This window comes from Ursus americanus, chromosome 7, assembly GCF_024610735.1.
Source record: "Ursus americanus isolate L20-20 chromosome 7, mUrsAme1.1.p, whole genome shotgun sequence".
In the NCBI taxonomy this organism is placed as follows: domain Eukaryota; kingdom Metazoa; phylum Chordata; class Mammalia; order Carnivora; family Ursidae; genus Ursus; species Ursus americanus.
The window spans coordinates 38,286,042-38,842,705 of NC_142133.1; the positions used below are offsets into that span (position 1 = coordinate 38,286,042).

Sequence of the window (556,664 nt, forward strand, 5' to 3'; positions counted from 1 at the left end):
GTATGTATCCAGGATCAATGCCTTTGGAGTTTCACTGTTGGTTTGTTGTTGACAGTGCCTGATGAGGTTTTTCCGTTGAGAATCGAGGGAAATTTTTTTCTGAAGCTTTTTCAGAAGACCAAATCTCTAGATTTCAGATCAGGCAGAAGCTGCTTAGGTGGGTGCTTTGGAAATGCTTCGTTGCTTTATTGTTGATAAAACGGGAGTTATAGAGTGGATCCTCTGCAGTAATTAGTCATATCAGCTTGTATTAAGGTAGAATCTAGTATTGGAAAGGATTCCTAAATACACGAGGGAGCCTGTTATTAACTCAGAAGGAGATAACTTATGGGTCTTACAATAGATTGATATCATTGCTATCAAGAAAAATGGAATTACTTTGGGCCTTGGAAATTTGAGTGTTTCTGAGGGCTTTGATAATTAGTTTTTGAATTCCACTAGTTCCCTTTAATTTTCCTGAAATTTGTCCATGATAAGGACAGTGGAGTTTCTAAGTAAATGGTAAAGGTTTACGGAATTATTCAATAACAGTATCACTGAAATGTGTGTACCTGTTACTGGAGAGGTACATTGGGATTTCTCAAGTCAGGAATACAAAATCAAGCAATTTTTTTCTATCATTACATCCATAGCTCTCCAGCAAGGAAAAGCCTCAACTTGTCATAAGAAGAGTTGTATTTGAATGTACTCGTGTTCATAGGAGCCCTGACACTTTGGGCTCCAGTCTATGTTCTCTCTCTATAGTTTTGCCAGAATTGGGTCATTGGCAGATAGGACATACATCCTTGGCAATACCCCTAAAAATTACCCCACCAATGTTGGTTTGATATCATTGCCAATTTATCTTTGCTATTGTGGATAGATACCATGAAGAATTTTCACTGGACTCTAATTATGGCTATGTCCTTAAGTAATAGCAAAGCATCTCAAGATTCTTTAATTTGCTATTCATTTTATAGGAGTTCCTGAAATAGTAAGGAAATCTGTTTCTAAAGCATTTCAAAGTCATTGACTAACCTAAAAATATATGTACTATCAGAACACATACTTGTCCTTTATCCTTTATTAACTGATAGGTCTGGGCCAGGGCAATTTACTGGATCTACAGAAGGCTTGGGATGGCACTAACTCAGCCAGCCAATTACTAGGTAAAAGACTTGGGCAAGTTATTTTTCTGAGCATTAGATTTCTTCAAATATGAAATGGTAGTAATACTCGTCTCACAGAGCTGTGAGCATTTAATGAGTTACTGCACAATAATCAATGAATAATACCTATCACCAAGTCCTTCACGTTGGTTATCTGCTTTAATTATCACAACCATCCTATGTGATGGCCTCTTACCATTTTATAGAGGCTCAGTCACACAGCTTTAGGTGGCGATGTCAGTTTTCAAACTTCTATTTTTTTCTGAGAGCAAGCGTCCGGTTCTTAACCGCTCTCCCGCCCACTGCTAGGTTCAAGTGCCCATCATACAGCCTGTCGCTAGCAGGCACTCAATCTTTAAAAATTTAGTTTGCAAGTTTGATTATCATGGGTTTGTTCTAGGGTCTGATCTCCTCTGGGTGCATGGGCAAAATTCAGTTTTGACCTGGCCCAGCCGAGGACTAAATTCTCCCCTCCCTCGACAGGAGCCCAGTCCGGGTTTATTGTGAGCTTTCAGTACTGTGAGCGGGATCCCAGCGGGTGACGAGAGTGACGCCACCCCCCCGCCACCCCCCCCCCCACACCTCTGCGCCCCCGCGGGGCGTCCTTAGCAACGCGCGCTTTCACTCCCTGCCCCGCCCAGTCCGCGCGGCGTCGCGCGGGGCGCGAGGCGGTGGCGGTCTTTGCGCCTGCGCGCGGCCGCAACCGCCAGTCAGCTCTCCTCCCCTCCCCTCCTCCCCTTTCCCTTCTCCCCCTCCTCCTCTGCCTCCTAGAGCGAGACACCAATATGGAGCCTGAGGACTTACCATGGCCAGGCGAGCTCGAGGAGGAGGAGGAGGAGGAAGAGGAGGAAGAGGAGGAGGCGGAAGAGGCGGAGGAGCGGGCGAACCTGGACTCGGACGAGGTGGTGATGGTGGAGGAGGTGGAGGAAGAGGAGAGGCGGGAGCTGGACTCGGACTTTAACTACGAGAGTCAGCCTCGGGAGAGTACGGACGACGAGGACGACGAGGAGGCCAAGGCCTGGCTGCAGGCGCACCCTGAAGGGCCTTTGCCTCCGTCGTCGCTCCCGAGGCACCGCTACTCGGAGGACGAGCTGACCGGCCCGGAGAAGGTGAGCCGTGCCGGGGAGAGATGGGGGCTGAGCCGTCGGGCACGGTGACTGAGCGTCTCTGCGCGCTCAGCCTGCTCTCTGCCCCGCTGCCTCCTGCTCGCTGCGGGTCACGGTGTCGGACAGATAAGCGCGCTTTTAAAGGCTTGTAGGGGCCGTCTCTCGTCCTGGGCCTCCACTCTTGCCCAGGTTCTGGCTGACTACGCCAAGTCTCCCTTTCTTTATGGCGGAGACCTCTCTTGTTTCTCTCTCTCTCTCTCTCTGGGTCCCGGGCCTTTTGAATTACACCAGCTGTTTCGAGAGTCCGTATTCCCAGTGGGTGTGGTTAAGCAAAGCTTTGGGGAGGAGGCGGGGCTCCTCGTGCTCCACTGGAGGGGAAAAGGGCGTTGGTTGGAGAGGAGAGAGTGGTTCTCCAGGGACTGTCTTGTTGGGGAGACAGAGATTAGTATGCCTGAAGAGCAGGGCTCTCCTTGAGGTAGTAGTGCGGATTATGGACACTGCATGATTAGTCTCCAGAGGCTGCTTCTCCGGACCCTTGTTTGTAGCAAGAAAGGGGAGTTCCCCGTAGGTAGCAGAAGGCTTATGCTGCAGTTCCTCTGGAAAACTAGGAAGCAAATGGAGAAAGAACTGATTTTATGGTCGGCCCCTGAAGACCATTTTGAAAATAACTATATTTAATTCATTAGCTTTTCAGGAAGAAAAAAAAAAAGGTTTGCTATTAAGTTTGAATATCAAATCATCAGACATTTATTAAGTTTCTGTTGTGTGCAGGGCACGTCGTGGGAACCAAAAGAAGCCTAGTGTTTATTGTCTAGGACTGCTCCATAGACAAGATGTAAACTGTGCAGAGTGAACAAAGTACAAGTGAAAAGACAGAGACTTTTTCTAGACCTGTGCTGTTCAACACAGTCATCACTAGCCACATGTGGCTCTTTACATCTTATTTAAAATTAAATAAAATTTAAAATTCAGTACCTCTGTTGTACTAACCACTTTTTTTTTTTAAAGATTTTATTTATTTATTTGACAGAGATAGAGACAGCCAGTGAGAGAGGGAACACAAGCAGGGGAGTGGGAGAGGAAGAAGCAGGCTCATCACAGAGGAGCCTGGATGTGGGGCTCGATCCCAGAACACCAGGATCACGCCCTGAGCCAAAGGCAGACACTTAACCGCTGTGCCACCCAGGCGCCCCTGTACTAACCACTTTTTAAGTGCTCAGTAGCCACACTTGACTAGTAACATTATTGCACAGTGCAGATATATAATAGTTTGATCATCACAGAAAGTTCTTTTGGACTTTAATGCTATAGACTGTTGATCATTAAAGAGTAATAGTTATTGTTTTGCCTGGTAAATATTCCATTGGGCACTTATCATTGAGCAGTCACCATGGGCATTCACAGCGTTGTGTTGGATGCTAAGGAATCTTGGTGAACCCAAACATTTTTTTAAAATCTCTGCCTTTCTAGTGTTCAGGTAAGAAGAAGGCAGACAAAATTTAGTGGGCCACATAGAGTAAAACTATGTGCTAATATACTTTGAAAGCATATGGTAAAGGTATCTGACCTTGTTAGTGAAGCAGGGGAAAGCTTCCCTGAGGAAGTTCTGATAGAGCTAAGATCTGAAGACTAAGGGAAGAGAAAATCTCCCAGTTGAGGGAAAGGCACATGTAAAGATGCTGTTTGCGAGAACATGGCATTTCCAGGGAACCAAAGGCCAATATGGATAAAGGCTCTATCTCTGGAGCTTTGGAATTGTTTAAATGGAATTGTGACATTTGGAAAATGTTTAAAACATTTTCAGTGATAAGATTTGTGTTTCAGAAAGATCACTTTGTAGCACAGTAGAGAACAGCTTTGATAGCAGGATGGGGTGGGAAGTGGCAGTAAGTCAGGGATGCTAATTATTAAGCCATTGTAGCATTGCCAGGCAAAAGATGATAATATTTTGGAACAGGAAAAGTGTTGGTGGATATAGAAAAAAGTAGACTGATTCAAGAAATATTTAAGAGGTAGGGGCACCTGGGTGGCTCACTTGCTTAAGCGTCTGCCTTTGGCCCAGGTCGTGATCTCCAGGTCCTGGGATCAAGCCATGTGTGGGGAAAAAAAAAAAATCCCTGCTCAGTAGGGACTCTGCTTCTCCCTCTCCCTCTCTGTCCCTCCTCCCTGCTCTTTCTTGGTCTCTCTCAAAAAAAAAAAAAAAAAAAAGAGGTAAAATCATCACACTTACACATTAATTTTACATTTTTACTACACTAATAATGAATTAGATGTGGAACAGGAAGGCAACAAGGTGTCTGTGTGTTAGATTATTGGATGAATGGTTGTGTCAAACATTGAGATATGGCCAGGTTAATGGTGGGAGCTATGGAGGGAGGGGTTGATGAGATTGGTTGAGATTAGAGTTAAGTTTATAAGATTGTTTTTGGAGGGGCGCCTGGGTGGCACAGCGGTTAAAGCGTCTGCCTTCGGCTCAGGGCGTGATCCCGGCGTTCCAGGATCAAGCCCCACGTCAGGCTCCTCCTCTGTGAGCCTGCTTCTTCCTCTCCCACTCCCCCTGCTCTCGCTGGCTGTCTCTATCTCTGTCAAATAAATAAATAAAATCTTTAAAAAAAAAAAAAAAGATTGTTTTTGGAGATAAGAAGAGAAGTCTGGGTTGGAAATTTCAACTTGTAAGTTATTTGCATATAGACCATAATTAAAGCCATTCTTGTGGATGAGGTCTCCTAACTTTTATTTTGTTCTATGACTTCTTATTTGAATAACTAGTAGTATTTAAATTTATATCTCTAAGCCTAGAGGAAGAGTGTATTAAACCACTTTAACTCTTATTAAAGCCAATGTGAAAAACTATTATCCTGTTTTTTCCCCCTTTGTTAAATGATTTTATTTAAAAGGCACTCACCACAGGAAAACAGCACCATAATTCCACCTAATGAACTGTGAACCTAATATAGAGCAATTAAGAGAAGGAACAATTAAAGACAAATGATCAAATAAAATTAAATAGCAGTTTATTTAAATTTATTTAAATTAAATCAATTAACATATAGTGCATTATTAGTTTCAGAGGTAGAGTTCAGTGATTCATCAGTCTTATATAAAACCCAGTGCTCATTACATCACTGACCCTCCTTAATGTCTATCACCCAGTTATCTTACCCCCTCATCCTCCTCCCCTCCAGCATTCCTCAGTTTGTTTCCTATGATTAAGAATCTCTCATGGTTTGTCTCCCTATTATCCCATTTAACAGTATCTATGTGTAATAAAAATCTTGCTTCTTAGAGCCCAGTGTTTTTTTCCCCCAGAAGTGTTTTGTTTTTGTTTTTTTTGAGAAAGAAATCAATATTTTGATATTTTTCCTCTCTACCTTGGAGAATATATGAAGGTATAGATGGTGTTCTGTGTTAAAGATAGTTTTTTTTTTTTTTAAGATTTTATTTGTTTATTTGAGAGAGAGAGTGAGAGAGTACAAGCAGGGGGAACAGTAGAGGGAGAAGGAGAAGCACGCTCCCCGCCTAGCAGGGAACCCGATGCGGGGCTTGATCCCAGGACCCTGAGATCATTACCTGAGCCGAAGGCAGACGCTTAACCATCTGAGCCACCCAGGTGCTCCATAAAGATAGTTTTAAGATGATATAAAGAGTATTAAGATTTTTTTCCTTTAGTTCACTGACATTAAAATTTACTGGCATAAGTTGGAAAATGTTTAAAGGAGAAACTTTATATGTGTCTTGCTAGATATTTATAAACTATAAAATCTTAGTTTTTTTTTTAAAGATTTCTCAATTCATTTGAGAGAGAGAGCGCATTTGAGAGAGAGCACGCGAGAGCATGCTCATGCAAGTGCGGGGAGGGACAGAGGTGGGGGGTGTTTTAAGCAGACTCCACACTGAGCATGGAGCCTGACCTGGGGCTCCATCTCAGGATCCTGATATCAGGACCTGAGCTGAAACCAAGAGTCCTTCCATTGCTTAACCAACTGTGCCATTTAGAGATGAGTTTGTTATGTAGTATTTATTTATTTATTTAAAGATTTTATTTATTTATTTGACAGAGATAGAGACAGCCAGTGAGAGAGGGAACACAAGCAGGGGGAGTGGGAGAGGAAGAAGCAGGCTCATAGCGGAGGTGCCTGATGTGGGGCTCGATCCCATAACGCCGGGATCACGCCCTGAGCCGAAGGCAGACGCTTAACGACTGCGCCACTCAGGCGCCCCTGTTATGTAGTATTTAATGCAGTGTATTAAAAGGATGAGACCAAATGATAGGAAATATTAATTTCATTCAGTCTAGTCTCAAATGACAAAATAGTAAGAATTTGCTTCACTTATGTATCTCTTACTAGATCATAAGGATGTACTAATGGTAATGCGTAAGGTAGTGATTTTTAGTCCTGTTCCTGAGACTGAGCTAAGGCATGGGACTGTGTAAATTCAGAGCAAAGTGTGCCCAGCCTTACAACCAAGTCTTTTTAAGAGTTCAGGGAAGTGAGTGGTTCAGAGCCTTTACTGTGTAGGCCTTAACGCTGGTCCTGCAGACCATTCAACATGGATCATTTCAAACACCTCTCCTTGTAATTCCTAAATTTAAATTTCTGAGCTGTGCTAGGGAAAATAATTCGGTTATGTGGATTGGTATTACCAGAAATTCTTGGTCTCCAACTTCTTTTTTTTTTTTTTTTTTAAAGATTTTATTTATTTATGTGACAGAGAGACAGCCAGCGAGAGAGGGTACAGAGCAGGCGAGTGAGAGAGGAAGAAGCAGGCTCCCAGCAGAGGAGCCCGATGTGGGACTCGATCCCGGAACGCCGGGATCACGCCCTGAGCGGAAGGCAGACGCTTTAACGACTGCGCTACCCAGGCGCCCCTTGGTCTCCAACTTCTAACTGGGTCATCAACAGTGTTTGGAAATCTTTGTATGTTTCCTCCTCCAGCTTCTTACACATCTTCACTCTTCTATAGCCCTTGCGGATGTTCAGCACCCTCCCGTCAGGTTATCATTACATAGAAGAAAACAGGCCTGAACCCTTTCTTACCTTTTTGCCCCCATGTCCAAATTTGTCCACAGTGTAAATTTATCTTTTTTGACCTGTTAATACATATTTTATTCTTAATATTAATCCTTTCTTGTTTTCCTAGGATAAAAACTATGCCATAGTGTGTTTTTCTCTTATGGAATTGCTGGGTTTTAGTTGCAGATATTTTATAAATGATTGTGGTTTTAAGTTTAAAAAAATTGTTTTCTTAACCTGTCTTTGTCAAATTTAGCATCAATATTATACCATTTTCATACAAAGTACTAGAAGGATTTATATTTTTCTGTGCCCTGAAACAGTTTAAGAAATGTAAGAATTTTTCTTGCATGTTTGAAAAATAATCTCTAGTGAAACTACTTTGCCTCTGGGTTTCTTTTAGGGTTTGGTTTATATAGACACACTTTTCTTGGTTAATTTTGGTAATTTATGATTTTTGTAGAAAATTATTTTAGCAAGAATTTCCTGTTAATTATAATGGAGTGTTACACAGTATTCTTTACTTTTTCCATTGCATCTGTAGTTATTTCCATTTCTCATTCTTGATTTTATGTAACTATGTTTTATTTTTCTCTTGATCTAACTAAGGATTTACTTATTTTGCTTCTTTTTTCATTGAAGGAAAGCTCTTGGATTCAAGTTTAATTCTATTGCTTTTCATCATTTAATACATTAATTTGAGTTTTCATCTTTTACTGTTTCCCTAGATTTATTTTACTTGAGTGCTTTGTTTAAATGCTTAATTTAAAAACATTTTCAACAGATTTATTGAGATATAATTCATGTCATACAATTTATCCTTAATTTAAAATACATAATTCAGTGGTTTTCAGTATATTAATAGATGTGTGCAACCATCATTACAGTCAATTTTAGAACATTTTTATCACCTCAAAAAAAAACCCCAAACCCTGTACATTTTAGGTGTCCTCCCATCTTCCATTCCTCTAATCAACTGTTAATCTAATCAACTTTTTCCTCTCTTTAGATTTGCCTGTTCTGGGCATTTAATATAAAAGGAATAATATATCTTTTTTGACTAGCTTCTATCACTTAGCATAATGTTTTCAGGAAACATCCATGTATATAGCATGGATCAGTACTTCATTCCTTTTGTGGCTGAATAAAATTCACTTGTATGGATATATTGTATTTGTTTATTCATTCATCAGTTGATGAATATTTGGTTTTTGTTTCTACCTTTTGGCTATTATGAATAATGTTGTTGTAAACACTTGTGTACAAGTTTTTGTGTGAACACGTTTTCATTTCTATTGGGTATATATCTAGGAGTGGAATTGCTGGACATGTAGTTTAACTTTTGAGGAACTGCTTCCTGGAATGTTTCCCAAAATGGCTGCACTATTTTACTTTCCTACAACCAGTGTATGGAAGTTCCAATTTCTTTACATCTTTGTCAGCACTTACTATCTTACTTTTTTTTAAAAGATTTTATTTATTTATTTGTCAGAAAGAGAGAGAGAGAGAGAACAAGCAGGGGAAGCAGCAGGCAGAGGGAGAAGCAGGCTCCCCTGCTGAGCAAGGAGCCTGATGCGAGGCTCGATCCCAGGACCCTGGGATCATGACCTGAGCTAAAGGCAAACACTTAACCGGCTGAGCCACCCAGAGAGAGAGGGAGCACGCATGAACAGGGGGGAGGGGCAGAGGGAGAGGGAGAAGTAGACTCCCCGCTGAGCAGGGAGCCAGTTGCAGGGCCCCATCCCGTGACCCAGAGAGATCATGACCTGAGCCGGAGGCAGATGCTCAACCAACTGAGCCACCCAGGTGCTGTGTAATTATCTGACTTTTTGATTGTAGCCATCCTGGTGGATGTGACATGGTATCTCATTGTGGTTTTGATTTGCATTTCCCTGATGGCTTATGATATTGAGCATCTTTTCTTGTGCTTATTGGCCATTTGTATGTCTCTTTGGCGAAATGTCCATTTAGGTCCTTCGCTCATTTTTATTTTAGTCATTTGTCTATTTGCTGTTGAGTTGTAAGAATTCTTTTTTTTTTTTTTAAGGATTTTTTAATTTATTTATTCGACAGAGATAGAGACAGCCAGAGAGAGAGGGAACTCAAGCAGGGGGAGTGGGAGAGGAAGAAGCAGGCTCATAGTGGAGGAGCCTGATGTGGGGCTCGATCCCAGAACGCCAGGGTCACGCCCTGAGCCGAAGGCAGACGCTTAACCGCTGTGCCACCCAGGCGCTCCAGTAAGAATTCTTTATATAGTCTTCATATTTTCCACAGTGTGAATTTAAAATAAGGTGTCTGATTTACGGTATTTTCTCCCAGTCTGTGGGATGATGAAGTCTAATTTATCTTTTTGTTGTTGCTCTTGGTGCTTATGCTTTTGGTATCCTATCTTAGAAACTGTTGCTGAGGGGTGCCTGGGTGGCTCAGTCATTAAGCGTCTACCTTGGGCTCAGGGCGTGATCCCAGTATTCTGGGATCGAGCCCCACATCAGGCTCCTCTGCTGGGAAGCCTGCTTCTTCCTCTCCCACTCCCCCTGCTTATGTTCCCTCTCTTGATGGCTGTCTCTATCTCTGTCAAATAAATAAATAAAATCTTAAAAAAAAAAAGTGTTGCTGAATGTTAAGTCATAAAGATTTATGACTATGTTTTCTCTAAGAATTTTATAGTTTTTGCTCTTACATTTAAAACTTTGATCAGTTTTGAGTTATTTTTGTATGTGGCGTGAGGAAAATGTTCAGCTTCATTCTTTGTATGTTGCTACTCAGTTGTCCCAGCACCATTTGTTGAAGAGGCCGTTCTTCCCAACTGAATGGTCTTAGCACTCTTGTTGAAAATCAGTTGACCCTTGATGTATGGGTTTATTTCTGGACTCTCAATTCTATTCCATTATCCCATATGTCCAGTTTTATGCCATGGTACACTTTTTTGATTACCATTGCTTTGTAGTAAGTTTTGAAATGAGGATGTGTGAGTCCTCCAACTTTGTTCTTCTTTTTCAAGATTTTTTGGCTATTCTAGGTTCCTTGCGGTTATTTATGAATTTTAAGATCAGTTTGCCAATTTCAGCAAAAAAGCCAGCTGGTATTTTGATAGGAATTGCATTGAATCTGTAGATCAGTTTGGGAGTATTGCCATCTTCACAACACTAGGTCTTCTGATCCATGAACATAGGATATCTTTCCATTTATTTAGATCTTTTGCAAATATATTCAATACTTTTTTGTACTTTACAGGGTATAAGTTCGACACCTTTTTCCTTAAATTATTCTAAGTTTTTTATTCTTTTTGGTGCTATTGTAAGTAGATTTTTTTTTAAATTTCATTTTTGAATTGTTCGTTGCAAGTGTATAAAAAAGACAATTGATTTTTGTATGTTCAGTTTGTCTCCTGCAGTTTTGCTGAACTCGTTTATTAGTACTAATAGATTGTTAGTGGGCTTCGTTGGATTTTCTGTATATAAGACCATGTCAGATGTGAATACATACAGTTTCATTCTTCTTTTCCAATCTGAATACTTTTTATTTTTTCTTGCCTAATTTCCTTGGATAGAATTTCTAGTACAATGTTGAATAGAATTAGTAAAAACGGATATCCTTGTCTTATTCCTGACCTTAGGGGGAAAGCATCCAATTTTTTCACTGAAAGTATGATGTTAGTTGTAGGTTTTTTGTATGTTCCCTTATCAGATTGATGAAATTTCCTTCTATTCCTAGTTTATGGAATATTGTTTAACATGAAAAGGTATTAGATTTTGTCAAATTATTCTATTATTTGGTGTATTAATTGATATTAGATTGTTAAGCCAAGCATGCATTCTGGGGATAATTTACTTCATCATGGTGTATAAATATTTTATATGTTGTAGGATACAGAAACATACATACACACACACACACACACACACACACACACACACACTAATTTACTAGTATTTTTTAAAAGAATTTTTGCATCTATAGTCCCAAGGTAATGGTCTGAAGTTTTTTTTGTGATGTTTTACCTGTATTTACCGGTATTACCTGGCTTCATAAGATGAGTTGAAAGTGTTCTTTGGCATTAATAATTTTTTGACTGTTTGCTAGATTACACCATCTTGGTCTGGGCTTTTCTTTTGGGGAAGTATTTTAATTACTAATTGACTCTCTTTCCTTGCTATATGTCTCTTCAGATTTTCTATTTCTTCTTGGATCAGTTTCAGTAATTGTGTTTTCTAGATGTTTGTCCATTTCTTCCAAGTTATCAAATTTCTTAACATGTAGTTTTTCATAGTATTTCCTTATATTTATTTGTATTTTTGTAAAATTGGTAATGAAATTCCCTCTTTAATTTCTGATTTTAAGTAATATGAGTACTGTCTTTTTTCTTGGTGAGTCTGGCTAAAGGATTTTCAATTTTGGGAATATTTCCAAAGACCCAACTTTTGATTTCGTTGATTTTTCACTATTCTCTATTTCATTTTTTTCTTTCTTTTTTTTTTTTTTTAAGATTTTTATTTATTTGTCAGAGAGAGAGAACGAGAGAGAGCATGCGTGCCCACACGTAGGGGGGAGTGGCAGGCAGAGGGAAAAGCAGGCTCCCTGCTGAGAAAGGAGCCCCATGCAGGACTCAATCCCAGGACCCCAGAGACCATGACTTGAGCCGAAGGCAGACAGTTAACCCACTGAGCCACCTAAGAGTCCCTATTTCATTTATTTCTATTTTAGTCTTATTTTCTTCCTTCTGTTTTCTTTGGGTTTAGGTTTCTCTTTTTTAGTTTAAGGTGCATGGGTAGGCTATTGATTGAGATCTTTGTTCTATTTGTAATGTACACATTTGTAGCCATAAATTTCCCTCTCAGCACTGCTTTAGGTGCAGTCCATAATTTTGGTATGTAGTATTTCTGTTATCTCAAAATATTTGAAAATTCTCTTTGCGAGTTCTTTTTTTTGACCAATTGGTTATTTAAGAGTCTGTTGCTTAATTTCCACCCATTTGTGAATTTACTCAATTTCCTTCTGTTACCAGTTTCTGCCTTTATTCCGTTTTATTTGGAGAATAAACGTTTCATGTTTTCAATTATTTAAAAACTTGAGGCTTGTTTTATGACCCAGCATGTGTTCTATCCTGGAGAATGTTCCATGGGTGCTTGAGAAGAATGTGTATTCTGCCGCTCTGGGAGGGAAATGTTTATTATATTTGTAGATCTAATTTGTTTATGGTGGAATTCACATCTTAAATTTCTTTGTTGGTCTTCTGTCAAGGTGGCTATCCTTTTTTAAAAGTAGACTTTTTGGGGGGCGCCTGGGTGGCACAGTGGTTAAGCGTCTGCCTTTGGCTCAGGGCGTGATCCCGGCGTTATGGGATCGAGCCCCACATCAGGCTCCTCCGCTATGAGCCTGCTTCTTCATCTCCCGCTCCCCCTGCTTGTGTTCCCTCTCTCGCTGGCTGTCTCTATCTCTGTCGAATAAATAAATAAAATCTTAAAAAAAAAAAAAAAGACTTTTTGGGAGTTTGTTTTTTTTTTTTACAGAAAAATTAAGCAGAAAGTACAGAATTCCTATATATTCCCTCCCCCTCCCCATTTTTTCTATTATTAACATCTTGCACTAGTGTGCTACATTTGTTACAATTAGTAAGCCAATATTGATATATTATTTTTAATTAAAGTCCATAGGTTATATTAGGGTTCACTCTTGATATGTTCTATGAGTTTTGACAAATGTATAATATCATATATCCACTATTACAGAATCATACATGATAGTTTCATTGCTCTAAAAATCCCCTGTGCTGTACTGGTTCATCCTTCTGTCCCTTCCTCTGAAACCCTAGTAACCAGTGATATTTTTACTGTCTCCATAGTTTTTGCCTTTTCCGGAAAATCATGTAGTTAGAATCATACAGTATATAGCCTTTTCAGAATGACTTCTTTCACTTAGCAATATGCATTTAAGTTTCCTCCATCTCTTTTCACAGTTTGATAGCTCATTTCTTTTTTTCTCCTTGCCTTTTTTTTATTGTGATAAAATATACATAACATAAAATTTACCATTTTAACCATTTTTAAGTGGCATTACACATTTGTTGTGTAACCATCACCATCATCCATCTCCAGAACTTTTTTATCTTCCCAAACTGAAATTTCAACATCTCTGCCATATCCGAGTCTGGTTCTCATGCTTGCTCTGTCCCATCAAACTGTTTTTGTTTGTTTTTGTCTTTTAGTATGTCTTTTAATTTTTTGTTCAAAGTCAGATATTTACTAAATATGATATGAAAGGAACTGAAATAAATAGGCCTTTAGTGTGAAGTTTTATATTTATCTGGCTAGAGGTGAGATTGTGTTTACTGTTTGCTGTGGCTTTACGTGTCAGGGGCTAAAATTTCCTCTGGTGACCTTGTTTTTGTCTCCTCTGTTATCTTTGGGTTTCTCTAAGGATTTGTTCTTAAATAAGGTCTGAGATGTGCTTTCAGTTATAGTCGCTTATTATTATCAGGACCCCTATTGACACAGTAAGGTGTGTGTGTGTGGGGGGGGAAGTGTTCTGTAGTCCTATTATTAGGTCTCAATCTTTCCCCTGGGCTGTGATTTTCACTGGGGTTTTCATTGTCTTCCTTTTAAGTGAGACAGGAAGGCTAAAAGGGGGCTGGAGTTGGATATTTCTTTATGCCCATGTTGAAGGTCAGAGCAAGGTGGAGTTAGTTATTTCCCTTCCCCTAGGTCTCTTAGTCTCTGGTAAAACCCAAGTGGGTTAGGCTCTGGTAAAATAGTTTCTTTTGAGGGCAGGTCTTATTAAGAACAGAATACTTGGGTATATTTCAAAATGACTGCTTTTCCCCTCTGCCGGGCAGAAGAAGATTTTTCTCTGATCTATGGGAACCCGGTACAGATCCTGGAGGTAAAACTCATAGATGTGGTGGCCCCTTTAAGACTGAGTTGCCTTGGAGTTTTTATTTTATTTTTATTTTTTTATTATTTATTTATTTATTTATTTATTTATTTAAGATTTTATTTATTTATTTGACAGAGAGACAGCCAGCGAGAGAGGGAACACAAGCAGGGGGAGTGGGAGAGGAAGAAGCAGGCTCATAGCAGAAGAGCCTGATGTGGGGCTCGATCCCATAACGCCGGGATCACGCCCTGAGCCGAAGGCAGACGCTTAACCGCTGGGCCACCCAGGCGCCCCCTCCTTGGAGTTTTTAAATCTCAGGGCTGTGCACCCTGAGCCTCTAGCAAGTTGTTAATTTTGTCAAGTTTAGGTTTTCCTACTCTAGTTCTGGTTTCCATGGTGGTGTCTACTCCTTGGATTTGGCTTCAGTAGATTGTAATTCTCTATATCTGCTTGTCTGTTTCTCCGGTCTTTGGGACTGTGGTTGCCCTTCATTTCAGTTCTCTAATGGATGTGAGAAGAATTGTTGGTTTTCAATTTGTTCAGCCTTGTTGTTTTTGTCCTTGTTGTGGGAGTGATGACTTCTAACTCCTTGCATGCTGAACCAGGACTCTCTTGTTTTTGTTATTTTCGTAACAGACTTCATTGTTTAGATTCACAGAAAATTTAAGCAGAAAAATTGAAAAATTGAACAGACCGTACAAACATACCTTGGAGATATTGCAGATTCGGTTCCAGACCATTATAATAAAGTGAATATCGCAGTAAAGCAAGTAAAAGGAACTTTTTGTTTGCTCAGTGCACATAAAAGTTATGTTTACATTATACTGTGGTCTGTTATGTGTGTAGTAGCATATGTCTAAAACAACAATGTATACACCTTAGTTAAATACTTTATTGCTAAAAAATGCTAACCATCATCTAAGCTTCTAGCAAGTTGTAGTCTTTGCTGGTAGAGAGTTTTGCCATGATGTTGGTAACTGCTGACTGGTCAGGGTGGTAGTTGCTGAAGGCTGGTGTGGCTGTGGCCAGTTTCTTAAAATAAGAGAACAATGAAGTTTGGGACATTGATGAACAATTTCTCTGCTGAACAATCACATGCTATTTGATAGCATTTTACCCATAGTAGAATTTTTTTTTTAAGATTTATTTATTTATTTTGAGAGAGAGAGAGAGAGAAGGGGGGAGGGGCAGAGGGAAAAGAGGAGAGAGAACCTCAAGTAGATTCCCTGCTGAGTGCAGAGCCCAATGCAAGGTTCCATCTCATGACCCTGGGATCATGACCTGAGCTGAAATCAAAAGTTGAATGCTTAACCAACTGAGCTACCCAGGCGCCCCTCCACAGAATTTCTTTCAAAATTCAAGTCAGTCCTTTCAAACCCTGCCACTACCTCTTAAACCCTTGCCATTACAAGGTTATGTAATATTTTAAATCCTTTGTTGTCATTCCAACAGTCTTCACAGCATCTTCACAAAGAGTAGATTCTATCTCAAGAATTTTCTTTTCCTGGGGCGCCTGGGTGGCACAGAGGTTAAGCGTCTGCCTTCGGCTCAGGGCGTGATCCCAGCGTTATGGGATCGAGCCCCACATCAGGCTCCTCCGCTATGAGCCTGCTTCTTCATCTCCCACTCCCCCTGCTTGTGTTCCCTCTCTCGCTGGCTGTCTCTATCTCTGTTGAATAAATAAATAAAATCTTTAAAAAAAAAAAGAATTTTCTTTTCCTGTTCATAAGAATCAACTCCTCATCCATTGAAGTTTTATCATGAGATTGTAGCAATTTGGTCACATCTTCAGGCTCTACTTCTAATTCTAGTTCTTTCACTATTTACATCACGTCTGCAGTTACCTCTTCCACTGGTCTTGAACCCTTACAGTCATGCATGAGGGTTGGAATCAATCAACTTCTTTCGAACTCCTGTTAATGTTGATAATTTGACCTCTTCCCATGAATCATGAATGTTCTTAATGTCATCTAGAATGATGAATCCTTTCCAGAAGGTTTTCAATTTAGTTTTACCAGATCCATCAGAGGAATCTCTATCTATGGCAGCTATAGTCTTATGAAATGTATTTCTTTAATAATAAGACTTGAAGGTCCAAACGATTCCTTGATCCATGGGCTGCAGAATGGATGTTGTGCTAGTAGGCATGAAAACAACATTAGTCTTGTCATCAAGGGTCTTGGGTGAGCAGGTGCGATGTCGATGAGTGGTAATATTTTGAATCTTTTTTTTTTTTTTTTCCTGAGCAGCAGTTGTCAACAGTGGGCTTAAAATATTGATTAAACCATGTTGTAAACAGATGTACTGTCATCTAGGCTTTGTGTATCCACTTATACAGTCCAGGCAGAGTAGATTTAGCATAATTCTTAAAGGCCCTAGGATTTTCAGAATGATAAATGAGCATTGGCTTCAACTTAAAGCCACCATGTGCATTAGTCCCTAACAAGAGTTAGCCTGTCCTCTGAAGATTTGAAGCCAGGTGTTGACTTCTTTCTAGCTATGAAAGTCCTAGATAGCATCTTTTCCCAACATAAGGCTGTTTTGTCTACATTGGAAATCTGTTTAGTGTAGCTACCTTCATTAATTATCTTATCTGGGTCTTCTGGATAACTTGCTGCACCTTCTACATCAGAACTTGTTGCTTCATCTTACACTTTTGTTACGGAGACAGCTTTTTTCCTTAAATCTCATGAGCCATTCTCTGCTATTTTCAGACTTTTCTGCAGCATCCTCACCTCTCTCAGCCTTCATACTATTGAAGAGTTAAGGCCTTGCTTTGGATTAGGCTTTGGCTTAAGGGAATGCTAGACTGTATGCTAAGAGTATGTTTAGTTTTGTAAGAAACTGTCAAACTGTCTTCCAAAGTGACTGTTTTCCATTCCCATCATCATTCAGTAATGAATGAGAGTCCTGTTACTCTGTACTCTGAGCAGCATTTGGTGTTGTCAGTGTTTGGGATTTCGGTTATTCTAGTAGTTGTGTAGTGATGATCTCATTATTTTAATTTGCAATTCCCTAATGATAATATGATGTTGAGCATCTTCTCATGTTCTTGTTTTCCAGATATATATCTCTTTTGATGAAGTATCTGTTCAGAGCTATTGACCATTTTCTAATTGGGTTGTTTGTTTTTGTATCATTGAATTTTAAGGTTTGTGTATGTTGGGTTATAGTCCTTTATCAGATACATCTTCTACAAATATTTTTTCCCCAGTCTGTGGCTTTTCATTCTTTTGACATTGTCTTTCACAGAACAGAAGTTTTTTTTAGATTTTATTTATTTATTTGACACAGAGAGAGAGACAGCCAGCAAGAGAGGGAACACAAGCAGGGGAGTGGGAGAGGAAGAAGCAGGCTCCCAGCAGAGGAGCCCGATGTGGGGCTCGATCCCATAACGCCGGGATCACGCCCTGAGCCGAAGGCAGACGCTTAACGACTGAGCCACCCAGGTGCCCCAGAACAGAAGTTTTTAATTTTGATGAGTCTAATTTATTATTTCTTTCAAGGATTGTGCCTTTGGTGTTGTACCTAAAAATTCATCATCTTACCCAAGGTGGTCTAGGTTTTCTCCTATATTATTTTCTACGATTTTTATAGTTTTTATAATTTCCCAGTTTGCAATTACATCTATGATTGATTTTGAGTTAAATTTTGTGAAGCATGTAAAATTAGTGTCTAGATTCATTTTTTTGCTTGTGGATGTCTAGTTCCAGCACCATTTGTTAAAAAGACTGTCTTTGCTCCATTATACTGCCTTTGTTCCTCTGTCAAAGATTAGTTGACTATATTTTCTGGGTTGATTTATGGGCTTTGTTGTGTTATGGTGATCAATTTTTCTGTTCTTTGGCCAACACTACACTGTCTTGATTGCTATAGCTTTATAGTGAGTCATGAAGTCAGGTAGTATCAGCTCTCCCACTTTGTTTTCTTTAATTTTCTGTTGGTTGTTCTGGGTCTTTTGCCTTTCCTTATAAACTTTTAATCAGTTTGTCAATACCTGCAACGTAATTTGCTTAGAATTTTGTGATTGGAATTGTGTTGAATCTATACATCATGTTGGGAGGAATTGACATATTGACAGGTGTATTGAGTCTTCCAAACCATGGACGTGGTAATTAGGTCCCCTTTGATTTCTTTCATCAGAATTTTATAGTTTGCCTCATATAGATTTTGTACATACTTGGTTAGGTTTATACCAAAGTACTTTAATTTGGGGGGTGCTAATATAAATGGTATTGTTTTTTAAATTTCAGTTTCCAGTTGTTGATTGCTGGTATATAGGAAAACGATTGACTTTTGCTCTGTTTTTTTAATGTCCAAGAATCATTCACAGAATATCTATACAATTTTTGAAAATGGAGTATTGGAATCTAATTATTGTTGAATTGTCCATTTCTCCCTTCATTTCTTTCAGTTTTTCCTTTCAGTTTTTACTGGGGGTTCTGATGTTAGGTGCGTATGGATTTTTAACTGTTATACGTTCTTGGTGGGTTGACTATCTTATTGTGAAATGTTCCTGTTATCTTGAGTAATTTTTTAACTATGTTTTTAAAAAAATATTTTTAAATTTTAATTCCACTATAGTTAACATACAGTATTACATTTGTTTCAGGTGTACAATATAGTGATTAAACAAGTCTGTACATTACTCAGCGCTCTTCATGATTAGTATGCTCTTAATCTTCTTCCCCTATTTCATACACTATTTGTGTATGGTGTAAGAAAGTGGTCCAGTTTCATTCTTTTCCATGTAGCTGTCCAGTTTTCCCAACACCATTTGTTGAACAGACTGTCTTTTTCCCATTGCTATTCTTGCCTCCTTTGTCAAACATTAATTGATCGTATAATCAATTTATATTTATTATTAATATATTATTTCTGGGCTATTTTGTTCTCCATTGGTCTCTGTATTATTATTTTTTTCTTGTTGATTTTTTGTTTGTTTCTTTTTGTTTTTTTTTGTGGGTGTTTTGTTTTTGTTTTTGTGTGTGCCAGTACCATACTGTTTGATTATTGTAGCTTTGCAGTATGTCTTGATTAGCAATAATCGCGCCTTGGATAAACCTCATTGGCTACGATACTGCCACTGCGCAAAGCTTGCAGTATGTCTTGAAATCTGGGATTGTGATACCTCCAGTTTTGTTTTTCTTTTTCAAGATTGCTTTGGCTATTTGAGGTCTTTTGTGGTTCCATACAAATTTTAGGATTATTTGTTCTAGTTCTATGAAAAGTGTTGCTGGTATTTTGACAGGGATTGCATTAAATCTGTAGATTGTTTTGGGTAGTATGGACATTTTAACAATACTGGTTCTTCTAATCCATGAGCATGGAATATCTTTCCATTTGTGCTGTCTTCAATTTCTTTCATTGGTGTTTTATAGTTTTCAGAGTACCAAGTCTTTTACCTCCATGGTTAAATATATTCTTAGGCATTTTATTATGTTTTAATATGTTTCATCTTGATATTGCTATAGCCACTCTACCTCTTTTTTGATTGTTTGCATAGTAAATCTTTTTTATCTGTCCTTTGATTTTCAACCTGTTTGTCTTTTTTGGGCCTAAAGTGTGTCTCCTATGGACAGCATACAGTTGAATCTTCTTTTTCATGCAGTCTGACACAACATATGCCTTTGATTGGAATATTTAGTTCACTCACATTTAGTGTTATTGATATGTTTGGATTTATTTCTATTTAATTTTTTATTTTCTATATGTTTCATGTCTGTTCCTATTAAGTAGATAATTTTCTCTTATTTCATTCTCATTTTTGAAATTATAATTCCTGAGTTATTTTTAGGGCTTATATATGCACGTTAACTTATCAGAATCTGCTTCAGATTCATTAGGACTTAGTTCCAATGACATATAGAAACTTTATGCCCATAGAGGTCCATTCTCTATCCCCTTTTTAATGCTGTTACTGTTAGGCGTAGGTCTATATGTGTTACATACTCAACAATACATTGTTATAGTTAAAACTTCATAAAATCTTAGGTTTTTTGAAGAATCTGGAAGAAGGGAGAATAACAATTATATATTTGTAGAGATTGTTATATTAACCTTCTTATTTTCCCTTTTTTGTATTCTTAATTTCTTCCCTTCTTTTGAGTTATTATGTGATGTCATTTCCTTACTCCATTGCGACTCTATTCCTGTTATCTCCTTTGTGCTGTCATTATCAAATATATTTCTATGTTATAGCCCAACAATTCAATTAGATATATATATGTTTCATACAGTTGCTTTTTATTTTTATTTTAAAAAATATTTTATTTATTTATTTGAGACAGGGAGAGCACAAGTGGGGAGGAGTATAGGAGGGAGAGGGAGAGGCAGATTCCCCGTTGAGCAGGGAACCCGATGTGGGGCTTGATCATGACCTGAGCTGAAGGCAGACACCCAGCCGATTGAGCCACTCAGGTGCCCCTACAGTTGCTTTTTAAATCAGTGAAAGGAAGAAGGGAGAAGAAATATGCAGTTATACTGTCTTCTGCAATTACCTGCAAAATTGCTTTGATTGGCTCTTTTTGTTGTTTTCCATAAATTTGAATTACTTGCTGGTGTCACTTGCTTTCATCCTGAAGAACTTCCCTTAGCATTTCCTGTAAAACCAATTGTGATCAACAAATCTCATTTTGTTTATCTGGGGCTTAAATTTCTTCTCTTTTTTTTTTTTTTTTTACTTTTTATTAATTTATTTTTAAATTAACATACAATGTGTTATTGGTTTCAGAGATACAGGTCTCTGATTCATCAGTCTTATACCCAGTGCTCATTACAACACATATCCTCCCTAATGTCCATCATCCAGTTACCGCGTCCCTCCACCCCCTCCCCCCACCTACAGCAACCCTCAGTTTGTTTCCTATGATTAAGAATCTATCTTATGCTTTGTCTCCTTCTCTGGTTTCGTCTTGTTTTATTTTTTCCTCTCTTCCCCTATGATCCTCTGTTTTCTTTCTGAAATTCCACATATGAGTGAGATCATATGATAATTGTCTTTCTCTGACTTATTTTGCTTAGCATAATACCCTCTAGTTCCATCCATGTTGTTGCAAATGGCAAGATTTCAATTTTTTGGTGGCTGAGTAGTATTCCATTGTGTGTGTGTATATATATATATATACCACATCTTCTTTATCCATTCATCTGTCAATGGACATCTGGGCTCTTCCCATAGTTTGGCTATTGTGGACATTGCTGCTATTATAAACATTGGGGTGCAGGTGCCCTTTTGGATCACTACGTTTGTATCTTTCAGGTAGATACCCAGTGGTGCAATTGCTGGGTCATAGGGTAGCTCTATTTTCAACTTTTTGAGGATCCTCCATACTGTTTTCCAGAGTGGCTGCACCAGCTTGCATTCCCAACAACAGTGTAAGAGGGTTCCCCTTTCTCCGCATCCTCACCAACATTTGTTGTTTCCTGACTTGTTAATTTTAGCCATTCTCACTGGTGTGAGGTGATATCTTATTGTGGTTTTGATTTGTATTTCCCCGATGCCGAGTGATGTTGAGCACTTTTTCACGTGTCTGTTGGCCATTTGGATGTCTTCCTTGGAGAAATGTCTTTTCATGTCTTCTGCCCATTTCTTGATTGGATTATTCTTTGGGGTGTTGAGTTTGATAAGTTCTTCATAGATTTTGGATACTAGCCCTTTATCTGATATGTCATTTGCAAATATCATCTCCCATTCTGTCAGTGTCTTTTGGTTTTGTTGACTGTTTCCTTTGCTGTGCAAAAGCTTTTCATCTTAGTGAAGTCCCAGTCGTTCATTTTTGCCTTTGTTTCCCTTGCCTTTAGAGACATGTTTTGCAAGAGGTTACTGTGGCTGAGTTTGAAGAGGTTGCTGCCTGTGTTCTCCTCAAGGATTTTGATGGATTCCTGTCTCACATTGAGGTCTTTCATCCATTTTGAGTCTGTTTTTGTGTATGGTGTAAGGAAATGGTCCAGTTTCGTTCTTCTGCATGTGGCTGTCTCCAATATCCCAATACCATTTGTTGAAGAGACTGTCTTTTCCATTGGATATTCTTTCCCACTTTGTCGAAGATTAGTTGACCATAGAGTGGAGGGTCCATTTCTGGGTTCTCTATTCTGTTTCATTGATCTGTGTGCTGGTACCATACTGTCTTGATGATTGCAGCTTTTAATAAAGCTTGAAGTCTGGGATTATGGTGCCACCATCTTTGGTTTTCTATTTCAACATTCCTTTGGCTATTCAGGGTCTTTCCTGGTTCCGTACAAATTTTAGGACTATTTGTTCCAGCTCTGTGAAGAGAGTTGATGGTATTTTGATAGGGATTGCATTGAATGTATAGATTGCTCTAGGTAGCACACACATTTTAACAATATTTGTTCTTCCAATCCATGAACATGGAATATTTTTCTATTTCTTTTGTCTTCCTCAATTTTTCATGAGTGTTCTATAGTTTTCTGAGTACAGGTCCTTTGCCTCTTTGATTAGGCTTATTCCTGGATATCCTGTGGTTTGGGGTGCAATTGTAAATGGGATTGACTCCTTAATTTTTCTTTCTTTTGTCTCATTGTTAGCATATAGAAATGCAACTGAGTTCTAGCAACTATGGGGTAGAGTCTTTTGGGTTTTCCTCATACAGTATCATGTCATCTGTGAAGAGTGAGAGTTTGACCTCTTCTTTGTCAATTTGGATGCCTTTTATTTCTTTTTGTTGTCTGATTGCTGAGGCTAGGACTTCTAGTACTATGTTGAACAGCAGTGGTGATCGTGGACATCCCTGCAGTGCTCCTGACCTTAAGGGAAAAACTTTTTTCCCCATTGAGAATGATATTTGCTGTGGGCTTTTTGTATATGGCTTTTATGATATTGAGGTATGTTCCCTCTATCCCTACACTGTGAAGAGTTTTAATTAAGAAAGGATGCTGTACTTTGTCAGATGCTTTTTCCGCATCTATTGAGAGGATCATGTGATTCTTGTCCTTTCTTTTGTTTTTTATTTTTTTTTAAAAGATTTTATTTTAATTTATTTGACAGTGAGAAGGACAGCCAGTGAGAGAGAGAACACAAGCAGGGGGAGTGGGAGAGGAAGAAGCAGGCTCCCAGTGGAGCAGGGACCCTGATGCGGGGCTCGATCCCAGGACCCTGGGATCACACCCTGAGCCGAAGGCAGACACTTAACGACTGAGCCACCCAGGCGCCCCGAGATTAGAGTCTCTTATGGTTTGTCTCCCTCTCTGGTTTCATCTTGTTTCATTTTTTTCCTCTCTTCCCCTATGATCCTCTGCCTTGTTTCTCAAATTGCACATATGAGTAAGATTATATGATAATTGTTTTTCTGTGATTGACTTATTTTGCTTAGCATAATACCCTCTAGTTCCATTCATGTATTGCAAATGGCAAGATTTCATTTTTTGATGGCTGCATAATATTCCATTGTATAGATATACCACATCTTCTTTATCCATTCATCTGTCGGTGGACATCTGGGCCCTTTCCATAGTTTGACTGTTGTGGACATTGCTGCTGTAAACATTGGGGTGCAGGTGCCTCTTTGGATTACTACATTTGTGTCTTTGGGGTAGATCTCTAGTAGCAATTGCTGGGTCGTAGGGTAGCTCTATTTTCAGCTTTTTGAGGAACCTCCATACTGTTTTCCAGAGTGGCTGCACCAGCTTGCCTTCCCACACAAATTCTTTTAGTTTCTGTTTTTCCTGGAAGCTTTTTATCTCTCCTTCTATTTTGAATGACTCCTAGCTGGATAAAGTGTTCTTGGCTGCATATTTTTCTCATTTAGCACCCCGGGTATATCATGCCAGTCTTTTCTGGCCTGGCATGTGTCTGTGCGTATTGATTTTGAGGGGTGTTTTCTGTGCCTCCTGGACTTGAATGCCTGTTTCCTTCCCCAGGTTAGGGAAGTTCTCCACTATAATTTGCTCCAATATATCTTCAGCACCACCCCCCCTTCTTCTGGGATCCCAATTATTCTTTTTTTTTTTTTATGATTTTTTTTTTTATTTTGACAGAGAGAGAGAGAACACAAGCAGGGGGAGTGGGAGAGGAGGAAGCAGGCTCCCAGTGGAGCAGGGAGCCCAATGTGGGGCTCGATCCCAGGACTCTGGGATCACGCCCTGAGCCGAAGGCAGACGCTTAACGACTGAGCCATCCAGGCGCCCCCTAGGATCCCAATTATCCTAATATTGTTCTGCTTTATGGTATCACTTATCTCTTGAAGTCTACCTTCGTGATCCAGTAGTTGTTTATATCTCTTTTTCTCAGCTTTTTTATTCTCCATCATTTGGTCTTCTATATTACTAATTCTCTCTTCTGCCTCATTTAACCTAGCAGTTAGAGCCTCCATATTTTAGGCATCTCTTTAGTAGCCTTTTTGATTTTGACTTGATTAGATTTTAGTTCTTTTGTTTCTCCGGAAAGGGATTCTCTGTGTCTTCTGTGCTTTTTTCAAGCCCAGCTAGTATCTATATAATCGTTATTCTGAACTCCAGTTCTGACATCTTATATCTGTACTGATTAGGTCTGTGGTGGTCACTACTGCCTCATGTTCTCTTTTTTGAGGTTGTTTTTCCATCTTGTCATTCTGTCTTGTAGAAAGTGGACACTTTTCTATTTGTAGAGTTGCAGCTCTTCTTTTTTTAGATCTCCGGTTGAGTTCGCAGGTGTTCAGAATGATATGATAGCTATCTAGCTGAATTCCTGGGACCAGATGAAGCTAAGGTCTCCTACTCCTCTGCCATCTTGGACTATCTCTTGCTCTTTTTTTTTTTTTTTTAATGTATGCCTTTATTGCTGTAAATTTCCCTTTAGCACTGCTTTTGCTGTATCCCATAAGTTCTGGTATTTTGTGTCTTCATATTAATTTGTGTCAACTTTTTTTTTTTAATTTTCTTTCGTGACTTCTTGTTTGACCTATTCGGTTTTTTTAAAGAGTGTAGTGTTTAATTTCCATATATTTGTGGAAATTTCCAGTTTTTTCTGTGCTATTTATTTCTAGTTTCATTCCATTGTGATTGGAAAAGACACTGTATTTCAGTCTTCTTGAGTTTCTTAAGACTTTTGTGGCCTATCATGTTCTGTCCTAAAGAATGTTCATATGTAGTTGAAAAAAATGTATATTCTGCTGTTTTTAGGTAGAGTGTTCTGTATATGTGTGTTAGGTCCAGTTGGCCTATAATGTTGTTCATTTCCTCTACTTCCATATTCTTCCGTATGGTGGTTTTATCCATTATTGAAAGTGAGGTATTGAAGTCTTTTAATATACTGTGTTGCTGTGTATTTCTCCTCCAAGTCTTTAAAAATTTGCCTGATCGATTTGGGAGCTCTGAGGTTGGGTGCATAATTACTTGTGATTGTTGTATCTTCTTGGTGATTTGACCCTTTTATGGTTTTAAAGTGTCCTTTGTCTCATAACAGTTTTTGATTTAAAATCTTTTTTCGTCTGAATTTGATATAGCTACTTCTATGCTCTTTTGGTTACTATTTGCATGGGATATCCTTTTCCATCCTCTTACTTTCAGTCTATATGTGTCCTTAGATCTTAAGTGTTTATCTCATAGGCAGCATATATTTGGAAGACTACTAACCTTTAATATTAAAAGCTTATTCAGGGAAGGGCTCTTTCAAACTGTTAATTTGTACCAAAAAACGTTTAATCTAAGATGAAGAGTTGATGACACCTGCTTAGTTTTGAAGCATTCATCTTACAAATCCTTCTTTAAGTGTTTGGGTTATATTCAGAGGCAGTAGTGGGAAAGTTGATCAAACATATGGGAATGTATTAGAAATTAGTTTTCTTGATGACATCTGAACAGGTAGGTGATAAAATAGGAAGTTCTGGGGAGTGGATTTTTTAATAAGAACTTTTCTTTTAACATTTAATTTTAATTTTTAGGTTTTCTTTAAACTGATAAAAGTGAGGGGGGAATGTTCGTTTTCTCACACATTGGGTTAGTTCTCAAAGTGCTAGTTTCTTTTTTTTTTTTTTTTAAAGATTTTATTTATTTATTCGACAGAGATAGAGACAGCCAGCGAGAGAGGGAACACAAGCAGGGGGAGTGGGAGAGGAAGAAGCAGGCTCATAGTGGAAGAGCCTGATGTGGGGCTCGATCCCAGAACGCCGGGATCACGCCCTGAGCTGAAGGCAGACGCTTAACCGCTGTGCCACCCAGGCGCCCCTCAAAGTGCTAGTTTCTTAATATTGTATCATTAGTTTCCTACAAATATCCTAACGAATTGAACTCTCTTTTTATAAGCTGTTGTGAATCAACTCTTTTCAAAGGCAAGACCCCATGGTCCACAACCAGCATTATTTAGCTGCAGTGACTAGCCGTTTTGAACGTTTATGTTGGTATTCTTTCCTGAAGGGCACAAAGAAGACTGACCGTGCCACAACATTGGCTGTTTCGTTACATATTTAGGTATTTCAGATGGCCAGAATGCATTTGAAAAACAGTTTTATTTTTTATCCTTTGTCCCTTAAAAATTGCCATTGAAGCAAGATGAGTGTGAGCCATGGGACTCTACCTTTAGAGAAAAACCTCTTAGAAGAATTGATATCTTAGAAATCTCTTTAGTTATTGAATAGATTTTAAATAAGCTGGCCGTTCTGTGACCAAAAACACATTGTTATAAGTTCTCTCTGTAAAAATGTTTTGTTAGTGTAGTAATAGTGTTTTAAATCTGGAAAAAATCTGATGACCTTGGATTTCTTTCAGAGGCTCTTTCACATTTGTGGTTATTAATATTTTGTTAGCATTCATCTTTTCTTGGCTTATAAACTGCTTGTTTTACTTTTATAACTTCTTCCCTTTTTATGGACATTGTGTGTTTATATCTTTGAGGATCTGAGATACTCATTTTAAAGTTTTTGAAAGTATAGTTTGTAATTACATTTTTAACAGGAGTGTTTTTTTGTTTCCTCTTTTGGTGTACCCTTCACTACCCGGTGTTTTTGTGATTGTCTTTACCTTGCCCCTTGTGGCCGCTTTTTCAAAAATAGGTCTTATATTGAAGCTTTGGGTTTTTATTATCCAGGAATATTGGAGAAAATCTCAGGATCCAGTCCCTGAACCAGTGGGTGACTTGACCTAGCTCATTTTTGTTTGATTGTCTTGGATCTTTTCCATTTGCATTCTTCAGCCTTGAGCTGTAGTCACAGCTTTTATTGCTGCCTTTCACAGTTGAGGGAGCCCCGCTCTAACCCCTAATCTCACAAAATGAGCCTGATGTTTGTTCCCACTGTCTCCACTATGAGTTGATTTTAGTCCCTATTATTAGGGTTCATTTCTTAGGTGTCTCAAATAGTAAGATTTTAAAATAAGTAACTTGCTTGTTTCTGCTTCCTTCTTTTACTTGTAGGGGTATAGGAGGTTAAGGAACTGCCATGGTTTATTGGAAATTATGTTGGGTTCTAACTGGATAACTTAAGACTCTTTTTTAATTTTTATTTTTTTAAAGATTTATTTATTTATTTTGGAGAGAGAGAGTATGCGTGCGGGAGGGCAGTGGGGAGAGGGGGAGGGAGAGAGGGAATCCTAAGCAGATTCTGCGCTAAGCACGGAGCCTTACACTGGACTGGATCTTACAACCCTGAGGTCATGACCTGAGCTGAAATGAAGAGTCGGATTGTTAACTGACTGAGTCACCCAGGTGCCCCTGTTTTTTTATTTTTAAGTGAAGGTAGTAACTTAGACAGTGGTTGTGGAGTTGAAATGTTTTATGTATATATACACACACACACACACATACACACACACATATGTATATATTTGAAAGTACTTTAGAAACTGAGAAGTATAAGCTAAAGTTTAGATTTTGGTTTATTATTATTTAAATGTGTTACTACTCTATTTAAATCTGCTTTTGATTTTCAGGTTGTTCCATTGACCTGTCATGTATGGCAACAGCCATTGTATCAAGGCAATAGTGGGGCACAGATTTCTGATACTATTGTGGTCTCTGTGGAAAAAACAGCTCGGTGGGGGTCTAAGGCTGATCAGGTATGTCTTGTGTAACTGGCACACTATTTTTCTTTTCATAAGCAGCATGAGAAATTCTGATTTAGCTGTTAAGAATAGTAAGAGGTGAATTACTTTAATATTCCATTTTTTCTAATAGATCTTTTTTTTAAAGATTTTATTTATTTGATAGAGAAAGAGAGAGAACACTTGCACAAGCAGGGCAAGCGGCAGGCAGAGGGAGGGGAAGAAGCAGGCTCCCCAGTGAGCAAGGAGCCCAACACAGGGATCGATCCCATCCCTGGGATCATGACCTGAGCCCAAGGCAGATGCTCAACCAATGGAGTCACCCAGGCGCCCCTCTAATAGATCTTTAACAATTTTAATTATATAGAATAGCAGTTCAGTTCCTTTTTGTCTTAAGACTCCTTTACATTCATGGAAGGCAGCTATGCTCACCACTATACCACCAATGCTCCTTTACATTCTTCACAAGTATTTTAAGCATCTTTTGTTTATATAGATTATCTGTATTGATATCTAGCTTACTAGAAATTAAAACATTTAAAAATATTTTTAAAATAATAAACCCATTACATATTAGTGTAAATAATATATTTTAAAAATGAAAATATTTTCGAAGACAAAAAAATTAGTTGAAAGAGTGGCATTGTTTTACATTTTTGCATATCTCTTTAATGTCAGGAGTAATAAGAGACGGTATATTAGACAGGGTTCTCCAGAAAAACAGAACCAATAGGAGACTTATACATAAACACACACACACACACACACACACACACACAATAAGGAATTTGCTCTTATGATGGCTGAGAATTCTAAGATCTGCAACCTGGAGATTGTAGTCTGAATCCAAAGGCCTGAGAACCAGGAGAACAGGTTGTGTAAATTCTATTCTGAATCCAAATCTAAAGGCAAGAGACCTATGTACCAGCCTTAAGACCACCAGGCAGAGAGAGAGAATTCTGTTTTGTTCAGCCTTTTGTTCCATTGAGGCCTTTAATGGATTGGATGAGGCTTGTCCACAGTGGAAGGGGCAATCTGCTTTACTCAGTCTGTGGATCAAATGTTAATCTAGACATACAGACATACAGACTAATGTTTAACCAAATATCTGGGCACCTGGTGGCTCAGACAAGTTGACACATAAAATTAACCATCACATTTGGATTCTCATATCTGCTTGTGCATTTAGTCTGTTGGAATACAATCAAGTATGTAAAAAAAAAATCTGGCCTTACGTAGAAAAGGGAGCCACACATAGATTTCCTGAAAGAATGTCTGTGATTGCCCAGGGATTTTTGGACCACACTTTGAGAATCACTAATCTAGAGTATAGTCATAAATTTAGAAGAAATGGAAAAATTGTGAGCAAATAGGAAAGAAGTTTACATGTTTGTTGGAGGAAAAAATGCAACCTTATTCATAATGGTTAAATGTTTAAGGTTGATTATCTAATAACTTGGTTATCAGATTTCTTCTGCTACCTTCAATTTCCCCTAAATTGCAGTGATTATCCATTTGATGCAAGATGTGGAGGAAGGAGATTTGCTATCATCAAGGGAAAGAAAGGGATTAAAAGAAACCTTGACCGGAAAGTTCATAGTACTCTGGGACCATTAAATGAAAGGGGGATTGCAATAGATTGAATTGTGTGTCCCAAAATGTGTTGAACCTAATCCCCAGTACTTTAGAAGTTGTCTTATTTGGAAATAGGGTGATTGCAGATACAACTTAGATGAGATCATACTGAAGTGTGGTAGGACCTTAATCCAATATAACTGATATCCTTATAAGAGAGGAGAACAGCGTGTGTAGAGAGACAGACATAGGAAGAAGTCAGCCTTGTGAAGACAGAGGCGGAGATTGGAGATGCACTGCCGTAAGCCAAGGAATGCCTGGGGCTGCCTGAGGGTAGAATAGGTAAAGAAAGATCCTCCCCTAAAGGCTTTGGGTGGAGCGTGGCCCTGCCAACACCTTGATTTCAGACTTCTAGCCTCCAGACCTCTAGCCTGTGAGAAAATAAATTTCTGTTGTTTTGAGCTCCCAATTTGTGTAACTTTGTTATGGCAGTCCTAGGAAATGAATATAGGGATATATCCCAAAGTAGTTTCATATTCTCTGAGGACATATTTATGGTAGAGCATGGTCCAAAATTGATGTCTTTCTTTCTGTCCCTGTCTTACGAAATATATGCCATGAAAAAAATATACATATGCCATGGATAGATCCTGTAGCTCTTTATTTCTGCCTTTATTCCTGGGTTCCTCAGCATAGCTGGAGCATTATGCCACTTTCTTACTCCCCTCTTTTCTCCTTCTTGTTACTCTGTTCATTCATCTTTGTTGCTGTTGTCTGAGTTACCTCTCTTTATTCATTGAAAACTGTAGCTTTTGCTACACTGTGCTCAGTTTCTTTCACTTCAGCTTACATTACCTATGTAGTGCCTAAAACTCCTGGATCTTTGATCTAACCTTCACAGATCTTTTCCTCCACTTCTCTTCAACTTCTACCCCTACTAGGTTACTCATCCCATGGTCACAGTCTAGACCATGTCACCTCCAGCAACTTGAGTACAAATGTCTCATCCTCTCTTCCCCTCCAGCTACTGTTTGGTTTAATATTCTGCTCCCTGTTAGATGAAATTTTCAAGAATTTTCTCTCTCCATTTCCTCATTGCTGTATGATTTAAATACAGCAAACCTCACTCTTCTAGGTATACAGTTTGATGAACTTTGACAAACATAGACAGTCATATAACCACTACCATATTGGAGATATACAAGATTACCATGACCAGAAAAGTTCCCTTGTGCCTCAGTGTAATCAGTCATCTCCCCATGCTTAGTCCCTGGCAACCGCTGATCTGATTTCTGTCCCTATAGTTTTGCCCTTTCAGAATTAAAGTGTATAGTTTTTTGAACCTGGCTTCTTTCACTTAGCACGTGCTTTTTTTTTTTAATACTAATTTTTTGTTATTTTAGTCACCATACAGTATATCCTTAGTTATTGATGTAGCGTTCCATGATTCAGTATTTGCGTATAACTTAGCACATGCTTTTGAGATTTATCCATATTGTTGTATGAATCAATAGTTTGTTCTTTTTAATTTTTTATTTCTGAGTAGTATTCTATACAGGTGAAGGTTTTTGGTAGACAAATGGTTTCATTCTCTTGGTAAATACTTAGGGATGAGATTGCTGGCTGATAAAGTAATTGTATGTTTAATGTTATAAGAAAATACTAAACTGTTTTCCAAAGTGGCCGTACCATTTTGCCTTCCCCCAGGATATATGAGAGTTCTAGTTGATTTGCATCCTTTCTAGCTCTTGGTATTGCCAGTTGTTCTGTTTTAAAATTTTTAGCCATTTTACACATAGGTGTATTACGGTGTCTCATTGTGGTTTTAATATGCATTTTCCTAATGACTTATGATATTATACATCTTTTTGTGTGCTTATTGGCCACCCATGTTTCTTTTTTAATGTAGGATCTTTAAAATCTCTTCCCCATTTTTAATGGCTTATTTATTCCATTTGTTGAGTTTGGAGGTTCTTTATAAATTCTAGATGCCAGTCCTTTATCAAATGCGTATTTTGCAAAGTATTTTTTCCCACTCTGTGGTTTTTCTTTGAATTCTATATATCGGGGTGCCTGGGTGGCTCAGTCGGTTAAATGTCTGCCTTCAGCTCAGGTCATGATCCCAGGGTCGTGGGATTGAATCCCACATCAGGCTCCCTGCTCAGTGGGGAGTCTGCTTCTCCCTCTACCTGCCACTCCCACTGCTTATGCTCTCTTTTTCTCTCTCTGACAAATAAATAAATAAAATCTTAAAAAAAACACATAAAAATTGAATTCTATATATCTTTTGAAGAGCAGAAGCTTTGATTTTGATGAAGTTAGTGTATAGAGTTCAGGTTTTTTTTATGGTTTGTATTCTTGTGTTCTGAGAAATTTTTTCCTAATCCTGTGTCAGAAAGATTTTATCCTATATATTTTTCTAGAACAAGGTTTCTCAGCCTTGGCACTTTTGACATTTTGGGCTAGATAGTTCGTTATTGTGTGGAGCTGTCCTGTATGTTGTAGTGTTAAGCAGCAGCCTTGACCTTCCCCCACTAGATATCAGTAGTATTCCCCCATGTTGTAACCATGAAACATGTCTCCAAACATTGCCGAAATGTACTATGGTTGAGGGAAAAGGAAGTGTCAAAATTTTACCCACTTGCAAACCACTGTTTCTGAAGTTTTATAGTTATAGAGTTTATATTATCTATGATCCATTTTGAGTTGGTTTTTGTATATGATGTGAAGTAAGGGTCCAGCTTTATTTTTTTGCATATGAATATTTGTCATTCCAGCACCATTTGCTGAAAATACTATCTTTTTGTCTAGTGCTTCCTTGACATCTTTATGAAAAACAATTTGACTGTATATGTGTTGGACTATTTCTAGACTCTATTCCATGGATTTATATGTCTGTCATGCCAATCCGACATTCTTAATTATTGTACTATCTTAAAATCGGGTAGTGTTGAGTTCTCTCACTTTGTTCCTCTTTTGAAAAATGGTTTTGTTTGTGTTAGATTCTTTTAATTTCTGTATAAATTTTAGAATCATCTGTCTATTAAAAAAGCCTGCTGGAATTTTGATTAACATTGCCTTGAGTCTATACATCAGTTTGGAGAGAATTGACATCTTAATAATATTTGTTTTCTCTAATCCACAAACACAACAGTTCTTTCAGTTTCATTTAGGTGTTTAATTTTTTCATCAGTGTTTTGTTGTCTTCAGTCTACCAAACTTAATGTTTGTGTTAGACTGATCTTTCTTTTAAATGTTGCTTTTATTAAGGTGTAATTAATCTTATTGATGTTTTTTAAAATTTCAGTTTCTTTTTGATTGCAAGTGTATAGAAATAGAAATGGCTCTTTATATTGAACTCGTATCCTTTGACCTTGCTAATCACATTTACTGGGTTTTAGTAGTAGTTCTTTTGTAGACTTTTTTTTTTTTTAAAGATTTTTATTTATTTATTCGACAGAGATAGAGACAGCCAGCGAGAGAGGGAACACAAGCAGGGGGAGTGGGAGAGGAAGAAGCAGGCTCATAATGGAGGAGCCCGATGTGGGGCTCGATCCCACAACGCCGGGATCACGCCCTGAGCCGAAGGCAGACGCTTAACCGCTGTGCCACCCAGGCGCCCCTTAGACTTTTTTTTTTTTTTTCTTTTTGGGAGAGAGGGAGAGAGAGTGGAGAGGGGAAGAGAGAGAGAGAGGATCCCAAGCAGGCTTCACACCCAGCACAGAGCCTACGGTACTCCATCACATGACCCTGAGATCATGATCTGAGCTGAAATCAAGAGTCAGATGCTTCATCAGCTGAGCCACCCAGGCACCCCCTAGGACTTTCTAAGTAGACAGTTATATCAACTGTATTTTTTTTTCCTTTTTAATATATGTACCTTATATCACCGGTTAGGATCTACTTATTATTTTACTTAATCTGCTTTGTGTTCTGACCTCAGCTCTGTGAAAGCAAGTTTTGCCAACATTTGTATAGCTGAATACAGTGAGCACTTTTCTGTCCTTATTTTAGCTACAATAAATAACATTTGACAGTTAACCATTGCATTTCCTTTCTTAGCTTCTACTAGTTTTCCTTCTACTCTTCTGCAATTCTTTCTCAGTTTCCTTTGCTGCTTTATCTCCCCCCCCCCCCCCCCCGTTAAACTTTGAAATCAAAGGTTGCAAGCTGTGGGCCTCAATAATGCCCAAATGTGGTTTTCAGAAGAAAAAAAAATTTTTTTTTGGCACAGTATCTTTAAAATTTTGAAATAGAACACTTTAAAGTGTGTATGCAGTGCGTATTTGGCCACAGGTCCCATCACTCTAATTCCAGGCAGATTTACTCATTTCTGTTACCTCCCTGGCTCTATACACATTTGAGTTTTTGACTCTGCTTGAAGTGTTGGGATGTTTTAGTTCTCACCTAGATCTGGGGGGTTAAATATATCTGTATACTTAAAAATTCCAAATTTATATCTCTGATCTTTATTTCTACCTCAAATGTGTTTATGTCAAAAACATTAGAGATTTGAGGGCCTTTTTATATTGATTAAAAAGGTGTAACACAAACAACCATTGTGTGATAGAAACAGCAACAAAATATACAGAAATTTGTGACTGGTACCAGGTGTTATGTGTAAGTGTTAAATCACTAAATTGTACACCTGAAATAATATTACACTGTATGTTAACTGAGATTTAAATAAAAACTAAAAACTGAAGGAAAAAAGAAGGAAAAAAACCCCCAAGATATGCAGAAAGAAAAGGAATGTTGAACAGGGATGTTTTATAATTTTATTTTATGATGGGAAATTATAAATATGTTTGCGTGGGGAGAGGAATGATTTAGTAGAGAGGGAAAATGGATGAAAGCTGGAGAATCCTGTAGGAAGGCAGTCGTTAAAAAGAATGGAATAAGATGGGTAGGCCTTTGGTAGGTGCAGAGACTTTAAGTCACAAGGTGAAAATGGGGCTGTAGATCTGGTGATAGGAAGATAAGGAAGTTCCATCTCCTGCTATTCACTTAATTGAAGTGGGAGATGAGGTCATCAGTTGAAAATGAGGAAGGAGAGTTCAGTAGTTCCGAGAGAAGTATAGTCATTTTAGCAAGGCAGTTCACCTGGAAAATATAGTAGGATTTCTAGGCAATGCTGAGTGCCCTTGAGGTTTAATGTCATCAGTTTAAGGGAAAAACCATTTGGGTTTGTGCTTTACTCAGCAATGTGCTGCTGCTTAGATTCGGATAAGGAGAAGGTTCGACTAGAGAACTGAGCTTTTACCAGGCAAATAGGATGGTGGGAGAAAAGGGCAGGAAAGTTAAAGATGTTTGCAAGGCAGTAGTTACAAGGATGACTGTGAAATCTCAAGAGTGGTAAGGAGGGAAATACAGGAAAAAAGGAATTATGAAAACTGTAAATGTGATAGGATAATTGTCTTAATGAGGTTAAAAGAATTACTGAAATTGAGTGAGAGTAGAGTGATCTGATGAAGACAGAGGATGGGCAGGAAAGCCAACAGATACCTGTCTATTTGGAGTGAGGAATAAACTATGGGACCAGGCTCAAACAATGCTCAAGGAGGCTGAGAGATGAGTTGGGGACTAAAGATTTTTCTGTAGTGAGAGTCACACAATGACTGGAATTCCCCTGCTTTAAAACACTTCTTGGGGCGCCTGGGTGGCACAGCAGTTAAGCATCTGCCTTCAGCTCAGGGCGTGATCCCGGCGTTATGGGATCGAGCCCTACATCCGGCTCCTCCACTATGAGCCTGCTTCTTCCTCTCCCACTCCCCCTGCTTGTGTTCCCTCTCTCGCTGGCTGTCTCTATCTCTGTCGAATAAATAAATAAAATCTTTTAAAAAAAACCAACCAAACAAAAAAACCCCACTTCTTTGGCTCGCTATGCTCTACAGAATGGAGTACTCTCAAAAGAAAAAATTTAAAGTTAATCACCTTTTATTTCCAAGTATTAAAAACATAAAAAACATGTTTCCAGCAGTGATTTTTGATGCTCTAGGTTGGACTAATTTATCCAGCATAGCAGGGATTGAGATATTTTGGAATGTCAAACATCTGCTGTTCCATTATCCCACAAGCTGTAGATAAGTAGTGTTAATATTTTAGAATATTACTCTCCAGTTATTATGTAACTGATAATAGGTGTGGGTAGTTGTGTATCTTTTTTTTTTTTTAACTTACTAAAAGAATATTTAGTGAATTTTAAGTAATGGTAATTTTAACTAATAACTTCAAAGATGAAAGTGTTTGAGAAAATAATTTTAAATTATAATACGTCTTCTTTTTATAGATTTTGGGTTATTTGGGAATAAAAAAATTTATATGCTCTTAAGAAAACATTTGGTTAAGAAAAAAAAGTTCAGTAATAGACTGTTCACAAACAATGAAAATCAATAGGTTGGGGTGCCTGGGTGGTTCAGTCAGTTAATCACCTGCCTTCAGCTCAGGACATGATCCCTGGGATCAAGCCCCACCTTGGGGTTTGCGCTCAGCGAGGAGTCTGCTTCTCCCTTTCCCTCTGCCCCTCCTCCGGCTTGTGCTCATTCTCTCTCTATCTCAAATAAATAAATAAAATCTTTTAAAAAATAAATATAGGACAAAGGTATGGAATAAGGTTAGAAAACAAAGCAAGGCATTCAAAAATCCTGATTAATCTTAAGACTGTATATGAGTGAAAATGTTAAAGAGTGTGCTAGCAAATATGATTAAAAGTCTGATCTATCACTGCCAAGTAAGAAATGTTGCACTAGAAGGAAATTTATTACAATACATTATCAAACTTAATTGGGAAAAAAAGATACTGTATTATAGTTTGATAAATTCAGAGTTCATTCCTAATCAAATTAATTAAATATGAAAATAAAAGTGTACTTTCATAGCATGACACGAGGAATATCTTTATTAACCAATACCAAATTTAAAAGGAAAATGCCGATTAAATTGTTTACCATTAGTCTTTTTTCTTAAATTTAAATTCAGTTAGCCAATGTCATTAGTTTCTGATAGTCTTTAATTCAACATTGCTGTTTAGTGTGGTCTGTGGATTGGTGCCAATCCATGAATTGGTTGTTACAGGTCTGTCAAGAGATAAGTACAAGAATATAGAAGTATTTAGAAACTTTTATAAATTTGACAGAGTAATTTTGTTTATAACTAAAAATCAGATATTTGGCCTTGTGTTTTATATTTTGGGCTTATATATCTTTTAAATTTAATTTTCAGGTTATTTTTTTTTTTAAAGATTTTATTTATTTATTCGACAGAAACAGCCAGCGAGAGAGGGAACACAAGCAGGGGGAGTGGGAGAGGAAGAAGCAGGCTCATAGCAGAGGAGCCTGATGTGGGGCTCGATCCCATAACACCGGGATCACGCCCTGAGCCAAAGGCAGACGCTTAACCGCTGTGCCACCCAGGCGCCCCTTCAGGTTATTTTTTATTAGTTGGTTTATTTTTACTGACTTATTACTTACTAATTTTTATTAGCATTTTAATAAAATGTTAGAATTGGATGCTAATTAAGAATTCAGTAAAGTCACGTGTAGAGCATCTTACAGCTAGGCTTGGAAAATTTTTTTCAGTCTTGTAATCAGATTGTAAGATTTCATCATGTAGAACCAAATGTGTTATTGTAGTGAAGAGAACTGTTAAAGAATAGCAGAAAATGCTAGTGATATAACACATTAAAAGATGGGTAGTGATGGGAAGGAGGTCTAAAATATAGTTAATATTGCAAAAAACATACAGAAAGAACAGTTTTACTTTCTCCAAAAACACTGTGATGAGAATGTTATCATATAGAAAGCTAAATGCTATATGAGTGGATGGATATTTAAATCTAAATATTAATGCATATGATAACTCAGTTAATGACTTAGCATATTTTCCTTTAAAATTATTGTTTTAGAGAACAGAATCTTGGCATTATCTTCCTCAAGAAATGGACTCGTCCCACACCTTGGATATAACCCAGACCAAGTTTAATATGAGAGAGGAAGGGACCAAAGTGACAGACTTCACCTCTGTGGAGGAAGGTATATTGACCCAACCAGAAACTGAAGTAAAGGAACCCAAGAGAGGTCTGTTATGTTCGCCGCTGCTAGGTAATGCCTCTTTATTTTTAACTAGTAGTAATAGCTCTTATTTGTAAAATACTTTTGGGGGACTTTAGGTCTTGCACCTAAATCTCTTTAGTTCAAGTTTGTTTGTTTGTTTGTTTGTTTGTTTATTTATTTTAGAGAGAGAGTGCACGAGCGCGCAGGGGATTGGGAGAAGCAGAGGGAGAGAATCTGAAGTGAACTCTGCACTGATCGTGGAGCCCTACTCAAGGCTTGATCTCTCCACTGCGAGATCATGACCTGAGCCGAAACCAAGAGTCAGACATGTAACTGACTGAGCCACCCAGGCACCCCTAAATCCTTTCATGAGTTGAGGAGCTCTGTAGAGCCATCCTCAAAGGTATTAGCTTATTTCTGGTTTTCTACACTGGCCAACTGGTCTAGTTATGTTAAATGTGCACCTGCCCTTCATTATGTCCTATTCTTCACAGAAGGCAGGAAGGTGATAACTTCCTCTCTAGTGGGTAGACCTCCTCAGCCCTGAATTTGTGGATTTTTTCTTGGGGTGAACTATATATTATCCTTTGACAACTTCTCTCAGCAGTGGAGCCTCCATGATCCTTAAAAAACAAAACAAATGTTTAAGCTTGCTTCATTAGAGTCTTAGAATTAGTTAAGGCATATGTTATTCTCAGTTTTCAGACCCCAAAAGTGAGATAAAGGGGTTAAATAACTTGACTGAGGTAGATCTTACTGGTTTCCTCTGCTTAATATGGAGCTGATTTATTAGCTCTTTACAAAAGGTAAACTTTAAGTACCTTTCAGGTTATCAGGGAGATAGAATTGTGCTATTAATACTTTGGATCCTGTGGATATAGAAGAATGCTTAACCAGTATGGTAATTTCAATTTTTATGCCTAAATGATAATTAAAGCAATATTATTTTGTTGTTCTTTCTGTTTTATTCAGATTTTTTTTTCGAAAATTGAAAAAAATGCAACGACATATTTTAGAATTAGCCTTTGACAGGGGAATGAGATTTAACCATGATGTTATCTTGTCAGAATTTTACAGAGGAGCGCCAATAGGAGTTAATTCAATAGGTTTTTTTTCAAACATAAGCTAAGGCTATCCAAATCAAAATATTGGTACCAATGTATTTTATGATGTAGATCATCAAAGTCTGTTTTAGTTTCACATTTTAAGAAAGATGTCGACAGCGGGGCGCCTGGGTGGCTCAGGCAGTTGAGCTTCCGACTCTTGGTTTTGGCTCTGGTCCTGGGATGAGGCTCCATGCTTAGCTTGGAGACTGTTTGGGATTCTCTGCCTCTCTCTCTGCCCCTACTCCCTCTCTCATGCTCTCTCTCTCTCTTTAAAATAAATGAATGAATAAAATCTTAAAGAAAGAAAGATGTCAACAGCACAGGAGTTCCTTTGTGAGAGGAGATGAGTATGACAGTAGGTGAAAGAGAAAACTTCACTATGATCAGGTGTTTGAGGGGCTGTCAAGCTAAAGATCAAGGAGCTTACCTTTCATTTATTCATTCATTTGCTTAACAAATATCTAAGTGCTTATGGTGTGTTTGATGCTAGGGATATATAGATGAAAGCCTTCCACTTTTGGGAAGATAGTCTAGTAAACAGAAAGATAACGGTATATGGGATCGGTATTACAGTGGTCTAGTGCAAGGGTCTGATTTTGTACCGACCATGAAATAAGAATAGTTTTTGCATTTTTAAATGATTGTAAAAACAAAAAAAGAAGTATATGTGATAGAGATCATATGTGACCAACAAAGTGTAAAATACTTATTAGTTGGCCTTTTATTAAAAATGTTTGCTGATTCCTAGTCTAGAGGTTAAAATGAAAATACATAGCTTATAGGGAGGTTGTTTTCAATTTGATATAAGAACTTTTTAATAGAGCCATTTAATAGTAGAAAGACCATATAACAGCAGAAGAAGTGAGCTTTACATCGCTGCAAAATGCCAGGCTAAGTTCTCTAATAGAATTTCAACATTGGGTAGGAGATGGTGCAGTGTGGCTTCTAAAATGTTTTCTAGGTAAGGTTTTAGAACTCCAGCTCCTTATTTACTGTAGGTAAAGTAGAACATTTTTAATTATTAGAGCAGATCCCTGGATCTGATAGAGGAAATTTCATCATTGCTGCTTTCTTATGCAGGAGCACAGTCATTGAGGGATATATTGGTTTCACCAGTGGCCAATGTCATGATGATGACTGGTGCCAGAACAGTTAGATATCTCAAAAAGGAGTGATCCAAGCCATCAGCAGTTGTCTAAATGTGAGGAAATGTGGGATCTTTGTTAAAAACCTTCGTGATTCTTAGAGGAATGAAGGACTTCTCTGTTACGAAGGTTTAAGACTGAGTCTGTAAGCCAAGGTCAAAGAGGAATATACCAAGTAGTCCTTGGTAGTCAAGGTTATCATTCTCATTCGATTCATTTTTAATAAATTCATTCAGTAAATAAATAATTCTGTTTTTAGTGAGTAAGTGTAGCAAGTACTTTGGTAGGCACTACAGATATAGCTGTGAATAAAGTGGATGTGGAGTTGACAATCTAGGTGGGAAGCAGACAGACCAAAGATTAAAACAGGGTATGACAGTTATGATAGGGAAAGTGTGCCATGCAGAATTATAGGCATTCTGAAATCAAGAAAGTTTACTCAAGCAATGGTATTACATTCGTAGTGAAAGAATATTTAGTTCTAGCAAAATATCACCTATCCAGTTAAATTAATCTTAGAATACTGATGGTTTTATAGTTTTATTTCTATTAAAATTGTTTCTGTTTTTATAGTTATATAAATGGTATAAGTAATAAGGAGTTTATACCTAGTTTGTACATATTTAGACACATCTAATAGGAATTATTTAAGTTGACATTCAGGAATCCACAAGAATTGTTTTTCCTTTAGATCAGCAGTTCTCAAACTTTTTGATCACAGGACTCCCTTACATACTTTTAAATTACCAAGGTCTTCAAAGAGCTTTTGTGTATGTGGGTTGTTGATATTTCCCATATTAGAAATTAAAACTTAGAAATTTCTAAATATTTATTAACTCATTAAAAAATAACATTGCCATTGCATGTTAACATAAATTACATATTTTTTAAGAAAAGTAACTATTTCTCAAAACAAAAATATTCAGAAGAATAGCACTGTTTTATTTAAGAAAAAAAATCTCTATAATGTTTGACCTAATAGAAGAGAGGTGGATTCTGATAATCTGCTTTTGAATTCAGTATGTTGCTATATCATAGATGATGTAGCTTCTGGAACATTGTACCATACTCTGTGAGAGAATAAGGCAAATGACATCTTAATATTGTTTTGAATATAATTTTGACTCTAGATACCTCCTAATAATGTCTTAAGGATGCCCAGGAACCTATGGACTACACTTTGATTTAAGATGGAAAGAAACACTCATAATGGTTAAGAGCACTTGCCAAGAAATTAGAGTGTTTAGGTTCAGTTCTCATTCTGACACTTAAGCTATGTGAATGTGGGCAAATTAATATTTCTTAAATTTTATAATCATGTTTCCTCAGCTGTAAGATGGGTATAATAATACCTATCCTTCAGAGTTATCACTGAAATTTTATACGTTAAGTGCCTGAAACTTTTCAGGCTGTTATGTTATCATTCTGATGCTCGTAGAAACTTCCAGATGGCTACGTATTTAGGTTCTTTAAAGTATTACATGAGTAAGCTAAGCATTTAACTTTCAGCATTCCCAACATTTTTATACCTGAAACTTTGCAGTCATACAAGACAACTTTGCTTCTCCTGATTTGCCTTTGCTGACATGTTTGACACAAGATCAAGAGTTTGGGTCTGATTCCTTATTTCAACAAAGTGAACTAGATTTTGCACCTCTGAGGTAGGATGATTTATTTTTTTATTTGCATGTAAACTTTCCTCTCTTTCTTTTCTTGTTCTAAGTTGTTGCTAATATTAATGACTTTTCAGGCTAAGGTGAGACTTCGGAGTGGGGGTTAGATATTTTCAGTACATACTTGGAAGGTAACAAGGCCCTAAGTTAAGACATGATGCATATTAATTTGGAATAGTAGTACATGTGTAAAGATGAGCCAGGCAACTGTAGTTCATTTAAAAATAATTTTTAATGTATTTTAGCATTTCAGGCATAGTTCATTTTATTTTTAAATTTTTATTATTGAAGTATAGTTGACAGATAATGTTATGTTAGTTTCAGGTGCACAATGTAGTGTTTTTTTGTTGTTGTTTTTTTTTTTTTTTTAAGATTTTATTTATTTATTTGACAAGAGACAGCCAGCGAGAGAGGGACCACAGCAGGGGGAGTGGGAGAGGAAGAAGCAGGCTCATAGCAGAGGAGCCTGATGTGGGGCTCGATCCCATAACGCCGGGATCACGCCCTGAGCCGGAGGCAGACACTTAACCGCTGTGCCACCCAGGCGCCCCCACAATGTAGTGTTTTGACAATTCTGTTCATTCTGCTGTGCTTACCATGACGTGTTGTACACCTGAAACTAATGTAATAATGTATATCAACTATACTCAAATAAAAATGTTGAAAAAAAAACCCATGGTTGTTTACAGAGTAAAAACCTTTGCCCTTCTGCTACGTATTACCTTAAAATTACTTTTATGAAAAAGTGTTCTGTATATAATAGTCAACCAATAATTAGGTTACCTCTTGTGTTTTAGGAGTAGACAACTTCTTTTTATTTATTTATTTATTTATTTATTTATTTATTTATTTATTTATTTATTTTTATTTATTTGACAGAGAGAGACAGCCAGCGAGAGAGGGAACACAGGCAGGGGGAGTGGGAGAGGAAGAAGCAGGCTCCTAGCAGAGGAGCCTGATGTGGGGCTCGATCCCAGAACGCCGGGATCACACCCTGAGCTGAAGGCAGACGCTTAATGACTGCTCCACCCAGGCGCCCCAGGAGTAGATCGCTTCTTAAGGGGTTTTCAAGAGCACAGTAAATGACTAGTGTAAGAATTAGTGAAAGTTAAATAAGTATTAAATTATGGTAGCTGATAAACATTTTAAATAGTAAAGTTTGAATTTTTTATTTAATCATTTTTGGCAGTATGAAAATATTCCTATTTTTTTGTAACATTGTTTTAGGAGAAGGCTGAGAAAATATTAGGGTCGTAGGATGGGAGTTCATATAATGTTTACAAAAAATTTGCCTTGTTCAGTCACTAACCACTTTAAGGGAATTTGAAATTAGAACTTTGTTTTTTCAATACACTTTTCAAATAATCTTAATTTCAGTGACATATCAGTTTCATATTTTTCATGTTAGTATTTAAAAAAATGTTTTAAATGTGTTATTTATTTATTTTTAACTGTGTATTTTCAGGGGAATTCCTGGTAAGTCTGAAGATACTGCATGGTTTTCTCGACCGTCGGAAGTTAGTGAAGCTTTATTCCAGGCAGCCTCAGAAGTAGCTTCAGACTTAGTTAACAGTTGCATTAGTTTATCTCAGCACTCGCTTATAGCTAGTACAGCTGTTGAGTGTCAGCGCTCTTTTTTACCTTTTGGACAAGGGACTAAAGAAGAGACTGTTTCGTCTGATACAGTTGATGAACTGAAAACCCCCAAAGACTTCGATAGTTATGATGCTCTTTGTTCCTATATGGCATGGAAGACACAAGAAGTTCAGGAGCCAGAAACCAGTTTAGCTGATAAAGGTCAAGTTTCTGTTTCAACCTCATCTTATACAAGTGATGAATACATGACTCCTGAAGGAAGTGACAGCTTTGATGCTTCTTGTTCGTATGTGCAGTATTGGAAACAGAAAGCTTTACAGCAGTCAGAAAAATATTTAACCAGTAAGGATCATGATTCTTATTCAGATTCATCTGACACAACTGATAAAAATAAAATTCCTAAGGGAAGTGACAATTTTCGTGCCCCTTTTTCATGTATGCTGTGGAGCAAACAGGAAGCTTCACACAATCCAGAAACATATGCGATCAATAAGGACTGTGTTTCTTTTCCACATGAAGTTGCTCCTCATTTTAATAACAAAATGTCACGGTCTTTCTTGCATTGTCTGCTGGAAAGAAGAGGAAAGGGCATTCCTTTGACAGCTCACAGTCATTATTTTGAGAGTGTTTATTTAAGGGCTCCCGCGGAGAATGAGGTGAAAGAAATGATGGATTCTTTGGAGGGGTATGAAAGAAATAAAGAAGGCCTGGGGAAAGAATTATCTCAAGGTTTTGAACTAAAGGAGAATAGAAATACTTTAGTATTTTCAGAGATGCATCCCAGATCTTCAGAAATACAGTATATTGAGAATGTTGTAGTTCCTGATAATTCTGTAGAAGTTTCAGAAATACATATACACTCAAGGCAACATGGTACCTCTAACATGGAGGTTTCTGGTGGTCCTCTTCAGACTATTAAATCCAGCGTGGATGAGACATCAGAACAACTGTATTTACAAGAGGAAAGAAACCAAAGGGCAACTTCTGCTTTTAGTGGAGAAAGTGTTGATTCTTCTGAAAATGTAGCCTTTGAGGTTGTTATTGCCTCTATTGAGCCTTCCAAGAAAGAGAGTACAGTAAATGAAATCCAAACTGACATCAGTAAGTCTTTAATAAATGACAGCCAAGAAAGTGAACCAAAAAATTCACCTCTTTCCCTATTAAATTATAATGATGAAAACTCTTTCTTTGATGGGCTTCATCATCCATGTTATCAGTCTACTCCTGGGGTATTTGAATTAGCGGCTTCAAAACCGTTGTTCCATAAAAAAGATAATGGTGATAGCTCCCTGTATTGGCATCTTGATTTAAAATCACTCCCCAATGCTCCTCAGGAAATGTTCATTAAGCCACTTTCTCTTATTCCAGAGCTTAAGTCATCTGCTTCTTTAAGTGAAAAATCTCACAGCCAGACTGTTGGTCTTGGCAATGCCCAGTCAGCTTTATTTCAGTGTGATCTAGACAGTGAACCATTTCTTCCCATTGGGAAGATAAAGTCTGTTCCTGATCTTGACCTTGCAGAGAAGGTAGGATCTTCAAACATTTTTTATCCAATGAAAGTATCGACTTCAGATTCTTTGGTTTTACAAGACTTAAGAACATTTGAAGAAGTTGCAGATTCCTCAAACTGTATTTTGGTTAAGAATGTAAACTCTAGTGACATCATTGAAGGTCCATCTGCAACTGTAGGAAGCAGCTTTTCAGCAAACTTGGTGACATGGGATGCTAAGTCACAAGGTGCTTTACCAATGACCAGTAATGCATCATTAATTGCAGTCAGCCAAGAGTCATTGCTGAAAGCTGATGTAGGCCATGGTAAAATTCCTGAGCCTATGGGAGCCAAATCCGGTTTTACTATACATACAATTATGCAAAATGACTCCTATTTTGTAGAGGGCCTGCAGGGGAAGGCTGAATCTGACACCTCTACTCTGGATGATGATACTGAATGCTGTAACCTGGATGAAAATGCTGCTGTATGCAGTACAAGAGTTGCTGATCTACAAAGAGAGGTGAGACACAATAATATGATAAATGGAGGAAATGTGGTCTTTTCCAGTACTATTTCAGAAAATGGTATTGTTACTTGTTTTTATTTTACTTACTTTTTTTAATTTTATGAACAGGCATATGAACAAGGTGACTTGACTGTTGAGTCCATTGAGCTAGCAGGTTTTAAAAATGTGCTTGATGATCTAGAGGTTTGTGACAGCTCCCTGCACTGGCAGTCTGCCTTACAACTGCCGTCTAAGGAAGAGAGTGATTTTGAAGAGCCTGTAAGTTATTCTGTTTGACATTTCTTGTGGGGTAGGGAAAGAATATTTTAGTTGAAAAATGGGGATGAAAGTAAAGGGCCCATTTATATCCTCTAATACCAACATGTGACGTACAATCTGTCTTCATCTGGTATCCAAGAATATGCTCCATTAATTTGTTAGAAGTTGGCATAAAAGAAATATCTGTGTTTCATAGACCATAAGAGTTAGTGAGTTTTGTAGTGTCTTGGAAAAGGCCATCCTTTGGAGCTCCCAGGCCTTTTATCTTGAGACCTGCTAACTCTTCCCAGTTGTGTCAGCAAGAAACTTCGGACAGTGTTCAGATTAGAATCACTGGTGGAGATAGTCAGTTGTACATTTTTTCACTCTGCCCTTCAATTTACAAGTATTGGAATAGACCCTGGAATATTTAAATATTTCTGTTCAGAAGGTCCTGAAAGATTTGACTTCAGAGGAATTTTGAAAATTATAAGAACCAGTGTTTCCCCAGGAAGGATACTGAGATGCTTAATATCCACACTACTTAGTGTCCCCAAAGGGAACTAACTACCACTTTCCCAAATGAGTGACATACCTATGCATATACACATTCCCTCCCTCTCTCTGTTTATATCATTATCGTGTGTGTGTGTATTAGAAAATAACTTCGAGATGTTATTAAATTTCTGTGTCAGCCTTTCTTTTATACAAGACTTCATTGCCTTTGCCTGGATCTTTGCATCTCTTGGTTTCGATGTTCCTTTGGTCCCATTGCCCATCCTCTTTTGTCTGATACTGTCAGCTTCTTTATAGTATATCCTTAATCTTATTAGTCATTAAATATAGCTATACAATAGATGTTGTGTACTTAATGTTACTTTCCTTTCCCTGTTTTTCCATGTATAAGATTAGTATGTCCTTGGAAAGCTGCTAGTTTGGGTTGCAATCATTTTTGGACCTTTAGATTCAGGCAGATGATTAGAGAAAATGAACAAAGGTATTGAGATAAACTTTTCCTTTCATTTATAATTATTGAATATATTAAAAATTGAAATACAGAGAACTATGAGGTTAATTTTATTTTCTTAAACATTCTAAAGTAGACATTGTTTGGGCACCTGGGTGGCTTAGTCGGTTAAGTGTGCCTTTAGCTCAGGTCATGATCCCAGGGTCCTGGGATCAAGCACCACATTGGGCTCCCTGCTCATTTGGGAGCCTGCTTCTCCTTTCCTGCTCTCCCTGCTTGTGCTCTCTCACACTCTCTCTGTCAAATAAGTAAATAAATAAAATTTAAAAAAAGAAAAGTACACATTGTTTTTGTTCTAATTTTCAGTCTCTTGATGGGGATGAAAATGATAGCTAACACTGTGTGCTCAAATACTACGCTAAGAGATTTATTTATATACATCAATTCATTTAGTCCTTTGGTCAGTCCTATCAGGTAGGATTATTGGGGGTTATTACCATCCTCATTTTACAATTGATATTTAGAGGGTTAAGAAACTTGCTCATTATTATTGAGCAAGTAGGAAAGCTGGTATTTGAAACTAACCTTATCTTTTTTTTTTAAGATTTTATTTATTTGTGAGAGAGCGAGAGAGAGCATGAATGGGGGGAGAGGGAGAAGCAAAGTCTCCGCTGAGCTGGGAACCCAACATGGGGCTCGATCCCAGTACCCTGGGATCATGACCTGAGCCAAAGGCATCTAGATGCTTAACCGACTGAGGCACTCAGGCGCCCCGAAACTAACCTTATCTTTGTATTTAACAACCATACCATAAACTGTCTTCCTGTTTAACTATTCTTCAGTGAAACCAAAGCCAAGATTTTGCATTATTTTGGCAAGAGTGAAGGTTTTGAAGGGGATTGGTCAAAGTGAATTTCAATAAGAATGAGAAACAAATATTATCAATTTTAAACTTAGAGTTCTAATTTTTTTGATAGTACTACTTATATAACTTACATCAACTTTTTATACATAATATATATTTAAAGAAAGAGAGAGAGCACAAGCAGGGGAAGCAGCAGGTACAGGGAGAGGGGGAAGCAGGCTCCCTGCTGAGCAGGGAGCCCGATGCAGTGTTCATTCCCAGGACCCCAAGATCATGACCTGTGCTGAAGGCAGACAACTGACTGAGCCACCCAGGCGCCCTACATTTTCTTTTGCATTACCTACTCTAATATCTGTATGTTTCGAAGCTTTGATAATAATGAAATTTTATTTATTTACTAAATTTTAATTCCAGTATAGTTAACATAGTGTTATATTAGTTTCAGGTGTACAATATTCTGTGAATTAACAATTCTATACATTACTCAGTGCTCATCGTGATAAGTGTACTCTTAATCCCCTTCACCAATTTCACCCATCCCCTTCCCATAACCATCAGTTTGTTCTCTATAGTTGAGAGTCTGGTTTTTTTGATTTGTCTCTTTTTTTCTTTGTTCATTTGTTTTGTTTCTTAAATTCCACATAAGTGAAATCACATGGTATTTGTCTTTCTCTGACTTATTTCACATAGCATTATAGCTTCTAGATCTGTCCATGTTGTTGCAAATGGCCAGATTTCATTCTTTTTTATGACTGAGTAATATTAATGAAATTGTATTGATGTCAAGATTGGAATGGAAATTTTTCTTCCTACATTGAAAAGCTCTAGAGAAAAACTATTAAACACGCATATGTGCCTGGGGACACACACAAAAGTCTCTATCATATCTGTGATACATATGTTAATAAGCTGTATTTCAAAAACGTCTCCTTTAGGAGTGGGATAATTGAAAACTTAGAACTTTGTGCTTTGTTTAGAGCAGGGTTTCTCTGTACTATTGTCTTTTTGGGTATGATAATTCTTTGTTGTGGGGGGCTTTTCTGTGCATTTTAGGCTGCTGAGCAACATGCCTGGCTTCTACTCACTAGATGCCAATAGCCACACACCCTCCCACACACACCCCCGAAGTTATGACAGTGAAAAATGTCTCCAGCATTGCCATATATTTCTTGGTCAGGGAGAGATGGGTGGAGGCAAAAATCTCCCACAACCGAGAACCACTGGTGTAGAGAAACCTAGACAGGGCAGTAGAAGTAGAATATTTATTTTTATACCCTGCCTGTTTCCTAAGATTGTTCATTACTACACAATGAAAAAACCTTGATAAAAGAGGATTGAACAAAATTCATCCTTATGTACATTTTTAGACTCTCCTGAGAGGGCATCAAAAAGAGGGAATAACATTTTTAGGAAAATAAAGAAACCTCAAAGTGGTATATTGTTTTTATATGAGAGTAATGTGAATTTGGTGAAAAGCTTATATGTTTGTGTACTGACAGCACCAATGCTGGTTTCTAATTTCTTTTCTAGTAAGGACTTGCTGGGATCTGATGAAACTTTGAGAACTTCTTTTTCAGCGTTTAACCTGTACTTCACTGTCAGTTTGTTTTTCCAAGTACTTTTGTTTAAAGAAATTTGAGGACTTATGTTTTTTGGTAATTGATCATAGATCCAGCTCTTTGATGCTTTAATTTTTTTTCTAAACATTTGTGGATTTCTTGAAAATATTCCTGTTCTCTCTTTCCTTCTTTCCTCTTTCCTTTTTACAACATAACCTCTTCTTTAAAAAAAAAAAATCCTTGAGCTTGTCAAGAGTAATACCAAAGTTCAAATTCTTCAATGACCATACTATGGAACAAACTTCTAGGCTTCCTATCTTAATATTCTATATAGGCAGACTTCCAGACCCTCAGAATAATTTGTAGAGCCTTCTTAGAATTGACCAAACAAGGTATGACTTGTATATGAATTTAGGAGGGTTGAGAATATGAGCTTAAGGATCTGGTATGACTGCTTAGTTTTCATTTTCATAAAAATTAGGTTTTCTTTTATCAGGTGAAGCCTAAAATTAATCCTGTTTTCTTAATTTTTTATCTTTTTTTATAGGTAGGTTCTAATATGGACATTAATCAGACTTTTTCATCCATATTGCCTCCATTTATTCCTCATGAACCAACCATAGAGTTGGAGTATCACTCTTCAGATCTCAGGATGTTGAGGGTATCTCCTGACACTGTGCAGAAGACTCTCAAACAAATAGCAGGTATGTGGAAAAGGAGATATTAGCTATTCTTTTGACTAGCTTGTTAAAAATAGCTTGCTATGGCTAATTTTTTATTTTATTTTATTTTTTTTATTTTTCTTTTTTTTAGGTTTCCCTCCCTAGCCTTTCTTTTTTTTTTTTTTTTATGATTTTTTATTATATTATGTTAGTCACCATACAGTACATCCCCGGTTTCCGATGTAAGGCTCGATGATTCATTAGTTGTGTATAACACCCAGTGCACCATGCAATACGTGCCCTCCTTACTACCCATCACCGGTCTATCCCATTCCCCCACCCCCCTCCCCTCTGAAGTCCTCAGTTTGTTTCTCATAGTCCATAGTCTCTCATGTTTCATTCCCCCTTCTGATTACCCCCCCCTTTCTTTATCCCTTTCTTCCCCTACTGATCATCCTAGTTCTTATGTTCCATAGATGAGAGAAATCATATGATAGTTGTCTTTCTCTGCTTGACTTATTTCACTTAGCATTATCTCCTCCAGTGCTGTCCATGTTGTAGCAAATGTTGAGAACTCGTTCTTTCTGATAGCTGAGTAATATTCCATTGTATATATGGACCACAACTTCTTAATCCAGTCATCTGTTGAAGGGCATCTCGGCTCCTTCCACGATTTAGCTATTGTGGACAATGCTGCTATGAACATTGGGGTGCATATGGCCCTTCTCTTCACTACGTCTGTATCTTTGGGGTAAATACCCAGTAGTGCAATGGCTGGATCATAGGGTAGCTCAATTTTTAACTTTTTAAGGGACCTCCACACTGTTTTCCAGAGTGGCTGTACCAACTTGCATTCCCACCAACAATGTAGGAGGGATCCCCTTTCTCCACATCCTCTCCAACAATTGTTGTTTCTTGCCTTGTCTATTTTTGCCATTCTAACTGGCGTAAGGTGGTATCTCAGTGTGGTTTTGATTTGAATTTCCTTGATGGCTAATGATTTTGAACATTTTTTCATGTGTCTGTTAGCCATTTGTATGTCTTCATTGGAAAAGTGTCTGTTCATATCTTCTGCCCATTTTTTGATTTGTTTATTTGTTTCTCGTGTATTGAGTTTGAGAAGTTCTTTGTAGATCTTGGATACCAGTCCTTTATCTGTAGTGTCATTTGCAAATATCTTCTCCCATTCCGTGGGCTGCCTCTTAGTTTTTCTGACTGTTTCCTTGGCTGTGCAGAAACTTTTAATCTTGATGAAGTCCCATAAATTCATTTTATCTTTTGTTTCTCTTGCCTTTGGAGATGTGTCATGAAAAAGGTTGCTTTGGCCGATGTCGTAGAGGTTGTTGCCTATGTTCTCCTCTAGAATTTTGATGGATTCCTGTCTCACATTGAGGTCTTTCATCCATTTGGAGTTTATTTTTATGTATGGTGTGAGATAGTGGTCAAGTTTCATTCTTTTGCATGTAGCTGTCCAATTTTCCCAGCACCATTTATTGAAGAGACTGTCTTTTTCCCACCGGATGTTTTTTCCTGCTTTATCAAATATTAGTTGCCCAAAGAGCCGAGGGTCCATTTCTGGGCTCTCTATTCTGTTCCATTGGTCTATGTGTCTGTTTTTGTGCCAGTACCATGCTGTCTTTGTGATCACAGCTTTGTAGTACAGCTCGAAATCCGGCATTGTGATGCCCCCAGCTTTGTTTTTCCTTTTCAACAGTTCCTTGGAGATTCGGGGCCTTTTCTGGTTCCATACAAATTTAAGGACTGTTTGTTCCAGTTCTTTGAAAAATGTCCTTGGTATTTTGATCGGGATAGCATTGAAAGTGTAGATTGCTCTGGGTAGCATGGACATTTTAACTATGTTAATTCTTCCGATCCATGAGCATGGAATATCTTTCCATCTTTTTATGTCTTCCTCAATGTCTTTCAAGAGTGATTTATAGTTTCTAGAATATAGGTCCTTTACATCTCTGGTTAAGTTAATTCCAAGGTAACGTATGGTTTTTGGTGCTATTGTAAATGGGATGGATTCCCTAATTTCTCTTTCTTCGGTCTCGTTATTCGTGTATAGAAATGCAACTGATTTCTGAGCATTTATTTTGTATCCTGCCACGTTACTGAATTGCTCTATAACTTCTAATAATTTGGGAGTGGCTTCTTTTGGGTTTTCCATATAGAGTATCATGTCATCTGCAAAGAGAGACATTTTGACTTCTTCTTTGCCAATTTGAATACCTTTGATCCCTTTTTGTCGTCTGATTGCTGTAGCAAGGACTTCTAGTACTATGTTGAATAATAGTGGCGAGAGTGGGCATCCTTGTTGAGTTCCTGATCTTAAGGGAAAGGCTTCCAGCTTTTCTCCATTGAGAATAATATTTGCAGTAGGCTTTTCATAGATGGCTTTTATGAGATTGAGAAATGTACCTTCTATTCCTACACTCTGAAGGGTTTTAATCAGGAAAGGATGCTGTATTTTGTCAAATGCTTTTTTGGCATCGATTGAGAGGATCATATGGTTCCTGAGTCTTTTCTTGTTGATATGATGTATCACGCTGATTGATTTGCGAATATTGAACCACGCTTGCATCCCAGGTATGAATCCCACTTGATCGTGATGGATAATCCTTTTAATGTACTGTTGGATTCTATTAGCAAGTATCTTGTTGAGGATTTTGGCATCCATATTCATTAGGGAAATCGGTCTGTAATTCTCCTTTTTGAGGGGGTCTTTGCCTGGTTTGGGGATCAAGGTAATATTGGCCTCATAGAATGAGTTTGGTAGCTTTCCTTCTGTTTCTATTTTTTGAAATAGCTTTAGGAGAATAGGTATTATTTCTTCTTTGAATGTTTGGTAGAATTCCCCAGGAAAACCGTCCGGGCCTGGAGTTTTGTTATTTGGAAGGTTGTTTATCACTGACTCAATTTCTTCATAATTAATTGGCCTGTTTAAGGAATCAATTTCTTCCGGTTTCAATCTTGGTAGTTTATAGGTTTCCAGGAAGGATTCCATCTCTTCCAGATTGCTTAGTTTATTGGCATATAGCTGTTGATAAAAATTTCTAATAATCCTTCCAATTTCAATGGTGCTCGTCGTGACCTCTCCTTTTTCATTCATAATTTTAATAATCTGGGTCCTTTCTCTTTTCTTTTGGATAAGTCTTGCCAGTGGTCTGTCAATTTTATTGATTCTCTCAAAGAACCAGCTTCTAGTCCTGTTGATCTGCTCTACTGTACTTCTGGTTTCTGCTTGATTGATTTCAGCTCTAATTTTGGTCAGCTGCTTCCTCGTGCGTGGATTAGGCCTGTCTCTCTGTTGCTGTTCCAGCTTCTTGAGGTGAGAATATAAAAACTGCATTTTAGATTTTTCTATTCTTTTGAGTGAAGCTTGGATGGCTATGTATTTCCCCCTTAGGACTGCCTTTGCAGTATCCCATAGGTTTTGGACTGTTGTATTTTCATTCTCATTGGTCTCCATAAATTGTTTAATTTGATTTTTGATTTCCTGGTTTATCGAGTCATTCCTGAGCAGTATGGCTCTTAGTCTCCAAGTGTTTGAGTTTCTTCCAAATTTTTCCTTGTGGTTGAGTTCCAATTTCAGAGCGTTGTGGTCTGAGAATATGCAGGGGATAATTTCAATCTTTTGGTATCGGTTGAGACCTGTTTTGTGTCCCAGAACATGGTCTATTCTTGAGAATGTTCCATGGGCATTAGAATAGAATGAGTATTCTTTGGTTCTGGGGTGTAGTGTTCTATATATATCTATGAGGTCCAACTCGTCGAGTATGGCATTCAAAGCCTTTGATTCTTTGCTTAGTTTTTGCCAGGGTGTTCTGTCTATTTCTGATAGTGGAGTGTTGAGGTCCCCTACTATTAATGTATTTTCATTTATATGTCTCTTTATTCTGGATAAGAGTTGGCTTGTGTATCTTGCTGCTCCCCTGTTGGGGGCATATATATTTATAATTGTCATATCCACTTGTTGAATACTTCACTTAAGAATAATATAGTGCCCTTCTGCGTCTCTAACTATAGTCTGTAGTTTAAAATCCAATTTATCTGATATGAGAATTGCTACCCCAGCTTTCTTTTGAGGACCATTTGCGTGAAAGATGGTACTCCATCCCCTTACTCTCAGTCTGAATGCATCTTTGGGTTTGAAATGAGTCTCTTGTAGACAGCAAATGGATGGGTCATTTCTTTTTATCCAATCTGCAACCCTGTGGCGTTTTATGGGATGGTTCAAACCATTTACATTAAGACTGATTACTGAGAGATATGATTTTAATGTTGCCATGTTGCCAGTAAAGTCTTTTTTTGTATTGGCTGTGACTTTCTGTTCTGTATCACTCTTGGGGCCTTTTTACTTTTATAGAACCCCCCGTAATATCTCCTGTAGGGCTGGTTTCGTAGTTACAAAATTGGTTAGTGACTGGCGATTCTGAAATGTCTTTATTTCTCCATCAATTCTGAATGACAGCCTTGCTGGATAAAGGATCCTTGGCTGCATGTTTTTCTCTGAAAGAGCTTTAAATATGCTCCCCCAACCCTTTCTCTCATTCCAGGTCTGTGTAGACAGGTCTGACGTAATTCTGATGCCTTTGCCTTGGTACGTGAGAAATTTCTTTGCCCTGGCCGCTTTCAATACTGTATCCTTGCATCTAATATTTGCGAATTGCACTATGACGTGACGTGGTGTAGGTTTGTCGTGGTTGAGCTTGGGAGGGGTCCTCTCTGCCTCTTGGACACGAATGTTTGTTTCCCTTGCTAGATTAGGGAAGTTTTCAGCTACAATTTGTTCAAATATCTCTTCTAGACCTCTGTTTTTCTCCACCCCCTCGGGGATGCCGATGATTCTAACATTGGATCGTTTCATTGAGTCAGTAATCTCCCGTAACCTACATTCGTGGGCATGGATTTTTTTAAGACCATCTTCTATTTTCATTTTTTCCTCTATTAACCCATCCTCCAATTCACTAACTCTTTCCTCTGCTTCTGCGACCCTGGCTGTCAGAGCCTCTAGTTTTGCCTGCATTTGGCTCATAGAATTTTTAATTTCTGTCAGGTTCGCTCTCATTTCTGTCCTTAGGGATTCTATATTCTCAGTAACCTTTTCGTTTATACTTTTTTCAATTCTACTCATCATTTTGACCATCGTTACTCTGAATTCCATTTCTGATAATTTGGTTACATCCATATCCATTATTTCTGTGGCAGAGGCCACAGTGTCACTGTCTTTTCTTTGCTGGGGGGGGCTTCTCCTTCTTGTCATTCTGATGAAGAGAGGTTGCGGGGTTTCCAGAGCCCAAATTATTGACTGGGTCCCAGGCCGTGCCCCTTGTTTTATAGGGATCTTAGGGATGTGGGCTTCTTCTTTAAAGATTTTATTTATTTATTTATGTGGCAGCCAACCAGCGAGAGAGGGAACAGAAGCAGGGGAGTGGGAGAGGAAGAAGCAAGCTCCCAGCGGAGGAGCCCGATGAGGGACTCCTTTCCGGAACGCTGGGATCACGCCCTAAGCTGAAGGCAGGCGCTCAATGACTGCGCCACCCAGGCGCCTGGGTTGTGGGCTTCTTGATTTTTCAGCCTGCCTTCTGTGTTCTGGGGGAGGGGCCTGCCGCGCCGATACTCACGCAGCCCCGTTTGGGTAGAGTCTCCATGTCCCCTGCGAGGGGGGATGGGGATGGGCACTCCCTGAGCCGGTATTTCCAGGCTTTTGTTCTCTGGCGGCTTTCCCTGGCGGTTTGCTGTGCCTCTTCTGAGAGTCAGAGCAGCAGCGGCCGAATTTCAGCCTCTGTCACGGAACAGAAGGATTGCGGCCCGTTCTCTACTAATGTTCTGGCCACTTTAACTCTGTTTCTGTTGGTGCTGCTCAACCCTGCAGCGTCCCGGGATGTGCGCCCCACACCCGGCGTCCCAGCCCTCACTTCCAGGGCCGGCGTCTCTGTCCTTTGTGTTTCTAATGCCGCCAGCCGCCCCGCGCGCTCCCGGATCTCCCGGTCTCAGTCTGGATCCAGTGAGCGCACCGGGATTCCGGGGTTCCGCGAGATGCCTGGTGGCTCGCGCACCCGGCTCACGGTCTCAGTCTGCTGTTTTGCGGGTGCCGACCGTGAGCCCCGCCCGCTCTCCCGTGCAAGTGGCTACCGCTTCCCGGCACCCGAATGCGGCGGCTCCCTCCCCCTTCCGTTTATCTTCCGATATCTGTGCGCGGTTTCACGGCTCCCTGCTTCGTACCTCAATACTCAGCGCTGGAGATGTTCATTTGTAGAGATCCAGATGCGTCTTCCTGCGTCTCAGGCTGGTTCCGTGGTTGTTTAGGCTGGTCTGGTACCTATCCAGCTCGACTCGGAGCACCGGCTGAAAACGGTGTCTCCTACTCCTCCGCCATCTTAACTCCCCCTCTAATTTTTTATTTTTGAACTCTTGTAATAATGTTAACTTTGGATTAGGTGTATTGGTAAATCCCCTGATCTTTTATTAGGTGAATCATTTGATTTTTCACTATCTTCTTTATGGCATTGTTTAGAACTGAATTACGTGGAGGAATCTGATATTAGAGTCAGTTTATTATTTCTGTATTCTGTTCTGTAACTTGAAGGGAAAAAAGAAATTAATGGAGCACAAGGGGAGAAGAGTGGAACCAAATAAGTTTGTACAGAGGAAACTGAGAGATCAGTTCTGAGGTAGAAAGCAAGATTATCTGTTGAGGGAGGTGTAGTGGTAAAGGAGGGTTAGGGGGTTTGAGGAGAGTGGCTTGGCACAGGCTCAGAATTTATGTTAAAGTGAATAGGAGTTGCAGCTGACCAAGAACAAGCAAAAGAATTGGCAGGTAGTTCTGAGAAGTCAGCTGAGGTTGGAGATGATTTTCTAATGTTGTCAGCCTTAATAGAATCTCTGGTTTTTCTCTACTAAAACTCAAAACTGCAGAAAATGAGTTATAGGTTGGTCCTCGGTTGAGGGATTTGTTGAGTGGGTAGATGTGGTGGATGGAAAACAGTGGAAGGGAACCAGTAAATATTAAATATTTAGATCTGTGAGCATGGGTTGTCTTTCCTTTGAGAGAATGTCATTTTATATTAAATACTTTGATCTGTAAATATGGGACATCTTTCCATTACTTAGATTTTCTTCTTTTCTTTCAACATTATTTTAATCTTTTTGTTGTTGAAAAAAATTGTTTTCTTAATTTCACTTTTGGAATATTCATTGCTAGTGTATGGAAATGCAGTTGAATTTTGTATGTTAATTTTATAGCTGCAATCTTGCTGAACTACTTGTTTATTATCTGTAATATTTTCTATGTGGATTTCTTATAATTTTTATATACAAGACCACGTCATCATCAAATATAGTCTTCTTTCTTTCCAACATGGATGTCTTTTGTATATTTCAATTCCTCAACTGCCCCAACTAGTACCTTCAGTGCAATGTTGTATAAAAGTAGCAAGAACAGACATCCTTGTCTTGTCCTGGTCTTTGTAGAAAGATACGAAGTCTTTTTTTTTTTTTTTTTTAAAGATTTTATTTATTTATTCGACAGAGATAGAGACAGCCAGTGAGAGAGGGAACACAAGAAGGGGGAGTGGGAGAGGAAGAAGCAGGCTCTCAGCAGAGGAGCCTGATGTGGGGCTCGATCCCAGAACGCCAGGATCACGCCCTAAGCCGAAGGCAGACGCTTAATTGCTGTGCCACCCAGGCGCCCCAAGATACGAAGTCTTTTATCATTAAGTATGATGTTAGCTGTGGGATTTTTGTAGATGATCTTTATCAGGTTGGGGAAGTTACCCTTATTTGTAGTTTTTAGAGCATATTTATCATGTTGTATAAGGGTGTTAGATTTTGTCAAATGTTTTTTCTGCCTCTTTTATGATGATCATATGGTTTTTGTCCTATATTCTAATAATATAGTGCATTATTAATTAATTTTTGTATAACCAACCTTGCAGCCTTGGTTATACATGCCATTTGGTTATGGCATATAATCCTTTTTGTATGTTGTTGGATTTGTTTTGTCAGTAATTTTTGAGGGCTTTTATGTTTATGTTCATAGTAGGTATTGGTGTGTAGATTTGTTGTGATTTTTGTTGTTATTAGGTTCTGGTACAAGGATAATGCTAATGTTACAAGTTGAGGTGAGAAGCATTATCTTCTAGTTTTTGGAAGCAGTTGTAAAGGATTGGTATTAGTTTTTATTGGGTGAAACCCACTGTAAAGCTGCCTGCCTCTTTGTAGAAGTTTTAAAATTATAATTTCATCTTTCTATTTGCTATAAATCTATTTATATTTTATATTTTTCATGAGTCAGTTTTCATAATTTGTGTCCTTTGTGGAATTTGTCCATTCCAGCTAGGTTATCTAATTTGTTGGCATATGGTTGTTCATGGTATTCCCATATAATCCTTTTTATTTTGGAAGATTGGTAGTAATACCCCTTCTTTCATTCCTGATTTTGATAATTTGAGTTTTCTATCTCTCTTTTTTTTGGTGAGTCTAGCTAAATTTTGTCAATGTTCATCTTTTCAAAGAAATAAACTTTGGTTTCTCTACTTTTTCTGATCTCTTTTTCTCTATTTTTAAATCTCTATTTTATTCCCATTTAGTCTTTATTTTTTCCTTCCTTTCACACTTCAGTTTTAGTTTGTGCTTTTTATTGTTTCTTGAGGTGAAAGAACAGGTTATTGATTTGCGACTTTTTTTTTTTTTAAAGATTTTTCATCTATTTGAGAGAGAGAGACTGCGCACGAGCTGTGGGGAGGGGCAAAGGGAGAGAGAGAAGCAGACTCCCTGCTGAGCAGGGAGCCTGATGTGGGGCTTGATCACAGGACCCTGAGATCATGACCTGAGCTGAAGGTAGACACTTAACTGAGCTCCCAGGTGCCCTGGGACTTTATTTTTGATATAGGTGTTTACATTGATAGATTTCTCAGCAGTACTTTAGTGGCATACTCAGAATTTGGTTTGTTGTGTTTTGTTTTAATTCATCTAAAATGTTTTTAAGTTTCCATTGTAGTTTGTTTTCATTGACCCCGTGGTTATTTGGGACTGTCTCGTTTAATTTCCACATATTTTTTACTTTCCTTTTGTTATTAGCATCTCCTTTGATTTCATTTTTGTTAGAGAACACCTACTTTGTATGATTTTAGTTCGTTAAAATTTTATTGAGGCTTGCTCTTATGTCCTAGTGTATAGTTTATTCTGTAGAATGTATGGTTTACACTTAAGAAGAATGTGCATTCTCTATTGTTAGGTGGTGTGTTCTATACATGTCTCTTAGTTCTAGTGGGTTTATAGTGTTCAAGTCTTCTGTATCCTTGTTGATCTTCTGGCTAGTTTCTATTTTTGAAAGTAAGCTATTGAAATCTTCAACTGTTTTTGTTTAATTGTCTGTTTCATCATTTTTTCTGTTATATTTGCTTCATAACTTTTGAGATTATGATATTAAGTGCATTTATGTTTATAATTGTTATATATTCCTGATGACTTGACCTTTTTGTTGTTATAAATGGTCTCCCTTTAATTCTAGTAACTTTTTTTGTTTTAAGGTCTATTTTCTCTTACGTCAGTATAGTCAATTCAGTTCTTACGCTTGCTGCTTGTATGGCATATGTTTTTCATCCCTTTACTTTCAACCTATTTGTTTTTTTGAATCTAAAGTATATCTCTTGTAAACAGCTTATAGTTGGGTCTTGTGGGTTGTTTTTTTTTTTTTAAATCCAGACTGACAATATTTGCCTTTTGATGTGACTGTTTAATCAGTTCATGTTCAATGTCATTATTGATTAAGATTGGATATATATTTGCTGGGTTTACTTTTCGCTTTCCATGTTTCATGTCTTTTTGTTATGTTCCTTTTTTACTGCTTTTTATTGGACTTAGTGAGTATTTTCTAGTGTCACATTTTAATTTCTTTAATTTTCTAGTTAATTTTTAAAGTTATATTCTAGTGGTTGTTCTAGGGCTTACACAATTTATCTTATTATTGTATATACCTGATTTATACTAACTTAATTGTAGTATGATACAGAGACATTACTCTTATATAGCTCTATTCTCTTTTATGTGTGCTATTATTGCTATACATATTATACCTATATGTGTTACAAACACATACGAATACGTTGTTACATTATTATACTTATTTTTATAATTTTTCGTATTTTTAAGAAGCTAAGAGGAGAGGAAGTATTTAGAGTTTATTATATTAATCTTCTAATTTACCATTTTTTATTCTCTATTTGTTCCTGTGGGTTTGTTACCATCCAGTGTCTTTTCCTTACTCCACTCCAGCTTTGCTCCCACTTGCCTCCTTTTAATGTTAATTGTCAAATATGTTACATTTCTATATGTTACAGCCCCACTAATGTAGTTAAATACATATTACTTTGTGTAAAATTGCTTTTAAAGAGAAGAAAGGAAAAGAAGTATGCAAATATGCTGTCTTTTTGTAATTACTTACATAATTCTCTTTACTAGCACTGTTTGTTTTGTTTTGTAAATTCAAATTACTATCTGGTGTCACTTGGTTTCAGCCTGAAGAATTTGTTAGTAGTTCTTGTATGATGGTTCTGCTATGAACAGATTCTCTCAGTTTTTATATACCTGGAATGTTTTTATTTCGTCCTTTTGAAAGATTGTTGAGTTTAGAATGCTTGGTTGATAATCTTTTTGTTTTAACACTCTGAATATGTCTTAGCACTCTGAATATGTCTTCCCATAGTCTTCTGGCCTTTATTGTTTCTGATGAGAAGTCGGCTATTGATCTTATTAGCATTCCCTTGTATGTGATTTGTTTTCTCTTGCTGCTTTCAAGATATTCAGTCTTTCAACATTTTGATTATGATGTATTTGTATGGATCTCTGTGTTTACTCTACATTAAGTCCATTGAGCTTCTCAGATGTGTAGATTGTCTTTCCATTTATTTGAGTCTTTTTCCACTTTTTTATCAGTGTCTTGTAGTTTGCAGTGTACAGATCTTTCACCCCCCTTGGTTAAATTATTCTTAGGTTTTTTTTTTTTTTATGTAATTGTAAATGGGATTGTGTCCTTTCCTTGTCTGGTTTTGGTATCAGAGTAATGCTGGCTTTATAAAATGAGTTTGAAAGTGTTCCCTTTTATTTTTTAGAAGAATTTGAGATATTTTGGTATTAATTATTTGAATATTCAGTAGAATTCACCAGTGAAGCCATCTGGTTCTGGAGTTTCATTTGTTGGGACACTTTTGATTACTGATTCAATCTGCTTACTAGTAATCAGTTTTGGTAGGTTATATGTTTCTTCTACGTTGTCAGATTTGTTGATGTAAAATTATTTGTAGAAAGTTTTGTTTGATCTTTTATATTTCTGTGATATCAGTTGTAATAGTTCCTTTTCCGTTTTTGTGTCTTATTATTAGAGTCCTCTCTGGGTATTTTGGGGTACAGGTGGTGATTTTAGCTAAAGATTTGTCAATTTGTTTATCTTTGAAAAGAACCAGATCTTTGTTTCGTTAACTTTTTTTCTACTGTCTATTTAGTCTCTACTGCATTTATTTTTGCTCTCGTTTATGTTTTCTTCCTTCTACTGGGCTTTGTTTGTTCTTTTTCTGGTTCTTTAAGATGTAAAGTTAGGTTGTTTCTTTGAGATTTTCTTATTTCTTGATATAGGCATTTATTACAATGAACTTCTCTCTTAGAACTGCTATAATTGCACCCCATAAGTTTTGGTATATTGTATTTCCATTTTCACTTGTTTCAAGGTATTACTGGATTTTTCTTTTGATTTCCTCTGTGAGTCATTGGTTGTTCACTCTGTTAATCTGTTTTGCTTTATTAATTTCTTGAGTCTTTTTTCTCACAAATTTTCCATAATTTCTATTCCTTTTCAAGTTACTATGCAGATTACATTCATCCCTTCTCCTTTAGTTTTCTTGAAGAGTTAATACTTGGTAATGTACTTCCTTACCTTATAATTCACTCCTCAACCCATTTAATTCTATATTTAGTTGCTTTTTTGAAGCTCACCGTTGGGTTTAGAATAGCAGTCACTAATAATTTGGTGAAAAGAGTTCAGAATTTGGAGTTAGAATTAAAAGGTTAAAGTATCTGTTTTTGTCATTTACTGTAGAACTCTGGAGAAGTTATATTTCTTTACCAATCAGAATGTGGTCTGAGGACCAAAAGTATGGGACATCACTAGGGATTTTGTTAGAAATGCAAAATTTCAGATCCCATCCTAGACCTATTGAATCAGAATCTCCAAGTTAATAAGATCTCCATATTGAGAAGCAATCTTATATCTTCATCTTTGAAACTTAATTTCTTTATATGTAAAGTGCAGACGGACCCACACTTAGGATGCTTTGACTTAGAATTTTCACCTTTATGACATGCATTCAGTAGAAACCATACTCCAAATTATAAATTTTGCTATTTTCTTAGGCTAGCCGTATATGGTATGATAATTTTTTGTGATGTTGGGCAGCAGCAGTGAGTCACAGCTCCCAGTCAACCACATGATTATAAGGGTAAAAACCTGATACACTTACAACCATTCTCTACCCATACAACCATTCTGTTCTTCACTTTTAGTACAGTATTCAATAACAAGATATTCAACACTTTATTATAAAATAGTTTTTGTGTTAGGTAATTTTGTCCAATTTTAGGCCAGTGTAAATGTTCTGAGCATGTTTAAGTTAGACTAGGCTAAGCTGTGATGCTTGGTATGTTAGATTATTGTATGTATTTTTGACTTATTATATTTTCATCTTATGATGGGTTTATCAAGATGTAACCCCATTGTAAGTTGAGGAAGATCTGTATAGATAATACTTATGGTATATATCAACCATCATGCCGTCATCTAACATACCATATGTTTTATCAATTTATTTTTTTGTCTACTTCCTACTATTAGAATGTAAGCTTTATAAGGCAGAATTAGAGTGTAAACTTTGTCTTTGTTTATTGCCCTATTTCCTATATCTAGAACTGTGACTGGCACATAGTAAACGTTAATTTTTTTTTGAATGAACAAATGAATGAATGCATATCTTGTCAAATCTTGTCATTTCTACTGCAGTCATTTACTTCCCACTGCCATTCAGAATTAGAAGTACTGGATTAGACAGTACAAATACAGAAATCTCTGTTGTTGCAGAAAGTTCTATTAGATTGTACTACTTACACTTTTGCATTCTTTTCCCACTCATCTTGAATCTATATTTCTGCAGTATGGTTCTGATCAAATTTATCAACAACTCCCGATGCCATTTAGAATTAAGTTCAGAATCCTTAGTGTAATCTTTAGATGCTTTATAATAAGTTTCATATAGTTAAAAAATATATATATTTTCTCAGGGTGCATTTATTAGAAGAATCATTTAAACTCACTGCATGCATAGCATCCATCTGGGCCATACTGCATTGCCCTTGTAGGACTCGAGTGATAGGGGAACCCATGAAAATAAGTTGAAGATCCTTTGCTATGCCATGGAATAAAGTATTTTGTCTCTGATTGAGGAGTTGCATGACTTTTAATGGCATACATGACACAATAACAGGCTAACTTATTAGGTTATAACTAGGGTGAAATTAAAGGCCAAACTGGATAGCATTTTCCCATCATGTTAAAAATTCTTTAAAAATCCAAATTTTAATGAAAATCCACATAATATCACATCAAATGGATATGCTGCTATTTTTAAACATTACTCTGTTGTTGAATATTTTAATTATGTCTGCATTAGTTTGCTGTTTTAGATGGCTTTGTAATTAATATTTTTGTAAATATTTGTCTCCTTTGATGACTACTTTCTTAGGATTCCTTACTAGAAGTGTAAAGGTCAAAGGAAAGAAAGCTTGCTTTATTTCTTTTATATAAAAGAAGTATTTCTTAATTAAAAAACATATAATATTAGTATTAATAAATCTCTTTTTTTAGGAGATACTTCCAAAGGAGGCATAACTGAAGTTACTCAGTCCAGCTTGAAACCAGGCAGCACTGCTACTTCTGGAGATTCAGACACTGGATCTCATTTATTCTTGTTCCCCAAGGACTTTCCTCAGTTGGCTTTAAGGTCTCCTCAAGAGAATACTATTCGTCAGCATACTGATACACTCAACCAACAGGCATCAGTAGATAGTAGTATAAGTGAAGAGACTCTAAAAGTTTCAACTGTTAGTGAAGTAGCTGACCAGAAGACTGGGATATCAACAGTACCGTCTAGTTCCTACTCACAAAAAGGGAAGCCCAATATTTTCTACCCACAGGCCTTGCCAGGCAGTCATCTAACTGAAGAGGCTCTAAAAGTTGCAGCTGTTCCTGGTCCTGCTGACCAGAAGACTAGCATACCTACAGTCCTTCCAAGTTCCTACTCATATGGAGGGAAGCATAATATCTTCTACCAGCAGGCCTTGCCAGGCAGTCATCTAACTGAAGAGACTCTAAAAGTTTCGGCTGTTCCTGGTCCTGCTGTCCTGAAGAGTGGCATACCTACAGTCCTTCCAAGCTCCTACTCACGTGGAGGGAAGCATAATATCTTCTACCAACAGGCCTTGCCAGGCAGTCATCTAACTGAAGAGACTCTAAAATTTTCGGCTGTTCCTGGTCCTGCTGACCAGAAGACTGGCATACCTACAGTCCTTCCAAGTTCCTATTCACGTGGAGAGAAGCATGGTATTTTCCACCCTCAGACCTTGCCAGACAGTCATCTAACTGAAGAGACTCTGAAAATTTCAGCTGTTCCTGTATCTACTGACCAGAGGACTGAGAAAACAATAGTACCTTCTACTTCCTATTCACAAAGAGAGAAGCACATTATTTTCTCCCAGCAACAGTTGTCAGATGGTCATCTAACCAAACAGGTTCTGAAAGTTTCATTTGTTCCTGGACCAACTGATCAAAACACTGGGATACCTTCATTATCTTCCTGTTCCTATTCGCTTGGAGAGAAGCCCAGTATCTTTTACCAACAGGTCTTGCCAGATAGTCATTTAATTGAACAGACTGAGAAAGTTGCAGCTCTTCCTGGACCAGCCGATCAGAAGACTAGGGTACCTGCAGTATCCTCTACTTCTTACTCACACAGAGAGAGGCCCCGTATTTTCTATCAACAGACATTGCCAGAAAGTCATCTAACTGAACAGGCTCTGAAATTCTCTGCTCCTGGATCCACTGAGCAGAAGACTGGGATACCAACGGTAACCTCTACTTCTTCCTCACATAGAGAGAAGTCCAATATTTTCTACCAACAGGAGTTGCTGGATAGTCATCTAACTGAACAGGCTCTGAAAATTCCAGTTGTTCCTGGACCAGCTGACCAGGATACTGGGATACCAGTAGTGCCCTCTAGGCCCTACTCTCTTAGAGAGAAGCCCAATATTTTCTATCAGCAGGTATTACCAGATAGTCCTCTAATTGAAGAGGCTCTGAAAGTTTCATCTGCTCCTAGACCAGGTGACCAGAAGGCTGGGATACCAGCAGTACCCTCTAGTTCTTACTCACATAGAGAGAAGCCTGGTATTTTCTACAAAAAGGTCTTACCAGGCAGTTGTCTATCTGAAGAGGCTCTGAAAGTTTCATTTTCTTCTGGACCAGCTGAAAAAAAGAGTGGGTTACTATCAGAAGCTTCTAATTTCTACTCACATAGAGAGAAGCACAATATTTTCTACCAGCAGGAGTTGCCAGACAGTTCTCTAACTGAACAGGCTCAGAAGGTTTCACCTGTTCCTGAACTTACTGACCAGAAGACCGAGATATCAACAGTAACTTCTCCTTCTTACTCCGATATAGAAAAGCCCTTTATTTTCTACCCACAGGGCTTGCCAGACAGTCATCTACCTGAAGAAGCTCTAAAAGTTACATCTGTTTCTGAACCAGCTGATCAGAATGAAATACCAGTAGTCCCCTCTACTTCCTCCTCACATAGAGAGAAACCCATTATCTTCTTCAACCCACAGGGCTTGACAGACATTCATCTCACTGAAGAGGCTCTGAAAGCTTCAGCCATATCTGGATCAGCTGACTGGAAGACTGGAATATCAACAGTATCCTCTACTTCCTTCTCACCTAGAGAGAAGCCCATTATTTTTTCCCCTCAGGCCTTGCCAGGCAGTCATTTACTTGGAGAGGCTCTGAAAGTTTCAGCTGTTCCTGGATCAGCTGACCAGAAGACTGAGTTGCCATCAGAACCTTCTAGTTCCTACTCACCTAGAGAGAAGCCCATTATTTTTCCCCCTCAGGCCTTGCCAGGCAGTCATTTACTTGAAGAGGCTCTGAAAGTTTCAGCTGTTCCTGGATCAACTGACCAGAAGACTGAGTTGCCATCAGAACCTTCTAGTTCCTACTCACCTAGAGAGAAGCCCATTACTCTCTACCCACAGGGCTTGACAGACAGCCAAGTACCTCAGGAGGCTCTGAAAGTTTCAGCTGTTCCTGGATCAGCTGACCAGAAGACTGAGTTGCCATCAGAATCTTCTAGTTCCTACTCACCTAGAGAGAAGCCCATTACTCTCTACCCACAGGGCTTGACAGACAGCCAAGTACCTCAGGAGGCTCTGAAAGTTTCAGCTGTTCCTGGACCAACTGACCAGAAGACTGGGTTGCTACCAGAACCTTCTAGTTCCTACTCATCTAGAGAGAAGCCCATTATTTTTTCCCCTCAGGCCTTGCCAGGCAGGCATTTACTTGAAGAGGCTCTGAAAATTTCAGCTATTCTTGGACCAGCTGACCAGAAGACTGAGTTGCCATCAGAACCTTCTAGTTCCTACTCACATAGAGAGAAGCCCATTACTCTCTACCCACAGGGCTTGACAGACAGCCAAGTACCTCAGGAGGCTCTGAAAGTTTCAGCTGTTCCTGGACCAACTGACCAGAAGACTGGGTTGCTACCAGAACCTTCTAGTTCCTACTCATCTAGAGAGAAGCCCATTATTTTTTCCCCTCAGGCCTTGCCAGGCAGGCATTTACTTGAAGAGGCTCTGAAAATTTCAGCTATTCTTGGACCAGCTGACCAGAAGACTGAGTTGCCATCAGAACCTTCTAGTTCCTACTCACATAGAGAGAAGCCCATTACTTTCTACCCACAGAGCTTGCCAGACGGCCAGGTACCTCAGGAGGCTCTGAAAGTTTCAGCTGTTCCTGGACCAATTGACCAGAAGACTGGAGGGTTGCCACCAGAACCTTCTAGTTCCTACTCACCTAGAGAGAAGCCTATTATTTTCTACCCAGACGGCTTGACAGACAGCCAGGTACCTCAGGAGGCTCTGAAAGTTTCAGCTATTCCTGGACCAGCTGACCAGAAGACTGGGTTGCCATCAGAACCTTCCAGTTCCTCCTCATATAGGGAGAAGCCCATTATTTTCTACCCTCAGGGCTTGGCAGACAGTCACATACCTCAGGAGGTTCTGAAAGTTTCAGCTATTCCTGGACCAACTGACCAGAAGACTGGGTTGCCATCAGAACCTTCTGTTTTCCACTCATATAGGGAGAAGCCCATTATTTTCTACTCACAGGGCTTGACAGACAGCCAGGAACCTCAGGAGTCTCTGAAAGTTTCAGCTATTCCTGGACCAGCTGACCAGAAGACTGGGTTGCCATCAGAACCTTCCAGTTCCTACTCATATAGGGAGGAGCCCATTATTTTCTACTCACAGGGCTTGACAGACAGTCGGGTGCCTCAGGAGGCTCTGAAAGTTTCAGCTATTCCTGGACCAGCTGACCAGAAGACTGGGTTGCCACCAGAACCTTCTAGTTCCTACTATCTTAGAGAGAAGCCCATCATTTTCTACTCACAGGGCTTGACAGATGGCCAGTTACCTCAGGAGACTCTGAAAGTTTCAGCTATTCTTGGACCAGCTGACCAGAAGAGTGGGTTGTCATCAGAACCTTCTAGTTCCTACTCACATAGAGAGAAGTCTAATATTTTTTACCAACAGGAGTTATCAGGCAGTCATCTAACTGAAGAGACTGTGAAGGCTTCAGCTGTTTCTGGAACAGGTGATCAGAAGACTGAGATATCAGCAGTGCCTTCAAGTTCCTACTCACTTGGAGGGAAGCCCATTATTTTCTATCAGCAGGCCTTATCGGATAGACATCTCACTGAAGAGGCTCTGAATGTTGCAGCTTCTCCTGGACCAGCTGACCAGGAGACTGGGATACCAACAGTACCTTCTGTTTCTTACTCTCATAGGGAGAAGCCCAGTATTTTGTACCAACAACCCTTGTCAGACAATCAGCTGGCTGTAGAAGCTCTGAAAATTTCAGCTGATTCTGGGCCAGGTGATCAGAAGACCAGAAAACCAACAGATACCTCGGCTTCTTACTCACATAGAGAGAAGCCCATTATTTATCAGCAAGAGTTGCCAGATCTTACTCAAGCGGCTTTAAGTGTTTTCAGCGTTCCCAGACTAGGTGACCAGAAGACTGGAATACCAGTAGTAACCTCTACTCCTTACTCACATACAGAGAAGCCCATCATTTCTTACCAGCAGGAGTTGCCAGATCCTATTGAAGGTGCTTTAAAAGTTTTAGGGGCTCCTGGTTCAGCTGACCAGAGGACTGGGATACAATTTGGGTCCTCTGCTTCCTATTCACATAGAGAGAGCCCCATCTTTTTTTATCAGAGGGGGTCGCCAGATATTACTGAAGAAACTCTGAAAGTTTCAGCTGTTTCTGGACCAGGTGACCAGAAGACTGGGATACATAAAATTCCCTCTAGTTCCTATTCATACAGAGACAAGGACAGTGTTTTTTACCAGCAGCAGTTGCCAGATGTTACTGAAGAAGCTTTAAAAATTTTTGCTCTTCCTGGGCCTGCTGATCAGAAGACTGAAATACCAACAGGACCTTCTTGTTCTTACTCACATAAAGAGAAACTCAGGATTTCACCTGTGATTTTACGAGATGACGAGAAGACTGAGTTAGTAACAGCTCCCCTTAGTTCCTACTCACAAAGAGAAAAGCCCAAAATTTCAACTGTGATTGGACCAGAGAACCAGAAGACACCGTTACCGACAGTTCTTCATAATTCCTATTCTCAGAGTGTAAAGCCCAGTATTTTCTTTCAACAGGAGCTGCCAGGTAGACATCATAGTGAGGATATTTTGAAAATTTCACCTGTCTCTGAACCAACTGTTGTGAACTCTGGAATACCAATACCTCTTTCTAGTTCCTATTCCCACAGAGAGAAATCTAATATTTTCTACCCACAGGAATTGCCAGACAAACATCTAGCTGAAGATGCACTGAAGGTTTCAACAATTCCTATACCAGCTGACCAGAAAAGTCTGTTACCAACAGTTCCTACTAGTTCCTTTTCACACAGAGAGAAACCAAATATATTCTATCAACAGGATTTGCCAGATAGACATATAACGCAAGATGCTCTGATGTTCTCAAGGGGTGTTGGACAAGTTGATCAGATTACTGGGTTATCGACAGTTACTCCTAGTACTTATTCACATAGTGAGAAGCAGAAACTTGTTTCAGACCATGTTCAAATGCTAATAGATAATTTGGATTCTTCTAACTCCAGTGTTATCTCAAACAATATGCCTTTAAGTTCTCAGGCTGATGGTAGAGTTATAATAAGTAAGCCAGAATCTTCAGGTTTTGAAGATGTAGGGTCTGAGGAAATTCAAGATACAAGCAGTGGTTCCAAAACTCTTAGAGAGATTCGGACCCTTTTAATGGAGGCAGAAAATATAGCACTGAAACGATGCAATTTTCCTGCTCCCCTTGTCCCTTTCCGAGATGTGAGTGATATTTCATTTATACAATCTAAGAAGGTGGTTTGCTTCAAAGAACCCCTCACAGCTGATGAATCTAATGGTGATTTGCCTCAGAGACAGCCATTTACAGAGGAAAGCTCAAGCAGCAAGTGCATACAGAAGGATATTAGCACACAGACAAATCTGAAATGCCAGAGAGGCATTGAGAATTGGAAGTTTATTAGTTCAACTACAGTTAGAAGTCCTCTACAGGAAGCAGAAAGCAAAGCCAGAGTGACAGTAGACGAAACCCTTCGGCAATGTAGAGCAGCCAAATCTGTAATGAGATCTGAACCTGAAGGGTATAGTGGAACCATTGGGAATAAAATTGTTATACCTATGATGACTATCATTAAAAGCGATTCAAGTAGTGATGCCAGTTCCTGCTCATGGGACAGTAATTCATTGGAGTCAGTTTCTGATGTTCTTCTAAACTTCTTTCCATATGCTTCATCCAAGACAAGCTTAACAGATAGTAGAGAAGAGGAAGGTGTATTGGAGAGTGATGATGGTGCTGGTAGCAGTGTAGATTCACTGGCTGCACATGTCAGAAACCTCCTGAAATGTGAATCCTCACTGAATCATGCTAAACAAATACTCAGAAATGCAGAGGAAGAGGAGTGTCGAGTACGAGCACGAGGTAGGAACTGATAATTTGTTATAAAGGTAGGTCAAGCTTATAAACATTATACTTTAATAATTGTTTAAAGTTAAGTGTTTGGAGTCTAAATTTATTTTCTTGTAGGACTGTTAGAATGATTAGATTTTCTGCCATAATCCAGAATAAGTCCATTTAACCAATAATGTAAGTCACAGTATTAATAGTTCTAGTTTGAATTTAGGGGTCTTAGGTAGGTTCTGAAGCCTGAAGGAGAGTAAGGAGATAGCTTGGGTTTTCAGATTCCTAAAGTTCTCCTGTTTCCTTAATCCTCCTATTATAGTATTCTATTTTGGATGCAGAAAAAAAATGAAAACAATTTGCTCTGCTCTAAATAACACTGTTATCTTAACACTATACATTTCCCCTTTTCTAATAAAATTCTTAGAGCATATTTTAGACATTAGGAAAAACAAGTATTGCACACTAAAACTTGGGTTAGAGCTTTGAAAGAGGATGTTTACTATTCCCATTAATCTCAAATAGTAGAATGCCATTAAAAAAGAGAAAAAAATTTAAGACAAAATGGGGGAATATAGGGGCACCTGGGTGGCGCAGTCATTAAGCGTCTGCCTTCGGCTCAGGGCGTGATCCTGGCATTCTGGGATCGAGCCCCACATCAGGCTTCTCCACTAGGAGCCTGCTTCTCCTCTCCCACTCCCTCTGCTTATGTTCCTTCTCTTGCTGGCTGTCTCTCTCTCTGTCAAATAAATAAATAAAAAATCTTTTAAAAAAATGGGGAATATATTCTAGAAAACAACTTATAAACAGTTCAGGCCTCCCTGATTGGTTTATAAGTTTTCCCTTGAGATTAACTACCTGCAGTGTTCCTTTTATCACTGATGCATATTCTGACTCCAGAAAACTCCCAAGTTTTATTGATTATTATTAAATATCAGCTCTCATGGAAGCAACAGTAACTGTAGCAGGAAGTAATAGGGGAGGTAAAGGGACCATCCTGATTGGAAGGAAGATTAAGATAAAAATAATTGAAAATCATAAAGTGTCCTCTTTGGAGAAATATCTGTAGAATGTGGTTTTTAAAAATCACACTTTTCAGTGAAATGATTGCTCTTAAGAACTTATAATAGTTTGTCATATAATTGAGAACATATACTTTTTGCTAAGTATTGTGGTAGCATTTAGCTGGATATATTAATGGTTTTCTATGCTCTTATAATCACTGAAAATTACCATTTTTGCATTGCATTATCTCAAGTGTTTTTATATTTTCTTTTCAGCCTGGAACCTGAAATTTAATCTGGCTCATGAGTGTGGCTACTCCATTTCAGAATTAAATGAAGATGACAGGAGAAAAGTAGAAGAGATCAAAGCAAAGTTGTTTGGTCATGAGAGAACAACTGACTTGTCCAAGGTATAAAACAAATGTAGAAATGAAGAGAGAAAATGTGAAAGAAAGGGCAGTACAGTTTGTATCTCTTACTTGGACGTTGATGACACAAGCTGAGTCATCAATAATCTGGATAAAGTGTTAAGAGTCTTATTTCTTCAAAGTTAATATTTAAGGATTAGATTCAGTAAGTTTTGATTAATTCCAAACTCATCTATTGAAAAAGAATTACCTCCTTAGGAAAATAAGAATAGATTTGCTTTGTCATTTGTATTTTCTCATGAGGATGATAACTTGAGGTGCAGGTGAAGTCCAGCCATTTTCAGATACATATTATCTACTTAAGAGCATAGAGATATAATAGCCTATGTTTAAATGATTTTCTTTGTAATAGTACATATTTTCCTTCAGGTGTGAACTATTTCATGCATAGTAAAGAAAACATATATGAAACATAACAAAGAATAAAGAATAAAGAAAAAAAATTAATTCCTATATATTGGCCCGCTAACTTGATAAATGGAATATTACCAAAAACCATAGAAGTCCTGTGTGTCCTCGCCCCAGTCGTATTTCTTTGACTTCCTATCCTGACATATATTGATATTCTCTTGCTGTTCAGTGTAGTTTTGAATTCTTTAATAGATCGAATCAACATGGTATATATTCTGAGAATTACATTTTTCACACAGACTTGAGTTTTTGAGAGTCTTCTGTGTAGATGTATGTAGTTTTAGTTTATTCATTTTCAGTACTGTAGGTATTCTAGTGTAAGAATATATCATAGTTTGTCCATTATGTTGTGGATAGGGCATTTGGTCTGCTTTCATGAGTAGTAGTAAGGTATGATAATACCTATCTTAGAGGGTTTTGGTATGGGTTGTATGTGATAATGCTTAGTGGAACGTGTGATATCTAGTCTCAATATTTGGCAATTATTATCATTACTATTAATACTATAAAAATTGATAATGCATAGATTTTATGGCCTAATTCATAGTTTTTTAGAAAATTTTTTGTCAGTGATACAGCATAATTATTTGGCTTATTTCTTTTTTGGAAAAGTTTTTTAAAAGTTTAAATCAGATTGGATTTTAGATTTGTGTATATGTTTGAGATCATCACCACCATCCCATTTCCAGAAACTCTTTTCATCTTGCAAGAGTGAAACTTTGTACTTATTAAACAATTTCTCTCCATTCCACTCTCCCCCCAGCCCTGGCAAGCACCATTCTACCTTTATGATTTTTTTTAAGATTTTACATATTTATTTGATAGAGAGCAAGCACAAGTGGGGGAGCAGCAGAGGGAGAGGGAGAAGCAGTCTCCCCACCAAGCAGGGAGCCTGATGTGGGGTTTGATTCTAGGACCCTGGGGCACCCCTATGGTTTTTTAAAAGATTTTTAAAAAATGTATTTATTTGAGAGAGTGCACAAGAGAGAGAGCACAAGTGGGGTGAGGGGGAGAGGGAGAAGCAGACTCCCTGCTGAACAGGGAGCCCGACTTGGGGCTCCATCCTGGGACTCTAGGAGCATGACTTGAGCTGAAGGCAGATACTTAACAGACTGAACCAGCCAGGCGCCCTTGTGTTTATGATTTCAATTAAGTACCTCATATAAGTAGAATCTACAGTATTTGCTTTTTGTGGTAAGTTTATGTCATTTAGCATAATGTCTTCAAGGTTCATCCATGTTGTACCTTATGTCAGAATTTCCTTAAAGTGAGTCTCTTAGAGGTAGTACATAATTGAATAATGGTTTTTTAGCCATTCTGCCAATCCCTGATGTTTTGATTGAGTTCGATCCATTTATATTTGAAGTAATTACTGATAGGGTGTCATTTTGTCATTTGTCATTTGTCATTCTGTCATTTTGCTATTTGTTTTCTATGTCAAGGAAATGATTTTTATGTTCAGGTACAACTCCAAACCACAAGATTATTTACCTTACTGCCCTTTAGCCCACAGAAGTGCAGAGGACAACAAATTACATTTTTAGGCTCCTAAAGATACCCTCTTACATTGCTTATTGGCATTAACTACTCAAATCATTTTGATTCCACCCAAACTATGATAACAAAACTCACTTTGTATGTATGGATTTATGGTCTTTCCTTAGCGGGATACTCTCCTCTCTTTTCCCTTTTTTGTTTGGTAACCTCTGAAAACAGGCAGAGTTTGACGTCAGTAATTTATATCATCTGGTATGTGGACCAATATCTCATAAGTTTATAAAGAAAACCATAAAACAAACTTAAGAGTAAAATAAAACAAGCCAAACTAAGAAAGTAGTAAGAAAGAAATTACAAAATCAAATGGATCAATTAATGCACTAGAAAACAGGAAAATAATAGAATTGAACGTGAAAGAGTTGAATCTTGGAAAAATTCCACATCAATAGGCGATCTCTAACTAGAAGATTACAAGAAGATAACTTGATGTTATAAATTGAAAGGAGTATGCTAAGCATACCATTGAGAAATTTTGAAATCATAAGAGAATATAATGTATACATCTTTTTTTATTAGGTTTAGAATTTTCATGAATTGGCTGATTTTCTAGGAAGATGTCGATAAATCTTAAATAGATTAGATATGAGCAAGGTAGAAAATCCTTGTCTCTCAGAGATTTATCTTCCAAGAAAAGTAGCTGACTTGTTAGGAAATGTCGTAGAATATTTCCTGGGTGTGATATTGGTAGTGTGGTTATATGACAGGTGAATGTCCCTATTCTTAGCAGATGCAGTGGTGAACTATTTAGGATTGAAGTGTCATATACAAGTGTTTGTATAGAGAGATAAAACTGATAGGGGAAAATGTTCAATTGAATCATGGCAGAAGGAATTCCAGTGTTTATTTTAACATTGTATCAACTTTTTTTAAAAAGGCTTTATTTTTTAGAGCTGTTTAAAGTTCACAACAAGGGGTGCGTGGGTGACTCAGTTGGTTAAGCGTCTGCCTTCGGCTCAGGTCATGATCCCACGGTCCTAGAATTGAGCCCTGTATCGGGCTCCTTAACGGGGAGCCTGCTTCTCTCTCTGCCTCTGCCTGTTGCTCCCCCTGCTTGTGCTTTCTCTCTCGTTATCTCTCTCTCTCTCTGTCTGTGTCAAATAAATAAAATCTTAGAAAAAAAAAAGTTCACAGCAGAATTGAGAGGAAGATACAGAGATTTCCCATAGACCCCCTGCCCTAACACATGCACCTCCACTGCCATTATCAGCATCCCCCACCAGAGTGGTATGTTTGTTACAATTGATGAACCTACATTGATACATCATAATAACTCGAAGTCCATAGTTTACATTAGGGATCACTCCTGGTGTTATATATTTTATGAGTCTGGACAAATGTGTAATGACATGAATCCATCACTATATCATACAGAGTATTTTCACCACGCTAAAGTTCAATCTATTTAATTCTGCCTCTTTCCCACTTCCACTGCAACTGTTGATCTTTCTGCTGTCTCTATACTTTCAGTATGTTATATAGTTGGACTGAAACAGAATTTAGCCTTTTCACGTTGGCCTCTCTGGATTATTAATATGCATTTAAGTTTCCTCCATGACATTCCATGGCTTGATAGCTCATTTCTTTATAACACTGAATAATACTCCATTGTCTTGATGTGCCACACAGTTTATTTCATCTACTGAGGAATATCTTGGTGGCTTCCAGGTTTTGGCAGTTATGAATAAAGCTGCTATAAACATCCTTATGCAGTTTTTTTGTGTGAAAATCAGGCATTTCACCTCCTTTGGTTAATTATCAGGGAGTTCAAATGCTAGATTGTATGGTAAGAATATGTTTAGTTTTGTAAGGAACTACCAAGCTGCTTATAATTTTGTATGTCACCTATACTTCAATTAAAAAAAAAAAACCACACACACACACACACACACACACACACACACACACTCATTTAAATGCGGGAGAGAAAAAAAGAAACCACCGAATTGTTTCACAAAGTGGCTGTACCATTTTTTATTTCTACCAACAGTGATTCAGAGTTCCTGCTGTTCTACATCCTTTCCAGCAGTTGATATTGTCTGTGTTCTGGATTTTGGCCATTTTCATAGGTGTGGAGTGAAGTCTTGTTGTTCTGTTTTTTTTAATTTTTTTAATTTATAGATTTTATTTATTTATTTGAGAGAAAGAATGCATAAGCAGGGGGAGGGGCAGAGAGGGAGGGAGAAGAACAAAGAGACTTGTGCTGAGTGCAGAGCCTGATGTGGGGCTTGATTTCCTGACCCTGAGATCATGATCCTGAGATCACACCTGAGCTGAAACCAAGAGTAAGATGCTCAACTGACTGAGCCACCCAGGTACCTAGGAGTTTCATTTTAATTTGCATTTCCCTGATGACATATATTGTGGAACATCCTTTCATATGCTTGTTTTCCAGCTGTATGTCTTCTTTGGTGAATTGTCTGTTAATGCCTTTGCCTATTTCTAAATTGGGTTGATTTCTTATTGATTCTTTAGAGTTCTTTGTATATCTTAGATAATAATCCTTTATCAGATGTGTCTTTTGCAGATATTTTCTTCCAATCTGTAGCTTGTCTTTTCGTTCTTGACATTGTCCCAGGAGTTTTTAATTATAATGAATTCAAATTATCAGTTACTCTTTCCAAGATTGTACCTTTGATGTTATATCTAAACAGTAATCACTGTGTCCAAGGTCATTAAGGTTTTCTCCTTTGTTATATTCTAGGCTTTGCATTTTACATTTAGGTCTATGATCCATTTTGAGTTAATTTTTGTGAGGAGTTTTAAATCCGTGTCTAGATTAATTTTTTTGCATGGGTTGCTCAGTTCCAACACCATTTATGGGAAAGATTATCTTTGCTCCACGCCTTTGCCCCTCTGTCAAAGAACAGTTGACTTAGGGCGCCTGGGTGGCTCAGTCATTAAGCGTCTGCCTTCGGCTCAGGGTGTGATGCCAGGGTCCTGGGATCGAGCCCCACATTGGGCTCCTCCGCTGAGAAGCCTGCTTCTTCCCCTCCCACTCCCCATGCTTGTGTTCCCTCTCTCGCTGGCTGTCTCTCTCTCTGTCAAATAAATAAATAAAATCTTTTAAAAAAAAAACTGGTATTAAAAAAAAAAAAAGAACAGTTGGCTGTATTTACATGGGTCTATTTCTGGGCTTTGTTCTGTTCTTTGATCTGTTTGTCTATTCTTTGACCAGTACCACACTGTCTTAATTACTTTAGCTTAATTGTAAGTCTTTTAGTGTCAGTCCTCCAACTTCGTTCTTCTTCAGTATTGTGTTGGGTATTCTGAGTCTTTAACTTTCCCAGATAAACTTTGGAAACAGTATGTCAGTATCCACAAAATAACTTGCTGGGATTATGATTAGGATTGCAGTGAATCTATAGGTCAAGTTAAGGGGAACAATGTCAAGTTGGGAGGTCTTGACAGTGAGTCTTTCTATCCATAAACATGGAATATCTCCATTTATTTAATTCTTTGACCTTTTTTATCAGGGTTTTACAGTTTTCTTCACAGAGTTTGTAGATATTTTGTTAGGTTTAATATAAGCATTTCACTTTTTGGGGTGCTAATATAAATGGTATTGTGTTTTTTATTTCGAACTCCACTTATTCATTGCTGGTATATAGGGAAGCAATTGACTTTTGTATTATATTAACCTTGTATCCTGCCATTTGGTACAATCATTTATTAGTTCCAGGAGTTTGTTGGTTCTTTTAGATTTCTACATCAACGATCGTATCATCTACAAACAAAGACAGTTTTATGTCTTCCTTCTCAGTCTGTATACCTTTTATTTCCTTTAGTTGTTTTATGCGGCATTAGTAGGAATTCCATTTTGATGTTGGAAAGGAGTGGTGAGATGGGATATTGTTAACTTGTTCCTGGTCTTTGTGGGAAAGCTTCTAGTTTCTTACTGTGAAGTACGAGGTTAGCTGTAGGTTTTCTGCCAATATTCTACCATGTTGAGGAAGTTTCCTTCTATTCCTAGTTTACTGATAGTTTTTTTTTTTTATATCATGAATAGGTGTTGGATTTTGTCAAATTCTTTTTCTATATCTATTGATATAATGGTCATTTTTCTTTTTTTAGCCTGTTGATGTGATCATATTAATTGATTTTTGAATGATAAGTCCCACTTGGTCATGGTGTGTAATTATTTTTATACTTTGTTGTATTTGATTTGGTAATATTTTATCGAGGACTTTTGCATCTATATTCATGAGAGAGATTGGTCTGTGGGGTTTGTTTTTGTTTTTGTTTTTTTCTTCTAATGTCCTTGTCCGGTTGTGGTATTCATAGAATGAATTAGGAGTGTTTCTTCTGCTTCTGTCCTCTGAAAGAGATTGTAAGGAATTGGTATAATTTTTTCTTTAGATGTTTGGTAGAATTCACCCCTGAACCCAGCTGGGCCTAGCATTTTCTCTTTTGAAAAATTATTGATTCAATTTCTTTAATAAATAGATGTCTATTCAGAATGTCTTTTCCTTTTTGTGTGAGTTTTGGCACATTGCGTCTTTGAAGAAATTGGTCCATTCCATCTAGATTATCAAATTTGTGGGCATATGGTTGTTCATACTATTCCTTTATTATCCTTTTAATATCCATGGGATTTGTAGTGATGTCACTTCTTCGCTTTTTGATATTAGTAATTTGTGTCTTTCTTTTTTTCTTTCTGGCTGGAGGTTTATTGATTTTATTGGTCTTAAAAGAAACAACTTTTTTTTTTTGTTCATTTTTCTGTTTTTTCTGTTTGCAGTTTCATTGATTTCTGCTCTAAATCTTATACTTTTTTTGTTTGCTTTGGACTTAATTTGCTATTCTTTTTGTAATTACCTAACGTAGAAACTTGGGTTATGGATTTTAGATATTTCTTCTTTTCTAATATGTACATTTAATGCTAGAAATTTCTTTCTATGACATGCTTTCCCTGCATCCCACATGTTTTCATAAGTTGTGTTTTCATTTTAAGTTAATATGTTACTAAATACTAGGTTAATATGTTTTTAAATTTTTCTTGATATTTATTCTTTGATTCATGCTTTATTTAGAAGTATGCTGTTTAATCTCCACGTATTTAGGGATTTTCCTGTTATCTTTCTTGCTTTGATTTCTAGTTTAATTCTTTTGTGGTCTAACAGCAGACATTATTTGATTTTTATTCATTTAAATTTGTTAAGGTGTGTTTGATGGCTCAGAATGTGACCTGTCTTAGTGAATGTTTGATGTGAGCTTAAGAAATTGTGTATTCTATTGTTTTTGGCTGAAGTAGTCTATAGATACCTATTATGTCCAGTTGATTTATGGTGTTGTTGAGCTATGTCCTTACTGATTTACTGTCTGATAGAGCTGTTCATTCTGATGAGGGTGTTGAAATCTCCATCTATAATAATGGATTCATCTATTTTTCCTTGTAGTTATATTGGTTTTTGCTTCATGTAGTTTAACACTCTTTTGTTAGGCACGTATACATTATGGATTGTTATGTCTTAGAGAATTGACACCTTTATCATTACGTAATGGTCTTCTTTGTCCCTGATAACTTTCTTTGCTTTGAAGTCTGTTCTTTTTGAAATTAGTACAGTATTCCTACTTTCTTTTGATTAGTTTTAGAATGGTATATTTTTCTCCATCCATTTACCTTTTTTTTTTTTAAAGATTTAATTAATTAATTAATTTATTTGACAGAAAGAGAGAGAGAGCACAAGCAGGGGGAGTAGCAGGGAGAGGGAGAAGCAGCCTCCCGCTGAGCAGAGAGCTGATGTGGGGCCGATCCCAGGACCCTGGGATCATGACCTGAGCTGAAGGTAGATGCTTAACCAACTGAGCCACCCGGGTGTCCCATCCATCCATTTACTTTTAATCTATATGTGTCTTTATACTTAAAGAGACTCCCTCAGGATGCCTGGGTGGCTCAGTCGGTTAAGCATCTACCTTCAGCTCAGGTCATGATCCCAGAGTCCTGGGATAGAGTCCCGCATTGGGCTCCTTGCTCAGCAGGGAACCTGCTTCTCCCTCTGCCTGCTGCTCCCCTGCTTTTGTACTCTCTCTTTCTCTCTCTCTCTGATAAATAAATAAAATCTTTGAAAAAAAAAAAACCAGTGGTATCCTTGGGGCACCTGGGTGGCTCTGTCAGTTAAGCATCCAGTTCTTAATATCAGCTCAGGTCATTATCTCAGGGTTGTGAGATTGAGCCCTGCATGGGGCTCTGTGCTGGGTGTGGAGCCTGCTTAAGATTCTCTTTCCACGGGGCGCCTGGGTGGCACAGCAGTTAAGCGTCTGCCTTCGGCTCAGGGCGTGATCCCGGCATTGGGGGATCGAGCCCCACATCGGGCTCCTCTGCTATGAGCCTGCTTCTTCCTCTCCCACTCCCCCTGCTTGTGTTTCCTCTCTCGCTGGCTGTCTCTATCTCTGTCGAATGAATAAATAAATAAAAACCTTTTTAAAAAAAAGATTCTCTTTCCCTCTCTCTCTCTCTCTCTTTTTTTAAGCTTCAATTTTCTGGTATTTTATTTATGATAATGAATTATATTCATGTGTAACGTTTGTCCAAATGTATACATTTGTATTCTTTCTTTTTCTTTTTTTAAAACTTTATTTTTAGAGTAGTTTTAGGTTCACAGCAAAATTGAGAGGAAGATACAGAGACTTCTCCTATACCCCTTCCCCATATATCCCTGGGCTCCCTCATTATCAGCATCCCTCACCAGGATGTTATTACATTTGTTACATTTGATAAACCTACATTGATACATCTCAACTACCAAAAACCATAGTTAACCTTAAGACTACTCCTAGTGTTATATATTCTATCAGTTTGAACAAATGTATAATGACTTGGATATATCATTATAATATCATTGAGAATAGATTCGTCATCCCAAAAAACTTCTGTTTTCCACCTTTTCCCCCCTTTTCCCTCCCCCAATCCTTGTCTCCATAGTTTTGACCCTTCCACAAGAAATGTTATATAGTTGGAATCATATGGTATGTGGATTTTTCAGTTGGGTTGTTAGGGATGTACTGTATGGTGACTAACAATAATATAATAAAAAATTATTATAAAAATGTAATTATCATATGCCAAGATTCTGTCTGCTACAGTAAATAAATGGGTGTGTTTATAAACTTAAAAAAAAAAAAAAAGAAATAAAAGAACCCAACTGAAAAATCCCTCTCTCTTTCTGACCCTCCCCCAACCCTCCCACCTCTCTTAAAAATTTAATAAAGTGGCTCTTTTTTTTTGGAGTTGTTTTTCCATTTATTAGACAACCCTGGGCCTGTTCACTTGAAATCTCCTTTCTAGTGATAGATATAGATAGATATAGATACACATGTTCATATATACATATACATATGCATATGTATGTACATGTGTGTATGTTTGTATATTATAAATTTTACCTCCTTTATTGAGTTTGTTCAGCAGAGGGGGAAAAGGTGAAAATTCACTCTAGGTTAAAAGCCTATAAACAAAACAAAAGTACACTTTTTGTTTGAGGCTCTGGTGTTGGATTCTTGGCTCCATCAAAAACTCGCTTTTAAGTCTTAGAAATGTTACCTAACCTTTATCTTGTTCTTAGTTTCAACATCTATAAAATGGAAATGTTAATGACATCTACCTTCTAAGATTTTGCTAAGTATTAAGTCATATTATGCCCATAAAATGGTTAGTAATTCTATATCTAACACATAGTAACACTCCCAAAATTATTTACTGTTATTATTATTGTCAATGAAAAGCTCACTGAGGCAGGGACTATTGTCCCACTTACTAAAATGATGTTTTAACTTTATTTTGAAGCTTTCTTATGTCACCCGTACTCCTAATCATGGACTGAATATTTAATTATAAATGTTATTTTATGTTTTATAAATGTAATTTTATTTTATTTAATTTAAATTCAATTAATTAACATATAATGTATTATTTGTTTCGGGGGTACAGGTCTGTGATTCATCAGTCTTACATGTACCCAGTGCTCATTACAACACATACCCTCCGCAATGTCCATCGCCCAATTACCCCATCTCTATACCCCTTTCCCCTCCAGCAACCCTCAGTTTGTTTCCTATGATTAAGAGTCTCTTATGGCTTATCTCCCTCTCTGGTTTTGTCTTGTTTCATTTATTTCCTCTCTTCCCCTGTGATCCTCTGTTTTGTTTCTTAAATTCCACATATGAGTGAGATCATAGGATAATTGTCTTTCTGTTATTGACTTATTTCGCTTAGCATAATAACCCTTTAGTTCCATCCACGTTGTTGCAAATAAAGTGGCTTTCTCATAGATAACATGTAGTTAGATCTTGTTTTTTGACTCATTCTGACAATCTTTGTCTGTACTTAGATCATTGATTCTCAAAGTGATTATTGGTGTAGTTGGAGTAATATCTACCATATTCACTACTATTTTTTATTTGTTGCCCTTGTTCTTTATTCCAATTTTTGTCTCCCACTTTGTTTCTGTCTTTTGTGTTTTAATTAAGCATTTTATATCATTATATTTTCTCTCATTTCTTAGCATATCAGTTACACTTCAAAAATTTTTTTAAACTTTTTTTAGTGGTTGCCCTAGAATTTGTAGGACATTCACAACTAATCCAAGTTTATTTTCAAATAACACTATACCACTCCACGTAGTTTGAGTACCTTCTAATAACAAAATACAGTTAATCCTTGAACAGTACAGCAGTGGGGGGGAACCAACAACCCACACAGTTGAAATTCTGCATATAACTTTTGACTTTCTCAAAGCTACTAATAGCCTGCTGTTGATCAGAAGCCTTAATAACATAATCAGTTAACATTACATTATGTGTATTATATTACTGTATTTTTATCAAAAACATCTAGAGAAAAGAAAATGTTGCCATCATAAGGAAGAGAAAATAAATACATTTACAGTACTGTATCAGAAAACTCAGTGTATAAGTGGATCCCTGCTATTCAAACCTCTGTTGTTCAAGGGTCAACTGTAATCCTGTATTCTTCTTCCCATCCCTTGTATCATTGCTGTCATTCATTCATACACATATATACATACACACAAGCAATAGTTTGAACAAATTATTATCTGTTAGATTAATTAAAAATAAGAAAAAAGTGGGTGTGTGGTTTTTCTTTTAATCATCACTTATTCCTTCTTTGATGTTCTTCCTGTTATGTAGATCTGAGTTTCTGACTATATTTTTCTTTTCTTAAAGTACTTCTGCTAACATCTGTTGCATGGCAAGTCTACTGGCAACAAATTCCCTCAATTTTTGTTTGTCTGGGAAAGCCTTTATTTCTCCTTCAGTTTCAAGGATAATTTCTTAGGGCAGAGAATTTCAAGTTTGTATTTTTATTTTCCTCAACACTTCAAATATTTCATTCTGTTCTCCTCTTGTTTGCATAGGTCCTGAGGAGAAATTGGATGTAATTCTTTGTTCCTCTGTAGATAAGGCGTTTTTACCCTGTAACTTCTTTTCAGTATTTTTTCTTTATTTATTTTTTTAAGATTTTATTTATTTGTCAGAGAGAAAGATAGTGAGAGAGAGCACAAGCAGAGGGAGCGGCCGGCAGAGGGAGAGGCAGACTCCTCGCTGAGCAAGGAGCCTGATACGGAACTTGATCCCAGGACCCTGGGATCATGACCTGAGCCAAAGGCAGATACTTAACTGATTGATCATTTAGGTGTCTCTCTGTTTTTTTCTTTATCTTTGATTTTCTGTACTTTGAAAATGTTATACCTCGGTATAATTTTGGAGGGCATTTATCCTGCTTTGTGTTTTGTGAACTTTCTGAATCTATACTTTGGTGTCTGATATTAATTTGGGGGAAATTTTTAGTCATTTTAAAAAATATATTTATTTATTTGTTAGAGCGCGCGCAGTAGGGGGTAGGAGCAGCAGGCAGAGGAAGAAGCAGGCTCTCCACTGAGCAAGGAACCTGATGTGGGACTCGGTCCCAGAACCCTGGGATCATGACCTGAGCTGAAGGCAGACACTTAACTAATCGAGCCTTCCAGGAGTCCCTAGTCATTGTTATTTCAAATATTCCATTCCTTTCTTTCTTCTCTTTTTGGTGTTTCCATTGCTCATATGTTATACCTGTTGTAGGTGTCCCAGAGTCCTTTGATGTCCTGTTCTTTTGTTTGTTTGTTTTTTCAGTCTTTGTTCTCTTTGCTTTTCAGCTTTGGAGGTTTTTATTGAGATACCTTTATGCTTAAGATTCTTTCTTTAACCATGTCTGGTCAAAGTCATTCTTCATTTCTATTAAATAAAGTGTTTGATCTCTAGCATTTCTTTTTCATTCTTCTCTAGGTTTTCCATCTCCTTGCTTACATTGCCCTTGTCTTCTTACCTGCTGTTCATTTTATCCATCAGAGCTCTTAGCATATTTATCATCATTGTTTTAAGTTTCTGATCTGATAATTTCAACATCTTGACATGTCTAGTTTTGATGCTCTCTCTTTCTTTTCCACTAGTTTTTTTGCTTTGTAGTATCCTATGTTATGGGGCCTGTAGCTGGTATAACATTAAGAATGTGCAGATTATGACCCACTGAATAAGGAGACATTAGCTTTGCCCACCGGAGTGGCAGATCACTTCCTCAGCGTTCAAACTCCCATTTTGGGGAGTGAAAACCCCAAGATCATTTTGATTGAAGATGCAGTTTCAATACACTCACACAAAGGAAGTTAGGTTACAACATTTATTATTTATAGATCCCAGAAGCAGGGGTGGTGGTGGGTGGGTGGGTCTGAGTAGGGGCAAGGGGCACTCAGTGAGCTGAGGGAAAGGCAGTCCTCTGTGCCAGGTCATGAGCAAGCAGGAGATAGAGAACAGGGTAGCAAACACCTATTACCTATAAGGTGGTTGGGCAGAGGTCACTAACTTTTCGTAGTCTTATCTCTTAAATAGTTATTTTAAAAACTGCCTGAGGGAAACAAAGTGGAGACTATTGGCAGGAATCCTAAGCTCAGGTCCTTATCTAACTGTCCATACTCTGGGTGTGAGCAGGGTTGTCATACTGTAAAATGCCTAGGCAGCAACTCAAAATAGCTTTTTTCTCATCACAATTGACCCTGTGATGCCTAGGCATTAGTCTTTAGGGAAAACCATGGACACTGTCTAGATGGTGGAGATGTTAAAAGCCACTGGCAGGGTTTTGGTCACCTAGCTCATGAAACATTTGAGCAAAGCAAAAATGCCAGTCAACAATATCAATAGACAAATGGTAGTTTAAAATCCTGCCTATAACCATCCCTCCATTTGTCGGGGTCCAGCCAAGAAAATAAAGCCCATGGATAAGGTTAAGGTAAGTATCTGATTAAAAACTTGGGTTAGATTATGGAATATTTGTACCTATTAGGCCACCTTTTGTAAATTTGTCCAAATTTGTCCAGAATTATGAATATATATGCAGCAGGCGATGCAGTCTATAGTGTGTATACCTCCTTCCTTGACCAACAAGGAATCTAAAGCACTTATCCAAAACTATCTGCACTAAAGAATGATGTTATTGTATGAAGTCTACGCTTTGGGCTAGCAGTCCAGTGTTGTCAGCCAGGGTGGCTGACAGGTTAGTGTTTGCCTTAATAATTTGTCGTTCTGTGCCTAGTGTGGTGGTGTTCCCATGAGGGATAGTAGCAGACCTATTCTCAACATAATGAGGATGAATTCTGAATACTTTTGACATGAGGGGACAGAAAGACAGACTGGGGGTCCTGTTTATTAGGTTGTAAGGGTCGTGCCTGGGTACTGAAGTACATTAGTATGAACAGACAGGACTCCCTGACGACCAGCAAGGAGGCAAATGTGTTGGACTTTGAGGGAAAAAGTGTATGTAGGGAGAACCATGTATGTGTGATGGCCCCAGGGCACTGGACTCATAGTGAACACTAACTGTTTTATTGTGGAAGCCAGAGTAAGTTGGAGTTCCCCCAGGGTGACTAGGCTGCAAGGCCCAAGACCATGGGCTTTGTGCTCTTTGGGGCAAGGTATATATTATATTCATTTTTGTCGTGTTGGCGCCTGCGCAGATATGGGGAATTACAAAGAGCATGTGGGGTCTCCTGCCAGGTGCCATGTACTGTACTGCAAAGTGTCCTGCATGGGAGCAGTTGAGCACCATAGAGAGTGGTCAGGCAAACTGCAGAGATGTGTGGGTTGCCTTTTTTTGGGCAAATGAGGGCAGGCTAGGCTAATAAGCCTTTGTTGAGTTCATTAACGTGCCCAGCAATTACAGTGGCTCAAAAAATGAGCCTTGGTTCCTGCCCATGGGATAGCAATAGTTAGACTATTGGAGGACTTGAATGGGAGGATTGTGGAAAACTGAGTGGTGACACTGGGAAAGGGTCTCCTTGGGGTGGTGAGGGAGGTGACCCTACGGCTGTGGTCCTGTGAGTGTCTGGGGGGGGGGTGCTCTGGTGGTAGCATCCACAGCCAGAGACGGGTTCTTTCAGCAGAAATTAAATTTACTAACCCCCAGTAGGAAGCATAATGTGGACCAATCTAATGAGTATGGTGAGGGCAAGCAACTAAGTGAAGTGTTTAAAGGGGACTCTGTAAGTTTATGAGACTTGACAGATACCTTGGCCTTTCAAAGCTCAAAAGTGCAGTAGAGACCAGCCTGGCAGTCATAGGACTGCCTCACACTCAAGCAGCAAGCATTGTAGTAAGCAAGGGGGCCTTGAGGTAAACACGTAATTTAACTCGACAAAATCCACTCAAGGGGCATCATCTTCCCAGTTGTCATCTCTGCTATTGTGGAAGGTTTTGGAGGCAGCATTTGGGATGAAGTTTTGTCCCATGCCATCGTGGACTGGGGTATTGTCGTCTCCAGTGTTGTTGCAGTGGAGAGAGCCATCCCAGAGGAGGGTGGTTCTCCCAGGTTTCCACCTAGAGGGGAACTGAGCCCAGGAGTCTTAACCAGATGCCCTGGCTAAGGTTTGCTTGCATCATCATAAACATCTACTGGTATCACAATTCTTAGTAAACTTTGGAGGTTCTTGGGGGAGTGTACCTCACAAAGGACTGGGCAGACGTCCCTCTCCTCTGAGGCACAGGACGTCTCCATCCATAGATAGTAAAGGTTGGAGGCATATGTGTAACCTTGGTATAAAGAAAACTTAGTTATATGCTTCTGACAGTTTAATGTTTGGCCCTGTATTACTGGGGATGGGTCTGAACTGCATAAGCCTATCAGCCAGTTAGGGTTGAAATTAGGGCAGTGTTACAGCTGGTGGCCTTTAAGCATTTATGCCATTGATTCCACTGAAGATAGTGGGCTTGATTCTCCTAGCTGGTTTCCACACCTGATGGCATTTCGGGTGCAGCCACTCTAGGGCCAACTTCAGCACATGCCATCTTCCCATCCTGGGGTGCAGTTGTGAGCGAGTGCTGTTCGCTTCCAGCAACTTTCTAGTACTGTCTTTCTGGGGTCAAGGAGAAGCTTCATGACCAACATGGTACAAAAGGCACAGAGTTAGGCCAATAATAGCAAGCATCTGCATTTTATAGTTTTGTCCGTCTGACTGCCTCATGAGAAGAATTATTATGGGGCCATTGTGGATCAGCAGCTCATTGGTGGCCTCCACCAAAGTGGGGTAGGGCCAAGTGTTATGATCATGTCACCGTGATGTCATCCAATATTGTTGGTATCAAGCAGCCAGAGTGCCTCTTCCCTACTTTGAGTGGGTCCAGGTACAGTTACTTCCACTTCCTGTGGGGAGGTATAATTAGGAGAAATGAGCCATCCACTGAAGCCGCTATACATTGGAATTTCAATTGGAATTTACATACCAAGCGAGTAAGTGTGGTCCAGCAGCAGCATAGAACACAGTATGTGTTGTTCTTCTGGGCCAGGACTGTCTATGACTAGGGGAGGTAATCATCTGTCCTCAATCAGCTTGCCAGGGAATACTGGAAGGTGAGGTGATTGACATTTTAAATCTGTAATGTTGGGGAAAATGTAAATACTACTGTTCTGTATGATAAAGGCATCAGATTACGCCATGATAACAACCATAGGCAGTGTGGCCAGATAGCCCTGTTGGTGTGAGGAGAGTGGTGCCAGAGTGGTGCCATTTGTCCTAGGGTTTAAAATGTGTTAAAGTGCCCCTAGTAGCAAGGAAGTCCATTTAGGAGTCCATTTGCTGCCTTGTAACTTAAGGAGCAAGACCTTTGTGGTGTTGAATAATGCCAGGAGTCCGTAGTTCCTATAGGAGATGAAAGTTTCATCAGATGCCCTGTTGGAAAGTCCAGCGCTATGTTGTATAAGCAGTAAAATGAGATCCTTGATCTGAATCAGTGGTGTCTGGAGGGCTGAATGGGGGCAGGATATACTTAGAAGAGAAGGGGCTTACTCGTTCCACAGAGCTGTTCCTGATGGGTGTAGCTAGCAGCAGGCTGGTAAGAGTATCTGCACATGTAGTAGTGAAGCGGGTAGTGCCTGCTGACAGAGGATGTGGCCCTGTGAAATCAGCCCGCCAGCTGCTTAATGGGGCTGTCTCCTTGCAGAACTTAAGCATGGCGGGGCAGTTTCCAGTGTTTGGTTTGGGAGCATAATTTGCAGTTAAAAACTGTGTTTTGCAGGGGTGGTGGGCCCAAACCTGAAGAGAAATGGTACCATTCAGACAGGGAATAAGGGGTATGGACGTAGGGACTAAGAAAGGCAGAAATGGTTGATGGTGGGGAAAGTGGTTTTGTGGTAGTGGGTGGAGCTGACAGTTGTTAAAGAGTCAGTGGCTGAGAACCCCAAACCTGTGGTGACCTGAATCTGGTCAAGGGTATCTGCTTTGGAGTTAGACTCTGGTGTGGTAGCGTTTGTGTGTGCTGAACCATGGGTTACCTTATTTGTGGCTGGTGCCAGGGCATTGCGTCTCCAAATTTGGGGCATCCCAAATGGGATAGCCTTGAATTTGAAAATCATCCTGTTGCGATTGGTCCGACCAAACTGCTGGCCTGGTAGCAGCTGTCCATTAGTCAGTGAAAATATGGACAAGAGGCTTGTCTGGGCAGCTGCACTCCGTACAGCCATTTGTTCCACCACAAGTTCAAGCTAGCCAGCCTTCATTTACCATCTGTGATAAGCGTGGCACCACTGACAGGGTGATACATTGCCACTCTCCCAACAGACTCCACTGCATCCAGTGGTGGCGCTACCACCCATGAAAAATCCCTTTCTTGTTCCATTAGCTCTTCGCAGGGACCACGCCAGGTCACCAGAGGCTTAAGCAGTGGGAGTGCTGTCAGCAGTTCCTCAAGGTCCATTGGCAGTGGGCTGAGAATCCAGGAAGCCACATCCTCCAGTAATGTGGAAAGATCTGCCATGTCAGGTTTAGCCCATTCTAGAAGCTACCATTTCCGTTTTAGCAAAGAGGCATTTGTGGTCATGCTGAGCCATTATTGGGTGGCATCCCTTATGCATGATGTAGTAGGAATGCGGGTACACAGGAGAACAGGGTCTGTTCCTGTCGTGTTGCCTCTGTAACAAAACCCAGTAAACAGCCAGAATATGATGTTTTAAGGGGTGTAGCAGGTGGCTATGAAGGGCAGCCATCTGGTCTAGAAGCCAAGAGACAACCAAGAAAAGTGTTTAGTCCATAGACTCCAGGCTGCATAGTACATGGTGGTCAGTGCCTCAGCCTGGAAGGAAGAGCCAGAGGGAACCATGGTTAGGGCTTGGTGAGTTGACTTTTGGGTCAACTGTAAAGCTGGTTGTAGGGCTTCTCCTGTTAAAATGTAGAGGATTTGTGTGTAATTGCATAAATGGTGCTGAGTATGGTGGATAGGTGTGGTATGTTTGCCTCCAAAATGTCAAGAGAGCTAAGACATGTTGGGCTTGCCATAGTGTGATAGGAGGCTGAATAGTTAACAATTGGCGTTTAACCACAAGTGGAATTCTTGGCTTTCAGAGGGCCAATTAATGCCAAGAAATTTAACAGTTGTAGCTGGACCTTGAATTTTATGTGGTGCAATAGCCCAACCTCTACGTTGTAGGTGCGTTTCCAGCTGTGTTAAGGCCTTGCACACCATATCCCCCAAGGAGTCTGGGATTAGACTGTCCCAATATAGTGCCAGACAGTGCAAGGGGACACTGTAAGGGCATCCGCATCTTGCTGGCAAAGGTTGTATGTAATGGCTGGGCTGTTAAGATAGCTCATAAGCAGCTGGGTAAAGGTATATTGGGTCCCTGTGGCTGAGATTTCTCAGTGATTGATGCTAAATAAGACATATTAGCTAGATGCCTCTACTATGGGTTAGAGCTGGCTCTCTAAGATCAGTACTCTAATCACTGATATCTTGGACCCAGCAGCTAGTCTCCCCTGCTGGCATGAATGTGGGAGAGTTCTCCTTGGCTCCCAGGACCTGATAGCCTATACCTCTAGTCCCTGTTTGTGGAAAAGAGGCAGAACCCTACCTTCCTGGTTAGCTCACGTTGGCTCAGTTCTGGGACTTTGCATATGGTTATAGTGGATCACATCCAGACCTAACACCCAATGGACTGTCCTTTAGAGACTTAGCACCTCAGACTAGGGCCTGCTGGTCAGTCTCTGCAGGAGAGTCTGACCTTTCATAGCACTGACAGTTTAGGGTGGGGGTCCACAGCAACAACCAGCAGCAGCATAAAGCCAAGCCACAGACCGCCAGCAAGCGGGTGTTCCTTCCCAGAGAGGCTGAGCAGTTTGGGAGAGGAAGTTAGTAACCAGATCACAGCTAAAAAGCTTTATATGGGGTACAGACTGCACCCATGGTCCCATCCTGGTCACCAATTGGGTTGTGGGCCTGTAGCTGTTGTATTAAATTAAGAATATGCAGATTATGACCTGCTAAATGAGGAAGGACAAACCACTTACACAGGGCTGGCAGGTAGCTCCCTTAGCATTCGAGGGTTTTGACTTTGGGGAAGTGAAAATCCCAGGGTCATTTTGACCGAAGATGCAGTTTTACCATTGCACAAAAGAAATAAGGTTACAAGATCTCTTATTACTTACAGATCCCAGAAGTTAGGGTGAGGTTAGGAAATGCATTCAGTGAACCAGGGGAAGGGCAGCCCTCCATCCTAGATCAGTGAGCAGGAGATAGAGAGCAGGGTAGCAAAGACCTATTACCTTAAGGTAGTTGGGCCAGAGCTCACTAACTTTTCATGGGCTCAACTATAAATGGTTATTATAAAAGATGTCCGAGGGAAACACAGTGAGGATGTGTGGCGGGGAATCCTAAAGGTCCTTGTCTAACTGTCCAGACTGGGTGTGAGCAGGGTTGTCATACTGTAAAATGCCTAGGCAGCAAGTCACAGTAGCTGTTTTCTCATATATGTCTTGTAATTTTTTATTCATAGGGAGACATAATGTATCAGGTTAAAGGAACTGTTGTAAATAGGCCTTGAGTGATGTGGTGGTAAGGTATGTGCAGAAGGAAGCATTCTATATGAGTGGATCTCAGTCTTTTAGTGAGCCTATACTTCTGAACTGAGACTTAAATATTTCTCAGCTTTTCCCCCCGTTCTTATGTAGAACAGAATGGCTAGAGTGGTGTGGAAGGTGTATTTCCCTTCTCCCGTATGAAATTCTTGAATTTACTAGACCTGGGAATTTTCTTTCACCCATGTCAGACTCTGATAATTTCCCGGCAGATGAGGCTGTGGTTTACATTCTCTCCTGAGTGCAAGCCTTGTAAAGAACAGAATGGTCTGGCATATTTCAGAATAGTTCCTTTTCTCCTCTCAAAAGCTGGCAGGGATTTTTCTCCAGTATTTATTGTGAGAACCTGGTGAATCTCCTGGAGGTAAAACTCACAAAAGTGTTAGAGTACCCCTATGACTGGGTCCCTCCCTGGAGTTTTTCATTTTCAGACTTGTCCACACTGAGCCTCAAGGAATTCATCTACTGTAGTCGAGGTTTTCTTACCCCAACACTGGTTCCCACAGTGGTTTCTGTTCAGTAGTCTCTGCTCCTATAAGCCTGGACTCCCTGTATTTGCTTTTCTTCCCGGGGACAGTGATTTTCCTTATGTCTTTATGTTTCTTATGGATCCAAGAAGAGTTGTTCGTTTTTCAGTCTGTTGTTAGGACACAGTGGCGACTTCCAAGGATCATACACAAGGAACCAGAAAACAGAAGTTCCTAAGCTAGCCCTCTATCAACTTTTTGGTACATTCATAACAAAAAGTTGGGGGAAAACATACCTGATTTCAGATGTTTGTATGGGTGAGTCTTTGAAACTATTGAATAATGGATAAGTCCCGTGCTATCTAAATACATCTCTAATGCATAAAATAAAATAAAAATGTTGACAGTTTACTTGAAAATACTGATACTTGAGAATGTTGATATAAAAATTTGAGAATGTTGATGCAAAAATTTTAGATTCCTCAAAAGAAAATTACGAGTCTTTGACAGCAGTTGTAGTGTCCCCTCCCTCCCTCCCTTTCTTTCTTTCTTTCTTTCTTTCTTTCTTTCTTTCTTTCTTTCTTTCTTCCTTCCTTCCTTCCTTCCTTCCTTCCTTCCTTCCTTCCTTCCTTTCGGAGATTCTTTTTAATTTATTAAGAAATATGGATTTTTCTCACCTAATGAATTCCTAGAGATGAAGATTTCCTGCCCAACATTTTAATAATTTCCCACGGTCCATTTCAAGCGGCTTTACCTCAGTGGCTTCTTTTAGTTCTCTATCTTATCAGTTAGAAAATGGAGTGGTTTTTCTAGACCAGATTATAGGAATAATATTATTGGAACTATTTGACCTGATTGAACAGCCATTTTTATGTCTGCATATATTATACAGCTCCATACAGAAAGGGAAATCCATTCTACATAAAAAGGTCAAGTAAATATTCACACTGTGGTTTCATTACAAGGAATAGGTTTTCATCAAAAATGAAGGATTCAGGCACATGGGTAGTTACGTATGTGTGGCCATTTGTTTTCTAATGGCCTGAGTTCTGTGCTTTCTGCCTGACTGATTAGTAGTTGGAACAGATTGGCAGGTAAGAAGTAATGTCTCCTCTTTCGTTTCCCATCCTTTTTTTTTTTTTTTTTTAAAGATTTTATTTATTTATTTGACAGAGATAGAGACAGCCAGCGAGAGAGGGAACATAAGCAGGGGGAGTGGGAGAGGAAGAAGCAGGCTCATAGCGGAGGAGCCTGATGTGGGGCTCGATCCCAGAACGCCGGGATCACGCCCTGAGCCGAAAGCAGACATTTAACTGCTGTGCCACCCAGGCGCCCCTCGTTTCCCATCTTTTTTTTTTTTTTTTTTTAAAGATTTTATTTATTTATTCGACAGAGATAGAGACAGCCAGCAAGAGAGGGAACACAAGCAGGGGCAGTGGGAGAGGAAGAAGCAGGCTCATAGTGGAAGAGCCTGATGTGGGGCTCGATCCCAGATCACCGGGATCACGCCCTGAGCTGAAGGCAGACGCTTAACCGCTGTGCCACTCAGGCGCCCCTCCTCCTTTCCCATCTTATTTACCTGAGTCTTCTCTTTTTTTCCTGTAGTCTAGCTAAAGGTTTGCCAATTTTATCTTTTCAAATAGCCAACTGTTTCTTTACTTTTTTCTTTTGTTTTTGTGCTATTTGGTTTATTTCTGCTCTAAATTTTATTACTTTTATCCTTCTGCTAACTTTGGGCTTTTTTTTTTTTTCCCCTAGTTCCTTGAGGTATAAAGTTAGGTTCTTTATTAGGTATCTTTACTTTTTAAAATGTAGGCATTTATAACTATAAACTTCCCTCTTAGTACTGCTTTTGCTACATCCCATTAGTTTTAGTGTGTTGTATTTTTGTTACTTGCCTCAAGATATTTTCTAATTTCTCTCTTGATTTCTTCTTTGACCCATCAGTTGTTCAAGAGTGTGTTGTTTAATTTCTACATATTTGTGAATTTTTTAGTTTTCCTTTATCACTGAGTTCTGGTTTCATTCCATTGTGGTCAGGAAAGGTACTTGGTATGATATCAGTCCTCTTGAATTAGTTAAGGCTTGTTATTTGACCATACATGTGAGGTGTGAATTTGACCACACAAATTCCTAACCTGAGGAACGTTCCATGTGCACTTGAGAAGTAAGTATATTTTGCTTTGGGTTTAGTTATCTATCTGTGTCTGTTAGGACCATTTGGTCTGTAATATTTTCAAGTCCATTGTTTCTGACCTGAATTTTCTGTGTGGGTATTCTGTCCGGTATTGAAAGTAAGTTATTGAAGTTTGCTACTATTTTTTTTTAAGATTTTATTTATTTATTTATTTATTTATTTATTTATTTATTTATTTATTTATTCGACAGAGATAGAGGCAGCCAGCGAGAGAGGGAACACAAGCAGGGGGAGTGGGAGAGGAAGAAGCAGGCTCATAGCGGAGGAGCCTGATGTGGGGCTCAATCCCATAACGCCGGGATCATGCCCTGAGCCGAAGGCAGACGCTTAACCGCTGTGCCACCCAGGCGCCCCGAAGTTTGCTACTATTTTTATTGCCGTGTGTTTCTCCCTTCAGTTCTTACATTTGCTTTATATATTTAGGTGCTCTGATGTTGGGTGTGTGTATAAACATAATTGTTATTTCTTCTGGATGAATTGACCCTTTATCATTATATAATGACCTTCTTTGTAAGTGTTCTTTATATATTCCAGATATTAACCCCTTATCAGATATATGATTTGCAAGTATTTTATCCCATTCTGTAGGTTGCCATTTTATACTGTTGATTGTATATTTTGTTGCACAGAAGTTTTAAATTTAGTATATATTTATGTATCATAATTTATATATTATAAATAATTATATTTTACATATTTATGTATTTTATATATACATATACTTGCATATACCCAATTGTATATATTATACAGTTATATATAGTTGTGCTGCCTGTACTCAGAGGCAATTTTTATGTATGGGATGCAAAATCATTCTTTTACACATGGGTAATCAGTTGTCCTAGCATTGTTTATTGAAGACTATTCTCTTCCCATGGATTTTCTTGGCTCCTTCGTTGAAAATCAAGTCACCATAAACGTTAGTGTTTATTTATGGACTGCTAGTTCTGTTCCCTTGATCTGTGTGTTTATCCTGTGCCAGTACTACCCTGTTTTGATTACTCTAGCTGTTTAGTATGTTTTGACATCAGAAAGTGAGCCCTCCAACTTTGTTCATCGTTTTCAGGGTTGGCTTGGCTACTATGGGTTCCTTGAATTTCTACATGAATTTAGGATATGTTTGTGAAATTTTTGCAAAAAAAAAAAAAAAAAAAAAAAAGCCTGGTGGGGTTTTGATAGGAATTGCCTTGAACCAATACATCAATATGGGGAGTATTGCCATTTTAACGGTATTGTCTTCAAATCCACTGGGTCAGTTTTCCATTTGTTTTCATTGTCCATAATGTTTTTTCAACAATGTTTTGTAGTGTGCTAGCTTTATATTTATTTTGGTAAATATATTCTTAAGTATTTTGTTTTTTGTGCTATTGTAAATAGAATTGTTTTCTTTAGTTTCATTTTTGGATTGTTTGCTGTGTGTTGAAATACAGTTGAGTTTTGTAAATTGAGCTTGAATCTTGCAACTTTCCTGAGCTTGTTTCTTACGAGCTGGTTGGTTTTGTGTGGTTTCCTTGGAATTTTCTATATGAAGGTCATGTCATTTACAAATAGAGATAGTTTTACTTCTCCCTTTCCAATCTGGATTTCTTTAATTTCTTTCCAGATTGCCCTAGCTAGGACCTACAGTATGATGTTGAAGATAGGAGGAAGAATGGACATACTTGTCTTGTTCTTGTCCTAGGGGAAAAGCATCTAGTCTTCTACCATTTAGTATCATTTAACAGTATTGGTTCTTGCAATCCATGAACATGGAATATCTTTCCATTTTTTGGTGTCATCTTCAGTTCCTTTAGTGTTTTTACAGTTTTCAGAGTTCAGATCTTAAACCTCCTTGGTTAATTTTAGTCCGAGGACTTTTATTGTTATTGGTTCAATTGTAAATAGGATTATTTTCTTAATATCTCTTTTTGCTACTTCATTATTAGCATATAGAAATGCAACAGATTTCTGTATATTAATTTTGCATCCTACTTTACTGAATTCATTTGTCAGTTCTAGTAGTTTTTTGTTGGAGTCATTAGGATTTTATATATATAGTATTATGTCATCTACAAATAGTGAAAGATTTACTTTTTCCTTATCAATGGATGCCTTTTATTTCTTTTTCTTGTCTTACGGCTGTGGCTAGGACTTCCAGGACTATGTTGAATTAAACTGGTGAGAGTGGATATCCTTATCTTGTTCCTGACCTTAGGGGAAAAGCTCTCAGTTTTTCACCATTGAGTATGATGTTAGTTGTGAGATTTTCATATATGGCCTTTATTATGTTGGGGTATCTTCTCTCTAAACCTACTTTGTTGAGAGTTTTTATCATGAATGTATGTTGTACTTTATCAAATGCTTTTTGTGCATTTATTGAGATGATCTTATTGGTTTTATTCTTTCTCTTATTGTGATGCTACAAACAATGAATGGGTCAACCAAGAAATCAAAGAAGAAATCAGAGAATACAGGGAGATAAATGAAAATTAAAACACAATGGTTCAGAATCTTTGGGACAATTATCATATGGTTTCACTCATTTATGGAACATAAGAAATAGGAAGATCGGTAGGAGAAGAAAGGGAAGAATGAAGGGGGGTGAACAGAAGGGGGAATGAACCATGAGAGACTGTAGACTCTGGGAAACAAACTGAGGGCTTCAGAGGGGAGGGGGAAGGGGGAATGGGTAGGCAGGTGATGGGTTTTAAGGAGGGCACATATTTCATAGTGTACTGGGTGTTATACGCAAATAATGAATCATGGAACATTGCATCAAAAACTGGGGATGTACTGTATGGTGACTAATGTAACAAAAATTATTTAAAAAAAAGAATCTTTGGGATACAGCAAAAACATATCTCAAAGGGAAGATTATAGCAATACAAGCCTACTTCAAGAAGCAAGAAAAATCTCATAGAACCTAACCTTACACCTAAAGGATCTAGAAAAAGAACAAAGTCCAGAGCCAGTGGAATGAAGGAAATAATAACAATTAGAGCAGAAGTAAATGAAATAGAGACTAAAAAAACAATAGACCTGATCAATGAAACCAGGAGCTAGTTCTTTGAAAAGATTAACAAAATTGATAAACCTTTAGTAAGACTTATCACAAAAAGAAGAGAGGACTCAAATAAAATAAAAAATGAAGGAGGAGAAATAACAACCAATTCCACAGAAATACCAAGGATTATAAGAATATTATTAAAAACTATATGCCAACAAATTGGACAACCTAGAAGAAATGGATAAATTCCTTAGAAATATATCACCTTCCAAAACTGAATCAGGAGAAAATAGAAAATCTGAACAGACCAGTAACTAGCAATGAAATTGAATCAATAATAAACTCCCAACAAATGAAAGTCCAGGACCTGGTGGCTTCACAGGTAAATTCTACCAAGCATTTAAAGAAGAGTTAATACCTATTCTCAAACTATTCCAAAAATAGAAGAGGAAGGAAACTTCCAGATACATTCTACCATGCCAGTATTACCCCGATACCAAAACCGTATAAAGACATTACCAAAAAAAAAAAAAAAAAAAAGAGTACTGTAGGCCAGTATGTCTTATGAACATAGATGCAGAATCTTCATAAAATATTAGCAAACGCAGTCTAATAATACATTAAAAAAAATCATTCACCATGATCAAGTAGGATTTATTTCTGGGATGCGAGTGTGATTAAATATTTGTGAATAAATCAACATGATACATCACATTAACATGCTAAAGGGATAAAAACCATATGATCATCTCAGTAGATGCAGAAGAATCATTGTAGTTTTTTAAAATTATTTTTATTTTACATTTAAATTCAATTAATTAACATATAATGTATTACTGATTTCAGAGGTAGAGGTCAGTGATTCATCAGTCTTATATAATACCCAGTGTTCATTACATCACATGCCCTCCTTAATATCATTACATCATCCAATTACCACATCCTTCCATCCCTACCCCCTCCAGCAACCCTCAGTTTGTTTCCTATGATTAAGCGTCTCTTACAGTTTGTCTCCCTCCCTGGTTTCATCTTGTTTTATTTTTTCCTCTCTTCCCCCGTGATCCTCTGTTTCGTTTCTGAAATTCCACATATGAGTGAGATTATATGATCATTGTCTTTCTCTGACTTATTTTGCTTAGCACAATACCCTCTAGTTCCATCCACGTCATTGCAAATGGCAAGATTTCATTTTTTTGGTGGCTGAGTAATAGTCCATTGTGTGCATGTGCATGTATGTGTATGTATATATACACCACATCTTCTTTATCCATTCATCTGTTGATGGACGTCTGGGCTCTTTCCGTAGTTTGGCTATTGTGGACAGGGGTGCAGGTGCCCCTTCAGATCACTACATTTGTTTCTTTGGGGTAAATCCCTAGTAGTGCAATTGCTGAGTCATAGGGTAGCTCTGTTTTCAACTTTTTGAGGAACCTCCATACTGTTTTCCAGAGTGGCTACACCAGCTTGCATTCACACCAACAGTGTAAGAGGGTTCCCTTTTCTCCACATCCTTGCCAATATCTGTCGTTTCCTGACTTGTTAATTTTAGCCATTTTGACCGGTGTGAGGTGGTATCTCGTGGTTTTAATTTATATTTCCCTGATGCTGAGTGATGTTGAGCATTTTTTCATGCGTCTGTTGGCCATTTGTATGTCTTCTCTGGATAAATGTCTGTTCATGTCTTCTGCCCATTTTTTGATTGGATTATTTGTTCTTTGGGTGTTGAATTTGATAAGTTCTTTATAGATTTTGGATACTAGCCCTTTCTCTGATATGTCATTTGCAGAGCTGGTGTAGCCACTCTGGAAAATATGGTAGAATTTTATTTTTCTTTTTTGTACAAGTCTAGGGTAGGAAAGGGAGCTCTGTTCCTTGAAGTATTCCAGAGAGCCAAGTAGGATTGGCAGCTAAGCCATTTTTACACATGGCTTCTGTGATTGTTCTAGATATCTCCATTTTCAGCTGGCAACAGTAATGGTGATGGTAGTGATGGTGGTAGTAGGGGAACATGGTTGTCAAGAATTTTATTTTCTAAGGACAGGAAACAGAGGTTCTATTTACTGCTTTTGTTCATATCCCATTGGCTAAACCTAGTAATATGGTCACACCTAGGTACAAAGGAACCTGGAAAGGTCTGCAGCTTTGTGGCCATTTGACCAACAAAGGTTCGGGTAAGGAACCTCTGTTACTAAAAGAAAAAAGATGAGAATACTGGGGGACCATGGTAGTCTTTACTTTTGTTAGTTTAGTGAAACATTTTTAGAAGAAATTAACTGTGTGGTCTTAGTTATCATGAGCCATTTTATCTTATAGTTAACTGTCCTTTTTGTTATGTCTTACCTGTTTTTTTGTAAAAGATCAATAGGACCTTTGTGGTCAAATCTTAGCCTGTATTATATAACTGGTTTTTATATAACTATTTGGACTACAAGTAAGAACTTGTTTATGTCTTCTAGGGTTTACGGAGTCCACGGGGAATAGGATGCAAGCCAGAAGCTGTATGTAGTCACATTATTATTGAGAGCCATGAAAAAGGATGTTTCAGGACTCTAACTGCTGAACAACCACAACTGGATAGTCACCCTTGTGTTTTCAGATCTGCTGACCCCTCAGAAATGATCAGAGGACGACAGAGTCCATCATCATGGAGAACCAGACACATCGACCTTTCCAAATCACTAGACCAAAGTAACCCCCATTTCAAAGTTTGGAATTCCTTGCAGTTACGAAGTCATTCCCCATTTCAAAACTTTACAGCTGATGACTTCAGAATTAGCCAGGGTCTTCGAATGCCATTCCATGAAAAGATAGACCCTTGGCTGTCAGAATTAGTAGAACCTGCTTGTGTGCCACCTGAAGAAATGGATTGTCATTCTTCATCACAAATGCTGCCCCCAGAACCCATGAAAAAGTTTACTACTTCCATCACTTTTTCATCTCACCGACATTCTAAATGCTTTTCAGATTCCTCTGTTCTTAAGGTTGGTGTTACTGAAGGTAGCCAGTGTACTGGAGCATCTGTGGGGGTATTTAATTCTCATTTCACTGAAGAGCAAAATCCTCCCAGAGAACTAGAACAGAGAATCTCTTCCCCTTCATCATTTAAAATTGTTAGTCATTCACCAGATAAAGCTGTGACTATTTTAGCAGAAAGTAGTAGGCAAAGCCAAAAATTATCTGTTGAACATTCTCAGCAAGAAGAAAAACTCTTAGAAAGATCAGATTTTAAAGGCAGTGATTCTGAGCCCAGTACCAGTGCAAAGTGTAGCAGTGTCAAGGAAGTTCATTTTTCTGATAACCATACCTTCATTAGCATGAGCAGACCAAGTTCCACACTAGGAGTAAAAGAGAAGAATGTAACTATAACTCCAGATCTTGCTTCGCACATTATTCTTGAACGAGAGCTTTTTGAACCAAGCAAAGCCCCACATGCAGATCACCATGTGAGAAAACACCATTCTCCCCCTCCTCAACATCAGGATTACATAGCTCCAAACCTTCCTTGTCGCATTTTTCTTGAAAAACGAGAACTCTTTGAGCAAAGCAAAGCCCCACATTTAGATCATCAGATGAGAGAAAGCCACTCTCCCTTTCAACAGAGTCAGGATTATATAGCTTCAGACCTTCCTTCTTCCATTTTTCTTGAACAACGTCAGCTCTTTGAACAAAGCAAAGCCCCAGATGTAGATCACTTGGGAAAATACCATTCCCCTCTTCCTCAAGGTCAGGATTATGTAGTAGAAAGGAATAACCAACATAAGTTTAAATCATACATTTCCAATATGATCAATGTTGAAGCCAAGTTCAATAATGTGGTCTCCCAGTCAGCCCCAAATCAGTGTACATTAGTAACATCTGCATCTACTCCACCTTCAAATAGAAAAGCACTTTCTTGTGTTCGTATAACTCTTTATCCCAAGACTCCTTCCAAGTTGGATAGTGGAACCTTAGATAAAAGATTTCACTCATTGGATCCTGCTTCTAAAACAAGGATGAATAGTGAGTTTAACTCTGACCTACAAACTATATCTTCAAGATCATTGGAACCAACCTCCAAATTATTGACCGGTAAACCTGTAGCACAGAATCAAGAATCTTTAGGTTTTCTAGGACCTAAATCTTCACCGGACTTCCAAGTTGTACAGTCTCCTCTTCCAGATAGTAATACTATTTCTCAGGACTTGAAAAACATACTTTTTCAGAATAGCCAGATAGTAACCTCAAGGCAAACACAAGTGAACATTTCAGATTTGGAAGGATATTCCAGTCCAGAAGGGACTCCGGTATCTGCAGATCGGTGAGTCTCAATGTGATGACAAGCAAGCTGATGGAATTTGTGATAAAGGGTTTTAAATACTTAAGCAAATGTAAGTTCTTGGGTGAAAGGCAGTACGATTTCTCTTAGGGGAGGTTGTATCTGACTAGTATTCTAGAAGTCTTTCAGGGCGTAAATGCCTAAGTAAGAGAGAACATCTGAAAGTAATGTATTTATAATTTCAGAGGGCTTTTGACAAGACTTGGCATCAGGTATTTCAGAACATCGAATTACTTTGGGAAGAGACTTTGGTCATCCCATGGTACAATTTACTAATTGTTTGCTATATTGGGAATATGCTAAAGACCAGGTTTTGTGCTGTGTGCACGTGCTCACTCTCTTGTTTGCACATGTTCTCTCTCTCTCCCTTCTCTCTTAGTTTCCATTTCATGATTCTCCTCAAATATTTAGTATTTACAATGAAAAAAGATAACTTTCCAGCAGAGAATCCTGGCAGACATCACTTTAGCCAGTTTATCAAGGCTAACATCACTGGTAATGCATGTCAATATAATGTGCTCTCTGATGTGATGCCCCACTCTACAGTGTATTATAGGAAAGGAAACCCTGGTCAGGACTAAATGCATTAGGTTTGCATTATTCAGCCTAATTTTAAGACTATCATTAATTCAGTTTTACATTTTGAATCCTTTAAAATATGGTTAAACAGAATTACCCTGCGTGTTTCACGTTCCACATTATAGTTGAGAAGGCAGCATTTCGTAGTGAAGAGCCCTGGGCTTGGAAAGAAGGAAGGGAAAAAAGTATTTATTCAGCATCCACATGTGGTAGTCATGGCAGTGAGGGACTTAATATATGTTATCTCATTTAATGTTTATGATAACCCTATGAGGTGGTGGTATCCTTATTTACCCTCTGGGAAACTGAGACACTGATTGATACTGGTACTTTGTGAGCAGACAGCATTGTCTCTCATAATGCTCGGGGTTTTTGTTTTGTTTTGTTTTAAGATTTATTTATTTATTTTATTGAGGGTGGAGAGAGGGAGAGGGAGAGAAAATCTCTAGCAGGCTCCCTGCTCAGCACGGAGCCTGACAGGGGCTCAATCTCACAACCCTGAGATCACAACCTGAGCCGAGACCAAGAGTTGGATGCTCAACCAGCTGAGCCACCCAGGTGCCCCCACACATAGTGCTGTTTGTAAGCAACAGAATGGGCATTCTAGTGCAGTCTGTTTAAAGCAAGAGCTCATTCACCACATGGTAGTGTCTCCCCTAATCTTGAACCCTGCTTTCAGCTCCTCTGTCAGCTATCCTCCTGGGCAAATCATTTAATATCTTTGGTACTCATATGTGGATGATGGTGGGAGGAAAGGCTTGAAAAGCTGCAAGGTCCCTTATAGCTCTAAAACTTAGTGATTTGGAATTGGATTGGGCCTAACAAACAGGGTCAGTCTCTGCTTTCAGTATTATAATACTGGATTCCTTGAATGAGAAGAAAATAATAGATGACTATAGATATGAACTAATAATAATGCCATTTGTCTAGAATGTACTAAATGCCATCTGTTACAGTAGATGCAGATATCATTTTATACTTAATATAATCATCAGGATTTTAAAATCCTAATACTTAGAGAAATTAGATGTTTTGCCCAACATCACATGGCTATTATTGTTAAGAGGTGGCATTTGAATTTAGGTTAGTCTGACTCCAGAGTCCATAGTAATTCAAGGGGTACCTGGATGGCTTAGTTGGTTAAACGTCTGCCTTCTGCTTGGGCCATGATCCAGGAGTCCCAGGATAGAGCCCCGCATTAGGCTCCCTGCTCAGCAGGGAGTCTGCTTCTCCCTCTGACTCTCTGCCCTCTCGTGCTCTCTCTCTCTCTCAAATAAATAAAATCTTAAAAAACCACATAGTAATTCAAACTATACACACACACGCACGCACACACACACACTAATCTGTATACGTATGTGTGTATATATGTGAATAAAATGTTTTAAGTATAAAGTATTTTAAAACTTTTTTGAGATTATTTAAAATTTACAGAGGTGTTACAAAAATAGTAGGAAGAGTTCTTGTATTAATTATTTATGGCTGTGTAACATATTACTCTGAAATGTAGCAGCTTAAAACAGTATTATCCCAATGTTAATATTTGTTTCTGTGAGTCAGAAATCTAGGTGAGGCTTAACTGGGTGCTTTCAGCTCAGGGTCTCTTACAAGGTTGCAAACAAGGTATTGGTTGCAGGTGTAGTCCCATATCAAGGCTTGATCTAGAGGATATGCTTCCAAACTTGTTCACATGGTTGTTGGCCAGAGACATCATTCCCTTCCTTCCATAAGGCAGCTCAAATATGACAGCTAGATGTCCCTCAGAGTAAGCATGTGAGAGAATAAGGAAGGATACCCAAGACAAACGTCATAGTCTTTGTAACCTAACTTTCTAAGTGAATCTCACCACTTCTGCCACTTTTTCCTCAGTAGAAATGAATCACTATTTCCTCAAGGATTAGGGGTTACACAAGGGTGTGAATACCAGGAATCAGAGATCATTGGGCAATATCTTAGAGGTTGCCAGTATGTCCTTTACCAAAGATTCCTCTATGTTAACATCTTACCATAACATCATAACCATAAAACATTTACCAAAACTAAGAAATTATCCTTCATATAAAACTGTAACTTAAATATAGACTGATTTGGATTTCACCTTATTTTTCCACAATTGGACCTTTTTTGCTTCAGATTCAACCCAAAATCCCACCAAGATTCCACCTTGTGTTTTAGTTGTCATGTCTACTTTATTTCCTCCAATCTGTGGATATCCTTGTTTTTTATGACACTGACACTTTGAAAAGAAATGACTAGTTATTTTGGAGAAAGTTTTTATTTAGTTTTGCCAGATGTCTCAGGAGTATACTGAGGTTATGCATTTTCAGTGCATCTCATTAGGGAGCACATTAAGTTGATACGCATTACTGGTGATTTTAACCTTGGTCACTTGGCTACGGTGGTGTCTACCAAGATTCTCCACTGTACAGTTACTGTTTTTGCCAAATTTGTAAATACTAGATATTTGAGGGAGAAACTAGTAGACTACGTAAACATTCTGTTTCTGCTTAAACTTTGATCACTAATTTTAGCATCCATCACTGGATCTTGCCTATAGCAATTATTACTCTGGTATTCTAATGGAGTTTTTCTATTTCTTTCATTCCTGCTAAATGGAATTTTTTCCTGTAAACAAGAGCTGTTGTTCCTTCCCCATTTATTTATTCCTTTATTCACGTACATCAGTATGGATTCAGGGGCATTTATTTCATTCTTTGGATTATAATCTAATACTACTCAAATTATTCCAGTTTTAGCTATTGAGAACGCTTTCATGTTGGCTCCTGTACCCTGCACTAGCCCCCTCCACCGCCCCCATCAACCATTTCTCCCAAGAACCCTTGTTCCCTATTTCCCTCCCTCCCTCCCTTCCTACCTTCTTTTACCTTTCAATTCCTTTCTTTTTTCTTTCTTGAGAAAAGGATTTTATTTTTTCTAGCTTTTTTGAGATACAATTGACATAAAACATTGTGTAAGTTTATTAAGGTTTGTAGCGTGTTGATTTGATGCATTCATATATTGCAAAATAATTACCACCATAACATTAGCTAATACCTCTTCCCTCTCACATAATTGCCTTTATGTTTTGTGGTGAGAACATTTAAGATCTTCTCTTTTAACAACATTCAAGTGTATGATATTATTGTTAGCTATCATGACAATGCTGTTCATAGATCCCCAGAACATCTTCATCTTCTAGTTGGAAGTTTGCACCCTTTGACCACAATCTTCCCATTTCTCTCACCCTCCAGTCCCGGGTAACTACCCTTCTGCTCTCTGTTTCCATGAGTTTGGCTGTTTTAGATTCCACATTGCTGACTTTTTTCACTTAGCATAGTGCCCTTAAGCTAAATGTTGTTATAAATGACAGGATCTCCTTCTCTCTAATGGCTGAATAATATAATATTATATATACTATATATATAGATATGTAAAAGTATCACATCTTTATCCCTTCATATATTGATGGACACTTAGGTTGTTTCCATATCTTGGCTATTATGAATAATGGCATGGGAGTGTAGATCTCTCTTCAATATCCTGTTTTCATTTCCTTTGAATATATACCCACCAATGAGATTGCTAGATCATATAGTAGTTCTGTTTTTAGGTTTTTGAAGAATCTCCATACTGTTTTCCATAGTGGCTGTATCAGTTACATTCCTACCAACCAGTATTGCACAGAGGTTACCTTCACACTGTATCCTCACCAACATTTATCTCTTGTCTTTTTTTTTTTAAGATTTTATTTAATTATTAGAGAGCACGAGCTGTGGGGAGGGGCGGAGGGAGAGGGAGAAGCAGACTCCCCATGGAGCAGGGAGCCCTAAGCGCAGGGCTCAATCCCAGGACTCCCGGGATCATGACCTGAGGTGATGGCAGACGCTTAACTGACTGAGCCATCCAGGCACCCCTCTCTCTTGTGTTTTTGATAATGGCCATTCTAACAGGTGTCAGGTGATTGCTCATGGTTTTCATGGAGCTAGAGGTTTGCATTTCCCAGATGATCAGTGACGTTGAGCACCTTCTCATGTACCTGTTGGCCATTTTTATGTCATCTTTGGAAAAAATGTCTGTTCAATTCCTCTACCCAATTTTATTTTTTAAGTTTTTATTTGAATTCCAGTTAGTTAACATACAGTGCAGTATCAGTTTCAGGTATACAAAATAGTGATTCAGCATGTCTGTACAACACCTGGTGCTCATCACAACAAGTGAACTTCCCAATTTCCCTAACCTACCAAACCCATTACCTCCACCCACCTCCCTGCTGGCAGCCATCAGTTTGTTCTCTATAGTTAAAAGTCTGTTTCTTGGTTTGCCTCTCTCTCTTTTTTTCCCCCTTTGCTCATTTCTTTTGTTTCTTAAAATCCACATATGAATGAGATCATATGGTAATTGTCTTTCTCTAACTTATGTATAATACTCTCTAGCTCCATCCATATTGTTGAAAATGTCAAGATTTCATTCTTTTTTATGGCTGAGTAATATTCTATTGTATGTATATATATATACCACATGTTCTTTATCCATTCATCAATTGATGGACATTTGGGCTGTTTCCATAATTTGGGTATTGTAGATAATACTGCTATAAACATCAGGGTGCATGTATTCCTTTGAATTAGTATTTTTATATTTTGGGGGGTAAATACCCAGTAATACAGTTGCTAGATGGTAGAGTAGTTCTATTTTTCACTTTTTGAGGAACCTCCATATGGTTTTTCACAGTGGCTGCACTGGTTTGCATTCTCACCAACAGGGCAAGAGGGTTCCCCTTTCTCCACATCCTCAACAACATCTGTTGTTTCTTGTATTGTTGACCTTAGCCATTCTGACAGGTGTGAGGTCATCTCTCATTGTAGTTTTGACTTGCATTTCCCTGATAATCAGTGATGTTGAGCATCTTTTCATGTGTCTGTTGTCCATCCATAAGTCTTCTTTGGAAAAATGTCTGTTCATGTCTTCAGCCCATTGTTTAATTGGATTATTCATTTTGGGGGTGTCAATTTGTTTCTTTCTTCGTTATTGAATTGTAGGAGTTCTTTATATATTTTGGATATTAATCCCTTATCAGATACACAGTTTGCAAATATTTTCTCCCATTCTGTAGGTGGTTTTTTATTTTGTTGATTGTCTCTTTTTTGATGTACAGAAGATTTTTGGTTGACACAGTCCCACTTACTGAGTTTTGTTTTTGTTGCTTGTGCATTTGGTGTCACATTAAAAAAGTCATTGCCAAGATCAGTGTCAAGGAGTTTTTCCCAATGTTTTTCTCTAGGAATTTTTAGGTTTTATGTTTAACTCTTAACCCATTTCAAGTTAACTTTTGTAAGTGGTATAAGATAGGAGTCCAATTTTATTTTTATGCACATGGTTATTCAGTTTTTTCAGGACAATTTATTAAAGAGCCTATCTTTTCCTCATTGAGTATTCTGGATCCCTTGTCAAATATTAGTTGACTATACGTGCAGGGAAATATTTTTATGCTCTCTGTATGGTTCATTTGTCTGTGTTTCTGTTTTAATGCTAGAACCATACTGTTTTGATTATTATAACTTTGTAGTGTAGTTTAAAATCTGGAAGTGTGATGCCTCCAGTTTTGTTCTTACTCAAAATTTCTTTGGCTGTTTGGGGTCTTTTATGGCTCCATACAAATTTAAGAATTTTTTTTTTCTCTCTCTGTGTGAAAAATGCCAGCAAGTGTTAATGGGGATTGCATTGACTCTATAGATGGCTTTGGGTGGTGTGGACATTTTAACAATATTAATTCTTCTGGTGCATAAACATAGGACATCTTTCCATTTTTTTGTGTCTTCCTCAGTTTCTTTCATCAAAGCCTTGTAGTTTTCAGGGTACAAATCTTTCACATCCTTGATTAAATTTGTTCTTAGATATTTTATTGTTTTTGATACTAGTGTAAATTTGGATTGTTATTTTTTTTTTCAGATATCTTGTCATTAGTGTATAGAAACACTAATCGTTGGTGAAGTATTTAAGATTTTCCATATATAAGATTATATCATTTGTAAACAAAGACAGTGTTACTTCTTCTCTGATTTGGATGCCTTTTATTTCTTTTTCTTTCCTGGTTGCTCTGGCTAGGGCGTCCAGTACTATGTTAAATAAGAATGGTGAGAGTGGGCACTTTTGTCTTGTTCTTGATGTTAAAGGGAATGCTTTTAACCAATCACCACTGAGGATGATAATAAGCTGAGGGTTTGTCATACATGACATTTATTATGTTGAGGTACCCAATTTGTTGATAGTTTTTATCACGAATGAATGTTGCATTTTGTCAAATGCTTTTTCTTGATTTTTATCTTTCACTGTTAATGTCATATATCACATTTGTTGATTTGCGTATGTTGAACTGTCCTTGCCTCCCAGGGGTAAATCTGAACTGATCATAGTGTAGGATTCTTCAAATGTACTATTGAATCAAGAGTCAGATGCTTAACTGATTGAGCCAACCAGACACGTTAAGACCTTTCTTTTTTCTTAATATAGGCATTCATCACCATAAACTTCCCTCTTTGAACTGCTTTTGCTTCATCCCATTGATTTTTTTTTTAAAGATTTTATTTATTTATTTGACAGAGTGAGACAGCCAGCGAGAGAGGGAACACAAGCAGGGGGAGTGGGAGAGGAAGAAGCAGGCTCCCAGCGGAGGAGCCTGATGTGGGGCTCGATCCCATAATGCCAGGATCACGCCCTGAGCCGAAGGCAGACACTTAATGACTGAGCCACCCGGGTGCCCCCATTGATTTTTTTTTTTTATGTTGTATATCCATTTTCTTTTGTTTCAAGATATTTTTTTGCTTTATCTTTTGATTTTTTTTCTTTTTCTTTAACATATTGGTTGTTCAGGACTATGTTGTTTAATTTCCATATTATTTGTAAGATTTCCTGTTTTCCTACTGGTATTGATTTCTAGTTTCATACTGTTGTGGTTGGAAAAGGTGCTTGGTATGATTTCAGTCCTCTTAAGTCTGCCAAGACTTGTTTTGTGGCCTATCATATGACCTATCCTGCAAAATGTTCTGTGTGCGCTGATAAGAATGTATGTCCAGGAGCTATTTATATATGTCTGTTAAGTCCATTTGGTCTAAATTATAGTTCAAGTCCAACATTTCCATGTTGATTTTCCTCCCTAGAAGATCTATCCATTGTTGAATTGGGGCATTTAAAAACATAAAAGTGCAGGGGTGCCTGGGTAGCGCAGTCGTTAGGCGGCTGCCTTCGGCTCAGGGCATGATCCTGGCGTTCCAGGATGGTGTCCCACATCGGGCTCCTCCGCTGGGAGCCTGCTTCGTCCTCTCCCACTCCCCCTGCTTGTGTTCCCTCTCTCGCTGGCTGTCTCTCTCTGTCAAAATAAATAAATAAAATCTTTAAAAAAAAAAACAACATAAAAGTGCAGGGAGTAAAATGGTGGTGTTTTTGTATGTGATCAAAGTTGTTATTATATAAAATAGGTTGTTACAGCTATAAGAAGTTTTATGTAAGCCTCATGGTAACCACAAGGCAAAAACATATAGTAGATTCATGAAAAATAGAAGGGAATCAGAACATAATCTTACGGAAAATCAACAATTCACAAAAGAAGGCAGCAAGAGAGAAAGAAAGGAACAAGGAAACTACAAAACAGCCAGAAAACAAATAATGAAATGGCATTAGTAGGTCCTTAACTATCAATAATTACTCTAAGTATGAATGGATTGAATTCTCCAATTAAAAGACATAGAGTGACTGGATGAATAAAAAAACTGACCCAACTATATGCTGCCTACAAGAGACTCATTAGCTTAAAGATACACAAGTTTAAAGTGAAGAAATGGAAAAAGATACTCCATGCAGGTGGTGACCAAAAGAGAGCAGGAGTAGCTATATTTATACTTATATCAGACAAAAATAAACATTAAGCCAAAGCAGTAACAAGAGACAAGGAAGGCCATTATATAATAATAAAGGGAACAATTCATCAAGATGATATAACAGTTGTATATACACACCCAACACTGGAGCATCTAGGAGTATTAAGCAATTACTAAAAATATCAGAAAGGAGAAATAGATAACAATACAATAATCATAGGGGAGTTCAGTACCCTACTTTGACCAATGAAGAATAGTATTTAGAAACAAAGGTATAACATCAGGTTAGCTCATTGTTACTAGGCTGTCACTGCTTCTAGCAGTTAATCAAGCTAAGAATTATATGTATGCATATTAATTCATGCATATACCTACTTCTCTACTTATTCCCATCTCTATCAGTGTGTGTGCAAGTGTTTGTGTATATCTGTGTTTAAACCACTAGTCAGTATTGATACCTTCAACTGATCTAGAACCACAGGGTTGATTCAAGCCTCATACTCTTATTTTTAACTTCTTTCTTCAGTGATGATAAACCTGGCTCTCATTATCTACAATATACTTACCCTAGTATATAAATTAGATAGTTTTAGAATTCCTAACCCATACCCAGGTGAACAAAAGTTCTCCAACTTGAGTTCAATGTTTATGTATGCTTTTCTCTTGAATTTAGCATTACAGTACCTAGTCAAAACACTGCTGACATTTCTTAGGTCATGTTCTTTTTTTACTATACCCTTCAGTGTGATTCATTTATAATACAGTTATTTTCATTTGTCACGTCCTGCATTCCATCTTTGTCCTTACTTTGTGGTTCATTTTTAAAAATTTACATAGTGTAAAACTTACTTTTTGTGGTGTACAACTGTATCATTTATGATAAATCCACCATCACAGTTCCATACAATGTATTTCCATCAATCCCAAAATTTCTGCATGCCGTCTCTTTATAGACAGATCCCCTCCCTTGACACCTGGTAATTCCTGGTTTGTTCTTTCCTCTAGTTTTGCCTTTCTGGAGTGTTATATAAATGAAATAATAAAATACGTAACAGCCTTTAGGTTTAGTTCCTTTTACTTTGTAAAGCACATTTAAGATTCATCCCTCTTTTTTGTGAAGCAGATTTTTTACTTTTTATTGCTTTATTAAAAGCAATAATATTTTATTATTCCTTTATATTACAATTCTTTTGTACAGATTACCCTAGTTTGTTTATCATGCATTCATTCTTTGGAGTGATTACACTTCCGGGTGATTACAGTTAGAGCTATAAACATTTGTGTGCCAGTTTTTGCTTCTGTAGGGTAAGTACTCAGGAGTGGGATTGCTGAGTCATGTGGTGTATGTGTGTGTTTAACCTTGCAAGAACTGTTTATCTTTGCAGTCCCACTAGCAATGATAGGTGTTCCAGTTACTCTACATCTTTGCCACCATGTGGTATTGTCCATACATTTTAGCCACTTTTATAGGTGTACAGGTATAGTTCAATGTGGTTTTCATTTGTATTTCCCTAATGGCTTGTCTTCATTTCATGTGGTTTTTTTTTTTTTTTTTTTTACCATCCTCTTTGGTGAAATTATTATTATTATTATTTTTTAAAGATTTTATTTATTTATTCGACAGAGATAGAGACAGCCAGCAAGAGAGGGAACACAAGCAGGGGAAGTGGGAGAGGAAGAAGCAGGCTCATAGCGGAGGAGCCTGATGTGGGGCTCGATCCCATAACGCCGGGATCACGCCCTGAGCCGAAGGCAGACGCTTAACCGCTGTGCCACCCAGGCGCCCCATGGTGAAATTATTTTTTTAATAGGGTTTAGTTTCTTACTGTTGAGTCCTGAGAGTTTTGGATAATACGTTTTGGATATAAGGTCTTTGCTGCATATGTTATTGGCAAATATCTTCTTGTAGTGTGTGACTTACCTTTTCATCTACTCAGTGGGTCTTTCAGAGAACAAAGTTTTTAAATTTCAGTGAAGTCCAAGTTTGGTCATTATTTTATGGCTCATGTCATGCAATTAGGTTGACAGTCCTTTTCCTTCAGTACTTTTAAAATATTCTGCTTCCTTCTAAATTCCATGGTTTCTGACAAGAAATCAGTTTTGGAATCATTATTCCCCTGTAAGTTAGAAGCAATGTGTCATTTTTCCCAGGTTGGTTTAATTTTTCTTTTGTTTTGCTTTGAGTCAATTGGATATGATGTTTCTAGGCATGGATTTCTTTGGTGCATTGTTTTTGGAGTTTGCTGAGCTTCTAAAGGTTTATATTTTTCATCATATTTAGGGAGTTTTATCCCTTATTTCTTTTTTCTTTTCTTTTTTTTTTTTTTAAGATTTTATTTATTTATTTGACAGAAAGACAGCCAGCGAAAGAGGGAACACAAGCAGGGGGAGTGGGAGAGGAAGAAGTAGGCTCCCAGTAGAGCAGGGAGCCTGACGCAGGGCTCGATCCCAGGACTCTGGGATCATGCCCTGCCCCAAAGTCAGACACTTAACGACTGAGCCACCCAGGTGCCCCTTTATCCCTTATTTCTTCAAATATTTTTTCTTAACCACATTCTTTCTCTACTCTTTCTACATCTCTGAAGACACAAATGTTAGACCTTTTGATATTATCTTATAAGTCCCTGAAGTTCTGTTGATTTCTTTTTTCAATCTATTTTTCCCTCTGTTGTTCAGCTTGAATAATTTCTATTGATCTGTCTTGGAGTTCACTAAGTCTTTCCTCCAACATGTCCATTCTGCTATTGAGCTCATCCGGTGAGTATTTCATTTCATTTATATAATTTTTTAGTTTTAAAATTTCTGTCATTTCTTCTCTATATCTTCTGTTTCTTTGCTGAGACTTTGTCTTTCCATTTGTTTCAAGGGTATCCACCTTTACTTCTTGGAGGATTTTATAATAGCTTCCTTAAAGTTTCTGTCAGATAACTCTAACATTTCTTTCATCCCAGTGTTGGTGTCTGTTGATTTTCTTTTCCCATGTGAGTTGAGATTTTTCTGGTTCTTAATATGCTGAGTAATTTTGGTTTGTATTTCATAATATTATGAGATAAGTAGTCTCATTTAGACCCTACAGAAAATTTTGATATTTTCATCTTACTGGGCGGTCAACCCATTCACATTCATATTACAATTTCTAACCTGCCTTCTGTGGGTTATAGTTCTATGTGAGTTCAGTTTTTAAAGCTTTTGCACTGCTATTCAGATCTGACCTGTATGTGTGTGTACCAGTGGCCAGTCTGAGACTTGGGTAGTAGTCTGTCTCATACTTCTGTGCTCAACGTGTAGGTACACTGTTTAGGTTCAGATCCACACACACAAATGGCTCAGGGATAGGCCCAGGAGTTTATAAACATATATTAAGGAGTTGCTTTTCTCTTTACAGTTTCCCCGTGAGCTCCCCTTTCCTGACTCTCAGGACAGAAAGCAGGAGCTTAATTTACTCCTCTCTTCTGTGTACTTTCCTGTGACTACTTTGTGTCAGTTGCAAGTGGCTTAGTACAGAGGGGACCAAAACTCCTCTGTTGGAAGAGGAAAGCTTTCCATCTGTAATTTATGCAATTGAGAATCATTTGCTTAGATATTCCAGCACCATTTTTGAAATTGATTATTTCCTTTTTGAATTTAGTTAGTACCTTTGTCAGAAATCAGTTGGCCTCTTATGTGTGGGTAAAAATAATTTTACTCTATTCCTTTAATCTGTTTATCTGTTTTTATACTAATACCATGATGTCTTTTTTTCTTTTTAACCATGATTTTTTTTTTACTGTAGCTTGATAGTAAGTCTTGAAATCAGGTTATGTCCTCCAGCCTTGTTTTTATTTTCACATTACTTTTGCTATTTTAAGTCCTTTGCATTTTGATACAAAGTTTAGAATAAGCTTCCTAATTTCTATGTTAAAACTTCTTGGGAGTTTGTTTAGTATTGCATTGAATCTATAGATCATTTTGTGAATGATTGATACCTTAATATTGAGTCTTCCCATACTTGAACATTTTTTCCACTTATTAATGTCTCTCAGTAATAAGTAATTTTCAGTGTGTAGGCCTTGCACATCTTTTGTTAAGTTTATTCCTAAATATTTTGTGTTTTGTGATACTATTGTATATCTATTTCAGAATTTGTCTTTTCTAGTTATTTGTTGTCTAGTTATACTGTTGTCAGGCCAATTTATATACGTCAAAAAGTTAATTTTCATTTTAATTTCTTACTTACTGGATCAGAGCTTCCTATGGGCTAATTTAGGGCAATGGATACTATGACCACAGAGAATTTAGGTAAGCTAATACTTCCAGTGGTTAAGTTGAGGCATACCTGCTGTCCTCTATTTTATGTTCAGTAACTGCCCTAAGATTTAGGGAGTGTCTTGTCTAAATTTAATGAGATATGCAAGTATGGTATTTATTCTTCATAGACAATCCTGTTGTCAGGGAACAAGCAGAGCAGTTTTACTTCTTCCTTTCTAATCTTCATGGCATTATTTCTTTCTCTTGCCTAATACACTGGCGAGGACATTCAATATAATATCAGGTAGAAGTAGTTAAGAGCAGGCATCCTGCCTTATTCTCTGTTTTGGGAGGGTGGGGAAATAGATTTCGTTTTTCATCAAGTGTGATAATACCTGTAGATTTTTTTTTTAAGGATTTATTTATTTGTTTGAGAGAGACAGTGGGGGAGGGGCAGAGGAAGAGGGAGAGAGCGTCCTAAGTGGGGCACAGAGCCCAAGGCAGGGTCCATCTCACCACCCAGAGATCACAGCCTGAACCAAAACCAGGAGTTGGTGCTCAACTGACTGCTGTCACCTAGGCAGATGCCATTTATCAGATTAAAGATGTCCTCTTTTATTGTCTCCTATGAGTTTTTATCATGAGTGGGAATTGAATTTTGTCAAATGCTTTTCCTGCTTTATTGAGGTAATCATATGTATTTTCTCAGAATTTTTTTTTTATCAGTGTGGTGAATTACATTGGTTAGATTTTGAATGGTAAATTTATCTTGCATTATTGGGATAAACTCTACTTGCTTATGATATATTGTCCTTTTTTATATTTATTACTGAATATAGTTTGCTAATATTGTTCTATAATCTTTTTGAAGTGTCCTGATATCAGAGTTATGGTGGCCTCAAAAAAGAACTGGGAGATACTCACTCTTACATCATTTTCTGAAAGAGTTTTTGTTAGATAGGTATTATTTGATTTAAGACTACCATGTTGCATTTTGCTTTCTATTTGTGTCATCTGGTTTTTGTCTCTTCTTTTCTGCTATATTTTTAAAAAAATTAATCATGCATCTTTTATTATTCTGCCCTATTCTCCTTATTGGCTTTTTATATACATATTTATTTTTTAATAAAGAAATGGGATGATCCCCACCCAAAATTTGGTTCAGATATGTCAGCTTATGACATTTCTCATACCATGAGAATTGGAGAGGAAGTTTATTACTCACACAGGGACTTCTAGGGTGAGCTGGATGAACACAAACAGGTCCAGGCCAGCTTTGGCAAAGCAGAACAAGTGGATTGGGCTTATAGTGGCTAGGAAGTACAACTAGGAAAAGGGTTCTATGTGTGGGAGGTTTAAATTTTCTGTTGGTGCCAAAGAAGGAGGTACACACATTCAGACTTTCTTACCATCCTGTCCAGATGTAGGGCCAAAGGCGATGCTTAAAAAGTAGTCATTAGTGAAACATCAAAAATGAAGTCAGACTTTATTACAGTACATGTTGTAGAGATTACCCTAGTTATCCTTAATTTATATATTATCCTTTGTTGCTAGACACAATTTACCTAATATTTTATTTAGGATTTTTACATTTCTATTCATGGGGGATATTTTATAATTTTCTTTTCTTGTAATATTGTTGTCTGATTTTGGTATGAGCATTAGGCAGACCTCAGAAATATATTAGGATACTCTGAAAGAGTTTGTGTAAGATTGGTATTCTCTCTTTCCTAGATATTTGGCAGAATTCACCAGTGAAACCATTGTGGCCTGGAGTTTTTAATACAGATTCAATTTCTTTAATGGCTATGACTATGCAGATTTTCTTTTCTTTTCTTTTCTTTTCCTTTTTTTTCTGTTGTCAGCTTTGAAAGTGTTTTTCAATAAATTTTTTTTCTATTCTAACTTGTCAGAATTTGTTGACATGAGTTATTTTCATAATATCTTCTTATCCTTTCAATTTCTGAATCTCTAGTGGTGCTAGTTTTTTTATGTCTGGTATTGGTAATTTTTGTTTTCTCTTTTTTTTACTTGATTGCTTTTTCTAGGGGTTAAGCAGTTTGGTTTTCGTTGATCCTCTAGTGCGTGTTTTCTGTTTTTAGGTTTCTGCTTATATGTTTATTTTTTTCCTTCTGCTTTGGGTTCTAACTTGATGGTCTTTTTCTACATATCTGAGAATAAATACTTAATTTTTTTCATATTCCTTAATTTTCATTAATATTTAGCACTTTCTGATATACACAGATTATTATGTAGTTTCTCATCACCATCTTTGCTCTAAATATTTTCTCATTTCTGTTACAATTTGTTGTTGTTGTTCCATGGGCTATGTAGAGATGTGTTTCTTAATTTTCAATTATATGGGAACTTTCTGATTATTATTTATTTCTAGTTAATTCTATTGTGGTCATTGAGATTATATTCTAAATGATTTCAGCATATTTAAATTTCTTAGAATTGCTTCACATTACAGTATATTTTCATTTTGATCAATGTGCAGTTGAAGGGAGTATGTATTCTGTAGTTCCTGAATGTAATATTTGTATATGTCAGTTTGGTTCAGTTGATCAACTGTTATGTTGAAATCTTCATTTTTACTGAATTTTTGTCTGCTTGTTTAATCAGCATTTGAGAATATTATGTTGATATCTCCTTTACTTTTCTTTACCATTTGGGAGTAAGTTGTTGACATGCTGCCCCATCACTGTATCATTTCTGTGATGATCATACTGATCATCATGTATCATAAAAAGAACATATTCCTACACAACCCACATAAAGCCATGAAAATCAGGAAGTTAATATCAGTGCTCCATTACAGACACTCACTATTCAGGTTTTCTGGTTGTTCCAGTAAGGATTTTTATAATAAAAGGCGGCAGTTCAAAATCACATGTTGCATTTAGTTGTCATGACTCTAATTTCCTTTGGTCTGGAACATTCTTCAGTCTTTCCTTGATTTTCTTGACCCTTTGAAGATAAGAGATCATTTACTTTGTAGAATGTTTTTCAATTTGGGTTCCTCTGATGTTTCTCATGATTAGGTTTGGGTTAGGAATATCACAAAAGTGACATTGAATTCTCATCATATGTTATTAGATGTTGTACAATTTTCATTTGTCCCACTGCTGACAATTATGACATTAATTACTTAAGGTTATGGCTGCTAGGTTCCTCCACTGGAAAGTTACTCTTTTTCCCTTTGTAATTATGTATTTTGTGGGAAGTACTTTGAAATTATGTAAGTATCTCATTCCTTTGCAAATTTTTAGTTTATTATATCCATATAGAATCATGCTTTCTTATTTCATTCATGGGTCTATTACATTTTTCTTCACTTTTTACTTTAAAAATATATAGACTCAGAAGAGATTACAAAAAGAGTTTAGAGTCCCAGATTCCCATCACTCAACTTCTCCTTTGGTAATATCTTACATAACTTTAGTACGTTATCAAAACCAGGAAATTGACACTGGTACAGTACGGATAATGAGACTACAGACCTTCATCAGATTTCACCAGTTTTTGCCTGCAGTTGGGCTTCTTTTTAATGTATATGCATATAATTCTATGAAATTTAATCACATAGATTCATGTAACTACTACGTTAATCAAGATACAGAAGTGTTCTGTCATCACAAAGGAATTCCTTGTACCTGTCCCTTTATAGTCACACTCCTTCTCCCTGCCCCCTGTCTTCTTTAAGCCCTGGAAACCAGGGATCTGTTTCTCAACTCTATGATTTTATCATTTTGAGAATGTTCTATAAATGGAATCATTTAGCATGTAACCTTAGGGACTAAAACTTTTTACTCACCCTAATGACCTGGAGATTCATCCGAGTTATTATATGTATCAATAGTTATTTCTTTTTATTACTAAGTAGTAGTCTAATGTATGAATATATCACATTTTATCCTGTAGAAGGACATTTGGGTTGTTGCCAGTTTTTTACTATTACTGGTATAGCTGTTGTGAACGGTCATGTACTTATTTTTACGTGAACATAATTATTTCTCTAGGACAGTGATTCTCAACCAGGGGTGATTTTGGCCCCAAGGTGACATTTGGCAATATCAGAAGACACTTTAAAGTGTCACAACTAGGAAAGAATTTTCTGTTGGCATCAGGACTGCTGATGAATATCCTAGAATACACAGGACAGTCCACACAAAGAAGAGTTTGGTTTAGAATGTCGGAAATGCCAAGGTTGAGAATCTCTGCTCTAGGATAAATGCCCAGGAGTGTGATTGTTGTGTTGTATAGTAAGTATATGTGTATTTTATAAGAAGTTTCCAAACTAGTTTTCATAGTGGTGTATCATTTTACATTTCTACCAGTAAAGTATGAGGGATCCAGTCAACATTTGGTACTCTCAATATTTTTTATTTTAGTGGTTCTAACAAGTATATAGAGGTATTCATTGTCATTCGAATTTGCATTTCCCTAAATAGCTAATGATAGTGAACATTTTTTCATGTGCTTATTTACCATTTGTATATTTTCTTTGATGAGGTGGGTGTTCAAGTTGTTTTGCCAATTTCTTTTTTTTTTTTTTTTTGAGATTTCTATTTATTTGAGAGAGACAGAGAAAAAGCATGACCTGGGGGAGGGGCAGAAGGAGAGGGAGAAGCAGACTCTTCACTGTGGGGCTCAGTCCCAGGACTCTGGGATCACAACCTGAGCCGAAGGTAGACACTTAACCTGTTGACTGAACCACCCAGGTGCCCCTCAAGTTGTTTTGCCATTTTCTGATTGCACTTCTTTTTTTAACTGTTGAACTTAAAGTTTTTATTCTGGATACCTGTGTTTTGTTGGATGTGAGATTTGTAAATATTTTACATCTTAAAAAATTGTATTTTCTTATTGTGTTCAATGTTACTATTGTAACCCTTCAGGCTGTCTTCTGTATCCATGTTACATGTCTCTGTTATCTTTTGAATGTGTCTTTGCTTTCTGGCATAAGAAGGTATTTTAGATTCTTGTAGTTTTCTATCTTCTGGAATTGGCTGTTTCTTCAAGGAGTCTGGTTTCTTCTAGTGGAAGGAGATGTTTAGAAGTCAAGATTTGAGCACTAGGTGTACACATTTCTATTGGGTTGTTCCCAGCCCTCTCAGTGGCAGTGAGTAGACACACACATACATACACACATGCACTCATTTTACATTTATTTCTTCTCTATATATTGAAAACCACAAGCTCACAACAATACATGCAGTTCTAGTTGAACTTCATTTTACTTTTTTTCTCTTTCTGTACTTGTAAACTCCCTTATCCACTTCCTGTATGTTTTATGTATTTATTTATTTGATCAATCTCCCATTGTATAACTAATTTCCTCTCTCTCTTGCCATCCTCTCCCCAGCCACTATTCTGACTCACCACTTGCATTATGACTCTACATTCAGGCTACCTTTCTATGTGGATGAGCTTCTCACCCTGCTTGGGCTACCAAGCTAGACTACCCCTCAACATGGATAACCTCCCTGCAGCTTGGTCCCTGACTTACCACCCCCCCATTAGAATGCTTATCCCATTCATGTAGATACCTTTCTTACCCACTTGAGGCTCTTACTCCCCATGCTGGACTACCTTTCACATGGGTGTCTTCCTCATCCTGTTTAGGCTTTTAATTTCTAACAGTGGGCTCCTCTGCCTGGGTGCCTTTATCCTGTTCAGGATCTGACTCAAGATGTTAAGTTATCCTATGTAGATACCCTCCTTACGCTGGCTCTGACATCTCAGGTCAGATTGCCTTCCCTTACCCTGCTGGAGCTCTTACTCACCAGACTGGGCCACCCTCAGTCCCTGGATGCCACCCTTCTCCTGCAGGGGATCTGACTTCCCAATCCAGGCTACCTCTCTATGAAGTTGTTTTCTATACTCTGATCCAATCTTCCACTCTATGTCAGGCTGCCCCACTCTAGAGCTACCTTCCTCATTCTGCTTGGGATCAGTCCACATGCCAAGCTGGACCTGCCTTTCCATGGAAACCTTTCTCATCCTCATCAGGCTCTGATATTTTATACCAGGCCACACCTCCAGATTCTCTCCTTGCCCCGATTGGATTATGATACCATGTATTAGGCTCCTTTTTTACTTGGGCACCCTCCTCAAATTAAACAGGCTCTGCTACCTTACTCTGGGGTGCTGTTGCCTTACCCTGTACAGGTGCCTACCTTAGTTTCTCCACTTAATGGCTTTAAAATTTAGTTGTTCAGGAAAGAAAAGATAAAAGGAAGGGGAGAATAAAAAGGCAGGAGGAGGAGGGGCGCCTGGGTAGCGCAGTCGTTAAAGCATCTGCCTTCGGCTCAGGGCGTGATCCCGGCGTGCCGGGATCGAGTCCCACATCGGGCTCCTCCGCTGGGAGCCTGCTTCTTCCTCTCTCACTCGCCTGCTGTGTTCCCTCTCTCGCTGGCTGTCTCTATGTCACATAAATAAATAAAATCTTTAAAAAAAAAAAAAGGCAGGAGGAGGAGAAAGAGAAAGGATACTTATTTTTGATGAGCATTCCCTTGGTATATCTTTTTCTATCCTTTTATTTTCAGTGTATCTGTCACCTTATGCTAAAGTATGTCTCTTGTGAATAGCATGTAGTTTGGTTTTATTTATTTTTATCTTGTCAATATTTGTATTTTAATTGGGATATTTAGATCATTTATATTTAATATAGTTATTGAAATGGTTTTAAGGTTTGCCATTTTGCTGTTTATTTCTTTTTGTTTTCCCTGTCCTTTATTATTTTAATTATTTTTATTTCATGTTATCTCCTTTGTTGGATTTTTTTAAAGATCTATTTATTTATTAGACAGAGATAGCGAGAGAGAGCACCCGAGTGGGGAAGAGGTGCCCCTGTTGGACATTTTATTGTCCTTTTTTCTATTACTGTTTTAGTGATTATTCTAGAGATGATACTTAACTTTACAATTCATTTTAAATTAGTGTTCTTTCTACTTTATAAGCAATGAGGACTCTTTTTTGGGGCACCTGGATACCTCAGTCAGTTAAGCGTCTGCCTTCAGCTCAGGTCATGATACCACGGTCCTGGGATCGAGCCCCACATTGAGCTTCCAGAGCTTAGCAGGGAGTCTGCCTCTCTCTCTCTCAAATAAATAAATAAAATCTTTTTTTTTTTTTTAAGAGGTTGCGTTTTTTTTTTGTTGGTGTTTGTTTTGTTAGAGAGAGAGAGTATGCCTGAGTGGGTCTGGAGAGGGAGAGAGAAAGAATCTTAAGCAGGCTCCTCACTCAGCATGGAGCCCAGTGCAGGGCTCAGTCTCACAACCCTGAGCTTATACCTGAGCTGAAATCAAGAGTTGGCTGCTCGACTGACTGAGCCACCCAGGTGTCCCCAACAATTAAGACTTTTACAATAGTTTAGCTCCATTTGCCTGCTCCTGCTTTTGTGCATGTATTTATTTTCCACATTTTTATAAATCACCACAGGACGTTATTGCTTATTTTATTTCATATGAAATATAGAATATACAAATATATATAAAAAGGTACGTATGTATATGTGTATATGTATATGTACTTGTATATATTATACTCACACACACACACACACACACATACACACACACACACACAGACTTTAAGTGCCTTCACTCTTTCCTGTAGTTCTGTACTATGTTGGATTGTTTTATTTGAGCCTAAAAAATTTTTAGTGTTTCCTGCGGTCTGCTGGGGATCTGTTCTGTTATTTTTTTATTTCTTCTGTATTTGATTCTAGAAAGTAGATTCTGATTTTCTTTTGAGAAACCCTACATTTTTATCTATTATCTCCCATATTTTGATCTCTTAATATATTCACAATCATTTTAAAGTCCTTTCTGCACTAATTCCAATATCTGAATCCTTTGTAAAACAGTTTTTCTTGTCTGTTTTTTCTCTCAATTTTAGTCACTTTTTTCTGCTTGATAAATTTTGTAATTTTTGATTATGTAATGGATGTTGTGAATTAAAAAACCGATAGGGACTGAGGATGCTGTTACTCTCCAAGAAGAGGATTTGCCCTTTTCCTCTGTTGATCATATAAAGTGGCTGATCACTTCAGTCATATCAGGAATTTTACTGGGTCAGCACTGGGTGGAGCTGTAGTTGACTCATTATACTTTTTTTTTTTTTTTTAAGATTTTGTATTTGTTTGACATAGAGAGAGAGAGTACAAGCAGGGGGAGCAGCAGGGAGAGGGAGAAGCAAGCTCCTGCTGAGCAAGGAGCCTGACGCAGGGCTCAATCCCAAGACTCTGGGATCATGACCTGAGGCAAAGGCAGACACTTAACCGACTGAGCCACCTAGGCCTCCCTACTCATTATACTTTTGATTTTTTTCCTGATTTGTGGCCTCCCTGGATTTTTGCTTTAAGCCTGACAGATCTTTGACTCTTTGGTAAGTAAATACAGTGAGATATTCAGGTTAGTCTCTCCGATGTTTGAGTTCAGCTCTTTCAACTCTCAGCGCTTGCAGCTTTAGAATATGGCAAATAACGGGAGCCCAGCTATATATTCATTGTAGTTACACTTCTTTTTTTTTTTTTTTTTTTAAGATTTTATTTATTTATTCGACAGAGATAGAGACAGCCAGCGAGAGAGGGAACACAAGCAGGGGGAGTGGGAGAGGAAGAGGCAGGCTCCCAGCAGAGGAGCCCGATGTGGGACTCGATCCCGGAACGCCAGGATCACGCCCTGAGCCGAAGGCAGACGCTTAACCGCTGTGCCACCCAGGCGCCCCTGTAGTTACACTTCTTTAGCGGACATTTGTCTCATAAGGACTCAAACATTGCAAGTGATTTCACTTTTCCTGGCTCAGCCCCCTTCCTGTGGACGGCACTTCTGGGTTTTTTATTGTGAGTCTGGAATATGTCCTCAGGTTTGAAAGTTCTGTCGCTCAGGCAGTAATTATTTAGCTTCCTGAACCTTATTCAGGTTCAGAATCTGGCAAATGTCTTGAGGAGGAGACCTCATGTTTGTTACAGGCCCCTCTGTCTGGTGGAACTTGGTTTGTTATTAGTGCCATGACTGTGAAGGAGATTTCACTCTGCCTTTTTGATTTAGTTTTCCATTCTCCCATACCATCCTGATACTAAGAAAATGTCCTGTGGGGAAAATTGTCTTGGCATTCTGCTAGATTTCACTCCATTATGCCAGCCCATGAGTTCATCAAAAGCTCTGGTGATTTCTCTTTCCTAGTGGAGTATGTCTGTCTACACTCTGTCCCTGCCCATAATCTCCAAAATGCTCCTCTGTAGCAGATTAGATGATATTGCTTCCTGATGCTTCCGTAACTTTTCTGATACCAAAAAATGTAGTGGATTTTTAAAAATTTTTATCTCATACCTGTCAACTTTCCTAAAAACTTATTTATATTCAAATGAGTTATGTTTAGATTGTTTTGGATTTTCTGTGTACCTAATTATATCAAATATGAACAGTGACAGTATTATTTCTTCCTTCCTTATTCTTCTCTCATTTCTTTGTTCTGAGTTACTGCTAATGCCATTTAAGACCTTTACTAAAGTTGAACAGAAATGGTAAGAATTGGCATCCTTATTTTGTTCCTAATCACACAGTGAACATTTTCTGCTTTTCAGTATAAATAGGATGGTTGCTCTAAAGTTTTTTGTGGTTTCTCTTTGCTGTGAGTTTTTATCTACATAATTATTGAGTTTTATCAAATGCTTTATTTGACTATATTTATATGGTCATATGCATTTTCTCCTATATTTTATTGATGTGGTGAATCATATTGATTGATTTTTGAGTGTTAAGTCACCTTTCATTCCAGGAGTAACCATCTTAGTAGGGATTCACATACATCCATATGGTTTGGGATTTCGTTTAGGATTTTGTGTAGGATTCTTGCATTCATATTCATAAAGGAGATTGGCCTATTATTTTCTTTTCTCCTAATTGTCCTTTTCAGTTAGTGAATAGTAGGCAGAAGGTAGAAATTCAGAAGTTCTTCTATTTTGTGATATATTATAACTGTTACTCCAAAATAATACAATATTTCTCTTTTTTTAAAAAATAACTTTTTATTTCTTATTTTTAAAAAATATTTATTTACTTGAGAGAGAGAGTGAGTGTGCATATGAGCAGGGGGAGGGGCAGATGCAGAGGGAGAGAGAGAGGATCCCAAGCAGACTCTCCACTGAGCGCAAGGCTTGATCCCACGACCCTGAGATCATGACCTGAGCTGAAATCAAGAGTCAGACGCTTAACCGACTGAGCCACTCAGGTGCTTCAATAACTTCTTATTTTTGAGTAATTTTAGATCTACAGAAAAGATACAAACATAATAGAGTTCCCTATACCCATCTCCCAACTTTTCCTATTAACATCTTACATTACCACAATGTACATTTGTCAAAATTAAGAAGCCAACATTTGTACATTACTATTAACTACACTCCAGATTTTATTTATATTTCACGTTTTTTCCATCAGTAACCTTTTTTTTTTGGTTCCAGGACCCAATGCATATCACATTCCCTTTAGTTAGCTATCATGTCTTTTTATCTCCTCTTGTCAATGGCAGTTCCTCAGTCCTTCCTTGTTTTTCATGATTTTGACAGTTTTGAGGAATATGGTCAGTCAGAGTTTGGCTGATGTTTTTGGCATGATTAGACTGGAATTACGGGTTTTGGCAAAGAATACCATAAGTGGGAAATACCCATCTCTTCACATCATAGCAGAGAGTATGTGACATCCACATGACATTGGTGATGTGAACCATCATCACTTGAATGATACGGTGTTTGTTAGGTTTCTCCACTGTAAAGTTACTATTTATCCCTTTTTATTACTCTGTTCTTTGGAATCCAGTTAATAAGTCCAGCCCATACTCAAGGGAGAAAGGAGAGATTAATCTTCACCTCCTTGGATGGGGAGGTATCTGCATATTTTTTGGTGGGGGGAATTCTTCTGTAAACAAGATTTGTCTCCTCTCATTTTTTTGAATCATTTATTTATTCTATTTTAATATTAATTCTCTAAAATCTTAGTACATAATCACGATCTTAAAAACCTCTGGTTCCCCCACTGACAATAAACTTCCTGAGGCAAGTCTTTATTTCTTATTTGTTTTTGTACACTCTATGCATTTAGCACAGTCCCTTAATTTATAGTAGACTTCTAGTAATTTTTTTTAAATGATTATATTTTTACTTCAACTGAAAAGTACCATTTCCTTGGCTAAATTATATAATAGCATTCTATATTGAAATTTAAAGTAGATTTTAAAATGAATTAACTCACACATGATTACATTATAATAAGTATTTAAGATAGCAAAGGGTACTTCTGAAATAACTTAACCATTTGAGATTGATGTATTTCCACAAAACATTCCTTGAATCTACCTTTGGAAAGAGATTACAGTATTTGATAAGCCACGGATATTACCTTCTGTGTCCTTTCTCTTTTTTGTTCAGACCATCAGAGGAGATTAAGACCCCATTTTCTGCCTTCCCTGGAAAATTGTCATCTGACGCAGTCACTCAGATAACAACAGAAAGTCCAGGGAAAACCATGTTTTCATCGGAGATTTATATTAATGCTGATGATCGTGGACTTGAAATTCCAGAGCCCAGTACCCAGAAGCTGGGCAAAGTTCCTGTCAGATTTGCTTCATCATCTTCCATCCAACAGATTCCTCGTCCTCATGGCACAGATGGTAAGAGAACGTGATTAAATTTTTAGGTCATATTACCAACTTCTATATGAAGTGATCTCAGAAATTTGTGAGGGGGTCTTTGTAGTCAGAAAACCTAATTTTAATTTTAAACATTAAGCTCCACATGATTCTATCTTTTATTTACATAGCTATGAAAGAAATGTGATTATTTTTTTGCCTTAATTTCTAGTGGAGTTAACAACTTACATGGGACTTGTGCTGCTTGTGGTTGACTTATTTTTATCTCATGATACTTAATGAATTAGTTCATAAAAATTTAAAAACTGTGGAGGTCTGGTTTTAAGTGGGCAGGTGAATTATTGCCATTTTGTATTATATTAAATGTTACATACTGTAATAACTAGATGAAAATACATGTAATAGTGCAAATACAATACCAGTCTGTTTCTTGCTTATTAAACAATGACCAGGGACCCAGGTTGACTGTCACGCTGGTCTCTTTAAAACACAGAATCCACAATTACCTTGGATTCACCATCATAGTCAACTAGAAGGGACAAAAAAAGCATGGAGAAGCACATCTGCTAGGCCTGGAAGTGGCTCAGATCATGTTCTCCTAGCTAGGAAATGGTTTAGCTATGATTTTGAGGATAAAGAAGTAGATTTTGATGAATAGCTAGCGATCTCTATCCTAAGGTCTACATTTAGAGTGTTCATATGCTGTGACAGTGGTATTTCAGTAGTGCTTATACTATATAACATTCAGAATAGAGCATGTTATTTTCTTTTTCAGACCAATAGTGGGAAAATTAATTATTAAGTTCCCATTCTTCCCTCAAATGAGAGTGGGAAATTTAAGTTACTAATTTAAGAATTTAATAGTTTGCCCAAGTCTACTGAAAATATTATTTTAAGTTTTCCTCCTTATGCAAAAAGGTTATCTGTCTGTAGGTAAAGGTGGGATATGCCTAAATATATAAAGAAACTTTCTTGATTCAGCATTTAACTTTGACTGAATTTAATTTAAACAAGTACATGTATATGTTAAGATGGTTACAATTCTTATACATTTTTATGGTGAAGTAAAAACATACCCCTGGATCTACAGTTCAATAAATATCACAAAGAACATCTTTATATGTCAGTTACCTAGTGTCACAGTGATACTGTAAAACAACCTCACAAATCTCAGTGTTTTGTAACAACAAACATTTGCTTTTTTCACTCATGGGTTTTGTGAGTCAGTTGGAGTTTGGCTTCAGGCTACAGAAATGGTTTGGGTCTGTTCCACATGCCTTGTTCTGAAACCCCAGCTAATGGAACAATACCTACCCGGGGTTATATTGTTCTCATGGTGATACCAGAAGCGGGAGAGGGGAAATCCAACTGTGAAAGTCTGTTTTAAACTCCTACTCACATCAAATGGATCTATTTATATAGAGGCCGTAATTTATGGTTTCACTTTTGCATACAGGACCTGGGAGAAAGGATTCTTTTAAAGGATTAATATCATTTGGCTTACCGATAAAATATTTTTAATACTGTGTATTTAAAAGTAAAATTTTGTGAGTTTTTTTGGTATGAAAACATTTTAACTTACAAAGAATAGTATGTGAAACACATGACTGTGCTCAGTACTCTAAATTAACAAATTCAGAATAATATACTATATGTGTATATTCAGTTTTGTTTTCCAAGTTTTTGAAGAAATAAATTTTATAGTTGAATTTGCTTCTTTGCCCTTCTCTAATCTTTTTTTTTTTTTTTCTTTCCTAAGAGTAACCATTATTTGCTCTGTAATCACTCCTCCCCCACTGGCAGCCAGGCCAAAGTAACCTTAAAACTATTGCATCCAAACATAAAGTTGTCAAGAATTCTGAAAATCCAGTTATCTGTCTCAGAATTCTCCAGCTCTGTATGACAGCCCTTCTTGCTCTGGGTCCATTGTAATTCTGCCCACTTGTTCTTATTCATTTTTTGGTAGACTTTCAACTAACTGGTAAATTTAGCCATCACTATCAAGCTTTGTATACACTGATAGAGGAAGAAAATTAATAAATCAGTATTCTAACAATGACTATAGTAATGATCAGATAGAAGTGGAGGCTATAGCCTATTTTTTCTGTTTAAAATTTCCCCTTCTCTGTACGCTTTTTTGTTTCCCTTGACTTCAGAGAGACAAAAACAAGTGTGTGTGTGTGTGTGTGTGCGTGCATGTGTCTGTGTAAATCTCTCTAATAAATTATTACTTTGGTACAGATATATACCTCCTTCCTCTAGAATGCTAGCTCTTCTTGAAGGCAGAGATATTTTTCTGTTTTAGTTAACTGATATATTCTAAGAATCTTTTTTTTTTTAAGTTTATTTATTTATTTAAGTAATCTCTACACTCCATGTGGAGCTTGAACTCACAACCCCGAGATCAAGAGATACATGCTCTTCCGACTGAGCTAGCCAGGCATTCTGATATATCACGAGAATCTTGTACACTGCTTGGCACATGAAAGGCACTCAGTATTTTTTCAGTGAATTAATAAATGTTTTCTTATTAATTGTTCTGATCTTTATCTCCCTAGCCCAGCCTTCACTGTTGCCATATAAGCCTCCTGGTAGTACGAAGATGTACTATGTTCCACAATTAAAACAAATTCCTTCATCTCTGGATTCCAGATCAGATACTACCATTGAGAGCTCACACTCAGGTATTATGCATAAATTATTCAGAATTTTATTTTTTGAAATTTTACGTGTGGATTGGCTGGTTAATTCTAGAATGACATATGAAAGATCAGTGATATTTAATCCTTCAGTGAAATATGGAGCTTTTCATGCCTCAGTCTCTAGTTCAGAAAAGTGAGTTATTTGGCGAGATGTATTATGTATATGTAAACATTTAATAAGTATTTAATGAAGAAAATTGTATGGATAATTGTTTGTTGGGGTTAGTGGACTTCATTTCAGACAAAGGTTTCCAGGTTTTTTCTGTTCACATTTTCCTTAGTATTTTGGTGATTTTTTCCCCCTCATCATTATGTAGAACACATATAAACAAAAGAAGTATTTTTTGAAACAGCTCTAAGTTATTTTTTTTTATAATGATTTTTTATTATATTATGTTAGTCACCATACAGTACATCCCCAGTTTTCGATGTAAGGCTCGATGATTCATTAGTTGTGTATAACACCCAGTGCACCATGCAATATGTGCCCTCCTTACTACCCATCACCGACCCATCCCATTCCCCCACCCCCCGCCCCTCTGTAACCCTCAGTTTGTTTCTCATAGTCCATAGTCTCTCATGTTTCATTCCCCCTTCTGATTACCCCCCCTTTCTTTATCCCTTTCTTCCCCTACTGATCATTCTAGTTCTTATGTTCCATAGATGAGAGAAATCATATGATAGTTGTCTTTCTCTGCTTGACTTATTTCACTTAGCATTATCTCCTCCAGTGCCGTCCATGTTGTAGCAAATGTTGAGAACTCGTTCTTTCTGATTGCTGAGTAATATTCCATTGTATATATGGACCACAACTTCTTAATCCAGTCATCTGTTGCAGGGCATCTCGGCTCCTTCCACGATTTAGCTATTGTGGACATTGCTGCTATGAACATTGGTGTGCATATGGCCCTTCTCTTCACTACGTCTGTATCTTTGGGGTAAACACCCAGTAGTGCAATGGCTGGATCATAGGGTAGCTCAATTTTTAACTTTTTAAGGGACCTCCACACTGTTTTCCAGAGTGGCTGTACCAACTTGCATTCCCACCAACAATGTAGGAGGGATCCCCTTTCTCCACATCCTCTCCAACAATTGTTGTTTCTTGCCTTGTCTATTTTTGCCATTCTAACTGGCGTAAGGTGGTATCTCAGTGTGGTTTTGATTTGAATTTCCTTGATGGCTAATGATTTTGAACATTTTTTCATGTGTCTGTTAGCCATTTGTATGTCTTCATTGGAAAAGTGTCTGTTCATATCTTCTGCCCATTTTTTGATTTGTTTATTTGTTTCTCGTGTATTGAGTTTGAGAAGTTCTTTGTAGATCTTGGATACCAGTCCTTTATCTGTAGTGTCATTTGCAAATATCTTCTCCCATTCCGTGGGCTGCCTCTTAGTTTTTCTGACTGTTTCCTTGGCTGTGCAGAAACTTTTAATCTTGATGAAGTCCCACAAATTCATTTTATCTTTTGTTTCTCTTGCCTTTGGAGATGTATCATGAAAAAGGTTGCTTTGGCCGATGTCGTAGAGGTTGTTGCCTATGTTCTCCTCTAGAATTTTGATGGATTCCTGTCTCACATCGAGGTCTTTCATCCATTTGGAGTTTATTTTTGTGTATGGTGTGAGATAGTGGTCAAGTTTCATTCTTTTGCATGTAGCTGTCCAGTTTTCCCAGCACCATTTATTGAAGAGACTGTCTTTTTCCCACCGGATGTTTTTTCCTGCTTTATCAAATATTAGTTGCCCAAAGAGCTGAGGGTCCATTTCTGGGCTCTCTATTCTGTTCCATTGGTCTATGTGTCTGTTTTTGTGCCAGTACCATGCTGTCTTTGTGATCACAGCTTTGTAGTACAGCTCGAAATCCGGCATTGTGATGCCCCCAGCTTTGTTTGAAACAGCTCTAAGTTATTAAGACATAAATACTTATTGTTTTGATCTAACTACTTAATAAACAAAAATATTAGGTATTTTCTTTCAGTTCTGGGTTTCAAAAGAAAATATTTTACTTTGTTCATAAATAACCACAGTTATTTACTAATGTGATATATGCAGCTGTTAGAACACTGTACAGCTTCTCATACCTTGATATGATATTTTACATAACCTCAGTTACTTGCTGCTTTTACTACAGAAACTGTCAAAAATCTAGCTTTGCAAAGATAACAGCATTGAAAGGAATATGGCATTATCTAATATTGAAACTTTAAACTACTTTGAGCTAGTAGCTTGTGCACTGTATACTAGATACCAATTATCGCTGTTGTTTCCTTAGAATCTTAAAATATCCCATAGCACCCTTATGATATCACCACAGGGGAACTGCAGATTTAGAAAATGAGTAGCACCCCATGCTGGAATTCAATAAATATTTCCTGGGGGGATTTTAGGAAGAGAATACTGAGTTGGCGTGCTATGGGGTTTTGATTGATGGGATAACATTTAGAGTGGTTCACAGGAGATGACTCGGTTCAGTTTAGATATAAATTTTTTTTCATGATTTGTCAATAGACATCTTTATATGTGTAGAAATCGCACACAAATGAGAAATTTTCGGGGCACCTGGGTGGCACAGCGGTTAGGCGTCTGCCTTCGGCTCAGGGCGTGATCCCAGCGTTATGGGATCGAGCCCCACATCAGGCTCCTCCGCTATGAGCCTGCTTCTTCCTCTCCCACTCCCCCTGCTTGTGTTCCTTCTCTCGCTGGCTGTCTCTATCTCTGTCGAATAAATAAATAAAATCTTTAAAAAAAAAAAACAGAACAAAAAAAAAAAAACCAAATGAGAAATTTTCCCTAGTCTTAGGCAGATTTTTTTGTTAACTTTAAGAGGACCAAGCAAGTATCTAATGGTAACTAAGTTGAAGTGCATAAATTAGTCACAATTTTATTTTTCGAAATTTTACTTGTGAATTGGCTGGTTGATTCTAGAATGACATATGAAAGTTCTAATTCCCCACTGTGCTTCTAATCCCACTATGATGCTACTGAAAAGAACCATAAAAATGCTCATATTACCAAATGATAGAATTAATTATTAAGCCTATAACCAGGAACTAGAAGAAAGTTCCACTGCATGCAAGGCTATGATTTTAAAAACACACTTAATGTGGATTGATTCCTGGGTTGCAAAGGTGGTTCAGTACTTACAAATGAATCAATGCGATACATCACATTAATAAAAGAAAAGTTAAGAACCATATGATCATTTTCAATAGACGCAGAGAAAGCATTTGATATAAAGTACAATATCCATTCCTGATAAAAACCCTCAACAGAGTAGGTTTAGAGGGAACATACCTCAACATAATAAAGGCCATATGTGAAAAGGCCACAGCTGATATCATCCTAAGTGGGGAAAAACAGGGGCAGGAACAAGACAGGGATGTCAACTCTCACCACTTTAATTCAACTTAGTCCTGGAAGTCCTTGCCACAGCAATCAGACAACTAAAAGAAATAAAAAACATCCAAATCAGCAAGAAAGAAGTAAAACATTCACTATTTGCAGATGACATGATACTATTTATAGAAGACCCAAAAGACTCCACCAAAAAACTGCTAGAATTGATAACCAAATTCAGTAAAGTCACAGGATACAAAATCAACATACAGAAATCTGTTGCATTTCTATACACCAGTAATGAAGCAGAAGAAAAAGAAATTAAGGAATCTGTCTCATTTACAGTTGTACCAAAAACCGTAGGATACCTAACCGAAGAGTTGAAAGACCTGTACTCCAAAATTGAAGATGACACAAAGAAATGTTAAGACATTCCATGCTTATGGATTGGAAGAACAAATACTGTTAAAATGTCTATACTACCCAAAGCAGACTACACATTTAATACAATCCCTATCAAAATGCCAGCAGCTTTTTTCATAGAGCTAGCACAAACAAACCTAAAATTTGTATGGAACCACAAAAGACCCCAGATAGCCAAAAAGCAACCTTGAAAAAGAAAAAGCTGGAGACATCACAATCCCAGACTTCAAGTTATATTACAAAGCTATAGTAGTTGAAACAGTATGGTATTGGCACAAAAATAGCCACATAGATCAATGGAACAGAATAGAAAACCCAGAAATGAAGCCTCAATTACATGGTCAATCTTTGGCAAAGCAGGGAAGAATATCCAATGGAAGAGAGACAGTCTCTTCAATAAATGGTGTTGGGAAAACTGGACAGCAACATGCAAAAGAATAAAACTGGAACACTTTTCTTACACCATATACAAAAATAAATTCAAAATAGATTAAAGACCTAAATGTGAGACATGAAACCATAAAAATCCTAGAACAGAACGTAGGCAGTAAAGTAATATTTTTGACATCAGCTATACGACCTTCCTTCTAGATAGGTCTCCTGAGGCAAGGGAAACAAAATAAAAAATAAACTGTTGGGACTATATCAGAATAATAAGCTTCTGCACAGGGAAGGAGACAATCACCAAAACTAAAGGCAACCTACAGAATGGAAGAAGATATTTGCATATGACATATCTGATAAAGTGTTAGTATCCAAAATATATAAAGAACTTATAAAACTCAATATCCCAAAAATGAATAGTCCAATTAAAAATGAGCAGAAGACACGAATAGACATTTTTCCAGAGAGGATATGCAGATGGCCAACAGTCATATGAGCAGATGCTTAACATCACTGATGATCAGGGAAATGCAAATCAAAACTACAATGAGAGATCACCTCACACCTGTGTGAATAGCTAAAAACAACAACAAGAAACAGCAGGTGTTCACGAGGTTGTAGAAAAAGGGGAACCCTTGTTCACTTTTGGTGGAAATGCAAACTGGTGCAGCCACACTGGAAAGCGATATGGAGGTTCATCAGAAAGTTAAAAAGAGAACTATCCTATGATCCAGCAATCACACTAGTGAGTATTTACCCAAGGAATACAGAAATATTGACTTAAAAAGGATATATGCACCCTACTATTTATAGCAGCATTATCTATAATAGCCAAATTAGGGAAACAGCCCAAGTGTCCATTGATTGATGAATGAATAAAGAAAAGGTGGTATAGGGATGCCTGGGTGGCTCAGTCAGTTAAGTGTCTGCCTTTGGGTCAGATCATGATCTCGCGGTCCTGGATGAAGCCCTGTGTTGGGCTCCATGCTCAACGGGGAGTCTGCTTCTCCGTCTGCTTCTCTCCCTGCTTGTGCTTTCTCTCTCAAATAAATAAGTAAAATCTTAAAAAAAAAAAAAAGAGGTGAGATATATATATATATACAACGGAACATTACTTAGCGATAAAAAAGGAATGATATCTTGCCATTTGCAACAACATGGATGGAGCTAGAGAGTATTATGCTAAGCAAAATAAGTTAGTCAGAGAGAGACAAATACCATATGATCTCACTAATATGTGGAATTTAAGAAATAAACGAGCAAAGGGATAAAAGGGAGGGCAAACCAAGAAACAGACTCTTAACTAAAGAGAACAAACTGATGGTTACCAAAGGGGAGGTGGGTGGAGGGATGGGTTAAATAGGTGATGGAGATGAAGGAGTGCACTTGTGATGAGCAGCGCACTTGTGATGAGCAGCGGGTGAGGTATGGAAGTGTTGAATCACTATATTGTATACCTGAAAATAATATTACACTGCATATGACCTGGAATTTAAATAAAGCTTCAAAAAATAAAAACACACTTAATGGGGAAAAAATACACAATCATTTAATGGCTACCAGAAAGAAAACAATTGAGTAAGAAAACTTTGATCACTCTTTCACTTTCAGCCCCCGGTAAGAAAAACTTTGATCATTCCTTCACTTTCAACCCCCAGTTCAGAAGACAGAAAGAATGTCTGTACCAGTAAAAATCTGATCAGATGTCTCAATACTTTTTGAGGCCCCCATTGTTCTACTATATGTTTATGTCCCTAACTCTCATTTAGTTGGAGACATTAATTTTGAGAAAAATTGGAGAGTGGTGGAAAGAGAAAATAATCCAGGAATGGTACATTGTATCCTGAGAAATACTGTCCCTGTAAATAAAGTACTAAATACATCAATAGGACAGAAGGAGATCCAATAACTATATATATACTTCAGATTGTAGTTTTCATGTTCTCCATCTATTCTGAGTGGGGGAGTTGACCATAGTAAGATCCTTTCCTAAACCAGTAGAGCTACTGTAGGTGAAAACCTAAGAATTGTTCTAATACCTGTTGTCAATTAATATGTTATGCATCTATAGATATGAGAAGGATCCAGTTAGCATTTGAGGCCAAAGACAAGTCATATACCTTTAGTAGCAAATGTGTGGGCCAAATAGATTTTTCCTCAACTGAGAATGAATAAACATTTGAATTAATGAAATCCCTAAAATATAAACAAGGCAAAGGTAACAGCTCCCCAAAGAAAGAGATCGATGTTAGAAATTTATGTATTATGCCCAGTAACATTCTTAAGTAGAACAAGACTCTATTTATATTAGATAGTAAGTTCTGAAACATGTCTTTTTTTTTTTTTTTTGGTCATTTTATACCTCATACCAGTACTCATTTTAGACATTCAAATATTTGAATATTGATAATCACTGTATAGGAGCAAAAAGCCAGAGGGAGAGAAGTGGCTGAGATCATTTAAAGAAAGTGGGGCATTACAGCAGAGAAAATGGTGGAGTAAAGACCTAAGATTTTGCCCCTTGGGAAAAGCAACAAAAATTGGCAAAACTTCAGAAAAATTTTCCAAAATTCTGGAAATTAACCAAAGGCTTATAGCAGCCCAGTGAACATTTATTCAAGAGAAATGGCTGTCTCTTGGTAAGAATAGTAAGCTTTGTGGCATTTAACTTCCCCTAGTCCCATTCTCACACTCAGCTCTGTAATAACCTTGAGAAATATCAGCCTGCTTTCCTAGGACTGGAGGGGATAGAACAGAACCACACCTGTTTCAAAACTTCATTCCAAAAGAATTGTCAGAATTTGATCTGTCTGGTGGTTCCCTGGAAGATGCCATTCAAAAGGCTTGTCTTTATTTAATCTCATTCAGAGCTATCCAGTGTTAAAAGACTGTGTATATGTGTGTGTGCAGGTGTGCAGGTGTGCATGGGGTGTTTCTCAAGAATATTTACAGGCAGGTGTTTTAATGTTATAATGCCTGAGGTGATAGATAACAGTTGAGGCAAACAATAGACTAACAATAGACTAACCCAAAGCTTAAAGGTAAAAACCAAGGATGAGATGTCCATAGAAATTTTGAAGTTTTGAAAAGCTTTGACAGGGTCACCTGCGTGGCTTTATCAGTTAAGCATCGGCCTTCAGATCAGATCATGATCTTGGGGTCCTGGGATCAAGCCCTGCATTGGGCTCCCTGCTCGGTGGAGAACCTGCTTCTCTCTCTCTGTCTCTGCTGCTCCCCCTGCTTGTGCTCTCTCACTTGCTCTTTCTCTTTGTGTCAAATAAATAAAATCTTTAAAAAAAGAAAAGAAAAGCTTTTACATATTCCTGGAACTCTAGAAGACTGTTTACATGCATAGGCCTATGTGTATTCTCAGGAAAGACCTAAAAAGACCCTACCCTTTATCTCTGGTTGTGCTCGAGTCTCTGTGTAAGAAGAAAAGGAAGGCTAAGGCAGAGTTGACAACTGCCTGGCTCAAAGTTGAAGGCATGTCCTGATATGCACGCAGAACCCCTTTTGTAAATCTTCCTGATTTACTGGTTCAAGGTGTTTAAGGAAATCTCTGTTTAGGTATTAACTGACCAACTAAACTAGTTGAGTAGAAACTTCAGTAGATTTTACAGAATTCATTCAGAGAAGTTACTTTAAAAAAACAACATAAAGTAACAACAGCAAACTTTGGGGAGTAGATAGAATCTGATTTCTGAAATTACCATACATTATTATTTAAGATGTTAAGTTTTCAACAAAAAAATTATAAGCTATGAAATTAAAAACCAAAAAATATGGTACATACACAAGAAAATAGCAGTTTAGGAATTGTCTCTGGGAAATTCCAGATGTTAGACTTACTAAACAAAGACTTAATTAGCTATTTAAAATATGTTCAAAGAACTAAATGAAACCATATCTAAAGAGCTAAAGAGGGGCACCTGGGTTGCTCAGTTGGTTAAGTGTCCAACTCTTGATTTTGGCTCAAGTCATGTTCTCAGGGTCGTGAAATTGAGCCCCACATCAGGCTCTGCACTGGGCGTGGAGCCTGCTTAATATTATTTGTCTTCCTCTTCCTCTGCCCCCACTCCTGCTCATGTGCTTGCTCACTCACTCGCTCTCTCAAAAAATAAAAATAACAAATTGAAGTATGAGAACAGTGTCTTTTTTTTTTTTTAAGATTTTATTTATTTATTTGACAAAGAGAGACAGCCAGCGAGAGAGGGAAAACAAGCAGGGGGAGTGGGAGAGGAAGAAGCAAGCTCCCAGCAGAGGAGCCTGACATGGGGCTTGATCCCAGAATGCCGGGATCACTCCCTGAGCCGAAGGCAGATGCTTAACGACTGAGCGACCCAGGCACCCCAAGAACAGTGTCTTTTTTTTTTTTTTTAAGATTTTATTTATTTGACAGAGAGAGGGAGAGCCAGCGAGAGAGGGAACACAAGCAGGGGGAGTGGGAGAGGAAGAAGCAGGCTCATAGCGGAGGAGCCTGATGTGGGGCTTGATCCCATAACGCCAGGATCACGCCCTGAGCTGAAGGCAGACGCTTAACGACTGAGCCACCCAGGTGCCCCCAAGAATAGTGTCTTAACCAAATAGATAATATCAATGAAAAGTTACAAATTACAAAAAAAAAAAAAAAATCCAAAGAGAAATTCTGGAGTTGAAAGCACAATAAATAGAATTTAAAATTCACTAGGAAAGCTCAGTATCATATTTGAACAGGCAGAATAAAGAATCAGTGAATGTGAAGATAGGCCAATTGAGATTATTCAGTGTGAGAAACAGAAAAAAAAAATGAGGAAGAAGGAATAGAATTTCAGAATCTTACGGGATACCATCAAGAATACTATTTTACATAGAGTGGGCGTTGCAGAAGGAGAGACAATGAGACTGAAAGAATATTTGGAGAAATAATGACCAAAAACTTCCCAAATTTTATGACTACTATTAATCTATACATCTGATAAAGCTGAAGGAAACCCAAACAGGATAAACTTAAAGAGATCCACAATTAGACACATCATAATTAAACTGTTAAGAGACAAAGAGAATGTTGAAACCAGCAAGAGTACAAGGGATCCTCAATAAGATTAATAGCTGATTTCTCATCAGAAACCGTGAAGGCCAGAAGGCATTGCAATTATGTATTCAAAGAGCTGAAAGAAAAAGAAACTATCAACCAATAACTCTGTATCTAGTGGTACTACCCTTCAAAAATGAAGGAAAAATTAAGACATTCTCAGATAAACTGAGTTTATTGGTAGCAAACTGACCTATAGGAAATACTAACGGGATTCTTCAGGATGAAATGAGTGGACACCACCAGTAATTTGAATCCATATTAAAAAATAAAGAGCACTGGTAAAAATAAAAGACAGTATAAATGTATTTTTGCTTATAATTCCATTTTCTTTCATATGACTTTAAAGACAAACACATGAAACAATAATAATAAATTTCTGTTGTACAAAAATGTGTAGAGATATTACTTATGAAAATAATAGCATAAAGAAGGGAAGAGACAGAGCTATACAGGAAAAATGTTTTTATATACTGTTGAAATTGGTATTAATCCAAATAGATTGTTAATTTATATTAAATATGAATGGTAATTCCTGAACAACCAGTAAGACTATAACTCAAAAATATATAGTAAAAGACTCACTGTAGGAATTAAAATGCTATACTAGTAAATATCTACTTAACACAAAATAAGTACTAGTAGAGAAGTTGAGGAATAAAAAAGACATAATACTAGAGAAAAAAGTAGAAAAATAGCACACCTAAATCCTACATTATGTGTAATGATATTAAATGTAAATGGGTAATGCTCCTGTTAAAAAGGCAGAGATTGGCAAGGTAAATAAAAAGACATGATCCATCTGTATGCTCCCTACAAAAAAATGTCTTTAGTTTCAAAGACAAAATTGGTGGAAGTTAAAGGATCTAAAAGAATATGCCATGTAAACAGTAACCAAAGAGGACTAGATTGTCTATTACTAGATATAAGAACTAGGAAGATTGGTAGGGGAAGAAAGGGATAAAGAAAGGGGGGGTAATCAGAAGGGGGAATGAAGCATGAGAGACTATGGACTCTGAGAAACAAACTGAGGGCTTCAGAGGGGAGGGGGTGGGGGAATGGGATAGACTGGTGATGGGTAGTAAGGAGGGCACGTATTGCATGGTGCACTGGGTGTTATATGCAGCTAATGAATCATCGAACTTTGCATCAGAAACCAGGGATGTACTGTATGGTGACTAACATAATATAATAGAAAAACATTAAAAAAAATAGACTTTAAATTTATTAGCAAAGATAAAGGAGATTTTATAATGATAAAAGGGTAAATTGATCAAGAAAATAAAATAGTTATAAATGTATATGCACCTAACAACAGAGTCCCAAATACATAAAGAAAAACTGACAATAAAAAAAAACAAAAACAAAAAAAAAACCTGACACTGTTAAAGAGAGAAATACACAATTCAAGCCAGTAGTAAAGGTCACATATTATATAATTCCATTTATATGAGAGGTCCAGAACAAGCAAATCCGTATAGACAAAAAGTAGATTAGTGGTTGCCAGCAGCTGTAGGGGAGGGGGAAATGGAGACTAATTGCTAATGTGTATAGAGTTTCTTTTTGGGGTGACAAAAATGTGCTGGAATGAGATAGCAGCAATGATTATAAATACACTAAACTACTCATTTGTACACTTCTTAAATTGGTGGCTTTTATGTTGTTTGAATTATATCTCAATTTTTTAAAAGGGAGAGGCAGGGAGCTTCTGGGGAAGATGGCAGAGTAGGAGACTCCTACTCACCCCATCCCATGGATTGACCTAGATAACACTCAACATCAGTGTAAGTAATCCAAAAAATGACTCAGAGACTGGCAGAGCAGACTCTCCCCAGCTAATTGTAGTGAAGAGGGCACATGAAATATGGTAGGAAGGGCAAAGACTTGGGAACCAAGCTGACCCACAAGACTGACCATGGGAGGAGGGGACATGGCACGCCTGGAGAAGGAAGAGGAGCAGACCCCACACTAGGCACCCCAGGCGTGGGGCACCTGCGCTGAAAATAAATCCCCATAACATTTGGCTTTGAAGACCAGAGGGGCTTAACTTCTTGAGTTTCGATAATCACTGGGACTTAACACCAGGAACTTTAAAAATAAGCAGGCTGTGCTTTGGGATAACCAGAGGGCAATAGGAAACTGAGTCCCCACTTTTAAAGGGACAGCACAACAGCCCTTTCGAGATACAGTATAGAAGCAGCAGTTTGGAAAATGCCTAGAGGATATGGGAAGATCTATTTCCTAATCTCAGGTGTGCAGTAGGAGCAAGGATCTTTAGATTTCTCCAAGAACAAAAGAGCCAGTGCCATTTCTTTTCCCCATCTGCAATCCTAGATACATGCGTATTTGGTGGAAGAACCATGAACACTCTCCACCTAGCTTTGCTAATAGGATGCCCCACTCCCATGTTGTGGGACCCCCATGGATCTGCCCCATCCAAACTGCTCTCAGCAGGAGTTCTCCAAAAGGTTCCGGGTCTTCTCCCACAAGCATACCAACACATATGTAGCTTTGCTAACAATGTCCTGCCCCCACATTCTCCTGCGGATTTGCTCCATCTGACCCACCCTTGGCCACCGAGTCCATCCAAAGTGACACCAGAAGCATGGCATTGTGCAGGTAGCCCCAGCAGTGACCAGGACCACTCCAAGGTGATTCCCACCCTGGGTAGAGATGAAGATAAATACACACACCATTTCAGCTGTGGGCTGGGAGCAGACATCTGGTCTGACTGCAGGCCCTGCCCACCAACAAAAGCCTCTCAGGGGACAACACAAGGAGAGCACCCTGCAGTTCAGTCCAACTGCAGCTCTAACAAACATCTGGTCTTACCCAACTCAACCACAAGGCAGCCCCAGACTGGCCCCTAGCAACAGAGAGACTAAACCTGCCCACTACAAACAAAGAGACCCATTGCAGCTGACTGGACTGAAGGCAAATATGGCTTAACCACAGTAGTAGGACCCATGCAATACATGTAGGAGACACCCCTGAAGTGCCAGTTTCTGGTGAACAGGGAACATTGCATTGCATGGCACCACAGGACCTCTTCTTCATAAGGCCACTACTTTCAAGAGCAGATGATGTAGCTGACTTTTCTAACAGAGAAACAGAGTTAGAAGAAGTGAAGCAGAGGAATATGTGCCAATGAAAGAACAGGACAAAATCACAGCAAGAGAGCTAAACAAAATGGAGATAAGCAATATGCCTGCTAGAAAATATAAAGTAATGGTAATAAAGATATTCACTGGACTTGAGAAAAGAGTGGCGGATCTCAGTGAGAACCTCAACAAAGAGAAAATATAAAAAAGAATCAATCATTGATGAAGAACTCAATAACTGAAATTAAAAATGCACTAGAGAGAATAAATAGACTAGAGAACACAGAAGAATGGATCAATGAGCAATGGAAGACAGTAATAGAAAGCAATCAAGTTGAACAGAAGATAGAAAAATAATGATGAGAATAGGTTAGGGGAACTTGATGCTATTAAGCATGACATTCACATTATAGGGCTCTCAGAAGGAGAAGAAAGGGAGCAGAAAATTTATTCAAATAATAGCTGAAAACTTCTCGAATCTGGGGAAGAAAACAGAAATCCAGATCCAGATCCTAAATGTAAGAAAGACAATGGAACAAAATACGTACTTATTGGGAAAATTATATAATTCAAGGATTTATGGACCCAAGTGCGTAGTTGTTAAGCAATATGGCAACAAAGAGATTTTCACAAATATACAGGAGCTCGAAAACATACTCTACCTTCATCCTTTCTTTTTTTTTTAATTAAGTTTTAAATTTTAATTCCAGTATAGTTAACATACAGTGTTATATTAGTTTCAGGTGTACAACATAGTGATTCAACAATTCTATACATCATTACTCAGTGCTCATCATAATAAGTATACTCTTAATCCCCTTCACTTATTTCACGCAACCAACCCCCCCGGTACACTTTATTTTAAATGAGTACCCTCAGTTAGTTTTTTTCCAACAAGAACACTTTTACTTGAACACTTCAGAATACATAGTTCTAAAATATATATATAAAATATTCCATCCAAGAAAAATAGAATACACATTTTCTTCAAGTACACACAAGAGAATTCCCTGGTTAAATCACTTGAAAAGAAATAGAACAAATATTACAGATTTAAGAAAACTGAAATATACCAAGTGTATTTTCCAACCATGATGATATAAAACTAAAATCAACAATAAAACAAAGCTGGAAAATCTATAATATAAATATGAAATATTGAATATGTAAATATTAACACACTATTGCTCCAGTGATGGGCCAAATAAATGAAATGGCAAATCAAAATATGTCTCAAAAGAAAAAACACAATATTCCAAAACGTATGGCTTGCAGCAAAAGCAGATATTAGAGTGAAATTTATGCCATAAATGCTTGTAATATTAAGGGAAAATTTCAAATTAACAACATCACACCCCAAGGAACTAGAAAAAGAAGAAATGTAGCTGTAATTTAGTAGAGGAAGGGAACAACAAAGAAGAATCAGAGATAAGTAAAATAGAGACCAGAATAAACAATAACATAACATTGAAAGTAGTGACCAGATTTTCAAAAAACAAACAAACAAAATTGGCAATGCTTTAACTACATCAACTAAGAAAAAAAAGAAGTCTCAAAAACCAAAATGAGAAATGGAAGGGAAAACAAAATAATAGATAACCACAGAAATATAGTGTGAAAGCAGATTATTATAAACAGTTATATACTAACAAATCAGATAACTTAGAAAAATATAACCAGATAACTCCTAAAAATGCACAAATTACCAAGATTGCATCATGAATCTTGAAACCAAGAAGTAGGAAATCTTCTTAGTCCAATAACAAGAATGAAAGTTGAATTAGGAATAAAAAATCTTCCAGCACAGAAAAGCCCAAGACTCTATGGTTTCATTGGTGAATTCTACCAAACATTAAAAAAAAAATTAATGACAATCTTTATCAAAATCTTAAAATAATGGAGGAGAGGAAACACATCAAAATCATTCCATGAGGCCAGTACTACCCCGATACCAAAGCAGGATAAAAACAACATAAGAACAAAAAAGTCTAGTTTGTCCAATATAAGTTTGCTGTTCCAAGTTTCTTGTGACATCCGTTTGCGTGGTAAAGTTTTCTCCACCCCCTCACTTCATTCAGCAGGAATCTTTAGGTCTGAAATGAGCCTCTTTTAGGCAACCTTCATACTGTCTTGAAAAATTAATTTGAAGACTCTCCAGCTGAAGAGGTGGCTCTAAGTGAAGAGTTCCAGAAAGAGTAATGAAGCAGTGGTGAGCTTTGAAGCCAGGTTAACAGAACATTCATCAAAATAGAAATTTTATTTACAAGGTGAACAAAAAGTGTCAGAAGTCAATTTTGGGATGAAAAGCATAAAAACAAAACCAATTTGATTTGTGCTTCATAGAAGAGACCAAAGAAGTTGTATTTTATTCATGATTTGGTGATCAGATAGGTTAAAGAAGTTCTTATAAAAGTAATATGTTATCAAAAGCACAGGCAACAAAAGAAGACTGGATTTTATGAAAAGTTAAAACTTTTGTATGTCAAAAAAGTCAACAGAGTAAAAAGGTAATTCACAGAATTAGAACAATGTGCAAATCATATATTTGATAAGGGATTAATATTCAGAATATATGAAGAACTCTTACAACTCAACAACAGCCAACAGTCTAATTTTAGAATGGGCATAGGATCTGAATAGACATTTTTCCAAGAAAGATGCACAAATGGTCAAAAACATTAAAACAATGCTGTACATTATTAGTCATGAGGGAAACAGAAATCGAAACCACAGTGAGATACCTCTCCATACCCATTAGGATGGCTGTTATCAAACAGAAAAAATAACAAGGTTTGGTGGGGATATGGAGAAATTGCAACCCTTGTGTATTGCTGGTGGGAGCTTAAAAGGATGTAGCCACTACAGAGAGCAGTGTAGTGGTTACTAAAAAAGTTAAGCATAGAGGAGTGCCTGAGTGGCTCAGTCGGTTAAGTGTTGGACTCTTGATTTCAGCCCAGGTCGTCATCTCGAGGTCAGAGACTGAGCCCTGTGTTGGGCTCCATGCTGGATGTGGAGCCTGCTTAAGATTCTCTCTCTCCCTCTCCCTCTATTCCCCTCCCGCATTGTGCACATGCTTGCTCTCTCTTAAAAAAATTTTTTTTTAATGTTAAACATGGAATTACTATATGCTCTAACATATACCCAAAAGAATTGAAAGCAGGGATTTGAACAGATGCTCATGATACAACTCAAATGTCTATCAGCTGATGAATACATACATGAAATGTGATGCATATATGCAGTGGAATATTACTCAGCCTTAAAAAGAGTGAAATTTGGCACATGCTACATTGTTGATGAACCCTGAAGATACTGTGTTAAATGAATAAGCTAATCACAAAGAGATAAATATTCTAAGATTCCACTTATATGGGGTACCTAGAGTAGTCAGATTCACAGAGACAGAGTAGAACAGTGGTTACCAAGGGTTGAGGGGAGGAGAAACGGGAGTTATCATTTAATAGGTATAGTTTTGGTTTGTGAAAATGTGTGAATTCTGGAGATGTAGGATATGATGGTTGCACGTAAGTGTGAATGTACTTAAAGCCACTGAACTATATACTTAAAAATGGTTAGAATGGCAAATTGTATGTATATTTTACCACGATAAAAAAACGCTAAAAAAAATACTGGAAAAACTCTAATAGAATTTTTTTTTAAGATTTTATTTATTTATTTGAGAGAGAGAGAGAGCATGAGAGAGGTGAGGGTCAGAGGGAGAAGCAGACTCCCCGCCAAGCAGGGACTGACACGGGATGCAGGGCTAGATCCTGGGATTCCGGGATCATGACCCTTGCTGAAGGCAGTCACCCAACCAACTGAGCCGCCCAAGTGCCCCTCTAATAGAATTTTTAAAAAAAATATTTTTATTTATTTATTTGACAGAGAGACAGCCAGCGAGAGAGGGAACACAGGCAGGGGGAGTGGGAGAGGAAGAAGCAGGCTTCCAGCGGAAGAGCCTGATGTGGGGCTCGATCCCAGGACTCCAGGATCATGCCCTGAGCCGAAGGCAGACACTTAACGACTGAGTCACCCAGGCGCCCCTCTAATAGAATTTTAAAACTTGGTATCTATCTTCCAAATTACTGTTGAGTGTACAAAATTAGCAAAGTAGCATAGAACAAGAACAGGAGGGACACCTGGATGGCTCAGTCAGTGGGTTAAGCGTCTGCCTTCGGCTCAGGTCATGATTCCAGCATCCTGGGATCAAGTCTGCATCGGGCTTATTGCTCAGTGGGGAGCCTGCTTCTCCCTCTGCTAGCTGCTCCCCCTGCTTGTGTGATCGCTCTCCCTCTCCCTGACAAAAAATAAATAAAATCTTAAAAAAAAAAAAAAAAAGAACAAGAACAGGAAACCAAAAAAAAAAACAAAAACATTAAGATAGCATACAGTCAAATGAATGGATTACAGTGAAATTTTTTAGCTGTGGTAAATAGCATACATTGGCATTTTATCATACATGCATTTAATTTAAGCATGTTCAATTACATATATTTAACAAAAAAGGAGAGAAAGCATATGTCTTTTAGCGTATGTCTGTGCAGGAGTTGGGGGCGCCTGGGTGGCACAGTGGGTGGAGCGTGCAACTCTTGATGTCTGGGTTCTGGGTTCAAGCCCTGCATTAGGTATAGAGATTCCTTAAAAATAAAATCTTAAAAAAGTTGCAAGAGTTGTGTGCAGTCTATATTCTCTAAACGTATTATGATGGAATTTGAGACGGGTGATGGGAAACCTCTCTTTTCAAAGTTTACTGTCCTCATTTGCCTTTTATAATAGTTTAAACAGTTTATCTTGATTCCCTGAGAATGATTCTAGAGTTAAAGTGTCTTTTTGTTACAACATGGCCTCTAAACACAAGCCAGGTACTTCATCGGGTGCTCAGAAGCAGGCACAGTGATTTGTTGCAAGCCAAAAGGGAAAAGTACACTCTGGTGAATTTGTTGAGCCGATAGGATGTCAATTTCAACTGGGTGCTTTTTTTAAGGAACCTTCCTGGGGTAATTTCAACCTTGTATGGTTTTTCATTTTATATGCTGACTCTAAACTCAAGATTCCATTAAAAATTTATCTTGAATTGAGTGGGGAAAAAAAACCCCAGATGTGAAACTACATACATTGCATTCCCTGTATATATTCATTCCAAAACATATAAAACCAAAGTTTGGTGGTTTGGTTTTGTTTTGTTTTTCTTAAGGTGACAAAAGCTTTCAGTTCATGTTCATATTTTTCTTCAACCCAAAAGTATTAAAGCTCTTACTGTGTTCCTGGCAGATACTATACTAGGTGCTACATTTACAGAGGCAAAATAAACATGGTCCCCAGTTTATGGAGTATGTGGAATGTTGTTACAGGTAGTAAACAAATAGACCACAAATAAGTACTTAATTACAAATGATAAGTGTTAAGAAAATAAAGTAGAACTGGACGAGAATAATAAAAGTACCCAGTTTAGTTTTAGGAGCTCCTAAAGGCCTTTGCAAAGAAAAAACTTTAGAGATGAAGTCTGTAGGATAAAGGGGGTTAGGTAGGCAAAGAGTAGAGAATGACGGAATGGGCAAAGCTCCTGAAACAGGAAAGAGCTTGATGCACTTGACAAATGAGAATGCAGTGTGGTTAGAGCAGAATGGTGGCTAGATATGGTTAGGTAGGTAGGCCCAAGATCATTCAGTGTCTTGTAAATCATATTAAAACATTTGTATTTTATTCTAGTAGGCAGCTGTGGTTTCATTTACATTTGTAAAATTTATCTGGCTGCTAGATGGAGAGCCACTTCATAGGTGGGAAGGCAGGGAGCCAAGGTGGGAATGCTAGAAGCGTGGGGATGAGGATACCAGTTAGTCAGAAGGCTATTGACCATAAACAGAGTTGGTTTACACATTTAAGGTTGTATACAAGGGTGCCACATAAAAGATGGTACTGTTAACATCATATGGACATATGCTATTTTTTATGAAAATACACAGGTGAGTATGAAGTTTTCAGATCTCCAGTTAGAGTTCCAGAGCAGTGTTAACTCCCTTCTTGCCCCAAACAAAAATCTATACTTACACGTCCTACAGCTGTGCTTGGATGCCTGAAAATAAGTACACATACGCTTGTTGGCATACACACATGCATGTGGCTACACTGTCTTTCAGTTGCCTGTCAGCTCCACTGACTTGTTTCTCTTCCTCATGCACCACTGCCCTCAGGGACTTATTGTTCCCCCCCTGACTGTGAACCTGACGTACTCACCTCTCTTAGAGAACAAAGGGTGGTGGTGAAGAGTATGCATGTGCTTGTTGCTGGTGGGGTGTGTTCTCTGGTATCTGGAAGTATTTGTGAGGAGAATGAGCCCCATGTACAGTTGTGTTGTTGTACCATAATGTATAATATCTTAATATCTTTAATTAAGAAAGGGACACCTTTTTCTAATTTCTTCCAAAGGTGCTGTAAGGACTAGCCGTGTCTTAAATGCTAGAATCTGAAGCTCAAAAGAAAGATCTCAGCTAGAGATACATATTTGTTGGTCATCAGCATATAGATAGATAGTGTTCCATCCATTAGTAATTGATGAGTCCACCCAGGAAGAGAAAAGAGTTCTGACCCCTGGAGGAACTCCAGCATTGAGAGATTTGGTAGAAGGAAGGATACTAAGGATTTGCCAGAGAGGTAGGGAGCAAATGAGAGAAAGTGATGTCACAGCAGCTGAGAATAAGCCCAGTTTAATCTGTACATATAACCCAGCAGACTTAGTAGGATCCTTGCAATCTGTCCTAAAAAATGCTTCATGACTTAATTACATTTGCACTGTACTAATGAGACTGATACTCAGCTCTTATTGTCATATATGTTTTAGGTGCTCAGAAATGTACTTCACCTCTTTTTATGGCATGGATAAACTTCTCTTACCAGTGGACGTAGGAATATTGAGATGTTTTTTAAAAGAAAATAAAATTACTTTCCGATCTTGTATTTCTTTATCACATAAGGTTTTCCTTTCAGTGTTTTGTGTCTTGTATTGTTGCCGGATTAATCTTCCTAAAACATAGCTGATTACATTTTCCCTTTATTAAAAATTTTTTGAGGATGTTACATTTCATGTACAATAAAATTTGTACACTCTTTAGCCTGGGATTCCATGCTCTGCTGAATTTTGCCCCAAACAATTATTTTTTAGTATTTCCCACTGCTTTCTTTAATGTATTCTGTAATCTGGCCTGACCACAAAGTGGCTGCTGTTCTTACATACTTTTTGCTTTCGTGCCTCCTTGTCTTTGCTCATGCTTCACCTCTCCCTAAAATGTCTGTCTTCCTTCCTCTGCATATTTCAAAAAGCCTACATATTTTCCAGGTTACAGTTTGTATTCTTTCTTTAAAAAACTTCCTGAACTGGAAATTGTCTTTCTTCTGAACTGATACTCTATATATTTTCTGTCGTTTGCTGTCGTTTGCTTCTCCACCGTCTATTGTTGCAATTTGTTATACGTGTCTGACAGCTTCCATTTGACTGACATCGCCTTCTGATCACATTACAACATTCCTATTGCAGTACCTTTTTAATAGAAGCAGTTTAAGAGGTAAATTTTTTGTCTTTCTTCAACTTCATATCTACGTTTGTGTTAATTATACTACTTTGCCACTTTTCTGTAGGATCCAATGATGCCATTGCTCCAGACTTCCCGGCAGAAGTACTAGGCACGAGGGATGATGACCTGCCAGTCACTGATAACATGAAACATAAAGAGGGGATCTACAGTAAGAGGGCAGTGGTGAAGGCACCCTTGCCCGTGGGGGGGAAACCCCCTCAGAAAGATAATGCAGGTAATGCATTGGCTTTGTATATTTTGTGGCCTTTTTTTTTTTTCTGGTTATCCTAAATGAGAATATTGTCCAGTCTTTATCTTATTTCTGGTGTTATACAAACTTTTCTGTTAGCGATTTTATTGGGTGTAAACAAGAAGTTAAAATATTTATGAAATCTTTTAAAATGCTTCACAGATTTCTTAAACCTAATAACTTTATTTTCACTATGGGAAATAAAATATACTGTAATTTTTGAAGTGAAATAATATCTAATCAGGTATATTTTAGAAACAAATCCATAGAAAATCTTGATTAAATTTGCTTCATGAATTTATCTGATCGTACAAACTAATATTTTCGTAGATTGGATTTTGCAAGAAAGTATATGGCTCACCTGATGTTTTAAATTTTCTTTTCATTTTGGGGCTCCTGGGTGGCACAGTCATTAAACGTCTGCTTTAGGCTCAGGGTGTGATCCCAGCGTTCTGGGATCAAGCCCCGCATCAGGCTCCTCGGCTAGGAGCCTGCTTCTTCCTCTCTCACTCCCCCTGCTTGTGTTCTCTCTCTCGCTGGCTGTCTCTCTCTCTGTCAAATAAATAAATAAAATCTTTTAAAAATTAATTAATTAATTAATTTTCTTTTCATTTTGCTGCCAACATTGAAAAATAAGATTTTGGGCTTCCCTTGAAAAAATCAGAGTATCTGGTTGCACTCAGCTTGCATTCCCCCATGGCAATAATCACCTGCCCCTGGTGCATGGCTGTTCCCTGCAGAGAAGATATACATTCTTGTGTTTGCTTCAAGTCCCCACACTTCTCAGAGCTGGTCTGCTTCATTCCACCTTATCTGTCTGGTCACTATGGGTATTTGAATTTTCAACCCTATCCCCAGATATAGGCCCCACTGTTTTATGAAACTTTTTAATCTGTAGAGACCTGCTTGATTTTTTTCCTCTGCATCCCTGACATTGTACTTCCCCAGTTGATACATGGTTGTATTTATTAAATGGAAACTGAAAATTCTACATGTCTAATTGCCTGCGTTGCTTTATTCCATTTACTGTTTTTATTCCTGTGCATAGCTATTAGTTGAATAGGTGCTGCTGATCCCAAGGCAATTTTTAAACATAGGATAGCTCTACGTTCCAGTTTGGGTACATATTGCTGATAATACATGCAATAAAGTAAAAAAATTCAGAAACATCCTTGAAATTGATAAACTCTAAATTCAGCATAAATGTTGCTATTAAAAAGAGAATGGCATCTCTGAGGCTTTACATAGGGAATCATATCTGTAATGTTCTATTTCTTAAGCTCTTTGGTAGACACATTATGTTATGTCTTTAGTAATCTCTGTTGCTTTTCTGATTTCTTTTTTGAAAAACATTCATACTTAGTGATGAGCTGAACCTCTTTTCGACGCATTGTAAAAACATAACCACTATTAACTGTTATCCTAGTTGTTTTATTGGTGATTTTTAATATATTTAATAATATTATTTTACACTTGTTTTCTCATATAATAAGAAAGAAAAGAGCTGATTTAAAAAAAACAATAAGGTTAGATAAATCTCTAGCAAGTATGACCAAGAAAAACAGAAAGAAAGTAGAAAATACTAAGCAATTTTAAAAGGATATAATTTCAGGAGATTTTTAAAAATGATAAGAATATTATATATAAAATCTAGATGGCACAGATGCTTTTCTAGGATGATATGAAATACCAAATTGTCTCAATAAGTGACAAAAACTTTGAATAAACCAAAGAACTGAAAAGAGTTGTTCATATCCACTTTTATACTTTGAAAAAGACATTGATTTTTTTTTTTAACTTGTGTCAAACCACTGAAGAACAGATTTCATTTAAAGTGGTATTTTAGGCTAAAATTAACAAGTCAGGAAATGACACATGTTGGCGAGGATGTGGAGAAAGGGGAACCCTCTTACACTATTGGTGGGAATGCAAGCTGGTGCAGCCAGTCTGGAAGACAGTATGGAGGTTCCTCAAAAGTTGAATGTCGGGGCGCCTGGGTGACTCAGTCGTTAAGCGTCTGCCTTCGGCTCAGGGCGTGATCCCAGAGTCCTGGGATCAAGCCCTGCATCGGGCTTCTCCACTGGGAGCCTGCTTCTTCCTCTCCCACTCCCCCTGCTTGTGTTCCCTCTCTCACTGGCTGTTTTTCTTTCCGTCAAAAAAAAAAAAAAAATTGAAAGTAGAGCTACCCTATGACCCAGCAATTTTACTATTGGGTATTTACCCCAAAGATACAAATGTAGTGATCTGAAGGGGCACCTGCACCCCCATGTTTATACCAGCAATGTCCACAATAGCTGAATTATGGAAAGAGCCCACATGTCCATCGACAGATGAATGGGTAAAGAAGAGGTGATATATATACACAATGGAATATCACTCAGTCATCAAAAAAATGAAATCTTGCCATTTGCAACAACATGGATGGAACTAGAGGGTATTATGCTAAGCAAAATAAGTCAATCACAGAAAGACAGTGATTATATGATCTCACTCATATGTGGAATTTCAGAAACAAAACAGAGGATCATAGGGGAAGAGAGGAAAAAATAAAACAAGACGAAACCAGAGAGGGAGACAAACCATAATAGACGCTTAATCATAGGAAACAAACTGAGGGTTGCTGGAGGGAAAGGGGGTGGGGGGATGGGGTAACTGGGTGATGGGCATTAAGGAAGGCACATGATGTAATGAGCACTGGTTATTATATGACAGGTGAATCACAGGCCTGTACCTCTGAAACCAATAATACATTAAATGTTAATTAATTGAATTTAAATTTAAAAAATGTTTAAAAAATAGGGGTGCCTGGGTGGCACAGCGGTTAAGCGTCTGCCTTCAGCTCAGGGCGTGATCCCGGTGTTCTGGGATCGAGCCCCACATCAGGCTCCTACGCTATGAGCCTGCTTCTTCCTCTCCCACTCCCCCTGCTTGTGTTCCCTCTCTCGCTGGCTGTCTCTATCTCTGTCGAATAAATAAATAAAAATCTTTAAAAAAAATGTTTAAAAAATAAAGTGGTATTTTATTTAAACCATCGTTGTACACAGAAAAATAGGAAAAGCTTTCCAATTCATGTTGTATGTTGTAAACCCACCATAATTGTCACAACTTAAAAGGTGTGATGGGGCCTAGGAGATGCTTTTTTTTCTTAATATATAAAGAGGTTTGGGGTTTTGTTTAGACTTTGGGGGGGGGTTACTTGCCTATTGTGTTTATTCTTTTCCTTCTCTGTGGAATTACATGATAATCATTATTCCAGATGCCCAAGTTCAAGTTTCCCTCATTGGGGATGAAGACATCTCAGATAAAAACCAGAAAAAGGAGATCTATAATAAAAAGGCAGTGACTAAGGCTGCCCAACCTGAAGAAAAAGAATCCTTGCAGAAAACAACTGAAGGTAACTGAACTGAATTATCTGTGTATTATTTTCTTCTGGCCTTCTAAAATGAATGTAGACAGAAAAGTATTCTCTGTTCCCTTACTGTCTTCAGCCTTTGTCTTGCTCATATGTGAAATAGCATATTAGATACAATTTTTTGGCATAGATTGGCAGGTAAAATTAACATTTTAAAAGCTCTTTAAGACATTGCTGGACAACTTTGTGACTATAGTACACAAGTTAATCTCATTGCCGGAAATTCATATAATGGACTTTACTGATAAAAGAAACTTTACTGATAAGAAAATTCAGTTCCACAAGATGCTCACTCTTTAATACTATTGTAGTACATAAACCTTTTTCTCTAAGAATTCAGCTTGTTTACTTCTTAAGTACCTATCCAGTTAATTTACTTCAATGGGATTATGCTGATTAAAAAATGACCATAATAGCATGTTAAAGTTAGGATTTGTTTTGGCTCTGAGAGATGAAAACAAAGACAAAGTAACATTGACTTAAGACAGGAAATTATTTCACTTTCTTGTAAAAATCCAGATATGGGCTCCAGTGTATCAAGGAACAAAGCTGTTTCTCTCCTGTTGCTCCAACATTTTTAGCTTCCATTCTCATGCAGTAGCCATCTGGCCTGTATTCCAGCCAGCGGAAGGGAAAAAAGGGAAAGAAAAAAGTATATTCCTTCTTTAAATACTTCTCAAAAGTTACATGTACCATTCCCCTTCCATCCTATTGGCCAGAGTTAGTCACACATCCATACCAAGCTGTGTTGCCAGGAGGCTGGGAAATATCATCTTTATTCTGGTAACCATTTGCCCAGTAAAGTCAAGGTTTTATTTTATTTTTTTTAAATACAAAAATCTTCATTTTCTCATGTGAAAGAATCACATCCATATTCATTCTGACAGCTTTACCAGGCTTGGCCACCCAGTAGGTAACACATACCCTTAGTTATTTGGAAAGTTACTGCATGGCCCTTTAACTGATCAAGTTGGAGCAAAGTGGTCACTTTCCCGCAGTCAGACCCCGGCTTCATCTTCCACAAAGACACCTTACTCAGAACAGGCTGTGTGGTGCCTGCAATTGAGTCTCGTCTCCAGATTATGAAACCAATGAAGTTAGCAGGAGTCTTGTGCCTTCTTTCATTTCAGAGTATCATGTTTACTGAAGTGAAGCTTTCTGAGTGGGGAGACCAAAGTACTGCCTGCTCAGTAAAACAAAACAAAACAAAAAACCCAACCCTGTAGTGCTCTAGATTGCAGGCAGGCAGCAGTAAGATAAATGTCAGTAGCCTGTTCCTGACAGATTATACAGCAGCCCTGGCTCAGGGATTTCTCTCCCTGCAAGGTTCTTTTTTTTTTTTTTTTTTTTTTTAAGATTTTATTTTTTTAAGTCATCTCTATACCCAGTGTGCAGCTGGAACTTAGAACCCTGAGATCAAGAATCGCATGCTCTACCGACTGAGCCAGCCAGGCGCCCCTCCTTACCAGGTTCTTAAGATTGAAAGATTCAAAGTTGAATCTAAATAGTTTTGATGAATTTGCTGTGATCCAGGGGTGTTGGGACACTGTTTGAGAGTCAGCCTTTGGCTAGGGTTATGCTTCAGCTGTCTTGAAAAGAAGTCCCTGGCTCCCTCTTATGCAAAGCCAGGGAATAGGAATTCAACCTAGGATATTTTTTATAGATCTCTTGGTATGTACTTGCCTCAAAAGGAGGCTTCCCAACTTATTTATAGCAAAGAACTCCAAGGCTCCAGAGATTCACCCTTAAAGGGCATGCATTCGGCCCTTATTCGTCTCAGGGGGTAAGTGGTCCAGGATGCTGCAATAAGTGGGTGGTTCTGGAGGATGAGGGCATATACCGACTACACAAAATCTGTGAGCTTAAGTTTTCTAGTCGATTCAAGAAACGGGTTCTCTGGCATAATGTCTCCATGAATAACTCTCTTTGAATGATGGTAAGACAGGGCATCTGCCAGTCCTGTTACAGAAGAGTAGTAGTCCTTTGCTCATCAGACTAACAGTTTGTGAAGTTCTCCATAGACAGGTCCAAGGGGTACATATTTTAGAATTAGGTCAACTAGTAGCATCATAGAAGTAGCCATACAATCTGAAAATATTTGGATGTCTAAGGTGGGATTGGATTTCTGCTTTTCTCAGCTGATGCTTACCTCTTACTTTCTCCAGTTGAGCTTTAAGTAATACTTTAAGAGCTAAGATACACTTGCTTTGTTTTTCTCTCCGCAAATAAACATTATCAAAATTTATTTTACCCAGCAGGCGACCAAATCAAAATCTTCCTAAGTCCATTGTTTTGGGGGGGTTGTGTGTGTGTGTGTGTGTGTGTGTGTGTGTGTGTGTGTGTGTGTGTTTTATTCTTCATTTTACTGTTTTGACATGAGTTCCTTTTTCAGAATTATTTCCAAGGGCTGATGGCTAGGGCTGCTCTTTGGGGTATTATTCAGTGACCTAGGGATAGGACTAAGGACACTGGTTGCCTGTAATTGCTTCTGCTTCAGAATCTGAAGTAGTCAATGGCTGGAAACGAGCTTTTGTGCTCATGAAGGAACTCACTGGGAGGAATTTGAAGGACACGGGATCCCCTCAGCCTGTCCACTCTATTGTCAAGGTTTTATTTTAGAGGAAAGGAAAATGGATTTCAGAGGACAGCTGGTAGTCTCTGCCAATATTATAAATAGAAACATTTTGGAGCATAATTAGCCACCTCTCTTTTTTTGTGTATTGCTTGTTTTCATAAGTTATGTTGTATTCTAGGCAACAGTTCAAAATCTTACCCCCCTTTTTGCTGTTGCTAAATGACCGTTTTAGTAACAGATCCTGTTAATCTCATAATCAGAAAGTTTTCATTGCCCTTAAGAATAAAATCTAAACTCTTTTAGTACAGCCTTTCAGAATAGTAAAATCAGCTCCCAAACAACTTTTTAGGCAACTCTTTTCCTTATAAATTCTATACTCAAATAAACCATAATATACTTGCTCTATTTCTTAGATGTTCAGTTGCTTTCCTGACTTTCTTATTTTCATATGTAGTTACCTTTGCCTAAAATGCCTTTCCCTTTCTGTCTCAATGTGTATCCCAGGTTAGCTATCTTCTAACACCCAAATCAGTTGTTACTCTAGAATTCTTTCATGATCCTCCTAGCTAGAAGTAGTTTCTCCCTTTTTCAGTACCTATACTTCTTTCTCTTATGCGGTAATTCTTTTATTTTGTATGACATCTGTTTTTGTATATTTTTTTAAATTTATTTTGGAGAGAGAGAGAGCATGCACATGAGACTGGGGGAGGGGCAGAGGGAGAGACTCTTTAAGCAGACTCCACTGCTGGAGTCATCAGGCATGGAGCCTGATGCGGGGCTCAGTCCCATGACCCTGAGATCATGACCTGAGCCGAAATAAAGAGTTGGATGGTTAACCGACTGAGCCCCCCAGACACCCCATGTTTTTGTATATTTTTAAACTCCAATTTGAGTTAATAGTTTCTAAACACATTTCTAAATGGTCTTTTTATGTTTTTTTCTTCAATACCAGTAGCAGTGCCTTTCACATATTAGATGCTTGAGAGGTATTTTAAAATATTTTTTGTCAACTTCTTGTCTGGATACTGTGTTAATTTACCTCTCTTAGGTTCCGGTGGTCGTGCTGCTGCAGAGGACTCAGCTGTACCACGGGACATAAAGATTGAAAGTCTGCCAGACACTAAAGCCATTAAACAGAAAGAGGAGATCCATAGTAAGAGGACAGTTCCTAAGGAAGCCTGGACAAAAGAAAAAGAATCCTTGCAGATAGATATTGCAGGTAATGGAATTGGGGCAGGGGGGTGGGGAGGGGAGTACGAGAGGAGTGAGAGAGAGACAAGGCCTTTGTCTGTGTGTTTCCATTTTATTCTTTTTTTTTTTTAAGATTTATTTATTGAACCATGAGAGACTGTGGACTCTGGGAAATGAACCGAGGGTTTCAGAGGGGAGGGGGGTGGGGGATTGGGATAGGCTGGTGATGGGTATTAAGGAGGGCACATATTACATGGTGCACTGGGTGTTATACGCAAATAATGAATCATGGAACACTACATCAAGAACTAAGGATATACTGTATGGTGACTCACATAACACAATAAAAAAATTATTAAAAAAAATAACCCCTCCAAATTCTTCCTTTTCTCTATTAATGGACACTTTCCTCCTTTGTTCTCTCGAGTTGCCTATGGTTTGCCATAGTTTGCTTGTCCTGAATTGGAATTCTTTTGCTATTCCGAAATAAACTAGATTTTGCTGGCTGAAAATAAATAAATAAATAAATAAATAAATAAATAAATAAATAAATAAATAAATAAAATATTTATTTATTTATTTGAGACAGAGTGGGAACTGGGGGAGGGCAGAGGGAGAGAGAGACTCCTCAAGCAGATTCCCCACTGAGCGCGGAGCCCAATGTGGGGCTCAATCCCAGGACCCTGAAATCATGACCCAAGCCAAAATCAAGATGCTCAACTAACTGAGCCACCCAGGCACTCCCCATTTTATTCTGATGATAACATTGCCTCACAATTTAAATACACATCGGTTTTTCTTTTTCTTCTTTTTTTTTTTTTGCTTTTTCATGCAAATCACTTCATTATGTAAAATAATTGTTACCTCTGAGAAGATGAAAATCTGTGAATTTAGAAACAGTATTACAAATAAATACTGAAGGCTGATAATAATAGAAGTATCATGTCTCAGTACTGAAACGGGGAAACCTAAAATCTGAAGGCGTTCCAGAAGACTGTGATAAAGACAGAAAGAGCCTCAATACAACCTTTTAAAAAATAATAGTAAAAGCCAAGTAAAAGGCCATGTTTAACCATGGCCCCCTATTTCTAACATAAAAGAAGATATAGAACATAAGTCATTACTACCTAGCTGTCAAACTTCCTCTTAGAGGAAGATAGAACATACCTAGATAAGGAAAGAAAGAAGTCAAAGAGCTGATCTGTCCATATTGTATTTTGAAAATAGTCCGGGTGCAGCTGCTCACATCAGGATCAATAGATAAGCTAATATATAAGATAAATGATTTTCCACAGGGTGCCAAGACTACACACTGCAGAAAGAACACTTCAACAAATGGTGTTAGAAAACTGGTATCCACATGCAAAGGAATGAAGTTGAACCCTTACTTTTTACTATATACAAAAATTAACTCAAAGTCGGATCAAAGATCCAAATAAAAGAGCTAAATTAATTTAAAAACTTCTAGAAGAAAAGGGAAAAGCTTCATGACATTTGATTTGTCAAGGATTTCTTGGATTTGACACCAGAAGCATAGACAACAAAAGCAAAAATAAATGCATTATACTACTAGGAATTAAAAATTGCATTAAAGGACACAACAGGGTGCAAAGGCACCTTGGGAATGGGGAGAAAATATTTGGAAATCATGGTAATTGGTTAATATCCAGATTATACACGCAACTTCTATAATTCAACAACAAAGAAACCCAATTTAAAAATGGGCAAAGGACTTGAATAGACAGTTTTCCTAAGAAGATATATGACTAGCCAACAAGCATATGAAAAGATGCTTGAAATCACTAATCATCAGAGGAATGCAAATCACAAACCACAATGAGATACAACTCCATACCCATTAGGATGTGGACAAAAAGAACAGAAAGTAATTGTCCCAGCAATGCAGAGGAATTGGAACCCTTGTGCACTGTTGGTGTGAATATAAAATGTTGCAGCTATTATGGAAAACAGGATCAAGGTTCCTCAAAGAATTAGAAATAGAATTACCACGATTCAGCAATCCTACTTCTGGGTGTATATCCAAAATAATTCAAAGCAACATCTCAGAGATATCTGCATACTTAAGTTCATCACAGCATTATTTACAATTAATCAAGTTATGAAAACAACCCAGATGTTCAACAGATGATAAAGAAAATGTGGTACATACATCCAATAGAATGTAACCTTAAAAATGAAGGCAATCCTGTCACATGCTATAACACAGACGAACTCACAGACGTTGTGCTAAGTTGAAATAAGCCAGTCACAAAAGGACAATACTGTATATTTCACATATATGTAAGTATCTAAAGTAGTCAGAATTCTAGAAACATAATATAGAAAAGTATTTGCCCAGGGCTGGTAGAGGGGGTGGAGGGAGAATTGGTGTTTAGTGGGTATGGTGTTTAATGTTGCAAGATGAAGATGTTCTAGAGTTCTGTGGCACAGCAATGTGAATATACTTAGCACTGCTGAACCGTATACTTAAAAATAGTTAAGTTGGTAAATTTAATGTTATGTTTTGTACCACAATAAAAAAAAATGTGTAAGATGAAAAAACTGCAACTCTGCAATGGGTAGTGTAGGAGACATAGCTTGGAGAAGAAAGATGGAACTACAATCTGTAAAAGCATATTCTAGAAGACAAGAAATTTTTTCCTTAATGTTTTACACTATGAATAATTATAGAAGACATGAGCTGTGTTAAATAAAGTTTACATAATAACAAGAGGTAAAGAGATTCAGGGGATCAGAGAACAAATTGAAGGAAAAGAATTTTAACAGAAGAAGGAGATGAAAGCAATTAGAAAAAATAATTTGAGGAATGACAGTAGAAATCTTAACACAGTGGTAACTGTTAGTATCTCTAAAGAAGGTAACAAAAAATAAGATGTATAAGGAAAACCGAATCTGCAGTTTAAAAGGACCTACCCCAGTCCTAAGGAAAAATCTGTATGTAATAATCAACACCCAGACATATGTTGGTGATAGTACTGAACTTCAAAGAAAAAGAGTACATTGTACAGGCATCCACACAGAAAAGGCAAGGCAAAAAAAAAACAAAAAGAAAAATCAGCAAGGAGACAGGCAGAAGAAAGGCAGGCTAAAAGAAGTGTAAGTGAGCTGTTTTCATCCTTTAGGATGATAAGTCAAGAAATACACGTGTAGGGACGCCTGGGTGGCTCAGTTGTTAAGCGTCTGCCTTTGGCTCAGGGCGTGATCCCGGCGTTTTGGGATCAAGTCCCGCATCAGTCTCCTCCGCTGGGAGCCTGCTTCTTCCTCTCCCACTCCCCCTGCTTGTGTTCCCTCTCTCACTGGCTGTCTCTCTCTCTGTCAAATAAATAAATAAAATCTTAAAAAAAGAGAGAGAGAAAAAAAGAAAAGAAATACATGTGTAAGTTATAGTATTTAAAATTATGAAAGTTATTTCTAAAAGAATTAAAACTATAAAACGTCTACAATATTTAGAAAAATGGTAGGAGTAACAGAGTAAGGGGAAGGAAAAAGAAAAAAGAAAATCTGTAACAAAAGAAAAAATACCGGGCACCTGGGTGGCTCAGTCAGATAAGTGTCTGCCTGTGGCTCAGGTCCTGATCCTGGTGTACTGGGATCAAGCCTCACATCCGTCTCCCTGTTCAGGGGTGAGTCTGCTCCCTCTTCCTCTCCCTCTGCTCATGCTACCCCCCTCTCTCTCTCAAATAAATAAAATCTGAAAAGGAAAAAATACCACAAAACAGAGAATGGAGAACATATAAACATTGGGGCCCCTGGACGGTGCTGTCAGTTAAGCCTCTGACCTTTGATCTTAGCTCAGGTCTTGATCTCACAGTTGAAAATTTGAGCCCCACACTGGGCTCCGTGCTGGGTGTGGGGCCTATTAGAAAAAAAAAACAGGGGCGCCTGGGTGGCTCAGTCGTTAAGCGTCTGCCTTCGGCTCAGGGCGTGATCCTGGCGTTGTGGGATCGAGCCCCACATCAGGCTCCTCCGCTGGGAGCCTGCTTCTTCCACTCCCACTCCCCCTGCTTGTGTTCCATCTCTTGCTGTCAAATAAATAAATCTTTAAAAAAAAAAAAAAAGAGAAAAAACAAAACAACACTATATATATTTATGGGATACATTCATTAATTAAAAAAAACTCAGGTTAAAAAACAAACTCAGTTCCATGCTATATAGCAGACACATTAAAAACAAAGTGACTCAGAACGGTTGCAAGTAAAAGGAAAACTAGAGACATATCAAAAAGAAATTTGGAAACATAATATTTGGAAGCACCCAAAGTGTTGCAGGAATCAAGGAGGAATATTTTTATACTGATTTGCAATGCACAATCAGGCTATAACACGTACATCTTCAACCATGAATTAGCATAAAAATATATATAAAATGAAAATGAAAACACTCTTAAGTGGCGAGAGGGAACTTTGGTTGGAGATGGGAGGAATGCAGAACAGACCGTAAACTAACAAAACTCTAGAGAACCCTCAAGGAGAAATGGACAATACAGAATAATAGTAGAGAGGTTGATTACCCATGCTTACCTCGTGAGAGATCATAGAAATGAAATTTTTTATAAAAAGCATAGTTAAGGGGTGCCTGGGTGGCACAGCGGTTAAGCGTCTGCCTTCGGTTCAGGGCGTGATCCCGGCGTTCTGGGATCGAGCCCCACATCAGGCTCCTCCGCTGTGAGCCTGCTTCTTCCTCTCCCACTCCCCCTGCTTGTGTTCCCTCTCTCGCTGGCTGTCTCTATCTCTGTCAAGTAAATAAATAAAATCTTAAAAAAAAAAAAAAAGCATAGTTAAAAATACATCTGGGAATAATGCAAATAATGAGGGTAATCTAATAGATATGTATAAATGTATGCTTCAAAAAATCTTTAAAACTTTTCAGATGCCCATAGAACATTTCTGAAGAGCTTTATTGATATATAATGCACGTACTATACAGTTCACCCATTTAAAGTATACAATTCAATGGTTTTTACCCTAGTCATAGGTATGTGCAGCCATCAACACAGTTGATTTTAGGATGTTTTCATTACCTCAAGAACAAACCCTATACCCTTAGCTATCACCCCTCTAATCCCCTCATCACTCTCTACTGCTCTACTTTGTCTCTATAGATTTCTCTATTCTGGCCCTTAATACAATAATTAATAAGGAATCATATAAAATGTAGACTTTTGTGACTGGCTTCCTTTAAGTCAGCATGATGTTTTCAGGTTCATATAAGTTATAACACATATCAATATTTTTTTCATTTTAATGGCTGAATAAGATTCCATTGTATGTATATGCCACATTTTATCCATTTGCCCATTAATAGACATTTGGGTCATTTCTACCTTTTGACTATGATAAATAATGCTTCTGTATAAATATTCATATACAAGTTTTTGTGTGGACATATGTTTTCTTTTTCTCTTGGGTATATACCAAGGAGTAGAATCACTGGGTTATATAACTTGAAATTTCATCATTTAAGGAACTCTCAGACTGTTTGCCAGAGTTGCTCCATTATTTTACATTCCCACTAGCAGTATATGAGGATTCCAGTTTCTCAACAACCTCAATAACACTTATTATTATCTGACTTTTTAAAAATTTATTTATTTATTTATTTATTTGTTTGAGAGAGAGAGAACAAGTATGGGGAGGAAGGGCGGAGGGAGAAGGAGAGAAAATCTCAAGCTGAGCGCAGAGCCTGACTCAGGGCTTGATCCCATGACCCTGAGATCACAACCTGAGCCGAAACCAAGAGTTGGACATTTAACTGACTGTGTCACCCAGGTGCCCCCTGACTTTTTGATTGTACCTATTCTAGTGGGTATCAACTGGTATCTCATTTTGCTGTTGATTTGCGTTTCCCTCATGACTAATGATGTTGAACATCTTTTTGTGTGCTTATTGGTCAATTGTACATCTTCCTTTGAGAAATATCTATTCAGAACCTGATGTGGTTTTTATTTGGGTTATTTCTCTTTTTATTGAGTTCTAAGAGTTATTTATATATTCTGGATACATTTTTTCTATCAAAATTTTGATTTTCAAACATATTCTCCATTGCGTGGGTTGTCTTTTCACTTTCTTGATGATATCCTTTAAAGTGGAAAAGTTTGTAATTTTGATGAAGTCTCTTTTTTCTTTTGTTGCTCATGTTCTAACAACCTTTTGCCAAATCCAAGGTCATGAAGATTTATCCCTGTGTTTTCTTCTAAGGTTTTATACTTTTAGTTTTACTTTTAGGTCTTTGATTCATTTTGAGTTAAATTTTGTATATAGTGTATATAATTTTGTATATAAGGGTCCAACTTAATTCTTTTCCATGTGGTTATCCAGTTATGATACAGCACCATTTGTTAAAAAGACTTCTTTCTTCATTAAATGGGCTTGGCACCCTTATTGAAAATCAGTTGACCATAGATGCATGATTTATTTCTGGGCTCTCAGTTCTATTCCACTGATCTATATGTCTTTCCCTGTGTCAGTGCCACAATGTCTTGATAAATAGCTTCGTAGTAAGATTTGAAATTGGGAAGTGTGAGTTTTCCGACTTTGTGTTATTTTTCAGAATTGTGTTGGTTATTCTGGTTCCCTTAAAATTCCACATGAATTTTGGCGTCAGCTTGGCAATTTCTACAAAGAAATCAGCTAGGATTCTGGTAGGGATTGTGTTGAATCTGTGATCATTTTGGGAATTGTTGCCTTTTAAATAATGTTTAGTCTTCCAATCTATGAACTGTTATTTGCAAGTGTGTAACAATACAATTGACTTTTTAATATTTACCTTTTATCCTTCAACCATGGTGAACTTATTTTAGTAGTTTTAATATAAATGTTTTATGTATTCCTTAGAACTTTCTAGATCCTAGAAAGCAAGTAGGGAGCCTGATGCGGGGCTCAGTCCCAGGACCCTGGGATCATGACCTGAGCCGAAGGCAGAACCAGCTGAGCCACCCAGGTGCCCCTGACATTTTGTCTTTAAACACTGAGTATGGTTTTAGCTGTGGGTTTTTCATAGATCCCTTTATCAGATTGAAGGTGTTTCCCTTTATTCCTAGTTTGTTGAGTGTGTTTATCAAGAAAGGGGGGGAAGGAGGGGTTGGATTTTGTTAAATGCTTTTTCTGTGCCTTTTGACATGATAAAGTGAGTTTTGTGTTTTAATATTGATTGATTTTTGGATATTGAACCGACCTTATATTTGTGGGATAAATCTCACTTGGTGAAGGTGTATAATATGTTATATTTAGATGTTAGTTTGCTGGTATTTTGTTCAGGCTTTTTGTGTCCATATTCATAAGAGATCTCAGTCTGTAATTTTCTTGTGATGTATTTGTTGGGTTTTATTATCAGGGTAACACTGGCCTCATAAAATGAATTGGCAAGTGTTCCCTTCTCTTTATTTTTTAGAAGAACTTATAAAAAATCAGTTTTAATTCTTTAAATGTTCGGTAGATGGGGTGCCTGGGTGGCACAGCGGTTAAGCGTCTGCCTTCGGCTCAGGGCGTGATCCCGGCGTTATGGGATCGAGCCCCATGTCAGGCTCCTCCACTATGAGCCTGCTTCTTCCTCTCCCACTCCCCCTGCTTGTGTTCCCTCTCTCGCTGGCTGTCTCTATCTCTGTTGAATAAATAAAAATAAAATCTTTAAAAAAAAATAAATGTTCGGTAGAATTCAGGGGTGAAGATGTCTGGGCCTGGACTTACTTTGTAGGTAGTTTTTTTTTATTACTAGCTCAAACTCTTCATTTGCTCTCAGTCCATTCAGATTGTCTATTACTTCTTGAGTCATTTTCAGTGGTTTACGACTTTCTAGGAATGGAATTTGTCCATTTAAGTTATCTAATTTGTTGGCATACATAGTTCATAGTATTCCTTTATAATCCTTTTTATTTCTGTAAATAAATAAAATGTATTTATTAGTGATAAATTGGTACTAATGTTCTCTACTTCATTTTTTATATGAGTCTTAGTTTTTTCCTTGGCTTATCTAGCTAAAGTTTGTCTATTTTGTTAATTTTTTGTGAGAACCAGCCTTTGGTTTCAATTATTTTTTTCCTTTTTTATTCTCTATTTCATTAGTTTTCACTCTGATCTTTATAATTTCCTTCCTTCTGTTTGCTTTAGTTTTAGTATGCTCTTTTTCTTATGCTTAGGTGGAAGTTTAGGGTTTTTTACTTGATCTTTCTGCTTTCTAGTTATAGGCATTTACAACCATAAATTTTCCCCCTAAGATCTAGCTGTATCTGGGGTGGCTGCGTGGCTCAGTTGGTTAAGTGTCCAACTCCTGGATTCTGTTCAGATCATGATCCAGGGGTCATGGGATCAAGCCCTGCATTGGACTACTCGCTCAGATTTTATTTTTTTGTCAGAGAGAGAGCGAGAGCGAGAACAAGTAGAGGGATCAGCAGGCAGAAGCAGGCTCCCAGCTGAGCAAGGAGCCTGATGTGGGATTAGATCCCAGGACCCTGGGATCATGACACCTGAGCTGAAGGCAGATGCTTAACCCACTGAGCCACCCAGGCATTCCTCAAAACTATCTTCTAACACTTATCAGAGTTGACATGACAGTTAAGCATCTTCAGGTCCCAAAAATAAAGTGAAAGCCCGAACCCACTGTAGAGATAATTAAGCACTAAAGCTAACTGTCACCCTAAGGGTTTTAGCTGAATTCTGTAGATATGGGATTTTTTTCCTTTTTTTTTTTCTTTTTCTTTTCTCTCTCTCTCTCCCTCTTTTTTTCTTTCTTTCTTCCCCCCCCCCCGTGCTGAGCAGCAAAGCAGTTTATTGAGTGATAGTAAAGTTTATTGAGCGATACTACAAAGCTCCCAACGAGGGAGGGGACCCAAGAGGCTTGCCCTGGGATTTATTTTTAATGTCTACATGAAGTTGGAAACAAACTATACAACTTAGGGCACACCCAAAGTGAAAAGATCTTGCTTGGGTTTCCAGTAGGCTGCAATCTAAGTAAAAGAATAAATAAGAAATAAACACATCCGTGCAAAAGAGTAAAAGCAAGGAAATTTGCCTGTGTCAGCCATGGTAACAAGCTTGGGGGGAAGAAGGCAGTGGCAAATTTATCCTGAAATGTGTAACTGCAGACCAGCTCTCGGGCAGGTTTATAGTTGTGAATTTTGGAGTGGTACAATTTGTTGGTGCAATGAACTACATGTTACTTGAAAATTCTCCAGCCCAGAATTTTATTTAAAATAGCCCTAGGTTGGTAGTGCCAACTCATACGCCTGAAGGCTGAAGCAGATGCACATCTCTCTAAAGAAATTTCAACTTTTTACCATGAGTCCATATTGATATAAATAAATGATTAAATAAATAAATGGGAGCAAATAGACAATTCTGTGCAGAATTCCAAATGTATGAGTATTTATGGAGTATATGGACACTCCACCCTTAAGGAGACAGAGCATAACTCCTTCCTCGTTAAGAGTGGATTGCTCATAGTAAGGGGAAAGAGAGTAAGTTTATAGTGAAGAACCTGACAAACACTACCTCAGCCAGGTAATCAAAGTTAACACCAACAGTGATAAGTCATGCTCATGGTATGTACCCTTAACATGTGATGAGAATGGCACTTTAAAGTCTTCCTCCCCAAAACCTGAAACGCCAGTCTAGTCATGAGAAAAACATCAAAAACCCAAATGAACATTCATCAAAATATTTGATCAGTACTTTTCAAAACTGTCAGGGCCATGAAAAACAAGAAAAATCTGGGGAACTGTCACAGACCGGAATAACCTAAGGAGATATGATAACTAAATGTAATGCAGTTTACCTATATGGGAGCCTGGAACAGAAAAAGAACATTAGGTATAAACTAAAGAAATCAGATAGAGTGTAGGCTTTGATTAATAATAATTCATCTTTATTGGTTCATTAAATGTAATAAATGTACTGTATTGATGTAAGGTGTTAATAATAGAAGTAACTGGGTATGAAGTATAGGAAAGTATTTGTACTACCTTCACTGTTTTTCTGAGAATAAACTATTCTAAATCAAAAGGTTTATTTTAAAAAACTCACGCGTTAAAAAACAAACAAACCTACACATGTTGTGATGAGCACTGGGTGTTATATACAACTAATGAATTGTTGAACGCTACATCAAAACCTAATGACGTACTATATGTTGGCTAACTAACATAATAAAAAACACGTAGAAATAAAAAACTCATGCATCCATACTGATTTTAAAACACATTAAGATTCATTGATTAGATAGATAAGAAAAGGGGAGGCTTCTGTTCATAGTACAATGCCAACTAAACATAGGAAAAATAGAGTTAGAAAATCTCCATAGTTAACCCTCATAGTAATAATAGATGTAAGCAAGAATCATCAGTGAATGATAAAACCAGTGAGTGAAAATTTATGGGGGAGAAGGATATTTATTCAGCCTTGAAATATCCCACAATATCTTCCCACATTGCTCATTAATTTCAAAGGGAAAAAAGTTAACCTTTGCAGTAGAGAACTCTGGACTTCAGTATTAACATCCACCAGGAATAGGACACATTGAAATTATGTACTCTACATATGATGTACTTAGAAGGACACATTACTCCTGTAGAACTGTTGAAATGCGTAACTTTAATCACAGTGAAACTCACAGAAACTCAAATTGAAGGACATTCTACAAATAACTGTTCTGTCATCTTCAAAAATGCAGGTGTCATGAAGGACAAAAGCCGAGGAACTACTCTAGATTAATGGATACTAAAGAGACATGGCAGCTGAATGTAGTCATGATCCTAGATTGAGCTCTAGCCCAGGGGAAAAAGACTACAAAGGACGGTCTGGGGAAAATTGCTGAAATTTGAATATAAACTTCACATTAGTATCATGTCAATGTTAAATTAGATATGTTTGATAATGGTATTTAAGAGACTACCTTTCTTTCTAGGGTATACGTCCTATAGTATGTGAAAAGGCAGGGTGAAAAAGACATGATGTTTACAACTTCTTCCATGGTGGCTCAGATAAAATATTAATAATATATGTATATATGTGTTTATGGTTGTGAAAGAGAGATAAAGGCAGTGTAGCAAAATGTTAGTAACTGGTGAATCTAAGAGAAATATATAAGTTCATTATACTGTTTTGCAGCTTTTTCGTAGGATTGGATTTTTTTTTTAAATAAAATAAAGTTTCTCTTTACCAGAAAGAGTCTGAAAAAGGTGATGGAGATGGTGTAGGGTTTAGCCACACAAGGTATTAAAATGAACTATAGAACAGTAGTAGTTAAAAGGATGCTGCTGGAGCAAGAGACTGAGAGTGGGCACATTAATGGAAATAAACTTAATACAGTGAGAATCTACTCTGTGATAAAACTGCCATTTCACATTAGTTTGGAATAGATGGATTATTCAACAAATCATGCCAAGATGCTTACCTAGCACTTGGGGACGTGGAAGTACAGACTTAAGTTGTAGTTCTACCTTCTCTTACCAAAATTCATATATTTCAGAGATGTAAGTGTATAAAAGCACGAAATCATAAAAGTTCTAGATGAAGGTATGGATTATTGTTACTTAATAAGGTAAGGTGACAAAATCTAAAAGTCATAAAGGCAAAGATTTGATAAATTTGTCTACATTTTTAAATTTAAATTTCTTTATGGTGAAAAAATACCATATACGAAGTCAATTTATAAGTGGAGAGTAGGAAAAGAATTTTAAACTGATATTGAGGGGCGCCTGGGTGGCACAGCGGTTAAAGCGTCTGCCTTCGGCTCAGGGCGTGATCCCGGCGTTATGGGATCGAGCCCCACATCAGGCTCCTCCGCTATGAGCCTGCTTCTTCCTCTCCCACTCCCCCTGCTTGTGTTCCGTCTCTCGCTGGCTGTCTCTATCTCTGTTGAATAAATAAATAAAATCTTTAAAAAAAAAAAAAGAATTTTAAACTGATATTGAGAAAAGGGGGCTAATTTCCTTAATGTGCAAAGAACTTTTCATAAATCAAAGACAGTCTGACAGAAAAAAAATCAAAGGACATGAGCAGGAATTTTATGGTAAAAGAAATATAAATGGCCATTAAAAATATGAAATAATACTTAGCCTTTTTAATAATTAAAGAAATATACTAAATTACAGGTTTTTTTTAAAGGCTTTTAGTATAGATGAAAAAATTTGATGCCAATAAAAATTATTGTTGGGGTATGGGAAAACGTACATACATTTTCATAATACTGTTGTTAGAATTGCAAATTTATGGCAAATTTTTTGAGGAGTAGGGCAGTTTGGCAATATCTAACTGTTATGACTTTAGTAAATTAACATTTGTTAAGTAGAGCTCTGGGATGTCCAATGGCTCAATAAAAGAGCACAGGGGAGTTAAATTAGAGAAGTTTATTACAGGTTCTGGAGGAGGTACATGGCATGCTTTGGGAGGCTACACGCGGAGGTCAAGGCAGGGTGCAGGCAGAGAAAATGGCAGGACCTGGAGTACATGCCTTTATTGGGGTCTACAAGTGGAGCTCCTTGGGGTTCCCAGGCCAAGTCCGGATTGGTCAATTCAAAATCGGAAATAACGGTATTTTGGTAAGTTTGTCAGGAGTTTTATCTAAGGAGGGAGGTGCATATGGGAAAGGCCCTGTTTATCACAAGGATTTTTGGGGAAATCATATAAGGAACTAAATTTACTTATGACTCTGCAGGTTGTTCTCTAGTGCATGCATTCATGGAAGGGACTAGCATCAGTTCAAAGGACCTGCAGGCCACTTGCCCCCTAGAATGGATGCTGAGGCAGCAATATTATGGACCCCACTTTATCTAAACTCTCAACACTGACTAAAACTGAAATAAATGTCCTTGTCACCCAGCATTTCCACTTGCAGGAGTTAGACACATAAAGTTGTACCAAATATATAAAATCATACACACACACATACACAAAACATTCACTGCAGCATTCTTCAGAAGAATAAACAACTGGAAACAGCCTAAATATCTAGTTAAATTATGGTATGTCAAATCAGTTAATATAAAATGTTTGCATATACATAAAATCTTTTTTTCTTTGAACAAATAGTTTTGCATTACTTGGCAGCATTTTATCTGAATGGATATACAAAACCTGCTTAATAGTTGTTATTACTGGAAAGTGGGCCTGGGGGCTTAGGAATATCAGGGAGACCTTTTTCACCTTCATTGCATTCATTGCATTTTTCAAATATTTTACAATGAGCATGTTTAACTTTAATTTTCATTGCATTATTTGAATATTTTGCAATGAGCGTGTTTAACTTTAATTTTTAAAAAGTGGTAAATCATATTTTTAATATATTTGGGGGGAATTTAGCAAATGTTATGTATAGAACTAATGCATTATCAGAAGTAGATAACTACCTCAACTGATTTGACCGTTACTCTTAAAGAAGTGCCATGAGGGGTTCCTGGGTGGCTCATTCAGTTAAGTGTCGATTCTTGATCTCAGCTCAGGTCGTGATCTCAGGGTCCTGAGTTCAAGCCACACCCTGGGGCTTTAAAAAAAAAAAAAAAAAGGTGCCATGAGATAGGATTGGCTAGTCTCATTGTTCATTGAGCCCTTTATACTCAGTGAACTCAGCTTGCTCACTTTCTACTCTTTACTATATATTTTACTTCAGCCCCAAGTCAGTGGTACTGTGTTGATTAAAAATGCTGATATTAGAAAACAAATATACTTTACAGTAATGTTGTTTCCTTGTTCTTTTACTTTTGCTTTTTTTAAAAAAAAATATTTATTTATTATTTGAGAGAGCATGAGAGTGAGCATGAGCTGGGGTGAGGGACAGAAAGAAGAAGAGAGAATCTCAAGCAGACTCCGTGCTGAGTGCGAGCCCGACACGTGGCTCGATCTCACAACCCTGAGATCATGACCTGAGCCAAAAATCAAGAGTTGGTCGCTTAACAAGCTGAGCCACCCAGGTGCCCCATATTTTTGCTTTATTTTTTAATGTATTCTATCTAGCCCTTTGAAATTTTGCTTCTTTTATACTGTTGCTGTGGTATCCTTCCTGAAATACAGCCATAATCATGTTACTCCTCTGCTCAAAATGATATAGTGGCTCTTAATTTCCATTAAGAATAAAGTTAAAGTCCTTAGTCTAGTGTTCCAGGCTCCATATAATTTGTCCCCAAATACCTCCCTCCCATTCGTTCCCCTTCCTTCCTTCCTTCCTTCCTAGATCTACCTATTGGCCATTTTATGTCTTCTTTGAAGAAATGTCTGTTCAAGTCCTTTGCCCAGTTTTTCAGCCGGATTATTATTTTACTACTGAGTTATATGAATTCTTTATATATTTTGGAGATTATCCTCTCCTCAGATATCCAGCATGCATATATTTTCTCTCATTCCATAGTTTGCTCTTTCACTTTATTGTTTCCTTTTCTGTGCAGAACCTTTTTATTTTGAGGTAGTCCCACTTGTTTATTTTTGTTTTTGTTGCCTGTGCTTTTGGGGTCATATCCATGAAATCCCAAGATCAGTGTCGTGAAGCTTTTCCCCTTTGTTTTCTTCTAGGAGTTTTATAGTTTCAGGTCTTACATTTAAGTCTGTAATCCATTGTGAGTGGATATTTTTAAGATTTTATTTATTTGAGAGAGAGAGCATGAGCAGGGGGAGGGGCAGAGGAAGAGGGAGAAGCAGACTCCTGGCTGAGCAGGGACCCCGACCCAGGGCTCGATCCCAGAACCCTGAGATCATGACCCTAGCCGAAGGCAGATGCCTAACCAACTAAGCCACCCAGGCACCCCTTGAGTTGATTTTTGTGTAGGGTGTAAGGTAAGGGTCTATTTAATTCTTTTGCCTATGGATATCTAGTTTTCTAAAACCATTTGCTCAAGAGCCTGTTCTTTCCCTTCTGGGTATTCTAAGCACTCTTATTGAAGATCAATTGACCATAAATGGGTGGATTTATTTCTGGGCTGTCTGTTCTGTTGGCCCCAAATAACCTTTCCTACCTTATTTTATCTACTGCCTTTGCTTTGTATATTGTATAGACACATAAGCTGAATGTTTACACTGAACTATTTGCTTTATACTTTCCCACTTTTATGCCTTTGCTCATGCTACTTAATGAAACGAGGGGAAAAGCCAGCATGATTGGAATATAATTAACAAGGAGGAGAGTAATGCATGGTGAGGTACAGGTACACCTTGTTAAGGAGTTTGAATTTTGTTCCAAGAGTAAGAGAAAATTGTTAAATAGAAAATGATAGGTCCAATTTACATTTTTGTGGGTTTTTTTAAGATTTTATTTATTTATTCGACAGAGATAGAGACAGCCAGCGAGAGAGGGAACACAAGCAGGGGGAGTGGGAGAGGAAGAAGCAGGCTCATAGCAGAAGAGCCTGATGTGGGGCTCGATCCCAGATTGCCGGGATCACGCCCTGAGCCGAAGGCAGACACTTAACCGCTGTGCCACCCAGGCGCCCCCCCAATTTACATTTTTGAAGTTTACTGTTTGAAGAACAGATTGGAAGAGGACAGGAATGGATGCCTTCTTTTTTTTTTTTTTTCTTTTTCTTGCGTAATTACTCGGGCCAGTACTTCCAGTAGTATGTTGAATAAAAGTGGCAAGAGTAGGTATCCTTGTCTTATTTCCTGATCTTAAAGGAAAAGCTTTCAGTTTTTTACCATTGAATATGATGTCAGCTATGGTCTTGTCATATATGAACTGCATTGTGTTGAGGTACATTCCTTCTATATCTATTTTGTTGAGAGTTTTTGTCGAGTGGATATTGAATTTTCTCAAATACTTTGTCTACATCTGTTGAGATGATACATGGTTTTTATCCTTCATTTTGTTAATTTGGTATATCACATTGATCGAATTGTGGGTATTGAACCATCCTTGAATCCCTGCAATAAATCCCACTTGATCATGATGTATGATCCTTTTTATATATTGTTGAATTTGGTTTGCTAATATTTTGTTGAGGATTTTTTACTCCTGTGTTCATTAGGGATATTGGCTTGTAATTTTCTTGTCTGGGGTCAGGGTAATAGTAGCCTCATAAACGAGTTTGGAAGTGTTCCCTCTTCTTGTACTGTTTGGAAGACTTTGAGAAGATTTTGTATTCTTTAAAATGTTCGGTAGAATTTACCGGTGAAGCCATCTGGTCCTGGACTTTTGTTTGTTGGGAAGTTTGAGAGTCTTTTTATACTTATTAGGTATAAAAATCCATGTATCTTATTGTAGTCTGGGGAAATTGTCTTAGGGATTCTCAGAGTAATGAAAATTCTGGTTGCCAATAATCTATAGTGTGGGCAAAAAGGATCCCATAGTCACAAGTGTTACTTTGTTGCGCATATATATATATCTTTGTTTCTACGCATGACTTGGAACTCCAAAAGTGTGTACATTAGTGTTTACAGCTAGGGTTTATAAATTGTAAGATGTTCTTATATCTAAAAATGCCTGTTTTGATATAGAATAATGACTGTGAAAAACTGAAGATGAAGATAGTAAATTTTATGTTAGGTGTATTTTACCACAATAAAAAAAATTGGGAAATGTGAAGATGATTCAGAGAAAGGAATTTTAAAAGCCTCTAAGAGACATGAAGAGTTTTTTTTTTTTTTCTTCATCCTGCCTGTTTAATTACTGATGATGAAAATGAGGTCTCAGGTTTCTTAGCTGAAAATAAGGTTAACAGTACCTCTCGCTCAGTTTTATCAACAAGATTGATTTAAAAGGAAAAGAGACAGATAGAGAGCACATATCATAATACTCCATGTGTAGCAGGCAGTGAATACATAGCAGTTGATGTTATAATCCAGAGAACTAAAGTGCCTTCCTAAGGTCACACAGCCAGTCTATGGCAGAATCTAACCTAGAATCCGAGTCTTTTGACCCTTAGTCCCTTAAAGTTTTATTGCATCAATCTGGCCCGCAGGCACACGGCTAGAATCCTTTGTGTAGTTAGTGAATTTCCTGAAACTTTGTATGAAGCTGTTCTTTCCTTAGGTCTTTGTTCTGTATCTAGAGAATTAAGTGTGAATACCATTTCGAAAGGGAATGCAAATATTTTGAAAGTCCTTCAAAATCTTTTTCTTTCTCCTTTTCAGAGTCCAGATGTCATTCAGAATTTGAAAATACTACCCATTCTGTCTTCAGGTCAGCCAAGTTTTATTTTCATCATCCAGTGCACCTACCAAGTGATCAAGACTTTTGCCATGAATCCTTAGGGAGGAGTGTTTTCATGAGACATTCTTGGAAAGATTTCTTTCAGCATCGTCCAGATAAACAAAGAGAACACATTCGTCTTCCTTCCCCTCATCAAAATGTGGACAAGACAAAGGCAGATTATACCAGAATAGAGAGCCTCAGTATCAATGTGAACTTGGAAAACGAAGTGATGCATAGTCCTAAAAGTCGGGCTAGAGATTATCCCAAAAGTGACAAACAAATTAATGATCAACAAAAGGATCATAAGGTCACCCCAGAGCCAACAGCTCAGCACAGTGTGAGTTTGAATGAACTCTGGAACAAGTATCAGGAGCGAAAGAGGCAACAGAAACCTCCTGAGTTCAGTGACAGGAAAGAACTATCCTTGGTGGAGCGACTTGATCGTTTGGCTAAACTTCTTCAGAATCCCATCACATACTCTCTCCGGACCTCTGAAAGCACACAGGATGATAGCAGAGGGGAACGAGATGTTAAGGAATGGAGTGGTAGACAGCAACAGCAGAAAAACAAGCTTCAGAAAAAGAAGCGATATAAGAGCCTAGAGAAATTCCATAAAACCGCAGGAGAGCTTAAAAAAAGCAAGGTGCTTTCTACTCATCAAGCTGGGAAACCCAATCAGATTAAAATCGAACAGATTAAATTTGATAAGTATATCCTGAGAAAACAGCCAGGTGTTCATTATAGAAACAACACTTCTTCAGATTCTAGACCCTCAGAGGAGAGTGAGCTGCTCACAGACACCCCCACCAACATCGTTTCCACCACGACTTCTCCTGTGGAATCAGATATATTGACGCAAACAGATAGAGAGGTGACTTTGCATGAGAGGAGCAGCTCTATTTCCACCATTGACACTGCCCGACTGATCCAAGCTTTTGGCCAGGAAAGAGTTTGTCTGTCACCCAGACGAATTAAATTATACAGCAGCCTCACCGACCATCAGAGGAGATACTTTGAGAGGCGGAACAAGAAGAACAAGAAAGCACTGAATATGAGTCATCCCCAAATGACTTCTGAGCACACCAGAAGGAAACACATCCAGGTACATGGCTACAAATTGCATCTGGCAATGTGACTGCCTTTTTCATGGACTTTTTAGTTAAGCTTTGCACACAGGTGAAAAAAAAGCCAATTGCCCTTTCCTCACTATAACATTTCTTACCAACTGGAAAATAGTGAGAAAGTGTAGTACAGTGCTATTGTGAGTTGTCATTCTTTTCATCAACACTCAGTTAAACGAATTACCCTTTGGACGAAGGGCTTTGCTGCTAAATGCTTCAGAATCTGCAAAGTGTCCCCCTGGCACAGGGGGGCTTCCAGTTTAGGATGGTCTCCATTCCGAACAATAGTGCCTGGCTTTTTTGTTCGTTTGGGTTTTTTTGTTTATTCGTTCCTCCCTGTCTTTCAAGAAGTTTTGAGGTGCTTTTAAACACATACATTGATGCACACATACACATATACACACACCCATACATATATAAGTAATACAATAATGAGTTTTTTTGAGTAAATGAAGAATTAGAATAATAGAAAATTAAATTGAAGCCAGGGAGGCGTGAGCTACAACATGATTTTTAAAAATAAATAAATGAAGGGTTGTGAGTGATGGGAAGACAAGTTGAAGCCAGAAGGGAGATCAATATACCTGTGGATATGGTTGCTAGAACTGAGCCACGAATTTCGCTCCGTTTTCTAGCAGTTGGTGTTGCTAGAATTTTGTGACCTATTACATAAGTTTGTAATATAAAAACATACTAAAATTTCAAAAACATTATAGATATTTCTGATACTAAGACCTAAGAGAAATTCCTCTCATCTGTTCTCGTAAAGAAGGCACCACAGTGTGTCTAACAGTCTTCAACAGCATCCTTACAAGAGATTCAGTAACAGGGGCGCCTGGGTGGCACAGCGGTTAAGCGTCTGCCTTCGGCTCAGGGCGTGATCCCGGCAATCTGGGATCGAGCCCCACATCAGGCTCTTCTGCTATGAGCCTGCTTCTTCCTCTCCCACTCCCCCTGCTTGTGTTCCCTCTCTTGCTGGCTGTTTCTATCTCTGTCAAATAAATAAACAAAATCTTTAAAAAAAAAAAAAGATTCAGTAACAATACCCATAAGGTTAATATGACCTTAGATTAGGGAGGTAAAATTAGGGTATCCAGAGGAGTGCTCTCCAAAGAAGGATGCTTGCAAAATGGATCATTATAAAAAAAGAAAGGTGTTTAAAAAAAAAAAAAGTTAGATTTATATTTATTTTTCTCAACCTTTTAAAATTTATATTTCTGTATATCTTTTACAATATATGAGTATAGTCATAATTTATAGCTTATAAATAAATATCTACTTTGGTAATTTGTGCTCAAAAATACTTTATCAGTAGGACTGCATGATCAAAAAATTTAGAGACCACTTGTCTAGAGGAAAGGAAGCACAAGACATTCAGACAATTTGCCATAAATATTTCTCATAATTGAGTATTTGGTAGGTATTAAATGATAATGATTACTTGTATAAATAGTACAATATGACTTTTTTTCTTTAAAGTAAGTGAAGAATTGGGAATGATACAGATGAAGGTTTTTTGTTCCATAGAGGAGATCTGGATAAAAAGATCTCGATAGAGGGGTTTTTTGTGTGTGGTAAAACACAAACTTTACGTCAAGTTTACAGTTTAACCATTTTAAAGCATACGGTTCAGTGGCACTGAGTTTTACAGTGTTTTATATCAGCACCACTATCTGGTTTGTGTACTTTTTCATCCCTCCAGTAGAAACTTCATAATCATTAAGCACTCACCCGCTGGTGCCTATTCTGTGTATTTCATGTAAATGGAATCATACCATATGTGACCTTTATTTTTTATTTATTTTTTATTTTTTAAAGATTTTATTTATTTATTTGACAGACACAGCCAGCGAGAGAGGGAACACAGGCAGGGGGAGTGGGAGAGGAAGAAGCAGGCTCCCAGCAGAGCAGGGAGCCTGATGCGGGGCTCGATCCCAGGAACCCGGGATCACCCCCTGAGCCGAAGGCAGATGCTTAATGACTGAGCCACCCAGGTGCCCCACATATGTGACCTTTATGTCAGATTTCTATCACTTTAGCATATTTTTGAGGTTCATCCATGTCCTAGCCTGTGTCAGTACTTTATTGCTTTTTATGGCTGAATAATATTTCATTGCATGTATATACTACATTTTATTTATCCATTCATCTGTTCATGGACATTTAAGTTGTTCTATCTTTTGGTTACTGTAAAAAAGAGCAGATATGAACATTTGTATACAAGTTTTTATTTTAAACACCTGTATACAGTTCTTTTGGGTATATACTTAGGAGTGGAAGTACTGGGTCATATGGTAATTCTGTGTTTAGTTTATTGAGTAATTACCAAACTGTTTTCCACAGAGGATACACCATTTCATATTCCCACCAGCAATGTCTGAGGGTTCCAGTTTCTCCACGTTCGCCAGCACTTTTTATTTACTTTGTTTTGTGGCGGGTTTTTTTGCCAAGCTACTAGGTGTGAAGTATCTCATACTCATTGTCATTTTGACTGTGGTTTTGATTTGCCTTTCCCTTTCGTAATGGCTAATGACGTTAAATATCTTTTCGTGTGCTTGTCCGCCATATATATATATATATGTATGTATATGTATATGTATATGTATATGTATATATATATATATATATATATATATATATATATATATATATATATGTATATTCTTTGGAGAAATGTCTGTTCAGGTTTTTGCCCACTTATAATTGTCTTTTTGTTTTTGAATTGAAAGAGTTCCTTATATATTCTGGATTGTAGATTCTTTTTTTTTTTTTTAAGATTTTATTTATTTATTCGACAAAGATAGAGACAGCCAGCGAGAGGGAACACAAGCAGGGGGAGTGGGAGAGGAAGAAGCAGGCTCATAGCAGAGGAGCCTGATGTGGGGCTTGATCCCATAACACCGGGATCACGCCCTGAGCCGAAGGCAGACGCTTAACCGCTGTGCCACTCAGGCGCCCCTGGATTATAGATTCTTATTGGATATATAATTGGCAAATATTTGCTCCCACTCTCTGGGTTATCTTTTCACTTGCTTATTACTGTCCTTTGATACATATCTGTTTACTTTTGATGAAGTTCTATTTTTTGTTTTGTTGCTTGTGCTTTTGTTGTCATATCTAAGAAACCATTGCCAAATTCAATGTCTTGAAGATTTATTTCTATTTTCTTTTAAGAATTTTATACTTGTGGGGCGCCTGGGTGGCACAGCGGTTAAGCGTCTGCCTTCGGCTCAGGGCGTGATCCTGGCGTTGTGGGATCGAGCCCCACATCAGGCTCCTCTGCTATGAGCCTGCTTCTTCCTCTCCCACTCCCCCTGCTTGTGTTCCCTCTCTCGCTGGCTGTCTCTATCTCTGTCGAATAAATAAATAAAATCTTAAAAAAAAAAAAAAGATTAAAAAAAAAAGAATTTTATACTTGTTAGCTCTTTCCTTTGCATATTTGATATATATTGGGTTAATTTTTGCGTATGATATGACATCATTCATTTCCACATGGATATCCAGTTGTCCTAGCACCAGTAGTTAAAAAGACTATTCTTTCCTCATTGAGTGGTCTTGGCTCTCTTGTCAAAAATCAACTGATGATACATGTGAAGGTTTATTTCTGGGCCCTCAATTGTATTCCTTTGATCTACATGCTTATCTGTATTCCATTACTACAGTGTTTTTGATAACTGTATCTTTGTATTAAGTTTTAAAATTGAGATGAGTTCTCCAGTTTGTTCTTTTTTAAGACTACTTTGGCTATTCAGCCCCCTTGTATTTCCATATGAATTTTAGGATCAGCTTTTCCATTTCTGCCAAAAGGTCATGGGGATTTTGATATTAATCGCTTCAAATCTGTAGATTGGTTTGGAGTTTATTGCCATCTTAACATTAAGTCTTCCAGTCTGTGACCACAGAATGTCTATCAATTTATTTAGGTTTTTAACTTCTTCCAGCAATGTTTTGTCGTTTTCGTTGTTCAAGTCTTGCACCTTCATGGTTAAATTTATTCTTATTTGATTTTCTTGTTCTCTTTCTTTTTTTATTCTTAATTGTGGTAAAATACATATAACAAAATTTATCATATCCATTTTTAAGTGTGCAGCTTGGTGGTACTATGTACATTCATATCACTGTGTAAACATTACCATCCTCCATCTCCAGAACTCTTTTTCATCTTGCAGAACTGGAACTCCATACAAACAACTCCTCATTCCACCTTATGCTCAACCCTTGGCAACCACCATTCTACTTTCTGTCTCTATGAATTGGACTACTCTAGGTACCTCATATAAATGAAATCATTTATTATTTGTCTTTTAGTAATAGGTTGATTTCATTTAGCAAAATATCCTCAAGTTTCATCCATGCTGTTGTATGTAACAGGATTTTCTTATTTTCTAAGGGTGAATGATATTCCATTGTATGTATATGGCATATTTTGCTTATCCATTCAGCTGTCTATAGGCAGTTGGGTTACTCCTTCTTTTGACTATTGTGAATAATGTTGCTGTGGATATGGGTGTGCAAATATCTGTTCAAGAGCCTGCTTTCAGTTTGGGAGGTATATATATATATGGCCAGAAATGGAATGGCTGAATCATGTGATAATTCTGTTTTTAATTATTTGAGGAGCCGCCATACTGTTTTCCACAGCAGCTGCACCATTTTACAGTCCCACCAACAGCGCACAAGGGTTCCAATTTCTTCACATCCTTGCCAACACTTGTTTTGTTTTTTTATAGTAGCCATCCTAATGGGTGTGAAGTGTTATGTCATTGCATTTCGATTTGCCATTCCCTAATGATGAGTGATGTTGAACATCTTTATATGCTTATTAGTTATTTGTATATCATCCCTGGACAAATATCTATTCAAGTCCTTTGCCTGTTTTTTACTCGAGTTTGTTGTTGTTGAGTTGTAGTTCTTTATATAATTCTGGATATTAACCTCTTCTACCTAATTTGTAATATTCTTTCTTACTCCGTGGATTGCCTTTTCATTCTGTTGATTTTGTCCTTGGATGCAAAGCATTTTTCATTTAGATGTAATCCAGTTTGTCTGTCTTTCCGTTTGGTCCCTGTGCTTTTGGTGTCATATCCAGGAAATCATTGCCAAATGCAATGTCATTAAGGTTTTATTCTGTTTTCTTCTAAGAGTTTTATGGTTTTATGGTTTTACATGTCCCAGCACCATTTGTTGAAAAGACTCTTTTCCCCATTGAATGGTCTTGGGACCCTTACCAAAAATCACTTGACCATATATGTGGGGGTTTATTTCTGGGCTTTCTGTTCTATTCTGTTGGTCTTTATGTCTTTCCTTATGCCAATACCATGCTGGTTTTGGTTTATTATATCTTCGTAATAAATTTTGAAATCAGAAAGTGTAGGACCTCCAACTTTTTCTTCTTTTCCAAGACTGTTTTGGCTATTCAGAGTCCCTTAAAATTCCATATTAATTTTAGTAAGTTTTTCTTTTTGATGCTATTTTAAGTGTAATTGTTTTCTTAATTTCATGTTTATATTGTTTATTGCTAGTATATAGATACATAATTAATTTTTGCATGTTGGTTTTGTATCCTGTAACTTTACTGAATTCATTTGTTAACTTTTTTTTTTTTTAAGATTTTATTTATTTATTTGACAGAGATAGAGACAGCCAGTGAGAGAGGGAACACAAGGAGGGGGAGTGGGAGAGGAAGAAGCAGGCTTCCAGCAGAGGAGCCTGATGTGGGGCTCGATCCCACAATGCCGGGATCACGCCCTGAGCCGAAGGCACACGCTTAACAACTGAGCCACCCAGGCGCCCCTCATTTGTTAACTCTTAACAGTTCTCTTGTGGATTCTTCAGGATTTTCTAAATATAAGATCATGTCATCTGTGATTAGAGATAGTCTTACTTCCTCCTTTCCAGTGTGAGTGCCCATTATTTATTTTTCTTGCCTAATTGGTCTGGCTAGAACTTCCAGACCAACAGTGTCAGATAGAAGTGGCAAAAGTAGGGGCGCCTGGGTGGCACAGTCGTTAAAGCGTCTGCTTTTGGCTCAGGGCGTGATCCCGGCATTATGGGATCGAGCCCCACATCAGGCTCCTCCGCCGGGAGCCTGCTTCTTCCTCTCCCACTCCCCTGCTGTGTTCCCTCTCTCGCTGGCTGTCTCTCTGTCACATAAATAAATAAAATCTTTAAAAAAAAAAAAGTGGCAAAAGTGGACATCATTGTCTTGTTCATGATCTTAGAAGGAAAGCATTTAGCCTTTCACCATTGAGAATGATGTTAACTTTGGGTTTTCACATATGACTTTTATCATGTTAAGGAAGTGCCCTTTTTTTTCTTTTTTGTTGAGTAATTTTACCATAAAAGGGTTGTGGTTTTTGCCAGATACATCAGCATCTACTGGGATGATCACATGGGTCTTTTTTCTTCTTTTATTCTATTAATATGGTATATATTGATAGTCATGTATTGACTCAACCTTGCATTCCTGAGATAAATCCTTAAATATTCCTTTGTCTTGATATATAATTCTTATCATCTGCTGCTGGATTCACTTTGGTAGAATATTGAAGAGGACTTTTGCATCTTTATTTCTAAGGGATATTCATCTGTAGTTTTCTTAAGGTAACTTTGTCACCTCATGGAATGAATTAGGATATTGTCCCTCATCTCCTGTTTTTTGGATGAGTTTGAGAAGAATTAGTGCTAATGATTGATACTTTCTTTAAACCTTTGGTAGAATTAATCAGTGAAGCCACTAGTCATGCGTTTTTCTTTGGGGGAAAGCTTATTGCTGATTCAGTCTCTTTGTTGTAAGTCTACTCAGATTTTGTTTCTTCTTGAGGCAGTTTTTGTAGTGTGTGTGTTTATAAGAATTTATGCATCTCTGTTGTTTTTCTGGTCACTATTTCATTTATCTCCACTCTAATCTTTATGCTTTACTTCTGCTTGCTTTGGGTTTAGTTTGCTCTTTTTTTCCTAATTCCTTACAGTTTAAAGTTAGATTATTGATTTGAGATTATTATTTTATGTAAGTAATGAATCACTAAATCCTACACCTGAAACATATTACGCTGTATAAACTAACTGGAATTTAAATAAAAACTTGGAAGAAAAAAATTATGAAATTATTATTATTTTTTAGTATAGGTGTTTACCACTATAAATTTCCTCTGAGCACTGCTTCTGCAGATGCGATTTTTTTCTAAATTCAGCCTTCACTGCATTCCAAAGTTTTAGTATGTTTTATTTTCATTTTCATTCATCTCAAAGTATTTTCTAATTTCCCTTATAATTTCTTTTTTGACCATTACGTTTGACTATTTAATTACCACATTTTTGTTTATTTTCCAAATTTCTTTCTGTTACTGATTCTAGTTTCAATCCACTGCGGTCAAAGAATAAACTTTGTATTATTTCAGTCCTTTTAAATTTATTATGACTTGTTTTGTAGCCTAGCATACGGTCTCTTGTGGAGAATTTTCATGTGTACTTGAGAGGATTGTGCTGTTGTTGGTTGGAGTGTTTTGTATATTAGGTGTAGTTGGTTTATAGTGTTACTCAAGTCTTCTGTTTCCTTACTGGTCTTTTATCTAGTTTCTCTATCATACTGAAAGTAATGTATTGAAGTCTGCACCTATTAATGTGGAACTGTTTCTTCATTCAGTTCTGTCCATTTTTGCTTCACATACTTTGAAGTTCTATTGTCAGGTATGTATGTGTCCATAATTGTTATATCTTCTTCATGGGTTGACCCTCTTATCAATAAATAATCCCCTTCTTTATCTCTTGTAATGGTTTTTAACTCAAAGTCTCTTTTTTCTGCTATTAGTAGAGCCACCCCAGCTTTCTTTTCATTACTACTATTTGCATGGGATATCTTTTTCATCCTTTTACTTTCAAATACTGTGTCTTTGGATCTAAAGTGAGTCTTCTTCAAAATGGAGGGGGGATGGGGGACAGCAAGGAGATGGCAGTTTGGGCTGTATATCTTTTATGGGTTTGGTTGAGGACCCTGTCCTCCTCTCATGGGTGCTGTGGAGGGGGCCAGACTGGAATGACTTCATTCCATTAATAACATCTGGTAAAAATGCTATGGCACCAATAACATCCCCAGTATAGGCTGCCACACACTGACATTTGCCAGGATGGACTTGTGATAAAGACAAGATGGACTTTGTGATAAAGACAGGACTGAGGTTCCCCCTTTCCTGAGCATGAATTTCTTTCTCACCCAAAATTCCTGACTACATGGGTTCTAGAAGTAGTGGCCTGGGACTGTAGGGTATTACCAGAATAACACACATATCTGACACCTTCTGATGAAAGGAACTACTAGGTAGCAGCAACAACAAATCCTATTCTTGAGAATATGATATTGAATCTAATTGAAATGGGCTAAAGCATCAGTTCCATTCTATGTCATTTTAAATAACAGTTGAGCCTCGAACAGCATGGATGTGAGCAATATAGATGTGAAATAACTACTTATATGCAGATTTTTTTCAATACAGTGCTATACTACAAATGTATTTTCTCTTATGATTTTCTTAATAATATTTTTATTTATTTATTTGACAGAGAGAGACAGCCAGCAAGAGAGGGAACACAAGTGGGGGGAGTGGGAGAGGAAGAAGCAGGCTCCCAGCAGAGGAGCCTGATGTGGGGCTTGATCCCAGAACACCGGGATCATGCCCTGAGCCGAAGGCAGATGCTTAACAACTGAGCCACCTAGGCGCCCCTGATTTTCTTAATAATATTAATAACATTTTCTTTTCTCTAACTTTATTATAAGAATACTTTGTAATATATATAACATAAAATAGATGTTAATCAACTGTTTATGTTATCATAAGGCTTCTGGTCAGTAGTAGGCTATTAGTTAATTTGGGTGGAGTCAAAAGTTAGACGTGGATTTTCTGCTACCTTCAGGGGTCAGCATCCCTTTTTCCTGTGTTGTTCAAGGGTAAACTGTATAAGAAAACAGCCTCAGTGCAGGTGTTTGTATGATCTTACTAAATTGCCTTAGTTGGGGAGCCTGGGTGGCTCAGTCAGTTGAGTGTCTGACTCTTGATTTCTGCTCAGGTGGTGATCTCAGGGTTGTGAGATCTCAGGGTTGTGAGATCTCAGGGTTGTGAGATCTCAGGGTTGTGAGATCGAGCCCCTTTTGGGCTCCGCACTCAGCAGAGAGTCTGCTTGAGACTCTCTCCCTCCGCCCCTCCCCTCCCAAAACAAGTATCTTGCCTTAGTTTTTAAAATGAATAAATGAATGAAGTCTTTTTTAGACAACACATAGGTGGATCATGTTTTTTAAAATCCATTTTGCCATCTCTGCATTCTAATTGGAGAGTTTAATCTATTTACATTTAAAATAATTACTGATAAGACAGCACTTACTTTGGCAATTTTGCCATTTGTTTATGTCTTACATAAATTTTTTCTTTTTCATTTCCTCTTCCTGCCTTCCTTTGTATTTAACTGATTTCCTGTAATGAACCATTTTGATTCCTGTCTCATTTCCTTTCCTTTATATTTATTTTCATAATGCTTACCTTGGGGATACAATTAACATCTTACGTGTATAACATAATATGTAACATGAACTGATACCAATCTAGCTTAAATAATACATAAAAACTCCCACTTCTATATTGCTCTGCCTCTCACCCTTTTATTTATTTTTTAGGATTTTATTTATTTGTTTATTAAGATTTTATTTATTTGAGAGAGCATGAGCAGGGGAGGGGCAGAGGGAGAGGGAGAAGCAGACTCCCCACTGAGCAGGGAGCCCACGTGGGCCTCAGTCCCAGAACCCCAGGATCATGACCTGAGCCAAAGGCAGACACTTAACTGATTGAGCCACCCAGGCGCCCATGCCTCTCACTCTTTTAATTGTTATAGTCACAGATTATATCTTTAGATTATATATACCCATTAACAGATTTATAATTATTTTTTATGCATTGATCTTTTTTTTCTTTAGAGAAAGAGAATGTTTGTGCACGTGAGTCAGGGAGGGGCAGAGGGAGAGAGGGAGAGAATCCCAAGCAGACTTTACACCCAGAATGGAGCCTGAGGTGGGGCTCGATCTCATGACCTGAGCCAAAATCAAGAGTTGAACACTTAACTAAGTCACCCAGGTGCCCCTATGCATTTGTCTATTAAATCTTACAGGAAAAGAAAGGGGAGATACAAACCAGAAATATAATATTACTGACTTTTATATTTACCTATGAATTTACATTTACCAGTGTTGTTTCTTCAAATGGCATCATATGATTTTATTGCTTCACATTATTTCACGTGTTGCCTCTTGTTCTTTCATTTCAGCCTGAAGGAGTCCCTTTAGCATTTCTTGTAGGGCAAGTCTTCCAGTAATGAATTCTTTCAGCTTTTGTTTATCTGGGAATGTCTTCATTTCACCTTCATTCTTGAAAGATAGTTTTGCCAGATAAAGATTTCTTTTTTCAGTTTTTCACATCACTTTATATGTCATCCTACTGTCTGTTGGCCCCCGTCATTTCTTATGAGAAAGTGGCAGTTAAACTTACTGATTATCCCTTCTATGTTATGAGTCTCTTCACTCTTATTGCTTCAAGATTCTTTATCTTTGACTTTTAAGAGTTTGGTTATTATGTGTCTTGGTGTGGAGCTTGTCCTACTGGGAGTTCATTGAACTTCTTCAATTTTAGATTCATGTCTTTTATCAAATTTGTGGAGTTTCCAACCATTATTGCTTCAGATAGTCTTTCTGAGTCTTCCTCTCTCTCTTCTTCTTTTGACACTCCCACCATCTATATTCTATGTAAGCTTGATGGTGTTCTGTAAGTCTCTTAGACTCTGTTCATTTTTCTTTATTCTGTTTTCATTCTGTCCCTCAGACTGGATAATTTCATTTATCCTGTCTTTAAATTCATGGATTCATCTGTCTGTTCAAGTATGCTGTTGTACTGCCCTGGTGAATTTTTCATTTCAGTTATTTTACCTTTCAGCTTCATAATTTCCATTTGTTTCCTTAATCTCTATTTGGTGAGACATCATTCTCCTTGTTTATTTGTCCATGGTTTCCTTTAGCTCTTCAAGCATATTTAGGACAGTTGATACAAAGTCTTTGTATAGTTTAAAAAAAAAAAAAAAGAATCTTTGTATAGTAAGTCCAATGTCTGTGCTTCCTGATGGGCAGTTTTCTGTTTTTCTTTTTTTTCTTGTAAGTGTCCCATACTTTCTTGTTTGGATGCCTTGTAATTTTTGGTTGAAAACTTGACATTTTGAATATTGTGATGTGGTAACTCTGAGAATCAGATTATCCTCCCCACTACCTAGAGTTTGTTGTTATTGCTTGTTGTGGGTTAAAGTTGTTGGTATGTTTAGTGATTTTTCTAAACTATTTCTATACAGACTGTATTTTTGGTCTCTGATGTCTGTTTCTTTAGCTCATTAGTTAGCTAGTTGTTTGACAGATTGCCTTAAGTGCCTGGAATCAAGAGAAAGCAAAAAAAGAAAGAAGGAAAGGAAAGGGGAAAACAATTCCCTAGGTTTTTGTAGATTATCTTTGTATTAGGGACTCCAGTGCTTAAAAGGCCATTTACAACTCTGCCTTAGCCAGATTTCCAGCTTGCACTGAACCTACAGATCAGCCAGTTGTCAAACCTTATGGTCTTCTCAGGTCTTCTCTGCACATGCATTCTGCACTGTGCATGCACTTTCTAGTTTCCCTGGGGTTCATGGGAGATTTTCAAAACCCCATTTCCCCAAAATTCTCACTGCTCTTCTCCCTGGCTTTCAGTGTGCCTAGTGTTTCAACCAACTTTTATTTATTTGTTTGTTTGTTTATTTATTGCTTGCCCTATGCAGTAATGCCTTTTTCATTTAGTTTTCACTGTTTTCAAGGAAATTCTGTCCTTTAAAATGCCCTAAAAGAGTTCCAGGTTTAGTGAAACAAAGATAGGCTCCCTTGTGTCAGTCCTTTAGGGAATACTCAGGCAGGTTCAAAGAAACAGTTCCTTGGAAACAACATACTCTGTGCTTTTTTTGGAAGCAAGTACCTACACTGTGAATGCAGGCTACTGTCTTCAATGCCATGCCTGGGAAGGGTATGTTAAAAGCCACAAAGCGGGGCGCCTGGGTGGCACAGCAGTTAAGTGTCTGCCTTCGGCTCAGGGCGTGATCCTGGCGTTATGGGATCGAGCCCCACAACAGGCTCCTCTGCTTTGAGCCTGCTTCTTCCTCTCCCACTCCCCCTGCTTGTGTTCCCTCTCTCGCTGGCTGTCTCTATCTCTGTCGAATAAATAAATAAAATCTTTAAAAAAAAATAAAATAAAATAAAAAAATAAAAGCCACAAAGCTCTCCTATCTTGTTTAGGTGGCCTTGCTATTGCTTAAGTTTTCACTTAGTTGCCATAAACCTTTGACTATCTTCTAGAATTCTGATGAGGTTGATTTTTTGACAGTTCTTGCCAGGTGTGTTGGTGACAGGTCCCTGGAGGTCCTTATTCTACTGATTTTGCTAATATCCCTCCAAGGTAGAGTTTTGTACCCTTCCCACAACAGCTACTGTTCCTGTTTCTTGGGTCTGCATTATAATAGACGCTTGAATAAACTCTTCTTTTTCCTGGTGGATTTTATAGAGAAAGAGCAAGAAGGTGCCGAGTCCCCCAATTTCTGTAGCTCCCAAGGGTTTCACTTTCTTGCCAGTGTATATACTTGGTCTCTACTTAATCCAGTCTCCATCCTTCTTAATATTGTCCAGTTGTATTTCATCCAGATGATCTGGTGCTCATGTCGCATGTCTCCCTGCAGGCAAAAATTTCTCCGTAGATTTTGGGCCAAGGTTAACCTGTGATCTCAACTTTCTGATGGCTTCAAGAAAAGTCGTGAACTTAAAGTTGATACACTTTTGTTGTTGATGGTGGTGGTGTTATAAGGATGGAGGGCTGCTTTATCTGACTGTTTAGATCCCTGAATGGGAACTAGATATATATATCTACTAGATTTAAGTTTGTGGTATTTTTATTAGTAGTGCTTTCTACATGTTCTGTAAGTGTAGCTTTGGATTTCCTGTTTGATCCAAGAGGAAAGGTTAGGGGGTAATTTTTTTTTAATTAAAATTCTTAAAGTTGGATTTATTGTCACTACATATGAACTTACAATTTTAAAGTATTGTGATCAGAGATTGTACTCAGTTCTATTTCTGTTTTAAGGATATTATAGCAGTTTTCTTTGTGGCTTAATGTATGAACAAGTACTCCAAGGGTGTTATAAAGGAGGTGGAGTTTCCATATAGAGTGTGACATTCCAATTATATCCAGTAATTCACCTTTATTAATTATATTTTTCCCAAATATTGGTTTCCTTGTTCTGTTAAGGACTTCAAAGAGTGTACTTAGGGGTGCCTGGCTGGCTCAGTTGGCAGAGCATGTGACTCTTGATCTTGGGGTTGTGAGTTCAAGCCCCACATTGGGTGTAGAGCTTACTTTAAAAAAGTTACAGTGTCATCATGCACAAGAGTTGGTAGACACACAAGGTTAAAATGTACTTTAAAAAAGTATATTTGAAGGTCGATTTATTTTGTGGTAATTAAAGGTTTATAGGTACATATTTATTCTATGTCTGGCACATAAACATTCATGATACTTTTTTTATTCACTGTGAATTATACCATAAATCATACAAAGTAAGTTTCATTTTCCATTTTGTCTTTGATTCCACTTCAGTGCAATTTTTTAAACTTTACATTTGCACAGTTTCTCTTTGCCTGTCCTTCTGCTTTTAGCCTTTCTGGGTCACTTTGCTCAACTGTAAGTAGCATCTAGTTAAATTTAACTTTTTTTCCCCCAACGAATTTGAGCACTTTTCCTTTGTGGTGAGTTTATTCTACTTAACTGTGAAGTTATAACAAATATGTTTGGTTTAAATTTTATTATCCTTATTTTTTCCTGTTCTCATGTTTGTTGGTTTGTTTATTATGATATGTTAGTCTCCATACAGTACATCATTAGTTTCTGATGTAGTGTTCCATGATTCATTTTTGCATAGAACACCCAGTGTTCCATGCAATACGTGCCCTCAATACCCATCACCGGGCTAGCCCATCCCCCCACCCCTCCTCCCCTCTAAAACCCTCAGTTTGTTTCCCAGAGTCCGTAGTCTCTTGTGGTTCATTTCCCCTTCTGTTTACCCCCCCCCTTTCATTTTTCTCTTCCTTCTCCTACCGATCTCCCTGATATTCCTTATGTTCCACAAATGAGTGAAGCCATATGATAATTGTCTTTCTCTTCTTGACTTATTTCACTTAACATAATCTCCTCCAGTCCTATTCTCATATGTTTATTAAGTAAATGTTTATTATGCAAAATTCCATTTCAGACTGAGGCAAGTGAACTTTTTAATGTGGTTTAAAAAAAACACATGACAAAAAATTTATCATCCTAACCATTTTTAAATGTAAAATTCAGTAGTGTTAAGTATATTCTGTCATAAAATAGATCTCCAGAACTTTTTCATATTACAATATGGAAAATCTACACCCATTAAACAACAGCTCCCCCTTTCCCTTTCCCGGGCCCCTGGTTTTACTTGATTTTAGATATCTTCATGTAAGTGGACTCATAGAGTTTTTGTCTTTTAGTAACAGGCTTACTTTACTTAGCATAATGTCTCCAAGATTCATCTATGTTGTACCTTGTGATAGGATTTTCTTACTTTTTAAGGCTGAATAATATTCCATTGTACATATATATCACATTTTGTTTATCCATTCGTCCCTCCATGGACATTTGGGTTGCTTCCACCTCTTGGTTATTGTGAATAATGCTTCTGTGAACATGGTTATGCAAATATGTCTTCTTCAAGACCTTGCTTTCAGTTCTTTAGGACATATATCTACAAATGGAATGGTTGGATCATATGGTAATTCTATTTTTAATTTTTTGAGGAACCACCGTATTTTCCACAGCATCTACGCCATTTTATAGTCCCACCAAATAGTTCATAAGAGTTTCAGTTTCTCTGTATCCTTGCCAACACTTATTTCCTGGTTGTTGTTTTTGTTGTTGTTGTCGTTGTTGTTATTGTTTTGTAGTAGCCATCCTAATGGGTATGCAGTGGTATTTCATTGTGTTTTGATTTGCATTTCTGATGATTAGTAATGTTGGGCATCTTTTCATATGCTTGTTGGCCATTTGTACACCATTGTTGGAGAAATGTCTATTCAAGTCCTTTGCCCACTCTTGAATCAGGTTACTTATTTTTTGGTCATTGAGTTGTAGTTCTTTATATATTCTGGATATTAACCCCTTATCAGATATATAAGTTTTTCTCCCTTTTCACTTTCTTGTGTCCTTTGATGCACAAATATATTTGATATTGATGTAGTCCCTGTAGTCTCTTTACTTTTGTTGCCTGTAATTTTGGCTAACATATCCAAGAAATCATTGCCAAGTCCAATACCATGAAACTTTTCCCCTATGTGTTCTTCTAAGGGTTTTTTGGTTTTAGGTCTTATGTTTAAGCCGTTAATCCATTTTGAGTTAATTTTTCTAGATGGTTTAAAGTAAGGCTCAACTTCATTCTTTGCAAATGGATATCTAGTTTCCCCTACACCATTTGTCGAAGAGAAATTTCCCCTTTGAGTAGTCTTGGCATCAAGAGTCAAAGATCCTTTGACAATAATCATTTGACCATATACGTGAGGATTTCTTTCTAGGCTATTTCTGGTTCATTGACGTATTTGTCTGTCTTTATGCCAGTACTAACTGTTATATTACTGTACCATCCTGTACTGTACTGTAATATGTTTTTGAAATCAAGAAGTGGGAGTTCTTCAGCTTTGTTCTTCTTTTTCAAAATTGTTTTGGTTCTTTAGGGTATTTTGTCATTTTTAATGATCTCCTACTGTTTCCAGTCTTCTTTTGTTCATTGCTGTATGGTTTTGTTTGAGTTGAATTTTTTTTTTTCATTAGTTTCAGAGGTAGAATTTATTGATTCATCAGTGTTTGGCTAGATTTTTTTTTTTTTAAGATTTTATTTATTTATGTGACAGAGAGACAGCCAGCGAGAGAGGGAACACAGCAGGGGAGAGGGAGAGGAAGAAGCAGGCTCCCAGCCGAGGAGCCTGATGTGGGACTCGATCCCCGAATGCTGGGATCACTCCCTGAGCTGAAGGCAGACGCTTAACGACTGCACTACCCAGGCGCCCCTTGGCTAGATTTTTAAACAGTTGTTCAGGAGTGCTCATCTCTTCAGTTCTTACAATTTGAGACTTTTTCTTATCTTTAAGAACAACAACTTGGTTGGATGTAAAACTTTGGATAATAATCCTTAATTCAAAATTCTGTCAATTTTATTCCCCTTTTCTGAGCACAAGCATTTAATGTTTCTGTGTCAGAGGCAGCCCTGATATTTTTTCCCTGTGGTGTCCTGGATTTTCATTCCTGGATTCTTGACATATTTTTTAATGTAAGTTATTTTCCCGTAGTATGTCTCAGTGTTGGTCTATCTCTATTAATTTTTTCTATTAATTTTTTAAATAAAATTCACATACTGTACAATTTACTCTTTCAAATATATAATTCAGTGCTTTTTAGTATATTCCTTGAAGGCTATACAACCATCACCACTAAATCCAGAACATATTTGCCACACCAAAAAAACCCCTATGTCATTAACCCCATTAACAGTTATTTCTCAGCCCCTCCTGCCTCTCCCCACTCTGCAGCCATTAATCTACTTGCTGTCTCTGTGGATTTGCCTTTTCAGTACATTTCATATAAATGAGTCATGCGATATGTGCCCTTTTGTGTCTGCTTTCTTTCACTAAATATTTTCAAGGTTCAACCATTTTGTTGCATGAATCAATACTCATTGTTCTTACAGGTGAATAATATTCCATATACATAATACAACTTTTTGTTTATTCATGAGTTGTTGGATTGTTTCTGGTTTTGTTGTTTTTTTTTTACTAGTATGAAAAATGCTGCTATAAGCATTAATATACAAGGGTTTTTTTTTTTAGGATTTATTTATTTGAGAGAGAGTGAGCACAAGCAGGAGGAGGGACAGTGGGAGAAGCAGGCTTCACGTGGGACTCATTCCCAGGACCCTGGGATCATGACCTGAGCTGAGGGCAGACGCCTAACCAACTGAGCCACCCAGGCGCCCCAATATACAAGTTTTTGTGTGGACATATTTTTTTCAATGTTCTTAGGTATATACCTAGTAATAAAATTGTTGGAACATATGGTAGCTCCCTATTTAACCTTTTGAGTGGCTGCACCATTTTACATTCCCACCAGGATCATATTACAGATTCTCTACATCCTTGTCAACGCTTGTTATTGCCTGTCTTTTGATTATAACCATTCTAATGACTGGGAAATGGTATCTCAATTAGGTTTTAATTTGCATTTCCCTAATGACTATTGATTTTTGAACGTCTTTTCTTATACTTATTGGCCATTTGTATATCTTCTTTAGAGAAATGTCTATTCAGATCTTTAAAAGGACTATTTGGGTTTAAAATTGGGTTATCATTTTATTACTGAGTTACATTTCTTTATTCTTTGTTTAAGTTTTTATTTAAATTCCAGTTAACATACAGTGTAATGTTTGTTTCAGGTATGCAGTATAGTGATTCAGCACTTCCATGCATCACCCAGTGCTCATCACAGCAAGTGCCCTCCTTAATCCCCATCACCTATTTAACCCATCCCGCCAGCCAGCTCCCCTCTGGCAACCATCAGTTCTGTGTGGTTTCTATATAGTTTTTATAGAGTCTGTTTCTTGGTTTACCTCTTTTTTTTTTTTCCCTTTGCTCATTTGTTTCTTAAATTCCACATGTGAATGAGATCATATGGTATTTGTCTTTCTCTGACTGACTTATTCCACTTAGCATAATACTCTCTAGCTCCATCCATGTCATTGCAAATGGCAAGATTGATGGTTGAGTAATATTGTTTTATTATATATATATATATATATATATATATATACATATATATACATATATATATATATATATACACACACACACATATATACACACACACACATATATATACACACACATACACACACACACATCTTCTTTATCCATTCTTCAGTCAGTGGGCACTTGGGCTGTTTCCGTATTATGGCTATTGTTGATAATGCTGCTATAAACATCGAGGTGCTTGTATCCTTTTGAGTTGGTGTTTTTCTGTTTTGGGGGGTAAATACCCAGTAGTGCAATTACTGGATCTTAGGGTAGTTCTTTTTGAACTTTTTGAGGAGGCTGCACCCTGTTCTCCACAGTTGCGGCATCAGTTTGCATTCCTACCAACAGTGCAAGAGGGTTCCTCTTTCTCTGCATCTTCACCACTTGTTGTTTCTTGTGTTGTTTTTAGCCTTTCTGACAGGTGTGAGGTGATCTCTCATTGTAGTTTTGATTTGCATTTCCCTAATGATCAGTGATGTTGCAAATGGTAACATGTGTCTTTTCATGTGTCTGTTGTCTGTCCATAAGTCTTCTTTGGAAATATGTCTATTTATGTTTCTGCTTTGCATTTTAGGAGACTTTTTCAATCTGTAATCTACCTCACTGGCTAAGTTTTCTTTATTTTTTTGTAAAACGCCTGCTTTCTGTTGCAGTGGTATAATGATATTACTGTTGTCCTCAGTTTTTTTCTTTAGTGACTGCCCTTGGTTCTCCAACACAGAGGAGATACTCATTAATTTTTTGACGGATTGTGTTAATTTTGTCAATTGCCTTTTAATCTTCTTCTGTTGTTTTAGTTTATCTTGGATCTATGTCATTAGGTCTGTGTTCTTTTTAATTTTCTCTATAGAGTGAGAGTACAAATTATTTATTGGCTGAAATAGGTAAACCTTCTTGCAAAATAAATTTTCTTTTTTTTCCCCTTTCTGCTTTAATGCTATAAAATATTTACTTATATATGTCTTTGTCTTTTGTTTACAGATTACTTGTCTTTGTCTCTGAACAATCTGTGGAAACCATTTATTTGCCCACAAGGAATGGGATTGACTTCTCTGTATTGTTTTATTACCTGTTTGCAAGATACTGCTTTTGAGTCCTCTTCCCAGGACATGAACTGGAATGCCGATTGTGTATTTCTTTATATTTCTTTTGCCCCTCAGAGTTTGGGAAAGTCAGGGAGATAGTAGATAATTCTAGGACTCTGCCCAGCTACAGTAGGTAACATTTTTCTTTGCCATTGTTATGCAAGTCAGAAATGGTGGCCACCTTACCAAGTGTGGAAATAAGGAAAGTTATCTAATTCTGTGGGACATGCCCTTGGAGTTTTGTTATTGTACTATTTTAGGGTCAGCTTGTGACTGCTTTCATGGCATTGTCACGTAAGCAGTGATATGGCTAAGACCTTATTTTTTTCTAGCAAGTGTTAGTAATGAAACTAAGATATTTAGACTGAAGAGATTATTTCCCAAATCTTTTTCTGACTTCTTGACCAAAAGAAGGTATATAGTAAATCATTCTGGCTACAGCAGAAGGTGCTATTTTTTTCACTAGGAACATGTCTCCGGTTGGGATATTTTTCTTTCTTCTGAACCACTTACTGCCTCAGTCCTTCTCTGAGATATCAGTGTAGTATTTGGAATTTAATTGCCTCCTTTTACCCTTCTGCATGATCCTTTGTGTTGGAAGAGCTTTGTGATGGCTCCTTAAATTTGGTCTGTTTTTTCTCCAGCGTTTCTGGAGTTTTGTGGTATGAGTTGAGTCTTTTCCCTAGATTCTGAATATTCTTTTCACTTTGTATTCGTATCTTTCAGTCATGGAAGAAGAGGTTCATTAAGCCTATTTGTGTGCTGTCATGTTTTCTCAAATCCATTCATGTATTTTCTCAGTGTTTCCCTGTCTCTCTCATATTCAGTTTCTTCCTTTTCTGTAAACTTCTTCCTCTCAACTAGAACCATGCTTATGTCTTTCGTCATCACAGAGTGTGGAGGATTGGCCTATCAGGATAGTTTCTGTTGATGTTCCTACCGCTTTACATCCTTCTCTTTATCTCCAAATATTTTGTCAAAAATTTTCTTTTTTTGTCAAAATATTTCTTTTGAGCATAAAGGTAAAAAGCTTACTGAATATAAAGAGTTTAGATAATATAAAGACCTTGGAAGTCACCCATAATTCTCATCATCCTAAAATAGTCATGATTAACATTTTCACCAATGAGCTTCCGGGTGTATATTTTATGATTCACACACTTACTGCGGATCTTGGATATATTTCATTAGGTCCATGTTCTAATGTAGCTAAATACCAAAAAAAGACGCCTCCTTGAGATAATAAAATAAGAGCTTTATTACTGTTTGATTATATGTTAATCAGTATTTCTTAGATTTTTATAGTTTTTACAGCCATGCTCATATATGGAGAGAAACAACAGTCAAAAAATAAAATCATACTGTGTATATTGTTTTGAAGCTCTACACTTAATATATTGTAGACAGCTTTTATTTGTTTATTTTATTTATTTTAATAAATACAGATATGTAGTCATTTTTAATGGCTTTATGGGTTCCATTATATAAGTACAGTATTTATCTCCTAAGTTCCCTAATGGCAGGTATTTAATTTGTTTTGAATTTTTATCATAATCTGCACTTTGATAAGTAATCCTGTTACATCTTTATGAATTTTTCTATTTCCTGTAGATGCACTTCTAAACACGGAATTTCTGGGAATTAAAAGTGTTTAATCCACACTGCTAAGTGTCCTCCTTAAAGGTTGAATTAATTATTTGTTCACCAGTAATGAAAAATTATACCTTCGTCAATACCTTCCGGTAGCATTCTTGTGAATATTGGCCAATCAGATACGCCAGAAATATGGTGTTTATTCTTGTTCATATTTCTTTAACCACGCCTGCTGAGTTTTTATTGTCTTTTTGTGTTTATTGACCATTTATATTTCTTCTTCTGTGAGCTGCCTGTCTTGTCTTTAACCCATGTTTCCTTAGATAGCTAATGCCTTTTCTCCCTAAACGTGTACTTGGGAGATTTTTTAACTCTGTACATGTGAGGGTTTAGGAGTCAATATAAGGGGATAACAGCAGTTGCCTGTTTATCCCTCTCCCCTTCCTTAGATGACACGTCCACTTTCTGTGCCTCTCTCCACTGTGTCTGTGCAGTCTCTCCGCAGTCTCTGCAGTTCCCATTTCCCTCTCACTACTGTATCTTTGCACTCTGTCTGCTCCTCTGTTGTTTCTTTCTGCCCCTCTGCACCCCTGCTTTGGACACAGCTGTCCTCCTCCCAACCCCCATGCTGTCTCTGCTATGTGTCTCTTGTTTGTCTGGTTACTCCCCTCCTCTGCCCTTTCTGTCATGTCCCTGCTGTGTTTGTCTCTGTGGGCATGCACGCTCTCCCTCTCTCCCTCTCTCTTCTCTTTTGCTTTCTCCCTCCTTTCCCCATCTGTTTTTCTAAGTATTTGGTTGTGTGCTGGGGTCCAAGAAGAGGGGTAGTTTACTACTGTCTGACAAAAAAAGAAAGTCAAATTTATCATTTTTTATTTATGGAGTAAAAGCTGAAGATGAATTATGGTTTTGACCTCTCATTATCTTCAATTGCTCATGTTTCCAGCAGCTGGGCAAATGAAAAACATGAAACTACCAAACAGAGGCCTCCGTGAGAGTAAAGTGAGAGTTTTAGTAATGTTTAGTAAATGTTTACCAGTGATTCTTAGATTTTTATAAACAAGCTGATTTCGTATCAGTCATTACAATCATACTCTTATATGGAAAAAAACAAGTCAAAAGCAGTATCTTGGAACCCAAAAGATAAGTGTCATTATATGTTAAGAGATAAAAAGCAAGATGTAAACAATAAATGTTATATATACATCTATGTATATGACTGGAACAAATATTAACTAATTATCTTAAAATTATGGGTTTATAATTTTTTTCCTTGATAAGGTTGTGTCTTTTGATTTTTTTTTTTACAAGAAGCATGTATTTTCTAATAAGATACCATAAAAGTTGTTTTTGTTTGACATTAATAAAAAAGTGAGGTAATGCAGACTGGTCAAACACAGAATGTTATGAGCTGGAAAGGGGGATTCTCAAGCTTTTCTGCTTTTTAGTTTCTACCTAAAATACCTGTTTGTATCTCCAATCTAATCATAATAAATTCTTCTAGAAGCAGTATGAAAGAATAGGAGTAGTAAAGTATTACACACAGTTTCTATGCCTAGATAAAGTAAAAAAAAAATTTTTTAACTTTGGGTGCTGAGGGTTGAGTTAAATGTACACCTAGGTTCATGGCCTCTCTTTAAAATTTTATCCCCACATTGCATCCTCATTCCTATTTCTCCATAGGCAACTCATCTTGTTATGTAAGTATCTTTTGGCTTACAAGAGTTCTTACAAAATGTGTGTTCTGTATGTGTGCCTGTGTTTTCAATTTATATAAAGGGTATATCAGTTTTTTTCTTATTTTCAGTAAGCATTGTGTTTTTAACATCTATCTACGTTGCTAGATGTATGTATAGAATCAGGTTTCTGATCGTCACATAATACTCCATTGAGTGCATCTACCAGTTCACCAACGTACTTTCCTCGTAATAGGCACCCAGGTTGCTGTCAGCTCCCATCACCACAAACAGTGGGAGTGCACACCCCTGTCCATACCCCGCATTGGATCTGTGTGAAACTGTCTTTGGCATATATACCCAGAAGTGGAATTCTTGGATCATAAGCTATATAAGTTTCCTACATTCGTACCAAATTGCTTTCCGGTCCATATCCTAACTGCAATGCATAGAAATTCCTAATTTCCACTTTGTGCCAATAATTTCTAGTTTGGCCAGAAGATTAGAAAAAGAAATTTCTATAAGGGTTGGTTGGTTGGTTGGTTGGTTGGTTGGTTGGTTGGTTTGAGAGAGAGAGAGAGAGCGCACGCACATGTGTGCACAAGTGGGGGAGGCAGGGTGCAGATGGAGAGGGAGAGAGAATCTTAAGCAGGCTCCATGCCCAGTGCAGAGCCCCATACGGGGCTGACCTGAGATGACCTGAGCCTAAATCAAGAGTCAGACACTTAACCCACTGTGCCACCTAGGTACCACCCCCCCTTATTTTTTCATTTTTAGTTAAATGTTACTTTTCTTGAGAATCTATTTACCCTAGCCCCACTGTAATGTCAAAAGGAGGGAAGAGTCTTTTAGAGACTTACAAAATTACTGCTGTGCTTTCAACCAGAATGCATTCATTTTCCATTCATCCAGATGCAGTTATAATATAGAATTGATAAGTACAAGAGTAAGAATCTACTATAATTTTTTCAGATTTTAACATGTAACAGATAAAAGATATGGAAGATTTGCTAGCAATATTAATAAGATTGACTTAAAATATCTACATAAAACTTCATTCCAAAAACACAACATCCACACTTGTTCCAAATGCCCATGGAATATTTACAAAAATTAATCGTACTTAGGCAAAATGTTGACAAATCCCCAAAGTGGAAGATTTATATAACTAAGCTTATATTTTCTAACCACAATGCAATAAAGTTGGAATTTAACAACTATAATTTTTTTTCATTAAGTAGATAAAATTTTTAAAATCTCATTCTAAACTTTTGGGTTATAGAAGGACTAAAAATTGAAAATACACTTTTTTTTTTCATTAAAGACAGTAAAGGCACATATCCAAAACTTGTGGGATATGACTAATCTATATTTAGGGGGAAATATATTGCCTTAAATAAATGGTATATTTGAACAAGTTCAATAAGGTAATAATTTAAATAAGTCTTCCAATCTGAAGGAAGATTAACAAAATAAAAGAAATTTTCTGAGGACCTATTATGCAGACACAATGCCTTTTTAATGTTCTGAGGAGGATTTTTCATAGTTCTCGTCTACCAGACTTGCAGAAAAAAATATCCAGTTCTGATTCTTTAAAGGTGAATAACAGTTACCACCTGAGTCCTGCTTCTGTAAGCTTTAATCTATATCAAAGGAATACTGTCCATAAAATCTATATCAAAATTTTGTGTTTTAGACAGTTTGTGATCTTGTCACCCTTTACTGGTTAGTTTTATTATTGAAACTACAATTGACACGTGATCTGCATATATCTAAAAACGCTTCACAAGAACAGACTGTCCTTTGGTGCCATAGACTGTGGTTCTTATTTTGCCACTGTCTTATCAATGTGTATCTCTGGTCCTAAACTTCAGTGGTTATAAATGAACTAGCATAAACCCATTCCTTTGAAAGACAAGGATCTCCCAGCAGGCATCTGACTGGCAGAATGTAACAATAACACATTTTCTATATGAAGAATAGCTATATAGGGTCATGTAAGGAAAGATGGCCTTTCTCCTATATTGGATATATTTTCCTAAGCTCAGTTTCTACCTAAAAAAGTAATTTTTTAATTGAAAAGCTTTTGGGAGATGGGGTCTATCTGAAGGTATCTCTGATCAATAAATGTGGAAATTGAGTCTCACCTCGATTTTAATTAAACTAAAAAGTACTAACAAAGCCTGATATATCTCTGAGATGGTAGGAGTTATTTTCTGTCTTTTCCCATTGTGGAATAAGGCATCAGCAGGTGAGTTTACTCTCATAATAATAGAATTTAAAACAGAAGCAGGCAGCCAGTCAGCCAGCATGTGTCTTCTTCCAAACTTATCTGCAACAGAAAACTTGAAACCGTGATGGCTGATAATGTCAGTTGCTGTGCAGTCACTTAAATCTTTTCATGTAAGCCTCATTGCAGAGGGCTGAGTGAGCTGATTCACACTCAGGCGGTAAAGGGTGATGAGGTCATCTGAGGAGATGCCTGAGACTCTCCCGTGGACTAGGAAGAGTGACTGTTCTGGTTTACCAACAGCATCCATAAATGAACTCAGTAAAACGATGTGCTGTCTCTCGGTGGGTCATCGGCACAGATTGTCAGACACCGTGAGGCCTATGTGCTGTGAGGATTGTTGTGACTCTGTGGCTGTCATCACGGTTTGATGGCATGATTCTGACACTTTGCACTGACCCCTGTCACAGTGTGGGTAGTGCTACATCATACCGACAACATCCAGTGCCCACGTTTTTGTTGGGATTGTTCACGCTTTATTATATGAAAATGACACTGTTGGTCCCCTTCCATTGTTCTTGTATTACTTAACAGGAAACGTAGGACCATAGAACATCAGCTTTGTTCTCCAAATAAGGCTTCATAACCTACATTATTTCAGTTTGCATAATAAACACATTTTTACAGCATTTTTGAGGTTTTTCACGTACCATAAAATTCACCTGTTTAAAGTGTACAGTTTAGTGGGTTTTAGTATTATTCACAGACTTGTGCAATCATCACCCCAATCTAATTTTAAAACATTTTCCACACCTCCTAAAAACATCCTGTACACGTTAGCAAAGTCCCTCCACATTTCTCCCAACCTCCCACCCCTGCCCAGCCCCTGACTGTGGTCACCAACCTGCTTTCTGTTTGTATAAATTTGCTGCTTCTGGACATTTTGTATACATGGAATCCTACAACGTGTGATCTCTTGTGACCGGCTTCTTTCACTTAATAGTTTCAAGGTTCATCACTTTGTAGCAGTGTATTCATACCTTTTTATTGCCAAATAATACTCCATTACATCGTTCATCCACTCAGCAGTAAGCAGACATTTGGATTTCTTCTACTTTGGGGCTATTAACAAGGCTGCTGGGAACATTCATTACAAGTTTTGTGTGGATGTATGTTCTCATTTCTTTGGTCATATGCCTGGGAGCAGATATATGCTGGAGTATATGGTAACTCTACATTTAACCGTTTGAGGAACTGCCCCGCTGGTACCCAAAGTACTGTCACCATTTTGCATTCCCACCAGCAGTGTGTGAGGGCTCCAGCTTCTGCACATCCTTGAAAACACTTGTCTTTGTCCTTTGGGTCTTCACCATCTTAGAGGTCTATTAAATATATTTTATTGTGAGGGAATTTATTTTTAGAATATTTTCTATTTTTAAATGTTTGACTTTTTATAGGCAGGAATTAATCCAAAAGAGATTTGAACTAGAAACAAACACACACACACACCAAGGCTCCTTCTTGAATCAGATGTAAACGTGTTTTTCACACCCAGTGGTGCATACCGTGACTGGTTGTACCCTTGGGATGTTCAGGAGACTCAGGCTTGGAAGGGGCCATCATTTCTGCTGCATCTGCACCACGAGGCACTTGAGCCTCTGCTTGCAGGGAGCTCCACCACTCCCTCACTGCACATGGGCAGCTCATTCACGTGTCTCAGGCTCCATTATCAAAGGTCTTACCTTCTAGAGATCCAAAATCTGCGATCATTGCACTCCCTGGCTCTGTTCCCAGCTCTGCTTTCAAAATGCACAGGAAATAGGTCCAGTCTTCCTCTTGGGTTCCTGCTTCCTTCCTGGAAGTGTTTCCTCTCAGGTCTTCACTCCGAACCATTTTTCGCAGGGCATGCTTTCTACTCCCCTTTCCTGTAAATTGGCAGCTTTCCTGGGTCAATGAAGTTTGCTGATATCTTGTTTTTAAACCTGTCTCTCTGAACTAAGCATGTTGTGCTTCGCATGCTGAGAGCATGTTGACAGAGCAGATTTATCACCTTCCTTTCGGTGGCTAGAACAGTTCTTTGGCCTAACATATGTTTGCCTTCTGTTGAGCTCACCAGAGCCACGAAACCTCTATAGCTGCACTCTTTTCCATATGTTTCTGTTTTATTTTCACCTCTTAAACTGGAATTCAATCACATGGTACAAAATTTTAAGTGTATAAAAGAGTATTTGATAAAGAGTGTCCTTCCCACTCCTGTTCCCCAGGCACATAGCTCTCCTTCCCAGAGCTACTCAGTGTTGCTAGTTCTTGCACATCTTCAAAGAGATTTTTAAAACAGCTTTGTTGAAGTATAATTTACATACCATAGAATTCATCCTTTTTTTTTTTTTTTTTTCTTTAAGAGAGAGGGAGCAGGGGGTAGGGGCAGAGGGAGACGGAGAGAGAAAATCTTAAGCAGGCTCCAGGCCCAGCACAGAGCCTGACATGGGGATCGATCCCAGGACTCTGACATCATGAGCCAAAATCAAGAGTCGGGCGTTTAACCGACTAAGCCACCCAGGCTCCCCTTAAGCCCATTTTTAAATTACATATGTGGAATTCTCAGTGTTTATTTAGATCTCTAATTTCTCCCACCAATGTTTTGTAGCTTTCAGTGTGCAAGCCTTGCACTTCTGTTGTGAAAGTTATTCCTAAATATTTCATTATTTTGATGCTGTTGTGAATGGAATTGTTTCCCTAATTTTATTTTCAGATTGTTTATTGCTAGAATATAGAAATACAATTGATTTTTTGGGGACACCTGGGTGGCTCAGTTGGTTAAGCGTCTGACTCTCGCTTTCGATTCAGGTCATGATCTCAGGATCCTGCGTCAGGCTCCATGCTCAGTGGGGAGTCTGTTTCTCCCTCTGCCCCTACCCCCTGCTCATACATGCACTCTCTCCTCTCTCTCTCTCTCAAATAAAATCTTAAAAAAAAAAATTGATTTTCTTTTTATCTTCTTGATTTTATATCCACAATCCGGCTAAACTTACTAGTTCTCATACTTCTTTATGGATTCCTTAGTATTTTCTATGGACAAGATCATATCATTTGCAAATAAATACAGTTGTACTTCTTCTTTTCCAATCTGGGTTCTTTTCTTTCACAGGTATTTTATCCATAAAAAAGCAAATACCTGCATATGTTTTCTTTTTCTCACAAACCTGGCAGCTTTGCTTTTTATATTTAACAAATCTATCCTGAAAGTCAGTCCCTTCAGTACCTAACGTGCTTTCTCCTCTTACAGCTGCAAAGAAGGTATGATATATTGCCAGTCTGGCCTATCTTCCTCACCACCCTTCCTATCCTCATACATTTTGGGTTTTTTAGCATCACAGTACTCTCATAGTTTTATGTTAGTTTTTTGCAGTTTATAATCTAAATCATTTGTTCTTTCTAACACTTCTGTACTTTCCAGGGTGCAAGTGCTCCCTTACTGAGCTGGGGACATTGGCACAGAGAGTGTTCTCAAGGAGACAGAGCTAGTAAAGGGAGGGTCTGAGACTGGCTTAAGTCTTCGGACTCCAGACACAGAGCTTTTTTTACTGTGTCAAAGGTGTTGCCATTCCTCCTGCCTAATGTGTGGGGCTTTACAATTACCCTTCTTTGATTTGGCATCATTCCTGTGTATTATTTTGGATCTTGACGGTCATTTAGGCCCTCCCAGATATGCATTGTACAAGAAATCACCTGTTTCCCATATCTCCAAGACATTGATATATAAAATATTAAGAAGGAATAGCCAGAGCAAACCAAGTAACTGGACACGATAGGTACTTAGTAAATACTTGCTGTTGGATCCATGAAATATACTCATTAAAGGCCTCTTTGTGTTAATAATAGTATTTGGATAAAAATGGTTCAACCAGTTATGGTTCTACCAACTTATTTTATCATTTAACCCACATAACTCCCATCTTGCCCTCAAAGATGTCACGAGAAGCGTGTTTTATTGTCATCTTGTCACAAGAAGTCGTTTTATTGACATCTAATTGTACTCGACTACACATTCTTTTGGCTTACCAGTTAGTGACCATATCTACTAGAAAAAACAAGGCTAACCTGGCAGGGCTCATTCTGCCTGCCTGCCTGAGCACTAGCTGAAATGTGCTAATCTTTTCTTTGACCTCCAAATGCTTGCAAATTATTAGGTTGGTGATCCATTCTAGAATTTTACCTGTCATCATTGTTAAATCTACCAGTTTGCAATACTTTTGTCCCCAGTTAAAACATTTAATGTCCCCAGATATCTAACATCGCTCTTCTGTTTCAAGTTTCTAAAAGAAACTGTTTCAATTTCCTAAGGGCCTTGGAATATAGTTTATCTAGTTCAGGGAGCAGACATTCACAGCTTCCTTTCCTAACTTGGCCTTCAGTTCACCTTTACCAAACTTGCTTAAGTAGACAAGTACCTGGCATTTGTAAAAAATATAAATGCCCAGACCCCTCCCCTAGAGACGCCACCTCATTGTTCTGGGTTAGGACCCATTCCCCCAGGAGATTGTTGTGATGAACAAGTTTAAGAAATACTGTTTTATACTGCATTTTGATCAGCTTGTCTTTCACTAACATTCCACCATCAACTTCAACCCATGAAGTTGCCCTTCTTTGCTCTAGTTGCTCTGAACATAATTATAAAGGCCTTTTGTGTTCTTTAATAATTTTTGCAGTACTCCAGTCATTTGGGATTTCTCATGTGGCCTTTCAGCTCTTTGTATTTACCCGTGTATAAGTATCCAAGTCTGATCCTACTGGAGAGCACCCTCTGCAGCTCCCCGCCCTCTTTAGTCATTCCTAGCCCTCTCTGTCTCTCATCAAAATTTTAGAATTTCATTCTGAAGACCCACCAGCCTAATCTTTGGCTAGCATCTTCAGTTTTTTTTCAAATCCTGTGAACATACCCAGTCTTGATGTCTTCCCTTCTTTTTTTTTTTTTTTTAAGTTTTCAGAGTCATTGTTTGTTTGTTTGTTTTTTATTATGTTCTGTGAGCCAACATGTCTTCCCTTCTTAAAACAGCTCAGGCCCTTATCCAACCACAGCGGTTTCCCCTCCCTGTTATAAGCGGTGCAGGAGCATGTTCCCATTGTCACAAGCTTTCTGGCAACTTGATCTCAACAACTGGAACAGAAGGAGAACGGGCTCTTGGTGGTTTGTATGTTTTCTTATCCTGTGGGTGCCATTGACTGCAGGTAATAACAGGGTCTCTTTTGTTTTTCCAGGTGGCAGACTATGTGATTTCTTCTGATTCTGTTTCATCTTCTACTAGTAGTTTCTGGAGCTCAAGCTCTACCCTTGGCAACAAGCAAAATGTACAAATGTTAAACAAGAGCGTACAAGCAGGTAAATTACCTGAATTTAAACATTTCCACTGAAATACAAGTAGATCTTTAACATGTTAAGGTACTCAACCTCACAATAAAATAAAACTATACTCAAATACCATTTTTCACCTATCAGACTGGCAGAAATCTAGGTCTGGTAGTATACTTGTGGGCACAAATATAAAGAAGTAAGTACTGTCATACATTCAGGTTGGGAATACAATCCCTAGGACAGGCAGTTTGGCAGTTTTGATCAAAATTACTCTGTCCTGGCACTTTTAATTTTGGAATTTAGCCTATAGATATGTTGTGCATATGTGCAAAATGACAAGTGTACAGAATTAATCATTGAAGTAGTGTTTGTTATAGCTGAAAATTTAAATCGACTTAGATATCCATCAATAGCAAATGCTTAAATAAATTATCATACATTCATACAAGGAAACATAGGGTGAGGAAACTCTCCCTACTAATATGACAAGATCTCCAACATTGATAATTAAAAAGAAAAAGCAAAGTATTTTAAAAATAAAGGAAGATAGTTGCTTGAATGTATGCAGAAAAATTCTCTGGAACCATGGGGTTGCAAACTGAATGAATGGAGAACAGGAGTGTGAAGAAGGCTTTTCATTTATGTTTTTCTATATCTTTTGATTTTATATAACAAAAATAAACGTTGCCCTTGATTTTTTTTTTCCCCCTCAAGTCTTGTCTTTATATCTGTCAACCTCTTCCTTACCTGGGTGACTGCCAGTAGGACTATAAGCATTAACTATCTCACTTGGGATCAGAACTGAAATCCTGGGGCCCCTGGGTGGCTCAGTTGGTTAAGCATCTGCCTTTAGCTCAGGTCATGATCCTAGGGTCCTGGGATCAAGTCCTGCATTGGGATCCCTGCTCAGCTGGGATCCTGCTTCTCTCTCTCCCACTCCCCCTACTTAGGCACACTCTCTCTCTGTCAAATAAATAAAATCTTTTTTAAAAAAGAACTGAGATCCTTTACCCATTGAATCCAGGTCAGTTGTTTTCCCTTCGAATATCTAAATTGACTTAGAAATAAAAACCTTCTTTCTTTTTCTTTCCTTCCTCTTTTTCCCTCTCCTCCTCTCTGTCTATCTCTCTCACACCCCTTCACGCCACCCAGAAGAGGTAGTAGCCTGCGTTTTGGAAGGCTTACAGTTTTCATTTACTGAATTAAATACACATACCAACTAAGTCTCAAGGCTACTCCTAGGATATCTGTGGATCTCTTTCCTCAGGTAACTTGGAGATTGTGAACGGTGTCAAAAAACACACTCGAGATGTTGGGATGACTTTCCCAACTCCAAGTTCTAGCGAGGCTAGAATAGAAGAGGACAGTGATGTGACTTCTTGGTCAGAAGAAAAAATAGAAGAGAAAAGACTTCTTGCTGACTATCTTGGGGACAAAAAGTTAAGGAAGAACAAGCAGAGTTGCTGTGAAGGTCAGTTTCTAACTCCGGTTTTGTAGCTCATGAATTTCAAGTCTCTCACAAAGCTAAGATTCTGTATTTCTAAATGACTTTATGTTGACCCCACCTCCCCGAGCACCACCTTGGCACATTTTCAGAGTATCTGGCACTATGATTACAGTCATGCTGGTAGTTTAGCAAACTCCAGGGCATCCTGGTGACCTCTGACAGCTGAGTCCCCTGAGAGCCTGTATTACACACATGTCTTCGAGGAGAAGAATGAAAAATCTTTTTTCTTTCTTAAAAATATTTCCCATAGGAGTTTCATGGTTTGTTCCTGTGGAAAATGTGAAGTCTGGTCCTAAGGAAAATCTGCCCAAGCATCATGGCCCTGGTATCTGCTGGTTTGCACCAATAACCAACACCAAACCGTGGAGGGAACCGCTGCGGGAACAGAACTGGCAGGGACAGCACATGGACAGCCACGGGCCACTAGCAGGCCCAGGCAGAGACCCACTGAAGCCATTTGTGAGAGCAACCCTACAGGTGCGGTGACACTGAGTTCATTTTAGCCGCATGTTTAAAGGGGTCAAAAGGGGAAATACAAAGAAGTTAAGACTGTGACTTAGCCGTCTAAAGAACAGTCATGTAACCCTCATTCCTAGTACTTCCGCGGTTCGTCTGTTCCCACTCTCTCATTAATCAAAGATTGCCTTACTGTTAATCACTGTAAATTGGGCATTGCCCTCTGTACCTGGGGACAAGGCAAGAGAAGGGAGGATGCTGCTATGCTGCTCACTGGGTTCATGGATGCTTGCACGTGGAGTGCCCCGGAGGTCTGATACTTGCGTCAGCCTTATGTGTGTTCCTCCATTTACGTAACTCCTATTCCTGCTCAGCACAAAGTCCCTTCTTCATATGTACCTTGGGAGCTGAAAGAAATGTCATTTAATAATGTTCTTATTTGAAGGGAAATTTAAAATAGCACAATGGGCCGAGCCTTCGACATTCGGAAGAATTGTAATTGCCACAGTCTTCATTCTGGGCTTATTCCAGAGCATTCTTAGATCCCTCTGATTTTCCTACTGGAGCTCTCCCCCACAGAAAGTTGTTCAATTATTCTTCAACTCTAGATATTCTCTGCACTGCAGAAACAGGCTCTTCAAACCACTGTGGGGCCGGTGCTATTTTCTAAGCCCTTGGAGAACAGACTGCATCATTAATGTGAGGTTCTCCCCCTCAGGAATCCCTTCAGTTTCACAGACCCGACTTCATCTCCCGCTCTGGGGAGCGGATAAAGCGTCTGAAGCTAATAGTCCAGGAGAGGAAGCTGCAGAACATGTTGCAGAGTGAGCGGGAGGCCCTGTTCAACACCGCGAGAGAATGGCAGGGCTACCGGGACCCCGTGCGCCCGCTCCTGAAGAGAGGTACCCTCTGCCTCTTCACATTCCTCTTACGGCTGCAGAGGGCAAGGGCTGCTTCCCACCGGGGAGCACTGCTCAGCACCAGCCCAGTTACAGGGACAGAAAGGGACTGTTTGCTTGTGGGGACTCCGCTCTCCCTGCCCCGTGGGGCTTTCAGCACACTCATGATCCACATAAACCCAAGTTCTCTCGCCCTGTCACTGCAGCTTAGAAACCAGAGTGTGCGGCAAGAATGGTGTTCTTATGAGCCAGCTGTGGGTCTGTGAGCAAGTTCCAGGGTTGCCTACCTCATAGGGTGGTGGTGGTGGTGGTGGTGATGGTGATGATAATATGTAACCCTTACATGTTTTGCCCAGGCACTGTTCTTGTTTAGTGCTTATAACACCTCTCTGAGGTAGATGCTATTAATATCCCTATTTTACAGATGAAAAAACAGAGACAACGAGAGCTTAAGTCCCTTGCCCAAGATTATACACCTGATAAGCTGGGATTTGAACCCTAATGGGTTCTGTTTAGACTCTGTGCTCCTAACAATTCTGCTAGATGTAAGATCTCCACAAAACAATATATGAACGCTATGAAAACTACGAAGTGCAACCTAATGCTTTCATCACAGCCTTACCTATAAACCAGCCAGTGTTTCTGTTCACACGGTCTAGTCTGTGCCACGGCGTGTTGTGCCTTCAGGAGCCTGCTGTCACAGTCCCCATAGTCTAACCCTAGCCTTGGCCTTGGCCATGGCTCACCACCCAGTACTGTCAGCTCGAGGTAGGGGCACCAAGTCTTAGCAGCTCCTTCTCACAGCTCTTGAGCAATGCACCCTTCCCTGTTGAGACACTATCCACTGAAAACCCCTTCTTCTCATGCTTAGGCTTCCTGGATGCGCGAAAGAACAGGCCTATTGGGAAGAAGGAAATGATTCAGAGGTCTAAACGGTAAGGCCAAAAGAATAAGAGTAATTATAAAAGCATAAATAAGGCCATCAAGGGATTAGGAGCTCTGGCTTGCCCCTGGAATAAAGACGTTATGCTCAAGTTAAAACATTACGAGAAAATTATTTGTGAAAGAAGTTTCTCACAGCACTAAAAAAGGAAGGAAAAATACATAGTAGATTGTGGTATGGATGAGGCAGATAAAAAAGATACAAAGAATTCCAACTAATTTGCATGCCTTAGGCTCGTCTTTGTTAGAAACCTAAATATAAATAAAGATATGTAAATATAAGATATGAATATTTTGAAATAAAATGTTTATTTGGGGCATTACCCTTAATCCACACAATCACATTTGTAGGAATTTATGCAATACACTGAGAAATAATGAAATACTAAGACATATTAAGCTTTACAAAGTCAAGTTTGGGGCGCTTGGGTGGCTCAGTCCTTTGAGCGTCTGCCTTTGGCTCGGGTTCTGATCTCAGGATCTGGGATTGAGCCCCCTGTCAGGCTCCCTGCTCAGCAGGGAGTCTGCTTGTCCCTCTGCCTCTGCCCCTACCCCTGCTTGTGCTCTCGCTCTCTCCAGTAAGTAAAATCTTTTTAAAAAAAGCCAAGTTTCAGAAGCCACGTGTACACTGCTACCACGTGCGGTGTTTAAAAAAGTATTTGTGCCTATATAGATGCATATACTTTTATATGCATAGAATATCTCTGGAAGGATACCCAAAAAACTGGTACTAGCGCTTGCCTTTGGGAAGAAGGGCTGAGTGACTAACATACAGAGGTAGGACAAAGACTAATTGTTTGCCTTTTGATACTTGCTGAATTTTGTGCCATTGCATGCATTAGCAGTTAATTAGTTAGCGGTATGCATGTATTGATCATAAGAATCCCATGGATTTAATTGACATATTACATTGTGTAAGTTTAAGATATATAATGTGATGACTTGACGTATGTATATGCAGTACGTTTACCACACTAAGGTGAGTTAACTCATCCTTCACCTCACATAATCACCATTTTGGGGGTGGTGGTAGTGTTCTCACTGCTCTGGTAAGACAGTAAAGGTCTGCTCTCCTAGCAGCTTTCAAGTATACAGTGCAGTACTGTTAACTAGAGTCACCATGCTGGGCCTTAGATCCCCAGAACTTTTTCCTCTTATAACTGGAATTTTGTACCCTTTGACTAACACCTTCTCGTGCCCCCAGCCCCCAGCCCCTGGCATCCACCATTCTAATGTCTATTTCAGTGAGTTTGATGTTTTTAGATTCCACATGTAAGTGAGATCATACAGTTTTGCCTTTCTCTATCTGACTTACCTCACCTCGCATAATATTCTCAAGGTCCATTCATGTTGTTGCAAATGGAAAGATTTTGTTCTTTTTTATGACTGAATAATAATATAATAATATATTTTCTTTATCCATTCATCTGTTGATGGACACTTGGGTTGCTTATGGTAGTTCTGTTTGTAATTGTTTGAGGAACCTCCACTGTTTCGCATAGTGGCTGAACCAATTTCCATTCCCCCCAGCCATGCACAAGGGTTCCCTTTTCTCTACATCCTTACAGACACTTGTTATCTCTTGCCGTTTTAATAATAACCATACTCACAGGTGTGAGGTGATACCGCATGTGGTTTTCATCAACAGTGACTTTTTAAAACATAGGTGTGTTCCTCTTTGGTCTCGTTCCTGACCTCCACTGTAGTATTTTCAGTTAGTGATCATCTCCACCATGTCCAAAACAAACCTCCCCATTCCCCACTCCCACACTTGCTTGGGCCACCCACTCATCCAGCTGGGGAGCAATCACTTCTAGCCATGTTACCCCCCACTACACATGGGGCCAGCTACCAGATCCTGGACACCCGGCTTCTTGATTGCTCTGGGACCTGCTCTCACTGCCTTGGTGCAGGCTGGCCTCCACTCTCAGAGGACGCTGTTCTTCCTGGTTCTGCTCTTTATTTTTTCTCATTTATTTTCCACAGAACCTCTACGTCATTTTCAGTGATATTTTTTTCAAATTATAGAAAACTTTGGAAAATATAAGAAAATGAGAAGACAATAATTGTCACTGGTCATCCTTCCATCTAAACTGAACTGACACTAGTCGTGTTTCTAGCAGGAGTGGGGGTTTTGCAGGGACCTGTATTCACAAACACTTATTTTTTTCTCAAATTGTTGATCATACTATATATACAGGTTTGTAGCCTGCTTTTTTTTTGCTCAGCATATATCTTGTGAACATTTTCCCATATCATTAAAAATTCTTAAATTCTTCGAAATATCTTTTTTGTATGCTTTGTAATAATTCCATTATATTCCATAATCTGTTTAACTCTTCTTTTGTTGGAAATTTCGATCATTTCCAATTAGAGTATATTTATCAAATCCATGTTTGATCATGTTCCTCCCTACTTAAAATCAGTGGCACCCAGTCCTTGATAGGACAGAGCCCAAGGTTTTCATATGGCTACAAAACCCTCCACAGCCCACCTCACCTTCACCTCATCTGCTTCCCACATGCTCTCCTGCATGCCTCTCATTGAGGCCTTGATTCTTACCAATACTCCCTTCTCCTCCCATCCCCTCTCTGCTTCTGTCTTTAAGACCCACCTTTCATTTCTTGGAACTCTGTGTAACATTTTGTACGTAGGGCCATTATTGTACATGCTGTTATCTTACATTGAAACTGTGCATTTTTGCATATAGAGTAAAAAGCTATTATCTCCACCATTTATCCTACTCCTTTCTCAGAAGTAACCACTATAAGCAGGATTTCTTAATGTTTTTGTTCGTCTGTCTGCCCTCCCAGATCATGAGCACCCCAGGCCAGGGTTCTTTGTGTCCAACTGTCTAACGGGAAGCAGGCCCGCGGCAAAGGCCCGGGGCCTGTGTTTGAGGGCTGAATGCCCTGAGAGCAGCAGACCTTAGGGACGTGGGGAGAAGAGATCATGTCCCTCTGTGGTTGGGTAACCTCACTGCTTTTTGTTTTCCTGCTGGCACCATTCCTAAGGATTTATGAGCAGCTTCCAGAAGTTCAGAGAAAGAGAGAAGAGGAGAAGAGGAGATTGGAATATAAGTCGTACCGGCTGCGAGCTCAGCTGTTCAAGAAGGTCAGTCAGTTCTTGAGCAGCGTCCTTCAGGATTATCAGGGGAGGAGAAATTGCGGGAAACACACATGACCTGTCTGAATTAACCATATCTGCGAAGTTAACTTACGCTTGTAGTGCATTGTGCCACTGCTGAAATTTGGACGATAAAGGCATCCGTGACTCTAAAAATCTAAAAGGCGAATCTAGAAAAGACACCTTCCAGGCATATATTTGGAACAAAACCAAATTCCGTACTTAGGAGTCATGGTGGAAATGTCCAAATCTATCGGAATTGTTGGATTTTCCTTCTGGAGTCCCATACGGTAGTTTTGTGTCCCTGATAGGTAAGTCAGATACCTCCAGAGCTTGTAAAATAAACTGGAAAATGTCCGAGTGTAGCATAAGAATTGGCAGCTTAGGGACTCAGAACCTCGAAGCCACCACCATTTCCTGCCCGTAGCCCAGTGGAACCAGTGGTGCCGTAAGTCCCAGACCCTCCGAGGCGAGGGAACTTGCTACCAGTATATTCCTTGAGAAGCTAGGCAGGCTACCATGCCTGAAGGTCCATATCCTTCACTGTTCTCATTTCCTTCCGAACCCCTTCACTTCACCACCAGAGGACTCTGAAAGTCAGAGTCCAAAAGACGAGTTTATACCAGACCGCTGTGGGATTGGAGAACTGCTTCTGGAGCACAGCCAGAGCTGGGCTGGGCCGGGCCCTTCAAGGAGGGGGTCCCCAGGCACCACATAGCCTGTCCAGTGGGTCAGCGTCACAGGCCAGGCCTCTCATTGTGCTTATATGTTTGAACTGATGGATGGATGGGCCTATCCAGATCATAAATGATCTGTATCCATACAGAAATTATAGATACTGGCTATATAGATCATCTTTCCTAAACACTTCAGGAAGAATTTTTTGCATAATTACCATAGTTTCTGTAGCTGGGGAAGATAAACAAGATTTGGGTAGAACCCCACTGGTCTCTTCAACGACATGTCTGGGGTGAGGAGTGGCTGTCTTCCTCTGATGGCAAGAGTATATAACTTTTTTCCTGTCTTTCTTTTCTTCCACAGAAAGTGACCAATCAGCTCTTGGGGAGAAAAGTTCCCTGGAACTGATGTAAGATTATTTTCCTCACAGTCTTGGAATTATATTTTATCAACCTGAAGAAACACAATCCTTACTTTTATGAGTCTGGTTTAATAAAACTTAACTCTTTGTCTATGTTTCATTTAGAGGTAGTAAACCTTCTAAGGAGTCTAAGGCAGAGTGATGATTAGGATTATTAATGGTTTGGGAGCAATACTTTCTCCACAGTGGCCTTGCCCACAGGAATGTTTGTCACAGTGATATCATTTCTGAACTCTAGCCACGAGTGAGTCCTTTTTTGTATGCGTTTTTATACTTTTAGAAAATAAATAACTTCTGATTGATTCATAGTAAAGCAAGCAGCAGAGGGTCATTTCTTTACCGTCTGGAGATGTCTCTCCTGAGATGTATGGGGAGCCTCAGTCTAAAGGCGTCAGTCAAGGGAAATGGGCTGTGGGAATGAAATGTGGTCTTTCTTTACAAACACGGCAGGACATGACAATAGCTCTGCCATGGGCTTTGTGGAGATGGTGTCTGGTTAGAGTAACTGTTGGGCATGCCCAGACACCACACTCCCAGCGGACCAGGGACCTTGGGCCCAGAGCCCCCGCTTAGCCTCACTCCAGGTTCCCACGGGCCTTTAGCCTTTGGTGGATTTTCCTCCAGCCAACCTCTCTTCAGGATTGAAGCCTCAGAGCATTTATCATCACACATGGAACCAACGTTTATAACCCGGATAACCACTTCTGAAAAGCATGAGTTAGTAAACGTAATAATGTATGTAAAGCATTTAATTAACCCTGTAGCCTGGAATGACAGCTAAAGCCCAGAGTTGAGGGGGGAAGGTGCTAATCGGCCTCATTCAAAATTCAGGGAAGCCCCAGCAAGGCAGTAAGGGACCAGCTGCCTCCCCAGAAGGCTTCCACAGAGGCCAAGTTAAAGAGCAGACCCTGCCACCAAGCACAGCTCAGAGAACGCCACGAAGGCTCCCTTCCTAATTCAGAAGGAGGCTATGAGGAAGGCTCAGAGAAAAGAACCGTCAGTGTGTGAAGTTTACCCCTAGTTCTTCCCTTTTATGCTAGACAGGATAATTAAGCACTCTGGGCCAGTTTACCTATGAAATAAAAGGGTTAATAACCTCTAAACCCCCTTTCAGCCCTCAAACGCTATGACTGTTTTATGTCTTGTTGGAAGTTATTATTCAGAATACAAACAGGAAGTGATAGTTGTCTGGAAACCTGGGTCTGCACGGAAACCAGGGCAGGATGGAGCCTGCTGAGGAATGATGAGTGTGATTCTCTTCAGGCCCTGGGCTGTGTCCTCGAGGCACCTTCCCAGGGCATTTAGGTTCAAGGCTTGGGAAGCCGCAGAGGGCAGCTGGCCACCAGCTCCCCGCCCCCAGCCCCGGAACACACCTGCTTGGGAAAGCTACTACTGATGCCCTGGGGAGAAGCTGTTAGCCTCTCCAGTAGGTTCTACAGACTTGCTTTCACATTTAAATGGTAGTTCCCAGGCCATGGGCCCTGCGGCCCTGCATGGGCAGGGTGCAAAATCAAAGCCCTGCATGGGGGAGACGTGCTGAGAGTTCTCCCAACTGCAGTTTTCCTTGGCTGAGCGCTGCCTGCACATCCCAAGCATTGGCCTCATAGGCAATCCTAGTGCCTCTCCCAGAATCTGTTTTTCCCCCACGGAGCTCAGAGGGGCGCCCCCACTCCGCCCACCTCAGTCCAGGCTGAGCACCTGGCAGAAGCCACAGAGTCAGTACCTCATGCCGCCACACCTATGGCTGTGCTCCACTCTCCTACCTTCCATCAGCCCCCACACCAGGACCTTGCTCTGAAAGAGCTTTTGTCCCACACTGGGCAGCATGTTGGGTCTCTTGTTTTGTTTTTTCTTACACGGGTACAAGAAGGGCAGGCCCAGGCTGAACCATTGCCCCTGGCTCCAACCTGTCATGGGGGTTCATTCTTGAATTGCTTCTTCCTAGATCTAGTTCACATCTAACCTGAGAACCCACTTGCCCTCCTTTCTCCCGGAGGTGAGGCTCCAGCCTCCCCAACCACTTCTCTTCTCTGAGGGCACCTTCTGTTGCTGCCCTCCTCCAGCAGAGGCCTGCAGTGACCATCAGCACATGCAGTGTGAGCTGAGGGAGTGTGAAGAAGGCAGCGTGTCTCACCCATAAATCACAATGCATTCTGTGTCTCAAATGATGGTTCTGGCCAGTCATTAGAGAGGCCAAGCTGAACTGTAAACCTGGTCTTCACCTTTAGCTGTTGGGGAGCTTGGGTCCTTTTAACGTACGGTGTTAGTTTTATTTTTACTGGCTGTGAATCCTTGCTTATATCCCTTTCCCAATTTCTCACTAAATACTCATGAATCTTGGTGGGGAGGTGGTGCAGAGTGTGTCTGAATACGATCAAAAGTGAAAACCAACATTATTGGCCTCTAGGGGGCACTCTTGGCCCTTCTCCGCAAGTCTTGCCCCTTGACAACTCCCCATGATGAAGTTCTTGAGGTAAGAAAACTTGACTACCACCCCCAAGGCTGGGTCATCTTCCAAATATGACTGGGCTACATGTTAAGGGTATTACAGTTACCGGTACATAAGTGTGGGCTTTTCATTTTCTTGGTCCGTAACCCTAGCCCTATCTGCTCCTCTTGTATCTTTCAGAGAGCTAGAGTCAGCCAGAAAATATTCAGGAACCCAAGCCAACTCCTCCTTAGACATTGGGATAAATTACCCCTTTCTTCTTCCCTGTGTGTGGGGTGGGTTTCTCACTCTGTCACTGGGCTTGTTTCTTTTGATGGTTTGATGCTGGCACCTTAATTCCAGGTAGTCTTATTATTGCTTTGCATAGGGTTTGGGTCCCGCATGTCTCCAGGAGGAGATTCACACATTCCTAGGATCCCTGGCCTGTTCTCATCACAGTGTTCACCCAGCCTCACCCATTGCTCCCTACACAAGACAGCTTAACAGTAGAATCTAAGTCCAGAACTTCAACTAGCCCTGGGCAGATGGGGCTGGACTAAGAAATGCTCTCTCTAGCTTCATGTAAAGAGACAGGGACCAGTTGAGAAAAGGTGGGAAAGTGTTCATATAGTTCCCATTGTCCATCTCTAACTTAGAGGCTGAGAGCTTTGGCCAGGGAGGAAACTGGTGAGCAGGAGATACCTAGGAGACACATAGCTGGCGCTGTCTTCTGACAGGCGGGCCCTAGCCCCAGACCCCAGAAAATAATGAGGAGTAGCAAACAGTTGGCATAGGGTTTGTTTGTTTCCTGAATCATCCATTAAATACATAGCTCTATGAAGGCAATAGTCAGCACTGCCTGATGATATGTGGGGTTTTTTGTTGTTTGCTTGTTTAAGATCTTTTTTTTTTTTTCAAGTAATCCCTACACCCAATGTGGGGCTCAAACTTACGACCCCGAGATCAAGAGTTGCATGCTCTACTGACTGAGCCAGCCAGGCACCCCTGCCTGATCCCTTTGTTTTGCCAGGCCTAACAAAATGTGTAGCATGTGTTTGACTCAATAAGGTTTATTGAATGGCACACAGAGGGTCATCAGTCCAGACTGGAGGCCAGAGGCTCTGGGAAAGACTTCAGGGAGATCTAATTGATAGGTTACCTGACGCACCTTAATGTCGTGGGGATCTGTTTACACATCTGATAAGAGTTTGGAGCTGGGTAAGTGACAACTATATAGAAAACTAACAACCCAAAAAAGATCATTCCAAGGAAAACAAAAATGTAAATAAAAGGAGAAGTAATCATAGTTTTACTATGTAGCTTAGCTTAAACACAGAATATTGATGTTCCCTGACCAGTGGTCTAATCTCTTTGGGAAGCTGGGGAGTGGGAAGGATGCACATGCATGGCGTAGACATGGCCTCAACTCCCAAGGAGTCATCCGCAGACAAGCTTAAAACTGAGCATTAGAGAAGAAGCCACACAAGTCCCTGAAAGATGTGGAAGTGAGTGAGACCTGAAACCATAAAGATCCTAGAAGAGCACAGGCAATAGTTTCTCTGATGTCAGCCATAGCAACATTTTTCTAGATATGTCTCCTGAGGCAAAGGAAACAAAAGCAAAAGTAAACTATTGGAACTTCCTCAAAATTAAAAGCTTCTGCACAACGAAGGAAAAAAGGAAACAAAAAGATAACCTACAGACGGGAGAAGATACTTGAAAATGACATATCCCATAAGGGGTTAGTATCCAAAATAGAGAAAGAACTTTTACAACTCAATACCCAACAAAAGCCCACAAATAATCCAATTAAAAATGGGCAGAAGACATGAACAGGCATTTCTCCAAAGACATCCAGGTGGCCAACAGATGCATGAAAAGATGCTCAACATCACTCATCAGGGAAATGCACATCAAAACTCAATGAGATATCACCTCACACCTGTCAGAATGGCTAAAATCGAAAATGAAAGAAACAAGTATTGGTGAGGATGTGGAGAAAAAGGAACCCTCTTGCACTGTTGGTGGGAATGCAAACTGGTGCAGCCATTCTGGAAAACAGTATGGAGTTTCCTCAAAAAATTAAAAATGGAATTACTATTAGAATTACCATAAGATCCAGTAATTCCATTACTAGGTATTTACCCAGAGAATATGAAGACACTTATTCAAAAAGGTCTATGCACCTCTATGTTTATTGCAGCATTATTTACAGTAGCCAAGATATGGAAGCAGCCCAAGTGTCCATCGATAGATGAATGGATAAAGAAAAGGTGGTACACACGCATGTGCGTACACACACACACACATACACACATAATGGAATATGGTAAAAAGATGAAATCTTGTCATTTGCAACAACATGGATGGATCTAAAGGGTAAGCTGAGTAAGTCAGAAAAAGACAAATACCGCATGATTTCACTCATATGTGGAATTTAAGAAAACAAGCAAACAGAAAAAAGAAACAAACCAAGAACCAGTCTCTTAACTAAGAGAACAAACTGATGGTTACCAGAGGGGAGGTGGGTTGGGGGATGGTTAAGAAGGTGATGGAGATTAAGGCTGGCTTTTACTGTGATGAGCGCTGGGTGAAGCATGGAAGTGTTGAATCACTATATTAAACACCTGAAACTAAACATGTTAATTATACTGGAATTTTTTAAAAATGTTTTAAAGACATGGAAGTGAGGTGCACAGGGATGTGTAGAGCTGCTCTAACACATCACAAATCTATAGAACTCTAACTCTAAAATAGATGGGTACAGACATAATTTTGAGAAAAAAACTAAAGACTTAAATGTGAAGAGCAAAACAAAAAATTTAGAAGTAAATATAGGAAAGTATCTCTAAGAACTTAAGGAAAAATGTCTTAAGGAATGAAGTGTAGGGCTCCTGGGCTCAGTCCGTTAAGCAGCTGCCTTCAGCTCAGGTCATGATCTCAGCGTCTTTGGATGCCCCACATTGGGCTTCCTGCTCAGCAGGGAGCCTGCTTCTGTCTCTGCCTCTGCCTGCGGCTCTGCCTACTTGTGCTCTCTATCTCTCTGTCAAATAAATAAATAAAATCTTTAAAAAAAACAAGAGGAACGATGTGCAAACCATAAAGAAAAAGACTGATAAATTCAATTAATTAAATGTAAAAATTCTGTATTAAAAGACACCATAGGGGCGCCTGGATGTCTCGATTAAGCGTCCAGCTCTTCATTTTGGCTCAGGTCATGATCGCAGGCTTGTTAGATCAAGCCCTGTGTTGGTGTGGAGGCTGCTTAAGATTCTCCCTCTCCCTCTGCCGTTCCCCACCCCATAAATGAATGAATAAAAATAACAAAGACAGTGAAAATACAGGGCACAAAACAGAAGTTAATTGTAGCACATGTAACAAAGATCCAAAATATATCAAGAACTCCTGTGAGTCTTTTTTTAAAAGATAACCTGTAGAAAGATGGACTAAATAAAAACATGAGCAGGCAGTTTCACAGGAGAACAAACACAACTGGCCTGTGCAAATATGATAAATTGCCTAACTTTATTATTAATTGAAAATGCACATTAGCAGAATACTCCATGCTGACCTCTTGGGTGTGCATGCATGTCCCAAATCCGGTCCTCGAAAACACTTGCACATCCTCTGTCCCAGCAAATTCTGGGAGTGCAGGCCAACCCCAGGGTCTACGCCAGGCTAGTCCCTGCACTCACCCTCTGGATTTCTCTGGTATGAGTCAGTCCTCTGATGCTCTCTACCTACAGGGAATGCATATCAACCTGTCCAAGGGGTGAAGGCCTGCCTAGATCTGGAATCCCATTCACCTACATTGTAATTCCTTTCTAAAATCGCCCTTGCCCCATGGTAAAACAAATGATCATGAAGTAACCCAGTCTGGTGTATTTTTCTGTAGAGCCTGGAAGAAAAGACAGAGGGGAAAGAGTCTGGTCCATACCTCATCCTCCTGGACCTCGGAAGTCAAAGATGGCAGCCTATGGACTCAACTCGAGTGTAGAACTCTGGGTCGTGGGAGCACCTGGCTGGCTCAGTTGGTAAAGCATTTGACTCTTGATCTCAGGGTTGTGAGTTTGAGCTCCACACTGGGGGTAGAGATTACTAAATAAATACATAAACTTAGAATTCTGGGTCATGTCCACAGTAGGGCTGCCAGATTTAGCAAATTAAAACACAGGACTCCTAGGAAATTTAATTTTAAATGAACAAATGATTTAGTGTAAGGCCTGTGCTATATGTGAAACACTAAAAAATTACCCACCGTTCTTGTGAAATTCAGATTTACTGGGGTGTGTCCTATTTTTTGTCTGGCAACTGGAGCCCACAGAGGTTAGGGGCAGCCTAAGCTGATGCCAGGAAAATGGGAAAGGGGAGAGAGGAGACCAAGAGAGTTCCCACTTACATCAGGAAGTCTCATCAGGGCAACACAAGGGTGTTAAATGCCCAGGAAGAATTTTGAATCTGTGTCTCAAGTCATCCAGAGAGACTTTGGAAAGCCAGACTTGAAGAGGATAGATCTACTGATGGGTACCAAGGAGACAACTTGATAGAGAAGTGGCAGGCAGGACAAGGCCAGCCTTCCATATGGGGTGACCCCATTAGCACAACAAAGCAAAAGTCGCTATTATAAAAACAATTTTTAATTAAATTCAGGATGCAAAGCAAACTGATAAAAATCCAAAAAGATAAAAGTTTAAAAACAGTAATTGAGAGTTAAGGGGAAAAAGAATTAAATAAACACAAAAGGCCAACAACCGTGTGGTCCATTTATAAGAGGTACCTAGAACAGGCAAATCGTAGAGACAGAAAGTAGCATAGTGGTTACCAGGGGCTGGAGGAGGGGAACAGAGAGCTAGTGTTTGCTGGGTCCAGAGTCTGTCTGGAATAGTGAGCGTAGGTGGTAGCGATGCTTACACAGCAAAGTGAACGTACCTAATACTACTGAATCGTACAATTAAAAATGGTTAAAATGCCAAGTTCTATGTTAGGTATATTTTTCACAATAAAAAAATAAATGAAACATAATGAAAGGAATTATAACTTATAAGAAATAAAAATCACAAACATCAAGATATTTTTAAAAGGTACAGCTTGGAATTGAAAAGCCTAAATTAAAGCATTTAAAACGTCAACAGAAAAATTTTAAAGGCATGTTTTTTTTTAAAGAAATGAAATAATTTTTAAAATATGTGATGAAGCCAGGAGTTTATAAATTAAGGCAGTATACATATAACAAACTTTTTAGAAGGGGGAAAATAAAAATGGTCAGAAAGCCTAAGAGCAGATAAATTAACCTAAAACAATTCAATAGACAAACTATACTGTCAACAGTGAGGACAAAATACACTTTAAATCATTTGAAAGGGAAACAAGGTAGCAGTTTGAAAGTATGTGACGAGAAAGAAAATGAAGGGCATGCAGTACAGGGGAGCAGCTGGAGAGACGGGGTGACCTCCCAGATAGCAATCTGTGCAGTGGGCAGCACTGAGCCCCCAGTGGCTGTGTCCTGTTCACCCTCCTCCCGTCTGCCCCTTACCAGGCTGGCATGGGCCATAGTTCAGCTTCCCTTGCCCACTCTGGAGTCCCTCCTATCCAATCGGAGCTCAAGCTCAAGGATTCCCCAGGTTATCCAACATCATCAAGGATCCAGGTTCCTCATGCCTTCAGTGGTTGGGGGAAAGGGCCCCTCCCCCATGTTGCACCCAATAGACGACAGAACCCCCTCCTCTTCCCCTCCCACCTCTTAGAATGCCCCACGGAGAGAGCTCTGCTGGCACCCACTGTCCTGCCACCCCCCAGACTTCTGGTAGGATCGGAGCTCTGTCCCAGCCCCCCATCAGGGTGCTCTGCTCTCTTGTTCCCTAGACCCACACACCATGAGGGTTCTCACTTTTTCCCTCGGGCACTTCTCTACCTCATTGGGCATCTGCTTCAAGCAGCTGGTGTCCCTTTCCTCTGGTTCACGCCCCAGTGAGTGAAAATGCCCCCAGAGGGGAGATGTTGGCTGCAGAGAGGAACCTTTAAGTTCTGCTCTCCTCTGGGCTTTCTCTAGCTGTAGCTCTAGGTGACCTGGCCCGCAGGGCAGTCAGTGCCCGGGTTTAACTTCCTCTAATGCTCAAAGTACACGCTGTCTTGTCCAGTTGGCTGCTAGCTTTATTTTTTTTTTTTTAAGACTTTATTTATTTGACACAGAGAGAGCAGGAGAGCACAGGCAGGGGGAGCGGCAGAGGGAGAGGGAGAAGCAGACTCCCCACTGAGCAGGGAGCCTGATGTGGGGCTCCATCCCAGGACCTGGGATCACGACCTGAGCTGAAGGCAGACACTTAACCAGTCGACTGAGCCACCCAGGCACCCCAGCGGCTAGCTTTAAAACCCCAGTCTGCCACCTGGTCACAGGTCCATATTTCCTGTGTAGTTGTTCCTAAAATAAACTTCATATAACAAGACTCATATTTAGCAAAATCTGAACTAGGTTATCCCCAGTATAGAGAGCTGAGCATTTTCACACTGATTTTGTTCAGAAGGTAACCACCTGGTTTATAATACATGCAAAATTTATTCGTTAACCTCCCTGATAATGTCTCCCAATTAAAAGTTCACTGTCTTCCCACTGTAGCTTAATTTTTTTTTTCCCTGAATGGTTTAAAAAAGAAAATTAACTCTGGTCAAAAGGTGGAAACAGCCCTAATGTCCATCAACAGATAAATGGATGAACAAAATGTGTGTGTATGTGTGTGTGTAATATACCATATTACTCAGCCTTCAAAAGGTAATGAAATTCTGATATATGCTATGATATGGATGAACTTTAAAAAAATACTATGATAAGTGAAATAAGCCACACACAAGAGGACAAATACTATATGACTCCACTTAAATGAGATACCTAGAGTAGGCAAATTCATCAACAGAAGGTGGGACAGTGGCTGCCAGGAGCTGGGAGGAGGGGGAAAGGGGAATTATTGCTTAATGGGTACAGAGTTTCTCTCTGGGTTATTGAAAAGTTCTGGAAATAGATAGTGGTGACAGTCACACAACATTTGGAATGTAGTTAATGCTACTGAATGATACATTTAAAATTTGTTAAAGTGTTCAATTTTACGTAATGTGTATTTTGTCACAATATTACAAATATGAGAAGGAAGAAGGGGAGGCAGGGGCAGAGCGAGGAAGCACAGACCTTCCCGCGGGTACCCACTTACACGGACCACACACATGTGTGCCAGACAGAAGAGGAGTGCGCCGACACCAAAAACAAATTTACCCTAGTTTAACCAGTACACTGTTACATAAAAGGAAGCCTAGATGTTCTTAAAATTTTACCAAGTTCAGAATAAAACCTCATCTTTCAAATTGAACAAATTACTTATTAGCTGCAGAAAGGTGAAGGGAAGTTTGGAGTCAGCATTCTAGGGTGTTTTACTGCTGGGTCCAAGCCACTGACCTCTAAAATTATCTCGCACCACACCCTCCATCCTTCCTGCTTTCTGGAAAGCTATCAGTCCCCTACACTTGCCCAAAGGGGTCCTTGCACAAGTCACAGAGCTGTACTTTGCCATTCCCTGCGAGCCACTGCCTCACCTCTGCCTGCATTCCCCCAGCCCCAGCTTAGGCACAGCACTTTCTCCTCCTCTTCCAACCCCTTCTCTCCCAAACACACACACAACGCCAGCAGCATCTTATCTCTGCCAGAGTTCCAGGCACACAGGCACTGAGCGTGACATTTAGATTCCCCTTGCTCCACAGCAGGGTACACAGGTGTACTCAAGCCTTCTCCAGCAGTGGCCGTGGGGTTGTGGGTGGCACCTTGCCCGTCATTTGCTTGGTTGGTGCAGACTCATGGCGGCTGTAACTTCCGTAACAACTTCTCAACATCTCTGCTGTCTCCAACTTTTTGTATCCTCCCTTTGGGTTTGCAGCAGCCCCTGGCCGAGAGTTTATGGTAAGGATATAATAGGAAAACATGTTTGTGACTTTGCGGGCTTTAGCGTAAAGGTCAGAGCACAGCAGTCGGGCACGCCCGGCTTACACAGCAGTTGGGAACCCCCAGCTCCCCAGGGTGGAACGCTGCCCTCAGATAATGAGCAGCCAGGAACGCCTGGTCCGCTAAAGGGCAGAACACTGCCCCAACCAGAACTTGATTGCTCTTGACAATAGCCCGCGGGGTCCATAGAAACATGTTTAAGAATAGGCCTCACTTGCTGAGCGTTACAGCATCTAATCCCGTGACCTTCCCCGTGACATACCACCATTCACTAGGATGTGCTAAAGATCATCCCCTCGATTGTCTTTGATTGTTTATTGCCAATAAGTAGCAAGGTTGCCGCTGTTCAGGGAGATCTCACTTTTGGCGGTGGCACGCCTTGCCGTCGTCCCCTGCACCCACGATCTTTTTTGCAAGCTAACCTGTCTGTGCCTCATCCTTCTCCCGAATCAACACCGGCGCTCCGCAGGCAGTGTCTCGGCAGGGTTTTAGAGCCATCTAAGCTCTTCCTTCTTTATCTCTAAAAACTCTTTACAGGAGAATTTCGTATAACATAAAATTAACAATTTTAAAGTGTGCCCTTTGGTAGCATTTCATACATTGACGATGTTGTGAAACCACCACCTATATTGAGACTCGAAACATTCCCATTGCCCCAGAAGAAAACCTGCAGCCATCACTCTCCATTTCCCCTTCCCCTATCCCCTGGTAACCCCCTAAACTGTCTTGGTCACCTCCTTTCGAATGTCCACATTTGGGTCTCAGATCTTACTTCTTATCTCATACCTGGTTCCTGGTCTGAAGCTCTGGTTTAACTTCCCATTATCTTTAGCCCACTATCTTGACCTAAATACCCTCCTTCCAATTGACCAACACAGACATGTCCCTCGTACGGCCTCGGGCCCCTGCAGGAAATCACTGCTTCAAAGTCCACTGACCGAGAGTGTGGATTCGGTCTGGAGAATATGAGCAAAGGAGTAGCCTCTAGGGCAGGCCTGGCCTCTGTGCCTGGCTGTTGGAGCACCTTCTGTGGAGCAGGCAATAGGGAGCCGCAGGGTCCCCTGACTTCCTCTGCCTGGGGGGGAGCCAGAGGCTCAGGGGAGGCCGGCCGCATGCAGCATTTAGAATAAAACTGTCTAGGACTAACACTAATGTGCTAATACCACTCTAGTGTGCGTAATAAGCTTTGTGTTCACACTTTTAACAGGCTTCCGGGCAATGCGCTACTGCTAATCTGGGGACCGCACTTTGAGTAGCCGGGACTGAAGCGCAGTAACTGCCCGAAACGTGGGACGAGCTGCCTCCTCCCTGCTCAGAAGTTACCCTTCCAACCCAATTACCCTGGCTGCTCAGCCGAAAAGTGGAGGAGCACGTTTCAACAAAGCACTTTTAACAAAGAGGATAGGTGGGAGAGAGGTGGAAGGAGAATGTTCCAGGCAGAGGGAAGCATGTGTGGAGACCTGAAGCTGAAAGACAGCTTTGGTGTTACTGAAAGAGCTAGAGGAAGCTCAGTGTGGTTAGGCAGTGAGTGCGGGGAACTGGAACAAGTGAGGGACACGCTCCATTCCTGGCTCCGAGTTCTCAGGAGCAGAAGCCCTGTCCCCTTTGGGAAGCCATCCACCAGTCAGTGGGGTGGGTGCCCTTTTGATGTTCTCTGTCCAGTATGGCCATCATCCCCACACTTATGACAACATATCCCCACTTGCTGCCTCCTTGGTTTCTCAGCCCCTTCTGGCCTGTAAGCCTCTGGAGGGCATGGACCACGTCTGCGTGGGATTAGCAACACCGACTAACTGTGATTAAGAAAACTTCCAAAGCATCAGGACCACTGTGGGCCTCCCCCATCTCTAGCACCAGCTGGTGCCCACTTGGGAATTCCTCCTGAGGGGCTGCCTGGCTGGGCCGAGGACAGCTGGTGGGAACCTCCTCTCCCTATACCTCGCAGAGGGGCTGGGCCCAAGGCCCTGCCATTAACTAGAAGCTGGAGCTGGGAGGAAACAGGAGCTTGATTTAAAACAGGGGGTAGAGGTGGGGGGCCCAGTGTAACAGGAGATTGAGATGGTCCAGTCTCCTGAGAAGCACGCAGGGAAGGTGCAAAGGCTGCAGGTGTGGAGGAGGTAGAATGCCTGGCAGAAGGGACCTGGGTCACCCAAGGCTACAGAGAAATGGGCCCCACGGAGGACGGCACAGTTGAGGCCCATGGTCTTGGGTAACAAAACACGAATGTTTGCAGTCATCCATGCATTTGATGAAAGGTCCCCATTTAGGGAAAATGTGCCTGTAGCAATGCCAGTTGGCAGGTTCCGGCCTGGTTTGTGACCTGACTGACCCTTCACAGGAGATAAGCTATAAGCAGGCATACTGCCAGGATGGCGGAGAGTCCCAAACACTGCTGTGTCACAAGACCTAGACTGAAAGGGTGCCTGGACTTCCTGGGTCATAGGGGGATTCACTGGATCCTGGGACTCAGCCTCTGGGTCAGGAGACCCGGTGCCAGTGATGACTTAGCTGGACAAGGTGCAGACTGGGGCACATACCACTTCGCCACCGTATCAGAGGCTTAGGGACAAGAGGGTCAGGCCTGAGGCTTCTGTAAAAATCTGGAGTCCCTGAGTACTTGGGGACAAGAGGCAGGATCCCAGGTGTGGCAGGTCTGGGAAACTCACCAATCCCATTTCCTCTACCTGGACACACACATTCCCAGCCTCCCTTCAGGCATGTTAGGACTATGTGACTGGGGCCTGGCCAGTGGGGAGGGGGCTGCACCACTTCTCAGTCCAGCCCATGTAAAAATCCCACTCTCCATCCCGGGCTGTCTTCTTCCCTTTCTGAGGAGATGGTGGGTGGGGGCTGAAGCAGGCTGATGGCATTGGGGGCCCCAGTCCTTCTCCCAGGATTCTTCCCACTCTCTCGACACCCTTTGCTGTGTGACTTCAGCAACTCTCACTAAAGAGGCAGGGCCCATTTCTCTTTCTGGGTCGGGGATGTCAGCAGATGTGACACCTGAGAAGCTTGAAATAGTATTTGCTTGTTTCTGCTTCACTTTTTGCTCCTCTGCAATTACCTTAAAACCATCGCTGGGCTTGCGTGCTGGAGAATGAGCTGGCCCGGTCACCCTGTCACTCCAGCCAATCCCACAATGATGTGTGAATTAGGCTGTTTGAGACCAAAAGGGCTGCCAGCCACGTCCAGCCTAAGTTGCTGATGGCGGACACGTGAACTAAAGAAATGTTTATTCATGTGTGTTTATTAGTTTGTTTTAACACAGCCTTCTCATGACACTAGACAGATGAAACAGCAGTCACCCCAAAAGAGAGAAAGGAGCAGAGACAGCCACCCCCAAACCATCCCCCGCACCGGGTTCCCAGGGAAGGAACAGTAAGCTCTCACTGTGCTGTCACACTGAGACCTAGGGGTTTGCTCGCTACCTCAGCAGAGCCGTCCCTCTCCTGACTCAGCCACAAGGAACTGGATCACAGGCCCCCTTCCTACTCCTGTGCCTGAGAGGCCTGAGCAGAGGGCAGGTGGTAGACAAACACGACCGAAGGAATATCAGCCAGCCTCCAGCTCGGGCGGAAGAAGAACTGGTGACTCTCCTGGAAGCCCATGCGCTGGTAGAGGGCCAAGGCCGAGTGCTGCAACACGCTGGTGCTGAGGATGACTTGGCTGTAGCCCTGGTCACGCGCGAACTGGAGGACGGTCCTGACCAGGGCTTTGGCTATCCCCTGACCTCGGTGCTCCAAGGCCACGCACAGGTGAAACAGCTCCAACCGCTCCTTACGCAGGGGGCGCTCCTCCACGGGCAGCACACCCACCATGCCCACCACCTGCCCCTCAGCCTCGGCCACCCAGAAGCAGGAGCCGGGCTCGCTCAAGTAGAACTTCGTGATGTCGGACATGTCTGTGCGCAAGGATACGACTCTAAACTCAGTCCAGGGGCATTTGGAGAGGAATCTCAGAGCAGTGAGGAGGGTGAGGCTGGCTACAAGGGCCAGGAGCCAGGAGCCAGAGACCAGGAAGAGGGCGAAGGGCACCCCAAGCAAGAGCACCAGGGTTCGGGGCAGCTTCAGGATGTGACGGAAGGTGAGGGGGGGGAACTCTTCAAATGCCTGGGAGAACACGTCCACGACCTGTGTGCGGTCGCTCTCCCGGTATTTGCGGATGTGGTAAGGAGCCATGGAGTTCTGCTTTGCCTGAACCTCAAAGTCCACAAGAGAGAGTGAATGAGGTGTCCCTGCACACCTTCCCAGCAGCCCTAGGGAAGAGAAAGGAAGCCAGGTAAGTGCCCCATCTCTGCCACCTCCCAGGAGTGGGGGAGACCCTGCTCGAGGGCATTTCTGCTTTTGCCCTGGAAGATGTAGGCAACAGCCACTGGGAGAAGGTGTAGGCTCAGAACGATTTGCATATGATCCTGGCTCCATCCCTTTCTAGCTGTGTAAACTTGGCATGTCACCTAACTTCTCTGAACCTCTGTTCCTTCATCTGTGGAACAGGGTAAAATAAAAACCTGCCTTCTGGGATGATTTTGAGGATTTAATAAAATAAGACATACAGGAGCACCTGGGTGGCTCAGTCTGTTAAGCATCTGCCTTTGGCTCCAGTCATGATCTCAGGGCCTTGGGATTGAGCCCTGGGTGGGGCTCCCTGCTCAGTGGGGAGTCTGCTTCTCCCTCTCTCTCTGCTCCTCCCCCTGCTCATGCTCACACTCACTCTCAAATAAATAAATAAATAAATAATCTTTTAAAAAATAAAATAACACATACAAACTCTGGTATATAAAATACCCTCCTCTCCACCCTCTTTCCCCTCTTACTGGCTCACTTAGCTTCTTGGTATGTTGGAGTGGCTCCATGCAGCAGTCAGACCATGTGTCCCCCTGCCTTTTGGTCCCTAGAGAGGGACCATACGTGGCAGGAATCCTGTATTCCAAAGTTCTTTTTTTTTTAATATATTTCTTTTAAGATTTTATTTGTTTATCAGAGAGTGAGCACAAGCAGGGGGAGCAGCAGAGGGAGAAGCACGCTCCCCATTAAACAAGGAGCCCGATGTGGGACTCAATCCTTGGATACTGGGATCATGACCCGAGCCGAAGGCAGATGCTTAACCAACTGAGCTATCCAGGTGTCTCATTTTTTTAAAAGATTTATTTATTTATTTGAGAGAGAAAGAGAGCACAAGCAGGCAGAGGGAGAAGGAGAAGCAGACTCCCTACTTAGCAAGGAGCCCAAGGCAGGGCTCGGTCCTAAGACCCTGAGATCGTGACCTGAGCCTAAGGCAGATGCTTAACAGACTGAGCCACCCAGGCGCCCCCAAGTAAAAGTTTCAACAAAGGCTCCTTCCCCCTTGACTGCAAATTTTTAGGCTGCTGAGGTGGCATAGGAGTCAAAGATCAGGGCACCTGAGTGGCTCAGTTGGTTAAGTGTCTGCCTTGGGCTCAGGTCATGACCTTGGAATCCTGGGACCCAGTCCCATGTCAGGCTCCCCACTCAGCGGGGAGTCTGCTTCTCTCTCTCCCTCTGCTTGTGTGCTCTCTCCCTCTCTCAAATAAATTTTAAAAATCTTCAAAAAAAAAAAAAAAAAGGCAAACATCAAAAAAGGCCCAGACTTCATCCCCAGAGGAGGGTCCCCTGCTCCAGGCCTCTCTCAAGACACTCTCCTTCAACCCACGTCCTCTCACCTGCTACCACAACAGACTTGAATGTCCAGGACGGGTCAGGAAGGCTTCTGCCCTCAGCCTCTGACTGGCATCCAGGTGAGACTGCCCAGGGCTCGCCCACCACCAGGAACCAGGCCCTCCCTGGACGGCCACCTCATTGGCTGGCTTCTGCACATTCGATAATCATAAGCCCCAGGATCAAGAGGCTGGGCGATGACGCAGCAGGAGGCCCATTCTCCACTGACCTCTGTGACAGCCAGGGAATTAGCCTGCAGGGGGGAAGCCTGTCCTGGCACACCTCAGGGGACCTTGCCCTCGCGGATGGCCTACACGCTTCCTCCCACGGTGGTTCGGGCCTTGGAGCATCTCCCAGCGGGCACCTTGATGTGCTCGGGGGTCCACCCCGGCCCCTGCACACAGCTTCCCGGAGCCTGGGGATGGCACGCCTCACCTTGTGCTGTCATCACACGCTAGAGCCCAGACCCGTGGCTCAGCACGCAGGTGCTCTCTCCCTGCCCAGGCTCGCCCGGCTCTGAGGGAAACTGATGGTTTGCAGTTCCCCGCCCTCCTCTCACTAGGCTCCATCGGCCCTCGTTCGTTCGTGGGCCCGTGCAGCCACAGCTGTTGACTGTTTTGCACCGAGACCCACTAAAGCAGCGAAAAACCGAAGAGCAGACCGCCGGCCCGGGACGCCTATACGCTGGGGGGAGGGGCGCGTCCGCCCCCGCACGTACGTAGCGCGCCCCTCCGCCCATGCGCCCTCACCTCGGCGCGCGGTCAGGTGGCGTTTCTGGGTCTCGCGGCTCCTGAAGCCAGGCTCTCATCCTCCTTAGAGCTGCGTGGGTGCTGTTATCAAACGCTGGCCTGGGCGAGGCGCTATGTGGGCGGTCGGGCCACCGCGGAGGGCCTGGCACATCCGGGTTTTCCGTGCTAGGCGCTCCTCAGGAGTTCCCGGCAGTGGCAGCCCCCCGGGGGGGCGGCGCGGCGCGGAGCGAGGCCGGCGGCCGTAGGGGGTGACAGAGCTTCCCCCGGGAGGACCCTCGGGTAGACTGGGAGGAGAGGTAGAGCTGAGCGAGGCTGAGGGAAGGAGCGCGTCTGGGGCGGAGGGAACAGAGGCCTGAGGACCCTGAGGCAGGACAGAGGCAAGGTTTTCCGACGTGGCCACGGAGGGAGGAAGGGAGTGATGAGGGCGGCTGGGGCCCGGGCGGGTGCGGCCTGTCGTCCCGGGTGTGGAGTTTGGACTCTACTCCATCGCTATGCTTTTACCTGGGGAGTAACATAGGCAGGGGTGTGCGCACGTGTGTGCATGCCTGCGTGCCTGTGTGTTGCTCTGGCCACGTCTGGAGAGTGGATGGGAGGAGACAGTAGTGGAAGCACATATTCCCCACCCCACAGGCTAGTGTAGCAGTGCAGGTGAAAAAAGAGCCCCAAGGTACAGATACGCAGGTTGCTCACTGTTCAAGAGCATCTGGCCAAGGAGGCCTCGTCGGAACAAAAATAGACCCCTATTCCACTCACCAAGCGGTGAGTCCTGGCACAGAGCTGAGTCTGGCTAAAGGAAAAGGTGACCTTTTTCTTTTTTGCTCAAAGGCATCACTGCCCTGGGCTGTCATCAGTGGGCTGCGTCTGTGTGAAAGGGGTGTCTTGTTCTATGTTCACTAAGGAGCCACAGGGGCTAGCAGAGGCCCTACAAGAGTACGTGGTGGCTTGGACCAGAGTGAGGCGTTCCAGGTGCTGAGAACCAGCCCACCTGTAGGTGCATTTTGGGGGCAGAAATGGCAGGAGTTTGTAATGACCCAAAAGGGAATGAGGATGAGGAAGGGGTCAGAGTGACAGCCACATTTCTGGCAAGAGCCTCTAGAGGATGCTGGAGAGAGAGAGACAGACTTGGGGAGAAAAATCATGACTGCCCCTAGTGATACCATCCTGAGGCCTTCTGGTCAGAAACCATAGGCTGGCAAGCCCCCCGGGGTGGGGCTGGGGGGGGGGGTGTCCGGTGGAAGGAGACTGCTGACATTCCAGGTCTTTGGCACCCAACAAGGCCAAAGGGTAGAGTTTAACATGAAATCTGAGGGGTGAGCCATGGGTATTTGCTACATTGGTTTCATACCAAAATTTGAACTAGGAATCAAAAGGGGCTCCAAAGTACAATTGAGCTTTCCTAGTGAATGTAATATTAACTAGTCAAAAACCTAATAGTCAAGCTGAAGGGCCAGAGGTCTGTAATCTGATCCCATGCTCTCCTTCCCTGTACTCTCACTCTCACGTGGCCTTCTCAAAACCCAATGGCCTTTGTTTCCATTCAGGCTTTTCATCCTTCCTCACAGCCATAAACAGGGATGATGAGGATTTATTGATATGAAAAAAAAAGTCAAAATATAGTTCTAAGAAATACTAGAGGGGCGCCTGGGTGGCACAGCGGTTAAGCGTCTGCCTTCGGCTCAGGGCGTGATCCCGGCGTTATGGGATCGAGTCCCACATCAGGCTCCTCCGCTATGAGCCTGCTTCTTCCTCTCCCACTCCCCCTGCTTGTGTTCCCTCTCTCGCTGGCTGTCTCTATCTCTGTCAAATAAATAAATAAAATCTTTTTTAAAAAAAGAAAAAAACTACAAAACAGTAGGTTTTAACTCATTTTTTTAAAAATATAACTTGAAACTGATGTACAGACACAAGCATGCAGAGAGAAAAGTCTGAGCGATCATACCAAATGCTGGCAGCAGGTGTCTCTGGATGGAGGACGTACGGGTCATTCTCTGTGCAAAAGATAGAGCCTGGAGTGTGCTGAGGCTCCAGGCTCCTGCTTCAGATGGCGAAGAGAGGCTTGGGAATCTACCTGGCTCTGCCTCAGCCGGATCTGAGAATCTAAAGGCACCCAGCTAAGATCATGAACTCCTACAGGTAAGGCAGATGTGTTTATGCTATTACTTCATGTTTTAGTTAACTGTTGTACTGTGTATAACTCAGTGGCATTCAGCACATTCACTATGTTGTGCAACTGCCACCTCTACCAGGTTCCAAAGCGTGTTCACAACCCAAAAGGAAGCCCCTGGCCCCTACGCAGGTTGCACTCTCTCCTCTCGCCCTGGCAACAACTAACCTGCTTTCTGGATGTTTCATTTAAATGGAATCATGTGATAGGTGAATTTCTGTGTTCCACTTCTTTCCCTTTGTTTTCAAGGTGCACCCATGTTGTAGCATATATCAGTAGGTCATGGCTTTTGGTGGCTGCATAATATTCCACGGTAGGGATATCCCACACTTGTTTATCCATTCATCCATTAAGGGACACTTAGGTTGTTTCCACCTTTTGGCTATTGTGAATTGTGCTGTTATGAACATTGGTGTACACGTTTTGGGTTGAGCACCTGTTTTCAGTTCTATTGGGTATACCTAGAACCTAGGTATACCTAGGAGTGGAATTTCTGGGTCATATGGTGACTTTATGTTTAACATTTTGAGGAGCTGCCATACTGTTGTCCAAAGTGGCTGAACTGTACTACTTTCCCACCAGCAACGAGTCCTATTTTATTTTCCTGTCTTCCTCAGCACTACTGCCTGGTACATAAAGAGAAATCAGATGCCTCATACTGTGAGGAATCTCTTTTCCTCAGCTCTGTTTGATATTCATGACAACCTAAGAACTAAGGTTGATATTAATGTCCCCATTTTACAAAAGGAAAACTAAGGCCAGAAAAGCTGAAATCTCCTACCCAAGGCCTCATGGAATCACCATAATTCCACAGGTCGTGGATTTGAGAGAAACATGTCACTAAAACCCCACACTTACATCTATGAAAAATATTCCCTACTGCACCAGCACAGCCCAGAAATGGGCCAGGGAGATGGACAGTACATAAGTGGCATTACATTTTGGAAGTCTCAGGGAGAAGAGAACATCAATTCAGCTTCATTTAACTTAAGTTCCCAGAAAGAATCTCCCCTAACCTCTCCTCAGGGTTCTCAGTTACCCAACCTCAGGCCGATGCCCTGAACTTCTTCTTTTTTTTTTTTTAAGATTTTATTTATTTATTTGACAGAGAGACAGCCAGCGAGAGAGGAACACAAGCAGGGGGAGTGGGAGAGGAAGAAGCAGGCCCCCAGCGGAGGAGCCCGATGTGGGACTCGATCCCGGAATGCCGGGATCACGCCCTGAGCTGAAGGCAGACGCCTAACGACTGATTGCGCTACCCAGGTGCCCCCGATGCCCTGAGCTTCTGAGAGCTCGTCATTTAAAGGAAATGAGTGGATGAAAATTGTGGCAAATCCTTTCAAGGGGAAAGAAGTAGGGGGATGGGTCATCCTTCCTAAGATGTTCAGGAATCCTTGGACAATGATTCCAGCACAACGGAAATGTTTTGTAACCTTACAACTAATTGTCTGAGAAAGTGAAAGGGTATCAGGCCCCGACACTCAAATTAGGGTAACTCCAGCAGATTTTATGCAGATGATCAAAGGGGCTAATTCTGAAGGTGTGGGTGGGTAGAGGGGGACTAAGGATGGTGCAAGAACCAGGCGTGTTACTGCTTGGAGACCTGAAGTGAGGCGGGAGGGAGAGTTGACAAGAACCTAACCCAGGAGTTGAAAGGTTCAGGGACAAAGCCAGCCCATATGACCTTGCAGGGAGGAGTCAGGAGAATAAATATGCTGGCCTCACACTCTCTTCCCAACTCCAGTCTCCTAGGGGCCTCCCACTGGCCGAACCGGTCAGAGGAGTCCTCTTGCTGCCATATAGGTCAGCCTCCCAGAACAGGGAGGGGGGATGGGTGAAGAGTGACCTGGAGGGGAACATGGGAAGTCAATGGCACAAAGGATTAGGAAAACATCAGTAACAGGCAAATTCGATGAATACAATCTGCTCATTCTGAGACCAACCAAACCAGGTTATGCTTTCCTCAATATTGTGATATGAGTGCAGGGTGGCTGCTGTCAGCAAACCGGGAGCAGGGAAGTGGCTGCAGTGGGGAGTACAGAATGGTACCTTTCTGCTCTGAAAAGTTTCTAATGAGTTCAGCTCCTCATCCCCAAGAATTCTACTTCACAGAAGCTATCTAAAAGAAAGAGAAACATGTACAAAGATTTATTTGCAAAAGTGAAACACTGAAACCAATATAAATGTATAAAAATAGGAGACTTAGTAGGTATATGACATGTTCCACGTCAATAAAAAGAATGTGAGTGACGGCATGGGAGGGGCAGGGGCAGTGCCACGGAGGTGTTTGGAGCACTGGGGCCTGGGGTTATTCAGATCAGACTGTTACTCTGTCAGGGGAAGAGATGCCTTTGAAATGGAGATGGCTGGGGGAGGCACCACCTTAATCAAGTGATCAAACTTTGTATGACTAATGATGGGGCCAGTGGACACGTTCCTCCTGGTGACGCGCAATGGCAAGGACACAACATTTACCTACTGTTACTCCCAAAAATATTTAAGCTGATTTAAATCATGAACAAATCCAGATAGTGCGGAATTCTGAAAGATACCTAGGGTGCTCTTCGAAAAAATGTCAAAATCATTCTTAAGAGGTTTGCTTCAGATGAAAAGAGATGAGATATGACAACTAAACACTGTGTAGGCTGAAGTGCCGGTCTACAACTTAACCTTGAAATCATTCAGAAGTATGTGCGTGTGTGTATTGTACACACCTGAGTGCAGGTAGGCAGATCGGAGAGCAAGAGGCAAGAGCAAACAAATACAGCAAAATGCTAAGAACAGTGAATTTGCATGAAAGGTACACGGACTTATATTGTATTATTGTTAATTGTTCTCTAGGTTTGAAATTTTTTGAAAGAGACTTCAGAGACTAGATCTGTTTCCTTGCTGATAAAAATCTCTTGGAACTGTAGTAAGGACTAAATGAGGTAGTGCATATAAAATGCTAAGCACACTGCACACAAGAAATGTTAGAGATGTATGTACGTGCCTTATTATTTATGATCACGATAGAAATCACTAAGTATTTCCACCTCCCTGCTTTCCAGCATGTGGCAAGATCACACTTCTCTGTCCCTTTTGAGGTTGGCAGGACGACGTGACTGGCTTTGGACAGTGAAACATAAGATAAGCAGACAGGGTTTGAGTCATTGCCCTGTGTGTTTACGGTTTCACACTGGCTGTGCAGACTGAGCATGACAGACTTTTGCCGTGTGAAGCCAATGAGCTTTAGGGACTGTAATTGAAACCTAACCTAACCCAGAAGTCTAGAAGTATGGACCTCAGGTTGAATCCTGCCCACCATTTGTTTTTGTCAATTGAGTTTCACTGAACAGAGCCATACTCATCATTTATGGCCTGTGGATACTATGACAGCAAGAGTTGAGTAGGTGCAACAGAAAGCTTATGGCCTGCAAAGCTGAAAATATTTACTATCTGGCCCTTCACAGAAGTTTGCTGACCCTTGACCAAGGCTGTCTTAACTGCTACAATCAAAATAGAAGATAAGTCAAGAAAAGAAACTCCAAGCCATTTATAAAACATGGCTTTATACTAGCTGTTATGACCTTGAGCAAGTTACTTATTATTTGTATTATCTTTTAGTTGCCTTGTGCGTAAAATGGTGGTAAAACTAGTATTTACCTCCTCATAAGATTATGATGAATGAATTCTTGTATGTAAAATGCTTGGAACCAGGAGGCTGGGAAGGGAAATGCCAGAGTAGCCAGAAGTAGGCAGGGATATAAGCTGATGAATATAAATCACTAAGGCAAGAACCTAGTAAACACCCAATTATTCCAATTACATAAAGATGAAATATATTTGAATAGAAACATAAGACTAGAAGACAACACATAATAGCAACAGTGGCTATCTTTTAAAATATTAAGAAAGAAACCAGTAGTGGCTTTTTTTCTTTTTGTAACATTGTGTTTTCTACCACTGAACATATATAATAAGAAAGAAAAATCCATGTTATTTTTATAAATGCTGAAGATTTTAAATATTTCTGTCATTTCACAAAACATCTTTTGTTGACATTCTACAAATGATACCATCCAATAATGTTCCAATACTTTCTTCTTGCGAAGATAGTTTATATATCTGTAAAAATAGAAGACAAATTATGGCATGCTATTTTTCATGCACTACTCATTTTCATCATACAAACATGTATAAGTGAAATTATCATTCAACTACTGGGATAATGGTATGAAATCACAATTCACAAACGTGACTAAAATATGCAAAGTAGATGGCAACTCATCATTTATGTCAAAAGTTCCCTTTAAGTTGCACTTATGGTGATAACCCTCTAAACACAGAAACCAAATTTGTAACAATTTTAAAAGCATACATCTAGACATTAAAGATCAAGCTTACACAGGGGCGCCTGGGTAGTTCAGTTGGTTAAGCAACTGCCTCCAGCTCAGGTCATGACCCCAGCGTCCTGGGATTCAGCCCAGCATCAGGCTCCATCCTATGGTCCTGGCTGGGATCAGTCCTGGGATCGAGCCCCACATCTGCATTGGCATCGGGCTCCCTGCTCAGCGGGGGAGTCTGCTTCTCCCTCTGCCCCTCTCCCTACCCCTGCTCGTGTGCTCTTTGCACACTCTCTCAAATAAATAAAATCTTAAAAAAAAAAAAGGATACACAGTGCATTTGAGATGTAAAATATAGAATGTCTTTATTCTTAGAGAATGCTTTTATCAACTAAATTTCTAACTATATTTTACATAAACTTGCACATTCTAATTCTTTTTTTTTTTTAAGATTTTATTTATTTATTTGACAGAGACAGCCAGCGAGAGAGGGAACACAAGCAGGGGGAGTGGGAGAGGAAGAAGCAGGCTCCCAGCGGAGGAGCCTGATGTGGGGCTCGATCCCAGATCACCGGGATCACGCCCTGAGCCGAAGGCAGACGCTTAACGACTGCGCTACCCAGGCGCCCCTGCACCTTCTAATTCTTAGCTTCTATAATTATTTTCAAGTAATTTTTAATTACATTAACTTTTCTTAAAAAAAAAAAAAAAAACCAAAAACCCCCAGAAGCATTGGTGATCAATAAGCAAACAGCATCGGTTTTATTCTTCATCACACTCTTTCTAAAAATACAGATTTACAAACCTTTTTGACTTCTGTAATATTTGTTATGTCAGGAAGGTTTTCCAGAGAAACTTGATGACCTTCAACCTGAGATATTAGGTCTTCTTGATTTATTTGTTTTTCTCTCTCTTCAATGTAAACAATTAGAACTGAAGTGTCATTTGCTGAGATACCAAATTTTTTCAAAGCTTCTGAAATCTAAGGAAAAAAAAAAAGGAAAGACAATAAACCAGTAGTTTGTGTGTCTGAAACCTCTCCCCATCAGCCTCCTTCTCTGGTGGGTTATTTTACATATCCTAATTGGTTCTCTCCACCTACAGTGTTTCTCTTCAACAGCCCTTCCCAACACCCGCCAACTCTGCCTCTAGAGCACTCTGCTTACCGCTGCACCTCCTGACTGCACAGTCAAGCCCATTCTTGGCATGGCACACAAACACCCCCTCCTTCTGATCCCCAGTGACCCTCCAGCCATGCACGCCTACCTTCTAGCCAGCCTGGACTGTGTGGGGGTCCCATCATTTCACACTTTTTTCCCCATCCTCTGCCTGGAGTGCCCTCACCCTTTACCATCCAATGCACAGGGCAGTCCCCGCTGCACCCTCCTCCTTACAGGAGTTGCTTCCTTGCTGCTCCCATCAGTTTGAATTATTATTCCCACTATATCATTAATCTTAGAGCAGTTGGATTTCTGTTGTTTCCCTGCCTTCCTCAGGAGCATATTTGTTTCTCCTGTCCTGGAACTATAGCCAAAAGTGGTTGACAACCCCAACAGATGCTCACTGAATTGAATAGTTTCTCAAGTTATTTCAAATGATCTCAAAGAAATAATTCTTTGGTAATTTTTTCACTAGGTACCAAGGAATTCTATTATCCTGCATTTTGTAAACTTTATAAAATTTCAAACATTACTTTAAATCATGCCACAGCTTTCCCAATTATCCTCTGGATGATATTAATACCTGGTTGGTGTGTTATTAACTGTAGTGGTAATACTCAAAGTTCATCAGCAAAATTTGTTTTTTGTCTTTATGTGCCACAGATGGAACGTCTTTAGCTCAATAACTTTGATTACTATCAGTATCTCAAACCACAAACTTCCTGTGTGCAGGGGTTGAGTGAGCCCGTGTTAAGGGCTGTTCCCGGTAACCAGCAGGCTTCTGGATATGGAAAAGACATGGATTCTATCCTCAAGGAGTTTATAAGGAGCATAGACGTGCATAATACACAAATATCCATGCTTAATGTTGTACCATTTAAGTGTATATATCGTTTAGAGGGATCTTCCTGCTCCTATTATATGATAGGATGGACAGATAAAACTACCCTCATTTAATGTAGCTAAACTTTACTCATATATGAAATGACTGCAAAGCTTATTTATCTAGTAAGAGGCAGTGCTAAACCTCAACTCTGTCCAGAACTCTTTTAACTATTATTTTCCTTTGTTACTAACAACAGGCATACAGGAATTTAGCCTCCAACCCAACACTAGGGAACACATGGTATATCATGGCAAGATCAACAGAAATAAAGTAAGTGATATCCATATTAATTACATTGTTATTTGGGGAAAGGTTGAAAATAATTTCAGTTGATAGAGTTCTTGTCTTCATTTTTCCCAATTTGTAGAGATGAATTGCTTTGTTTGCTGCCACAAGTATCTGAAATGGATCGACAATCTACCAAAGAGAACAGAAGGAGTTACACATGGAGCATCTGGAGCACTCTGGAGATGCGTGCCTTATCTCTTGGTAACTCCAATGTCAGGCTGTTTTACTTCACCACAATTTCTATGGACTATGTTTTCAAAATTGCTGGGTGTTCAGAAAATCATAGGATTTTAAAGCTGCAAGAAACTTAAATAGTAAAAAGTTTTTAAATAACATTGAGAACTAATATCATGGGAAAAGCCGTATTCTAAACATTTTACATGTTTTATTTTAAATCAGTATTATTATTCATGTGCAGTAGATGAGGAAACCAAAGAATGTCTGGGTTTGAATCCCAGCTCTGTCACTTACCACTGAGGGGAGTTGGGCAAATTCCTTAGTTTTATCTGTTAGATGCAGATAATCATAGTGGTTACTTCATAGGCTTGTTGTGAAGATTGAATGAGTTGGTACATGGAAAGGAAGAGAGTAAGCACTCTCTAAACGTTGGCCACCACTTGCTCAAAGTCCTAATGGCAGAGCTGGGATTAAATCCTGCTGCCGCAGTTCCTCGGTGTGTGCTCTTAACCACTATGCACATTCCCTGTGCAGAGATTTTTTTTCCCCCAACTAACAGCTTTTTAAAATTTCTATGTATTTATTTCTTAAATTCTTTAAATTCAAATTTAGTTTACATATACTGTATTATTAGTTTCTGAGGTAGAATTTCGTGATTCATCACTTGCATAGAACACCCAGTGCTCATTACATCAAGTGCCCTCCTTAATGGCCATCACCCAGTTACCCCATCCCCCCACCCACCTCCCCTCCAGCAACGGTCAGTTTGTTTCCTAGAGTTCAGCATCTCTTATGGTTTGCCTATTTTCATCTTTTTAAATTTCTCCTTCCCTTCCCCTACGTTCATGTTTTGTTTCTTAAATTCTACATGAGTGAAATCATATGGTATTTGTCTTTCTCTGACAGAATTCTTTCACTTAGCATAATACCCTCTAGTTCCACCCATGTCGTTGCAAATGGCAAGATTTCAGTCTTTCTGATGGCTGAGTAGTATTCCATTGTATATATGTACCACATCTTCTTTCTCTCTCCACGGACATCTGGGCTCTTTCCATATTTTGGCTATTGTGGACATTGTTGCTGTAAACATTAGGGTGCACGTGCCCCTTCGAAGCCTGTGCAGAGATTTTTCTAGTTTAGATGAGATGAAGATCCAGGCATTTGCCATTACTTCAGAGCCAGACCACAACCCATCTTATCTCGTGGGGGAGTTCCTGGCACTTCCGCTTCTATTCACTGTTAAATTCAAGGTTGGCCCAGTCTGACTCCACAGCCTGGACAAGAACTCTTTACCCAAAAAGGTGACAATTTTAGGCTAACCTATAACATCACGAAAAATTAACATATTCTTCAATGCCCCGTTATAGCTCATCTATTCTCACTTGTACTTACCACCTTAGGGTTTATTAATGAACCATCAATAGCACCTTCCATGGCCTTTTTTCTCAAGTCTCCAGCATTTTTTACATCTTTAAATAACAGAAGGGTCACCCTGCATTCGGGAAATAGGTCCAGCTGATGTGTTAACTGCATTTCATAGACAAGCAGGATTCTATCTGCATAAAACCAAAAGGACCAAAAGACTTCATTTGTTTAAAAGTTAACGTTATAATACACTAAAAAATATCCTTGCTAACAAATAAATTAAAATAATTTTAATAATAAGATGGCAGAACTGTTAAGCTAGAAGAATCCATCCAAAAGCACATTTAGCATCCTCATGAGATGTTGTCTTCCCACCCCCGCTGAGTTGTTTCAAGCTTCCTTTACCATTCCTCAGAAAGGATCAAGGTTGCTGCCTGGTTCCCTGGTTGTACAGACAGGATCTGATACATGGCTGAGGGGAAGCTTCTCTAACAGACAAGTAGAAGCAGAATGTCAGGAATTTTTTAGACCAGAGGTTACTTATGGTATTAGTGAAACCTCACTCCAACTTAGCCTTTTTAGCTTTCTGGTCTTACCATTTTATATATATTTTAGCAGAACCTAGACACAAATATTAAGAAAATAATTTTATTGAAGAAAGTATGACACTTGACTCAAAGATACTCATTTCACATATGACATTTAAGCAAAGAGGTTACAATTACTAAAAAATCAATACCGGCCCTTTCTTAGACATAAGTTTAAAAAGGAAAGGACAAAGACATAAAAGAACATAAAAGACAAGAATTTCACTAACTAGAAAGACAACCATATCCTTGAATTGAAAAACAAAGTATTGCAAAAATTTGATCTTTAAAACAATTTCAGTCAAAGTCTTAGTGAGATATTTGGGTGAGGCAATTTGATAAATTCATTTTACCCTTTTACTTGGTAGGTTCCATTTCTAGGGCTCTTTTCAAGGAATAAATTAAAAACATGAAAATTTATGTAAATTAGATGTCCCTCTTACTATCCTAATAGCAAAAAATTGAAAACAAATTAGCTAATAATGGAATTTGTTGTGACTAAACAACCATTAAAAACTGTAGTCTTGAGCAGTTAAGGATGTGTGAAAACAGCAATAAATAACTGAGTAAAAACATCTGATTGAAAAACAAAACATAAAATGTAGCATAATTAGTGGGCTTCTCAAAAAAGTGCATAAAAATACTGAAAGGAAAATACACCAAAAAGTTATCTCTGACTTGGTGGAATTACATCTGATTTTTTGTTAGTGAGGAAAAAACAGTATGTGTGAATAATGTCTTGTCACATCGCAGTTCAATCTTTATTAATAGTCATAGCAATGTCAAATGGGGGGGAAAGATACAGGAAAAATATAACGAATATATTCCCAATTTCCAAAAAAAAAAGATGCACACAGAAAACAAAAACAGGAAACACACCAAAATATGGCCATCTCGGGTGGTAGGATTACTGGTAATTTTTATCGTCTTCTATTAAAAAAATGTACGTTCTGAATTTTCTACAGTGAGCACACAAAATAGGAATACATATAATCAGCAAGGAAAAAACTCTTCGCTGTTTTATGTTTTTACATTAAGGAAAAAGGACCCCTGGCAAAAGTCACTTCGGCCAGCAACTTCGAATCATCGCCGGACACCCACTCTCGCTCAGCTCCCATAGCTAATGCAGAGGCTTGACGATTCTACCTGTTAGCGATCACTGACCCGCCCACTTCTCGCCCACACCCACCGCCCCCAGCGGCCTCGCTCGCTCAGCTACAGCCGTGGCCTCCCAGGGGCGGTCGCCTCGCAGCTCCTGCCCTCCCATCATCCAACCTCCACCGGGCAGGAAGAGCGATCCTCTCAAAAAGCCCCAGCTGGTCCTTCCCTGCTCATGTGATAAAGCCCCCAGGCCCTCCGATCCGGGACGTCTCTCCCTCCTCCGCTCGCAGGCGCGCCGGTCCCGCGGTTGCGCTCTTTCCGCCACCGCCGCAACAGCTCTTTCCCCCGTTCTGCCCCCACAGGCAGAGCCCCGACTCCTTCCTCCCTCCCTTCAACTCGCCGTTAAGATTCCATTTACCAAGGCGCCCAGGGCCCCGGGTCCAGGTTCCTCTTAGACTCGCTCCTCCGCCCTCCACGACGTCAGGGAGCGAGCGCCTGTCCCAGCCCTGCTGCGTCCCCGGAGCTGCCCTCCGGGCCCCGCCCCCTTCTTCCGCCCGGCCCCGAGAGGACCCACACGCGCGCCCTTCCGGTCCGCTGGGAAGACCCTTCCCTCGGAAACAAAGCCCTCGCTTTCCGGAAGCTGGGCTGTAGCCGCGTTCGCCTCTCCCCACAAGCTTCTTCCCCAGCCTGAGCCGTCAGCGGACGCGAAGGAGAGCCGGGGTCCCGTCCGTCACTTCCGGCGACGGGGACAGTAAGGACCCGGGGACTGGACGCTGAGGTCTCGGTGCCGAGTCTCAGCCTTGTCTCCGACGCGTGTTGGGCAAGACGTCGGTTTCTTCCTGTGCAAAGAGCAGTGTTGTCTAGGCTGAGCTCCACCTTCGTCTCCGCTACAGTTCTCTGCAGGGGGACTCGTCCCCTTCTTGCTCTCGGTGCTGTCGGTCATTTAGGGAGGATCTCCTGGAGTAGACCGCGATTTGCCTCCGGTACTTAAAAGATAGGTGACAGGACACTGATGAAATCAACCTCCTCCTGCATCTAGCAGGCCCAGAAATTTCTCATCCCTAAGTGTATCAGCCTCCAAGAGCGGACGTAATCCCCTTATAACAGGTTGCAGAGAATTATTTTCCATGTTCTTTAGGGTTGGAGCTCATCTTGGACAGTACTTTTCTTTAAAGAGGTAAATTTACACAAGTAAATAACAAATATAGCTGTCGGGTGGATATGTGCTATGGAGAAAAAAGGAAAAGGGAGGAATGCCTGGTCGTGGGTATTACTATTTCAAATAGGATGGTGAAGATCTCACCAGAAAGGGCTCTTAGAACAGTGACTGGAGGAGGCGTGGAATCTGTGTGATCTGGGAGAACAAGATTCCAGGCAACAAAGAGTGTTCAAAGGCTCTGAGACACATTAGGCCTTCCGCTATTTAAGAGATAGCAGAGTACCATGGGCTTGAACGCAGTGGGAATATATATGTGAGAAAGATATTCTGACCAGAGACTGATATCCACACTACATAAAGAACGCCTATAATTCAGTAAAACAACCGAATTATGAATGGGTGACATATTTGAACACTGTACAAAAGATATATGAATCAGGCCAATAAACACATAAGATGCTCAACATCATAGCAGAGTAATGCAAATTTAAAACAACGAGCTAGTACTACACACGCCCATAACTAAAATTTTAAAAACTGATAGTACAAACAATTGGTATTGCTGGTTTGAGTTTTATAAAATAGTATAACCATTTTAGAAAAAGAATGGCAGTTTAATAAATCAAATGTGTATTTACTGTCCTCAGCAATTTCATTCCTTGGCATTTACCAGGAGAAATGAAAACATGTACATATAAAGGCCTGTACATGAATGTTCACAGCAACTTTTGCAATTACTCTTAATTGCAAAAGACTGGAAACAACCCAATGCCCAACAACATGTCAACAGATAAATTGTGGTAAATTCATACAACGAAATACTACTCAGTAACAAAAAGGAATGAATTACTGATACTTGACAGTGCTTGCAACGTGGATGAATCTAAAAACATGCTCAGCAAAAAAAAAAAAAAAAAAAGGCAAGAAACTAGAACGTAATGTATTACCATATGACCCCTTTTCTACAAAACTTTAGGAATTACAGATTTATTTTAGAGTGACTGGAAAGCAAAAGAGTGATTGCTGGGAATGGAGGAGTGGGAGACAAGGACTGGAAAGGACCCCAAGGGAATCTTTGCCGTGAAGCCAATGTTCTAGATCTTGATGTGGTGTTAGTTACATAGGGAGTACGACTTTGTCAAAATTCATCATACTGTGCACTTTAAAGTATATTTTATAGACTCTAAATTAAGCCTCAATAAAGTTGATTAAAAATAGACATTTAAATAAAGTAGCTCAGTTTTTAGCAGCTTATTTGTAACCCACCCAAAGCTGAAAACCACCATAATGTTCATCAAGTGATGAATAGATAAGCATATCATATATCCCTACAATGGACTACAACTTGGCAATAAAAAGGAACTAACTATTGTGACATAGAATAACGTGGATGAATCTCAAAATAATCATGCTGAATAAAAAAAAAGCCAGACATAAAAGTAGTACATATTGTATGATTCCTCTTACATAAAACTACAGTGACAGAAAGCAGATCAGTGGTTGCTTGGATAGGGGACCTTGGGTGGAAAAAGGGAATTACAAAACAGCACAAGGAAACTTTGGGGGTAATAGATATGTTCTGTCTTAATTGTGGCAATGGTTTCATGGTTGTATACATGTCAAAAGTATCACATTGTATATTTAAAACCATACAGTATATCATATCAATTATATCTCAAACTTATTTATTTATTTTTTGGAGAGGAAGGTGGGGAGGGGCAGAAGGAGAGGGAGAGGATCTTAAGCAGGCTGCACTCCCAGCATGGAGCCTGACACAGGGCATGATATCATGATCCTGAGACCATGACCTGAGCCGAAATCAAGAGTCAGATGCTTAACTGACTGAGCCATGAGGGCGCCCCCTCAAACTTTTAAAAATCACAATGATACAACAATACATATGTATTAGAATAGGTACAATAAAAAGCATTGACAATACTAAGTGCTAGTAAGGATGTGAGCAGCTGGAATTCCTATACCCTGTTGATGGGGATGTAAAATAGTACAGCCATTTGGAAACATTTGGCAGTTTCTTATAAAATTACATAACACTTACCTCATAGCAGCAGTCTCACTCCAATGGAAATAAACACATATGTTCACACAAAAACCTGTATACAAATGTTTATAGCAACTTTGTTCAGAAGTCAAAAACTGGAAGTCTGTCAGCCAGTAGATGGATAAACAAACTGTGGTATATCCATACAATAGAATACTAACTCAGCAACAAAAAGGGAATCGACTATTGATCCCCCTCAGTGACATGGATGGATCTCAAAAGCATTATGCTAAATAAAAGAAATCACATCCAAAAGTCTATATATTGTGTGATTAAACTCACATGACATTCTAAAAAAGGTAAAAATACAGACCAAAAACCCATCAGTGGTTGCCAGGGTCTGGGGTTGGTGGGAGCAGTTGGTTACAAAATGACATGAGGAAAGTTTTGGGGGTGATGGCTAGGTTCTCAATTGTGGTAGTAGTTATAAAACTGAATGCATTTGTCAAAACTCAGAGGAACTGTGCACTAAAAAAGGATGCATTTTACTGTTCTTAAGAAGTCATCTCAGGGGCGCCTGGGTGGCTTAAGTTGGTTCAGTGTCTGCCTTCTGCTCAGGTCATGATCGCAGGGTCTTGGGATCAAGCCCCACATCGGGCTCTGTGCTCAGCAGGGAGCCTGCTTCTCCCTCTCCCTCTGCCTGCTTGTGCATGCACTCTCTCTCTCTGTCAAATAAATAAATAAAATCTTTAAAAAATAAAAAAAAGTCATCTCAGAGGTAAAGATTATCCCTTTACTACAGTTGCAGAGGAAGAGATCACTATGCATCATAAAATTAGTTCAAAAGATCTGATTTGGTAAAGTATTAAATGAAAACTCTCACAAGAATATCAACCTTGTCTGCAATATATAAACTTGCATAATATGAGTAACTGTTACCATCTGATAAAGTGAGTCTAACCTTGGAAGTGTTATCTGAACAAATGGGTCATGGAAGACACCAAGGCTCCAAATACTACTCCCAAGTCATGTGAAAATAACCCCCAGAATAAATGCCTACATACAAGTCTATAGCCTGTACTTCTTGGTAACTTGTTACCTTGAATATAATTGACATTTCTGTATTCCTAAAGATATAAAGATTTGTAGGATCTCAATGTCAGATCAGGAAGAGCCCTGGTACTTCCTACTCTTGTATACATGGTTAAACAATTAAAAACCTGTGACTGCCGGGGCGCCTGGGTGGCACAGCAGGGGCGCCTGGGTGGCACAGCAGTTGGGCGTCTGCCTTCGGCTCAGGGCGTGATCCCGGCGTTATGGGATCGAGCCCCACATCAGGCTCCTCCACCATGAGCCTGCTTCTTCCTCTCCTACTCCCCCTGCTTGTGTTCCCTCTCTCGCTGGCTGTCTCTGTCTCTGTCAAATAAATAAATAAAATCTTAAAAAAAAAAACACCTGTGACTGCCAAATTTATTAACAAATGTTTGATTATCTTACCTGGCTAAGTCCTCTGGAAAGCAGAGCCTGAGGCGGGGATTAAAGTGCTGACATTTTACTTGGGAAATGGGCAAACATGTTTACTCAGTTGGCTAAACTTTCTCTGCAAGGCTTGAAAGGAATCTTAAGTATGAAAAGATGGGCAAAGGTCACCAGATATCCCAAGAACACCTCTAACAGGAGAGACAGACATCAACAAACAAAAAAGAAAAAAAAAAAGGAGGAAAACAGTTGATGAAGGGAACAGAAGAAACCTAAAAATAATGGGTAACTTTGGAGAGAAAAGAATACATTCATTAAAAAAAGAAAAAGTACTTGAAAAAAAAATGCCAGTCAGAAAATAATATATGGGGATGCCTGGGTGGCTCAGTCGTTAAGCGTCTGCCTTTGGCTCAGGGCGTGATCCTGGATCCTTGGGATCGAGCCCTACATCAGGCTCCTCCGCTGGGAGCCTGCTTCTTCCTCTCCCACTCCCCCTGCTTGTGTTCCCTCTCTCGCTGGCTGTCTCTATCTCTGTCAAATAAATAAATAAAATCTTAAAAAAAAAAACACCTGTGACTGCCAAATTTATTAACAAATGTTTGATTATCTTACCTGGCTAAGTCCTCTGGAAAGCAGAGCCTGAGGCAGGGATTAAAGTGCTGACATTTTACTTGGGAAATGGGCAAACATGTTTACTCAGTTGGCTAAACTTTCTCTGCAAGGCTTGAAAGGAATCTTAAGTATGAAAAGATGGGCAAAGGTCACCAGATATCCCAAGAACACCTCTAACAGGAGAGACAGACATCAACAAACAAATGAAAAAAGAAAAAAAAAAAGGAGGAAAACAGTTGATGAAGGGAACAGAAGAAACCTAAAAATAATTGGTAACTTTGGAGAGAAAAGAATACATTCATTAAAAAAAGAAAAAGTACTTGAAAAAAAAATGCCAGTCAGAAAATAATATATGGGGGCGCCTGGGTGGCTCAGTCGTTAAGCGTCTGCCTTTGGCTCAGGGCGTGATCCTGGATCCTTGGGATCGAGCCCTACATCAGGCTCCTCCGCTGGGAGCCTGCTTCTTCCTCTCCCACTCCCCCTGCTTGTGTTCCCTCTCTCTCTGTCATATAAATAAATAAAATCTTAAAAAGAAAATAATATATGGAAGGTAGAAAATAAAGCTGAGGAAATTCTCCTGATTTTAAAAAAAAGGGCAAAAGGTTAAAAATGGAAAATAAGAGAAAAAATACATAATTCACTTAGAGGTACATTTCAATATATATATATTCAACTAGTAGAGGTTCCTGAAATAGAAAGGATAAAACAGAAAATTCCCCAGGACTGATATACACAACTTGCCAGGCTGAAAGGGCTCACTAAGTATACAGCATTACAAATGAAAAAATACTGACACTTTTAAACAGATCATGAAGTTTCAGGACATTTGAGATAAAGAAGATCCTAAAGCTTTCAGAGAGGAAAACTGCAGGTCACAAATAAAAGCTCGAGAATCACAATAGCATAGGGTTTCAAGAACAACAAAATGTGGAAAACAATGAATAAATGCATTTAAAAGTGCCTACCTCCAAGTCTGTAGCCTAGCAAATTATCAATGGAGTGAAAGAATACACCCATTTCACACATGCAAAAGTCTCGAAAAAACTTACGTCCCATTAACCCTCCCTGGGAAGCTAAGGAAGGATACACTCCACCAAACAGGGAAGTACACCATGAAAGCAGCAGCTATGGGATCCAGGAAACAGAAGAGGGGTATAAGAAATGACCAGGGTGACCGTGAAGAGAAATCCCAGGGCAACAGCTATGCCCCAGGCATAGAGAACGATGAAGGTCCCCATCATGGGCCGAGTTGTGCCACCCTCCACCCCTGACGAATTCGTATGTTGAAGTCACCCTAACTCTCAGGACCTCAGAATGTGATTATATTTGGAGATAGGGTCTTTAAAGAGGTAATATGTTTAACAAGGTCATAAGGGTGGGCACTAATCCAATATGACTGGTGTCCTCATAAGAAGGAATCTGAACACAGTCACAGTTGGAAGACCATGTAGGGACAAGGGGAGAAGATGGCCATCTCTACACAGAAGAGACCAACCCTGCCAACACCTTCAGCTTGGATGTCTAGCCTCCAGAACTGTGAGAACAAAAATTTCTGCTGTTTAAGCCGCCCAGTCTGGTGCTCTGTTGAGGCATCCCTAGCAAACTAACACAGCACCCAACCTGGAAAAGGCCAAGAGGGCTCCAGGAAAGATTGCAGACAAGAAAGGATCTGTGTCTATCCTATCCAAATGAAGAGAAATGTTACAGTGGTGTTGGAATCTGAGGGATGAACTGGTGATAGGTGCAGGGAAAAGAAGCAAACAAATGAGGCAAAATGAGGACAAAAGCAGTGTGAGAAAGGAACATAATCTTGGTATGCTATGGCTCAGTATACCTAGGAAACAACATAAACTTAGAATACTGACTGAACTGGAAGCTGGGAAGTAACTATACTGAGGAATGAGGACAGAAGTGTGCATGTGGGTAAATGATGTGCATGAGCCAAATCCGCATCCTCCACAGCAGGAAGTCAACTGGTAATATCACAAATGGAAAATATCAGTAAGTGGCAAAATAAACATAGTATTTAAACATGGAGGCAAATAGTAGAAGATAATGCAAAAATATTTAGTGTTGGGGCGCCTGGGTGGCTCCGTCAGTTAAGCGTCCAACTCTTGATTTGGGTTCATTTTTTTAAAATATTTTTTTATTAAATTATGTTAGTCACCATACAGTACATCCCTGGTTTTTGATGTAAAGTTCAATGATTCATTAGTTGTGTATAACACCCAGTACACCATGCAATACGTGCCCTCCTTACTACCCATCATCAGCCTATCCCATTCCCCCACTCCCCTCCCCTCCGAAGCCCTCAGTTTGTTTCTCAGAGTCCATAGTCTCTCATGTTTCATTCCCCCTTCTGATTACCCCCCCTTTCTTTATCCCTTTCTTCTCCTACCGATCTTCCTAGTTCTTATGTTCCATAGATGAGAGAAACCATATGATAATTGTCTTTCTCTGCTTGACTTATTTCACTTAGCATTATCTCCTCCACTGCTGTCCATGTTGCAGCAAATGTTGAGAAATCGTTCTTTTTGAAAGCTGAATAATATTCCATTGTATATATGGACCACAACTTCTTAATCCAGTCATCTGTTGAAGGGCATCTCGGCTCCTTCCACGATTTAGGTATCGTGGACAATGCTGCTATGAACATTGGGGTGCATATGGCCCTTCTCTTCACTACGTCTGTATCTTTGGGGTAAATACCCAGTAGTGCAATGCCTGGATCATAGGGTAGCTCAATTTTTAACTTTTTAAGGGACTGCCACACTGTTTTCCAGAGTGGCTGTACCAACTTGCATTCCCACCAACAATGTAGGAGGGACCCCCTTTCTCCACATCCTCTCCAACAATTGTTGTTTCTTGCCTTGTCAATTTTTGCCATTCTAACTGGCGTAAGGTGGTATCTTAGTGTAGTTTTGATTTGAATTTCCCTGATGGCTAATGATTTTGAACATTTTTTCATGTGTCTGTTAGCCATTTGTGTGTCTTCTTTGGAAAAGTGTCTGTTCATATCTTCTGCCCATTTTATGATTTGTTTATTTGTTTCTTGTGTATTGAGTTTGAGAAGTTCTTTGTAGATCTTAGATACCAGTCTTTTATCTGTAGTATCATTTGCAAATATATTCTCCCATTCCGTGGGCTGCCTCTTAGATTTTTTGACTGTTTCCTTGGCTGTGCAGAAGCTTTTTATCTTGATGAAGTCCCACAAGTTCATTTTATCTTTTGTTTCTCTTGCCTTTGGAGATGTGTCATGAAAAAGGTTGCTGTGGCCGATGTCGTAGAGGTTGCTGCCTATGTTCTCCTCTAGGATTTTGATGGATTCCTGTCTCACATCGAGGTCTTTCATCCATTTGGAGTTTATCTTTGTGTATGGTGTGAGAGAATGGTCAAGTTTCATTCTTTTGCATGTAGCTGTCCAATTTTTCCAGCACCATTTATTGAAGAGACTGTCTTTTTTCCACTGGATGTTCTTTCCTGCTTTGTCAAAAATTAGTTGCCCAAAGAGCCGAGGGTCCATTTCTGGGTTCTCTATTCTGTTCCATTGGTCTATGTGTCTGTTTTTGTGCCAGTACCATGCTGTCTTTGTGATCACAGCTTTGTAGTACAGCTTGAAATCTAGCATTGTGATGCCCCCAGCTTTGTTTTTCCTTTTCAACAATTCCTTGGCGATTCGGGGCCTTTTCTGGTTCCATACAAATTTAAGGGCTATTTGTTCCAGTTCTTTGAAAAATGTCATTGGTATTTTGATTGGGATAGCATTGAAAGTGTAGATTGCTCTGGGTAGCATGGACATTTTAACTATGTTAATTCTTCCGATCCATGAGCATGGAATATTTTTCCATCTTTTTGTGTCTTCTTCAATGTCTTTCAAGAGTGATTTGTAGTTTCTAGAATATAGATCCTTTTCGTCTCTGGTTAAGTTAATTCCAAGGTAACGTATGATTTTTGGTGCTATTGTAAATGGGATGGAATCCCTAATTTCTCTTTCTTCAGTCTCATTATTTGTGTATAGAAATGCAACTGATTTCTGAGCATTGATTTTGTATCCCGCCACATTACTGAATTGCTCTATAACTTCTAATAGTTTGGGAGTGGATTCTTTGGGGTTTTCCATATAGAGTATCATGTCATCTGCGAAGAGAGACAGTTTGACTTCTTCTTTGCCTTTTATCCCTTTTTGTTATCTGACTGCAAGGACTTCTAGTACTATGTTGAATAATAATGGCGAGAGTGGGCATCCTTGTCGTGTTCCTGATCTTAAGGGAAGGGCTTCCAGCTTTTGAGAATGATATTTGCTGTAGGCTTTTCATAGATGGTTTTTATGAGATTGAGGAATGTACCCTCTATCCCTACACTCTGAAGGGTTTTAATCAGGAAAGGATGCTGTATTTTGTCAAATACAGCTTTTTCTGCATCTATTGAGAGGATCATATGGTTCTTGACTCTTTTCTTGTTGATATGATGTATCACACTGACCGATTTGTGAATGTTGAACCACCCTTGCATCCCAGGGATGAATCCCACTTGGTCATGATGGATAAGGCTTTTAATGTACTGATGAATTCTATTAGCCAGGATCTTGTTGAGGATTTTGGCGTCCATATTCATTAGGGAAATCGGTCTGTAATTCTCCTTTTTGATGAGGTCTTTGCCTGGTTTGGGAATCAAGGTAATATTGGCCTCATAGAATGAGTTTGGTAGCTTTCCTTCTGTTTCTATTTTTTGAAATAGCTTTAGGAGAATAGGTATTATTTCTTCTTTGAATGTTTGGTAGAATTCCCCAGGAAAACCATCCGGTCCTGGAGTTTTGTTTTTTGGAAGGTTGTTTATCACCGTTTCAATCTCTTCATAAGTAATTGGCCTGTTTAAAAAATCAATTTCTTCCTGTTTCAGTCTTGGTAGCTTATAGGTTTCCAGGAAGGCCTCTATCTCTTCCAGATTGCTTAATTTATTGGCATAAAGCTGTTGATAAAAGTTTCTAATAATCCTTCCAATTTCATTTGTGTTGGTTGTGACCTCTCCTTTTTCATTCATAATTTTATTAATTTGGGTCCTTTCTTTATTCTTTTGGAGAAGTCTTGCTAGTGGTTTGTCAATTTTATTTACTCTTTCAAAGACCAGCTTCTAGTTCTGTTCATCTGCTCTACTATGCTTCTGGTTTCTAATTCATTGATTTCTTCTCTAATCTTGATCAGCTGCTTCCTCGTGCGTGGATTAGGCCTGTCCCTCCGTTGCTGTTCCAGCTTCTTGAGGTGAGAATATAAAAACTGCATTTTAGATTTTTCTGTTCTATTGAGTGAGGCTTGGATGGCTATGTATTTTCCCCTTAGGACTGCCTTTGCAGTATCCCATAGGTTTTGGACCGTTGTGTTTTCATTCTCGTTGGTCTCCATAAATTGTTTAAATTGATTTTTGATTTCCTGGTTTATTGAATCATTCTTGAGCAGGATGGTTCTTAGTCTCCAAGTGTTAGAGTTTCTTCCAAATTTTTCCTTGTGGTTGAGTTCCAATTTCAAAGCGTTGTGGTCTGAGAATATGCAGGGAATAATTTCAGTCTTTTGGCATCGGTTGAGACCTGTTTTGTGTCCCAGAACATGGTCTATTCTTGAGAATGTTCCATGGGCATTAGAATAGAATGAGTATTCTTTGGTTCTGGGGTGTAGTGTTCTATATATATCTATGAGGTCCAACTCGTCGAGTATGGCATTCAAAGCTCTTGTTCCTTTGTCGATTTTCTGCTTGGGTGCTCTATTTCTGATAGTAGAGTGTTGAGGTCCCCTACTATTAATGTATTTTTATCTATGTGTCTCTTTATTCTGGTTAAGAGCTGGCTTGTGTATCTTGCTGATCCCCTGTTGGGGACATATATATTTATAATTGTCATATCCACTTGTTGGATACATCCTTTAAGAATAATATGGTGCCCTTCTGTATCTCTAACTATAGTCTTTAGTTTAAAATCCAATCTGTCTGATATGAGAATTGCTACTCCAGCTTTCTTTTGAGGTCCACTGGCATGAAAGATGGTATTCCATCCCTTTACTTTCAGTCTGGATGTATCTTTAGATTCAAAATGAGTCTCTTGTAGACAGCAAATGGATGGGTCATGTCTTTTTATCCAATCTGCAACCCTGTGGTGCTTTATGGGAGCATTTAGGCCATTTACATTGAGACTGATTATTGAGAGATATGATTTTAATAATGCCATGTTGCCTGCAAAGTCTTTGTTTCTATAAATTGTGACTTTCTGTTCTGTATCACTCTTGGGGCCTTTTTACTTTTATAGAACCCCCCTTAATATCTCCTGTAGGGCTGGTTTCGTGGTTATGAAATTGGTCAATGACTGGCGATTCTGGAAGGTCTTTATCTCTCCATCAATTCTGAATGACAGCCTTGCTGGATAAAGGATCCTTGGCTGCATGTTTTTCTCTGAAAGAACTTTAAAAATGCCCCCCCCAACCCTTTCTCTCATTCCAGGTCTGTGGACAGGTCTGACGTAATTCTGATAACTTTGCCTTGGTACGTGAGAAATTTCTTTGCCCTGGCCACTTTCAACACTGTATCCTTGGTTCTGATATTTGCGAAATGCACTATGATGTGACGTGGTGTAGGTTTGTCGTGGTTGAGCTTGGGAGGGGTCCTCTCTGCCTCTTGGACACAAATGCTTGTTTCCTTTGCTAGATTAGGGAAGTTTTCAGCTACAATTTGTTCAAATATCTCTTCTAGACCTCTGTTTTTCTCCACCTCCTTGGGGATGCCGATGATTCTGACATTGGAACGTTTCATTAGTCAGTAATCTCCCGTAACCTACATTCTTGAGATTGGATTTTTTTGAGCCAAGTTTCTAATTTAGCTTTCTCTTCTACTAACCCATCCTCCAATTTGCCAATATGTTCTTCTGCCTCATTCACCCTGGCTGTCAGAGCCTCTGGTTCTGACTGCATTTGATTCATAGAATTTTTAATTTCTGCCAGATTCGCCCTCATTTCTGCCCTTAGAGATTCTATATTCTCATTAACATTTTCATTAATACTTTTTTCAAGTCTGCACATCATCTTGACCATTGTTACTCTGAACTCCATTTCTGATAATTTGGTTATATCTATATCCATTAGTTCTGTGGCAGAGGCCACAGACTCATTGTCTTTTCTTTGCTGGGCAGGGGGGGCGGATTTCTCCTTCTCATCATTCTGATGAGGAGAGGTTGCGGGGTTGCCCAGAGCCCAAATTATTGACCAGGACCCAGGCTGTGTGCACTTGTTTTATAGGGACCTTAGGGATGTGGGCCTCTTGATTTTTCAGCCTGCCTTCTGGGGAAGGGGCCAGCCGCGCCGATATTCAGGCAACCCTGTTTGGGTAGAGTCTCCGTGTCCCCTGCAAGGGGGGATGGGGATGGGCGCACTGTGAGCCGGTATTTCCAGGCTTTTGTTCTCTGGCGGCTTTCCCTGGGGGTTTGCTGTGCCTCTTCTGAGAGTCAGAGCAGCAGTGGCCGAATCTCAGCCTTTGTCTCAGAACAGAGGGATCGCAGACTGTTCTCCACTGATGTTCTGGCCACTTTAACTCTGTTTCTGTTGGTGCTGCTCAACCTTGCAGCCCCACAGCCAGCGTCCCAGCCCTCACTTCCAGGGCCAGCGCGTCTCTGTCCTTCGTGTTTCTAACACCGCCAGCTGCCCCTGCGCGCTCCGAAGCTCCGGCCCTCAGTCTGGTGGCGCACGTTCCCGGCTCACGGTCTCAGTCTGCTGTCTCGGGGGTGCCGTCCGCGAGTCCGCCCGCTCCCCCGTGCAGGTGGCTACCGCTTCCTGGTGCCCGAATGCGGCGGCTTCCTCCCCCTCCGTTCATCTTCTGATATCTGTGCACGGATTCACGGCTCCCCGCTTCGTACCTCAATACTCAGCGCTGGAGATGTTCATTTGTAGAGATCCAGATGTATCTTCCTGCGTCTCAGGCTGATTACGTGGATGTTCAGGCTGGTCTGGTACCTATCCAGCTCGACTCAGGGGACCGGCTGAAAAAGGGGTCCCCTACTCCTCCACCATCTTAACTCCTCCCCCTGCCTGATTTGGGTTCAGGTCATGATCTCAGGGTTGAGATGGAGCCTTGCGTCAGGCTCCGAGCTCAGTATGGAGTCTGCTTAAGATTCATTCTCTCTCCCCTTTTGCCCTTCCCCCCTCTCCCTCTCAAACAAACCAAGGAACAAATAATGTTTGCCAGAGGTAGGGTGGGGTGGGGGCAGGGGCTATTCTTTTCCACTGTAATCTCAGTAGAACTTTTTGCATTTTAACTACTCATATGTGTTTTTTAAATAAAAATGAAAACTTTAAAAGCTTAAAAGGCTACTGAAGACTTTAAAAAAACGGGAGTCGCCAGTCCCTTTAGCCAGAGGACTTTTACCGTGCGAGGAGAACCCAGAACTCTAGTGTGGTGAAGAATAAATGAGACAGGAGATAGCAAAAGGAGCCTAGTTTTTCTGTTGTTTTGTTTTGTTCTGTTTTTAAGGAGTCTCGTTTTTTAACAAACCATGTTGACAACTGAAATGGGAAGGGGACAGAGGGGAATTCAGGGTCACATTTTCTGAAGGTAGCAGTACTTCTAGTGATGGCACTCCTGCTGGCAGTGTCCTCCTTAGAAACTGCTCGCCAAGGAGAACTCTCAGACTGGCTGGATTCCCGTGCCTGCCCCTTCTTGTTCTTCCATGCCTCACCAGTTGTCCAGTTCCACTTCAGTCCCCGTGAGCCTTCACGCTGTGTCCCGGGCAGCACTTGCACAAGAGCAGCCTTTCAGCACGAAGAACTTCTCTCTGTTACACGTGGCAGGCAGAGGAGAGCTTCACAAGCATCGCTTAGATGAAGGGTAGCAGCTTGACCGAGCTAATTAGACACAGGCCAGGGGACTGGCTGAACGAGAGCATTTCCTTATGGTCAGGTTCCACATGTTGTTCATATGGAAAAGAGGATAAAGAAAATGTGTGTCGCATGCAGTATAGTATGAGACATTCTAGGATACAACTCTTCAAAGTCAGAGGCTTTAAAAAAAATGAAGCGAAGTTGCCCAAGTATTCATCACATATCTACTGAGGATTATGATGTCATGTTGGCGAGACACTTCCCTGAGCAAACTAAGGTCTCTGGCTTCCTCTGCAACTAAAAATATTTAACACCTCCCAAGTGATCCATCTGTATGTTCCAGAGGTATACCAGCAGAAAAGATAACTTAGAAAAAGTCAAGATCAAGGCACCACTCTACTGTGAGGCAAATGGAAAAAGATTCCAGCAGGTTATGTTCAACAGAGAAGCAATAAAACAAGGAAGCCATGCTTGTCCACAAGTCTTCCAGATATCCCAGGCTTTAAGTGTTGTATCCTATTCTGTTCATTAAAGAACTTTTGTAGTCTATAAAAGTTTTCACGTTTTCTGAATAGTTCTACCCAGTTGATAACAATTACCCTGTCAGGTAAATTAACAGCATTCTGGTTTATCAGTTTCTCTTGCCCAACTGACAGTTACCTAAAAGTTTATCCATTCCTGTTAGATGGCATATCTGACAATTCAGTGAAGAAGTTGGTCAAATCCCACAACAGACTGCCAAAGAAAGAAACGTCTAATCACAAAAATACAGTTACTAATTTTGAAGAGATTTTAAAGAGATTGTCTCTTAGGTAGGTTTTAATAGAAATCTTGAACAGTTAGGGGGAAAAAAGATAGCCTTAATGATTGGGTCAGTAACAGAACATGACAAAAACACCAGAAATTTCCACACATACACTCCTATCACAAGTCTAGTCAGAAAGAAATACATCAATAAGGAAGACAGAATTTTGAAAAAATAACTTACAAGGGAAATTCTTTATTACTTTCTCAGTTCTAAAATACCAACTTCCTTTAAAAAAATTTAAGACTGAATGACAGATTATTTCCTTTACTGTTCAAATACTGCAAATTTATCAGCAAAGAGGTTAAGTATCAATGTAATTTTTCTTTAAGTTTGAACACATGACAGAGCAATAAAATAGATTATAAACCTCATTTGACCTGATCTTATAAAAAGTCACTCCAGCTGTCTTCAGCCCTGCTCTATCTGCAGAGAGATTTCCAGGACAGGTTTGTGTCATTCGGTCCATCCACAATAGGTTGGATAGGATAGTCTGTAGTAATTGCCAGGATACCACACTGTATTCTGGGCTGCTTGACTGGCATTTGGCTTTACATTCCAGGAGTACCTCCTTTGTGAATAGTCCTCTCCAGGGGGACAAGGAGGAGGGATATGGCCTCTCTGGTAAACGTTCTGGTTCTGTGAAAATTTTCTTAAAGAAAACCAAAAGTAATGAATTATTATTAGTTTTAATAAAATATATGAATAAGCTTTATAAAATAATACATAGACACTCTGGTTCTACTGTTTTCTACTTGTATAACCTTAGCAGATAAATTGCTTCATCTCTGGATTTCTTAGTTCTTTATAAGATGGAGGTAATACCTTCCATCTTCATGGGTTGTTTTCAAGGTAAATTAAGACAACATATTTAAATTACCTACCGTAACACTTTGGCACATGGTAGATTCCCAGGAGCCATTCCACTTTTCCTTACAGAGATAAATCTACACTTTTCTAATCAAATACTTTCTACCCAAGTCTTCCAGAGTTGACATGAGACAGTATAAGGTATTTATTTTTAAAAACAGCTGTCTTCACTTTATAAATAAATACATATATAGATGAGCTATAAAGTGTAGAAATTCTAATTATTACCTACACATGCAACAGATTTGGAAGATTAAGATTGAAGTTTGTTTCAAAAACAAGATCAGTAAATTTAATATACTGGAATTTTACTACTTTTTCTATAATTTGTATTTACTCTTTAAATAACAACCTTCCTTATTCTGCAAACTTTACCACTATTAATAGAACCTAAGAATGCAAGATCCTTTTTGGTAATCACATCAAATTGCTGGCTTAAACTAAGTTTAGAATCAATGAAAATTTCCAAGTCCTTCTCCCAACTGCCTCTGAAAAGTCTCAAATTCCCCCCCATCCTATACTTGATTTTCTAGCCCTGAATGCAAAATGTGGAGCAAATGATACCTCTGATCAGCGGACACTGATCAGCTAGAAAACATCAATTCTCACCATTCTCATGTGTTTGCACTAATTTACAATATAAATTTCTATTTCAATTCTAGAAAAGTGGACAGCAGAGATACCTTACTGACTGCTGCAAATCCTGGGTTTGGCTGTGGAAATGCCGAGAAGGTACTGGGTAACCTTGGGTCTGATGTAGGTTATACCAATGTCCTTGGTTAACAGACTTAATAGTGGTGTGGACTGGTTCCATCATATGTGTTGCATCTTCAAAACCACTTGATCTGGATACACTGGAATCCCAATTCCTCAAAGAGAACGTTTCCACACAGTATTACTGGTTTCCAAATTCTGTAGCCAATTTAGTGATGCTATTTAGGCAATATGAAAATATCAGTCCCACCCCCAATTTGTTTAGGGTTCCCCAAGCAAGTAAATAAGCTGCAAGAAGAATGGATATATGCAACTTAAATGACGGAAAACAAGATCTCCCTAACCACAGATCTCACATATAAAATGCTACTTACTTTCTGATGGGACCTTTCTGAAGGTCTTCAATGTAGTTTTGTCTCTCCAAGCAATGTCCGCGGCATCTATTGAATACTGAAGAGTGGATGAACTGTTAGAAATCACTGTACTAAAAGCAAATCTTTCCCAGAGAAAGCAGATCAAAGCTGAAATCCACTAATTATTCAGGCTGTTATACCTCATTATTTCCAGATACATCCCTTTATAAACTTTTGGCAAAAGAATGTATTATGTCAGAGCAAATGAATTACAAACATTTCTTTTTTCCAAAATTTGAGAAATTCATCTACATTTCCACCTTCAACTTTTATAAAAAGGAAAAAATGGTGACAACCCTCATACTTACGTTCAATTGCATCATCTGGCCTCATGCCTTGTACATCAATCAAATATCTAACAAAACAACATAATTCAAGTTATTTATATACATGAAAAGAAAAAAATCAAGTGTTTTCAAAAGAGGTCCAATTTCACTTACAAATAGATATAAAAATCCTAAAAAAACATTAGCACATCAAATCCAGTAATTATGAAAGAATGATATACCATGACCACAAAAAGACTTTATTCCAAGGACGACCCAACTTTAGCAAATCTATTAATATAATTATTTACATTAATACAACTATTTAATTAGTAAATGAAGGAGAAGAAAATATAGGACCAAATTGGCAGATGTTAAAAAGGTATCTGATAAAAATACAACAGTCATTTTTGGTTTCTTGGTTTTTGTTTTTTAAGATTTTATTTATTTATTTGAGAGAGCAAGTGAGAGAGCAGAGCAGGGGGGAGTGGCAGAGGAAGAAGCAGACTCCCTGCTGAGCAGGGAGCCCAATATGGGACTCAATCCTGGGGCCCTGGGACCATGACCTGAGCAGAAGGCAAACGCTTAACCGACGGAGCCACCCCGGCGCCCCACAACAGTCATTTTTTATCAAAGTGTTTTGTATACTAGAAACAGGAGACTTAATATGACAGCGTATTTATGAGGAACTGATAGATAGCAAAAGATGAATTGGGAAAAATATTAACATCAAATCTAAATACTATCTAACCAACTGTATGGGCCAGAAGCTTAGGAGTCACTACCACCGCCAGCCGTTTCTTCCTCACCGTAACCTTCACACCACCAAGTCCCAACAATGACTGTCTCTAGAACATGTCCACATCTTTCTACCCAAATGACCACCACACCCTGTCTGGGCCCCCATCATGCCTTGATTTCTACAAAAGCCTAACTGATCTCCTTGCTTCTGCTCTTCCCCCCTGCAGTGTATTCTCCACTTAGCAGCAAAACGGTGGCTTGACAATGCAAATGTGATTATGCTCTACATACTCACCCTTAACAAAAACAGCTCAGTGGTTTTCAAGATAAAGTCTAAACACAGACCCACATGATCTAACTCCTCCCCCACACTTCCAGCTCCATTTTCACTTTAAAAAAAAAAAAGGGAATCTCAAAAAGAAAATAAATAAATAAAATAAATCTATACAGCCAACACGGGGCTCAAACTCATGACCCTGAGATCACGAGTCACAAGCTGTACTGACTGAGACAGCCAGGCACTCCCACCCCCAACCTTTTTTTTTTTTTTTTTAAACTTTTCAGCTCCATTTTAACACCATATTTCCATGGCCCAGCCTCCCTGGCTCATTCCAACACAGCATACGCTTTCCTATTATCAGTCTTTGCTGTTCCTTATGCCCAGAATGCTCTCTCCAGTGTCTAACAGGTTAACACCTCATCATCCTTCAGATATCAGCCCAAACATCCCCAAAGAAACATTCTGTGTCCTCCACGCTAAGGTAAAATCCCCCCTATTAATATGCTCTCACGTACCATTTCCCTCTCCTTGGCATTTCAGAGCTGTAATTCCACATGCGTTTGTGTGACTCTTGAATGTCTGTTCTCTCTCTAGACTGTTAGAGTTCCCAAAGGGCCAGTCAAGTCTCTCAAGTCTTTCTGCTAGCACCCAGCACAGTGCTTACACAGAAAAGATGCTTAGTAAGTGTTTTCTGAATGAACAAATGTAATTCGGTACAGTGATAGCAAAGTCCATGAAAAGCAGAAAGGCATAAATTCTTTGAATCAGAAATTCCATTCTGAGTGAAATTATCTGAGAAAATAGCACATACATTCAAATTTGTTCATTCAGGAATATTCATTGATACAATGTTTTAAGATATTAAAAACTTCTGACTTTTATGTTCATCTGGAAGCAAAGGAACAAGGCAGCTTCTAAAAAAGGATGAGGTTTCCAAATATTTTCACAGGAAGATGTCCACGATATATTAAATTATATAACAGGATGTCTAATATTACACCATTAAATTACATGTATATACTTACATCTGTCTGCATTTTTAAGTCTGAAAAAATACAAACTAAATTATCACTGGTGGTATCTTTGAGTGGAGAGCAAGAGTGCTTTCTACTTCATACATTTCAATACCAACTGCATTTTTTGCAACTAGCTTACATGACTGCTATAAACAAAACAACGCAAACGTGGTCTCTCTCAGGGCTGACAACTCACCTGCAGATGAGATAGCCAGTCCTGTTTAAGCCATGGGTACAGTGAACACCAATAAGTTTGTCTACAAGACAAGGAGTACACAGTTAAATAAGTGAAGTACATACACTTAAAACAAATTCTACAATTTTCTTTAGAGTACCATTTATTAGTTGCTACAACACTAGTACTACCCTGAAAAGGAATAACTGATGAGGAGTGTGTTATTTCAGGAATACGCTATAAGGAATTATCTAACATAAATTTGAAATTCATGGCCTCTGAAAAATTCTGCATAGCCCCTATTAGATGCAGTCATGTAAACTAGAGAAGGCCTGGTCAGGTACTAACAGCTAAAATGGCACTGAGACGAACCCAGCTTCTTACTATAGAATGACCATCAGTAACTGACTTAATTATAGAAAATGAGAGCAAGAAGAAAAAAAAAAAAACAGGCTAGAAGAATGAAACTTGTTTCGGAGTGAAACAAATCAAATGCCTTTACTTTGGATACTGAATACGAAAAAAACCAGTTTCTGTGGGACTCATAAATTCCCAAAGTGCTTCCAACCCTTCTCTCGTTTGCTGCTCCTCACACACCACAGTCTGTGTGCCCGTGAAGCACCTGGGGAAGCAGCGCTGTTCGTATCTTACGCTGAAAAAGTGAGAACTGGAGATGGAAGCCCAAGCAGCACAGCAGGCAGACGGAACAAAGACTAGAAGCAAGTCTAAGATTTTTCCAACTGTGCCACAGTATTTCTTAGTCCATCGTTTAAAAAAATTACGTGAGGTGCCTGGGTGGCTCAGATGGTTAAGCATCTGCCTTCTGCTCTGGTCATGATCCCAGGGCCCTGGGTCTGAGCTCCACGTCGGACTCCTGGCTCAGCACCGAGTCTGCTTCTCCCTCTCCCTCTGCCTCTCCCCCTGCTCATGTTCTGTCTGTTTCAAATGAATAAATAAAATCTTAAAAAATAAATTAAAAAATTATGTGAGAAATTAAAAAATGATCAAGTGTAATCCATCTCTGCACAATGTACGTCTGTGACTAGGTGGTGTCTGTAGGAAAGCACTCATCCTCTCCTGCCTGGGTTACTAACTCCCTACCTCTAAATCTTGTCTATTTCAAGTGATCCGCAGGTGATTTTCCAGATGTGATCTTCCCGAAATATGAACTCGTAAGGTTACTCCCTTGCTTAAAAATCTCGATTTAGCATAGAAAAAAAGCCCATACTTTTAGCACAGCATTTAGAACTCTTTATAAATGGTATCATCAATCTCTCCAGCTGAACTGTACGTCCACAATGATTCAAACTAGGACTTACAGGGTCCTCCATGATCCATGTCCTCCTGCCCCTCCAACCTCTCAGATCCCATTTTCTACACCCTGACCTCACCCATGTTCCCCACTCCAGCTACATGGTCTTACTATTCTCAAACATGCCTAGCACGGTCATGCCTCAGGGGCTTTGCACCTACTATTCCCTCTGCTTTGCAACACTCCATCCCCCTGAACTCCCCAGATAGACAATGGTTCCTCACTTCTTTTAGGCTCTACTCAAATGACATCTTAATAGAGAGGCCTTCCCTGACCACCTCACATATGCCCTCACTTCTGAATCCTGTTTGTTATTCTCCAAAGCACATTTTATCACCATCTGACATTTCATATACTTATTTATCCCTCTCCCCCACTAGAATGCAGAGTATAAAAGGGCAAGAACTTTCCTCTGTTCCTGCTTTCTAGAACAGTACCTTTTTTTTTTTTTTAAGATTTTATTTATTCGACAGAGTTAGAGACAGCCAGCGAGAGAGGGAACACAAGCAGGGGGAGTGGGAGAGGAAGAAGCAGGCTCATAGTGGAGGAGCCTGATGTGGGGCTTGATCCCATAACGCCGGGATAACGCCCTGAGCCAAAGGCAGACGCTTAACCGCTGTGCCACCCAGGAGCCCCTAGAACAGTACCTTTAACTAAAAGGTGTCCTATAAATGTTTGCTGAGAATGAACATGTGAATTCTATGCCCTTTCACACTATCCTCTAGTCACTCCAGAGGCCGCTGCTCCCAGGCACAAGGTCAAGCCCTGTGCCTTTTGCACTTGTTCCCCAAACCTGGACATTCCTTTTCTCATTCTAGCAAAATCCTCTTCCCCACAGCCCAGCTCAAATGCTGTCTCCTCAGTCAGGCTTCTCAACCTCTCCTCCATATTCCTGTTGCACTTAATTATAATTAACCCCGTCTTACAGTTACCACACATTTATCTTCCACGGTAACTAAGTTTCTAATGAACAGAGATTGCTATCACCTCTGTATCCTGGCGCCGTACCAACACATCTAAAAGACCCTCAGCATTTACTAAATCAACGTATTTTCTGCGTCTCTAGCAGTTCTAGGGAGTGGCCAGTACAGTGTCCTCCTCTTCATCGGGGAGCCTGGTATCGGTGGGAGGGGCTTAGAGCAGAGGTAGCCAAAATGCATCATAAGCAAGGTCCCGAGACTGCCAGGGCAGGGGGCACCGTGAAGTCAGCCCAACACGGTACAGCAGGTGAACAAACCAGATTTCCAGAGCCACTCCCACAGACTCGGACGGGTCTCCCGCCCGCACACAACAGATGGCATACTTGGAGCAGCTGCACACAGAGGAGCCGGGAAGCAGTGAGCAGGCTGGCAGCTGCACCCTAACATCTTACGAGGTAATGTTTCTGAGACAAGTTAATACAAATCAGGGAATCTATCTCCCTCTTAGACGACGTGGTTGTCAGAGGCAAGGCCAAGCCTCTCAAGTTCTAAAGTACGGGGAACAGGGCTTAAGATATTTAAAAGCTAGTTAGTGCCTGCATCGGGCAACCAGGTTATAGTCTGAAAAATTATCTTAAAATTCCCGTTTCTTTCTCTCTCTCACCCCCCAGCCCCTATCTTCCCACCTCCATCTCTATTTTTCTTCCCTTTCTCCCTGTTTATGTATGTGTATATATATGGAATATTTACTCTGTCATATTTATTTAACAAAATATATGCTCCTCAAACTCAATTTAGAAAGAGAACAAAATGAGCACTTGGCGCTGTAGGTCAGTGAGTTTCCAAAGACAAAAGATTCCTCAATCTTAAAATATGGCAAATACCACATTCCTTCTGATAGCCAGAAGCCAGAGATAGGTAGGTGGATCCCTAAAATTCAGAAGCTAATAGCTTACTGAGATTATTTCCCACAGAGTAAGGTAGATCTTAAAGCAGGAACAAGAAACACCAGTTTTTTAAAGTCCTTCCTGTCTGAAAGAGAAGTGGTCGTGTCCTTCCTCATCTGTGCCCACAGTGGAAAACCAGCAGGAATACGTGAAATGCACACGATGAGGAGACCGGCCCGCTGGCACACCTCGCTTTGCTCTGCTTCCAGGGCTCTGTCTCACTCCAAACCTTTTCCTTGTTGTCTCTTTTATATACCCTAAGACCTTGACATCTTTGTTCCTTGTTTTCAGCAGAGGGTCACACAAGCCATGCTCCCCATACCCTTTGACCCAATACCCTGACATCCTTAACCTTTTCCCCCCACCTCTCACCTCTGAACCAATAAAATAAGACAAAAGAATGTTTTTATTCTAGTCTGGATTTCCCAGTCAAGTATTTTAAAAAGAGATGGGGAAGCTAGTTCACATTTGTCATTAAAACCACTTCTCAAACTAAATTGTTAATTTGTGACCATAAAAGGAAAAATACCTCACTCTATCTGTACTGACATTTCAACCTTAACATTATCAAACACAACAGGCCTAATGTTAAAACTATTAGAACTACTAAAAGTCCCAACCCATTCATAATGCATTCCAAAGTTCAGGTAAGAGGAAAAAAAACAACAAACTCACCATTATCTGTATTTTCTTTTAAAAACTCATTAACAGCACATTTGAATTTAAAAATAGTGTCATCATCAGGCACCTGATGCCCAATTGTATAAATTTTTAAGTAAGGAATCGTTTCTGGTAAGTCCTAGAAGGCAAAACCATGAAAATGTGTATTATTTCATTTGTAAGGAAAGGAGTAAAAAGCAATCAGAGAAATCAGAATATAAACCAAGAGATTATTAATAAACACAGTTTGTCAGTAATTCTGATAAAAGAGCCATTTTTTCCAAAGCTGTTCCAACCAGGAAGTATCATCTGATTTTCATTAAAACTACAGAATGGAAAAAAACAAAAACCAAGAAACCCCCTACAGAATGGATAGGCAACAGGCATACAAAACTGAAAGCCAAGTCCATGCGAATGAATGCATATAAAACGATGAATTATATAAGTAGTTCTACTTAATATTTTATTTTTTAAGGGCCATAAAGCAGCTGTGATTTAAGCAGAACAGAAAAACTTGGATTTGAATTGTAAGATAAAGCAAATTGCAGGCACTGATGAGAACTGGTATTCTTGGGGTAGGAGAAATTAGACACCAATAAAAGAAGAGATTAAATGAAAATCCTATAGTTCTGAATTTAAATGGAAAGTACCAGTATGAACCTATAATTTTTTAATATATTAAATATAAATACACATTTCCTAGCCCTGACCACAGAAAAAGCCTAGAAACAACTGATGTCATGTCTAAAGGACTCAGGAGCCACGCTGAGAAGCAACTGGGCAAAGATAGGGCCTCAATTTGTGCCTCAGGAGAAAAAGAACCGCAATGATGTTCATAATGATACAAAAGTAAATAAATAAAATTTACTGATCACCACTGGAGGATATTAGTGAATCAACTCATTATTTTGACACCTGTTAAATGAAAGAATCATGCCTCTACAACTGGGCAACCAAACAGATGATGAGGGGAAGCTTCTCTTGACAGAAATATACCCAGCTAATCAATGAAAAAGGAACAGAATTCACTATTTTTTGAAGTTCCAAATGAATTAATGGATGTAGACATCAATCATCAGTGACTACCAGTATCACAGAAAGAGATAATCATTTATATGTCTCCACAGAAGAACACATCATCACCTCTGAAACTGTCTTGCAAAAAAAAAAAAAAAATGAAGTCTGAATCTGATCAAGCCTCTAGGTCCAACTACCAATTTACAGGAAATAAAAGGATTGAAGAATATGTTAACACCACATGGGGAGGGAATCATCAAATCAGAATGAATAAACTACCTGGTTTCTTCAAAAATTAAAATTCACCAGGGGAAATAAAAGAAAGTAAGAGAGACATGCAGGGAGAACCTACAGACTAAATAAGACTTCAGAGATCTAATTATCAAAGGCAAAGTGTGGACCTTATTTGGATTTAATTCAACTCTTAAAAAAACATTTTTTGTGACATTTAGAAGACAAAAATTTGAGCACTAACTGGTATTAATGTTAAACAATGATAGCAAAAAATAAAAGTCCTATATTTTAAATCTATATATACCAAAAATGCACAGGTGAAATACTATGATATATGGGATCTACTAAATAATACGGAATGGGGTGAAACCAGTAGGTGTACAGATGAAACACGACAGCCATCAATTAATAAAGATGAAAGCTGGATGAGTTCATGGGTGTACAATGATTATATGTCTACTTCTGTGTATGTTTAAAGTTTGTGATAATTGTTTAAAAACAAAACGATACTGGAAAACAGTTTGATGGTCTCTCAAAGGTTCCTAAACATTGAACTACCATATGATCCAATAACTCCACTCCTACCTATACATCTGGAAGACTTGAAAGCAGGGATCTGACCCAATACTGGCTTACCAACCCTCACAGAGCGTTATTCACAATAGCCAAAAAGTGGAAACAACTCAAGTGTCCATCAAAGGTGAACAGATAAACAAAATATGGAATGTACAAATAATGGAGTATTACTCAGCCATAAAAAGGAATGACATTTTGTTACATGGATGAAACTTGAAAACATTATGTTGAGTGAAGTAAGTCAGACACAGAAGGACAAATACTGTAGGATTCTACTTATATGAAGTACCTAGAATAGTCAAATTCACAGAGACAGAAACTGACATAGAGGTTACTGCTGAAGGGAGAGGAAGTGGGATTATTTAATGGGTGTAGTTTTTGTTTAGGATGTTGAAAAAGTTTTGGTTATAGACAGTGATGATGCTTACACAACACTGTGAATATATTTAATGCCACTGAATTGTACGCTTATGAATGGTTACGATGATAATTATTTATGTATATTTGACCACAATAAAAAAAACCCAAGAGAATAACTGGATTCAAGTGTCAATTCTTCCTTTTTTGAGACTCAAGTTTTATCATCTATAAAATTAGCACCTGGAATCGTCTATCCTCCGAGCCTGGCACCGAGTAAGCACTCAGCAGGAGGTACCAATACTACTACTACTTCATCAGCAAGTAGTGTGAGGATTAACCAAGTTAATGCATGTAAAAGCACTTTTTAAATAGCAAACTGCTTTACAAATATTAATAAACATTAAGTGTTTAGGCCATGAAATTGGTCAGAAGGATAATTCCCTCCCACTGATATGCCACATAGGCCAACAGATCATATGGGCTTCTGTCTTTTATCAAGAAATATTAGGAAAAGCAAAGCATGAAATTTAGAGAGTTGTCTTTTACCATGATGCTCACATGCTCAGGAAACTGCTTAAAGTAAATGCTAAAGACATAACGGATATTCACTTCTTCCCTTTTAGGCTGCTACTACTCATACTGAAGGTTTATTTCATTTTCAAAATATGGAACATGGAAGCTTATAGAATTTCTTCAGCACATAAGACCTTACTGTCCAGTATTACAGTTTAATTCATGTCTTTAATCTCATTTTGAGACACCAAATAGAAATACGTACTTAAGGAAACCACTAAGTTCCCTTTTTGAACTATTACCCCTGGAAGAAAGCCAGGATTCACCTTAGCATAAGGTGGTAATTCCTGAATTACCATGCATTATTACCGTATCAGAAAGTAGGTTCTTTTCAATGAAGGGTTTCATTTACCTCTGGTTTATAATAGCGGTGAGTATAAGTTAAATCAATAATTAATCCAAGTTCTTGATTCTGTTTTTGGATTTTGTTAAAAAGATCCGAGGGTGAAAAACGTTCTTCTGGAGCAAGGTTCTTTTCAAAACTCTGTTAGAGAGAATGAAATAAGAAAGAGCAAACGTGTGCTTAAAAATCCTTTTCCATGTATTCAAGCCTTGTGATGCCGACACACAATGAGATTCAAAGCAAAGTTTCCACTCTGCTGGAATTTACAAGCTATATTACAATCCTTTCTTCTAGAAATGAGAGGGAAGAAAATAAGCTCAATTCTATGTATTTATTTGTTTGTTTTATGTTGATCTCCTCACCAGACTTTAACTCCCAGAAGACAGGGACCACATGAATTTTGCCCACCACTGTATCTCCAGCTCCACATGAAACATAAATAGGTACTTCTAAATACTTCTTGAATACTTACATATACAAAGGGTGGCTTTTATTGCTAAATAGTCTTTTATGTATTTGGCTTATTTACATACGCTGCTCATTGATCTGTTTCGTTTTTCAAATGCGAGCAACACACTTTTTTTTTGGAAATAGACTAGTTTTTAGAGCAGTTCTAGGTTCAAAGCAAAACTGAGAAGAAAGCAGAGTCCCCTCTTATACCCCCTCTCCTTTACCCCACACAGCTTTCCCCCATCAACATTCCAAACCACTGTGGTCCATTTGTTAGAATCAATGAACCGACACTGACATGTCCTTTTCAGTCCACAGTTTACATTACAAATCACTATGTATTGTACGTTCTATGGGTTTTGACCAATGTATGACACATATTTACCCTTATAGTATCACACAGAATAGCTTCACTGCCCTAAAAATCCCTAGGCTCTAGCAACACTTTTAATACAGGCTTAGTACCTGGCAGTGCTACATGATCCCCTTCCACCATTATTCTTCTTTTTCAGCATTTTCCTGGCTATTTAGGTTTACTTTTCTCTATGAGTTTTAGAATCGGCCTATTTGAGATGATGTTAAATTTGTAATAAATTAACTTAGGAAGATTTGACATACTGATGATATTGAGTCTTCCACATAATACCGTGAAAGTTTTGAAGAGTAAATTAATTACAACAAGGCATACAATCTCTCCAATAAGCCTCTAAAAGACTTGGAGCTGATAGATCAAATATCATCTCTAGCCATGTGAACAACTAACTCTGGATAACTAATTTAAGTTACAAAACCTTTAGGAAGCTTCCTGTCTGTTATCATTTCCCCCTCCTTTGAACTCCTTCGTATTTCTTGCCATGGCATTTATATGACACTTAACATATTCTAGTTTATATTCCAATGTGCATGAGAAGTGACTGTCAAGTATTGGGGCTGCTCTTCTTTGGGTGACTTCCATAAAACACACAGGAAATCAATGTCACATTTTACTCCCTGGCTCTAAGCATGAATAAGACCTGTACTGGGGTGGTTATGCAACTCTGTAATCCCCTTACAGTGCCCAAATAATCCCAATGCTGAATACAGATAACCAGAGCATACAGAGCCAGGAGGCGGCTTTTTATCACCAAATCATACAGCAAAGATTTGTGGCTGTGTAGAAGAAGGGAAATCGCAGAGTCTTCCTATCTTCTATCTTGCTGATGTGCTTTTAGGCAAGGGGCTAAGCAGGGACCCTGGCAGAACCTCAGGAATCCACTGTTAAGAGGCCATGGAGTAGGGAGTTAGGGAATTAGGACAACTGCACAGAGAAAAGGAGAAATATAGGAGATAATTCACAGTAACTGCAAATGGGAGGGGGTGTCCATTCCACAAATATTTGCTAATATTTATTATATGCCAAACACTATTCAACTTATCCAACAGCACCATGCTTGGTGTTGATGGATGTGAATAAGGACCATATGTTTAACCTTTATGAAAAGACTAGTTTTTAAGTCCAGATGCAGAAGAATTAACATAATAGGTGAGAAAGGAACTCTGACCTAAGAGTCACAAATTAAATAAATTCCCAATACATTCAAAGTGGGCTTTTCCAAATACCAACCCATTCTATGTTGGGCAGATTAATGAGCCACGAGTCTCTTCTCACCTTTTTTATACTGACCAAATGCTTTCCCCACCTATTCCTTCCTTAGTTCAAACAAAAACACAATTTTCAGAATTTCCACGCTGAAATCCTGACTTACTAATCCAGGGCATTGGGGGTTTTTTTGGTTATGATGATGGGAGTGAAGGGGTCTTATTAGCATTTAGTGATCGGGGGTCATGGATGCTAGAAATCTTGCCAAATTCGTAACAGTCCTACAAAAGTGTCTCACACCTGAATGACTTTTTCTTTAAGATAAGAGACTTTATTGCCCTGCAATTAAAAGTATTCAAACGGGCACCTGGGTGGCTCAGTCAGTTAAGCGTCTGCCTTCTGCTCAGGTCATGGTCCCAGGGTCCTGGGATCAAGCCCCACATCTAGCTCCCAGCTCAGTGGGGAGTCTGCTTCTCCCTCTCCCTCTGCTCCTCCCCCGACTTGTGCTCTTTCTCTCCCTCTCAAACAAATAAGTAAAACCTTAAAAATAATAACAAAATAAAAGTATTCAAACATGTATTTTCCTACATATTGTGAGTGATCAATGTTAAATAATTAATTTTCATCATCTGCTTCCTTTCATGTCTTCTTGACCAATTCTTCATTTTTCATTCCAATTGCATGCCTTTGAAGCAATGAAGACTTTTTTACCACCTTAGTTATGGACTGGAACATTCACCTGCAGCTACCTCAATGCTCATGACACGGAGCTGTGCTCCTAGTGGTTTTATCGCAGCCACCATCGGAGACGTTTTCAAAAAACGTCGGGACGACCTTCCTTCATCTTCACGTCATAGGCTCCGTTGCACCTCGAAGAGCCTGGCAACTGGCCTGTAGGTGCCTCAGGATGCGCCCTCCTCCGGCAGCCACATGGAGAATGACTTTCGAATATCCTATTCAGTGCTCATACAGGTGAAAAACTGTTCGTAATTATCTAAGCCTTAGAACCTAACTTCATTTCACAAGTCAACACAAGAGTTTTTTTGCCTCGTTTTAAAGTACACTGAATTTTCCAAGACAGTAATCACATTATCAACCAAGTAAAGATCGTATACTTTGTTTCATTTGAAAACCTACTAAGAGCTGTTCACTATCATGGAAATTTCTTCCAGTAAGGCAAGAAAACCCACCTAGTTCAATCTGTACTGGCAGTTTTTGTATTCATGGTGCAAGTAACTGACTACGTTTTTATTTCTAATATAGTCATGCCCAAATATTTACATATTGAAATTAATACTTATTACTTTATTATAAGTTACTTTATTTTATTTATTGTTTATATTATTGGTTTCAGCATTACATTGATTTTTTTCTTTAAAATTAAGTATGGAAGTAGTATTTATCTGTCAATTCTATTTCAGAATAGTAAAGGGGATATAACAAAGTATTTGTCATTAAAAAGGGAAAATGGAGGGCTGCCCGGCTGGCTCAACTTGTAGAGCATGCGACTCTTTTTGACTCTGATATCAAGACCCGAGAGGAGACCAAGAGTCAGACACGTAACCAACTGAGCCAACCAGGTGCCCCTGAGCATGGGACTCTTGATCTTGGGGTCATGAGTTCAAGCCCCACACTAGGTACAGAGATTACTATAAAAAAAAAACCCAAAACTTAAATAAAAGAGGGAGGAATGGAGTGTGACATCGTCGAGCACCAGTGTTCTACATCGTGAATTCGGATTTGTGAAAGAATACTGAATTAACTTTTGCTCACCTTTTTCAAAGGAACTTTGAAAGCAATGAAACGAGTCCCAGGCATCCGTTGTCCAACTGGAAGGTAGTCTTTCCACCTATTAATACATTTTTTGTTAGCCAAATTTTATGTTAGCCTGTCTCCCTGCACAGAATGAAGGCTCCTTGTAAATGGAAACCATAGCCCGCACAGTAGGTCCCCTCTTGTCTTTGCTTTGAATTTTGCTGTTCCACTTACTCAACACCATCTAGTAACAACTTCTCTCCTAGATAAAAGGCAACAAAACAGTGCAAAGGTCTCAACAAATAAGGAAGATCTAAAGCCAGAGTTGGCCAGTACTTTTGTATCCCTGATAAAACCTAAATCAATCCTCAATACTAAGGTGTCATTAATACATACCTGTTGACTGAAATAATTTAAATTCAATTCTTTCACTTCACAGTTTATTGTTAGTCCTTATACAACTGATGCTATCAAAATCAATCAATAGGGAACTTCAAGTTCAACCTGATAGAAAAGGGACTGTGAACTTCATTTAGTAATGTCAGGAGTCACAGTGAAAAGTGATACTTGGGTTGATGTCTGTAGGATGAGTTAGTTAACTAAGGTTAATTCAGTATAGCTGGAGCACAGAAAGTGAGGACAAAAGTGGCACAAGATAGGGCTGGAGAAGCAAGAGCGGAGTCTAGACTATGCAGAGTCTTAAAGACCATGGTAGAGAGTTTCTTTCTATTCTTAAAACAATGTTTTTGATATATGTTTATGAGCAATATTCAAACTAGTCTATTAAAAGGACTTCTTGTGTTAAGAATGGATTGGAAGGAAACAAGAGCAGATATCCGTACACTAGTTAGGACCTAACCACAACAGATCAGGCAAATTCGGTCTTAGGATGCTGACAGAAGTTGACAGATTAAAGATATTCAGGAGATAATATGAAGGAGATTTGATATTGGAGACGGGAGGGAAGAAAGGTCTCAAGGAATACAGAAGAGTTCAATACACACACGGGCAAGGTCTCAAAATAAATCATTTGTACAGAAGCATCTATCTCAAATAAGACGTGTTAGGAAGCAACAGTATGCCCTCTGTGATTCCTGGAAACAACATAAATTAACCTTTTTGGTGGAAAGTTCGGATGTCCTGGTGGGTTTTTTTCACTCGAACTTGGTTCTTATGAGTCATATTTGCTGTGCCAAAATAACAAAGCTCGAGGAATTGAGGGAGACTCCAATTTGGTAATTAAGGAGTGTCCCCAACACTGGCAGTCCCACCTTAAAAAGCCGTCCATCTGCATTTTACCGGAAAAGCAATGGCCAGCCTCGCTTTTAACAGAATGGGGGAAAAATCAGAACCTCACAGATGCTCAGATTCTGTGGGCGGAGCAGTGAGAGCATCAGTGCCTCCCAGCTCGGGCGGTCGACCGGCCAAGCGTTCGCCGGGGGCTGGGGCAGGTAGAGACCACAAGAGATGGAGCCCAGGCCCAGGCGCTCCGAGCTGCAGAGCCACGCCCAGGGGCCAAAGTAGATTACCTTTCCGGGACGTGGTTTCCGCGCTTCTTCTTGGCTGAGCTACGTCCAGAGAACACGCGTCCCTGGCCCCAGCCGCCGCGGGCATGATGCCACTGGCTCATCTGGGCCGCAAGACGCCGCCCACCCGACGGCAAGAGCGACAAAGCCGCCAGCCCAGCGCCCTCGGTGCCAAAACAAGAACCCGGACCGGAAGCGGGTAGGCAGCAACTCAAGCAGTTCCCAGGCCCTTTACTACTGCGCATGCGCAACCGGCAGTCGTGATGACGTCACTACGCTGGCTGGCTGTAATTTGATTACTAAACCGGAGTCAGGAAACTACAGCGCCCTCCTAAGCTGGGGGCCAGTAGCACAGGTTCAATGAGCACGTACACACACTTCTGAATTCAAATAGTACAAGAAAGAAAGTTCAGTCCCACTTCTCCAGTTCCTTGTGTGGTTCTTCCAGATATTTTCCAACTGATCACATTCATACTTATTCAATACATATATAAATATTTGTACACATATGGACATATATTTTATACAAAAGCAGTATAGTATATGTATCCTACAATCTATCTTGGATACTGATTTTCCCAATTTATGCATACTTCCGTTCTATTCTTTTTAATGCCTGGTATGCATAGTATTTCATTGATTATAAGAAACATAATCTATATAACCAGTCCAATGTTGATGGACTTTTAGTTGTTTTCAGGTTTTTGTTCTCTGTTACAGACAGGCTGCAATGTGAATGCCCTGAAATATGTATATGTCTATATCTACATCCCTAGAAGTAGAATTGTTGGAATGAAGGATATGTAGACTTAACATTTTGAACAATAGTGCCTCACTACCCTCCTGTATCAGCCTGCACTCCCACTCACAGTGAAATTATTACTGAATTATTATCATGCACCAGGTTTCACATTAGAGGTTGACAGTAGGTATTTAGGTTCTAGAAAAAACAAAAAAATAACTAAGAGAGATAAGAGTAGAAGCTGAAGTCTAAGATTTCCACACAGTATCAGGGATAGGGATCTGTACCTGTTAGAAAAGCTGAATTTCTGCTATATGTGGAACAGCAAAGGACAGCATGTCCCACAGTAGGACTGAAAGCAGAATAGAGTACTAATTCCAGGCTATAATAGCTGGGGTTTTTTGTTATTTGTATTTTTTAGTTTCTAATTTCTGAAAGTATTTTATATACACTGTTAGTCTTTACCCTTTGAGATCTGGACAAACAGAGAAAGATCAGAGTTATTGAATACATGATTAAATGAATGGGTAAAAAGATCACTAGCTTTAACATTTCTGGGACAGTCATATTCTAACTAAGTTTAAATCTACAAGCATTTACAATTCTGAAAACTTACACATAATGTAAAACAGCTCAATATTATCAAGTTGCTATTGGAAAAAGAAAAGATTTAAGGTAGCACAGCACATTTGCAAACTTACAATTAGATACATTCAAATTTGGTGCTCAATCATAAAATATTCTTTAGGAATTTATGAAAAAATATTCAATAGGCATGTAGTGGCCAAGAAAAAGATGAATGGTGCACATATCTATGGATTTGATAATATGTAAAAGGTGACTTAAATCTATCAGAAACTACAAAAGGTATATTGGTCTTGCACTTCCAATGTGCTAAAAGACACAACAAACTCAGTTCTAGTTGATACAAGAAAATCCAGACCTAGGCAGGATATTCCCTCTGTCTGCTGCTCCCCCTGCTTATGTTCTCTCTCTGTCTCTCTCTCTCTGACAAATACTGAAGTAAAATCTTTAAATTAAAAAAAACACCTATATTCTACAAACATACCAATCAATGATATAAAGGGGACAATAGGACAAAAAAGTGAAAAAATATATTTTAAGATTATACTCTTTACAGAATTCATGGTGGTTGCTGCACTATCTAGCTGCATAAATAAATAATTTAATGACTATAAGATATTAAATACTAAAATATATAAGTTATATATTATCAATATGTTACATATGAATCAATATTATAATTGTTATGTCAAAGTTATACTAATATATAAATATAAATTTACATTTATATGTATATGAACAAGTTTATATGTTCTGTTAATACAAAATGAGGCCAAAATGTGTCAACTTACTTCTTTCTTTTTTTTTTCAAGCTTTTATTTATATATTTGTTAGCGAGAGAGAGAGAGAGAGAGAGAGAGAGCACAAGCAGGGGGAGCGGCAGGCAGAGGAAGAGGGAGAAGCGGGATGCAGGACTCAATTCCAGGACCCCAGCATCATGACCTGAGCCGAAGACAGATGCTTAACCGACTGAGCCACCCAGGTGTCCCAGTGTCAATTTGCTTCTCACAGAAACTAAAAATCCACATGAATCTCTTTTTTCCTGTACTCTTTCACTCTTCATGTTCCCTATTCTCAATGAATGTCCTCTTCTTTCTCTAACTATTCTCCTTTTCATTTTGTCTGAACCTGCACCCAAGCATGGCAGGCAGAGAATCCTAGAGGCCCAAGGTTCTACAGTGGCTGTTTGCAAGGGGGGCGGAGGCTACAGTAACTGCCACACTGGATACACTTAAGTGAGAAGGAAAAAGGGAAAGTATCCCGAATGCCACCAACACCTCTTACCTATAAAAGAACAGGATGGCAGGATGCCCCTGTGGCCCAAAGAGCCAGAGGCAGCAAATTATGGGCAAAAGACTTGCAACCAAATGCTGGAAAAGGAAAGATCTGCAATCAGCTGTGTCCTCCAGCTCTCTGGTATTTGCTTCTAAAGGGCAGAATTCATTTGGGGAAGCGTCAGGCACTGAAAAGAAAACTCCTGCTGCTGGAAGTTGACCAGAAGTAACATCCATGAGTGTAAGAATGCAACGTCAAGGCTTGTCCCAGAAACAATGCCTATGATGAAGGAGAGGAGAAGAGAGATCTAAGTCCAACCTGGCCCAGCCCAGCCCAGTCCAAGAAAGTTAGGATTCGAGGAGAAGAAACTGAAAGAGAAGAGCCTGCACCACATCGTTCCCCACAATGTGCATTCAAGGAACTTCACCCTGTTCTTTAACCAAGTTACCAAAAGAGCTCTTTAATCTCTTCCTCTGCTCCTTGAAAGCTGCAGTAAGTTCATTAATCAGATCAACTAATATTTCAGAACACCTGTAACTGTCCAACCTAGATGTGCCTTTCCCTTGTCTCTAAGGATGTTAATTAACTATATTTAATTATAAATGTAGAAAACACAAGATAAAATATGATATATAGAATATAAATAACTATTAGCTAATTATATTAATGAACAACTCTAAGAAACGTTGAAATGATTTCCCTAACATAAGAGTCTGGGGAAAGTGAGCTATCACATCTGTCTTGTAGGATTAGGATTGTCTTAGCTCTCCTATCCCTCCTTCCACCCAATCCCGTCTTCTTGTTGGGAATCGGACCTTCCCATTGGCTCCCTCATACCTTTAAACTGCCTGCTTTGTGACATCATTCTCCCACCAAACCTACCACCACCTGGTAGAATCTTGGGGTTTCCATGGAGTTGTCTGTAAATAAATTTGGATCATCGCAAGTGACCAGTGACCAGTGACCTTCGTACTGGACACATGCACTCTTTGGCTTCAGCCACTCCGACAGCCTCTAGTATCAGCTCCTCATCCCTTGTTTCTGCAGTGGATGTTTCCTCTTCTTCTCTGACCATGTCTGGTAAGGAATGAAACTTTTAAAAGTTTTTTATTGGATTTTTTTGCCCCTAAATTTAGTTGTAGATTCAAAATAGCATGGAATAATGGGGGAAAGTATTGAACTAAAAATCCGGAGACCTCATTTCAGTTTTGACTTTGGCATTTACTAGCTGTGTGACTTTGGACGAGTCATTGATCACAAAATCTGTTTTTTCCTCATCTGATATGTTAGGATGTTAGATTGGTTGTTGTCTCTGGTCCCTTTCTTTTCTAATATTGAGTCTGAAAGGGCACCCATGGAGAAAATGAAATCAGAGACTTCTTGAGAGTGTTTCAACAGAAAGAGAGAAAACCTAGGTTACGTAGAAAACTAACAATATTTACCAAGATGTTTCATCTGAAATGGTCCCTCCACTAATATTTCAACTGTAGTATTTTAAATTTAGTGCTGTTCAGTAAGTCATAGTCACGTGATGTGAAGTTTTCTACCTAGCGTGGGTGAAAAGGGAAAGCAGGGAAAGAGGATGGAGAAGAGTGGGCTCTAAGGAGGCAAGTCTTCAAAGGTGAGGAAGTTCAGGATTGTTTCCCTCAGCACAGGCCAACAGGAACCAAGGGGAAGGAGAAAATGTAAGAATGAAGGGGGAACAGGGCGCCTGAATGGCTCAGTCGGTTGAGCAGTTGTGTGGTTGAGCGTCTGCCTTTGGCTCAGCTCATGATCTCCTGAGATGAAGCCCTGCATCAGGCTCCCTGCATGTTCGGGGGGAAGTCTGATTCTCTCTCTCCAAAATAAATAAATAAAATCTTAAAAAAAATTTAAAAGAATGAAGAGGAAGAACACAGAGGAGCTCTCAAGGAATAAAAGAGGTAGTTTAGGATGGAATGTTGAAGGAACCAAAGATTTTAAATTAAAGCAGAAAGAGCATAAGGTGAAATCTGCTTAGAGCAGGGCAAAACAAAGTTGATTTTAGCAAACACTTCCATTAATAAATGAGGCAGGAAAGGAAGGCCAGAACAGGGCATCACTAGGAAAAGCAGCTTACAGAGAAGTCATACTCCGTTGCTGGGTTCTGTTATTGCCTCCCTGAACACAGACAGCACTTAACAGTTTAAAATGTAAGCATTTTAGAGATATAATATAGAAAGGATGCTTCCTATCAAAAAACAACTAATTCAACAGGCTGTCTCGGGGGCTGGAAGAAACAGAATTTTCAGTTTCATTTCATTTTGGTCTTTAAGCTATGTAGATGTTTTGCCTATTAAAAATCAGACTAAGTTTGTTTAAAAATTGGCACCTCCTACACTGAATCATAAGGCTGCTTTTTGACTCTGCCGTTATTTTCTTCCCAACACAGAGGGCACACATCTGTTTTTAGATCTCAGTTAGCAACCTCACAAGAAAAGAAAAAGTCAAGCCCCACGTCTCTAATTCCACATTTATCTAAAATGATTTTGTGGAGTCCTTTGAGTTGTCCTACATTCACAAAAATTTTTAATTTGATTTTAGCGATGATGGCTTTTTTCGGTTTTGAGGGTGACATTTTCCTGGATGTTGAAAACGATTAAAATATATTTTTGGATGAATATAAAAATCTTCATGATGCTTTTTAAGTGTTCTTTCTTTTGTTTTATGATTATATTGAAATACATATTTCTATTTTTTCATTGTTTTCTTCTGATTTTATTTTTTTAACTTAAATTCAATTAATTAACATAGAGTATATTATTAGTTTCAGAGGTAGAGTTCAGTTGAAATATATATTTCTACTACACCTAGTACCTGTTATTTGCTGGGTAATATTCAGAAAAATGTGAATGAGCACAATAATGGAATTCCTTTACACTCATTATTTCCCTCTCTGCTCTGTACCAGATTTTATTGAAATATTTGTCTACAAAAATTGTGACTACCTATATGTTCACATTTATGGCATTTGCTGCTCATTAGGCAATTTTTATTGATATATCTTCTCTGTATACGCTGGCTAGGAACTCATTCAAAATCACCTTCTATTGTGGGCTATTCGTGTTTTGGTTAGTAGTGTTCAGCAAAATACGGTAGGCAATATTCGCTTCCACCATATTGCATGTATGATACAGAACTTCATCTATTAGTGAACTTATGCTTTGAGTCTTGCTACCTATCCTGGTTTTCACTAATATCTATATATTTCTTCTTAATTCTGTAATATATGTTTTTCATGATTTTCTGTCTTTCCAGAACATATTATACCTTCCTTCATATAAATATAAAAACTGTATGTACCATTTTATTCATATAAGAATTATTTCCATTATTATTATCATTATAACCACTTTATAGATGAGTAATCTAAAGCTCAGAGTTTAAGTAACTTTTTTCTTTCAAAAAGCACTTCTTGAGAAACTTACTCTCAGGTAGTCATTTTGAGGCAGGATTAGAAACCAGGCTTAAAAGGGTAAGAATGACCCTTTTTTCTTTTAAAAAAGAATTTATTTTCAAGTAGTCTCCATACCCAACATGGGGTTTGAACTCACAACCCCAAGATCAAGAGTCACATGCCTGAGCCAGCCAGGCACCCCAAGAGGAACTCTTTACATTTACCAGCTGGACTGAGCTGTATGTGAACTCTAGGTAATAGCGTGTGAACTGCATGAGCAAAACAAGACACTGAAGTTACAATGGTCATAGCTGTACTGTTCTCTTGTGGGGGGAGAAAAAGTCTATATTAGTTGCATTTCACCTGGTTTTCTGGCAGTGTAATGCTCAGAGCAGGGTCCTGGCAAGAAGTCATGATACTTAGGCTCTGTAACCTGGTAATAGGCCTAACATCATGGGAGAACTTGAACACGTCGATGTGACCTCCCTGAGCCTCAGTTCTGTCCGTCGTAGAATGAGAGTGTGGGAACAGAGGCTCTCTGAGGCCCTCCGAATGCTGAAACGCTTCCTTCTAGGAAGTAGTGTGCGAGTGGATGCTGGTGCAGGCTCCAGGCAAAGCTAGAGCAGGGAGAAGGCATGGAGAAGACCTGGGTCTTCTGCACACCTGGGCCCAAGCTGGGAGCACGGGCGGTGACTACAGAAGAGTACCGACCAGAGTGCTCCAGCCCCTAACCACCACCCTACATGGTTTGAGTTTGGGTATCTCAGCAAGTGTTGGTATCCGAGTCTTCCTGGTAGCAACAAATTTAAGATAATGCTGTTCCTCAAGCAGTGAGAATTGATCCATCCCCCTGATTTTTCATCACCCTCTTGTTCCCTACAGAAAATTTCCAAAATCCATCTTTACTTGGAACTCCAAACTCTCTGCAGCTCTCCCTCCCTGTGGTGAGCAATGCAGCTTCCCTGACAGGAAGCGTCTGCAACTTCTCCAGAGTCTCTGCTCCAGCGGTCAGTTCAGCATGGCTACTGCCATCAGCTTCTGGCACCTCCTTCCAGCCACTCATGGGTAGTGCCTACCTTTACCAACATTCCAGTACAACTATGCTGTCTGGAGTAACTGGCCAGAGCCAGATCTCCACATCAGCTGCTTCCTATCCTGGGATTTTTGAGTGGGATGTCACAGGAAGTACTGAAAAGAAGTCATCTTCCCTCGGAGACTTCACCGTGACTGTCATTGACCAGGACACAGCTGTGTCTTCCATGTCTATGGCAGCCCCGTATGATAAAACTTCAGAGGCCAATAACATGGTCCCTCTGTATCCATCGCTTTCTGCCAGCCTTGTTCAGGGAACACCATCTCATATTCCAAGTCAAGGACATAGCCTATCACTTCCTTACCAGGAAGGAAGCCAGGTGTATTACTATAATCAAGGCACACTGGGGCCTCTACTGTCTGGAGAACTTGGCCCCTGCCTGCAGTCCTATGGCTCTGTGTCATACGTGGGAGGTAGGGCCTCTGCCCCTCAACCAGAAATGGTGATGGTGCTAAAGGAGGTTCAGCCCACAAACGTCCTACCACCAGCCTCCGCCTCTGGAATCTACTACTCTGTGTCTGCTCAACCCATCACAGAGGCAAGTTTTCAAGGTGAGTAGAAATAGCAAGAGGGAGACAAATAAGGTCAGCATTCAAAAGTAGGGTCAAATCTGCAGCTGAGAGGTACTGAGTCCACAGACAGGCAGAACTGAAGTCCTGAGACATTAATAACCACCACCCTCGCTTGGTGCTCTCCACTTTCAGACTCCGTATAAGAACACTACGTAGAGGCGGGTAGGTGGCACGCTCTAGTGGCCAGCTGTGCCACAGGTACAGGAACCCCAAGACTATAGAAGAGCTACCACACTTTTCACTGCCCTCCCGGTCAGCCTCCCTGTACTACCACATGGTAATGAACTCCCTCCCTGAGCTATTGCTTCAGTCTCTTTGGAAAGCATTTCAGAACTCTTACCAGTTTAAGTTTCCCTCACTTAATTTACACCCGGATTTAAGACCTCGCATTCTGAGATCCTGTCCAAAGCAAGCAGGCTAAGAATTACCCTCGCTTACATATTTTATCAGGAAGAGCTCCATTCTCTCTCCCAATCCATGGTGTGAAGTATTCTTATTCTCTAAGGAAAGGGAAGAGACTTGAAGTGACTCTATATGAGAATGCTAGGCTTTGTTAAACATTTCGTAATATAAAAATCACTTTTACTTCTTATTTGACTTATAACAACTCTATAAAATACAAAGAAAACCAAGAGCCAATGACATCAAATGATCACCTATAAGAACTAGAAGTCATCTCTTATTTCTCCTAGCACACGGTGCTGTCCTTGATCCTTAGGAAAAGCTGGTACCGCTGCCCTGCCCATTGCTGGGAGGTGCATGATTTCTGTGTTAGTGTCCAGAGAGCGCATCTCACTTACCAGGGACTGTCTTTTTCCTTGATTCCTTTGTAGTGATGGAGACTTCCCTGGGGATGGAGACTTCCCTGGGATTGCAACCTCCAAGTCAGACATTTTGTCTGCCACAAACTCCAGAATTCCCCAAGTCCTGCAGTAGCAGAAATATCCAGATACTTGAAAGTAACCCACCACCCGAGTTTGGTGACATCTCAATGATAGCTCCAATCCAGAGTTCTAGTAATGTCCTGGCACTGCCTCCAGCTCCAAGCCAAGAACAAATAGAGAATAAGAATTTGGATGATATTAAAACCAAGCTTTCAAAGCCTCTGGATGCCTACCAGATCCCACTAGAAAACCAAGATCCTCCACTCCTCCCTTTAGAAATTCCTGATATTCACCAGCTCCTGGCCTGCATTGATCCCCTCGGCCAGGAGGAGCAGCCTGCTTCTGAAAACACCAATCTGGGAAAAAATACCCTGAGTCTTGAAGACCAAGCGACCCTTGAAAATGGGATTGAATCTAGTGGTGGTTTGGCAGACATCACTACACTGGTGGAGGACATTCATCTTCCCCAGCTCTTTAATTCCTTGAAAGACCTTGATCAATCCAAAGGTCCCAAGGTGATCAAAGCCAAAGATACCAGAGTCATCAAGTTGAATCAGGTGCAAGAAAAGTCAAGTGTCATAAAGGCTCCCTCTGATCAGGTCAGGAAGAACAAACATAAAGCCACTGAGCCTATCAACGGTGCTCCCAAGACCAAAATCCAGGCAAAGAACCCAGAGTGCCTGTTAGGGGAAGAAGTGATTATTTGCAATGCTGCAGACAGCGACAGGCCTCCTGCGAACCCGGCCAAACATTCCAACAGCAAATCTCAGAAAGCTGCATCCAGCAGGAGCAGCAAAACTAAGAGCCATGGGCAGGAAAAGACCAAAAGGACCAGAGAAAACAACCCCAAGAAAGCTGAAGAGAGTAAGCAGTCAGGGAACAAAGTCAAGGCAGAAGAGAAGCCAACCATTCCCAAGATGAAGCGGAAGAAAAATCAACCCGAGCTTAGCCAAGAGACCTTTAAGAAGCCTCGAAGCTGCCTAGGCATGCACATGCTGGAGTCTGTGCAGGTTTTTCATGCACTGGGGAAGAAGAGTGATAAGAAAACGGGACTGTCTTCCTCCCGGGCCCTGGTAAACTCCAGCAACCTGAAAGATGCCCAGCCATCCCCAGCTATCAAACCATGGCTTGATACCCCACGTGAGGGTAAAGGGCCTGAGAAAAATCAAGTCAAAGCCCAGAAACAAGACAGAGGTGCTGACAGAGAGTGTCCGTCTCCATCCCAGTATGAGCTGCCACCTCCTGGGAAGGTCAAGTTGGTGCCTTTGCCTTTTCCAACCTTGGAGAAGCCTCAAGCTCGACCTGTTCCTCGGAGGCCACAGTCTCTGGCCTCCCACCGCTCTGCCGTGGCTTACCCTGCCCGGCCTGGTTCTACTAGCTCAGCTCAACCTGTTGCAGTCAGTTCATCCCGGCTGCCTCCTGCCTCCTTCACAGGTCCTGCCAGACCAACTCGGCCAATTTCAACCAATCTGACCCGACCGGGTTTGACCAACCCTACCCGGCCTAGTGTCCCGCAGTCTGCTGCCTCTAGGCCTGCACCCTACAAAACATCATCTTGCACATCTCTCCAGCGGGAGCCGGTTCCCACTGCTGTGACCAAGCTCCAGTCCCCACCCAAACCTCAAACCCAATTTCTACTCCAAGACTTCAGCTTTCAACCAATCCCATGGAGGAAACCCAATGTTCCTGAGCCAGTAATGTCCAAGCCCATCACAAAAGAGCAGAGGCCAGAGCGGGAGGCCATGAAGAGGCAGGCTCAGCAAGAGCGCGAGAACGCTGCCAAATACACCTCTTTGGGTAAAGTGCAGTTTTTCATTGAGCGGGAAAAAGATATGGAAATTGCTCGATACTATGGCTATGCAATATAAGAGGTGCTAGGATTGTTGGTACCACTCTGGGTACCAGCTGTTTATTCATATATAGATAGATAGATATAAATTTCTCTATTTATTTGCATTTATTTTAAGACTTAATAAAACGTAATAAATATAATTAGTAGATTAGAAATAAAGAAGCCTTTTGAGTTCTGAGATGCTATTAACTGTGGTTTTTCTTTGGTGGGGTGGGAATCAAAGGATGCATGAGAAAGAAAGAACCGGAAGTTGGATGGGAGAATGAGGGGAAAAAGGTAAGAAGAAAAGAGGAAGGAACTTGGTCTAGGCCTAGAAAGGCCAAAAGGGCCGAGAGATTGTATGGGTTTATGAAAGGGAGGAGTGGGGGAAATGGCAGAATCAGGGTCTGAGGTTAGGCCTAAAAGAATACATTTTGAATAGACTTGAAGATGACTGAAGATGAGTCTTGGTTGACTAGGAAAAATGTAAAGCCTTTCACGGAGGCTGGCCCTATAGCCCACGTCCACCAGATAGGGATTTTTTGAAAACAGGAGACTCCAGGGACACCTCCAGAGGTTTCGGTTGCCTCATCCGTGTAGGATAATGGTTGGGTAAGGGAAGTACAAATCACAGAGCAATCTATCAGATGGATGGCAAGGGCTCACATTTACCCAGGGGGCCTCTGATAACAGCCTAGCAAAGGGATCTGTTGCCGCTGGAGGGCCATCCAGAACGGGGCCTGGGCTATAAATCACCGCTTCCTAAAACACCTGTGCACCAGGCCTGCGAACGCACTGCTCCGGTGAACCTGCGCGACCACACGGAAGGCCAGTCCCGCTGTGCCACTTGACGGGCGAGACTCAGCAACGGGCTTAGATCACGCTGCAGGCAGAGGAACAAGGCTTCCTGAGGCCTGTAAGGCTCCGACGTCCTCAGTATTTGCAAGCGCCGGTAGGAGGGCAACCCGGCTTTCAGAGCACAGCGTCCGGCGGTTACCGGTGGTCCAGATCAAACTTCTGGAGGGACCTAAATGCTAACTTGAGGGGCCTGTCAGGTCGTCCTCCATCGACCCTGGCGCGTGCAGTCTTCTCTAAACACGATGAACCGAAGCGCAAGAGAAAAGTCCGCAGGAGGGGTCCCTCACCGCAGGGTAAGAGCCGCGGGCGCCGGGCGCCGGGAGCGCACTGGGTAGCGCGCCAACAGCCGCAGCACGCAGGCGCCGGTGCTCTAGACGTGCTGCCTGGGACCTGGTGGGCAGCTGGAGGGAAGGGAGGGGGACGGAGGGGAGCGGGGGTGGAGGGGAGCGGGGGTGGAGGGGAGCGGGGGTGGAGGGGAGGGGAGAGGCGGGGACTGCGGAAAATCAGCGTGGGAAAACTGGTACTCCGCATTTTAAAAATTATTTTGTTTGAGATATAATTATTATACCATGAAAGTTACCTTTTGAGACGGTAAATTCGGTGTCATTTAGTACATTCACAAGTTTGCGCAACCATCACCATTATCTAACCCTTAACATTTTCATCACCCCAAAAAGAAATCCACTCCACCATTAGCAGTCACTTCTCATTCCCTCCTCCCTCCAGCCTCTGGCAACCGGGGATCTGCTTTCTGTCTGTCTGGATTTGCCTTCTCTGGCCATTTCATATGTATGAAATGATACAATACATGACCTTTGTGTCTGACCTCTTAGCATAATGTTTTCAGAGTTCATCCATGTTGTAGTGTGTCTACATCATTGCTTTTTAGGACTGTGATATTCTATCAAATGGCTCTACCACATTTGTTTAATCATTCATCAGTTGGTGGATATTTGGGTTGTTCCCACTAGTATTTTACATTTATTGAGAGTTTATTCACTCCATTTACCCGATAATGAGGTAGGCTTGGAGAGTGTCAAGAATTTGCCCAAGGTTAAGAGCTAGCAATTGGGGGAGCTGGGGTTTGAACTCAGGCAGTCAGACTTCAGAGGTAATAAATTCACCTGATAGGACAAGGTACAAAAGGTATTCAATAGAAATACCCAGCTGCCCATTTCCCTGCCCCCCTAGAGACATCTCCTTTTGCCACACTGTGAATCCCTCCAGAGAAATTATTTATGTCTCAACATGTATATATCACAGTATTTTGACTAATTGGTCCCACTGATTTGTAATGTTACTTTTATAGCATACTAAATTCTTATATGTATTTGAATTACTCTTTTCAGAATTATCCTGGCTTTTTGGCCAATCTTTTATATATATATATTTTTTTTTTTTTTTTTTAAAGATTTTATTTATTTATTCGACAGAGATAGAGACAGCCAGCGAGAGAGGGAACACAAGCAGGGGGAGTGGGAGAGGAAGAAGCAGGCTCATAGCCGAGGAGCCTGATGTGGGGCTCGATCCCACAACACCGGGATCACACCCTGAGGCGAAGGCAGACGCTCAACCGCTGTGCCACCCAGGTGCCCTTGGCCAATCTTTTATATTAACCATTTCTCTATAATTCTTTTTACCTTCTTTTTGATTTTTAAAAATTTCCTACTTTCCTCGTTTCTCTTAAGTCATTACCCATGATGTTCATTAACTCTTGTGTTATTTTTAATTTAAGTCTTCATTTCTGATATTTTTTATTTTATTTTTAATTCTGTCCCGAGCTCTTTCATCTCACCGAATTCTGATTTATGTTGTTCTTTCATCTTTTTTTGTTGTTTTGTTATGGTAAAATACACATAACACAAACTTGACCATGTAACCATCTTTAAGTATAGAACTCAGCGGCATTATGTTCCCCCCTTGACGTGGTGCCACAATCAGCACCATCCACATTTAACATAATTGTGTCCAAAAATTGAGCAGGACTCCAGAAAGACGGAGGCAGCAGCCTAGTTTTTCAATCTCCCCAACTTTCTCACGGAAATAGATCAACAAAACCCAAAATGCCCTTTACCATTTCCAGAGCTCTTTCATCACTCCAAAGAGAAACCTGGAGCCGTTAGATATTAACTTCCCCTTCCCTCCCTCGCCCCCATATTCTTTCATCTTTTGCATTGTGTCCTCAAATGTCTTTTAGCGTGTTTTGAAATAGCGTGCTCCGATTTTGATCTGTTTTGTGGGCCTCTCTTTTCGGACTTGCTTTCCTTGTCTGAGGGGATGCTATTTTGGTCCTTATTCTCATTTCCTTATGCTACCTGCAGAGGCTGCTTTTAGGCAAACAGGCTGGAGCGATGGAATGCAGAAGGGCCACAGCGGTCACGTGGCTAGATACAGACAGGGGGGCCCCTCCGGCGCCCACCTCAAAATAGCCACAGGCCCTAACTAACCAATGGGCTACTTACAGGCAGGCACAGTTAGCATAAAAGGGAAAATTCCATATGTCCCATCCCTCCTCACCTTCCTGCTTTAAATACAGCGCCACCCACTGTCTCCTCGCAGACAGCCTCCGTCTGCTGTCCTGTTCCCTGTTCCCTTGCGGGAACTTCTCCTTCCTTTGTTCTGCCTCAGGTGAATCCTTTCACCACCCCCGCCACCAGCTTCCACCCGATCCTCGCCCCCCATTTGGGGGCCCGCCATCCGATCCGATGGAGACAGACCCTATACTACCTTTGTGTAGAACCAGACCTCAATCCTTTTTTGTTCATGTTTTAAGTGAAATCAGTGTTCATGCACTTTGAAAAGGAGTTGTGGTTGAGGACCCACTTTTCTAACTTCACGGAATTTGTTTTTTGGGTTGTCGTTGTTGTTTTTCAGATGTAGTATTCAAAAACATGGCAGCTTGCTTTCTGAGGTTTCCTGGCTCTGTACCCTTCCCCAGACTTTTATCAAGACATTTCCCTTTGTGTCTGATGTTCTGTGAGAAGCTTCTCCTCTGGGCCACATTCTGGAAAAGGCTTCTGGCTGCTCAGTGTCAAGACAGAGGGGGCAAAAACACCCCAGTCCTTTAGACACTCTCTGGGGCACCTTGCACGGAGCCACTATGTGGGTGAACAAGACCCCTCCGGGTCTCAGCTGCTGTTCTCACATCGGCCCACCAGCTGAGTGAATGCCTGCTGGCAGTTTGAAGTCCTCCTGCCCTCCAGGCCATCAGATACGTCCTCCTGACTACCCCTGCTTCTCGTGCAGACACCCCAACTAAGCAGGTCTGTGCCTGTGGGTGGCGCTCTGTCCCACTGTTTTGTGCGGGGCTCAGCCCATCAATAACCAATGTGGTTGGAGCAGCCCTCTGGTTCGTACTATGATTTCAAGTCCTTTAGCAACAACCATCAGGAAAGTTTGAAAAAAAATAGAGGTTTATTACTTACAAGACCTGGAAATTACACAGCATACCTGGGGCCCCCACAGCAAGGTAGAGACAGAACGCTGGGGCCAGGGGGTTCTGCTTTTATTGGGTCAAGGGTGGGAGCCAAAGGTTTCAAGGGCTCATTTCTTAGTAGTGAATTTAAAACATAGGAGTGGGAATTTCAGGTGAAAGAAAAGACAAGTGGCCCAAAAGGTCGGTTACTGAAATCGACCAAGATTTCTAAATCAAAGGAGCCTCAGTTGGGGGAAGGGTGGCCTGGCTATTTATCCCGCCTGTGGCTAGCACTGTGTTTATTGGAGATAGCTATCTTTGAAGGGGAAGCTGAAATGAATAACACAGCAATCAAAACTTAAGTCAGGCACTTGCACTACAAAACGAAAACAAAAAAACCTGTTCGGGCTTACATTACACCCACCCCCTTGTTTGGGGGGTTTCTAATTTTATGGTAAATGCTACCCATGGGCATTTGGTTTTGGTCCCTCTATTTCCAAGAGAGGATTTGGGGAGATTCAAAAATGATGCTGCTGCCTCCATCTGTCCGAAATTCCACTCCACCACTTGACATAATTATTTTACATTTGGGGGTTCTGTAATTTTCAGTTCCTGAAAGCAGAGCCCCATTTGCCCTATCCTCTTTAGGACTCTGGCTCAGCTGAGGCTTTCTGAGTCTCCTCTGTCTAACATGGAGTCTCATGTCTGTATTTGCTCAGTCCATGTTGGAATAAGAAGTCAAAACATAATAACCTCTAAGAGGCTCATGGGTGGAGAGCCATGTGACCACCATGAGAGGTAGAACAAGCCCGTGGGCCGGTGGAGGGTCTGTAGGCAGGCCCCGGTGAGGAATGTGCATCTTTTCCTTCCCTTTTTTCTTTTCTTTGTATCTACTTCTCTAAACACGGGCAACATGGAATTGCCAGTCTGCCCTCCTCTCTCCAGCAAAATATCTGGTCCATGCAGCGCTTTCTTCATCTCAGGTCATAGTAATACTTTTTCCGGAAAAAGTGTAAGGAGGCTTCTCAGTCATTTGACTCCTCTCTTTCCCTACCAATCACACATCCAGAACATCAGCAAGTTCCAGCGGCCTTACCTTCAAATTATATCTAGACCTTGTCTGCTTCTGACCACTTTTCTCCCTTTCTATGCAAGTCCAAGCTCCTGTCATTTCCTGCCTGGATTATTGGCAGAGCCTCCTAACCTGGAGGTTCCCAAACTTTCTCTATTCACCGAATCCTTGGTGTCTCACCTACAGGCTCAAAGAAATAGCCCACAGTCCCATTTATTAAGTAAGTAGGTGCCAAAAATGTACTAAGTATTTATGCCTGTAGTAGGCTGGATAATGGCCATCCAAAGAGATAGGTCCTAATCCCTGAAACCTGTATATATTACTACGTTATTTAGAAAAAAAGATCCTTGGGTATGTGATTAATTAAGAATCTTGATGTGGAGAAGTTATCCCAGCTTAGCAAGGTGAGCCCTAAATGCAATCACATATGTCCTTTTATGTATGTATGTATGTATGTATGTATTTATTTACGTACTCTCTATGCCCAGTGTGGGGCCTCAAACTCAGCCTCCAGATCAAGAGTCCCATGCTCCACCGACTGAGCCAGCCAGGTGCCCATCACATGTGTCCTTATAAGATTGAGGCAGAAGGAGATTTGATACACACAGCGGCGGAGAAAGCAAGGTGACTATGGAAGCAAAGATTGGAGTGTGGCCGCCAGCAGCCACCACAGCTGCAAGACGAAAGGAACGGAATCTTCCCCCAGAGCCTCTGGAGGGAGTATAGCCTCCTTACACCTTCATTTTGTCCCAGTGACACTGATTTCCGACTGGCCTCCAGAACTGTGAAAACAGAAATTTCTGCTTTTTTTAAGCCACCAGATTGTGGCGATTTATTACAGCGGCCACAGGAAAAATGTTTCGGTGACACAGTACATTGTACAATAATACAATGCTCCAAGAACCAAGCAGACATTTGGAAAATAATACCTATAAATGAAAAGAAAACGTATTTTTATTTCACTCTTAAATAACCACAGTTACTTGCTAATGGAGAGTGTGTGAGTTGGGCACTGCACGACATCTCAAACCTTGGAGTGAAATTGGACACTGCCAGCCTCATTTCCTGCCCCACATTGATTTTCAAAGAGTTCTGACTTTCTAGTACAGGTGTTGCCAAGAACCCGGCTTCACAAAGACATGGCAGCACTGAAAGGAAAGCAGCATGACCTAATGTTGAAACTGTGAACCATCTACTAGCTGGAAGCTCACACGGTATCTGACAGATGTCAATATTGTTGTGGGTCCTTAAAAACTTTAAAATATCCTGCTACCGCCTGGCGAATTTGCCATGGGAACCTGGGGGCACCCCAGTGTACCTTGTGAACATAGTCCAAACTGGCTTCTCGGCTCCCACCCTTGCCTCTCTAAAATTTGTCAACACAATCACTATAATGATCCTTTCAAGACACAAGTCAGATCCTGTCTTTCTTCTGTTAAAACCCTCTCATGGCTCCTCAATTTTTTCCTAATCAAACCCAACGTCCCTACAATGGCTTATATGGTCCTACCTACATCAAGGGTCAATGAACATTTTTTATAAAGAGCCAGACAGTAAACATGTTTGTCTTTGTGGGCCAGATGGTCTCTGTCTCAACTACTCAACTCTGCAGTTGTAGCATGAAAGAAGCCACAGAAAATACATGAGCAAATGGGCATGTCTGTGTCTCAATAAAAGTTTATTTACAAAGACAGGTCACACGGTAGTTTGCTGACCCCTACCCTACATGACCTACAACTATGGTCCCTTTTGCTCATCTCTATTCCAGTCATTCTGGGTCCTCATTGTTCCTTAAGCACACAAGCAAGCTCCTGACTCAGGGCCTTTGCACTTGCTGTTTCTTGCCTGGATTGCTCTTCTTACCACCAAATCTTCACTCAAATTTTTTCAATGAGGGTTTACCTGACCACACTATTTGAAGTTGCAACTGCCTCCCTATACTTCTCCTTTCCTTCAATCTGTTCCCTTTTCTCCCATAGCTCTTAGAATCTTCTAATATGCTATGTAATCTACTTGTTTAACATGATGAAACTCTCTCACCCATCACTAACATGTAAGATCTTTGAGGGCATGGTTTTTTGGCTTTTGTCTGCTTTGTCCACTGATACATGCCCAAGGCCTTGAGCAATGTTTGGCACATGGTAAGTACACAATAAATATTAGCAGATTGAATGAATGAATGAATATTTTTCAAAGTGGATAATTATAGTGGCATGCCATTTTTTATCTCCCGTTCAAAGGTATAGTGCCTAGTTATATGGCAGTATTTTTGCAAAAAAATATGGAAACTGAGTATAAAATTATAAAATCGCTCAACCTAAAGTGTCCAATTCAAATAGTCCTAAAGTTTCTTATCTCATTTAAACCTTGTTGAGATTTATAATCTTCAGATGTCAATTTTACCTAAAAGGAAAGGCTTTGAGTTATTAGGAACCAAATTATAAAACTCACAGCTAACTAGCAAGTAACAAAGGAATAAAATATGTCTAAAATTAAATTGACCCCTTATGTATACATTTAAGAATTAATTGTAACAATACACACACATTAAAAACCTTTCCAAGCGTGCGTAAGAACTAATTTTCCCAACTAGAAATTTTTCTTGGCATTGGAGTTACCAGTCTTCAAACAAACTGTAGGTGGAGCTCCAAACCTCAGATTCATCTTGATGTTACCAATTTTACTGAAGCTGTCTTCTCAAGGAAAAACTTCGTCATCAGGTAATTCCAACTTCAGCTGAAAGGGAACATAATTTGCATGCATGTGCAATGTTGCATATGTTGTAATATGCCAGCGTTAAAGATCCCAGTACACTTGATGCATTTCCCCCCTTTTCTTGAACAGCTCATTCCACATCTTTTTTAAAGTATTTATTTTCAAAATTCTATTTGTCATTTTATATTCCCAAAGTGTTCACAGCAAAAATGTGAACAATCAGTCTTTGGTACACAGTCCATTTCTACTTCCCGAGCACTCCCATTCCCTAGCAATGTTCAAAATAGGCTATGTCAGTGTTTCAGGGCATGGAGCTCACCTAGCATCTACTTGAGAAACTTAATCATCTATTAAAGACCTTTTCCCCTTCTGATGGCTCCAAGCTCTCAACCATGAGGGCCTCAAAACAACAGAAACTGAGTTTTTCTTTGTTATTATTGTAGACCCATTGCCTGGCATAGAGTCCCAAACATGCTACATACTCAATAAATATTTGCTCAATTAATGAAGGTATCTAGCCTTGGAGACTTCCTGCTCCTAACTCTAACTGCCTTGTAGAGAAGACTTGGTCCCAAGAGCATAATGGACACTGGTTTTCATTCTTCATTTCAGTTATCACCATAATTGGCTAGCCATCCTTGTAATTCATTTCGGAGACAGTGGGACATTTATTTTAACAACATTTGAACATTCAACAATCTTCATGGAGTGTCTTCTGGGGTCCCAAGCTATTCTAGCTACTGGGGATACATCTGTAAGCAAGTAAAAAAAAATTCGTATCTTCCTGGAGATTATATTTTATACGGGAATGAAAGACAATAGTCAATCCAGACCATAAAAAACCAAAGCAGGCAGTGGTAAGGACTATGAAAGAATTCAAACAAGTCTGGGTGATAGAGGGTGACTGGGTGGCTACTTAGACTGTGTGGTCAGAGCAGGTGACATGTAAACTGATAAGTAAATGACAACAGGGAGCCAGCCAAGTGAAGACCAGGGTAAGAGCATCTCAGGAAGAGGAAACATCTGTGCAAAGGTCTAGAATGGAACAGCAGATGTTCAGACAGGGTGGTGGAGACTAGTAAGCAAGAGGGAGAGTAGGAGATGAAGTCAGCAGGGACCAAGTCACTCTATAAGCCAGGGTGACAAGTTTGGATTTTTTAATTCCAAGTGCCATGGGAAATAATTGGAGGGTTTTAAACCCAGGAGCAATAGAACGTGATTTTTGTTTTAAAAACATTAGGGGCGCCTGGGTGGCTCAGTCGGTTAAGTGTCTGCCTTCGGCTCCGGCCTAGGGTCCTGGGTTTGAGCCCTGCGTCAGTCTCCCTGCTCATCAGGGAGTCTGCTTCTTCCTCTTCCTCTGCCCCTCCCCCTCATTTGTGCACTTGTTCTCTCTCTCTCAAATAAATAAAATCTTTTAAAACATCAAAAATATTAGCTGCTGTTGTAAGATCACATGGAAGTAGGTAAGAACAGATGTCATTCTTGTACTAATGAGATTGCCTTGTCCCTCTAGGTATATCACTCACCACAGGATAACAGAGAGGCAAGTGATGTGTGCCTGGAGTCTTCCTTATTTTTAGCTTCCCCACAAAGCCTATCTGGGCATTTTCTCTCTATCCTGATGCTATATATTGAGGTAAGAATTTTGCCTTTTAGGAGTCTTTTGCTGCTGTCCAGGAATGAACAGGTAGAAATAAGCATACAGGAGTGCAGGAGTCTGTGACATTGAAATTTGCAAGAGGTCATATGGAGACTGTTATATTCAGGGGAAATGTACTGACTAGGTGTGGGCACCAGAAAGAAAGAGCACCTCAATTCCTAGCTTGGCTTTGACCCAGCAGGTGAGCTGCTGAAGCCTATCTGCTGATAGAATACCTTGATGCTTAGCCTCCAACCTTTGGAGCAGGAGTAAGTAGAATATTCTCTTCAGTTATGCCAAGAGCCAACAGAATGCTGGTAGCATTAATTTCCTGGTTGCATGTACAAAAGTGTCCAGTTTTCAACTTTCCCAGTTAGTCAGGAAACAAAGAATGTCAGATGTTCACCTTGGCCAGGGTTTTATTGCTTACTGTTTCTGGTCCCTGTAAAGCCAAGAGTGCTGACCACTTGCCCCAGAGGCCGAAAATGGTTCAATATTTACAAATTCCCTCCCCGGATGAACCAGATCCTGCTTACTACATCCACTTAGCCATTATCTTAAGAACTGCCATCACCTGGGCACACCTCCTTTCTAATATCAAGGACAGCCTGTGTGTGATGGTTGCTGTGTTTGTGATTATTCACACCCCTCTTTTATGTGTTTCCCATTCATAGTTTCTTAAAGGCTTCTCATCATAGTCTTAACTTCTAGCATGTTTGTAAACTCTGTTAACTTGTTATGTTAAACGTTACAAAGGAGAGCTACTTTTTGGAAACTGTGCTTAATGGGAGCAACTGCCTCTGTTCCCCCCACCAGCTCTGCTTCTGCCTGTACTTGCACAAAAACAATATCCACCTGCTGGATTTGTTCACGGCTCTATCCCTAACACTTAGAACAGAAACTGGCACATAGGAGATGCTCAACTAATATTTACTGAGTGGTTGAATGGGTTGGATTTTGTCCTGTGTTGGCTCCCGCCAGGACTCCGACTGCATTGTATGCCTTCCCTATGACCAGCACCCCCAGTGCCTCAATTTCTTCAGGCTCTACCCACCATGTTTACATTCTGAAGGGAAAGAGTCAGTAGAGATATAGAGTTCTGAAGACCCAGTAGGGTGCCCTTTACAACTGTCTTGCAAGAGTTACCTGCAGGGGATCCAGGAGAAGTGATAGTGGATCCTTGCACTGACATGCATAGTTATGCTTGTTGGGGGTGGGGGGTGGGGGAAGAATCTGGTAAGTGCTTTCAGCTGTAAGTCTGAAAAGCCAATGACCACACAGAATCACTTTGGGAAAATCCGAAAGACAGATACACAACAGGAGTCAGAGAAATTAGAGATCTGGACCCTGATCTGGTGGAAGGGGTAACACCAGGGCAGGGGCTTTAAGCAAGACCTTGAAGGATAGGTCATGTCATCACGTTAAGGAACTTACAGAGAGGGTCCGGAAGTTTGATGGGTAAAGTATCCCCGGAGAGCACAAGTTTCAGAGTGGTGATACATAAAATCTCCTGAGACAGAATGAATAGCAGGCGAGAAGGACCTTTTTGGAAAGAGGCTGTGCATATACTCATACATACACACACCCACACACGGAATATGCCACTGTTTGTACTTGGTGTAAATGACCTCCTGTCCAGGCTGCAGGGGCAGGAACTGCATCATACAGATCTTTGTGTCTCTGTTGCTTTGCACAGTTGCCCTTAGAAATTAAACACTCATTTTTAATAAATTGTCTTGGTGTTCTGACATTAAAAAGTTAGTCTTAAGTTCTTTTCTAGGCAATAGAAGCGATTGCCGAATACCTCAGGCTATCAATTTTGTGTAGAAGTAACACGAGCTGAAATTTTCCGGGTTTTTTTCCCACGGGTTTAGAAACCTGGTTAGTTTAGCCGGCACTCGTATTACCAATCCCTTTTTGAATGCTGATTTGTGTGAGTGTGGTATAGGGGCTATCTGGCAGGAAACGCAACCCAAAATCAAATTAATTCTAAAAATATAAGTTAGCTTGATCATTGGTTCCTTTGACTACTTGCTTCCCCGTCTTCCTCGTTGCTTTTCCTTTACCAAGATGGCCGCCGTCGAGCTCTCTCCTCATTGGTCGGTTCTTTCGCAGGTGGCGGTTCTAACCCCGCCCACCAGCTCTCCTCCCCGGGTCCTGTGTTCTTGAGAGTGACAGGGGTAGACCAGCGAGTGGGCGGGGCGCGCGCCGGATGTGACGTTTCCGGAAGCTCCGAGTGTCGTCCGCGGGGACAGGTGGGGAAGGGTCCCGGGAATGTGGTCGGGCTGGGCCGCTGAGCATGGTCGGACTCTGAAGGGGAGCGGCCGCCGTGAGTGTGGGGCCTGCAGCCGTGTCCTCCCCCGCGCCCCCTGCCCGGCCCGCCGCGCGCGAGGCCACTGACGGCTCCGGTCCCAGCCAGGCCCAGCGCGTCCACGCCTGCCGCGCTCTAAAGACCGAGAACCTTGGATAATTTTGCCCTGGGTTGGCAACTTGGGCTTGAGGGCCTTCAAGAAGGGGGCCTCTAGCAGGTGTCAGGAGGTCCCTCTCTGCTGAATACGCCCCCTCCGCTCATTCCTTCAACTTCCTTTGACCTCCTCCGCATCTTTCCTCCTCAGTCTTTTATGCCACCTTTCCCCTTTTTTGCGGACGCCGGATCTCCTCTTTGGAGTGTTGCTCAGCCCTCTAGTACCAGGCACCGCTCGCTGGCCTTGGGAGGGGGTTACATTCTCGACCCTACAGATCTGTCCCCAGAGGTACTGAGGCGCAACAAGCTTCAGTTCGCTTTAATGGGCTCTGGGTCGAGTTTACTGATTAGGCAACCTGGGGAGGTTTTAGATTTGCTTAGCGGCTTTATGAGCCTCTAAAACGGCTTTGGGGGAGATGGAATGCCTCTGCATCTCTGGTAGTCTGCACAGCTTTTGTACTGTTCGTGAGGGTGTTTAGAGAGGAAGCTTGGGGGAAGTGCGACCTAGAGATAGAACTGGCCACGCGAAGCCTCTCTGAGGGAGGGCTTGGAATGGAAAACAGAAAAACAGTGGATAGACAAATGAAACACATGTGAGAATTTCTGGGCAGATCAGAATCCTGACTGAAGCAAAAGATCTCTGGTGGGAAGGAGTAAGGTTTAAGACTGAAAAGACAAAATGGGACCAGTTGACATAGGGCCTTGAATTCCAAAACGGATTCTACTCTAGTTTGTATATTCTAGAGCATGCTTGCTAGAGTGTGCTGTTATTCAATGTGTAACAAATACCCAGATTCTTTTTGAAAATGATGTAGAGTGATACCCGCTTGGGAGTTGGAATCTGTTTCTAACAGCGACAGTATCTAGAAAGATTGTAGAATTACTGCAGTTTGAAACACAGGGACGGAAAACTCTTAGGTTTTTTTGATGGTCTGTTTGTTTTTTTGGTTTTTTTGCCTTCCAAGTTACCTTTGTGCCCTTTTGTTATTTGAAGAGTGCTTAGTCTTTGAAGATAGATTTGAGTAAATTGTTTTTTAGATCTAAATTCATTACCCTGACATGATGAATGATGTTGTGGATTGACTGGTAAAGTGGTTTATTTTTTTATTATATTATCATTTTTTAAATTTATTTATTTATTCGACAGAGAGAGAGACAGCCAGCGAGAGAGGGAACACAAGCAGGGGGAGTGGGAGAGGAAGAAGCAGGCTCCCAGCAGAGTAGGGAGCCCGATGCGGGGCTTGATCCCAGGACCCTGAGATCAGGACCTGGGCCAAAGGCAGACGCTTAACGACTGAGCCACCCAGGTGCCTCATGGTATAGTGGTTTAGTGAGCAGAACTGGGATTATGAGCATTCATTCCCAGACCAGTTCCCCTCACCTTGGGCTCAGAGATGAAAAAGTACACCACAGTCACTCTCATTAAATTAAAATGACCAAACTTGAAATCATTAAAAATGATCATGAAAGTTCATTGCGTATACTATGCCAAGTATTGGGATAGATGGAAGTGGGTAGCTTGTAGGAGAAACAATGCAAAAAATATAAGATACCATCCATCTTTTTATGGTGCTGAGGGCAGGGCCACCTAATGATAAGGAATGGTTAATATGAAGGGTAGACCCGAACCCCCATTATAGTTTTACTCCCTGTACCACCTAATTATGGCACAAGTATTATGGGCTTTTGAGTCAGCCAATGCTTTTATCATCGTGATATGTGCTTCCTCGAGGGTCTCAGCCTTCTTGTGGGAAAGAGACTTTATCTGATACAAGCCACAGTGTATGGTATTTTTCTCTGAATTTTTTCATAAGGTAGAAGTTTGTGGGATAACTGTACTGTGTGCTAGGCTGTGCCGGGGTGATGGGGACCATGGTGCTGATGCCACCTGTTTTTTCTGTCTCAGAACTTCTTGGTCCTGATGTCTGACCATGGAGATGTGAGCCTTCCACCCGAAGACCGGGTGAGGGCCCTCTCCCAGATGGGTAGTGCAGTGGAGATAAATGAAGACATTCCACCTCGACGGTACTTCCGCTCTGGAGTCGAGATTATCCGAATGGCATCCATTTACTCTGAGGAAGGCAACATTGAACATGCCTTCATCCTCTATAACAAGTATATCACGTAAGACACCTCCAGTTTCCTTTTTCTTTTCCGGTGACTGATGCCTCACTCATTCTGCTCTTGTGCTCATTTATTCTGCTCAGAATTGCTAAAACTAGAGAACTTTACAACATCATTAGCATTAATCATTTTTGCAGGCAGCTCCTACATACTGACTGTCCTTGACATTCAAAGTCATGAGTACTGAAAGTGTTATTTTCATGACTCAGTGATTTCATGAGTAAGAGACCTAGCTTTTTGGCCTGTGCCCACGTGGCCCAGCTGTTAGGCAAGAGAGAGGATGGTTCAACTACACATGTTTTGTATTGATGAATGTTTTTTCCTGTCTTCTCTTTATTGAGGCAGCTAATCATAGGATTATTGTTGAAGTTTAGCAGAGCCAAAATTCCTCCCCTCTGCTTCTTTAGTCACATATTGAATGATTCAGGAAAAAGGTTTTTCTTCTTAACCTTTATTATAATCATGTAAATCATCAAATAAGTATTGACCACCTACAGTTCGTGTGGCTCACCATAAGACCTTTTCCTTGAGTTACTTGGCATCTTAGGGTAGGCAGCATAAATAGAAGATGGCAGTGCAATTAATAGAGAACAACTTCTGAAGCCCCGGTGATAATGAAATGATGTGTAATTTAGAAAGGGAATAATGTGAAAGGATCTGATTTATAATCTCTAGCCTTGTTCTTTCATGATACCAGGACCTTTAGAAAAATAATGACTATGATGTGTTCATATGACTCTTAATAGTTCATAGAGTATTTCACCTGCATTGTTTCGTTTGATCTTTGTAGTTCTAGGTACATGGAGTAGAGCTCATCATCCTCCCATTCTACACGTGAGGAAGCAGGCTCTGGGTTTAGTGATAAGCTTTGTTCCACACTTTAGAATGAGAAAACTCAGATCTAACTTTTTTTGGGGGGGGGGGTTTAAGTAGGCTCCAGGCAGGGCTTTAACTCAGGACCCTGAGCTCAAGACGTGAGCTGAGATCAAGAGTCGGATGCTCAACTGACTGAACTACCCAGGTGTCCCTAGATTCTCTAACTCTTAATTCAGTATTCATCTGCAGCATACGGCTTGTGTTTCATTTGTTTTCTTTTTGGTAATGTTCTGTGAGTTGAAGCTAGAGTTGAGACTATGGTTTTGAGCCGTACTGACTATTTTTTGGTTATTTTTTATTCTTTTTTGAATAGGTAACGTGTACGTATGGTACAAAATTCAGAAGGCACAAAAAGGTATATATATTTAAAAACTTAGTCTCCCTATCCCTCCTTTTCCCCCAAACTCTCAGTCCCCTTCCCCAGAGGCAGTCCCTCTTATTAGTTTTTTACATGTCCTCCCAGAAATGATAAATGCATTTCAGTTGTATCACATTCAATTTTTGATCACATGCTGCTCTGCAGCAGGGCTTGTCAACCTTGGTATTGTTGATATTTGGGGCAGAATAGTTCTTTGTTGTGGGTACTGTCCTGTGCATTTAGAGTGTTTAGTGGTATCCCTGGTCTCTGTCCACTGGATGCCAGTAGCACCCCTTACCCCCTTCCTGAGTTGTGACAACGAGAAATGTCTCCAGACATTACCTGATGGTCTCCAAGGGGCAAAATTGTCCCGGTTGAGAACCAGTGCTCTAAAGAAAAGTAGCCTAGAAGTGGACTTCCTGGGATTCGTACTGTGATTTTAAGAGTCCCTTTGGTAGAAAAGGGACTGCTGTTGTCTCTTTATTTTTTTAAGTTTAGAAGTAGTGCCTGTCTCCTCGGAGATCGTGCAGTCCACCCATGCCATCGTGCCCTGTTCTGTGATCTCAGTGTTGATAAAGTTAAATAGAATTACAATTACATTTTGCCTTTCTTTGCTGTTACGAGTTTTTCATTCCTCGGCACAGTGAACACAAAACTTATTTTCCTGAGAGGTTTCTTTGACTACTGTCCCTTTCTTCTGCTGCTGGTAGAAATAATATTCTTGTATATTTCTAGTAATCTTACAGAGAGTTTTCCCAGAATGAGCCCCCAGGGCACAATTCTTCAAAGAATCATGATTGAGAAAGTTAAATAGAATCATGGAATCACTCTATCCAGTATTTTCTGGAGGACCTTCTGGGTCCTGTTGCCCCTCATAGAAGTGCTTTGAGGGCAAGGACCATATTCATGCGACAAATATATATTGCATATATCTGCTGTCTACCTGGCACTGCTCTAGGTCCTGGATACCTAGGAAGTAAAGTGACCCCTGCCCTTCTTGGTGTACCTTTCTAGTTATGGGAGAAGACAATGAACAGGTAAGCAAATAAATGTCCCGGAGTAAGGCAAATGCTAGGAAACCTGTAACAGAGAGAGTGCTGTGACAGAGAATAACCAAGGGTATCAAACAGAGTAAGGTCTGTCTGAGGAGGTAAAATTTAAACTGAAACTTGAAGGATGCCATGGAGTTGGTCATTCCAAGAGCGTAGAGCAGAGTGTTTAAAACAGGTGTTACTGTGTGTTCAGAAGCTCTTACGTAGGAAATACCTTAGTGTGTTCTGAGGATTGAAAGAACATCATTGTGTTTGGAGTGTAGCAAGTGAGGAGGGAGAAGGAGATGAAGCTGGAGAGGCAAGTGGGGCCGAGTCCTGCAGGCCACAGTTAGGAGTTTGCATTTGATCTTGACAGCATTAGAAAGCCATTGCAGAGTTTTAAGTGAGGTTATGACTTAATTTTATTTATATTCTAAAAATACGAATTTGGGCTACTATGTGGTAAATGGTGGAAGGTGTGTTAAGAGAAGGCAGGGAAATTAGTTAGGAAACTCTTATGGCAATTCAAGGGAGAGACCGATGGTGATGGCGTGAAGGATGGAAAGAAGGAGGTGGATGGGGCATTCTGGAGGTAGAGTCCGTGGCACTGACTGATAGTTTGGGAAGGATGATGGTGTCAAGGTTGGCCTCAGGTTTCTGCCCTGAGTAACTTTAGGATGTGCTGGCCCATTTACTGAGATGGGGAGAATGGTGTAGTAAAGGGGTTGAGTAGGGAGGAGATTCAAGAATTCAGGCCTGGCTTCTTTGACATGTTAAGGTGTTAAGTTTAAGAGGCCCGTGGGATATCCAGTGGGAAGTTGGACATACCGCTCTGAATTGAGGAGAGGTCTGGGTTGGAGATACAAACCCAGAAGTTCTCGGCATGTGGGTGGTTCTGAAGCCATGAGAGCTGCTGAGATCTTCTGGCATATAGGTCTTAATCAGGGGTCCAGGAACCCCACAGGGATTTATTGATAGAATTTAGGCTCCATGAACTCGGTTGGGAAAAACTTTTCTTATTTACTAACCTCTAACTGAAATTTAGCATTTCCTTCCGTTTTGCACAATAGTATTAATAATATTTGTAATGTTGTCACCAGTAGAAATCGATATTTTTATATCACATTATGATTGATGCTGATATCCCAAAATAGCGTTTATACTTACCTCGACTTCTAAATTACAGTATGGTTATTAAAGCCACAATTAGATCCTGTTTTTTAATGTATTAACAATATATCAATAAAGAAGCACATAGTACAATTTTTATATTTTGAAAACTGAATTTCAGTAGAATTGGATTCTTTTGTAATCCTTCATATTTTATATTATATCATCAAAAAATTATTCTGAGAAGGAGTCCACAGGCTTCATCAGGTGCTAGGAGGATTCATGACACATTCAAAGATCAAGAAACCTTGATAATAAGACTGTGGAAGAAGAGCCTCAAGGTTGGTTAAGTAGGAAGGGCCAGCAGATGAGACTTGAAGAGAGGTTTGAGAGGCAGGAGGAAATCAGGAGAGAATGGTGTCATGGGACCCAAAGGAGGCCCGGAATTGCAGGAGAGCGGCCAGCTGCGTCAGAATGGGTCAGATGGGGTGGGTGAGGTTTTGGGGCTGGTGTCGTGATGTCATTGGTGATCTTGGTAAACAGTTTCACTAGAAGGACTGAGAAGACTTTAGATTGGAGTGGGCTGAAAGGTGAATGGACAATAAGAAAGCAGAGACCGTGAGTACAGTCCGGAGGTCGGCAGAGTTTTTCTATAAAGGGCCAGGTAGTAAACATTTCTGGTGTTGCCGGCCATTTGATCTCTGTCACAACCTCTGTAGTGTGATAACACACAAACGAATGGGTGCGGCTGTGTTCCAACGAAACGTCAGTTACAGATACAGATGGCAAGCCAGACTTGACCTTCTAGTTGTACTTTGCCAAGCCCTAGCATAGATAACTCTTTGGAGGAGTTCGGACAGAGGGTAAAGTGGAAAAACGAGGGAGTAATTGAAGGGGGACAAGGAGTGCATGAGTGTGTGGTGTGTATTTTGCGATGGGAGATTCTAGAGCATATTTTTTGCTGTGGTAAAGGAAGCTGTGGAGAACGAGAAGCTGATGGTTCACCGCAAAAAGAGCTTAACTGTAGCAATAAACTCTTGAATAGGCAAGAGGGGGTAGGATTAAGAGTACACAGATACTTAAATCGATTTTGTTCTGTGACTTGTAGTTGCTTTGAGTGACATGAATATCCATGTTCACAGTGAAATCAGTATGGGGAATCTGTCCCTGTATATGGGGCCCACTGATGGGACCATTTAATACGATGAAGGCCTGGAGGAGAGCTCAGTGAGAAGGGGGTGGGATGGAGCACCTCATTTACTAACTTTGTTAGATTTGGAGTTTAATTTGGGACTTCGTTGGATTGGCTTGACCTGAAGCAATAAATGTAGCTACTTTCATTTTTCTTGCAGGTATCTTTAAGACCCTAATTCTGATTTTGTGAACTGGCAAGCCGTAGGAGTTGCAAAAAAGTTCTGGCTTAATATTCTCAGTCTGTTTTTCCACTGAATTTTCCGTGGTATATTCTTGTCAGTAACAGTGGCTCACTTAGGCAATTATTACAACCGAGGAGAGAGGAGGGAGGGGAACAGGCATCTCTACCTCACCACTCCTCTGCCTCCCCCACTATTGCAAGTCATTGTTCTAGACCTTTTGTGGCTACTTTCATTCCGGATTTTAAAAGGCAGTTTGTTCTTTTCCCTGGGGCGGTTCAGGCGTCTTGATGAGCTGCAGCACATTGCACTCTCAGAGGTTCTCCCTCCTGTAGGAATGCTTTGCCTTTTGCAGACCCCAGTGTAGCAGGATCTTCAGCATATTAAATCAGTACATATTTTCATCATGAGCACAGACAATAATCCAGGCGGTGAATTCTTTCACAGCTTTTTATGGTCATTGACTAGGCTACATAGAAAGGAGTTACAGAGGACTTAGGCAATTCTTGTCTACTGTGTGAGCCTCCTGTAACACAGACCTGCTTTCTGAAAATGGTCTGTCACCTGTATCGAAAATGCTTTCCTCTGGGATTGGGGCTTATAGACCAGGATCTGTGATTATACTCACTTTGCTGATTAATTTCTAAGATTGGAAGAAGAGAGGAGAGTCCTTCATCTATCCATGTTATAGAATTTCTGCTTGACTCTTTGAGTTAGTTATTTGTATAGAAAATTAATATTCATGATTAAAACAATTTTTTTTTCCAAACCATCCAGCAAGGGAAATACTAAAGTAAAAAGAAGAGTCGCATCCACCAGAGATAACTGCTGTTAATTCCTTGTGTGTACAGGAAAATGTTTATGTCTGTACAAGCACATAGGCTCATGTGTTTATTCCTTTTTTCTTAAAGCCTGAATGAGATCATACAATATATTCTACAACTTGCTTTCTTAACAGTCATATCTTTCCATATCAGGACATACCGATCCATTCTCCTCATGGCCATTTTTTCTGCCTGGAACAGTCTTGTTCCAGATCTCTTCATGGCTTCCTCTCTTCCAGTCCTTAATTACATGCCATCTTCTCAGCGATGCTGTCTTTAGCTGCCCTATCTAAAATCTCACTCCCTCCCCTGTCACTTCCTGTTCCCCTTCCCAATTCATGAGACTTTCTTCTAGCTGATTATCTGTGTATTTTTTTTCTTTTATTGTCTATCTCCCCACTGTAACACACATCCTATGGGGTGGGATTTATTACTGTTGTTCACTGCCAAATCCCCAGCCTTTATAACAATGCGTGGCCTGTAGTAGATGCTCAGTAAATATCTGTTGAATGAATGAGTGAATGATTATGTTGTTCATCATATTTGGGTACAACATAATTTATTAAATAATCCCCTGTTGATGGACAGTTAAGTTTTTAGTTTTCCCTACTTTTATGACCAATGCTATATTGAATAGTCTTATACGTATATCTTTGTACTGTTTTGTAGGATAAATTCCTAGAGGTGGAATTGTGAGTTGAAAGGATATACAGATTTTAAAATTTGAATAGTTGTCACTCCTCCCCACCCCCAGGAAAATTGCAGTCCTGTGATAATGTATTATCAAATTACAGTCCTGTTAAGAGTGTATAAGGACACCCGTTTCCTTACACCTTGTGTACATTAGTTATAATCAACCTTTAAGCCTTTGTCAATCTGATGTATGGAAATGGTACGTCATCTTAATTTGAATTTCTTTCATTGTAAGTAAAGTTGAATACCATTTCATATATTTACCTTTTGTATTTCCTTTTCTGTGTATCTCTTTTTTATCCCCATTGTCCTAACAGGTTGTTTTGCTTGTGTTTTTGCCGATACAACTTTGCTTTGGTATGTTTACCCTCTCTAAGTTGCAACGAGATCTAACCCCAGAGAACAGTATACCTCTGGGCCACAGGTATTCTAGGCCTACAACGCTTCTAGCCCTGGCATTAACATCTTTATCTGTTGTTGCTCACACTTTTTGTTTATTTATTAGTAAAAACGATTGTATAGCATACATAGCAGTCATAGCAGATGTCGGCTGTATGCTAGGCACTGTGCTCAGCACTTTTTCTTATTTATTTATTTATTTATTAGTTAACATACAATATATTATTAGTTTCAGAGGTAGAGGTCAGTGATTCATTAGTCTTATATAACACCCAGTGCTCATTAAGCACTTTAAAAAAAAGAAATCTCTGGGGCGCCTGGGTGGCACAGCAGTTAAGTGTCTGCCTTTGGCTCAGGGCATGATTCCGGCGTTATGGGATCGAGCCCCACATCAGGCTCCTCCGCTATGAGCCTGCTTCTTCCTCTCCCACTCCCCCTGCTTGTGTTCCCTCTCTCGCTGGCTGTCTCTATCTCTGTCGAATAAATAAATAAAATCTTTAAAAAAATAAAAAAAATTTAAAAAAATAAAAAATGAAATCTCTTTAAGTGTCCCAGCAGCCTTATCAGGTAGTACTAGTTTGTCTCCACATATATAATATATAGAGAGAAACTGAAGGTTAGTGAGACTGAGTAACTTGCTAGAGTTCACACAGCTAGGAATGGCCAAGCCAGGATTTGAGCCCAGGCAGGGTAGCTCCAGAACCTGCCTCCTCACCGCTGATCATTTGCCTCCAGTACGGACAATGGGTTATGTGGCCTTTTCTGTTTTCAAGAGACCCTTCTGCCCATATGTTCCCCATTCAGAAAATTGACTACAGCTGCTGAAACAAGAGAAAGGTATTCATGTACATGTCTAGAAGTTTTATCTTTACTTACAAACTAGATTCCACTCCATGGTTCAAAATCAAAATAATAGAAAGAGGTGTATGGTGAGAGGTTTCACTCGCACTCTTGTCCCATCTACTCTATTTCCCCTGCCCTCTACTTTCCTTGGTTTCCTGTATTACTGTGTACTTATAAGTAAAAGTGTATGTACATACACATATAGAATTGTCCCCCTTTCTTACATATCAGGAGGCATACTACATGCACTTTTGTATACTTTGGAGTTGTTTTTACTCAGCTCATCTGAAGGTTTTAAGACCATTTTATTCCTGAGATATTTATCGAGTGCCTCCTCATACAGGCAGTATGCTGGCTTTAGAGGGACTTGCAGAGAAGCACAAGACAGGAATCTCTGGCCTCAGGGACTTGACAGTTGTCCAGGTTGAGAGCGCAAGTGAACATGAAGTGTGGTGTTCATGTGACATGGTACTGTCTTGGCTGATTCAGGCTTCCATACAAAGCACATTCAGCCTGCTAAAATTATGAACAGGTACCTTGGTCTTGTAGAACCAAGAGTTACTGAGTTAGAGGTCTCTTGAACGTAAGAACTAGTCTTACTTATCTTAATATCTTCTTCAGGGCTTGATGGGTGAACAAATGAATCTGTATTTTAAATATAGACTTCAAGGAAACTGTTTTATATCTTTTTCCATGAACCCAAAGGGAAGAGTTTTAGAAATAATTTTGATTTTAGAGTTCATTCCTCTGAAGGGTCTTGTCAAATTGGATTGAAATGAAAATTTCATGTGCCTAATATAGAACCAAGGAAGGAGGGTTCATTTGAAAAGAGTTTGCTTTGGTGGGGATCGACTCCTTTCCCCTTACTGAGGCTTCCTCCTCCGTTTACTCCTACCCATTGGCAGAAAGTGGAAAAGATCAGTTAGTCCCAACTATGGTATGGTATTTTAGAGCTGTGGGGAAGCTCCCCTGAATTGATTTGTTTTGGGTCTCAGCTTGTATTTATTACAATTTAATTCTATTAAAAGACATCTTTGTTTGGTACCCCTCCAACAGTTCTGGGCATTCCAGGAGCCATGTAGAGGCAGAATGATACAGTGGTTAGAAGAGTAGATTCTGGAAATAGCCTGCTGAATCTGCCACTTTGGGCTGTGACAAGTTACTGATCTTCTACTTGTTCTCACTGTTTCCAAGTAGCCATCATAAGTGCTAGAGATCTGTGAATTGATTCAGTTTATTTTTCCCACTGAGCTTTACAGCCACGGGCAAAACTGAAAGATAAATCTAGCACTGAATTTCTCTAAGAACTTTTCATCAGGACCATAGTGCACATCACACACGTTACACACACGTATTACGCACATACAACACATGTACTGTCTAAGCATCTCAGTGCCTAGTATGATGCAAGGAATATTCTGCTTTGAAGGCACATGAATCCCAAAGAAAAAGAAGCCAAAGTTAAGGTCACAGGGCTAGAGTAGTCATAGAACATGGGTTTTCTCAGCCTCCTGCCTTTGGTTGCCAGACTGTTATTTGAAGAAGACTTTGTGACCAAGGCCCTTTCCTTTGGAAGCCTGTCACGGCCATAACAAGAATCTCTTTGGAGGTATATTTTTGGGCACAGGGTAGGTTTGCTTTTTTTCCCCCCATCTTTTTAGTTGTGGGAGTCCAGTGCTTCCTGCACACCAGAGTTGGGAGAGGAGGGAAACACAGGGTTAGAGGTGGGTGGGGAACATGGTCACTGGGTGTGTGTGACCCCTGCCCTGCGTGTCTGGAAACCTGCCTCGTGGTGGCTGCAGGGCAAGGGAGTTGCTTTGCCTCAGAGTCTGTTGGACATTTGGACATTTTCTTTGCGTGATAATGATTCTGATCCATTTTCTTTAGGCTTTTTATTGAGAAACTCCCAAAGCATCGAGATTACAAATCGGCTGTCATTCCTGAAAAGAAAGACACAGTAAAGGTGGGTCTTCATTTTCACTGTTGCCCATCTAAAAGCTTCAAAGCAGCACAGACTAACTTCAAGGTAAAAGTAGTGGTGTCTGCATCTGAGCATCAAATCCTGCAACGGGAGATAAGGCCATTTCACCAAATCAGTTAAGAAGTAGCAGGTATGGTACAGTAGGGGCTATTTTACGTTGTTTTTGGAAACGTTGCCATTGCCAAGTTGACTTAAGTCTTTTTACTTCTCTACTTAATTAGCTGGGAATTATTCTGATTCTCAGTTTTCTATTTTGTGTCTCAGAAGTTAAAGGAGATTGCATTTCCCAAAGCAGAAGAGCTGAAGGAAGAGCTATTAAAACGATATACCAAAGAATATACAGAATATAATGAAGAAAAGGTAAGTATATAACAGCAAAAAAAGAAAGAAAGAAAGAAAGAAAGAAAGAGAAAGAAGGAAAGAAAGAAAGAAAGAAAGAAAGAAAGAAAGAAAGAAAGAAAGAAAGAAAGAAAGAAAGAAATTAATTAATTAATTTTGGTTTCTTAGGCTGTGCCCTGGCATTGCAATGTGATATTTTAGCAGATCCTGTGGTTTTAGTATCGTATTTTATTTTTCTCAGCAAAGGCCAGAAACTCAAAAGAGTACAACACAAGTGTTTAGGCTGAGGATTCTAACACAGATTTAGCCTGCTTGTCCTAGAGGGTGATTTGAAGGACAGAAAGTCTTGTTTGCTGTATCTAGAGTGAGAATCTAAGAACAGTGAAAATTTTCATTAAAACATAGGTGTTTACATCAGTGAATTTTGGTGTATTGATTCACATTTGGTTATACCTGTTTATAATAACTGATGTTTTGGAATCTATTTTCAAATGATTCTTGTTAGGAAGAGTTAGTTAGAGCACGTGGAGAAGCTCCCAAGGCACATCCGGGGTCTGTGTCAGATGTGAATACTCCCTACGGGCCCTTCCCCGTTACTTTGTAGTGCTCTGCTGAGCCCTGTTCTGGACTCTGAAGCTGAAAATCAGCAGAGAGGTAAACAGCTATGAGACGTCTATTTCTAAGGGACTGAGGGAGTGAAAACCTAATTGTAGGAGATTATTACTTGATATTTCTTATTAGTTTAAAATGTTACTCTGTATTGAACTGATCACCAGGAAAATTTTGGAGGCTTCCTTTTGGGTAAGAATTCGGTAAAGACCCCCAGTACAGCAGGGTCAAGTTTGGATTTGGTTCTATTTTGCAGCCTTACTTGGGATAGAGAATGTACACAGAGCCCAGTTAGAATAGCACTGTGTGCGATGCAGATGATGAGGTGAGGTGGTAAGTTGCATCAAGATTTCAGTAAAGAGGAAAATGTGTTAGAGCCAGTGGGGAAGGGTCGTGAGGGGACTCGCTGTCCTTGAAGAGTCGGGCTGCCGTGGCCGGCTAGACCCAAGCGGTGACATTCCGCGGCTGTGGAACCGGTGAGGGAGGAGCGAATTCCATGTTGGGAAATGGGGCCAGGGCCCGTACACATGTTGGGAGACCACTCTGCCTCCCAGCCGTGTCCTCCTGAGGTGTGAAGTCACCTGAGTGTCACGTGTAAGCCGGACTCGTCTTTCTTTGTAGAAGAGGGAAGCGGAAGAGCTCGCCCGGAGCGTGGCCATGCAGCAGGAGCTGGAGAAGGAACGGCAGCGGGTGGCGCAGCAGAAGCAGCAGCAGTTGGAGCAGGAGCAGTTCCATGCCTTCGAGGAGATGATCCGGAACCAGGAGCTGGAAAAGGAGCGGCTCAAAATCGTGCAGGAGTTTGGGAAGGTGGACCCTGGCCTAGGCGGCCCCCTGGTGCCGGACTTGGAGAAGCCCTCCCCAGCCGCGTTCCCCCCGGCCCCTGTGGCATCCGCGCAGTCTACGGACTGTAATACGGCTGTGAAGCCTGCCAGGCCACCCGTGGTGGACAGGTCCTTGAAACCGGGAGCGCTGACCAACTCAGAAAGTAGTGAGTCCGCTTGCTCCTGTCCTCCAACATCTCAGTGGCAGCCAAGCAGAGGGTCGTTCTGGGGGTTTCAGCCCAAGATCACCTCCGTGATCCCACTCATTAGACCCTGGTCACAGAAGCCCCTTTGGTCTGTACTGCCACGCTGGGTCCTGTCACACGGCTATCTTGTGAAAGTGGCCATTGCTTCAGCCATGTAATTTACCCGGCACAGGTCACTTTTCTGAAGAGCTCATAATCTCCTTGAAAGTCAGACCCTCAACTTCCAAGGATTATACAGAGATTCGAATATTCAGTGAACTAGAGACCACTGTTGGCCCTCTGGAAGGGAAATCTGAAATTTATAGTACCACTTTACAATTCAACAGTTGACTTTTAAAAAATAAAAATGGGCAACTGAGTTGTGCTTGCCTTGAAAGTGTTCCCAATCCTTAAGGAGCTTAGTCAAGGTAAATATTATATGCAGTTGGTGATGATTCAGTGTAGCCATAAAAACTATTGGCAGTCTTTCCTGCTCTCACCACTGATAGCCTGAGACAGTAACAGTAGCAGCAAAATGAGCCATATACCTCTATTAGTAGAATAGATCATTTTGGGAAGGAACTGGCTTTCAAGTAGCATTTAAGGAAGTCAGCTTTGCAGGAGATCCACTTACAAGGACAACGTAAGAGTGGGCGGGGGGGGGGGGGCGGTGTTCCAGACTCTGAAACATGGCCTTTAGGATTTCTCCCCATGGACTTGGCAGGCTCGTCTCCCACTGCTCTTCCTTCATCCATATTTTGTGCTCTGGTCAGGTTGGACTATCTTATCCAAGGAGGTTTGTTAACATTTGCCCTGAACCTAAAGCCTCCTTTCTCTATCTCTGCCTTCCCTGCTTTGCCTAAAGTTTTGCCAGATCCCCTTCCCTTCATTCAGATTGATTCTGTTCTCCTTAAGATTCCCAGAGCCCTTAGTATCTGTAATGCAGTTGAGGTCATTTCCCTAGTGTAGTCATTTGCTAATAACGAGATTTTAACTTCTTCCTGTTGGGGCTTGAGTCTTACTCATATTTGTGTTCCCTGTGAGCTGAGCACAGTGTGTGCCCTGGTGTGCACTCGGGGAGTGATTGTGGAATTGCAAGGAAAGGACTGTGCTGAGCCTTCCTTCAGAATCCTCAGATACCACTGTCAGACCGCCATGTGACTGCGTGGTCCCTGGTCTGTTACCACTACGGCAATTCAGAGCTTGCAGAAACAGAACATCCTATTTCCTTTTTTTTTAATGAAAATGTGACCATGAAAGACACCCCCTAACGTGAGCCTGTATTCTTTCTCACAGGGCTTTTCCCTGGTGTCCAGCGACTGGGCCCATTCTTGGCTTATAAGCTACTTTGTGCATTCATGCCTCTTTTGAGGACCAGAATGTGTTTTTTGTTGTTGTTTTGTTTTGGCATTTTATGTTCTTCTAAATGAATAAATTCGGAATTAGTTATCCGAAGTATTTTCTGTTTATTTTCCATTACCCAGAATATATCTGGTGTATTTCTTTGAAAGTCCTACTCTCCAGTATTCTTATCTGAGAAAAAAGAGAGATTTAAAATAAAAATAAAACCTCGGTTGAATGAGGAGGTTATTTTTTTTTATCCTTTGTATTAGATTGTGACAGAGAATTCCTGAATAACTCAAGAACTTGTTTTAAGTAGTAGTTTACCCTTGTCTTAACTTGAACGGTTAAAGCCTCTTTTCTTAAAGTAATGTGCTTGCAGTGGCTGTGGCCACAACCCTCCTCCTTCTCATCCATTAGGATGAGATCCCCACTCACTGTCTACAGTTCGAGGAGCCCAGTGATTTGGCATTGCTCTCCCAGGACTGCCAGCTCTGGGGTCTGCTTGGGAAGGCTCTCCCCGCGGTCTCAGACTTTTCTCCTTTCTCCACGACAGCTCCTACAATCGACGGACTGCGCCATGTGGTGGTGCCTGAGAGGCTCTGCCCGCAGTTTCTCCAGCTAGCCAGTGCCAACACAGCCCGAGGAGTAGAGACATGTGGAATTCTCTGTGGAAAACTGGTAAAAAAAAACAAACGCTTGAGACTGTTCCTTCCCCCTTGGCCTCCTGTGACTCTCAGAGAACATATCCAGGGTCAGTTACTGTTTGCGACCATCCCTCTGCAGAAGGAACTGGGGATAGCAAAATGCAGTGTTACTTCAAGTTTGGTGACCTTGCATTTCACTGATTTTCACAGTCCTTTGAATTAAACGGATTATTTTCATGCTAGTAGTAAGAAATAGGTAATTCTAAACTTGGTAGGCAGAGCCAGTATTAGCTGTATGTCAGTTTTTGAGTACCTGCTTTATGGTAGGCCCTGGGAATGCACAATATGTAAGCACATAGCGTGTGTCCACAAAACGTACCGTAGCATTTTGGAGAGCTGGGAGATAGATACCCCCAAAGATAAATAACACACTGAATGGTATATGCGGTAGAGCGCTGGGAATTTGGAGGAAGGAAAGGTTATTGAAGGGCACTTGAAGAACCCATTGCCGACTGCTGAAGGCAGAAATGAGTGAAATGGAATAGACGGAAACTGAGCCTCAGAGGATGAGAAAGGCTAAAAGAAGCAGGAAGAGGGAAACTACCTTAGACTCAAGCAAAGCAGGAGAAATGGTACTATCCCGGACCTTCCTGGGACTCACAAGTAGACCTGTCTGGCTGCAGCTGGGAATTCCCACAGGGCTGTGGGCACCTCTGGCTCTGCAGAGCGCCCCCTGCAGTGCGCATGAGCAGCCGAGGTTGGGAACCACTGAGTGAGGGACTAGGGAGCACAAGGACTCGTGCTGGCGTGGGAAGGGCCTTCGCTTATATGGATGTTTCCCTTGCCACCGCTGTGACAGAGTGGGGTTGCACAAGTGCCAGGGAATGGTGACAAGCTGTTTTCTCCTTTGACAGATGAGGAATGAGTTTACCATTACCCATGTTCTCATCCCCAAGCAAAGTGCCGGGTCTGATTATTGCCACACGGAGAACGAAGAAGAGCTCTTCCTCATACAGGATCAGCAGGGTCTCATCACACTGGGCTGGATCCACGTAAGCAATCCCGAGCTCTCTGAGGGCCAGGCTCCTCCTCTCTCCCCATGTTATAAACACACTGCGTATTTCTTTCTTTGAGCAAAGTGAACTATATCCAGATTATTTAGGTGATTGTTTTTCCCTCGGTTGGATGCACACTCGACTTCCCTAGCATACTTGACTGCTTCCACTCTGGTATTGATTTCTGGGAACTACTTAGGGCTTTTTAATTTTTTTTGATTTTATAAAATGTCTTAAATTGAACTTGTTTCCCTAAAGTCCCAGTTTCCCCCGTAAGTGTGGTAGGACGCAGGCCTAGAGTATACATAGATATCGACTGTACAGGCTCTGCCTACTTCATACAAATGATGTTCCCGAGAGGTATATAAATCAAAATATTTTGATGAACCAAGGAAGTTAATTCGGATGCTTGCATTTGGTCTTTGTTAAAGCAGCATACACCTTCATGTAAACCAGTTGGGTCACCAATATGGTCGATTTTCAAGTGTTTACTTATTGTGCGTAACCTTCTGGTGATATTTAGGTAAAATGTAATTCCATCCCTAAAGATCATTTCTACATTTTTCTTTCTGTTCCTTTTCAACTCTCCATTCCACAGACCAAGCTACTTTTTGTGTTGTGTAATAGGCTTACAGACAAACAAGTCTGCTCATTTCTGAATTTGGGGCGATTACATGTACTTGTACATTAGACTTGGGAAATACTGACCCAGGAGGCAGTCCTGTGTGCCTCTCCTGTCTGCATTCCGTGACCTAAATATTTGCCGTCTACTGGGGACCCCCTATTATAGTATGCGGGAGATAGAAGATTTGTTTCTTATCTGCCGGAGGATACAAATTTGAGTAAGATGTGGTTTTAGTCTCGTAAAGGGGATTAGACAAAGAGACAAATAATCACTCTTCAGCTGAGGCAGAATGTGCCAAGCGCCTCAAGGGATGCGAACAGCACTGTGGATTCAGAGGAGGGAAGGGTTGCACCTGGCTTCATTCACTAGAATTTTGACAAGCTAGGCTAAGGGAGAATTCCATATGCAGGGGGCAGCATTGGAATAAGCCAGCTGTGTTCCTGAGACATTGAGGGTCTGGTTTGCTGGGGTTCGTGGTTCATATCAGGAAACCATAGTCGATAAGCTTTAATGTGATACATTGGAGCAGTGTTCTGGGGGTCTTGGGTGGATAGGCAAAATAGTTCTGCTTTTTAGTAAGTGGAGAGCTTTTAAAGGTTTTTGAATAGAGCAATGATATGATCAAAGCCATTCTTTAGAATATCTAAAATAAAGGCAATTTTAAAGTAGGTCGAGGCAGGGAGATCATATAAGAGGTTAGGGTGATGATCGAATCTACTGATGAGAGCTAGGGTGATGACATTGCATTTAGGAAGGAAGTGAATGTAGGATTTCAGGGGATGTGGGGAATGAGTAAGAGGAGGATGAGTAAGAGCCAGTGGTGACTTAGAGAGCAGGCCTGACTCATGGGGTGGCAGTGATCATCCCGTAGCTAGAAAGAGGGGCTCCTGGAGGATAACTTACTTTAGAAGTGGGGTGAATTGTGGGTTCAGTTTTGGGCATGTTGAATTTAAAGTATGTGTGAGGCATTCTGTCGGTAGAGGTAGTTATCAGGCAGTTGAAAATGTGGCTGGGACATGGGAGCAAGGTCAAGGTGGGAAAGGGATTTGGGAGACCTCTGCATAGAGCTGACCTGGGAGGCCTTGGGACTGGAGGAGAATGGAGAGCAAGAAGAGATTCACCAGTGGTTGGGGGCAGGCTGCCCGGGGGAGCATAGAGAATAGTTGGTCATGAAGCAAAGAGGCGGAAGAGCAGGGGGTGGGGGGCAGTGTTAAGGCGCAGAAGCAGGAGCAGGTGGAACACGTAGGGGCTGAAGAAGTAATGGGAATTGAGGTTGTGCTGATGGTGAAATGTACACTATTTTTTGAAGAGTTTAGTTGACGGGGAAAGGAAAAAAAATGGGATGGCGGTTTAAGGAGTAGCCAGGTTGAGAGAATATTTGCTTGATTTATGGTTTAGCGTGAAAGGCTTGAACATGTGTTTTGTTTTGATTTTGGTTTTTTTGAAACCTTTATATTGGAAATATATAAGAAAGGACATAAAGATAAATGTACATTTCAGTGAATCATGATATAAACATCTATGCACATGCATGACCCATGTGAAGACCTAGAACATTGTGAGAGGCATGCTCCCACCCCCATGGTCTTGCCCTTGTCACACTTCCCCTACGATACAGGGTACTCTCTCTCCTGACTTTTCTGGAAATCCTTTGCTTTCTTTACAGTTTTACTACCTACATGTATATCCCTGCACTTGATAGTTTAGTTTTGCCTGGCTTTGAACTTTACATAAATAGAATTATGGTATATATTCTTCTGTGTCTGGCTTCTTTTGCTCAACCTTTTTAAAGTTTGTCTGCATTCTTGTGTGTAGTTGTGTGAATGTGTTTGCATGCGCAGTGAGCCAGCAGAGCTCAGTGGAGCATAGCGGAGCCAGGAGAGGGGATGTAAAGGGACAGAGATGAGGTAATGTGGAGGTAGGAAGGTCAGATCAGAAGTACAAAAAGGGGGTTCATCTTCATATGGGGGAGAAAACACTCATCCTTCTGAGACAGAATTGGAGGAAGAAAGAAAGATACAGAAAGATTTTGGAGGTTCTGTTTGGTGGGGTTGATGGAATTCATTTGACTCAGCAGGGTTGCCGTCTAGATCCACTGCCCGCTGGAGGGAAGACAGGTGGTTTTAGGAATTGGAGGAGATGTGGGAATGTTCAGGTAATTACTGTTTAGACAGCAGGTAGAACTCAGCCACAAATGAATAAGGATTTCTAAATCAGTGAGGGTCCAGCTAGGAACAAATTTAGAGCTGAAGTTGATAGTATTTCAGCTTTTTTCCCCTGTGATATTTCTGTACCATTCCTCCCTAACTGGGGATTAAAAACAGAAAAAAGCAGAAGTTTGCTCAGATCCTAAACTTGGCAGGAGGATTATGCAGAAGATCAGTTCTTCCTTCTTACTTTGCCAGCTATAAATCAGGTTCCCTGGTCCTGAAGTTTATATGGTCATGTGTTGATCACCAGCTACCGGGTGACCCTCCAGCCCCATGTTCAAGGCTGTCCTTCGGCTTCCTTCTGCCCTGCCGTAGCTCTCACATCGCTGTCCCGTGGCTGCTCTGCTCCCATCCAGGCGCTGACGCTGCCCCCAGCATTCAATCTCCTTGTTCATTTCTGTTCCTTTGGTTTATTGTTTTCTCTTCACAAAAATGCCTTCCTCTGTCTCCAGTATGACGGACACAACTGTTTTTTCAAGAAATTCAATTGTGAAGGGAAGGAGAAAGAGAAAGCACAATAGAAGGGAATAGAGGCTCAAGACAAGGTTTTTTGATTTAGTTTAACAATTATTTATTGAGCTTCTGCTGTGTGTCTCTAGATTGTCTTTCTAGCTACCCCAGCTTTAGATCAGAGGCCTAGATCAGCTTGCATAGGCCTCATTTGTTCCCAGTTAAAATTCCTTGTTCTAACCATGGGATGAAAGGTGTGGGCACTGGCCATTTGTCCTGTAGGATAACATAATTAGGTGGACACTATTTTTCCCTTGTAATCACCAAAGTTTGTACCTGCCCCACGAGGTCCTGTGTGTGGATTTGCTGTCAGCACTCAGCTAACATGTTCCTGGCCTGCACACCTCTTCCACAGTGAGCTGGCCACGGCTTTCTGTGGAGGGGTGCTTCTCAGATGAGGCTGCACATAAGAATCACTGAATGAACTTTATTTTTATTTATTATTATTGTTATTATTATTTTTTTTAGAGGTGTGGAGAGGGGCAGAGGGAGAGAAAGAATCCCAAGCAGGTTCCACGCCCAGCATGGAACCTGACGTGGGGCTTGATCTCACAACCCAGAGAGCATGACCTGAGCTGAAATCAAGAGTTGGATGCTTAACTGATTGAGCCACCCAGGTGCCCCTGAATGAGCTTTAAAAAAAAAAAAGTTTCAGGATGGATATTTCTCGGGGCGGGGCACACGAGCCAGTGCTTTTGATAGGCCCCTAGGGAGCTTCAGCTTGTACACAGCGGGTTTGAGAACGCTGATCAAGTACACTTACTTATTTTCTGGCCTGTCAGTGAAGGTCGGTAGTCTTTTTGAGTCTTATGGGGGCTTCCTTTTCCATTCTTGTTATCTGTACTCACACCCCTCTAAGATGAACATAAGGCACTATGCTACTATTCATTGGTGTACAAACAGTGTGCTCAATAAAACATTAAATGATTGAAAACAACTGAGACAAATTGAATGCACGTTTTGATGGTTCTGTAATGGATTACCCTCAAATTTCAGTATCTTGGTCCTTTTCCCAAACAAGATAGGGACTTTTGTGTGATTTAGCTACCACTGAAATCCTGTTTGCCCCCTGCTTGTCATATCCTTGGATGGTATGCTTTAGCCATAGGACAGCATTTGCCATTTTTGCCTATAGAGCTGCACACCCATGCTTGATCTTTCAACACTACTGTCAGGAAGAAGAGTCATTCAGCCAACTGTGGTTTGTTAAGTCCTTGACTTCTACCATGTTGAAGTATTGGACAGCGTCTGCCATCTGTTCCAGAATGGATGACTCTCCGTTGCAGAGAGAAAGCTTGTGTGGGGCCAAATAAGTCTTGATGGTCAATTAGAAATTATGAGTTTCTTCACATACTCCTGTTAAGCTCTACTTATTTATAATGCTCAAAAGTAATGAACTTCAGGCATATCCCGTCATGGCTACCAATGGCTTTATGCTTGAGAAGGAGATTGTGGCCAGCTGTTGAGAACTCTTTGGCTCTGTTTCCTTCATGGGCCAGGCTTGGCTGTCTCACTGAGGGGGTTCTCAGATGTTTTTTCCTCTTCTCAGACTCATCCCACACAGACTGCCTTCCTCTCCAGTGTTGACCTACACACTCATTGCTCCTACCAGATGATGTTGCCGGAGTCAATAGCCATTGTTTGCTCCCCCAAGTTCCAGGAGTAAGTACATTGATGTAGTTTGGGGCATTACAAGGAGATAGTGGGGAAAAGCCTCTGAGGAAAGGGTCTCTATTTGGAAGACCTTGTTCTCTGTAAAATACATAGAGTGTGGTATTAACTGGCTGTTTTAAAAGGTTACCTTTTAAACACCATACCCTGATACACTTACTATGCTTGTTTAAAAAAGATAATCAAAGCACAATTTTGATGCTTTTCTAAGAAAAGGACATAAGAAATTTGAAGTGTTTGACTTGAAGCAATAGGAATTTTAAGAGACTGATGTCAGATTAAAGAATTTCAAAGTCAAACAGATTATCTCAGCTTCTTTTTCATTCTAAATCCTGTTATTTACTATGAATTCTCCCAGCAAAACTAGTGTGGTGGCAGTGATGAGTCATTCTCTGACTCTGATTCATTCACCAGAGAAGAGACCTATGTGCCAGCATACTTTTGAAGCTGTCTCAAAATGAACTCTGTGTGTGTGTGTGTGTGTGTGTGTGTGTGCGCATGCATGTGTGTGTGTGTTTGGAACTAGGGGACACCTTTGCTTGATTCTGGGCCTGCTTTTTCTTATTGCAGAACTGGATTCTTTAAACTAACTGACCATGGGCTAGAGGAGATTTCTTCCTGTCGCCAGAAAGGATTTCATCCACACAGCAAGGATCCGCCTCTCTTCTGTGTATGTATCTATATAGAAGAAATTGGGGCTGTGCTTCAAGCAGGGAGGACAGTCTGATGAGGTGCATTGTCCCTTCTGACCCACATAGAGGATCAGCCTTGTCACTTATCTTTGCAAATCTTCCTAAAAAGGACATACGTGGGAAGCAGTGTGGGTGGGATAGGAATGGATTTGAGTCGTAGCTCTGCCATTTAAGGACTATCTTGGATTAAACTTAATCTTCCTGGGCCTCAGCCTACTCATCTGGAAAGGGGGATGATAATGATGATAAAAGCTACTTTATAGGGTTAATGAGAGGCTTATTTGAGGGAATACACAGAAAGTACCTGGTGCAGTAGCTGGCTTATTAAGTGTGAGTTTTTTTCCTGATCAACGCCTAAGCCTGTACCTCAATAAGAGATTTGAATTCAAAGGAAAAAAGCCATTTAAGATTGGTAAGGTATATTTGATTCTGAAATTTTGCTTAAATAATCGGGATTTTTTTTTATGACCTTCTTAGGAAGTTTTTTTCCTAAGTTGTATTCCGTGAATAAAAAGTTCCAGTTGCTGATAAGATCAGTATGTTTCAGTTTGTCCCTCAAATCTAATGTGATGGGTTGCTTCACTCCATGCTGGCCATGGAGTGTTATTTCTTTTGGGTTTACCAAAAAATGACCAGTATGGAAAAGGGACTCAGAACCTTGTCTCATGAAAGGAACTGGGGATGTTTAGAGGAGAAACCTCAGGGAGGATCTGAAAACCAACTTCAAGTGTTAGAGGAATTGTTGTATGAAAAGGTATCAAGTGCATTACACAGGACTCCCAGAACTACAACTAAGTCCTCATGGAATGCTAGTTTTCAGCTGAGTTTGAGAAAGAACTTTCTGAGAGATCTGTTCAAAAATAGGTCAGTCTGCCTTGGAATGTAATAAATGTCTAGGTACCAGGATGTTGAAATAGTGGCTGCAAAAAAAGTGCCCACATTTTCAGTTTTTCAGTTTTAAAGACCCCTTTTGCATGCCAAAAGTGAGCATTCCCCACGTGACAGTGGGTGCACTGTGTAAGCTGGTTGACACAGTGACCCCAAAAAAACCTAATGAATTCAGCAATTCTTTCAAATAAATGTATATTCCGTGAACAACTCTAGAATATACATCCAAATGAAAAGTAAATGAAGATATGTGGGCCCACACTGATTGAGGCTACAGGTAGGGACTGGGGAGTCACTGATTCCCAGGCCCCTCACCATAACTGCATGTAAGTAGCAGTCTGGCTTCCAGACTGGAAACCACTAGCCAGAATAAGCATGTTAAATAAGGAGGTTTAAAAAGTGACGACTTAGAATTTTCCAGGACTTTCCCTTTCTTTTTCCCTGTTGTAGAGCTGCAGCCACGTGACCGTTGTGGACAGAGCAGTGACCATCACAGACCTTCGATGAGAATTGACTTGAACACTTTCCAAGACTATACAACCATATCAGTGTACTGTAGCCCCTTAATTTAAACTTTCCAGAAAGCTCTGGAAGCTTTTTTAGGCAGAATTGAAAGTGAGTATCACCTGGGGGAGAACTGATTTTCTGTTTCTGGTTTAAAAAGAAATAATTGGCTGTATTTTTTAGGCAAGTGTGGAAAATAGCATGATGATGCTAAGAGAACTTTTCGGTCTGTCTGCAATTGTAAGTTGAAAGAATGGTATAATGAACACTTAATCTATACTCTTTGTTCTAGATTCACCAGTTGTTAACATTTTTTTTCCTCTAAGCTATCCTCCTAATTTCTCCACCAAATTGTTTATTGTTTGCCTTTGGAATTATTAAGGGCATCTATGCAGAAATTTGGAAGCCATTTAGAAAATCTTTGAGTTTTCCTGTGGTTTATGACAATATTAATGAAGCTTATTACAAGGGTGAGAGATAGCTCGCTATGTCTGACCAGATGGTGAGGCCTGAAAACCCTGACGGATGATTTTGTCAGGAAGTATTGTTATTTAACAAATATTTCAGGATATTTTTCCTCTACAATAAAATAACAATTAACATATTTTGTGTGTTTATGCTCTAGAGTGGTCTGTTTGATCGAGTATTGTTGGAACAGGCTAACTAAAAGATCTGGTTGTTTGGGGAAAGGTGAGGGGAAAATGGAATTTGAGCTGAACTGACACCTTGAAGGTGTGTCCCAGTTCTCTGTTAACTGCTCAGTTTCATTTGTCTGCCTGTTACCATCTTCCAGAGCTGTGAAGTTCTCTGTTCTTTTGGTGTTGTCTCAAGTGGGTCATCCCATTCACTTCCTCCTTATGCCCTGAAAGCTTTCAGCTAACGATAGTAGAGCCTTTATTTGCAGGGCCAGGTTATGCTCCAAATGAGTGATTACATTCCCTTGCCACCCCATCCTACCAATGTTATTATGTCGACTATGTTTTTCTGGCCCAGGCAACATCCAGGAAGGTGTTTGAAGCTGCAGTTGGTTCTAAATTGCTCTTTCAATGAGCTGAACCTAGTGTTCTAAGATGGCCTAGAAATAGTGGTATTGTTTGTGACCCCTCAGGAGAGGGCAGGAGAGTAAATACCTTGTATAGGAGAAGAATGAGTTCTTTTTCTATCAAAATTCTGTGGGAAAAAGTCTGCAAATGTATGAAGTTTTGCTTCATTTTAAAGTTTTGTGTCCTTGAATATATTATGTTCTTTATCACTTAGGTTAGTGTCCTTGAACTTTAACCCCGGAAGAACGAAGTCTATATTCTTCTTCTCCTCTTGGGTTCTTAACTCCCAAGGTATCGAAAATTCTTTCTTCTGCAGTTCTGGTGTAGGGAATGTGGGGCCAAGGGAGTCTGGGGAGGAGTCTGGGCAAGAACGCCTCTCCTGTCAGCTGCTTCCTTTCCCTACTGTGGCCCCAGAGGCAGCCTAGACTGTCCCACCTTGTCTTCATAGTCCTATAACTGCCCCAGTCTGGTATGTTCTAAGAAATTCATCCTTTCTTTCCATGCTCAGGGCTACTGCTTAGTTTAGGGCTTTATTGTCCCTTACTTAGACTAGTGCAATAATAGGCTTTTACCAGGTCTCCCTCTCTCTCTTTTTTTTTTTTTTTTTCAGTATTTCTTGACTCTAACCTGTTCTGCCTAGTACAGTCAGGAGAAGCTTACGGCCACATTACGGCCATCCTCATGTTTCCTCTCTTGCTCCAAAACCTGCAATAGCTTTGTATTGCCTAAAACCTAAATTTAGCCTTTATTCAGAACTTTCTGCATATGACCACATAATGCTCTTGCCCCTGGCTACACATTCAAATGTCTGGGGAGCATTTAAAAAAAAAAAATACTGATACTTGTGCTCTCCCCCATACCAGTAAATTCTGAATCTCTGAGGTGGGGCCCCAGACCATGTTTTTGTTTTGTTTTCATCTTTGTCTCTAAAGCTGCTGGGGTGCAGCCAGGGTTGAAAAGCACTGCACGAGTCATAGTTCAGGGACCACTATGCCTAAGAATTGTGAGCTCTCTCATCCATCTCTGCACTTCAGAGACATTCTGGAAATGTTTTTTAAACCAGAGTAAACTGAATATGTCATGTGTCACAACCACATCGGTCATTTACTTTTTACCAAATGGCCACATCTTTTCTGCCTCTGCGCCCATGTGTAAGAAATCTCAGAGGCTGCTGGGGGCGGGGCAGTGGGGGCAGGAAAGCAGTCTGCAGATGCCCTCTTTGCATCTGCCGCAGCATAGCCACTCTGCACGGGGCAGGTTCAGTGTCTCCCCGCCTAGCTCTGGGGGAAAGCTGTGGTAGCAAGGAAGCAGGGAGATGGGGCAGCCCCATGAAAGAGAAGAGGAGCCAGAGTTGTAGGGAAAGGAGGGAAGTATTCCATATTGTGAATAAAAGAGAATCAGACCATGAAACAGGAGGAAGCAGCTTATATTGAACGAGTAGCAACTGCTCAGTAAAGAGACTGATTCCTGGGCTCCTGAAAGCCCTCCCGCTCTCCCAGGCCACAGGAATACCATGCTCATGGGTCTGGGCTGAGTGGGGAGAGAGATGCAGTGTCTGGTTGTATCCCATTTGGCTTCAGAAGCACAGACCTTCCAAAGTGCCGTGGGCCAGGTACAGAGAGACTCTGGGGAAGCTGCTCTGTTGGGGGACGGGGCAGGGTTGGGTTGCTTTGGATGATCGCTCTCACATACTCCAGTTAAAGGCCACCAAGGAGGAAGAAGAACCCACTTAAGCATTTATTTTGCTTTCTTGGGTAACAGACACTTTAAAAGGCAATGTGGGGAGAAACATTCCCTAGTGGGGCTAGTGTGTTGGCTGTTTGTTGCTTGAGAGGCGAGGGTTTCAGCTTTCATTCTGGCACCCCTGACTTTAAAATCATGTTGCCTATCCCCTTTGCTGATCGTTTCTTCTGGGTTTCAGTTGCCCCAGTGGAAGAAAATATTTTTCATGTGGGGTTTGGGAGGAATGGAGACCCCTGAGAACAAAGCTTTAATGACGTGAAAGCCCAGTGAATCCTGCAACATTGGTCTGTTTCAGATAGCTTTTGAGAACAGTTTTAAGAACAGACCAGTTGTCATTCCCTAGAAAATAGTTCATCAGTTGGTATTGTGCCTCCTGACTGCCGCCGCCCCCCCTGCCCTGGTGTCTCCATGTTTTAACCCCGCCTGGGTTTGGAGACCAGTTCGTGACCAGGAGTGGAACTTCTGAGTCAAGGCTTATTTTGTTTTGTGAGGAGTTTTGCCTGGGGCACTGAGAAAGCCTGTTTGGATCAGGACCACGGGAACATTATCCTCTGGAGAGGATGTGCCAGATTGAACATTAAAACTTTGCTTTTTATTCACCCGCTGTTTATTCACCCACAAGTCACTTAACTTCCCAAACTTCTTTAAAAATCTATAAAATGGGATCCGTCTGATATGTCTACCTCAAATGAGGACAAAATGAAATCCATGTGCAACTAGGAGAGTTGTAAAATGCTGTAAAGATTGGAGGCACCTGTTATTTGTATCTGGACGTGTTCGAGATGAGGTGCCATTGCTCCTACCTGCTAGACCTTTACAGCACCCACCTTCCGGCTACAAGAGTCTTGAGGTACATGCACTTTCTTTATCACCAGCTGGGCCTCAGCTCCAAATATCTTACCTGGTCTGTTTTGATGTTCTGAGCTGGAAAACTGAGAATCTCAAGAACTGGAAGAAACAGTCCAAATTTCTGCTCATTTCCCCTGAGACCCAGAGCAGAGCCAAGACCTAGGGAGATTGCACCGTCTCTTTTATCCCTGGCTTCCATCCCGCCGTTCTGTCAACCTCCCTCTTGTAACTGTTCCACCGACTTTTTGAGATGAAAGAAGAGGAAGAGAACTTTGATCCTCTTCACAAAGTCGCCACTCCTTAACCCAGGGTTGAGTTTTTTGTTAACCTTAGTCTATTTGGGGTTAGAAGCTGAAGTATACTTATGGGCTGTGTCTAGTATCCTTCGCTGTGCCTGTTAGATCCTGAATCTAGCCCGGTTGCACTGCACAACCAAGGGCCCTTGTGTCCTTCTTTGGTGACCACGCCCGCTTCTCTTAGGGCTTAGTTCAAGTTCCACCTCCTCTCCTGTCTTCTCTCACTGGTAACTTCTCTCTGGGGGCTTCCTTCTTTGAGCTCCAGTGCCACTTTTAGGCTCTTTCCCACAGCTTGATGAGTTGTTTTTTTGCCGTTTTGCAGTGTTTTCTCCTTGTCTTCTTACGTGGGTCAGGTCTGAACGATCATGTAAATTCTGTATCATGCTTGTTTTCCAGCACTGTGTTGAGCGCCTTTCAGGCAGCATGGCACTTCCTTCCTTTCTTCTGCTTAGCCCTTCTTGAAATCGAGTCCTTGGTGTTGAATTGTGTGTAAGGAAGCCAGCTGGACCTGTGCCCTGATTGAGAAGCTCTATCTCCACTTTGTGGGAAGCCATCTTAACGCCTTGCCTCGGATGTTGCTTTTTGGGCCCGTGCTGCCACTGCAGTGTCACCTTGTGCCAAAGGTCTGAAAGTGAGCAAGCGCTCTCAGCAGAGGGAGCCAGCAGTTGGGCTCTCCTCCAACTGCCAGGACAGATAGTTATCCTGCCCAACAGGCTCATTCAGTGGGTAGTCAAGAGAAGATGTGATGAAGGCTGGAAAGGGGGAGGTCAGAGAGGCAGGAGGAGACCAGGAGATAGTGGCACCGCTATCTTATCACAGAAGCCAAGGAAGGCAACAGTTTAAAACAAGGGGAGAAGTGTGGTGCCAAATGGCTCAGGAGAGGTTTTCTGGGCTAATGACCAAGATGCGTTCATGGGATGTGGCCGCTGACAGTGGTCTTGCCTGACACCCCATCACTCTACCACACCTTTTTACTCTCCGAATAGCACTGTCATTAGCTAAAATCATCCTGTTTATTTCTAGCTTCTGTATCCAAAGTATACTCCTTGAAAATAGCAAGTTGGTCTTATTCACCCTTGTATTCTCAGCTCCCAGAATAGTGCCTGACACTCAAAAAGATACGAATAAAGGCACAGACTTGTCCAAAGTCACCCTGCTAATAAGTGGGAAATCTCTGGGGTTCTTGGGGGAACAGAATAGTAAATGTGCACACGTTTTGAATAATGACTTTAAAGATTGTACAATTTAGAAATTAACAAGTTAATCGTAGACATTTACCTCTTAGTAGGTAAAAGAAGGAAAGTATATGAGAAGCTAAAAACTGCATATTTACTTATTTAGAGATGAATGATGATGCAATATCACAGACTAAACATCTGGAATTTCTACAAGCTGTACAAAGAAGGAAATTTAGAAATTTAAATGCTTTAATAAGAAAGCATTAAAAAATGAATTAAACATTTGACTCAAATTAGAAAAAAAGAAAAAATATATAGTAGAAAGTCAGGAGGAAAGCAGAAATTATTGAATTTTAAAGTAGAGTTGGTAGATAAATTCATAATGTCATTTTTTGAAAAAGGAATACTCAAAGAGGAAGAAGAAAAACATACCAAAATTAGAAATGAACAAGGGGTTACAACAAATATATAAGAAAGTACTATACGTAAATAGGCTAATGAATTTGCTCCTCAGTGAAATAGGTGATTTTCTGGAAAAAAAATTATATGTGTGAATGAAACCAAAATTAATTATCTGAAGCCAAGTGGAAGACCTGAAAGATCAATAATCAATGAAGAAATGGAAAAAAGCATATGAGTGTTATCTCCATATGCTTTTATGAATGAGTTCTTTCAAACTTTCAAGGAACAGGTAAATTCTCATGCCATTTTCTTTATCATATCACCATTCTGATTGTATATATGTATTTATATTGAGGTATAATTGACATACAACATTATATTAGTTTCAGGTACACCACATAATTATTTGACATTTGTTTGTATTGCAAAACGATCACCACAATAAGTCTAGTTAACATCCAGCACTATCCGTTACAATTTTTCCTTGTAGTGATAATATGATTAATTATAGTTGCCAGATTGTACATTATATCCCCATGACTTATTTATTTTGGAAGTTCATATCTATTGACCCCCTTCACCCATCTCACCCCCCCCTTCTCTGGGAGCCACCAATCTATTCTCTGTACCTATGAGCTTGTTCTGTTTATTAAGATTCTACATATAAGTGAGATCACATGGTATTTGTCTTTCTCTGTCAGACTTATTCCACTTAGCCTAATGCCCTCAAGGCCCACCCATGTTTTTAAATGGCAAGATTTCATTCTTTTTAATGGCTGAAAAATATTCCATTGTGTATCTCACAACATATATGTGATTTTATATATATATATATTACAATTTAAAAAGTCTGTCTTATGGCTGAATAATATTCCATTGCATGCATATATATATGCAATATATATATTGTAAATAACGCTGCTGTGAACGTGGTGGGTACATATGTGCATATATCTTTTTGAGCTAGTGTTTTCATTTTCTTCAGATAACTACTCAGAAGTGGCTGCACCATTTTACATTCCCTCCAACAGTGCACAAGGGTTCCATTTTCTCAACATCCCTGGAATAAATCCTACTTGATCATGGTGTGTGATCCTTTTAATGTAATGTTGAATTCACTTTGCTAATATTTTGTTTAGGATTTTTGCATCTATGTTTATCAGGAAATTGGCCTTTAATTTTTTTTTCATGTGGTGTCCTTGTCTGGTTTTGATATCAGGTAATGCTGGTCTTTGTAAAATGAGTTTGGAAATGTTCCCTCCTATTCTGTTTTTTGGAAGAATTTGAAAAGAATTGGTATTAATTCTTTGAATGTTTAGTAGAACTTACCAGGGAAGCTGTTTTGTCCTGGAATTTTGTTTGTAGGTAGTGTTTAAATTACTGATTCAATCTCCTTACTAGTAATTAGTCTGTTGAGATTTTCTGTTCATGATTCAGTCTTGGAAGATTGTATGTTTCTAGGAATTTACTCATTTGTTTTACATTGTCCAATTTGTTGATGTGTGATCGTAGTAGTCTCTTGTGATCACAAATTTGTATTTCTGTGGTATCAATTGTAACATCTCCTCTTTCATTTCTGATTTTATTTATTTGAGCCTTTTCTCTTTTTTTCTTGATGAATCTAGCTACGGGTTTGTCAGTTTTGTTTACCTTTTCAAAAAACCAGCTCTTGGTTTCATTGGGTTTTTTTTTTATATATCTTTTTAGTCTCTATTTAATTTATTTCTGCTCTGATCTTTATTTTCTTTTTTTCTAGTAACTTTGGACTTCATTTTTCTTCTTTTTCTAGTTCCTTGAGGTCTAAAGTTAGGTTGTTTGAGATTTTTCTTGTTTCTTAAAATAGGCATTTTATCACTGTGAACTTCCCTCTAATAACAGCTTTTGCTGCATCCTGTAAGTTCTGGTAGGTTGTATTTCCATTTGTCTCAAGGTGTATTTTGATTTTGCTTTTGATTTCTTCATTGATCCATTGGTTTTTCAGTAGCATGTTGTTTAATCTCTACATATTTGTGAATTTTCTAGTTGCTTTCTTGTAATTGATTTCTAGTTTCATAACCATTGTGGTTGGAAAAGATGCTTGGTATGATTTCAGTCTTTTTAAATTTGTGAAGACTTGTTTTGTGGCCTAATATATGATGTATCCTGGAGAGTATTCCATATACACTTGAGAAGAATGTGTTTCTGTTGCTTTAGGATGGAATGTTCTGTATATATCTGTTAAGTCGTCTGATCTAAGTTTTGTTAAAGCTGATGTTTCCTTATTGATTTTCTGTCTGGATTTTATGTGAGTGTGTATTAAAGTCCTCTATTATTATTGTATTGCTGTCTATTTCTCTTGTAGATCTGTTAATATTTGCTTTATATATTTAGATGCTTCCATGTTGCCAGCGTAAATATTTTATGTATGTTATAGCCTCTTGTTGGATCGACCCCTTTATCATTATGTAATGTCCTTCTTTATCTCTTATTACAGTCTTTGTTTTAAAGTCATTTTGTCTGATATAAGTATAGCTACCCAGCTTTCTTTTGGTTTCAATTTGCACGGCACATCTCTTTTTATCCCTTCATTTTCAATCTGTGTATGTCCTTACATCTGAAGTGAGTCTGTTGTAGGCAGCATATAGAGGGATCTTGTCTTTTTATCCACTCAGCCACTCTATGTCTTTTGACTGGAGAATTTTTCCCATTTACATTTAAAGTAATTATTATTGTGGCAAAAAAAATCACATAAAACTTGCCATCTTAACCATTTTTAAATGTACAGCTGAGTAGTGTTAAGTATGTTCATATTCTTGTGAAACAGATCTCCAGAACTTGCATCTTCAAAATTAAAACTCTGTACCCATTGAACATCTCTCCTTTCTCCCACCCCCCACCCCAGGGTCACCACCCTTCTATTTTCTGTCTTAATGCATTTGACTTCTTTGGATGCCTCATATAAATGGAATCATACAATATTTGTCTTTTTGTGACTGGTTTGTTTTACTTACCATAATGTCCTCAAGGTTCACCCATGTTGTAGCATGTGTCATACTTTCCTTCCTTTTTGAGGCTGAATACTATTCCATTTTATGTTTTTATCACATTTTGTTTATCTACTCATCCATTGATCAACACCTCGGTTGCCTCCATTCTTGGCTCTTGTGAGTAGTGCTGCTGTGGACTTTGGTGTATAAATACCTCTTACTGTTTTAACTGTTGTAGAGCATAGGAAAATAAGAAAATCAACGTAACTCATTTTTATGAACACAACCTAATAAATCACGTGCACACACACATACACACACTTCACACCAAGCTCTTAGATGCATAAATCCTAAATAAAGCACTAACAAATTTATCAATATAATATAGTAAAGGAACATTAACTACCAGCATTTGTTGTCCATCCCTTGACGCATTAGAACTTAGAACACGTTAGTACTTGCCCATGATACTCAGCTAGTAAGTGGCAGGCTAGGATGGCAACCCAGGTCTGCCCAGCTCCAGAGCCCTGATGCATGTGGTGAGTTTGTTGAGAACATAACGATGGCCCCATGAAAGAAATCCACTAATATCATATTTCGCAGAAGTAGGTCAATGGAAAAAAACAGACCTTAGAGTCTCTCATGAGTAATAAAATATTTGAAGATGAAAATCAACATTTGTTCTTTATTTTTGAAACTCCCCTAATATTAGGGGAAAAAAAGAAGCTTCATTAACGTGATAGATCTGAGAAAACACCCAGCATCATTCTTTTTTTTTTTTTTTAACTTCTAGTAGAGTTAACATACAATGTTTTACATTATTTTCGGGTATACAATATTGTGTAAAATGGTGATTCAACACACCCAACATGCATCGGTCCTTTTTTTTTTTTTTTAAGATTTTATTTATTTATTTGAGAGACAGCATGGGCAGGGGAGGGGTGGAGCAGAGGGACAGGGAGAAGCAGACTCCCCACTGAGCAGGGAGCCCAATGCAGGCTGGTCCCAGGACCCCAGGATCACGACCTGAGCCAAAGGCAGATGTTTAACCAACAGAGCCACCCAGGTGCTCCCAACATGCATCATTCTTAACAAAGAATGTCAGGGATAAGGCAGACCCATTCTAGCCACTATTATCTCATGGTGTCCTGAAAGGATAATCTAGCCAATGTTAATGAAGTAGGAGAAAGAGTTTACTATTGGAAAGGAGGCATAGTTCTTGGCTGCAAATTATCTACCTAGTATTCTAGAGATAGTTAATCCTGAAAAATGGTTAGACCTAATAAAGAGCAGCAATTGTCCACTAAAAGACATTATAAAACTTCTGAAATAGCTTTCCTAGTTCAAGAAGCAACCAGTTAGGGACACTGGGGTCGTTCAGTTGGTTGGGCGTCTGCCTTCAGCTCAGGGCTCAGGTCATGATCTCGGAATCTGGGATCGCCCCGTGTCAGGCTCCCTGCTTAGCAGGGAGTCTGCTTCTCCCTCTCTCTCCCTCTGCCCCTCCCTCCCACTCGTGCTCATGCTCACTCTCTTTATCTCAAATAAATCTTTAAAAAAAGAAACAAACAAATGACCAGTTGCAGTTGGGGGGAAAAATCTCTTTCATCCTAGCAATCAAAACTATAAAATATCTTGGAACAAAATTAACAGGAAATGTGCAAAACTTACAGGAAAAAAACCATTGAGCTTTATAGAAGGACATGAAGAAAAATGGAAAGGCAGATATGCTATATTCCATGAGTGAAAGACTTAGTGCTTTAAAGATGTTAATTCTTTTTTAATTGATCCATAAATTTAAATGCAAGGCTACAAAAATCTAATTTTTTCAAAGTAGGTTCCATACCTAGCATGGAGCTCAACACAGGCAGTTGAGATCAATTGTCAGATGCTTACCCGACTTAGCCATTCAGGTGCCCCTCATTTTTTTTTTTTATAAGATTTTATTTATTTATTCGACAGAGATAGAGACAGCCAGGGAGAGAGGGAACACAAGCAGGGGGAGTGGGAGAGGAAGAAGCAGGCTCATAGCAGAGGAGCCTGATGTGGGGCTCGATCCCATAACGCCGGGATCACGCCCCGAGCCAAAGGCAGACGCCTAACCGCCCTGCCACCCAGGCGCCCCCCCTCATTTTTTTTAACTGGGAAATATTCTAAAACTAATCTGGAATAAGTGAAATAACCATTTTTTCAAAATCGAAAGAAGGATGTTGGGGGAAATTTTATGACCAGATAGCTCTTATTTTAAACCCGTAAGTTAAAATACCTGTAAGTTAAAATATTATACTTGTGGTACACTAATTTAAAAATTAGCAAACTTTATTGTTGAAGGAGTTAAGACTTAAAGAGATAAGTTGCCAAAGACCGCAGAACCCTAAGTGAGTGGTGTTAGACTTCCAAACCCACACTTAACCACAACACAACACTGCCTTCCTAAAATATACGTGGGTACGTGTATTCATAAAACTATGAGAAAGAATCACATCTAAATATGAATACTAGTTATCCACCGATGAAGGAATTATGGCGTGATTATTTTTTTTCCTTCTATACTTTTTTTGAATTTTCCAAATATTCTACAGAGAACAATATTGCTTTTATAATTGAACAAAAAGAACAATGCCTGCTATTTTCAGAAACCAAAGCTCCACTGCCCCTTCAATGTGGGAATTCGGCCAAGATCTTATTCTTGGACAGCATCAGTGAAAGGGCCTTGGGAATGCTCTTGGGCGCAGCAGCAGAGGCATGTCATATATGGAAACCTTCCATTAGGATGACCTCACCACTGGAACCCATTCAACATAAACCTTGCCTGCAAGAGCTAGCAGAGATCTTTGGACAAAACCTGGAGGGTGGAAAGCCGAGAAAGAACTGACCTAAAGAAGAGAGAACTGGGCTCTTGGCCTGTAGAAGTCCTCTGTATCCATCTGGGCTTAGCAGGTCTCTGTGATCAGTTCCTAGGGAAGGATTACTTTCCCCATCTCATTCTCCTCCAGAAAAAATAACTCCCACAATGGCCAGAGGGTTATTTCTGTCTTTTTCCTGGGGCCTGAGTGAGACCTTGGTCGTTACTTGTGTTGGAGAAATAGTAATGGGTTAGTGGGTGAAAGAAGTGGAAACATCACCTAGACTAAAGGAGGTAAGACTATTCTTAGATATTCCTCAGTCGGTCCCTGTAGTTATCTTCCCGATTCCTGGCAGCCTCCTCTCTTCACCTCACTTTGCCTTAAGAACAGCACTGGCCCCTTTGCCACCTTGAACAGCTCTTAACAGCCCTGCTTGCCCTGCTTAAACATCTGTGTGTAGAACTCCTCTCCCTCAGCTTAGTGTTCTGTACTTTTCCCGTGGCTTTGGAGTTTTAAATTATTCTTAATTGAATCATGGTAGACTGGGGATAAGTTTTCACAAATATTTTAGCTCCCACTCCTAGTGTTGTTCTGTAAGCACAAAGCCTCTGATTACGACCCTTAGAACATAAACATGGCCTAGGAAGGGACCATATAATGAGAATAGAATGCTGTGTCAGTTTGAACTATTTTCATTGCACTGACAAAATTCAATTCAGACTGGTGTTCAGGCACAGCTAGATCCAGGGCCCACTGTCATCAAGACTCATTTTGTTTTTATGTTTTGTTTTAAAGATTTCATTTTTAAGTAATCTCTACAACCAATGTGGGACTCGAACTCACAATCCTGAGATCAAGGGTTGCATGCTCCACTCACTGAGCCAGCCAGGCGCCCAAGACTCGTTTTGTATTCCTCTCTTGGTTCTTAGATACTCAGTGTTTCTTCATTTATATTTTTTATTTGTGTGTGTGTGTTCATTTAATTAAGTTTTTCCAATATGGTAGTTTTGATGGCTACAGGGTTATGTCCTATTGTCTTGGTAAGTCCAACAAGAAAAAGAGAACTTCTGTGTCCAACAGTTCCAAAACAAAGTCCTGGGCTTAAATTCAGTCATGGCTTTGGTCATCACTTCATCCCAGGACCAATCACTGTGGCCAGGGAGATAGACTGCTCTGATTGGCCAGGCCCGGGCCTCGTGCCTATACGCCAACTGAACCACATGCTCTGAGAGTGGGGGAGAATTCATTCTCCAAAGAAAAACCATGATGGCATTAAGAGCAGAAGGAGGAGTGGATGCTGGGCAAGCAAAAGGAACAGACGTCTACCACAGGTGCCTAGGAGAAAAAGCAAGGGCCTACCATCACTACTGTGGGCAGTATGACCTAAGGTGAACAGCTATTAAGATAGAAATGAATACACCAAGTGCTATTGGCTCTAAATAATAACACCAGAATTATGGGGTAATGACCCCTTCAGTCCCAAAAACCTGGGTCACACATCCAGGCCATTGGTCATTCATTCATTTAATTTGCATTTATTGAGTATCTATTGTGTGCAGAGCACTGTTCAAAGTACACAGAAGTAAATGCTGTGCTTTCTGTCTTCAAGGAGTGAATAATGGAATGAGATAAGGAGCCATACTCTCACGAAAGAGCACAGGAGCGGTTTCTAACTAATTGATGAGTGTACACGGGACGAGCGACAGCTTTACATATGCGTGTTGGGGGACCCAAGTATGGGAGAAATGAATGCACTTCAGTTAGACTCCACTTTTATAATTTCACTTGTACCCTTTATAATTATAGTTTATTTGTACTCCACCTTTAATTTTTTTTTTTTTAAGATTTTAGTTGTTCATTCGACAGAGAGACAGCCAGCGAGAGAGGGAACACAAGCAGGGGGAGTGGGAGAGGAAGAAGCAGGCTCATAGCGGAGGAGCCTGATGTGGGGCTCGATCCCACAACACCGGGATCACGCCCTGAACCGCCCTGAGCCGAAGGCAGACGCTTACGACTGAGTCACCCAGGCGCCCCCACCTTTAATTCTTTAAACAAATATTTATGCCCTCTAAGTGTCAAGACCCTGGACTCTGGATACCTAGTAGAAAGGTTTTCCAGGATATGTAAAATATTAGAAAGAGAAAAGAAATTGGTTGAATGTGGGGGCAGATGATTATAGAATACATTCCCACTATGGATGAGCCACGAGATGTGTGATGTCATAAATAATATAAACGTGTATGAGGGACCCAAACAACACATAGAGGGCTCTGTTTTGTCGTGTGAAAGTTGGCACAATCTATAGTAAAATAGGTGTGTATTACCTATAACATATATAACACAGTGAAGTACAATGTGGAGAGCACAATATATGGTAAAATAATTCTGCTGGAACTCGGGTGCGGGCGATGGGGCAGCATACGGTTCAGCCCAGACACCTAGCTGTCTGCTAATCTAGCTTAACCTAGATGCTGGACCGCATGGATTTTGAACAACCCCAAGTTCCTTTTCAGTGGCATTTTAATAAATATTTAATGACAGCCAACTTGGAATTGTAATCTTTGGCAAGTGCTTGGGGATGCAGCTGCCAATCTTTATTGGTGGCTGAGTAAGGTCCGGGGCTCTCAACTTTCAAACTGTTTTTGTTTTGTTTTAACACAGCTCACCAAAGTTTAGTAAGAGAGCCCATGGGCCACTTACTACATCGATTCCCACTTCACAGCAGAAAAGGAACTTGCTGTAACCACAAAGGGTTTCTGTACAAGCAACTTTGGAGAGTCAAATTTTGGACAATGTGGTTGTCTCCTTATTTATGAACTTGGGAATAACGTGGGAATACCTACCCAGGTAATCATTTCAATGTTCGAGGTTTTGATCTTGTAGCCCTTCTTTCTGCCCATAATTGGCTAGCGGAGTCTGTTGTATATACAAACTATTCTTTGTCCAGGAAAATAAAGCCCTACCATCAGAGGAAAAAAGAATATCTTTCTCCTTCCTTCCTTCCTTCCTTCCTTCCTCCTTCTTCCTTCCTTCCTCCCTTTTTCTTTCTTTCTCTTTCTTTCTTTTTCTTTCTTTCTTTCTTTCTTTCTTTCTTTCTTTCTTTCTTTCTTTCTTTCTTTTTTTCTTTCTTTCTTTCTTTCTTTCTTTCTTTCTTTCTTTCTTTCTTTCTTTCTCTCTCTCACTCTCTCTCCTTTCTTTCTTTCATAGCAAGGGGCTACGCAACCAGCCCATCCAAAGATACTATCAGATTTTTTTTTTTTTTTTTTTTTGATGAGTGGAAAAGTACTGGTGTCAGAATTCAGCCTGGATCAGCCCTCAGGAAAGCTCTCCGTCCGCGCCCCCCCCCCCCCGCCCGCCCCGCTCTGGCCCATGAAGTAGAATAGCAGCACCGAATCAATTCGTCCATGGCCCAGACTGAGGAAAGGTCAATAAAAGTTGCAGACAATTTGATATTATTCTTGCCACTGCAGGGCAGAAATTATGGCAGTGACCTGTGGTGGAATTGCTTTTGAAAGCCCATCTGTTCCTTATGTCAAATGCTCATCTGAGAATCCAGGGTTTTTACGACTTGTTAAAGAGCTGGCGTAGAATTGGGGTAGAATGATCAATAAACAAACAGACTTTTAATTTGAGTCAGAAGAGGCACAGGTTGTTCTTACTCGAGGAAGATAAACCTGATTCTGGGTCTAGCTCAACAGAGCTAAGTCCAAAGAGTAAAAAAACAAACAATAAACACGATCAATAAGCAAACCTGGGAATGGTAGCCCACTGTTCAGGAGAAGCATTAACAACTCCAGAGGCAAAAAGTTGCCCCCGGGTGCTTTATTTAGATCAAATTTTAAAATTATCTGGGCAGTGAGTTGGGCTCTAGTCAGAGATCAGCCTCATATTTGTAAAAATTGGGGCAGTTGACCTTGTTTTGTGAGAGCCAGAGGAAGAGCACTTCCTAGGTGTTTCGTCCCACACAAACTCACTTTCCAGGATAACGACTCAACAGCCTCTTCCCAGATCTGCTCTCGCTGCCAGATTCCCTTCTCACCACAAGGTGTTATTGAAGTAAAGTATTTTTAAGACAGTGAAAAAATGTATTCTAAACTTTAACTTTTATGAGGTCTTGAGTGGCCTTTTTCTATTTTGGGCTTTCACAGCTTCTTCGTTTGATGTGTTCAAGGTTATTTTGGCGAGCCAAGACTTCTTAAACCAAATGTAGGGAAAGAAGGACCTGAATTTGCTGTAACATTTTGAAATTAAGACTGATTCTAAATTATTTGCACTATGTTGTTGTGGAAGAACCTCACCCTCAGACACTGCAAGTAATATTTCTAGTAGTTCTCAGCTGATCCCAAGTTGCAAGTATATTTTTCCCCTCAGCACTAGGGGAGGACATAATGCTGAGGTTATGAGCGGGCTCCAGAACCAGACTGACCTGGGATGGTTTCCTGGCTTCCTCACTTGCTGGCTATGTCCCTTAACTAAGTGCCTTACCCTCTCCAGCTTCAAAGTCCTCAATTTCATAAAATGTGAATACCAGGAGTGAATAAGAGAATACATACACAGGGCTAGTACAGTTGGTGGCACATAGACGCAACTCAGTGAGTGGCAGTATTGGTAATAGCAATCATAGTAATAGCAATGAGGCCTAAGGCCAGTAATTTGCTGTGAATCACCCTTGGGGACTCTAGCTATGCAGGGGAAAATCCTTCTCTTGCCTAGAGAGATGGACAGAGGATCCTAACAGCCCAGGGAAACCACAGCCCCTAGTCACAAAATGAAGGTGGATGGTTCCTGCTTTCATTTATTTGATTTTTTAAAAGATTTTATTTATTTATTTGACAGAGAGACAGCCAGCGAGAGAGGAACACAAGCAGGGGGAGTGGGAGAGGAAGAAGCAGGCTCCCAGCAGAGGAGCCTGATGTGGGGCTCGATCCCAGATCACTGGGATCACGCCCTGAGCTGAAGGCAGACGCTTAACAACTGCGCCACCCAGGCGCCCCATTCCTGCTTTCATTTAAAAGCCACCCTTCTGGGGGTGCCTGGGTGGCTCAGTTGGTTAAGCATCTGCCTTTGGCTCAGGTCATGATCTCAGGGTCCTGGGATCGAGCCCCAGGTTGAGCCCCAGGTTGAGCCCCACATCAAACCCCACATCAGAGGCCTCCTTGCACAGCAGGGAGTCTGCTTCTCCCTCTCCCTCTTCCCCTCCCCCCCTCCCGGCTCGTGCTCCCTCTCTCTCACTCTCTGTCTCTCAAATAAATAAGATCTAAAACAAACAAACATACAAACAAAAAACCCCCCCTTCTGGGTGGGCAGGCCCAAGTGTCAGGTGGATCTTGACTTTTAAAAGAACCATCTAGAAGGGAGGCTATCAACCCTGCTTTCAAAGCCCTTTAGTCCCTTTTCCCCTACTATTCTCCTCCAGCTTTTCCTGTCTGGGGATGAGAGTAGGGATTGATTTGCAGGACAGGATAACTGTGGGAGTCGAGGGAGGGCACTGCCTGAAAATAAGTAAGGGAGACTGTAGGGATCCTGGGACACCTCCCAGGCCAGCCCAAGGTTTGGGACACATAGAAAGTGGAAAGGGGCGTCGTCTGTTTCTAGCTCCTCTAGGATCAGGGTCATCCCAGAACGCTGGAGGGAAAAGGAAGGACATGTGTCTTTTTACTTAGATGTATGGTAGATTTCAAAGTTCTCCCCTTTGGCTGTTATTTCATTTAGCACTGATTGTCAGCTTCCTTGTAGCAATCACATGTGGAGTTTTCTGTGGGTCCCATGCAAACCACACCTCCCTACCCAAGCTCACACTTCCTTGATATGGGAAGTCTGGCCTGGTTCAAACACTTTCATCCTCCCTTGTCCCCACCCTCTCCCCACCTGTTCAACCACAGCCTTTCTCTTGGGTGGAATATTAGCAAGAAGGCTTCATCCCAACTACCTTACCTGTGCCCATTGGTCCTATGAGGACACCCCAAAACTGAGGGTGTCCAGTCTGCTCCACAGACTTACCCACTGTCTGCCGTATGACTGTCTTCCCTCTGGCACCTTTGGGTGGGCTCAGGGCAGATCAGTACAGCCACTGCACGAGCAGACACCCAAATGGAGAGCGAAAACTATTCTGGGCACCTGGCTCTTACAAACTGTCCTCTTGGAATCCCCCCTTACTTGGCGGGGATGCAGCCCTCCCTCTCCGCAGAGTAATAGGAGAATTCCCCTCTCATTACAACACTGCTCACCGAAGACTGAGGACTTGGCTGGGAAGACTCGGTCTCCTTCTCTCTCTGGCTTTCCGACATAGACACCTGGGGGGGGAGGGGAGAAACCAGAAGTAAGGCAGCTGAGCTGCCTCTCAGAAAGCCCTGGGGGAGGTGTTGGGCTCCATGTTTGGCCATCTCCTGGAGCCTGTCTGTTTGCAGTTGGGGCCATAGCGACAATTTCAGGGAAACAAAAATGTTCACTCGATATTCTGTGCCAGATAAGATTTAATCCTGTTCAAATACTCTATATCTTTCCTGTTTCTTGTGCTTCCTTGTTCTATCGATTACTGAGAAAATATGTTACTCCCAGTGTGGTTGCGAATATATCCATTTCCCCTTTTTGTTTAGTTAATTTTTTCTTTCTCTCTGTCCATATAGATATGTACTATTGGGTGCATACAAATGTGGAATTTTTGTATCTTCTGGTGGACCGACTTTTTATATTATAAAATGTCTCTTTCCTTTAGGACTGCTCCTTGCCTTAAAATATACTCTGTCTGATGTTGGTATAACTTTGTTTTGACTAGTGCTTCTAACTTTCAGTTTTACTGAATCTTTGTATGTAAGGTGCATCTCTTATAAGTAGTGAATTGCCAATTCGATATCATCAAATATCCAAACAACCTTTATCTTTAAATAGGGATATTTAATAGTGTAGTTACTGATATATTTATGTATAAGCTCACCACCTTACAATTTGTTTTCTGCTTCTCTCTCTTCTTCCAGGAAGATCAATCTTTTCTGTTAAGGTCTTTGCTGATTGGATGGGACCCACCCCTATTGTGGAGGATAATCTGCATTATTTGAAATCTACTGATTCAAACGTTAGTTTCATCTTAAAAATTCCTCCAGAGAAACACCTACATTAATGTTTGGCCAAAAATCTGGGTACTGTGGTCTAGCCAAGTTGATACATAAAGGTGACCATCGGGTCCCAGTTTAAAGCCCAGGGTGTTTGACAGGCCCCTCCCCACAGTGGCTCTGAACTCCAGTGGTTTTCTCCCTTGTCCCAAAAGTCTGCCAGAAGCACTGGTAAGCTTCTTAGTCTCTCCGTTATTGCTTCTTGCTCAACTTCCTTTTTTTCTTTTTTTTTTAAGATTTTATTTTTAAGTCATCTCTCCACCCAACATGGGGCTCAAACTCACAACCCTGAGATCAAGAGTTGCATGTTCCACTGACTAAGGCAGCCTGGGGCCCCACTGCTTGATCAGCTTCTTGGTCTCTGCCCTGTGCTGCTGTAGCATGGAAAGATGTCTCAAGAGGAAGATGGCACAGAATATCAGATTTACCCAAATGAGTTTCCTCTCTCTAGAAAACCAGCCTCTTATGTCCTACCTGCTTTGGTATTTCTGGGGGCCTTCAAACAGGTACGCTTTCATATTTTATCCTAGTGGAAGGATCATTGAGATGCTGAAATGGACATTTTATGAAATCAAACTCCCAATGAGTAACTCTTAAACTTAGAATGGAGCGATACTTCCTTAAGATGAAAAATAACGCAAATCATATTGAATAACACTCGAGTAGGGTCCTCAATGGTATGTTGGGGAAGAACATCCTTCAATATTACCTGCGTAGCAAACAAAGCACAGTCACCTGGATCCCCCTCAGATTTAATGAATCAGCACCTGTGGAGTTTGGAGGGGATGGGTTGGGAACACCGAACTAGATGCATTTTCATGAAACACAAGGATGCCATTTGTAAGGGCAAAGCATTAAACATTGTTCTGAAAGTTCTAAACAGTGTAATAAAAATAGGAAAATAAATAAAAGGAAATATTTGTTGAAATAAATATTTTCAGATATACTATCTATATAGAAAAGAAAAACTTCAAACTAATGAGTTTAGTAAGATGACTAGATATGTGTAATAATATACACGTGTATTTAATAAAAGTATATGTTTCCTATACATCAGTAATGAGTTAGAAAATATAAGACAAATGTCAATATAGCAGCAATAAAAAATATAAAAAGCCAAGTTAAGAAAACAGAACTCTGCAGTGTCTATATGATGAAATCTTTGTGATGCTATTGAGGAAGATAAAGTTTTGAAGAAGTGGAAAGACATAAATGGAAAGTCCAACAGCATAAAGATATAAACATTTTATAAATTAGTATATAAATTCAATGTAATTCCAGTTAGGGTCTCAGTTTTTAAGGGGATTTGGTGCAAGAATTTCACAAAATGATTTTGAAGTTTTTCTGGAAGAATAAGTGAATGGTAATAATCAAGAAATGTTTGAAAGAGAGTAACAATACAATATTCACTGCTGCATCTATTAAAACCTAGAGCATATTTAAAATGGTGAGATGCTGGTGAAGAAATAAATAGGTAGATAAAGAGAGCAGAGTACAGAAAGAGAGAACATTGCAAATCATGGAGATGGTGTTGACGGGTTTATAAGTGATATTGTCTAGTTAACAAATAGTGTTGGGTAGTAGCCCTTGAGGGAACAGAGAAGACAGGGAACTTTGAACCTATCTCACAGTTTACATTAGAATAGATTTCTGCTGGATTCAATAAAGATTTAAATATAAGAAATGAAATCACAGAAGTGCCAGAATAAAATGTAGGTGAATATTTACATAATGATGAGTTGAGGAATGACTTCTTTAAACATGGCCCAAAAATACATATCATGAAGGATAAGACAGATATTTTTATGTCCAAAGTTAAAACTTGGTCAGAGTCGCCTTTGCCTTGGGAAGATTATTGACTAGGAGAAGTTACATGGAAATCTGACTTGGGTAGTGGTTATGTGGGTGTAAAGACACTGCACACTTAAAATTTGTTTCCTTGTCTGTATGTGTGTTATTCTTCAATTAAAAAAATTTAAGTAGAACTTCCAGTTGGAAAAAGATACCAAGAAAATAAGTTTTGATAAAATAACAAAGTAGGAATAAAAATTTCAGCATTCACAGCATATAAAAGGTTAATTAATATCTTTAATATTAATGAACAGTTACCATAAATCAGTAAGAAAGGATTAAACACCCTAATAACAGTGAAAAATTCACAAAATTAATACATACAATAAACAAGAAAAGATGTGTAACACACTATTTACAAAATAAATGCAAATTTAAACGCAGTATGACAATATTTTTTACCTATTAGATTGCGAAGATTTAAAGGTTTGATGCTCGGGACGCCTGGGTGGTTCAGTCAGTTAAGCATCTGCCTTTGGCTCAGATCATGATCCCAGGGTCCTGGGATCGAGTCCTGCATCGAGCTCCTATCTCAGCAGGGAACCCACTTCTCCCTCTCCCACTCCCTCTGCTGTGCTCTCTCTCTCTATCAAATAAAGAAATAAAATCTTCGAAAAATGAATAAATAAAAGGTTTGATCTCTCTAGCTAGGTTGTGAGGAAAGTCGCAATCTCGTACTTGAGCAGAAGAATAAATTGCGGTTACTTTCTGGAGGTCTGGCTTGGTGAAATGATTTATAATTACAATGTGCATTCTCCTTGACCGAGAAATTTCTCTTTTTAGAATGATCTAAGGAGAGATAATCCCAGAGGTTCACAAGCCTAAGTGAAAACATATTCATTACAGTACTGTTTATAATAGTGACAAATTGGAAACGAGTTAGACAGGCAATCAGTAAAGGACTGGCTCAATAAATACATTGAAATATATGCAACCAATAAAATAGATGTTGGTGAAAATATATATTTATGGACACAGAAAAAAGAAATTCCAAGACATTGTGTTAGGTGATAAAAGTGGGATTTGCCCTAAGGGTTCTCATCACAAGGAGAATTTTTTTTTCTTTTCTTTTACTGTATCTATATGTGAAGATGAACATTAACTAAATCTGTTGTAATCCTTTCACAATATATGTGTAAGTCAAACCATCATGCTGTATATCACACAGAAATGTCATGGTATACATGACATCCCTAGTATTTATAACTGGAAAGTGAAGTAATAAACCTATTTTTTAAAAAGATTTATTTATTTATTTGAGAGAGAGAGAGATCAAGTTGTGGGGGAGGGCAGAGGGAGAGCCAGAGGGAGGAGAGAAGCAGACTCTCTGCTGAGCATGGAGCCCTATGCCGGGCAATCTCATGACCCTGAGATCATGACCTGAGCCAAAATCAAGAGTCAGACACTTGACTGACTGAGCCACCCAGGCACCCCATAATAAACTTTTTTTTTAAACTAAAAAAAAAACACCAAAAACAAAAACTGGGATTTGTTTATTTCTTCATGTAACTGATATTGAGTGCCTGCCTCCTCTAATCAGAGGATACAGCAGTGAGGGGAAAAAGTAAAAGCAATTCCTGCTTTCTTGGAGTTAACATTCTAGTGGCAAATGAAAGATAATAAGAAGTGAAATAAATTATGTAGTTATAAAGCAGTGTGTATAGGACAATACCATTTTTCTAAATGTGTATTTGTATTGAAAATGTCCACAAAGGGTTTAATCCATAGTGGCTTTCTGCATGGTGGGGATTTTTATTTTCCACTTCATGCTTTTTTTCCTGAAGTGTTTTGAAGGAATATTCCTTTTAAATCAGAAGGAAATAACTGAATTTCTATTTTGACAAAAATAAAATGGCAAAAAGAGTATCTGAACAAAGGATATTTGCTGTTGCCTTCCCTCAAAGAAATTAAAAGATCAGCAACTGTCAAGTGGAAGAGATTTTTTGACATTAAAAAGAAGTGAGCCTGGATGGCTCAGTTGGTAAAGCCTCTGACTCTTGATTTCGGCTCAGGTCATGGTCTCAGGGTCGTGAGCCCAAGCCCTGCCTCGGGCTCTGTGCAGGATGTGGACCCTGCTGAAGATTCTCTCTTTCTTCTCCTTCTGCCCACCACCCCGCTCGCACACGATCTCTCTCTCTCTCTCTTTCAAATAAATAAATAAAAATTTAAAAAAGCACACAAATACAATCAAAACCACAATGATGTGGAGTAGCATTGCTGGTGGAAATGCAAGATGGTACAGCCATTTTGGAAGGCCGTTTGGAAGTTTCTTACAAAACGAAACATACCCTCACGTATTACCTTATGTATACAAATGGGTTGAAAATTCACGTCTATATAAATAGCTGCTCAAGGATGTTTGGAGAAGCTTTATTCGTAATTGACAGAAGTTGGAAGTATATCACTCACCCTTCAGTGGCTGAATGGATGCATAAACTGTGGTACATCCAGACAATGGACTATTATTCAGCACTAAAAAGAAACGAGCTATCAAACCATAAAAAGACATGAAAGGAAAATGCCTATGACTAAGTGAAAAAAGCCAATCTAAAAAGGCTACAAAAATTTTTTGAAAAATGAAGAGGCTACATACTGTGTGATGCCAACTATATGACATTCTGGAAAATCAAAACTATGGAGATAATGAAAAAAATCAGTGACTGCCAGGAGTTGGAGTGGGTAGAAAGGGATGAGCAGATGGAGCACAGAGGATTTTTAGGACAACAAAACTATCCTGTATGACACTGTAATGAGGGATACATGTCATCATACATTTGTCAAAACCTATAGAATGTACAACATCAAAAGTGACCTCTAATGTAAACTGTGGTCTTTGGGTGATAAGGACGTATCAGTGTAGGTTCATCGATTGTAACAAACGTACTGGCTGGTTGGAGATGCTGATAATGCGGGAGGCTCTGTGTGGGGGGGGTAGGGCGCAGATGGTAAATCTCTGTGCTTTCTGCTCAATTTTTCTGTAAACCTGAGCCTACTTTAGAAAATAAAGTCTATTTAATTTTTTTTTTCGAACACATAAGAGCTACCACCTCACACCCATTAGGATGGCTACTATCAAAAACTGTCAGTGAGGATGTGGAGAAATTGGAACACTTATACACTGAATGTGTAGCTGCTGTGGAAAACAGTGTGGTTCCTAAAAAACTTAAAATAGAATTACTACATGATCCAGAAGGCCACTTCTGAGTAGGAGCCCAAAGGAATTGAAAGCAGCGTCTTCAAGAGGTATTTGTTCGTGTTCGTTAGTAGCGGTATTCACAGCAGACCAGAGGTAGAAATAACCCAAGTGTCCTTCTGTGGATGAATGAATAAATGTGGCAGATGCCTGCAGTGAAATATTATTCGGCTTTAAAAAGTTAGGGAAGTCTGACACATGCTACCACACGCATGAATCTCGAGGACGTGATGCTAAGTGAAATAAGCCGCTCACACAAAGACGAATACTGTATGATCCCACTTACATGAAGTGCCCGGGATTGTCAAAGTCACACAGACAGGAGATAGAGAGGTGGTTGACAGAGGCTTGGGAAGGTTGTTGTTTAATGGGTACAGAGTTTTATTTTTGCAAGATGAAAATGTTCTGGACATTGTTTGCACAGTAAAGGGAATATTCTTAACATTAGTAAACTGTACACTTAAAAATGGTTAACATGGCACATTTTATGTTTATGTGTAGTTTACCACAATTAAAAATAAAATAAAGATATACACAACTAATGAATCATTGAGCCTTACATCGGAAACCGGGGATGTACTGTATGGTGACTAACATAATATAATAAAAAATCATTATAAATAAAAAAAAATAAAAAATAAAAAATAAAATAAAATAAAGAATAAAAGAAGTGCTCAGCATTCCTGAGAACGTTATGAAACACAGACACCAAAAAAGAAAGACCTTTTATTAAATTTCAATAAGCAAATGCTACCAGACAAAATCAAACGGCAAATGTTAAACTGGGAGGAAATACATATTTGCAACCATTGGGATAGGCAAAAGGCTCATAGTACCACTAAAGAAATGTACCAAGAACTCTTATAACTCAAGAAGATTAAAGTGAACCATGCAATGGAAAAAGACAGACATGAACCAGCCATGCTCAGAGAAAGACCAAAAAAAAAAAAAAAAAAGAAGAAGAAGAAGAAGAAGTTAATAAATGCCAAATGTGTTCAATCTCATTATTTACCAAATAATTTTGCATTTTAATTAAATTCTGTTATTTTTTTTTCTAAGTAGGCTCCACGCCCAGTGTGGAGGCCAACACAGGGCTTGAACTCATGACCTTGAGATCAAGACCTGAGCTGAGATCAAGAGTCAGATGCTTAACTGACTGAGCCCCACAGGCACTCCTGAATTTTAATTTTAAAACAAGAAGGTACTGGGTACCTGGCTGGCTCAGTCCATAGAGCATATGACTCTTGATCTCTGGGTTATGAGTTCAAGCCCCACATTGGGCATGGAGCCTACTTAAAAAAAAAAAGAAAGAAACAAGAAGGTGCTAAATTTCTCCTTTTGAATTAGGAAAAAATTAAAAGACGGCTAAATGCCACATCGTTCTTTTGGGCACAAAGAGAGCCAGAGAGGCTTAGTTGGGCAACTGCCCACTGAAGCAAACAACTCAAGATGCAAACACCTGTTTCTAATTTTCCTTTTTTTTTTTTTAACCATTATGTGTATTACTTTTATAATCGGGGAAAAATTAGTCTGTAATGGACAAAAAAATCATTGAAAAAAATCATTGCTCCTCAGTGTCTGAAGTGTGTGAAGAAGGATGTGGTCTCATACCCTATTGGCAGGAGTGTAAACTTGTATAACCTTTTCAGAAGACAATTTGGTAGTTTCCATCAATGTTTCAAATGTTCTTGCTTGATCAAACAATGCTGCTTTAAGAAAATTATCATATAGATACACTCACACATGCACACAAAAGCACATATATAGTTTTATTAATTGCAGCAATGTTCACATAAGTAAAAAATTGGAAATGACCTAAGAGTCCATCAATAGGATATAGTTTAAATAATTTATAATGTAGCCCAACTATGAAAAACTATGCTAGGGTTTTAAAAATTATATGAACTGATTTGGAAAGACATCCAAGAATATTATTAAGAGAATATGGCATGTTCCAGAACAGTTGTAAAAACATATAATTCCATTTTTATAAAGTAATATAAAAATGGTAGAAACATTGGAAAGTACACATCATACTGTTAACAATAGCCATCTCTGATTCAGGTCTATGTGAGATTGCAGGAGATGTTTGCTTTCTAAAATACACATTTTTGTACTCTTGAGGTTTTTTTTTTTTTTTATTGATTTTTGAAACCAGGGGGTGAGGGTGGGGGTGGCAAATCTTAAGGGTGGGTTTCCTCATAGTATAAAAAATTGAGTATCTCTAGTACTTGGTTTAGCCTCCTGCCCCCCTCCCCCGTCAAAGTCAAGGCAGACTGCACTTCCCTACGAATTTCCTAAGAGCTTCAGTTTATTCACATGGCTTTCCTTCCTGATCTCTGGGCTCCTTGGACCCTGAATCAGGACCAAACCCCTTTGATTACAGGCTCTTGATCGTTTATCAGCTGACTGCCAACAAGGTGTGAACGTTCTGGCCTCAGGGCTGAATGCTCAGAAGGAAACGCAGCCGACCCTGACACTGTGAAGGGAAACGATGCCTGCTTTATTTATTTATTTTTTTAAAGATTTTATTTATTTATTCGACAGGATAGAGACAGCCAGCGAGAGAGGGAACACAAGCAGGGGGAGTGGGAGAGGAAGAAGCAGGCTCATAGCAGAGGAGCCTGATGTGGGGCTCGATCCCATAACGCCGGGATCACGCCCTGAGCCGAAGGCAGACGCTCAACCGCTGTGCCACCCAGGCGCCCCCGATGCCTGCTTTAGATTCCTGATCAGGGCAAGAGAAACTGGCACCCTGTCCCCATCCGTGGAGGGAGACTCAGAGAAGGAACTCATGACCTGGGCACCAGCTCTTAGCTGCCTTGGCCAGTGAGGACTGACAGCACTCTGTCCCTGCTGGACAGCTCCCACCTTATCCGCTGCCTGGCATGCCCCACCTTCTCCTGAGGGCTTTCCAGGGGACGTAAAAGGCTCAGAGAAGCTTCCCATTAAGCCTGGAGTTTAGACTTCATATTAAGCACTCAGGTCAATTGTCGAAAGGTAAGTACACCTCACGATGGCTACAGTGTCCCTTCCCCACAGGGGACAATCCCAAATCCTCATGTAAAGCCTTCCCTAACCTATCCTCTGGTTTCTGTCACTCCTTATTCACATTTCTGTTAATCCTCAGTTCCCAAGGAAGACAGACCTGCCCCAGGCCATTGTGCCAGGACAACAAAACCATGTAGAACTCCCATGCGGTGTCCCCAGAGTGGGTGCAGTTGTGCCTGTCTGGACAGCTAAAAGCTGAAGGGAAATGCCATTCATACCTGGAAAAGAAATCCCACATGCCCTGCTTACCTGCTGCCCCCCCCCCCAAGCTCCTTAGTCTTGGGCTGAGTCAGCGGTGGGGGTGGGGGGTTCCCAGGACACCTTATGCAGGTATTCGATGCATGCTTCTTCCGGTGAAGGACAGGTATCCTGGGCACCCCTGGAGTTTCTGATTCCACCCATCTGAGGTGGAGCACGAGAATGTTCATTCCTAACAGGTCACCAGGTCATGCTGGTGCTGCCTTCCGGTCAGGCGGGGGACCACACTTGGGAATCGCTGGGTTTGAAGATGGGGGAGAGTCAGGAAGGCCACTTAGGAAGCTGTGTCAGGACCAGAGCCTGAAGCAGAGTGGGCTAGCTGGGGCGGAAGGGAAGCTGCAGAGCTGAGGGGCATCTGGGAGGGTAGGGCCACCAGGAAGGGAGCCCAGCTGGTTGCAGAGCATGAGGGAGAGGGAGGGGTCTAGACTGACTTGGGGTTTCTAGCCTGAAGGAGCAAAGGAAAAACTCTGAGGTAGGGAACCCAGGAGGCACAGTAGTGTTGAGGGGAGGAAACAAGGGTTCAGGTTTGGAGGGTCATTGGGGTTGGGATGTCCAAAAGGCCCTTGGTAATTTCAATCTGGATCAGGCATCAGGTGTAAGGACTGTGGGAATGAGCTGAGAGTGCTTGCCACAGAGCTGGTGGTTGATAGTGTGGGAAATGAAACAGCTGCCCAGAGAGAGTAGACGAATTATGAAGAGAAGAGCAAGAACCACAGGACTGTGGAACATTCTACAAGCTTGTGAGTCTTGTTAGGTGTGTTAAGGCAGCTCCCTTGGTCTGTAATTCCCCAAATTTAGGAACTGGCAGAGGGAATCCAGTAAGGAAAGGAAAATTAGGAGACAGTGAAGTTCCAGAGGTGGCTTAAGGTGTCCAGGTTGACTTGGCCCAGCATTTAGAAGCTTTTCTGAGGGGCAGCGGGTGAGTAGGGCACATGGGACTTCTTTCCCAGCTATGGAAGGCATTTCCCTTCAGCTTTTAGCTGTCCTGGGCTGGTACCAGACAAGGCACAACTGCACCCACTTTGGGGCACAGCGTAGTTGTCCCAGACCGACCCTAGGGTGGGGGGGCTGTAGGCAGCAGGGCCTGAGGAGGGAGGTGTGGAGGGAGGAGGCCCACTGCCATTCTTGGTATGGTTCTGTCTCCAGGAGCAGAGCTGCATCTGGCCTCACTCTGGGCAGCTTATAAGGCCTGGTGTGAGTTTTGTTGATGCAAGTGCAGCAAAAAAGGAACAAATCCGCCAGCACCAGGGCTGTTGCCACTGGAGTCCTCTTGCATACATTTTTCAAATGATAATTCACTCTACCCAGCCCCCTTCCCCACCCCCCCAGGCCGATTTATTGAAAAAACCACCTTATATGGTAATATTGTTAACACACCGTCAGCTGGCCTTTTTAGGGACTCTGTTTAAAGAAGATCCGCCTCTGGGGTTTTATATTGCTCTGGTATTTATGCCAAAGACACAGCAGCCCTCAGTCACTGGGAGAAGGACCTCTCGTACACTCGGTGAGTACTACACAGCTTCTGCCAGCCCTTCCTTTCTGAGGCTGCCTGGCCCCCTGGGTGCGGGAGGCGCCTCCAGATTGGCCTGGCTTCCGTGACGCTGGCCCAGATCACACGCGAAGGCACTCGGTGGGCAGCGGTGCCTCCAAGCATGCTGCTGCCTTCCAGGAAAAGGCATTTCTGGCCACGGGGCCTCCTGGACAGCCCTTTGATCAGGTGGCAGGCGGGATATAACACCTGTGGTCTCTACTCACCCAGCTCACCTGGGCCGGTGCAGATCAAGACGCTCAGGTCCTTTGTCATGACTCCGAATGTCTGAGAGGTTGTTATAGGGGGCAGATACTTTTCGGGGAAAACAGCTTCTTTGCGGGGTTTTTGAATCAAAGCCAACAATGGTCCCAGTGTCTGTGACATGTCTATGTTGGGAATAGGAGTGTATTTTCTTCTGTCCCCTTGTGGGTCTCACTGTCCTCTGCTCCATGCTTGGCTGAGATGAATGGAGAATTTTCTCAGTCCCTGAAGGCTCCAGGGTCATTGGGGGATGTGGAAATTCAGGACTGGGGGCAGGGCAAGTGTCCTGTGGCATCAAGCAGTTTTTTGAACTGGCAGGAACAAATGAACGAATTTGAGAGCCATCTAATTCATTCTGAAGACACTGAAGCCTAGAGAAGTTAAGTGCTGCCCAAAAGGCTCACAGGCCAACACACACACACACACACACACACACACACACACACACATAATTAAGAGGGAAATGAGACCAAGGGGCTGTTTCCAGGGTCTGCTAACATCTGTTCATGGCTGAGGCAGCTTGGTGCCGTGGTGGAGGCCTTGGAGGCAGACTGCCCAGCTGCCAGAGTTACTGAGTGACCTCAGTTTTCTCACTTGTAAAATGGGAATACTAGTAATAACATCTACTCAGCAGTGCTGTTATGGGGATTAAATGAGATAATACATTTACAGGGTGCTCAGCTCAACACTGTCAGGGCCCAGCCCTGAGTGCTCAAACTAAGAATCACCTGGAGGACTTGTTAAAACGTAGATTGTCCTACTCCCCACCCCAGATTCTGATTCAGTAGGCCGGAGTGGGGCTGGATAATTTACATTGCTAATAAGTTCCCAGGTAATGCTGAGGCTGCAGGTCTGGGACCACCCTTTGCACGGGGAGGCTCTAAGCACTTGCTTTTACTATTTGAACAAGTTTAGATTTTGAGGTTACCCCTTAGGGCGGAAAAGAGACGGAGCTTCCTCTGGAGGAAATGCATGGGTACGGAAGAAATTGCAATGAGCAGTGGACAGGTCTGGGACAGGTCTGGGACACCAAATGGGCAGTTTGACATCATGACCTTGAGACTAGAGTTCTTTCCTCCTTCCCTTTGCTCGTCCCACCAACAGTTATTGAGTGCTTCTATGTGCCAGGCACTGTTCCTGCTCCTCAGGGATAGCGGAGGGGCTTCTGCAATCACTGGGAAAGATGAACAAACAAATAGATAAAGCCCAGGAGGAGCCCTCCAGCTTAGAAGTTATCAGGGAACGCTTCCTGGAGGAACCGGTACCTGAGCCGGGTCCTGAAGTAGGACTAGTCTCGGTGTCAGGGAAGCATGGTCTTTGCACTGTTTAAGTGTCTCGATTCCACTGAATTTAGATTTCAAGGTAGGAAGCAGGGAGAGCTAAGGTCAGAGGGGCAGGCAGGGCCGGATTATGAGGACTTCATACACTAAAGGATTAGGCAATGGGTGACCACAGAAAGGTGACTCCCAGAGATCCGCCTTGGAAGGGACTGCCCAGGCAGCTACGAGGAGAGTGGCCTGGAGCCCGGTGAGAGCGCTACCGCAGTGCGCTGGGGTTCTGAGCTACGGCCCTGCGGTGGCGCCGAGGTAGAAATAAGAGAGCCTGAGGATTGGTTCGGAGAGAGGTGGGAGGAGTCGGGTGTTGGGCGTGGCCTCTAGGGTGGGCGGTGCGATTCTCCGAGGCGCGATTCCAGGTGGAGGCTGGTGTGGAGGGACGAAATACCGGAAGTGGAGTGAGATGCCCCGCAGGCAGCTGGTTCTGAGGGTCTGGAGCTCAGGAGATGGGGCCTGGACTGGAGCGGAGCCGGGAGAGCGAGTGAGAGGCCCAGGTAAAAGAGCAGGCCCAGATTCCTGAGGATCAGAAATACTACTAAACAGAAGTCATTTTTAATTTAATTAATTGTACATCCACCAAGTCAAGATAAGATAAAGTTGATTAGAGATGCTGCTAGAATTTTCTACCGCAGGAGTGTTTTTCCTTAAATTATTTTCTCTATGCGAAGCTCTCTAATTGCGTGAATATCTGTGTGTATGCGGATTATTATAGGCGGCTGCTTAATGTCATTTGAAGCCCTCCGAAATATTTCTCCAGCTATTGTTGAAGTCTCACCATCTGAGAGGCCTTCCTTTTAGGGCTTAAACTTTGCACTGAGATGAAAATGTCTTTGGAAACTGGCATAAATTCAATCATCCCTTCAATAATCATTGATTGTGAAGTGGATGGTTCAGCTCCTTCCAATATGACAGACTTCATCCTGGGAGCAAGTTCTGATGGAGAAGGGTGAGAGAGATCCTAAGGACCATTATTTTTGCAGTCCTTTACAGGAGGGGTTGGCAAACTTTTTCTGAGGAGGGCCAGATAGTAAATATTTTAGGCTCTGCAAGTCTAAAGGTTTCTGTGGCAACTACGCAGGGCTGCCATCATAGGGCTAGACGGTATGTACATGAAGGTTTGACTGTGTTCCAATTAAACTTTATTTATAGGCATTGAAATTTGAATTTCATGTAGTTTTCTTGGGCCACAGAATATTATTCTTTGGCTTTTTTTTTTTTTTGCAACCATTGAAAAATGTCAAGGGGCACCTGACTGGCTCAGTCAGTGGAGCACACAACTCTCGATCTTGGGGTCGTGAGTTCAAGCCCCATATTGGGGATAGAGATTATTTAAAAAAATAATAAAAAATTAAGAAAGAAAAAATATCAAAATCATTCTTAGCTGGTGGGGCACACAAAAACCAGTGTTAGTTTGCCAGCCCCGATTTACAATTTCTAGAGTATTTCCGTTTCATTTCCATTATTTCATTTGCTCCATCATCCCAGGATATAGGAAACTGAAGTCCAGAGGGGGAGACAGGGAACTGGGCCATGGGAAGGGGGTGCCCTGAGAGAAGAGACGGGCAAAGAAAGGGGAGCTGGAGGGAACTCTGAAGTCAAATCTTATCTCCGTCAGAGTGACAGATGGGGGAGTAACATCTCTGCCCTCATATTTGCCTGAGGGAGGCCAGGGAGATGAGCGAGTGAACAATTTCTTTGCACTCATTATGTCTTTGGGTTTTGGCCACCTAGAGGGGTGGGGGTGGAGCTGTGTTTGTAACTCTGTGAAGTCCTCAGTGAAGACCAGATGTAGTACGTGCGGAAAGAGCCAGAACAATTTGATTGACTTTCTCAGAGCAGAAAGTGGTTGTGACCCCAGGAAACCACAGTGACTTTGGCTCTGGTTCAGCCGACACGCTCGAGCCTAGCCACAGATTACCCCCAAGCAGCTGAGGAAGGTCTAGAATTTCTCCTGTGGCAGAGACATTCCAGGAGATCCTGGCTCCACGGTAAAGGCCTTCTTCCCAGGCAGCGTGGGGCCCCATGGAGGCCCCACTCCAGGCCAGCAGCCCCACCCCTGCCTTCACCTCTGTCACTTCTCATTTGGTCCTGACTTCAAAAAAGCAGATTTAAATCCACCTAAAGTGCTGCAGAACGGCATTGTTGACTTGACAGCTTTAAGTTGCTTTGTGGTTTGTCTCAGCCGCTGCTCTGCTTGGGAAACAAAGTTCGACACTCTCTTTCTGTGTGTGGGGAACTCAGGGGGAGACAAAAGGGTTCATTGAAAAGCCAGGCAGGCTTGAACTGTAAATCACATCAGAGAGAGATGCTGAGGAGACCCTCGAGGGAGACAGTCACGGAGGTGCAGCTTTGCCTCTTGGCCACTTTCTAGCATTTGAGGGTGTTTTCCCCTCACGGAGGACCACCTGCTAGAACAGGGAAGCGGAACTGTTTGCTGAGCAGCTTGTGAAGAGAAAGGAAACTGTCCCCGTGTGATTCTAAATCAGGTCCGTGTGAGCGAGCTGTCATGAGACTGGACTGTGCGGACACAAGGATCCGCAGGGCCAGAGCAGACCAGGTCTGGGAGGGGGCCACTCAGGTGGTGGGATTGTCACACAGCATTTATTGAGCACCTACTGTGTGCTAAACACCAAGTTAGGTTCGGGGGCTATAAACATAAATCATAGACTATACACATAAAACACAGACTTAGTCCTGGCATAGGAGGGGTGCAGAGGCTCAGAGAGAGAAATGAACACAGACCCTTTTGTTTAGGGCTTTTGCTGCCAACAGCTCTAGAGAGACAGAGAGGCAGAAGCAAAAACACCAAACATGGAGAAGTTAGGACCGCTTCACTAAGGTGGTGAGGAAGGTGTAAGCTTCAGGCTTTGGAACCTGTCCTGGTTGATGCCGGCCCTGCCTCTTCCTGGTGAAGAGACCTTGGGCCAAGTTCTTCCACTTTTCCGAGACTGGGTTTCCAAATCTGCAAAATAGAAATAAAAATATCTTCCCCTGGGGTTGTGTGTGTGTGTGTGTGTGTGTGTGTGTGTGTGTATGAGGATTAAATAATCTATGTGAAGAGCCCCACATTTTTCAAAATTAAAAATCGTTTTTTACCAAAAATGGAAACATGGAATATTCAGTGTTTCACCTAGCAATGCACCTTGCACCTTTGCCATTGCATTAAATATTCTGCTCTCTCCATTGTATGAGGGTTTCTGGCAGTTAGTTTACAAACCAGTTTATTATGCAACAACTTCTTTTGACATGAGATTGTTTCTAATTTTGGTTATTTTAGGCTGTGATAAACCAGCTCTTTGCCAAATCTCTGCACTCACCCAGGAATGTTTCCCAAGGATCAATAGGATCCTGGAAGTGCCTTTGTGCAGTCAAAAGATATGCACATTTTTAAGACTTTTGATAAGTTTTTTCAAGTTCCACTTCTGAAGAATAGTACGGTTTGACACTCGTCAGCCAGGAATGCTAACCCACCTCCCCACACCTCCGCCAGCAAGGGTGTCCCCAAGCACCGGACACAGTATTCCAGCCAGAGGTGGGGTTAGCTTTTATCCTGGTCAGCAGAGTACTGCTAACCGTCCACAAGACCCCAGGTTCTGCTCACAGAGGCTGAGCGAGAACTATCTCGGGTTTCCTCATGTAGACTCATGTGCAGAACCTCGTATTTACCCTATTCAATTTACTATTATTTGATTCGGTTCATTGTGTCTGTTTCTTGAGAGCTTGGGTTTTGCTTCTTCATACGGCCTATTTAGTATTACACTCTCTTCCAGCTCTGGAAATTCCATGGGCCTGTGCTTCACATTCTCATCCAAAGTATTTATAAAAATGTGTGACAAAGGACCAAGAGTGGAGCCCTGAGGCATGTCCTCCAGGTTGATGTTGACCCATTAATTAACACCTTTCAGTGGCAGTAACTCAGGCAGCTGTAAATCTGCCTCACTGACTGACTGTTCGGCGCGCATGGCTTTGTCAGTAGGGGTACCACAGGAGACCTTGTCCGCTGCCATGACCAAGTTAAGCTCAATGTCTCCCACCTTCTCCTGCACTCCCAGCCCGCAGCGGTGCTGGGAAGAAAAGGGAAGGCTGTCACTCTGCCAACATTTGTTCTTGGTGAACCCTTACTGATTATAGAAACCACTGCTTCTTTAATAATGCTTTCTTTAACAGGGCCTCCTGGAAACTTGCCTAACTTGCATATCAAGAGTATCTGAGGTTTTAGAAATCTGCCTTCTTTCCCTTTTTGAACATTGGAACAAACTTTGCCCATCTTCAGTCTTCTGACGTCCCTTCATCTTCCACCCTTCTGACATGGTGGGAAGTTAGGGATCTTCTCTGCCGTCCAGAAACTGCTCCGACCGGCAACAATATTGTTTTAAGCAGCTAGGTAAAGGTGCTCTCCTTCAATGTCCACCTCATCGCAGACCTTGATTTCCCCTTACCAATGTTTGTTCCGTTTCTGTTTTTCTGCAAGTCCTTCTCCTCCACATCCATTGATTAATTCACTCATTCATTTTGATGACAACGATTTAAGAGCCCGCTGTGCCAAACATTGTGTTCCCCATCACTGGGAAACAGGACAGACCTAGCTCCAGCCTTTGCAGAGCCGCAAACGAGCCGGGATATGCAGAGTTGAACATTGCTTGTCCAAGTCCGGGTGCTGTGGGGCAAAGAAGAGCGGCCGCTGACAGACCGGTGGGCCAGAGGGGCCTCATGAAAATGCAGTGTCCGTGCAGAGGCAGGGCGGGTGATAGGAGTTAGAGTGGCAAGCAGGTGGGGGGAGGGTGCTCCAGACCCTGCGTCTAAAGGTTCAGCAGGCAGAGAAGAGGACACAGTTCAGAGAATGGAAAGGAAAGTCCACATAGGCAGAGTGAGAAGGCCAAGAGGGGGCAAGAGGGAAGATGAGCCTGGAGACACAGGCTGGGCCAGACCCTGGGGGGCCCTGTGGCCGGAGTCAGAGAGCTGGGACTTGATCCATGGCCATGGGGCATCAACAGGGACAGAGGCAGAGCTGGATTCAGGAATCACAGCGGCCTCTTCCCTAGTGTACAATCTGCTTTGAACATAACAGGGAGCGCTCCCTTTTAGCCTTAAAGTTGTGTTACGAAGCTTCTGCTCAGCCTCAACTTAGCTTTTCTGACCTCGTATTCACAAGCCTGTGGCTCTGTCTCCTCTTCGCTTTGTCCACCTTCAACGCGAGGCCATGGAGGGGCCAGGGTCATAGGTCTCTGTAGTACTTGTCTCCTTCCCACCTGCGGTCTAATATTCTGAAGGAAGCTTCCACATGCCTTCCTCCTCAGCAGCCCCCACCTTCTTTCTCTAGATTGCTGAAAGTTGGCCTCCCTGAGCCCTCGGCCAGCACCTTTCCCACCCCCTACCCTCCCCCGGGGGGGCTCCCCAGGCTAGGAGGCTTCTGTTTTCTCCGTGGGGAGAGGCAGGGGCGGTGCTTCCCAGAATCCTCTCTCCTCTCCCCAAGGTGCTTCTACCCTTAAGATTGAACATTTCCCCTGTAACTTCTGCATCATTTATCCCTTAATGACATATAATGTTGATTTTTATTATAAACTATATATGAATACAGTGTCCTTGGAAAAATATGAAAAACCTCACAGTCATAACCCAGCACCTCCTCTCCCAGGCCCCTGCCTCCTCCAGAGGTAATCAGGGTGATCAGTCGGAGACTTTCTTTTTCAGAACTTTTTGCTATGAGTTCGTGTCCACAAAAAGAAAATGAGGAAAAATACACAATATTATTTCGTGCTTTAAAAAGAACTCAACGTAGAGGTGTCTGGGTGGTTCAGTGGGTTAAGTGTCTGCCTTCGGCTCAGGTCAGGATCCCAGGGTCGAGTTCCCTGCTCAATGGGGAGCCTGCCTCTCCCTCTATCTGTCGCTCCCCACCCGCAGCTTGTGCTCTCTCTCTCTCTGACAAATAAATAACATAAATACAATCTTTAAAAAAAAATAAAAAGAACTCACACAAATTGTTTTCTGTTATGCATTCTACTCTGCAACTTGTTTTGCTCACTCAGTAGAGGGGTTTAGAAACCTGTCCACCTTAATCCCTATGGATCGGCCTGGCTCTTCTTTTGACTTAAGTGCAGAATCCCATAATTTGGACCTTTGAATAGTTCCAAAGTGTAAGTTTGTGTGTTTTTGGAGTCAGAGTGCCAGTTTCTCTCACCTTTGCCAACACCTATTGAATCTTAACACTACGGTGGGTGAAAATGGTCTTATTTCACTTGTACTTCCCTGATGACTAGTGAGGCTAATCATCTTGTCATAGAGTTGTGGGGTATTTCTGTTTCCTTTTCTGTCAATTAGCTGTTCATACCCCTTGTTTTTCTTTTGAGCTTGTTTACTTCTTTCTTATTGATTTGTAAGTGTTCACTTATATTGTAAATAATCCTTCGTTACATATATTGCAGATTTTTTCAACTCCTTTCCTAAATCTCATATCTTTAGAGATTCTCTCTGTTGGATTCAAGCTTCATAGCCATTTCAGGCCCTTAAGAGACAGGTAGATTCGTTTGCTAGGACTGCCATAACAAAGGACCATAGAATGGGTGCCTTAAACAACACACATTTATTTTTTCACAGTTCTGGAGGTTAGAAGTTCAAGTTCAAGGTGTTAGCAGGGTTGCTTTCCTCTGAGGCCTCTCCTTGGCCTGAAGACGGCTGCCCTCTTGCTGTGTTTTCACATGGTCTCCCTCTGTCCGTGTCTGTGTCCTAATTTCCTGATCCTATAAAGCTATCCATCCTATTAGATTAGTCATATTGAACACCAGTCATGTTAGATGAATGACTTCATTTTACCTTAATTACCTCTCTAAAGACCCTCTCACCAAATACAGTCACACTCTGACATACTGGGGGTTAAGACGTCAAAATACGAATTTGGGGAGCGGAGTGTGGGGAACACAATTCAGCCCATGACAACAGGGTAGAGGGAAGAAATTCACCTGCCAGGGAGCGGGAATCCGGGTCCATGCCTGTTCCTCATGGAACTGGGTCCTGGCTGGAGGTGAACTCCAGCTCCCAAACCAAGAATCCTGTCTCCAACATGATTTTGACAAGTGGCTGACTACTTCTCTCCTCCCCCTGCTCCCAAGGTGCTCCAGCCCCTGGTTCACTTGGCCACACTCACCATGTGTGAAGAGGAGACCACCGCGCTCGTGTGTGACAATGGCTCTGGCCTGTGCAAGGCTGGCTTCGCAGGAGATGATGCCCCTCGGGCTGTCTTCCCCTCTATCGTGGGCCGCCCTCGCCACCAGGTATGTGCTCATCTGGACCCGAGGCTTTCAGCCACTAGGAGAAAGCGCCGCATAGTGGACACGGGACTGAGCTCTGTGTGTGTGTGAGTGTGTGTGTGTGTGTGTGTGCATGTATTTGTGTGCGTGTGAGTTGTATGAGTGTGTGTGTGTTGGAGGTGCGAGACTGTCTTCTGATTAACAGCAAGACCTTTGAAACAGCAACATCCAGGACCAAACCCCACACACTCCAGGCATGCAGGGATGGTGGTATGTCTGGCTTAAGTCTGTGGGATTGCTAGGTTTGGAAGAAACTTTTTAAAAAATACATGCAAGTAAACAAGACCCTTGCATTTAAGAAATGTATACTCTATGAGCTAACTTGAGATCATGGGCTAGGATAGTGACAAAAGACTTCACCAGGGGGAGCGCAAAGGAGGGAGAGATTAAATCTGAGTGGGGGGACCGGGGAAGGAGAGGCTTTGTAGAAAGGGATACCTGAGGATGAGGATCTCTGCTTATGGGCTGGAGAACAAGAGCCAAGACTGCGAGACATAAAAATGCAAGCAGAGGGTATTTGAGGAGGACAAGCACGAGTGCTGTGTGTGTGAAGTAAGGGCAGAAGTGTATGAAAGGCCCTGCTCCCTCAGAAAATGATGTCGGAGAGAAAAGAGAGCCGAGCCCACAGGAAAGTCCCCACCATCTCTCCCCGCTGCCCCCACAGTCATGGGTGTCTGCCTCACCCTTGTCTCTGTGTCCTGTCTTCGGGGAAGATGGATATCTGTCCTATCTGTATCCTTCTTCAGAGACCCTCCAATTCCTGGATCCCCCTAGTGGAGCCATCAGCCAACTCACTTCTCCTTCCTTGTCTTTTGCATTGCAGGGTGTCATGGTGGGAATGGGCCAGAAAGACAGCTACGTCGGGGATGAGGCTCAGAGCAAGCGAGGGATCCTAACTCTCAAGTACCCCATTGAGCACGGCATCATCACCAACTGGGACGACATGGAGAAGGTATCAGCGGACCCCTGTAGTAGAATAACGCATCCTCATGACCCTCATCTTCCCCGGGCCTCTGCCCTGCCAACTGCCTCCAAAATGTTTCTCATGTCCTTCTTTCTTTCCTGTCCATCTGCGTGGCTACTCTCCGTGGGGCCAACAGCTCTCACTGGACGGTTGCAATGGCTTCCTGATTTTTTTGTCTCCTGCCTCACCATCCAGTGAATTCTCTATACTGCCACAAAGCTTGTCTTTCTGAAAACAGATCATGTCACTCGCCTCCTTGGGAATCTTCAGTAGCTCCTCATTAACTGACAGTAGGTCCCTAACTCCCTGCCTGGCATCAGAGGGCCTGTCCCACCCAATGCCCAGCTTCATCCTCTCAGGCAGCTCCCGCCAGCGAAGGGCTCGATGCCACCGCCGCCTCTGCAGGCGCGAACGGCTTCTCTCCCTTTCATTTGCCCTGTCGTGACCTCAGGTAGGTACATTGATGCCAGCTTCTTTTTTTTTTTTTTTTTTTTTTTTTTTAAAGACCCCATTTATTTATTGGACAGAGATAGAGACAGCCAGCGAGAGAGGGAACACAAGCAGGGGGAGTGGGAGAGAAGCAGGCTCATTTCGGAGGAGCCTGATGTGGGGCTCGATCCCACAACGCCGGGATCACGCCCTGAGCCGAAGGCAGACGCTTAACCACTGTGCTACCCAGGCGCCCCTGATGCCAGCTTCTTATGCTGATTCTCTAATGAAAATTCCAAGTAGGACTCTCTAGGGGTTTCTGGAATCTTGTGTGTGTGTGTGTTTGTGTGTGTGCGTGTGTGTGCGCGCGCGCAAGAAAATACAGAGGTGGGGGGCATTTTTTAAATAGTAGTTTGTGATCAACAAAATCATGTGTGTGAAATGCTTATAGAGCCCTTCTAATATTCTTTTGATAAATTCTGCTGACATTTGTCTGAGAATCCTTGTTTCTGCAAGGAGTGCCTTTGAAGTGTAATAGAGTGCTTATCGAACAGACTGAGACCAGAAAAAAAGAATGTTGCTGTGAAATCTGTAATGCACCCTGCTTCTCTCTAAATCCCACATTCAGTCACTCCGGGTGTGAGATAAATAGACACACCGCCATAGCTTTCGTTTCACACTATGGAGTGGCTAAGAGCACAGACCTGGAGACAGTGGCAGGGAGATCTGGGAGTGAGTCCTTCCTTCTGAGCCTCAGTTTCCTCATTTGTGCAGATAAAAATACTTTTTCATCAGGTTGCTTTGGAAATTGAATTAGGTACCCAGTATAATTCCAAGGCACGCAACATACTACATGCTCAATAAATAGCATATATTATTCGTATGGCTCTAATTCAAAAACATAATAGACAAAATATTTTAGTATATATTTTAGCAAAGTAGTAACAATGTGTGACCTCTTTATTTTTTAAAATATAATTTATTTATTAGAGAGAGAGCATGAGCTGGGGGAGGGTTAAAGGGAGAAGCAGACCACCCACCCCACCAGCATACAGAGAGCCGGACGTGGGGCTCTATACCAGGACCCTGAGATCATGACTAGAGCCGAAGGCAGACACCTGGACTGGGCCACCCAGGTGCCGCATGTGTGAATTCTTTAAAGAAATTCCTAAAAATATATTATGTGCCCGCAGCACCTGGGTGGCTCGGGTGGTTAAGCCTCTCACTCTTGATCTCTACTCAGGTCAGGATCTCAGGTCAGGATCTCAGGGTCATGAGATCGAGCCCCACCTGGGGCTCCAATGTCTCTCTCTCCCCATATATATATCTATGTATACTCTCTCTAAAAAATATACATGTATATAGTTATGTATACTACGTGCTTTAAAGAAAAGCACAATAGATGAAAGCTGTCAAATCTTCCCAAATTAATTTATAGGCTCATTGCCATTCCAGTAAAAAAGCCTCACAGTTTTTAAAATTTTATGTATCTAAGGTTTGACCTAATGACTTGATATACATTTATATGTGTAAGAGTCACAACATTCAAGCTCATTAATGTACCTATCACCTCACATAGTTACTTTTTTCTTGTACTGAGAACACTTAAGATTTGCCCTCTTAGCAAATTTCAAATACACCATGCTATACATTAAATCGCCAGAATATATTCATCCTGCGTAACTGAGACTTTGTACCCCTCGACCAATATCTCCCTATCTCCCCTTCCCCCAGATCTTGGTAAATACCATCCTATTTTCTGCTTCTATGAGTTTGAATTTTAAAAAATCACAATTTTTAATTCTGCAAAATAATCATAAGGCATGTCTGGAGAAATAAATAAGGCAAAATTTATGAGAGCAAAACGAGTGAGAAAAACTATGAAAGGAGACTTGCCGTACCCACATATTAAAATATAGTATAGTTATAAAAATTAAAACAGTTTGGCACCAGCACAAAAGTAAAGAGGAAATACATGATAAACTTTGAACACCAAAGGGAGAAAAGGATTATTCAGTGAATTATTCCAGGACAACTGATGAGTTATTTTAGGGTTGGGGAGTCTTCATTGCCTTTACCTCATACTATTTCACCAAACCCATATCGATTGAATATAAAAGTTAAATATAAAAATTCAAATGGTAAAAAAAATGCGATATAGTAAGCATGAGCATTCATCAAATTTCTGGTGAAAGAAGTCTTAGAGGAAAAGATGACAAATGTGATTTCTTAAAAATCATAACTTCTAGTATTTGGAAAAAATATCCAAATTTAAAAGACAAAAAACAAATTGCAAAAAAATTCGCAGGTGCGATGAAGGTTAACGTAAACAGCTAGTGTAAATTGATCATTAAAAATGCAAAGTCTTCACCAGACAAATAAACAAAGGATATGATCAGATAATTTGCCAAACAGAAATTATAAGAAGTTGCAAATCTGAAAAAACTTAAACTCATTTGCAAGAAACGTAAATTTTCAAAGTAAAACAATGTTTCCCTATCAAATTATTTTGTATATTAAGAGTGAGAGCCCTGAATGCAGGTACAGGTAAAACGGGCTTTCTTATTCTGGAGTAAAGAGTAATTTAACCTCTTTGTCGATAATGGAAATCAGGAAGTCTTCCAATCGCCATGCTCTTTAGCCTAGTAATTCCACTTTAAAAATTCTTTTCTTTGGAAACGTCCTGAATAGAAAAAAGAAAATATAACATGCACAAAGATAACTATGACAGGATTATCTATTAAAAAAAATCGAAGATACTATGAATAGTAATATGATTAAATACATGATGGTATATGATGAAATGTTGTGTAGGCATTAAAAATAAATGTTCAATTTATTAAACATAAATATTTACTATGGAAAAGGAAAATTTTTTAAAGATTTTATTTATTTGAGAGAGCTAGTGAGAGAGCACGAGCAGGGGTGAGGGGGAGAGGAAGAGAGAGAAGCAGACTCCCCGCTGAGCAGGGAGCCCAGGACTAGATCCCAGGACCCTGGGATCATGACCTGAGCCGAAGGCAGACACTTAACCCACTGAGCCACCCAGGCACCCTGGAAAAGGAAATTATTTATGTTACATTAACTGAAAAGTGGGAGGAAACAATGAATGTAAAAGTATAAAAATAGCATAATAAATAAATACAAGCATATGAAATAATAAATGGTGATAGAAATATATTTGAGAATACTTAAAGGTGAAAGATTAGTAAGAAGAAAAAGTGAAAATGTCAACTATTTATTACTAGGTGATAGAAATGTGGGAGATTTTTACTCCTCTTTAAAATATTTTTCTAATTTTAAAATTATCAATATCTTTAATTTTTAAAGTACTTTATAAAAGTTCTAAAAGTGAAATGAATGAAGTGCAGGTGTTTGGGCCCAACGTCCAAGATTCTGACTCATGGGTCTGGGTATAGCCTGCACCGATGACCGTCACCCCAGGTGATTCTAGTACAAAGCATCTGGCGCCCACATATGAAGAAATACTGACATCACCCAATGAAGACTAATTGCCATTCCCGTCTGCTGTGAAGCTTTCACAGACAGGGCCTGTGCTGGCGCCATTTTCTCTGCCTCCGATGCCCTTCGCAGCTGCCGGACACCTTCCTCTGCCTGCAGGGCCCACTCAAGTCCCCCACATAATGAACTGCCTCTTCTTTTACTCAAAATGTGGATGTGTCTTTGTATGTTTTCTTCTTGGGTGTTTTTCTCCCCTCCAGACTTTGAAACCAAGATGAAGGGGCCGAATCTGATTCATATCTGCCCCCACCACAGTTAGCACCATCCTAGCCCAAAGCCAGGAGCCCCCAAATATATGGGTACAATGGAAACAGATGATTCTCTGCCCCACCTCTGAGGCAATCAGAGCCCTAGGTCCCTGCCACTTTGCTGAATCCCTCTGAAATAAACTCCTGTTGGGTCGTCTTGGATCACTGGCCACAGTGGGAAGAAATTACTTCCTCTAAAGCAGTGATTCTCAACAGGAGCGATTTTGCCTCCCGGGGGGTGTTTGGCAACGTCTGGAGACATTTTTGCTTGTCGTTGCTGGAGAGGTGCTCCTGGCGTCTAGTGGGTGGAGGCCAGGAACGCCAAACATCCTAGAACGCACAGGTCAGCCCCCCACGTCGAGGAATTATCCAACTGAAAATGTCAAAGTGCTGAGGTTGGGAAACCCTGCTGTAAGGCCCAGCCTGGTCAGTAATGAACAGCGACAGTTCAACCTTCCCCGTCAGGGTCCCAGCAGGACATAGTATACACTCAGCAGGTGTTCTGAAATTAAGAAAGGACTGCTTGGAGAGGTGTGAGCAGGGTTATGGGATGTCAAGGCACCCAAGTACTAGGAACAGCGGAACAGTCTGACATCCAGAAGCCTGAAGGATGGGGGTGGGGCAGCATCGCTAGAGCTGGAAGAGGGGCCGGACACTAGAGCTGGAAGAGGGGACGGACAGGAGCGGGGCTTACAGAGGGCCACGCCATTGCTTGGAGAAACACCCTGACCTCTCTCCCTATTCCCACCCTCCAGCCTCTTGCTGGTGTCTTCCATCAGCCAAACATAGCCAGAAGCCAGGAAGCAAGGAATACTAAGGGAAGCAATTGGCCTGACCCCCCAGGGCAGAAAGTGGGGAGAGATGGAAGAAGAGAAAAGATGGGGGAAGTTCAAAGGGAAATAATCAATATGTTAAGTATATAGGCCCCAGGTCTGAGTCCTGTCTGGAGCCCTGTTGAAAAGGAACATGATCTCTAAAGGTCAAGCAGAACTTCCCAGGACTCCTCTCCAGAACCCAGCTGGTGCTATGGACATTGTGTCATACTCCCCCATCATAAGCATGCCAACTGGAATTTTCTGGGACTCTCCTTGGCTCATTTGACTTTTGTCTCAACCAGATCTGGCACCACTCCTTCTACAATGAGCTGCGGGTAGCACCTGAGGAACACCCCACCCTTCTGACAGAGGCCCCCCTAAATCCCAAGGCCAACAGGGAGAAGATGACCCAGGTAAGAGGCCAGAAAGTCTTAAACGTGAGCACAAGAATACAGCATGGATCCCTTCTCCCTTTCATGAATCAGTACAACAAAAATGTTTGCGGACATGCTATGTGCATAGTCTATGCCAGGCACTGTGGAAGGTGGGAGTGGGGTAAAAAGGCACAGCCCTTTCCCTTAATAAGCTTACAAACCATCTTGTGAGCCAAGAGGTGCTATGATTTCTGCCAGATCATCCTTTATCTGCATTGTCCTTTCAGATCATGTTTGAGACCTTCAATGTCCCTGCCATGTATGTTGCCATTCAAGCTGTGCTCTCTCTCTATGCTTCTGGCCGAACAACAGGTGAGCATCCTATAATCTGATCCCTTCCTGACTTTAGGGGGCAGAAGGGAAAGGGGGATTCCTGCAGTGGTTTCTGCTCAGGAGAATCAAAGGGACAGCCAAAATTCAGGGAAAATCCTGCATAGGGGTTACAGAAGGGGAGCCCATGTGGAATGCATTCAGGTCTACCCAGCAGAGCTGGCAAGAATTTATATGAACAAAGCAGGCCTAGTACATCCAGCAGGGGCCGTTTTCCTCACAGCAGTCAGTCCGGAGCTTACACACACTTTCCAACAATCCTGGAATGTTTCTGCTCACGAACCTGTGTTGGTGGCTGTGTATGTGCCCTTGGTATAGAAAGGTCCTCAGGGAAACAGAGGGAACTTCAAGATAAAGCAGTTTGTAATGGGGACTTGACAGCTTCCGTGAACATAGTTTAACATTCATTCATTCAAGTAGTCCTTATTTGTTCATTCATTTATTCATTCATCAGGTATTTTTCCATTACTCCCTGCCATGTGCCAAAGACTGCACCAGGCCATGGGCACACACCGACAGACAAGACAGCCCTGCCACCAGGGAGCGAACAGTCTAGTGGCGGGCGGGGGAGGCAAACACGAAAGATAATGTCACTGCTGATGACAAGGACAGTGATGGGGAATGTATGATGGCTCTGTAACTTACTTGTTTTAACATTTCTCTACTGCTGGACTTTATGGTTGTCTCCAATTTTTATTTTTTATTATAAAATATCCTGTGGTGATCAGCATCCTTGTACAAGTATAAGCTACTGGTCCCTGGATATTTATTTTGCATCTGGCCCTTTCTAAACCATCTTATTAGCACTAATCATGTCTCAGTTGATTGTCTAGGGTCTTCGAGGTATCCAGCCTCATCATCTGCAAACAATGACAATTCTGTTTCCTTTTGTTAATACCTCTTATTTCTATTTTCTGTCATATTGCATTGGCTAGAACATCTAGGACAATAGTAAATAATAATGCAATAATAATATTACACTGTTTCTCCATCAATTATGATATGACTGTTGGATTGAGAGAGATTTATTATCATGTTGAAAAGCTCATTTCCCTCCATGGTTTATTAAGTTTCATCAGTAGAGAATGTTAATTTTTTTTTTCAAATTGGCTGGTTTTTGTAGTCCCTTCCAGATCTAACATTCTCCATGCATGTGCGTATGTGTTAGTATAATGCCAGAAGGATGTGCAAATTATCCATCTCCCTTAAAGAATGGGCAGTTGAGATGCACATTGACAAATATGCAGTCCTGTGAAAGTGTTTGAAGGAATACAAGAAGGGAAGATGTTTTACTTGCCTTCCAGAAGGCTACAGCCTCATTTGGAAGAATAAATGATGTACACAAAAATTATTATTGATGATCGTTATGGTGGGTGAATTTTTTCAGCTGCTAGAGAAAAATATGGTAGTCGAAGACCATTTGGCAACTGGCCCCAGAAAGATAAAAGACAAGAAGTTTTCATAGGTCCTATCCCCTCTCCCCATAGGCATCGTGCTGGATTCAGGGGATGGCGTCACCCACAACGTCCCCATCTATGAGGGCTACGCACTGCCCCATGCCATCATGCGCCTTGACCTGGCTGGCCGTGACCTCACTGACTACCTCATGAAGATCCTCACAGAGAGAGGCTACTCCTTTGTGACCACAGGTATCCAGCCCCTTTCCTGATTCTGACTTGAGCTCAAACCAAATCTGATCTAGGACCAGACATTCTCTGACGAAAAGTCTGTGGCCCCCTGTCCTCAAACTCTCTTGAGATAGACGGGGAGGATTCTAGGCTGGGGCTGGGACTTTGGACAAGACCAGATAGTCAAGGCAGCCTTATTTATAGAGGAAGATTCCCAACTAAGATGCTCCCGGGATGGGAACAAGGCCTCCTTAAGTGCACTTGCACAGCATTCCCGCCTTCCCCAGGGACCTGCGGTCTCTGTCTATGTCTACACCAGGATCTGAGCTGGTTTTTACAGGGTTAAATGGTAGTAAAAATCTGATGATGCATTTTGTTACATAACGGCATTTATGGTTCTGAGGACACATGGAATAGATAAGGCCTGAATTTCGAAGGAGAAATTGTCATGCCTCAGTGCCCACCCCAGGCTAGAGGGGATTTTAGGCAGGGGCTTTCCTAGATTTTGTAAGATCACAACAAATCCTCCTACGTCTGTACTGGAAATGTGTCCTGTAAGGCCTCAGGGAGGCCCGTAGCTTTGTCAGGGAAGAGTAAAGACAGTAAGGAGAAAAGCCATGTCAAGTTTTGCCTGGGAATCAAGATTTTGAACCTGCACTTTAGGAAGAGGAAAGAAAAATTAACATTTGTCCTAAAAATGAATCCAAAGTAGAAGAAGAGGTTTTCATGGAGATCAAAATAGGACAAACTAACAGAACAGAGTATCTATTTCCTGTCATTTCTACTCTTTCTAGCCGAGCGAGAAATTGTGCGAGACATCAAGGAGAAACTGTGCTATGTGGCCCTGGACTTTGAGAACGAGATGGCCACAGCAGCGTCCTCTTCCTCCCTGGAGAAGAGTTATGAGCTGCCGGATGGGCAGGTCATCACCATTGGCAACGAGCGCTTCCGCTGCCCCGAGACCCTCTTCCAGCCTTCTTTCATTGGTGAGGTGCTGCCCACTGTCCCTGCTAATTGGGAGGGGAGGAGGTGAGGTGGAGGAGTGGGGAAGGGATGGAGGGAGAAACACCAGGAGTCACCCACACTTTGTTTATAGTTTATACATAGCCCATATTTTTCCAGGAAGGGCCAAAAACACATCAACAATACAACCGGATAAAATCTAATTTTTATTTATTTATTTTTAAAATTTTATTTATTTAAGTAATCTCTACATCCAACGTGGGGCTCGAACTCACAACCCCAAGATCAACTGTCACATGCTCTACCGACTAAGCCAGCCAGGCACCCAGATAAAATCTAATTTTAAATAAAAGGATAGGGAAATCAGAATAAAAGAAAAGCAGAATAGGGAATATAACATAAAACTAAGAATAAGGTTAATATACAAAACACTTCTTGGATCGCTCAACATTTAGGTCACTGAGGCCAAAACCCACAGGAGTGAGAAGGATGGGTTTGGGGTCAGACCTGGTCTCAGGTCCTGACTCTGCCCCTTTATTTATTTATTTATTTTTAAAGATTTTATTTATTTATTTATTCAACAGAGATAGAGACCGCCAGCGAGAGAGGGAACACAAGCAGGGGGAGTGGGAGAGGAAGAAGCAGGCTCATAGCAGAGGAGCCTGATGTGGGGCTCGATCCCATAACGCCGGGATCACGCCCTGAGCCGAAGGCAGACGCTTAACCGCTGTGCCACCCAGGCGCCCCATGACTCTGCCCCTTTAGAGCAATCACCTTGGACGTGTTACCTTCTTTAAAACTCAGTTTTCTGGGGCGCCTGGGTGGCACAGCGGTTAAGCGTCTGCCTTCGGCTCAGGGCGTGATCCCGGCGTTATGGGATCGAGCCCCACATCAGGCTCCTCTGCTATGAGCCTGCTTCTTCCTCTCCCACTCCCCCTGCTTGTGTTCCCTCTCTCGCTGGCTGTCTCTATCTCTGTCGAACAAATAAATAAAATCTTAAAAAAAAAAAAAAAAAACTCAGTTTTCTCATCTATAAAGTGGAAATAATGATTAGTGCCAACTAGATAGGGTTGCAACAAGGATTAAATAAGAGAATATTTAGTACAAGGACAACTACTTTCTTGAGGAGTGTGTAGGAAGAGTTGGGTCTGTAAGCAAATGTTAATAGTGTAGTATTACATAGCAGCTGAACAAAGTGATATAAACCTATAATAAATCAGTAAAGTCTTCTTAGGGAAGGCAAACGTTTGAACAGAGTCTTGAAGAATGAGTATCATTTGATGGTATCTGGGAACGGAAGGAGTGCAGGATGGAGAATGGCATACAAGGCAGATGGAAGGGTACATGTAAAGACATGGAGGTGAGAAAGGTCATGTTCTACTTGGGACACAATGAGAGAAGTGTGTGTGTGTGTGTGTGTGTTTGCACACAGGGGAAACTGGGGAGAGTTGCTGGGCCGCACCAAGAGTGTAGGGTTAATCTCATCAGCAATGAGATCCCTGAAAGTTTTTAGGCAGCAGTGTAGCAAGGTCAGGTTTGTAGTTTAGGAAGATTCTTCTAACCTCAGTGTGAAATTATGTCACATGGAGAAAAGACTAGAGGTGGGGGAGGCCAGGAAGGAAGGCATGAGCTGGTTTGGCCTGCAGGACTTTCACTGTGGAAGGCTCTGTTGCCAGGCTAACATAGCTAGATGTAACCTGTAGATAAGGGGGGGCTGTCAAAGATGACGTGATGGGTATATCCAGGCAACGGAATATTTTTTGATAATAAAAGAGATTAAAGCACCGACACACGCTGTGACATGGATGGACCTTGAAAACATTAGGTGAAGTGTGAACATTAACATACCATTAAGTGAAAGGCACCAGACACAAAAGGCTACATATCGTAGGATTCCATTGATCTGAAATGTCCAGAACAGGCCAAACTATAGAGACAGAAAATAAATTAGTGGTCACCTAGGGCTGGGGAAGGGGTGAAGGGGAACATCGCAGTGTCTGCTCATGGGTACAGAGTTTCTTTTTGGGGAGTTACAAATGTGCTAAAATTATATTTGGGCAGTGTTGCACAATCCATGATCTACTAAAAACTACTGGACTTTGAAAGGGTGACTATTATATGTGAATTATAACTCTATAAAGCTTGAAAAAAGATGACTCAGTGAAAGTGTTCCCTTAGAAATATACCTCAGCTGATCAATGTGAAAGATCATCAGAACAGGAGGAACCAAAGGCCAGTTAGAGGTCTGGTCCTGTCATCCGTTTGGGAGGTGATTAAGGGCTGAACGAAGGTAGCTGCAACAACAGAGGATCACTTGAGGAGCTGGAGGTGTGGGTGTTTACGAACTGACGGGTGTTAATTGACACTATGACCTGGGCTAGGCATGGAGTCTGCTGGGATTCATGAAACCACCTACAATTCCATCATGAAGTGTGACATCGACATCCGCAAGGACTTATATGCCAACAATGTCCTCTCGGGGGGTACCACCATGTACCCCGGCATTGCTGACAGGATGCAGAAGGAGATCACAGCCCTGGCCCCCAGCACCATGAAAATCAAGGTGAGTCCTGCTCCAGTTCCCTCCATCCTGTTCTTTGGACGAAGACCTCCTACTTGGGACGTGCTCCCAGTCAGTCTGCCGGGCCCATAGATTGGTGGTCTCCTGGGCTCACGGTGTCCTGAGCCGGGACAGATTTCATCCCGGGGGATTATGTTCCTCGGGCACTGATGAACTGGAGACATGTTTATCATGGGATCTCAAATGTGATCATATAACATCCTATAAGAAGGGGGTGAAAGAATTGGGGATGAAGAGAATATCAAGGGGGTCGAGGGTGCAATCAGGAGGAGGGAAATAGGAAGAAAAGAAAGAAGCAATATTACAGCATCTTTAGACTTTAAAAGGGATGTGGGTGTTACCCCAGAGGAGGATGAAAGTTCCAGAGAGAAAGTTTGGCGTGGGGCAGGCTGCTGGTTCAAACTCACAGGGACATCACTTGATTCCTGGACAGCCTGTGATCTGTTGTCCTCCCCACGCAGCGGCTCACCAAGGCAGCTCACCTCGCAGGCCTCGAGAGAATGGCGGCCCACTTGTCTTCTGCTTCTCCCCAGCCTCTGGGCCCCAAGCAACCATACAGAGCTGTTGAGGGCTTCTAGGAACTTTGCTGCTAGCAGGTTTAGAAAAGGAGTTGGGAATTGAGCAGAGATAACAAATAGGTTGAAAGTTACAAAGTCTCACAATAAAGTTGGTCTCTGGGAGTTGGCTACATCTGAGGGAGTGTATTCTAAGAAACTTTTTCACAAAGGAAGGCTGCCCCAGGGCTTCCCCCTGCCTGGCAGATGGTGCTCAGCATGGGCAAGCAGAGCAGGTTACCGGAAAACAGGTGGGACCCTGCGGGCCCTTCTCACCGGGAGCCACTGGAGCAGCCATGCTTACTGAGACCTGCCACACGGGGGCCTCGCGCCAGGCCCGAGGCAGGGGCTTTTCACCAGGACCAAGTGTCAGGATACCACACCTCGCCTCACCCCTAGATTCTGGCTCACCGGGTCCAGGGTGCCCCCAGCACCAAAAGTGATAAATAAACACCAGCGTTTTGATGCATATCCCGATTTAGGAGCCACTGCCCTGAGTTTCACAGCACATGGCAGCCTTCAGGTTTAGAAGCTAATCGGTAGACATGATCACTGAGAGGCAGCGTAAATCAGACAAGAGGGGGAAGGGCGCTTGAGGCGGGGGAGACAGACCGAGCCCGAGGGTGTGTATGCAGGTACGAACAGCCCAACCAAACGGGACAGCAGGATTTGTGTAGAGGAACTGGGGAGATGGGACAAATGTCGAGGATATAGAAGAAGGGGGTGGGGTGGGGTGGCACTGAGACAGAGGACCGCAGCCCAGGACGGCCCAGACTCTTCTTACAACCAGAGCCGCACAGCAATAACACGGCTGTGCTGGGCCTTGAGGTATCAGTCCAGAGTGACCGAGTGCCTTTGTCTGACTGAATAATAAGATAACTTCTCAAGATCCTTCTTCTTCTGCAATTCCATGATCTCCACAATGTAGGAAAGATGGAGAGAGGGTCTAAGGAGACAAAAGCAATCAGTTCGGTGTCCGGTTTATTCTGGCCCTGACTTCTTAGACCCTTTAGTAGCTGTCCCTCTGGATCCACTTGTGGGTGGAGTTCAAAGTTGTTTGACAGGCAACCAACTTCTAGAGGCTAAGCTGAGGACTCCCGGTGGCAAGGATGCACCGTGCGTCTATGAACTTGAGAACTTGTCAGATACCAGTGGCTACTGAGTAAGATGAAGCTCAAGACAGGGTCTGAGTGCTTGCAGCCCTTTCCCTACAGAGGTTTGGTCAGCACTGCTAAGGAATGAGCAACTGTGAGATCTCAGGGACGTAACCATCGGCATTTACGGTGCGCGCCTCTGCAGGTCAGCTGGGAGTCAGCTGGTCGAAGTCGGGCAGGGCCGGCAGCTCTGTCGCTCTCGCAGCTCAGGTCAGGTCTGTGGCTCTCACGATGGGGTCCAGGCTGAAGGCCAGCAGCTTCTCAAGGGAAGCCCCTCTCATCAAGAGCGCAGAGGCACAGCTGCGTGCCTGAGGCACATTTCGGGCTCCTGTTTGTGTCATGTCTGCTAACGTCCCATCGGTCAAAGCAAATATAGGGCCCGGCCCAGAGTCACAGGGTGAAATAGCGCATCCTTCCCATGGGGGGAGGACGAGGGCGGGAGTAAAGATTTGAGCAACAGTCTCGTCTACCACAAGGTCTACCCCGTTTGGTTCTGCCCGTGGAGGCCGTCCTTCTCTGGGGCAGCCAGGCACTGTGATAAAATGACTCCTGGACCACCTCCCTATTCCCTTGGGCACTAATCATGATTCACCACATTTATTCTTTGCAGATTATTGCTCCCCCAGAGCGGAAGTACTCGGTCTGGATTGGAGGCTCCATCCTGGCTTCTCTCTCCACCTTTCAGCAGATGTGGATCAGCAAGCCTGAGTATGATGAGGCAGGGCCCTCCATTGTCCATAGGAAGTGCTTCTAAAGTCAGAACAGATTCTCTGGGGATCCCCTGGAGACTGCTCTGTTACCAATCATGAAACATTAAAACCTGCAAGCCTTAACTTCTCTGTGTGGGGGTTTTTTCCACCCTGGGCTTTTACCCAGTGCTAAGGGCTTTTCACGCCTTATCTCTCATCCACACAATGATCCTGTGAGATGCGTATATTCCCATATTACAGGTGAGGAAATTGAGGCTCAGAGAAGTTAAGAACTTGCTGAAGACCACAGAACCGAGATTAAAATCCAAGTGTGTCGGCTTACAGCTAGTACTCCTATTGTACTACCTTGTTTCCCTTTTCTTGAACATGAGTAAGAATGAGAACTAGATGACTCTTGGCAGGGGCGGCAGGTTAAGAAACAAGGGCTTTCAGAGATGTAAGTCCTTGTACTCAAGGGCAATACCCAAAGAACATGACCAGAAAGAGAAACACAGGGTTTATAGGCTGTGACATACGAGTGGTTCAAACACAATGTTTGAATTCGGGTAGCGGAAGGTCATAGTGGGCTTAAGATCTCTATGAGGCCCTTTGTTTTTGAGGATTAGGCTATATCTTGCCCCAAAACTAACCAAGAAAGGAGCAGCACCCTTAGGAAAATTTTTTTTCTTTCCCTCCTCTTCTCCTCCTCCTTCCTCTTCTTCTTCTCCACCTCTTGTTCTTGTTCTTCCTCTTCTCCTTCTCCTCCCCCTCCTCTTCCCCTTCCTCCTTCTCCTTCTCCTACTCGTTCTCCTCCTCCTGCTCCGCCTTCTCCTTCTCTTTCCCTCTCAGTCTCTTTCTTGTTATTTGCTCCCCACTCCCTGCCCTTGGTCAATTCTGTTAAATTTCATAAGTATTTACTGAATTTTTGGCATCTATCATTACCCCGTAAGGCCACACGAGATTTACATATCCAGTAAAGATGATTCCTGCCCATCAAAGTCTCACTGCATAAAGCTGGGAGCGTGGGGGAGACACATGCAAGACAATGATTTGAAGTGAAACAGAAGCACCCACAAAGTATGATGAGAAAACAAACGGCAATAATAATAGCTAGCATTGGTTGAGTGCTTACAATATATGAGGACTTAGGTTAAGAGCTTTCTATGGATTTCCTTACTTAATCCTCAGCATAACCCTATTAGCAAGTACTAGTATCATTCACATTTTATAGCTAGTTTACAAGTTAACTCGTTCATCCAGCTAGTTAATAGCAGAAGATTCCTACTTTTGCCTGGCATATCCTTTACCTACTCAAGTCCCAACCTTGATGCTTCCAAGCAGATCCCGCTTGGCTGTGAGCCTTCCCAGACATACCTGTTTAGAGACAGTGGACCCCAGTGGAAGTGCACAAACCTCAATGTCAGACATACTTCCTCGGGCCTCCCTGCACCTGCCCTCCAGGGTAGGGTGGAGAAGCATGTTTTACAAAAATCCCTAGTGGACTTATGTCTTAGGATGGGTTTCCCAGAAGCAGACCCTGAAGTGAGGATACAGACAAGTGATTTAAGAAAGTGCTTGCAGGGGAAACCAGTGAGCAGAATAAGAGAAGCAGAACAAGAAAGGGGAGGAAGCCCAGCAGGGGACCTCTCAGACAGAGTCCCACAGTGGGTGGCTTCACCAGGGTCCCCAGGCAGCTCTGGCCTAAAAGCCTGACCAGATGCAACTGGGCTTTCATGCTGACCTGTCAGTGATTGGGGAAGGCACACTCTGGGGCGAGATAAAGTCCCAGGCTTTCCACAGGTGCTGGGAAAGCGCGCCAGTATGCTGAGGGCAGTCTTGCAAAGAAGAGCTGCAGGCACGGGCTGTTGGGAGAGAGATCATGGGGAGGCCGCCAGAGGGCAGACACGCAGACACACACACACACACACACACACACACACACACACACACACACACACAGGATCGGAGGAAATGTGGAGCACTGACAAATCCCTGCTGTAGAGGGGTGCATCAGAGTCTCCATGTGGGGGACGATGGGGAGGCTGACCCGTTTTTCCTCACCCTGCCCCCACCCAGTCTTGCCCCACTTCAAAAAGTGCTGTCCTTGAAGTCTTCCGTGGAAGTCAGGTCATATGCGATAGTGAGGGGGACGTGGGTGGGTTACAGTGGCTTGAGGAGAGAGGAAATACACCAGGAAGTCAACTGAGGATAAATAGCAATAATGTCCTGGGCACTGAGGGTCAAACTGAAGGCAGCCATTACTGATTCTGGAAAGTGTACTAGGTGATAGCTGTGTGACAGGTGTAAGTGCTGCTTGTGGGTTATCTTTCTCAACTCTCACCCCCAGCTCTCAGGAGTCCATACCCTTAACGACTCCTTAAATGCCTCCCTTCATAATTAGGTGTATCAGTCAGACTGCATTCAGGGAACCTCTTTAAAGCAGAGGTTACTGAAATAGCCAGTAAACATAAGAAACAGTGTTTTGCTTCATTAATCATCAGGAAAATGCAGATTAAAACTGTATATGGCAGACTGGTCAAAATGAAAAAGCTGACAATAACAACTGGTGTTAAGAATGTGGGACAACCACAGTGCCCACTCAGGATGGTGGCAGTGTCGATTGGTACAAACACTGTAAAACTATCTATTGTTTGGGAATGTTTACTAAAGCTAAACATACAAACAACCTATCACATAGCAATTCCACTCACAGGTATTACCCAAGAGAACTGCCTGCTTAACTTTACCAAAAGACAGATTCAAGAACATTCATGGCAACCCTATTTGTAATAGTCCCCATCTAGAAACTCTTACGTGTCCAGCAATAGTAAAACGGATAAAATACACTGTGGTATAGTGACCTATTAGAACAATATACGGCAACGACGATGAACTACAGCTACCCATATAGCATGGATACATTTCATAGATATTACATTGAAATGAAAGAAGCACTTACTATATGATTCCGTTCATATAGAGAACAGACAAAACGATTGTCTGCTGTTAGAAGTCAGGCTATCGATTACTTCTGATGGATAGTAACTGGCAGGACAAATGGATGCTGGAGATGCTAGCAATGCCTTTTTCTTTATCTGAATCCAAGTAACATGCACAGTTTGTGAAAATTTCATTAAACTGTACACTTATGATACATGCTCTTTTCTTCACTACATATTACACTTTACTATAAAGTCTAAAAAAATAATAACTTTTAGTAGCCCTAACTTCTAGGAGAAGGTGAGTTGCTGGTCTGCACCTAACCTTGCCAACAACTTCCTCATTTAACCTTCACAATGACCCTGACGGCAGCAGAGGCAGAGAGACCTTCCGGGTGCTGACAGCCTCTCTCAAACTTTTTTGAATGAGTATTTTCCAAGTCTGAGTTCACACAGATAAAGAAATGTAGGCAGTATTTTGACACGGAGGTGGCTGTGAGTGGGAGCAGAGGATGGGACAGACTTCAGCTGTTCCAATATCCATTGGTGCTCCATCCAGGTTATCCTAAATAAATTTATAACCTATATCTTAAAAAAATGTTCTTAATATACGAATATCACTTCAACCATCCCATATAAACATCAGTGTAAGAAAAAGGTCTTGTGCTTTTTATGCAAGACAGATATCCCAGCCACCGACCTCTCCCCAACCCTTCGCAATCAGGTCCTTGTTTCCTAAAACCGGCCCGTTTAACTGTTGGGACTCCTGGTTTGACTCTTGTGGTTTCAACGGTGGAAGGTGGAAATACCCTCTGACAACATTTTATAAAGCGTTAGTTCTGAGGTCGTTATGACAGTGGGGTGTGGCAGGACAGTTAGTGCCTCACCCGGGGCCAGCAGCTCAGAACTGCCCCTGCCCCTCCGCGGAGCGCAGCTTTCCACCCACAGCGGGACTCCGGTTTTAAACACCAGCAAGTCTCTACCCGGGTTCTGCTTATCCTTTGACAAATTCCATTCAGAATCCCCACCGCCCCAAGCTGGCCCGCTCCTCGCCCCCGCGGTTCTTCACGCCCACAGAACCCAATCTATCTGGTTTAAACGAGTTCCACTCATACCCTGAGCCTCCACCCACTTTAGCCTAATGGGATTTTTGGCTACTATGCAAATCGACTGAGCGAACGTTTATTTATTCATTCAAAAGACAGACTAAGAGGTGGGGTGTAATGAACTAATTTGTTGATTTATTCAATAATGTGCCAGCATCGCGCTGCGCGTCACAGTGAATGGAAAAAAGTTAATTTGTGTACATCATCAGATTGTGTCATTTTCCTACTTAAAATAGTCCGGTTGCTACCCATATTAGAATAAAAAGCCGACACAAACACCCGGAAAAGTCTCGTTTACAATTACAATTACTTTGATTTGTCTTTAGTTATCACTTATTTTAAAGTTACACAAAAATACAAAGGTGATGAGATTGGTGAGTTTATATCTCTTTTTTACCCTGTTGCCTGTTTGACGAACAAAAACCGAGAGGCGAAGCCGCCGTGACAACTGCAGTTACTAGCTGTCCCGCACCCCCGCGCTGGAAGTCGTTTCCATTGAGCTTAGCTCTCCGCAAACTTCGCGAGAACAGAGCCGTCCCTTTGGCCCCACCCCCAGCCAGCCCCTCCCCACCCACTTCTTGCCCGGCGATCTCCTGACGTCAGAGGCGCTCCCGAGCGGCGGAACGGCTGTACCGAGGGCGGAAATGCTCTCGGCGGAAGTGGTAGCTGCGCAAGTCGTGGGCGGAATGACCGCGGGCCGGCTCCTTCGAAGGCTGTTGCGAGCCCCTTCCCGCTCCATGGCTCGGAGCGCAGTCGGTGGCGTGTGTCCCTCTAGGGGCTTGCACGCGGAGCGCGGGCCTCGAAGGCTCTCCATCGAAGGAAATATTGGTAAGGGCCGGAAAGTGGCTGCAAGCCTGAGAGGCTGAGAAAGGGAGCTGGGCCCAGACCCTCCCCCTTCCCCGCGGTCTGTTGCCGTGGGGCCTTTCCCCTCCCAAAGAGGCCTTTGCTTCTTTGATTTTTAGGATGTCAGGCCTCAGTACTCTTCCACAGCCACGAAGTCTGTAGCTAGGGCAAGAGTTCTACCAGCTTGTTCTAATCGAAATGGATGCGACAAAGAGCAGGATATCATTTCTTTGTTCTCCTAAGATAGGGTTGCCAGATTTGGGGGGGGGGGGAGGTGCTCATTTAAAACAGGATTTCAGATAACGAATACTTTTTTAGTGTGTGTCCTATGCAGTATTTGGGAATACACTAGAAAAAAATTGTTTGTCTACAATTAAAATTTAACCGTCCTGTATTTTCTCTGGCAGCCCTACTCTAAGAGTTCCTAAAATTCAGTCATTCAGATACCACTTACACTAATTTTATCGTCTCTCTTCTAGTCCCATATAATTTCTTAACGTTTTTCTTAGAAGAAACTCACTTTTTAAACTTAAAACATGTATTAAAAGTAACTTATAAGAGTAGAGACCCGGTATCTTAAGTAAAAAGTAATGATAAAGCGAAATGAAAGCAAGACACTTCAGTTTAATGTTAACTAAATTCTGACTTGATGCTTTTATTTACTAGCTAAGGTGCTGAGCTCTAAAGAGATTAGCAAGTGTTGAGTATTGAAGACATTCTAGCAGCAGATTGAGAATTTCTCATTTTATTCATTCAACAAATAACCCTTTGTGCAACTTCTATATGCCAGCACTGTTCCTGGCCCTGAGGATACAGCACCGAACAGAACAAATAAAAATCTCTGCTCTCATGGAACTCTAGTAGCGATAAATAATAAAACAATATAAATTAAGTAAACAGAGTATTAGATAGTAATGAGTGTGATGGAGAGAATTCAGGGATGAGCAATTGAGGGGAATAGCAGTTTTAAATAGGGTAGTCAAGACAGGCCTCACTGAGAAAGTGACATTGGAACAAAAACCAGAAGAAAATGAGGAAATGAAACCATGTGGGTAGCTGGGAAGAGAATCTTCCAGGCAGAGAGAAGACCAAGTGCAAAGGCCCTGAGGTGTATAGTGTGTTCAGGGAACAGGAGGAAAGCTGTTGTGCTGGAGCAGAGTGAGCAAGGGAGAGAACGGAAGGAGATGAGGTGCAAAGGTAAGGAATGGCTGGATTGTGTAGGCCTTTAGTCCGTGGTGGATTTTTACTTACCATTGGAAAAGGTTTGAGCTGCCAGGGAACAGGATTTGACTTAAATGCTGAAAAGGTGACTCCAGCTGATACTTGGACAGTAGAAGGTGTCAGGAGGTTACTGCAGTGGTGAGTTGCCATGAGTTGGAGCAGGGTGGTAACAGTCGTGGGTAAGAGGCATTTGGATTCCAGCGTCATTTAAGGCAGGGCAAACTAGATTTGGTAACAGATGTGTGGAATGCGAGATAAAAAGATCAATCATTTTGGCGTGAGCAACTTGAAAAATGGGAGTTCCGAATTTTCTTAAATGGAGAAGAATGGGAAGAACAGACCGGGGGCAGGGCATGGTTTCAAGATCCTGTCTTTAGGCATGTTAGGTTTTTATGTGCGTATTAGATATCTAAATGGAGATGTTGACGAGGTAGTTGGTTATATAAGTCTGAAGTTCAGAGTCTCCCTGGACTGGAGGTACAAATGTAGATGGTATTTGAAGCCAGGAGACCTTGTGTGTTGATGGAAAGTACTAAGCTGTGGGGCACCCACATGTTAAAGAGATTGGGGAAGGAACCAGGCAAAAGAGACTGAGAGGGAATGACCACTGAGGTTGGAGCAAAACCCAAACAGAATGATATCTTGGATGCTAAATGAAGAAGGTGTTCAGGGGGTGAGAATGTTCAACTGTGTAATGCTATTTAAGTAACAGAGCTTTTTGGTGAACTTGAGAAGGACAGTTTTTAGGGGCAGTAGGGGTGAACGTCTGATTGGCACAGGCTCAAGGAAGATGGGAGGTGAGGAACTGGAGTCAGTGGATTAAGACAGCTGTTTGGAAGTTTTCCTAGAAAGGGGACACGTGGGGTGGCAGCTGAAATGGGGAGGGTTTGAGGGGGTGGTTTCCAGTTTTTTCTTTTTGTAAGAGGAATAGATCATGTTTGTAAGCTGGTGGAAATGGTCTAGTAGAGAGGGGAAAAAGTTGGTGAAGCAGGAGACAGGATATAATTACTGGAGCGATTTTAGTAAGCAAGGAGGAGTGGAATCTATTGCCGAAGTGGAGAAAGGTTAGCCTGAGCTAGGAGCACAGTCTATCCCTAGTAACCGTGTGAATGGCAACAGAAATGAGTACTGACTGGAGTAGGCGTGGTGGGAACCTGGGGAAGGTCTTTTGGTTGTTTCCTCAGTGGAAGAGAACGAAGGCTCAGCTAAGCAGGGTGAGCGTGAAAAGAGAGGAAAGACATGAATTAGCCTAGTGAGTGAGCAAGAGAAATGTAGAGCTGCCAGTTAGCATTAAGGACCCAATTGGACTCAGTGGTCATGAATTTAAAGTGAGACCAGTCACCACATCTGTTTTTTGTGTTTCTCCAGCCAAATCAGAAACATCAAAAAATTGAGAAGGGAGTGTCCTGCTCCCTGCCTCATGGTATTAAAGATGTTCTTTGGGAAACATGCCTCTAAAGGAAGCTCTGTTCTCAGGGCCCAGAGAGGTGCCAAAGTACTTCACACAGTAAGTACTTGGACAGGCCATCAGGCCAAGTTTCAGCCCTCTCTCCCAATGTTCCTGATCTTTGCTTCTTAATCTTTCTCGGTGGATATACTTCTTCCTTACTTTCACTTGAATCAAGACTTAGTACCTGCCAGGAGGGTAGACTCCCATGTGGTACAGTTCCTGTCCTTCAAGGAGCTCGTAACCAGGTGGGAGGAGCAGACTTGTAAACATCATTCCTGTACCATGTGATGAGTGCCGTATTTGTTTGGGCATGGGAACTCAGAATCTCTGGGGTAGGAATTCCCAAGGGGGAGACGAGGAAAGAATGTTCCAGGTACAGGAAGTCATATTTGCTAAGGAAAAGCCTGAAGAAACGTGTAGTTTTAAGAACAGGGATGTGCCTGGACAGCAGAACAAGAATCTGGAAGGGTATACCAGACTGTGAACAGTGTGTGCAGCATGCTAGGAGTTTGGTGTAGGTGGTGAGAGGCTACTGAAGACTTGAGGCCGGCATGGGCCATGACCAGATGCATTTTTTTTTTAAATTGGCCTAAGGAATGAACAGAAAGCAGGCACTTTCTTTGTCATTTGCTGCATTACCCATAGTGCTGTTCATCCATTGTATGGAGTGAAGGAGCAGGAACAGAATTCGGAGTAGATGGACTAGTTTTGAGGCTGTCGTTGTAATAGTTGGAGTGTGGGAAGATGCAGGCCCAGACAGAGGGAATGGAGAGACAGAACAGAATGAAGGTTGGAGAGGGATTTTGAAAGTGGGATTGACAGGACTAGGTGGCCACTTGGAGGTGACAGATAGAGCATAGAGAATGACAGGTTTATAGTTCACTGAAAACTGAGGAAGGGAGTAAAGGAAGAAATAGTCTGGGGAGGTAAGAGTGGTAGATTTGGTTATCAGGTGCCTCTGAGACATACAGAGATGTTCTGAGCTCGATTAGGACATGTGCCTGAAATCGAGAGAGATGGGACCGAGATTTCAGATACGGAAGTTGTTGGTTGTGGGGGTGGTTGTTGCAGCCTTGGAAGTGAATGCACTTGCCCAAGGAAAATGTGACTAATGGCAAGTGGACTGGGGGCCCCTAATCTGGCTGCTTCTAGTTTCACCTCCTACTGCTCTCCATCACCCCACACACCGTGATGACTGTCCTCAGGCAGAATTAGTCACTGCCTCCTCTGTGTGCTCTCATAACATTTTGTACCCACAGCTGCTGCAGCGCTTGGGGTCTGTGGGGATTGTTTGCACATTCAACACCTTCCCTGGGTTGGCCACTTAGTGTCTTGCTCATCTTTGCATCAGCAGCACCTAACCCCCTGCCTGACCCCTTGTATTCTTTCGGTGTTTACCAGATGCTTGACTCCCGTGCTGTGATACCGTGTGGAAGTTAGTCATTGGTGCCCACGGAGGGAATATTTTCAACTGCTTTACAGTCAAGTCAGGAGTGAGCGTGTTCTCTAATCACAGGTGGCGTCCCCAAACAAGTCAGTACCCCTCCAGGACAGCTGAAGAGGGGAAGGGAAACCCCTGTCCTGACTGAAGTTAGATATGTTTAGAGGGGCTTTTCCTGTAGTCGTGCTGCTCTGAGTCCTGTTGATCGGCTCCTGTAAGCGCAGACCGCAGCACGCAAGGAAAGTGAGGCCGTCAGGATAATGGCGCCCAGTATGAGTTACGAACCATATGCCATGTGTGATTGAAAATCAAAAGCTTGGTGCCTAGAATCCCTTAAGAGCTAAGAAATAAAACAGTCTCTCTTCTAAGTGTATTCATAGCTACAGAGTATTATTGCCTCCCCAAACCAGTTATTTTATAATTACAGACCTCAGTTGAAGAAAGGATTGCTGTGTGAGATACTGGCAGTGAGTCATCTCAGACCATTCTCACTTTGATTTTCTAAGACCCAACCAAAAAAGAAGAAACTTGGTCACTTTTACAGTCTAGAGACTTGTACATAAAGCAGAGGAGAGAGCTTCCCTAATAGCATGTTCCTTACGTTCTAACGTCACTAATGTGCATCTATTGCTTTTATTGCATATAAACAATTGGGCGAAGAATCCTGGGGAAAAAGGCCTGTTTATTCTAAACGTTGTATGTTGGAGTCTTTGTGTCTGTGATTCCCCTCATTCCATCCATCTCCATTCCTGATATCTGGCTAGATACTCAGGATGCAAAGGGAGCAAGGTCAGTGTGTGCCTTCAAACAGCAAGTGGAGAGAGTGACGGGTCAGCAGATAATTAGAACGGGATACCTTGGTAAGTCGGAGCAGGCGGTGGTTAGCCCCCGCCCCTCCGTGAGGTGGAGCAGAGAGAGCGAAAGGATGAATCAGGTGGTGCGCAAAGTAGTGCGGGGAGGGGTTCCAGATCAGTGACGGTCTCACACTGAACAAGAGGGGTTTGGAGCCTATGCTGGGAGCTGAGAGCAACTTTTTTTGTTGTTAAACATAGTTTCCCATGGGAAAAACAGTAAGAGCACTTAGGGCAAAACGGTATTAAGTTTCTTTTAAGCCTGCTGAGTGATTTTTGTTAAGTTCGCCCAGAATACTTTTGGGCTCAGATCCTTTCTGATCCTGGGTACTTTGTTTCACGGGTGGAGTATAAGCTCCTTGAGGGCAGGGCCTCAGCCTAGTTCATCACTTTAGTCACAGTACCTAGCACTTGGTAGCTCTTCCGTAAACGTTCGGTAAGTGAGTGAACGAGTAGACGGATCCGACCTCAAACCTAGCGCCTGAAATACATGCTTTGAATATTCTTTGGAAGACTTTATTTTGTTCAAGGTGGTTTTGTATTTATTGCCTTAGTTTGCTTTTTGGTACAGGTTTCAGAATTGGATTTTTGCCATGTTTTAAATTTTGTTCAGGAGAGGAAAATGCCTGGAGGTGATGTTATGTTTAAGAGGCTTGCTTGAAACACAGCTGTATTACATTGAAAGTAATACATTATCTCGGGTGTTACATCAGATGCTATCTAATTGCTAGATTTTAGCAGAATGTAGCAATAGCAGGCATCATGGTTTATAGAAAAATTTGTGGAAAGAAAAAAAAATCATGACTTAGGAAAGGATGGAAATTAGCAACAGAACTCTTTGATGTAGCTTGTGGAATGACAGTCCTGGTGCTAATAAAAATCAACATGTTGAACTAATAGACCCTAAGGAAGTACCTCCTCTCCTTTTCCAAGTCATGGCACGTATAGTAAAGTTCAGTAATAGCTACGGTCTGGAAGGAGGGTTTGATTCTGAGATCTGATACCTCCCAAATCTCATGGTATTAAAAAGTATCTTGAGAGATAACAATGAACCTGGGATCTAACTAAATTGTGCTAGTGAGATCATAAGAGGCTGGTGCTCTGCAGAGAGACCAGACAATGGAGGACTTTGCCTTGTTTGCCCAGTGCTGCATGGAGAGGAGCGGCTTTTGGTGGACATGAGTGTTCTGCTCCCTAGGCGGAGGCCACTGTAGCAGGAAAGAAGCACCACTCTTATGAAGCTCCTGGGAACACTTTAAAACGTATGTCTTAAAAAACAAAACTAAACAAAAAAACAGAGGCACGTGGGTGGCTTGAATAGTTAAGTGTCTGACTCTTGATTTCAGCTCGGGTCATGATCTCAAGGTTGTGAGACTGAGCCCTGCTTTGGGCTCTGTGCTCAGTAGGGAGTCAGCTTGAGATTCTCTCTCCCTCTCCTCCTCCCCCTATAAATAAATAAATAAATCTTAACAACAACAATCAGAACCCAAGCAGGAAGAAAAAACTTAAGCTTAGGTATTATAGCACTAAAAAACCTTAGGCTATATGTGGTTTTATTATGAACACATAACTTTGAATTTCTTTTAAAATTATTCCGTATTTGTGGCTGGTGCCAGGCACAGCTGAGTTCCACTGGAATACAGCTTAAGAAATACTGCCGTATGGCCAATGCCCCAGGCTCTCCAAGTGCTAGAGCAACCTGGATGGCACAGCTCTTAGGACCTGCAGCCACCATTTACTGTCATTCTTTGCTGAAACTGGCTTTTGATTACTAAACTGGCTTTCCAGAAGCTTTTGAATGGGCAGTGGGGTGCAGGGTAGGAGTACTGCCCTGGTGTAATTGTTCCAGTAATTGGAACTGTATATTTCCCATTACATCAAATTTGTTGGCATTCCGGGTTTTGTGTGTTTAAAAGGCATGAGTCGGTTTCTCAGAGGCCTGACTGCTTTAGATGAACTAATAGTGTCTGATCTCAGAGGTGAAGCTGGCACTCCCTAACCCTCAGGGCCCTTCCTTTCTACCTGCAGTAGTTTCTAAGATTGTTTTTAACTTTTAAAAAATGTAGTTCTAACAATCATTCGATCCCAGCAATCTCAATTGCCTTAATCTTTCCCTATTAATTAAAATAACTTTTTGGCTGGTAGGCAGGGACCATATTTTAGATTTAATCAACAACCTGCAATCTAAATTTTGCCCATCTATGCCAAATATTTTAAAGTAGGGGCTACTCAGAGCAGGCAGGCATCTGATAATACATAAACTCAACTAATTTGTAATTCCTGTCAGTCTGTTAGGTACTTCATGACAAGCCTATAGGCTTTTTCAGTAGTCTGGCATGTGGTTTTAGAACCTATATATATATTTTAAAACCACCTCCGTTGATTTTGATCAGATTGCTCTGGATTGCAACCTCAAATATAAGTAGGCATTAGGATCACTTGGGGCATACTCATAAATTGGATTCCTAGGTCCCAGCCCCAGAGAGTCAGATCCTGTTAAGAAACCAAAATTAAGACCCATGAAGCAATCAAACCACTTAAATGCTAAACATGTCGTAAGCAGTTAATAAATAGTGTGATTCAGTTGCCCAGTGTGATAGGAATTCCATGTAAGCTAGAGACATTCTAAACTTCATGGAAGAGGTGGGGCCTTAGGCTTGGTAGGGGGAAAAGGGTTTAGACACAGGCCAGGAAGAGCAGGGGAAGGCATTTATTCACTGAAGTGTGGGAAGAGCAGAGGCTGGGCGGATGTGCAAAGGCGCACACGGGCTGGGTGGAGGTGGAACTGAGAGATGAGCATGACTGTACAGAACACACAGATTTGTGGTGTTTGTTCTTACCCTGTGTTGTTCAGACGGGAGCTGGAGTGCTGTGTGATCTATGGCACATATCGGATGTGTGGGCTCTTCTGAGCCATCCCTTCATTCCTGATCAGTAACCGTGAGTGGCTGATAGAATTGACTTGAAGGGTGCCTCCATTCCTTCTTTTGGTTCTATTTGGGTTCCTCCTTAGGGTAGAACTTGGTTGAGAAAGATCGTCTCTGATAGGAGGGATTGAACTCCAAACATACTCCTAACTCGTTTTTTGATTTTTAACAAATGTCAGTGTCAGAGGGAACCAAAATTAGTAATGTATTAAGTGTTTTATTCATTCAGATCATTGTGCTGGGCTCTGAGTCCACCCTTTTGCCTTAGAGGAGCCCCATCTTCTACCTGGAGAAACAGAGTAATTACAGTTGCAGTGATGAATTCTTACCCAGAAAGCCAGGCCAAGTATAAAGGATGATAAGCTGATCCAGCTCAGAGGCATCAGGGTCTGGAAAAGCTTTATACAGGAAGGACATCTGAGCAGAATCTTGAAGATTGAGTAGGACTTGACCAAGTGAGGAGAGGGGGTGCTCCAGGAAACGGGAACAAAGAGGCAAAATCACATTTGCGGAAAAGAGCATGGCATGATTGGAGTTGCAAGGAGTTTGGTCAGCAGGAGCTCAGGGTGCTTAAAAGAAGCTGAGGCCAGAGAGGTACACGGGGGCCAGATCTTGCAGTGTCTCGTAGACCATGCTAAAGGGTTGGATTTTTCATGAAGGCAATAGGAAAACTGTCAGAGTTTTAAGCAGTATTACTTTGTGTTCACTGTGGCTGCAGTATGAATGATGGAGTAAAGAAGGCGAAGCCAGTGTCAGAGAGGCAAGAGATGAGAGCCTGATCTTGAGCTTGGAGGTGGGAATGGAGAGAAAAGGACAGATGGGGCAAGTTTAGAAGGCAGGTGCAAAAGGACTTGGTGGTTACTTGAGGTTTGGCAGAGGAGGGAGAAATTCTGGCAGTGAGCGATGCTGCTGCCATCCCCTGAGGTCTGGGATATGGGAGGCCATTCAGTTTGCTGGGGACGAGGATGACTTCATTCATGTAGGGAGCAGAGTGACTGAGGTGTTTGTGGGACATCCAAGTGGAGATGTCTGGAGAACCCTTGGAGTGAGTCTGGAGCTCAGGAAGGTGACGGGCCGGACACTGGCACAAATGGGAAGAGATGATTTGTTATACTAGGTTGGTTTCACCTCCAGAATATTTCTCAGAGCAGCCACTACTTTCCGCCTCCTCTGCCATCCCTTGGGTCAGGCTGCTGTCATCTGCTGATTGGTTTGCTTGCCTCTGTGTCAGTCCATTCTTACACAGATGGCAGAGTGATCTTTTAAAAATGAGGCGGAATCTTATCATTTCCCTGCTTAAAATCCATTGCCACTGACTTCCCATTGCCCTTCAAATAGACTCAAACTTCTTACCGTGCTGGGAGGTCGGGCCTGATGTGGCCTGACCTGCGTACCTGCCTCTCTTCACGTCTCGAGCCACTCTTCTCCCTCACTTGTTCGTCTTCTACGCCCAGGCTTCTCTTCTGGCCTGTCCTACCCCAGGTTCTTTCTCTTTTCCCTGCCTTTGTTTCTGCGGCTCCCTCTGCCTGGTTCACCCTTCCCCCACACCTGGCCTGGCTAACTCCTCACCTTTCAGATCTTACCTCAGATCTTTTCCTTCAGAGGAACCTTCCCGGTCTCCTGAGCTGGATTAGAGCCATCCTGCATTTTTCTGTGCTAGCACTTAACAATTTGTTATTAGTTATTCCGTGTTTGTTCAGTGTCTCCCATACAAGCTCCGTGAGGGCAGAATCCATCCTGTGTTTTGTTTACCATTGTACCCCCAGTGCCGGACAGTCCTGAGCCCACAGTAAGCACTCCAGTAAGTATTAGTTGGGTTTGTTGAATGAATGAGGGTCATAATCTCAGTTTTTCTTTCCTGAAAAACTTGCAGTTTTTACACTGTCACAGAATAAATATAATTCAAGCCTTACAACTTAAGTAGATGATCTCCTCTTCCTTTGGTAGTCCTGTTACATTCTCACCTGTTACGAAAAACTTTGCCTCTGAGAGGTTAGGGCATTAACATTGCAATCAGATCTTAAGGGTATTTTCCCTCCCAGTTGCCTGTATTAATTACGGTGAATACAGGTTAGCATGGCCTGATCCATCATCGGTCGGACGCCGGTATGGTGCTGAGTTTTGAAATTGGGAAAACTGGGACTTGTTGCCTTCTGTTGGGCCTCTGTGCCAGCGTGGAGTAGCAGCCTTCTACGGCCGATGTGGGAAGTGTCCCAATACGTGCTGTTTGCATTGCAGCTGTGGGAAAGTCCACCTTTGTGAAGTTACTCACGAAAACTTACCCAGAATGGCACATGGCTACAGAACCTGTAGCAACATGGCAGAATGTCCAGGCTGCTGGCACCCAAAAAGTAAGTCTTCAGTTGTGGTGGGTAGTTGGCAGGCATGGGTGAATAAACTAATTGTAATAATCTAATTTGCTCTGAGTAGGTCAAACAGCCCAGTTTGAGTCTCTTTTTTAAAATCCTTTCATTCCAGAAAGCAGACCACATATGCCAGAGAGGATATGACTTGTTTGAATATGTTGAGTTTTGATTTTTGTGGTTTGCACATGTCTACATAAGTGGCTGCCTCTGTTCTTCGTGGTTTCCCAAAGTATGTCCAGCCGTCCTGGCTTTGTCATTCCTGCCCTTGAGTATATTACTGAAGCTGACCTTCAGCATTAAGAGCTAATTGTAGTGATTTTAACTTATTTATGAAGTGTTAGAAATTGGAAGGGACTTCACGAACATCTTGTCACACTCTGAGACAATGCGGAAATAATAGCTAGCATTTATAAAGCACGCACTTCGCCACATACTGTGCCAAGCAGTGTACATTTCACTTCTGCCTCACGGCATAGGACCTAGTGTCAGGTCTCCCGCTTTGGGAAGGGCGGTAGGGTTGGTTTCAACCCCAGCCGGATCCATGTGAGTAGGGAAGGACCAGTTTGGATGTGAACCCTAGGGGTAGCTGAGGGAATGGCACTACGTTGCCTCAGTCTCCACACATTCCTCCCGTGACCACCAAGAATATTTCACTGAGTGGCTCGTTCTGGTTTTTAACAAAACTCTAATTGTTAGAAAGTACTTGTGTGAGCCACTTTGCATCCCTGTGACTCTGAGTCACTGGTTCAAATTCTGCCTCTTAAGTTTTTAATTTCTCTACATGATAGCCCTTTGTATAATTGAAGGTAATTCGTGATTTGTTTGCTCTTTCTCTTCCTTTTTTCAAGCCAAACACCCATTTTCTTCCAGACTGTTCTCATTCTGAAGTAACTTTGTCTAGGTGATAAGCTCCAGTTTGTTAGTTTCCCACTTAGAATTTACTAAGAGTGGTACTCTAAATGGTAAAGAATATCATAGAACTTGTTCTAGGTGGCATTTTTCTGTTATTCCAACTCAAAATTGTGTTACCTCTTTTGGCAGGCACATCATGCTTATTGTGGATATATGTTTTTTTAAATTGTCTCTGTGTATATGTATATGTTAGTGAAGTTAATTTTCCATTTAGAAAATAAATTACATATCTTTCTCTGAGTATGCCACAGGTCATGTGTTGTGGGAATTTAAAAATATGTCCACAAAGTATTTGTTGAGCTTTCCTTTAAGAGGTAGACCCTAATTCTCTCCTTGAGTGAGTAGCGACTTGCTTCTGATGAATAGAATGTAGCAGGAATAACAGTGGGACTTGCTAGGGTAGCCAGAAAAGGCATTGTATCCTCTACCTTGTTCTGTCTTGATCACTTCGGCTCTGGGGATGCCAGCTGCCATGTCATGAAGCGTCCTTGTCTGTGAAGAGGCCCATGAAGCAAGAGATCGAGTCCTCCTGCCTGCAGCAGTGTGAGTGAGTCTTCTTGGAAGTGGATCGTTTGGCCCCGGTCTTCAGATGACCGGCCTCAGCCAACATCCCCACTGAAACTTCATGAGAAATCCTGAGGCAGAGCCGCCGCTAGGCTGTGTCCGTATCCGCGCCAATAGAAGCTGAGATAATGAACATTTTTTGTTTAAGCCACCAAACTTTGGCACAATTTGTTTTGCAGCAGTAGATACCTAATACTCATGTAGTCCTGTTATCCAGAGGTAAATAGGTAACGTTTTTGTTCTTTTAAATTTCTTTCTCCTTAGGAGAAAATGTATATGTTTACATACACCTATATGAATGTATAAAACATACATACATTTACTTTTTTTAAGCAAAAATTGTAATTGTTACCTGCATGTCCTTTGATATACAAGGTCTTCCTTTCATAGTAATTTTAATGATTGCACTATACTGTATAATATGATCCTTTAATTTAATGTAATTGATATATTTAATTTAATTAATATATAATGTTATGTGTACTATATGAATTTCTTCCTGTTATAAAAAATGTTACAGGGATGAATATCCTTGTAGCTACATCTTTTTTCTTGTTAACAGCTACATTTTGTATACTTCTGTATTTTCTTAGGGTAATCTACAGTCGGAATTTTAATGTCCAAAAATTGCACATCTTGTTGATTATTGACACCTGTTATGGTTTACAAAATTTTCCTTCAAAAAGTTGTACCACTTTCCCCATACTTTTAGCAGCACTGGGTATTACTTTTTTTTCATTTTTGCTAATATGAGGGGCAAGAAAACAGTGTTATTTTGTTTTACATTTCTTTGATTACCAATGAATTCAACATCTTTTTTATATTTATCAGCCATTTATTAGTATTCTTTAGTGAATTGCCTATTCAGACCTCTTGCTCCCCCCCCCCAATTGAGATCTTCAAATTTTTGTAATGGCTTTATAAGAACTCATTGTATGTTAAGTATCTTAATTCTTTGTCACATACGCCTGGCCCTTTCCCCAGTTTGTCATTTTTCTTTTATCTCTATATATGATGTATTTTGCAATGTAATACATTTAAGTTTTTATGTAGTCAAATCTGTCCTTTTTTTCATAATTACTGCCTTTGATGTTAAAGTTTTAAAAAGACTCTCACAATCCAAAATTATAAAAACATGTACCTACATTTCTTTCTCTTGCTTTTATGGTTTTACTTTGTTCTTTATGTGACTTTAAAAGTTATAGGAGGCTAATTTTTCCCAAGTCATTATTTACATTTCGTAGTAGTATTCTTGTTTAGCTTAGTCCTGAGTGGTTATTTAATTCTTATTATTGTGACTGGGACCTGTTTTCCCATCATCTTTTTCAAACTGGTTATTATTGTTTTAAAGGAAAGCAGTTAATTATTTAGGAAAGCAGTTAATTGTTGTGTTCGTCTTGTAATATTGTTTTGGTTTTTTTTGCTTTATTTGCCTGAGGTTTCAGAAAATAATAGTTTTCCCTAAATACTTATCATTTGTAAGCGTTCTCCAACATCCATACTTCACTTCTATTTTCTCGTTTAACTTTATTGGGTAGAAGTTCCAGAGCGTACTAACTAACAGCACTGGTGGTAGTCAGCGTTATCTTGTTCTGTCTTTAATGAAACTACCTCTACTGTGTCAGTGTTAAGTTTCGTGATTGTTAATCGTTTCACAAATCATGTGGAGGAAGTACCCTTCTAATTACTAGGATAGGAACTGTTTTCCTCAGGATCAGATGTTGACTTTTCATCAAAAGCCTTTTTTAGTATCTAGTGAGATAACCATAGGGTTTTTCTTTTTTTAATCTCTTAGTATTAGTCAGTAGATTTGAAAATGGTACCATCTGTACATTCTAGAAGAACCCTCTTGATTGTGGTATACTATTCAGTCAATTTGCTAATAGGTTGTTTGAAATTTTGCATGTATATTTATATATTTAATTGGTATTACTATTTTTTGACAGGTTTTACCATCAGGGTTATAAAAGGAATTGAGAAGTTTTACACTGTTTTAGTGTAGGAATTATCTGTTCTTTGAAGGTAGGATAGAAATCATTTTTTAAATAATATGGATCAGTGCTGTTTGAGTGGAATAGTTACTGGACGACTATGTCTTCCTCAGCTGTTATTCAGGGTTTGTGGGGTTTTTTTGTTTTTGTTTTTTACCTTCTTGAATCAATTTTGATAACCTTGTTTTCTTCGAAAATTGCCCTTTTATTGAGATTTTCAATTTTAATAGTATAAAAATAGTACCTGGGGTTTTTTTATGCTTTAATCCAGAATTACTGTGTTTTCTGTGTGATGTTGCTTGCTTGTTTGTGTTAATATTTGGGGAGGGATAGATTTGCTAGGTGATTGTCTCTGTTCTTTCTTTAAAGACCCAGTTAATGGATTTTATTAATTCTGTGGGGACTTGCGTTCTAATTCATTAATTGTGGCCTTTAAATTTACTAATTTCTTTCTAAGAACCTCTTTATATTTTTAAAGCTCTTTTAGGTTGAATGATTAGTTTGCGTATTTTTCTTTTTTTCTTTCCTTAATAATAAAGCATTTGCAACTGAAAATTTTCTTCATGTGATAAGCTTTGGACTTGTCTTTTAGAGTTTGACATACAAGATTTTAACTGAAATATCTAAAGGATTTGTAATTGTAGTTTTTGATTTATTCTTTGCCCTAGAATTATTTTTAAGGTATTTTACATTTTCTGAGTAGATTTTGTGTGTGCATTTTTTTTTTTTTTGTTTACTCTAATTTTATTTTGTTATGGTCAGACAACATGGCTTATACAGTTTCTAATTGGGGGAACTTACTGAGGTCTTGTTCATGGCTTATGTATGATCGATTTTTATGTATGATCAATTTTGGTAAGTGTGCCATGGACTTTTAAGAAAAATATATATTGGGGCTCATGGGTGGCTCAGCCGTTAAGTGTCTGCCTTCAGCTCAGGTCATGATCCCAGGGTTCTGGGATGAAGCCCCGCACTGGGCTCCCTGCTCGGCGGGAAGCCTGCTTCTCCCTCTCACACTCCCCCTGCTTGTGTTCCCTCTCTCCCTGTCTCTCTCTGTCAAATAAATAAATAAAAATCTTAAAAAAAAAAAAAAGAAAAAATATATTATCTCTCAAGTATGGAGTTTGATGTGACATATAAGTTCTAAGATGCCATTGATTCTAAGACACATAATCACTTTAATAATACTTCTAAGGAATAATTAAAATGTCTTTTAAAGTTTAACTTAAACATTGTAAGATATACCTCAATTTCAGATATGTGAAAAATAATAATGACTTAATAACAATTTAAAATAAGCGCTCATTTTTGGGGTGTACTTTTTATATTAAATTCTGAGAAAAGTGTTTTAAAGTTTGTGCTTTTATTTTGTCTATTTCCTTGTATTTTTAATCGACTCTGCTCTTATGTTTCTATATTTCAGGGCTTTATTATTGCACGTAAAAAGCTTCACAACTCCTTTGTATAGTCTTTATTGGTTTATTAGTAAAAAAGAACAAAACCCCTCTTGTATCATTTAATACTTTTTTTAAAATACAATTTTGCCACATCTACTTTCTTTTTATTTGCATCTATTTGGTGGATTTTGCTGTCCCTTTGTCCTTAACCAATATACATCATGTTGTCTTAGGTATTTTTCTTGCAGGATTTTTAGTTTTTACTCAATGTTAGGGTTTGCCTTTCCTGGGAATTTTTCTCTTTATTATAATTACGTTTAACTTATTTCTATCACCTTATTTTGTGCTTTCATCTCCTTTTTCTTCCTTTTTTCTATATTTAATATTTTCTTTCATTTTTTTCCCCTTTATTCATATGGGAAACTTCACTATTTTTATCCTAACAGGGGAAACATGTACATGTTTAAACCTATCTTTCAATGTTAATGGAGTCTCTGTGAAAGAGAAAAAGAAGCCAAAACAGAACTCTTCTACTTTTTTATTACCTTCTTTGCCAGGTATATTGAAATAATCTAAAATTTTGTAGATCCAGAATGTTTTTACATTGTGAAATTTCCTTTTTAACAATAGAAATGTGGCACTGAGTTTCGCAGCCACATAAATAGTAGTTCCTTAGTTACCCCTTTAGTTATACTTAAACTCTGTTCAACTGGTTGATCACTGACCACTGTTTTCTCATTACCACATCTTCCCATTTCTTAATTTTTCAGTTGGTTGAAATATATTTTAGAGAATTTTTTCAGAAAGGGCACGTGGGTGGTATAATTTGAGTGATTGCTTGTCTAAAAATGTCCTCCTTTTGCTCTGGAGTATAAAAGGTAGTTTCTGTTGTAGAGAAGTATTATATGGTTCTGATCTTTTTTTTTCTTTTTAATAAGTAATTCATGTGATTTCCCCACCATTAGGTTTTTGTTTTGTTTTTATGAATTGCCAGTATTTTGGCAGGATAGGTCCAGTTTTGGGTTCTTGTACGTGTGTGTGTGTGTGTGTGTGTGTGTGTGTGTGTGTGTGTGTTTATAAAGCTGTGTATGTAAATACATATGAAATCTTTTCTGGTACTCTGTGAATTTTTTTGGTGGAAAGTCTCACGTCTCAGAAATTTTCTTTAATTTTTTTCTTTTAGCTTTTCTATCAGATCAGTTCCTTCTTACTAGAACTTCTAGTTTTAAACTTTGTTCTTAAATACCTAGAGATACTACATGGTTCTATTAGTGATTCTCAGTGATGAGGAGATTGGATGAGAAGGAGACACACACCTTATGAGTAACGGTCTTCCTCTGCTCGTGTCTTTGTCGGGGGTGGCATTTCCCCTCTCTGTATTGGACTCTTGTCTCAGAAGGAAAATCGCTTCCTTAGGTAGCTTTGTCTCAGCTACAGGTACTGTGGAGTTGTGGATCATTTTAGCTCTTGTTTGGAAAGTTGTTTGATACAGAATTATATTAATTACTGTGAGGTGGAGCACAAGTGACATTACATCTTGATACATCTTTCCAGAGGAAAAAAAGGAAAGGCAAAAACACCTTCGCACGGTACTACAGTGTACATTGGATCTCCTCCTCCTAACCTATATGTCTCCATTTCTGTCACAATTTTTTTTTCTCTTAGTTTAAGGAAAATTTCTTGAGCTGATGTTATGTATGACATTCACTAATGAGGTTTACTGCCGTATACAGTCTGCTGGTGACTGTCTTCATAAGGTGCTTTGTTTTGGCAATTGCGTTTTTCTCCTCTAAGAATGTTCTTTCATATTATTCCTGTTTTTATGACAGCACGTTCTTATCGATGTGGCAAAATCTTGTATCTCATTGAGATTTTTCTGTTTTCTTTTGTTTCTGGCAACAGCTCTGTCTCCTAAGGGGCTGCTTGTCCTGAGCAGACACACTGGTTTTCTCCCTTTGAATTGCTGCATATTACTATAGCCAGTCATTGTCCCTCTCTTTGCTTATATGTTTGAAGGGATGTTTGTATTTGTTCTGTAGCTGAGATAGGTTCTTTCAGAAATTGTGTAGGCCCTGTACAGTATTTTGTTTCAGAACATTCTCCCTTCGGTAGCCCAAAGGCTGCTGATAGAGTAGCTCCCCCCTAGTCAAGCTAGTACACCTGTACCCATAGCACCTCACTCCGTCCAGTGGGCTTCCATGCAGTCTCCTAACTGTGCTACACCCCAAGGGCTCTCTGCTGTCTCTGGTGACCCCATTGGAGACTCAAGTGGATTCAGATGTGTCCCCCTGCCTCTACTTCCAACTCTTAACCGGGGGGTCATTTGTGAGACTGCTATGTGTTTGTGAGTTGGAGGATTGGAAGGAGGGAAAACATGTGATCCATTCTGCTCTACCTGCATTGCTCCCAGTGAAGCCTTTCAGAGGGCTGGGATCCTTCTTTGGAATCTGTGGTTGATACTTAGCCAAACTGGACCACTTGTGTTTATCTAACCTGTTCCCCCTCCTCTATCTTTTTCTTCACCCAAATGTGCTCTTAGTCCCCATTTCTATCTGTGGAAATTCCATGTATCTTTTACTTCCCAGCTTGTGTTTACATGGAGAAGCATTAGATTGACGTTAGAGGAAGCCAGGTTTGAGTCCCTGTTCTGCACTTACTCACCTTGAAACCTTGGCCAAGTAAGTTGGTTAACCTTTCTGAGTGTATTTGTCCCTCAGGAAAATGAGCATAACAATAGTGCCCTCTTCATAAAGCTGTTTTTGAAGATTAAATGACATAACAGCGCAGTGAACACTGAAAATAAATCTTAGTTTTGTTTCCTGTACCCCTTACAGCATCGAGCTATGTAGCGCCTCATCCATGTAGGCCTTTAGTTAATGGAGATTGAATGAATTTACTTTTGTGCTGAGTCAGTGGCAGAGCCCAGGAAAGAGTCCAGGGCTCCCGAGTATCCCTCATGTGTTCCCACCTGCACATGCTGAGTAAGTGGGTCTTCAGATGCATTTCAGAAAGTCTCCAGAATGGAGGAGGAAGGTTTTGTTTGTTTGTTTTAATCCCTTCGGTGAGACAGAGAGAATTCTGGTTGGTTGTTTAGTTGGATTTTCAAATAACCCGTTGCTTTCTTGTCTGGGTTGAAGTTTTGTAAAGAAATAGCCACGGATGGAAGCTCAGAAGAGAGGCGGTGGCGTGTGAACATGGGAGGTTTGATTGCAGGGAGTCTTAGATGGCTGTTGGGTAGCTCCTGGTCACACGGACTCCGCAGACCAGTCAGTGAGTGTCTTGAGTGTATGCACGGTTCTTCCTCTGCTCTTTGCTGCCGTGTTCAAGGGGCCATGTCCTCTCCCTCTCAGATTCTCATGTTATCGGTAGGAAGAGCTCTTCCTTGATCATATAGCTTTGACTAAACTGGGGGATATGATTATATCTTTTTAGTAGAAGGAAACTTTTGTAATTGCTTCCCTCATTGATTATTAAACCATGGTGGTGGGTAGTAAACACCGTGAGGTAAATATACCTTCTAGGAATTCCCCTCTTTTGTAATTTTCCTCTAGGCCTTCACTGCCCAAAGTCTTGGAAACTTGCTGGATATGATGTACCAGGAACCAGCACGATGGTCCTACACATTCCAGACATTTTCTTTTATGAGCCGCCTGAAAGTACAGCTGGAGCCCTTCCCCGAGAAACTATTACATGCTGAGAAGGCGGTACAGATCTTCGAGAGGTCCGTGTACAGTGACAGGTAAGACCCTGAGCCCTTCGCTGGCACTGCATGTTTTCCCTTTTTGCTCTGCTGTGGTTATTGATAATTGTACTTTTTCATCATCCATTTACTTCTGAAGATGCTAAGTTGGTTACCCACTTACTTCCAAATGAGACAAACTAATTCTTAGTGTTTCCATAAAACCTCCTAGAGGGAAAAAAGAAGGGTACACTTGTAAGTGTCATATAAGTTTTTTAAACATTATCTCAAAACCATGTAAGATATGTAGAACAAATCCTATGGGCTACATAATCCTTCTCTGCCCCAAGAGAGAGTTTAGTTTACTCTTTATAAAAGCTGAATATGTGAATTACAAGTGGTTGAGCTGTAGATTTTGGTTCTTTTACAGTTGTTGGGTATACTCCTGCATATGTTTCCCTCCCCTTTCCCAGGCCATGCCTCCTGGACTAGGAAGGTGAATTACATATAACCGTCCTCGTTGCTTGGAAACATATTCACCATGGCTTTTTGATTTCCAGCCCTTTAGTGAAGTAGTCATGTGAGAGACCCTTCAGAAAAAGAACTACTTTGTTTAGAAGTTACAAGATCTTAACATTTTCTCGTAAAGGAAGAGATGAGAATTGATTTTGCTATAGGAAGCTACACATTCTAGGTGTTTTCTTCAGAGGTGGCATTTTTGAGATAGAAAGGATAATTCATTATACATTCTAAACGCGATGGTTATTTAGACCCTTTCCCGTCTTTAAAAAATTCATTCATTCATTCCTTTGCTCAGTGCAGATTATTAAATCCCCATATGTTCAGGCACCAGGCTAGACCCTGGGGCTGCAGCAGTGAGCAAGGCAGACCCAGTTCCTGCCTTCAGGGGAACCCTAGTGCAACGGGGACTCTGAGATCGCACACGTGCTCGTGTGTGTGATGTGTGTCCCAGAGGAGGAACACAAGTTGTTTGGGAGAGTGGATGACTGGGCGGAAGAAATCCAGATCGTTTCTGTTTGAGTTAAAAGAATAGTATGTGGTTTTAGAACAGGGACCCTGGTGCCGGGGTGCTTAGGCTCATTCTCTGTGGCATCTGCACGCGGACTGCAGTAGTTCCCTCCCCTTAGTCCTCTGCACCCCAACTTTCTCCCTCCCCATTACCACTGGCTGCGGAGAAATAAGAAAGGTGCTCATTCTCAAGAAAGGGGAGGGCCCCTGTTAAAGGGCTTATTAACAGATACGTCCTTTCTAAGATTTTAATTTCTAAGTTGCCTGTGAAGAAGCTGAAAATATTTTTCAGAAATTGATTTACAAAAGTCATCTTTCTATGTTGCCTTCAGCTAGACTATTATAGCTAAACCATTCCAGACCGAGAAAGTTGACTTTGGGAGCTCCTAGATTGATTTCCTCACAGCCTAGCAAAGAAGTAGGTATAGTAACAAAGATGTCTTGAATGCTTTGCACCAGTCACTCTTCCAAGCACCTTGTGAGTACTACATACAGTCATCTCAACAGCGCCACGAGTTAGGCTCTACCGTTATCTCTTTGCGCAGAGGAAAAAATGGGCTGAGGGAGTTTGATGACTTGCCCATGGCAACACAGCTTGTGAATTTGGGGGCCAGGCTCACACTCAGGAGTGTGACGCTGCCACCCATTCTCTTAATCGCAACTCTTGCAGCCTTGTGGTGTATACTTCCCTGGGCCATTCGTATACAAGGATTCTGAATTTCATTTTCCCAGAAGTGGCCAGTTGCTAAGCGTTGCCTTAGAAACTGGAGTTCATTGTTTAGGATGTAAATTGTGTTTTGTATCAAGATGCCTGAGGTTTGAAAGCAGAATTGACCCTTCTGAGGCAGTGGTTTCTTGTTAGCTCTGATTTCCTATTTACCAGATGCTCCTTTAGTAGTGGAAGTAAGCAAGGGGCAAGCCAGTTTGATTTTTAGATTGAGCTTTCTTGTACCTGGATTAGAAGCTCAGCAGCAGAGGAAGCAAGTGAGTAAGGGCTCCTGTGTGCTTTGGGGGAGGGTCTGCTTTCTTGTTAACACTGCAGTGAATAAGAAATGCATCTCCCGCTCTATAGGTGACACCACTTCAGTACATTTCCTTCTCCACTTACTAACCACACGAGAGGATGGCTCAGCAGCCTGGAGACCCGGAAGCCCTCATGAGCCCTAGATTGTTTTTTGGTCTGGGGGCTGGCTGCGGTAGTAAAGAAATCTCAGAAGTGTGAGTTTTCATGCACCGTATGCTGTGTGTTCCGACTGGCCTCCAGCAGGGAGAATCACTGGCGACCGATGATAGTCTTTTCCACTGCCCTTGTTCTTCCAGTGGATTAATCCAGTTGGAGAGCTGTGATTTTGGCTTCTAAAGTCGACATGCTATTTCCCATCTTACTGTTGAACAAGGAAGGAGACATAGGTTAAGAATTCAGATTTCTTAAAGATTGATGAGGAGCTGGAAAGGTTAAGTGGCTTGAACAGACATGGAACAAGTTGGTTATTGATTTTTTTGCTTCTCTCCCTTTTGCCTTTCATTCCATTTCCCATTCTGATCCCCTCCCCCAATCCCACCTATATTTCCAACCAGGTATATCTTTGCGAAGAATCTTTTTGAAAATGGTTCCCTCAGTGACATCGAATGGCATATCTATCAAGACTGGCATTCTTTTCTCCTGCAGAAGTTTGCCAGCCAGCTCAGATTACATGGCTTCATCTACCTGCAGGCTACCCCCCAGGTAATGCGGAATGTCAAGCCTTAATCTTCAGGGCTGTCTGAAACCTAAGAGGTGATGTTCTCCAGCACCCGATTTTCTGGTTGGAGAAGTAGATTACGGGTATTATGTGGAGCATGGAGAGCAGTGTGGGTCACACCCTCCCCTTCTGGTATCAAGCACCCTGTTTCCCACAGGCTTTCTGTGGCAGAGGGCTAAAGCAGATGACCGATAAAAGGGGTCCCTCTCCGTGTAACAACAACACAGAGAAAATCAGACATTGTCGTTTTCAGCCAGGGCTTGCAGATTGCTCCTCTGGCCAGGTCACCTGTAGCCAACTGCCTTGGCTTTCCCTTTCTTCCAGCTGGCCCTCGGAGTCTGATGGTCTTGATGGTTTCCTGAATAGGGTGCTGGGAGGAAGTGGAGAGTTTCCTGACCTCACCCTGATACTAGCATAATTAATAGCTGCCTTTTGAATCTTGAGGGTGCCACTGGTAAGTCAGGCTGGACCACAGAAGTTACATTCCCTGACTCTCTGACTTGGACCCTGGAGCCAGCCTGTTTTGGAGCCCCCACAACAGGGGGATGTCACGGAAGGAGCACCAAAATCTCTGACTGGCAGCGATCGTGGACAGCCCCTAGAAACCTTTCCCCTGGAAGGGTCCTTGTTGTCAAATCCGGTGGCTCAGACTAGTGGTCTCTAAGGGCTCTTCTGGAGTGGGATTCTGAGTCAAGGCTGGAGGTATTTTTTGAGAGGTGTGTTGCTCTCAGCTTTTGAGACCCATGTGATGGGTGGTCAGATGTCAGGTATCCTGCATAATCTTAGGAGGAGAGCTCCCTTCTGACGAGAGGCCACACTTTTTAGAGACAGGACTGAACCTTGTGGACAGAGCAGGCCTGAGAGCAGATTGAGCAGGGTCAGCAGATAGTGGGAAGCCCATCACACGGGCTTGCAGGAGCTGGAGAGGAGAAGGCCAGCAAGAAAGTCTTCCTCACTTCTTTGTGCATTTGCAATGACTGAGAAGGGTACGGTGATGATGACAAGGGTGGTGGCGATTTTGATGATGATGAGAGTGTGACTGATAGATATTTATGGAGAGACTAACCGAGGTCTTTCAGCTGGGGCAGAATGACAGGGTTTGAAGGGCTCTTGCAACTTAATGGTAGAAAAAGCAAAAAAAAGCTTTAAGATTGAATGGGGATTTTGGTGCTCTTTTGATGGTTTTAGAAACAGAGACCCAGGAATGCTGATACCTTCCCCAGAGTCACCCCTGACCTCTTCTGTGAGATTCAGACGTGACTATATCCAAGGGAAGAGCAGAATGGAAGCAAACCACATCTGTGTGAAAAGCCGTGCAGGTGCCCCATACTCTAGTACAGAGCCCTGGGAAATACTGAGTTTAGAGATTGTGAGATGGACCTACGGAGCACATTTTGCTCCTTTCTACCTGCTCTTCCCTAAGTTCTAAAAAGCAAACAAACCAACATAAAAAAAATCAGTCAAAAGAGAAATGTCTGGGCCTCAGTGTCACCACCCAGCCCCGTGGAATCAGGAAGAGGGCGCAGCCAGCCAGGCCTTGCTGGCACTGTTGGCAGCATGGAAACGGTGTGCTGGGAACGCCTGGCACAAATGGCACCTGGGTTTGGGCTTGGGAAGCACGGTGGCCAGATCCACCAGCAGTGTCACAGTCCAGTTGCCATCCCAGCAGCCACTCTTCCTGGGGTGGTTGGTGAAGGGGGCAGGTCAGCAGGAGGGTCCCCCCTTGCTGTTCTTAGCCCCACTCTTTCTTAGTCATATTCAGGTGTGTCCTCCCCATGACGACTGAAAGCAGGAGACACAGGACTAGAGCACTGCTTGCGCAGGACTTGTTAAAAAAGAATTTGTTGTGACCATACCAGTAAAACAAGAGTTTTGCCAAATGCTTAAAATAGGAGCTTACCTATTAATCATGCTCCTTGGAATTTACTCCATAAATGTGCTCCCACACAGGCAAAGTGGCTCCTGTGCAAGCCAGCACTGTTTGTAATAGCAGCTCGTTGAAAACAACGCAGGTGGTCATCCGTAGGGACCAGTTGATTGCATTCTGCTCTGTCCGTACACTGGAAAACTCTGAAGCCCTAAAAATGGGAAAACACTATACTAACATAACAGTCTCTAAGACATTAAGTGAAAAAAACTGGCACAGAGTGTGTGGTGGGACATCTTTTACAAGTATGGTGTTTTTTTAAAAGGTGGGGTGTAAGGTGTATATGCATGAAATATTTCCGAAGGCATACAAAAAGTTACCATCGGTTGCGGGTGGGATGGAAAACTGGACCACTAGAAGTCGGGGCTGTAGGGCTGTGTGATGGGAAAGGGAGGCAAACAATGGGAAATGTTTTGAAGCCATCAGCAGTAAGGGTGGGGTGTGGAGGCAGAAAGAGAGGGAAGAAAAAGCAGGTTCATGGTGAAGGAAAGTAGAAAAGGAAGAGATGAAAGCAGGAGACAAAGGTAAATGGAGCTGGAGGATGAGATCAGCACTGCCAACCACGAATGAAGGCAGGCGACGGATGCGTACTGACCACCGGTCTGCCAGCCTAGCACTCAGCCCTAAACAAGACAGACTGTGGCTCCCGGCCACTGTGCTCCCTGTGCATGCCTCCCTCTGTCTCCTGCTACAGTGGAAATGCCTCCGGTGGCCTGGGTTTCCCCAGGGCCTACCAAGGTGCTCGGGAGCTGGTAGCAGAGATAAAGGGGGAGCTCCTGCCCCCTCTGGGGAATGTCCTTCTGACTGCTGGGGCCCAGTGGCTCCCTCCTTTACCTGCACTGCTGCCCTGAAGGTCCAGACCTCACAGTTTAGCACTTGATTCACTGTTTTCCATATTGTTATATTTATTATCATCTAAATTATAAAATCCCAAGGACAAGGACTTCATCTAAGTTTGGGATGATAATTGATTAGGGGAAGAGATCGATGAGAAGGAGTAAGTGCTAAAAGTATTAACCTGTTAAATCTGTCTCCATTAATCAATCTGAAAAGTTGGACATAAGCTAATAAATGAAATTTATTTACATGATTTTGTCTCCTTAGAGGAAAGGTGTGGTGCACAGCAAGGATTCTGCATCTTCGGGAATATTGTGCACTTCATTTGGGGCTAAAGTTTACATTGGGAATAAAGTTTTTTAAGTGTTTGAAAGAGGGACTACCCTCTTTCAGTGGGTTAATCCACCTGTTCTTCCCAGGACATATGACATTGAATGATGAAATGTTTGCCAGGTGGCGAGAGGAAGGGAAGCGATCAGGCAAAACAAACTTGTGGAGCAGAAGTCTCAAGGTGGGAAAGAGCTTGGCCTGTCCCGTGGGTCCGATCTGGCTACTGCCCTGAGCCCAGGGAGGAGCTGAGAAGTTGAGGGAGGGGTAGGAGGGGTGGCCAGAATCCGGGATGGCCTTGTGTGGCAGGTAAAGGAGAAGACGTGACATTCTCTGAGCCATTGTGCTTCCAACTTTTCTACCAGGTGAAGGCAGAGTGGAATGATGCACTCTCTGGAAAGGGGGAGGAAAGGAGAGTTAGTCTTAAGCCTCACTTTTTTTTACTTCTTTTTTGACCTATGCAGAGTTTGCCTTCTGCTCCAGAGTCAGTGACAGGATATGAAAGACATTTTCCGATCACTTACCATTTTGTAAATGTGATGCTCCTCCTACTTCCTTGAACCTGGGGCTTTACGGCTACAGGCAGTAGGGAGCCTGGGAGGTGTTCGCAGTAACGAGGGTGCTGCCCTTCTCTTGCATCACTCTGGAAGTGTGGGTGGAGGCAGCTCACTGGGGGGGGAGAGCGGCTGTGGCCAGGAACTTGACACACCTTAACCTTGGTGAATCCTCACAGCTTCCCATGGGGTGAGTGGAAGGGAGGAGAGGAAAGCCCGTAAAGATTTCACCATTCGTACATGGGAAGACAGGAAGTGAATGGTGGATTTTCTGACCTTAAGGCCTGTGCTAATCCCATGCACTTCACCGCCTCCAGAAAGCAGAGAGCCAGAGGACTCTTGCCCTGGTCCAGGTGAGAGGTGATAAGGACCTGACAAAGGCAGAGGTGAGAGAGATTAAAGGGGATTTAGTGACTTCCTGGGTGGGACTGGGAGGAGGAAAAAGCAGGGTAATTACAGCTTCGCAAGGTGGATGAAGTTTGCCATTAACCTGTGATTGAATAAGGAAACAAGAAGTAGAAGCAAGGTCATGGCTTATCGTACCAGGTTGGATGTCATGAGTGGGTCCAGGAGCCCCTGACGACTGCACCGTCACAGCCAGGATAACACATGAGCTCAGCATGGCCTGGGGATTGTCTTTTAGGTTTGTTTGAAGAGACTCCACCAGAGGGCCAGGGAAGAGGAGAAGGGTGTTGAGCTGGCGTATCTCGAGCAGCTTCACGGTCAGCACGAAGCCTGGCTTGTTCACAAGACAACAGAGTAAGTGGAGAAGAGGACAGCACCGCACAGACACCTGCCTCCCTACGGCAAGGTGCTCAAACTCGAGCTCCACAGGCAGCCCCTTAAGAAGGTTCAGAACGTATCAAGTGGTTAGAAACCCAACTGAGAGGGCACCTGGGTGGCTCAGTTAGTTAAGCGACTGCCTTCGGCTCAGGTCATGATCCTCGAATCCCAGGATCAAGCCCCACATCGGGCTCCTTGCTCGGTAGGGAGTCTGCTTCTCCCTCTGACCCCCCCCCCCCCGTGTGTTCTCTCTCTCCTTCTCAAATAAATAAAGTCTTTTAAAAAAAAAAATCAAAACAACTGAGAAACTCAATATTAGGTATAATCTGTATATTCTAAGAGGCGTTTTATTAGATTCTGTTTCTCCAGCTTTTTTGTTTTTTAACATTTCCCTAGATTGAACATTGTGATTGATGATGGTGATAGAGTTGACTCAGGGTGAAGGGCTGAAAAATGTTAGAGAAATTGTCCATTTTACTAAGTTGACAGTCCTAGTTTTGGCATTTCCTCCCTTCAGGCTTGGTATGCAGTCCACTTAAAATGTTTGGGGTTCTGACTTTCAGTATCCATCTCAAGACTGAGGAGGAAATTTAGCTTTCCTCTTTGCAGCCAACTTTATTAAGTTCTTTAACTGTTATTTACATGCAATTTCATTGAGAAGCCATGTGACTTTAGAACTGTTCTATAGATTATTAAGACGTAGTGAGTATGTGAAGGTTGTTTCAGCTTTCTTTTTTCTCTCCCCTAAACATTCATGCTTCTTACAGGCTCCACTTTGAGGCTCTGCTGAACATTCCAGTGCTGGTATTGGATGTCAATGATGATTTTTCTGAAGAAGTAACCAAACAAGAAGAACTCATAAAAAAGGTGGAGGAGGACCTTAACTCCTGCTTCTAGTGATTTCCCTTTATTGCATTTTTATCTTTGTTTCAGACTTCAGTGTAATGGGTCTTGTGCTTTGTGTTTCAAATTGCATTTCACAGTCCAAAGCCTACGGGACCTTGTACAAGTTACGAATATAATCCCTATTCTCTAAAGCATTTTGGGCTAATAATTGTTAAATAATTGACTTCCCAGCTAACTTCCTCAAAGGTATTTTTGAACTGGGGAAATGCAATTTTTGGATTCTCTTCCCAGCGCAGCCACTTCCACTGTATGACCCTGCACAGGTCCCATTTCCTCCCCTTGCCAATTTTTCCTGACTCTCAACACCCCGTGAGCATGGTTGTGTACCAGTGTGGGTGGACTGTTGTAGAGTCTGCTGAAAATATGAAATTTAACTTCTGTTTTTTCTCTTTCCCACAGGTAAACACCTTTGTAAAGAATCTATAACCAGTATTGGGATGTTCTGGCCGTGATCTGGGCTGAGTTTCTAAAACTGGAAAAATCCTGAGTCGTGCACCTGCCATGTCTTTCTACCCCCAGAGTCCTCTGACACTCAGGTCCATGATTTGTGTTAGCCTTCGACTTTGTAGTTACCGTCTTTTCTATCTCAAGGTCTTCTAAAATAAAATGGAAGTTTTGCTTCTTTTGCTAATCCAGTTGTTGGTTTATCTCTTGGTCCCTGCTCTGAATTGCCCTCTAGACGAGCCATTTTCAACTTGAACCCTTCCCTGCCCAGACTTCCTGTGTGCTCACGTGTTCCCTCTGATGTGCCGGGGCAGGGATTGGTCCCAGGATTCCCAGCCAAGCCCTGCCCTGGGCATGAAAGGGAAGTACAGTGGCTCAGGAGAGGGTGGACACTCGGTGTGAGCCCCCAGAGCTAGGGAATGGAACCCAAACTCTAGGATGTTCCTTTCTCTCTTCCCATCCAGCACTCTTGCTAGGGGGCATGGGGCGCTCAGACCTTTGTGCTAGAGCTGAAGAACCGGGACCAAAGGTAGAAAGAAAGGGAGAAAACAAATCAGGAGCTCCGTAGTCCAGCATCTCGCATTGAGGGTTCGGTCATCCTGGCACTCTGGCCTGCCCTAAATACCGTACCCAGTGAGTGTCAGGTGATCTCAATGGAGTGATGTGCTGGAAAGAGAATTTTTCGTGCTGCACTTCAAGCTCCAAGGGCAATTCATTGTTAAGAGAGAAAAATGCATGGCTCTATAGTATTGAAGTGCTCCATTGCAGGAAGCCTGCAGATCCATGATGCCCCGGGAGTGGAATTCCTGCACTGGGCCCTTGACAGTTGTGGAAGCACACAGGGAAAGGATTACGCTCGGGCATCAGTGTCCTGGAAGACAAAACCCTGTGGATTTCTTTATGCTTGGGAAAACGAGTGTGAGATTGGCTTCTGACAAATGCTGCTGTTGTGAAACAGAAGCACAACATTTCTTAAATTTTTAACAGCTTTATTGAGATATAATTCACATACCATGCAAGTCACCTAATTAAAGTATACAGGTCAGTGGTTTTTAGTATGGTCCGTAGGGTTGTGCAACCATGACCACAATTAATTCCACAGTGTCTTTAGCACCCCAAGAAAAACTGCCAACGAGCGGTCACTCCCTATTCCCTGTCACCTCAACTTCTCCCACCCCAGTCCAGCTCTAGGCAGCCACCAATCTACTTTCTGGTCTCTAGATTAGCCTCTTCTGGATATTATAATGGAGTCATGTAAGATATGGCCTCTTGTGAATGGTTTCTTTCACTTTCAGAGGTTTCAAGATTCAGCCGTGTTGTACCATGCGTCAGTACATCATTCTTTTTTATGACTTTCATTGTATGGAGACACCACACTTTGTTCGGCCATTCATCTACTGATAGACATGTAGATTCTACTTTTTGGCTATAATGAATAATGCTATGAAAATTCATATACAGGTTTTTAGATTTTAATTTTTCTTGGGCATATACCAAGGAATGAAATTACTGGGTTGAATGGTAACTCTATGTTTAACTTTTGGAGGAACTGCTAAACTTTTCCAAAGTGGCTGCACCATTTTACATTCTCTGGAGCAGTATATGAGGGCTCCGTTCTCCCCAGGTCCTTGCCAGTACTTGCTGTCGTTCTGATTATAGCCATCCTAGTATCCTGTCATGGTTTTGATGTACATTCCCTGAGGGCTAATGATGTTGAGCATCTTTTCATGTTCTTACTGGTCATTTGTATTCCTCCTTTGGAAAAATACCTCTTTAAATCCTTTGTCCTTTTTTCAGGTTCTTTGGCTTTTTACTGTTGAGTTATAAGAGACTTCAGGTATTCCAGATACAAGTTTTTATCAGAGACATGATTTATAAAAATATCCTCCCATTCTGTAGGGTGTATTTTGATGGTGTGCTTTGAAGCACAAAAGTTTGTAATTTGACAAGGTCTAGTTTAGTCACTTGTGCTTTCAGTATCGTGTCTTAGAAAGTTTTGAACAACCCAAGGTGACAAACATTTGCTCCTGTGTTTTCTTCTAAGAGTTACATAGTTTTGGCTCTTATAGTAGGTCTGTGATTGATACTGAGTTAATTTTGGTGTGTGGTGTAAGGAAGGGTTCAGTTTCATTCTTTTGCATGTGCATATCCAGTTGTCCCACCATTACTTGGAAAAGATTATTCTCTTCTCCCACTGAATTGCCTTGTTACTCTTGTTGAAAATCTGACCCACTTGTTCTTGGGTCTGTTGGCTGCTTCAGACTTTGGACAAGACCACGGATGAACATAGGGTATTTCGTATGTTTTAGAAACTCAGTGATTTTGGTTCTTTAGCTTTGAGGGGCCCAAATGTTTAATTTCCATTTGCATTTCCAGGAATCACTAATGTAGAAATCACCTGTAGACCCAGAATAAGAGCACTAGGCCCCCATGCTTCACTCCGTTACTCAGTCATCAAACACTTGTATCTGCTCTCTGCTAGAGACGGAGGAGGTAACAGCACAACAGAAGGCAGACCTTGTCCTTACCCTGCAGAATTCCTCATCTAACGGTGAAGGTGAAAGACACGGAACAAGTAATTGCAGGCATGGTGGGTGGTCCAAAAGGACAAGTACAGGTGTTGTGGAGGGCCCAGGACAGAAGGAGCCAACATCACCTGGGACAGCCCCCTAAGAAAGTGACAGCTGTTCTGAGGAATGAATGGGGCAGGGTATTCAGGCAGAGAAGAAAGTGCTGTGCCAAGGCCTTCGTGTGAGAATGAGGCTTTAGGCCCAAGTTGTTAGAACCAGATGAGGCTAGGGGGGTTATAATTTAGGAGTACACTCCTGTCCTTCACACTCTCCACTTAGCCTGAAAACCTGGAAATCCAGCATTTCTTTCCCAGCACTTAGCCTTTTAGAAAGTGAATGTTCTATAAGATAGTGCCACCAACAGTCTCACCTGGGTGAAATATTTTTTTTTTAATGATTTTTTATTATGTTAGTCACCATACAGTACATCCCCGGTTTCCGATGTAAGGCTCGATGATTCATTAGTTACGTATAACACCCAGTGCACCATGCAATATGTGCCCTCCTTACTACCCATCACCGGCCTATCCCATTCCCCCACCCCCTCCCCTCTGAGGCCCTCAGTTCTGCGTGAAATATTTTGCCATTTTCCAGGTTGGTAGCTGAGATGGTCTAGAGAGAAAGTGGTTTAGAGGAGCAGTTCTGGACCTTAAGCACCCGAGGAAGGGTAGGTCTGGGAGGGGTGTTTAAACGTGGAGACCAGCTCTGCATGGTCAGGCCGGTCTGGTGGCCTCCCACTCCTCGTTTAGGCTGTCCTCCAATGTCACAGAACTTGGATTAACTCATAAAGATAACTAGATTTCATTCTCGTTTATGATGTGGTAAAACCTGCTCTCTGGAACCAGAATATTACCTTGATGGATTTATAATGTGAATCGAGATTGCGAAAGTTCTCAAACTCTCAGGGTTTGAGCATGAAGGGAGAAGGTGATAGTTTCAGGTGAAAAAGGCTGTTAAATGCAAACACTAGAATCACAGGGACACCGAAGCAAGGGAAGAACAGGCACTTTAAACTGAAAGATGGCTCAGCCTTCACCCTTCACTTTGAGGAGTGGGCAGCTGACATCTGGACCACTTTCTCCTTTGTGGGTCTCTCTGGCTCTTCCATTATTGGTGTCTCCCTTGTTTCATTTCTGTCTTTACCCCTGTTCTGAGTGATCTGTTCGTTTTTTGTTTGTTTGTTGTTTTTGGGGGGGGTTGTGGTTTTTTGGTTTTGGTTTTGGTTTTTGCTGCCATATCAAGTTGATACAATGTAGCTTAAAGTAGCACGAATTTAACTTCTAGTTCTATAGGTCAGAACTCTGGGGTGAGCCTTGCTGAGCTAGAATCAGATTATCAGCAGGGCTGCGTTCCTTCCTGAAGGTTCTGGAGGAGAATCGGTTTCCTTGCCTTTTCTGTCTTCTCGAGGCTGCCCACATTCCCTGGCTTGTGGCCCCTTCTTCCGTCTTCAAGACCAGCAAAGTCTCTGACCCTTCTTCTGTGGTCACCTTTCTCTCTGACCACAGCCAGGAAAGGTTCTCTGCTTTTAAGGACCCACGTGATTATACTGGGGCAGAATATTCTCCCCATCTCAAGATCTTTAGCCTTAATTACATCTGCAAAGTCCCTTTTGCTATTAAGATAACATAATTACAAGTGCCGGGGATCAGGATGTGGATGTCTTTGGAGGGCTGGTATTCACCCTTGCAGAGATCTCAAACAACGTCATGGCCCCTACTATTATGGGGTGAAGACCTCTCAAGAACTTGCAAACATGGGAAATATGAGTCACCTGTAATAGCGGAGGGACTTGTACAAAGAACCCCTATATCCCCATTACCTGTACCCTGGCCCCATCGGCCTAAGATCACCAGAAACAAAGCTGCAGTTTGACAATATTCAATTTACTAATTCATTGCAATGAAGGAGACCACACCAGAGAAACTAGGGGTGTCTGACCAAACAGGAAAAGAGAGAACTCTAGGATTTGGGGAAAGGACAGAGTTCAGGTCAAAATGTAACTGAAGCAGTGCTTTGATAGGTTCAAAGCAAAGCAGGTCTCTGTATACAGGAGTCAACACCTGGTCTGAACTGCACAGTACACCCTGGTTCACTTCCTGCAAAAACACAAAGTTAAGGTAAATGTGGACTGTTGTGTTCAGAAGCCCCTTATCTGAAGCTCTGAACCCGAATTGCAAATCAAGACTGCCTCTCTGTGTCAAAGTCACTTCAGATCCTCCTGGCGACAGAAGGGGGTTTCATTTTTACTGATAAAATTTCAAACAGTGAAGTTTCTGATGGTCCATCATTTTAGAGCACAAGGTTTCTCAGTGAGTCAGAAAGCAGTCACGCAAAGAAGGGGGTGGTTGGTTATGACGCTTTAGCTGCCCTTGGGAGGAATATTGTTCCACAGTACCTTTGCAGCTGGCCTTACCTACGGTCTGCCCTCCCAGCTTTGGTTTTCTTAGTCTGAGCTAATTTTTACTCCCCTCCCCACTTCGGTTATCTGTTCAGAGCTAATTTTGTGTCCGACAAAATTGAGGGCCAACTCACCACTCTCAGATTATTTTGAAGCAAATCCCAGACAGGAGGATGACTTTGAAAGCTAGCTCTGTCTGGACCTCTGGGCATCATTACCTGGCTAGCCCTTCTGCTCAGCTGTGCAAAACAGTCCTCGCCCCCACCCACCCCCGGGGCAACAAAGGGGCAACAAAGCCTGTTTCTCCGGCTTCTCCGTTCACGCAGGTGACCACAGGAGGAGCCATCCTCGCCCTCCAGCTCTCTTCCTACGCCCTTTCTCGCCAAATTCTGCTTGTTCCTCTCTGAAAGCCCTCAAATCTTCCCCACACCTCAATGTCCGCTTCTCTAGCTGCAGGTGTGTAGTGGACATTGCAGTCCAGTCCCCCAAATTCCCCGGCTCCACCTCTTTCCCAGCTCTCACACGGCTCCCTTCCTAGCATGGCCGTGCCGGGAGTGGCTACGACGCCCACTGCCTGCCTTGCCCGCGACCTACTACTACCAGCAAGCCACCTCAACACAACCATGTGCAGTCGTCCCCCCTTAGCCGCGGTTTCACTTCCCCGCAGTCTCAGTTACCAGCGGTCGGCCATGTTCCGGAAGCAGATGATCCTCCTAGCGAGTCGTGGGAAAGTCCGTAGTAGCCCGACGCCACGTCACAGCGCCTGCGTCATTCCCCCTCAGCTCCTCTCATCACGTGGGCATTTTCTCGTCTCACAGCATCACCAGGAGAAGGGTGAGCACAGCACAATAAGGTATTTTGAGAGAGAGCGCATATTGTTATCATTGCTCTATTTTGTTATTAATGATTAATTTGTTGTTAATCTCTTACTGTGCCTAATTTATAAACTGAACTTTATTGTAGGTATGTACCTGTGGGAGTAAAAATAGTATACTTAGGGTTTGGTACCACCTGTGGTTTCAGGTTTCCACTGGGGGTCTTGGAACATCTCCCCCTCAGATAAGGGGGAGACGACAGTACAAAGAAAACTGCGGTTACTACATAAAAGCACAGCTTCCAGTCAGGTTTTCGGTCAGCCACCGCCGTCTGATGACTGACCCTCAGTCCTTTCTGTGTAGAATATTAGAGCTGCCATGTTTATAGAACCTCACCTGCCACCACTCCTACCATAAACCCCACAAGACTACCTATGCTTCCAGAAGACATCTTGTCTTTCCCACATAATGAAATGCTTCTCTCTCATCTTCTCCCACTCTTTTTTACTGAAAGAACTACTGATTCTGCCAGTCCCCAGTCTACTCCTCGCTCTGTGAGGCTCTACCCTTCCCCACACAGAGGGAGCCAGTGTTTGTGCTTTGGACACACTGCTTATTAAACTGTGTCTGACTCTGTATCAGACCTGAATGAAAGTTGTATGGGACCTCTTTCCCCTCTTGGGCTTTGCCATTTTTGACACAGACCATACCTTGGTGGCTTAGCACAGTGCCTGGCATTTATCTATTTACTGCTATTTGGTGAGTGCCTAATATAGACTTGCTAAATAAATGAATGAGGTAACTGGAGACATGATCTGCCCTTTCTGGGGTCATTGGGTTTGTGAGCTCCATGTTATAACCACCAGATTATGAAGTGCCTTCTGTGTGCTAAGCACTACAAGGATATGCAAAAAAATTATGAGGCCAGACCCCACCCTCAAGCTGTCAAGGGAGCCGATGATTATTGACTGCCTAATGTATGCCAGATACCCTGCTGAACACTTTTTAAATGTTATTTCATCCTCTCAGTAATCTTACGAAGGAGGTTTAAGATCCCAGTTTTTACCAGTGAGAAAATAGAAGCTCAGGGTAGGTCAGGAACTCACCCCGGGCTCCTGCACTAAGTGGTGGAGCTGGGGCTCAAACCCAGGTCCACTCTGACTCCAGAGTCTGTTCTCTTCCCAAAACAAACTGTTTGTCAAGAGAGACAAGACTAGACTTTCAGAAAAGAAGGCCAGCATGCATTTCTTTGGCTCCCTATTAGACTTATCAGTCCACTTGGGTTGCCCAGGCAGGAAGAACTTCGAGCTTGCTAGCACTGCCAGATGGAGGCCCCCAGGGGCATCCTAAATATGCCTTTGGCCCCGTGGGCCCTGAGCAGGCACACATGCTTCCAGTGGCCCAGATCTCCTCTTCCTGGCAACCGCACCCTCAAGGTGCTGAGTCCCTTCAGGCACCAGGCATTGAGGTGCATTTGGAAATTTGGTGCAGATTCTGAATGCCTTTACAAATGCCTTTCTACCCAACTTCCTGGTCCAACCTGGATGTTGCTATCAGACAATTCTCCTAAAACAGCTTTAATCGTATTCAATATTCTCCTTTAAAAAGATTGGCATCTAAATGGAAAGTGGTATCCTGGACTGGAGCTGGAATAGAAAAAGGACATTAGTGGAAAAACTAGCGGAATCCAAATCAAGCCTGGAGTTTAGTAAATAGTAATATCCCAGCGTTGGCGTCTTAGTTTTGACAAATGTAGCATACAATGCAAGATGTTAGCATCAGGGGAAACTGGGTGAGCGGTGTACAGAAACTCTCTGTACTATCTTTGCAACTTTTCTGTCAATCTAAAATTATTCTAAAACTGGGGCGCCTGACTGGCTCAGTCAGTAGAACATGTGACTCTTGATCTCGGGGCTGTGGGGTCAAGCCCCACATTGGGCATAGAGCTTACTTAAAAAAAATCATTCCAAAATAAAAGTTTATTTAAAAAATGTTGGTGCCTCTTACAAGGTGATGACCAGGCTCCTGAATTGGGCTTTCAGGACCCTCCAACCTTAATCTTCCCCTACTTTGTGAAAGAATCTTCTGTTCCAGCTAAGTGGTTTTACTCACTGTCCTCAGAACAAAGTTTGTGCTCCCCTCACCCCTGCGTTGACCCTAGCCATGCACCCTGCCGGACTGATAAACTGCCAAGGAGTCGTCACGGTCCTTACCTGCAAACAGAAGCCAGTTACAATGGACCTAATGAAGCTCAAGCTTCAAGACTGTCACTTGCAAGGTCCCAGAGTGTCCAGCGTGGCTGTTATGAGAATGTGATCCCCCGTAACTGCTTCTGCCACACAAAGTTCCTCACGGATATGAGGCTCTGGTAGGTATATCCTAGCTGCAGTCTTGGCCACATGCCCTTGACACACCAGGTAGCTGCAAGGGGATCGGAGAAAGGCAGTATCTGACTTTCCACCTTCACCGTGTGAGGCCGCCTCTACCTCCAGCCACAGTGGGGAAGTCCCACTGTGGCTGGAGGTAGAGCGCAGGAAGGGGATTCATTCACTGGTTCTCCACCAAGTGGCAGATGTTCACTACAGGTGGGTTTTCTAGAGCCAAAGCTCACACTAGGGACAGCGGGCCCAGGTGACACCTGTAAAACCAGCTTAGTTGGGCCCAAAGGCTGCATGGTCCACACTACACTCCTGCATTTGATTCACTAGGTCAGGCTCAAGGGGACGTCATCTCCCGAGAGCACTTGAATTACAAGCCTTACGGTGGAAAGGGCCCATGTGCACATCTCTGGGAGCGGCAGTGCAAAAGAGTAGTCCTGGAGAGATGCAGCCTCCTCTGAAGCTGGGGGCACCCCCAAGGCAAGGGAACCCTGTGCTCTCTGTAGCTGTGATGGCCCCGTCTCCCCACCGGGCTCCACAGCTAGAAAACTGGGGCTGTCTGACTCCTCCCTCTCACTCATGCCCAACAGCTGGCCCATCACCTGGGGCTAGCAATTGCCCCCTACTATTTCTCAGCTCTGTGTCACCAGCAAGCACCGTCTTCAGTGGCTGACCTCCTCCCCAGCTGGGCCAGGCACCTTTTGCTCCTGCCGAGTGCCCTTTGTGTGTGTCTTATGGTTGCCCTAACACCGTAGCATCGAAATGGTTTATTCCTCTTCTCTTACGTAGATGAATCTGTCTTATGCGTCTTTGTATCTCCAGTGCCTGGCACATAGGAATGCGCAGTTCAAGACTTCTTCTAGCAAGAAAGATATAAACCGAAGTCACTGTGGTTTGGGGTTTTATCACTGTATACAGTTCAACTAATAATCCGGTGGCTCTAAGCTTGCTGTGACATTCTCTCTTGCCTCCTCTGGGGCCCTGCTTGCAGGACCGGTGTGTGTCAGAAGCCTTGCAACTAGAAACCCCAGAGAATGTCACCTGGCACTGGAGACCCCCTGCAGTGGACAGATGGTTCCTGGGTCTCCCATGCCAGCACATGGGAACAACAAGGAAAGGGGGGTGGAGAGAGGCTGTATCGCCCTGGGCAAGTCATCAGGCCTAGCTACTCCTTAGGTTCCTTGCTTTGAAAACAAGAAAGATGATGTCAAAGTTCTTATAGCCTCAAGTTCAAAATATTTACCTTACGAATGAAAAAGTAGTACAGAAGAGATGGAGGGCTTGGTTTAGGCGTCACACCTGGGCTCCAATCCTGGCGGGGCCGCTAACTGGCTGTGCAACTTCAACCAGTTTCAGAACCTCTCTGAGCCTCTGTTTTCCTCAAGTCTGAAAGTGAAACTATCTTTGCTCTTACTGCGCAGGGCCGTTCCAGGATTAGAAATACTGTAGACAAACTTCTGGGCACAGAGCAGCCACTCAGTAAGTGGAGCTGGGAGGTCTGCGAGGGTGGAAAGTCTTTCAGAGAGTCTAGCTGAGCTGAGCCCCCGGCGGTGAGGCGAGGAACGTGATGGAAGGCAGAATGGTAAGGACAGACCAGGCAGGTAAGCAGTGTGGGCAAAGGAAGAAATACGCATGATGTGATGGTAAAGAGGGGGTGTAGTGTGGTCCCAAATGGGGAGAGACGACGTGTGCCTAAGTGTGATGTAAGACAGACCGTAACCGGTGCCGCTTCCAGCGAGGGGAGCCTTGCGGGTCCCCTGGCACGCGAGCTGGGCACCACATGGGCGGAGGATCTGGAGAGCAGAGCTGGGATGACAGCGGCTGTGGAGTTAACGCCATGGACAAAGGCAGGGAGCTAGGAACATGTCCTGTGCATTGTGGCGGCGGGGAGGGCAACAGTGGATGATGAATGCTCAAAGGCTTTACATGGAGCACTCGGGCCCCTCTTCTCTGCAAGGCAACGACAGGACAGGCCGGCGAGCCCCCGGTGCTCACACTGTTCCCTACCTGCTTCCCTTCAGCACCTCTGCGTGGGCTGTGTCTGTGAGGCCAGAGCCAGAATGCCTAGGTCTGGAAAGAGCCTCTGAGGTCCCCCAGGGAGACCTGGCAAAGGGGCTGATACAGGACTTGTGTTCAGAAGGTGAACGGCTTGGAGAGCAAGCAAGCAGGCATTCACTGCAGCTTCCTTCCCGCCTGGCGGCTGGCTCTGCGCCTTGAACTTGACCTCAGATGACCTGTGTGTTCCCTTCCTGGAAACAGTTCCACGGCCAGAAGCCGTTGAGCTTCGGCTTTGGCTTTCTGTCTCCTTCGGAGCTGAGACTTTGCCTCAGCTGAGACCGACTCTGCTGTGAAAGTCTCCCCATTACCTGAGCAGGACCTTGCTTTCCTCTCCGTCACCTGCCCGCGGGTGTCTGCTGTTCCCAACCTGCCCCGCCTGTCAGCCTGCATGGTTCTCAGTTTTGCATCCCTGACTTGAAGAGTGTGAGATCACTGCATAGATCAGGACATAAAGACCAAGGGGGAAGTGTGCAGTGTTTTCCCCAGGCTGCACAGCGAGTTACTACAGTTACTACGGGCGGAGCCGGGACAGCCCAGGAGTTCTGACTCAGGCCAGTGCTCTCTGTCCCGGCTGGGAGCTGCGTTACTCCATATGCCTCAAATTCATTGAGGCAGGAGGTGTGGACCTCAGCTAACGCGCAAATCTAGGTTAATGTCAGTGTCTCGAAATCCTTGTGTGAAAAAGTGAGTTTTGTTTCAGGCATTGTTCTTGTTAACGACACTTGATTGGTGGTTTTGTGTATTGGGTTGTGATAAAAAATCATTCCAAAAATGCTTGGATTTGTCCAGTGTCGCTGATTAGTGTTGCCTTAGGAAACTAAATCCAGTATTGGCCCCAGTAAGAGGAGGGAACTGCATCATTTTCTCTTTAGTTAAATGCATACGGTACATATAAGAGAGAGCATACTTACCAAAGAAAGGGACTAATTTCTAATCAGCATACAAACTAGAATTTATTAATCCCAAATAGGCTGCCTTGGTCCAAAACCTTTTCAGACTTACCTCTGGAGCCAGTTTATGGGTCCCAGTAGAGAGCCAGGCTGTGGCTCTCCATTCAGCAAGAATATGGTGAACATCTGGGTCCCAGGCACTGAGCAGGGTGCTGGGAATACACTGGGTAGGAAGACAGACACACACATGTACTTCACGAGTGACCTCTTCACTTAAAAAAAAAGTCTTATCTAGGCTTGAATACCATCCTAATCATCAGGTTTGGTTCTGAAAGATATTTTTGACTGTTTTCTAAAATTAAGCTCCTCTTTAAAGGATAGAGAATGAATTCACTGATTGAAACTACTCAGGGAAAAAAAAAAATGTAGCTTAGACAAAGGCAATCTCAAAAGAGGAATTCCCAAGACATTTTAAGCAGTGGCCACACAACCTCCCAAGGAGACAGTTAAATAAGAACACGTACTTGGAAGCAGTATGTATTTAAAATGCAAAGGCACATTTTCATGAGAACAAGGTTTGGGCTTCTGGAAGCCAGCCACCTCTCAAAGCAAGATGACCAAATGGTCTGAACCAACCCAGATCTATTGGCTGCTGGCCACTGGCCATGAGCCCTTAGGCTAGGACTGTCCTGGGCGTCCACATCTGACAGCACCTGCCTACAGAATCTTCAAATCAAGTCAAATTACAAGACTGACAGAGCTTAGAAACAAACCTGCTTATTTGCATGGGTTCCCGTGTTGCCAAGGATATTTCATTGATCAAAGATAATTGTTATCATCTGAGTTTCCAGGTTCTAACAAACAGCTCATTCTATACGCTTTCTATTTCATACAGACCTTTCTCATTTACCCTCTCCTGGAAGCCATGCCCCAACTCTTGTGGTAGGCACCTAATATCCCCATTTTACAGAGAGACAAACTAAGGTTCGGTTATACAGCTTGCCTAAAGCACACAGCCACCGAGGGCCACTGATGGGGCTTGAAATCAGGTCTTGCAGTTCCTCCACCACCAGACAGCGCCTAAGTTTCTGCCAAAACGTGAGATGGCTTGAGCAAGTGGCGGTTCTCAGCCCGGCTGCACGTTAGACCACACCCAAGTGTGGTTAGATGTTGCCAAGCACATGAGGCTTGGGGCCCCCACCCACATCTGAACAACCAGAATCTCTCAGTGTGGGGCCTGGGCACCAGGATTCCTGGAGTTCTCCAGGTGGCGGCAATGTGCAAAGCTGCAATCATTCTGTTAGTAATCAGGATGGGCTTCCTTCTTTCTCAAGGAACTTCTTTCCATTTGTCTTTTTTCAAAAATAATTTTTTATTTCTCAATTATAGGAATAATACTGATTTGCAGAAATTTTGGAAGAAAGGTATGAAGAGGAAAACAAAAACCATCAAGAGATCCATTGTTAATATTGCGATGTATTCTCTTCCAATCTTTGTGCGTATCTACTTAAAAATGTATATGGTTTCATATGATTTCATATATTTCATAACTGTTTTCCGATGTTGCCAAGTATTTTTCAAAAACACTATTTTAACATTAAAACATAAAAGATATTTTTAAGATTTATTTATTTATTTTAGGGGGCAGGGACAGAGGGGGAGAGAATCTTTTTTTTTTTTAAATATTTATTTATTTGACATAGAGTGCGCGCGAGAGAGCACAAACACGGGGAGTAGCAGACTCCCGGCTGAGCAGGGAACCCCATATGGGACTCAATCCCAGGACCCTGGGATCATGACCTGAGCCAAAGGCAGGCGCTAAACCCACTGAGCCACCCAGGCGCCCCAGGGAGAGAGAGTCTTAAGCAGACTCTGCACTGAGCTCAGAGCCCGATGCCCGATTGATCTCGTGACTCTGAGATCAGGACCTGAGCCGGAACCAAGAGTAGGTCACTTAACCGACGGCACCACCCGGGCGCCCTAAAACATAGAAGACTTTTAAAGATATGGTCCACGACATTAATAATGATTAACATTGGACTGCAGGTTCTTTTTAGATTTTTCTTTTTGCTCAGTTGTGTATTCCTATTTTTCCATAATTAACCTATATTTAACTCTTAAATTAATAAAATCATTATAATGGCTGCATCATGATTTAATGTGCTCACATCCTATTCCTTAATCATTCTTTAAGGTTGGGCATTTAGGTTGTTTCTAATTTTTTGTTGTTACAACTAAGTCTTCCATGATGATCCTCGTACCTAGACTTTTGTGCACTACATTCTTAAAAGTGAAATTATTGAGTCAAAGGGTATAAATAGTTTGAAGGTTATTGATAAACATTGCTAAATTCCTTCCCAGAAGGGTACCAAGGTGATGGTCCCCTCGGTGGCATATGTTGGGAAAGAGAATTGTTATAGTCTTTGCAAAATTCAGTATTTTCATTTTGCGATTTACCAGTTTGCTATGATTATTAATGAGGTTGGGCTTTTAATATCTTTATTGGTCATTTGTATTTCTTCTTTTGTGAATGTTCACATCCTTTGCCTCCCCCCTTTTGGGTATTCATCTTTTTTCTTACACATTAAGAATACTAAGTATGGGGGGCGCCTGGGTGGCTCAGTCAAGTGTCTGCCTTTGGCTCAGGGCGTGATCCTGGTATTCCGGGATCGAGCCCCACATCAGGCTCCTCTGCTGGGAGCCTGCTTCTTCCTCTCCCACTCCCCCTGCTTGTGTTCCCTCTCTCACTGGCTGTCTCTCTCTCTGTCAAATAAATAAAATAAAATCTTAAAAAAAAAAAAAAAAGAGCCTGTTTAAAAAAAAAAAAGAATACTAAGTATGGGGTGCCTGGGTGACTCAGTTGGTTAAGCATCTGCCTTTGACTCAGGTCATGATCCCAGAGTCCTGGGATCGAGTTCCACATCTGGCTCCTTGCTCAGCGGGGGGCCTGCTTCTCCCTCTCCCTCTGGCTGCTGCTCTCCCTGCTTGTGCTCTCTCTCTGTCCAGTAAATAAATAAAATCTTAAAAAAAAAAAAGAGAATACTAAGTATATAACTCTTCCTGTTCATTTGTTTTGTAAATATTTTCCCTAAATTTATCATTTAATTTGCATTGTTGACGTACAGAAGAGTCTATTGATTTTATGTTCAGAAATACCTTTAGACTCCTCGATCAGGTAAACAGTTACCAACAGTTTCTTCTACAGCTTTCAGTGAATAAATGCCTGCTTACATAGGAGCAATTTTTCTGGTTAAGCAGGATTTTATTGGTCTGGACTAAGAAACAGTTCTTCCCCTACAGGAACCTGAACTGAAATGATCAAAACTACAGCACTTTTTAGCACACATTCCTTGAAGTGCCCTACCCGATACATGATGATGTGGAAAACACGTTGGTAGGCCCCACCTTCGTAGGACAAAACATTTAAAAGCAAACAATAGGGCATGGCCTCTCATTAAAGACTGCCCCACCCCAAAATTAACAAAGCCCATTTTCTCTCCGATTTCAGAAATAGGGTAGGTTTTAGGAAGGTACCACCGGCCTTAGGTGGAGCCTTTCTTCAGCCCCAAACTCCTCTGGTCACAGGCCTTGGGGACAGACTCTAATCCTGAGCAGGGTTGCTCTGGAATGTAGTATTTGGTATATACATGTGCTAAAACATGACATGTTGTTTCTCTGACAGTCAAATTTAACTGAATGTCCTGTACACAGACCCTGCATCTCCGGTACATCACGTAAGGAATTTACCTGCCTGCCTCCAATGAGGCTGTCACGGGCAAGGGGCAGCCTCCTCCCTGGGCCCCAGGGATGTTTTCCAAAAAACCCAGGGCAATGACTTTTCCACACCCATCACAAGCGCTTATAAACCAGCCCTTCCCCCACGCCCTGCAGGTTGCTTCCAGCTTCCTGTGCATTGCTCTTCTCCCTCCTTTTTCTAGCAGCTGTGAGGTTCTTCTGGGGCTGGTGGAGGGGGGGTGCCGGGGTGGGGCGACGGGGGTTCTGAGTACCCATCATCACCTCACTCAGGTGCCCTTTGCCTGCTGCGCCTTCCTGTTTGAGGGGCCGATCTCTTTGTTCCCTGTGGCCTCTTTCTGCCTTCACACGCTTTTTCTGTCTGAAAGGCTTTGATTCACTATCAATAATTAGGTTGTTTTCCAAAAGCTGGATGTTCAAATTCATGTTTTATTGTGTTTTGAAATGGCCACATGACCGGTGGATGTGGGTCATGGCCTAGTCCTGTCTCCATTAGGACAACCCTAAAGAATGGCAAGAAGAGGGAGGCATCAGCTCATACCCACCCCAGCTTAGCAGATAAGAAGTGCGATGTTGGCAATACAGACTACCTCCCCAGGAACGATGCCAGAGTGACCTCGGATGACTCAAGCCATTAGTGCAGGTGTTCCCAAGAATGCCTCTCCTGCTCCATGGGGAACCACTGTAGCCTTTTTATCTCTAGCCCATTTATCCCTGAAGACTTCTAAAACAGAGCTTCTCAATTTTTAGGCTGCCTAGGAATCACCTGGAAGTCTTGTTGGAACGCAGAGACTGATTCAGCAGCCCTCGGGCCTCCCGAGATTCTGCTTTCCTACACACCTCAGTGCCGTGGCTGCTGCAGGCCCACAGATCACACTTTGAACAGCAAGAGGTTGAAACTTCTTCTCCTGATTGGCTGCAGGATGGCCCAGGAGCCCGGTGTTTCCAAATCCAGGGCTCTGGTGAAACTGCCAGGCCCAGGAGGTCTGAATCCAAAGCGATGGGATCCATGTCTGTGAGAAAGGAGACCGCGGGGTGAGGGCAAGGAGGGGAGCAGGAGTGAGAGCCAGGTAGCCACCTGAAGGCGGAGAGGGGGCACAAGTTCAGGACAGCTTAGAGCGGAGGTGGCAGGCGCTCGGGCTGCTTGGCTATGTAGGGAAGGACGTGTTTGGAGGACTGCCGTCTCCAGCTAGGGAGGCAGCAAAGGGCTCCTACTCGGAGCCAAGTCTCATCCTGGGCACCTGCACATCATTACCTCAGTTCTCTTAGGTAATGCATAATATCTTCACTGATTATTGTATAAATTTTAACTCTGGTTGTCATGGCTACATGTGGTTAAAATATTGTAAGACCCTTTCTCTGTGAAGTGGGAAGAGGAAGCAGGGGATGGGATGGAAGAAGGGGACCATCTGAGTGCCTAGTACACTCCAAGGTCTGAGACAGGACATTGCCATAGCGTGGCTCATTTGATCCTCTGCAAAGGACTGTGCAAAGGAGGTAGTATAAGTAGCATTTTGACAGATGGGAAGGAGGCTGATAGAGGGGAATTACCTCGCCCACAGTCACAAACCAGTACACAGAGGAGCTGGAAATGGAGCCCAGGCACCCAGAGGGAGCATCTCGGTGTTTGGGGAAAGGGAAGGTGTGCAGGTGGGGCGCACCATGGCCAAGTGGAATGATGGGGTCTGGCAGGGGCTCTGAGTATGGGTTTGCCTGCTCTGCACAGTGTCTGCAAATGGGGCTTGACCCTCACCCATAAAGGATATGGGGAACGGGAGCCTCAAGAATGAAAGGGGTTGATACCAAGTTCAGGTTTCAGATGGGACAGGCTCCCGCTCAGCAGAGATGGGACGGGAGCAGCGTATGGAAACAAGGCAATGAGAAGTTGAAGTTGAAGCCGTCTTGTAAGGATGCTCAACTCTTCCTAGGAAGCCTGGGCACCGCTCCGGCTGGATTCTTGATTTGTAGCTCAGGAATTTCATGATTTTTTTTAAAGATTTTATTTATTTATATGACAGAGAGAGATAGCCCGCGAGAGAGGGAACACAAGCAGAGGGAGTGGGAGAGGAAGAAGCAGGCTCCCAGCAGAGGAGCCTGATGCAGGGCTCGATCCCAGGACTCCGGGATCATGCCCTGAGCCGAAGGCAGACGCTTAACGACTGAGCCACCCAGGCGCCCCGTGGGATTTCATGATTTTTATACTACACATATATTCTGTGCTTTCCTCACCCCAACTCTCCACTTTTTTTTTTTTACAAGTTCCTTTTAGAAAGGCTGACCTTGCTCTTCTGAAAACTTCCTCCATATGCCCTCCTGTCATCGATCCCTACCCTGCTGACATGACTCCCTAAATCTCTCTCCAGTACTCCTCTCCACCCCCACCTCACAACCCTCATGGAGACCACCATCATTTTTTTTCTCACCTGGGTTCCTGCAACAGCCTTCCCGCCAGGTTCTCTGCCTCCTTGCTGAGACTCTAATACACCCGCCGTACCACAGCCAGCACTGGGCCAGATGTGCTCTCTCTCCGCGGCACAATACATGGGACAGACCCAGATACTCTAACAACGTGATGGGCAGGCTCAGTCTCGAGAGACCATCAAAGGCTTCCTGGAGTGTCACTCGAGTTTAGCCAGGAAGGATGAGTGGGAGTGAATGGCGAGAAGACAGGAAATGGTTCTGCCATCACTCTGCTGTTTTAGAACTTTCCTTTAGCAGGCAGGCCCCTGGTGACACATATACACTGAGTCCTTTCCTCTGCTGGATTCTTTCTCAATTTACACATTAATTTCTACTGAGTATGCCCTATTACCACTCCTCTCTTCCACCATGCTTCCCTCTGATCAGATTTCTTTGTCCCTGGTCTAAGTCTCTAAGTCTTCTCTAGCAGGAGAAATGACAACCCAATAGAATGGGAATCTCACATACACGTCCCCAGGAGCGAGAAGCACTCATGAAATGGGCGGAACTGATTGCATTTACACACCCCTCAAATATCCACACCCACCTCCCTTGCATGCACTACTCCCTGTCTGTTATTAGTGCTGTTAACCAAATGGTGCTTCTCCCTCCAGGCACATGGGAGCATTGCACCTGCTGAGCTTCCTCTCCACCTTGTGACTTGCTTTGGCCAGTGAAATGAGAGCAGAAATGATGTGAATTGCTTCCAGGTAAACACTTTGGAAATTAGTGCTTGATTTGCCCCATCCTCATTTCCTGCCTTCAGGGTTGAGGGGGCAACATGTCCAGTTGCAGCTGTCCACGTCCCCGAGTGGCTATGGGAAACAGCTCCTATTGACCCCCAGTGGACATATTTCATGATTGAGAAATACACTTTTATGTCAAACCAGTGAGACCTGGGATTGTTTGTTATTATAGTGAAATCTAACGGATCTTGACTATTACATCTGGTCAAATCAAGGTTTTGTTGTGGGGCACCAAGGCTTTTATCCCTGTTGGGTATTCAGCAACCTGAGTCTTGGAGTCCATCAGAGTTCCCGCCCTCCTGCCCAGCCCCTTTAGACTGGACGATTTCCAGGTTATTTCATCTCTTTCCTATTATGGTGGGGACCTCGCATTCTCCTTGCAAGTTATAGCGTCTCTCTGATTCAGCCTAAATTCAAAAGGAAGTCACAGAAATAAAACATGAAAGCATTTGCTGAGCTACTCAAAAACATAGTCTAGATACCCTACACATGTCACACTAACCAATCCATGTCCAAAAGGAACCCACTGATGAATCTCCCTTTTCCCAGGAGCAAAGTGCCAGCTGCTGCCCCAATTCCGGCCCTGATAGGGGAATTACAGGGGTCCTGGGTTGTAGGCCCAATTGTGCCACCTGGTAGTGAATGACCGTGGACAAATTACCTGAGTCCCAGTTCCTTTATCTGTAAAATGGTGATAATAAGAATAAAAACCATGTCACAGAAAGAAAAGGAAAGTAACGCTTGCACTCGGCGTATTAGCCACTCTGCAGACAGAACGATAATGTATGTGAAAGTGCTTTGAAAAGGGAAAGCTCTATGCAAACACCAGCTGATGATATTTTTAACCAATACATGACCAAAGAAGAACTACGTCCCCAATCAAATAAACCTCCTGATGCCTTCAATCTTTAAAACCAAGCCCAGGAGTGGACCCGGCTGTATATTTACATTTCTGCAAAAGGTTCCATACTACAGATCTCCTTCTTCAAACAGGACAAATTGTTTATTAGCTAAAGAGAAGGAGCAGGGTCAAGCATCTCAGAGGTTAGTCACACGCGATCATTGGCAGGTTCCACAAACAAGCGGCGGGGCTGATTCCACGAAGTGACTTCCAGAAGAACCACGCGGGCACATCCAACTCAACTTCCGGTGCTCATCGGCAGGCGCTGAATCCACCGTAGATCCTCAGTGGAGCTGGAAGTCCTCGTTATTTCCCAGCCCCACCTCCATCCCCAAGCAGGGAAACGCCCCCTGCCAACCCTGCACAGCCTGCAGTCCACTGGGCTTGTTTCCTTCGCGACGGGATTTCCCTTTCTAACCCTTGGGGCAGCTGCGGCAGCCAGGTCCTGACCTCACCGGAGCCCTGGCCTAAAAAGGCTCAGTCTTGGGTCGCTGGGGGTGGGGCCCGCCATGCTGCTTAATAAAAGGAGCCTCTCTGGGTCTACCTCCTCTAAGCGCCTCGGGCCTGATCCTGGCTGCCACCTGGGTGCTGAACTGGCTTCTCAACCGCTGGCCTCCGAGAGGCCAGTGCTTCTTCAACTTCAGCGTGCATCAGCCCAAGGGCTTGTTAAAACACAGCGCTGGGCCCCACCTCCAGTTTCTGCTTGAGTAGGTTTAGGGAGGGGCCCGAGAGCTTGCATTTCTAACAAGTTCCCAGGTGCTGGTGATGCTGCATCTGGGGACCACAGTTAGCGAACCACTGCCTCTAGCTTAATACCGCAGCCAGACAGCAAGTCTCGCGGGCCACCTCGACCGTCCTCCCCGCTGCTCTGCCGCCCGGAGTGTGGGGAAGGAGTAACCCGGCAGCACAGGAGGCTGCAGACCGAGAAGGCCCGCTGGAAAAAACCCTCAGAAGCCCGTGGGTCTTCCGTGTCCCTGGGATATGTCATTGATCAGGTTCTACTGACCTCGTTTCTTCATTCAACACATATTGATCCAGTGCTAGGTCTAGGGTTGCAAAGGTGAAAAGGCAAGGTCCCAGCCCTCCAGGAGCTCATAGTAACTGGGAGGGAAATGTGCAAACAATTACAATGCTGATAAGATAACTGTTGCAAAGGGAGGGAGCATCAAACTTCTGAAGGGGGGGGGGTAGGTGGGGCTCTGGAATCCGAGGAGCTGGAAAAAGTTTCATGGAAGAACTGGCATTTATGCTGAGGCTTGCAGGGTGGGTGGGAATTTGGCAGGTAGAAGGAGTAGCTGGATGGGTGGGGGGTGAAGCGGGAAGGGGTTTCCCTAGGCACAGGGAGTGAGCAAATGACTGTCGAAGTGCAGGGTTCCAGAGGGAGACGCAGTTGGGAAAACACAGGCAGGTGCCGGGCTGGGCCTTGTTCCCCCCCCCACCTCTCTGGCTGCTCCTTCTCAGTCTCTGGCTGGCCCCTTGTCAGCTGCTGTTGACAGAGCCCCTGGGGCTCTGTCCTGGCTGCCTCTGCCTCTCACTCTCCGTGTCCACTCCCTGTGAGTTCCTCCACACCTGAGGCCTCACTTATACCACGCTCAGTAATGAGGCCCACGTGTGTGTCTCCAGCCCAGGCCCCATCCCTCAGCTCCACACGGATGGCTCCTGGTATCTCTCCTCCCTCAGTCTGTCTTGGTGAATGGCACCAGCATTCACCTAGCTAGCCAGCATTCACCTGTGAAACAGCCACCTCATAGATAGCTGGTGGAGAGTACTTTGGCTCAATAAATTGCTCAGTACGGGAGGAAAGATGCCGGGCTCAAACGCTGAACCTACCATTTACTAGCTGAGTGACCTTGGGCAAGTTACTTAATCTCTGTTTCTTTATCTATAAAATGAGTTTCATAATAGTACCTAGTTCACAAGGTTGTTCTGAGGATGTGACAATAACTGTTCTCATTTATTATGCCCTATGAAGAAAAAAAGAAGTAACTGATCTCAAGTAGCGCTGTCCAGAAAGCCCTAGGCCAAGTACTTGGATTCTCTGGGAGGTGGTGAGTACCTTGTCCAAGGTCACTCTGCTAGCAAATGACACAGCTGGTTCTGGAACCCAGAATTCGCTGTCCCTAATCCACCTGCTTCCCCCCATTGTCACGCTATCTGGAGATTGTGTAACAAATAGGGAAATGCTTATGGTATAATGTTAAGTGAAACGAAGGCAGCAAATTGCGTAATCAGAGTGTGGACAACCATGTTATTAAAAAAAGGAACTAATCTACAAATAGAAAAGGCTAGAAGGAAATACAGCACACGGTTGAATGTGGTTGTATTTGGATGATGTTTGTCTTTGAATTCTCTGTAAATTCTACATTTTCTTTTATACAATTTTTATTAACATGAAATTATTTAAAACATTAAACATTTATTACATTGTGGACAATTTCAAGTCCTCATGTTTGATCGAAAATCACACTCTCTAAGTATCTCTTCTCAGTTCTAGACTGACTTCCCCGAACAGAAACTCTTTGATCCTCTCAAACACCCGGGTAGGAAGTAAGTATTGCACCCATGTTCCCCACCCACCCACCCACAGCTGACAACCTGGCCACTGGAGCGGGCTGTCAAAAAAAGGCCTGCGAGGAGGGAAGTTCCAGGCAGAACCCCGGCTTCTCCTACCGCCTAGGGCTTTCTGGACAGCGCTACTTGAGATCAGTTACTTTTTTTGTTTCTTCTAAATAGCCGGCCGAATGCTCTTTTTCCAGTTCTGGCTGAGTTGTTAGCTTCAGCCGGGCGGGGATGCCTGCCAGGTACCTGGCTCCCAGAGCACCGCCCAAACTGGTCAGGCCAGTCCGCCCCATGGTTGTTTCTGCCAGGACTTGCCCGCGCGCGAGCGTGTGTGTGTGTGTGTGTGTGTGTGTGTGTGTGTGTGTGTGTGTTAGAGACCCACCCTTCTCCCCAGCAACCCAGGTAGGTGGAAGGCAGCTGCGGGCACCAGCCTGGCAGTCAGGCCAGATGGGTGGAGCTGAATTAATCTAACCTGGAATTTCAACTTGGCCTGCACAACAGGTGAGAGGAAAAAAAGCAGCAGAGAGAACCGGCAGTTTGGCAACTTGGAAATATTCTTGTGCCTTGCTCCCTGTCCTCTGTCTGGAAAATAGCCCAGGGTGACTTTTCAAAGTGTGTGCACCGGCTAATGGGGCTTGGTTGCGCCACGGCCCCCTCGGAGGCTCTCCGAGCCCCTCCTGAACGCTGTCCTCCTCCGTTACCCTCCGCGACGCGCCCGTTCCCCCTCCTCTGGGAGGCAGGGCGGGGGTATCGGATTAGTCTTTGTTTTCGACGCGAAAGAGCCGAGCGCGGCGCGGGGGAGGCTCGCGATGGCAGGGCCCTGGGGTGCGCCTGAGTACGGCGCTCGGCCGTGACCCCTGCGAGGGTGCCCCGCAGCCGGTCCGCAGCCTCTGCCCCCGGGTACCCCCCTCCTTGCCGGCCAGGCTGACTCGGTACGCAAACGCGCGATGTCCCCCATTGTCCTGCCTCGGAATGAACGAGCGGCAGCCGGGAGAGGGGGGTCAGTCAGGCCCGGAGCTCAGGGCTCCCGGGGTCTCCGGGGCCGTCCCAGACCGATCCGGCCCGCAGCGAGCGGCAGGAAGTGGGGACACCGGGGCCCGCTCGGCCGAGGGCCTAGGCTGGGAGGTCCGCGTGCCCCACCCCGCGCGGCCCGCCTCGCCCGCCCCGGCTGCAGAAGCGCCGGAGGGCGGGGGCCGCTAGCCCTAAGGGGGCAGCCGGGTCCTGGGAGGGCCGACGGGGGGGTGGGGAGGTACTGCAGGTGCAAAGGCGCGGCGGCCGAGCCGGGCCCTGCCGCCACCCGCTCGCGGGCTGCCCGCTCCGTCCCCTCCCCCTCCGCGGGAACTCCCCCCCTCGCGCAGCCCCGGGCCCGGCGGAGGGGGCGGCTGGGCCGGCGGGGCTCGGCGGGGCCGCACGTGCGCGCCCTCCCGGGCGGGGGAGTCCCCGGGCGAGCACGTGCCGCGGCGCGCGGGGGGCGGGGAGTCCCGCGGACGCCTTCATTGCTGCTGCTGCTGCCGCCGCGGCCGCCGCTGCCTCTTCCTTCCTCCTGCGCCGTCCCCTCCTCGGCCCGGGCGGGGGGCTCCGCGCGCCTAGCTCGGCCCGGCCAGGCGCTCCGTGAGGCGGGCGCCCCAGGCGGCGGCGGCGGCCGCGACGGTGGTGGCGGCGGCAGCGCGGGCCGGGAAACTTTGCCCCTTTGTGCGCTCCGCCCCGGAGGCGGCGGGCAGGTCGGTGCAGTCGGTGCCTTTCCGGCTCCGGGGTGGGGGAGGGGCGGCGGGGAGGCGTGGGGGGCCCTGCCCGAGGGGGGGAGGGGACGGCCCGGGGGCCAGCCGGGGGGGCCGCTACTTTGTTGCCGGGGACGGGGCGGGGGTGCTACGGGTCACAGTGTAGCGGAGCCGGGCGGGGGCGGCGGGGCGGGGCGGGGGCTGCGGAGCAGCCGGAGCCGAGCGGCCGAGGCCCCAGAACAAAGGAGCCCGAGCGGCGGCGCGCGCGCGGCCCGGCCCGAGCTGGAGCGCGCCCCCCTCCCCGCGCCCCCTCGGCGAAGCGGGCCGCCCTCCCCCGTCTGGCCGGCGGGCGGGGGGGCGCGGCGGGGCGGCCGGCGCGGGCTACCCCGGGCGCGCCCCCGTCCAGGCCGCTTCCGTGCCGGGGGCGCTCGGGCAGCCCCGCCGAGTGAAGCTCTCAGCAAACTTTATTTTAAAAGCTCTGCTCCCTCGGGGAGGGCCCAGCAACCTCCAGTGAGGGGTGTGTGTGGGAATTTTGGTGAAACTGTCCCAAGCCCGGGGGGGTGGGGCAGAGGACAACTTTCTTAGAAATCTCACCTTGATCACCCCTTTAAATTCGTCGGGCAGGTTCCCTCAGCACCCCCATCGGGCGCTAGGCCTCCTCCGGCAGGCGGGGAGCGGGTGCTGGTGCGCCCTGCCAGAGGTTCTGGGCAGGACTTCATTTGAGCAAGCCCTTTCTCTTCCCCCATTTTCTCTTTTTCCAGAAGCAGGAAGAGGTAACATGTGAAAGTTGTCCCTGAGCCTCGAGTGATGCGCTTCCCCTTTCTGTCTCTTTTTTAGGCAGCGCTGCCTTCTCCATCATCCTGCCCCCGGAGGACAAGTACCAGGAGAAACTACTCGCCCGGCCCAGACCCCACCACACACCCACCTGCTCACCTCATGCCTGGGTCCAGGGTGGGTGAGGGTGAAGAACCCACCCAGCCAAGATGATCCCTTCTCTGGGGACCGCTGCTGGTGTCCTGCCCCAGATCCTGGGCCCCAGCAGATGGGAGAGTGGCCCCCAACTGAGCCCTACCAGACTGCTGCAGAGGAGGTGAAGAGGGGCCCATCCTGGAGCCTGGAGCTGCTTGCCTTCACCCTTGTGCACTCTTGACTGTTTTAGGAAAGAAGGAGCTGGTGGGGGCCTTGGCAGGCAGGAAGCGGGACAGTGGCTCTCCTCCGGCACCTATGCCCCTACCTCTGGCAGCATCATGAGCCAGTTTCAGGTGCCCCTGGCAGTCCAGCCGGACCTGCCAGGCCTTTATGACTTCCCTCAGGGCCAGGTGATGGTAGGGGGTTTCCAGGGGCCTGGGCTCCCCATGGCTGGGAGCGAACCCCAACTCCGAGGGGGTGGAGATGGGCGAAAGAAACGAAAACGGTGTGGTACTTGTGAGCCCTGCCGGCGGCTGGAAAACTGCGGGGCCTGCACCAGCTGCACCAATCGCCGCACGCACCAGATCTGCAAGCTGCGCAAGTGTGAGGTGCTGAAGAAGAAAGCGGGGCTTCTCAAGGAGGTAAGCTGGCCCTTGCTTGGCCGTCCTGCCCTTTCCACGATGCTGCTGTCCTCACCGGGTCTCGTCAGACTCTGTTCGGCCATTCTCATCCTTTCAGTCTAACGCCGAGTGGGGCCCTGGGCAGGAGCTGGCTCGCACTCCCCGGCCGGGCTGACAGTTTGTAAGGAGGAACCAGGTGGCAGGAGGCTCTGGTTAGCACTCGCACCTCCGATGTTTGCGTTTGACGCAAGATGCATCCAGCCTTATTTCTAGAAGTTTTTTGTCCTGCTTGAAGCCTCGGATGTACTTCAGGGTCACACCAATGCTTGGGTGACGTGGGGAGTGATGGTGTCGGGTAAGGGGTGGAGACTGAGGGCTATGGAAAGAAAGACTTGGGGTGACAGGGTGGTTTTATGCTGCCCTGATGGAATGGGATGGTTCTTTTTCTAAGCCTTTTTTTGGGCACCATCGTTCTTCTCAGAAAGACAGCAGGAGAGCCAGTTGGAACTGGAAATTTAATGACAACCCATGATTTGGGTTCCCCTCCTGGACTGAGGTACTTCTGGAGGTCAGAGATTTTTCTATATCTCTTGTGTTCTCATGACCTGGCTCAGTTAGTTCCTTGACGTGTAGTCGGCACTCAGAGACTAATTGAATGAATGAATGAATGAATGAATGAATGAATGATGTGCTTTGGAGACACTGTCAAGCCCAGGGAAGAGTACTCCCTTTATTTGGAATAGGGGGATGGAGGGAGGAAAGGAGGAGCGGGGATGAGATGAAAGGGGGAAGTGGAGAGGTGGTGACCCTGCACTGGCCATCTTTTCCTTCTATTCTGGTGGCAGGCTGCCAGCACGAGGTTGGTGGCAGCCTCGATAGCGGAGAGTTGGCAGAAGTAGGGCCGAGTGAAGTGGAGCGGCTTGGGAGGAGCGGTGGAGCAGCTGAGGTCGCTCCAGGCAGCGGAACTGGCGCTGGACAGAGCCGGAGGCCTGCGCTGTCTACGGGGCTCCTCCGCTTGGCCACTGATTTGTCCAAGGGCTCAGACGTCTCAGGCCCCCTCTCTGGGCCTGTCTTCTCCCTGGGGAAATGGATGGGTTGTGCTTGATGGCCTTTGAAGCCCTTTCCGGCTGGGCTGGGAGCCGCCGCGCTTCTGAAGGCTAGGGCACCTGTGGCTTCCATGGGCTGGCGGCTGGCGCTTGGGATTTCCCTGACCGCCGGGCGCCCAGCTGTGCCGTGAGCTTGGTGGGGCTGTGGTCCTGTGGCTGGGAAGAAAGCTCCAAGTGCTGGGGGCAGGGAAGAGGGTGTTGCTGGGATGTTTTTTGCCCTTTTTCACCTTCTCTTGTCCACTCTCTGGGGGAGCTGCGTGTCATGGCCCAGGACCACAGACTCTGTGCTCTATTTCCCAGGTCTGTGGGTCACGTGCGCAGCTCCCCACCCCAGCCTGGGAGACAGTGTCCAGCCCCTGTTCGTTGCTGGTGTTGTGGGGAGTTGGCATCCTGCTGACCCAGGGCCCTGTGGGTCATTTCTGAAAGTGGGGAGAAGAGCAGGGGTAGGCTTCAGTCCTGGGTATGAGATCTGGTGTTTTGGTGTAAGGAAGACCTGCTCAGTCTACTTTTAAAGCTTGGTTCCATTGCTTGCTTCCTTTAGGCGTTTGCCCTCCTTCCCACCCCCTGTGTTTCACTCCACTTCTCCCGTGATCAAACCCGAGGAGTCGGGGGCTAAGATTTTTAAGCCGGATGTTCCTGGAACCAGCGGCCCTGGTGAACCGTGTCTGAGCTTTCCTTAGAGCGACACTGATGCGGCATACCTGAGTGAAAGGGGCAGGGAGAGAGGCCAGGGTACCGTCATCCTTGTGCATAAGCTGTTGGCCTGGGCTGCCGGGTGATCATGCTTCAGATACAGGGACTGGGCTTGGCTGAGGTTTAGAGACAGCCCTGCTGAGAGATTTGCATCCCTGGGGACCTCGCCGTAGCCCGCTGTCCCTCTAGGCCCTCAGGGTCTGTGGCTGGTGGTCCGAGGTATCCCAGAACAGAAGGTCCACATACTGGGGTGTAGACCAGTGCTGGCCCACAACAAAGTCCTCCTAGTTCCTAGAGAAGCAATGGAAAGGAGACAATGGACTGAGCTAACTTTTTTGGACCTATTTGAAGGATAAATCCTTTCTATTTGATGTTCAAAATGTGCTTTTTTTTTTTTTAATGAAAGGAAGGTGCCGATAAAAAGTAGATCTACTTTTAAAAAAAGTCTTTACTTGGTAAAATACAAGGTGGTAACTAGTAGCTCTAGGTCTGTGACTTTTTTATTGGTCCGTGAAAGCGGAAAGCATGGGAACCACTGTCCAGGCCACGCTGCATTTAATGAACGTATCTCTGCTGAGAAACGCCCCGAGAGGCTTCGCTTGAGTGATTGAGCCCGAGAGCCAGCTCAGCATTTACCAGCCCCAGGGGGACTGCCGGGACCTTAAGCATTAGATCTGAACAGCCTTGTAGCAGAGGGAATGCGTCCTGGGATTGCGGAGGCTGGGAAAGGGGGAGACATGTTACTGGCATCTGAGGGTGGTTTTTGGTTTGGGCTCAAGAATAGAACTTCAGAGTTTGGCCCTGATTCTTCAGGTGGGGCAAGACACAGCATCCAGGAGTCTCTTGAGAACCAGTCCATCTCCTTGCATCCCTGCTCCCTGGCATTTCTTCTTCGAGACACCTTTTTCTTCCATCCTGTCTCCACCTCCCTGCCTCCTTTGAGCTGTCTGCTAACAGCGGCCTTGTATCATTCTGTAAGGGGGGAGCATTATGTTGGGTTTCCCATCTTTCTTCCCCGCTCCTCACTCTTTTTCGCAGTGTGTGTGTGGAGGGGGAGGTGCCATGGAGCTCCTTCACTCAGAAAAGAAGTTCAGCATTTTAAGACTCCAGGTAGCTCCCAGGACGGGCCCTCCCACCAGAGCCAGGTGACTGCTTCTCTGGGACTGAAAGTGAGGTAATCCGCCTTGACGTGGTTCATTCCTGTGCCTTGGTCTTCCCTCCTAATGGCAGGAAGGATTTAGATCCTAGGCTGATGGCTGAGGCTGTTAGTCTTCACATTCTTTTTACCTGGGCGGTGACTCGTAGCACAACGAAGATGCCTAATTAGAAAAGTACGGTTTGGTGGACGTGGAGACAAAGTAGGCCTCAGACCCCAAAGTAAGCACTGTACTGCTTACTCTCTTGAGCATTGGTTTCTCCCTCTCTCTCTCTCTCTCTTTTTTTTTAAGTAGGCTCCACGCCCATCATGGAGCCCAACGCAGGGCTTGAACTCACGACTCTGAGATCAAGACCTGAGTTGAAATCAAGAGTCGACACTTAACTGACTGAGCCACCCAGGCGCCCCTTGAGCATCGGTTTCTCACTTGTCAGCTGGAGTAACCCTTCTCTGCGGGGTTGTTGGGAGGATTAATGGAGATTAAAATATGCATAATGTCTGGCACATAGTAGGTAATCAATAGACGACGGCAAAACACTCCTAGAACGTCTAGAGAAGATGGCTGGGAGTGAACCCCAACTCTGAGGGGTGGCGATGGATGAAAGAAACGGAGACAGTGTGGTATCTTCATGCATAAACAATTGTGTATTAGTTAGTCTCTGAGTCGTAATTGTAGAGCTATAATACAAATTAAATGTTTATCTCAAGACATCTTCTAGCTTGCTCACAGAAGAGCCATGGAGCCAGGCAGAAGGAGGGAGGAGTTTGCCAGCCTCTCTGCTGGGGGAGGAGGCTAGACACCCAGGGGCCGTGAGCTGCTGTGGTCTTGGGCCTGACTGAGAAGTTGCTCATGGGTGAAGGAAGTAAACACCTGATAGGAAGGGTAGGAGAATAACTCTTAATGGAAAAAAAAACAAACCCTGCTTAGAAAAACATGTGTAAGGTGGGAAGCTTGACTGGGAACATTGTGGGTGAAAAATGAAGAGAAACGGGAATATATATATAGTGTGAAAACACTGTCTAGCCCTCAGCCAAGTGGATTCAGTGGCTGGAACAGCTCTCTATGCCAGTTTTGAGACAAGATACCTCAGAATTGGGGATCCCTCCACAGTATCAGAATACCTATGAATTCTTGCCTCGCCTGTTGGTAGTTCTGTGTTTCTGAAGACAGAGGCTGTGAGGAGGGATGCTTTCAGCCTGGCATCAGTTCCCACCAGCAAAGGGAGAATTGATTGGTAAACTAGAGGCGATCAGATCCTTCCCAGAGAAAGGAACCCCATCCTAGCGTTTGTGAAGCCAGAGTGAAGGCTGGGCAAGGACAGGCATTTGCCACAGACTTTAGAAATTGTTTTTCAAAGGCAAAGAGTTTTTAAGCCCATGGCCACAGACTCTAAAAGGGAAGTTAGCAGGAGGGATAGGATTGCTCTCTAACAAGGAACTGCTGACAGTACAGCCCTGAATGGTGCCCCAAGGAGGAAGGTGGTGGGACTCGGAGCGCTGAGCCATCTGTGCGGCTGCATGGGTTGCTGTTCAGGGAGTGCAGATGGTGGGAGGCCACGCTCCGTCTGCGGAAAGGGGGTGCGTGTCGCCAGAGGCACATTCAGGAGTGGCCTGACCCCTTAAGAGGAGTGTCAGGAAGTCCAGTGGCCAGAATGTGCTGAGGCTGGTGGAAAATACTCAAGACAATAAAGGTCTTTTATATATTCCCCGGGCAAGAATGGGAAGGAAGAGTAGGCTTACAACTTGGGGCGCATAGCTGGGGACAGGGAGCAGCCACTGGGGCCCTGTTCCATTGGGAGGAGTGAGCTCGGGGAGCACTGCCGCGCGAGCTCGGGGAGGTGCGCCCGTCAGCCGCCTCAGCCTGAGCCGTCCGCTCCGTCCGCCCGGAGCAGCAGCACCTGGGCTCGCAGAGCCGCAGTCTTCATGCGGTTACGGTGGGTGAGCGGGGCTAGAAGACCCGAGACAGGCCAGAAGCCCCCATTTTGCACAGGGATTTTGGAAATTATAAACACATAAGCTCGCCGTCAGTTTTCGACTGTTCTAGAGCAGATTGTTAAAAGGTGGTTTGTGAGAAAGGCAGTGGTGAGCTCCGGTGAGGGGCTGGTCCCTGGGGCTCTTCATGAAGCCGCCCAGCCAAAGGAATAGGTCTGGATTTCTGCAAATAAATGATGGCGTCTCCTGCAGCTTCGTGGACAGATCAGAGGGCCAGCTTTTTATTTAAAGTCATCCTGAAGAGAGGCCAGGGGCGTAACTGCCTTGTTCAGTCTTTCTTACGACGCTGTGGATCCGGGATTCCACGTTGCGATCCCCTGGGTTCCGCTCTCAGGGATTCTGATTTAATTGGTCTGTGGTGAACCCAGTTGGGCTGGGGCTCCCCAGGTGTATCTAATGGGTAGTTAGGCTGGAAATTCTCGGATGCGGATGAGACACCGAGGTGCTGGGCGCCGACCGGGGCTCTTCTGGTGCAGGGTGTGCGCTTGCCCGGAGTCTCAGAGTGTCTGAGTGGTTCATGACCATATGTCCTCCTTGCCCATCAGTGGGCCGGCAGCATCGGCACACCTGGGAGCTTGTTAGAGATGCAGAATCATGGGCCCTACCTCGGACGTACCGAGGTACTTTAGCCAGATTCGCAGGTGATTTTATGTCCGTGAGAGTCTGAGGAGCTGATCTACGGCCCTTGTGTGACTGGGAAAAGGGGGTGGAGCTTGGAGAAGGGGACAGAGGTAAGTCCGGATCAACAGGTAGAGAACTCCATTTGCCAACAAGAGTAAGGAAGATGACCCAACCCATTTCTTTTCTTTTTAAGATTTGTTTGAGAGAGCGCACATGTGCGTGCACATACACAGGTTGTGGGGAGGGGCAGAGGGAGGAGGAGACAGAAACTTAAGCAGACCCCGAGCTGAGCGTGGAGCCCCACAGACACGGGGCTCGATCTCAGGACCCTGAGATCACCACCTGAGTGGAAACCAAGAGTCAGACGCTTAACCCACTGAGCCACCCAGGCTGCCCCATCCCAACCCATTTCTTTACCCTGCAGGTCAGGGAGACAAGAACTTCTTGAGATTTACTTCGGGTTTATTCTTGTTTTTCTGGAACCCATTACCTCCCAGTCTAGTGAGTTATCAATAAAACCCCTTAAGAACTGGTGGAACTTGTGTGTGTGTGTTTCCAGAATAGTCAGGAAAGGGCTCTCAGAAGATGTCTGCTGGGAAGCATCCTGACTGAGGATCTTGGAGCCCATGAGAGTAGTAGTTGGTGGTGGTTGTGAAGAGGAGGGGTGTGTTTATAGAACCTTGGGTCTTATGGGAGGGTTTGGAGACGTATGGAGGAGAAGGCCTGTGCACCGTCTTCCTAAGATGTAGGTAGGGAGTATGTGGGTCAGATCTGTGGGTGGGGTGGGGTGGTGATGGTGGTGGTGCAGGTATCAAGTTGAATGATAGAACAAGGGGTTAAGGAGGTTGGGGCAGTCTGGAGCAATGGGCCCCAGCTAAACTTGATGGAATTTAATCAGTAAATCCAGAATCTTGTAAAAATCTTGGTTACAAAAAAGAAAAACTAATGCACGAGTAAGGAACCCTGGTTTCCTAGCAAGTAGGAAAAGCTGAAACTCTTAAAGGGTTGATGACAGCCTATCTTGAGATCTGTCAGAATGGTCACATGCAGGATAATTGAAGGAAATAGGGCCGTTCAGCTTAGAAGTGAAGAATGCTAAAGTGAGTCTTATGTGGAAGAGGGAGTCAATTTCTATGTGTAGAGGAGTGTGCAGAACTTTAGTAGTGGGTGGAAGTTATAAGAAGGGAGATTGAACCTGTGTTAGAAAAAAGAATTGTCTAGGGGTGCCTGGCTGGCTCAGTCGGTGAGCGTGTGACTCTTGATCTCAGAGTCGTGAGTTCAAGCCCCACTTTGGCTGTAAAGCTTACTTTAAAAAAAGAAAAGAAAAAATAATTATCTAACACTTACAGCTGTTCTAAAAATGAAGACTCAGCCCTGAGAGGGGGTGTGTCTCCTGTGCCTGCACATGCCTGGGGAGAGGCTGGGTGTTGACTGGTAAGGATGTTATGAGGACATCCTCCATCAGGTGGGGGCTTCCATGCTTGGTCTCCTGTTGAGACTGTAAAGTATAACATCAGGTCTGTTTTCATATTACTTAGACAATTACATTGCAGAAGAAATCTCTCTCTCAGCCTTAAAAGTTTTTGGTCAAGTTCTAGACAATCTTAGACCTAGACCTAATCTCAGACCTACGTTGGCATAGTCTGTGGACTTTCTGAAAATTTCTGCCGAACCATCTGTGAAGGTGTAGGGGTGTGTTTTCTCAGGGGAGAGGGCCCATGGTTTTCAGCAGATTCTCAATAGTATTCATGGCCTCCCCAAATTTAAGAAATGTGCTCTGAGCTGTCCAGTATGGTAGCCGTTAGCACTGTGTGGCTACTTAAATGTAATTAAAATGAAATAAACCAAACTCAGTAACTCAGGTGCACTAGCTAGCTACCTTTCAGTTGCTCAGTATCCTCATGCGGCCAGTGCCTTGTGTATGCGACAGTGCAGGTACAGATGTTTCCGTTACTACGAAAAGTTCTGTTGAGTATGGAGTTTCCCTGTGTGATCTCTGAACCCTCACTGAAGCCAGTAGCAGGGTTGGGGAAATAGTTGCTTCTGCTGGCTGCTCTCAGAAGAATATTCTGGATTGGGATCCCTGTCCCCACCCCACCCCCAAGGTAAGGGCTGTGGAAGGGGCTGGTGCTTTCCTAGGCTCTAACACACCCTGAAGCTCATTGTCTCTCCTTGAAGACATGGGCTGTGTTTTAATTACCTGCTCTGGGGAAAGAAGAATAGGAATGAGGTGTGGCTCCCCACCCAAAGGCTGTCTCTGAATCTCCCCAGGGGGAAGCGGCCTCTCCCACCCGCAGTCTTGACCAGCGGCCTTGGCGAACCTTGCCTGTGTTTACATCTAGCCCTGTTGTCTCCTCTTTGCCTTGGGCCTCTCATTCTGGAGAAGGCAATGTGGGGACCCAGCCTGTTAAAAGACCACATCAGGGGGCTCAGGAGTTGTCACTAACTCCCCATGCCCGTCCCCATCACTTCTTCACAGCTCCCTTGTGGACTGAAGGCAGGACGCTCAGGAAGAGAGGTGTTAGAAAGGAAAGGTACCCCTTCCTCTCCCTTGAGCCCTACTTCAGCCCGGCCAGCTGTTCCGGGGGGCGTCATTGAGGGCTGCCACGGCCCCTACCTGAGTGTGGCCATGCAGGGTGGGGGCTGCTGCCGCACCTGCAGTGGACACACCCTCTGGGGCCTGGTCTCCTGTCATTTGCATAAGAAATCCGATCGCCTACATTTTTATTAGTCTTTGAGGGAGAAGAGAAAGCTGGCAGCTCAATTGTGGGGACTGGCTGGCCTGCAGGTGACCGAAGGTCTGGGGATTGCTGGCTTGCGCCAGGCTGCACAAGCTCTTCCTGCACTGCTGGCTCTGAGCCGTGTCAGTTCCAAGTCCAGTGTGCCCCACCTGCCCACACCCAGCCGGGGCGTCTGCGGACGCAGGAGTGTGCCTGCCGCTGCTGGGAGAGCAGCAGTCGGGGTCCTACAAACGGAAGGGGAATTGCACTGGGTAAAGTCATTTGGGGGCATTTACCAGACTGCCCCCTCGGCCCCCACCCCTCCTCATTACTGCCAGAGGAAGCCTCAGGAAGGGGTGTGGAGATGCTGGGTCAAAAACAAATACCAAGGTGCTGGGCTAGAGAGTCTGTTCCACTTCTGAGCCGTTCATGTGGGAAGAACACGGAGTGGCTCGCCCTTGTCTCACTTTTTTCTCTCTCTATGGATTGCTCTGCTCTTTAAGGGTATGCATTCATGCCCCAGCAAGGTGTGGGGCGTTGGGAAGCCCCGGTGCTAGGACGAGGAGGAGAGGCACCCCCCGGAATGTTTCTTTGGGACCGGGACCGTGCCCTGTGCTGGGGGAGGCAGTAACCTCCTCTGGCTTTGGCTTCAGTTTCCCCAAGCAGGACGTCATCTGCTTTGACTCGTGGACCCGCGAGTTGCCTTCCCACCTCATTCAGCGCATCTCGCCTGGGACCGGCTGTGCGCAAGGCGCGCTCCGAGCCTCAGCTGCGGGGAAAGAGGAGGCAGTGCTTACTCCGTCCTTAATGAGCTCACAGTCTGGGGAGGGAGACAAGCGTGGAAACAAATAATTACAGTACAGTCTGTCAGGGCTGTTAAGGGAGGGACGCCTTGAGGGCAGAGAAGAGACCTGCCTTACTCACCTTTGGGCCCAGTGGGGAAGGGAGGGGGCGTGTTCTGAGAGTTTCAGTGTAGCCGTAGGTGAAGGATGAGGGGGCTTCCAGGAGGAAGGGGGCATCTCCCCTGAGCCTGAGGTGTGTAGAGATGCTTGAATGCTCATGGCTGGTGGCAGGGTGTGGAAGGGCGCAGCCAGACCGCAGGGGCCACCTGAGGGTATTCCCAGATCCTCCAGGTGGTAGGTAAGACGCTTCGTGTGAATTCCTCTTGGAAGTCTTCCACGGGCGCTGTCCCCAGGTTTCTAAACCACTCAGCATTCCTGTCACACCTCTCAACGATCTCTTAAGGTCCTGTGTTGTTTGCTTGGATCTGGGAACATTTGGTGGCTCGAGGCTGTTGAATTTGGGGTGGGGAAGTAGACTCTCTAAGACTTTCTCACAAGCTTCTAGGACGCCTTGCGGGGTACGGGCAGAGCCACAGCCCTGCCTGTTAGCCTGGGGGCCCAGGTGCATTCTGTTTAGTAGTCTGGAAGCACGCGGGCAGACGGGCGGGCGGAGTTGCTGGCTGGCTCTGACTATATTCCCTCGGACACTGCTGGGTGCAGGGCTTCCGTCTGTCTCTGCTGCGTCTCCAGGAGAAGCACCTTTTTTCCTCCTCCTCCTTCTCCTCCTCCTCTTCCTCCTCCTCCTTGTGATTGCTGTTGACACAGACTTCCGCTGCCAAAGCTAATTGTGAGGCCTGATCAGTGAATGAAGGCAAAGGCAGTTCCCATGACAACCGCAAAGAGTTTCAAATATAGGGGATGATGTGTGTGATGGGCTGCAATTACTTGGGTGGAAATTGATGCGTGGACACCGGGGACTTCAAACATAGGCTCTGAAGGTGGAGGGGGTATTGGGTTTCTTTGGCAGGATCCTTTGTGTGATGGAAGGGAAGGAACGAAGAGTACGACTTCCCCCACACTTGATTTCAGGTGCCTTCCGTGTGTGGTATGTTGGGTAAAACCCCTCAGGGGCTTTGGGAAGGCACGCCTCTGGCCGTTCTGGTGGGGGAGGCAGGACACCCAGACAGACAAATAGCAGTGTCAAGCTGGCAGAGGACTGGGGTAACCCTAGAAGGCTTCCTGGAGGAAATGGGTCTTGAACTGAGCTTTAAAGTAAAGCTTTGTGGGGAGTGACCTCATTCAGGACACAGCTGTGCCAGAGAAGAGAAGTTTGTCTGTCCTCTGCCAACTCTGGAAGAGGTAGGTTGATAGGAAAATCCTGGAACTCCACAGAGCAGCCCCGACTGCATCACTGAAAGTGAGGGGATGGCAAGAGCCCTGCTCAGTCATTTTCTAGTTGTGTGACCTTAGGCAAGGTGCTTAGTTTCCCTGTAAAGAGATTTCCTGATCTGTGGGATGGGTGTGAATAATTCCTATTTCACTGGTTCGTTTGAGGATTAGATAAGATGTGCTTCATCATGCTGCAAGTATGGGCCCTACATGGGCTTGAGTGCGGTTGATGTTCCTGCACATGCCCCTGAATCTGTGTCTGGATGTGTCCCCATCCCCTAGTCTCTGTGTACCTGTGTGGTGTCTGGCCTGTGGCTGCCCGTGTTACTGAGGTTCTCGGTGTTAGAGTGATTCGTGTGTTCTGAGAGTGAGTGAATCCACTTGCCTCTCCTCAGTGGGGATGGCTGTGGCCCTATTCCTCTTGTTGGGAGTACCGTGGGACCGGAGTCATGACAGAAAGTGAGGAGGGGGCCCCTCAGCCCCCAGGGGTCCCAAGTCCCTCTGGGTCAGTCGCTGAGAAGTCCAGAATGTAGAAAGGCCAGTAGAGATGGGAGAGGGTCGGTTGTGGGGTGTGGAGAGTGTCTGCTAGGAGCGGGCGCCTCTGCGGCTCCTTGGAGCCCTGGCATTCCAGGTGCGTAAGGAAAGGGCAGGAGGCCCATGTGGGACAGAGATGGGGTCAGGTGGGTACTGCCTTGGGGACCATAGGCTCTTCTGGGGTATCCGCAGGCTGCTGGGGGGGAGTGAGCCAGGACCCGTGGGTGGGGTAGGACTGAGTTAGCACTGGAGTTGGGGGGTGGTGGGTCAGACAGGGTGGCTCCTGCAGGCTGGGGAGGAAGACATGTGCTGGCTGAACGAGGCAGAGGCTCAGCTGCAGTTCAGTTCGAACAGGTCCTGCCCTCCCCCGAGAGCAGGTGTCCCTCTGCTCCTTGGGACCTCAAAGAGAAGGTCAACCAGGAGAGTGGCCTCCACATTTCAGTGCCCAACCCCCTGCCTCTCCACCGTCCTTGCCTAGAAACTTAGCACATTCCAGCTCTATGCAGAGCCTAGTGAAGTGGGGAAGACAGGGCCCCCGCCCACGTGGGGAAGACCGCGTGGAAATAACTAGCTGCACTTGGTTGTGACTGGTGCTCTCGAGAGGCTGCGAGCTGCGCTGTGAGGCCCCAGAGGAGTAGGGGATGCTCGTGGGGGCCAGAGGAGCTGGGAAAGCGGCAGAGGGAGGGAGCAGCCAGAGGAAGCCTAGTACCAGGCGGGGGGGGGGGGGCGGCAGGGGGGGGAGAACCGAGTCAAGGAGCAGCTTCGTGAAGTCTCTGAGGCATGAAAAACGTTACTATTCTCAGACCCATAGCTTGAAGGGAAGTGGTTAGGTTCAAATGACCCTATCCCTTTTTGCATTTCCCTGGGGTTGGCAGAGAGAGGGGTGAGAGAACTGGGATGAGAAAGGCCTAGATTGGAATTCTAGCTCACTGCTCACCAGCTGTGTGTTGCTGGGCAAGTGACTTAACATCTCCAAGTCCGCTTGCCCCTTAGAGGCAAGGTTGTGTGTGGACTAAGTCAAACGCTCAGTCAGACGCTCCTACAGCGTAGTTGGCTCGGGGCCTGGGACGTAGCAGGGGCTTGATAAACTGTGGCAGCCGCAGCGGCAACAGTGTTAATTGTTACTGTCCAAGCCGTGTTAGTCACTCCTATCCAGCAGCGGACTGTGTGTGGGGTGGGTGGGTGGGCCGGGGGGGCTGGGGTCCAGAATAAAGAGGAGACGTCTCTTGGCCTGGCCAAGGTAAGAACTATGGGGTGCAGAAGCTGTTTCCCATCTTGAGCCATGGTTCAGGACACTGCTCCTTGCCTCGCCCCGTTACCTACCCTGGGGAGGAGCCAGCAGGGCTGCCCTTTGTCCCCAGGGGTGAGGCAGGTGTGGGCCCTAGTGCTTCTTGGAGTCTCCTCACCAGAAGCCAAGACAGCTCGTCCCGTTCTGACTACCGGCTCGGGACCCCACGAGGAGCAGCGGCTGGGCAGGCGGCAGAGCACATCGCTGAAACAGGCTCCCACACATCCTAACCAGTCCTACCAGTTGCGTCGTCGTCTGTGAGATGAGAAGTAGCACACGGTGAGCTCCCCCAGAAATTCAGTGATGGTAGCTCGCTCTGCCGGGTCACGTGGCGGGAGCCGTGCTGCCTTTCTTTGTAGAATCCTTCTGACTGCAGGGCTTAGCTGGGATTTGTAGGTCCATTCTACAGAAGAGCCAAGTGAGGCTAAGAGAGGTAAAGTAACATGACTGTGGTGCTGGGGCTAGCTAGTGACGGAGCCAGGAACTGAACCTGACGTGTGAGCCCCAGAGTCTGTGGCTGCCCCTTCCCAGGACGTGCAAGCTTTGGGGGTGTTCAGCTACAGTGAGGGGATGGGGTGCAGCAGGGTGTGCCCGGAAATGCCCAGGAAATTAAATCGAGGAGTGGTTTGTAGGACCTGTCTCTCCCCATTTTATTCTTTCTCCTCCTGCTGCTCTTTAAGTCTCCTGGGTGTTGTAGGGTTCAAAGGCTCAGAGTCTGGGAAGTGGAGGCCAGACCTCTTGGGGTCTGGGTCACCTTCCCTCCTCAGCCTTTCCCAGGGATGGGAAGCCCTGAGGTCTGGGGGGGGGGGTAGGGGTGTGCCTAGGACCTGGAGGGCCACCTTCTGTGGCCTTCCTGAGAGAGGAGGCAACATCCTAGTGGTGGCGGCTGGCTGGGTGGGGTGGGGTATGTTCAGGCATGACGGATGAGTGATCTCGGGTGAGGTGTGGGTGTTCGTGTGTATGGGGAGCGCAAGGCTGACTTGGTGAGGCTTTGAGCCACAGGCAGTGTGGGCTTCAAGCAGTCTGTGTTCTGAGGTGGGCGCTAGAGGGAGGGAGGAGCAGGACTGTGTAATGGTTAAGAGTCTGGTCTTCAGAGCCAGATGGATCTGGCTTGGAGTCCCAGCCCTGCTGTGTTCTAGCTGTTGTCACCTTGGGTAAGTTCCTTCGCTTGTCTTGCCTTGTTTCCTCATCTGCAAAAATGGGGTAAAGGTTCATACTGCCAAGACTTTTTTCTGTTTCTTCTTGGAAGATGACGGGGGCTGTCACTCCTCCTGCTCTTATCCTAGTACCTGGCACCGTCCTCGCTGCCGCTAGGATGAGGCTGTGCGCTGGTGTCCTGGGGTCAGAGAGTGGCTGGAGGGGGAATCCCACCAGTCCACCCCAGCTCGACCCCGGGCGCGGTCTGTCGTCTTTGACCCTGGAGATGCAGAGGACGCCCTGGTATCACCTTCAGGGTCTCCCACTCGGGAGGAAGCGGGGTGCCCCGGGATCCCCGGCCTGCCAGGGAGCGGCGGCAGACCTGGGCAGCGGCCAGCGCAGCTCCGCGGCACCCTCGGCGGCGCCCCCGCCTCCCGGCTGGGCAGGTCCAGCCCCCGGCGGCCCTGCCCCCGCCCGGCGGGCCACGGGGATTGGCTGGCGAGCGCGCCGCCCCCTCCACACCAGCCTCGCCGGCGGCGGGGAGGGGAGCCCAGCCGGCAGCTGGCCGCCGCCTCCTCTGCAGTGCCTCCCTCCGTGCGCTCCGGCGGGGATAATGGGAGGCCCGCCGGCCGATGCACCAGAGGAGGCCGGCCGAGGTAGAGCGGGCAGGGCGGGGAGAGACGAGGCCAGACAGGACGCAGGAGGAGGGGCAGTGCCCTCCTGGATCTCGGGAGGGTGGAAAAAGGAGAAATGAAAACAAAAACACAGGAAGGCGAATGAGCCCATCCAAGAGTCTGGGCGGCAGCTGGAGCAGGAAGATGGTCCCTGTTATCCTTTCTTTCCGAGGCCCCCTCCTTCCCGTTCTCCTCCTGCCCCTGCAGTGGTGCTGGGGGTGTGCAGCAGCAGGACTTTGCTTCTTTCCTGGCGTCTGCCTGGCTCATCAGTCTCTCTGGCTTCTTTTGCAGGTGGAAATAAAGGCTGGTGAAGGAGCCGGGCCGTGGGGACAAGGGGCTGCTGTCAAGGTACCTTGTGTGTGTGCGCGCGTGTGCGCGCGCGCATGTGTGTGTGTGCGCGCGTGTGTGGTGGGGGGGAAGTGTTTGACTGGATTGGATAAAAATAAAGGGTCTCCTCTGGTGATCCCTTAATCTCCCACTGTGTGTGTAGCAGCAGCTGAGGGGGAGGGGTGGCGGGGGTGTGGGCGACCAATGAATTCTCAGGCCTGTGTGGGTTTTGTTTGGATTCTTTTTGCTTTCTCAGCTGGATGGTTTGGGTGCAGTTGGGATTGGGTCTGTTGAACTGTTTTTTGTTTTTTTTTTTAAGACATGTAACCCACTCCCCACCCTTGCCTCTGGAAATCTCTAGAGAATGTCCCTGGTGCTGTTGGTTTGCATCCAACCTGCAGAAATCCCGGGGCACGCGGGGGGGGGGGGGGGTGGCCAAAGGGGGAGGGGGATTGTGCTCCTGAGTCTGAAGCTGATAGGGTGTCATTAGTCATGCTGCTGTCACCATGGAGATGGCTGGAGAGGAGAGGAGGTGGTGGGGGTGAGGATATTTTGGGTAGGGTGGGGGCTGATGCAACATCATGACTGGGAATCCGGCGGGCGGCTGTTGTTACTCTGTGCAGCTTGGTGTCTGGGGGACTGGGAAGGGAATGTTACCAGGTGCGTGGGAAGCAGAGAAGGGGGCACTGTGATCGTCTGAGGCCGGGACTGGGGTATTTGGGGCAGGGCAGCGCAGAACCTGGTGGGGTATCTGCCATTACTAGGGAATGCAGATGTTCTTCTCGCGTTGGCAAGGACGAGGATCGGTACGTTTCCTTGGGCTTTGCCCCTCTTTTCGGGGCTGGGGACCCGCTGAGTGTTTGGGATTACTCAGCAGTATCCTCTGCTGGCCCAGGGTGGAGAAAACAGAGTGGGGAGGCAGCTTCATGTGGCTGCCTCTCAAGTCAAGAGCAGAGAGGCTGGGGAAGGAGTGTGGGGACTACAGGGCAGGGGCAGGTTGGGGGAGGGAGCCTGTCCCTGCCTCAGCCCTACTTTCCCCTTTGGCCCTTGGAGCCTTTGGGGAGCTGGGGGAATCAGGTTGCTTGGGTAGCAGGTGGGCAAGCTGCTCAAGTCCCCAGATGCTCTTAGACTTTGGTCCCTGGAAATCCTCCTCCCGCGTCCTGGGAAAGCTGTGGGAAGCTCTGTGGAGGTGCTGGTGGTGGCACCCTGCCGCCTCACTGCCTGGGTGGGGACGCCGCTAGGGAGGGGCTCTGCTTCCCCACGTGGGATGGGGGCTCCTGGGTGAGGCGGCTGCCGGGTGGATCAGGAGCCAGGGTGGTTCCCTGGCCTCCTCCCAAGGAACTTGAGGCAAGGAAGTGCTTGGGGGAGGACATGAATTTTGCTTCTGAAGCCCTGTTCTGGGGGAAGAAGGAGAGTCAGGTGGCATTAGCTCCCCTGGGGAGCTGGGCATGCCCTGGTGAGGCTGGGAGTAGTGGGCGGCCCCTGAGGCAAGCAGAGGGTGGTTGATACTGGCGGTGCTGTGGGTGGGGAGGGGAGAGAGCTGTGAGCTCACTCGTTCACTTCTCCAGAGCAGAACCCCCGGTTCCACCTCCACTTCCTTTCCTGGCCTCCCACTGCTGACTGGGGGAGCTGTAATCACTGTGTGTGCTATTGAGGGCTGTGGGCACGGAGATCATGCAGTGCACCTGTTCTGCCCCCCACCCTGGGGAGAACAGGACAAGGGGATGAGGACAGATGGGCTCAGGGAGGAGGCAGCGCCCTCCCCCTCTGTGTCTCCGGCCTTGTCAGCCAGAGCTTCCCTCTCTGCTGGAGGAAGGACTGCTGGCAGGTTTGTTTACTCCCCAGAGCACCCCCCTCCTGCCTAGCGATGGCTGCTCTTCAGCTCTTTCCGAGTGTGTTCTCCTTTTCTCCCTGCCTGCGTTCTGCTGGCCCTGCAGTGCTGCTGGAAGCTCTCAGCCTAATACCTCAACCTTTGGTGCTGTGGGCATGCGGCAGAGGCTCCTTGAAAAAGCAGAGGAAACCTTCCAAACACGCCTTCCTCCTTCCCCCTTCTCAGAGCAGGGCCTGAGCTGGCTGCGTTTTTGAAGTTCTTAGATTGTGTCTGTGCTTGTTTTTATTGTTGAGTTGTCTGTCTGAGAATCATAGCCTCCTCTTGGCCCGGCTTGGGCATTGCCAACAAGCCTGCAGATCTGAGCCTCCAACCCCCCCTCCCCCGCTTGCGCCCCATTCCCGGTGCCACCTTTCCCTCACATGGAGTTTTCTTACGTGGCCAGTTGAGTGCCGTGTCCCACATCCCCGATGAGGCAGTGTTACCAGATCCTTTTCCCTCAGCAGGTCGTGGTGTAGGAAGATGTGTCTGGTGCATGAGCTCATTCTGAGATCAGGCCAAGACTCTGGGACACGGGACAAGGGGGCGTCACTCGTCACAGTCTGTGTTCCCACAGGATGGGTGCAAGATGGGTAAACCTCATGGGGGAGTGGCGCGCAGCAGGCGGGGGGAATGTGCTCGTCTGCCCTGTGCGGAGTCCGGCCGGAGTTTCAGGCGCGGTGTGGGGTTTGCGTAATGCCTAGCCCAGGCACAGAGCTGAGCTCGATAAACGCGATTTGTCATGTTACTGGCTAGTGTGTTGTGTGTCTACCCATGATATCCCAAGGAACATGCCATAGCACACACTGTTGCCACCGCCTCCTTCTTGGCAGCCTGGACGGGAGTGAGTGCCCAGTGCCGAGAGCTCCAGGCCACCCCTGCTTTCGGGCTCCCACGCTGCTCCCACGCTCTGCCCCATGGGAATCCTTGACTGGCTGAGGATGTCTGGAAACTATTTTGGGACTGTGCCCGGGATCTCTGCCTCCTGTCTCTCCTTTGGACCGCTGCAGAAATGCCCCTTTGTCGAGGGTCTGTGATCCCCACACCGTGGCTGACTCCTCCTAGTCCTTGCCTGCCTGCTCTTCCTGCTCTCCAGCCCTCTGTGAGGGTCTAGCAGAAACTCTTTTTCTCTGAGGTAAGTTTTCAAGCACCGGTAAACTTGGGGAGATAAGGACGCAGGTGAGTGTGTCAGGCTGGAGCAGAAGGGGGCCACACAGAGTTGCGTTTGGAAACGGAGAGGGCTTCCCCGCCGCCGTTGTGGTAAGGACTGCAGTTAGAGTCCCGGAGCTCAGCCCCACCTCCTTAGTGACCCCAACCACTTTGGAACCATTGAGAGGACAGTGCAGGATAATGTGTGAGCCGGAGGGAGAGACTTCCTGCCTGCCACAGTGCAGGGGCCTGGGAGCTGCCCGCAGGGATCGCAGTGAGGGCTCCAGTGGCCCGCTTGCTGGGTTTGCTGAGGAGGGGCCTGGGCTCCGGGCTCCTTCCAGCTGCTAGAAATGGCCTTTGTGGTCCTGCCAAGTCCCCTCCCACACCCCTGAGGCTGTAGCTAGGGGTTTGGCTCGCTGGGGGTGGGGGCAGGGAGCGTGGGGAGGGGCTCTGGTTTGGCTCGGCTTCCGGGTCTCCCGGCTCTCTTTCCCACCCTGACCTCTTGGGCTTTTGGCCTCATTTCCTCTCACACTCGTGCATCTGGCAGTCAGCTGAGGACTCCCCCTTGTCCCCAGCATGTGTGCAGCTTCTGAGAAGGAGGTGGCTTCCTTGGGGGTGAGTTTAGGAAGCCCTGGGACAAATAGGGGACCGGGATGGCTCAGACAGTGAAAATCTATTGATTATCACGCTCCCCGGGACTGTGACCCTCCCTTTCTTCCCCCATCCCTTTGTCTTTCTACGTTTATGAGCATTTACCATGTTCCAGGTGCAGTCCTAGACCCTGAAAAACAAGTCCTTATTTGCTCTTCACAGTACCCCTGGAAGCAAGAGACACTGACTAAATTACCAAAAATCCTAACTGGGAGTGGGGGAACCAGCACTGGCAAGTTTTGGGTTTTATGCGTGGAAGGCTTTTGATGTCTGCTTGGGGCTGTGAACTTGCACGTGGCAGACCAAACCCTTCCCCCCCAGCTGTGCCTAGCTCCTAGCTCTTTATGTTTGCTTTCATCACTGGCTCAGTGGACCTCAAGGTACTTTGCAGGAAGAATCCACGTGGCAGCCTTGTTTTGGGCAAGTCAGTGTTTCGGGAGTCTGGTGCTTATAGATTAGGGTGGTGGGGTCAGGAATGAAATAGTTGGGAAGAAAGCTTCGTTTTGAAAGGAAAGTGTTGGTTATAGACGTGTTGTGTTTGAGATTCAGGTTAAGTGGGACGGATATACTGTGCCTGGGTGTTCCACCTTGAATCCTGAATTGCCTTCTACTCGTTGGGAATGTGTGGGTCCTGCAGCCCTTCCTGCCTCGGGGTTCCCATGGAGAACACCGCTGAAAGGAGGAAGCTGGGAAGTGCAATTGTCTGGTTTCTTCTCCCCTCTGTTCCCCACTCTACTCCCGTGCGTTGGGCGTGGGGACGCTTAATGTTCCTGGACTTAGTTTTCTTTGTGAAATGAACGGGTTACCCAAAGTTAGTTTTTATGTGGTAAAGTGCCAGTTTTCTTTTTTTCTTCATTCCCAAAATGTTGCAGATGGAAACATAGTCCTACTTTGTTTGCACAGGGAGTTTGCAGCTTGTGCCAGGCATGGCTCACCTTGGGAGCTCAGCACCATCCAGACCGGTCTGAGCCGCGGGATGAGGCGTGTCCGGCGGACAAGCTCTGGCTTGTCGTGGCAGGTGCAAATAGCTGTGGCGGCTTCAGAAGTTGTAGTGGACTGGTGATCAACAGTTCACGGGCCGTATCTTGAACTGCATTCCTCCTGAACTTTGCTTCTGGGAGAGCAGAGGGTCTCTGTTTTGACATCCCCTCCCTTCTATACTGTCCATCTGGAGGACACTTCAAGAGTAGAGATCTTACTGTCCCAGAGATTCTTTCCAAGTACCTCGGAAGATTTACCTGCCTCTCAGCTGCTGTAGATAAGGATTCCTCCTATTTGCCCTTTCTTCTCTGAGAGTCTCAGATTCTGATGGAGAGGTGTCAGAACCTGTGGCACCCCCTGAAGGGGCAGGAGTGTGCGTGTGTATACCGCGTGCTTTAGAGGAAGAGAACAGTTAAGGAGAGGCGAGGTCTCCTGCAGATACCAGAGCAGACTTGGACCTTGCAAGACACTAGAGCCCCATTGCCTCAGGCAGGGCACCTTAACTTTTGAGTTTTTTCCATTTGGCGGCTCTCAGTCACCCAGAGGTCTAGCTCTTTTTGTCTAGGGGCTGATCACAAACTGTGCCGGGTTTTCTAAGGACAGGCATCCCGGTACTTTTGATTGCTGAAGTTTGGACATATCCTTCCTACTTTTTTCCGCTTTCCCCCCTGCACACTCTGCAAAGCTTGTAGTTCTTTTCTGCTGAGGATCTTTGGTCTTTTCATTTAGGATGCTAAGGACTAGACAAAAAAATAAAAATGCCGATTTCCTACTACCCCAGCTGCCTCATCCTAGAGGGGAGTGGGGCAGGGGCTAAGTTACAGGTAACACTGTCCTGCCGCAGAAATATTCCTTAAGAGACCAACATCCCAAGGACAGTAAGATTAGGGTCTGAGCAAATCCTGGTTACCTTTGTGGCCTGGAACTTTTGTGCCCTTGGTGCTTAAGTAATTGGATTTCTCAACCCCGCCTCCAAGCATTTTTCACATGTAATCCTAACCTCTTGGGCTTTGCCAGGGAAACAAAGACATTGAAAGGGTTTGCAACTTGTCCCTGACAGTGAGCTCCTAAACTCCCTGCCCTGTTGACTGAGCTTTCCCGCTTTGCCTCTTCTGCAGCAGGCACCCACGTCCCCTCCCCCTCAGTGTTCTCCTCCCCCTGAGTCTGCTCTTTTAGCCTGTGGGCCTTGGTTCCCAGCCCCGCTACACTGATGGAGGTTACCGAAGGAGTGGTTTCTGCCCATCCACCATCCTATACCTTAGGAAGTTTCCATCCCTGATTCCTGCTGGCTACTCTGCATAAGGTGGAGGAACTAGGGAAACCAGTAACTATGGCAGGGGCAGAGACCCTGGGAGGGTTCTGGAATGAGAGTCCCGTCTGCATCTCCAGACAGATTCTCTCTGCACCACCTTCTCCCTTGAGTGTGGGCCAAGGCTCATGTCCCCTGGGCCAAATCATTTCTCTACTGGCTTGAACAAGTTCAAGCTGGGTACAGGGAGCACCCTCTGACCCCCAGGCTCTGCTGGACCCAGAGAGGGGAGGCTGCCTTCCCCAGTGGGATCATTGTTGCCCTACACCCGGAGCTGTGTGTGTGTGGGGGGAGCACACAGATGGATTTTCAGTGGGGTGGGGGAGGCTGTACCCCAGAGATGCCCATTCTGGTTTTCCTGGTGCAATACATCCCTTTCTTCTCTCCTGCTGTGTCCTCCATCCTAGAACACTGTTCGTGGCCTCAGCCCATCGCCACTGTCACTCCTTGTGCTTTGAGCTCAGCCCTAAGTTGTAGACTGAACAGAGGGGGCCTTTGAGGGTACTGCTTTGTGGGGTATAGACCAAGGACTGCTTATGTCAGTTATCTAGGAGCTTATAAGTTGCTGTGGGGCTGCTGGGCCACGATAGCCATCTGCTTGCGTCAGACCTGTGGGTTCCTCTCACCCATTAAGGTAGAGTGGATGCAAGATGAGTATGGTATAGGGGTCCCAGAGATGAGTGTTGGAAACTCTGGGCAGGTGGTCCGTGTGGCAGCCCTTCCTCACTGGCCCTGCCACTTGTCCTTGAGCCAGGTCCTATGTGATGGTTGAGCTATATGCTGACCTCTGCCCTGTGGCCTTTTTTCTCACTATTATTTTTCCTCGGTTTCCTGTTTTCCAGCTGTGGGTTCCCAGTGGTGTCATTTGGACCCTGGGTAGTAGTTAGGGCTTAGCTCTGGGGTTGTGTGGTCGCAGTGGTACATGTCTTGGGGCTGTACTGGCAAGTGGTCCAGAGCACTCTAAACACTTGGCTGGGAGCCAGAACCCAGGGCTCTCTATCCAACTCTTGGGAAACTCCTCTCCCACCCTTCCGGAGGCTGCCTCCTTCATGTGGGGGCATGGGTCCCCCCGGGTCTCTTCCTGAGGTCTGGGGGTCGTGGGACGTGGAGGAGGACCTGGGAGGGGGCCCTAAGCGCTTGCTCCCACCCGCACAGCCTCCACCAGGACAAGCAGGACCATGCTTAAGCTTGCTTGAGAGAGGGCCCGGGGCCCAGTCCCTCCGGTTCAGCTAGTTCAGTGGGTCTCTGTGCCACCGCATACTAGAATCATCTGGGGAGCTTTTAAAAACGAAAATATCAGTGCCTGGGCCCCAGCCCCTGAGAGGCTGTTGTAACGAGTCTGGAGTAGAGCCTGGGTGCCAGCATTTTTCAGGACTCCTCAGGTGGCTCAGATGCGTGCTCGGGGCTGGACGCCACTGCCCTTCTTCCAGTTGGGCTTTCCTGCGTCCCCCTGAGTGCCCCAGAATTGTTTTCTTGTCCATTGATAATTTTACTAGTAATCAATAAAGAGTCTGGAAAAATGAAGACAGCGAGACCTGTCAGGCAAAATACCGGATTGAATGTTCTGTTCCATGAAACTGGTCCATGAGTTCATATTTATCAAAACCAGCCTTTAAGAGGGAAGCTCGGTGGCCAAGGACAGAAACTGAGTGTTCTCCTGTGAGTTTTTAATTACTAAAAAAAATTTTTTATTGACACACAGCATACACACGAAAGGGTACATACTGTGTGCAGCTGGGTGAGTTTCCGCAGAGTCCACACACCTGCATAACGAGCCCCTGGCTCAGGGAATGAGCACTCTCACCCCATCCCCATCCTCCAGGATTTCTGTGTCGTTTGCCCAAAGTCAGGTCAGGATATGCAGTAGTACAGCACTGTGTGCTGGCTTCGGGCCCGGCCGGCTTCAGCTCGTCCTCCGCCAGGAGCTTGGCTGCGCGCTGGCGTGGGTGTGCCTGAAACCGAGTGGGTGCCACCGCGAGAGGACACGGGGCCCGGGAGGCCCTCAGGCCCCTCCCCTCGGTAACCAGCGCCCCTCACCTGTGGTTCCTCCGCCGCCTCCGCCTGGAGCCTTGCCAGCCCTCAATCTTGGCTAAATCCAGAACTCTGTTACCATTTTTTGGCTTTTTAGTCTTTTTTTGTATTTTGCAGATAATACATGTTCTTTGGTAAAATTAGAAAATAGAAATAGAAGGGGAGGAATTTGCTCATAATTTCACAACCCAGTTAACCACTGTTCGCTAGTGTTCTCCAGACTGGACTCTCTGCACACAGCTGACCCTTGAGCAACATGGGTTTGAACTGTGTGGGTCCACTTATACGTAGATTTTTTTCCCCCGGTAAATACAGTATGGTACCGTCAATGTGTTTTCCTTATGATTTTCTTAATGTAAATTAAGAGATCATACATATAACATATCAAAGATGGGGTCATCAGCTATATATGTTATCGGCAAGGCTTCCTATCAACAGGAGGCTGTTAGTAGTTCACTTTTTGGGGAGTCAGCAGCCATAGGCAGATTTTCAACTGCATGGGGGTCAGTGCCCCTAACCTCAGGTTGCTCCAGCGTGAACTACTAATTTTCTGTTGTTGGTAAAAACGGAGTCCTGCTGCTGCGTCCCAGCCGCTTTACCCTACGTGTTACTGGTTACAGTGTTGATTGGGCACTTACCATGTGTGTGATGCGTGGGGCCAAGTTTTCGCGGTTCTGGACAACTTTGAGGCCGGGAGTAGTAGCCCCACCTTTCAGATAAGAAAACTGAGATTTGGGCCTGTAGGGTGCCTGAGGACTGATGTTTCTCCAGGAGGTGGAGCTGACTTCGAGCCGATCCCCTTTGTCAGTAGACCACCGCCTCTCTCCTAGGACTGTCCTTCCATGTTAAATTCATTTGGCAAATATTTAGTGAGCACAGGCCATTGTTCTCCTTCGTGATTTTCCCCCCTTTTCACTCTGAATGAATGTCTCTAGTGTTTTACCCATAAGCATGATATTGCTGATTGTTTGAGGTCTTTATGTCATGTTAGGGAATTTGCCTCTTGCTCTATTTTATTAAGTTTTTCCCTATTAGTAGTGGATGCTTCATTTTTCACATCTATTTAACGTGGTCTGAAGGTGAACTATTTCTCCTTTGCCTGTTGGTAGGATGGATTATGTTAATGCATTTCTTAATATTGCACTATCTTTAATTCCTTGAGTATCCCACTTGGTAATTGGGTTGTTTTTTTTTTTTTAGCATGCTGTTTGATTTATCAGCGTGGGAGTTTTGCATTTATTTTTGTGAAGGAGATTGACCTATAATTTCCGTGGCTATTGTTACGAAACATTTACTTTGTGTTTTCTATGAAAGTGATCTCTTCAAATTTAATAGCATCATGGGTATATAGTTCTTGCCCTTCAGTTCCCTCAGTAGCTGTGATTTCTTTTCACTTTCTTAATTTCTAACATCGTACATTAATTTCTTTTTTTATATACTTAAAAGCACATAGATTTGTCAGTTGTGCTTTGTTTTCTTTTCTCTCTCTTTCTCTTTTTTTTTTTTTTTTTCAACTAGGCTCCATTCCCACCGTGGGGCTTGAACCCACGACCCTGAGATCAAGAGTCACATGCTCTACTGACTGAGCCAGCCAGGCACCCCAGCTTTCTGTTTTCTAAAGCATGAATTTCTGCTTTAGTCTTTATTGTCTTCTTTTCCTTAGGTTTATTTGGCATGTGCTTTTTCTAGATTCTGCATTGGATCTGTAAGACATTCTATTTTTTCTTTTTCTACTTTTTTTTTTTTTAATCACAGACACATTTAAAAATATGACTTTTTCTCTAAGTTCTGCTATGGCCTCTTTTGCGGGTTTTGCTATTTCATGTCTGCTAGTGCTCTTGGGGAAATGCTGATGGTACACCCAATGTGAGAATACTAAGTCCTGATGCAGCCTGGCTCCCTTTCCTCCCAGCAAGGGAGAATCACTGGCTGTGGAACAACGTCAGGGCCAGAGACTGTGCTGGATTACTTTTAGGGGCTTTGTCTCCAAGCTGCGGGGTAGGGACCTAGTAATAGCTTATCAGCTTAGCAGCCAGACCTGTGGGGGAAAATTTTTTTTTAACCTAAACAAAATCAGTTTGGAATTTATTGCCTAGGACCAGAGCATATCCTAGGTCCATATAGATGTTTTAGTAGCATTGAGAAAAGCCTCATGCATTAGCAGCAGAGAAAATGAAGCTAGAAGCTAAGGACAGTGAAGGGGTGGGGGGTCCGGGGAGGAAAATAAAATTTTGACCCAGAGCTCATGGCCTAGCTGAGCTGGTCAAGGCCGCAGGTTCAAGTCTTGCTCTGTGTTTCTTTGGTGCACTTCTGGAAGATAAGGCCCAGTTGGATCCCTGAGGCTATGAAGAGTGTGCTAGGATGGACAGACAGTAGGGTAAGGGGGGAGATTCATAGCATCAGGAAGAACGGTGTGAGCATTTCTGGGGGACCGTCTCCAGTGCTCCACTGAAAATCCATTTTTTTATTCCCCCAGAGCTCAGGGTATAGGGCAACAGTAATCCCAACGAGGAAGGCACAGTCTCCCCTCTCCAGGTCCGGCAGAGTCTGGCGTGGTGGAGAGCGCTCTGTACCCCAGCCTGAACTTGTTGAAGTCAGCAGAGAGATGATTTGGCCCAGGGGTCACACTGGCGGGAGAGGGTGAAGCACATTGGGGGATAGATTTTCTTACCCTTTACCTTAACTCCATGGAGAGCAGTAGAGGCCAGGGACAGAGAGAGGGTGAATTATGAGTTCAACCTAGAAATCACTAGCAATATTCTTCTTTCTTTCTTTCTTTTTTTTTTTTCCCCCCAAATGGGAAATACATTTTTGGACTTACATAAAAATTTAAATTTAAATAAAAATAAAAATAATACATAGCCACTTCACAAACTCAAAAAAATATAAAAGTATATAAATTAGAAAAATTAGAAACTGAAAATTGCTATTTCTTCCCCATCCTGGTGTAATCTCTATCACCAATTTATACGTATCTTTGCAGACTTTAAAATGAGTATATGAACTTACTGCTTATCCTGCGGTCGTGTGTTTGAACCATCCTTTATGTTTGGTATTCTTTTATTTGCTCACTAGTATGTGGAGGGTATCTTTCCATGTCAGCACATCTATCTTAGGCTTTTAAAGGCTATAGAGTCTGGCATGTTATAGGTTTATTGTAATTAAACTGATTCCCATTGATGGACATGTCTGGTTCCAATTTTCTGTAATTATAAATGATGTGGTAATTGACATATTTGTACATATACTTTTTGGCAATTTGTTCAGGATTTATTTTTGTATATGATTTGATAGGGATTGAATTTTTCCCAGATAGAAAGCCTATTATTTCCAGTCTGTTTTTTGACTATTTATAGTTAACCAAATGGTTTATAATTCTACCTTAAGCATTTTAGGAATACACATTCATGGGCATTCTAGAGCCTCCAGTTCCATTGAATTATTTGTCTGATTCTGTCAGTATTTTATTGTTTGTGGTTTTTTTAAAGATTTTATTTATTAGAGAGAGAGAGAGAGAGAGAGAGCATGAGCTGGGGGGAGGGGCAGAGGGAGAAGCAGACTGCAGGGAGCCTTACACGGGGCTCAGTCCCAGGACCCTGGGATCATGACCTGAGCTGAAGGCAGCCACTTAACTGACTGAGCCACCCAGGCACCCCAGTATTTTATTGTTTTAAGTACAGCAGTTTTTATATAACAGTTGGGTTAAAACCCAAAACTCATTTTTTCCACTTTTTTTTTTTTTTTTGGCTTTTCTTTTATATTTCCTTTTCCAAATAAGCTTATAAACAACTTGTCAAATTCTGTGAAAAATGTTGTGATTTTTCAATTGGAATCACATGGAATTTATAGATTATTTGGGGGAGAATGGAGAGCTTTACAATGAGTCTTCCTATCCAGGGAATGGGAAGTATATCTGTCCATCTATTCTAGTCTTCTTTGTGTGTCCACCAGAGTTTTAAAGTTTTGGCTCGCTCTTCTCATTAGGTTCATTTCTAAGATGTTGTAGGTCTTGTTATTACTGCAGTGAAGGGGATCTTTTTCTGTTACACTTTTTAAAAAGTTTTATTTACTTAAGTAATCTTGACACCCAGCATGGGGCTCGAACTCACAACCCCCAAGATCGGGAGTCATGTGCTCCTCTGCGCCAGCCGGGGGCCCGTGTTACACTTTGTAACCTGTTCCTGCAGGTGTGTTGGAAACGCTCTGGGTCTTGTCCGTGCGCTGTGCTGCGGTCGCTACCACTCCGGCTGCGTGGGCCCCAGCTCCCCTCCTTCCCTCAGCCCGTGCATGAAGTCTGCGCTTCCGCGGCAGTACTTAGGGCCTGGTATGAGGTCCTCTGGTCAGGTGCTTGCTCCACTTACTCCACGCCGTTTCCCAGTAGCTGGCACAAGGCCTGGCATGCAGTAAATCCTTTTAATAAATGCTGTAGAATCAAATTGATGAGAGAGACAATGAGCTTCACCTCCTCAAAGTGTGACAGCCTAGGCCAGTCTGGGGAGCAGAATCTAAAGCAGGCCTGGCTGCGAGCCTGGAGGCTGTGAGCTGGATAACAGACGTGGGGCACCTGCCTCATCCCCACCGTAGAAAGAAGGTCCTGGGCTGTTTTCCCACAGGCAGACATCAGGGAGGAGCCCTGTGAGCCCACACCTTGTAATTACCTGGGGACTAACAGCCCACTTGTCATTAATTCTCATTAGTACTAACTAGTAGGGAGAGTTGCCTTCTCAGTTCCCAGACGCCTGAAGGAAGCCTAAAACACAAGCTTCCCTGCAGCTGCTCTTTGGGGACGAGGGTTCATGGAGGCTGGAAGTAGAGCTTACAGAGGCCACTGGTGAAACTGGCTTCCCCTTCTGTGTGCCCGGTCTCCTTTCTTGAGGTAGCATCTTTGTTCGTTGCCCTGCTCTTCTCCAGAGTCTAAGACTCCCGCAAGCGTCTTCTACGAAGAGCCTATCAATGTGCTAATTCTCCCCGCTGTGTTTGCATTTTATTTTTATTTATTTATTTTCTAAGTAGGCTCCATGCCCAGCGTGGAGCCCAACTCGTGGCTTGAACTCATGACCCTGAGATCAAGACCTGAGCTGAGATCAAGGATTTGTTGCTTAATTGCCAGGCGCCCTGCATTTTAAACTTGTAATTGGGGAATGGGAGGCACTAGTTCTCAATGGAGCTGTCCAGTGCAAGCCCCTCTGTCCTCCCCCTGCCCCTCACCCCGTAACTGCAGGCTCCCGGTCTCTGCTGCCCCAAGAGCTAGATGGAGATGGAGATGGAGCTGTCAGCCTGGCTAGGAAGGCTGCATCTGCTGAGACCCATGAACAAGGGACCCCCCCCCTTCCCTGGGAGACGTGGGAACCCCTGCTGCTGTTAAGCAGGGGCCAGATTCCTGCCTCTTGCCTTCCCTAAAAAGAAGGTGGGGGGAGGGATCAGCTTGGCTTGTGTGTGAAAAAGAAATGCCGGCTAGAGGTGGGCTGTGAGCCGCTGCCCAGTCACTGTAAGGGTCGGCTCGCGTCCGGTTCAGCATGTCACCAGGTTGTGTTTGCAGCCACAGTGAGCAGTTCTCATCTGGCTGGTGGTCTGTGCGCCTTCTCCCCTTTCATGTTCAGGGGGTGAAGCAGACGGGAGCGCTGTCTCTGGCTCCTCTGCTGGTTTATTTAAGTCCCTGGGGAAAACCAAGTGGTACCCAAGAGGTGGGGGAGGGGAAGCTCTGCTCTGGGTCCCTACCCTACCCGTGCCTTACTGCCTCTGCCACTGCCCACCGTCGGTCCTGCCAGCACCGGGCCAAGTCGTCGGGCCCCTCGTGGCAGCCGTGCAGCATCTCTGCCAGGGTGGGAGGAGCTGCCTTCTCAGGGCGCCGAGCAGCAACTCTGACAGATGGACCTCCGCGAACCGGTTCCAAATGCCTTCTCCCGGAGCAGAGCGTGTTCTGGCAGGGAGGCTAGGACACAGGGCTGCTCTGGACTTCAGCTCACCTGTTGGATCAAGTCATATCCTACCCCTGCCTCCCCTCTTTAAAGAGCAGAAGCACTGACCACTGGTCGAGCCTGCACGTGCACATAGCGGGGGGGTGGGTAGAGAGAGACCGCTGGCCCCCTGTCAACATCTAAGACCCTCAGTTCACCCAATTTCTACACCAGTCAAGACTTCCCTTTTTCTGCACTTACCCTCACTCCCATAGGGTTATCGGCGGGACGGGGGCTTCTCAAAAGGTAGTTTGGGGACCACCTGGTTCCACATCCCCTCCATAGACGTACAGGGTTGATCTCCGAGAGTAGGACCTGGGGGTCTGCGTCTGCAGCCAGCTTCCTACAGGAGATTGCCGTGCCCACTGGAGTTTGAGAACTGCCAGGCTGCAGAGTAAGGTAGAAGGGCTCTGTTTATTTGGGGCTCCAGTACTTGAGGAGGATTGAAAGGACATGCCTTTAAGACTGTGATTGGTGAAAAGGCCAAGTATTATGTGTGGACTTGTGAAAATCCAAGAGAGACTAAGCGTCAGAGCTGTTAAATTTCAGATAAGGTCAAGCTGATAGAAACTTTTTTGTTGTTGTCTATTACAAAGAATACAGATTCATTGCTGAAAAACTAGGAAGTTCACATAAGCGAATAGAATAAAACATAATTTCACCACTTAGAACTCCTCTTAATATTTGGGTCTTTCTAGAACAATCGTATTTTTTTTTTCCATTTTAAATGTCTTTATTGATTTTCCCCAATTATCAACAAAATAATACATATTTATAAAATCTTTATTTTTTAATTGGTATAGAAATTGGTGTAACATTTGATTTGCAAGTCTCTTATTGCTCTGTTTAGTCGGATCTGCACTATGTGAATATATTTTTATTTCCTTTGCCTATTTGTGTGTGTTTTTATGAGTTAGTAAGAGTTTCACATATTAGTGGTATTCTTTATCAGACCTTGATAAATATTACAAATTGCTTTTAATTTTTTAATGTTTTATTTTGCTACACTTTTTTTGTACATGGTTACATGATCAAATTTCATTCCAGTTCATCAGTTCATTTTGTTTGGGTTGTGCTAGACAGAACAGGCACTGTTTTTGCAAATTTTAAAGATTTTATTTATTTGAGAGAGGAAATGCGCGTGTACAGAGGGAGAGGGAGAAGCAGACTTCCCTCTGAGCAGAGAGCCTGTTGCGGGGCTCGATCCCAGGACCCTGAGGTCATGGCCTGAGCACAAGGCAGATGCTTAACCGACTGAGCCACTCAGGCGCCCCTGCTTTTGCAAATTTTGAAGGGAATTGAAGGAGCCTGGACAGATAGATGCAGGACAGACCAGTGCTTCTCACGTTTTAATGTTCATCCACATCACATGGGAATCTCTTTACGATGCATTTTCTGATTCAGCAGGTCTGGGGCCGGGATTCTGCATTTCTCACAAGAGAAACGTGATGGTGATGCTGCTGTTCATGGGACTAGACTTTAAGTAGCAAGGGCCCAGAAGTTTCTAACCCGGGCTGATCACAGAAGTACTTGAGCATTTTGGAACGCAGAATTTTCTGGGCCTCACCCCAGAAATGTCAGACTGTGGGACTGAGTCCCAGGTTGGTCACGTGTGGCTGGGTGACTTAGAGACAATGCTTGAGCCCTTAGGTTCCTTGTCTGTGAAACAGAGATAGTGCTTACGACCTCATAGGGATCTGGGAGAATTAAATGAAAGAATAAAACAAATCAACATTTTTATGAGCTAGAAAAATAATGTAATAACTATTGGGCCTGGTGCCCTTTTTGGGGGGAGGGTAGTTCTCTGATACATTTCCACTTGTCTGGTGAGTGACATTTTTAATATTTCTACCTCTTCCTAGAAAATGGTCCTTTCATTAATATTTTCAAAGTTTTTAAATGCACTTCATGCCCTATTCACTGATAATAGTTATATTCCTTTTCACATTTCTAATACTGTTTATTTATGTTTCTCTTTTTCAAATGATCAGCCTTGCCAGAGATTTGTTTATTCTAACAGTGGCCTTTTGGAGAGCCATCTCTTAGATTCCATTTATAAATATCACTACATTTTGTTTTCTAATCAACTATTTCTGTCTTTACTGATTCCCTTTTCCTACATTTCTATTTTTTTTTAATTTTTTTAAAAGTTTTATTTAAGTCATCTCTACACCCCACGTGGGGCTTGAACTCACAACCCCAAGATCGAGAGCCGCACGTTCTCTGAGCCTGCCAGGCGCCCCTTTCTCACATTTTTAAAGTTTTTATTTTCTAGTTTCTTGGATGGAGCCTTAATTTATTTTCCTTCATATTTAGTAAAAAATATTTATAGAAACAGCTTTAGGAGAATATAGAAGAATTTTTCTTCTGTTAATAGCCATTATTTTCATGGACATTAATCTTCAGATCTGTACATGTGACTTCTTTCCACGGAAACAAATCTATTTTTATACTCAAATCAGTTCACATATTAATGATATTTGAAGTACCTACTTACCATGACACAGACAAGTAGCCTAAATAAGTTGGAAATAAATGTAGCTGTGATTTTGATTTCTTCTTTCCCCCCTGACCCTAGAGTTATTTAGGAGACTGACTTAGGATTTCCAGATGTCGTGTTCCTTTTGGGAAGGCTGCCCTCCCAGGGCTGTCTAGGTTGTGTTCTGTGTTCCTTGTGGGGCTGTGCGTTCTGGCGGAGTTAGTGCAAGCATGTTGCTGAAGCTTCTGGTTAGCCTCTGCGGTGTGCACAAGAGGACACGTGTGTGCCCTGTGCATGTGGAGGGAAGGGGTCTCGGGAGGAGAACAGGGTGGTCTGTTTTCTGAAGCCTCCCACTGCTCCTGACAGCCTCCCAGACACTGTCCAGGTGGCCCCTTTCTTACTTGCCTTCTGCTCTGAGGTTCTTGTCCAGTATCTGGGGTGGTGTCTGGGGCTCACTGTCCTTTGCTGTTTGGAAGATCTAGGGTCTGGGTAGAGGGAGGACTTGAGTCAGAGACCCTGAGTTCCAGAGCCCTCCTGCTGCTGAGGAACTGTCCTCTTCCTGTTTCCTGTTCCTTGTCTGTAACATGTGGAGAATGTTACCTTCTTACAGAGGCTAGGAGAGTCTTAGCAGTCCTCTTGTAACATAACTTATAAAACTATTTTTTTTTTTTGGCATACTTTCAGAGTTTCAGAAAAGTTGCAAGAATAGTACAAGGAATTCTCTTCACTCAGATTTCCAAATGTTAACATTTTACTACTTGTGCTTTGTTTTCTTTTTCTAATTTTTATTTCAACCATTTGAAAGTAAGTAGCAGACATGATGCCTTTTACTTCTAACCACTTGAGTGTGGATTTTCTTTCTTTTTCTTTCTTTTTTTTTTTTTTTAAGATTTTATCTTTTAAGTAATCTCTACACCCAAGTGGGGCTCAAACTTACAACCCTGCAATTAAGAGTCACATGCTTCACCGACTGAGCTCGCCAGGTGCCCTAAGTGTGGATTTTCTAAAATCACATAAATGACTACAGTGCCTCGATCAAACTCAGGAAATTAACATACGTACAATACTGCTACAGACCTGATTTACAGACTTTACAAACACTAACGTTATTAACATTAAGAAACCAGTCTATAGGCTTTATTCAGATTTTGCCCATTGTCACAACCTGTTTTGTAGGGGGAAAAAAACCAAGTCACACAGATTCACTGCTCAGGTTTCTTAGTCTCCTTTAATCTGGAGCGGATCCTCAGTTTTTCCTGACACTTGTAAAGAATTTTTTAAGAACAGATAAGGAATTTGAGGCCCAGAGAGATAAAATGACTTATCCAGGGCTTGTATTAAGACAACCTTAGAAGAGGTGGGGCTGGCAGTCTGGTGTCTCTGCTGGTCACACGCACCCCAGCTCCAGGTGAACACCTCGCTGCTCGGTCTTTATCGTCAGCCACCTGTCTTCTCCTGCCCTTGCCGCTGCCCCTCCGTCTGTGCAATGCCAGGCCACAGCACCCCACCCCCACCCCTTTCCTAGCTGATCTGGTGTTGGCCAGAGATCAAGGCCATAGCTGGGGAGAGAGAGGGACTTGAAAACTGGTCCAGCCTTTCCCTTGAGAACAAGGCTGAAAAGCAAGGATTGTGGCCTTGGGTGGGGCATGCCTGCTGCTTTCTGAGGACTGACACCCTCAGGTTGGGGATGTGATTTTTAAATCTCCCTCCCCCGGCAGTTTTGGGGTTAGTGGCTAGGACTTGTTCATCTCTAGCCAAAAGTGGGAGCCTGGGATATGTCTCGAGGGTGGCCTGAGTGTGCAGCTCACCAGCTCACCTGCCCTGGGTCCTCATGGAGGTTCTAGAGTGGTCTTTTTCATGACAAGGGGGACACTTAGCAGGTAGTTGACTCTCGGGTATTCTGGAGTAGCCGTGCGCTCTTGTACTGTGGGTGTTAACAACACAACTCAGTTTTTCAACAAAATGGTTTGCATTTAACTTTTTTAAGGGCATGCTAATTGCCTAATACATATTCCTTGTCTTATTTGCTTTTATTTTACTGAATCTCTTGCAGACTCCTCTCCCCAGTTTTTCTCTTCCTTCTCATTCTCCTCCTTCTTCAGTAAGGACCTTTTGAACCGACCTACATTTCATGACCGTTACTGTGACTGCTCGCCTGATCACTGTCAGTGGTTCTTGGTTTGGGGGACCCTTGCTTACGCATCTTCAGAGCGCAGCTCACTCTTCCTCAGCCCACAGCTGTGGCCACGCCAGCTTGCTTTCTGTCCTCACAGGAGGTAGCAGGCTCCTGCTGTCCTGGGTGGCTCTTCCCTTCCAAGTGTAGCAGTGGAGTGGGACGTGGTCTCCCCATCCTGACCACCGGCACTCACCCTGAGATAAGAATCTCTTATTTTCACTTCCACTTGTGACCTAATGGGGAAATAAAGGAAATGTCCACCCCCGTGAGGGAATTATAAAGCAGAGTCTCTCCTGAGGTGCCTGACGCTCCTCCGTCCCGTACCCTTCACCGTCGGGGTGGGCTCACCAGCTCAGCCGTCTTCTCTTGAGCGCACGGTGTTTCTGCTTTTGTCCTACAGCTTCTTACAGGGATGGAGATTCAGGTTTTCTCTAAAGGATTTTTTAAAAATTACAATTTTATTATATAATTTACATCACACACAACTCACCCATGTAAAGTGTATGGGAAGCGCTATGGGAAAATACCTGGGATACTGTCGGGGCAGAAATGAGCATTTAAAAACCCTGAATATACTCAGTGACCCCAATTTTATAAACTATATGCATATTGCATGGGGGGAAAGGCACCAAATGTAAACTATAGTCCTCTCTGGGAAGGGGGAGCTCCTTGTTTTTACTTTTTCATTTTCCACTTCGCAGGGAGAGAGCCTCCTGTTTTTCTTCTCTCTCAGCATCTCCTATTGAAGCTCTTCTTTACCTTTCTTATCATTCTATTCTTAGGACCTTGCTTTCTTCTTTTGGGTCACCCACCAAAGTTTTCCTTGGCTCTATAATGAGTTTTAGTGTGCCTGTGATAATTCTATCAGTAGCTGCACAAAGGGCAGCTTCGCTCAGAGATAAACTCATAATTAATATCCATTTTCATTGCTTTCATCCCATACTCAAAGCCACAGAGTCTATAACATAGATTTATGCTGCCATACACATTTGAGAGATCATGGTACAGGTCTGTCCTAAAGGAACTTTCCTTTGAATGAGATCTGAGATGAATCCAAACATCCGTGAAGTCTTTGTTCACGAGGCAGAGCGATCACCCGCTGCTGCGTCCCCAGTGCCTAGAAGTAACGTCGTGGAGTAAGTTCTTAATGCACATTTGCTGGAAGCATACCTGACTTGCACACATGTTCGCCGTATGTGAAAGGCATGATGGGTATGATGTGTTGATAGCATCACTAGGTGAGATTTTAGTATTCTGTGGGGCCACTTGAGCTTTTTCTGCTTTCTTAAAAAAAAAACTACCTCCATCTTTTGTCCTTTGCGTGTATGGTTGTACGTTGCTGTCGTCATGACCCTCATACCGTAGCGTATTCTGCTGTTTCTGCTGCCCATTTTCTCAAACATATTTCCTTGGCGTTCATAATTTATGGTTTTTGAGGACTATCTAATAGTGCATTGAGTTGTATTATAATTTACCCAACTGTTCCCCTCATCCGGCGTTTTCAGTTTTCACTTATGTGTGGAAAAGATTTTTTGAAAAAATGCAAATTTATAAACCTAAGTTCCTAGCAGCGAGGTGGCGGGATCTTTATTGCCCTTGATACATGTATCTGTCTACCTACCTACCTACCTACCTACTTATTTCCTTATTTTTACCATTTGACCCAAAAGAAAAGATTATAGTAGTGAATTAGGCACGCCGGCCTGGAAGTTAGGGGTCATGGGTTGAAGGCTCAGTGGATTGCATATGACTGACAGCGTGTGCTGGGGTGAGGGCAGAGGTGGGCTGGCCAGTCGAGGAGCCTTGTACTGCAGTTATTCCCTGAGAGAGAAGTGAGGAGAAAATGGAAAGAAGACAGTTCTGAACTACTGTCAGGAGGAGCAGACTAGGGTCTGCTTGCATATGGAGGCATGAAGGGAGGACATCAAAAGTGCTGGGAGGTTTGAGCCAGGATATCCAAGAGAATAACTTTGCACATGAATTTTTAAAAATCAATGTTCAGAGGAGGAGTTGCTGGGAAAAAGGGGACAGGTGCCAAGTTCTTTTTTTTTTTTTTTTAAGACTTTATTTTTAAATAATCTCTACATCCAATGTGGAACTTGCACTCAAGACCCCGAGATCAAGAGTCACCTGCTCTTCTGACTGAGCCAGCTGGGTACTCCCCTGCCCCCACCACCCACCAAGTTAGGTTTTAAATGTGCTGGGCTTACATTGCATCCAGGTAGAAGTGTTTCTTGGAGCTGGAGAGCAGGCTAGGAGCTTGAGAAACAGTCCAGGAAAAAGCAAGCTTTAGGGTTACTGGTGCAGGCTGAGCTGGGGAGGTTTCCAGGAGAGCAGAGGGTGGAAGTGTGGAGAGTAGCTCTGTTGAGGGGATAAAGGAGGAAATGGAGAATGGAGGACCAAGATCTAGCAGCCTCACAGAAACTGGGAGGGAGGGGGTGGGCGTGTGCCACAGGAAGGCCAGAGGGAGAAGGACTCCCATGGCCTTCCTCATCACCCCTGACCCTCAGAGAGCAGCTCATGGATGGGGAGGGCCAGGGTTTCTGCCTCCTTTTCTCTAACACTGCAGATAGGACTTCCAGATGAACACGCACAAGAACCCAAATTACTGGCATCTTTCCGTTATCTGGGCTAACAGACCAGTAGTGTCCGTGGAAGACAAGCCTTTATACTGAGATGTGTTGTGTGATTTTTTTTTTTCCAGTTTAGGATAACTAGAATTTATTGGATTTATTCGCACTCCCTAATTTCCTGTCACCAGGTTCCCCTAAATGGCAATTTCTCCCCCATTTCCAGTTCCTAACCCACTGTGTGAAGTCGGTCTTGTGACTGATGGCTGGAGTCCCTTCTGCCCCAAATTACTTTTCCTCCAGATTTTTGGGTGCTGGCTTAAAGATTCATTGCTTTGAATGAAATAAAAAGTGTAAGTCCTCTTGAGTCCTTGAGAAAGGAAGGGACAGGGGCAAACTCACCTGATAGGGGTCCAGGGGAGAGGCTGAAATCCCTGGTTTGTGAGAATCCCTGGTTGTGAGTGTGCACGTGTGGGAGCTCTTTCTCCAAAAGATGAGAAGCTTGGCAGCTGGGGGGCCATGGGGATCCACACTCCCCTCCCATGTTCCGTCGGCAGTGCCACTCCCCAGTGTTGAGTCTTGGAGTCTGTTGGTTAACTGTGCCTCATCTATCTGCCCATCCATTACAACGGATGTTGAAGACTTGAAAAGGTTACATTTGAACGCGAAAGTGCTTGCTTAGTCCCGGATTTTGCACTGGCCTCTCAAAACTGTTCCCTGCTCTCGTGTGTCAGCGTCCGCGTTGTCCTCTAGTCCTCCCGAGGGGCCAGTAGGTTTAGTGGGCTTTGGGCACCTTTAGGGACCGCGCGTGGGGCTGTTGGCCAGGGGTGGTGCGCAGGGGGCTGTGGTGGTGGCGGGGTTTTCTCATTTCCTCCGCGTCCAGACTGTGGGGTGGGAGGTGGGTGGCGAGAACCGGTGTGGGCAGTCGGGTGGGTGGAGCGGTGGGCGTGCCCGGCCTCGCTGGGGGCTGATGGGGGCTCTTCTGGACGTGCACTGCGTGGCTCGGCCGATGGCCCCAGCGGCTGCTGGAGGGGCGCGCGAGCGTGCGTGCGTGTGTGTGTGTGTGTGTGTGTGTGTGTGTGTATGTGTCTTGCTGTCTGGCCTGGGAGCCGCCTCTGCGTCCTGACCTGGTTCTCGTGCGCTGGCGGCTTCGGAGGCAGCTGCTGCGCCTTTCGCCAGGCCTCAGATGTGGTCGGCTCGATTTCCTCCCGGCTGGCCCCCGGCCGGGCCGCCACCGGCTGCTCGAGGCAGGGGCTTCCGTCGGGAGAGCTGGCCGCCTTGGCCCAAGATCAGGCCATGGCGCCCGGCCTGGGCTCCCCGCCCCCACCCAGCGCTCACCCCTCCGCCGCCTGCTGGGGTCGCTTCGCGGGGAGGGGTCAAGATCGCGTTCGCGCTGCCGAGGGAGGCGGCTTCTGCACCGGTGCGCGTTGCAGGGCTTTCCCTTGGACTTCGGGTGGGAGCACCGCAAGCCACAGAGAACTTTTAACGGGTGGAGAACTTCAGCCTCTGCACCCCTCTTCAACCATACCCTGTTTTCCCCTCCGACAGTGCTCGTGGGATTTTTCCTACTTCCGCCGCACGTGTGTGTGTTGGGGGGATGGGTAACACAAACAACTATCTAGCAACAGAAATAGCAAGAAGAAACTTCACCCGCAAATTCCTCTCTAGGAAGCTTCCCGTGTAGGCTTTGTTCAGAGGCGTGCATAGTGTATGCAAAGTTTCAGGTGTGTTGTCCATACTTTGTTCTCACACTTTCCCCTTAAATAAAAATCTGATCCCTACAATAAAGTCTGGAGACTATGAACAAGGAAATATTCCCATTCTTTACCACCCCGAGATGAGCATTGTTAACATTTCTGCATATTTTCCTTTGGTGTTTTGTTTGTGTGCACACGCATGCGTTGTGGATGGAATTGAATTCTTAAATTGGGCAATATTTTGAATCTTGTTTGTTTTCTCCACTTCAGTGTATAAACACTTCCCCTGTAGTAAAAACCCTCAGAAAGCATCTATTTATGAGTACAAGTACATTCTTGAGTTTCTTTTTTCATTTAAGACATTTCCCTGTGTTTTTATAAAAATGTTCTTATTTTTTATTTTAAGCAGTTATACATCTACTGATAAAGTAATAAGTATTGTAATTTTTCTTATGTATTATTGGAAATGTATATTTGACCTAGTGTTTTATGTACATTAAACAGATAAAGCATGATAATGCGGAGCTAAGTACCTACCCAAGATAAAAATGAGAACATGGCCAACATCTCTGAACCTATCTGGGTGTTTCCCCTAACTCTATATCCTTTCTTCACCTCCAGAGGTTACCGCTCCCTTGAATTCTGTGTTTATCATTACCTTGCTTTAAAAAAAAAGGTTTAATTACATACATTTAATTAAATCTTTTACAGTACATTTAACTTTATTTTTTGTTTGAACTTTTTCGAATTGGTAGACTATATATAGCCTTTAAAGGCTTGCTTTTTTTTTTTTTCTTTTTTTTAAAGCACAGTCTGGTCTCTGAGATTTGTTTGTGTTCCTGTGGTTCATTTGTTTGCACTGCTATGTAATATTCCATTGTCCATCTGTGGTTGGTGGGCGCGTAGATCTATTTCCATGATTTGGCTGTTATGAGTAATGCTGCAGTGAACATCTGTGTACATATCTCTGATGCACATTTGCAAAGTTTCTCGGAGTGGAATTGCAAGACCATGGGGTAAATGTATGTTTCACATTAAAAGAAAGCACCACAGACCTTTCCAAAATGGTCCTTCTGTTTTGCTCTCTACCAGTGGTATGTGAAGAGAAAATTCCTGCTAAACCCCAGCAGCACTTGGTATGAAACTAAAGTTTTCACCCCTTACTATGTACCTTATACTGTTAAAAGTGTTCTTCCTATGTTAATTCGTGAGGTTAGGTACTCTTATTAACCCCGGATATACAGATGAGGAAACAGAGGCACAGAGAGGTTAATTTTTAACCCCAGATTTACAGATAAAGAAATGAGACACAGAGAGGTTAACTGACTTCTGCCAGGCCACACAACTAGTAAGTGGTAAGGGCAGGATACAAACGATTCTTTTTTTCTTCATTTTGAGATCTTGTTTATTTTATTAAAATTAAGTTATTAAAATAATAGAGTAAGCTAGAATCCAGTTAACCAACGTTGTATTTCAAATGGTATCTTAGCATCCTGCTATACCATGAGTAAAATAAAGTGGTACGTTAATACATGTACAAAATAACACTTAGGATGAAAGAATGCATGTTTATATGCTTTATTTTCCAAGGGAAGTTTCCCCATGGAAGAAAAGGCCTGAGACAAGTGTTCATAAAAGAAGCAACAGCATATGCTATGGACATCATACCAGTACTTATTTCAAAAATAGCCGATGAGACCAGGAACGATTGAACATTGATGATTCTGCTCCAGTGTATATCAGCAGAATTGAACTAAACATTCTTGTTCTTAAATTCTATATAGTGGATATAAAATGAAATCTCAAAGTGGTCTTATTTTGTATTTCTCTGAATACTAAATAGTTGAGTATTTTTTCATATGTTTATTCCCCATTTCCTCACGAAGTTGAGTACTTTTTCATATGTTTATTCCCATTTTCTTTTCATGAAGAAAAACCAACATAACATTTTAGGTGATTTGTAATTCTTTGCTACTAATGCTTCAGGGGAAATCTTTGGCACTTGTAATTTTTAAAATTTCTTCTATCGTCTTATTTATTTTGTTTACATTTCCTGAAGTGAGATTAGGAATACTTAATGGTTAAAAATCGCTGTGTTCTTCTGGATTGCTATGTGATCCTGGGAAAGTGACTTAGCCTCTCTGTGCTCAGGGTCCTCATCTGTGGAGGTACATCTCTACCCTGTAGGAGTTGGTGATGATTGGAGGAGATAAGTGAGTGTGCAGTGATTAGCGTGATACTCAAAGAGTGTTCCATCAAAGTTACTAGACTTTTCCTAGTTCTTCTTTTCCTTTCTTCCCTGAAACCACATTAATTACTGTTGGGTCAGAAGGCATGAGCAGTCACATCCCGGTACTTCTGCCAGATATGGTGACCTCAGGGAATTAGGCCTGAGGTCATTGGGTCTAATTCAGCTTTTTCCCAAGCATCACCCCAGCCATTGAGAAATCTGCTACATCTGTATCCTATTTGTAGTAGGAAAAAAATTAGATTTTAAAGTGTTTTATTGATATGTACATACTAACCACAAGAGCCACTACCTTCCCCCACCTCACACAGAGCACCCTTTGCCAATACGTGACAATCAGACCTAACCCCCCAGGATTTGCTGTCTGCAGAGAGCTTGGGTGCGGAGAGTGTAGACATGGGACAGGGCTAGCCAGCGTACACACCCCCACAGTCAGACACACACAGACACATGCAGGCGGACGAGCACATTCCCTGAAAGGGCTCCCCTAAAAGTCTTCTTCCCCACTCACAGATTTGTTTCATCAGTAAATCCCAGGGGGGGAGAATCCTCTTAAGAGATGAATAATTGGTCACCTCTAGATAGAACATGCCATAAATACAGCCCCTGTGCTGAGAGATGGGGGGGCATTAGTTAGGGGAGGGGGAGGGGAGGAAGGACCCGGCTGCTGACCTCTAGGACTGGGGGGAGGGCAGAGCTGGGAGGTCCAACCCCTTGAACAGCTGCTGGAGAGCAGAGGAGCTGAGCTGCCGGCGCAGCGCTGGGCGGGACCTACTGGCCTGCTGGGTGGGGAGCAGCCTCTGCTCTCTTGGAATCCCAGGAGAACTCATTCTTGGAGATGACACTGCCCAGGATGCACCGTAGACCAGCCCTGCCTCCCAGCCACTGGTCTTCAGTGGAGGTTGACTGCACCTCATCCATCCTGGCTGGAAATACCTTCCCAGACACGTTTCTTCCAACACGGGGCCTAAGTGCTGCCGGTCCGCAGAACAGCCCCCTGGACTCTGTGCCTCTTCTGACTTCCCGTTTCCTAGAGGCCCTAAGATGGTGTGGCCAGCGAGGACTTTGATCTCTCAAGATAGTCGGCTTTAACCTCCTTCCTTCTGTTTCCCTTTGATGGGGGATTGCTGATTTGGTTTCAGTGTGCTGATACTCTGAGGCAGGAAGGACTGGGAAAATCTAGTGTCTTTTCTGCCCTGCTCCCTGTGTCATAGACAAAATGAGATGTTTGGCAGTGGAGTTCCACACTTCTCTGGAGCCCCTCAGGTGGGGAGGGTGGGCTGCTGTTGTTGAATACCTGCAGATGTCTCGGGGACCAGCTTTGGGGCATTGGGAGCAGAAGGGAGCTGGCTGTAGAAGAGATGGGTGGGACCGTGGGAGTCCTGAGCAGGGACCAATCCCAGTAGAGGTTCCTGGACCCTCCCAGGAAGACCTGGAGTCCCCTCAGGGTGAGAATCATGCCTGGGGTTGGTGAGGGCAAGGTGCGGTTTTGTACCTGGAAAGCGGCTATAAAAAGGGCCTCACTTTTGGGGGGCCTTTGCATGGAGGGTGGATCAGGGGTAGGCTCTTCCAAGATCAGTTGTCAGGTTCCACAGTCAGGTATGGCAGGGGTCTTCCTGTTGCCTCGGGCGGCTTTGCCGACCTCTACCGCGCATGCTTTGTCACGGGGCCGAAGCGGAGTGTGCCAGAATGTCGCAGGCCCGCCTCTCAAGGTACAGGGCTGCAGAGGCGGGTACCAGCCAGGTCCTGGGAGGAAGAAGCAGCAGATTTGAACATAGACCGAGTGCTCTCTGCTAGGTCCTGAAGGAGTGACGGAAGCTTTCGTGTAGGAGCGGACGGTGCAGGGGGTCACACTCCCAGGAAACGACCCCCCACCAGAAGGGGGCTGTGTGTGTGGTGACTGTAGGATCTGGCTCAGACCCTGTGTCAGCAGGCGTGGTGAAGCAGGACTTTATCAGGAGGCGGTTGATTCCGTTTCTTGTCTCAGCCCCTACGTTTAATCATCGGCTTCCATAAGCATGGCTCATTCTCATCTCTCTGCTGTGGCCTTAGTTCGGGCCCTTATCACTGGTTTGGACGTTAGGCTCCTAACTGGCCTGTAGCCCGCCAGCCTTGTAGTCTGCAGTCTGAATTCTACAGCGACACCTGACTGCCCCTCCTAAAAGGTCAGTCTGCTCTGTTTTGTTCATGCCGTGAGCCACACACCTGTCCTCCCCATACTTTGTACTCAAGCAGGGCTCCACAGCCTATCTTTCCCTGGGCCCCCAGGCCTTCTCTGGATTGTGTGCTCCTCCCTCAATCTGGAATTCCTCCACCCCTCCCCCCTCCCAAATACCTGCCCGTCTTTCAAGCCTCATCCCCAAGGTTACTTTGAAGTGAGATTTTTTTTTAAAGTAAACTATGCCCGACATGGGACTCGAACTCCCGAGATGAAGAGTCCCACATTCTACTGACTGAGCCAGCCAGGCGCCCCAAAGTGAGACCTTTCTTGACACATATGCCCACCTGCCCAGACAGAAATGACCCTCACCCTATGCCCCGGTGTAGACTGCTTTCACAGCACTGATAGGCTTTAAGGCATTTGTTTATAGTCTCTCTTCACTTATTAACATTTTGATGTTTCTTAGATAGAGTCTGGTCTTTATGTTACCCCACAATTTGGTGGCATAAAGCAGTCATTTTATTATGCTCACGGAGCCTTTGGATTCAGAAGTCAGGAAGGACCCTGCATGGGAAGCTTGTGTTTGGGGCCTCAGCTGGGGAGTCTCAAAACCTGGAGGTAACTCGACCGCTGGGCTTGAATCGTGGAAGGGCTCCTTCACGCACACATTCGGCAGGTGAAGGCAGCTGTTGGCTGGGAGTTCCGCTGGGAACGTCAGCTCAGACACCCGCATGTGACTTTTGTATGTGGTCTGGGCTTCCTCACGGCAGGGTGGCTGAGCCCCAGGAGTGCGCGTCCCAGGCGGACCAGGCAGAAGCTGTGTTGCCTTTTGCAGTCCAGCTTCGAAAGCAGGTAGTGTCACTCCTGCCACTGTCAGAACAGCCAGATTCAAGAGGAGGGAGCATGGACCCCACCTCCCCATGGGAGAAGTACATGTGGGATGGAGGGGTGTCGTGGCTATTTTGGAAAATACTCTGCCATGCGCGCTAAGCACGTTGTGCGTACAGATGGCATTCTTAAATTCTGGAGGTTGAGCAAGGGTGGAATGCGAGGAGGAGTAAGGAAGTTGGGCCGGGAGCCCTGAGGGAAGGTGAGACATCATAGAGATAGTGGGTGGGGTGGGGCTGGGGGCACATAGAGTTGCTTAAAGGAGCCACTGGCAGATTGACAATTAGAAAGTGCAGGCATGGAGAGGGAGGAGGTAGAACAGAGACGTGTTCTCGTTTAGAATTGTTTGGGGTCCTGTGTTCGGGTCTGGTGATCAGGTGCATTGGAAGAACGCGGGTGATGCTGGGGTCAGGAGCACTGGCGAGTGTAAGAACGCTGTCCAGAATAGGAAACTGGAAAAGGGGCTGTTGCAGGTGGGAGTTCTTTTTGACACAAGCTGCTTCTCAGTGGGCTTGTAACATGTCCCAGGGGTTGGAGCTAGCAGGAGGTCAGATGAGAGGTCCAGACAAAAAGCAAACATTGGGGAACATCCTTGGAGTGGCATTTGCTGGAGCCCAGAGGGGAGTGAGGATTAAGGGAGACAGCATGGAGCGTTTAGAGCTGGGCCGTATCTCTGAACTGAGGTTTTGAAAGGGCCTCCCTCATCTAGCCTTCATCCTCTAACATTGCCAGTAATCACCTGATAACTGCCTTTCCTTTTTCAAAGTCTCCATTAATAAGAACTTGCTGCCTCCTGCTTGTTAGGGAGACAAGGGTCAGTACATTAGCATGTCTAAGTATTAAAAGTCTTCCCTAAATGGAGCCTACATACACCTCTCTAAAGCTTTACCCATTTTCTTAATTCCATCCTTTGGAGTCATGCGAAGACGAGTCTAATTCTGCCCCAGACTGACAGACTTCAGATGTGTAGACTTTTCACGAGTTTTGTCTTCTTCAGAACCTAAAGGGACCTGTTCCTCTATTGTTTTGCACTGTGTTGCTTGCTCTGTGTCCCCTCAGGGGCAGCCCCAAGGGAAGCCCAGGTTCAGGCAGGGACTGTCTGGGCAGAGAGGGGCCGTCACTGCCTGTGCGATGGGTCCTGTTCCGGTCAGGTGGTGGCTGTGTGTGTCCAGCTATGGCTTGGGACCCGTTAGCGGACTATGAGATCCACTTAGAAAGTTGCAACTTACAAAAACGTTGAGGGAGGGAGGGATTTGTGTATCTAGTAAGGTCAAATAGTATTTTGCTAACTTGTCATGTTGTAAGATGTATTTCTTACTGTAGATTGTAGTAAAGAAGTTGGAAAAAACCCTGGGTTATGGGACTCTTTGAAGCGGCCAGGTCTTCATATTTCGTGTAACATCAGCTGGTCTTTCACCTCTCTTGATCCCTCAGACATTTTTACGGGCACCACTTCCACCTTTGACTTGCACATATGTGGTTTGGGGACTAAGTATAAGACCCTATTTATCCTGTTAGTTTTTTTATCTCCAGTCGTTGACCTTTTGGCACCTGGTCCTGTCACTCAACATGGCTTTATCCCTCTTATTTTCAACATCTGCCTATTTAATCAGTGTGCCTTCTCTATCATTGTTGGTAAATATGTTGAACAGGACCGTTCTGAGAACAGAGCCCTATGGCAGACCACTAAAGACCTCCTCCCTTCCCCCACCCCGGGTTGCTACACCACTTGAGTTTGAATATGGTCATTCTGCCAGTGGCGAGCCAGCCTGTCTGGCCGTAATTCTCTACTGCTGGCCCTCAAAGGGATCATGGCAGGCCTTAGGAAGCTTCAACATCTGTAGCCCAAGTCGCAAATGCAAATGCCTACAAGGGCTTGACAGGTAACACAAATGAATGAAGGGATAACTAATTCAGGCGATTAATAAGTACTCTCTGACCCCTCGTCTTGGTGTCAAGAAAGCAGCGTGAAATGGCAAGGCTGGGGCAGGCTGGAGCGGTAGCCACGGCTCGTCTGCCAGGTAGAAGTGTGGACCTTCAAGTGTGCGTTTCATGTAAAATTTGATTTTTTAATATTGGCAAGACAAACAAGAACCTAACACCGTGTAGGCCAAACAGAGCAGATCTGTGGCTGATTTGACCTGCAGCCCTTGAGTATGTGATCTGTCAGACAGGACGTCTCCCTGTCTCCCGGCCCGACGACCGTGGGACACAGAACAGTCAGGTTAGTTGGATGTTAATGGGCTGATGGCCTCTGTTGAACCTGGCTCCTGGTGGCTGCCTTAGTTACCCTCTCAGGAATCTTACTGGGGCCGGTCTCGCTCGGTGCACCGGAGTCAGGAATGATGCTTGCTCTTTTCTTGCTGGTGGTACCTTCTCCTGATGGCGTGTTTCTTCCAGCATCCCCAGCATGTGGTGAGGAATGCATCAGTAGGCTCCCCTGGCCAAGAAACTGGAATTTAGCATTTCTTAAAATCCCCCCACCCTTCCTGGCTTCACTTCCCTCATTTCTGTGTCCACTCTTCCCTTCTTCTCTTTTTGGTCTAAAGAGCATTTTCTTTCCCAGGGAATTCAGCGGCACAAGCGCTAGCCTAGCCCTTGTTCTTGTTCACAAACCAAAAATAACTTTTTAAATCCTTTTAGTTGTCTTGACCATTTTGGGGAAGCCTCAGCTCCCGCAGCATTAGTCTTCCTGACACTGTTTTTGTAAAACCACACTACTCCCTCATGTTTCCTCGGGGCCATGCATGCTCCTTCTGTCTTTTACACATAAGCATGTAAAGTTTGGCCGCTTCAGACTTCGTCACCTTTGCTGTCACAGTAGTTCAGGTTTCTGAGAAGGAAGGAAGGGAGGGACGGCTGGGTGATCAACCACACTCCTAGAGGGAAGGTTTTGTTCCTAGCTCCACGTTTGGAGAGATGGTCGGGGAAAGGCGGCGGCGTCTGCGGTTGGTGGGGGTGGGAGGCCTTTCTCCGGGCTGAGAGAGTGTTCGTGCAGCAGCTGTGGGCAGGAGACAGAAGTGGTTAAGATGCGGACCTTGTCTTAAAGGAGCTCCCAGGCTGTGGGGGAGGCAGCTGCTTGAATGGCAGCAGGGGCCTGTGAAAAGTGCTACCGAGGCAGGTACAAGGAGCTGCGGAGCCCAGGGTCAGGAGCCACAGAGCAGTCTGCCAGCCAGGTCAGGGAGGAGGTGCCAGTGAGCCGGTACTTGAAGGATAAGCCAAGGTGGCCCCACAGAGGCTGGGAAGGGCATCCCAGGCAGTGAGCACTTCATGTGCAAAGCTCGGAAAAGCATGTTAGAAAAGCACGAGGGTCCTTTGTGACCAGAATTGGCAGCGATGAAGATGAGGTGGGTACCCTAGGCTGGGGTCTCTGCTTACCTCCCACGGGGCTGTTCCCAAATCCCACCTTCCCACCACTGCTTTGGAGCCCATGCATGAGGGCCACCTTTCACAGTCTGGGGACTAGTATCAATTTAACCATCTGTTTAATCCACTTTATGTTACGACCTATAGAAAAGTTGCAAAAAGAGTACCTGGGACTCCCACATACTAAAATTGTTCACATTTTGCTTTATATGCGTTATCATTTTCTCTGTGTGCGTGTATTTTTATATGCATATCATATTTTCTGAACCACTTGAGATTAAGTTAGAGATACTATGTTCCTTTACCCTGAATACTTCACTGTGTGTGTGTGTGTGTGTGTGTGTGTGTGTGTGTGTCCTAAGGACAAAGACATTCTTTTACATAATCAGAGTAAAATGATCCAAGCCAAGAAGACTGAGATTGACACAGTGTGATCTTATCCGCGTCCATATTCAAATTGCATCAAACGTCCCAGTGGTGTAGCTTCCAGCTGTTTTCCCCGGTCCGTGATCTAACCCATGAGCACACATTTCTCTGTCTCGTCTCTTCGGTAAGCTGAAGATGTTTGCAGAGATGTTTGTCTTTCTTGTCTTCTTTTGAAGACAACAATCCAGGTGCTTTCTAGCATGCCCTCCAGTTTGGGTTTATCTGATGTTTCCTCATAATTAGTTTTGGGTTGTACATTTTGGCTGAAGGTCTGTGGGAGTGATGTGATATCCTGCTCAGTGTATCGTATCAGGAGTCTCATGATGTTGGTTTGTCGCAATGTTGGTGACGATGAGAACTCTGATCAATCGGTTAAGGTGGTGTCTGCCAGATTTCTCTTTACTGTTGTAACCCAGTAATTTTTGAGGAGATACTTTGAAACCATGTCTACACCCTGTGCCCCATCAAGTTTCACCTGCTAGTTGTAGCATCCACTGATGACTTTCCAAGTCGATTGTCCCTTCTATATTTTTTTGTTGGCATTCTACCGTAAGGAAGAGCTTTCCTTTCTAGAGGGATGAATTCTGCAAACTGAGTTTCACATCTTCGTATTAGCTTTTAACTTGCTGGGCTGGGCCCCCGGCTCCTTCTTTTTATGCCCTCCGCCGTCTGTGTGCTTTGCTGGACATCAGGCGTATCGTGGTGGTTCTTGGGCTTGGGAAGAGACCTGGACCTTGGTCCAACTAGCAGCTTGCTTGTCACTGGCGTGACTGGCTCAACATGGGGCTGAATGCACGTGGGGTCCGATCATCAGTGTTTCCCTCCGGCCTGGCTGGGGCTGGGAGTGAGAATGTCATCTCTTCACCAGCTCTCGGAGCTCGACCAGGGCTTAAGTGAGGGCAGTAACAGGCAGAGAAAAAAAACTGTGGGTTCCTTCCCACTGAAAAGCTCTGGCTGACCTCTGGTCCAGGCTGCATTTGTTCCTCAGAGCTGCTCGCCCCCTCCCTGTACACACACACACACTGCACACATGGTATATTGCTTCTTGGGGTGTTTGGTTAGCTTTCTGTCAACAAACACTGAAATCAGCATGGTCCTGGTGTCACTTTGGTCATTTCAAGTTAAAGATCTTTTTGTGAGTCCTTAATAAATGCTTGGTGTCTGGGGAGCCTCGTCCCTATGATCGATCTTAGGCTCTAAAAAGATTTGAGCAGCATTCAGAATTCTGGATTAGGACCCCTTAAAGATCTGCCTTCCATTTCTGTTGGTGCAGCCAGCTGGACAAGGAGACGTGAAGGTGAGTTCTGGTTCAAGCTGGGTCAGGGACAGGTTTGCAAGAAAAGCAGGGTTTAGGTATGCATCTGAGTGGTGGGAAACAGGGCAATGCTTTTCTAAAATTATGGCTCATCTTTTTCCTTTTTTTCTCTCTTTCTTTCTTCAGACAGGCTCAGAGCTCAGCCCAGTGGATGGACCTGTTGCAGGTCCGATGGACTCAGGGCCAGTGTACCATGGGGACTCACGGCAGCTAAGCGCCTCAGGGGCGCCGGTCAATGGTGCTAGAGAACCCGCCGGACCCAGTCTGCTGGGGGCTGGGGGTCCTTGGCGAGTAGACCAGAAGCCCGACTGGGACGCTGCCCCGGGCCCAGCTCACACTGCTCGCCTGGAAGATGCCCACGATCTGGTGGCCTTTTCGGCTGTGGCCGAAGCTGTGTCCTCTTATGGGGCCCTTAGCACCCGGCTCTATGAAACCTTCAACCGTGAGATGAGTCGCGAGGCTGGGAACAACAGCAGGGGAGCCCGGTCAGGGCCCGAGGGCTGCTCTGCGGGCAGCGAAGACCTGGACACGCTGCAGACGGCCCTGGCCCTCGCTCGGCATGGCATGAAGCCGCCCAGCTGCAACTGCGATGGCCCGGAGTGCCCTGACTACCTCGAGTGGCTGGAGGGGAAGATCAAGTCTGTGGTCGTGGACGGCGGGGAGGAGCGGCCCAGGCTCCCAGGGACTCTGCCTTCTGCTGAGGCTGGCCTCCCAGCGCCAAGCACCAGGCCAGTCCTCAGCTCTGAGGTCCCCCAGATACCTCCCGCAGAGGGCCTGCCCCTGTCCCAGAGTGCCCTGAGCATCGCCAAGGAAAAGAACATCAGCCTGCAGACGGCCATCGCCATCGAGGCCCTCACACAGCTCTCCTCTGCCCTCCCTCAGCCTTCCCACTCCACCTCCCAGGATTCTTGCCCCCTCCCTGAGGCCTTGTCCCCTCCTGCCGCTTTCCGGTCTCCCCAGTCCTACCTCCGGGCCCCCTCGTGGCCTGTGGTCCCTGCCGAAGAGCACGCATCCTTTGCTCCTGACAGCCCTGCCTTCCCTCCAGCAACTCCTAGAACAGAGTTTCCCGAAGCCTGGGGCACCGACACCCCACCAGCAACTCCGCGGAGCTCTTGGCCCATGCCCCGCCCGAGCCCTGACCCCATGGCTGAACTGGAGCAGTTGCTGGGCAGCGCCAGTGATTACATCCAGTCAGTATTCAAGCGGCCGGAGGCCCTGCCCACCAAGCCCAAGGTCAAGGTGGAGGCGCCCTCTTCCTCCCCAGCCCCGTCCCCATCCCCCATGCTCCAGAGGGAGGCTCCCGCACCATCCGCAGAGCCCGACGCCCACCAGAAGGCCCAGACCGCCCTGCAGCAGCACCTTCACCATAAGCGCAGTCTCTTCCTGGACCAGGCCCACAACGCCCCCTTCCCTCCTCCCACGGAGCCTCCTGCGCCGGGCTGGTGGGCCCCACCAAGCTCACCTGCCCCACGGCCTCCGGACAGACCTCCCAAGGAGAAGAAGAAGAAGCCCCTGGCGCCAGCTGGAGGTCCGGCGGGAATCGAGAAGACCGCCCCCGGGATCAAGCCCAGCATCCGGAAGCCCATTCAGATCAAGAAGTCCAGGCCACGGGAATCGCAGCCGCTCTTCCTGCCTCTGCGGCAGATTGTCCTGGAAGGGCTGAGGTCCCCGGCCTCCGAGGATGCGCAGGCGCCTCCACCTGCCCCTGTCCCCGCTCCACAGGGCTCTGCTGTCCCCCCGCCCCCAGAACCTTCTCTTGCGCTATTTGCACCTAGTCCCTCCGGGGACAGCCTGCTGCCCCCTACTCAGGAAATGAGATCCCCTAGCCCCATGGCGACCCTGCAGCCGGGCTCCGCCGGCCCTCTTCCCCCTGCCGATGACAAGCTGGAAGAGCTCATCCGGCAGTTTGAAGCTGAATTTGGGGATAGCTTTGGGCTTCCTGGCCCCCCGTCTGTGCCCATTCAGGACCCCGAGAACCAGCCAACATGTCTCCCAGCCCCCGAGAGCCCTTTTTCTACCCGCTCCCCCAAGCAAATCAAGATTGAGTCTTCGGGGGCTGTGACTGTGCTCTCAACCACCTGCTTCCATTCGGAGGAGGGAGGCCAGGAGGCCACACCCACCAAGGCCGAGAACCCCCTCACACCCACCCTCAGTGGCTTCCTGGAGTCACCTCTGAAGTACCTGGACACACCCACCAAGAGTCTGCTGGACACACCTGCAAAGAGAGCCCAGGCCGAGTTCCCCACCTGCGACTGTGTCGGTAAGTCTGCCTGGGTGTCGGGGAAAGGAGAGGCCTGGCGGGCTTGAGTGTCTAGGCTCCGTCTCTTGTCTGGCAAACATTTATGTGTGCCGGCCACCCCGCTGGGGCCTGGGGACACCGGAAAGCGCTCATAAGCTAGTGGAAGAGACCTTGAAGGAAGCAGATAGTGATGCCCTGTGGTCTGTAGCACGTCGGTGGAGGTGGGCACGGGGGCTTTGCCGTGCAGATGGAGGCGAAGGCATCATGGAGGCCTTTCTGCGGGAGATGGTACTTGTGCTGAGGCCTGAGCTGGGTGGCTGTGAGAAGGTGGGGCTTATTTGGACTGCTCTTGGTCTTGGGGGAACAGAAGGGGCGGAGTACGTGTGGCTATGAACCGAAGGTGGCCTGAGAGGCAGGCGGGGGCCAGATCTTAATTGGCCCAACAAGCTGAGATCAGGAGTTTGACTTGATCTCGTAGGTATAAGTGAGCTTCTGAGGGTTGTAAAGCAAGTCATGATCTGTCACCTTGTGCTTTGAAAGACTCTTCTGGCTTGTGGTGGGGAAACCTGTAAGAAAGGTGTCATGATCAGGGCAAGAAGGAACACGGGCCTTGACTGAGCGAGTAGGCGGGCGGAGAGCCTCTCGGGGGGAGGGTATGTGGAGTAAGGGCAGCCCGGAGTGGTGCTGGTACCCGAGAACAGGCTGAGAGCCCGGAGCTCTGAGTTGTGGGTTCGGACACAGTGGGCATCCAGGCCGTGGCTGAGGCTGTGGTGTGGGTAAGAGTGCTGACGAGCCTTGCCTTCCCGTAAATCATCAGGGCCGAGGCTGCGAGGACTGCTCCTGGGGGCGTCTTGGGAGGTCACTGGTGCACTGGGAAGCCCCCGGGCTCCTCTAGGGCTGCGGCTCTGCTGTGTATGATCTGTTCCATAAAAGATGCATTTCACGTGTTGCCCAAAAAGCACATTGATGCCAGTGAGGAGCATGTTGAAATTCTTGTGATTTTAGGGTACACAAATCAGGTGTCACAAAAAGGCTGTATTCTCTACTTGTTATTAGTATCGGGTCAATTGTGTGATGCGTTGGGGTGCTGTGTCCTTGTCAGTAAGGAGGAGCTGGGCTGTCCTGCCCACTCCAGCTACCCCAGACTCCTGTACTGCAGACCAGGAATCCTCTGGGGAACAAGGAAACGTTGGCCCCAGCGTTTCCGTCTGGGGATGAACAGAAATGCGGGGTCCCAGACATGTTCTGGGATTGTGGTTCCCTTCGAGGGCTAATCCTGTGCCTTCGTGGATCTTCATAATAAGGTGACTTTGAGGGCCTCCTTATTTCTCAGCGTTTTGGAGAGCTTGTTCCGATCATAGGAATTGGGCCCTTCCCTTTGCCCTTTTCTCTCCTTGCATTGCTGTGTATCTGTCCCATCTGCCTTGTGTTTATACGTTGTCAGGTATTTCTCCCCCTGCAGTGTAAGGCATAACCTTGCGTAGTGCTTAGGCCATAGCTGGTCCTTACTAAATAGTTTAGTTGTTGAATTCAATTATTTGGATGTGATGTTTGATCAAACTAGTTTTTAAAATTTGAATTCTATTTCTGTCACTTCCTCATGTCTCCAATGATAATAACATCCCCTCACAGGGCTGTTGGAAGGGTTGAATTAGCTAGTATGTCTACAGCGCTTAGCATTGCATCCGGCACATAGTAAGCAGTCTGAGTGTCAGCAGTCCCGAAGCGGATTGCGTGCAGTAAGGCAAGAGGAAGAAGTAAAAACATACATATTAAAAAGGAAGAAAGTGTTGGCTATTACTTTATTCATCAATAATTTATTGATTACTAGCTCTGTATTAACTACTGTAAAGGATAAAAATTAGGAGACATGGTTCATCTCTGAAGGACTTTGTCCTGTGCTCTAAGTGACAACTGAAACCATGAGATACTCAGTTGCCCCTTCAACAGGGGTCAGCCAGGTGCTGGAGCGGTCACATGGATGTGGCCAGACCGTAAGAGTGCTCTGAACCCCCAGGCTTGGTTGTCATTACCAAGGGTAGTGTATTCTCTTGGGAACTCTTGTTCCAAGCTGGGTTTTGAAACAGGCAGTGAGTCCAGATGGGGAGAGGCGAGAAAGCAACCACTGCAGCCCCAAGAACGTGTGAGCACCGTCCTCGGGGCAGCAGGAGCCCACTGGCGGGATGTAAGGCCAGCAGCACGGGGTGCCCCCGAACCCTCAGCGTTCTGCGTTCCACCGGAGAGGACAAGTCTCAGCTCGAAGCTAGCGAGCAGAGGAGCAGGCAGGAGAATGTCAGCGTCGCACAAACCCGGCAGCAGCCATGCTGGCCACCCTGCCCCTCAGCCAGGGAAGGGCAGGGCGGTGGGCAGGACCCACCACGCCCAATCCTTCATTGTTCCAGTTTGTTTTCTCTGTGTCCGGTCCTGAACAGAGAATTCCAACCGAACCTACCTCGCGTGGTTAAGTGTTAACTTATGGGGACGTGCTTAGTGGGAGACAGTAGACACAGGCAGCAAGTAAATGATAGTCTCAGCTATGTTAAAAAAGGAAAGGAAGGAAGGGAAGGAAAGGTGGGAAAAGGGAAGGAAGAAAGGGGGGAGAGGAGAGGGAAGGAAGGTAGGGACAGGAAGGAAGGAAAGGAAGGGAAGAATGGGGGGGAGTGGAGCGAAGGAAGGAAAGGAAAAGACTGGAGGGAAATATGTCAATAGTGGTTGTCTCTGTGGTAAGTGGTGACTTTTCCCTTACATGTTTTCTGAACTTTCTGTAATGAAATATGTATTTTATAATCAAGAAATGTTTTGAAAGTGTATTCTGGAAGTAGCCTAGAAGACAGATCGGTGAAGGGTGATGACCTTGCCACAGAAGACTGGTTAGGGAGCTATTGAGAAAAAGAAAGAAGAAGAATTGTAATAGTGGTAAAAATAATATTTATGAAACACTTAGTCTGTCCCAGGCACTGTGCCAAGTACTCTACAGTTACCACCTCATTTAATCCTCATAACATCTATACGAGGGGAGTGCTGTCAGTAGTTCCATCTTAATGATGAAGGAAGCAAACTTAGGTTGAGTAGCCTGCCCAGGTCATACGTCCAGCACACGGAACAAGTGAGGTTTGAATCTAGGCACTTGGACTCTTAACCGGCACCCCGTGCTGTGGTTGAAATTGTTTAGAAATGAGTCCCAAGTACAGCAGTGGTATTAAGAGTGAAGAGGGCCAAGGAAGAAGGGATTCACTTGGAAACAGCTTCTTGAGGTGCTGGGGTTCATGTTAGGGAGAGCTGTCCTGTTTTCCAGAAGCCTCTGGAGATCCCCCCTCTGGACAGTTGGCTTCCATCAGTCAGCATGGCAGACTTTGTCTCTGTGAACTCAGGCTCAGGACAAGGGTTAGGAGTAAAGGCTGTTCATTCTGGGATTAATGTTAGATGGGAACCGTGTCATGTTCCAGAAACTCATCCTCTCAACATGGTAGGTTAGAGCGGTGCAGATTGCAGGTCAGTTTAAGGAAGAATTTTCCATAGCAGTGACCATGAGATTTGGAGTTGCCATATGCACTAATAATAAACAACTTTATAAAAGCATAAAAAGGTTTTATAGCATAGCAAAAGAAGCTTAATATTCAATACGGTGACTTTTGCCAAATCGACAATTTTGGCCGATATGGGTTTCACCAAGGAACCAAAAAACCCATACACCAAGAGCACCGTTTTCCCCTTGTATAAAGACTATGAGTTTCTGAAGATATGGGTGGCATTCATGTGGACTTATTCTCCAAATCTTGAAATACTGGAATTAAAGGCAGCTTCTTGAAGCTTCAAAGAAAAAAAATTTAGAAGAAGTGAGAGGAAATGCCTCTCTCCAAAAGGTAGTATGTACGGGTTTGGGAAAACTTAACACAAGTTGAAGTTTTATATTGTATTATTGGAGAAAGAGTATTGACATATGTCTAATAATTTGCAGCACACATTAGAGATCCTCTTAAGCATCTGTAATACCGTTGTCAGAGACAGGACAGTGAGCTGCAATGACCAGACCCTCCACATATTTTATCTACTCCTAGAAATGGGGAGATTCACAGGATGAGCCACTTTAGGACAGAGAATGAGTTCAGATGACTTTTTAGTGGGAAAGCATTCTTGGAGGTCATCTGCTCATCCTTTTATTTTATTTTATTTTTTATTTATTTGTCAGAGAGAGAGACTACAAGCAGGGGGAGCGGCAGGCAGAGGGAGAGGCAGGCTCTCCGCTGAGCAGGGAGACAGATGCGGGCTTGATCCCAGGACCCTGGGATCATGACCTGAGCCAAAGGCAGCCGCTTAACCGACTGAGCCACCCCGGCGTCCCATGCTCATCCTTTAAGTTAAGGAAACAGATTTGTGTTAACTTTTGAGTCTTGTCCCCGTGTCTCTGAGGAGCATTCCACAGGCAGCTGTAGACATTAAACCAAAGGAAAAGCAGATTAGGAGACAGATTTTAGGAGGCACCTTCATAGGAATGACATATTTTTATCCAGTGGATCATCTGCCTTAAAGAAGTAGCCAGAGGCCAATACAAGAAAAAACATGTCCTTTCGCCTAGAGCATGGTGAAAGTCCGGGTGAGAGAGAGGCATTGTCCGGCAAGCGTGGCTGGTAGCAGTGTCCACTGGGTAACTTCAGTCCGGACCACAGTTCTGAATGGGGAACACAGAGACCTAACTCTGTTTACAATCATGGAAAGTCTATTTCCTGTAGTTTTTATGAGAAGGTAGCTTCCCCACCCCTGCCTCTCGTTCAGTTTGAGATGAAGAGGAACTTACTATGTTTAAATATTTTTTTAGGGGCGCCTGGGTGGCTCAGTCCGTGAAACAACTGCCTTCGGCTCAGGTCATGATCCCAGAGTCCTGGGATCGAACCTGAAGATGCTTAACTGTCATGTCAACTCCGATAAGTGTTAGAAGATAGTTTTGAGGGATGCCTGGGTGGCTCAGTGGGTTAAGCATCTGCCTTCAGGGTCCTGGGATCAAATCCCACAGCAGGCTCCTTGTTCAGCGAGGGGCCTGCTTCTGCCTCTGCCCCTCCCCACCTCTTTGTGCATGTGTACCCACTCTCTCAAATAAATAAAATGTTTAATAAAAATTAAAAATAAATAAGTATTTTTTTTTAGACAGTGGAATATTTGGATCCCAGCATAAAGGTGGGGAATCTGACTCTGGGGAGGGTATATCAGAAAGAAGTTCCTGGAGGAAGTGATGTTTGAGGTGAGAAGTTTAATGGATTAATAGGAAGAAGATAGAGTGTTCCAGGTTATTGGACGGAGATTATGGAGATGAAAAATACACGAAACACCACATGAAGACGCGGAGGTGAGAAAACATGGGGAAATGCAAGTAGTTCTGGTGTGACTGGTGTATTGGATGAAAGGTTGGGAGTGGCCAGAGAGGGGAGCTTCAGGGCAAACAGAGACGGTACTGAAGGCAGAGAAACCAGTTTGCAAGCTAGGACATGTTTCAGGCCAGAAATAATGGGTGCCTGAGCTCAGAGAATGACATTGAGTGGGAGGGAGGAGAGAAGTGGGTGGATAAGAGAAAGATTAGGAAAAAGAACTAACTGCTGGCTGTAGGAGTAAAGGAAGAAGCATGTCGGCTGGCTCCTGAGGTTCCAGGTTGGGTGACCGGGTGCATAGCGGTGCCATTCACCGAGATTCAGAATCCTGGGAAGGAAGCGAGGTGGGACATCCGGCTTTGAGATCTGTGGGACCCGAAGGTGTGCATCCAGGTGGGTGCGAGGTGGGGGTTCTAGAGCAAAGTGGTGGTAGTCGATGTTTCGGTTATGGTCATTCCACCAGGCTGACTGTGTAGATTGACAAGAGGCCCGAGAGGGGAGCGCACCAGCATGTAGAGGGTCTCAGAAGAAATTGAGGTAGGGGAAGGCTAGAGAACCAGCAGAGTTTGGGAGGGTGGGAGGGCTGAGAGCCCAGTTCTGAAGAAGGGTCAGGATTTAACGCCGGATTCTTCTTCGTCTCACACGATTTGTTCTTACACGTGCCCTAGTCTTGTCAGTGAAATCCCGGGTTCCTCAGGAACAGGGACTGAATGTTGTATCTCTAAAGCATTTAGTAGACTGGTGCTGAGCACGCTGGTGAGTGCGCTTCATATTTTTTGGTTAACTGGTCAACCTTATTCTGTCTCCACATTTAAACTCCACAAAGATGTCAGGTGAGTTTAGGCAGGATCTCCTTCCCTTTAATCTTTGTCATCAGGGAGTGTGCCCGTGTTATAAAGGTATTTGTGTCTACTACCAGCAGGCCTGGCACGCTGCCCGTGTACTTACAGGGAGCTGACCTGTGATTTTAGTTTTTAAACTCCTCTAGCATACCTAATGCAGCGTAGGGCCCAACCATCGACCTCCCCACTGTGTGGATTTATGACTGCCAGGAGGCAACAAGCTAGCTGTGGGTGATTGACTGTCATGGAAATAGAGTCCAATTAGTTGTATAAGCGTAAGCAGCTCAGCTTGAAGTCCACTGAGATGCTACCAGGAAACTGAGGCATTTGTATAGGATTGTTTGGAAAAAGAAGGGACTGGTGCATAAAACCTTAGTATGATCTTGACACCTATGCAGTAATTCTATCCGTTATCATTCGTCTCTCTCAGCGTCATAAAGAGGAGAAATGCCTTGGCCTGTGCTCCCATGTCTTTCCCTGGCCATCATATTTCCCGCTGGGAAAGTGTGGGTGCCTTAGTCTCTGTGTAGAGAAGGGGGGGGGAAGATGGGAGGTTCACTTAGAAATTAAGGATCCTTCTTGCTGTTAGGCAGTCGTGAGTAGTTTCTTGTGTCTAGTATCTCTTGCTGGTAGCAGAAAGGATACATTTCATTCTCTCCCTAGCCTAGTGCAGAAGTAGAACAGAGCATATTTTTCTATCTTAATGAGCATAAAATTAAGTGCACGGGGCGAAGAAAAGCACCTAGAGCCACATAACGAGCATTTTCTCAAAAATTGGATTTTTCTCTCCTGAGCTCTGCCCCAGAGCTTCCTACTATGTATTTGGGGAGGGGGGGGGATCACTTCTGTCTGCTCCAGCTGCTCAAAGTGAGGCATAAAACAGATTTTTCTTCAAGGAGAGTTGAATTGTTCCCTTGCTCTGTCACTACCTCTGTAGTGGAGGAAGACACACTCCCTGGGGACTACTAGGAGAATGAGTGACTTAACAGCAGATAACAAAAGATCCCTTTCCTGAAGCCTGTGAAGGGAACAACAACAACAGAAGAGAAAATTCATCTGCTGAAGTTTAGAAATAGCCCCAATCGGGGCGCCTGGGTGGCACAGCGGTTGGGCGTCTGCCTTCGGTTCAGGGCGTGATCCCGGCGTTGTGGGATCGAGCCCCACATTAGGCTCCTCCGCTAGGAGCCTGCTTCTTCCTCTCCCACTCCCCCTGCTTGTGTTCACTCTCTCACTGGCTGTCTCTCTCTCTGTCAAATAAATAAATAAAATCTTAAAAAAAAAAAAAAAAAAGAAACAGCCCCAATCTTAAACCATGAATTCCAGGGGCTGTCTATGAGCTTAAGATCGGTTGAATTAAAATAGAAGATGATACGGGGTGTACAGCTCCCAGTGTGGGGAGAACCAGTAGGGGACTCTCAGAGGGACGCATTTAGAGCTCCAGAGGGAGCTTGGACGGAGAGGCTGGAGACCACCCGTCTGGAAGGCATTCTCTCTGGAAGGTGGGGAAGGTAGACAGGTACCTTTTCCCTTCCTATTCCAGCTTCTGATGGGGATGAGGTATAGGGCGAGGACGGTTGGCCGGAGGGCCCGGACACCCTATCCTAGGAGCCAGCTTTGTAGCCAAGGGCCAGCCGCACCAGACAAAGGCCATTGTGCGCAGAGAAATATTTGCTGAACCACCAAACAAAAATCCTGCAATCTGCAGGGCTTTATTTTAACTTGATGTTGTAACTTATCAGAGTGACCAGCTCACTCCCATATGAGGAAATAAACCAAAACCCGAGCATCAGGACAGAGCATAACCCAGCCCTCAACACACAAACATGCATCCGTATTTAGAGGTGTTGGCCCTGACAGAGTGCGTGAAGATCAGATTCCCTGGTCGTAACAGTCCACAGCCAGCCCCGGCTCCTCCCATCCCCCTTCAGGCTGCTGAACTTGTGAACTAATAGTTGAAACCTCTCCACCCTCCAGTTCTTTAGCTTAATATCTAAGGGAAGGATTTGAGCAGTGTCCAGGTAAACAGAAAGGAGTCAGGACATTCCACCCGTTCTATGTGGGGCAAATGAGTAGACCAGTGGCTTTCAACTAGGGGGTCCTTCGCCCTTCCTCCCAGGAGACACTTGGCGATGTGTGAGGACAGTTCTGGTTGTCACAGCCGGTGCAGTACGGCAGGCATCTAGCGGGTAGAGGGCAGGGATGCGGCCAAGCATTCTCCCGCGACACACAGACCGCACGGCACAGGGTTGCCCAGTCGAAAATGTAGTACCAAAGGGGAGAAACCCGGAGATAAACTTTTCCGTGGAAAGATTAATTAATAAGCAAACAAACAATCCAACATGCCACCCATTCAGATTTTGTGGGAAAAGTAGAGGGATCAATATATAACATTTAGAATGAAAATTTACATTAGAAGAGACAAAAATTTGAACTAATACATGCCGTCAAGGAAGTTGAAAAAAAAATGTCCCCTTTAAAACAGGAAGTGAAAGATGAGGGGCTAGAATAAAGTTACAAAGAAGCTGCACGAGGTGCAGATTAAATTCCAGAAGCACGCCATTGCTCAGAGCACGCACAGCTGCACCAGCAGCTGGAAGAAGCGGAATCGGAGTTACAGGAAAAGCAGTGAGGAAGAGGGACTTGGAGGTCACTGCAAAACAGGAAAGGAAAACAGAAATGGTCCTAGCCAGAGTGGGGAGATAAGGGGACCAGAAGAGAGGCAGGAGGAGGGAACCTGTATGCAAATTCACTGGCAGGAATGCTGGCAACATTCACTGGGGGAAGAGCCTGGAACAAACTGAGAAAAGGCAAGGGTCAAAGGATAGAAAACTGTTCTGAAATGAAAGAAAACGAAGAAAAATGGACCCATCATGATCCCGACCAACTTACTGAATTTCAAGGAGGAAGAACCGCCTACAAATAAATTAACCAAAAAATTAAGCACACCTACCCGGTTTTTTTTAAACTTAAAATACTTTTAAAAACACATTCTTTCAATTGAAAGACCTATAGGAAGGTATACAAACCTTAAGCGCAGCGCTCAGTAAGTTCCACAAAAGGCACGGACTTTGTAAGCACATCTAGGTCAAGAACCAGAGCTTTTCCAGCCCCTCGCAGCCCCACGCCCGGCCGCCTGCACGGGCTCGCTGAACACACTGTGACCCGCACCAAAGCCGCTCTCCTCTGTGAGCTGAAGACCATCGTTATGTGCTTAAATGGTCCCCCCAAAATCAAAAGAAGAATAAGGTTTCATGACTCATGGAAATTAGATGAAGTCCAAATTTCAGTGTCCGTAAGTGTTAATGGAACTTAGCCATGCTGGTTTGTTCATGCGTCCTCTGTGGCTGCCTTTCCACTCTGTCAGCAGGGGTGAGTACCCACCACGGACACTGCACGCCCTGCAAAGCCTTAAACGCCATCTGGCCCTTAACATAGGTGTCCTGGCCCCTGTCCTAACGTAACTGCTTTTCCAACTTCGCACCACATGGATCAGTTGGCCTGTTCCTGAACTGAGTGTGTATCCTACCACAAATATACATGTATTCCTTTGTTTTCTGACTTTTTTTGGCTCCGTGTTGCGTATGTGAGGTTCATCGATGTGCGTGTAGCAGTGCCTGCAGCTCCTTCGTTCTCATTACTGCGCACCGTTCTGTTTTACAAATACCCCGGTTTATCCGTCTCACCGTTGATGACCGTTTCGATTGTCTGCAGTTTGGGGCTTGTTAAGAATCGTGCCGATATAAGATATTCTGCTCTACGTCTCTTGGAACATGGATGTATACATTTACATATTTCCGTGGGATAGATACCCAAGACTGAAGTCGTCTGTATTCAGCTCAAGTTGCTACTATTCGTTTCCCAAAGTGGTTGTGACAGTTTAAACTCCTACCAGCGGTGCGCCCCGTCCTCACCAGCAATAGTATCCACGGTCTTGTGGCCTTTGTGGGAGGTGTGGCGGGGGTTGTATCTCATCGTGGCTTTACTTTGCGCTTCCCTCGTGATTGGTGAGGTTGAGCACCTTTTCATACCTGTTCATACTTTTCTGTAGAGTGCCCATTCAAGCCATTTACCCATTTCTCTATTGTGTTTCTGCCTTTTTCTTATTGATTGGCAAGGGTTCTTTATTTATGGTGGATATGATTTTTTTTGTTGTTGGACATGTGTATTGCAGTTCTTGGAATATTAAAAGTTTGACCCGGGAATTCTATATGCAGTTATGTTGCCATTCACATGTAAAACCTTCATTAAAACATTTCCAAATATACCAGAACTCAAATTTTCAAGAGATGAATCCGATAAGTAATGGATTAGGGAAGTTATATATATGATGGGACTGGTAGTGAACACTCAATGTATTCAGATGTGAAGTCTGCATTTAAATAACTGTGATAATTGTTTTTCTAAAACAAGGGTAATTGATTTACTTACATTTGAAATTGTTTTATATCGAATATCTCTTTGATAACAGAGAGGAAAAATATGTTCACGAGGATACCCGCAAAAAGCAGGAGACAAAGTAAAGGAGGAGGTGGGAGAAATTATAAGGGTGCTAACTTCTTTCTCTGCAAAAGTACAGTGAGCATTACTAAAACATACTATAGATTTTTCTAAATTACCAGGGGTGGGGGTGGGGAGTAAAAGAAAATATAAAACCTGCAACAAAAGACAGGAGGAAAAAAAAAAAAAACAAGGACACAGTATGCAAAGCATGTCATAAAATGACAGAAGACCATACATATGTTATGACAATAAATGTAAATAGGGTAAACTCACATATTGAATTTAAGATGAATAGCATTAAACAGCACCAAAAAAGGTTAATAAACCTTACTTTACTATGGAAAAACAGAAGCATATATTGCTCACTGATTCAGAGTATGTACTGCATTCTATAGAACATTACCCCAGCCTTGCAAAATATTGTCACCTGTCTGGCACCATAACCAAGTACAAGCCCATTGCTACAGAGAAGATACACACACGCACACGTATGTATATAACATGTACAAATACGTATGTGTGTATATGTGTATGTGTATATATATGTGTATACATAACGAGATGTAGTTTCTCATGTCTATGTAAGTATGTGTAAGGAGATGTATAGCTTTATGGATATATAAACATATACATGAGAATAATTAGGTTTGTAAATATATACTAGTCTTATAAGTAAGCATACTTGGTTGTAAGTTCAGTTTTTTTCTATAGAGTATCTTCTCCCCAGTACAGACATATAATCAAGGAAAGCGATCCAGCTGTCTCTGTATTGAAATCTATCTATCTTACCTGTTTTCGTAGATGTAGAATCAGGAAAAGGGATGTCGTTAAAGGAAGCAATGCTTCTGAAGGACTCCTTGGGCTGCCTTGTAAACTGGCCGAAGGGAAAGAATGACTTTGCTTTCGTTTGGCACTGGGAGCTGCGTCTTCCTTCCCCGAGAAACCCGACCATGCAGTGTGGAGGCTGGCTTGGTTTGGGATCTGTCTGTATCTCTTTTCCTAGCTGCTGGGGTGGAGTGGCCAAGATTTGGTTTGCATCTTCTCCTTGAAAATCTCCTTTCTCTGCCTCTAACTGGGTAAGTTTTGAGCTCTCCTGATTGGGGGCAGAAGGTAGTCCCTAAAAGCTACATTCTGTTCTAGTTCCAGTGGAAGATCCTGCAGTCAGTCCATTACTTTGACTTTTCTCCAGACAATAGAAGCTGGAATAGAGCCCAGAAGTTCTGGCATCTTCTTATATTCTATTTTCTGTATCCCATGTAGTCTCCTAGCGCCTATAAAGAGCTTTCAGACCACTACTTCCAACACCCACGTTCTTACATTTTCTTTCCCTAGCCTCCCCTGGTCTCCCCTCCCTCCCGCCCCCACTCCATATGCTTCCTTCTGCAATCCTCTTTGTGTTATGTTCAAAATAGTGTATATTTGGAGCAAGTCATTTTTAATCCTTTAGTTGAAAATATTCGTTCATTCATGAAACATTTAGGCATTGATAGGTTGAGAACAGAGCTAGGTGACTACATCTCATCTCATCCTCGACAATTCTGGAATGTAGGAACATTATTCTAACTGCTTTTAAGGCTTGTAAGGGTTGTGTAACTTGGCCACAGTCACACAATTTGTTTGGCAGAGCCTGGACAGCAGCTGCCTATTGAGTTCGTATTATGCGCCGAAGACTGCACGGAGCCCTCTGTGTAGTTTGCACCGGAAGGCGTGCGGATTAGGGGTTGGGAAGGTAACTCGTCACAGTTCCCCAGGTCTCTGCAAAATCCGTGTGCTTTCTGCTGTGCCATGCTAATAGTAAAAATGTGCTGTGATGCAGGCCTTGATGTTTCTGTTTTCTGCACGGTGCTCTGGGAATCCAGAGGGAAAGTGGACCTGAGAAGTGCACTGGAGTTTCAGAGAAGAGGTGCCATTTAAATTAGACCTTGAGAGAGGAGCTTTTCCAAAGAGCGAAATGAGGGAAGGCACTGCTGTCAGTGAGGGAACCCATTTGAAGACACGGAGGGATTGCACAGTTGTGTGGCGGGAGCTGTGCTGGCCACTGCCCCATACGGGGCTGGGAGGTGTGCAGAGACGGCTCCACAGGGGCCTTGTGGACTGCTCTGGAATTCGGGTTCTTTCTCTTGTCTAACGTGAGGTCATCAGTGGGAAGTGGCGTGATCAGATTTTTGGGGGGCTGTATAAACTGGTGGAATTGGGTAAGATAACCTAGAAGGGCTGAGATCAGTTAGACCAGGCCCATAATTCAGGCAAGAGCCTGACCCAGGACCTTAGAGGGGGATGAAGAGCCTCCAAGAGCGGAAGCCGTAAGAGGCAAGCATGTCCCATCAATTCATCGGCTGGACTGCAACACACCATTGCGAACCTTTTTGGGGGGATCAAACCGTTCTATTGAGGGGCTTCAGGGAAATATCAAAGGGCTAGGAGTTCAGTGAGATCAACATCCTCAGCCTGGCCGGGACCTCCCCAGCTTCACAGTGGCCTGAAAGCTCTGCAGACCCTTTCTTGTTTTTTTATTTTATTTTATTTTATTTTATTTTATTTTATTTTATTTTATTTTATTTTGAGAGAAAGGGGAGGGGTGCAGAGGGAGAGGGAGAGAGAGAACCTTAGCAGGCTGCACACCCCACGTGGAGCCCGACGCGGGGCTCAGTCTCACAACCCTGAGATCGTGACCTGAGTCAAAATCAAGAGTCGGATGTTTAACCAACTGAGCCACCCAGATGCCCCTTCTTTTTGTTTTTAAAGCCAGGAACACAACTGAACTCATGTTCACAAACTTGCTCATACACTTGTTCTTCGTGTGGGTAGTAACCCAAACACTGTTTTGCTTGTATGCAGTGTGTATGTGTGATGTATGTATGCTCATGGACGTGTGATTACGTGTGTATACTGACTATAGTGTATTATACATGCAGTATTGAAATTTGCTTTTTTTCCCCCCTTAAAATATCTTGGAGGTCATTTTTTGTCCGTAAATCTGGAGCTGCCTGGCTCCTCTGGATACTGCTTAGCATTTCATTTTATAGCCGTGCCACGTTTAGAAACGTAATGTGTTGTGATGGACATTGAGGTTTCTGATATTTTGCCATTACAAATGATGCAGTGCGGGGCACCTGGGTGGCACAGCGGTTAGGTGTCTGCCTGCGGCTCAGGGCGTGATCCCGGCATTCTGGGATTGAGCCCCACATCAGGCTTCTCTGCTAGGAGTCTGCTTCTTCCTCTCCCACTCCCCCTGCCTGTGTTCTCTCTCTCTGGCTGTCTCTCTCTCTGTCAAAGAAATAAATAAAATCTTAAAAAAAAAAACAAAAACAAATGATGCAGTGAGTATTTTTGTATATACATATCATTTTGCACATATCCAAATTTCCAGAAATGAATTCTTACAAGAGTTGAAATTCTTTGAAATTGCTGAGTCAAATGGACTCATGTGCAGTTGTAATTTTAATATATTGCTAAATTACTTCCCATACTGCCTGTTTTCCTATCCCTCACCAACACAGGACGTTCATGGTGACTCATCTGAAAGGTAAAACTGGTACCTTATTGTAGCTTTACAGATGTTTGAGCCATTTGCATTTCCCTTTTTATCCTTTTCAAATTTTTCTCTTGAATTACTGACCTTATATAGCTGTAGGAGATCTTGATATTTTAAGGAAATTAGCCTTTTGTCTGGTATGAATTCCAGATATCTCTCCCCAGTGTGTTATTTGTCTTTTAGCTTGACTTTTGGTAGTTATTACTATATATATATATATATATATATATATATATATATATATATATATATATATATATATATATATATATATATATATTTTTTTTTTTTAGTTAAATTTAGCATGATTTCTATGTATGTGGGGGGAGGGCTTTAGAATTTCATGTTATACTTAGAGAAGATTTCCCTTTTCCATGAATATTTTTTTTAAAGATTTTATTTATTTATTTGACACAGACAGCCAGCGAGAGAGGGAACACAAGCAGGGGGAGTGGGAGAGGAAGAAGCAGGCTCCCAGCGGAGGAGCCTGATGTGGGGCTCGATCCCAGAATGCCGGGATCACGCCCTGAGCCGAAGGCAGACGCCTAACGACTGCGCCACCCAGGCGCCCCTCCATGAATATTTTTAAAAGCTCTCCCATTGTTTTTCTTTCAGAACTTGCATAGTTTACTTCTTTTATTTAAATCTTCCAACTCTTTGGAATATATTTGGGGGTAAAGTATTAAGTATGGATCAGACTTTTCCCCCAGTTGTCTCAACACCGTGCGTTGAAAAATTCATCTTTCCCCGTTGATTTAAAATGCCATTAGGTATCTTCTTATGTGTGGATCTTATCTACACAGGTAGACCATAAACTTTTAAAAGGCAGCAATCAGATATTATCCTATCTTGAATCCCCCATAAAGCTAAGCATAATATTCTGCATAAAAGAGTTATGACATTGTTTTTACATTTAAAGAGTTGGGACTTAATATATAGGAAAGTACACAAAGTATTCACATACAACTCAATGAAAATTTATAAAATGAATGCCTCGGTAACCACAACCTAGATAAAAAAATAGGCCATTTCCAGCTCCTCAGATGCCCCTGTGCACCTGTCCCATTCACATTCCTCTTCCATCCTCCAGAGGCAGCCACTCTCTTGACTTGTGACAATGATTTTCTTTTTTTCTTTATAATAAGATTGGACCGTAGAAAATCACCATTGTTTGTAGGTAAAGAGCCGTCAAACGTCTGCAATTTCATATTTCAACCTAGTAATTTTACCACCTCTGCATGGGTCTTTAAACAGTAGTTTAGTGGAGCCTATTTTTGAATATTATTTAACTGTGATCGTACTGTATTTGTTCTTTGCTGTGCTGCTTTCCTTCACTATGATGTTGTGCTGTTCAGCCATGTCGTTGAAGGTTGTCCGTTCTCTGCTAGACAGATGCCATTATGCGACCGCTGCGCTTTGTCCCTCCCACTGTTGCTGGATTAGAGTTTCCAGTTTTGACTGTTAAAACCAAGGTTGCGATGAACATCTTTGTACATGTGTTTTGATGCATGTAACTAAGATTTCTTCTAGGACAGAATCCACAAGGTAGGGCCTGCTGCCTTAGTTGTTTTTGTTTTAAGTTTTTAATGTTGAGCTGATTTCACATTTATAGAAGAGTTGCAAAATTGGAACAGAGGGGTTCTGTCTACCCTTCATCCAGCTGCCCCTAATGTAAACATCTTACATAGTTATGGTGCATTTAAAAATCAGACGTTAATGTTGGTACAGTACTACGAACTGCAGACTTTGGATTTCATCGGCGTTTCCGCTAACGTCCGCTCTCTGTTCTAGGACCGATGCGGGATTCCACATTGCACTGCATTGTCACATTTCTTTAGACATAAAACAAACTTGCCAGCTGTAGTACAGTATTTGTGTAAAGTTCTTTTTGTGTTCAGCCTTAGAGAGTAGCTATTACTTAGTCATTTGGGTCTCCTTTCTTTCATTGAGAAAAATTCATGTAAAATTCATCCAGGTTGCATGCATCAATTATTCCTTTTTTAAAAAAAAAAAATTGCAGCGAATGTCCTATAACATAAAACTAACCACTGGAAAGTAAGGCCGCCAGTTGCATTGAGTACATTTACAGTGCGAAGCCGCCACCTCTGTCTGGTTCCAGAACGTGATCTTCACCCCAGAACTAAGCCCCGTACTCGCTCAGCAGTTACCCAGCCTCTGGCAGCGGTCGGTCTGCCTTCTGTGTCTGCGGCCTCGCCGTTCTGGATGTTTCCCGCGAATGGGACCGCACAGTACGCGATGGTTTGCGTCTTTCACACATTCCTGTTTTTGAGGCTCCTCGCGTTGTACCGCATGTCAGTACTTTGCTCCTTTTTTGTTTGTTTAAACGGTGGTGAAATATAACCTAACATTTGCCATTTGCACTATTTTTACATGTACAGTTTAGTGGTATTAACTACACCCACAGCATCATGCAACCAGTCCCCACTACCTATCTCCAAAACGTTTTCATCCCCGCATACAGAAAGGCAGTACCCAGTAAGTCCCCCTTCTCTGCCCTGCCAGGCCCTGGAACCTTCTAGTCTAATTTTTATCTCTAGGAACTTGCCTGTTGTAAGTATCTCATCTAATCTAAATGGAATCGTGCAACAGTTGTCCTTTTGTGTCTGGCTGGTTTCACCCAGCATCATGTTTTCCAGGCTCATCCACGTTGTAGCAGGTGTCAGAACCTTATTCCTTTTTGCGGTTGGGTAATAGTCCACTGTGTGGCTTCCCTGCGTTTTGTCCATCTGTTGATGGACATTTGTGTTGTTTTCACTTTTTGGCTCTTGTGAACAATGCTGCTGTGAAATTGGCCTACAAGTATCTGAGTGAGTCGTTATTTTTTATTCTTTCGTGTATATCCCCAGGAGTAGAGTGGTTTGCCTACCCCGGTCAGAACGCGTACAGTGGGAAACTGAATTCCAAAGTGGTGGAAGACCACAGTCTTGACAACACTTGATTTTACCAGATTCTTCAGTTTTTGCCAGGCTGCCCGGTGTGCCGTGGTGTTGCACTGCGATTCTAATTTGCATTTCGTGATTCCTAATGGAGTTGAACACATTTTCACATGTTTATAAGCCATTTGAATTTCCTGTTTTGTAATGTGCCCATTAATTTTCCTATTGGTGGTTTGCCTTTCTAAATTACTGTTGATGAACCGATGCCTCCAAATAATGTTTACTCTGTGTTTCTGCAGAACAAATAGTGGAGAAAGATGAAGGTCCGTATTATACTCACCTGGGATCTGGCCCCACGGTAGCCTCTATCCGGGAGCTCATGGAGGAGCGGTGAGTGACGCCCAGGTGCCCACGCAGAGGTGGGCAGTTGTTAAGAGAGCATGGCATTGAAGCGCCTCTCATGGTCATTGCCTCGTACTGGACGACGTACAGGAAGGAGGTCATGATACCCAGACTGTGGAAGGTTGACTACAGGTTTCTCTCTCTCCGTAGGTCTGCCCTCTCTATCTTCCCCTCCCCTGCTCTTCTCTCTCTCTCTCTCGAGCTATTTTTTATTGATGAAATGTGGTGCAATGACTCTGTGTCCCATAGTGTTTCCTGAGGTCAGAATTTTGCTGCTGGCTTTTCTGCAGTATTGTTCACTGTGTCCTTCTGCCCTCGCTGTGGCCTGTAAATTCGCAGGTAGAGCTAAAGACTTCATGGGAATCAGATCATTTTTTCTTTCTTTTTTTCTAAACGACTTCATAGATGGTATTTTCTGCCTCCACTAAGAGGAATAGAAGGAATAGAATGTCTCCTCGTTGGCCAGTGGGTGTCTATTCAGGTCGTGTCCTGAGTCGTTCTGACACTGTCCCAGGAGTCTTTGATAGCTTTCTCGATTCCTCGTACGGCATTATGCTCGGGGCTCGCATTCTCCATTCACCCAAGTAGTCCCAGTCCCCTTTCCTGGGGGAAAAAGTGTTTAAAAAACAAACTCTCAACTAGGTGTGCCCATTGCTTCTAGGCCATTTCTGTAGAAAGAGCTAAGATGTGTGTGTTGGGTTTTTATTTTTCGTTATTGATTAGTGATTAAATACATCGGAGTTTACATTGACACTTAGAATTCAAACTCAAGACTACAGGGTTTTCCCTTCACAGCCCCGTTTTGCTTTTTTTTTAAGCAGTTTGTATAGATAGAGACTTTAAAATCTGTGTACGTGTCCACAGCAGATATTAAGTGCCATGAGTTCTAGTGTGTAGAAAGGTAAAATAGCTTGGGGATTGAGAGCCTGTGGACACTGGAGCTAGACTTCAAGGTCTAGTCCGGGCACTGCCCCTTCCTGCTGAGTCCTCGGGTAAGTTTCTGAACTTCTCCGTGACTCGGTTTTCTTATCTGCAAAATAGAGATGATAGCAGTACACATACGTTACAGGAGGGCTATGAAGAGATGCTGAAGCGGTGTCTGGAAACCACCTAGTGCTTACAGGGAAGGCCCACATACAGGGGTCGATCTCCTACACACATGTACTGGTGGAAGTTTTATAACAAGCATTAGTATTTTAATAGTAAAGGCAAAGATTACGCAGACATAAACCTGTTTGTGTGGACATATACACACAGATGTGTGGAAGGCTGAGTGGCTCAGAGTTTCCACAGATTTGGGGACCACATTTTGTCTGATCAGGGGAGCCAAACGAATCCTGTCATTAATGTAGCAGGGAACAGGAGTCTGAACTGAAAAACTGTAATGGCATCCCTGAGTAAATAAGTGGTAAGATGGATGGAGGACCGTGATCTCCTGTAATGACTCTTAATTGTCCTGTACCATCTGGAAACATTTATATTCAGAGTAGCCCATCAGAAAAGCATTTGATCAAAGCCCCGATCTGCACATTTGAGCCTGATTGAAAGGGTACCTCCAGGTCCCTGAAAACGAAATATTTAAGACCTGCTGTGTGTTGTACATGCACGCCCACGTGCACCAACATGCACACGCATTGCAGTGCCAGGGTTGGGGCAGTCAGCATTTCGGCCAGGGATTGGATTTTCTTTTTTTTTTTTGTAAGGAATCTTGACACTATCTTTTGCAGGTTGAGGGCTGCGGGGGAGCCCAATATACACATTGATCTGGGACAGGTTTTGTTTGTGTTTGTTTCTTGGTAACAATTGTACAGAATTTCTAGACAGCTCTCTAAATAACTTTTAGTTATAGAAGAGTATGTTTTGAAACAAGGATTAGGAGATAGTGATAAAGTTGAGATTTGTCCTTTTTTTTCCTCATTGCTTTAAAAATAACAGCCAACTGTAGATTCTTCAGAAACTGATCCAAGGGAGGAATTCCTGTCAAGACCAGGAATACTTGTGTTTTTCCTCAGCAGCTGGTTTATTTTTATCTTAAGGACCTCGTAAATTATGTAACAGGTTGCGTTTCCATCTTCGTTAGCTGCTGGTAAGCTTAGAGCCAGATGTGTGTTACCCCTCTTAGCAGGAATGTAATTTCTCATCTTTGACCCATGGGAACCTAGTCAGGTTCACTCCTGAGCCCTTTTGACATGACCCAAAGGAGTCTTCATTAGCTTCCTGGATTTCTCATACGATGAAATTTTCTAGGCCCATCTCTCAGAAATACCCACAAGGTCCTACTGCTCGCATTTTGCACACCAACATTATGTCCATCTTTCCCCCCTTTACTCGGATTTTATCACCTGTTATTTTTATGTCATAGACCTCTTTTTAAAAAGTTTTCTTGTGGAACCAGGAGAGGAATGAATGGTCAGTGAACATCGCCAGGCTGGGGGTCTAGTTTGTGAATGGGCCAGGCTGTCTCTTTCCCTAGACCTCTCCCCCAACCCTCTCTCTGCAGGAGCACTCTACCGCCAGAAGTTGGCCAAAGTCAGGAAGGGGAAGCGAACTGAAATCAAGGAGACGTTGGTGCTTTTAGCTTCTCTGGTAAAGATTTGGAAAAAGGAGGGGGAGGTCAAAAGCAAATCCTAAAATATTCTCCCAGTTTATTTATGGCTTCCACCCCTGGGAACCCAGGTCCCCCTTGACATAGGTAATTGTAGTCAGCTGTTCAAATCCGTATCTGAGAAGGGTGTGCTGCAGAGCCCCAGGGCATCCACCTGGGAAGGGGATTCTGTGCAGCCTAGGAGTTCATTCAATGTTTATTCTAAAAACAGAGAACCGGCTCTGTGCTGGCAAAACTCTGAGTTTAGGGGACTGGTCTCATGACTGTGTGATAAACGTAACCCCAAAGAAGTCCAACTTGAGATCAGTAGTTCTCAAACTCGAGCATGCTCCAGAGTCTCCCGGAGGACTCGTGAAAGCACAGATCCCAGGCCCCACCCGAGTTCCTGACCCAGCAGGTCTGGGATGGGACCCGCGAGTCTGCATTCCTCCTGAGTTCCCAGGTGAGGCTGGTCTCGGCACCACCCGTTGAGAACCACTTGCTGAGATGATCAGGTTATCCTTCAGAACAAGGTTTCAGCCTGTCTCTTCAGACTTCACGATGGACACCATCTAGACATTCTGGAATATCCTCTTAATGATAGGCCAGCGAGTGAGACATTTAAAAGAAAAAGCCAGATCCAGAGTTGATTGGTTGTCTTTAAGCACAGAGAGTGTTCTGCGTTTAAAAAAAAAAAAAAAAGTAACTGATCAGACAGTGCTTGGCCTTTTTATTTGCTCTTGAATATGCAGTTCAGTGCAGGGCGTGTTTCTCACACGGGTGGGATGGCGGGGAAGGTACTGGTCAGAAAGCTCGCGTCAGTGTCCTCAGCTCACCCTCCTGTGGGGAACACGATATCCTGTCTGTTTCGATGAGAGCAGCGTGGACACCTCGGGCTGTTCTTCCCACAGCGACCCCAGGACACACCAAGTACCCAGGCTTGGCACTTGGGGGCCACTTCCTGATAAATGTTTGTGAAATTGAAAGTTTTCCAGGAACTGAACAAAAGCGGCACTATCTGGTCTTTTCCTCTGGAGCCAGGCCACACCATGTCAACTCCCCAGAGTCCTGTCCCCAGACACATTCTACAAGGGACTCACATAGCCATAGAATTTTCATGTGATAATTCTCGGAAACACTTTTCACCTCTTTGGTGTTCTCTGTTTCACTCAAGATCTCCGTGAGCTCAAAGAAACTGTACATCAGTATTTGAAAAAATAATTTGTTTTCTTTCCCAATTACAAAAATAAAACCTGTCTATAAAAGTCTTTCTTTAAAAAGCTAAGAATGAATAAATCTCTCCAGCAATTATCCAAAAGAAACTTTTTAAAAAAAGTTTCATGCTTAACCTTCATTTTTTTTCTAAGCATTTATAGCTACACATATGTATATAAATTTTAAACCAAATGGGATCAGTCATAACGTACCCACTGTTTGCAGCTGCTCCCCACCCTTAATTTCTTCCGCGTTAGTGCTTGTAATTATGTCGAATCCTTTTTGATGGCTGCATGGTTTTCTGTTATATGGAAGTTTATTATATTTTACTTAGCCAGTCCTATACTGGATATCTAAGTTGTTCCTAGTTTTTCAGTTGATGCAACAATGAATATCTTGTTCCTAAGTCTTGGTGTATTTGTATCGTTATTTCAGAGGTGTAGCGATTCCTGGAAGCGGAGCTGGTGAGATAAAGACTACAGGTCTCCCCCGCGATCAGAAGTAGAACGCAGGGTCCCTTTGAAAACTTACCTAAACCCAAAATGGCAGTAAAGCGAAGAGGCAGTTACCTTGAACTTACATGGAAAAATGTGTGAGCATTCCTGGACCCCCCCCAAATAACCTCTTTTAGGCTTCTCTGATACCTTAAGACACATCTGGCTAACGGATGCACAAAATAAATCAAGACAAAGCACAGGTGCTCACAGACACAGTTCAGAGCTCTGGCGGTGGATGCTGAGATGCTGAGTGGAATTCCTGGGGAAGGAGCTTAGTGGGGCCGCTCTTGCCCCGCTGCTCGGGGCGCATACTGCCTCCGTAACGGCTCATTGCCAAACAAACGCTGAACACGATTTTTGCTTTTTGCCTTTTTTCGTAAAAGCAGAAATTCTCTTCGGATTTCTTTCAGTTACCAAAAACCAGGGGCTGATGTAGGTGTCTCGTAAGAGCTAAGTGGTATAACATGAACTTCTGAAAAGTGAGGGATACCTGCATGTGTAACGGTATGTGTGCATATGTAGAGAATATGTGAATTGGAACAGGTATGATAACCTTTCTCTTAAATAGTATATTAAAAATAATAGGCCATGGCCAAATCAGATTCATTACAAAAATACAAGGATAGTTTGATTTGGACAGTCTGTGAAAAGAGCACACTGTATTAATTGATCAAAGGAGAACAAAAACAGTTCAGGCATCTATGTCCTTTGATGCTAAAAGTGCTTTTGGTAAGAGTAATAATTCTTGATTAAAAATCCTTTAGTACAGGAGACCCTTGGTAGACGCCTTCAAAGTAAGGCAGTCTCTGTCTCTTCCCCGAGGTCAGCTGGCCAGTGCTCAGTGATGAAGAGTCGGCAGCATTTTACAGTCGAGGCAGGAAATAAGCAACGGGGCCCGCTAGCACTTCGGAGCCCTGGCTGGTGCAGGGAGACAGGAGCCCGAAATGGGGCGTGAGAAGTGGACAGGAAGAGGTGACAACTGAACCTGCTTGCAGATGATAGGACTTTGTGCCCAAAACCAAAAAGCTATTAAAAATAAGACGGTTTAGTCAGATGACTACTTATGTTGTTAAGAATTAATATTTCGTGAGCTCTTCCCTCATGCCAGGAACTTCAAAGCACTCGAAACCGTGCACCCCTTGGGGATGATCTTGTTTGTTCTCTTTCCAAGTCTGAGAAGTGGGAGGCCTTTTTATCCCCATTTTACAGGTTAGGAAACTGAGGCCTAGAGAAGTTGTTCAGTCATGTGGCTATGGTCCCGTAGCCAGAAAGTGGCCGGGCCGGCACTGAAGCTGCCATTGCCCACAGCACCACAGTTGTGTGGCCCTGGGCTGGGCCGTTCAGCTCTGGGGCTGTGGTTTCCTCACCTCTGAATGAGAGGGCCTTGTTAGCCCTGCCCGTGCACGTGCATGTGCGTGTGCCGGCCGGGGCAAGAGCGTGTGCAGGATGTGTGTGCCGTCCCGAGCTGTGGCAAGCACCAGTTGTGCTTGGTAGGGCCCCTTCCCCTGGCCTCAGTTGTCTGTCCTCCTCATGCTCCGATGTCAGCTGGGGATTGTGGAAAGAAAACAAGAAGGCCTTCCTCATTTACCTTCTTCTGTTTATTCAATTTATAAATAACGAACTCTCAGGGTGACTTAACTAACAAGGCTGGATACAAAGACCCATGTTTAGCTGCTGGCTTGAGTACTCTTCCTGGAGGCTCAGAGGTAATAATCAGGGACGCTGTGCCTGACGGCCCCCTCGGCCCTGGGACAGAGCTGGGTGAGATGGACCAGAGGTCCTGGAAACCCGTAAGTGGCCACCGTGTCTCCAGAGGCTCTCAGCACAGAACAAGCATTTAAATTCTTCTCCTCCTCGACCCCACGGTAACAAAACCCACGCTGAAGCACACTGAGGCTTGCCTTCTTACCATAAGCTGCTCTCCTCCGGGGCTCCACGGTGCTCATGGTGGTTTCTGTCTCCCTCTCCAGGTACGGAGAGAAGGGGAAAGCCATCCGGATCGAGAAGGTCATCTACACTGGGAAGGAGGGGAAGAGCTCTCGCGGCTGCCCCATCGCCAAGTGGGTGAGTGTCGAGCCCCTATGGCCAGGGCTGTGCCTCCCTTCCCTCACCGCAGGCCAGGCCAGGGCTGTGTAGGGCAAACAGACACGCTTCCTGTGCAGGGGAACGTCGGAGCCAGCATCTGTGCTCAGTTAAGGTCATTTTCCCCGAGCCCGAGCTATCTGTCCTCGTTTTGCTGAAACGCCAGCCCCCCTGGCATCCTGGGCTGGCCTCAGAAATGCTCTAGTCCGTATGCTCAGCTCATACTCTCCGTGTAGTTCAGGGACATAGTGGAGGCGAGGCATAAAGATGTCCTCTCATTCAAGGCTGGGCCCCCCTGTGGACCATTTAGTTCCTCCGGCCCTGCATGTGCTACTGGCGTTCCCATCTCCTGTCCAGAAGAACTCGGCCTCCGGGCAGGGTCGGGGGTGCCGTGCATCTGCTTGACTGCTGAGCCACTGCTGCCTGTGCGGCAGCCCGAGTGTCCCAGCGGGGGGAACGGCCGAGACTGAGACCCCCCGCTCCACACGCGCGCGCGCACACACACACACACACACACACACACACACACACACACACACACAGATTTCTGACCTTGCCCTTCCAGTCCTCAAGGAGATCTTCAGCACCACCGCGGAATCCGGGCTCGAGAGCAGCCGGGGGTCGCCAGGTAGCCGTGAGCTCGGCCCCGTGCTGGGTGCTTGGTAGGGGTGCGCACGGGACAGGGAAGGCTCTGGGCCTGTGCTCAAGCAGCTTATGATGTCGAGACACCTGAAGTAAAATCACAGAGACTTGAATAATCAAGGTCTGACTTCAAGAGGTAGACTCCATGCTGTCAAGGTCAGAGTCGAGGGACATGAGTGGTGGGAAGGACATGAGGCTCGGTTTCTCAAAGGAGGGGGATGTGCTGGGGCCATGAATAGGGGGCCGTGCGTGCAGGGCCATAGTTAATGGGCTGATGGGAGAGCAGAAGCATTTCTGGCAAGGAGAGTCATGGGAGCAAAGGCAAAAGGCCGCAGGAACATATAGCTCACTTTGAGCGAGGGAAGGGGGTACGATGACCTTTGTCAGCCTGTGTCCGTCTGTGCATGTGGTAGATACGCCATGCCTTTGCATGTTTGCTTTGTTTTTGATGTCGGAACCTGATCTACTTCATATCTATTTTAGCAATTTTCGGTCAGTGTTGAAGAATCATATACACTAAAAGAACCTGGGGGCTCAGTAGGTGAAGCGCCTGTCTTCAGCTCGGGTCTTGATTCCAGGGTCAGTCTGCTTCTCCCTCTGCCCCTCCCTCCACTCCTGTGCGCGCGCTCTCTCAAATAAACAAAGTCTTCAAAACAAAGAAAAAAGAATCTGGAACCGCATAGAGCATTCCCAAGTATGAAGAAGCATACCGCTCCCCCCCCCCGAAAGAGGGGCATTACAGTGGAGGGTAGACTGTGTCTGCAGCTGATCGGGGGATGCTGTTACCCCCCAGAGAACCCGTCCGTGACCTTGCATCTGCTAAATCAGCTAGTCACTGAGGAATTCCAGAGTCTTGGGTGGGAAACTGAGGGTCCTCACACAGGTAGAGCCTAGGCACGTTTCCATCTTTGAAACAGTTGGCTCAAGGGAGGAAAATAGCTGGCTCTGCGGGTGGTGATGAAGTCGAGACTCTGCATTTCCAGCTCCAGATACCGCTGGTGAGCAGCACCTGTGGGACTCTGCTAGGGCTGAGGAAGGAGGTGCCCGGCTGAAGAGGGAGCTCAGCTCCTGGGGCAGCGAGAGGCAAGCAGAATGAGGGAGGGGGAGGACCCTGGTCTTCACACGTGGATCCCCCAGGGTCTGCAGACAGATGCCCAGAGCAGAGCCCGCGTAGCACCTGATGCTTTGTCCAGGGAGTGAAGCAGCTCATGGATATCACCCAACCCTGGGGAAGGAGGCTGGCTCTGAAAGCAAAAGCCAGATAGAAGGGAGTGCAAGGTGGCAATGTTCCCAGAGATGGGCAAATGCCTGCATCTGATGAGGGAGCGTAAAAGGAGAGAGGAAACAAATTGTTTTTTACAGGAAGAGCCAGTGGTGGTAGGTGGTGGTTATTACAGTAGTAAGGAAGGGGCGGCGCGGGTTGTGTGGTTTTTTCGAGCCTTCTCCCTTAGTGCAGTGGCCTGCTCTTGTTTGCCCGCACAGCCACCAAATGCCCTGTCTGCTTTGGTGGTAGAGCTCCTCCACGGAGTTCTCCTCCCTGGAAGTTGGAGAAGGGACAGGTGTCCCCTCTCTGTGCCCCTCTCCACAGGGAGGCGACCCGCAAATGCCAGGAAGGGCAGATTGTTCTTGGTGGCGGCATGGCTTCAAGAGCCCAGGCAGTAGTCTGTGGCTCCGGGCAAGTGGCAACAACTAGCTGCCTGTGGCGCACCTCCCGTGGTTCTCCCTGCCCACCGCCCCCTCCAGGCTCATGTCTAGAGCCTGGGTTTTCCTTTCCAACCAGGTTCATGTCTCTGTTTCCCGCCAGAACCCCCAACCGGTATGTTCATCTAAAAGTAGTAGGCCTGGCACGTGTGCGACTTGACTGGCCGGGATCTTGGGGACAGAGTGGAGGCTGATTACGGGTACTCAGTAAATGTGTGTTGAGGGAAGGATCTAAGAAAGCAGTGGGATGGCCCAGGGAGCCCACTGGTAACCTCCAGTTTTAAGGTGGACTGTACGAAGTAGGGAAGTCGCCACGCATGGGATTAAGGGAGTGACCCAGCTCGCATTCCTAAGGCTCAGTATAAACGGAGACCTGCTGGAAGCAAACACCACGGACAGCAAAAGTGGGCTTTCGGTAGAAGAACCACGGAGATGCTGCTTGGGTCAGTCTGTAAGGAGAAGTGGGGGCAGAAGGCAGGTACTTGAAGGCCCATAGAGGACACAGTGGAACAGACCTCCTGGGGAACCCCAAGGTTCGAAACTAAGTACCCAGAGTGGGAGCTGCGGGAAGACAGATTTGGGCTTCTATTGGGTGCAGTGCTCAGGGGATTCCTGCCCAGAATCTGAGCGGGCTGTCTGTGGTTCTGTGGTGGCTTATGAGCCCTTGGTGTTGCCACACTCAGGTGTTGGCGTCCTCCTGCCCTTCCATGGGCCTTTCACTTTTGCACTGTGTGCATTCAGTCCTGCTGGCTTCCGTCATAGTGCAGGCAGGGAGCTCCACCTTACTTAGTTTTCTTAGGATTGTTTTGAGTGTAGCCATAGGCCTGTGAGGGTGTGGCCACAGAAGCTATCTGCTTGTGCTTGTCCTGTTTATGTGTGTGCCACTTGGGAAACCAAGAGGAGGTGGCCTCGGTCTCAGCTTGGACAGGTAAGGTGTTTTGCTGTGTGCTCTGAACACACGTGATACGTGGGCGCCGTGAGCCAGTGCCCTGCCCTGCGCACTGAGCAGACATTGACGGGGGGGGGCCTCAGAAACCCTGGGGACAGGACTGCTTTTTTTTTTTTTTTTTTTAAATGTGTGTGTTTTTCTTGTTAAGATTTTTATTTATTTGTCAGAGAACGGGACCGTGTGCACCCACAAGCCCGGGGAGCGGCAGGCAGAGGGAGAAGCAGACTCCCCGCTGAGCAGGGAACCCGATACGGGACTCGATCCCAGGACCCTGGGAGCATGACCTGAGCTGAAGGCAGACACTTCACTGAGCCCCCCCAGGCACCCTAGGGACTGCTGTCTTCTCGGTACCCCTGGGGTGTGCACAGCTGCTCACGAAAACAGTCACACAGGGAGTCCCCTCACGGCGTGACTTAGTGACATGTTCATAGGTTGCTTTTCCCAAAAAACAATTTAAATAACGGTATAACTGACGCGTCCACGGGTTGGCTCAAAGCAGGAACTCACGGGCCAGGGATGTGGTTTGTTTAGCATGCAAGGGGCCCCTTAAAATTTTGAAGGAAATTCTGACACCTGCTACAACGTGGATGAACCTTGAGGCTGTTCCACTAAGGGAAATAAGCCAGTCACAAAAGGACAAGTACTGTGCGATTCCACGTATATGAGGTTCTGTGTGTAGTCGCACTCCTCAGAGGGTCAGCGGGTGGAGTGGTTGTTGCCTTGGGCTGGGAGATGGGAGAGTGCTACACGTTTGGGACGAGAGGACGCCGTAGAGGCGGACGGAGTTCCGGTGGCGGCTGCGCGGCGATGGCAGTGGACTCACGCCCGGAAGCGCACGCTTCAGTGGTAAATTTTATGTCCTGTATATTTCACCGTGATTCAAAACATCAGATTAGATGCTCACATCTTTGAAAGGAGAGATTTCGTGTAAAAGTCTGGATCTCTGTTTTCTTCTTGTTAAAATTGGAAGAGGTGGCTGTACAAGGCTGAATTCCCCCAGGCAGTGGCTGACGGACAGAAGGCCTGGCTTCCTCCTTTTGAAGGGGCAAGTGCTTTTTCACGTGGCCGTGGTCCACACGGCTCCCCCGTTGTCCGTCTGGCCCACTGTCCTTATTTATCCTGCCTGGCTGGCTGCCTCTTTGGACATCTCCCTGCACTGATGTACTCATGACCACGTGTGTCTCCAGCCCAGGCATCTCCTGACCCCCAGATCCAGTCCACTGGGGCCTACACTGGCATTCAGCTGTTCCCAAGTCCCTCAGCCCCGACACGTTCCCAGTTAACTCGCCATGAAGCAACCCACAACCCACCCACTGTCCCCTGCCACAAAAGTGGAAATCCATTTAAGACTTTCTCCCTTCCTTCAGCCCCTAGAGTCAGATGGTCCCAAAGTCGCCTTTCTCCTCAGTTGTCTGAGTGCATTCCTCTTCCCGTGTCATTCCCCACCGGTGGCCCTAGTTCAGCACTTTATGCACTTCTGCTTGCTTTATGTTTGTTAGTGGTCTCCCTGTCACTCTCCCCCGCCCCGACCACCTGCTCCCCTTCTAGAGCAGGAAGCTGCTTAGGGAAGCCCCCTGTGTAGACTCCTTTGTGGAACCCCCTCCTTGAGTCTTTGTCCCCTCAAAGCCCTTCTCAGTCTGCCCTCCTTCCTCCCCTCTTCATCAGCTCCCAGAATTAGTTGGGGTTCTTAGGGGAGGTCAGCCACCTCGTTCCCCAGCTTCTGGGCCCTTTGCCGTGCCATAACTTTTTGGGAGCCAGGTCAGAGTTCTGGGAGTGAGTGGGGGCAGGGGGGGTGCTGGCTGAGGAGCCGTGCAGTGCAGAGCCCAAGGCCCTTGTTTTCCATGTTCTTTGAGAGCCTTCTTGAGATACAAGTCACAGACCCTACAATTCATCCATTCAAAGTATACAGTTCAGTGGTTTGGGGTATATTGCTAATTTTTAAAAATTGTGTTAACTTACACATAACATAAAATTGGCCATTTAAACCATTTTTAAGTGTATGGTGGTACCAACCACATTCATATTCTTATGCAGCCATCACCACACTATTTTCAAAACTTCATGAGTACAGAAACTCTGTACCCGTTAAATAATACTTCCCCATTCTCCCGTCCCTGTGCCCCTGGCAGCCACCGTTCCACTTCTTGTCTCTGTGAGTCTGACTGTTCGGGTACCCTTTGTAAGTGGAACCCTATACAGTGTGTGTTCTTTAGCGTCTGGCCTATTTCACGTAACGGGACGGAGAACCTGGTTCATCCACGTTGTCGCGTGAGTCCGATGTTCCTTCCTTTTAAAGGTTGACGACTCCTCCGTTGTATGGAGGGCACATTCTCTTTATCCGTATCTGTTGATGGACACTTGGCTTGTTTCCGCTGTTTGGCTGCTGTGAATAATGCTGCTCTGAACACGAGTGTACAGACACCTGTCCCGGTCCCTGCTCTCGGTCCCCTGGGGTATATTCCTAGGAGTGGCACTGCCTGGTCATATGGGAATGACATGTTTCACGTTTCGAGAAACTGCCAGAAACTTTCCCACGGCACCGAAGCCCTTGCTTTGTAACTAAAATCATACAGATAGGCAGCATTTTCTCTGCAAATATTTTAGGACTGCATAAAAAGAAATCTCTGACAATGTTTTGGCTCACAATTTTATCTATTTTTAGTTCTAAGCCTATGCAGCTCATCAATAACTTAGATTTTGTAGAAATTATTTTTTGTTTTGCTCTTAAAAAATAACGTTTGCGTTTCTTATTCCCTAACGATAATGGTCTCTTAGCCTGTGGTGGTTGTCGACACTGCCCTAAAGCCCCACACCCCCCAGTCTGGTGGGCAGAGGTGAGGGGGGTGTGGCGTGCCAGGCAGAGGAGCGTGGGGGCCCGGCTCCGACAGTGAACGGTGCCCACCCGCCTCCCCGTCCCTGCAGGTGATCCGCAGGCACACGCTGGAGGAGAAGCTGCTGTGCCTGGTGCGGCACCGGGCGGGCCACCACTGCCAGAATGCGGTGATCGTCATCCTCATCCTGGCCTGGGAGGGCATCCCCCGCAGCCTCGGAGACACCCTCTACCAAGAGCTCACCGACACCCTCCGGAAGTACGGGAATCCCACAAGCCGGAGATGTGGCCTCAATGATGAGTACGTGGGGGAGGGGGTCCCCGCATGCAAGGGTGGGGGCGGCTGGGCCAGGTGGCGATTGGCAGGGCCTTGGGCAGCAGATGCAGGGGACTCTGCCCCACCCCCACCGCCCTGGGCCCTGTCTGTCCTGCTGTCAGGACTGTGATGAAAGCAGCTCCCCCACGATCCTGACCTGGGTTCTTCTGATGCTGGCGGGAGGGGGTCTCTTGTCCTGGCTCAGCTTCGCTGTAGACCCTCACACGGACCCTGGGGCTCTAATGGTGGAACAACTGTGGAAAAGTGTGTGATTGCCCTGCAAGCATACGGCCTCAGTGGTAGGCATCAAACCCGCCCTTCTAGGGTCTTTTCCCAATTTTTTAAATTAAGGTATTTTTAAAGTAAACATTCTTTCAGGTATACAGTTTGAAGACGTTTTTTAAAGTTTTTTATTTAAATTCCAGTTAATTAACAGTGTAACAGTTTCAGGTGTACAAGTTTGAAGAGTTTGGACAGGTGTAGAACAGTTCCATCGTTCCCCCCAGTTCCCCTGCTCCCCTTTAGAAGCAAGTCCTTCCTCTGCCCTTGCAACCACCACTCGTGCTGCTTGTCCCCATGGGTTTGCCTTTGCCAGAATGCTCTGTAAACAGAACCAGCCCGAGCGTAGCCTTCCGGGTCTGGCTCCTTTCCCCGAGCACAGCGTTTCTGAGCCTCGTCTGTGGTTGTGAAAGCTCGTGCCTTTTCACTGCTGCGTAGCACGCCCCCTGGATGCATCAGTGTTCGTTTATCCGTCCCCAGGTGAGGGCATCTGGATTGTTTCCAGATTTTCTTAGTCCTTGAATTATAATGTCAGTGTGGGTTTGTTGAAGGGCCTGTCAGCACCTGGGCCTGAAGGGAGTGGGCGTGTTCAAACCCCGTAGTTGGGGTTCCGTCCCTGTTTGCGTCGTCTGTGTCGGAAGCTGTCATGATATTAGAGTTAAGGCAAAGGATAGACCTTATTGGGGTTTTGACTAGATTCTTCCCACTTACCTCAAACCACCCATGAGCTTCTCCCAACAACAGACTCTTAGACCGTCAGGCTCGGGGGTGAGAGCAGAACGGGCGGCTCAGAGCGGACTCTCTGCCCCGGGACATTTGGGAAAGGAGTGGAAGGCGGGGAAGGATGTGGTCGCGGTCCCTGGGAGGCCACGGACGCCAGGTGCAGCAGGACCTCCCCCTGCAGAGGGAGGAAGATTCCCGAGCAGAAAGCGTCTGTGTGCCTCACGTGTGCGTGTGTTGCAGCCGGACCTGCGCTTGCCAAGGCAAGGACCCCAGCACCTGCGGCGCCTCCTTCTCCTTTGGCTGTTCCTGGAGCATGTACTTCAACGGCTGCAAGTACGCCCGCAGCAAGACGCCGCGCAAGTTCCGCCTTGCAGGGGACAACCCCAAGGAGGTGAGCAGAGCTCCACGGAGCAGCGGGGCCCTCCGACTCGTCCCCTCCCCTACTGTCGTCCATGGTCCAGTGGGGAGGGTGGATTAGCACGCCTGACTCAGAGGTGCGAAGAGGCACCTTCATTTTTTTTTACCTAACCTTATCCTGCTGTGGAGTAAGGTATGCGGGTGGGGTGTGGGGAGTGGAAAATGAAACTTAACCAAGGGCAGGTACTCAGACTCTTCCAGCTTTAAAAATGTTCAAATTCCTCATCAGAATGTGACCCTCTTCCTGGGTCGTTTCTTCTCTTTATTCTTCCCCAGAGGTCTTTCGGGCGGTGGGAAGTTTAGCAGGAAGAGGAGCCTCGAGGCTGTGGGCCATTTTCTGGGGCCAGTTTAGACTTCCCAAAGTGACCCTCGTCCTACCTGGCTGCCAGGTGACCTCTCTGTGCGGTTGTCCCCCTGTCCGGGCCCTGGCTGTCTCCCAGCTGGGAGCCCGGCCTGGCGTCCACACAGTACGGCCTCTCGGTAGCCTCCTCATAGGGTCAGGCTGCCTTCTGCCCTGCCCCTTGCCCTCTGTGGCCCTGCTTGTAAAGGCCATCCCCAGAGCTGGGCTCCCCTCGGAGTTCAAATGCAGAGAAGGTACAGGCCGGTCTGGGCTCCCTGTTGTTTCCCCTTCAGCTCCCCCCGTCCTGCCTGAGCTGTGAGGTAGGTACTGGGTCGTGTTGTGGGGGTCTAGGCAACATCTTGATCCCTGGCTCTACCTTCCACATCTCCCTAAGCTCCTTGTACCAGAGGGTTTCCCCCCTTTTCCACGGGTGTGGGGACTCCCCTTGGGCATGTGTTTTTCTACTGTGCATATAATAAACTTTAGGCTCAGAGTTCTCAGCCCTGCTTTTCAGAAGTAAAAGGAAGCATTTTCAAATGCAGAACGCTTTTTCCCCTCAAAGCCTAGCTTTTGCTTTTTTTTTTTTTTTTTTTTTTTTTTTAAGATTTTATTTAGAGAGAGGGAGAAAGAATGAGAGGAGGGGAAGGAGCAGAGGGAGAAGCAGACTCCCCGCTGAGCATGGAGCCTGATGCTGGGCTCAATCCCACAACCCAAGCTAAAATCAAGAGTCGGATATCCAACCGACTGAGCCACCCAGGTGCCCCCAAAGCCTGGCTTTTAGACTATTGCACAAGCTAGTCGAGCAGTCTGATTTGACCCTAGACTTTTAGTTATGGGGGCATCCGCCCTCCCCTGGAAGCAGCGAATGCAGCAGTTTCAATGAAGAGAGGAGCCCCTGGGCCGCGGGAAGTAAGAGCTACCAGGAGCGAAATGCACTGCTTTAATTTCTCTCACAGACTCGCCCTGTTCCCTCAGCTAGCATCTCTGTGCTTACATAGTGCTGAGCACTCTGGCCAGCACCTCACAGGGACGCGTCTCAGCCAGGCTCATGACACCCCAGCGTCTGGGCACTACTGCTGTCCACTTCACAGAGCAGGCACATGGCTTGCCCCAGGCCACAGGGCAGTAATGGCGAAGTCAGGCCTGGCTTTCCCCAGAGCTCACAAGCCTCAACCCTGTGCTGCATTGGCCTTGCACCCACTGTGTCGGTGGCAGCCCCTGGACCGTAGCCAGAGATCGGGGGTGGCTGGCCGCTCTGGCCGCCTGACTGGACGGACAGCAGAGCCATTAGTCCTGCTCTAACATTTCCACTTCTGGAAACTTGGTTCTTTTTCTCTTCTGTCTTCTCTTTCTTCTGTGTAAACTCTTCATGCCTGTGCTCAAGGCCTTCCAGGAGGCCACCCCGGCCTCACCCCTGCCGGCTCTACTTGCCACCCTCAGAGGGCCAGGCTGTGGCTACCTGAAACCTTGACCAAATGTAGCGGGGGTGCTGCTGCTCTGTCTGGGGCAGCACGAGCCAGTGGAACTTCTGTGAGGAGGGAAATGTTCTCTGTAAACGCACACAGCACGGGAGCCACGTGAAACCACTGAGCATTTGAAGTGTGACTGGTAAAACAGGGGCACTGAACTCTTGATTTTAATGTAAATTCATAGATACTTCCTTCAGTCGCAGCACACGGCTCGTGACCAGCACCCGCGAAGGCGCAGGGCTGGAGGACGGAGCTCTGGCGTGTGTGGCTGGGTGGGGGATTCCTAGCACAACCTCGACCCCCCCCCTCGGCCTTCACTTACCTGTCTGTAGGAAGGAAAAGCCACACTTGTCGCTCCTGCTCCTACATGCCTCCCCCACCACCCCTCTGGCCCAGGATGCCGAGCACTCAAACCGACCACCCGTCGTAGGGGTTGTGAGCGGTACGGAGCTGGAGCCGGGAAGAGCAGTGGCTGAGCAGTCCAGGTGGCTGGACCTTCGGGCCGCCACTTCTCCTCAGCGTCCATGGCACCAGGCCCCTCCCAGAGGGAACTCTGTAAAAACACCTGACGGCACCTTACTTCCTACCTTCCCAGCAGCCGCGCGATGGTTCTAGAATGGAGGTGGATTTCCAGCATATAGAATTTGCCAGCTGGGGCTGCTCTGGATACATGTGGCTGCTCTTCTCTCCACAGGAAGAAGTGCTCCGGAAGAGCTTCCAGGACCTGGCCACCGAAGTCGCTCCCCTGTACAAGAGGCTGGCTCCCCAGGCCTATCAGAATCAGGTACGAGGTCTGGGCCTTTCTCTGCCTGTATGTCATCCACATCTCCGTCCATGCTCCCTCAAGTCAGGAAGTGGGGAGACTGGGCTCCTCCCATTATGCTCCGTATGGGGAAAACGCAGCTAGAGATAGAGCAATGATTTTGGTCTCGAATAAGAGCCTTTCTTACCCTGAGCTAACTGCATCCCAGACCATCGCTCCTCTATCCCGTGCTTTCGTGCCTCTCCCCCTAGTAATCTCCCACCTCCTCTCGCCTGGCTTCTCCTGGGGATGCTCAGGTTTCTCTATCCTGTCACCCCTGCATCTCCCAGATGAGGTGAGGGGGACTTGAGATAACTCAGAAGGAAGTCATTCCTACAGAGGCTTCAGCCAGAAAGCCTACCTTCTGCAGCCCAAGCACAAGGCAGCCGTGATCCCTAACCTCCCTCCCTCCAAGACCTAGCCTCCCCGGTGCAGAATCCAGCCACTGACCTCTCAGGTCACGCAAGCAGTTCTCCTTGGCCATCCACACAGGTGACCAATGAGGAAATAGCGATTGACTGCCGCCTGGGGCTGAAGGAAGGGCGGCCCTTCTCAGGGGTCACAGCCTGCATGGACTTCTGTGCCCACGCCCACAAGGACCAGCATAACCTCTACAACGGGTGCACCGTGGTAAGGAACCCTGGGCCTGTCACAGTGCCCCCTGCGGGATGATCCTGGGAGGGGAACTGGTTTGTGCAGACAGGTGGGCTCAGAGTAGGGAGGGACCCAGAGACCAGAGTCTCACTCCTCTGGGAGGCACCCTGCCAAACTGTCTGCTCCTGCTCGCTTCTCTGAGAAGTACGCAGACCGGAAGGCTCGGACCAGGCCGGCCTTGTCTCTGTGTCAGGTAGACGCTGCAGAGGGCCCTCTCTGGGACACCTGGAGGCCCTCGCTTATCTAAAGACGGCTCCAGGTCTCTGTGAACACTTGGATTTAAATCGGAACAATCTCTTGATTCACTCATTGAGCAAATGTTTATTGTGTCCCAGGTGCTGTTCTAGATGCTGGGGAATAAAATGGGCCAAGTCCTGCCCAACTGTATGTGAAACAGTTCACTACTGGTAGCGGTGAAGATGGAGGAGGGGGAGGGGGACGTGAGAGCAGACGCTGTTTGAAATGCCGTGGGCAGAGAGGCCTTTCTGACAAGGGGCAGCCGAGCTGAGACCTGAATGAAGCGAGGGAGTAAGGCACTGAGTGTGTGGGGTGGAGCGCAGCACACAGAAGGACCAGCACAGGCAAAGGCTCGGAGGCAGGCAGGGCTCCGGTCCCAGGGAGCCTGGAAGGCAGGCAGGGCTACGGGTTGTGCTCCAAGTGTGATGGGAAGCCCTGGGGGGCTCTTCAGCTGAGAGTGGTAGGATCTCGTTTATGAAGGTAGAAGCACGCTCTTGCTCCTGCAGATGGAGAATAAGTATGTGGGGGAGGGGGGAGAGAACTGGAGGAGGAGCCCAGTTCGAAGGCTGGGACGATGTCCAGGCTAGAGGTGATGCGGCTGGGGCAGGAGTGAGGGTGGGGAGGAGGGTAATTGGATGACTTTGGGTGATTTTGAAGGTACAGCCAAGGGGGGTTGCTGGTGGACAGATGCAGGATATGAGCAGGAAGGACTAGAGAACCACCCAAGACTTTTTGCTTGAGCCCCAGGGCGAGTGTTGGGGTGAGGCACTGAGCTGTAGACTAGCAGGAGGAGGCCAGTTTGGGGGGAAGCTGTTTTGAGAGGCCTGCTGTATGTGCAGGTGGGCGTGCGGAGCAGGCAGGGAGGGGCTGTCTGGGGAGCGCGTAGCTCAGTAACAGCCGCAAGGCCGGATGCAGGCAGCAGGGGAATGTGTGCAGTTGGAGAAGAGGAGAGGTTTGGGCCTGAGTAGGGACCCCCTTGAAGGGACGATGCCAGCTCTCTTCTTTGCTTTGTAACTGGGTCCTGGGCTGGCAGGGCTCCCCGGAGAACTGGGGAAGAGGCAGAGGCCCTGGCAATACATCTGAAAGGGGACTCCCCGAGGCTGGGTGTAGCTTGGGCCTGACGGCCCAGCCCTGAGATTTTATTTCTCTGCCTTGTCCTCCTTATGTCCAACACTCCAAGTAAGATGGGGCAGGCCCTGTCCAGGTACTGTGAGGGTTTCTAGCTGAAACAGAGTGAAAGGGAGGGACCTGCGGGATGTTAAGAGAGGGTCAGGGAAGGAAGAGGAGACCCAGGGATTGAAATTGAAAGGCCAGTCCATATTGGAAAACAGTATTGATAACAAGTGGCAGTGGGAACGAATCTTCACAAAGATTACTTTACATGAGTAATTAAAATGAATAGTTTAGTATAAAAATGGGCAAAAGGCATAAAACGAAAAGAGGAAGACAGTTATATATTAAAATATACTGAAGGTTTGTTTTACTCAAGTATGACATGAAGACACAGGAGTGTCGGGAGGGCAGAAGTTTATCCTCAGAGAGCCTTCAGAAGCACGTGCCCCACCGGGCCACGTGGCAGCACCAGGACTGGGCAGGAGGCAGAGGGGTGAGAGGGGAGAGTGTGGGCCCCCAGCCTTTATTGGAGATTTTGTGGGAAGGAGTAGGCAAGGCAGAGGAGTAAACTGAGTAAGCGGAGGATTGGAGAGCTTGCATAGTTTCTGGGGGCTCTGGGCCATAGGCGTGGTGGCCGGTTGTCTTCCCTGGGCCTGGCTGATGTAGGCAGCGAGAGCACCGGCTCAGTATGCGAGAGTTTGGTCCAAGAAGAGTTGCCGGTGCGGGCTCTGGACTGGTTGGTTTGTATGTCAGAGTGCCCCCGAAGGAGGTCATTTGCTATCTCTAGGCATTAGCTAGTCTTGGGGAAGGACAGCCCCTCCAGAGTCAAGGCCCCAAATGCCAAAATATCAAGAACACAGAAAATAGTCAACACAAGAGTAAAGAGTAAACTTGAGGAAAAAAAAAAAAACAAACCTCATTAGTAAGCAGAGAAATGCAGACCCACAATGAGATACATTTCGATAATAAGCAAAATGTGAATGGCAAAATTTTAAGCAAAAGTGTAGGAAAATGAAAACTCCCCTTCTGCCAGTATGAGTGAAACACTGAGGAGAATCATTTTGGAGGGCAGTTTGGCAACATGTAGCCCTTTACTTCACAAAGTTCATTCCAAGGGATTATGTATTTTAGAAAATTTAGCTAAAAATACAGAAGTATTGTTTACCATAGGAAAAAACCGGAAACAAGTTTTAATGGCCATGAAGGTTTAAATGAATACGTTGAGACAGTAGAATATTATGCAAGTTCTTAAATCACAAAGGGGGAGAATAACGCAGAAGAAAATATTCATACTGTGTTTAAAAAGAAGTTCCTATAAAGTTGTATGCGTAATGCAATCCTATCTAATTACCTGAAAGTGAGTGTGGGTATGTGTGTATGCAAATATGATGAACATGTTTATGGTGATTATTTCTGGAGGGTGCGATTATGGAGACAGTTATTTCCTTTTTGCTGGCCTAAGTCTTCTACCAGTAGCACATGTAGTTTTTAATACAAAGTATCTTAAGAGCAAAAGGAGGCTGCGTGTGCAGGGCACGGAGGGTAACTGGTGTGGTGAGGTCTGAGGCTCAGTGGGGTGATGAGGTGTAATGACAGCAATGTTCCACTGGAGGGCAGAGCACCCCTGCCAGTCCTGACCGGGCCCCTTCCCAGCACATGACCTTGGGCCAGTCCTCGCTTCCCCTCTCAGCCGCATGAGGGTCCCAGGAGACAAAGTGAATGGACGTCCTTTGAAAGCTGTAGAGCACATTCTAAATGCTGGGATACTGTTACTCTGAACCAGGAGGAATGTGTTTTTAGACACTCTAGAAAGTGTGGATGGCTGGTGTTGGGATTGTGTGGGGAAGGGGGAGGTCTTCCATGCGGACGCTCAGCCCCTTCCTCCAGGCGCTCGGCTCCCCCAACCCCACGCGCCCTCCCTCTCTCTGCTTGGGGCAGGTCTGCACCCTGACCAAGGAAGACAATCGCTGCGTGGGCAAGATTCCCGAGGACGAGCAGCTGCACGTGCTTCCCCTGTACAAGATGGCCAACACGGACGAGTTCGGCAGTGAGGAGAACCAGAACGCCAAGGTGGGCAGCGGGGCCATCCAGGTGCTCACCGCCTTCCCCCGCGAGGTCCGGCGCCTGCCTGAGCCTGCCAAGTCGTGCCGCCAGCGGCAGCTGGAAGCCCGAAAGGCAGCGGCGGAGAAGAAGAAGATTCAGAAGGAGAAGCTGAGTACTCCCGAGAAGATCAAACAGGAGGCCCTGGAGCTGGCCGGCGTCACCACTGACCCAGGTGTGTGGGGAGAGGGTGCCCCCCACAGGTGGCACCGTCGGGGTGGGGGGTTGTGGCCCTGGACAGCTCCCTCCCTGCCCTGCTTCCTGCCTCGAGCTAGAAGTCCAGACCAAAGTCCTGGGGCCTCTCTAGGCCATCTGGACCCCACGTTATCTTAACTTTCAGCGTGGTATCCGCAGCTGCCCCAGGACACCAGAGCCGGGGAGCCGGCGGCAGGGGGCTCTCATCTTCCCACAGCAGAGCTAGGCTTCTGCTCCAGCTTGCCCGAGCGTCTGCAGAGTGTGCCGTGGCCTCAGGCCCATGGGCTCTGCTAGCCACGCCTCCCGGGGCTTCCATGGGGCTGGGAAACCCTTAGGGGAGGAGAGAGCTTCCAGCCCCCGTCCTCTGGCCCTGGGCCTTTGTGGGCTGTGGTTCTCTCTGCTCCTTCTTTGTCTTGCCTGCTGTCTTCCCCAGGCCTGGCTCTGAAGGGTGGACTGCCCCAGCAAGGCCTGAAGCCCTCCCTCAAAGTGGAGCCGCAGAACCACTTCAGCTCCTTCAAGTACAGCGGCAACGCGGTGGTGGAGAGCTACTCGGTGCTGGGCAACTGCCGGCCCTCTGACCCCTATAGCATGAACAGCGTCTACTCCTACCACTCCTACTATGCACAGCCCGGCCTGACCTCCGTCAACGGCTTTCACTCCAAGTACGCTCTTCCGTCGTTCGGCTACTACGGCTTTCCATCCAGCAACCCTGTCTTCCCCTCACAGTTCCTGGGTCCTGGCCCCTGGGGACACGGTGGCAGCAGCAGCAGTTTCGAGAAGAAGCCAGACCTCCACGCTCTGCACAGCAGCCTGAGCCCGGCCTACGGTGGTGCTGAGTTTGCCGAGCTGCCTGGCCAGGCTGTTCCCACGGACACCCACCATCCCACTCCTCACCACCAGCAGCCTGCTTATCCAGGCCCCAAGGAGTATCTGCTTCCCAAGGCTCCCCAGATCCACCCAGCATCCAGGGACCCCTCTCCCTTTGCACAGAGCTCCAGCTGCTACAACAGACCCATCAAGCAAGAGCCAGTAGACCCGCTGGTCCCGGCTGAGTCTCTACCCAGAGACCCTGGTAAGATGGGCAAAACACCTTTGCCCGAGGCTTCTCAGAATGGGGGACCCAGTCACCTGTGGGGACAGTACTCAGGAGGCCCAAGCATGTCCCCCAAGAGGACTAACAGTGTGGGTGGCAGCTGGGGTGTGTTCCACCCTGCGGAGAGCCCTGCCATCATCCCCGACAAGCTCAGTTCTTATGGGGCTGGCTGCCTGACCCCTTCCCACTTCTCGGATGGCCAGTGGGGGCTGTTCCCTGGCGAGGGGCAGCAGCCAGCCCCCCAACCTGGAGGACGGCTTCGAAGCAAACCGTGGAGCCCCTGCAAGTTTGGGAACAACACGTCGGCCTTGGCGGGGCCCAGCCTGACTGAGAAGCCTTGGGCGGTTGGGGCCGGGGATTTCAGCTCTGCCCTGAAAAGCGGTCCTGGGTTCCAAGACAAGTTGTGGAGCCCCCTGAAAGAAGAGGGAAGGATTCCAACCCCAGGGGCAAGCCAGCTGGACAAAGCCTGGCAGTCCTTCGGCATGCCCCTGGGCTCCAGCGAGAAGCTCTTTGGAGCCCTGAAGGCGGAGGAAAAGCTGTGGGATCCCTTCAGCCTGGAGGAGGGGACTGCCGAGGACCCCCCCAGCAAGGGGGCGGTGAAGGAAGAGAAGAGTGGCGGGGCGGAGGAAGAGGAAGAGCTCTGGTCCGACAGCGAACACAACTTCCTGGACGAGAACATCGGCGGTGTGGCCGTGGCCCCCGCGCACGGCTCAATCCTCATCGAGTGTGCCCGCCGGGAGCTGCATGCCACTACGCCCCTCAAGAAACCCAACCGCTGCCACCCCACCCGCATCTCGCTGGTCTTCTACCAGCACAAGAACCTCAACCAGCCCAACCACGGGCTGGCCCTCTGGGAGGCCAAGATGAAGCAGCTGGCGGAGAGGGCCCGGGCGCGACAGGAGGAGGCCGCCCGGCTGGGCCTGGGCCAGCAGGAGGCCAAGCTCTACGGGAAGAAGCGCAAATGGGGGGGTGCCATGGTGGCCGAGCCCCAACACAAGGAGAAGAAGGGGATCGTCCCCACGCGGCAGGCGCTGGCCGTGCCCACAGACTCAGCAGTCACCGTGTCCTCCTACGCCTACACGAAGGTCACTGGCCCCTACAGCCGCTGGATCTAGGTGCCAGGGTGCCAGGGAGCCAGCGTACCTCAGCGTCGGGCCCGGCCCGAGCTGCCTCTGTGGTGCTTTTGCCCTCACACCTGGGGGCGGGTTGGGGGTGCAGAAGTCTTTTTATCTATATATACATATATAGATATGCATATATATGTATTTATGGTCCAAACCTCAGAACTGACCCGCCCCTCCCTTCCCCCCACTTCCCCAGCACTTTGAAGAAGAAACTACGGCTGTCGGGTGATTTTTTTCGTGATCTTAATATTTATATCTCCACGTTGGTTCCCCCCCCCCTTGTTTGGGGGCTTTTATTTCCTCTTGTTTTTAAAACTCTATCCTTGTATATCACAATAATGGAAAGAAAGTTTATAGTGTCCTTTCACAAAGGAGTAGTTTTAAATTCCATTTAAAATGTGTATTTATTGGATTTTTTAAAAAGCGAAAATAGTAATGGTAAAGGATCGGCAGGAAAGGCCAAAAGCGCTCCTTCCTGCCCCGTCTTGCTGGACCCAGCGAGCCTGGCCCTCTTGGGAGCTGGCAAGGTTCTCGCAGCCCTCTGCCCCTCATGAGCCAAGTGCAGACTGTAGCCACCCGGTCCATCCCTCCTGACAGATACGCCTTCCCTTCAGGGGAGGGAGCCCTCGGGACAGCTTCTGTCCTCTCAGTGGGATGGGAGAATCTGGAGAAGAACACCTGGGGTCCCTTTTCCAGTCACCGGCTTGGCGTGGGGGGCGGGGGGCGGGAGGCAGGTGCACGCCCAGGCCAGGCCCTGGAGATGCTGGCGGCGATCTCCCCCAGAAACCAGGTTGGAAGTAGACAGCTTCAAGCTTGCTAGTCTCCACACTGAATCCTCTCTGTCCGTTACAATAGATCAAGTCACATGATGTCACGGTTCCCTAGGCAGCACCTCCTTGATGGAGCTGGAGTTGAGAGGCTCTTAGGAGCCATTTCCACCGGGTTGACAAGCCAATGAATACTGGGCTGAAGGAATTTGTCTTAGTGGCGTTTTTTTTTTGTTTTGTTTTTTTGTTTTTTAATGCCCCAAAGCCTATGCTGTTATTGAAAAAGGGCTACTGTATCTCTAAAACAAGAAGTTGAACCCAAGCTGTGAAAAGCCGGCGTTGGCCCGTCGCCCGGCGCGCGGCGCTGTGCAGAGCCTGGTGCTGTCGTATCGTGCTGGGACTTCCTTGGCTCTGGGGCGGGTCGCGTCCTGCAGGGCTCAGCACGCAGTGTAACAGCAGTGAACGCATCTCTCTCTTCCTGGATTTCCACATTGGACCCTGGTGCAGGCCTCACCACCCAAGCCCACCCCCTCCCCGCCCTCAGGGGCGGGGGTGGGCTTGCACTTAGCAATTTTAAAATGCAGGAGTCCAACGTTTTCAGCAGGTAGCTATGAGTTTCCTCCCTAATTGGTGCCATTTCTCTATTCGATCATCTTCTCCTTTCCCTCCTTTCCCCCATCCACCCACTTTAACTTGCCCATTCTAAAATTCTGGTGCATTCGTTCAGTTCTTTGAAATGAGAATGTGGTGCTTCATTTTTGCAACATTGTGGAGAGAGGTTGGGCCTGACTGGTGGAAGCAACATTCGTGGACAGCAAGACAGACGTCCTGGCGTGCGTGTTTCTCCTGTGGTGTGAGCGACGTTGCCATCAAGCTGCCCGTGTGGATGTGTGTGGTGAGTGGGAGGCTTACAGCAGGACACGCAGAGGGGAGTATGGCCACACAGTGAATGAGAGCCAAGCCCTGAGATACATGTCCGGTATTTGTCGAGCAGTTTTATTCAGATGTGGGTCTTCGTAAAACGAGTCTAACAATCAGATGACGATGCTAAAGGCGAGTTCCTGAGCTTCCAGGTGCCTTGTAAGAGCTGAGAACCGACCCGCTGGGTGTTTGCTGCAGCTGGTCAGAAGCACTGGCGGAAAGTCGCTGTAAGACGTCCTGAGCATTTATGTGGTCTGGTTTTAACTGTACATAGTGAAAGATTTTTTTAAGCACTTTTGCCTAGATTTAAACAGCAACTTGAAAAAAAAAAAGTATGTTTTAACATGTAATTGTGGGAGAAATTGTAAATAGTAGCTGAATATTTAACGTGCTTTGTCTATCCTTCACTTTTACCATATTCTGTAAAGTTGCATTTATTTTACAGGACAAAAATGAAATATTATTGCTTTTGAAATAAATACCCAAGAGCTTATCAGGATTTAGAATTATTCAGAACTCAGATTTATAGGAAAACCTCTGACCTTCAGTTTGACAAGCTAAAGGAAGCAGAGTCTTTAATAAGCATGCTAATTTTCTAGTTTTGAGGAAAAGTTGGGTCCTTTAAATGCTATTTTGCTTATCGCGTCAGTACTTTTATGCAGGTCTCATTTGACTCCGTGCTTAGGTAGATGCGGGGGTGCCTTGAAAACTTCATTTTAAATGATCTTAAGCAAGAAATACAATATTTTACGAAACATTTGGAGAATGTGACCGTCTGTATGACCCGGGAAAACCCCAGGTTGGCTGTTGGTTTGGAAGGTCCCGAGTGTAACCCAGGTGATTTGGATACTTGGCATGTGTGAATCTTCCCGACGTCTGTTAAATATCCTCTTCCCCTCGTCACCCTTTGGTAGCAAAGCCATTAGATGAAAGGAGAAACCGATACAAGCTCAAAGCATGCGATGTCTGTCCCCGCAGCCCCAACAGCCTTTGGTCCGTAACTCTCTAGACTAGCACACAGGCTGCTGAGAGGTGAGTCAAGAGGCAGTCTCCATTGGATGTCCCCGTTCCCCTCAGAATGCTGTTTCAGAAATTAGGTGGTGCTGTTGCCATGCTCGAGTCCGTGCTGATTTTTACACACTACATGTATAACCTACCTCAAATCTCAGTCATTAAAATTAGCATGCTTTAGACGTATATTTAAAAAGTAACTATGCACAGCTCCTTATTCCCCCCCTTGCTGCTGAAGGTTTCTTAAAGAGAAAAATCAAATTTTTATTTTTTACTGGCACTATCATTTTTTAAGTCCTAAAGATGATTAACAGACATTTTTATCATGAGGAGAAAAATAAAGCCATTGCAACTAAAGAACCTACAGCATGACCAAGTGTTAGAGTACTATTATAGCAATGAGAAACGACGGAGTCCTAGAGTCCTCTCCCCAGTGTGCCCTGTCCACAGACACCATCCACACGCACTGCGAAGATCTGGTCTCCCCCTTTGTTTGGTTTCCCCTGCCTTTTGCATGCAAGGGAAGTGCTTGCAAAGTTCTGTGCTAAGAGATTTTTAAACTCATCAATCGCTTTGCGGCAGGTTCTCACAAAATAACTGGTGCTAGCTCAAGACCCCGTTATCAGAAATCGTGACTAAAGTTGTTTCATGGATTTTGAGGTTTTGTTGTTTCTGTTGTCGTTTGAGGTTTTTTGGGGTTTTTTGGCCAGGGCTTAAGTTTCCCACACGCTGGCCTCGTGGGTACTGCTTGCCCTCTCGCCGGGGTGACCGGTGCGCATGGAAAGAGATCGTACCCTGCCCCCTCCTGGTCCTTCCACCAGCCTCTTTTGGAAACGGTAGTTTACAGAGCAAGGGACTTTTAAAGTGCTAAAGCCAGGAAAGGAGCCGAGCTCAAGTGCTTTGTATCAAACAGCGCTAGATGCGTGAGGACAGTTGTTGAGGAGTAGACGGTAACCCGGTCTCATGGAGAGAAATCCAGCCCGACTTTGTGAAGTTGCGCCGCCGCCAGATCTCAGAACCAAGGCGACGCTGGGGGAAGAGTTCAGTGATCTCCCTGACGTGCCTCAACCGTCTCTTCCCTTTTGTTACTGAAGTGTGTTTTATGGACTAGCAAGCATTTTTATGAATTGAAATAGTCTAAATAAAATGGTGCTATGGTGTTTTAATGTGACTGTCCCTGATCCTGTCCTGCTGCGGTGCTATCAAGGTTCTGAAACCACAACCAACCAAAAACAAGGTGGGCTCCAGTCTCTCTTGGCTTCCCCCTCCCCCTTTTGGTGCTGTCTCCTTAGACCTCTGTTTACCGTGCTGAAACCTGCTCTGAGCAGTTTTTCTGTCTTGTTTTATTCTTCTTCCCTTGGTGGCCGGACACAGAAAGGCAGGTTCCGACGGCAGCTAGCTCCCTCACGTGACGGGAGTGGCCCGCCTGGCGCGGCAGGTGCTCTGCTGACACCTCTGTCCTCTCGGGCCTGATGAGAAAGGAAGGGTGAGGGCTTTTTTTTTTTCTTCCCCTCGTTTCTGAGGAAGGGGAGTCTGGTACTCTTGCTGCCCCTTCTAACATGGCAGGCATTCTCGTAGTTTCTTCCTGCAGCCCAGGGTGCCAAGTAGGCACCCCTGAGGGGCTCAGAGGCACTCACATACCAAGGTGTTCCACGTGGACCTCCTTCCTCCCCTGGCGCTGCCAGGCCACGGCGGGCGGCGGGCTCGTTCCTTTGCTCCTCACAGCCCTTGGCCCAGCATTGCTCCTGCCTGTCTCTCCTCGTGTTCCCACCGAAGGAAGGAGCTTTCTTTGCTCACTTGATGCCACTGAGGCTGCTTTTTAGTTGGTGCTACTCTACATTTTCTCTTGGGTCCACATAAGTTGATGTTTGGAAAACGTAACAGGAAGCTCCATCTTGTGTCATCCACTGTCACGGTAATTTTTTTAAATACCTCAAAAACAGGACATTGTGACAACTTCAGTAAAGTAGATTCCGTGAGGGTCTGACACCTGCAGGTGGTCCATCTGATGACTGACTTGACCTTAAAGAATCTGGGGTCACTGTATTTTTCACTCGTCAGCAGTTAATCATGGCAGAACATCTGAAGGAAGGAGTGTGGCTGACTTCATTGTGTGTGCTTTGTACGTTTTGCTTTCGGATAAAATGTGAATCTCCTGTGCCCGTCTCATTGAGCTTTTTCAGGCATTGTTGCTGTCATTGGAAATGGCTTCCTCAGAACCTACTTTACTAGCCAGCTGCGTCTGCTGTAGGACATGGCCAACTTCGACATGCCCTGGACCAAAAGTTTTTGAGGTGCATATCCCAGCACGGGTTATACCGCCCCCCACCCACGCGTGCGTAGAGCGTTTCCACGTGAGACCCTGTCTCGGCGCTCCCGGCCCCTCCTCCCACAGAGCAAAGCAATAGGCTTCTCCCCCGAGCAGAGGCTGCAGCACAGAAACGCGAGGTCTAAAGTCGCTTTTTGCCGAAGGACCAGTGAGTGATTGGCCGACTTCCTCAGTTGCTTCTATTCTGATATCAGGGATGCTTTTTGTAGCGGTATCATTTGCGCTCTTCTCATTTTGACTACCCGTCGTCATTCAGGGAAAACTCATCACTATTCACATGGGGATTTAAAAGATACTATTAGGCTCATTTGAACATCCAAAGTTTCTTGATTCCGGTACCTTTTTTTTTTTTTTTTCTTTTGAGGGGAAAAAGGAGGAGAAAAACAGGAGTGATGTCATTTCTTTTTCGCATATTCTAATTATAAAAAGAAATAAGGGCAGGTCATATTGTGGCATATTAATGCATTAGACTTAATCTAGAACCCCTGTAGCTTTTTGATGTGTTTTATTTCTTCTTTGAATTCCTGTTTGGTTACTTGGCTTCCAATGGAGGTGAACTTAACAACCATACTTGAATATCCCGTCTTGACTTTGTAACTGTGGCTACTTGAAATGAAGTTTATCTGGGGTTGATGGATGAATGGTAGATTTTTGCAATGTCTCAAGGCAATAGGATGTGTATTATTAAACTGTAGATATTCTTAGTACAGTAAATTTATGCTGATAATTTTATTTTGTATAATTTTTACCTTTTTGTTAATATTTTTTCCTCCCACTTTCTTGGTTTGCCTCCTGAGCTACCCCTCCTTACCCTCCCTTCTCCCCCAGTGTTTCAGTAAATTTTAATTTAGGGTGCCTAGAAATTGCAAGTATGTATCCTTTTTTTGATTTGTATTTTATTATAATTTACACAAACAGCTGGGTTTGTGAACTGTATTACTCCTGGTATCTTTAAAATATTGTGGGTGTTTTAATAAATTTTATATTTATTTTTTGCACTCAAATTCAGAGTGGGTCATTTTTTCCCCTCTTGCTCTCCAGCCCCTCCCCCCCCCTTGAGACAGGCCCAGACTGTGGCACTTAAGGTTCCCTATAGCCCTGCGCTCCCACTGTCCATTGTGGATGTGCCACTGAAGCCCTCACTAACAGCAGCCGAAGAGCCTGGCCCGGTCTCCTCCTGCCCCCTGCGTAATGCTCAAGGCCATCAGCTTTTAGAGCGCATATCCAGGGGCAAAAGGGAGATGGCCCTTTTCTCATCTATGTTTCTGCTTTTCTTTTTTCCCCTTTTATCCCTTTTTCAATTTGGAGACCCCCCCATTAAGATTGTTCACTTCTGATGTAATATTTGCTAAAGAATGGCTGAAGCCAGCTTCGTTCTGATGACCTGAACACCCCGTGTAGTAGGAAGAGCCAAATATGGAGCCCTAGATTTTTTGGTCTGTGGGGAGAAGAGCATTCCCATAAGGCCCCCTTTTAATTCAGATCGCCAAGCCTGCTGCAGCAAACGTGGTTCTAAGAGGGAAGTTGATAGCAATACAGGCCTACCCCAAGCAGCAAGAAAAATCTCAAACTAACCTTACAATTAAAGGAGCTAGAAAAAGAAACAAAACCCAAAACCAGCAGAAGGAAGAAAAGAAGATTAGAGCAGAAAGAAATTATATAGAAACAAAAAGGAACAGACCAATGAAACCAGGCGGTGATTCTTTGAAAAAAATCAACAAAATTGATAAAGCTCTAGCCAGACTCATTAAAAAAAAAAAAAAAAGACAGACTCAAAATCACTAATGAAAGAGGAGAAGTAACAACCAACACCACAGAAATATAATTGTAACAGAATATTATGAAAACTCATATGCCAGCAATCTGGACAACTTAGAAGAAATGGGTAAGTTCCTAGAACTAAAGAAGAAATGGAAGATTTGAACAAAGCAATTGCCAAAAATGAAATTGAATCAGTAATCAGAAAACTCCCGACAAAAGTCCAGGACCGGAAGGCTTCATAGGAGACTTCTACCAAACATTTAAAGAAGAGTTAATACCTATTCCTTCTCAAACTATTCTAAAAAATGGAAGAGGAAGGAAAACTTCCAAATTCATTCTGTGAGGCCAGCATTACCCCGATACCAACACCAGATAGACACTACAAAAATAATAATACAAGCCAATATCTCATGAACATAGGTGTAAAAATCCTCACCAAATATTAGGAAACCAAAGCCAACAATACATTTAAAAAATCATACACCATGATCAAGTGGGATTTACTCCCAGGATGCAAGGTTTGTTCAATATTTGTAAAACAATCAACATAATATATCACATTAATAAAAGAAAGAATAGGGGCACTTGTGTGGCTCAGTCGGTTAAGTGTCTGCCTTCAGTTCAGGTCATGATCTCAGGGTCTTATGATTGAGCCCCATGTTGGGCTCTCTGCTCAGTGGGGAGTCTGGTTCTCCCTCTCACTCTGCCTCTGTGCGCTCTCTCTCAAATAAAATTGTAAAAAAAAATAAAAGGATAAAAACCATATCATTTCAATAGATGCTGAAAAAGCATTTGACAAAGTACAACATCCATTCATGATAAAAACCCTCTGCAAAGTAGGTCTAGAGGGACTATGCCTCAATGTAATAGAGGCCATGTACGAAAAATCCACAGCAAACATCATACTCAATGGTGAAAAACTGAGAACTTCTCCTAAGGTCAGAAACAAGCCAAGGATGTCCACTCTAACCATTTGCATCCAACATAGTACTAGAAGTCCTAGCCACAAGCAATCAGACAACATAAAAGGCATCCAAATTGGTAAGGAAGAAGTAAAACTTGCAGTTTACAGATGACCTGATACTCTATATAGAAAACCCTAAAGACTCCACCAAAAAACGACTAGAACTGATACATGAATTCAGTAAAGTCACCGGATACAAAATCAGGGTACAACAATCTGCTGCATTCCTATACACTAATAATGAAGCAGCAGAAAGAGAAATTAAGAAAACAATCCCATTTACAATTACACCAAAAACAACAAAATTCCTAGGAATAAACTTAACCAAGGAGGTGAAAGACCTGTACTTTGAAAATTACAAAACACTAATGAAAGAAACAGATGCAAACAAATGGAAAGACATTCCATGCCCATGGATCGGGAGAACAAATACTGTTAAAATGTCTATACTATCCAGAGCAATTTTAAGATTTAATGCAATCCCTATCAAAATACCAACACCATTCTTCACAGATCTAGAACAAGTGATCCTACAGTTTGTATGGAACCACAGAAGACCCTGAAAGGCCAAAGCAATCTTGAAAAAGAAAAACAAAATGGGAGGAATCACAATCCCAGATTTCAAGTTATATTACAAAGTGGCAGTAATCAACACAGTTTGGTACTGGCACAAAAACAGACACATGGATCAATGTGACAGGATAGAAAACCCGGAAATAAACCTGCAATTAATGTGGTCAATTGATCTTTGACAAAGGAGGCAAGCGTATGTAATGGCAAAGAGTCTCTTCAACAGATGGTGTTGGGACAACTGGACAGCTACATGCAAAAGAATGAAACTGGACCACTTCCTTACACCAAACACAAAAATAAGCTGGATTAAGGACCTAAATGTGAGACCTGAAACAAAACAAAACAAAACAAAAAATCCTAGAAGAAAGCACAGGTGGTAATTTCTCTGGCATTGGCCATAGCAACATTGTTCTAGATAGGTCTCCTGAGGGAAGGGAAAAAAAAGCAAACACAAACTACTGGAACTACATCAAAGTAAAGAGCTTCTGGACAACAAAAGAAACAACCGACAAAACAAAAAGACAACCTGCTGACGGGGAGAAGATAATTGCAAATGACATAACCGATAAGAGGTTAATATCCAAAATATATACAGAACTGATACAACTCAACACCAAGAAAACAAATAATCCAATTAAGAATGGGCAGAAGACACGAACACCCATTTCCCCAAAGGGGACATCCAGACGGCCCACAGCCACACGAAAGGGTGCTCATCAGGGAAATGCAAATCAGAACAATGAGATACACCTCACACCTGTCCGAGTGGATAAGATAAACACAAGAAACAACAAGTGTTGACAAGGATGTGGAGGAAAAGGAACCCTTGTGCACTGTTGGTGGGAACACAAACTGGTACAGCCACTGCAGAAAACAGTACGGAGGTTCCTCAAAAAATTAAAAGTAGAATTACCATATAATCCAGTGATCATACTATTGGGTATTTACCCAAAGAATAGGAAAGCACTGATCTGAAAAACACTGGCCCAACGTTTATTTATTTATTTATTTTTAAAGATTTTATTTATTTATTTGACAGAGACAGACAGCCAGCGAGAGAGGGAACACAAGCAGGGGGAGTGGGAGAGGAAGAAGCAGGCTCCCAGCAGAGGAGCCTGATGTGGGGCTCGATCCCATAACGCCGGGATCACGCCCTGAGCCGAAGGCAGACGCTTAACCGCTGTGCCACCCAGGCGCCCCCTGGCCCAACGTTTATTGCATTTTTTTTTTTTTTTTACAATACCCACATTACGGAAGCAACCGAAGCATCCAGTGAGAAAGGAATGGATACAGAAGAAATGGTGTGCGTATATATCTGTATATATACACACTGGACTGATCCTCAGCCATAAAAAAGAATGAAATCTTCCCATTTACAACAACATAGACAGATACAGAGGATATAATGCCAAGTGAAATAAATCAGTCAGGGAAAGGCAAATACCATATGATTTCACTCATATGCAGAACTTAAGAAACACAACAAATGAACAAATTTTAAAAAAGGAAACAAAAAAACCCCCAGACTCTTAAATATAGAGAACTGGTGGTGGCCAGAGGGCAGGTGAGTAGGTGGACGAGTGAAATAGGCGAAGGGGACAGAGGGCATGCTTGGCGTGAAGAGCACTGAGTAGTGTATAGAATTGCTGAATCACTGCATTGCACACTTGAAACCAACATAACACTCTATGTTAATGATACTGGAAATAAAAAAATTAAGTTAAAAAAAAAAGTGCTGCCCCCTTTACAACAGTCATCTGAAGTGCAGCCCTCTGTGCCCCACTTTAGGGAAGATCAGAATAAGCCTTCCCACACTGCGGTCAGAGCATACACTAACCTCCACACGGCCTGCAACAGACCGTCCAGACGGAGCCCATTGTGCAGGAATAAACAAGACGGAGGGCCAAAGATGGAGTCAGTGTTATCAGCACTCCCACAGTTGCCTAGTACTTCCCCGTATGGATGTAGCCGCATTTAATCATCCATATATTATTATTGAACTCTAAGATCCCAACTTTTTACAATTATAAATGGAACCAATCTACGTCGGCCTCCATAAGTCCCACCTACTGAATTTCTTTCTACTCTAAGAAGCAGCCCCAGGACTACATCCTTAATTCCCTGAACCTCCTGGGGACATAGCTCTAGATCCTATCCTACCTGCCCTTACCATGCCCCATCTATACAGACACGGCATCGTTCCTTATATGGGGATCCCTAGAAATAAACACTGCCTTCGGGATGTGACCCGGCTGACCTGAGCCAAACAGGGACACCACAGAGTCCCATGTTCTGGACGTGCCATCCTTATAAATGCATGCCAAGGCTCATTAACTTTTCAAGCAGCTGAGTCATGCTCAGGGCTGTGTGGCTCAGTGAAAAGAACATGGATGGCCCTTTAACGTCCCGATTGTGTGATGGGGAGATGAAATGGCTCATCTCCTATGTCATTTTCTTTGTCTGTAAAATAGGCTGAGGACACCAGGTAAGACTGATACGAGCAACAAAAAATACTACACAAGTAAAGGTACCAGACATTCGGGACACGTCAGGTAATAGAACCTATATCGTTATTACTCTTGGCACAAGTCCAAGATGTAGTGACCTCAACCTCTTATGTGAACTCCTGTCAAGTCCACCAACCTCCAGCCTTCCTAATCCATCCCGTGTTTTTAATTCTACACACAGCACCTGAAGTTTAGCTGTTTTGTTTTTTTATCAGAGAGAGAGAGCGTGTGCGCGAGCGAGCACACAAGCAGGGGGGAGCAGGAGACAGAGGGAGAAGCAGGCTCCCCGCTGAGCAAGGAGCACGATGAGGGACTTGATCCCAGAACGTTAGTATTGTGACATAAGCCAAAGGCAGCACTTAACCAGCTGAGCCACCGAAGTTTAGCTGTCTTAGACTGCTCAACTCCTCCTTCCTGTGCGTGTTGAGTCCTAGCTTTGTCCATATTGATTTATGCTGCCCAGCTACGCAAACTTGCTCAACAACCTTATCACAGGCTCATCGGCTGATGCTCTTGGGGCTCCTTAAGCTTGGAGAGCTGTTAGGTGTCCATGTCTCCCGTGGTACTCACAGTAATTGGCACTCACCATCGGTTAGAGGACAGGAACCCTTTAGTACCCCCAAGGCATGGCGGTTCTGCCACAACTACATTCACCGCCGAGAAACCTCACATTCTTATCAGAGCCACGGGGTCCCCACCGAAGATGTGAGCAAAGCTTCTTCAGAGTCTAGGTCCCTAACCCCCTCCCCACTCACACGTCCAGAAGCTTTGGCAGAGGCCTACTCTCCCTATCACTGAGAAGCCCAATCCCAGGCCCCACGAGCTTGCCCAGTTTCCCTTCCCTGTCCTCCAGCATCTTCCCGTGCTTCTCTCTTCACACACTGATCCCTCCTCCTCAAGGCTCACCCCGCACGCCGCTGCTTTCCATCCAGCTGCCCCTAGGCTTCCCCTCTACGCCCTGCCCCAGCAGCCGCCCCCCCCTGCGCTCCTCTCCTGTCTGCGCGCAGGGACCGCGCGGTGCTGCTCCGTCCTCGTGCTCCCCGCGGTTCTCACTGCTCTCCATCAACACCACACTCCTGCAGGCATGGACCACATCCCAGCCCCAACTTCCACACCTCCCTCCCACTCCGAGAGAGCTTTGAGGCCAATGCGTCCGTCCTCACCGACTTCTCTGAAGCTTAGACTCCAAATGCCCTGGAAATCCTTCGCTCCACTGGACTACCAGTGACATTCCACTGTCCCCAGAACTTGAAGCTCTCTGGCCCTCTCCTTAGGTGGCTCTTTGTGCCCTCATGTCCTTTAAACACATACGACATGCACCCCCGTTGCTGGGAAGACGGCAGAGGAGGAGGACCCTAAGCGCACCTCTCCCAGGGATACAACTAGGTACTTCACATGGGTGTTAGTAACCCAAAGGACGACCTAGGAGAACGAACGCCACAGCTCAATGTAGATCGGAGGCCACATGGAGGAGGGTAGGAAGGGCAGAGACATGGTGAGAAGTTAGCTAGACCCTGGGACTGTCCGAAGGAGGGAGGGACCCACAGTACAGAGAGGGGAGAAAAACAGATGATCGCACCAGCGAGCCCACATGGGGAAGACAAATCCCCGTAACATTTGGCTTTGAAATCCAGAAGGGCCAAATTTCATGAGTTCTTACAAGGAGGACTTAAAACCTGAAATTTTAAAAATCAGCGGGCTCGGCTCTGGAAGAGCCAGGAGCACAAAAGGAAACTGAGTCCCCACCCCTAAGGAGACAACAGAATAAACAGCTCACGGAGCAGCAGCACAGAAGCAGCAGCTGGAAAAATGCTTGGGGCATATGGGAGGGAGCGTTACTAGTCTGGGAGCGCCAGAGGGGCAGGGATGGCAAGGGGAGACTCCTCCAGGGACAAAGGAGCTGGCAGGCACCATTTCCCTCCCGTGCCCCCCAGCATAAAACACAGCCACCTGTGGGATCCAGGCAAGGCCGACACTACCTAACCTTCCAACGCCCAATCCCTGCCTCCCTCCACACCTCCTTGCGCTTCAGCGGCTCCGCCCCCTCCAGCCAGGCCTGCCTCAGTCCCAGCACTGCAGGTCCCTCCCCGGACGGCAGGTGTGCAAACCTTGCAGGCACTGTGCAGCCTGCCCCGGGCGCGTTGCGGATCGCTCCCTCCAATACACTCTTGGCCAGAGCCCACCCGAAGCGGGACCACGAGCCTGGCAGCGTGCCCACAGCCCCAGCAGGAAGCAGCACCTCTCCACACTGACTCCCGCCCCGGGGAGAGGAGAAGATAAATGCACACACCGGTCAGACTGTGACCCCAGCAGTGAGCTGGGGGCAGGCAGCTGGTCTGACTGCAGGCCCCGCCCACCACCAAAAGCATCTCGGGGCACAACACAGGGAGAGCACCCTGTTCTGTACTACTGCATCTCCGGCAAACACCTGCTCTGACTCAACTAAAGCCCAACACGGCCCCAGCCTGGCCCACAAACATGGGGACCGAACCCTGCCCACCACAGGCCGAGAGCCAGTGCAGGTGACCGGAGCGAAGGCAGAAGCAGCTCTGCCACACAGCAGGGCGCACGCAGCACAGGTGAGAGACCGTGAGGCGCCGGCGCTAGGGAGCAGGGGCCACTGCACCGCACGCACTGCGGGACCTCTTCTTCTTAAGGCCACAACTCCCGAGCGGGAGATGCAGCCGACTTGCCTAATACGGAGACACAGAGAGAGTGAGACAAGATGAGGAGACAGAGGAATGTACCCAAAGAAAGAGCAGGACAAAAATCACAGCAAGAGACCTAAGCAAAATAGAGACAAGTAATATACCTGATAGAGCATTTAAAGTAATGGTCATATACAGCCACTCTGGAAAACAGTGTGGAGGTCCCTCAAAAAGTTAAAAATAGAGCTACCCTATGACCCAGCCATTGCACTACTGGGTATTTACCCCAAAGATACAGACGTAGTGAAGAGAAGGGCCATATGCACCCCAATGTTCATAGCAGCATTGTCCACAATAGCTAAATCGTGGAAGGAGCCAAGATGCCCTTCAACAGATGACTGGATTAAGAAGTTGTGGTCCATATATACAACGGAATATTACTCAGCCATCAAAAAGAATGATTACCCAACATTTGCAGCAACATGGATGGGACTGGAGGAGATTATGCTAAGTGAAATAAGTCAAGCAGAGAGGGACAATTATCATATGGTTTCACTCATTTATGGAACATAAGAAATAGCAGGGAGATCAGTAGGAGAAGGAAGGGAAGAATGAAGGGGGGGTAAACAGAAGGGGGAATGAACCACGACAGACTATGGACTCTGGGAAACAAACTGAGGGCTTCAGAGGAGAGGGGGTGGGGGACTGGGATAGGCCGGTGATGGGTATTAAGGAGGGCACGTATTGCATGGTGCACTGGGTGTTATATGCAAACAATGAATCATGGAACACTACATCGAAAACTAAGGATATACTGTATGGTGACTAACAGAACATAATAAATTTAAAAAAATAAAGTAATGGTCATAAAGATACTCCTTGGACTTGAGAAAAGAGTAAAAGACATTAGTGGGATCCTTAACAAAGAGATAAGAAATAACCAATCAGAGATCAAGAACACAATAAATAGGATTAAAAATACTCTAAAAACGGAATAAATGCTAGACTAAAGGAAGCAGAAGAATGAATCAAGGACCTGACAGACAGAGTAATGGAAGGTAATCAAGCTGAACAGCGAGAGAGAAAAAAATTGTGCAAAATGACAACAGATCTAGGGAACTCAGTGACACCATCAATTGTAATAACATTCGCATTATAGAGATCCCAGAAGCAGCAGCAAGGAAAGGGAGCAGAAAAAATATTTGAAGAAATAGTTGAAAACTTCTCAAATCTGGGGAAGGAAACAGAGATCCAGATTCAGGAGGCACAGAGGTCTCCCAACAAAATCAACCCAAGGAGGTCCACATCAAGACACATAGCCATTAAAATGGCAAAAAGTACTGGTGAGGAGAGAATTTTTTAAGCAGCAGCAAGAGAAAAGAAGAGTTACATGCAAGGGAAGCTCCATATGCTATGGCTGATTCATCAGAAACTTTGTAGGCAGGAGGATAGTGGCCGGATATAGTCAAAGCGTGAACGGAACAGATCTGCAGCCATGAATACTCTATCCAGCAAGGCTAGAAGGAGAGATAAAGACTTTTCCAGACTTTCCCCAGACAAAAGTTAAAGGAACTCATGACCACTAAACCAGCCCTACAAGAAATGTTAAGGGTACTCTTTGAGTGGAAAGGAAGATCATAAGATTAAGAAAAGCAGGAAGCACAAAAGCAGTAAAAATAAGTATATCTATAAAAATTGGCCAAGGGACTCACATAATACAAGGATGTAAAATAGGATACCATACACCTACATTGCGGGGAAGGAGAGGAGTAAAGAACGCTTTTGAACGTAAGTGACCATCAACTTATATAGACTGCTAGATGCAGTTGCTGTTATACCCAAACCTAATGGTCACCACAAATCAAAAACCAGTAATCGATAAGCAAAATAAAGAGAAAGGAATCCAAGTATGTCACTAAGAAAGCCAACGCATCATGAGAGAAAAGGGAAGAAAGGAACAGAAGAACTCCAAAAACAACCATAAAACAAAAAACAAAATGACAATAAATACCAATAATTGCTTTGAATGTAAATGGACTACATGGTCCAGTCAAAAGACATAGCATATGGCAGAACAGATAAAAACAAGACCATCTATGTGCTGCCTACCAGAGACTCATTTCAGACCCAAAGACGCTGGCAAAGTGAAAGTGAAGGGATGGGGAAACATTTATCATGCAGATGGGTGCCAAAAGAAAGCCAGGGAGGCAATACTTTTTTAGACAGACTTTATTTTTTTTTATTTTTAAAAAGATTTTATTTATTTATTTGTCAGAGAGAGAGAGAGAGAGACACGGAGAGAAAGTGTGCACAAGCCGGGGGAGCAGTAGGCAGAGAGAGAAGCAGGCTCCCCGCAGAGCAAGGAGCCTGATGTGGGGTTCGATCCCAGGACCCCAGGACCATGACCTGAGCTGAAGGCAGATGCCTAACTGACCAAGCCACCTAGGCATCCCACCAGACAGACTTTAAAACAAAGATTGTAACAAGAGACAAAGAAAGTCACTATATAAAGTGGACAATCCAACAAGAGGCTATCACAATTATAAATATTTATGCACCCAGCATGGGAGCATCCAAATACATAAAGCAGTTAGTAGCAAACACAAAAGTAGTTGATAGTAACACAAAAATACTAGGGGACTTTCACATCCCACTTACATCAATGGAAAAATCATCCAAACAGAGAATCAACAAAGAAACATTGCCTTTGAATGACACATTGGACCGGGAGGATTTAAAAGACGTATTCAGAACATTCCATCCTCAGACAGCAGAATACATGTTCTTTTCAAATGCACACAGAACATTCTCCAGAATAGATCACATATTAGGCCACGAACAAGTCTCAACAAATTGAAAAAGATCAAAGCCCTATCCCGCATCTTTTCTGACCACAATGCTATGAAACTAGAAGTCAACCACAAGGAAAAATCTGGACAATCATGTGCGACTACATAAAGGTGAAATATCATGCTACTAAACAATGAATGAGCCAATCAATAAATCAAAGAGGATTTTTGAAAAAACATGGAGACAAATGAAAATGAAAACAAAATGGTCCAAAATCTTTAGGATGCAACAAAAGCTGTTTTAAGAGGGAAGTTTATAGCAATACGGACTTAACTCAAAAAGCAAGAATAATCTAGGAGGAGGAGGGTGCAGGGGGAGAAAAATCTCAAAATAACCACCTAACCTTGCACCTAAAGGAGTTAGAAAAAGAACAAACAAAACCCAAACCCAGCAAAAAAAGGAAACAAAGATTAGAGCAGAAAAATTATAAAAACTTAAAAAAAAACCCACAATAGAACAGATCAGTGAAATCAGAAGCTGGTTCTTTGAAAAGATAAACAAAATTGATAAACCTCTAGCTAGACTCATGAAACAGAGAGAGAGGGAGGGAGGGAGAGAAGAGGGAAGGAGGGAGAGAGAGGGGGGAGGGAGAGAGGCTGTCTAAAATTTAAAAATCACTAATGGAAGAGGAGAAATAACAACCAACATGAGAGAAATACAAAGGATTGTAACAGACTATTATGAAAAGGTATATGGCAACAATTTGGAAAACTAAGAAATGGACAAATTCCTAGAAATATATAACCTACCAGAACGGAAGGAAGAAACCGATATAGAAAATTTGAACAGACTGGTTACCAGCAATGAAATTGAATTAGTAACCAAAAAACTCCCAACAAACAGAAGCCCAGGACCAGATGGCTTTACAGATGAATTCTACCAAACATTTAAAGAAGAGTTAAAACCTATCCTTCTGAAACTATTCTGAAAAATAGAAGGAAAACTTCCAAATTTATTCTGAGGCCAATATCACCCTAAAACCAGATAACAAAACCAGATAAAGACACTACAACAGGGGCACCTGGGCGGCACAGCGGTTAAGCATCAGCCTTCAGCTCAGGGCGTGATCCCAGCGTTCTGGGATCGAGCCCCACATCAGGCTCCTCGGCTATGAGCTTGCTTCTTCCTCTCCCACTCCCCCTGCTTGTGTTCCCTCTCTCCCTGGCTGTCTCTATCTCTGTTGAATAAATAAAAAAATTTTAAAAATCTTAAAAAAAAAAAAAGACACTACAACAAAACAAAACACAACAAAACAAAAACTACAGGCCAATATCTCTCATGAATATAGATGCAAAAATCTTACCAAATATTAGGAAACCAAATCCAACAATACATTTAAAAAATCATACACCATGATCTAGTGGGATTTATTCGCAGGATGCAAGGGTGGTTCACTATTTGCAAAACAATCATCATGATGTATCAACAAGAGAAGGGATAAAAACCATACGATCATTTCAACTGATGCTGACAAGGCATTTGACAAAGTACAACATCCATTCATGATAAGTAACCCCCTGCAAAGGAGGTCCAGAGGGAATGTGTCTCAATGTAATACAGGCCATATATGAAAAGCCACAGCAAACATCATACCCAATGGAAAAAAAAACTGAGAGCTTCTCCTTCTAAGGTCAGAAACAAGCCAGGGATGTCTACTCTAACCATTTGCATCCAACATAGTACTAGAAGTCCTAGCCACAAGCAGTCAGACAACATAAAGAAACAAAAGGTATCCTAATTAAATTAGTAAGGAAGAAGTAAAACTTGCAGTTTACAGATGACCTGATACTCTATATAGAAAACCCTAAAGACTCCACCAAAAAACGACTAGAACTGATACATGAATTCAGTAAAGTCACCGGATACAAAATCAGGGTACAGCAATCTGCTGCATTCCTACACACTAATAATGAAGCAGCAGAAAGAGAAATTAAGAAAACAATCCCATTGGGGCGCCTGGGTGGCGCAGTCGTTAAGCATCTGCCTTCGTCTCAGGGCAGATCCTGGCGTTACGGGATCGAGCCCCACATCAGGCTCCTCCGCTACAAGCCCGCTTCTTCCTCTCCCACTCCCCCTGCTTGTGTTCCCTCTCTCGCTGGCTGTCTCTCTCTCTGTCAAATAAATAAATAAAATCTTAAAAAAAAAAAGAAAAAGAAAACAATCCCATTTACAATTATACCAAAAACAGTAAAATTTCTAGGAATAAACTTAACACAAATAGAGAAGATTTATACTCTGAAAATATAAAACTGATGAAAGAAATTCAAGACAACGCAAACAAATGGAAAGACATTCCATGCCCATGGATTGGGAGAACAAATACTGTTAAAATGTCTATACTATCCAGAGCAATTTTAAGATTTAATGCAATCCCTATCAAAATACCAACACCATTCTTCACAGATCTAGAACAAGTGATCCTACAGTTTGAACGGAACCACAGAAGACCCCCAATGGCCAAAGCAACCTTGAAAAAGAAAAACAAAACAGGAGGAATCACAATCCCAGATTTCAAGTTATATTACAAAGCGGCAGTAATCAACACAGTATGGTACTGGCACAAAAACTGACACATGGGGGCGCCCGGGTAGCGCAGTCGTTAAAGCGTCTGCCTTTGGCTCAAGGAGTGATCCTGGCGTTCCGGAATTGAGTCCCACATCCGGCTCCTCCGCTGGGAGCCTGCTTCTTCCTCTCCCACTCCCCCTGCTTGTGTTCCCTCTCTCACTGGCTGTCTGTCACATAAATAAATAAAATCTTAAAAAAAAAAAAAAAACAGACACATGGATCAATGTGACAGGATAGAAAACCTGGAAATAAACCTGCAATTAATGTGGTCAATTGATCTTTGACAAAGGAGGCAAGAGTATGTAATGGCAAAGAGTCTCTTCAACAGATGGTGTTGGGACAACTGGACAGCTACATGCAAAAGAATGAAACTGGACCACTTCCTTACACCAAACACAAAAATAAGCTGGATTAAGGACCTAAATGTGAGACCTGAAACAAAACAAAACAAAACAAAAAAATCCTAGAAGAAAGCACAGGTGGTAATTTCTCTGGCATTGGCCATAGCAACATTGTTCTAGATAGGTCTCCTGAGGGAAGGGAAATAAAAGCAAACACAAACTACTGGAACTACATCAAAGTAAAGAGCTTCTGGACAACAAAAGAAACAACCGACAAAACAAAAAGACAACCTGCTGACGGGGAGAAGATAATTGCAAATGACATAACCGATAAGGGGTTAATATCCAAAATATATACAGAACTGATACAACTCAACACCAAGAAAACAAATAATCCAATTAAGAATGGGCAGAAGACACGAACACCCATTTCCCCAAAGGAGACATCCAGACGGCCCACAGCCACACGAAAGGGTGCTCATCAGGGAAATGCAAATCAGAACAGTGAGATACACCTCACACCTGTCCGAGTGGATAAGATAAACACAAGAAACAACAAGTGTTGACAAGGCTGTGGAGGAAAAGGAACCCTTGTGCACTGTTGGTGGGAACGCAAACTGGTACAGCCACTGCAGAAAACAGTACGGAGGTTCCTCAAAAAATTAAAAGTAGAATTACCATATAATCCAGTGATCATACTGTTGGGTATTTACCCAAAGAATAGGAAAGCACTGATCTGAAAGGACACTTGCACCCCAATGTATATGGCAGCAGTTTTTACAATAGCCAAATTACAGAAGCAGCTTAAGTGCCCATCAATAGAATGAATAAAAAAGATGTGAATACATCTGATATACAATATGTGTGTGATATGTAGCTCAGATCTTCTTTACACACACACACACACACACACACACACACACACAGGAATATCATTCAGCCATAAAAAGAATGAAATCTTGTCATTTGCAGCAACAGGGATAGATCTAGAGAGTATAATGCTAAACAAATTAAGTCAGAGAAAGTCTTCCTGTCATCGGATCATCCCCTCGGTGCCTCCCCCCGCCCAGGCGCGCGTCTCAAATACCAAGGGGCTTTCAGGCTCAGGGTAGTACAAGTAATACCACCGAGAACTCACTCCTTTTAAAAATCTATTAAAATATTTACATAAACTATAAAACTACTCCAAATAAGTTATCAACAAGAACAAAAACATCAATGAGATTTTACTCAAAGAAGTCTGAATAAATAAGACAAGTTATCTGAAACCAAAGAGAACTTTTACCGCGCAAAGAACATACATTAAGAATTCAAAGACAGCAACGACTCCCTCGCAAGATGCAAGGTTCGACAGGGACTGCTATCTATTTTCAAAAAGATTAAAAAGAGTATCTCGCCTACTGAACAAAATCAAGATTACTAGCTAACGGACCAAACGTTATCTATGCCGAAAGCATAACTGATGTGCAGAGAACAGAAACCAAAGTAGATTTGGCAAACAGCTGTTTGACGGGGAGGGCAACGCACGAGGCCACAGAAGAGCAGGAGAGAGTGCTGGCGCGCCTCCTGAGAATAGGGACGGTCCCCGTAAAGGACATAGAATAAATGGCTCTGCATCAGCAATCCAAGGTCTATGGGAACAGAAATACCCTGAATGAGGTCAGAGGAGAACAGACAGCTCCGAGGCACCTCGGGCTGTGGCTCATGCCGCTGAGACGTCGGAGTCCTGGAAATTAACTTCCTTCCCATCACCCGAAGACGCATTTCTGCAAAGATATTTTGACTCTTCAGCATGCTCGCATTTGGAACCTGGAGGAAAAGCTGCTGCCGCACGTCCCAGGCCCCCCCTCTCCGTAGCTGGCGCGGAGCACCGTGCTCTTGGCCGCTGCTGTGTGGGGCGCTGGGCGCGTGGGGCCAGGCCCACACGACCAAGCAGTTACATGTGTATTTTAATATTACTGTGTATCGTATATTTTAACATCTAGTTACCACTAGTTAACAGCTAGCGTACCCTCACCGCGCTCCCTTCTTGGGAGTTTCCTAGCTGTACTTGCATGTTTATTTTTCCATAAGAACTCTGGAATGAACCTGCCTAGTGCCAGGAAAAAAATGCTTGCTGACACTTTCATTTGACTCACATTAAACTTATATAAGTCACTTAGAACTGACGTTTTTACGCGGTTGAGTCCTTCTATACAAAAACAAGGTTACATTTTCCATTTGTCCAAGTCCACTTCCTGTTCATTTACAAATTATCACACATGGGCTGCAGGGCAGGCCTGTAGGTGAGGAGTGATGGGGGGTGGAGGGGGGTTGGAGGAGACCCAGGAGGCAGCGGATGCATGACGCGTGACAAGGGGATGGGATGGGGGCTGGTCAGGGAGGGACCTAGAAGGAGCCATGCCCCCGGGAAGCACCACTTCCCACCCCCTGCACCTGGCCTGGGACACAGAGGGATCGGTTTGACTTCGAAAACCACACACAGTGGGAAATTGCAATTCTTGAGAAATACATCCCATGCGTCAGGGACGGGACAGAGATGGACTCAGCTATGCCGAGCAACTCAGGACCTTTTGAAGAAATACCAACCTAGAAAGAAGTCAAAGGAGGAAGGATACAGGCACACATCATGGAAAGCTTTCCCTCCTACCCTGTGAGCCAAATAAGTGATCACGCCGGGAAGCCCTAACTGACCTGCCAGAACTTGACGTCACAGATGACTGTGGAGTGAGCGGGCTGTGGTCAAGACGTGCGCAGGAGAGGGAATCAAGCTTTCATGACACACAGACGACAGATGCTCACGGGACAGCAACTTAAACCAGGTCAAAGACGATCTGAGCAAGATCGCAAGAAGACTGGCAGAGCTCAGCAGTGTGTTGAGAAAATGATGCTGACAGGAAGGTTTTAAAATGTAGATGGTGAAAAGGCACACCACCAAGCTCAAAAGCATTGCCGATGGCGGAGGACAGCAAAGCAGAACCCGCATCGACGCTCCAAGAAATGCTACCGTGGGCTGCGTGACTATTAGATCCTCATCGTTCCAACATCTTGCAGGAGATACAAAGGGTGGAGGCAAGGAGGAGAGCGAGGACGGGAGAATCAACGAAGACGTACAGACATTGATCAACGGGCGATAGCAATCAATGAAAAGTTCTCGGAAACAGGAAAGGCAGCTGAATCAGTGATCGGGAAAATGTCACAGCTGGCAATCGGAACGGTCAGGCCAGAGTCTGAGCCTCGCAGAGACATCGGAGGAGGACACTCGGCCAAAGAAGAGTACCGTGTCTGAGAGCAGTCTTTCCAATTCCAGAGAAGGCAAACCAGAGGTCAAATCTGTTAGCAAATCCAAAAAGAAGTTACGGCTGTCCCTAAGAATAAATAAGTCTCCCAAACAGAAAAAGGAACTCATTGCTTCGGTGAATTCATGATCTTCAAACCCCAAATTCACCGCTTCCAAAGCCTCAAGTGCAGGGGCTATGATGCTAGAGGATTTCAGTAAACTTCCGCCTCGACAAAGAAGGAAGAAGCTATAAAAGAAAGTCAATGGATTAAATAAAGAAATCCAGATGGAGGGGCGCCTGGGTGGCTCAGTCGTTAAGTGGCTGCCTTCAGCTCAGGGCGTGATCCCGGCGTTGTGGGATCGAGCACCACATCAGGCTCCTCTGCTGGGAGCCTGCTTCTTCCTCTCCCACTCCCCCTGCTTATGTTCCCTCTCTTGCTGGCTGTCTCTCTCTGTCAAATAAATAAATAAAATCTTTAAAAAAAAAAAAAAGAAGAAGAAATCCAGATGGAGATGGATCGAAGAAACGGCATAACAGAGATGAAGAATGACTCTAAAACCCTCAAGGAGGAGACCCAGCCAGTTTGGGTCACAGGTTCACAGAAATTGCCCCAAAACATCAAAAAACTGTGACAAAGTCTGGCTGGCTGAGGTTGAAGGCAGGCTCCCAGCACCAAGCCCGACAACAGAGGAAAATGTACAAACCCTCCAACGCCAAATAATGGTGCGCAAGCCTGGAGGGCGCCACAGAGGAGCCGAGTCCGGAGGGTGAGGTGCGTGTTCTGGGCACGGATTTTAACAGTGCGTTTGATGACAAGGAAGCCCTTCCCACCGTAGGAAGGTGTAAAGCTCTCTGAGTCTGCGAAGGGCAGAACCAAGGAGAAGTCCCAGCCCATGACGCAGAACTGCCCAACGGCAGAGGAAACAGGAGGTGAATCTGCCTGGGAGAAAGGAAGTGAGCAGGGTTACGTTCCCACTTTCTTTGTCAGAGTCTGTTTGGACAAAAATGCCAAAGGTGCTAAGTTGTAGATTTCATATCTCTTTTAAAACTTTGTGGGAAAGGGAAAACGGGAAAGGGAAAAAGGGAAAAAGGGGAAAAGGGAAAGAACTGGAATGGTTTCTCCCCACAACTGAGATTGTTACAGTCAGGTCTTCAAAGCACAGGATGGATGGGCCGCGCCAAGGGACAGGTTTTTACAGACTCCCATAGTAGGCTTCTAGGCTTCGTACGCCTGTTTCCCCTCAGTTTTTGTTTTTGTTTTTCCTAGCTAGACAATGATTTTATGGCTTGAATACACAGACAAATTTATGCCACCAGGACAGAGGCTGTGGATAACTCGACTTTCCAGCTGGGGGTGGGGAGGTGGCGGGGGCAGGGGACGACTTGTTCGGTCTTAGAATATCGAGCCATCCGGTGATTATAGCTCTTGGTCAGAATATAGTCCGAATTTAGCATCCTTATCCTTCCTGTTCCTCTCAAGATGTTTTCAAATAGCAACAGCTTTCTTCATCACATGGTAGAGACCCTCAGGAGCAAGTCCTTTGGCCTTAAGAACTCTCAAGATCGTACTGCTGGTCACAAAACATACTTGTGCGACGCCGTGAGAGTCTCTGCGGCTCACTCCGATTTCCCAGGAGCGTGCACACGACCCACGATGGCGGTGCTCACACGGTGGAAAGAAGCCCAGCTACTCTGGACTCTAATCCAGTCTCTCGTGCTAAGAGAAAGCTTTGCACCGAAAGCTGCCAACTTCCCACTTACACTCGTGCCACTCGAAATCTGATAAACCATTTTTCTTTTGGCAGCATCTGTATACAACAAAAAAGCTGGATTCTACCTTCTAACCATTGTTTTTTTTTTACCACAAAGGATAGCATCATGTGTGCAAAAGACTTCAGCTCTTTTATATACACTCCTACCATCAATTAGACTGCATCAGAATGTTACATTTTGTAACTTAATAAGTAGACCTAAGCTAGTTTGTTAAATTTTCCCATCACTTACTTAGGGGAAATCATGAACAAAATAAAGTCTCACTCTTCTTGAGTAAAGAAGTAAATGAGAAAATACTTTTACTGGTAATAAGCCTTCGTATGTTTCCTTAAATGCAGTTAAGATCGTGGTCACTTCATCGTGATTATGCTAGCATGTCTATTTGATCCCACATAACCAGTTGAAATTGGAAAAGTTTGGACAATTAGCCTGTTGATTGTTACACATGACATCAGCGGACCTCTCTCTGCAGAACTAACGCAGAGGATCAGGTGTTCTCACGCCGTACAGACATGTTCACATGCACACAGCATTTGTCTACTTCTCAGCCACCCCGGTTCTGTTTCACCACGTTCCGTGGCAAGAGGAGCTGTACTCAGCTCAGACGTCCCTAGGCCGGCCTAGAACTACAGTGTGGCAGCAGCTACAGTCACCCACAGACACTCAGCATAGCGCTTCTCAAAAGGTGGATTTTTTAAATCATTGAATCATTGGTATCTTTAAAACTTCACTTTCAAATTGACTGGGATTTTTTAAAAAACATTTTATTTATTTATTTGACAGAGAGAGAGAGAGTGCACAAGCAAGGGGAGCAGCAGGCAGAGGGAGAGGGAGAAGCAGACTCCCCGCCGAGCAGGGAGCCCAATGCAGGGCTCGATCCCAGGACCCTGGGCTGAAGGCCGATGCTTAATTGACTGAGCCATCCAGGTGCTCCTTGACTGGGATATTTAAAAAGCAATAAATGTAAAGGTTCACTTTAGAAAATAATATGATTAACTTCAGCAAGAATAAAATAAAATGTTCTCATCAACTTTAAAAACCTGCCCACATAGGATTTGCATTCTTAAATTGGCACTGAGGCGGGAGGACGGATAGTGAAACTAGTCACATGCATAGACAGCTACCAAGCCGAGTGTTTAATCACGCTCAGTAATGAGATCTACCCAGAGACCAGAGAGCCAGCTATTAAGTTAAATGGGTCAGAAGAAAGGTGTCAGGTTGAGATGTTCTTCTTCTTTTTTATTATTATTTTTGAGAACTATTTATTCATGCCCTTCCTACTTTTAGACAGGAAAATTAGCTTCCTGTTTCTACACTATGGGCTCATTTCATAAGCTCAAATCAGAGGATCAGAAAGTGGCAGGACAGGGGTGCCTGGGTAGGGCAGTCGTTAAGCGTCTGCCTTCGGCTCAGGACGTGATCCCGGCGTTCTGGGATCGAGCCCCACATCAGGCTCCTCCGCTATGAGCCTGCCTCTTCCTCTCCCACTCCCCCTGCTTGTGTTCCCTCTCTCGCTGGCTGTCTCTCTGTCAAACGAATAAATAAATCAGAAAGAAAGAAAAGAAAAGAAAGAAAGAAAAGAAAGAGGTAGGACGGGAGTCACGCTTGCTGCTCCGCCTGGCTCCGGTTCGAGGTCCCAGCAGTGAGTTAGCGTACATTTTACAAGGGCTACCAAAGCGAAATGTTGTGGACTTCACTTGACGACAGCCTGACTTCCAGCTATACAATTTTCTAAATTTTATAATGAAAAGCTCTGTTGAATTATGCCTTTACTGACATGATATTGACAACGCCACTCATCTTGACCCAGACCTCTTCAGGGGAATCCAGCTCTCTTTTCTCATGTATTGTAGCAAGAAAATCAGCTGCGCTGCGAACCATGAGGATTGGTTTTCACGAGCCGGAAATGCCTCTCCTCACTGCGGCACCAGTGGAATCCCAGCTTCGGACTTCTCACCAAACGAAGGGGAGACTGAGGACACAGACAATCTGACCTCCCTATACTAGACGAGGGGCTCATTTCCAACTTGTTAGCCACCAGAGAGGGCAAAATAAATACTGAGAAAGCCTAAAATGGGGCAAGTCAACATTAGCTTCTAAAAAGCCTGCCTTGAAAAACATCCTGTTCTTTGAACTTTTTTTTTTTTCCCTTTAGAGTTGTGCAAATTTGATTCAGAAAATAGCTCTGTTGGTTTGCACAGGGCGGGGCAGGCGGCTGTGTGCACGACATCCGTTTACGTCGTCAACTCGGCTCCCAGAACAGAGGAAGATGCGGGGCAGGGGTGGAGCAGCTTAAGATAGTTCGCATTTTCAGTTCTGCTAGTCGATGCCTGAAGAATTAGAAAAAGTACAATTTCCAAGGCATCAGAACTTTCTACTTCCACCCAAAGTATTCTTTTTTCTTCCAACAGTTCTCTGTTAAATAAAAGGACAATCTCAGCTTGTTTATAAGGTTTTCTTCCTTTGTCTCTAATTACACGCTTACAGGTTAATAATGTGCGTGGAGAAGCCTTTCCTGCCTAACCTTGTTTATAAATCTACCAAACCTCACCCAAGACAATGCTGTCTTTTAAACCCATCCTGTCTGGGGGAAGCTGCTACTTTCTGATGCCTCTAACTCAAGGCACCTGTTTTATTTTTAATAATGCCAGGGCACTTTTTTGGTGTGGTGTCTAAGATGTGATGATTTAATGTTTACCAAAATGTCTAGGATAGAGTGACTTTCAATTGGCCAACTGGATGGTGACTTTTTTTATACTTTTTTTTTTTAAGATTTTATTTATCCATTTGAGTTAGAGCAAAAGCACGCAAGAGAGCAAGAGAGAGAGCACAAGCAGGGGGAGCAGCAGAGGAAGAGGGAGAAGCAGGCCCTCCACTGAGCGGGGAGCTTGATGCGAGGTTCGATCCCAGGACCCCGGGATCATTGCCCGAGCCGAAGGCAGACGCCCCACTGACTGAGCCTCCCAGCTGCCCCTGGATGGTGATTTCTTTTGCAGTTTTGTCTTTGTTACAAAAATTGCTTTCTGTAGCAAAAACTGGTAATAGATATGCAAACAGTTAAGAGAAAGGAATCCAAGTATATCACTGAAGAAAGCCAGCAAACTGTGAGAAGAGAGCAAGAGAAGAAAGGAACAGAGAAGAACTACAAAAACAACCATAAAACAAGCAATAAAATGGCAATAAATGCATTCCTATCAGCAATTACTTTGAATGTAAATGTACTAAACACTCCAACCGAAAGACAAGGTGACAGAATGGATAAAAAAAGCACCATCCGTCTATAGGCTGCCTATCAGAGACTCATTTCAGACCTGAAGACACCTGCACATTCAAGGTGAAGGGACGAAAAAGCATTTATCATGCAAATGGAAGTGGAAAGAAAGCCTGGATAGCAATACTTATTTGGACAAAATAGACTTTAAAACAAAGACTATAACAAGGGACAACAAAGGACACTACATAATCATAAAGGGAACAATCCAACAAGATATAACAATTATACATATTTATACACCCAACATGGGAGCACCCAAATACATAAAGCAGTTAAAAATATAAAGGAAGTCATTGATACTAATACAATAATAGTATGGGACTTTAACACCCCACTTATATCGATGGACAGAACATCCAAACAGAAAATCAACAAGGAAATGTTGCCTTTGAATGACACATTGGACCAGATGGGTCCAACACATATTCAAAACATTCCATCCTGAAACAGTGGATTACACATTCTTTTCAAGTGCACATGGAACATTCTCCAGAACAGATCACATGTTAGGACACAAAACAAGTCTCAACAAATTCAAAAAGACTGAAGTCACACCATGCATCTTTCCTGACCACAATGCTATGAAACTACAAGTCAACCACAAGAAAAAATATGGAAAGAGCACAAATACACGGAAGTTAAATAACATGCTAAATAACGTGCTATGAAATAATGAATGGGTTAACCAAGAAATCAAAGAGGAAATTAAAAAAAAAAATACATGGAGACGAAAATGAAAACACAATGGTCCAAAACCTTTGGGATGCAGCAAAGGCTGTTCTAAGAGGGAAGTTTATAGCAATACACCCCCACCAACTTCAAGAAGAAAATCTCAAATAAACAACCTAACCTTACACCTACAGGAGCTAGAAAAAGAATAAACAAAATCCAAAACCAGTAGAAGAAAGGAAATAAGAAAGATGGGAACAAATAAAATAGAAACTAAAAAACAATAGAACAGATCAGTGAAACGAGGAGCTGGTTCTTTGAAACAATCAACAAAACTGATAAACCTTAAATGAGACTCAGAGAGAGAGAGAGAGAGAGGACTCAAAATCAGAATGAAGGAGAAATAACAATTGACACAACAGAAATACAAAGAATTATAAAGATTATGAAAAATTGTATAACAAACTGGACAATCTAAAAGAAATGGATAAGTTCCTAGAAACATACAATCTTCCAAAACTGAACCAGGGAGAAATAGAAAATCTGAACAGATTGCTAGTACAAAATTAGATTGATAATCAAAAAACTACCAAAAAATAAAAGTCTACCAAACATTTTTTTTAAGATTTTTATTTTTAAGTAATCTCTACACCCAATGTGGGGCTCAAACTTATAACCGTGAGATCAAGAGTTGCACGGTCTACCAACTGAGTCAGCCAGGCGCCCCCTCTACCAAACATTTAAAGAAGAGTTAATACCTATACTTCTCAAACTATTCCAAAAAAGATAGAAGGGGAAAGAAAGCTTCCCGACTCATACTATGAGGCCAGCATTATCCTGAAACCAAAAGCAGAGGAGACACTATAAAAAAAAGAATGACAGGCCAATATCTCTGGTGAACATAAACACAAAAATCCTCAACAAAATATTAGCAAACTGGGGCGCCTGGGTGGCGCGGTCGTTAAGCGTCTGCCTTCGGCTCAGGGCATGATCCCAGCATTCTGGGATCGAGCCCCACATCAGGCTCCTCTGCTAGGAGCCTGCTTCTTCCTCTCCCACTCCCCCTGCTTGTGTTCCCTCTCTTGCTGGCTGTCTCTCTGTCAAATAAATAGATAAAATCTTAAAAAAAAATATTAGCAAACTGAATCCAACAATACATTAAAAAAGTCATTTACCACAATCAATGGGATTTACTCCTGGATACAAGGGTGGTTCAATATATACAAATCAATCAACATGATGGATCACATCAACAAGGGAAAGGATAAAAACCACATGATCGTTTCAATTGATGCAGAAAAAGCATTTGACAGCATACAACATCCATTCATGATAAAAACCCTCTGCAGGGGCACCTGGGTGCTCAGTCAGTTAAGTGTCTGCCTTCAGCTCAGGTCATGATCCTAGAGTCCTGGGATGGAGTCCCAGGTCTTGTTCCCTGCTCAGGAAGGAGCCTGCTTCTCCCTCTCCCTCTGCCACTCCCCCTGCTTGTGCTCTCTCTTGCTCTCTCTCTCAAATAAATAAATACAATCTTAAAAAAGAAAAAAAAAAAAACCTTTGCAGCGTAGGTTTAGAGGGAACATACCTCAACATAATAAAAGCCATATATGAAAACCCACAGCTAACATCATACTCAATGGTGGAAAAACAGAGTTTTTCTCCTAAGATCAGGAATGAGACAAGGATGTCCCTCCCCTCCCACCACTTTTCAACACAGTACTGGAAGTCCTAGCCACAGCAATCAGACAAGAAAAAGGACTAAAAGAAATCCAAATTGGTAAGGAAGAAATAAAACTTTCACTATTTGTAGATGACATGAGATCAAATACAGAAAATCCTAAAGACTCCACCCCAAAACCACTAGAACTGATAAATGAATTCAGTATGTTGCAGGACACAAAATAAATATACAGAAATCTGATGCATGTCTATAGAGTGTAATGAAGTAGGAGAAAGAGAAATTTAAAAAACAATCCCATTTACAATTGCACCAAATATAATAAAATAAAAATACCTAGGAATAAACTCAACCAAGGAGGTGAAAGACCTATACTTCGAAAATTGTAAAACATTAACGAAAGAAATTAAAGAGGATGCAAAGAAATGGAAAGACATTCCATGCTCATGGATTGGGAGAACAGATATAGTTAAAATGGCCATACTGCCCAAAGCAATCTGCAGATTTAATGCAATCCCTCTCAAAATACCAACAGCATTTTTCACAGAACTAGAATTTGGATGCAACCACAAAAGACCCCAAATAACCAAAGCAATCCTGAAAAAAGAGCACAACTGGAGGAATCACAACCCAGATTTTAAGATATACTACAAAGGTATAATGATTAAAACAGTACGGTACTGGCACAAAAACAGACGCATGAAATTAAAAATAGAACTACCATATGACCCAGCAATTCCACGACTGGGTATTTACTCAAAGAATAAGTAAAGACTAATTTGAAAAGATCTATGCACCCCTGTGTTTACTGCAGCATTATTTACAGTAGCCAAATTAGGCAAGCAACCCAGGTGTCCATGGATAGATGAATGGCTAAAGATGTGGTGCACACACACACACACACACACACACACACACACACACACAGAGGAATATTACTCAGCCATGAAAAAGAATGAAATCTTGCCATTTGCAACAATGTGAATGAATCTAGGGAATATAATGCTAAGTGAAATCAGTCAGAGAAAGACAAATACAATACGATTTCACTCGTATGTGGAATTTAAGAAACAAAACAAATGAACGAAGGGGAAAAAAGATAAACCAAAAAACAGTCTCTTAACTGCAGAGAACAAACCAATGAGTACCGGGGGGGGGGGGGGGGGGAATCACAAAATGGGTGATGGGGATTAAAGAGTACACTTACGATAAGCACTGAGTAATGTACAGAATTACTGAATCACTAAATTATACACCTGAAACCAATATAACACTGTATGTTAATTATACTAGAATTGAATTTTTAAAAAAATGATCAAATCAAATCAGGGATATGAGAGTATTATGCAAATTGCTTTAAGCTGAAAAAACTAAACTATTATTTATGCTCAACCCCAAACATTTTCCCCAGAAGGTGAAACACACTGCAAATCTGAAATCCCTAAACACCCAAATGCTTACAAATATGGGTGCGGTTCCAGGGTGCCCTCAAAGAGAAGGTTTCCTGTGACCATATGTGGTTGAGGAGTATGTTTTTGGTGTCTAAGGCACAGTTCTTAAATCTAAAATAAGCAGAGGCTAGTCTTTTTTTATTTTTATTTTTTTATTTTAAGTAACTCTACACCCAAGGTGGGGCTCAAACTCACGATCCAGAGATCAAGAGTGGTATGGGTTTCAGAGGGGAGGGGTGGGAGGATGGGGTAACAGGGGCATGGGTATTGAGGGCACGTGTTGTGGGGAACACTGGGTGTTATACACAAGTAATGAATCACTGAACACTACATCAAAAACTATACAGCGGCTAACCGAACATAAAAAAAAAAAAAAGAGTGGTATGCTCCTCCGAGTGAGCCAGCCACGGACCCCAAGCACAAGCTTGTCCTTAATGACAAAAACAATTGCTTTCTGTCAAACACATCCATCATTACCCCCACAGAATTTATTGATACACACTGCTATTTAAAAACTAAAAGGTCATCGACAGCAAGGAAATTCTGAGAAACTGTCAGGGCCAAGAAGAGATGGAGGGGACATGACGATGACAGGTAATGTGGAGCTGTGGAGGGGACACCGGGGACAAGATATTAAGGAAAAACTAAAGAAATGTGAATGAACCAGGGCTTTAATTTGTAACACCGAACCCGAATCAGCTCATTAATTGTAACAAATGTGCCACGCTAATCTCAGCTGGTAAGAGGAGGGGAAGCGGCGTGGGATACACAGGCACTCTGTACTATCTTCTCCATTTTTCTGTAAATCTAAAATAGTTCTAAAAACAGTTATATAACCGTCCTAAAAACCGTTTATTTTAAAAAAGCTAACATTATTACTTGATCTTCAGTTGTTCTCACTTTTTACTCTTTCATCCGCTTGTTGAGCTGGCTGCTCTGCTCCCTGCGGACCTCTGTGTTTGTATGGCCGCTGGGGACCTGGCCACCTGGCCGGGGTTACAGACGCTCGGGGTCTGAACCAACGGCGTTTGAATAAAGGTGAACGCGACTGAAGACACAGGCATCTTTTACTTGTACCTTCTTATCTGCCTCCCTAATAAGCATTATATTTTTCTAAAACAAAACAAAATTAAAGTGCATACACTTTCTTTGAAATTCCCAGTGTCAGGGTATCTTACCACGACCTAAGAAATGAGCTCAATTTCCTGAAAGGAGGCGCCTAATGACAGACTTAGTCCTACCAGCGTTACGAGAGCAAATGCAAGCAGAAAACATGTCAAAAGTCGGCTCAGTTGGCAAGGGGAGAACTGCGAGGTACGGCTGGTGTGGCTTAAGGCCGTCTGGGTTGCAAGTAAGAAACAACTCTGCTGACTCAAGCCAAAGGTTTCCGACACGCACGCGGGCACACGCGGGGGCGGCTTACCTTGCGGGCCCGAGGGAGCGCAGGGTAGCGAGGCTGTGCGCGGCGGTGCCCCGGAAAACTCGGGAAACTCCCAGCTGGCAGAGGCCTGGCTCCTTTTTCCTCGGATCCACAGGCTGGATCCCGCCTAGGGCAGGTGGGGGCCCCGGGGGCGCCCCCAGCTCAGGCAGCATGGGTGCCCTCCCACCATTCACCCCGTGAAGTTAGGGGGTGGGGGCAGCCCCCCCCCCAGGTGGGTAGGGGGTGGAGGCGAGCTGGCAAACTGACGCAAGCGCAGCAGCTCCCAGGAAGGAAAGCGGGGGGGCAGGGCAGGCCTCACCCAGGTTTGGGGGCAGAGGTAGGGGTCGGTCCTGACTCACGAAGCTCTAAGGCGTGCGGGGCGGTTCACGGCTGTATTTAACTGCCTGGTCTCTGCCTCGTGCACCTGGGAACGCCCCAGGTGTGAGTATTTTTAAACACCCCAGGTGGTTCTCATTTGCCGCAGGATTGAGAATCACTGTCTTCTCTATTCCCCAGTGTCGGCTTCCTCTCAACTCAGATTTGCCGATGCCCCGCCTGGCATCTCCCAGGCCATTTTTCCAACTTCTGTTTCTCCTAGATGGAATCTCTCCTTATTTCCTGATTTGAGTGCCCTTATTGTTTGCCTGGAGCTTTCCAGCGGCCATGAGCTGTCCTTGGGTCATTGACTCTGACCTTTCCAGTTTGGATTCCCAAGAAAGAATTGGATTCCCTCACTCTTTGCCACGGCTGGTATAGGGGTGGGGCTTCGTGGCCCCCTTCCCCTCGCAGGTGCAGCCCAGCCGTGCCCTGGCTGCTAGTTGGGTGGTCTAATCAGGGGAGAGTGGGGCATTACATGAACCCTTGGGACCAAAGGGCCTGGAGGAGGGCTGTGTGTGGGGTAAGGTCCCTTAGATTGACTTAATCTGGTCAGCAAGCAGCTATCTCAAGATGCTTTAGATTTTCCACTGGAAAACTGGACACTGTTTTTAAAAGGACACTTGACTCAGAAATTGTACCATCTCGACTCAGCAATTTCCACAAGTAGCACTTAATCACAAAGCTAAGAGTTGGCTGTATAAACAATTTATTCTTGTTTAATCAACTAAAAAGAAACACCGATTCCTCCAACTTTCCTTTTAACCTTGAAGGGAGAACACCTGCAGAGGGGGTAGGGGAGTTACTTGAAAAAGTTCTTATGGCCAGATTTGGGAACAGACATGTGGCTGTGGTAGGGCTGCCACATATCTCGGGGCCTGAAGAGTCGCCTGGGGTGGGGAGTCGGGGCGAAGCCAGGGAAGACTCCGAGTTGCCCCGGTGTCCCCAGACTCCCAGCGGGCCTGCTGGACCCCATCACCTTCCCTCCAGCCACGAATACCTGTTGTTTGTCCCCAGCCTCTTCTTGGAACAGAACCCCCACTTTTTGAGGCGACTGCTCTTCTCTCCAGTCCAGAGAGAGGCTGCCACGTCACGTGCCTCCTGGGTGGCTACTGATTCAGGGCGGGCCCCGCCAAGGCCTTCCCTGGCATTCTTTGGACTGGAACTTGGAAGGAAAGTCTGCCCTTCTCGAGGCTTTGACATACAAATTAAGAGCTATGGGGTGCCTGGGTGGCTTAGTCAGTTAAGCATCTGCCTTCGGCTCAGGTCATGATCCCAGGGTCCTGGGATGGAGTCCCACATCGGGTTCCTTGCTCAGCAGGGAGGCTGCTTCTCCCTCTGCCTGCCCCTCCCCCTGCTTGGGCTCTCTCTCTCTCTGACAAATAAATAGATAAAAAATCTTAAAAAAAAATTAAGAGCTATGGGCAGTACAGCGAGTGAGCCATAGCCTGGCAGTGTGTGGTGAAGGCCAGTCTACAATAAATGTATCTATAATAAAGCTGATCTGCAGAGAGAAGCAGACAGGAGACGTGGAGACCCAGGGGTGTCGTGTGCTCCTGACGTTTAGCCGTCCCCGTCCTTTCTGCAGTTTGGCCCTCCACCTCTTCTCCAATATGTGAAATGCCCCCGTGTCCTGCCCATACTGCACAAGCGTACCAATGCACACAGTTATCTACTGCTCTAGAACTTACCTCGAAACTTAGCGGCTTCAAACGACAAGTATTTATTACCTCCCAGTTTCCGTTAGTCAAGAATTGGGAGTAGCTTAGCTGAGTGGTTCTGGCAAGCTGCAGTCAAGATGTCCGCTGGGGCGACAGTTGTCTGAAGGCTCAATGGTAACTGTGACTCAGAAGGACCCACTTCCAAGATGGCTTACCCAAATGGCTCTTGCTTTGGCAGGTTTGGTTCCCTGCTGGCTATTGGCAGGCCTATTTCATTGGCTGTTGGTAAGAGGCCTCAGTTCCCCACATGGACCTCTCCACAGGCTGCTTGAGTGCCCTCACAACATGGTGGCTCCCTTCCCTCAGAGGGAGCAATCTGAGAGGAGGAAGCCACGGTGCCTTTATGACGTAGTCTCTGAAGCGGCCCCTTGTCCTTTCTACTGGATTCTGTTCTTTAGAAGCAGATGACTACGTCCAGCCCACTGTCAGGAGGACAATTAGGCTCCACACGAGTAACCAACATGTATCTAATTCTGCGATCTCTCTGTTCTCGCTGACTGCTACCTTCTTCTGGCCCCTCGGACTCCATTCTTCGGTGTTTCGTCACTACGCCACCTAAAAGCTGTCCTCTGGGGCGCTCCTTCCAAGCTGCCTCTGATCCTCTGTTCTGTTGTGTCCTGGCTTTTCAGCTCTTACGCAACTCAGCAAATCTATTCCATGTAAAAGGCGGTTATGCCTTGGCAGGACACCAATCCCTCCCCCATACTGTGGAGATAGAGAATATTTTTAAACCCCAAAATGGGGGCATGGTATAGGAACAGAATATTTAAAATTTGTGCTGCTCCAAAACTCGGGCCCAAGGTTGTTTCAACCACATTACTTAGGGAGGTACTAGGGATCTTCAGAAACGAGACCGACCACTGGACTCCCTGGTGAGCAGCACGACAAAGGAGGCATCTGAGGAAGGAGCGGACGGGCAGCCTGCCATCACCGGGGTGACCGGGGTGCCGAGGACTGAGTGGCAGTGGACACAGTCTCTCAAAAAGCTGCCCAGGAGGGATGTGGGGGTGGGAAGGCAGGAGCCACACTGTGAGGGGCGGATGAACCCATCAGGGATCTCTCGCTTGCAAGCAACAGACACTGACCAGACTGATGTGAACAATAAAGAATTTAGTGAAAGGACATGAAACAATCACAAAACATCTAGGAAGACTGGCGAACCAGCTTCTGAAATGGGCAGGAACAGGAAGGCTCTGTTACCAGAGCCCAGATCATGCCACAGACCCAGACACCACTACCACCACCACGGACTCCAGAGACAACAGCTTGTGACACTGACTCGGTCACTGCCAGCAGCCAGGACGCTGGACACGCTGCCCCAGCGGCCGGAGTGGATGTGCCGCTTCCCCTCCTTCTTGGCTCACCTGCTCCCCATCCGTCTGATGGGCTGAGTCTAGACCAGCGACCTGTACCCATATGCAAGGGAGCTCGGAAAGCGGACCTTTCCCTCTGCTGCTGTGGGAGACGGGCTACACCTCCAAGATGCAGAGGGCAGGGGGTCTTCAAACAGGAAGAAGACCTTGATCCTGGCATCCCAGACCCCTCTAAGTCCACTCCAGGGAGTCGGAAATTGAAGGTCTAAGATCATTCTTGTAAGAGGTTTGGAGGGGAAGGGAAAGAGAGGCACGCAACTGAGGGAACAGCAAAACCAAAGGGTATTTTTTTCCTCTTCTCTTTTTTTCTTTTGGGTAAGATTAAGGGGCCTTAATAGTTTCCTAGAGAAGAAACAAGAAAGTCTCTTGACACGACAGAATTAGCTGGCACTCCCCTCAGTGCGTAGCAGCAGGACAGGAGCGTCCAAGGATGGGAGAACTTGGGACAAAGGACATTGCCTCTGAAACAGAGGAACTAGACGAATCACCAATGACTCTTCAAAAGGTTTCGGTTGTCTGTTGCCTTTAATTAAATTCTAAATAGAGGACATATTCTACAATTACAATACGGAAATGTCTATGAACAAAATAGATAACTTTTTTGGCAAATGCCTAGAAAAGGATGGTGTCAGCCAAGTTCGTCCAAGGCGTTAAGCAGCAGCATCTACGCGGCCAGGATGTCGTCAGTGTTTGGGGACGGAGGTAAATATCCGCAATCCGTGCATTCCTTTGATTTCCTCTTTCAGTGCCTGAGTAAGGAGAAGAGCATCACTGTTTCGCATTCGACACCGACTGCGTAAGCCTCTACGAGAGCATCTGTGTAAAGCTCTGTCTCCGCAGGAGGCTCGCATGGGCTTCGTCTGAGCAGTTTTTCCTTTTTTTTTAGAAAATAATATTTTATTTTTTTTTAATTAATGTCTAATGAGGCTCAAAAATCAAGTTATAAAAAGGCAAGCAGTGAGGTATCCCCCCACACCTGCCCTCCACCACCTCCCATTCCCACCTCCATCCCCCAAATGAGAGAAATGGTGTCAACTTCTTGTATGTCTTTGCAATGATTGAAAAATGCATGTTTAAGCTAATATGAATATATATCCACGCTGCCACCTTTTGATAACACAAATGGCAGCACGTCAAAACACATTGTTGGACACTTCCCCTTCTCCACTAGCCACTGGAGATCTTAATCGTGGACTGCCGGTGGACCTACCCATATGCTCGCTATTAGGTAGCTATATGCCTCTGGCCCAGCCTGATTGGTCCAGGGGGTGACATGTGACCCAAACTGGGCCAATCAGAATCTCTGCTGGGATTTTTCAGTGTGAAGCCTTGTCTCTGGGGTCACTGTTACCTGAACAATGTCAGTTGGAGGTGGCTGGGGGCCATGTTCTCCAACAAAAAGAGAAAGCCCATCTCCAGTGGGAGAAAATGAGGCCAACGCACGGAAGCCAAAAGCTCAGCGAGGGGGAGAGAGAGAACATGAAAAAGAGCAAGCAGATGAAGTATTTAAGACCCTGAATCTAGACATGCCAGGCACCAGATAATTTAATTGCACGGGCCAATAATTCCCTTTGTTTGCTCTTGCTAGCTTACAACAAAACAATTCCTACCACGTGGAGTCAGGTTTATAGGGAGAACGATCCTTAGCGATAATCCAGTCCTATTCCTTTCTTTGATAAAAAAGAAATAGAATCTACCCCCCTGTCCAAACTCAGCATGCGAGGAACAAAATCAGGACATGAACCTGATGTTCTGGCCACTCCTCGTTCCCCTTGGGCTCCTGTCCAGCCCTGAAGCCAGGAGCTGCTGTGTGCTGGAAGCCAATGAACTGCCCTGCCCCTTCCATATTCACCTACAACCCCTCCACTCTGCAGACAAGAGAAATGCCCTGGGGAAAAAGCTTCATGTTGGGGGGTGGGTGGGAAGAGAACACAGCTCCATAGGCCACAAGCTCTCTGCTTTCTGTAGGCACAGAATGCTCCCTAAAGGCTGTCCCTGTCCCTGTATTTGGGCTGTCACCTAGGCCACAACCCTTAAAGCCTCCTTGGATAGGCGTGGGCCCAGCCACACCTTCACATGGAAGGCCTTGACCCCTCGTGTTCTGTGCACTTGGCCCTCCCAACGCCTTCTACCAGTTCTCTTGCAGGCTTCTAAGGGCCTGTGACCCAGGTCACAGTATCTCTCAGCTACAGAGGGCCTTAAACATCACGCGGGTCACTTCACAGTTGAGGTCCTGGTAGGGAAGTGACTTAGCCGTAGCCCCCCAGTTTCTAAGATGTAGTTTGGCAAACATTTTTCAGCGCCCGCTGTTGTGCTGGGGTCACAGGTGCAAAAGGCATGGGGAAAGGATGAGAAAGGTAAAGGGAAGTAATACAAGGGCACAAAAAATGGACACGGTGGACAGTGACAGGCGCTGCTGCACCACGAGGCCACAAGCGCAGCTGTGGGTGTTCACGGGAGTCAGCACCTGCGCTGGCCGTTCGCGCAGCTGGGCAGCTGGGAGCGGGACGGGCAGAGGGACCAAGCACCGGGCCCAGGAGGGAAGGCCAGGAACCTGCCACAATTCACCGGGGGAAGCCTGGCTGTGAGTCAGGAGCAGGCGGTGTGAGACTGAGGCAGGCCACAGGGGGGAGGGTGGGTCTGGACTCCTGGGCATTCCGGGTACCCGCTGCAGGGCTCTGGGCAGCGGAAGCATGGGCAGAGGCAGCCTCAGGGGCGGGTGAATGGGCAACAGACAGGAAAGAGGCCAGAGAAGGGGAGAGGGTGCCTGCTATCGCCCGAATGCCTTCCACATGCGTCACGATGCCGGGCACGTGCGGCCAACACCTCATGCGATCTTTGCCAACACGGACACTGAGGCTTGGGTCCCACTGTGAAGCAGACAGCCGAGAAGCAACCAGCTTCCTCTGACACAAAAGGGAGCTCAGTGCTCACTTGTCTCCCTGTGGCTGTTCCCCAGGGCGGGAATAGGATGGACAGCATCCCTGCGGCCTGGCCCAAAGTCAAGACCAGTGACTATTCCAGAAGAGAAGTCTGATGAACCCCAGCAGCTGAAAGAGGCCAGGCTACACGTCGGCAGG

At 43.0% G+C, this 556,664-nt stretch overlaps 10 protein-coding genes, 2 long non-coding RNA genes and 2 pseudogenes across 42 annotated transcripts in view; 7 read left to right on the forward strand and 7 right to left on the reverse strand.

Moving 5' to 3' along the window:
• The first annotated feature begins 1,857 nt into the window (after positions 1-1,857).
• On the forward strand, positions 1,858-216,697 carry ALMS1 (ALMS1 centrosome and basal body associated protein). 8 transcript variants are annotated; one of them, XM_045788285.2, is made up of 24 exons: positions 1,860-2,257; positions 28,006-28,131; positions 37,595-37,790; positions 41,537-41,654; positions 43,132-43,604; positions 45,156-45,274; positions 45,389-45,538; positions 49,456-49,612; positions 63,486-69,953; positions 71,213-71,346; positions 98,826-100,666; positions 124,799-125,040; positions 127,578-127,703; positions 147,665-147,835; positions 151,107-151,244; positions 154,886-155,056; positions 172,095-173,257; positions 203,067-203,187; positions 204,428-204,631; positions 204,918-205,144; positions 205,842-206,025; positions 206,894-206,957; positions 209,979-210,078; positions 211,132-216,697. In XM_045788285.2, exons 1-24 carry the CDS (start codon positions 1,934-1,936, stop codon positions 211,174-211,176), a joined length of 13,062 nt encoding a protein of 4,353 aa, XP_045644241.2. In that variant the 5' UTR covers positions 1,860-1,933; the 3' UTR covers positions 211,177-216,697. The 8 variants fall into 8 exon arrangements, with proteins under 8 accessions (XP_045644229.2, XP_087719672.1, XP_087719671.1 ...); XM_045788274.2 differs by having other exon boundaries at positions 1,859-2,257; positions 43,132-45,274; XM_087863547.1 differs by having other exon boundaries at positions 1,859-2,257; positions 43,132-44,363; positions 209,979-216,697.
• Positions 19,176-19,240, reverse strand: LOC123786166 (U4 spliceosomal RNA; annotated as a pseudogene).
• LOC148109674 (aurora kinase A pseudogene) lies at positions 151,689-153,543 on the reverse strand (annotated as a pseudogene).
• Positions 202,762-227,838, reverse strand: NAT8 (N-acetyltransferase 8 (putative)). Of its 11 annotated transcripts, XM_087863556.1 has the most exons (6): positions 227,706-227,838; positions 219,529-225,853; positions 217,555-217,699; positions 210,052-210,148; positions 205,353-205,530; positions 202,762-203,138 (listed from the first exon to the last, which is right to left on the reverse strand). In XM_087863556.1, exons 1-2 carry the CDS (start codon positions 227,716-227,718, stop codon positions 225,087-225,089), a joined length of 780 nt encoding a protein of 259 aa, XP_087719682.1. In that variant the 5' UTR covers positions 227,719-227,838; the 3' UTR covers positions 202,762-203,138; positions 205,353-205,530; positions 210,052-210,148; positions 217,555-217,699; positions 219,529-225,086. The 11 variants fall into 11 exon arrangements, with proteins under 11 accessions (XP_087719682.1, XP_087719681.1, XP_087719679.1 ...); XM_087863555.1 differs by lacking the exon at positions 210,052-210,148; XM_087863553.1 differs by having other exon boundaries at positions 202,762-203,133; positions 210,052-217,699.
• Positions 225,812-240,277, forward strand: LOC123786060 (uncharacterized). 5 transcript variants are annotated; one of them, XR_015725224.1, is made up of 5 exons: positions 225,812-225,876; positions 229,921-230,152; positions 231,292-236,824; positions 236,922-237,043; positions 240,010-240,277. It is a non-coding gene; the product is annotated as an uncharacterized LOC123786060 (long non-coding RNA). The 5 variants fall into 5 exon arrangements; XR_015725223.1 differs by lacking the exon at positions 225,812-225,876 and adding an exon at positions 227,910-227,984; XR_015725222.1 differs by lacking the exon at positions 225,812-225,876 and having other exon boundaries at positions 228,639-230,152; positions 231,292-231,446; positions 236,751-236,824.
• TPRKB (TP53RK binding protein) lies at positions 231,248-244,822 on the reverse strand. 2 transcript variants are annotated; one of them, XM_087863560.1, is made up of 5 exons: positions 244,728-244,822; positions 238,412-238,575; positions 236,849-236,971; positions 235,314-235,490; positions 231,248-234,290 (listed from the first exon to the last, which is right to left on the reverse strand). In XM_087863560.1, exons 2-5 carry the CDS (start codon positions 238,550-238,552, stop codon positions 234,204-234,206), a joined length of 528 nt encoding a protein of 175 aa, XP_087719686.1. In that variant the 5' UTR covers positions 238,553-238,575; positions 244,728-244,822; the 3' UTR covers positions 231,248-234,203. The 2 variants fall into 2 exon arrangements, with proteins under 2 accessions (XP_087719686.1, XP_045644243.1); XM_045788287.2 differs by lacking the exon at positions 244,728-244,822 and adding an exon at positions 240,491-240,751.
• Positions 244,823-255,150: 10,328 nt separating this feature from the next.
• On the reverse strand, positions 255,151-271,930 carry DUSP11 (dual specificity phosphatase 11). Its single transcript, XM_045788290.2, has 9 exons — positions 271,706-271,930; positions 270,195-270,270; positions 266,402-266,533; positions 263,305-263,428; positions 259,472-259,532; positions 257,281-257,327; positions 256,934-257,009; positions 256,529-256,714; positions 255,151-255,627 (listed from the first exon to the last, which is right to left on the reverse strand). Exons 1-9 carry the CDS (start codon positions 271,804-271,806, stop codon positions 255,432-255,434), a joined length of 999 nt encoding a protein of 332 aa, XP_045644246.1. The 5' UTR covers positions 271,807-271,930; the 3' UTR covers positions 255,151-255,431.
• Positions 271,931-275,284: 3,354 nt separating this feature from the next.
• Positions 275,285-282,136, forward strand: C7H2orf78 (chromosome 7 C2orf78 homolog). Its single transcript, XM_045788404.2, has 3 exons — positions 275,285-275,384; positions 278,602-279,363; positions 280,218-282,136. The coding sequence occupies exons 1-3, from the start codon at positions 275,285-275,287 to the stop codon at positions 282,134-282,136; spliced, it is 2,781 nt and encodes a 926-aa protein (XP_045644360.1).
• Positions 282,137-293,990: 11,854 nt separating this feature from the next.
• Positions 293,991-318,575, forward strand: STAMBP (STAM binding protein). Of its 4 annotated transcripts, none has more exons than XM_045788292.2 (10): positions 293,991-294,053; positions 296,169-296,386; positions 305,781-305,856; positions 306,139-306,234; positions 307,444-307,810; positions 309,726-309,850; positions 310,731-310,868; positions 315,766-315,878; positions 316,458-316,557; positions 317,918-318,575. In XM_045788292.2, exons 2-10 carry the CDS (start codon positions 296,184-296,186, stop codon positions 317,972-317,974), a joined length of 1,275 nt encoding a protein of 424 aa, XP_045644248.1. In that variant the 5' UTR covers positions 293,991-294,053; positions 296,169-296,183; the 3' UTR covers positions 317,975-318,575. The 4 variants fall into 4 exon arrangements, with proteins under 4 accessions (XP_045644248.1, XP_045644250.1, XP_045644247.1 ...); XM_045788294.2 differs by having other exon boundaries at positions 294,045-294,127; XM_045788291.2 differs by lacking the exon at positions 293,991-294,053 and adding an exon at positions 294,333-294,551.
• A 27,585-nt stretch (positions 318,576-346,160) lies between these two features.
• ACTG2 (actin gamma 2, smooth muscle) lies at positions 346,161-369,638 on the forward strand. The gene is made up of 9 exons (XM_045788297.2): positions 346,161-346,257; positions 354,986-355,147; positions 356,007-356,135; positions 361,464-361,574; positions 361,823-361,907; positions 363,413-363,574; positions 364,348-364,539; positions 366,898-367,079; positions 369,416-369,638. Exons 2-9 carry the CDS (start codon positions 355,022-355,024, stop codon positions 369,557-369,559), a joined length of 1,131 nt encoding a protein of 376 aa, XP_045644253.1. The 5' UTR covers positions 346,161-346,257; positions 354,986-355,021; the 3' UTR covers positions 369,560-369,638.
• Positions 369,639-374,136: 4,498 nt separating this feature from the next.
• DGUOK (deoxyguanosine kinase) lies at positions 374,137-401,917 on the forward strand. 3 transcript variants are annotated; one of them, XM_087863562.1, is made up of 7 exons: positions 374,145-374,367; positions 384,511-384,623; positions 393,054-393,241; positions 395,789-395,936; positions 400,241-400,356; positions 401,148-401,276; positions 401,686-401,917. In XM_087863562.1, coding segments are annotated over exons 1-7 (879 nt in total). In that variant the 5' UTR covers positions 374,145-374,183; the 3' UTR covers positions 401,687-401,917. The 3 variants fall into 3 exon arrangements, with proteins under 3 accessions (XP_087719689.1, XP_087719688.1, XP_045644254.1); XM_045788298.2 differs by having other exon boundaries at positions 374,147-374,367; positions 401,148-401,247; XM_087863563.1 differs by lacking the exon at positions 400,241-400,356 and having other exon boundaries at positions 374,137-374,367; positions 395,805-395,936; positions 401,148-401,247.
• Positions 401,918-423,520: 21,603 nt separating this feature from the next.
• TET3 (tet methylcytosine dioxygenase 3) lies at positions 423,521-523,358 on the forward strand. Of its 3 annotated transcripts, none has more exons than XM_045788305.2 (12): positions 423,521-423,759; positions 425,814-426,526; positions 440,889-440,945; positions 474,322-476,455; positions 493,868-493,958; positions 500,237-500,330; positions 506,563-506,771; positions 508,029-508,179; positions 510,709-510,798; positions 511,309-511,446; positions 514,759-515,095; positions 515,549-523,358. In XM_045788305.2, the coding sequence occupies exons 2-12, from the start codon at positions 426,224-426,226 to the stop codon at positions 517,321-517,323; spliced, it is 5,379 nt and encodes a 1,792-aa protein (XP_045644261.2). In that variant the 5' UTR covers positions 423,521-423,759; positions 425,814-426,223; the 3' UTR covers positions 517,324-523,358. The 3 variants fall into 3 exon arrangements, with proteins under 3 accessions (XP_045644261.2, XP_045644263.2, XP_045644264.2); XM_045788307.2 differs by lacking the exon at positions 423,521-423,759 and adding an exon at positions 424,769-424,979; XM_045788308.2 differs by lacking the exons at positions 423,521-423,759; positions 425,814-426,526 and adding an exon at positions 440,473-440,579.
• LOC148109675 (uncharacterized) lies at positions 458,077-463,636 on the reverse strand. Its single transcript, XR_015725225.1, has 3 exons — positions 462,497-463,636; positions 461,735-461,885; positions 458,077-459,955 (listed from the first exon to the last, which is right to left on the reverse strand). It is a non-coding gene; the product is annotated as an uncharacterized LOC148109675 (long non-coding RNA).
• Positions 523,359-554,090: 30,732 nt separating the features above from the next.
• The window catches only part of BOLA3 (bolA family member 3), a 10,693-nt gene continuing 8,119 nt past the window's right edge, over positions 554,091-556,664 (reverse strand). Inside the window, exons 4-5 of one of the 2 annotated variants that reach the window (XR_015725226.1) lie at positions 556,519-556,664; positions 554,195-554,333 (exon numbers count right to left, since the gene is read on the reverse strand). The exon at positions 556,519-556,664 is cut by the window's right edge and continues 22 nt beyond it. Coding sequence is in view for 1 of the 2 variants with exons in the window: in XM_045788309.2 (XP_045644265.1) it covers positions 554,268-554,333 (66 nt within the window). In the remaining variant the exon portion in view is untranslated. Of the gene's footprint in view, positions 554,334-556,518 lie in introns of both variants that reach the window. The other variant, XM_045788309.2, reaches the window with a different exon arrangement.

Excerpts from the sequence above, each read along its gene's own strand:
- ALMS1 (XM_045788273.2), top strand. The coding sequence starts at position 1,934 with ATGGAGCCTGAGGACTTACCATGGCCAGGCGAGCTCGAGGAGGAGGAG. Across the intron at positions 37,791-41,536 it reads GTTATGTTCGCCGCTGCTAG|TCATACAAGACAACTTTGCT; the intron begins GTAATGCCTCTT and ends GAAACTTTGCAG. Across the intron at positions 151,245-154,885 it reads CTTGCAGAAAACAACTGAAG|GTTCCGGTGGTCGTGCTGCT; the intron begins GTAACTGAACTG and ends TACCTCTCTTAG.
- TPRKB (XM_087863560.1), bottom strand. The coding sequence starts at position 238,552 with ATGCAGTTAACACATCAGCTGGACCTATTTCCCGAATGCAGGGTGACC. Across the intron at positions 235,491-236,848 it reads ACCTTTCCCCAAATAACAAT|ATTTCAGAAGCTTTGAAAAA; the intron begins GTAATTAATATG and ends TTTTTTCCTTAG. Across the intron at positions 234,291-235,313 it reads ATATTACAGAAGTCAAAAAG|ATATATAAACTATCTTCGCA; the intron begins GTTTGTAAATCT and ends CTATTTTTACAG.
- DUSP11 (XM_045788290.2), bottom strand. The coding sequence starts at position 271,806 with ATGAGCCAGTGGCATCATGCCCGCGGCGGCTGGGGCCAGGGACGCGTG. Across the intron at positions 257,010-257,280 it reads GCCAGATGATGCAATTGAAC|TATTCAATAGATGCCGCGGA; the intron begins GTAAGTATGAGG and ends TCCACTCTTCAG. Across the intron at positions 255,628-256,528 it reads GATTTGCAGCAGTCAGTAAG|AAAATTTTCACAGAACCAGA; the intron begins GTATCTCTGCTG and ends GTTTTCTTTAAG.
- C7H2orf78 (XM_045788404.2), top strand. The coding sequence starts at position 275,285 with ATGCACTCTTTGGCTTCAGCCACTCCGACAGCCTCTAGTATCAGCTCC. Across the intron at positions 275,385-278,601 it reads TTCTTCTCTGACCATGTCTG|AAAATTTCCAAAATCCATCT; the intron begins GTAAGGAATGAA and ends TGTTCCCTACAG. Across the intron at positions 279,364-280,217 it reads CACAGAGGCAAGTTTTCAAG|TGATGGAGACTTCCCTGGGG; the intron begins GTGAGTAGAAAT and ends ATTCCTTTGTAG.
- STAMBP (XM_045788291.2), top strand. The coding sequence starts at position 294,420 with ATGCCACCTTTCCCCTTTTTTGCGGACGCCGGATCTCCTCTTTGGAGT. Across the intron at positions 305,857-306,138 it reads AAAAGAAAGACACAGTAAAG|AAGTTAAAGGAGATTGCATT; the intron begins GTGGGTCTTCAT and ends TTTGTGTCTCAG. Across the intron at positions 315,879-316,457 it reads TGCTCCCCCAAGTTCCAGGA|AACTGGATTCTTTAAACTAA; the intron begins GTAAGTACATTG and ends TTCTTATTGCAG.
- ACTG2 (XM_045788297.2), top strand. The coding sequence starts at position 355,022 with ATGTGTGAAGAGGAGACCACCGCGCTCGTGTGTGACAATGGCTCTGGC. Across the intron at positions 361,575-361,822 it reads ACAGGGAGAAGATGACCCAG|ATCATGTTTGAGACCTTCAA; the intron begins GTAAGAGGCCAG and ends TTGTCCTTTCAG. Across the intron at positions 361,908-363,412 it reads TGCTTCTGGCCGAACAACAG|GCATCGTGCTGGATTCAGGG; the intron begins GTGAGCATCCTA and ends CTCTCCCCATAG.
- DGUOK (XM_087863562.1), top strand. The coding sequence starts at position 374,184 with ATGCTCTCGGCGGAAGTGGTAGCTGCGCAAGTCGTGGGCGGAATGACC. Across the intron at positions 393,242-395,788 it reads AGGTCCGTGTACAGTGACAG|GTATATCTTTGCGAAGAATC; the intron begins GTAAGACCCTGA and ends ATTTCCAACCAG. Across the intron at positions 400,357-401,147 it reads CTTGTTCACAAGACAACAGA|GCTCCACTTTGAGGCTCTGC; the intron begins GTAAGTGGAGAA and ends TGCTTCTTACAG.
- TET3 (XM_045788305.2), top strand. The coding sequence starts at position 426,224 with ATGAGCCAGTTTCAGGTGCCCCTGGCAGTCCAGCCGGACCTGCCAGGC. Across the intron at positions 440,946-474,321 it reads GACAAGGGGCTGCTGTCAAG|ACAGGCTCAGAGCTCAGCCC; the intron begins GTACCTTGTGTG and ends TTCTTTCTTCAG. Across the intron at positions 515,096-515,548 it reads CGGCGTCACCACTGACCCAG|GCCTGGCTCTGAAGGGTGGA; the intron begins GTGTGTGGGGAG and ends TGTCTTCCCCAG.